The sequence below is a fragment of the Mastigoproctus giganteus genome, chromosome 10 (assembly GCF_048544385.1).
Source record: "Mastigoproctus giganteus isolate SK-2022 chromosome 10, ASM4854438v1, whole genome shotgun sequence".
NCBI lineage: Eukaryota > Metazoa > Arthropoda > Arachnida > Uropygi > Thelyphonidae > Mastigoproctus > Mastigoproctus giganteus.
The window spans coordinates 105,026,323-105,603,038 of NC_143584.1; the positions used below are offsets into that span (position 1 = coordinate 105,026,323).

At 38.0% G+C, this 576,716-nt stretch overlaps 2 protein-coding genes across 6 annotated transcripts; both read right to left on the minus strand.

The window, feature by feature from the left end:
• Positions 1-13,945: 13,945 nt before the first annotated feature.
• Positions 13,946-383,028, minus strand: LOC150079201 (uncharacterized). Of its 5 annotated transcripts, none has more exons than XM_090384109.1 (12): positions 382,809-383,028; positions 347,487-347,672; positions 293,680-293,754; positions 242,686-242,735; positions 219,099-219,152; positions 197,171-197,321; positions 153,939-154,021; positions 124,145-124,375; positions 105,976-106,431; positions 57,398-57,740; positions 18,969-19,063; positions 13,946-14,608 (listed from the first exon to the last, which is right to left on the minus strand). In XM_090384109.1, the coding sequence occupies exons 1-12, from the start codon at positions 382,813-382,815 to the stop codon at positions 14,534-14,536; spliced, it is 1,806 nt and encodes a 601-aa protein (XP_090240235.1). In that variant the 5' UTR covers positions 382,816-383,028; the 3' UTR covers positions 13,946-14,533. The 5 variants fall into 5 exon arrangements, with proteins under 5 accessions (XP_090240235.1, XP_090240237.1, XP_090240236.1 ...); XM_090384111.1 differs by lacking the exon at positions 382,809-383,028 and adding an exon at positions 382,501-382,740; XM_090384110.1 differs by lacking the exon at positions 382,809-383,028 and adding an exon at positions 381,409-381,552.
• Positions 383,029-456,590: 73,562 nt separating this feature from the next.
• LOC150079202 (uncharacterized) lies at positions 456,591-460,500 on the minus strand. The gene is made up of 2 exons (XM_090382992.1): positions 460,278-460,500; positions 456,591-460,190 (listed from the first exon to the last, which is right to left on the minus strand). The coding sequence occupies exons 1-2, from the start codon at positions 460,498-460,500 to the stop codon at positions 456,622-456,624; spliced, it is 3,792 nt and encodes a 1,263-aa protein (XP_090239118.1). The 3' UTR covers positions 456,591-456,621.
• Between the last annotated feature and the right edge of the window lie 116,216 nt (positions 460,501-576,716).

The following is a 576,716-nucleotide window of genomic DNA, read 5'->3' on the forward strand; positions in this document are numbered from 1 at the left end:
ATGGCATCGTGGTCACGAAATAAGATAAGGACAGTTTTGCGGTATAATTTCGTGCGTGGTTTAACCATAGACCAGTGCTTAGAAGAAATGACTCTTGCACTAGATGATGATTGTCCACATCGTACAACGATATTCAGGTGGTATAGAGAATTCCAAAGGGGAAATTTCACTCTGGAGGATTCTGAGAGGCCGGGAAGGCCACGAACGTCAGTTACGGAGGAAAACGTTACTGCTGTGAGGAAAATGCTTGACGAAAACAGGCGAGTGACCTACCAACATATAGAGGATACTTTGGGCCTAAATGCACCAGCAATTCGTTCGATTCTGCAAGATCATTTGCACGTGAAGAAACTTTGTTCTCTCTGGGTGCCGCATCAACTGACTGAAGAGCAGATGACACGACGTGTGACTTGGTGCCGGGAGATGTTAAAAAAGTTTGATAAGGGACAATCTCGGTATGTGAACAACATCGTGACAGGTGACGAGACTTGGCTGTACTATTACGATCTGCCGACCAAGGCTCAAAACAAAGTTTGGGTCTTTGATGATGACGACACACCCGTAATTGTCAGAAAATCCCGATCTGTAAAGAAGAAAATGATAGCTGTATTTTTCAAATCGAGTGGAATTGTGGAACGTGTCGTTTTGGACACGCAGAAGACAGTCACAGCTAAGTGGTATACTGAACAATGCCTGCCTAAAATCATTGGATCTATGAAGAACCTGCGGCCAAAGTCAAGAATGGACACCTGGTACCTCCATCACGATAATGCTGCAGCTCACCGCGCCAAAGCCTGCACCGAATATTTGACCACGACAGGACTGAAACTTCTCGAGCACCCTCCCTACAGTCCAGACCTTGCTCCCTGCGACTTTGCACTGTTCCCGCATGTGAAAATGAAGCTGAAAGGGAGGCGGTTTTCCAGTGATGAGGACCTTCTACGGGCTTGGGACAATGACTGTGCTTTACTCCCTAGTGAAACTTGGCAGAACTGGTTTAAAGATTGGTTTCGGAGGATGGAGAGGTGTATTGAATGTAGAGGAAATTACTTTGAAAAAATTAAATAAACAAAGCTGTATTGCAAAACTTTCCTAGTACCCTTTGTATTAGACATAGTAATATTAGTATATAGAGAGAGAGAATCGGACCTAACAGGCAGAAAATTGAGTAAGGGCTGCAAAATAAAATAAATTACTTAGGGGTGCTGTTATTAAAAAAAAAAAGGTCGAAAACCGCTGATCTAGACTATGCTGACCAAGTGCAGACCACGCTCATAAAATTCATCACCACCATTTTTGGGGTGGCACTACGGGTGAATTCTAACTTATAACCAGGAGTTTGAATTCACCCATTTTGTTGGCAATACTCCCGACATTACTGTATACACAGTTAATATTTAGGCTTGCTTCCCTAGCTTTATGTTCCCACTCATTTGAAATGTTGCCATTCTAGCTAGTCTATGCTGACCACCCTCAGAAAGTCTTGTAAACATTGGCAGCAAACAAGAATTCTTGAGATAGATGCAAGCATTACTTTGATCCATATCATCATATAAATGCATCTATATTATCCTATATTACAGTTTCTCTGAACCCTTTGATTATCCTCCATGATACTGGCAAAAACCTCTGCATCACCTTTGTTCAAATGAATACTCTCAACAAAATAAGTTCCTTCTACCTAGATTATGCTGACCATAAAATCACCCCCCCCCCCACCCGAGCCTTGCAGTCTTCCTCAAGTTTAGAGTTAATCCACAAAGCTTTCAGCATATAATTCCTCCTATTGTGGCTGGGCAAAATTGCAGACATATACACACATTTGACCTACTCATGGCATTTTTTCAGCATGGTCCTATATTTATCCAACAATTTATTACATTGTGTTCGTTTAATATCATTAGTCCCCACATGAAGAATAATGCCCTCTTTAAAATCTGACAATCTATTGTTGCCTCTGGCAAACAACAATTCTGGTCCACCTATTTTTATTACATAAAATGTTACCAATTTCACTGACTATACAGTCTCTCAATAAAACTAAATTTCCTTCTACCAGAGCAGTATGTACTTGACTATTCTGTCCTGGGACGGGGGTGCATCACTTGAGTCCCCGACAAGCTCCCCAGTATATTTGTTTCTAGGGCAAGCATGCATTTCCTTCAGTGACTCAAATTCTTCTAGTAATACATCAAGTTTTAATTTGAGATGGGTACACTCCTTACATTAGGAAAGAAAAGAATTGTCGGTTGACCTCGGTTTGTCTATTAGACTGACTTTTGAATTCATTCCACAAGCTATACAAGTGACAAACTCATGATCCACACTGCAAATGCCTGCAGGAATTTGTCTGGTTCATGATGTCCTTGGACTTTGTATTGAAAATGGATCTTGAAACCACCATTATTTAGGTAAAGGTTGAACTTAAGAAAAATTATAAAATTTAAATTTACAATGTACAGGATCTCCGTAAATGATGTTTCCGATTTTGATATTTTTTTTATTCAGAACTACTTCAGGCTACACTCATGAAACACATACCAGCTGAAAGATCAATTCAATAATTTTTATGAAGGTACATAAAGTCATTGGTAAACACTGAGTAACTCAAACGATATCATAGCAATATTCAATCTCCTGCCACAAGCTGTGCTTCATTTCGCAATAATTTTAACAAAGGCTTCTGTGATCTGTGCCTTCAACTCCTGCAGTGCCGTTGGTAGTGGAGGGATGTACACATTGTCCTTCACATAACCCCACAAAAAGAAATCCATTGGTGTCAGATCAGGCAACTTCGGAGGCCATTCCACATGGCCTCCACACACCCAGTTCAACGCTGAGGAAGATGTTTGTTCAGGTACGACTTCACTTCATTATGAAAATGCAGAGGGGCACCATATTGTTGATAAATCACATCTGTAATGTACCTGTGGCATTAACCATTCACTGACCATGTCGAAGTACACAAACTCTGTCACCATCGGCTCGATGAAGAATGGCCCATACAGCGTCTCTCGAGACATTGCGGAAAAAACGTTAACTTTGAGACTGTAGCACTGTGTAGTAGGTAGAATGCAAAACTGGCAGTCGAGTGCCAATTAAAAAAAAAAAACTTATTGAATTGATCTTTCAGCTGGTATGTGTTTCATGAGTGTAGCTTGAAGTAATTCTAATAAAAAAAAATATCAGTCGGACACCCTGTATTACTGAATTTAAATTAAAGTATTACAGAAATTAAACTGTTACCAAAACTTTATCCACTAATAAAGTTAAAATTAAGATATCAAAGTTACTGGAAAGAATTTAACTCAGCAGAAATACTAAGTTAAGGATTAAATTTACAAAATATAGAAATTAAATTTAAACAAATTTTGCCTACCAGACACCTGATATTAATCCACTTCAGTTTAGCCACTGGAGCAATGACTTGAACAGAGTTGTTTCATGTTAAATGTCAAGCGAAGTTTCTTTCCCCATTGATAGAAATTAATATCAGTCAGTTCAGGAGGGAGGAGGATCTTCATTGCAAGTGAGAGTAATTTGATATCTGTTCCCTATTGAGAACAGGAATATTGAACGTTCTCATGCTGTGTTAGTTCAAGAAAGTCAAGGCATGCTTTATTTTACTGGGTATATTTCTATACAGATTTTGTAGTGGTGGAATAGTAATAGAGGCATGGAACAAGAAAGCAAGCTTATGTAGGCCAAAAAAAAAAAAAAATTCCCACAACCACTCCCTCTAAAAGTTTGTCCAGTTCCTCGAATTTATTTAAGCTATCAATTTCCACGACAGATGGAAGTTGTTCCAGCAATTAACCACCTGCTGGCTAAAGGCAAATTTCCGCACATCTATTCTAAAACTGTCTTTCCTCAATTTGAATTTATGCCCCCTTAGGTTCGTAACCTATGCAAGTGGAAGAATCCCATCAGAATTCAGCATGCTCAACTGATTCAAGGCCTTATACACCTCAATCAGATCACCTCCTTTTCCCTGCTAGCAAAATTCCTGTTTATCATTGACAAAACCCCATGACCTGCTCTTGTAGCCTGTCTGCATTGCTCAGAACACATATCTGACTGCACAATTACTCCCTTTGGGCGCCTCCGTAGCCAGGTGGGAAGGAGCAGCAGTGCGTACCACACGCTTATTGATTAGACCGGGGTTCGAGCCCATCACCACCAAATACGGAGGATGCGGAAAGGTCAGAGAATGACCACTGCATATCCCGGAGCAATATGGCCTTAGTTGCTAATGCTCCTAAAAACCAAAAATAACAATAACAAATAACAATTACTCCCAAGTGTTTTTCATTTTCTACCACCCTAAGTGTTGTACCACATAGTATGTAACCCCAGAGGAACCCCAACGTTCTACCCATCTCTAGTCCGTGGGGACTTCCCCTGAGTCCAAGGATGCTCTCATAATTACGGCTAAGGGTTTGCTTAGTTCCTTTACTGCCTTTTCCTTTGGATTAAAGAGGTATGGCTTGAAGAGGTATTGCATTTTGGCTACATACTTAAGTGGTGGTATATTTCTGTGGAGATAATAGTGGGGGATTGTGAACTCTGATATACAGACTGTGAGTTGGAGATGTCCTGAAGCACCAAGTGCAATCTGCAGGGCATTGTGCTGTATAGAATCAAGCTAGCATAGTGCACTTCTTTTGGGCAGAATCATAGATTGGAGCACCATAATCTAGACTGGATATAAACAATGCTCTATATAAGAACAGTAAGAAGGTATGGTCTACTCCCAATATAGGGCAGATAAAACTTTTAGTATCTCAGCTTTTTTAGATAGGTAGTATGTATAAATTTAATGAATTCAAAAAAGCTAAATTAACTGTCAAGGATTAATGCTAAAAATCTGATGTTGGTGATTGGGATGGGAAGGTGTGAGTTACATCTGAAGTTCAGGATCTGTATGTAATTTACATTGTCTGCATAAGTGGATCATAATTTTTCTGCTGTGAAAGACAATAACCATTGAGCACTGCTTGCTTTGTACTTTATTCAGAAATATCTGCAGTTGCTGTTTAATAGATCTCATGTTCTGAGAATGGCAAGAAATATGTTGTTAGCATATTTAGAGTTCTTTTGCAATAGTATCTATTCTAAGGGTAAAAAAAAAATATGCATATGCTGGGCACGTGCGAACGATGTTCCATGTGAAATATCTCTGTAGAAGTTAATTTTTTTTGAAATAAAGAAAAAAGAAATACAATTTTATTTTATTTTATTTTTTCACCACAGACGATCACAAATCAAGCAAATCACACCAAACTTGTTATTCCAAAATCTTCTTTCAAACTCTTTGCGTGTAGAAACTGTGTTTATTGTAATTTAAATAAGGCAAAGCAGGAGTGGATTCTTCAGAAAGTTTCAAATATTTTAATGGGGAAAAAAAATGCATTGGATGTGGATCCGAAATAGCAGATGACTGGTCCTGACTTGTTGATGGTTGATTTAGTTTAGCTGAAGCAAAATTTTTCATCCTTTTTGCACATTTTCAACATTCCTGTTGACGTTCTGCAGCTGATTTTGCAATCTTCTTTGATTTAGAGGCATTTCAGCAAGCTTTATAAGCTTTTTGCCTTTCAGGGCCGGTTTTTGCCATAGTCTAAAAATGACTAGTTTTTTTCCCCCCCTCACAATTTCAAAATTTTACATTTTTCTTACCTAAAATGACAAGAAAATCACTACACTTTGAATTTTTCATATTGGTCCAGAACTGGAGTTATCACAAAGTTAGGTGATGCTGGGTAGTATAACCTCACTCAGCACTGAAGCACTACCACGAAGACTGTACACGCTGTCGCAGCTGACTGGGTGATGGGGGTGGCGTAATTATTTCCATCATCCGATTTTGTGACTTACATGCTGAGAGTTTACTCCATGTCAAAAATCAAAATGGGTTGCACTTAGTACAGGCCTTTGTAGTACTCCTTTCTTAAAAATGTTGTAGAAAGGGATTTTGATATTGAACTTGAAAAGAATGATTCTGGAGGAAGTTCTTAATGAATATAGGGAGGTGCCTCGCAGACCAAGAGCATGAAGAGAATATTGTGGCACCAGGTAGAATCAAATGCCTTTTCTATATCTGTGTTGTAACAAGTCATTCATTTTTCACAAAGGCATTGTGAATTGCACACTCAGCCTTTATCGTGAGATCTAAGGAGGTCTACCCAATCCATTTGGCAAAAACCATGTTGACTGTTACTTAACAGATGATATGTTTCAATGATTCAAACAGACTATGGACCATTTTATTAAGGATAATTTTATCTCCAAGGCAACTGGAGAGGGAGATCAGTTGGTAACAATAAAGACTGGTGTCATCTTTTCCAGAAGGATTTTACTATAAAAGACTACCAGCAGGTGTAAATCTCGTCATCAAGGTATCGTAGCATGACATAATATATTCCATCTGTCCCATCAGCACTGTTGCATGCTTTTCTAATGGCTTGTTAATGTACAGAGTATTGAAGAGGCTGACTATATGGAAGAAATAGAGAGGTTTGAAAGTTGATGGATCACTGTTCACAAGTGGTCTTAATTTTCTGGAATGCCATACAGTAGGTTGATGCTACTGTGACTTGGGTCACAGTAGCATCAAAATAAAGTTTCCCAAGTTTTGTTCAAGGCTTTTGCAATGTCCAGAAGAGCTAAAAGTTCTTGTCCGTTCTAGGAATGAACTAGGGAAGAGATGGTTGTAAACTTGTTGGAAAGATGCCTAATTTTCCTCCACATTAATCTGGAGTCAGTGTTTCTATTAACAGTAGATGCAAACTGAGTCCACGATTCCTTCGTTCTAAGGTTTTTGTCTTTTTCTAAGTCTGTTTTCTAATGTTTTTGTCTATGGTTTGGGTTCAACAAAATAAAATCCAAACTTTATTTTTTTTTTTTCCCCTTCACTTTTGTGTATCCTGTGTTCCACCAATATTTAAAATGTCTTTGGGCCAGAGCGAATTCAATAATGGAATTGGGCATTTGGCTGTAGTTGTATAATTTTTTCACTCAGGGAGATAGCTGACTGAAATTTGACCCAATTTGCTCGAAATAATTTACATTTCATGCAGAGTTGGGGTTGTGAAGGTCGTTTAGTGAGCAGACTAAAAACAATTGAAAAAAAGTATCATAGTACCATCCACGATGGACCACTCTAAGATTGGAACAAACCGAGAGATGAATTGCACAAGTCTGTCCAGTTGGAAATTATTTATGTGTGTGTGTGTGCATACGTGCGTGCAATCATGCACACACGAGTATTACATATGGTAAGGTTTTGCTTATCCAGAAAGATTTCAACCAGTCAGCCAAGTCTATCTAATTTAGAGGATCGTAAGGAGTGGTGGTCATTAAAATTGTCTAACAGTCAGAGAGGGGCAGGTAGTTGTATTAAGAATTGTTCAAGATCTTTGTAAAAGACCTTGAACAACTCAATATGTGCCCATTATCTTCCGCATGTCCATCTGCCTGTCTGTGTGTAACAAATGTATTCTTAGTTTATGGAATTTTGTGAAATTTTATATTTAGTTATTTTAGAAAGATTTGTCAAGCCATCCCAAATTTCATTAAAATCAGAAAAAATAGAAATCTGGCAATCATCATTTCATAGAATTATACTTTTATAACTGAATTCCTATACATTAAGGTGATGTTTTGGGAACCTTGCCAGTACCCATCATCAGACCATACATTGACTGTTAAAGAGCAAAGAAAAAAAAAAAAAAAAATATTACACATATGAATTAAATTACAAAACTTTATATGTAACTGTTACTTATTATCTAACTATATTATCCCTATATTATCTATCTATACATTGAAAAAGTTTTCCTCCTAGTGATATTTATTCAAGCCAATGGGAGAAGAGGGCGAGGCAGTACGTCACTACAAATGTAATTAATTATTGACATCTGCATCCATAACGTTCACCAACCTCGTGCACGTGATTCACTGTCGAACATTTGATGTTCCGTTGTAATGTTTTTTTGTATATTAATGAATATTGTATATTTGTAAATTCTGTAGTTTAGTATTTTGTAAATATTTTAAATATTTGTATAGTTTGTAAATATTTCAGTTAAATATTTTAGTTCTGCTCTTTCAGATGCAACAAAATTATGGAACGTGAAGCAAAAGGCATTTTCCTAAGTGACCTATGTAAATGCAGGTAAATAATTAACAGCAATATTGGCTGAAGTCCAGCATAGTATACACCGGCAGGTACTTCGATGAAAGTGAGGAGACTGCGATAATTGACAGGTGAAGGCACTTCCCTTTTCTGATTATTTTGTGTCGCTGAGGAGGGGGGGGGCTTAGTTTATCCCTCCCTCCTACTGTTTTAAAATGGGAAAACTAGTTCCCGATTTAAAAACAGTGGCAAAAACACTGCTTTGTTCCTGTCCATTTGTCAAAATATGGGAGTCATAACTTGTCAATCACTGCTTTCCCACTGTTTTTCTTGCCGCCACGTAGGAGGGTGTACCCCTGTTCTGGAATTTACCGTGATATTTATTCGACCTTGAGAATGCAGTGCACTACAAATGCACAGGAAAATAATCATATAGGTCATTTCCTGATTAGATATTGACCAGTGCGTTTCAACAGGTGTCTTTTACGTAGAAAAGATTTGATTTACTCTGTATACCTCTACATTTTACGTAGAAAAGCGTGCGTGGGGGTGGGAAGCCCCCTAGTATATTATTATTAACTTATAATACAAGTAAGAATTATCTATACAAATAAGAAAAATTTTTACAATTAAAGTTACGATTAAATGTATAGTTAAGGTTAAACAGAATTATAAGATTTTACCTGTTGTCAGCCCCCTGCTTGCCAAGTGTCTCAATCCCTACTGTGCATTCTGACAAGAGGTGCTCTCAACAGGTATTTCAATCAATTGTCCAATAGTAGAGTGCCAGCTAGGTTATTCTGGATCCAGTGATTCTTGTTGGATTAAACCTCAAGGTGGATGGCCTAATTTTTCTCAAATCTTGGGGAGTTTGGCTGGCTAGTTTCCGGAGGGGGTTGGTAATTTGCTGTTCTTCTGTTTTCTGGTGAATTTCTTTCCTGTTTTTTGAGTAGTCTTCTACTGTCTTTATAAAATGCCTTGAGTACAAAAGAGCTTTGGAATTATATAAAAATAAGATCAATTATGGCTGAAAAACTAAGTGTGCTACAACTAAATGCACAACGAGCAAAGGCTGTAGCAGCTCAAATTCACTTAGAAATAGAAAAGAAGGGTATTGACATAAGTCTATTGCAGGAGCCCTATGAAGTAAGGGACAATGTACGAGGATATCCAAGTAATTATAGGATTTTGACAGACGGAAAAAGCCCGAAAGTTGCGATAGTAGTGAGAAGACACGATCTTGTGATTACTAAGATCACAACTTTATCAAATGAAAACATGATATGTGCTGAAGTCATTGGCGCATTTGGTAGAGTGTATATGATCTCACTATACTGTCAGCACTCGGTTGATATAAATCCTTATATCAATTACTTGGAGAAGATAAAGGACGTACTTCAAGGTTGCCATATAGTTGTTGGAATGGACTCTAACTCTAAATCTGTATTATGGGGTAGTGCGGAATCTGATGATAGAGGTGAGATCCTTGAGGACTTCCTATCTACCTCTGGTATGGTGGTTGTCAATACTCCTGGCCATATACCAACATATAGCTCTGTACATGGGCAATCCTATATAGATGTTACAGTATGTACTATGTCAATTCTTGATAAGATACATGACTGGAAAGTAGTTGATTATTTGACTACAAGTGATCATAATGGTATTTTGTTTGAACTTTCTGACTTTGCCGTACTTTCTCTATCTGACTCAGACAGAGAAAGTATGGCAAATAAAGGAAACAGAAAGGTTTTCTGTCAAAACAGTTAATTGGGAAAGTTTTGATCTAGCCTTCAATCGTGAAGTAAATGAAATAAACTGGGTTTTATTAGGTCCTGAAGAATATGTATGTAAATTTCAGGACATAGTTTATAGAGCTTCAAAATTATCAATGAAAAAGAAAAAGCTTGTAACCAGAACTGTAATGTGGTGGAATAGAAACTTGCAACAAATGAAGAAAGAACTAAGAAAAGTCAGAAAAAGATTCCAAAGGTATAGAAGGTTGGGGGACGCTTAAATGATGAAATCTGTGTAAAAATTATGTTAAAGAAATTAATGATTCAAAGCAGACTTCTTGGAAGTCGTATGTGACAGAAAAATGCTCGAGAGATCCCTGGAATACTGTTTTTAAATTAATTACAGAAAAGTATATTTTTAATTCCATAAATTTTACTGTCAGAACAAGAAATACCTTAGGATGGAGTGGGTCCATGGATGTGATCCTGGATGAGTTGTTTCCTGATATGGACACACAAGAACTAAGCCAAAAACAGAAGGAAATGATACGAGGCAATGCCACTCAACGTTCCAATATATGTGAACAAAATTTTGCCACGGAACAGGTCCAAGATGCTGTTGCACAGGCAGTTGATGGCTGGTCGCCTGGTCCTGACTTAATAAAAGTTAAAATAATGAAAAGGGTTTTTAGTGTAAGACCCGATTTAATGGTCAAGATGTTTAATAAATGCTTGGAGATGGGTTCGTTCCCCGAGGTGTGGCCGTTTTTAAACTGATTATTAAAAGTTCGGATAAACTACCAAGTGAAGCGGGTTTGTATCGTCCCATAGCATTGTTGTCTGTAATAGCTAAAACTTATGAACGACTGTGTTATCAGTAGACTAATGATTAAATATGATGAGAATCAAATGTCCTCTGATAACCAGTATGGTTATAAAAAAGGTAAGTCTATAGAGGATGCTATTTATCAGATGACAACATACGTTCAGAGCTATGAGGGGCGTTACGGTCTTGGAATCTTTGTTGATTTTCACGCCGCATTCGACATGCTTTGGTGGGAGGGAATCCTCTCCAGGATTAGAACCATTGGATGTTCTGAAAAATTGTATTCAGTTTTTAAAGAATATTTTTCAAATAGAAAGATAATTGTTAGGAAAAAATATACTGAAATAAAAAGGAATGTTAAACGAGGTTGTCCACAGGGCTCGGTAATTGGGCCTCACGCCTGGACAATAGTTATGGATGATTTTTTGAGAAGAAATCACGTTGGTGTGAATGTAGTGGCATATGCCGATGACTTGTTAATCCTAGTATATGGCAATGCCAGGTCCCAAATAGAGGTACGTGCCTCTCAAATAATGGAGGAACTGATGGAGTGGTCCAAATTGTATAAGTTACAGATCTCAAAAACAAAGACTGTACAGATGTTGCTCAAGGGACGCCTGAGTATGAATAGAAATCCAGTAGTTAAAGCATTTGATATGTCAATTAGGTATGTGACCTCTGCAAAGTACCTTGGTGTGTGTGTGTGTGTGTGTAGGGGAGAGGATGGCATTTTTGGAGCACATGAAGTACTTAAAAAATAAAGTGCGAGTGCTATACGCCAAGCTGAGAAGAATGATCAGAACAGATTGGGGGATAAAAGGAAGAGGCCTGAATCTCCTTTATGATTGTGTTTTGTCCCCATAATCACATATTCTTCTGTGGCTTGGTTGCACCGAATAACTAATACTGTTGAAAAGTACTTGCTCCAGGCACAGAGGTTCGCTCTCTTATGCACAACACAAGCCTGTAGAACAGTGTTGACAGATGCTCTGCAGGTATTAGCTGGACTATTTCCGGCTGATTTGCAGACCATCTTGTCGGCGTTACTATATTGCACTAGAAAGAACATCAGGAAAACTGTGCTGGGTGTGTCCTCTTGCCCAGGTCTAAATAAGATATATTCGAGATCTGATTATAAACAAGAAAAGGCAAGAATTAAAAATGAACTGATGGCTGTATGGCAACAGAGGTGGGACACGAGCAAAAAAGGCCGTGTCACCTATTTGCATCTACCAAGAGTTGACATATTAAATGAGCGGGCAAATCCTTGGCAGCAATTTGGACTACATGCCACTTTCCTTATCACTGGACATGGATTGGCAAAAAGACTCCATGAGTTGGGCCTTGTGGAAAATGATTTATGTTCTTGTGGGTTACAAGAAACTAGTGTCCCTATTATGCTCCATTGTGATCAATATGTTGATCTAAGGCATGAACTGAGATAAGTCTAGATAGACTTGAACAACAAGATCTATGGATTACGGACAAACACAGTTTTCCTGACAGATAGGGCTCTCCTATGGTACTTCAATAAGTTTGTGAGTTTAGTTTTTAAACGGAGAGCAAGACTAGATAGTTGTTCCGCCTCCTCGTGGCTGGGGATGGTAACGCAGCCAATTAGGATATGTCAGACGATGATAGCTAATACTATATCCTTCTTGGCTGTGGCTAAGAGGATTAGTACTCTCCCAAGATGTGTTGTGTTGTTTGAATTTTAAATAGTATTTTATTATTACTATATTAACATTTTTAGAACAGCTCAAGATAATAACACTGAAGTAGCATAATCCATATATAAGCCTAGGCTTAGGAGGTGGACTTGCTGAAGGTGAGTTGAATGAATGTCTTTTTAAATAAGTTGAAGTATTGTTGATTACATTCAATTCCTTGTTTTCCATTAACAGTAATGTGATTACGTGAATTTTATGTAGAATGCATTCTTGAATTTTCTCCTGTTGTATTGTTGATTGGTGGAAAGAACTGTGGTATTGTTGAATTGCCATATATACAAAATATACAGTTTTCTGAACACAAAAAAGATGTACAATACAGAACAATAGAAAAATCTGATATTGGCAAGCAGGGGGCTGACAACATGTAAGAGGCGTCTCCGTAGCCAGGTGGGAAGGAGCAGCAGTGCGTAGCACACGCTTCTTGATTAGACCGGGGTTCGAGCCCGTCACCACCAAATACGGAGGATGCGGAAAGGTCAGGGAATGACCACCGCATATCCAGGAGCAATATGGCCTTAGTTGCTAATGCTCCTAAAAACCAAATAACAAACAAACATGTAAGACTGCATGTTATAATTATGTTTAACCGTGACTTTAATTATAAATTTTTTTTCCATTTGTATAGATAATTCTTACCTGTATTATACAAATTAATAATGATGTATAATATAAAGTATAATAAGTAACAGTTACATATAATTTAACCCACAAAAATGTAATATAAATTTTTTTTTTTTTCTTTCACTTTAATAGCCAATATATGGTTTGATGATGGGTATTGGCAAGGTTCCCGAAACATCTGTATAGGAATTTAATTATTAACTGAATAAACTGTCTTAATATTCTTATGGTAGAAGAGTGAATTATCATTTTTCCATACAATTTGTATCTACTACTTCTGTTAATCACAGAAATTTGATTAATAAAAATTCAATTAATATGCAAAAAAAAAAAAAAATCAACTGCCCAAAATGTAATTAATGCACTGCATACATTACCTAATTTGTTTTTTTCCTTACTTTGTGACTCATTGTTTGTGGTAGTATTTAGATTTGAACATGCAGTGAATATAATAATTTTCCTGCATGCCAAACACTGGAAAAATTTGGTTACAGGCTATTCAAAAAAAAAAAAAAACAGTTTTTGGATATGCTAGAACAAACTAACATACATATGTCAGAAACTTCAAGATAGTTTACACTGCTTTATTATTATTATTTTTTTTGGTAGACTAAATCACCAATACTGCACTTTTTTTTTGTAACACCTATTTACAATGCACTCACTGATAATACACTTTACTCACATATTTTACAAATAATATTCTGAATTGAAAACTTCTAAACCTTTCAAAAGTGTCAAATAATTGCAGCAAAACAATATTTAGGCAAAATTAAAATCTTTCATTCCTCATAAAATAAAATAAAAATATATTTATTATTTAAAGATATATTTCTTAACAATGACGGCATATATTTCTAGTAAGAAATTCTTATTACTTAACTATGTACACCACAGAGTGAAATGCATGGATTTTTCTCTTTGCAAGATAATTAAATTTTTATGTTATACAGTATTTACCACTTGCACAAAAAGTAAGTGGTTATGTTGAATGAGTCATGAAGGCCAGGATATTTTCTAAACTTGCTGCTGCATCAGCAACAATAACAACAAATATAGTTTTTAAAATTATACCAGTCGTGCAGTTCTAAGTAAATAGGTTTCTCTAATTCTCCTTCCAAATAAGAGGCTTTAATGCTATGGAGAGATTTCCATCTATTTCAGTTTTCAAAGATGTGACGTCACTGTTAAAAGTATTTTATCAATATGTTTCAACATGCTGAACGTATCACATCTCTCTCAGAAATGAACATTGTCCAGTTTCATAAACACAAAATGTGATAGTCAAATGGAATAGCACAAGATGAATTAGTGTACCCAGAATCATCCAAAGAAAGGCACTCGTAAGTGTACACAGACCTGCTGCACATCCACATTGGTGTTCTCTAAGGAAGTGCTTCAACATATTGTAGTGATTAGCACTAGTTTTTCAAACTTCTCAATAAAGAAATCCATGTAAGCCAGCATTATCACATATGATTTACTTAGGTGCTACCATAACACCTTCCTCTTTATCATGATTTCGGAGATTCCTATCCTCAACATCAAGATTATCCTATAAAAAAGAAATATATACATAATTTAAATATATTTTTGTTAGTGTCTCTTGTACACTATTTAACTTACAAAAATAGTAATAGCTAATTCTAATTTTTTTTTTCTTTGTTTTGTTACACAGACACAACAGAATGAACACTGATTCAATTTGCATTACATGGTATCTGGACTTATTATTTAATGTAAATTAATTAATCTATTAATCATAAGGTGAAATTCTCAATGCAGGGAACTCACAATATTTTTGAGAATAGGCAAATATAAGACTGGAGCCCAGAAGCCACATGTTACAATTTGCTATTTAGGATAAAGTAAAAATGGGAACTAAAAAAAAAAACAATTACTGTATTATTACATCCTCAAAAATAGTAATGCACTACCTGCATGAGTAAGTATACTCTACATGTGTCAACTGCTTAATCATATCGAATCTCGTCAATGTGATACAATCTAAGAACACCAGTCACATAATGGGAATTGTTGCTTTATTTCAAATATTGGCATTATCAATATAAACGGGTGCAGAGAAGGGCGACCAGACTGGGGAAGGGAATAAAAGAGTTCTCTTAAGGCGTCAGTTCTACAAACTGCAGCGTTTTGAGACTTGGCACCTATGGGGAGATCTGACTGAGGAATATAAAGCTTTTTTGAATGGATTGAGTAAGCTGAATGTTAATGGCATTCTTCCACTTGCTGAGACACGAGGGGGCATAAATTCAAGTTGAGGAAGGATGGTTTCAGGATAGATGTGCGGAAGTTTGCCTTCAGCCAGTTGACTGCTGAGACAGGCATCCATCTATTGTTGTGGAAGTGGATGAATTGAAATTCAAGGAAGAACTAGACAAATTCTTGGAAGATACCAATGGGTAAACCGTGTAGGAAGGTTTTTTTTTTGGGCTGATGCTATATAAGTTTGCTTTCTTGCATCATTTGCCATTACTACTAAACATACTTTCAAAAAAAGTTTACCTATTGCAGGAAAAAAAACTTTTTCCCGATTATTTGACTACACAGATGTGAATTCTGTACTGATATCACGGATCATCCGCTGTTTTACATTTATTTTAAATTAAAAACCCCTCACTTAAGTTAATAAACCTCATATGGTGTATATATATATTTTTTTTTGGTTGATGCTGTATAAGCTTGCTTTCTTACATCATATGCTAATTGAAACTATTACATTAGGGTCACCCAGAAAGTTAATTCGTATACCCAGGTGTTTTTTTTTTTTTTTTGTTAGTTGTCGGTGCATCGGCTTCTGTGGCCATAATGCACCTCCCAAAGTTTTTGCATTTTACTCTGATCCAAGCCTGAGGCGGGATTCGAAACCGCAACCTTTGGGTTGCCAGGCAGACACTTTACCTACCTGGCTAGCCCGGTCGGCTATACCCAGGTGTGTTGAGTCTGTAAATTGTGTGTGTTCTCTGATCAATAAAACTCCAGTTTTACCTTGCTATCTACACCTGAGACTGACTAACTCAGCCACGAAGTGAAAAAAGCCCATAAAAGTTCCTTGTGTGATCGATGGGATTCGAACCCAGGGTGGGGAGGACGGTGATATACCACTGTGCTCCCTGCGCAGACTAAACTTGATATAATAAAGAAAATAAAACGGAGCATAAGCAGCAGTGTATTAATGGCAGAATATAACATTGGATTGCCAATATGTTTTTTTTTTTTTTTTATGTGCAGTTAATAAAACTGCCTCATTATGTCTGCATTAAATATATTAAAAATCAAACTTTCTAGATAACAGAACTGTATCTCTGAAGGTGCCATTATTCTGAAAGTCTACTGTATTATTTAAAACAACAGAAAATTTGTTAATTGACACTAACATAAAAAGAAACATATCTGAACCCAAAAATCTGTAAAATTTTTTTTTTTCAAACTCGTGTAAAACCTCAACTCAGTATACCTAATGAAGATATAAAATTACAAAATAATATTAAACTGAAGGTGTTCTTATTGTTCTTCAATCACATGCTAAGTTCAGATGTGAACTATGAATTAAATTCTTTCTCTCTCTCTCTGTACACAGACATTGCAAATTGAAATGGAGTAATTCCACATAAACCCAACATGACCTAAATCACATGATTTGTGCAGTGGTAATGAATCAATCAAAAAAGAAGAAAAAAAAAAGAAAGGGAATCTGATATGCAGCAGCAGCAGCATCAGTATATTATAATAAACCTCTACAATGGATGACACTATAACAGGATATAGCCATAAGCAAGTTAAATTTAGTAAGTTAAAGTTAAATTTAATGATAACATATCATCGCATAATGCGACAAATTTATCCACTTTATTCAATTTTATTTTTATTTAAATTTTTTACCTCATTTTATTTCACCCCACTTCGTATTCATTCCTTTTTGCTCTTTATCTCATTAATTTCTTGTGTATACCATAGATTCATTCATACACTTTAAACATATTACTATTTCTACTATGGTCTCAGAGTTTGTTTGCCTAAGCAGTCTCTGGTCCACAATAATAATTTAATTTCTTTCTTTTTTTACTCCTATCTAGTTCCCTTCACTGTTTATTTAAAGTCATAACTGACTTTAAATTCATGATTCATATATTCTCTGAACTGTGTTCAAGGGCCTATCTAAAGGAACAGGATTTGCAACCTGAACTGCGTGAGCCATCCCATTTTTTAAAAATTTCCTTTACTTTTTACTTTTCTATATCCTTATTTTTATTTCTTCTGAACCTTTAGTTTTATGAATGCACAGCGAGAAACTATATTCTTCTTATTTTAACCTTTTTTCTCCTCAGTTTAGCATAATTTTCTTGCTATTTTGTGTGTTATTTACTTTCTTTCCTAGTCTTGGCTGTACAAATTTAACTACACGCTTTCAATTCCCTCCCCCCCCTCATATTTGCCACTTGAGGTCTCTACTGCCTTTATCTTTTACATTCAAGGTATTTTTCTATTATTCTTTTTAGTTGCTGTTTGTTGTAGTCAGTTATATTACTACTTTCTGTGGTTTTTGCTTTTTATTTTTTGTTCCTCTGTTGAGTCAACCATACATACATGCTTACCACTTGTATCCTCTGCTTCTCAAGGGGTTTCCGAAAAGTAAGGTAACCCATTTTTTCCCCTTAATAATGGTGAAAGGGAATGAGATGAAATGCAGTGGACAGACAGACCCATTAATAACATTCAAAAAAGACCGCCAGTGCAGTGTTGCTGGAATCTGCTGTCACCTCACAGCAGATTCCATTTGCAAAATGGCAGCTACCGTGCGAATGTGGTCCAAAACAGGTGTTCGTGAAGTTTGCTTTTTGCAAGCAAAAGGGTCTTCACCAAGTGACATTCACCGTGAACTGGTTGCTGTGTATGGCGAAAAGGTGATGACAAAGAAGCAAGTGTATTTTTGGTGCAATGAATTTAAAGCGGGCCATGTTGATATTGAAGATGGACATCGGGCGGGCCTTCATAAAGCAAGACAGAAGACAACATTTCGCACATTAAGGGCATCGTTCTTGAAACAGAAAAGCAAGTGAAACTGCATGAAATTGCACAAATGGTGAACCTGAGAAAGTCGACTGTTCAAAATGTCCTTGGCTTTCGAAAGGTGTGCTGCCGCTGGGTGCCCCAACAATTGTCAGAGGAGGACAAAGCAAAACGCATGAGGATGTGTCTGGAGAACCTGTTGCAATACATCGATGAAAGAGAGGATTTTTTCGCTCGCATAGTCACAGCAGACGAAACGTGGGTTCATCACTTTACCCTGGAGAGCAAACATGACCTGGAAACATCCACAATCTCCTGTGCACAAAAAATTCAAAACTGTTCCCAATGTCTGAAAAGTCATGGCCACAGTGTTCTGGAATCGCCAAGGCGTTCTGTTGGTGGATTTCTTGCCAAAGGGAGGAACAATCAATGCACCACTTTACCGTGCAACGTTGGAAAAACAGAAAGCCAACATTCAACGCAAATGACCAGGACTCCTGACAATTGGCATGATTTTGTTGCATGACAATTTGTTGCTTTCTAACTGTATAACAATTGTATCACAAGTTGCTTTCTAATAGTATAACAAGCCACCTGAGAATCTGCATATAGTCTAATCATTTGTTAATACAGATCATGTGAATTATTACAAGGTCTGGAAAATTATAGAAGAATAAAAATTTATATAAAATAGTAACTTTAAACACTAATTAAGTAGTTTTTAAACAGATGATATTCCGTCAGGAAACTGCATATTGTTTGCAAAACTCAAAACTTTCTTCGGGAACTGTATTTCAACTATATTCCAAAATACTGCAAATTCAAAGAGTAAACATAGTGGGCATATATCCATATCTATATGATATGCACAAACAAAAATGTACCTGATCATCAAAATCTGCATCCTGGAAAGCTTTACCATGTCCTCCTTGTCCTGCCATTAATTGTTCATCATCTCCTTGATCTTCATCATCATCACCTTGATAAGAGTTAGAAGTAAGAAAATTATATCTCTTTAAACATTGCTTTGATTGCCTAGATTTCATTATTATTTATATAAATGTATTACAATAATGTATACAACTTGAAATATTTATTTTGACCAAACTAACATGAATAGCACAAAACAGTTTATTACAGGACATAAATTAACAGTTTGATTTCTTGCTTAATGCGGCTTTCTCTGGTTATCATTCATATGTCCAGACTATACATTAATTCCTACCACATTCTGTTCAATTAATATATACCAGGCTATGGTGTTTACAATCCCATCACAAAGGTATTGAAGGGTGCCTCTGTGGCCCACACTTCTTGATTAGACCGAGGTTCGAGCCCGTGACCACCAAATACGGAGGATGCGAAAAGGTTAGGGAATGACCACTGCATATATCCAGAGCAATGTGGCCTTAGTTGCTAATGCTCCTAAAAACCAAATAACAACAACAAAGGTATTGAAGATTCACTTGCATGGGTGGTATGTACATTTTTGAAAGCTTGCCAAAGCAAACATCTACTGATGTCAGTTTTGGTAATATAAGTGCCCAATTACATTGCCATCCTAACCTATATGGATTTTCTTGATGGTTACCAATAATCTGAACAAAACCAACACCATGTTAACTGTTAATGGTGCATAAGTTTTCAAAGCTCAACTATGGCTTTATTCAATGATGTTGAATTAAGCTATTCAACACACAACTTGGCAATGTTAGTAAATAATGATATTTTGAAATAAATGTAGCATCATGTATGGATTTAAACTATTACTAAAAAAAAAAAAAAAAAAAAAAAAAAAACTGAAAATTAATATTACAGTAGAGCTTTAGTTATCTGGATAATCGAACATAAGGTAAAATTAATTAAATTCTGTTTTAATGTACTAGGTAAAAGTAAATGACTTTAAATAGAATGAAAAAAATGAATTTATTTAATTAAAAATAATAACTTATACATAAAAATTGGCACATTTACATATATATGTATATTCAGATAGGTATTTTACTGCAAATTTTATGTGAAAAAAAAATTTAAGTAATTTTTTAAAATAATGTTCAATCGTTTTCTGTTTAGTGGTTTTTTTTTTTTTTTTTTTTTTTTTTTTGCTGCGAAATCTCAAGTTCCTTAATAATATCAATTGGATTATATCGCATTCTTCCTGGTTTTCTGCCCATTTCAGTGGGTTCTTTTCACTGACACTTTACTGTAAAAAAACTGAAAAAAATAATAAATTGCACAGTTTCAGGCCTGTATTATTCTTATTGAATCTGGAGCTAAATTAAACATAATATGAAATGAAGAGAACAAAATATGTCATGGAAAATTAGGTCCCCAGAAGAGAATGACTAAACTATCACTCATGGTTTCCAAAAAAAACCATTAGTCCTAATCCAACATTTCACCAGATATACGACGTGAAAAAACAGACAGAAATACTCATGTAGAGTAATAAACATTTGTCTCAAACATGTCCCATTAAGAGGGGAACAGGTATACTGTGTGTTATCAGACACTCAGTCTAAAACACTGATGGATCCAATAACTTTCTATTACAGAAGATTTAGGAGAAGTCCAGTTGGCCTTGCCTCCCTAAAATCCACTCATGCACACCTTCTCGCTGGTAAGCCCTGTTATGTCACTTAGGTGGCAACAAACATGTAGAGTGGTTCTCTTCAAGATGCCTGGTCAGCGTGAAGAGGAAAAGACCAAACTCTCCAGCATGACAAAACAAATGGCCATCAGTCCCCAGCGGCTTTCACTCCCCCTCTTACAGCAGCAAGAGGATTAGATTGTAAGCAGAGGGTGCTAAGAATCTCTGGGTACGACCAGACTGCCATGCCATGCCATGAAACTGAACTTGGACTGTTACAACGAAAGATCGTTCATCGGTGAAGAAAGGATATTAGAACTGGAAAAGGAATTAGAAAATGTGAATTGGAATATCAACGGTTTGGCTGAAACAAGAAGAAGAAATGAATCACTTATGACCTTATCAGGTGGAAATCTGCTGGTACACCAATGGAAACAGTGAAAGGAGTGAAGGTGGAATAGGCTTTCTGGTCCATAAAGATATAAAAAACAACATTTTGGATTTCAAAAGTACATCACCAAGGGTGTCAAGACTACTACTCAGGATTTCTAAGAGGTACAAGCTAAAGGTTATAATGATTTATGCACCAACATCAAGCCATGATGATGAAGAGATTGAAGAAATGTACACCGAAATTGAGAGTCTTCTAGATGAGCAGAAAACACACTACACTATCATTATGGGGGATTTCAATGCTAAGGTTGGAAAGAGACAAAACAACACAGAAAGGGGAACTATAGGAAATTTTGAAAGCGATGAAAGACTTGTGAAATTTGCAGAATCTCGACGATTGTCAGTAATGAACACTTTTTTCAAGTAAAGGGCAAACAGAAAGTGGACATGGAAGAGCCCAAATGGATTAACAACTAATTAAATCGACTTCATCCTCACTAACAGAAGATATATAGTGAATGATGTTACCATCCTGAACAAGGTAAATGTTGGAAGTGATCACAGAATGTAAATGCACACTTGATACAGATGTAAGAAAAGAAAGGAAAAAACTGACTCGAGTAAATAATATGAAGGTCTTTGAGATAACAGAAGAGAAGAAAAAGCAGTATGTACTGGGACTTAACAAGTTTGAGCTTCTGCAGACGGAATATTATAATTTTCTGAAAGTGATAAAGCCTAAGAAACCTATAAGTTTCTTAGGCTTTATCACTTAAAAAGAAATCTAAAGAAGAAAAAATTAGTCAAGAAACACTTGTCATGATGAGCTGAAGACGACAAATGAAGAGCAAAATAAACACTGACAAGGAGAAAATTGAGTATAATGAGTTATGCAAAGCCATTAGAAAGAGACTAAGAGAGGACATAAGAAGATTTAACACAAGAAAAGTAGAACAAGCATTAAGGGAAAACAAAGGACTTAAATCAGCAGCCATGAGCAGTAATACAGAAAGACAAATGATACTGAAACTGAAAAATACCGATGGTGTACTTATAAATAGCAGAGAAGGCATAATTCAAATAGCAGAAGACTACTATAGAGAATTATACAAGGAGCAAGAGAATGATGCCAGCAGTGGGGAAGATGGATCGCAAATTAGTAACACATACGACATACCTTCCTGATGAGGTACAATATGCGTTGGGGAAGATGAAGTTACTGTAGATTGTTAAAATTGGGAGGAAGAGACATAACACAAAAAAAAAAAAAAAAAAAAGGCGCCACAGTAGCCATGTGGGCAGGAGCAGTAGTGCGTAGCACATGCTTCTTGATTTAGACCAGGCTTCGAGCCCGTTACCACCAAATACAGAGGATGTGGAAGGTCACGGAATGACCACTGCATATCCCCAGCCCAGATAAAGGGGTGAGGGTTGGCGCCAGGAAGGGCATCCGGCCGTAAAAATTGCATGCCAAAACAATAAAAACACTGATCCTACTGTATATATAATGGAAAAAAGCAATGACAAAAAAAAAAAAAAAAAGACATGACACAAAAACTGTCAAAACTCTTCACAAAATGCATTAGAAAAGGTGTGACGCCTAAGGAGTGCAATAATGCAATCATAGGTTTGCTGCATAAGACAGGAGATAAATTAGAAATTATAGACCAATTAGCTTGTTATCCCACATCTACAAGTTGTTCACAAGGGTCATTACTAACGGATTGGAAAGAACACTTGATGAGAATCAACCGAAAGAGAAAGCTGGCTTTAGGACAGGATTCTCAACTATTCTCACCTCCATGTAATATCACAGCTAATGAAGAAAGCAAATGAATATATAACACCATTATGCCTAGCACTTGTGGATTATGAAAAGGCATTTTGGCTCCATACAGCATAAGGCAATGTTTCAGGCACTGGAAAGACAAGGAATAGATACCCCATATATTATGATTTTGAAGAAAATATATGAGAACGCTACCTACTTTATTAGACTAGACAAAGACAGTAGCAAATTTAAAATCGAGAAAGGAATTCAACAAGGAGACAATATCTCCATAGTTGTTTACTGCTGCCCTTGAGTAAGCTTTCAGATTAGACTGGTTGCAGAAAAGAGTCAATGCGAATGGAGAGTACCTAAACCATTTATGATTTGCAGATGATATTGTGGTCATAAGCCACGATCCCAAATAATTATAGGAAAATATTAATCACTTATGCACAGTTAGTAAGGATTTTGGACTAAAGATGAATATAGCTAAAACAAAGGTAATGATGAACAAGTATGCCACAGAAAGGGACACAATGATTGAAGGAGCAGTACTTATCTGAGACAAGTTATTAATGATTAACTTGTCCCTTGACATAATGATTGAAGGAGCAGTAATTGAAAAGGTGGAATCATATACTTATCTGGGACAAGTTATTAGCTGTAATAATGATAAATGGCTGGAAGTCAAGAGAAGAATAAATTTTGGATGGATAGCATTCAGGAAATATAGTCACATACTGAAGAGCAATATCCCAGTTTGTCTGACATGTAAAATAATGAACTAATATATACTCCCCACCATGACTTATGGAAGTGAAACTTGGGCACTCACCAAAAGAATGGAAGAGAAGCTGAGAACTACACAGTGAAGGATGGAACGAATTATATTAGGAATCAGACTGTTAGAAAAGAAGAGAAACACATGGATTAGGCAGAAAACTCAAGCAAAGGACATTCTTATCAAAAGTAAAGAACTAAAATGGTCTTGGGCAGGACACATAGCTCGAAGACTGCACAGAACTGCTGGCCATTGCACAGAAGAGAAGGAACTGGAGAGGCCGTCATCCTGCAGTGGATTGAAAATGGCTGATGATAATGACTACCATTAATAAAAAAAAAAAAAAAAAACCCACTCTTAAAATTATTCATTTAAAATTATTATTATTTTTTTTTTATCCTCTCATTTTCCCATTGTTATATGGGATCAGCTTTTTTTTTTTTTATTGTTTTGGCATGCAATTTTTATGGCTGGATGCCTTTCCTGACGCTAACCCTCACCCTTTATCCGGGCTGGGGATATGCAGTGGTCATTCCCTGACCTTCTGCATCCCCTGTATTTGGTGGTCACGAGCTCAAACCCCAGTATAATCAAGAAGTGTGTGCTATGCACTACTGCTCCAGCCTACTAGGCTACGGAGGCGCTACCATTATTAAAAAATAAAGAAGAAGAAGAAGAAGAAGAAGAAGCCTTTCAAATTATTCTGGATAACTGACTTCCGGATAACCGACGTTCTACTGTATTACCACTCCCACAAGATAACCATCCAATTCTGCTTTGAACTGAGCAGTTCAAACTTTCTGTTGCTTATATGTCAACTTCATGAAGTCCAGTCTTCTGTTATTCCAAAATTTTATATTTGTGACTCTTTATTCTCGTCTCACATATGAGGGAGAAAAAACCTTTCTTATTCATTTCACTCAACTCTTTCAATGAATCAGTGAATCAGATTGGTCCACTTGATATTAATGGTTTGACTGTAGATGATCACTCTCAGATAGCTGCCAAACTAAATGAGTATTTTGCATCTACATTCACACATGAGGAGGGGGAAGGCCAGAAATTTATCAAATTCTAACAGGGAGTTAAATGATTTTGTAATAACAGAGAGCCAAGGTGAGGAGAAATTGAAGTTAAACATATGAAAGGCACCTAGGGTGGATGGGATCTATCCAGTTATATTAAAGGAGGCGGCAAAGGAAGTAAGCAAACCCTTAGCCATAATTATGAGAGCATCCTTCGATTCAGTGGAAGTCCCCACGGACTGGAGATGTGCAAATATATTCCTAATTCACAAAGGGTGACACAGTAATTACAGACCTGTTAGTTTAACTTCTGTTCCAAGGAGAATAATGGAGTCACTGGTTAAAGAAGCATTGCAAGAAGACTGCAATAATAATTTAGACACAGCATGGGTTTGTTAAGGTAAGTCTTGTCTGACCAATTTGATTGGATACTATGATGTGGTCACAAAGGAACTGGATGCAAAAATAATTTTGATATCATATACTTGGATTTCAGGAAAGCTTTTGATACTGTTGCATATGGAAGATTACTGTACAAATTGGAGCAGTATGGCATTAAGGGCAGGTTGCTACAATGGATAAAAGGATGGCTGAGTCAAAGAAAACAGAGTTGTTATCAATGGACACTGCTCTTCATGGACTAATGTTATTAGTGGAGTCCCCCAGGGTTTGGTGTTGGGCCCATTGTTGTTTTAAGTATTTATCAATGATATTAATGAAGGTACAGTAATACCCCGAAGTTACGCGATAGGTGGGTCCGACGAAAATCGCTTAAGTCGAATTCGCGTAAGTCGGAGTACAACTTTGCATATAAATACATATAAATTTTGTTTAATTGGGACCAAGGACTAACAAAATCACTAGTTTAAAAGAAAAATATTTAATAAAATTGCAGTTATTTATACATATTAATACAAAATATGTATTAAAAAAATAAATGAGTTACGTAAAAAAGTTATTTCGATGGCTTCATAAAATCTAACAAATTCTTCTGACGACAGCGCCTTTTTTTCACGCAGAATTTCTTCGTAGCAGGTTAATTTTTTTATTCCTTGCTTTGTAGCTATAACGCGTTCTTCGTTGGAGTCTTGTGTTCTAAAATTTTTCAGCCCTTTTCAACTGAGCTGAGACCTTCTGTCAAACTTGCAATTGTCATGTGCTTTTCTGGTGGACCTGGGTCTGAAGTGTCGGATACTTCAGTGACGTTTTGCTCACGCATCTCTATGAGCTCATTCATTGTCAGCTCCTCACTATGTGAATCCAACAGCTCGTTGACACATTGACTTCCAAATCTAATTGCCTGACAAGATTAACAACTTCTTCTATCACATGAGCGACATGATCAGTTTCTGGCGTTGTTTTCGTCTCGTTTTTGAAAAAAAAATGAACAAAGTTTCTTCCAGAGACCATTCAATGTTTTTTTTTGTGAATTTCATCCCAAGATTCTTCAATGATTCTTACAGCATCTAAAACATTGAATTGTTTCCAAACGTCTTTAACAGATATCTCACTATTTTGTCTCATAGCTTCATTCAGATGTGCAAACGAACGCCTCGTGTAGTAGGCCTTGAATGTTTTGATGACTCCCTGGTCCATCGGTTGAAGCAAGCTGGTTGTGTTTGGAGGCAAAAACACAACTTTCACACATGGGTCGAAATTATTAGGGGTGTCTCCAGACCTGAATGAAATTTTCCAAATACAGTCTAATCATATATTTGTATAGGAGGGCAATGTTTTCTCTATTAGCAAGGGACCTTCCTAGTCACCTGTTTACAGGTGACTAGGAAGTGCTTATACTTTTCCATGCAGGTGCTTATACAGTAATTTTCCATGCATTTACACTGCATGGAAAATTTCATGAAAGACTGGATCGTAACACCTAAGACTTTTTTGTCTTGAACCATTATTATGTCTTCTTCCTATAGCTTATATATGGGACTCCAGGATTTCTGTTTCCCAAATGCACAACCTTATACTTAGAAGCATTAAACTTTAGTTTCCATTTTGTGGACCATATATGCAACTGATCCAAGCCTTTTTGAAACAACATGGCCTGACTCAAATTGTTAATTACTCTTCCCACCTTCAATTCATCAGTAAACTCTGTCAGCTTCCCTTGGATATCCTTGTCAATATCATTTATGAAAATTAAAAAGAGGAGGAGACCCAACAATTCCTGAGGGGGGCCCCACTTGTTACACTCATCTCTCAATCTATGATGGGAGACCAGTGTAACCAATTTGTTTATATAGCAACGTGTCATGAGGGATCATATCAAAAGCTTTACTAAAGTATAGGCATATAACATCAAAATTGTTTCCTATATTCAACTATTGAATGACTTGTTCATAGTAATTACCAGCTTGGTAAGTGCCTCCCTTTCATGAATCAATGTAGGGATCTACTCAGGATACCATTCTTGTTAAGATTATCCTGAATTGCTTCCTTAACTATGTCACTAAACTACAGTTAACCAAGTTGTCTTTAGCATAACTTTTGTGGGTCAGGGAACAGCACTTCTCCTGTCAAAGGGAATCTTCCCAAGTTCTAATAATACTTTCATTAACATTTCCAACAGGTTTTTTTTTGTGGGGGGGGGAAAAGGATGAAAGAGATGTCAGCTAGACAGTGGGTTGTAAAAAGTCTAATTTTATAATTGTTTTATTCAAAGCATTAGACAATTTTAAATTATCCCAATAGTTATTGTAAAAATGAAATCTATCCCCAATGAGCCTTTTCCTAAAATGAATAATTAAAAAAACAAAATAAACAAAAAAAAAAAAAAAAAAGTTTATATGCTGTCACAACCACTTAGGTCACAGGAATTTACAACTGGTCATTTTAATAACATTGTAACAATATTTAGTAATGATATTTTAACAACAATATATGTGAACCACGTTCATCTGAAATGCACTACTGTGCTTGTTGACCACTCAACTATATCAGGCCTAGATGATGCTGATGAAGAGGAATGGGCAAACAGAGAAGTCATGAAAATTTTGATAGAAAAAGGTTTGGGAAAGGCAGATTTTTCATGCTGATGTCACTTTTAATGATGAAGAGTTCTGCAGATAACAATTAGATTTTCCAAGTCTATGTGATGCACTAGCAACTAAAGTATGGATAGTAAGTGAAGAAGAGGAGGAAGAAATTGAAAGTTAAAGAGGTACAGCCTAAAATCTGGCAGTCTTGGGACCTGGAGAGAGTCAGTTTTTGGACAATAAATCTAATCAATAATTAAATGAAAAAATTCAGTGAAAGAGTAGCAGCACAGCAGTCTTCTTTTTATTAATTTTTCTATATGATTAACTTATTTTTATTAACTATATTATTTTATTCTTATTATTCTTTTAATTCTTAGGCCACTGGTCAAAATCTGTAAACGAGAAACTTGGCACCATCAAATTATTCAAATGATCACCTACAAAATTGCTTTGATGATATTGGAAAAAAAATTACATAATAATGAGGGAAATGCATATAGACACAAAATACTGCACACAGAATAAAACAGTTATCTGTTTTATTAACAGCTCAATGTGACACTGCTGCCCCTTCTAACCGACAAAGAATACTTTGCTGTATTGAAAGTTAGCTCCACTATCAGTTAGTGCTAGGACCACCTACTCAACAACATTCTCTTGTCAGTTCATCTATTATCAAGGTATGTGGCCATTTACTGTTAATCACTTTACTTATATGTAATGCTTTTAAACTGCAGATAAACAAAGTGAAATGCAAGAAATGTGTCGGCATAGGGAAACTTAAAATTTGACCATCAGCCGAAGGGTAATAACTTGAATAAATTTTTAATGGCAAATAATGATTACGGACAGTCGACAAATATGTACATAGTATTTACTTTTTTCCAACATGAAGCATGTGTTAACAAGGACTTTGATTTCCTTTTTAACAGTTTTGCCAGGCAATTTTGTTAAACCAACTGAACTGACCAGTTTATTTAAGGTTTTATAGTAATAGTATTTGCCATATAGTGCAACAAAGCCACAAGCTTTTGCTGCCCTGGGGGGAAAAAAAAGGAAAAGAAAATACAAATTATATGCTTCCCTTCTCATGGTAACTATCCAGTTGACCTTTGAATTTATTTTGTCAACTGGATATAACCTGTGAGAGGAAACTTGTTCCAACAATCAATGACTCGCTGGCTAAAAGAAAACTTCCTACAATCTAATCTAAACCTCAATCCCTGTAATTTGAATTTATGACCCCTAGTTCTGAAATTCTTTATAACTGTGAGAATTCCACCTTCATTTGTTTGACTAATCCCTCTCAGAGCCTTATAAACCTCAATCAGATGACCTCTGAGGTGCTTGATTGCCAAGCTCTGTAGCCCACACAATTGGAGTCTTTCCTCATACAGTTGTCCTGCTGATCTCATCATTCAAGTTGCCTGTCTTTGCATCTTTTCAAGAAACTCAGTCTATTTTCAGATGAGGTCTCCATATTTGAACACAATTGCAATTGCTTTATACAGTGGGACTATGACCTCCATATCTCTACAGGATAATGTTCGATAAATCATTGATAGGACACCATGGGCCTGTGTAACTCCCAGATCGCTTTCTTCCTGTGCTGTTTTTAATTCAACCCCACCAAGTACATAATTTATTTGTAGGTTGCTATTTCCCAAGTGTAAGACCTTGCATTTAGCAGCATTAAAACATAGCTTTCTGGGTGATCATCTGCAAATTTTGACATCATGCCTTCTATCCCTTCTTCGATATCATTTATGAAAATGAGAAACAACAGTGATCCAAGAACCAATCCTTTAGGAACCTCACTACTGACTTTACACCAATCTGAAGAATATCCATTAATCACAATCCTCTCTCTTTTCTGTCACCCAGCAATCCATCTTAGAATGTTACCAGTAATTCTAACCTGTTCGAGCTTATACAGTAACCTTTTTCTACAGATACTTCCATAGGAACTGTTTTTCTGAATTAGCTTCTATAATTCCCGCTCTCTCTTTCAAAACAGTCTGAACATGTGCCGCCAACATCCATTTACTGTACAACTTCAAACTCACAGAACCAACTTTTCGTCTTCCTCGTTTATTCATTCAACTGCCGTTTTTTCTGGAACAACCTTCCTTCATACGTATTTCCTGAAAATTACAGTCTACAGAAGTTCAAGTTTAATGTCAATAAATATCGTCTTTCATCTTCTCCACCTCCAACCCAAGCATGGTACTAAGTACTATAGGTTCTAATACTTCTCGTGTTTGGGGTTTTCATAAAAAAAAAAAAAAAAAAAAGTCTTTCATGTCTTTTTTAGGGAAAAAAGTCTTTTCCCTAGTTGCCCATTTACATCTGCCTGCTAGGTTCACATATCTTTAGTAATTTATTGATTAATTTTTAAAGTAACACAGTTTTACAATAAGTAACTAAAAAACCAAGAATAATGGACACCTCCAAAATGCTTTCCATAATTGCTCATAATTCCAAATTTCATCTACAAGTTTATTTCCAGTGCAATGCAAACAATACACAGTCAAGGCTGGACTTACAAAGGCAGTTGGTGCAGGGCTTCAAGTTGGCAAAGAATGATTCATTAACTGCTGGTCCAGGGCTCCCACAACCTTATTTTAGTCTTTAAAAATATGTGCCCCAGACTACCAAAATTTAGAATTGCAGGTATTATAACCTGCAATTATTTTAAATATTCTAATATAAAAGCATAATTACACATGTATTTCAAAATTTTATATTCAACCTTTTTTTTTCAGGGTGAATATCCCATGGACTTTGTAACCTTTTGCTCATGGGTTCACTTCAGACCTTAGAATGTAACCCACACCCAACAGGGGTGTCTCCTCAACAGAGAAATAAATTGACAATAATAATAATTCTTGGTGCTTGGCAGATCGGAAATGAACAAGACTAGATGTATTTGTGAAATTAATGAGGGAAGTTTTTAGACGCTTCAGTTCCCTTTGCAGATAAGTTTGTTCCATTCATGATTCATCAATGTAGATTTAGTAATTGTTTGGTGGGGAAAATCAAGAACTGACAAAATTTTTAGATGTGATATACATACTATAATATATACCCAACTAATTTATATAATGTGGCCTCAGCAGTGTCTCACACATAACTATGTGGACTCCCTCCAGTTACCACTGATATCTCTCCCAGGATCTTATGGACCTCAGTGTATTCCAGAGGCATTCACGAAGGCAAGTTTTGTCCAGAAACTGAGTATATTCGGCATGCATGCCATATTCAAAAAATTTATTAATTCAGACATGTGTCCCCTTCTCATCACCTTTTACTTTATCTGCCGAATGCATTATGAACTGCCAACTCTTAAACTGTTTCTAAACCTTCCATCTGATTAATGATTGACAGTATCACTTCTATCAGTGTCAATCCACCGATAATATACTGGCTTATGTTACTCATCTTTAGACAAATATGATGGAAAAGATTGGCGAAATTGAAATAGTTGCTCATGGCAACTACTTCAATTTCTAAGGTTTTTGATTGTGTTTGGCATGTTCCCATCTTATGGCCTGCCGCTGTATTTTGCAGTTGGATATCTAGTTTTCTCTCTGACCACTCGCTGTCCTCTAACTTCAGTAATGCTGGCACTTTTCTTCTTGGATATAACAATGACCTTCTCCCACTGACTGGAAACTCTATTCATAGTTTTGCTAATGATAGTACTGCATTCCACTTTCCTTTTGTGAAACCTTATCTTGTACAAACAGCCTCAGCTTCTTGAATATTGCCAACAATTCCCAGTGACACAAGCACTAGAAAAACTAAAATGACAGTAGAAGTGTGCTACTGGTCAAATGACTATACTGAGTATAATGAACAACTATGCAGAAAAATAGAACAAGCCAGTAAATCAGAACCTCTCATAAAATTTCCAAATATTGATTGGAACTTTTGGATTGGTTAACTATTTTCTACAGTAGCACATTAGAGAGGTGACAAGAAAAGGCAATATTCTTGATCTGATTATCAGCAGTGATTCTTTATGCATTATAAATCTCAAGATAAAGAAAACACTAGGCGACTGTGATCATAATATATTTATATCGGACCTACATACATGTAACTACTCTTAAGGGTAAAGTGAAAGGATTTCTCTTTCATAAATGCAATTTCATTGGCACCAATTGCTGATATCACCAACTTGAAATTCTAAATGGGAAGCATTCAAGGAATTAATCTTGGAAGCTACTAGGCTTTTTATACCAACAAAGAGAGACGTTTCAAGGTTTACTTGAATGGGTGTCAGATGAACTGGTGAGGCTTTGGGCAGAGAAGAAAAATGCTTGGGATGATTATAAATTATCACGAGACACAGACAACTACAGTAAGTAGGCATCTGTGTCCCGTGATACCTATAGTAAGCAAAAATTAGTCTACAGTCAAGCCACTGTGGGGGTTAGGTCATGCAATCTAAGGCAGATTATGAGAAATCTTTGGTTAAGATGCAAAGAAAAGGAGAAAAGAATTCTTCATTAACACTAGAAGGAAAGGGTTTACACACTAGATATGAACGGTAAAACTACTGGTGATCCTGTTCTGATTGCTGACAAATTGAGTAATTGCAGTATTTTCATCACAAGATCTGATATAGCCATCTTTCACAAGATGGCTATATCAGAAGTATGCCACCAAGTTATAGAGATAAATAATTTTGTGATAATTTAGAAGAAAGTGGAGGAAAAATTGTCGAAGCTAAAAAGTAAATAAGGTACCTGAATCTGATGGAATATATACAGTTATATTAAAAGAAGCAGAAAGGAGAGTAACCAAACCTTTGCTTGTAATTATTAAAGAATCGTTGGATTCACGGGGAGTAGTACCTGTAGGTTGGAGAAGTGCAAATGTCTGCTATTCATTAAGTGGAATTAAAGGAAGAAGTGATTAACTACAGACCTGTTAACTTGACATCTCTTCCAGGAAAAATAATGACGCCACTGGTTAAAGACATAATGCCTTCTAGGCAGGAATTTAATTATACTGCAGTCACAGCATGGATTTGTTAAGGCACGATCTTGTCTGATCAATCTGATTTGATGCAAAAAAATAATTTTGCCATTGCATACTTAGATTTCAGCATAGCTTTTGACTCTGTGCCGCATGAAATACTGCTGTACAAATTGGGGCAGTGTAGCATTATGGTGAAGTTACTGCTATGGATAAAGGGTTGAGTGGCAGAATATGGAGGGTAGTTATAAATGATCACTGCCCTTTTTGGACTTATATTAGTGGAGTCCTTCAGGGTTCAGTGCTGATCCCCTTATTTGTTACGAATATTTATTAATGATATTGATGAAGGTATATCAAGCTTATCATCTAAGTTTGCAGATGATAACAATAGTTGGTAGATTGGTTAACGAGAGGAATCAAAGTACTACTGCAATAAGATTTAGAAAAATTAGGTGGACGGGCTGAGAAGTGACAGTTGAGGTTTAAATTGATAAATGCAAGGTACTGCATATCAGCAACAGTAATCCCAGAATAACATACCAGTTCAGTTGTACCACATTCAAGGTGATAGGGAATTCAAGAGAATTTGTGGTGAATGACAAGACCTTGGGCAGTTAGGTAGGCTGAAATAACCTCCTTTAAAATGTATTTCCTGAAAATTACAATCTACGGAAATTCAACCCGAATATAAACAATTATCTTATGTCTTCTCACTCTTCAACCCTTGCATGGTACTAAGTACTGTTGATTTTAATACCTTTCATGTATGGGACTCTGATTAAAAAAGTTACAGTTGGCAGAGTAGATACAAGAAGATTATATGCTAGCTGATCATGATGCCTCTTGGAACATTACCGATAAATTTATTCCAGTGAACTGTGTGGTGGCTGGCCTGTGAAAGCTGTTTTAAATTGCAGGTTATAATACCTGCAATTTAAAACAGTTTAAATAGCAATTTAAAATAATAATGCTACACAAAAAACTGGTTGCATTCCTTAACCAAGACTCCAAGAGGATTACAAAGTCAGCTAGCAATACGGTACAAGAGCTTTGGAATAATTTGGAGACTATCTCCACAGCTCTCCTAATAGACAATGAGAAACTAAAAGCAGTTAATGCTGAACTCAAGTCCAAAATCCAGCTATTAGAAAAAGTGGTTGATACAGTCTCCAAGTTCTCACCAAATCTCTCAGAGAGTTCTGAACAAGACATGAGCCATCCTTTGGAAATTCCACTAGCACGCACCTATGCTGCTGCAGTGAAAGCACAGCCCTCCGGAACCAGCCCAGAACCAACCTCCAACCTACGGATAAATAGATCAGAAATGCAGAGCCCGCAACATGTCCTACTACTGAGAGCCACTGAAGATTCTGAGTTAAAAACAAGTAGTGCGGTAAAGGACCTTGTTCAAAACACCCTGAAGAATGAGTTTAAATCGATCAAAGTGAAGTCACTGTTCCTCTATAAGAAACAAAGGAGTTATTATTGAAACTGCCTGAAAACAGGACCTGGAAAACATCTCTACAGCGAGTTCATTTCAAACTGCTGGGGTTACAGCTGGTCCTCCAAAGATGAGTAACCCATCAGTGATCATCTATACTATCCCCAATTCAATGACCAACGACGAGTTGGCAGAAGACATGTACCACAAAAACCTGGTGGACTATGGAGTCACCTTGGATGAAATAAAGAAAGGAGTAACATTCAGATTCTCCACAAGTGCGAAAGGCAGCTCTACTGCCCACAGAGTCATAACACTAGACCCCTATCTTTACAAAAAAGTTATCGCTCAACAGAATTTTTCTGGGCTGTAGTTCCCACAAGTTCATGCCGTTCACTGTGGTAACCAAGTGCTTCCTTTGCCTGGGCTATGGGCACACTTCTCCAATGTGCGGACACGTTCATGCTGAATATCCGTACCGAAACAAACTTCCAAGCTGCATCAACTGCAAACGGAGAAAGAAAGACCATCAACACTCAGTTAGAGAGGTAAATTGCCCAGAGTATCAATGAGCTCTAGAAACGGCACGGCAAAGGACCACTAATGGATAAGAACCTAATTTCTCAACAACAGCTCACCAGACCTACCCCAGCAGCATCATCCTCAGCAGCCAGTAATAGCCAGAACTCCAGCCAAATTAAATTACGCATCATGCAGATAAACGCTCATTATTCCCGCACAGTTGCGGATGAAATAAGACAGGCAGCCGAGACTCACCAAATCGACATAATTGCAATATAGGAGCCATACACCATCAAAGTGCCAGCAGAAAACACACACAAGATAGTGGGCTATTCAATGCAGACAAGACTTATACAGCCAGCTAGCACTGATCTTAAGACCTGCATAGTTGTACTCAACAAGCAAATTGATGTCCTTATAATTCACGGGCTCTGCACAAAGTTTGCTACTTGCATCCAGGTTAGGTTCTTTTCAATCACACTATATATCATCTCCCTCTACTGTCCGCCTTCCAGGGATATAGATGACTTCCTAAGATATATTGAGTTTGCCATTGACCTTCTTAACTCTAATAGTATACTAATAACAGCAGACGTTAATGCCAAATCCCCATTATGGTTCTCAATTTCCTTGGATGCACATGGGCGACTTCTAGAGGAATTAATTCTGAACAGAATTTTAACCCATCCATAACCTACCCAACAATCTTCCGACATATTGTAGCACCACTGGACAATCTAATATTGGTGTCACACTAACCACCAATGACTTACGGACAGGCGTCTGAGATTGTGTCACAATACCAGACTGGACGATAAGTGACCATCGGGTCATCTATTTTTACATTGGGACCAGGCGCCTGCTGACAACTACTAAGGAAAGAGTGACAGAATTAGTAAGGTTTTCCCTAAGAACAGTCGACTGGGATGCCTTCGACTTCTCCATCAATAGAGACTTTCCAACACATGACCCTCTCCAATATGAAGAAGCAACACCAGAAGAATACAGTGAAGTAATACAAACAGCAATTACCAGAGCCTCATATAGAGCAACAAGGAAGAAAGCAGTATCAGAACCGATGAAACTGGCCAGCAGCAGACGTCGAAAGACTACACAGGGAACATTCTTTTTATTCAAGTATTCCTGCAGGGAATACTTGAATAAAAAGAATACATATACCAAGGCAATAGCAACTAGAAAGCAAGAAACCTGGGCTACAGTCGTCCTAGAATCTGGAAATTCAAACCCCAGGGGGTTATTGTATAAAATCACATGGGGAAAAACCTTCACAACAGATATCTCTGGCACTGTCCTGGCTGATCAAAATGAAACCACCAACTGGACTGACTCTGTCAGTGCCATCATAAATAAGCTCTTCCTGGACGACAACCCTCAGAATGACTTGCCGGAACACAAAAGTATCTGGAAGAAGAATGCCGAATATATAACACAGACCCAAGCTGAACTCTTCACCAGTCTGGAATTGAATCAGGTCCTCAAAAAAGTAAATACCAAAAAGTGCCCGGGACTGGATTTAATTGAATATGCCTTCATCATTAGATTTCACAAATTAAAGCCAGAACATCTTCTATTATTGTACAATTAGATAGTATGAATCAGAGCTGTAATACTCAATATGTTCTACGTTGATAATAATATTAGTAAAATAATAAGAGGAGTTTACCTCAATATAGTACGTAGAACACTTCCGTATGATACCCTCCAGAAATTAAAACGGAAAAAACAAAAAAAACCGACAACTTACCGGTACATTAGAGTAAATATAAATAATTAAATAATCAATTTAACACAATTCAAATCAATTTAAAACAATTAAAAATCAAATTAACGCAATTAAAAGAATCTAATGAAAATATTCAAAACTATTTTTGAAACGATTTAAGGAAGGAAAATCGTTTTGAATATTTTCGTTAGATTCTTTTAATTGCGTTAATTTGATTTTTAATTGTTTTAAATTGATTTGAATTGTGTTAAATTGATTATTTAATTATTTATATTTTACTCTAATGTACCGGTAAGTTGTCGATTTTTTCCGTTTTAATTTCTGGAGGGTATCATACGGAAGTGTTCTATGTACTATATTGAGGTAAACTCCTCTTATTATTTTACTAATATTATTGTACAATAAATGCCTCCAAAAATCAAAGTTCCCCCAGCCCTGGAAGGTTGCACTTCTCCACCTAATACCAAAACCAAATAAACCAATAACGAAACCTCGTTTGTACAGACCAATTGCCCTGCTGGCAAACCTGGGCAAGACCTTGGAAAGACTAATGGCCATCCGAATCACGAATCTCTTTCTCTCCAAAGGTATGATTTCACCAGCCCAATATGGATTCACCCAGGGCAGATCATGTGAAGATGCCCTCTCTGATTTGATCCTGCATCTGGAAACTTCGCAATCCAAATATGAACTCGCTCTGTTTATTGACTTCGAGGAAGACTTCGATAATGTATGGTGGGAAAGTCTTCGCACAGCAGAATGTCTAAACAATCTTTACTGGCTGTTCAGAAGCTACTTCTCACAACGTACAATAGTAGTTAAGTCAAAATATCGCCAAGTCCTTAAAACCCATCCACCGTGGGTATCCCCAGGGCTCTGTCCTGGGGCCCTTAGTGTGGAATATGGTGCTCCAGAGCTGACTCAGTAACAGTTTTGAAAAAACGAAAATCATAGCATTCGCTGACAACCTCACCATCGTGGTCACTGGTCATTCCAGAGCAGCCCTCGAATCCACAGCACAGTGAGTACTCAACCATCTCTCTACCTGGACAACAATCAACAAATTAACCCTGCCAAAACTAAGATGATGGTGTTTAAAAACCGACTCGACTTACGAAGGCCTCCGCAAGTCAAAATCAACGGAACCCAGCTAACCTTCATAGAACAGACAAAAGTCCTGGGAGTAGTAATAGACAACTGCCTGTCTTTCCTCCCCCATCTACAGCATCTGAGTTCCAAGACCAAAAAGTTCTCTGCCGCAATTATACAGATCTCAAGAAGTGAGTGGGGACTATCAAAATGAACCCTTCTTCTTTATTATAAAGCTGTCTTTCTCCCAATAGTAACCTATGCTGCCGGGGTCTGGTTTCACAGAGTTCCCATCATTAAGATGAAAGAAAAGCTAAACTCTATACAAAGAGCTATGGTACTGGCGACCCATCGAATCTGCCGTACAGTCTCTACAGCAGCTCTCCAAGTTATAGCAGGCACCCTCCCTCTCGACCTTTACACAATCTACAAGGGGCTCTGCTATCGAATTGAAAAAGGTGTTCCGGCAACGATCCTGGATATAGAACTCTCACTAACTACGGATATAAAGCAGGAGAAATCTCGATGTCTCAATAAACTCTTCAATGTATGGCAGACCAGATGGGATTCTTCTACTGTAGGGGTTGTAACTCAGAGTTTTCTTCCGGAGGTAACCTTTGCAACCACTAAAAATAATGCCCGATGGTTCTCCCTCAGCCTCGAATCTTCCTTTCTCATTACCGGACACGGTTCTCTAAATGAGAAACTGCATACACTGAGACTCATCGACACTCCCTACTGCTTTTGCGGACAAAGTGAAAGTTGGAAACACTTGCTTCTGGAGTGTGTACATTACAACAACATCAGAAACAGTCTCCAGAATAAAATCCAGGACTTCCCACCAGCAGATCTGCATCAACTGATATGTACCCAGAACAACCTCGAAGCCTTCCAGATCTTTGCAGCTGAGGTATTTGCCTGGAGGAGGACACTGATTGCCAATCACCGACATGGAAATGCTAATCATTAACAATTCCACTGCTAACTGAAAGTCACTCCTTCTACTGACTTCTTTTTTTTTTTTTTTCAACCTCCATTCTGCACTGTTTCCGGGTCCTACCCTAGAACTAGGAGCAGCCTTGGCTCACCTTTTCTTCTTTCTCACTCTGTGCAGGATAGATAACCACTCTCCCATTTTTTTTTCTTTTTCTTACTCTCTCCCTCTGCTGGCACCCTGACTTACATCTTCCTCTTCACTGTGGGATTAAAATTATTTATTCTGTAATTATTATTATTTTTTTTTTTTTCATTTACTTAGCTTTTTTTTTTTATACTCGTGCTCTGTTCTGACACCTGGGATTTGGGCTGTCATTGGTGCCAGACAGCTCTCTCTTTCTTTTTTTTTTTATCACAGGGAATTTATTTATTTTTATTTTTTATTATTATTATTATTTTTTTATTTATTTAATATATTTTCTTTTTCACCACGGGGAATTATTATAATTATTTATTAATTTATTATTATTATTTTTTTAGTTATTATTATTATTTTATTTATTTATTTTTTTTTTTTTTGCACCACAGGAAATAATATTTTGTTTTTGTTTTTAGTTTCTTTATTTACTTTTTATTTATTATTTTTTATTTTATTTATTTATTTTTTCCCTCTCTGGAGTGGGCCCCCAGAGATATCTGGCCCACCTTTTGGCAACATCAGGTGGTTCAGAGTCTCGTATCGAGACAGTACGTGCTCCATTAAAACTGGCCCACCTTCCCGTGGTGTGGACAAGTACCCAGAATCATCTGTCCAGGTGACTGATGCTTCTGGGTAGCCAAGAGGCCAGAACAGAACAACAGAACACACACACACATATATGGCCCGTTTGTAGTGATACTGTTTTTCACAGAGATACGAGGCGGAGATGAACTCACGTTCTAGGAGCCGCCCTTTACAAAAACACATGTCCACAATGCTGGGAGCATCCAATCTTCCTGTTAGCAGTTGGGCTAATGAGAAAATGTTTCTTGTGTTAATTGTCTGTTTCTAGGGAGGAATACTGAATTGGAAAGTATGATGGCTCTAGAACAGTGTTCCACAACCTTTTTCTCTTCGTGGCACACCTTAAGTTATCCATGACACAACACAGCACATCAAAATCTTAATCCCCAAAAAGCATAGTTTATGGCAATGTTAATATGAATATGCTGTAAGTCGCAATAGAATCGATTATTATTGTTCAGGAAATTGTACCTGATTTGCTGAACACAGACAGCTGATGCGTAACGGAATCGTTGACAATGCAAGCCTCATTTCTTCATCAACAGATCTGAATCTCTCCCTCTTTGATGTTTTAATTTCAGTTAAGGTCGAAAAACCCAGTTCACACAAATATGTATAGTTGAAAATGGTAATAATATATTAATTGCCATCTCAGAGATAGCTTTTTTCCTTATTGATAACCAAAATGTGTCCGATTGCACTTCACAATGTTTTAATGGCAATGTGCTGTCCGCCTTCAGATCTGTTAGTTCCTTTTGTACATTCATCGGAAGAGATTTTGTATTGGCAACAAATGGATTATGAATCCACTCGAAATCTTCAATGCTCTCTCTCCAAAATAATCCTTGAACTTCTGCTGCAAGTTATCTAAATATTCTTTCATGGTCCATCACCACTTTATTACCAGTAGCAAGTGGCCATACAGTTGGGAACGTCTCAAACAACCCATTTGCAATGCGTTGTATCCACAAATCCAGCTTATTCTGAAAGCCTTGAATCTTATCCATACTTGTAAAAAGATTTTTGTTCTTGCCTTGCATTTTTCGGTTCAGCTCATTCAAATGAATCAAAATATTGGAAAGATATGCCAACTTAGTCACCCATTCATCATCTGCAAATAACTCTGCATACTCATGCCCCTCAACTGTTAAAAACATCTATACCTCCTCCTTAAGTTCAAAAAGGCACATTAACACTTTACTATGTGACAACCACCATACTTCTGTATGTAGCAAGAGTGTGGTGTGTTCAGATCCCATTTCTTGACACAAAATGGAAAAAATCCGCGAATTGAGGGGCCACGATTTGATGAAGTTAACAACTTTTACTACTTTGTCCAGCACACTTTCAGAGCAGATAACAAAGACTTGGCAACAGTGACTTCACGGTGAATAAGACAATGGTCACATTGTATGTCAGGATTCACTTTGTGAACTTTAGCTGCAAAGCCTTTAACTCGACCTGTCATCAAAGCTACTCAGTCTGTGCAAACACTAACACAATCCTTCCAATTTAATTCATTTTGGAGCATATATTCATTAGTAACATGAAATATTTCTTCACTGGTGGATCGTTCGGGTAGTACTTTGCAAAAAAAAAGAAATTTGTTGCAATTACATCTCCATTGATGAACTGAAAGGTGGCAAGAGGTTGAGTGTGACTGCTAACATCTGTGGACTTGTAGATCTGAAGTGAGAACTTCTGACTGCTGTTGATTTTCTCCTTCGTAATGTCTTCAGTGTCACTGGACATATCACTGACTTGGCGACTGATTCTGTCAGCTGAGAGTGGAATTTTTGAAATTTCATTAGCAGCTTCTGGGCCCAGGACTATTTTCACCATCTCTTTACAAGCCAGAATTAACAAAGTTTCGGCTATTGTGTGTGGCTTCTTGGCCTTTACGATACGTTCGGCTACTTTATAGCTAGCTTCCAGTACTTTTTCTGAAATATGTACCGATGAAGTCATGAACGTTGCCTGTTTTTTGTTTTGTTGCAACAACCGTCGAAAATAATTGATATCTTTGCATGGCAGAGAAATGCCGTTTCAGTTTACGGGGAACCATAGCAGCATTTCTCAGTTTTTCTCTGCACACAAGACACTCAGGGGTTGGGCATGTTTTATCATCACACCAGAAAAATCCAAAAGACAAATAATTATCACTATACTGTCTGCACACTAATTTTTGTTTTTTTTTTTTCGGGCCCAGCACTTTCAGTACTTGCACTCATAGATAGAATACTCCTTACCAGGAACTTGTCCATTGTTAAAAAAAAAAAAAAATCAATGTTGTGGCTCACCACAGTTTTCTGACTATATCAGAGCGCAGCTGTGAGAAAACTGAAAGTAATAAATGTGGGACCAATACTCTTCAAAAAGATGGAGCGGCACATCTATTACTTTAAATATAGTCTTATAACAATGGGTGGGTGTATCGACACAGGAACAAAGTAATAAAGTTGAAGTAGCACGGACAAACAGAGACAAATATCAGAACAAGCCAATAAAATAATAAAAGAAGGGGAATGTTTTGCTAATCCTTACACTTTTAAGGAACAGTACGTAAGTATCTAACTTTAACAAGTGGCATCTTATTTCAGTCAGCGCAGCAAAAAAACAAGAAATATTGGAAGGGCAAACAAACAAATAACTTCAGAAAGCAAGTGTTGGATACCCATGCGAAAAATTATTTACTGTCCCACACATACAACATTGTGTTTAATAAAAATACCGTATTGTGAAAAATAACAATGAGTAGCAATACAAACATATATAAAAACTATAATTGGAAGTAAATAATGTACAGTTAATTTCTTACAATAGGTAAAAGTTCTCAGTTGTCAATTTCTAATCATAATATATACAGTATTATTTATGGGTATCAGCAGAGTTATTACAGCTTCAGCAAAGTTCGTGACACACCTGTCATCTTGTGGTGGCACACCAGTGCAGAACACTGCTCTAGAGATAGTAAATGAGTGATTTGAGATACTGTTCAGCCATCTCAAGAGCCAGTATTCAATACTGAGAAAATACTGAGTATTCAATACCGAGCAAACTTTCAGGTTTCTTGGTTGTTTGTTATTTGGTTTTTAGGAGCATTAGCAACTAAGGCCATATTGCTCTGGGGATATGCGGTGGTCATTCCCTGATATTTCGGCATTCTTCGTATTTGGTGGTCACGGGCTTGAATCCCGGTCTAATCAAGCGTGTGCTATGTTATTTATTTATTGTTATTTGGTTTTTAGGAGCATTAGCAACTAAGGCCATATTGCTCAGGGATATGCGGTGGTCATTCTCTGACCTTTCCGCATCCTCCATATTTGGTGGTGACGGGCTCGAACCCCGGTCTAATCAAGAAGCGTGTGCTCCTTCCCACCTGGCTACAGAGGCGCCTGTGTGCTATGTACTGCTGCTTCTACTCACCTGGCTACGGAGGCACCAGGTTGCTCGATGGGGCAGAGGACCAAATGTGTGAAGCATACGGTGGGATGGGAAGTATACATTTCAAGATATACTTTTTAACAAGGTATGTGTTTCTAATGCCAATTAACTCCTGTTTGGCAGCCCAGAGCACCGCATATGATTTTGCTTTAATGCAATCGAAGTGCCCGGAGAACGTTGGTCCCTCATCCCATTTTAGGCCAAGGTCTACATGCGATTTAACCTTTTGAGCTTCACATTTGCTTACCGGAATAAAGATATTGATCCTTCTCTTTTTCTTTGTAATTTTCATCTGGGCAGATTTGCTTGGATTTAAATGTAGTCCAATACAGTTGAGGTGGTAGTAGTAGTAGTGGCATGTGATGCAAGAAAGCAAGTGTATGAGCTTATGCGGCATCAGCCAAAAAAAAAAAATCACACCATTCCCTCCAAATGCCTGTCCAGTTCCTCCTTAAATTTATTCAACCTATCAACTTCCACGACAGATGGAAGTTTCTTCCAGCAATTAACCACCCGCTGGGTAAAGGCAAATTTCCACACATCTATTCTACATTTGTCCTTTCTTAATTTGAATTTATGCCCCCTTAGGTTCGTAATCTGAACAAGTGGAAGGATCCCATCAGAATTCAGCGTGCTGAACCCATTCAAGGCCTTATACACCTCAATCAGATCACCGCGCAGGTGCCTAGTCTCCAGCCACTGCAATTTGCAGAACTTAAGCCTCTCTTGATAAGAGGATCCCTTCATCCCCCTCACCAATCTTGTTGCCCTTCTCTGTACACACTCAAGTAAATCTACATCCTTCCTAAAATGAGGCCTCCAGACCTGTACGCACTACTCAAGGCATGGCCTAACCATTGCCTTATACAGAGGGACAATCACCTCCTTCTCCCTGCTAGCAAAATTCCTATATATCATTGACAAAACCCCATGACCTGCCCTGGCAGCCTGTCTGCATTGCTCAGAAAACTTCATATCAGACTGCACAATTACTCCCAGGTCTTTTTCATTTTCTACCACCTTAAGTGTAGTACCACACAGTTGGTACGTTTCTCTGGGGTTACTTCTACCCCCCCCCCCCTGGTGCCTCCGTAGCCAGGTGGGAAGGAGCAGCAGTGCATAGTACACGCTTCTTGATTAAACCGGGGTTCGAGCCCGTCACCACCAAATACGAAGGATGCGGAAAGGTCAGGGAATGACCACCGCATATCCCGGAGCAATATGGCCTTAGTTGCTAATGCTCCTTAAAAAAATCAAACAACAACAAACATACTTCTACCCATATGCAGTACTTTGCATTTGTCAAGGTTATACTTCAGTTGCCACTTCTTAGCCCATCTGCCCAAATTATCTAGATCCTGTTGCAGTAGCACACTGCCATTACTGTCATTAACAACCCTGACAACCGTTGTATCATCTGCAAACTTCGACATTAAGCCTGATATACCTTCATCAATATCATTGATAAATATACAAAACAACAGTGGACCCAACACCGAACCATGTGGAACTCCACTAATAACATTAGTCCACGAAGAGCAGCACCCATTGATTACCACCCTCTGTCTTCTCCCACTTAACCATCCTTTTATCCATTGTAGCAACTTACCCTTAATACCATTCTGCTCCAATTTGTACAATAGTCTTCCATGCGCAACAGTGTCAAAAGCTTTCCTGAAATCCAAATATATGATATCAAAGTTATTTTTTGCATCCAGTTCCTTTGTAACCACATCATAATATCCTATCAAATTTGTCAGACAAGACTTTCCCTTAACAAACCCATGCTGTGTCTGAATTATTGCTGCATTCTTGTCTAGATGATCCTGCAATGCATCTTTAACCAGTGACTCCATTATTTTACCCGGAACAGAAGTTAAACTAACTAACTGGTCTGTAATTACTCGTGTCACCCTTTGATCCCCCTTTGTGAATTGGGGATACATTTGCACATCTCCAGTCCGTGGGAACCTCCCCTGAGTCCAAGAATGCTCTCATAATTATGGCTAAGGGTTTGCTTAGTTGCTTTGCCGCCTCCTTTAATATAACTGGATAGATCCCATCCATCCCAGGTGCTTTTCTTATGTTTAACTTCAACAATTTCTCCTTCACTTTGCTCAGGTAATACTCCAGTTCATGTATTGTATTATTGGCTTGTTGATTTGTCTGATTAACTTGTTGTAGATCTTTAGATTTAATGAAGAACTTCAGGTCATCAGCATATGTAATAAAGTTATCATTATGGGATGCAAAAAATGGTTCCAGAGCTGCAGCAAATAAAAGTGAGGAGAGAACTCCTCCCTGTGGCACTCCCTACGAAATGGTGTAATGAGCAATAAAATCATCATGAGAGATCACGACGAGTCTTTTCTTCAGGATGTTATGAAAAATCTTCAGGATTCCCTTGTATTTTGATGTAATAAGATAGAATTTGTCCAGGGCCATTGTCGAGATATTGTCAAAAGTGCAGATATATCAAGGAAGATAACAACGAGCTGTTCCTTATTGTTAATAGCTTGCATTCGGAAAAGGGTCTCAAGGAGATTTTGATAGTTGATCTCCCAGATAAAACAGAGTGTAGATGCAGAGGATGATGCTTGAAGCAGTGTTGGATGAGGGCTGAGAGAAGCGTCTTCTCAAAAATCCTCAAGAGGGTGCAACTTATGGCTAAGGGTCTGTAGTCTGGCATTTTTAGATTTCTTTATTTTGGGAATGGGCCTAACTATGCAGCTGTTCCATATACAGGAGAGAGTACCTTTTTGAATGATTTCATTGAAGGTGTGATGCAACACCTCAATAATGTATGGGCTGCTGATTTTTGCCACAAAAAGAAGGAAGTTATCGAGACCAACAGTTGCTTTATTAGGCAGTTCATTTATGGCTTTCATGAGGTTTTCTTTGGTAACTGTGATGATTATTAGAGGTGTCTTTCTTAGTAAATTTAAGATGGTTTCTTCTTTTTCTGTGATTCGGTGAAGGAGATTAGTTATTCTTTTCTTTGGGTGCTAATTGGTTGGGAACAGGAAGTTGTCCAAATGTCTTCTTGGACTATTCACTAAAGACCTCGGCAGGCACGAGTTCCTTTTTTCTCTTATCACCAACAATTCTTTTTCCTTGTTTGAGCTTTGAAAATATAGCTGTGTAATGTGCTTGTCTTTTCAGTTTTATGAAGTAAACATTCTCGTTTTTGTACTGACAATTCTTCTGACACAATCTCAATTATCAGTTGTGTGAACTACTGTCCATCTCATTTGTTCTAATTATGCACTCTACAATTCCTTTTCCTTTAAAGGTCATGATTATGCATATGTTTGCTCTGATATTTCCTATCAGAGCCTTTTCTTTTTGGCTCAAAATTTCCTTAACACAATCTGATTTTGTTAAAATTAGATTACTAAAATCTCTGAAATTCACAAATGACAGAACTTTCAGACTTGCTTTCTGTAAAAGACAGTTTCTCCAAGCTCAATGTTCAGTGTTATTGGGTTAAACAAAGCTAACTCATTAATGTACAAAGTCAAAATAAAAATGAAAATTTTGGATATTTTTCTATAAAAACTGAATAGCTGAGCTATTCAATGAATTTAATACATTGAACTATTCATATAATCTATATACTAATATGGAAACCATTTTCTTGAGCCAGCCATTGTGAATGATAGACCTAACCGATTGGGCTGAAAGTGGTCTCAAATTGAAGATATTTCTTCTGAGGTGCGCAGAAAAATGGGAAAATATAAAAATTCCAAATAGTTTTATTTTACGGAAAAGACCAGTTTTGTCTACTAGTGCTGTCTACCTTAGCCCCACTATGCTACTCTGACTGGTCGTGTTGAACGTATCTTGTGGCAAAGAAGAAACATGCATTTTCGTGCTCCTGCAAATGCATCCAGGATTGGTCTGAAATGTGCATTTAAGGATCTGAAATATTTAATACGTCACAGTATCAGCTTACTTAGTGAAAGGTGTGTTCCTTGTCAAGCCTTACATGTTAAGTGTGAAAAAGTCGAGGATCATTTTATTTTACTATGGAATATGGCAATTTCAGGAGGACTGATCAATGTTATGAGACTTATAGTCAAAGTTATGCATCAGAATTGTTTGGATCTAGAAATAAAAACAGGAGAAGCTAAAGGAAAATGGGTACTCTTACTGCGTGTAGATTTGACTCCATCTGATTTGACTTTGCCATTCTCATTTAAGAGATGGCAGTTTCCTATTTGGCTGGCTTTTATGATGACTATAAATAAAAGCCAGGGGCAAACGTTTGATAGAGTCGGAATTTCGCTTACTAACCCTATATTTAGTCATGGCCTATGTAAACATCTGATCTCAATCTGCCATTAGCTCAAATGTTCTGTTATTTGGGCTGCCGTTATTTCAACAGTCTACTATATTCTATGTAGCGATGTCTTGGGTCAGATCATTCTAGCATGTTAAGATAAGATTACCAGAAGGGCACAAGAATACAAAAAATGTCATTTTCAAAGAAGTATTATAGAGACTGTACTACACTTTGTACGTGTGAAATTGTTATACAATGTGCACATTTTGAATAATCAGAAAGATGGTGAAACCAAAGAAAATTTATAAGTTTCCCTAGATGCAAGAAATGAGAAAGGATTTGATGTGTACTGGCTTACCTGCTCACAACAAAACACTGACTACATTTCTTTAGGACAGCAAGAGGAAAACCCTACTACCAATTCCAAAATTTTCGCGATGGGTACTGCTAGTTTTAAATTATATGAATATATAATGTTTTCAATATTTTAAATTATAATATATATTATTAAATATATATTAAAATTTTATACATTTTACAGTAGACTTTCAGAATAATGGCACCTTCGGGGGATTCAAGGTGCTGTTATTTTCATTTTTCCATCATCTAGAAAAGTTTTATTTTTAATGTATTTAATGCAGAAATAATGAGACCAAATAAGAAATAGAGAGATTATGAATACAATTTAATTAACTGCACATAAAAAAACAAACATGTTGATGATCCAATGTTATATTCTGCCATTAATACACTTCTGCTTAGGCCCCGTTCTATTTTCTTTATTATATCAAGTTTAGTCTTCGCGGGTAGCACAGTGGTGTCGTCACTGTCTTTCCCACACCGAGTGGAAAAGGCTAGGGTTCAAATTCCATCGACGCCATGAGGAACTTTTATGGGCTTTTACCACCCATGGCCGAGTTAGTCGGTCTCAGGCGTAGATAGCAAGGTTTTCCCCCCAGAGACTGGGGTTTTTCGTCCTGCAAAACAGGCAAAGAGAACATAGAACAGACACAATACACAAATATGAATTAACTTTCTGGGTAATCCTAATGCAGAAATAATAGTTTGGATTATATCAAGTTTGTCACTAAGCTTTAAATGTTGTACTTCTTTTCTTCTCTGTATGAGGTTTATTAACTTTAGGAGCCATAATGAGAGGTTTCTAATTTAAAATAAATGTAAAACAGCAGTATAATTCATAATATCAGTACAAAATTCACTTTAGAAATGGAGAATGTAAACAAATACAGTAATCACGTGACTTGCCGTTCGCTTTTTTTGGTACTGCAAGACATCTGCACTGTATGTAAACATCCAATCTCAATGTGCCATTAGATCGAATGTTTTGTTATTTGGGCTGCCCGTATTTCAACAGTCTACTATGTTGTTGTTATAGTGTGTACTTTTTACAGTCGACTTAACACATACAGTGGACCCCCGCTTTACAATATTAATCCGTTTTTTTTAGGTGAGTTTTCTTCAGATCATCATATTGGCTAATCTTTCTCTCTCTCTCTCTCTCTCTCTTTCTCTTTTATAATATTTAGCTTAACTGAATTCTGCATTGGATATTATCTTCAATAAAATTAGTTAGTCTTTCCATTTCAATCCTAATAGTCGGCCTAGCTCTAGTTGCTTGCAGTTGAACAGCTATCTTTCCCACTGCTAAAATTAATTCATTTTTTTATAATTGTTCTTACAGTTAAACTTGCAAGTCCTAAATTATGGCACACATCTGCTTGTCGTTGACCGGAATCGATTCGCTTCAAAACGTCTAATTTAATTTTCAAATTCAGTCTTTTTCTTACATTTATAGTCTTCGTACTGCGCCCAGACGTTGTTGCTTTTTCATTCTTATCGACCATTATTAACTCTTCGAAAATGTAACTGCGTTGGTTGCATTAATTATGATACAATGTTCAAGTAAACTGTCCGTTACGCACGATGTGTAATACTATACTAAGTAATGACTAGACTTCGAATAAATGCATATAACGCAAATATTACAAGCAACATACTTGATCATTTTTTAAAATGTTTATCTCGGAACTACGTAACAAGTCATTGAACTGCAATTAATTTAGAGTGTGCGAGAAAATTTAGCATTAGCATTAGTAGAGGCATATGATGCAAGAAAGCAAGCTTATGCAGCATCAGCCAAAAAAAAAAAAAAAAAATGCTTCCACTTCACCCCTCCGTTCGTTCGAAATACCTGTCCAGCTGAGCCTTAAATTTATTTAGGCTATCAACTTCCACAACAAGGGATGGAAGTCTGTTCCACCAACCAACTACCTGCTGGCTAAAGGCAAATTTCTGCACATCTATCCTACATCTGTCTGAATTTATGCCCTCTCAGGTGATTATTCTGAGCAAGAGGCAGTATCCCATCAGCATTGAGCATGCTCAAACCATTCAAGGCTTTGTACACCTCTATCAGATCACCTCGCTGGTGCCTAGTCTCCAGACACTGTAATTTGCAAAACTTAAGCCTTTCTTCGTAATTTCACTGAGCATGGAAAAATTTTTCAAGTCGGCATGGGAAATGTTTTAATGCTGTTTTGGTATTCATTTTCAAGCTATCGACTCCATCAAATGAAACGATTTCGTTAAATATGCCAAAGATGCAATCTGTAAAAGAGTATTATAGTGATCTGTGACAGTGTTATAGTCAGATACGGGTTATAATATAAGAACAGTGTTATAGCGAATCAGCGTAAAGCGAACTGCATTATAACGGGAGCCTGCTATACTGGCAAAATCTGATTATATGCACATTCCGTTTTTGATTAATTAAATTTGATTAAGAACAAAATTGGATTATGGGTATTAATACCTGCTGAATTATGGGGCAGTAATTTTTTTTAACCACTAAATTAACAATAATTAAAAAGAAAATTTAATTATAAAGCATCAATATATACTTAAAAATATCTAATCAGATAGTATGAATCAGAGCTGTGCTACTCAATATGTTCTACGTTGATAATAATATTAGTAAAATAATAAGAGGAGTATACCTCAATATAGTGCGTAGAACCCTTCCGTATGATACCCTCCAGAAATTAAAACGGAAAAAACGAAAAAATCGGCAAACTTACCGGTACATTAGAGTAAAAAATAAATAATTAAATAATCAATTTAACACAATACAAATCAATTAAAAATCAAATTAACGCAATTAAAAGAATCAAACGAAAATATTCAAAACGATTTTCTTTCCTTTTTTTTTTTTTTTTGAAGCTGACAACGCTTTTCGACCGAATGTCGTGATCACAGGAATGAAAATTACCGAATCGGGTTAAACCTGTTACTTAAATAGAGATTATTTGTCTTCGCGCATGCGCGTAAAGGTCCACGAATCGGAGATCAAACATGGCCGCCGAACATTAACAGAATTCTCGTGTAATTTAATTTCAACGGTTTCTGCAATTAATAGTCGCGTATAATTACGTTGAACGTTAAGTATTTTGGCTTCGTTAAATAAAAAAGTATGTTTTTCGTTAATGGCATGAAAGGCTAATTCTGACGCTGCTGAACGAGAAGCACGAACTGAGGCTTCATGTTGATTTACACGAATATTAAGAGAAAATCGAGTCGAACCCTGATAAGACGAGTCGCAATCACCACAAGAAATGTTGTATACCAGATCATTAATTTGTGTTGCGAACGCTGAAAGAACCGAGCGATTGTTCAATATAGTGTGTAACTTCCGTATTGGCCTAGCTACAATTTTAAATTCGGTATCTTTAAAGAATCTGTTAAGCTGTTTGTGCCACTGTTCGACATATGGGACAGAAATAAAGTATTTTTTGATATTACTATTGTTGATTGATGTAGTATTTTGTATCCTATCCTTAGTTTGTACCCTAATTCGGTTTATTGTGGTAATGGAATAACTCATGTTTAAGAATCTGCTAGTTAATATTTGTATTTCTGAGTCCAAAGCAGATTCCGTCGTTGAATATTTATAGGCATTAAGAAATTGATTAAAGATAATCGATCTTTTGTAGGTGAACGGGTGATAGCTATTATAATGTAGAAGCATACCGGTGTTTGTAGGTTTTCGATAGATGCTAAATTGTATTCTATTCGAGTCCCGGGTAAGCGTGAAATTTAGAAAGTTTAATGACTTAGTATCCGTATCCTCCCTTTCCAATGTAAATTTGAGTCTAGAATGAATATTATTAAACGAATGTAAAATGTCTTGGATAGTATTACTATCGGTAATAACTAGAACATCATCTAAATATCTCCCATAGTATGTGATACGGGTTCGAAAAGGTGTCAAATGTATCTGCTCAATCGTTGAGAGATAGATCTCTGACATTAAGCCACTCAGGCTCAAACCCATTGGTAATCCAAAAATTTGTTTGTATACCTTGTCTCGAAAGGTGATGTAGTTGGCCTCAACTAACAGTTTAATTAAGTGAAAAATTTCCTTAATAGGTAGTTTCGTATAATTAATCGGTGTCGAGTTTTTATTTAACATATCCCAAATAATATCTAGTGTGTATTCAACGTTTACATTCGTATATAATGAGGTAACATCTAGCGAGAATAAATTGTCATTGTCACCGAGTCTACAGTCTTTCAGCGTATTAAATAATGTATCGTAGTTCTTAATCCCAAATTGTTACCTGTCTAAAGGGTTTTATAATGTTATACTGTTTTATAAGGAAGGAAAATCGTTTTGAATATTTTCGTTTGATTCTTTTAATTGCGTTAATTTGATTTTTAATTGTTTTAACTGATTTGTATTGTGTTAAATTGATTATTTAATTATTTATTTTTTACTCTAATGTACCGGTAAGTTTGCCGATTTTTTCGTTTTTTCCGTTTTAATTTCTGGAGGGTATCATACGGAAGGGTTCTACGCACTATATTGAGGTATACTCCTCTTATTATTTTACTAATACTTAAAAATATCATAATTTTGCATTTCTTAATAGCAATAAATAAATATAGAGTTTTTTATTAGATAATCTAATCATATATTTCATTAATTATTATCTCCAAAAAGTCTTAAAAAAAACATTTTTTTTATAAATTTTTCGAAAATATATATCATTTCAATCAGAATGTCAAAATTTTAAAATAAAATAAAATTTAATTAATCCAAAAACAGAATGTGCGTATAATTGGATTTTGCCAGACTTGACACTTCAACGCAGCACTTTGGTTGAATCATCACTTAAATCACAATAGTGTATATTACAACAATACAAAACACACTTAAGTAAAAAATCGGATAAATCATCAGTTCTGATCAATCATCACTTAGCTTAATAATGGCAATAGTGTAATTACTACAGAATATGGTTATGCCATACTGTTCCATTTTGTATACAGTAGTCTTCCATGCACAACAGTGTCAAAAGCTTTCCTGAAATCCATGTCTATGATATCAAAATTATTTTTTGCATTCAGTTGCTTTGTATCCACATCACAGTATATCCAATCAAATTTGTCAGACAAGACTTTCCCTTAATAAACCCATGCTGTGTCCGAATTATTACTGCAGTCTTGTCTACGTGATCCTGCAATGCATCTTTCACCAGTGACTCCATTATTTTCCGCGGAATGGAAGTTAAACTAACTGGTCTGTAATTACTTGTGTCACCCTTAGATCCCCCTTTGCGAATTGGAGATACATTTTTACATATCCAATCCGTGGGGACTTCCTCTAAGTCCAAGGATGCTCTCATAATTATGGCTAATGGTTCGCTTACTTCCTTTGCACCTCCTTTAATATAATTGGATAGATCCCATTCACCCTACAACATGTACAACAATATTAGCTTTTGTGCCCATAATCGTTCTTTTAATATTACCAACTTTTATTCCTGGCAGACATGCTGGGTCATACTCCACTTACTCTTATTGCACGAAATACTCGGTCAGAAAAGACAATAATGACACACTTATTATTATGTCACTGCAGGATTTGTTCACTATTTATAGCAAATTTACAAATGACATTTTTCAGTTCTATTTTCACTGTACTGCCAACTCAAAAAAAAAAAAAAAACCGTTTTCAAATGAATCAATAAATCTGCATATATGGAAAAAAAAAAAAAATTTGTCAAATAATGCAGTATGTGCATTATTTGACACTTTCCATATAGCTCAGCAAGTCAATGAAAACTCCCAAACCTAAATTCAATTTAAATATCAATGCAATAATTTCCATCTCTTCCATCATGCAGTTTGATTTGAGGTTTTGTTGGGCATGCAGTGAAGATCGAATCTTCCTTAGATTTTGAGGGTAAAATAGTGTTCACAGACTGGCCACTAGACATCTACTATACCAAACCTATTGGTAACTTTCTAGGAGGAATCCAGATCAGCTGGCGTACATCTTGCTCCCTCTACTCTGCCAGATAGCAACTGGAGGAAGTCCAAGTAGAGTGGTAAAAACTCCCTCATTCATTTCACAAATATACATGTTCTCAGTTCCAATCTCAATGATGTCCATATCTACTTGCAATCTGGCAAGCAACTAAACAACTTCTTTTAAACTATGCACTCTGTAAGAGGGCAGTCAGGTTAATTAATGACCTGTCTCTTTCAAAGTCTTTCCACTCATTGTCTCAATGTTCTGTTTCTGCTGTATGCTTTTTCTATAGGTACTTCCAAAGGCACTGTTTCCTTAATTGGTTTCTGTAATTCTCACTATCTCTTACAAATCAGTCCAAACACACGCCAAAACTAGTCTGCATCAATTTACTGTCCAACTTCAAATTCACAGGACCAACTTTTCCTTTTCCTCATTTATCTCTTCAACTTCAGCTTTCTGAACAACCTCCCTGTGCATGTATTTCCTGAAATTACAATCTAGAAAAATTTAAGTCTAATATGAACAAGTATCTTCTTCTGTCTTCTCAACCTTCAACCCCCACATGGTACCAAGTACTATAGGTTCTAATACCTTTTTGCAAGTGGAGTTAAAAAAAAAAAAGAGGGAGAGAGAGAGAAAAAAAAAATTGCACTGCAAAATGCCGAAAATTTATAACCAAATGTGATTGGTTAACACAATCCCCTCAAAATAATGTTTCATTTAGTGATATCTATAATATTTTACGACTATTTCTCAGCAAACAGATGAGTTGCGAGTGTTCCCTATTGCTAGGAGGAGCAATTTATATTCTCTATTAATGGGGCTGACTTTACAAGTCTCATAATATATATATATATATAATGTTTTTGACCCACATCCTAAAAATAGGACTGATTTATTTCCACTTATTATGAGATACCTGTAATTATTTTTCTGTAATTTACAAAATAATTTTATTGTATGCATCAATATGCTGAATTGATACCCATTAAAATAAAATAAAAAATGTAATAAGTTCCATAAACAGTCACTGTTCTCTTTAAAAAAAATACTCTTTAAAAAAAATACTGACTAGATCTCACAAGAATGAATTATGCACTTCTTAAAATTTCCCAACTGATTATAAAATTTAACATATAAATTTTTTTCATTGCAAATATTTGATAGATATAAAAACCACACATAGAAAGTACAGACTGAAACAGATTAAACATAACAATTTAAGAACAAAAATAATAATTGTCCTATAAATATAATAGTGAACATTAATGGGTTAATGTTAATTATATTTAACCCCGGGGGCTCACATCTGGTGAGTATGGGCTTGGCACACCCAGGGTCCTGAGCTGGATATCATCATTTTTCTCTTTCTTGGTGATTCCCTTCTACTTTTGACTCTCTCTCTCTCTCTCTCTCTCTCTCTCTCTCTCTCTCTCTCTCTCTCTCTCTCTCTGTCTCTGTCTCAGGGTTACTCGGGAACTTTTTTTTTTTTTTTTTTTTCCTGGTGCAGCATAAGCCTCAGGCTTCCTTGCATCATATGGATAATAATAATAATAATTCTCTAGGTACTTCAGAGTACAATTTGGTGTTGATCTGTTCTTCAATGGAGAATCTGTCCCATGGTCATTGTCAACAATGGCCATGGGACAGATTTTCTATTGAACTTGTTTGGCATCAGGAGAATGCAAAATGGGATGAGCTGCATGATTTCTCTCTCTTATCCTTGGTTGGACTAACTACTGTTTTAAATCTTATACTAATTTTTGTCAAGATTGTGTCACTAAAATTATTCTTGTAGGGAGGAAATTCATTATTCCTCATTCTACACTAAATTCTTGTCCTTCATCTAAATGATGGTTTCTGAAAAATGGGCTAAGCCCATTCAAGATAAGGATACAGCATATTGCAATTTGCTTATATTAAAATTTCAAGTTTCACATTCTGTCTACACTCAAGCTCACACATGTGGAACTTAATTAAGTAATTAATAAATCCAAATTCATTTTAGAAAAGGCTAACAATAGGAAACTTGCTTCTTGTTGAAATGAGAGTTGAGCCTTTTATTGGCCACAACTTCCATCCATCCATGTTATATCCAGGTGATTCTGTTGCATTATCATTAAAGTTAAAGTCAAGTGATTACCATCTTAATTTTCCAGAACCTCTTGTTGGTGACTATGGTAAATCTCCTCCTACCATACTGAACACAGTCCATTTAATGTCTCCCTTTATCTACACCTCTTTTGCAGAAAGAAATTAGAAGAATCCTGGGCAATTACATATTACCAGAAAGTCTCCAGGAACTGATGGCATTTCTCTAATTGTTCTTAAAACTGATTCTGTTGAGTAAACTCCTTTTTTTTTTTTTTATCACCTTTTTACATCCTTTTATACTGGTGGCATTTCTGATTCTGTTTGGATCTGCTTATATCTTGCTAATTCCTAAAAAAGGGCAACAAGTTACTCTTTTCTGGTTATTGTCCCACTGCACTCACCTCATAAATTCCAAAGAATGGAGAAATCCATAAACTCTTCCACTATCTTTAATCTTCCATCCAATTAATGATCTCCAGTTTGATTTCACTAATGTCGATCCAGAAGTGGTATCTTGGGTATGCCAATCATCTTTGACATAAATTTGATGTAAATGTTTGGGGAAACATTTACATCAACATTTACATCAAAACAGTTGCTCTTGATATCTGTAAGTCTTTCAATTATGTTTGTAATAATGCAAGCTTCTATCTTATACACCCTTCCTTCTGTCTTTTGCATTGTGTAGTCCCTCCCCTCCAAAAAAATCATACCTATAGACACAGGTAAGATTCAGGCTCATAAAATTTTATTACGATTTTTTTCTCTTTTTATTTTTAGCTGCTAGGATATACAATGAACCTGCTACAGGGTCATGTCCTTCTTCCATATAATTGAAATCTTATCCATAGTTTTTCTGGGACAGCACACTACATTCCACTTTCCAATTTGACAAAGTAATCAGATAAAGGTAATCAGCTGTTAACCCTGCTCTGCACAAACAATAATAGCTTCTTGAATACCTACCACCTGTTCATAAACACTAATCTCCAGATAATCCTTCAAGTGGGGAGAATAAAAGAGACGATTTCAATTCTCCCAAAAACCCAGTTGTGTCTTACTTCTCACAAAAATGAGTTTGTACCACTCCTCTTCACATCTTTACTGAAGATAATACTAACTTGTAATCCTCAATGACATACATAAGCATATCAAAACTATGTTTTCTTTTTTTAATTGATACCTTTCTTCTCAACAGCAGGAAATATGAATCACTTATCCATACTCCAAACTAATTCTTCCTCATTAATCATAACTATTTCTGTTCTATGGAACAGAGGACCTTCCTTCACATTTATTTCTTGAAAATGACAATCTATAGAAATGCAAGTCCAACACCAAGTAACTTACTGTCTTTTTAATCTTCGATCTAAACAAGGCACTATAATGAATTCATGGAAAGCAGATAGCAATTTTAAACAAATGATGGTACATATATTATTATGTATTCCCTTCAGAATACAATTAGACTGTAGGAGTAACAGTACCAAGGGCAAAACATTGTACCTCAAAATGGAAATGAGTTATGCAGTAAGGCTGACTCAATTTGAATCCTCAGCATCTGCGATTTTTCTTGAGTGCTCACCATACTTTTGTTTGCATGCAGTTTCAGAGAATAGAGTATGGAGTACGATAGGATCCAATACCTGTTCTGTTTGAGAACACTATAAAAAAAGAAGGGGGGGAAAGAGATCCAAGAATAAAAACTACACATAACAAATTAACTATATAATATTGGTGTAAATACACCATAGTTTACCCATAAGTTTAACTACATAAGTAGTGTAAAGGCATCATTTGATTTTATCTCAAATTGTGGCTACCTTCACAAAGAGATACCAGGTATTGCACTACTTCGAATAAACAACGCTTCTCCAATAGCGAAGACTACTGTTATTTATTCTCAGTGGGCCTTTACACTACTTATGTAGTTAAAACTTATGGGTAAACTATGGTGTATTTACACCAACATTATATAGTTAAATTCAACCCATAACATTATGCCTTGACCATTTAGCCTTCAAAAATAACAAATTAACATAATAAATCTGAAACTTTTTAATTTTTAATAAAAAATACTTTCTTAGTACTTAGGGATTACCATCTTCGACATAATCTCTGTCTTCTTCTTGCTGATGTGCTCTGGCAGGCTGAGCATTCCTTTTATTCATCTGAGGACCCCGTTTGAAGTTTTCCACAATTCCTTTATGATTTCGGCCATCATATTTTTGAACAGGATCCATAATTGGGTGAAAGTTAACTTCACTGGATGGTTTTATAATCACACCTTGATCTTGTCCATTTCTGGATATCAAGATATTATTATGATTAGATTCTTGACTTTTATCAGGCTGATGTAATATTACATGGTTGTTTTTACTAAATTCTTCTTTAATGGGCATATCCACCTGATGTTTTATGTCACTTTCAACTTTTTCTTCATCCTTATGAGGAAAATAAGAGCCAATTATTTCACTATAACATTCCATATATATTATCCTACCAAAGGTCAAGGGACACCCCTCGAATTGCAGGAAATTTATAACTAAAAAATATGCAAATATTTTGGCATATAAAGGTAATCAGCTGCTAGCCCAGAATTCATTTCAAACATGTACACCAAATATTGGACAGACAGAAAGAGCTAACAATTTCAGAGGGGAATGCCAGTTGAGATCATGTGAAGGAAAATATCTGTGCATGCCACTGCTCTGGAATTAAACATTCCAAGTTGACAAATGGCAGAGAGTGCTGAAGATGTGGAAGTCCAGAAGTGACTGAACTGCCTAAGAAACAACTAACAAAGTAGTTATAAAACACTGTCTAATAAGAGCTGAAATGCACTCAGATGGCTGGTTACCTCATCTTGCCATAGTATTATCATAGCACTGAGAATCTGAGCTTGAAACTGTGTGCAGCCATATACACAAGCCTATATGTGTTTCTACATCTAGAGAACTGCACTATGAATTTTTGCTAAAGTGCTGCAGCCCACACACCTTCAATAACAAAATTTGGTCTATAAATTGGAGCAATGTTATATTAAGAGTCAAACTGCTACCATGGATAAAGGGATAGTTAAATGGCGGGTGGAGGAAGGGGGTAAATATAAATGGCCATTGTTCTTTATGGATTAATATTATAAGTGGGGGAACCCACATGGTCTAGTGTTATGCCATTTACTGTTTTTTTTTTAATATTTGGTAGTAAACAGAAGAACCAGTGTCACTAATATAAGTAACAGAAGGCAGGATCTTGTGAAGTTTGCTTTCGGGCAGTGTGCTCACTAGGATAAATTTTTAGAGTTTTGTAAAGTTCCAAGCGGAATTGTATAGCTATTTTTTAGCAACAGGGAAGGTATGAGTGATAGAGAACATTTTTTTTTTTGGTATAATACTGATGTAGGCACTTATTTGATGTTAAAATTTGCTGATGATAATACAAAGGTGGGCAGGGTGGTTAATGACAATAATTAGGGGATACTACTTCAAAAACTATATATACTAGCAGGTGGGTTGAAAAATGACAATTGAAGTTTTAACACTGATAAATGAAATGTATGGTATTTAGTATTAGTAGTGACAGACAATGCAAGTAACAAGCTTATATGTCATTTGAGCTTACTCAATCCATTCAAACCATAAAACACTTCGATCGGATCTCACAGGTAGTCTCCAGGCACTGAATTTACAGAACTGAAGCCTTTCTTGGTAAGAGTGCTCCTCCCTAATCTCATTGCTCTTCTCTGCACCTGGTTCCAACATAAACATATCTTTCCTAAAATGAGATTTTCATACTAGTATGCAGTACACAAGATGTAGCATAAGCATTACCTTATACAATTGGATAATCATCTCCTTATCTCTAATTGCAAAATTCTTGTTTATCATTGACAAAAACTCCATGGACAGTTTTGCCTGTCTGCATTGCTCAGAACTTTATATCTGACAATTATTCCAAGGTCTTTTTCATTCTCCATTATTATGAATGTGATACTACATAGTTAGTATTAATCTGGGATTATTGCTACCCATGTGTGTGTGTGTGTGCAGTATCTTACATCTGTCCATGTTAAACTTCAATTGTCATTTCTCAGCCAACATCTGCCTAATTTTTCAAGAACTTGTTGCAGGTAGCATACCCTGATTACTGTCATTAATCAGCCAGCCACCCTTCGCATAATTTGCAAACTTAAACATTATGCTTGATATACTTTTATCAATATTCGATATAAATAATAAATATTAAAAACTAAAATGGACTCATCACAGAACCATGGGAAACTCTCTACTAATGACATTAGTCCATGCAGAGCAGTACCCACTGATAACCACTTTCTGCCTTCTGTCACTAAACCTTCTCCTTATCCATAGCAATAACTTGCTTCTAATGCCACATTGTTCCAATTTGTACAGCAGTCTTATGTGCAACAGTATCAAAAGTTTTTCGGAAACTTAAGTATTTGTCAAAATTATATTTTCATCCATTTCCTTTGTTACTGCACCTTAGTATCCAATTTCAATTGGTCAGACAAGGTCGCCCTTTAACAAATCCATGCTGTGATTGCAGCATAATTGTATTTTTGTGTATATACTTCTGCTTTACTTCTTTAATCAGTAACTTCTTTTACTCCATTGTTTTCCCTGGAGCGGAAGTAAAACAGGTCTATAATTATTTATGTCACCCTTTGATCCTTCCTTATGAACTGGGGATAGATTCATACATCTCCAGTCCACCGGTGCCTTTCCTGAATCCAACTGTCATTTTGGTGTTTAGGAGCATTAGCAACTAAGGCCCTATTGCTCTGCCTGAATCCAAGGATACTCTTATAATCAAGTCTAAAGATTTGCTTACCTCTCTTGTTGCCCTTTTTACATTTAGCTTCAACAATTTCTCCTCTACTTTCTTCTCAGTTATCACAAAATCATTCAGCTCTCTCTCTGTTAGAATTTTATATACTTTTGGCATCCACATCCCTAAAAAATTTCTTGTGTGTGAATGCAGATGCAAGATACTTATTCAGTTTGTCACAACCTGAGCAGAATCATCAACATCATCATCAGTTAAACCATTCATATCTAGTGGACCAATGTGATTCATCCTCTTCCTTCTAGTGTTTAAATAAGTAAAGAAGTTTGGGGGTACAAAAAGATACTCTTACCAAGAAAGGATTGGTGTTAGTAAATTTCAGCATTTGGATACATAGGGAACCTAACTGAAGTATTTAAGGCTTTAAAAGCATTGAGTAAAAATGCTGATGGTGTTTTCTTTTCACTTTTTTCCTCCAGACATTATAAACTCGTAAACTGAAAAAAGGATGGGTGCAGAGCAGATGTACAGAAATTTACCTTCTGTGGTTAGCTTGAATAAATTAAAGAAAGCTTAGACAACTTATTATAAAGAATGGGAACATTATAAGTGAAAAAAAGATTTTTTTTTTTTTTTTTTTTTTGGCTGATGCTCTATGTATATACTTGCTTCTCTGCATCACTGTTCCATGCTTAATACTAATATGGCCATCACTTGCTTAATGAAGGGGTTACATTCATAAAAGCCTTTATTATGTAAAAATTCATTACATGAGAACTAATATTCTATTCTTTTATACAGGAATTATTTGGTCTGGTTCTTAACACACTTAATTTAATAACATAATAATAACAGGATGACTAAAGTTCACTGAAGTTATTTATTTGATAGCGTAATTGGTAGCATTTATACTTTAAAGCAAAAGTTGAAAAAGAACATCTGTCACCATCTGCTTTAGGATTGAGACTAACAAATCTTTGCACTGCACCTTCTTACCTTGTTTAATTTTCCATATGTAATATGGCATGGTAATTAGAGCACAAGGAAGAAAGATTTGCATGAAATAAGTTTTTTTTATTTTTACCAGTGTTTTATTTGCATCCTCAGCATGAATTGTTGAGGAGGCTTCCATCCTGCAGTGGGTTGATAATGGCTGTACTTTACTTTACTTTACTTTTTATTTGCATTCGTATGTTATATTCAGTTACATAAAAGCTAAAGGTCCTAATTTAGTGTTCAAACAATAGAGTGATGAATAATTTCATATGCCTGCTCACTTATTCATAGTCTTATTTTGTAGACTAAAATGTTTAAAATGTTTGATGACAAAAATTATTAAAAGAAAGTTTTTTCTTATGTTTTATACGATACGAATATTTAACTACCAATTTGTAGCACTCCTCATTTACAGGAAAACATCATTTCTGCACAAGGAATCACCACTTAGAGACTGTCGTTTTTTTCCATCATGGGGATAGGAGAAGTGGAGTGGGTAAAGAAAGAGGGGGAAGGTCAGGAGAATCAGTTGACAAATCAGTTTAATCATGTAAGATTTTCTCAGTAATGGCAGGTTTCTTGGCTGATGTGAAGATGTCAGAAAACTGGAGACAGATTGTTTAAAGAAAACAATTATGGTGATATTAATGCTCACAATATCTTCAAACTGCACAAGTCATTAACTGCTTCTGGCCATAACTTTTGCCAAGCAGCATTCAGTGTACTTTCTTACTCAAACAGGCAGCTACAATAATGATCATCACATCTTTTATATCATATTCCTTCCAAACTTCAGTCATAGCATGGGAGAGAGAGAGATTTTAGGGGAGATCTTGTCTAACAAATTTCATTGGATACTATGATGCAGTGACAAAGGAACTGGGTGCAAAAAATAATTTTGATATCATATACTTAGATTTCAGGAATGCTTTTGATACTGTTGCGCATAAAAGACTGCTGTACAAATTGGAGCAGTGTGGCATTAAGGGCAAGTTAATGCTAAGGGGATAGGTGAAATGGGTTTTTTTTTTTTTTTTTTTGGATGATGCTATTAATACTAATTTGTTCAATAAACAAATTTTAGCCTTAAAAGCAGCTATTACCTACATTAGATTAGTATTAGAGACATAAATATCATTTTCACATTGCTAGAGGCATCGCTATTGATTCTGGATGGCCAGGGGCAATATGAATGAAGCATTGTAATATTAGTTTCTTTTTCTTAATCCTATTTCCAATGTAACCTTTCATATAATCAAACCATTTGCCTACTTGTCATCCATATATATTTTTTTTGTTTGACATAAATTTGACTTATAATACATTGGAAATGATACCTTTTGGATGCCTTTCAATGCTCCATGATTTTCAGAACAACTAATGAGACAGAGTTTAAGCTTAAAATCATCACTTACACTTCCCAAAACACAAGTATTAAATTTAGAGGCTTTGAATCTTGTAAATTGCTTTGCATTATGGGAAATGTATGAGTGGTCAGGTTGTTTTATTCATATATCTCATCAAAATTAAAAGGCTCTTGAGGCTGATACTGATAGCCCTCCCTTGTCAATTTTCTTTATTTCCAGTACAAACTGTTCAGCTTCCTTATCAATGCTTTCTTTTGATGCAATGCAAATTGCATTGTTTGAAATTAATCAAGTCACCTATTGCTTGTAACAAATTTTTCTTGCCATTGCTCTTCTCGAGTTGATGCTGAAGGCTTATCCACTTGCTACTTTTTTTTAAGATTGTTTTAAATTAGTCTTGCTCTTGAATGGCAGGATCAAGGAGTGGGTTGGAGCATTTGGATCTTCAATCAAAATGTTTAAAATCTCTATCTCTTCTGCCATGGCATTTTATTTTCTTGTGATAAAGTGACCCACTAACCTTTTGGATCTTCAATCAAAATGATTAAAATCTCTATCTCTTCTGCCATGGCATTTTATTTTCTTGTGATAAAGTGACCCACTAACCTTTGGGCTCTCTTTTAAATAGCTTCTTTATTCTTCTCAATAGTAGCAGTTGTCAATTCAGCCATAGCATTAGTTTAATTTCAACTGATATCACCTTCCTCTTCATTGGAAGACTGGGTAATGATATTGGGCCTGATTGTTCTGATGCCATGATATATCTGCATTGCATTATGAAAATAACAATACAGTAATAGTAATAATATTTTCTTTACACGCAAGATGAACACAGCATGTAAGACCAAGCAAACACTGTGAAAGAAAGTGTGTTGTGGGGATGGGTGGGAGACCATGCATGTGTTGTCTTTGTTACAGGAGATTTCCTTTGTCATATCTGAAGTATCAAAAAAAAAAAAAAACATTTGTTATAGCGAAACGTCATTAAATGAACATTCATTTAGCAAGGGATGGCTGTACTTACACAAATATGTAGCACCAGTTGCCATCATGAGAACAAACTGATTCAGGATTATATTTCAACAGAAAGTAGTACAGAGCAACAGGTTTCACTGTATGCTCTTCGAGTCTGATGTATTTAGGTAAAAGTGATGCTGGAGAATGATTACAAAACATCTCCAGAATGTCAAACCTCCACATAGCTTGCTGAGACTATCTTGTTCCCTTTGCAGCATAGTTTTGAGTTGCTGGAAATGTCAAAGATAAAGGATTAAATACAATAAAAATATAGGATTTCATCTACTGGAGCCCCATCTCATTAGGAACCACAAAACACTGGCATCTGAAACAACCAATAAACAGCATTTCAATAACCTCTAAACTTGACAAAAATGGCTGGGCTATGTTTGTATAACATTTAATATGCAAAAAAATGTTATGCATATTAATGAAGTAACTTACCCAATGAAGGCTGAAGACAAAAATAAGACTAACAGAATGGACGATTTATGGAAAAATTAATCAACAACAATAAAATGTAAACCAATGATAATTTACATAAAACCCATAATAAAAGAGTGTAAATCTGAACATTACTTAGCAGAAAGAGAGGAAAGAAGAGGGGGATAATTCAAAAATTATTAATCCAATAGAGAAACAAATCTATATATTTGCCAAAATATGAGAGTTAAGATATTACTGAAAATCAAGTTTCTTGTTAAAAAAAATTCTGACTAAAACAAACTTTGGGAAGGGGAAAAGATTAGATTAGTGATGGCAGTAATTCATTGAAATATTTGTCTAAAAATAAAAATAATTTAAAAAATTTTTTTCTCCCCTAAAAAAGGATGCAAGAAAAAATTTAGAAAAATTCCACACAAGTAATGAACACATCTGAAATCCACTACTGGTGAGTCAATTTTGCTTCTACCACAGTGTGATTGGCTGAAGTGTGCAAACTTCATATGGTAATCGGCACAAACAACCTACCGAAATGAATTTTGTTTCTTCTACTAGCCCTTAAGGAACTATAAAGGGGGAAAAATAATAAAATAAATGAAAATTAGATTACTACTATATAGAAAATGAAACAGTCCAATAGTGGCAGAAGCAATAGTGTGAAATACAAACAGAAATATCCACAACCAGTTGAAATATCCTGGGCTGTTTAAGGTCACTCAAGAAACCCTGGAAAACAGGATATATTGATCTTGAGGATGGGCAATACCCACAGAAATAATAGTGAATGACTGGAAAAGGCAGTTCTGCTGTGATAAGATTTAGCAATTGCAAAAAAAAAAAAAAAAAAACGGGGGGGGGGGGGGGAAGGAACCATTCTAAGAGTAGACTATGTTGGGCCCCAAAAACCATTTGAAAGGTATACAAAGCGAAGGGAACAAAATATACAGAAAATACAATCTACTTGTATATTTCTGTGTGACACTAAGAATGAAAAAATTGACAAATCTGGCATTGTACTTCTGAAATCTAGCAAAATGAAAGTATATGCTGCAAAAGCTATTGTAATTGATGGCTTTTAGGTGCATCAACAACATAGGCTATAATACACTATTGAAAATTATGTCTATGCAAGTGTCACAGGCCAATTTTCATGTTGTGGGAGCCAAAAAAAACTGGAATAACGCTAGAAACCCTATTCTCTCCATCTGAGATTGCTAACTGTAGCCCGATTGAAGAAGCCTTTAGTACTTTCTCCAGTCTCAGGTGGGACTTGAATTCTACACTTCTCAAAATGAATGAAAGTGGCAGAACCATTATACCATCACAAAGGATTGTGAGTAGATTGTATTTCCTGCCTATTTTATTCCCTTCACTCAAGCACTTTTGAGAGTTTTTGGAGTCCCAAAACAACTTATGCTATGAAGTGCCCCCCCCCCCCCCCCAACTCCATACAATAGCTAAATATTAACATTGCAGTACCTTCTCCAGTCATTATTATAATTTTTATGATAGTTCACTGTTATTTCTGCTGATGGTTTTCCTCATTTGAGATTGTATTTCTCAGGATTTGAGTGACCTGAACCTTCCAACTGTGGATATTCAATTTTGTACTTTGCACATTATACCAGTATTGCTTGCTTCCCATCTATATTCCTTTGTATGAATTTAATTTTATTTCTTCTTTTTTTGAAGTACTGGTAGAAGAAACAAAATTAATTTTTTCAACGAATAAATGAAACGAAGTCTTTCATCCTGTGCTTTTCAACGTGTGAAGTTTGCAAACCTCAGAAGTTCATACCATAGTAGGGGCAAAACTGAGACTTCTGGACATCTCATTAAATTGTATCTGAAATACTTCCTTAGGGGGGAAAAAATTATTATTTTTATCTTTAGTTTTGAATGAAAAATATATTTTTTTCCCTACAAGAAACTTGATTTTCAGCAGCATCATCATCCCTTCTGTTGGTTAGTTTGGTATATCCACTTCTACATTTTGAACTACCTAATTCCTCTGCCCCTTTAAAATCTAGTAAGAATACGCTAGTTTGCAATCTTTTTATTACAAATTTTATATAAATTATCATTGATGCATATATTATTTTTACTGACTTGATTTAATTTAATGTTTTTTTCATAAATTGTCCATTTCCATTCTGCTGGTCTCGTTTTTAAGTAACTTTTATTTAAGGCACTTCCTAGGAGTGTTCACTGAAGGAGTTCTATTACTTTCTTCCTAGAAGTTTTCAAGCTTTACTGGAGTAATTAGTTTGTTTTAAAGTGGTCTGTATGGCATGCAACCATAGCCTTTCAAAACTCAGTTTTTTGGCAGGTTTACAGGTTATCAAAATGATTCATCTGTGATGCTACTAAAACACTGACTAAAAACTATAAAATGCCTTTATTAAACAAAATTACATATACTGACTGTATATTAAAATATAAACTGTATATTAAAATAAAATTAAAATGAAATAAAATGGTATATAACAAGAATAAAATGCGATAAAATATAAAATTAAAAGTCCTAAAAAGATATTTAAATTTACTAAAAACCACTAAAACAGGAGCTTTTGGCAGCAGTGGCCACCTTCATCAGCAATAATGGTTGCAGGTTATCCGACAATCTATATATATACATCCCAGCAGGTCTGCGACACTAACTATGGCACCTGCGTACGGCCACTTCTCGTGCATTGGAACTGAAAATGGAATGAACCACTCTAAACCATTTGTCTCTCTCCCTAGGATACGGGCTTCAAAGAGTGGATGAATACGACAGCCCTTATCGCTATTAAGACTATAGCATCCAGATGAACATATCCTTACACTCTCTCTCTCTCTCTCTAGTCATTTCTGGTTCCAAAAGCCATGTGCTCTATCCATGATCATGGCTCTTTAGCTGTAATGCCATACCCAGTTTCCCAGGCACATTCAGCTACGGCTGAACCCACATAATTGGCTGTCTTGAGGGCTTGAAAGCATCCCTGTGATTGTTAAAATTACTAAAAACCACTAAAACAGGAGCTTTCGGCAGCAGCAGCCACCTTCATCAGCAATAATGGTTGCAGGTTATCTGACAATCTATATATATACAAAGGGTACTAGGAAAGTTTTGCAATATGACACAACAATGAATCACAGGAAGCTGCATGTTGAGACATGTTCATACGTGCATAGTAGCCGCCACGCCAAGTCGATGGGCTCAGTTATTCATTAGTAGTGAGAGTGTAAAGTGCTTGCGATGGCATCGTGGTCACGAAATGAGATAAGGACAGTTTTGCGGTATAATTTCGTGCGTGGTTTAACCATAGACCAGTGCTTAGAAGAAATGACTCTTGCACTAGATGATGATTGTCCACATCGTACAACGATATTCAGGTGGTATAGAGAATTCCAAAGGGGAAATTTCACTCTGGACAATTCTGAGAGGCCGGGAAGGCCACGAACGTCAGTTACGGAGGAAAACGTTACTGCTGTGAGGAAAATGCTTGACGAAAACAGGCGAATGACCTACCAACAGATAGAGGATACTTTGGGCCTAAATGCACCAGCAATTCGTTCGATTCTGCAAGATCATTTGCACTTGAAGAAACTTTGTTCCCTCTGGGTGCCGCATCAACTGACTGAAGAGCAGATGACACGACGTGTGACTTGGTGCCGGGAGATGTTAAAAAAGTTTGATAAGGGACAATCTCGGTATGTGAACAACATCGTGACAGGTTACGAGACTTGGCTGTACTATTACGATCTGCCGACCAAGGCTCAAAACAAAGTTTGGGTCTTTGATGATGACGACACACCCGTAATTGTCAGAAAATCCCGATCTGTAATTGTGACTGTCTTCTGCGTGTCGTTTTGGACACGCAGAAGACAGTCACAGCTAAGTGGTATACTGAACAATGCCTGCCTAAAGTCATTGGATCTATGAAGAACCTGCGGCCAAAGTCAAGAATGTACACCTGGTACCTCCATCACGATAATGCTCCAGCTCACCGCGCCAAAGCCTGCACCGAATATTTGACCACGACAGGACTGAAACTTCTCGAGCACCCTCCCTACAGTCCAGACCTTGCTCCCTGCGACTTTGCACTGTTCCCGCATGTGAAAATGAAGCTAAAAGGGAGGCAGTTTTCCAGTGATGAGGACCTTCTACGGGCTTGGGACAACGAGTGTGCTTTACTCCCTAGTGAAACTTGGCAGAACTGGTTTAAAGATTGGTTTCGGAGGATGGAGAGGTGTATTGAATGTAGAGGAAATTACTTTGAAAAAATTAAATAAACAAAGCTGTATTGCAAAAGTTTCCTAGTACCCTTTGTGTATATATATATATATATATATACATATATATGCCCCAGCAGGTCCGCGAAACGAACTACAGCACCTGTGCACAGTCCACTTCTTGCGCATTGGAAGGTCGCAGGGATGCTTTTACACCTGTTGCCACTGCATACATTCCCTACTATCCAGGCATTTCGGAACTCATTTCTCGTATTTTACGTTCATGTAAGATATGCTGTGTGCAGCTGCTGGGTCAGAGACTGCACACAGTAGTGTCCACAATCAAAGATCCTATTGCGGGTAATGACACTAGTGGGGTCGTATATGAAATTGAGTGTCCGGATTGTAGGGAAAATGAAACGTAGGCTGTGTGATTGCCTGGGGGAACACGATAGGGCTCTCAAGACAGCCAATTATGTGGGTTCAGCCATAGTTGAACATGCCTGGGAAACTGGGCATGGCATTACAGCTAAAGAAGCCACGATTGTGGATAGAGAGCATGGCTTTTGGAACGGGAAATGGCTAGAGTTTAATGATACGTTCGTCTGGATGCTATAGTCTTAATAGGAATAAGGGCTGTTGCATTCATCCACTCTTTGAAGCCCTTATCCTAGTTGAACATGCCTGGGAAACTGGGCATGGCATTACAGCTAAAGAAGCCACGATTGTGGATAGAGAGCATGGCTTTTGGAACGGGAAATGGCTAGAGTTTAATGATACGTTCGTCTGGATGCTATAGTCTTAATAGGAATAAGGGCTGTTGCATTCATCCACTCTTTGAAGCCCTTATCCTAGTTGAACATGCCTGGGAAACTGGGCATGGCATTACAGCTAAAGAAGCCACGATTGTGGATAGAGAGCATGGCTTTTGGAACGGGAAATGGCTAGAGTTTAATGATACGTTCGTCTGGATGCTATAGTCTTAATAGGGATAAGGGCTGTTGCATTCATCCACTCTTTGAAGCCGTTATCCTAGGGAGAGGCGAATGGTTTAGAGTGGTTTGTTCCATTTCCAGTTCCAATGCATGAGAAGTGGACCGTGCGCAGGTGTCATAGTTCATGTCACGGACCTGCTGGGGCTTGTTTGTTTGTTTGTTTGTTTGTTATTTGGTTTTTAGGAGCATTAGCAACTAAGGCCATATTGCTCCGGGATATGCGGTGGTCATTCCCTGACCTTTCCGCATCCTCCGTATTTGGTGGTGACGGGCTCGAACCCCGGTCTAATCAAGAAGCGTGTTCTACGCACTGCCGCTCCTTCCCACCTGGCTACGGAGGCGCCCCTGCTGGGGCATATATGTGTATGTATGTGTGTGTGTATATATATATATATATATATAGATTGTCGTCTGCAACCATTATTACTGATGAAGGTGGCCGCCTGCCTAAAGCTCCTGTTTTAGTGGTTTTTAGTGATTTTAAATATCTTTTTAGCACTTTTAATTTTATATTTTATCACATTTTATTCTTGTTATATACCATCTTATTTCATTTTAATATACAGTTTATACAGTCAGTATGTGTAATTTTGTTTAATAAAGGCATTTTATCATTTTGAGTCAGTGTTTTAGTAGCATCATAGATGAATTATAGAGTTCCTGACTCCAGAGGCCTCTTCAATGAAGGTTATCAAAATGCTATGTTACTGGTTGTTTTGTCTACTGGTACCTTGTGATTTCTGATGCAATGAGGTTCCAGCAGATGAAATGCTTCTTTATTTCATCATATATTTTTAATTGCATTCCATCATTTATTTTTTGGCATTTCAGTTCACAAATTCAGCAACTCAAAGCACATGCCATAATACAAGATCATATAGGAAAGCTATTTGTAAACTTCCATCTGTTATTGTGAATGTCAGTAATTTGAATAAATTCAAGGAAAAACTAGACAAAATGTTGGAGTGGAACAGGTGATGTGGGAGTTTTTTTTTTTTTTTTTCTGGCTGATGCTGTATAAGTTTTGCTTTCTTGCATCATTGACCACAGATAAATTGGTCAGACAATATTTTCACAAGTGATTCCAAAAATCATTCCTTCCATTTGCAATGAAGAAAAGCATATGTGAGCAGAAGTCTTCCGTAATGCATTTAAGCAGTAATAAATTTCTTTTAAAAAATACATGTTTTGTTCTTAACTACAAGCGTCCCATGAATTTTGGTAGGATAATATTTATGTGCATGTGTGTCATCTTTTCAACAGTTAAAATTTCATGACAGGTTACTTTAAGTCATTTTAACAGAGTAATCATTTCATGTTCATACATAAAAATATTTTTTGAAAATACTGAAAATTTTTTATTTTCATTAATTTTAACGAACTTTATGCAGGATGATAAAAAGGAATTCAATAAAAAAAAAAAAAAAGCTTAATAATCCTCAATAATCTTTGCTGTTTCTGCATAAAATTGAATTCATCAAATTAAACTGCATAGTGATATAAACTTAAGTAAAACAGGTTAAAAGAACTGTGCCACAAGGACTATAAAACATTATGATACTTTTGAGTATGGCACAACCTCATTGTGAATGTAGCAAGGAGCAAACTGGGCTTACTACTCAATGTATCCATTTCATATAATGAAGATAGAGATTCTGAATTGCCTTTACATTGAACTACTTTAACTAAACGCAATATACTTCTCCAATGGAAAAGTATATTGTTATTTATTTAAAGTGTATGCCACTACCTAGACTACAGTTGAGTTTATTATTTGAATTTATTTTACTTGCAGTACCACTTGCATCTCATGTATTGTGGATATACATCGATGGCCAAAACATTATGACCACCTACCTAATATGATGTTGGTCCTCCATGTGCAACCAAAACAGCTTATACCCAACAAGGTATGGATGTTACAAGTTTTCTAAATGTGTCTTGTGGTATCTGGTATCAACATGTAACTAGCAGATCCTTCAACTCCTGTAAGGTCCGTGGTTGAGACTCCACAGATCGGAGTTGCTGTTCTAACACAAACCACAGATGCTCGATGGGACTGATACCTGGAGAATTTGGAGGCAAGGTCATGTAAGTCTCCCTCATTTTCCACGAAACAGTCTTGAACAATCCGTGCGATGTAGCATGGCACATTATCCTGCTGAAAGATGGCACCGCCAGAGGGGAAGACCGTTGCCATGAAAGGGTGTACCTGGTAAGCAACGATGTTTAGGTAGGTGGTAGTAGACATCAGAGTGCCCAGCACATGGATGACTGGACCCAGGGTATCCCAGCAGAACATTGCCCAAAGCATGACACCTACACCACCGGCTTGTTTTCGTCCCATGGTGCATCCAGGTGCCATCACTTCCCCAGGTAAACGATGCACACATACCCTGTCGTCCATATTGTGCAACAGGAAATGTGATTCATCGGATCAGATGACCTTCTTCCAATCACTCAAGGTCCAGTTTTGATGCTTGCGTGCCCATTGTAGGTGCTGTTGCTGGTGAACCGTGGTTAGCATGGTCACTTTGAGCAGCCTGCGGCTACACAGCCCCATTTTCAGCAGGGTTCGATGGACTGTGTGTTGTGACATATTACTCCCGTCACCAGCATTCCAATTACTGGCGAGTTGTGCCACAGTTGCCCTTCTGTTGCCATGTACCATCTGGGAGAGCCTTCCCTCACCTTGGGCATCGATGAGCTGTGGTCGTCCAACACCTTTGGTTTGTGGGTTCCCCCTCCTCGGACCACTTTCGGTAGATATTAACCACGGCTGACCATAAGCACCCCACCAGCCATGCCATTTCAGATAAATATCTTTCAGATAAAATATCTTTTTAGCACTTTTAATTTTATATTTTATCACATTTTATTCTTGTTATATACCATCTTATTTCATTTTAATATACAGTTTATACAGTCAGTATGTGTAATTTTGTTTAATAAAGGCATTTTATCATTTTGAGTCAGTGTTTTAGTAGCATCATAGATGAATTATAGAGTTCCTGACTCCAGAGGCCTCTTCAATGAAGGTTATCAAAATGCTATGTTACTGGTTGTTTTGTCTACTGGTACCTTGTGATTTCTGATGCAATGAGGTTCCAGCAGATGAAATGCTTCTTTATTTCATCATATATTTTTAATTGCATTCCATCATTTATTTTTTGGCATTTCAGTTCACAAATTCAGCAACTCAAAGCACATGCCATAATACAAGATCATATAGGAAAGCTATTTGTAAACTTCCATCTGTTATTGTGAATGTCAGTAATTTGAATAAATTCAAGGAAAAACTAGACAAAATGTTGGAGTGGAACAGGTGATGTGGGAGTTTTTTTTTTTTTTTTTTTCTGGCTGATGCTGTATAAGTTTTGCTTTCTTGCATCATTGACCACAGATAAATTGGTCAGACAATATTTTCACAAGTGATTCCAAAAATCATTCCTTCCATTTGCAATGAAGAAAAGCATATGTGACCAGAAGTCTTCCGTAATGCATTTAAGCAGTAATAAATTTCTTTTAAAAAATACATGTTTTGTTCTTAACTACAAGCGTCCCATGAATTTTGGTAGGATAATATTTATGTGCATGTGTGTCATCTTTTCAACAGTTAAAATTTCATGACAGGTTACTTTAAGTCATTTTAACAGAGTAATCATTTCATGTTCATACATAAAAATATTTTTTGAAAATACTGAAAATTTTTTATTTTCATTAATTTTAACGAACTTTATGCAGGATGATAAAAAGGAATTCAATAAAAAAAAAAAAAAAGCTTAATAATCCTCAATAATCTTTGCTGTTTCTGCATAAAATTGAATTCATCAAATTAAACTGCATAGTGATATAAACTTAAGTAAAACAGGTTAAAAGAACTGTGCCACAAGGACTATAAAACATTATGATACTTTTGAGTATGGCACAACCTCATTGTGAATGTAGCAAGGAGCAAACTGGGCTTACTACTCAATGTATCCATTTCATATAATGAAGATAGAGATTCTGAATTGCCTTTACATTGAACTACTTTAACTAAACGCAATATACTTCTCCAATGGAAAAGTATATTGTTATTTATTTAAAGTGTATGCCACTACCTAGACTACAGTTGAGTTTATTATTTGAATTTATTTTACTTGCAGTACCACTTGCATCTCATGTATTGTGGATATACATCGATGGCCAAAACATTATGACCACCTACCTAATATGATGTTGGTCCTCCATGTGCAACCAAAACAGCTTATACCCAACAAGGTATGGATGTTACAAGTTTTCTAAATGTGTCTTGTGGTATCTGGTATCAACATGTAACTAGCAGATCCTTCAACTCCTGTAAGGTCCGTGGTTGAGACTCCACAGATCGGAGTTGCTGTTCTAACACAAACCACAGATGCTCGATGGGACTGATACCTGGAGAATTTGGAGGCAAGGTCATGTAAGTCTCCCTCATTTTCCACGAAACAGTCTTGAACAATCCGTGCGATGTAGCATGGCACATTATCCTGCTGAAAGATGGCACCGCCAGAGGGGAAGACCGTTGCCATGAAAGGGTGTACCTGGTAAGCAACGATGTTTAGGTAGGTGGTAGTAGACATCAGAGTGCCCAGCACATGGATGACTGGACCCAGGGTATCCCAGCAGAACATTGCCCAAAGCATGACACCTACACCACCGGCTTGTTTTCGTCCCATGGTGCATCCAGGTGCCATCACTTCCCCAGGTAAACGATGCACACATACCCTGTCGTCCATATTGTGCAACAGGAAATGTGATTCATCGGATCAGATGACCTTCTTCCAATCACTCAAGGTCCAGTTTTGATGCTTGCGTGCCCATTGTAGGTGCTGTTGCTGGTGAACCGTGGTTAGCATGGTCACTTTGAGCAGCCTGCGGCTACACAGCCCCATTTTCAGCAGGGTTCGATGGACTGTGTGTTGTGACATATTACTCCCGTCACCAGCATTCCAATTACTGGCGAGTTGTGCCACAGTTGCCCTTCTGTTGCCATGTACCATCTGGGAGAGCCTTCCCTCACCTTGGGCATCGATGAGCTGTGGTCGTCCAACACCTTTGGTTTGTGGGTTCCCCCTCCTCGGACCACTTTCGGTAGATATTAACCACGGCTGACCATAAGCACCCCACCAGCCATGCCATTTCAGATACGCTCTGACCCAGTCGTCTGGCCATTACAATTTGGCCTTTGTCAAACTCGCTTAAGTCCACTGCCTTTCCCATCTGAAGAACAAGAGTAACACTGATTGACGGAGCTCAGTATCAGGTGTTTTTTATACCATGTCCTGACCTGTGCATGTGCTGTAGTTCACCTGTAGTTACTTTGATTTGCATAACGACTCACTGGTCAATGTTTTGGCTCATCGGTGTATCTCATCATGGGATTGTTCTGGTCTTCAGTGGCTACCTACCCACCCACAGAGTGGCCCCCAATTAGAGTCGAACCCATGCTCTGGGAAGTGGCATACACTTTAAATAAATGGCAATATACTTTGCATGTGCTTTTTTTTATTTAGGGTAGTGAATACCAAGGAAACTCAAGGTGAGTGCCTTCATAACACGAGATTGATGTACTAAGTAGCAAACCTAGTTTGCTCATTGCTATGTATACAATGAGGCTATGCTATACTTGCATAACAGCATGATAATATAAAGTCTAAACATAGAAGTGGTCCCTTCAATTTTATGCAGACATTCTTTCCATAATGATGAGCCAATAAATTGATGGGCTTGATATTCTAGTCCTTGTGATTTGAGTGCATTGAATTTCAGCAACTCCTGGTCATTTTCAAAAAATAAATGCTCTACATGTGCCTTCACACTGATGGAACTAGTAACTTAGGTATATCCTCATGTTTAAGGACTAAAACTACTATGAATGCTTGGTGTTCCTGGAGATGACCCAGGTGGGAACTTGTATACTCTACACAAGTATTTGGTGTGATTGATTATGGGATGAATACTCAAATACACAGTATACATTTTATTTATGCACTTTTAAGTGATTTATTGAGTCCTTAATTAGAAATTACACAATGTTTTAAACCTATTTCATATCAAAGTGTAAGTACAGTAAACTCTTTAAGGAGCTGTGAGGCTCAATGAATTCTACAATTGTGCACTAATATATATAAATAATAAGAGACTGTACCTCAATGCTCTTTTGTAGAATGCTTGCACACTGAACTCCCGAATTCAACTGAACATAAAATTATTTAATGACTTCTCTCCTCCAAAGACACATGAATGGCTTAACACATCTGTGATCGATAGTTAAGGACCCCTTCCCCCCAAACCCTACCGCAAACACATCAAATCACTACTACATAACCCTGGGTGACAGAAGGCATTATGTCTAATAATAAAATCAATAAAAGGCAGAGTGTGATAGTTAAAAAAATTAATTAGTTAAAATAATTTCTAAAAAAATTTGAATAACTAACTTCCTTCCTTACTTTAAGTTGACATTTAACATTTCTTTGACTATTTCTTTGACTTTGGCACCACTTCTATTATACCCACTTAAATTTAGCAATCATGAAAAATTTTTAAAGTATCTTGGTGTGAAATTACATTAAAATATCCAGCCCAAAAATACCATATATTATTTTTAAAATATTGTCTTCATAAAAATATAATTCTGAAATTCGCCAAAGTTAATTTTGATCACAAAATTCCTGGTATAATAAAATTGGCTATTAATATGTTTTGCAATATTATTAAATTAGCTTTGAAATCTCAGTATTCTGTTAAACAGAGATATCTTGCCCAGATTAAACAGGTTCGCAATAGGCTAAAAAAATTTTTATGCCCTAACGATTGGTTATCATTGAAGAATACTATTAATGTACACTGTGAAGCTTTAGCTATAAACATTAGAAACAGTCATATTAATAAGTTGTATGTATTATCACATATATCTAACCACGTTCAAGTGAGATTCACTACATACCCTAATCACACTTATAATGAAGTAACACGCAATTTCGATGTATTATTGTATAGTCTGGATCAGACTTATACTAGTTCATCTGCTACTCCCCTTCAAACTGGTAACGCAACTACATATCAACAAGTAATTAATATGTCTTCACACAAGTTGACACAGGATCAGATTTCACTTCTTTCTAAGGGATTAAACTATAACCTACCACCCATTTTTTATCCAAGAAACAATGTGTAATTGATATTGAATTTGGACTATGAAATATTATCCAAAAATACTTAATTGTGCAGCAGGTAAACCAGGTGATTAACAACTTAAAAAGTGAGAGGCTACCAAAATTAAACAGGAACGAAAGTAATGCCTTATATGACCTATGGAAGAACAAGGATATTGTGATTCAAAAAGCCGACAATGTATCAGATTATATCAATAAGTTAAACTCGATTATCTCAGACACTTCTACATATCTTGAAGTAAACCCTTCCTTATTTACAAACTTGGTCAATCAGTACAATAAAACTTTTAACTACTTATCGAATAAACGATTTTATCACTATGTCCGTCCCAGGTAAAAGACTTTAATATTCTCACTCTTTTTGGTCAAGTAAAGCTTCACAAAACAGGATTTCCCATTTGCCCTATTGTTTCCTACAGAAATTCCACTTTTGCATCACTATACAATATAGCCACCCACCTATACAATAATATCAAACCTTTTAGACAGTCGATTAAATTTGATATTAAGAATTACGATACATTATTTAATAACCTGAAAGATTGTAATCTACATAACAATGATAACCTGTTCTCCCTAGATGTCACATCCTTATATACAAACGTAAATGTTGAGTATACTTTTAGACGTAGTGTGGGATATGTTAAACAATAACACTATACCTATTAACTACACCAAACTGTCCATTAAAGAGATTTTTCAAATGATTAAACTCTTAATAGAAACAAATTTTATTATGTTTCGCAATAAAGTATATAAACAAATTTTTGAGTTGTCCATGGGCTTAAATCTCAAAAGTCTTATATCAGAAATTTGCCTTTCCACTATTGAGTGCATGTATCTGACCCCTTAACTCCAAATTAGATATTATGGGATATACGACATTCTCTGTATCACTGACAATTTATGATATTTTACATTCATTCAACAATATCCACCCCAGACCAAGATTCACATTAGAAGCAGGGAATGTTGAACCAAATCACTTAATTTTTAACTTTACTGTACACTACACTTACCCATTACTAACTTTACACTCACCCATTACACAAATAGTATCCAATTCAATATTTATCAGAAATCCACAAACACAGGCATGTTTCTTCACTACAACAGCTATCATCTGTTCATGTACAAACGATCTATTATTTTTTTTAACCAATTTCTGATTGCATATAAATACTCCACACTGGAATCATCGTTAATCACCAAGGTCCAGAAACTCACTGACAGATTTTTAAATAGAGGTTATCCTCTTTACACCATTAACCAAATTAAAACACACGCAAAAAATAAATTACAGGGGAAAGCACTAGTCAACAGCAATAGCACCAAAAAATACTTTATTTCCATCCCCTACATTGAACAATGGCATAAACAGCTAAACAAGCTTTTCAGGGATACAGAAATTAAAATTGTCTCTAGACCTGTTAGTAAATTACATGCCGAACTAAATAATCATTCGATCATGTCATTATTTTTGAAGCAGATACATGATCTAGTATATAATATCTAATTTAGTAAATGTGGAATAACCTATCAAGGATCGACATGATGTACAATGGATGTGTGAATGAAACAACACTTGGCCTCAGTTCATGCTTCTAGGGCAGGAGCCTCAGAATCATTCTTCTCTTTGGTGATTCCTCTCTCTCTCTCTCTCTCTCTCTCTCTCAGGGTAATTCAGGAATTTTTTTTGGCTGGTGCAGCATAAGCCTCAGGCTTCCTTGTGCCATATGGCTAATAATTATAATACTAATTAGCTTGCCATCAATGAAAACCATACTTTTTTATTTAAGTCCAAAATATTTAGTATACTACATTATTAATTGCCGAAACCCTGGAAATCAAAATGCCTGAAAATTCGATTAATGTATATCGCCCATATCTCATATCTGATTTGTGGTCAATTTTGCGCATGCACCGGAGATACCGAGTAATCTCTATATTAAAGTTTCACTCATGTTACTCCTACCCTATGACAAAGACATACCGTCAAACAGCCCCAGTGCACTTTAGGAAGGAAGTTATTCAATTTTTTTTCAAAATTACTTTAATTTATTTTTTTAACTATTACACTCTGCAATTCTTTTATTGATTTTATTATTAGACATAATGCCTTCTGTCACCCTGGGTTATGTGGTGGTAGATTGAGAGATTGTGGATTTTAAAAGTTATGAGTTTATAGAATCATACCTTAATGGCTGTGGTTTCGAGAAGCACATTTTAATGCATATACAAAAACAACTGAACTTATTTATCTTCTCTAAACATTTATGACTAAAATATTAGAACTGGTGGTTAAAATGTAAATTATAGTTCAATTTGTTAAAAAGTGAACAAATGACAATAAAGATATGAACAATGGCAAATAGCTTGCAAGTGTTGATTCATATTATAATGTCCATTTTAAATGCATGCTTAGTAGAGTTAAAATGAAATATAAATATATAATAAAACTGAAGTATGTGCAACCTTTATTAATTTACATGGATTTTGATTTTAATAATATACTTAGTCATATTTCAATCAATTTCTTCAGTCATTAGATAAATTATAGAATGTCTTAAAATACCGTGTGATTGGACTAAGTTTCAATAGCAAAAGCTTAATTTACGGTACTCACCTTGGACGATCTGCAGTTGTTATTTGGGTGAAATGAATGACTAAATTTTTGGGTTTGGGTAATTTAAATTGTGATTCTATTTCCAATTATAAGTATATCGTTTGCGTATCGTATGTATAGTTTTACAGTCTTACCCTTCAGGGATAAACTATACATACGATACGCAGACGATATACTTATAATTGGAAATAGAATCACAATTGACAATCTTTTTACTAAATTCAACTCAATACATGACAGATTGAAATACACACTTGAAACAGAAGTTAATAAACAAATCAACTTTCTCAACCTTACTATATACAAAACAGGCACCAGACTGGGAACCAAGATCTTTAGAAAACACACACACACACACACACACACACACACACACACACACACACACACACACACACACACACACACACACACACACACACACAGGGAAATATTTACACTTTGCATCACACCACCCACTTAGCACAAAAAAAAGCTGTTCTTTACAATCAAATCCATAACGCTATAAAATACAGCACCAGACTTGACGACCTATCTACTGAGCTACAATACCTCACAAAAAAGTTCATGGCTAGAGATTACCCACCTCATTTAATTGAATACATTATTTCCATTGCAAAAAACAACACCAATAATTCAAATAAACATATCACAAAAGGAAACATACGTATCATCCTCCCCTACCATAGTAGTCTTGCGGGACAATTCCGCCGAGTGTTCGCGGGCACAGACATTACACTTATATTTTCCGCATATAATAAACTTGGATCTTTGTTCAATACATATAAAGAAACACATAAATACTCGACAAGTGACATGAACAACATTATATATTTGATTAAATGCCAACAAAATTGCAATGCTTGCTATATTGGAATACTACAACAAAATTCGGTTCCACTGAAACCTCTAATACACGGGCATATTATCAATATAACAGTTTCAGAACAGGACAATCCAGTATCAAGCTCACATTACACGTGCATTCCCACAACCACACACATGGCACCTCCGTAGCCAGGTGGGAAGGAGCAGCAGTGCGTAGCACACGCTTCTTCATTAGACCGGGGTTCGAGCCCATCACCACCAAATACGGAGGATGCGGAAAGGTCAGGGAATGACCACCGCATATCCCGGAGCAATATGGCCTTAGTTGTTAATGCTCCTAAAAACCAAATAACAACAACCACACCCCCCTAGTTGGTTCAGCCATTACCACAGTAAAACTAAAAACCAGTTACAAAATTCTCCAATACGAAGCCCTCATCATAGAATGGTTCCGCCACTACTCTAAATTAAACATCATAAATGCAAAACTACCCTCCAACCTTTCCCCAGTTTGGAATCTCACACACTTGAGATTTTCACATGTTGCAAAGTGCATCAAGGGAACATAAAAATTCTTTTAAAATACAGCACACGTTCTCTCTCCATTAAACTTTGCCAACTGAAGACGTTTTTTAACAAAACAAAAGTCTACCGTTATGACTATTGGCCTCATCTATTTCACATATTTTAGAGTTCTTAATTAATCAATTCTCCATGACAACCAGGGACGGAGTTGTGCACTTCTGCTTCCTTGCGCATATTTTAATTCCGTTTTTAATTAATTTATTCTCATCCTGTAAACTTACCAATTAATCTACTTAACTTTAAATTACCCAAACCCAAAAATTTAGTCATTCATTTCACCCAAATAACAACTGCAGATCGTCCAAGGTGAGTACCGTAAATTAAGCTTTTGCTATTGAAACTTAGTTTCTTCAGTTAATGATTTCATTAACAAATATTGAAAAAGTTTGCAGATGATACAAAGGTTAGCAGGGGTTGTTAATGATAGTAATCATTAAATTTGGGCAGATGGGCTGAGAAGTGGCAACTGAAGTTTAACATTGACAAATGCAGAGTAATGTATATGGGTAGAAGTAATCCCAGAGAAACATACCAACTGTGTATTACTACACTTAGGGTGGTAGATAATGAATAATACCTGGGAGTAATCGTGCAGTCAGATATGAAGTTTTCTGAGCAATGCAGACAGGCTGCCAGAGCAGGTCACGGGGTATTGTCAATGATATACAGGAATTTTGCTAGAGGGAAAAGGAGATGATTATCCCTTTGTATAAGGCAATGGTCAGGCCATGCCTTGAGTATTGCATACTGGTCTGGAGGCTTCATTTTAGGAAGGATGTAGAGTTGCTTGAGCATGTACAGAGAAGGGCAACAAGATTGTGAGGGAACAAAGGGGGGGGGGTCCTTTACTCAAGAAAGGCTTAAGTTCTGCAAATTCAGCAGCTGGAGACTAAGCACCTGCAAGATGATCTGATTGAGGTGTATACGGCCTTGAATGGGTTGAGCATGCTGAGTTTCTGATGGGATACTTCCACTTGCTCAGATTACAAACCTGAGGAGGCATAAATTCAAATTGAGGAAAGACAGCTGTAGAATAGATATGTGGAAATTTGCCTTTAGTCAGGGGTTGTCAATTGCTGGAGCAAACTTCCATCTGTCATTGTGGAAGTTGACAGCTTAAATAAATGAGTTTGTTCAGTTCCTCCTTAAATTAATTAAAGAAGAACTGGACAAACTTTTAGAGGGAATGGATGGGTGAAATTAGTTTTTTTTTTTTTTTTTTTTTTTGGCTGATGCTACATAAGTTCATACGCTTGCTTTCTTGCATCACATGCCTCTATTACTACTAATACTACAACAGTGTTGTTTACAATATTTATTAATGATATCGATCAAGGCATTTCGGGCCTAAAGCCTAAGTTTCCAAATGATACGAATGTAGGTAGGGTGGTTAAGGATGTAAATAGGATATGCTACTGCAACAAGATCAAGATAAATTAAGCAGATGGGCTGAGAAGTGACAAGAAGTTTAGCACTGGTACTTCATAAGGGTAATCCCAGATTAACATACTGGTACTTCATAAGTAATCCCAGATTAACATACAAAGACCTGTGGATAATTGTACTGTCAGATATGAAGTTTTTTGAGCAGTGCAGAGAAGCTGACAGAGCACTTCATTGCATTTTTTCGGCGATACATAGGAATTTTGCTAGTAGGGATAAGGATGTGATAATCCCATTCTATATGGCAATGGTTAGGCTGCATCTTGAGTACTGCATAGAGGTCTGGTGGTCTCATTTTAGGAAGGATGTAGATCTGCTGGAATGGGTGCAGAGAAGAGCAACAAGACTAGTGAGGAGAACAAAGCAGTGCTCTTATCAAGAAAAGCTTCTGTTCTGCAAATTGCAATGTCTGGATATATGGTACCAATGTTATCTGATTGAGGCGTTTAAGGCTTTGAATGGATTGAGTAAGCTCAATGCTGATGGAATATTTCCTCTTCCTGAAATACACATAAGGGAGCATAATTTGAAATTGAGGAAGGATGGCTGCAGGATAGATCTGTGTAAATTTGTCTTTTGACTGTTGGAACAACTTCCATCTATTAATGTGGAAGTGGATGGTTTGAATACAATCAAGAAAGAACGAAACAAACTACTGGAGGGGATGGATGTGTGCTGTAGGAAGTTTTTTTAATGGCTGATGCTGTACAAGCTTCCTTTCTTGCATTATTTGCAACTACTAATACTATTTTGGACTGGGGCTGGACCAAACTGGCAAAAAGTCTGAATTACAGAACATAATTATGCAACAATATTTTAAAGTCATAGTTCATAAAACAAGCAAATCTATTTACAATCTAGAAACACATGTTAGTGTGTTTCTAGATTGTAAATAGATTTGCTTGTAACTTGATAACAGGTCAAATAACTGAAAGAAAATGGAAATGTTACAAAACATATTAAAAAAAAAAAAAAATGAATGCAAACAACACAAATATTGATTAAAATTAACTAAGTTTATTTTAAAATATAAAATTTAATTAATTAAAATAAACCAAGCACATTAGTTACATATTAATAACTATGTATTTTAACTTTTTTTTTTTTTACAAGTATTTAAGTAGATCTGTTTTCACAACTTCATTAAAAAAACCTGTCTATTTATGCATGATTAGTCTTCAAATTATGTTTTGTTTTGTACATATTGCATTCTTTGTTTCCAACTGATGCAGACAAATTTCTAATTGTCTGATTTTGGTTTACAAAAACAAAAACTGAAGAAATTTTCTGGAATTCAAATCTTGAAGTTGATCAAACAAAATTATGTGACACATAAATCAATGTAAAGAATACCACTGCTTTAAAAAAAAAGGGAAAGGTTCAATTTTTTAACCATAATTTACAAATTTTTAAAAATTTATCATTCCCAAAACATGGTTAAAATTCTGGTATGATCTTTAGGCACATTCACATATAGCACACACTGGCTTCATAATGTCCATATGTCTACATGTAACAGCTCCACTCCTAGTGGGCATATTTTCATGAAATTTCATTAACTCTTTTAGAAAGTTTTGTTTAGCCATTCCAAATTTCACTGGCTAGACAGACAAAAATTTAGTAATTATTATTTCTTACTTTCATATATATCACACAGGCTAATTAAATACCATATATTGTAGTATATTGTAGATGAAGCACTGCCTACCACAATGCAGTGCTGACTGGAGGAATGAAAGAGATATGGCAGATTTACAGCAAAGAAATGTTCTTGGTTCAATGCATATGAAATGGCTGCTTTTTGGTCAGATCATTTTTTGTTATGAGTTTACTAAATAAACATCATTAATTTTTTATTATTTGCTTATTATATTAATCACAACAAGCACACGAAATAAGCATTGCATTTAAATTTTTATTAAAAAATCAAGGAGTAAATAAACAAATGTCAAATGAACTGGTGAGACTAGTGAACAGAAGAAAAATTTGTGGGATAATTATAAAGTGGCACAATCTGGTCTGCAATCAAGTCACTAAGTGGGTTAAGAAGCTAATGCAGATTATGAGAAATCACTGACTAAGAATGCAACAAAAAGTAATAAAGAATTCTTTGCTTATGTTAATACTAGAAGGGAAAAGATCAACACTGGCCCAATAGATATGAATAGCATAACTACTGATGATACCAGTTCAGGTTACTGACAAACAAATATTTTGCATCTACATTTTGCAAATATTGTACATCAAGTTATAATTGTGAGCAAGTTATGATTTTGAAAAGAAAGTAAAAGAGAAATTACAAGGGGTAAAAGTAAATAAGGCACAACCCAGAGCTGATGAAATCTGTCCAATTATATCAAAAGAAGCAGCAAAAGAACAAGTAGCAAACCCTTGGCCATAACTATGAGAGCATCCTTGGATTCAGGGTGGTTCCTATACACTGGAGGTGTGAAAATGTGTCTCCTATTCACAAAGGGGGATCAAAGGGCAATGTGAACAATTACAGACCCGCAAGTTTGACTTCTTTTCAAGGAAAATAATGGAGTCAGTGGTTAAAGAGGTATTGCTGAATCATTTTAAGTGGAATGGAATTATAAAGAAATCACAGAATAAGGTTAAGGGGTTCTTGTGTGATCAATCTGATTAGCTACTATGATGCAGTAACAGTCAAACATCACACCTTTAGATTTTAATAAAGCTTTTGCCACTGTTCCACATGAAAGACTATTGTAATTAGTGAACTGTGGCACTAGCTGCAAGTTAAGTTACTGCTATAAAGGGATGGTTCAGTGGCAGAAGACTGAGAGTGGTTATAAATGGGCAGTACTCTTCTTGGACTAATGTTATTATTAGGGTGCCTTAAGGTTTAGTTCTGGAGCTCCTTAGTGTTTGTAATATTTATTAACAATACTGATGAAGGCATGCAAAACTTATTGTATAAGTTTACAGATCATACAATGGTTGGCATGGTGTTTAATGAGAGGAATCAAAATATACTACTGCAGCAAGACCTAGATAAATTACGCAGATGGGTTTGAGAAGTGACAGTTGAGGGTTTTACAATTGAGGTAATGCAAGGTACTTCATATTGGAAGCAGTAATCTCAGAATAACATACCGACTGTGGGGCAGTGCACCAAAGGTGGTCAAGGACGAATAAGACCTAAGGGTAATTGTGTCAAACACGAAGGTGTAAGAACAGCATACACACACTGTTAGAATGCCTAATGGGGTTCTGTACAGTAATTTCAGTAGCAGAGACAAAGAGGTAATAATCCCATTGCATAAGTCAATGGTTATGCCACATTTTGAGTACTGCATATAATTCTGGAAGCCTCATTTTAAGAAAGACACAGGTGTCTTGGTATGGGTACACAGAAGAGCAATCAGATTAGTCAAGGATTCAAAGGGGTAATCTTACTACAAAAAACTCTGCTTCTGTAAACTGCAGCACCTGAAAACTAGACTGAAGCATTTAATGGACTGAGTAAACATAATGATACTGGCACTCTAACTCTTGGACAACAAACAAAGGAACATCAACTTAAATTGAAAAAGGAGAGCAAAACTCTTGGACAACAAAATTGAAAAAGGAGAACAGATAGATGTGCAAAATTTTGCTTTTAGCGAGACAGTAACTGACTGTTCAAACAGACTACCATCTGGTGTTGTGGAAATAGGTAGCTTGAATAAATTTAAGGAAGAATTAGACACATTATTAGAGGAGGCATGGAGAGGAGAAGAAGTAGATGTGGGTTTTTCTTTTTTTTTTTTTTCTACTGCTGTATAAGCTTGCTTCCTTGCATCATTTCTCAGTAGTACTATTAGTAGTAATAAACACCAAGTACTATGTTGTGAGGTACATGCAAACCTCACAATAAAGTAAAAACAGTTACTTTTTATATATTAGTAAATCAATTAGTAATTAATTTTTTTACTTTTAATATGAAATAGCATAACTCATTTTCTTGAAACATTAGCATTAGTAGAGGCATATGAAGCAAGAAAGCAAGTTTATACAGCATCAGCAAAAAAAAAAAAAAAAAAACTCTTCCCGTTTCACCCATCCATACACTTCAAAAGTTTGTCTAGTTCAGCCTTGAATTTATTGAAACTGTCGACTTCCACAATGACAGATGGAAGTTATTTCCAGCAATCAACCACCCGCTGGCTAAAGCCAAATTTCCACACATCTGTTCTACAACTCTCTTTCCTCGATTTGAATTTATGCCCCCTCATGTGAGCAATCTGAGCAAGAGGAAGAATCCCATCAGCACTGAGCTTGCTCAAATCATTCATGGCCTTATATGTTTCAATCAGATAACCTCGCAGGTGCCTAGTCTCCAGACGTTGCAATTTGCATAACTTAAGCTTTTCTTGGTAATAGCAACACCTTTTTCCACTCACTAATCTTGTTGCCCTTTTCTGTACTCATTCCAGTAGCTCTACATCTTTCCTAAAATGAGGCCTCCAGACCTGTACGCAGTACTCAAGGTGTGGCCCGACCATTGCTTATACAAAGAAACAATCACCGAATTACCCCTATATATCATTGATAAGACCCCATGTGCTACTCTTGCAATCTGTCTGCACTGCTCAAAAAACTTCATATCTGACTGCACAATTAATCCCAAGTCTTTTTCATTCTCCACTGCCCTGAGTGTAGTACCACTAGTTGGTAGTTACTCTGGGATTACTGCTACCCATATGGAGCATTTTGCATTTGTCAATGTTAATCTTCAGTTGCCATCTCTCAGCCCATCTGCTCAACTTTTCCATATCCTGTCAACTTTTGTATCGTCTGCAACCTTGGATATTAAGCCTGGTATACCATTGTCAATATTATTGATAAATACAGAAAACAACAATGGGCCCAAAGCCTGGTATACTATCATCAATATCATTGATAAATACAGAAAACAACACTGGGCACAACATGGACCCCTGGGGGACACCACTAATAACATTAGTTCACGAAGAGCAGTGTCCATTGATCACTACTCTGTCTTCTCTCACTCAACCATCCATTTATCCATAGCAGTAACTTGACTTTAATGCCACACTGCTCCAATTTGTATATATAGTAGCCTTCCATGTGCAACAGTATCAAAATCTTTCCTAAAGTCCAAGTATATGATATCAAAATTATTTTTTGCATCCAGTTCCTTTGTGACCACATTGTAGTATTCAATCAAATTAGACAAATAAGACTTCCCTCTTAACAAATTAATGCTGTATATGAACTATAACTGCAGTCTTTTCTAGATGTTTGTGCAGTGCCTCTTTAACCAGTGATTCTATTATTTTCCCTGGAACAGAAGTTAAACTAACAGGTTTGTAATTATTTGTGTCACCTTTTGATCCCCCTTTGTGAATTGTTGATACATTTGCACATCTCCAGTCCTTAGGAACCTCCGCTGAATCCAGGGATGCTCTCATAATCATGGCTAAGGGGCCTTCTTACTTCCTTTGCTGCCTCCTTTAATATAACTGGATAGATCCCATCCACCCCAGGTGGCTTTCTTATGTTTAACTTCAACAATTGCTCCTCCACTTTGCTCTCAGTTATTACAAAATCATTTAACTCCCTGTTAGAGTTTGATAAGCTTGTGGCCTCCACTTCCTTACAAATTCCTCATGTGTGAATGTAGATGCGAAATACTCATTCAGTTTGTCAGCTACCCGAGCAGAATCATCAACAATCAAACCATCAATATCAAGTGGACCAATCTGATTCATCCTCTTCCTCCCAGAGTTTACATAAGTAAAGAAGTCTTTACTGTTTTTCTTTGCATCCTTTGCCAAAGACTTCACATAATCTGCCTTTGCTTGCCTAACCTACTTTTGTGACTTGATTACAGACTATCTTATATCTACCATGGGCATTTGTGCCTCCTGATAATTTATATGCATCCCATGCATTTTTTTCTCTGCCACGAGGGTCATTAGTTTATCTGACATCCATTTAGGACTAAACCTTGAACAGTATTTCTTAGCTGGTATGAAAAGACTAGTAGCTTCCAAGATTAATTCCTTGAATGCTTCCCATTTAGAATTTGCTGTTAGTAACATCATCAGTTCATCCCACTGTATAGAATTTAAAAATTGTCTCAGACCACTGTAGTCACCTTTACAAAAGCAAAAACTCTTCCCTTTACCCTTGATGGTAGTTACATCTTTGAGTAAATCCTACATCAGTAAACTGTGATCACTCCCACCTAAAATGCTTGGTATACCATTGTCAATATTATTGATAAATACAGAAAACAACAATGGGCCCAAAGCCTGGTATACTATCATCAATATCATTGATAAATACAGAAAACAACACTGGGCACAACATGGACCCCTGGGGGACACCACTAATAACATTAGTTCACGAAGAGCAGTGTCCATTGATCACTACTCTGTCTTCTCTCACTCAACCATCCATTTATCCATAGCAGTAACTTGACTTTAATGCCACACTGCTCCAATTTGTATATATAGTAGCCTTCCATGTGCAACAGTATCAAAATCTTTCCTAAAGTCCAAGTATATGATATCAAAATTATTTTTTGCATCCAGTTCCTTTGTGACCACATTGTAGTATTCAATCAAATTAGACAAATAAGACTTCCCTCTTAACAAATTAATGCTGTATATGAACTATAACTGCAGTCTTTTCTAGATGTTTGTGCAGTGCCTCTTTAACCAGTGATTCTATTATTTTCCCTGGAACAGAAGTTAAACTAACAGGTTTGTAATTATTTGTGTCACCTTTTGATCCCCCTTTGTGAATTGTTGATACATTTGCACATCTCCAGTCCTTAGGAACCTCCGCTGAATCCAGGGATGCTCTCATAATCATGGCTAAGGGGCCTTCTTACTTCCTTTGCTGCCTCCTTTAATATAACTGGATAGATCCCATCCACCCCAGGTGGCTTTCTTATGTTTAACTTCAACAATTGCTCCTCCACTTTGCTCTCAGTTATTACAAAATCATTTAACTCCCTGTTAGAGTTTGATAAGCTTGTGGCCTCCACTTCCTTACAAATTCCTCATGTGTGAATGTAGATGCGAAATACTCATTCAGTTTGTCAGCTACCCGAGCAGAATCATCAACAATCAAACCATCAATATCAAGTGGACCAATCTGATTCATCCTCTTCCTCCCAGAGTTTACATAAGTAAAGAAGTCTTTACTGTTTTTCTTTGCATCCTTTGCCAAAGACTTCACATAATCTGCCTTTGCTTGCCTAACCTACTTTTGTGACTTGATTACAGACTATCTTATATCTACCATGGGCATTTGTGCCTCCTGATAATTTATATGCATCCCATGCATTTTTTTCTCTGCCACGAGGGTCATTAGTTTATCTGACATCCATTTAGGACTAAACCTTGAACAGTATTTCTTAGCTGGTATGAAAAGACTAGTAGCTTCCAAGATTAATTCCTTGAATGCTTCCCATTTAGAATTTGCTGTTAGTAACATCATCAGTTCATCCCACTGTATAGAATTTAAAAATTGTCTCAGACCACTGTAGTCACCTTTACAAAAGCAAAAACTCTTCCCTTTACCCTTGATGGTAGTTACATCTTTGAGTAAATCCTACATCAGTAAACTGTGATCACTCCCACCTAGTGGTTTCTTTATCTGCAGATTCTTAATGCATAAATAATTGCTGCTGCACAAATAATCATTTTTCTCCAGACTTACCTCTTGATAAGTTGTTGTGATAATTAAAAAAAGTTAACAATACTGGGGAAAAAAAAAAAAAAAAAAACCGCTCCAAATTCCCTTAATAATGCTTGTTAATGCTACCTCCTGCTCACATCAAACAAATAGCTACATCCTAGCACACTATTAGCATTGGCATGATTTTATATGATCCTACTGTAGATAGTTAAAAAAAAAAAAAAAAAAAAACACAAGCAGATCTCATGAGATCTGTGTATGCTGACAAGAAGCCAGCAATATTCAGCTTGGTGTGCTAGAGTGCAGCTAAGTGTTGTCTGATGGGAGCAGGAGGTGGTGTTATGAGAACACAGAGTGGAGGTTTGATACTTATACCAAGAACAGCAGTCACCACCACATATGTATATAAATTTGTTTTATATATATATTACAATGCTAGTTTTTTTTTTTTTTTCTTTTTATCCATGTGAAAGCATTAGTTAGGGAGAGGGGACTAGTTACCTCCATTTAAGATCAGTGTGAATATTGGTTTTGGTTATTAGTTTATAGTAAAGTAGAATGCCACAACTTTCAGAAATGTGCTAGTAGGATTAGCAGATGGTGATAAGTTGCTTGCAATAGTACCACACATAAAGAATGTGGATTCACCAGAAAAAAATGTTATGGTTTGTGATTACTCATGAAAAGCCCTCTAAAATCAGGGATGCACCTGTGAAAAAAAACCAAAGGGGTTGCAATAGAATACAATAATAATACTCTTTAATGATTCCAAGTTGAGTACATAATGTCAACCAGAAAACACAAGGAAACACATAAGGAAACAAATCAAAGTAGACATTAGAGGTTTAATGATTAGTTATAATTTATAGATACCACAGTTCACAATATTACAAGGACACATTTTTCTTAAATGAATCTACCCAAATTCTTTACATTGTGAACATCGCTATATTGTGAATGTTTGCATCAAGATCAAAGTTCCTCATTAGCTATGTGCCGAGATTTTGTAGTGGTGATCAAATTTTACCAGTATATTCAGGTTTACATTAACATAGATGAGTTTTGAAGACAGGCAAATGGAACTCCCAATTCCAGCAAAATCCCATATGATAATGTGGTCTAATTCTCCTGCCATTTGTTTCACCATGAAGTTAATCATAATTATTGCAAAACTAAAGTGTTTAAGGGAAGGGGATTAAATTCCTCAGGAAGCTGTGGATCAGGACAAGTAGGTGAGAATATGAGTATGCTTTCAGGCCCAATTATGGTTCCTGGTTTCTATGATGAAGATATGTTTCAGATTATGTGCAGCCAATACTCATGTATGCTGCCAATCTTGGCAGCATACATGAGTCCATAAAATATATAAACACTTAAATATTTTAAAATAATCTTCATATTTTTAATCTTTACTAAATTTAACTTCAATAGTCAGAAGGTTTTTTGTATTCTTTTTACTAAGTGTTCTATGATTAGTTTTCAAGGAGAGTTTAAAGGTTTAACAAGTCAGGTAATAATGTACACAGTCTATTACATTTCCGGAGAATTAAATTTTTTTCTTAAATTAATTAACTTTTTTTAAACTTTTTCTGTGATTAACAGAAGTGAAAAGTAAATATAGTTACCTTCTGTCCAATTAATTACTAAGATTATAACCTTATAGAATGCTTAATAAAAAAACTCTATACTTTTATATTCTCTAAACTTAAACATTCAGTTTAATTACAATTGTATAACATTTTTCAATTTTCAAACTCTTTTTTCCTATACTTTTTAAGTTGTCTTCTTCAGTGACACCATGTTCACAAGTCTTACATAACTTGTATATGGGTCGCAGTAATCCCAGCATAACATGACAATTCTGTGATATCACACTGTGGGTAGTGGAGAACAAAAAAAGATCTTGGGGGTGGTATTTGTGCAGTCGGATATGAAGTTCTTTGAGCATTGCAGATGGGCTGTCAGAAGAGCACATGGAGTAGGGTGGGGGGGTTGTCAGTGACATATAGTTTTGCCAGATGGGTTAAGGTTTTTATTTATTTTTATTTTTTTTGTTAGTTATTGGCGCATTGGCTTCTGTGGCCATAATGCACTTCCAAAAGTTTTTGCATTTTACTCTGATCCAAGCCCAAGGTGGGTTTGGTTGGTTTTTTTTTTTTTTTAGGAGCATTAGCAACTAAGGCCATATTGCTCCAGGAATATGCGGTGGTCATTTCCTGACCTTTCCGCATCCTCTGTATTTGGTGGTGACGGGCTCCAACCCTGGTCTAATCAAGGAAGCGTGTGCTACGCACTGCTGCTCCTTCCCACCTGGCTACGGAGGTGCCTCGCCTGAGGTGGGATTCGAACCCGCGACCTTTGGGTTGCCAGGCAGGCACTTGACCCACCTGGCTAGCGCGGTCGGCAAAGGTGATTATCTCACTGTCATAAGGCAATGGCTAGGCCACATGGTGAAGACAATAGGTAGTTATGCATATACATGTATGAACACTCCTAAAAATATTTCAAGAAATTTAAATTCCTAAACTGAATTGTTGTTGAATTGAGAATTTAATGGCACAAGGGGAGCTTTGGCCATATTGTGCCTATCAGTGTATCCTGTACTATATATATATATGAGTTTGTTATATGTCGTTCTTTGAGATTTAATGGCACAAGGGCCTCCAGGACCAAATTGTGCCTACTCATGATTTATTCGTGATATTCCATGATCATATAAGTCGATGTACTTCAAATACCAGAACAGTTCATAAAAATTTTAGAATATGCAATAGATTTAACTCTTATTGCAAGTTAAATAGCAAAATGAAAGTGGTTTTATGGATATTGGAATAATGTGCAGGCAATAATGGTATGCTTAATTGTTGACTGAGTCTGGCAGTAGGAGCACTGAGGAGGGCTTTCCCCCAAAGTAAGAAAATAAAATATGTGTTACGTGTGAATGACTAATGCAGAGTCTGTTTCTTTCCTTCTGTTGCATCTGAAGTTTGACTCCCATAGTTATGGTTCTGTTTTAATCTGTAAGAGTTTATTATTATTTTGGTCTTAGTAGCAAATGATGCAAGAAAGCAGGCTTATACAGAAAAAAAAACTTTCACCACCTGTCCATCCCTTCTAATAGTTTGTCTAGTTCTTCACTGAATTTATTCAAGCTACCCACTTGCATCACAACAGATGAAAGTTGACTTGGCATAGTTCTGACTAGTGATCTCTGCTTGCTGTTTATATGATATTTTTATAGTGTATATAGGATACTTGGAAGGATTATGGGGTGGCATCATGGGGCTGTTTTACTCATTTCCTGATGCCAGAAAGGCCTGGAACCCAGTAGGGTGTTACAATTTGGTCCGACTTACTGCAAGAGAGTTTACACATTATAAATTATAATTATAAATTCAATTTACCAGGGAGATGTTTAGACTGGATTACAGAAATTTTTATTTTAGCCAGCAAGTTATAAATTACTGGAATAAGTTACCTACATGGGTGGTAGAGGCTGACAGTTTGGGGAAATTCAAAGGTCACCTATGGGAGGAGGAGGGAAACATAGGTTTTTCCTTTCCTTAGGTATTTCCTATGTATAGGTATTTCCTTTTCTTTTATTAATTATTTATTTTTTCTTATTATTATTTAATACTTTTTTTTTTTGGCTGGTGCAGCATAAGTCATAGGCTTTCTTGCACCATGTGGCCATTGCTAATACTCCTTATGGCAGGGACTGCACTGAGATATTCAGTGTATATCATGGCAGATGAGATAGAGCATTTAATAATCTGATCCAGTGCTGTGCTAGTTTAACAACACAGATTTCAGCTGCAAAGATACTGCATGCTACTGGAAACATGGCTGAAGTCTGTGTATATTATGCACTTGGAATTGTATATTATGCACTATCAGAAGCAAGTTCAGTATTTTCTGATGCTAATTTACTTTAATCGTAAGTTCATAAAAATCTTCTGGGCAATTGCTCTCTCTCTCTCTCTCTCTCAATCTTCTCATAACACTCTTCCATCAAAGACAATCAAATGCACCCAGAAAGTTAATAAATATCCTCAGACATACCTTTTAAGGTATGTCTGAGGATATTTAGTATGGCTATGTCTGAGGATATTCAGACATAGCCATACCTTTTAAAGGACATCAAATATAGCACCTTCAGTCGACCTGCCCTTCCAGAAACCATATTGTCAAATTGATGTGACATCTTTGATTATATACATTATCCAATCTCTTGATTACTAATCTTTCAAGAGTCTTTCCCAGCACAGACAATAAATGCCATATGCCTATAGGATCTTTTTCTGGTTTCTTTAATAACAATTTAATTGCAGCAATTTTCCAGCAATCTGGAAAAGTTCCTTCTTGAAGACGTCTATTAATAAACATAATTTGTGCCACTTCTTTGCAATTTCCTTTACTACCTCAACTACAATATTGTCTAGACCGGGGATAACTCTTGGATAGTGAATGTTGTTTCACTTATATTATAATGATAATATTCTTTTTTTTTGTGCTCTAATGATCTGTTGTTCCTTGATGTCACCCATAAAAAGCTCAATAAGGATGCCTCTCAGAGAATTCTCTCAGTCGAGCAATCCCCTAATAGTATGCTGAATTTTTTCAATCTTGACCTTATCCAGTGTTAACATGTAAGGTAACATCATGGATTCGAATTACCTTCTTTCTGCATATAATCTTGCTTTCCTTTTATAAAAATAAATTCTGCCCACATAAGTTTTCTTACTATCCATACAGAATCTTTTAATCTATATAATTTCTTTATCATTCCTGCATCTGGCCCTCTGAAACCTCTGGTGAGACTTTAAAATATGCCAATGTAATTTATTTTACTCATCATTCTACCAAGGAACGAAAAAGATTTCTTTCAGCCTCTTTTCATTGGGCTGCATAAGGCCTTAAATAAAATGTTTGTTAAAATATGCGCCTCGTCAGTTGCCAGGCTACTGCCTCACTTAGTTTCAATTCTTGGGCCTGTTTTTCCCTAATCTTTTGAATAAACAACTCCCAGTCCACCAAATAAACCGTAAGTTTATTCAGATCACTAACATCGGCAGTTCTACTACTTTCCTTTATTTCATACAATACTGCCCTGTGGTCAATTGTGGATCAATTATCTAGAACTCTCCAATTAGCAATTTCTATAATCAGAGAACTGCTGCAAACCATTACCTCAATATTCGATTGTCTGAGTGTTGAGGAGAAAGTAATGCATTTACTATTTCAAGCGTGTTTGCAATAAAAGAATCTTCAAATAAATTTCCTCTGCTATCTGTGCAGTCACTTCTATTATAAAATTCATGTTATTTAACATCTGACTATATATTCCAGATAGACCTGTTGGCAGAAAACTAAAAGATAATGATTAAAATAATGTGCCAAAACAGTCTACAATTTGAACACAAATTCCATGTAAAAAATGGATACAGTAGTATTCATGATACCACTGTATTTTGAGGGGAAAGGGGGAGAATAACTGTATATTTGTTTGGTCTTGGAAAGGTTCCTTAAGTATTACAAATAATGTTGGCATTTCAAGTTTTAGATTTACATATAATCTGGGCTTAAGTAGTCTTGGAAATAACAGTTGGAGCAACTACTTTCTTGGCCTCCTGATATGTGACTTTTTTTCAACCTTATATTTCAGAATCTGTTTCCTTGAACATTCTTAAGGCTGTTATGGGTTGAACAAGAAAGTTAAACATGGAAATGTTGTTGGGGCAACATCTCCACAATTAACTTCTTGTTTTCTTGCTTTCCATCATTCACAACTGGAAAAGGCAGGATGTTCCTTTATGCGGTTAGGGCATTTATTTTATCTGAATTACATTTTTTATCACTATGTTCAGTTGATTCACATTTGGCACACATTGGGATGCTCATACATGCTATCTGAAAATTACTGAATCTCTGACACATACAATACCACAAATGATTTGAAATAGTCTTATATTGCATACATGTTAACCTGTTTTAATGGATACTAGACACTGAGGAATGCTGAACATTAAAATAATGAACCATATGGATATAAGTGCACCATCTCTCTTGATAAAATGTTGAGGTTAAATTCATCTCATTAATTTGAGATGAATTTAACCTCTACTACCTCTCTCACTATTTCAGTTCTTGAAAAGAAAAGAAAGAAAGAAAAATAAAAAAAACCATGAAAGGTTTGTTTGTTTGTTATTTGGTTTTTAGGAGCATTAGCAACTAAGGCCATTTTGCTCCGGGATATGTGGTGGTCATTCCCTGACCTTTCCACATCCTCCGTATTTGGTGGTGACGGGCTCGAACCCCAGTCTAATCAAGAAGCGTGTGCTACGCACTGCTGCTCCTTCCCACCTGGCTACGGAGGCGCCACCCTGAAAGGATGAGGAGTAGTAGTAGTAGAGGTTAATTTTCATCTATCTTTATGAGATCTCAGTTTAAGATTACTCACCTCTCAATGTGTTAAAACTCCTATATGGAGTAAATCAGACTGGCAATCCTCCAAACTGCACCATTGCTATTAGTTTCTCTGAATGTTTAGAATGAAATGGCTCTGAGATGAGATTTCACCTGATCTCAGTTGCTTGTTTTTTTTTTTTTATTTTTTTATATATATCTTCTTTCTGGATACAAAAGGGAGAAGGGAGAGCTCATTCACAGGTTGTTCACCATGTAGTATGTATAATGAGAAAAGATGGGACTGGGTTCATTTGAGATTGTCTTTTTTTGAGCACTTTTGCTGCTTAATTATTATACAGATCCTCTTTATTCCTAGACACTTGATATTTTTATTTATTTATTTATTGAATCAAATTTGTTGCAAATGTATTGGTGGGATTGCCAAAGGATGGTCAAACCCAACCTTTGGCAACCTCACCATACATTTGCAGTATCATACAGGTTAAAATTTTGAATATCATGTGACAATGAGGTACAATATCATACAGATATAGCAATTTATACTTCACCCAGAAGATTAGACTGGTCGCAGAAAGGAGTCAATGTGAACGGAGAGTACCTAAACCATTTACGATTTGCAGATGACATTGTGGTTATAAGCCACGATCCCAAAGAATTAGAGGAAAATCTTAATCAGTTATGCACAGTTAGTAAGGATTTTGGACTAAAGATGAATATGGCTAAAACAAAAGTAATGATGAACAAGCATGCCACGGAAAGGGAAATAATGATTGAAGGAGCAGTAATTGAAAAGGTGGAGTCATATACTTATCTGGGACAAGTTATTAGCTGTAATATTCAAGGGACAAGTTATTAGCTGTAATATGTAACATCCAAAATTTATTCAAGAGAAGAATAAATTTTGGATGGATAGCATTCAGGAAATATAGTCACATACTGAAGAGCAATATCCCAGTTTGTCTGAAACGTAAAATAATGAATCAATGTATACTCCCCACCATGACTTATGGAAGTGAAACTTGGGCACTCACCAAAAGAATGGAAGAGAAGCTGAGAACTACACAGCGAAGAATGGAACGAATTATATTGGGAATCAGACTGTTAGATAAGAAGAGAAGAGAGCAAACTCAAGTAAAGGACATTCTTATCAAAACTAAAGAACTAAAATGGTCTTGGGCAGGACACATAGCTCGAAGACATGATGACAGATGGACTAAGAAAATAACAGAATGGTACCCAAGAGGAGCTAGAAGAAAACCTGGAAGACAAAGGTGGAGATGGATAGATGAAATTCATGAGTTTTTGGGTAGTAAATGGATGGCCAGTGCTCAAAACAGAAGGAACTGGAAAGTTGCTGGAGAGGCCTTCATCCTGCAGTGGATTGAAAATGGCTGATGATGATGATGATACTTCACCCAGTAAAGCTGATTAGTAGTGGTGATGGTGAATAGTTGCATAATGTGGGATCAGTTATGTTGATTGTATTGAGTGATCAGCATGGGTTAGTGTCACGATCCTAAAGTCGCAAATTGGTTGTTAAGTTCAAGAGTTCAACAAATGTCCAGCCAAGATGCCAAAATGAATCCCTTGACCTGATCTGTGCAGTAGGAGACTTGCATCATATCCCTGTTCCAATCATTTACGAAAATCAGATGTACCTACATACGTACTAATCACAACTGCACATAAAGCTTTCATGGCACTGCACAAGGTATTGCACCTATCCAAAGGTCAATGAAGCACAAGGAACATCATAGATTTTGCATGGTCACATATGGACAGTACAATGAACTGTCCAATCCTTAAGCTTGTGCAGCATAAGGAACCACACAGGACTCAAATTACAATACTCTGCATTTTGAAAAAAATTCACTGATGTTTTCTCGGAAAAGTGTTTCTGAATCATATTCTAATGCTGATTTCAAAAATGACCTCCATTTGTTTCACCACTTTCGCTTTCTTCAAAAATCGCAAAAGAAAATTTGATTTTTTACAAATTTTTATTAATTTTGCACTGAAATTATAACAAAATGCCACTTTTACTTAAATACATGTTGAAAACACTACTGAAAAGGACAGTATGGTAAAAAGTCTGATAAACACTCACCTCTCATTTTAAAAACTGATCTACGATGGGTAAAATTTTTGTTTCTTTGATTTTCTTGCAAGGTCCCTTCTACTTTATATATAGTCCCTCTTCAGTATCCAGTAATAGTCAGCCATCATGTTGACATTCCACTTCTCCTGGTACCTCATCTCCATGTCCTGGTGAAACCTTCCACCCACACTTCCTAGATGATTTTCTGTCAACTTCAAGAAGCTGGGCTGCAACACTCATGTTGCAGCCCAGCTTCTTGAAGTTTCCAACATATTTTCAACTATATTCTTGTAGTCTGGTTGCAGACTACAAGAATATAGTTGAAAAATTATGAATAAAAGCTTGCAAATTTGAGGCCCAAGAAAAATACCTTGTTTCAGTCTCTCTTGGGTGATCGATGGGAATTCAGAACAAAGGTAGTTGAAGCAGGGACCTTCCTGAGGTATAGCTTTCACAAACTGTTTCACCATACCCAGTTTGATATGCAAGGGTGGGAGGAGGAGAGTTTTAGGGTCTACCAATGGCCAATGGTTTATGAACTACGTTCCTTTGTGCAGGCAACAAACCCCCCCTCTCTGGCCAGACATTTACATCCCAGTGCTTACTCCTTGCCCAACTGTCCCAATTACACAAAAAGTAAGGCATTTTTTGATTGCTGTCCAAGACATACCTATCACTTTAAAGTCAACACAGAACAACCACCCATGTTCTTCATGCTTAATATTCATCAACAACTTCAAGTTCTCAAATTTTTCTTCAAACTCACAGAGTGAGCATTTGAAAGAAAGAAAGGAAATAAATATGGGTATTGACCCATATTTATTTCCTTTGTGGAACAACTCTTTGATGAGTCAATAAAAAGTCTCCACTGTGTAGGGTTGTAACTAATTCCTAAATAGTGCATTAAATCATTTATATTACTGCAAAAAAAAGCATAGAATTGTCCTCAGAAAATAAGGGGACTAGTTCTCATTCTCTAGGTCTGAACCATGAGAAAAATGTCCTATGTGTTAGATTTTTTTGGCACATAACCAAGGAGTTCTGCAGATTCGTTTGGTAAATTTAAATCTCTTACCAGATCATTGGGTTCATGCTGTGAAAACAGTTGAGAGCCATACTCAATGTTTCCATAAGCACAATACACACATTTTACAAATTCTATAATATCTTGTCTTTGCTTGAGGACACTCATAACTTCAACAAATATAACAAAATATGTTTGGATTGCTCAAACACTTGTGCAAAGACATTTTACTCCTTTTCAGCATAACTTTGACATGATGGCCTAAAAAATAAACTGTGTTCCCACTGATAAACACTGCTGCATGCCGCTCTCACAGCCAAGAAACAAATGACTGAAGGCAGTGTTGCCAATGTGTGAAGATTTAGTTTTTAAATTCCCAGCATTTACTCCTAACTTAATATTCAGTAATACAACTCATGACATCAACTTAAGTGATTTGTTAAAAAATGGTATGTGATGGAAAAAAGTATCCATCAGTCAATACCAACCAACAGCAAGTCCTAACTTCACCGTAATGGACTTCTGCATTTTTCTCCATTATCCAAACCTTGGCCAACTATTTAAGAAGATCCCCACTGTGAGACAAGCTGTCCACTCTTTCATAAAATAATGCCAACTTGCACTCAGCAAAGATGGCAATTCCCCTTAAATCCTATAGTAGACTTTACTGTATTAGCCTCCTTGATTTCTTTAAATTGGAAATCATGTTATGATCTTTTTAGCTCTACAAAGTGACTCCTTACATTTCCAGCCTCACCAGCCAGTGACCAAGCAAACAAAGAGAAAAGAAGGCAGTGCATTGCTAGCAAGTGGTATGGAACTTGAAAGATAGAAGAGCTAATAATTCTCTAGAGAAAATTACTCGGTCACAGTCACTTGATACTCAAGCCCTGGTATTAAAGTTAATTTTGGTTTTGTATTTTTCAGCATTTTTTTTTTTTTTTTTTTTTTGATTACTGTAAGGATCAATTGTAAGCATTATTGTAATTGATACACTGATAAATTTTTTGTCAGAGTATTCATTACATCCACAGGGGATGAGCCATCTTGCCCATTCCAACTGAATATTGGGAATGAAAGAAAAAATATCTGCCACTTACAGGGGAGAGGTTCAAAAAGATTTGCATTCACCCAGTATTTGTGATAGATAGTTGAAAAATTTTTTTGTTCAATATTTTGAAATCTCTACAGCAATTGCCAAATTTTGGTTTCAATCTGACAATTCATTTTTTTTTCTTTGCAGTGCCTGAATGAATTCACAATGGATTAGCATTAGTAAAGGCACATGATCCAAGAAAGCAAGCTTATATAGCATCAGCCAGAAAAAAAAAAAAAAAATCATCTAATTTCACCCAACCACTGGCCACAAATGTTTGTCTAGTTCTGCCTTGAATCTATTTAAGCTATCAATTTCTACAACAACAGATGGAAGTTTGTTCCAGCATCAACCACACGCTGGCTAAAGGCAAACTTCTGCACATCTATCCTACTGCCGTTCGTCAATTTGAATTTATGCCCTCTCAGGCGATTATTCTGAGCAAGAATAAACATCCCATCAGCATTGAACATGCTCAAACCATTCAAGGCTTTATACACCTCAATCAGATCACCTCGCAGGTGCCTAGTCTCCAGATTGTAATTTGCAAAACTTAAGCCTTTCTTCATAAGAGCAACCCTTTGTTCCATTTACTAATCTCGCTGCCCTTCTCTGCATTCGCTTCAGCAGCTGCTCAACTTTTCTAGAAGCGTACTGTCATTAGTGTCATTAACAAACCCTGCCAACCTTCGTATCGTCTGCAAACTTGGGCATTAAGCCTGACATACCATCATCAGTATCATTAATAAATACAGAAAACAACAATGACCTTAACCTTAAGGGACACCACTAATAACATTAGTCCACGAAGAGCAGTGTCCATTGATTACCACTCTGTCTTCTCCCACTCAACCATCCCTTTATCCATAGCAGCAATTTGCCTCCAATGCCATATTACTCCAATTTGTGCAGCAGTCTTCCATGTGCAACAGTATCAAAAGCCTTTCTAAGATCCAAATATATGATATCAAAGTTATTCCCTGCATCCAGTTATTTTGTGACCACATAATAGTATCAAATCAAATTGGTCAGACAAGACTTCCACTTAACAAAACCATGATGTCCAAACTATAACTGAAGTCTTGTCTAGATGATCCTGCAGTGTTTCTTTAACCAGTGCCTCCATTAATTCCCCTGGAACAGAACAGAACAGGTCTGTAATTACTTGTGTCACCCTTTGATCCTCCTTTGTGAATTGGGATCACATTTGCACATCTCCAGTCCATGGGTACCTCCCCTGAGTCCAAGGAAGCTCTCATAATTATGGCTATGGGTTTGCTTACTTCCTTTGCTGCCTCCTTTAATATAACTGGATAGATCCCATCCACCCCAGGTGCCTTTCTTATGTTTATCTTCAACAATTTCTCCTCAACTTTGCTCTCAGTTATTACAAAATCATCTAGCTCACTGTCAGAGTTTAATTCACCTCTGGCATTCCCCTCCCTGAATAACTCCTCATGTGTGAATGCAGATGCAAAATACTCAGTTTGTTAGCTACCTGAGCATTATCATCAACAGTTGAACCACCGATATCCAGTAGACCAATCTGATTCATCCCCTTCCTCCTATAGTTTACATAAGTAAAGGACTATTTGCTGTTTTTCTTTGCATCCTTTGCCTGCCTAACCTCCTTTGTAACTTGGTTACAGACCAGCTTATATCTATCATAGGTTTCTGTGTCACCCATTAATTTATATGTATCCCATGCATTTTCTTCTCTGCCACATGTCTCATTAGTTCATCTGACATCCATTTATGCATAAACCTTGAACAATATTTCTTATATGGTATGAAAAGCCTAGTAGCTTCCAAGATTAATTCTTTGAATGGTTCCCATTTTGAATTTGCTGTTGGTAACATCATCAGTTGGTCCCACCGTATAGAATTTAAATACTCTCTCAAACCTCTGTAGTCACCTTTATGAAAGCAAAAACCCTTTCCTTTACCCGTGATGGTAGTTACCTCTGAGTAAATCCCACTTAAAGCACACTTTGATCACTGCCACCTAGTGGTTCCTTTATCTGCAGATAATGCATGAAGAATCACTACTGATAATCAGATCAAGAGTATTACTCCCTCTAGCTGCCTCCCGAACATGCTGCTATAGAAAACAATCATCCAATAAATCCACAAAAGCGTTGTTAGTGAGTGAGTGACCAACCCACAAATTCGAGGTCAATATCAGGGAAATTAAAATCCCCCATTATAAGACTGATTTACTGGCCCACTCTATTTCCCTGTACAGTTGTTTATTATATTCATCAGAGTCTTTAGGCCTATAACACACTCCTACTCTCAATTTTGATTTCCGAGTACTTATGTTACACCAAACTGACTCGACACTGCACTCTCCAGCCAAGTCGGCTGGCTGTACTTCCTCGGATTTTATGTGTTTCTTAACTAATAGCATAACCCCTCCTCCCTTTCTGTCCTGTCTATCCTTACTGTACACACTGTACTCCCCAAATTCCATTTCTGCATTCCTTATATCTGTGTGAAACCACATCTCTGATATCCCAGCAATATCTGCCTTTGATGTTTTGACCAACACCTCAAATTCATCAAATTTATTTACTAAACTCCTAGCATTAGTGTACAAGCAAGTATACATGCAGCTGTTACTATTCTTAGCTACCTTGTACCGCAATAACTCCTAGAAGTCTCTGAAATCCCTTGCATCTTGTTTTCCAGGCTGCTGCTCATTCCAATGTGCAAGAATCACTGCTTTTATTGCTTCAGTGCAAGAATCACTGCTTCTAAAAATTTCATTCCAATAGAAGCAGTGCAAGAATCACTTTCACCTTTGCCAGCGGCTACTGTTAATCTATTAGTCCGTGTATCCCCCCAAGCTAGCAGTTTTCCGACCCACCTAACACTGCCTCAATAGCATCAGCAAATATTCTTGCAACCTTTCTATTTAAGTGTATCCCATCACTGTAGAAGCTGTCTCTCCCATTAACAAGCACAGACCAAGATGAGAAAAATTCTACCCCTTGAGCCTTGCACACTGTCTCCAGGGCCGAATTGATCGACAAGGCTCTCGTCATATACTCCCTCCTATCGTGTCTGGGCAGAATTGGAGACACTTTCAAAATCAACCCTAATTCATGGATAAAGTGGAACACACATCAGTAATTCAATTCCTTTTTCTGCAAGGGAAACACCCAATATAATCCACAGAAAAATGGTCGCTGTTTATGGAGATTTCTCAGGTTACAGTGTTGTTGCATATTAATATAAACAATTGAAATGTGGAAGAGCCTCAGTGCATGATGAAGATATCCCATGATGCCCAGCAACTACTATAACAAGAGAGAGTGTGTTGCAAAAAGTGAGGTATTATTCCTGAAAATTGCTGCATTAGCATCAAAGAACTAGCTGCAGAGCTCTAAATTAGTGTAGGGTTTGTGGAGAAACATCATCTATCAACAGTTGCATATGAATAAAGTGTCTGCTAGATGGGTTCCTAGACTTCTCACCCCTGAGCAGAAGAAGGAAAGGGCAAAATGTGTAATGAAATGTTTTTGACATGTTAGGAAACACAGGGAGAGTTTTTCAAAACTAGTCATCATGAATGAAAATTGGATCCACCACTATGATATCGAGACTAAACAAATATCAAAACAATGGAAGTATACAGAATCACCCCCCCCCAAGTGCCATCAAGGCAACGCTGTCAATTTTTTGGATCAGCATGGTGTAATTAATACTAATAAATTGCCTTCGGGGCTGTACTGGGATGGCAAAGTATTATTCCAACCTTCTGATAAAGCTACATGCTGCTATAAAATAAAATAAATGGGGAAAATGCTCCTGCACATGTTGCAATGAGGAGTGACCACAAATATAAGTTTTAAATATCGTCACATCCTGCTTATTTCCCGACCTTATCCTGCTTACTCCCCTAACATTCAGATTTCTTTCTCTTTCCTTCCATAAAGCCCTTTCTTTGCAGAAAGCACTTTTCTGCTGATGATGAGGCAATTTCTGTGCTGAGTTGTGGTTTGAAGGAGAGTCAGAGGACTTCTACCTGAAAGAAGTGTATTTAAAAGGTGGAAAAAATGTGTCATTTGTCTGGTGACTATGTTGAAAAAGTGTAATATATAGTGTTTGTTTCAACCTTCTAGCAAAACCACTTCTGGGTGAATGCAAATCTTTTTTGAACTCCCCTCATACTCTTTCATAAGTAAGTCCCCAAACACATTTTTGTTTTCTGATAAGAAATGGATCCTGTGAGGCACATTTATTCACAAAATTTTAACGTTTTGTAAAAATGGAAACTTTGTTCATAAAATGTTCTGTATATAAAGGTTTTTAAATATTAGTTTGTTCTTATTCTGTCTTTACTGCGCAGCACTATATTAAAGTTATTGTCAAGAATTTAAAAGGGAAAAAAAAGGAAGAATTATTCATAAATTCTTAAAATATGCTAAAAATTTTTTTTTTTTTGAAGCAATAATAACTCTGTACATCAATTTATATATAATTTAATTCAATTTCATTAACTTCTTTTCCAAGTGAAACAATGTCCTTCTATGATTTTCATAGTGTCCTTTTTTTTAAACTTTATCGACTAATTACGTGCAAGCATGGATTTGAGATGGCAGCATGTACTGATTTTTTTGAAGATAATTTATGAATTGGGATTATGAGGATACTTATAATTACTTAACTTACAACTTACTTATAATTCATAAACAGAAATACATTATCCAAAATGTATTTGAATAGACCTTGACAAAAAAAAAAAAAAAAAACATAAGTAAAGTAGCTGAATTTTTTTATAGACTAATCTAATATCTGTATCTTTAGTAATAATAGTGCCTGAGCTTTCAAGTTTTTATATATATAGTAATAAGATGAGCAGTGGTGGACTCAAATAAAGAAAAGGATAAAGTGTAGGGTGAATAGATTACAAGCTTTCTTCTCTCTCTTACCCTGCCCCTTCCCCAGCAACATTACAAGCATCATTCCCAATGACTGGCTAGCTTACAATGTCAAGTACTTGATTTAAGTATTGCAGTCTTAGCAGCAGTTAAAATTTGCTGGTTAATATCATCTACTTGTTGGGTTTCAAATTGACTGGAATTTTGAAAGAATAAAAATTTGAATATGGTGTTTCACATGCTGAGGCTCCATCCAGGAAAGCAGTGGAACTATACAGGATGATGACAGTCAAACTATCTAATATTGGTTTAGTATCACTGAGATACAACTTTTTTTTTTTTTTCCCCTGTGTGGTGTGAATGCCACCTTGATCTCTGCTTACATTGGCTCACACATGAGTGGTTGCCAGCAGCATATTGATCATAGTAATTTTTTAACTTGCATAAATGTGGTCATACCCAGGATTGCTAATAGTTCAAATGTGTAAAGATGCAAAGCAGAGGATCTGGATGTTGTATAGTGACAGGACCTAAATATCAGCTCCACCAGCTTTATAGAGTCCCAGGCCTTACCTAACCATCAGTGAAAAATGCCCACAACAAACCTCAAGGATCAAAATATAAAATTTCGATGCAAAATTATTTGATTTATATAGTGTTAAAAAAAAGAAAGGTGGTTTTTCCTTATTGGACTTTGCTTACTGTTCGTAAGGTGGAAGTCTACTGCCAAGTGCATGTGATGAACCACATGCACTTGGCAGCATCTTGATCAATAGATGGTTGCTTATTTAGTTTATATTCAATAAAGATCATTAAAAGTCTCAAGCTAAACTCATTATACTGAAACCTGCTTACCTTTTGATGACCTAACTGAAAAGAATATTGAAGGAATTTGGCAAATATTATAATGAAAATATAATGAATCCTTTAACTTACCTTTTGAAAATCTTTATCTTTTTTATATATAGTATCAAAGCTATGAGGTGGCTGAACCTGAGGTAGATGTTCTCCATGTCTTGAATATTTACCGTCATAAGAATCTTCTAGATGAAAATTATGAAGTGGCATATTATGATCATTTGGATCATGTCTAGCAGGAGGTTCTAATACATGTAAGTGATTGTCTTGTGCTACATTTTCAGCTACTTCATTGACGTGATTCTTTTCTGCTAGTTGTTCAATTTGCAAGCCATTTTCATTACTACCAGGATGCTCCCTTTGTTTACCGATATCATCTTCATGAGGTGGAGACATGTTGGGTCTTTCTAAAACATTTTTTTTATTGTTCTTTATTTGATTCCTTATATCAACATTAACTGGAACCTCTTCCTGAGTTTGTTTTGATGAAGGCAAATGGTTTCTTACTCCAGAATCATACATTTCTTTGTCATCCTGGAAATTAGAAATATTATTTAAAATTTAAAACATTATGTTACTATTAGCAACATTAGTAGCGTGGCCCAAAATAACCAGTAGGGCAAACCTATCTCAACCACACATGTTATGCACTTTACTTTGAAATAGAACATCCTACACTAATATATATCAATCAGAATAAAAAAAAAAAAAAGGTGCCATTACACAGGATAAATATGTGTTAATAATGAAGGAAAAGATATTCTTATGTAAATATTATTTCATCATATCTGGTCATGATGGGGAACAAGTGTGATAGTTGTTCAAGAAAATTTTAGAAGCTGTTTCCATAAACAGGCTTCCAGTAACAGCGTAATCTTATCTGTTGTGCAGAAAGTGTCCTGACACACACAGGAAGGGTCATTCAGGTTGTCTAAATAACACTGCAACGAATGAGTGGGACACATTCTACAAAAGGTGCTTGAGTTGAACCATGCTTCAGCTGAACATAGTCAGCTGTCAACCCAATGACAACTGTTATGAAATACTGTAGACATCTGATACTGCATATAGGTAAGAGAAATTGGTGTGATGTGATATGGAGAAATGTTTCTTTCTCTAGCAATATTTGGTTCTCTGTTGAATCAAGTATTCATCTGTTTAGCCACATCAATAGTCAGATCAACAGGTTTCATGGATTTAAATGACTTATCAAAATCATCAGTACCCTGCTGTCACAATCTGATGTGCTGTTAAAAACCACATCATAATTAAACCTTACTTCATTAAAGACTAAAACAGCAAAAAAGTTTCCCTTTAACAAGGAGTAGATTCCAACTCATTTTTCAATGACCTTCAACATTTTTATCATGCAAGAAATATTTCATTTTGTGATCAGCAGCTTCAGCAAGATGATGTGACATGCTATACAGTCATTTGTTCCCAAGAAATGATGCAACAATATTTCAGAAACTGAATGATTTCATACTGTACACACTTCCCTATCCATCTCATGCACCTGACATAATACTCCCTGAGTCATACACTTTGGGAATGGTCAGAGAGTGTATGTCATCAATCATTATTTTCAACAGAATTGAATATTTTCTTTACCAATGGCCTAATATGAATTATTGGCAAAATTCATTTGCATCCATGGTTAAATAAAAAAAGTCATTTCAATGATCAATTTTCTAACTAGCTGAGAATAACTAATGACTTATAAAAATTACAGGGTATTGAAATACCCTCTGAGGTCAGGGATTTGATATATATTGAATATATTGAGCACTAATCATAATGTATTCAAAATTTATTCAGACATAAAAGCAGTAGTAAAAATAAAATTGTACTTATTGTACAATTAAAAACTATATAAATAAAAGATATTTATAATTAAAATATTAAAAATCAGTTAAGTTAAAAAAAAATATATATATGGTGGTTTTCAACAATGTACAGTCTTCATTAGCAAGAAAATCCAAGTCTTGCAAGTGTTTAAATAACAGTTATATCACTGTATCATTCCTGCAATGTCAGACAGGATTGGCCATGCATCATGTCATATGATGGTATGCATGGCCAATCCCATCCTCATCCAATGTCTCATAGTCATATTCAGGTATTGCTATATTTGTTTGCTTGCTATTTTCCCTTTTGTCCTCACTTTCCATTGGATTTTATAATGTTAAAGCAATAACAATTCCAATACCGGGTGAATACAAATGCCACTCTCTTTATTAATTAACTGCCTCTCACATTTTATATGCATCATTGCTAGCCAGCTGTTTGTTATTTGGTTTTAGGAGCATTAGAAACTAAGGCCATATTGCTCCGGGGGGGGGGGGGGGGATATGTGGTGGTCATTCCCTGACCTTTCCACATCCTCCGTATTTGGTGATCACGGGCTCGAACCCCGGTCTAATCAAGAAGTGCGTGCTACGCGCTGCTGCTGTTCCTGCCCATCTGGCTATGGAGGCGCCTGCTAGCCAGCACTGGCACTGCTTCAAATATTGAGTAAATACAAATGCTGCTCTCTTTGTTAATTAATCGCCTCTTACATTTTATATGCATCATAAATGGGGGAAAATTGTAATTTCCTGCCAGGTAGTTACGAAGCATCCTTCTTTAAGTACCCTGGCGAACTTTTGAGACATATAATGGAATGTATTATACACCAGTATTAAATGGATGTTCTCGGTATCTATGATTATCATTAGCTTTCATTTCAGAGCTGTTAAGATCAGTTCTGGAAAACCATGTCTCCAGAATTGCACATATCCTACTGAATTCCTGTTGCATGTCCCTCTCCTTCAATACAACCAAGAGAGTGGATAGGCAACAGGAAATGCATCTGTGGGCAAATGGTTTCCAGAATGAATCATAAACATATGAAATTAAGTCATTCATAACCCTGGACATTGAGGACGTCAAGCTAATGGTAGTGTAACCCTTCATTCTAATTATGGATGCATACCATGTCATGTGATGGCATGCATGGCCAATCCCATACAGACCGTTGCCTTATTCCCTGCTCAGTACTTGCCTACATCTAACGTTGGCAAGTACTGGGCAAGAAATTACACACAAATCTCCCCCCCCCCCCAAAATTAAATACTCTCTCCAAACCTGAAATGTTCAGAAGGGGAATAATTCACATTACAGGCTCTGAATGTCATGCAAGTTTAATAGGCTCAAGCATCACGCTAGTTTTCACAACATTAAAGTGTGCGGTGAAGTCACCAGTGCCGATTCTGCAGCTGCAGAGAAATTTTGTGATGTGTTAGAAAAAACCCCTTCTAAATCTCCACAGCCCTCAACTTCTGCAGCGGCATGCTTATCAGCTGGAGAGTTAATTCTGGCAACAATGCTCGAAAGGTAAAACTTGCTGACATTATGCCTGTCTCCTCTCTCTTTTTGAAATTTTTATAATTTTGTAATATTTCCTGAACATGAGATAAAAAAATCGAATTAATAATTCTATTTACATGTTCACCGAACATTTCATTTTAGCTTCAATCAAATTCAGCGTGCATAGTTGTGAGTGCAGCATAAGCATTTAGGGAAATTCCAACTTACGTAAAATTTGACTTATGTAGAGTTCCACGAAACGCAACCCTTACATAAGTGGCTGTATTTCATCTTTAGGTAATCAGATCTTTTCTCTTTTATAGCCATTCTCAGCTTCATGTCAATATTACAAGAATATTTTTGAGCATTAAAAGATTACAAGTGAATTCAGCATTATGATGGAATTACATGAGGACTTCAAAGAACAGGGCTGATGCCACCGAATGAATAAAAGAAAGTAACGGAATAAGCAATCAACTGCCCATCAAACTAATACAGCCAGTGTTTGAGAATAAGACAACACAACATTCTCCATGGCAGACACCACTGGTACCACAAGAGGTGGCAGCTGTCAGCAACTCTATTGTTCAGGAAACAGGAAATATACTGTGTAAAAAGGGTTAGGTTTCAGTTCTGCAAACTGCAGAATCTGGAGACTCGACACTTGTGAGGCAATCTGATTGAGGTTTTTAAGGCTTTGAATGGGTTGAGAAAGCTAGGCTTTGAATGAATTGAGCAAGCTAGGCTTTGAATGAATTGAGCAAGCTTGGGATTCTTCTGCTTGCTCAGACTGTACATAAGGTGGCGTAAATTCAAATTGAAGAAGAATGGTTGCAGAATAGGTGTGCAGAAGTTTGTCTTTAGCCAGAAGGTGGTTAATTGCTGGCACAAACTTCCATCTGACGTCATGGAAGCAGATAGCTTGAATAAATTCAAGGAGGAACTAGACAAACTGCTGGAGGGAAAGGATAGGTGAAGTGGGAAGGCTTGGTAAGAGAACCCACTCCTTTGTTCCCCTCACCAATCCTGTTGCCCTTTTCTGTTCCCATTCACGTAGATCTACATCCTTTGTAGAATGAGGCCTCCAGACCTGTATTCTGTACTCAAGATACCTAAACCTGACCATTACCTTATAAAATGGAATAATAACCTCCTTATCTCTGCTAGGAAAATTCCTGTATATCATTGATAAAGCTCCATGAGCTGCCTGATGTACTGCTCAGAGAACTTCATATCTGACTGCACAATACCCCCCACCCAACCCAGGTCTTTTCATTTTCCATTACTGTGAGTGTAGTATCACACAGTTGGTACATTAATCTGGGACTGCTGCTACCCATAAGCAGTACTTTGCATTGTCAATGTTAAACCTCAATTGCCATTTCTCAGCCTAACTTTTCTAGATCTTGATGCTGTAGCATACTGCCATTACTGTCATTAATCACCATGCCAACCTTAATATGATCTGCAAACTTAGATATTAAGCCTGATATACCTTCATCAATATCGTTAATAAACAGAAAACTACAATGGGCCCGGCACCGAACCCTGGAGGGCTTCCGCTAATAACATTAGACCATGATTAACAGTGTCCATTGATAATATCTCACTCTGTCTTCTCCCATTCAACCAACCCTTTAACCATAGCAGTAACTTGCCCTTATTGCCAAAATTCTCAAATTCGTATAGCTGTCTGTTATGTGCAACAGCATCAAAAAACTTTCACAAAATCAAAGTATATAATATCAAAATTATTTTTTACATCCAGATCCTTTGTGACTGCATCATAACCTTGTCTAAACCAAATTGATTAGACAAGGTTGTCCCTTGCCAAACCCATGCTGTGACAGAAGTACAACTGCACTCCTGTCTAGATGATCCTATTTTACTTCCTTAACCAGTAACTTCATTATTTTCCCTAACAGAAATTAAGCTCATAGGTCTTTAATTACTTGTGTCACTCTCTGATCCTTCTTTGTGAATTTGGGATACATTCCCACATCCACGAAGACCTCCTCTGAATCCAAAGATGCTCTCATAACTATGGCTAAGGGTTTTGCTTACTTCCTCTGCTGCCTCTTTAATATAATTGGATACATCACATTCACCCCGGTGCCTTTATGTTTAACTTCTGCAATTTCCCGCGATGCAGACTGGAACCAGGTGTGTGGGGTGGTTGCTATGTTTGGTTACATTATTCGTCAAGGAACAATGACTATCCTATAGGTGTTCAGGATTGCAGCTTCCTGGAGTTTCCTGTAAGTGCTTTCTGCGAGGCCCATTGCTGCTTGGTCCTTAAGGAGGCTCTTTGGCGCCATGCTGCTGGTTGAAATGGTTATTGGAATGGTCATATGTTTCTTGGATTTCCTCTCTTAGGTCTATGTACTTTCTGGTCTTTTCTTCTTTTTAGGTTTTCTGCAGGTTGCTGGTGTTGGGCATAGGTACACGATCAAGTAGGTAGCCATTTCCTTCTTGTCAATGAGGATTATGTCGTGTCTGCTGTGTGGGATCATCTTGTCCGTTATTATGGTGTGGTATAGTGAGTGAGTAGGGTTCTCTAGAATGACCTGGTGTTCATACTAGTAATGCAGTACACTTTTTTTGATCAATTGGTATTTTTGCACTAGCTTCTGATGTATTATCCTGGTGACACAGTCATGTCTATCAGTATATGCTGCCTGGGTGATAACCCTGTATCCTTCAGTGATGTGCTGAATTGCTTCTGGGGCCAAGTGGCATCACTGACATGTGTCATCTGCCACTCTGGGGTCCTTGGCAATGAGGATTATGTCTGTATGTCAATGAGGAATGTATTTCCTGGTGTTCATTAACTGGCTTTGGATGGTGAGCATGAATCCTTTGGTCTCAGGGAAGAGTCTACTGCTCATGAGCAATGCTCTCAAAGCCATCTTATCTATACAGTGTTGGAGTGCCACGGAGTGCATGGCACTCAAAGACCTACATATATTTAGAACAAAAGATGGCTCCTTTGTCAATCTTTCATTCTTGGAGTGCCATGCACTCCATGGCACACGAGTAGGGTCTCCTTGTTGAGGATGAGTGTGTGTGTGTCAATTGTCTTCTTTCTGAAGGCTTGGAAGGCCAATTGTCTATCTTTCTGAAAGTAATTGGTGCTATGTTTTCTTGGAAGTAATCCCACAGATTCTTAATTGCCTTCTCTTGTTCAATGAAGTCAACCAATCCCCCCCCCCCTCCTTTCCAAGCTATCAGTCTCTCGATAGCCGATTTCAGGTGATGTTGGTAGCTTTTGGTCATCGTTATTTTGGTCGATTTCACAATTTCCTCTAGCTTGGTGTTGGTCCAATCGATGATCCTGAAGGAGTATATTCATACTGGGACTGTGTAAGTGTTTATGGTGCTGATCATGTTCCTGTCGTTCAGCTTTGATTTTAGTTGGCATCTCAGCCTCTGATCGTATTTCTCAGTTGGCAAGCGTTCATTTCCTTGTGTTCTAACTGGTGGGCCTGCATCATCTCCAAATATTTGTAGGTCTCTCCCTCTTACATGGCTTCAATCTCTTCACAGGTCTTTAGCTGGCAGTTTCAGCCAGCTAACTGGATATCCTTGATGTAATCCATTGGTCTTGCATTTACCTAGGACAAACTGCATCCTGATGTCAGTGCTGAACTCTTCAGAGATCCAGAGTAACTGTTGGAGTTGATTCATGGTTGTGGAATAGAGTTTGATGTCATCCATGTACATCAGGTGAGAGAGGGTGTACAGGTTCTTCCTCCCTTCTTTTAGGGTATATCTGTACTTGCTGTTATTGAGCATGGTGGACAGTGGTTTGAGCGTTAGACAGAACCATAGTGGGCTCACGGCATTTCCCTGGAAGAGTCCTCTTCTGATGGGAATTGAACTGGATGTTCTTGACCTTGATGGTGGCCCTCCATTTTGCCATGGCTGCTTCTTGGAAGTGTGTTAGTGTTGGGTTGACTTTGTAGATCTTCAGTGTCGCTATCAGCCAGCAATGGGGCATGGAGTCAAAGGCTATGTTTGTTATTTGGTTTTTAGGAGCATTAGCAACTAAGGCCATATTGCTCCGGGATATGCGGTGGTCATTCCCTGACCTTTCCGCATCCTCCGTATTTGGTGGTCACGGGCTCGAACCCCGGTAAGAAGAGTGTGCTACGCACTGCTGCACTTGCCCACCTGGCTACTGAGGTGCCACGGAGTCAAAGGCCTTGCAGTAGTCAATGTAGATCATGTACAAGTTGAGGTGCTTCTTGTAAGCTAACTCCATAACTGCTGGTCAAAAGTAGCTTTATAAAATGATCAAAAGTCCTAGTCGTGCTCATTATTTTATTTTTAAATTTAGCTAGATATTTTGTAGGTAACTACATAATATACGTAGAACTATTGTATCATTTGAATCTTGCTCCCATTGTTAGAGATTGAGTGAGTAGTAGAAAATTAAAATCTTTTAATTGTGCTAAATAGGTAGCTCTAAAGTTAGAATAATTTAGGTTGATGTTAGTTGGATAATTTTCATTTTATATTACAATTAACTTATAACTTCTAATTACTTGTTGAGCATATATTTTTTTTGTGTTTGGTTAAGGATATAACTAATTTAACATTGTGATCGTTAAGGTATAGCATAATGTATGTTTCGAACTTGTTAGCATAAGGTATAATGTAAAACTAGATAGCATAATACGTATCACTACATTTTACCTTAGTGTAGCATTGTCAACTAATCAATTATATTTATTAATCTTATTAAATTTTCATTGTTAATCAATTGAATTGTATTTAAATGGAATCATGTCTGAGACTAGAGCAGCAAAGCAACGGCACAAAGTAGTGGGAATGCTGTGACTCGGAGTAGGACCGAAGGGGACAATTCTCCAACACATCACAGCCTAAAAAAATGTGCAACTTGTGAAATGTTTCTGAACTTTATTGAACAGGCAATTTGTAGTTGCAAATACTCTAGGAGACCCCATAGAGAATGATGTATTGCAGAGAGTTTGGGAAATGTTCCCCCTAGAGTATTTGCAATTGCATGTCCATTATGCTCTAGGCTTGCTGAAGGGTGTGACGAATATTTTCTCTTCATTTTCAAAAGCTATCTTAGAACTAGTAGAGAGGGTTATAGAGGAAGTAAAATTAATCCAACGTTCCTTTTGGCTGTGACATCATATAAAGCACACTTTTACACATATGCATTTAAAGAAAATTAGATTTTCTGTATTAGGATATCAGCAGAATATCTTCCCTGCCTTGTTTTGTGCTTTTTTTTTTTTTTTGCTACTATGCATTCTAATTCCATCAAGGTTTTAGAAATGGTGGAAACAGCATAATCATGTTTGGAGCACTGTAACTGCTGCTGCATTAGCATTAGCAAGGGCACATGATGCAAGAAAGCAAGTTTATATAGCATCAGCCAAAAAAAAAAAAAAAAAACCACCCTTATTTCACCCATCCTCTCGCTCCAAATGTTTGTCAAGTTCTGCCTTGAATCTATTTAAGCTATCAACTTCTACAACTACAGATGAAAGTTTTTCCAGCAATCGACCGCCCGCTAGCTAAAGGCAAACTTCTGCACATCTATTGCACAACCGTCTTATCTCAATTTCAATTTATGCCCTCTCAGGTGATTATTCTGAGCAAGAGGAAGAATCCCATCAGCATTGAGAATGCTCAAACCATTCAATACTTTATACACTTCAATCAGATCACCTCGTAGGTGCTAATTTGCTGAATTTGCAAAACTTAAGCCTTTCTTCGTAAGAGCAACCCTTTGTTCTGTTCACCAATCTTGTTGCCCTTCTCTGTACTCGTTCAAACAGATCTACATCCTTCTTAAAATGAGGCCTCCAGACCTGTATACAGCACTTAAATTGTAGATTGACAATTGCCTTATACAAGGGGATAATCAACTCCTTATTCCTGAATATCATTGACAAGACACCATGAGCTACTCTTGCAGGTCGTCTGCACTGCTCAAAAAACTTCACATCTGCCTGCACATTACCCCCAGGTCCTTTTCATTCTCTACCACTGTCAGTAGTAGAGAATGAAACTGCACATTACCCGCAGGTCCTTTTCATTCTCTACCACTATGGTACCACACTGACAATATATGATGTCAGTGTGGTACCATAGAGTAACGTATCAACTCTATGGTACCACACTGACAATATATGATGTCAGTGTGGTACCATAGAGTTGATACGTTACTCTGGGATTCCCATATGTAGTACTTTACATTTGTCAATGTTAAACTTCATTTGCCACCTCTCAGCCCATTTGCTCAACTTTTCTAGATCCTGTTGCAGCAGTGTACTGTCATTAGTTTCATTAACAACCCTGTCAACCTTCATATCGTCTGCAAACTCGGACATTAATCCTGATATACCATCATCAATATCATTTATAAATACAGAAAACAACAATGGACCCAACACTGAACCCTGAGGGACTCCACTAATAACATTAGTTTATGAAGAGCAGTGTCCATTGATTACCACTCTTTCTTCCACTCAACCATCCCTTTATCCATAGCAGCAATTTGCCTCCAATACCACACTTCTCCAATTTGTGCAGTAGTCTTCCATGTGCAACAGTATCTAAGGCCTTTCTAAGATCCAAATATATGATATCAAAGTAATTCTTTGCATCCAGATCATAATATCCAATCAAATTGGTCAGACAAGACTTTCCCTTAACAAACCCATGCTGTGTCCGAGCTATAACTGAAGTCTTGTCTAGATGATCCTACAATGCTTCTTTAACCAGTGTCTCCATTAATTTCCCTGGAACAGAAGTTAAACTAATCAGTCTGTAATTACCTGTGTCTCCCTTTGATCCTCTGTGGATTGGGGTTGCATTTGCACATCTCCAGTCCATGGATACCTCCCTGAAGTCCAGGGAAGCTCTCATAATTATGGCTAAGGGTTTGCTTACTTCCTTTGCTGCCTTCTTGAATATAACTGGATAGATTCCATCCACCCCAGGTGCCTTTCTTATGTTTATCTTCAACAATTTCTCCTCCACTTTACTCTCAGTTATTACAAGATTATCTAGTTTACTGCCAGAATTGAATACACCTCTGGCATTCCCCTCCCTGAATAACTCCTCATGTGTGAATGTAGATGCAAAATATTTATTAGTTTGTTAGCTACCTGAGCAGGATCATCAACAGTTGAACCATCGATATCAAGTGGACCAATCTGATTCATCCCCTTCCTTCTCGAGTTTATATAAGTAAAGAACTCTGCTTCTTTTCTTTGCATCCTTTGCCAAAGATTTCTCGTAATATGCCTTTGCCTGCCTAATCTTCTTTGTGACTTGGTTACAGACCAGCTTATATCTATCATAGGCTTCTATGTCACATGTTAATTTATATGTATTCCATGCATTTTTCTTTTCTGCCACATATCTAATTAGTTCATCTGACATCCATTTAGGCCTAAGAACAATATTTCTTAGTTGGTATGAAAAGCCTAGTAGCTTCCAAGATTAATTCTTTGAATGCTTCCCATTTTGGATTTGCTGTTGGTAACATCATCAGTTGATCCCACCGTATAGAATTTAAATACTGTCTCAGACCACTGCAGACACCTTTAAGAAAGCAAAAACCCTTCCCTTTACCCTTGATGCTAGTTACATCTTTGAGTAAATCCCACTTCAGCACACTGTCATCACTGCCACCTAGTGGTTCCTTTATCTGCAGATTCTTGATGCATGAAGAATCACTACTGATAATCAGATCAAGATTATTACTCCTCTAGTTGCCCCCCCGAACATGCTGCTATAGAAAACAATCAACCAATAAATCCACAAAAGCCTTGATAGTGTGTGAGTGACCAACCAACAAATTCCAGTCAATCTCTGGGAAATTAAAATCCCCCATTATAAGACACTCTAATTTACTTGCCCACTCTATTTCTCTGCACAATTGCTCATTATACTCATCAGATTCATTTGGCCTATAACACACACTTACTCTCATTTTTCCTTTCCCAGTACTGTATGTCACACCAAACAGACTCAACATTGTTTGTTTGTTTTGTTATTTGGTTTTTAGGAGCATTAGCAACTAAGGCCATATTGCTCCGGGATATGCGGTGGTCATTCCCTGACCTTTCCGCATCCTCCGTATTTGGTGGTGACGGGCTCGAACCCCGGTCTAATCAAGAAGCGTGTGCTGTGCACTGCTGCTCCTTCCCACCTGGCTACGGAGGCGCCTACTCAACATTGCATTGTCCACCAACATGAACTGTTGGTGGACAATAACTAACAGTATAACCCCTCCTCCTTTCCTGTCCTGTCTATCCTTTCTGTACAAATTTACGCCCCAAATTCCAGTTCTGCACTGCTTATGTCTGTGTGACACCATGTCTCTGATATCCCAACAATATCTGCCTTTGATGTCTTGACTAGCACTTCAATCTCATCGAATTTATTAACTATACTCCTAACATTGGTGTACATGCTAGGAGTACAGTTAATACATGCACCTGTTTCTACTCTTAGTTACCCTAACATAGCCCATGTATTTACTTGTTCCACTATGACTCCCAGCAGTTCTGGAAATTCCCATTGCCTTGCTTTCCAGGCTGCTGCTCAATTGCATTTCAATAGAAGTAGTGCAAGAATCACTTTTTCCTCCGCCAGCAGCTACTGTTAATCTATTAGTCCGTGTATCCCCCAAGCTAGTAGTTTTCTGACCTTTCTAACTCTGCCTCGATAGCATCAGCAGATATTCTTACACCCTTTCTATCCCATTTAGTGTATCCCATCCCTGTAGAAGCAGTCTCTCCTGTTAACAAGCACAGACCAGACTGAGAAAAATTCTTCCCCTTGAGCCTAGCACAAGGCTCTCATCATCTACTCCCTCCTATCGTGTCTGGGCAGAATTGCAGACACATTCAAATTCAACCCTAACTCATGGCTTTTTTTTTGGCATTGACATGTGCTTATTAAGTAATTCCGCTGGTCTCCTACTCTTAATATCATTAGTGCCAACTGTACAACAATATCACCCTTTGTGCCCTTAAAAGATGATATCTGCTCTACAATGTCATCAACCTTTGCCCCTAGTAGACATACCCTGGTCTTGTTCCATCTATCCTTTTTGCACAATATGTTCCCCATTTTCCTGACAATAGAGCCACCGACGACAACAACAACAACTAGTTCCTTTGGGATCAGCGCATTCTGCCTGGGGTTTGCCGCTGTGTTGCTTCATGTTCAAGTGCAAGCTCTGACATTGATGTGGGCAGCTGAGAGCTTGATGGGCCCCTCAATTTAAATCCTTCGAGGGCATCCACCCTGTCCTTCAAGCTCTCATATAAGTCCATAACAATGCTGAGTTGGCGCCTGATTTCCTTGCACTCCTTACATGGTGCATACACAAAGACATTCCCCCTTGGCAATATCGTGTCCGTTCCTGATTGTCCACAAACATCAAACAAGCAGTGCATTTCAATAGGCTGTGATTCAGAGGACAACTGCCCCCCCTCAGTTCTCCCCTGAGCCACAGCACTTCCATTAATTTGATCCTTTTGCTTTGCTGCTCTGGTCTGAGTCATGATTTCTTATTCAAGTTCAATAAAATTTCAATATAAAATATAACCCTAAACTTATATCTCAATGCAGTTATAACACTATATATATATATGTATTTCGGTATCGAATGTTATCTCCGAGTTACGTTATATGACTTTCTTATCCCCTGTCAATTTACATGTATTAATTTATGATGTTACGTTTGTAAAAACTAGGTCGCTATATTTATTTAGTTAAAGTACAATTCAATTGACAATGAAATTTAATAAGATTAATAAATGTTACTGATTAATTGATATTACTATACTCGCTACCTAGTTTTCCGTTAAACCTTATGCTATATAGTTTTCCGTTAGACCTTACGCTATCTAGTTCGGTGCACATGTTGTATCGTATAACAATGGCGGCAAGTTACAAACGGTTAGTTTACGGACACAAGGTATTATTTACTTTCAAAATCGCACTATCTAAATTCAAAATAAACCATGGAGCTTGACTAGGTCTATAAGCTACTTATAGAAATAATTTAATCTAACAATTAAGTCAATAAAGTGGCTAAGTATAATTAAAAACTTTTCGTTCGCGGGAGCTGCAAAACCTGTTCAACACGTGGATTTGATACCCTTACCAAATGCATGGACAATACCTTCGGTAATATACTTCACTGAATCACTGACAGGCTTCATGGAGGACACTTGTGATGTTAAACTGTGCCAGCTATTGAAAAACATTTTAATCAGCTTTTTCAAACTGCCACTATGATATTCTTGATGGCCAACATTTTCTCTCAGTTAAAGCAGATATCATAAGGATATAATCATTCCCATAGGACCTGTCTTCAACTTCCCATGCAAACAAGGGGAGAAGAGAAGGAGAGCAGATAGAAAGATCAATGGCAGAAAAGGTATGGGCAAGCATGTGAAAAATGAACTATTTGACATACTTAGTAGGGAGAGTCATTGTTTGAGGATATGTTCTATTACAGGATACCTCACATTAGTATCAGCATCACCCCAAAAGGTATTACATCCAATGAGGTATTAGTAACGGCCGCATGCAAGAAAGCCTATGGCTTATGCTGCCCCAGCCAAAAAAAAAAAATCTGAACAAAACAATGATAAAAACAAAAAATAAATAAATAAATAAAATAAATAACTAAATAATAATAATTAATAAATAAAAAAATAAATAAAAAATAAATAAAAAGGAAATTAAACCTATCATCCTATGCGCTTCCCTTACCCGAAAGTACTATCCAGATGACCTTTGAATTTCCCCAAACTGTCGGCCTCTACCACCCATGAAGGCAACTTATTCCAGTAATTTATAACTCGCTGGCTAAAATAAAACTTCCTGCAGTCTAATCTAAACATTTCCCCCCGTAACTTGAATTTATGTCCCCTAGTTCTAGCATCATTTATAATCTTGAAAATTTTGTCCTCATTCATTTTACTGATGCCTCTCAGAGCCTTAAACACCTCAATCAAATCTCCTCTAAGGTGTCTACCTCACATTAGTATCAGCATCACCCAAACTAAGCCCAAACTAGGGTCTAGTTTCCAAACTCTGCAACCCACATATTCGAAGTCTTTCTTCATAAGGACGCCCTTTTGCCGATCTCACCAGGCGAGTTACCCTTCTTTGCACCCTTTCAAGAAGCTCGATGTCTTTCTTTAGGTGCGGTCTCCATACTTGAACACAGTATTCCAAGCGTGGTCTAACATAAGCCTTATATAATGGGATTATCACGTCCCTATCTGTACTTGCAAAAGTTCGATAGATCATCGATAGGACACCATGGGCCTTCCTTGCAACCTGTTTACAATGCTCAGAGAATTTCATGTCTGACCATATCGTAACACCCAAGTCCCTTTCAACTAAACCCAGTACTTGAGTACTGGGTTTAGTTGAACTCCACCAAGTGAATAAGTTTTTTTGGGATTACTGTTTCCCAGGTGTAATACCTTACACTTTGTTGGATTAAAGCACAGCTGCCATTTTTCTGACCATTCCTGAAGTCTATCTAGGTCTCTCTGAAGAAGCTCAGCTTGACAGTGATCATTAACTACTCTACCAATTTTAACATCATCTGCAAATTTAGACATCACGCCGTCTATCCCTTCATCAATGTCGTTTATGAAAATTAAAAACAACAGTGGTCCTAATACTGATCCTTGGGGAACCCCACTTCTTACATCAACCCAATCTGAGGAATAGCCATTTATCACAACCCTCTGCCTCCTGCCCTGAAGCCATCCTTCTATCCATCTAAGGATTTTCCCAGTGATTCCAACCTGTTCCAGCTTATAAAGCAACCGCTCGTGTGGGACTGAGTCAAAAGCTTTGCTGAAATCTAAATAAACAATGTTGAAATTATTCCCTAAATCCAGCTCGTGAGTGACCCTTTCGAAATAGCGAACCAGATTTTTTAAACATGATTTTCCCTTTACAAAACCATGCTGAGTATCCTTGAGAATTTCAATTCGATCCAAATGATCCTGAATTCCACCCTTGATCATGAGGTACCCTAATAAAAGAACATGAGAACAGAAAATGCATGCTAAAAGAGATCATCAAGGTCTGTCTGGGAGATGGGCCAATTGCATATAGCAGATATATACAGAACTGATTGTTAGGAAAAAATTCTATAAAGAGGTGAATGGCAATCACTTCCATAAGGAAGCTGAAATTCTGCTGCCAAGCAGGGTCCTCATTTGTCATTAAATGTGTATCCTGCAAACAAAGACAAACTGGGTTTTTGCCTATGGAGAACTCTGTTCTCCATAGCCCAGTTTCTTGCCATCTTCAATATTTTGTCAGAATCTACAGCAATTCCACTGCTTCAATTCGACCATTATTTGGACTTAGTGGATCCATTAGTTAACTTTCAAAGTGCTGAGGGCTTTTTCTCAAACTTGAGTTTATCTTTTTTGGGAAGTATAAATGCTGTCCTGTGTCCATTTCTTTCTCTGCAAATATCTCTAAGCCTAAGTCACCACTAACTTTGTATACCTCAATTTATTTCCATTTTCCATTGTATCAATTATCTCAGTATCCATTTTAGCATCAATTTTCTCTTGAGTTACTGATGGTTTAGGTTTGACTCTGCTCTGCCATGGAATGTTATTCCCACATCTGGAGTGGTGTCCCGAAACCTTTTCTCAAGCTCTGACTCTAATCAAAAGAGGGCAACCGTATTGTTACAAAGCAGAAACTGGGAAGCCAATCTTTCACAAAGTGTTTCCATTCTCTGTATCACAGACATTCAGTTTCTTCATCATGCCTTTTCTAAGGACAACTCCATGAGCACTGCTCTTCTGAATTGACATCTGTAATTCCACTGCTTCCTTCTAAACCAGTTCAGCCACACACTTTGCACATCCATTCACTGTTCATCTCCAAGCTCACAGAATCTGTCAGAAACTAACATTTCCTCTTCATCATTTATCCCTTTTACTTTTGTCACTGTAACAGGCTTCCTTCATATATTTCCTGAAAATTAAAATTTACAGAAATTGAAGTGTAACTTCAACAAGTATCTCATCTTCTCAGATTTAACCCATGCTAACAACAACCAGTTAAGGATCGAGAAGACAAAAACCCCAGACATGAAATATCATCGATGTCTAGGATTTTCATAGAATAAAAGCAAATTATTATTATTATTATTATTATTATTATTATTATTATTAACAGCTACAAAACAGCAAACAACGTGCCTGAGGGTGCAGCTACAAAGAATTATTACATAGCTTCAAAAAGCTTGGAGTATACATTTCCCAAAGTAAAGAAAAAAGTATATGTACAGATAAAATAAACTAAATAAATAAAAGGACTCATCCGTCCTATTTAAGTGAACAGGCAGAGCACTGGTATTTCTTCACACACAATCAGAGTCTTCGAACTTAAAAGAAGAGTCTATTTTAAGTCAGGTACCGGATGAGTAATAAAAATAATAATAATAACAACAGAAAAAAAAAATAATAATAATAATAATAACTATAATACAGTAAACTCTGTAAAATCCAGCATATTTTACAATCTGGACATATTATGAAAGAAATCCGACATTTGTTTCAATGACAGCATTTGTCTTTAACAATCCATGCAACAAGTGTCACATATCATATCGTGTCTTTAATAATTCATGCAATAAGTGCCATATATCACTTTCTTAGTGCTATTGCTTATTCATTAACTATATAACTTAACACTACCTGCTCTTGAAAATTACACCCAATCAGATGGCCATAGTGCTTCTGTGATCTTTAACATCACTTTAGAACAATTGAGGGAGAAGAGAGGTAGAAAATATCCAGAGGTGGAAAAATGCATGCTTCATTATATCTGTGGTTAATGTCCTCCATAAGCAGCAGTTTAATGGGATGCACAAGCAATAGATTTAATTGCATACAATTTTACAAGTTTTTTCTGACGTTATAACTAGTCATACTGCTCATCAGCTGCATGACAAGTTATAATAAGAGGTAAAAAAGGAACTTAATAACCTTTTTCATATGGAAGAGAAATTGACTGAATTTGATTATGATACATTAAAACCACAATGTCATATAAACTAATAGAGACTACAGATAAAAACAATAGGTAAACTGCAGCCATTGTCAATCCACTGCAGGATGAAAGCCTCCTCAATGATTCAGGTTGGGGGAAATGGATCACAATCTGCCACACTGGTCTAGCGTGGGTTGGCAGATCAACTATATTTAGCAGTCAGGCACTTGAACCCCGATCTACTCAAAGAGCGTGTGCTACTGCACTCCTGCTCCTGACCACTCAGCTAAGGAGGCTTACACATACCTTGTTATAATTATTCCTTAAGAAGGATAGTTTTATCCTGTATTTTTTTCTCTGAAGCACATTTATTGATATTCCTTCTTATACTCAAATATTATCGTAATTTGTTTACATTTAAAAAAGTCAAACTGTCATTTGTAATCATTAGCACTATCATTTAATTATAACAAGTGTTTAAGAAGGTAAATAAGTCCAATTTTTCTGTACTCAATGTTCATTGAATGTGTTTCTCCAAAACTTCTCAACTACTAGATATATCTCTCTAAAAAAGTGAAAATTTGAAAATCCAGCACCTCTAAATCCCCAGACTTTAAAGAGTTTACTGTACATAAAATTTATAGTTAAGCTAAATTCAATTGAAGAATCCCAGGACATTTATAAACACTTGTCAGTTTCAAAAAAAAATTGCTTAATCTGAAAAGTTTTATTTTCTTGCTTTTGACTTTCTCTGAATCATAATAAGTTGAAAGGGCCAGACAGTAAGAAGACATTAATTAAACAAACAAATGCACATAGTATATTTTCACATCAAAATGTTACTTACTTTATCATGATTAATATTGTTTGGAATATCTTTAGTGCTATGTTTTATTTCTTTCCCGTCAAGCTCATCATGTCTTATAAAACTTATTGCTTTATTTAAGTTGCTCGCACTAACATCCTGTGTTGAAAAATTGTGAAAAATTTCAAATTTCCTTCTTTGAATCTTCTGTTTCAACTCTGAATGCAACTCTTCCAACTGCTGATACTGATGTCGACACAGTTGTAATTCATCCTGTAAAATGAGTCATCCTGCTAGTATTATTTTATAATGACAGAATGATGCAAGGAAGTAAAAGTTATGTAACATCTGTGTAAAAATAGTCCCTAACTTCAAATTTTATCTATATCTATAAGTAGTACATTCAAAAAGTTCCTGGAGTCATATTCTGGTCTTTAATTGGTTTGCACTATGGCCTGTAATGTTTTATGGAGCACTGATGTTGACCTCGGTGCACATGCATGCCAAGTGGGAACTGGCTTGACCACTTCACTTATGTTACAACTGACTGACTGCAGAATGTTACAATTTGAATAGTGGGCTAACATCAAGTTCTCTTTAAACTTGGGAAAGTGCTAGATGGTGCATGTATTACGGAAAGTTTATGGAAATGGTGCTTTGAAGGAAACAGCAATTTACAAGTGGTTTAATCAGTTTAAAAAAAGACAGGAAACACTGAAAGATGAACCTCGCAGTGGGCGACCTTCGACATCACGAAAAGGTGAAAATGTCACAAAAGTAAAGGAACTTGTGTGAAATGATAGGCAAATCGTTGTTTGTCACCTGTTCATGAGGCTGGTAGGCTCAGTACACACAATCCTGATGTAAAATTTAGGAATGTGTCACACAAAGTTTGTTCATGCTTGCTGTCAATCAAATGGACTGCAGGAAAGTTATTGCTCAGGCTTAATGTCCAAGTTTGCAGATGATACGAAGGTCGGCAGGGTTGTTAATGACACTAATGACAGTATGCTGCTGCAACAGGATCTAAAAAAGTTGAGTAGATGGACTGAGAGGTGTCAACTGAAGTTTAACATTGACAAATGTAAAGTACTACATATGGGAAGCAGTAACCCCAGAGTAACGTATCACTCTGTGGTACTACATTGACAGTGGCAGAGAATGAAAAGGATCTGGGGGGGTAATTGTGCAGGCAGATATGAAGTTTTCTGAGCAGTGCAGACGGTCTGCAAGGGTAGCTCATGGTGTCTTGTCAATGACATACAGGAATTTTTCTAGCAGGGATAAGGAGGTGATTATCCCCTTGTATAAGGCAATGGTCAGGCCACACCTTGAGTACTGTATACAGGTCTGGAGGCCTCATTTTAAGAAGGATGTAGAGCTGTTGGAACAAGTACAGAGAAGGGCAACAAGATTAGTGAATGGAATGAAGGGTTGCTCTTATGAAGAAAGGCTTAAGTTTTGCAGATTACAATGTCTGGAGACTAGGCACCTGCGAGGTGATTTGATTGAGGTGTATAAAGTCTTGAATGGTTTGAGCATGCTCAATGCTGATGGGATTCTTCCTCTTGCTCAGAATAATCACCTGAGAGGGCATAAATTCAAATTGAGGAAAGACAGTTTAGGATAGATGTGTGGAAGTTTGCCTTTAGCCAGTGGGTAGTTGATTGGTGGAACAGACTTCCATCTTTTGTTGTGGAAGTTGATAGCCTAAATAAATTTAAGGTTGAGCTGGACAGGTATTTGGAATGAACGAAGGGGTGAAATGGGAGCAGTTTTTTTTTGGCTGATGCTCATAAGCCTGCTTTCTTGCAGTGTATGCTAATGCTAATTGCAGGTGATTCGTTTGAAGCTTCTGTGCAGGATCTGAGCTTCCTAAGAAAAGTGGTCACTGGGCATGAGAGTTAGGTATTCAACCCCAAGACTAAGGTAGAATAATACACAAAAATAATACACAAAAATGTCCCCATGGTCCAAGAAGTCTCATGCAATAAAATCCAACATCAAAGTCATGCTGACTGGTATTTTTTGAGGAAGAGGGCATAGCACACCGTGAATTTGTGACTGGGAAAAGCTTACTGCTGCTTACTACATTTAGAATGTGAAGTGAAGATGACCTCAAAAATAGAAGGATGGCTGGATCCTGCAATATGAAAATGAGCCCAGTCACATGGCGATGCCAGTTTAGCAGTTCTTGGCTACAAAAAAAAATCACACTCACAAAGCAGTCTCCATACATCCCCAGCACTGTGCCACCCGACCCGACTTCTGGCTGTTCCCTAAACTGATAATATGGCTCTGAGGTTGTCATTTTGCTACAGTGGATGATATCAAAGAAAATGTCAAGGGCAGCCTTACATGCACTAATAAAACATGATTTTAAAGAATGCTTCAAAGCTTGGAAAAATCAATGGAGCAAGTGAGTGTGCAGAAGGAAGGTTGAAGGTGATCAGGTTTTTTTTTATTTAATTATTTCTTTTTATCATTGTTTTATTCGGGGTTTTTTTTTTTTTTTTTTTTTGGCTGGCGCAGCATAAGCCATAGGCTTTCTTGTACCATGCGGCCATTACTAATACTAATAAGCACAGCTGTTGATTCAATTAATTTTTATTGTAAAATTCTGGGAACCTTTTGAATGTACCTCGTATATACATATATTAGTGATGGACATAATCAAATGATCCATAATCGATTATTTAGTTCTCACCTCTCAATTATTTTCATCATTAACACACACACACACACACCTGCCTAAAAGTTTGGAATTACAGCATATGAGAACAGTTTTAGTTAATTTTTTTTGAAATTAGCTATGACAATGTAAGGTTTAATATAAAAAAAAACAAAAAACCCACATTACAGAGTATTTTAAGATTTTAAAAGCTCTATTGCATTTGGCAATTGGGGTGGCCACACCATAATTTGCTATACTCCCTCCTTATCGTTAATTATATTGTTATTGTTATGCATATCGTTACCAATATGCATCCCAACACTAGAGTCCTGTTTTCTAATACTCCTTCCTGTTGAGAATAGTTGATAGAAAGTCCTGTACAGCTTACAGCTGTGCTTCAGTACTAAGTTATAGCCACACCATAATTTGCTATATACCCTCCTTATTGCTAATCATATTGTTAATGATATGCATCCCAATGCTCAAGTCCTGTTTTCTAATACTCCCTTCTGTTGTCCTGCAGCTTAGTGCTGTGCTTCAGGTCATTGTCTTGTTGTAATACAAAATTTATTCCACAAAGCTGAAGTCCTGAGGATATTGCATTATGTTCAAGAATGTTTTTATAGCCTTTTTTTCTTAAAATTCTTAAATTCTGATGATGACACCATCACAATCTGGAGTTGCTTCTGTTTTTCTGGATGATGATGTCATCTAGAAAAACAGAGGCAAACTCCAGATTGTGATGGAACCACCCCATGTTTGACTGTAAGCACTAAACAACATGGCATCATTATATTTTTCCCCTCCAGTTGATCATGTCACAAATTCTAAGCTTGGATGCAAAAATTTCGAATTTAGATTCATCCGTCCACAGTATGTTTCTCCACTCTTCAATTGTTCAATGTTAATTACTCTTAGCCCAAGCCAACCATTTCTTTCGATTTTCTGGTTTTAATAAGGATTTTCAGACTGCTACATGATCATGAAGTCCTTTTTTTTTTTTAAGACATTTTACAGTTGATGTAGATACAGTAGTTTCTCTGTTCCTACTGAACTCAACTGGGATTTCAGGTGTAGTAAGTTGTCAATTGCATTTGGAAATCAGTGTTATGGTCTGACCTGCTTCCATTGTTATGCATGGTCATCCTGATCATGGTTTGTCGTTTAAACTGCCAGTCTCCTTGAGTTGTAAAATGGTAGTTTGTACTCCTTTAAATAAAACATCTAGTTTTTTGACAATACTTCTCATGGAATATCTTTCTTTTACAGAGTTATAATACCACTTCTTTTTTCAACACTAAGTTCCTTATTTCTTGTCGTGTTTATTATAAAACACACAAAACTTAGACCAAATACTCCTTCTGAATGATGAGTGTTAATTTTTTTAAGTTACAGCTCTTACTCCTCAATTTATATTATTGCAAAACACTCTAGAATCATTCGTTTACAATCTTCTATAATATTGAAACAACATTCCCAATTTCTAGAATATTCTACAATGTCCTACCATATTTGGAAATATTCTACATCTTTCTCAAATATTCTACGATGTCCTACCATATTTGGAATATTCTACATCTTTCTCGAATATTCTAGAAAATTTCTTAAATATTATTTAAGTTTTTTTTTATTTATACATAATAGAATATATTTTAATAAAAATTGGTAAACAAGTTGGTCCTATTTTAATAAATAGTGTGAAAGTTAATAAAAATGAAACATTATTCCAAACTTTTAGGTGGCAATGTATATATATATATATCTATCTGCACCGCCACTCATTAAAAATCAACATAAACTCTCTGATTCTATAAAGCTGGGAAGCAGTTTGTACCAAAAGCTGACAATGCTGACAAATTTTGCATATATAGATTATGATTATTTCTCCTTAATTTGAACCCCATTTGATCAAATTGTTTGTTATCTTAAAGAATGGAAATATATCCCCAAAATTAAGTTTTCTCAACCTTTTAAAATCATAAATACCAAAATCAGATCACTAAGCAAGGGACTGGTATCCACATCTTTGTAGGCAACACAAACAGATTCTTTCTAAAATGGGGTTTTCAGACTTGAATATAGTATTCAAGATGTAGTCTGATTTTCATATTGAGATGTTGACCTCTTTATTTCTATTGTAAAAATCCATATATATGCACTAAAGGAAACAAACTGAAAGACCACAAAAGAGTGATCCAGTTTTGACCAAAGCTGGTGATGATGTTAAGAGGAAGTTATAAGAATTTATTCGTGTAAAGATACTACATATTCTGGGAATTGATTCAGTTTTAAGAGGATTTGTTTGCGAACAAATTCTACATTTGAAATTTATTATTATTATTTTTTACATAAAAAATTATAAATTTTTTAAAATTTTTTGATTAAAATTTATTGTATTCCTAGAGTAACGCAGAGAATTTCTCTTTTTCAAGAGAAAAGAGACCTCAAGAGAGGAGGGATGGTCAGCCTATGTGGGGACACAATGTCATTCCACATTAAGTGGTTCTCTGAATTCAATTATATTAAAGTTAAACAATATTTAATGCTTTCAAAAACTCCATTAGTAACTTTGTATCTATACATTTATTTTCAATAACCAGCACTTTCAACTGCTGTATGCAAACACATAATGGTCTTACTTGAGAGTCTACGCCACCAAACGAAATTCAAGTTTTACATGTTTGTTTATTTTTTTGAAAAATTGCATTGGTATATAAAACAGCCATACCTTCACTGTACATAAAACACTCAAGGTGAAATGTGCTCTGATTGGTTAGTCATCTATCAATTCAAGTGACATAATATTTCTCTGTTCTCCTTGGTCTCTTTAATAATTGTTGATAGTGGTCTTAACTTAATCGTTAATAAAGGAGTGTGGTGTTTTGGTTCGTATTTTTGAAATTTAATTCTATTAACAGTGCAGTTAGAACTGTCATTCTGCACATTTATTTGCTTTGAAAATTAAGCTTTATTGATATTAATTTTTATTAACCTTTATATTAATTGAGGCTTTACTGGTTTCTAAAGTGAGGGTGAGTACTATTTCTGGGTTGTATTTCTGCGTTGCACAGAAATAAAAAAAAAAAAAAAAAAAAAAAACCCACAGAACAAAATTTGCTTGATAGTTCATGGCAAGCCTTTCTCGGGTGTTTATTATGACCATACTCGTTATTCTTGCCTTTCTAATTACTGTACAACTGCTTAATATTTCAGTAAGTAAAACAGACATGTCTGCACTATATTAAAGGTATTCAAACATAGCTAAGGAGATCTTCACTATTTCCACTTTCATCTGATCTTCAGCCTTATGATTGGCTGATGATATTTGTTCAGATATATATATTGTGTAGATAGTGAACCAAAAACTCTGGAAACTGGGTTATCTCCTATCTCAAGCTGAAAAAATTGGCACTTGCATTATGTGCCCAAAGATTATCATCGGGACTGCATCTCTCTGAAGCAGATTTTTTTTTTTTTGCATTGATTTCAAGCAATTTAGGTGTTCTGATAGTAATGGAAAAGTTTTCAGTTATGGCCAAAGTGGGAAAGGCTCAGTGTCAAGCACAAATGGGAGGGCGAGATTAAAAGCCTTTACTTTAATTCTTAAAAAAAAAAGTATTAAAATTATCTTGTCCAGTTAAAAAATTGCTTGTGTTATTTTGTTTGTTCATTTTTTATGAAATTTCATCAACTTCATCATGCTGTTACTCAAGTGAAAATTTTGATCAATGGCCTAAGGAATAAAAGAATAAGAATAAAATAATATAGTTAAAAAAATAAATTAATCACACAGAAAAATTATCAAAAAGTAGACAGCTGGGTTACTGATACATTCCCTCTTTATCTGTGTTTGAATCTTCACATTTCATGATTGGTTAGATTTATTATCCAAAAACTGACAATCTCCAAAACCCGAGTTTTCTGGATTTCAGATGTTATATCTGTATTAGCCATATATTGAAAGGAAGCCCAAGGCTTTATTTGCACCAGCTTATAGACATAAATAAATAATAATAATAATAATTAATTAATTACTTAATAAAAATAAAATAAAATACCTATTTCTTTCTTTTTTCATATAGGTATCTATCTAGTTGACCTTTAAATTTCTCTGGGTGGCCGAGGTAACTTATTCTAGCAAAGTACTAAAAAAGGGTTTAGGGCTGAAAGCCTCAGACTATGGGAAAATTACTAGTTAACAAGTTAGTGCAAAGAATCATTTTAGTTTGTAGTAAATCACTGAAAGAGGTGAAATTACATTGTTTCTGTTACATCTCATATTGTGAATGTTTTCAAAACAAGTTGCCTGTTATTGAATAAGCATATCTATCTTGAATAAGCAATGCTTTCCCAGTAGAGAGGATTAATGTTACTTATTCTGAGGGTCTGAGGACGAGTGTTGCCTGTGCGGACGTGCCTTTCTGCCGCTCTTGGAACAGAGAAGTTTTTTCTGATTTATTTTCTGCTTTATTAGTTTAAATTGACATATTAACTTATTTTCTAAAGTAGCTTTATATTCCTATTTACGGTACTTAAGTTTAAAGTAACTTAGATAGAGATTTTGTAGGTATTACTTAGTATCGGAAAGGGTATCAAATCCACGTGTTTACCGTTTGTAAATAGCCGCCATTGTTACGCGAAAATTAATCAGTAAAATTTATTAATCTTGTCGAACTTCATTGGCAATTAAATTGTACTTTTAACTATATATATAACCACTTAGGTTACGTAACATAAATAATTAGTAAAAATAAATAATTAATACATAACTTGATACAGAAGTTATATAAAGGGATTTCGTAGATAACACTCGTTACTGAAACATAAATATTTCGTAGATAACACTCGTTACTGAAACATAAATATTTCGTAGATAACACTCGTAGATTTCGTAGATAACACTCGTTACTGAAACATAAATATAGCGTTATAACTGTGTTGGGATACAAGTTTAGGATTTAATTTTGTACTGAAATTGAAATTTTATTGAAAGTAAATCGAAATCATGACTCAAACCAGAGCAGCAAAGCAAAAGGCTCAAGCTAATGGGAATGCTGTGGCTCAGGGGAGAACTGAGGGGGGCAGTTGCCCTCTGAATCACAGCCTTTTAAGATGCACTATTTGCTTGATGTTTGCGGAGCAGTCAGGTATGGGACATGATACTGCCATGGGGGATGTCTTTGTATGTGCGCGATGCAAGGAGTGTAAGGAAATCAGGCGACAACTCAGCGTTGTTATGGGCCTATATGAGAGCTTGAAGGACAGGGTGGATGCCCTCAAAGGATTACAAGTGAGGGGCCCATCAAGCTCAGCTGCCGACACAAATGCCAGAGCACTGGCTTCACTTGGTCATCGCGCAACACAGCGGCAACCCCCAAGGCAGAATGTGCTGGTCCCAAAGGAACTAGTAGTTGTTGGTGACTCTATTGTCAGGGAAACGGGAAACATGCTTTGTAAAAAGGATAGGTGGAACAGGACCAGGGTATGTCTGCCAGGGGCAAAGGTAGATGACGTTGTAGAGCGGATATCATCTTTTAAGGGCACAAAAGGTGATATAGTTGTACACGTTGGCACAAATGATATTAAGAGTAGGAGACCGGCGGAATTACTTAACAAGTACAGGTCACTGATGAAAAAAAGCCGTGAATCAGGGTTGAATTTGAAAGTGTCTGCAATTCTGCCCAGACACGATAGGAGGGAGTATATGATGAGAGTCCTGTCGATCATTTCGGCCCTGGAAAGATTGTGCAGGGCTCAAGGGGTAGAATTTTTTTCAGCCTGGTCTGTACTTTTTAACAGGAGAGACTGCTTCTACAGGGATGGGATACACTTAAATAGAAAGGGTGCAAGAATGTTTGCTGATGCTATCGAGGCAGTGTTAGGTGGGAAAAGTGTTAGGTGGTCGGAAAACTGCTAGACTGGGGGGGATACAAGGAATAATAGATTAACAGTAGCCACTGGCAGAGGAGAAAGTGATTCTTGCACTGATTCTATTGGAATGAGCAGCAGCCTGGAAAATAAGATGCAGGATATTTCAGAGACTGCTGGGAATCATGGGGGTACAAGTAAACACATGGGTTGTGTTAGGGTGGCTAAGAGGAAGGGCAGGTGCATGTATACTTGCGTGTACACCAATGCTAGGAGTTTAGTAAATAAATTTGATGAATTTGAGGTATTGCTCAAAACATCAGAGGCAGATATTGTGGGGATTTCAGAGACGTGGTGTCACACAGATATAAGGAATGCAGAACTGGAATTTGGGGAGTACGTCTACAGAAAGGATAGACAGGATAGGAAGGGAGGAGGGGTTATGCTATTAGTTAAGAAACACATAAAATCCAAGGAATTGAAACCAGTCGACATCGCTGGACAGGGAAGTGTCGAGTCAGTTTGGTGTGACATAAGCATTGGGAGATCAAAATTGAGAGTAGGAGTGCTATAGACCGGATGACTCTGATGAGTATAATAAGAAATTGTACAGGGAAATAGTGGGCCAGTAAATCAGAGAGTCTTATAATGGGGGATTTTAATTTCCCAGATATTGACTGGAATTTGGGGCTGGTCACTCACACACTAGCAAGGCTTTTGTGGATTTATTGGATGATTGTTTTCTACATCAGCATGTTCGGGAGGCAACTAGAGGGAGTAATACTCTTGATTTGATTATCAGCAGTGATTCTTCATGCATTAAGAATCTGCAGATAAATGAACCACTAGGTGGCAGTGATCACATTATTCTGAAGTGGGATTTACTCAAAGAGGTAACTACCATTAAGGGTAAAGGGAAGGGGTATTGCTTTCGTAAAGGCGACTACGATGGACTGAGACAGTATTTAAATTCTATACAGTGGGATCAACTGATGATGTTACCAACAGCAAATTCAAAATGGGAAGCATTCAAAGAACTTATCTTGGAAGCTACTAGGCTTTACATACCAACTAAGAAATATTGTTCAAGGTTTAGGCCTAAATGGATGTCAGATGAACTAATGAGGCATATGGCAGAGAAGAAAAATGCATGGGATACATACAAATTAACACGTGACACAGAAGCCTATGATAGACACAAGTTGATCTGTAACCAAGTTACAAAGGAGGTTAGGCAGGCGAAGGCAGATTACGAGAAATCCTTGGCAAGGGATGCGAAGAAAAACAGCAAAGAGTTCTTTACTTATGTAAACTCTAGAAGGAAGGGGATGAATCAGATTGGTCAACTTAATATCGATGGGTCAACTGTTGATGATCCTGCTCAGGTAGCTAACAAACTAAATGAATATTTTGCATCGACATTCACACATGAGGAGTTATTCAGCGAGGGGAATGCCAGAGGTATATTCAACTCTTGCAGTAAGCTAGAGAATCTTGTAATAACTAAAAGTAAAGTGGAGGAGAAATTGTTGAAGATAAACACAAGAAAGGCACCTGGGGTGGATGGGATCTATCCAGTTATATTAAAGGAGGCAGCAAAGGAAGTAAGCAAACCCTTAGCCATAATTATGAGAGCTTTCTTGGACTCAGGGGAGGTACCCATGGACTGGAGATGCGCAAATGTGACCCCAATTCACAAAGGAGGATCAAAGGCTGACACAAGTAAATATAGACCTGTGAGTTTAACTTCTGTTCCCGGAAAATTAATGGAGGCACTGGTTAAAGAAGCACTGCGGGATCATCTAGGCAAGACTTCAGTTATAGCTCGGACACAGCATGGTTTTGTTAAGGGGAAGTCTTGCCTGACCAATTTGATTGGATACTATGATGCAGTCACAAAAGAACTGGATGCAAGGAATAACTTTGATATTATATACTTGGATCTTAGAAAGGCTTTTGATACTGTTGCACATGGAAGACTGCTGCACAAATTGGAACAGTGTGGCATTGGAGGCAAATTGCTGCTATGGATAAAGGGCTGGTTGAGGCGGAGAAGACAGAGAGTGGTAATCAATGGACACTGCTCATCGTGGACTAATGTTATTAGTGAAGTCCCTCAGGGTTCAGTATTGGGTCCTTTATTGTTTTCTGTATTTATAAATGATATTGATGATGGTATATCAAGCTTAATGTCCAAGTTTGCAGACAATACGAAGGTTGGCAGGGTTGTCAAGGACACTACTGACACTATGCTGCTGCAACAGGATCTGGAAAGGTTGAGCAGATGGGCTGAGAAGTGGCAAATGAAGTTTAACATTGACAAATGTAAAGTACTACACATGGGAAACAGCAAACCCAGAGCAACGTATCAACTCTGTGGTACTACACTGACAGTGGTAGAGAATGAAAGGGACCTGGGGGTGGTTGTGCAGGCAGATATGAAGTTCTCTGAGCAGTGCAGACGGGCTGCAAGAGTAGCTCATGGTGTATTGTCAATGATATATAGGAATTTTTCTAGCAGGGATAAGGAGGTGATTATTCCCTTGTATAAGGCAATGGTCAGGCCATACCTAGAGTACGTTATACAGGCCTGGAGGCCTCATTTCAAGAAGGATGTAGAGCTGCTGGAACGAGTACAGAGAAGGGCAACAAGATTAGTGAATGGAACAAAGGGGGTGCTCTTACGAAGAAAGGCTTAAGTTTTGCGAATTACAGTGTCTGGAGACTAGGCACAAACGAGGTGATCTGATAGAGATGTACAAAGCCTTGAATGGTTTGAGCATGTTCAATGCTGATGGGATTCTTCCTCTTGCTCAGAATAATCACCTGAGAGGGCATAAATTCAAATTGAGGAAAGACAGATGTAGGATAGATGTGCGGAAATTTGCCTTCAGCCAGCGGGTGGTTGGAAGGTGGAACAGACTTCCATCCCTTGTCGTGGAAGTTGATAGCCTAAATAAGTTTAAGGCTCAGCTGGATAGGTATTTCGAACAAACAGAGGGGTGAAGTGGAAGTGGTTATTTTTTATTTATTTATTTTACTTCTTTTTTTTTTGGCTGATGCTGCATAAGCTTGCTTTCTTGCATCAAATGCCTCTACTAATGCTAATGCTAAATACAAAGCAAAATAATGCTAATGCTAATTCTTGGCGGATACTATTACACCAGAGGGCACCATTTCGAAGCTTGTTAGCCTCTCTTCAGTAGGTGGGTAAGTACTCCGGTGATACAATGAGTGACAACCAAGTTATGAAGCTTTTTTAACTTCACAATAAGAGATACCAGATGGTGCATGACAGTAAAGTACTAAAAAAGTACTTTCAGCCCTGAAAAGGGTTTAGGGACTGAAAGCCTCACAGGAGAAATTTATTTATTTAATAGTACAAAGCATAATTTTAGTTCATAGTAAATTGCCGAAGTAGCTGAAATGGCATTGTTTTTGTTACATCTCATTGTCACAATGCCTTCACGACAAATTGTCTGTTATTGTACTACCTCCAATATGCAATGCTTCCCCAGTAGAGAAGACTAATGTTACTTATTCTAGGTGGATGCAATTAGAGAGATGGCACCATTTCAGGGCTTGTTGGCAGGGATCGATCCAGCCATGGTTAATAGGGGCTTGAGTCCTCATCCCCAAATACCTAGAATTAGCATTAGTTGAGGCATATGATGTAAGAAAGCAAGCTTATACAGTATCAGCCAAAAAAAAAAAAAAACCCCCTTCCCATTTCAACCATCTGGTTACTCCAAATGTTTGTCTAGTTCAGCCTTAAATTTTAAGCTATCAACTTCCACAACAACAGATAGAAGTCTGTTCCAGCAATCAACTACCCGCTGGCTAAAGCCAAACTTCTGCACATCTATTCTACCACTGTCTTTCCTCAATTTGAATTCATGCCCCCTCAGGTTCTTAATATGAGCAAGCAGAAGTATCCTGTCAGCATTGAGCCTGCTCAAACCAATCAAGGCGAATACAACTCAATCAGATCACCCGCAGGTGCCTAGTGTCCAGATGCTGCAACTTGCAGGCCTTTCTTCATAAGTGCACCCTTTGTTCCTCTTGTCAATCTTGCTGCCCTTCTCTCTATTTGTTCTAGCAACTCTACATCCTTCCTAAAATGAGGCTTCCAGACCTGCATGCAGTACTCAGGTGTGGCCTGACCATTGCCTTATACAAAGGGATAATTACCTCCTTGTCTGTACTAGCAAAATTCCCATTTATCATTGACAAAACTCCATGGTCTGCTCTGGGAGCCCACCTGCACTGCTCAGAGAACTTCATATCTGACTCACACTTACCTCCAAGTCTTTTTCATTCTCCACCTCCCTGAGTCTAGTACCACACAGTTGGTACGTTTCTCTTGGGTGACTGTTACCCATATGCAGTACTTTGCATTTGTCAAAGTTAAACTTCAGATGCCACTTTTCAACACATCTGCCTAACTTTTCTAGATCCTGTTGCAGTAGCATACTGTCTTTACTGTCATTAACAACCCAGCCAACCTTTGTATCATCTGCAAACTTGTACATTAAGCCGATATACCTTCATTGATATCATTGATAAACACACAAAACAACAATGCACCCAACACCGAAACCTGGGGGACTCCACTAGTAACATTAGTCCAAGTAGAGCAGTGTCCATTTATTATCACTCTCTGCCGTCTCCCACTCAACCATCACTTTATCCATTTCAGCAACTTACTCTTAATGCCATACCACTCTAATTTGTACAGCAGTCTTCCATGTGCAACAGTATCAAAAGCGTTCCTGAAATATAAGGATATATGAGATCAAAATTATTTTTTGCATCCAGTTCATTTGTGACCACATTGTAGTATCCAATCAAATTGGTCAGACAAGATTTCCCCTTAACAAACTGATGTTTTGTCTGAACTATTACTGCAGCCTTGTCAGGTGATCCTGTATCACCTCTTTAACCAGTGACACCATTATTTTCTCTGGAACAGAAGTTAAATTAATAGGTCCATAATTCTTTGTGTCACCCTTTGCACCTCCTTTGTGAATTGGAGATACATTTGTACATCTCCAGTCCATGGGAACCTCCCCTGACTCTAATGATACTCCCATAATTATGCTTAAGGGTTTGCTTAGTTCCCTTGCTGCCTCCTTCAATATAACTGGATAGATTCCATCTACCCCAGGTGCCTTTTTTATTTTAACTTCAACAATTTCTTCTCCACTTTGCTCTCAGTTATCACAAAATCACTTAGCTCCCTGTTACAGTTTGAAAAACTTCTGGCATTCCCTCCCCTCCTTGAATAACTCCTCACGTGTGAATGTAGATGCAAAATACTCGATCAGTTTATCAGCTACTTGAGCAGGATCATCAACAGTCAAACCATCTATGATAAGTGGACCAATCTGATTCATCCCCTTCCTTCTAGAGTTGAGAAAGAGAGAGAGAGAGAGAGTCTTTATTGCAACATTTGATTGTAACTGGTTACAAGGTTAAGTATTGCAACTTTCCCTACATGGCCAAAGGCCAGGGGCTTACAGATAAGAGGTGTTACAAAAACATTAAAAACATTAGAAACAATAAGACACTCAAGAACAAAAAACAAAATGACATTAGCATTAGTAGAGGCATATGATGCAAGAAAGCAAGCTTATGCAGCATCAGCCAAAAAAAAAAAAAAAAGCCAGCTCCTATTTCACCCCTCTATTCATTCCAAATACCTGTCCAGCTCAGCCTTAAATTTACTTAGGCTATCAACTTCCACAACAAAAGATGGAAGTCTGTTCCACCAACCAACTACCTGCTAGCTAAAGGTAAACTTCTCCACATCTCTCCTACAACTGTCTTTTCTCAATTTGAATTTATGCCCCCTCAGGTAATTATTCTGAGTAAGAGGAAGAATCCCATCAGTTGCGGTTGTTATTTGGTTTTTAGGAGCATTAGCAACTGAGGCCATATTGCTCTGGGGTATGTGGTGCTCATTTCCTGACCTTTTCACATCCTCCGTATTTGGTGGTCACGGGCTCGAACCCCGGTCTAATCAAGAAGCGTGTGCTACGCACTGCTGCTCCTGCCCACCTGGCTACGGAGGTGCCAACCCCATCAGTATTGAGCATGCTCAAACCATTCAAGGCTTTATACACCTCAATCAGATCACCTTGCAGGTACCTAGTCTCCAGACACTGTAATCTTCAAAACTTAAGCCTTTCTTCGTAAGAGCAATCCTTCGTTCCATTCACTAATCTTGTTGCCCTTCTCTGTACTCATTCCAACAGCTAAACATCCTTCTTAAAATGAGGCCTCCAGACCTGTATACAGTACTCAAGGTGTGGCTTGACCATTGCCTTATACAAGGGGATAATCACCTCCTTATCCCTGCTAGAAAACGTTCTGTATATCATTGACAAGACACAATGGGCTACTCTTGCAGACCATCTGCACTGCTCAGAAAACTTCATATCTGCCTGCCCAATTACCTCCAGGTCCTTTTCATTCTCTACCACTGTCAGTGGAGTACCACAGAGTTGATACGTTACTCTGGGGTTACTGCTTCCCATATGTGGTACTTTACATTTGTAAAGTACCACATATGGGAAGTACCATTACTTCATTTTCCACCTCTCTGCCCATCTGCTCAACCTTTCTAGATCCTGTTGCAGCAGCATAGCATCAGTAGCGTCCTTAACAACCCTGCCAACCTTTGTATCGTCTGAAAACTTGGACATTAAACTTGATATGCCATCATCAATATCATTTATAAATACAGAAAACAATGGACCCAACACTGAACCCTGAGGGACTCCACTAATAACTTTAGTCCACAATGAGCAGTGCATTGATTACCACTCTCTGTCTTCTCCAACTCAACCATCCCTTTATCCATAGCAGCAATTTGCCTCCAGTGCCACACTGCTCCAATTTGTGTTGCAGTCTTCCATGTGCAACACTATCAAAAGCCTTTCTAAGATCCAAACATATGATATCAAAGTTATTCCCTGTATCCAGTTCCTTTGTAACCACATCATAGTATCCAATCAAATTGGTCAGGCAAGACTTTCCCTTAACAAAACCATGTTGTTAAGGTGTCCGAGCTATAACTGAAGTCTTGTCTAGATGATCCTGCAGTGCTTCTTTAACCAGCGCCTCGATTAATTTTCCTGGAACAGAAGATAAACTATCAGGTCTTTAATTACTTGTGTCACCCTCTGATCTTGCTTTGTGAATTGGGGTTACATTTGCACATCTCCAGTCCATGGGTACCTCTCCTGAGTCCAATGAAACTTTCATAATTATGGCTAAGGGTTTGCTTACTTCCTTTGCTTCCTCCTTTAATATAACTGGATAGATCCCATCCACCCCGGGTGCCTTTTTTATGTTTATCTTCAACAATTTCTCCTCTACTTTCCTCTCAGTTATTACAAAATCATCTAGCTCACTGCCAGTGTTTAATTCCCCTCTGGCATTCCCCCTCCCTGAATAACTCCTCATGTGTGAATGTAGATGCAAAATACTCTTTTAGTTTGTTAGCCACCTGAGCAGGATCATCAACAGTTGAACCATCAATATCCGATGGCCAATCTGATTCATCCCTTTCCTTCTAGAGTTTACATAGGTAAAGAACTCTTTGCTGTTTTTCTTTGCATCCTTTGCCAAAGATTACCTGTAATAAGCCTCTGCTTGCCTAATCTCCTTAGACATTTTGATTTAATAGTGGGCTATTAAATCAAAATGTCTTGTAATGGGTGATTTTAACTTTCCAGTCAATATCTGGAAAGTCAAAATCACCCATTACAAGACATTTTGATTTAATAGCCCACTATTTCTCTGCACAACTGTTATTTGTTCTCATCAGAGTCATTAGGCCTATAACACTCTCCCATTTTCATTACCACTAACAGCATAACCCTTCCTCCCCTTTCTGCACACATTGTACTCCCCAAATTCCAATTCTGCACTGCTTATCTCTGTGTGACACTATATCTCTGATATCCCAACAATATCTGCCTTTGATGCCTTGATCAGCACTTAAAATTCATCAAATTTATTTACTATACTTCTAGCATTGGTGTACATGCAAGTATACATGCACCTGTTCTTACTCTTAGTTACCCTGACACAGCCCATGTCTTAACTTGTTCCATGATTACTCCCAGCAGCTCTTGAAATCCCCAGCAACTTGCTCTCTAGGCTTCTGCTCATTACAATAAAAGCAATGCAAGGATCACTTTCACCTCTGCCTGCGGCTACTTTTAATATTTTAGTCTGTGAATCCCCCCAGGCTAGCAGTTTTCCTACTCACTTAACACTGCCTTGATAGCATCAGCAAATATTCTTGCATCCTTTCTATTTAAGTGTATCCCATCCCTGTAGAAGCACTCTTAGCAACCACAGACTACGCTCAGAAAAATTCTACCCCATGAGCCTTGCACAATCTCTCTAGGGCCGGATTGATTGACAAGGCTGTCATCATATACTCCCTCCTATCCTGTCTGGGCAGAATTGCAGACACTTTCAAATTTAACACTAACTCACAATTTTTTTTTTCAACATTTACCTGTACTTGTTAAGTAAATCTGCAGATCTCTTACTCTTAAGATCATTAGTGCCAACGTGTACAAAAATATTACCTTTTGTGCCCTTAAAAGATGGTATCTGCCCTACAACGTCAGCAACTTTCACCCCTGGCAGACATACTTTGGTCCTGTTCCACCTATCCTTTTTGCATAATATATTCCCCGTCTCCCTGACAATAGAGTTGCTGACAATAACGAGCTCCTGTGAGACCAGTGCATTCTGCCTGGGAAATTGCCGCTGTGTTGCCTGATTCACAGGAGTGAGCTCCGGTGTTGAGTTGGGCAGCTGAGAGCTTGATGGGCCCCTCATTAATTTCTTCAAGGACATCTACCCTAACCTCAAACTCTCATAGATGCCCATCAGTTGGCACCTAATTTCTTCACAGTCTCTGCATCAAGCACACACAGAGATATCCTCTTTGGCTAGCTAGGCACGTCTAGGCAGGTCTCAAAAAACATTTTACATTTTGCACATTTTTTTAGACTGTGATGCATTGGAGAATTGTCCCCTTCAGTCTTCCTGCAAGCTATAGTACTACTGCTACTTTGTGCTCGTTGCTTTGCTGCTCTAGTCTGGGTCATGATTCCATTTAAGTATAATTTAATTAACAATGAAATTTAATATGATTAATTGATAATACTATACTAATTTAACAGATTTCTAATACAGCGCTACATATTTCGCTATTTAGTTTTATGTTAAACCTTACTCTATGAAGTCCAGGATTTACGTTACACTATTCTGTATCATATAACAATGGCGGCAAGTAACAAATGGTAAGTTCTATGGACACTAAGCATTAACTTTCAAAATCGCTATCTAAATTCAAATAAACCAAGGAGTTTGACTAGAACTATAAAGCTACTTATAGAAAATAATTTAGTATAACAATTAAAGTCAATAAAACGACTAAATATATATATATATATATATATATATAAACTTAGCGTTTGCCGGAGCTGCAAAAAATCTTGGCCAATACGGTAATAACCTCGTACCCTACTTGCATTTTTTTGTATTGGGATATATATATATATATATATAAATATTAATTTAAAGATAATTACTGTCAACTGTAAGTTGAAGAATTTTGTTTTCATAAAGGTGATTACAATGGCCTTGGACAGTTCTTAAATTTCTCTCAGTGGGAGAACCTGGTGATGTTACAAACTGCAAATTCTAAATGGGAAAGCATGCAAGGAAGCAAATACACTTTTCATAGCAACTTATAAAAATTTAGACCTATATGGAAGTAACATGAACCGACGAGACTAGTTCAGAGAAGAAACATGCATGGGATGATTATACATTTTCAGAGGATACAGATGCATATACTAAGTATAAACTAGTGTACAATCAAGTCACTAAGGGTATTAGGCAGGCTAAGACAGATTATCACAGCTCTTCGGCGGCTATAAATGCAAATAATTCTTTACTTATATTAACACTAAAAGGAAAAGGATGAACCACACTGATCCACAAGTAAGAAACATATAATTAATGACAGGATCCTGTTAAGGCTGCTGACGAACTAAATGAATATTTTGCTTCTACATTTGCATGTGAAGTTTTCATCAACAGGGATAACATAAACATAAAATTCTAACAGGTAACCTTTTTTTTTTTTTAAAGAAAACTCCAAACAGGAGAGGTATTAGAACTTACAGTACTTAGTACTGTGTTGAAAAGATGAAAGAAGATACTTGTTGACATCAGACTTGGATTTCTGTAGATCATAACTTTCAGGAAATACACATGAAGGAAGATTGTTCAAGAAGATGAAAGCTGAATGAATAAATGAGGAAGAAGAAAAGTTGGTTCTGTGAGTTCAAAGTTGTACAGTAAAAGGTTTGTTGTTGTTTGTTATTTAGGAGCATTAGCAGCTAAGGCCATATTGCTCCGGGATATGCGGTGGTCATTCCCTGACCTTTCCGCATCCTCCGTATTTGGTGGTGACGGGCTCGAACTCCGGTCTAATCAAGAAGCGGGTGCTATGCACTGCTGCTCCTTCCCACCTGGCTACGGAGGCGCCTACAGTAAAAGGATGTTGACTGGTTGCAGCATGTTTTCAGATTGCTTCAGAAGAGAAAGCAGGAATTATACCAATTCAGAACAGTGTCCATGGAGGTACCTACAGAAAAGAAGGGCAGCAGAAACATAATGTCTATGAGACAGAGATTGGAGAGACTCTGTTAGAGATCAGTCATTAATTAACCTAACTGGCCTCTTTTGAATGGAATCGAAGCCTGAGAGAGGTTTTTTTGTACTGCCCTAGATGTGGGAACAATATTCCATGGTAGGGCAGATTTGCAATTTTTACAAAGTGAACAGCTGTTTGGAAGGAAAAGTAACACCAAAGATGAAAGAGAAAACCCAGTTTTTGAGATGCAGAGGAAGCAATATGTCAAAGTATTTTGAAGCAATATTTTGTAGTTAAATGTTAACTACAAAATCATGTTTTTTCAAGAACGAGGAAAAACAATTTTTACTACAACTTTACCTTCGATTTCTAAAAACCATACAAAATGAGAAAAAATTAAAAATAGTTATTTTTAATTTTAGGTGTTGTAGATAATGCCTTTTGACATTAAAAATAGTTTAGAGAAAGGCACGTTACATTTTTGTACTCATTAAATTTTTATTGAAATATATGTAATTTTTGTTCAAAATAAATTTGATCATACATTAAATTTATTCATTCTCTTGAACTTCTTCTTCCATATCGTTACCGTCATAATCATCTTCACTGGACCCTTGAGACCCACATAGAACCCAAGATAGTGTTGGGAACAATGTTTTCTCGGAATAAGTCCATGAGGTCTTTATGCTTCTCGACCTGGATCTGCAGGTCGAGAAGTGTATTTCTTCTTTAATTCCAAACTTGAGGTGAAGCCATGAAGGATCCCTCTTTGAATTTTCAAGCGTTTGAAATTTTCACCTGAGCTTGTACCTGAAATAAATATTTTCCAGATCTTCTGGTACTGCAGTCAGACTATTTCAAGCCATTTTACTGGTTCCCCAGTAGAGACCATCTTTCTGGTTTTGATTACAGTGCCACTTGTTTCTTTGAAGTTTAATACCTCTTCCTGGCTGACTTCTTTCACCAGGTACTTGCAAGATTTTGAAGCCATTCTAGTCAATGCATACCATCCAGGAGGATCAAAAATATCAGAAGTTCTGCTGGCAGTTTCAATGTGTGCATGCACGGCATGCCCTGGTTCAAAAAATATTTGATTTATTTTGGGGATATTCAAGATTTAGACAGCATACATAAACATGGTTGACACAATTGCATTTCTATTTTGCCCTCCAGAGTGTCGAGCATGAACACAAATTCTTTTCCATCATTGATGGACTTCATTAGTTAGTACAAACATGATGCCACTTCTGAGGCCCCACTCCCAGCTAATGCCTCATGCCACATAAAATTATTTCCCATTTTTGTGCCAATATTGTATGCTGTCAGATTGTAGAGACAGCCAAATGCTGTACAGCAGGCCCCCATTATAACACGGTTCGCTTTACGCTGATTCGCTATAACGCTGTTCTTAGATTATAACCCGTATCTGACTATAACACTGTCACAGATCACTATAACTCTCTTTTACAGATTGCATTTTTGGCATATTTAACGAAATTGTTTCATTTGATAGAGTCGATAGCTTGAAAATGAATATAAAAATATGGTTAAAACGTTTCCCACACTCTGAAATTTTCTCACAAGCTAATTTAATTGCAGTACAGTGACTTGTTACGTAGTTCCGAGATCAACATTTTAAAAAATGATCAAGTATATTGCTTGTAATATTTGCGTTATATGCATTTATCCGAAGTCTAGTCATCACTCAGTACAGTATTAGACATCGGGCGTAACGGGCAGTTTACTTGAACATTGTATCCTAATTAATGCAACCAATGCAGTTACATTTTCAAAGAGTTAATAATGGCCGATAAGAATGAAAAAGCAACGTCTGGGCACAGTATGAAGACTATAAATGTAAGAAAAAGACTGAATTTGGAAATTAAATTAGACATTTTGAAGCGAATCGATTCTGATCAAAGACAAGCAGATGTGTGCCATAATTTAGGACTTGCAAGTTTAACTGTAAGAATAATTATAAAAAAAATAAAGAATTAATTTTAGCATTCGGAAAGATAGCTGTTCCACCTCAAGCAACTAGGGCTAGGCCGGCTATTAGGATTGAAATGGAAAGACTTTAACTAATTTTTATTGAAGATAATCTCCAATGCAGAATTCAGTTAAGTTAAATATTATTAAAAAAAAAAAAAAAAAAAGAGAGATTAGCCTATATGATGATCTGAAGAAAACTCACCTAAAAAAAAATAAAAAAAATAAATGGAACCATTTAAAACCAGTAAGGGCTGGTTGAATTCCAGGGAGAAGCTGCAAGTGCAGATCAAGGAGCCGAAACTTTCAAAAAAGAACTTGTTAAAATTATTGAAGAGGAGTATTATGTGTTATACTTCTCAACAAGTTTTTAACATAGATGAAGCAGGACTTTTGTGGAAACGAATGCCTAAAAGAAGTTTCATATTGAAAGAAGAAAAAAACATGCCAGGTTTCAAAGTGGCGAAGGAAGGATCGGTTGACTTTATTGTTGGGTGGTAACGCTGAGGGAGATTTAAAATTAATACTCCTTTTAGTTTATTTGGAAGAGGGGCCAAAGTTCAACCCAAAATCGACACATTTTTCATGATTAAATTCATCAATTAAATTAAATCAATTTGGATCAATTAAATTCATGATTTTAATTGGAATTTTATTACATAAGTAGTTACCCACATAATTATATACGTATGTAATACAGAATATTTATATGTACAAATATTTGAATATTAAATATTTTGAACGACATTTGTGCATCTTTTCACTACCATTTATTATTGATTAGGAAATATCCTATCGACCACAACTCACAAATACATATGTTACCTTATGGGAATGCGGTGCTTGCTTAGCGCGGATTCACTTAGCGCTCGTTTTTCCGGAATGAATTATCAGCGTTAAGCAGGAGTCACCTGTATATAAAAAATTGCTTTAAAAATCAAATCGCTGCTTCAAAATAAAATTTATAGAAGTGAAGTTCATTTTTATTTCAATCTGACTTTCCAATTCCGGGATCTAACTTTTCTGTCAACATTGTCGAAAGTCTTCTTTATTTACACCCTTTTCCTCACTCATTTTATGAAACCTAAAGCACGCATCTTTTTGTGGAGTATGAAAAGACATATTGAACTGCGTGAAATACTTGTCAGTAGAGCCATAATTTTTCAGGCCTGATGTTTTCTTCAGCACATTTCTCTAATTACAAATTGTATATTTTAGGGAGGTTCAAATCACTTGGCAGATATTTTTTTCCATGTGTAATGCATTGGAACTTTGGGATAGGAGTCGACACGCTTATAAATTGTTTGTAGGGCCATTTTACTCCAGGCTCGTGCTTTCCTCTTTAATCATTTGTTTATTCCTTTTTTTTTTTCAAAACATTAGCCATTACTGTATTTGAAATGTTCAGGGTAGCCAAAAAGAAACTTTGGCAGACTCTGACTTTCTTGCCATCCTTTCCTAATAGAAATTCTCTTGATTTTGCCCTCTTAGATAATTCACTTTTAGAATATTTAGAATGAGTAGTGGCCTTCTCTGTTTCATCAACCAATGCACTTAGATGTAACTTTTTATTATTTGCCTTTACTTTTTGCCTCTCGTTTTCGTTTCATAATTCCATCCCTACAAGAATAATTTCACTCACACAATTTGAGCAAACACTGACATCAGAAGATTTTAAACATAATCCAACAAAGGAAAAGAAATCTCGCAGATAATTCCATTTTGCATTCTTGTAATGCCAAACAACACGAGGTTGAGAAAGGCTCCATTGGAGAAGTGATATCACCAAATTGTAATCTGAGGTGCCTACAGGACCACTCACCTCGACTGGGTACTTAGAATGATTGTTTGTGAGAAAAAGATCAAGTGTGTTAGGATTGTCTGGTATTCTTGCAGGTAAATGAACAATCTGTGCAAAGTCATTAGTAATTGCAAAAGCCTCAGTATCTTGACCAGCTGGAGTTGTTAACATTATAATCGCCAAGAAAAATTACATCACTGTTAGAAAAATTGAACTGGGGAAAGTCAAGTTTCAAATAGAGGAAGTCAAAGAGTGCTTAGTGGAGTTGGGAGAATGATAGAGGCAACAGATTAATTTGACAGAATGTGTTAAAAAGAGATTTTAAGTCAGAGAAGATCAAAAAGAGAAGATTCCAAATTACTAAGTCTCGTCTCTGACAGGGAATATCAGAGTGGATATATGCACAAGTACCACTTTTAAAGTGAAAGGAATCGTACAGTGAATAATAATTCGGACAACTGAGTGATTTTTTTTATAATTGATAGGAAAGTGGAAGGGAAATTGCTGAAACTAACAGTAAATAAGGCAGCTGATACTGACAGAATCTATACGATTATACTAAAAGCAGCAGCAAACCATCAGCCATAATTATGAGAGCATCCTTGAATTTACAGGAGGTCCTTATAGAGTGGAGATGTGCAAATGTCTCTCCCATTCAAAGGGCAAACTGAGTAATTAGTCCTTCAAGCCTTGAATTCTTGGATTTGTAGGAAAAATAATGGAGTCAATGGTTAAAGAATTAATACAGGACCATCTTTTCAGGAATGCAATTATATGGAAATCACAGCCCAGATTTGTTAAGGAGTAATTCCTTAGGGAAAAATGAAGAGAAAGATAAACACTGACAAGGAGAAAATTGAGTATATTGAGTCATGCAAAGTCATTAGAAAGAGACTCAGAGAGAACATAAGAAGATTTAACACAAGAAAAGTAGAACAAGCATTAAGGGAAAACAAAGGATTTAAATCAGCAGCCATGAGCAGTAATACAGAAAGACAAATGATACTGAAACTGAAGAATAGCGATGTTGTACTTATAAACAGCAGAGAAGGCATAATTCAAATAGCAGAAGACTACTATAGAGAATTATACAAGGAGCGAGGTAATGATACCAGCAGTGGGGAAGATGGATTGCAAAGTAGCAACACATACGACATACCCGATATTCTTCCTGATGAGGCAGAACATGCATTGAAGAAAATGAAGAATCAGAAAGCCCCGGGGGAAGATGAAGTTACTGTTGAGTTGTTAAAATTGGGAGGAAGAGACATAACACAAAAACTGGCAAGGCTCTTCACAAGTGCATTAGAAAAGGTGAGATGCCTAAGCAGTGGAATAATTCAATCATAGTTTTGCTGCATAAGAAAGGAGATAAATCAGAAATTGGAAATTATAGACCAATTAGCTTGTTATCCCACATCTACAAGTTGTTCACAAGAGTCATTACTAACAGATTAGAAAGAATACTTGATGAGAATCAATCGAAAGAGCAAGCATGCTTTAGGACAGGATTCTCAACTATGGATCACCTTCACGTAATATCACAGCTAATGGAGAAAGCAAATGAATATAAAACACCATTATGCCTAGCATTTGTGGATTATGAAAAGGCATTTGCTTCCATACAGCATAAGGCAATGTTTCAGGCACTGGAAAGACAAGGCACAGATACCCCACATATTATGATTTTGAAGAAAATATATGAGAATGCTACCTCCTTTATTAGACTAGACTAGACAAAAACAGTAGGCAATATAAAATCGAGAAAGGAGTTCGACAAGGAGACACAATATCTCCGAAGCTGTTTACTGCTGCCCTTGAGGAAGCTTTCAGAAGATTAGACTGGTCGCAGAAAGGAGTCAATGTGAACAGAGAGTACCTAAACCATTTACGATTTGCAAATGACATTGTGGTCATAAGCCACGATCCCAAAGAATTAGAGGAAAATCTTAATAAATTATGCACAGTTAGTAAGGATTTTGGACTAAAGATCTGGGACAAGTTATTAGCTTTAATAATGATAAATGGCTGGAAGCCAAGAGAAGAATAAATTTTGGATGGATAGCATTCAGGAAATATAGTCACATACTGAAGAGCAATATCCCAGTTTGTCTGAAACGTAAAATAATGAACCAATGTATACTCCCCACCATGACTTATGGAAGTGAAACTTGGGCACTCACCAAAAGAATGGAAGAGAAACTGAGAACTACACAGCGAAGAATGGAACGAATTATATTGGGAATCAGACTGTTAGATAAGAAGAGAAACACATGGATTAGGCAGCAAACTCAAGTAAAGGACATTCTTATCAAAACTAAAGAACTAAAATGGTCTTGGGCAGGACACATAGCTCGAAGACATGATGACAGATGGACTAAGAAAATAACAGAATGGTACTCAAGAGGAGCTAGAAGAAAACTTGGAAGACAAAGGCGGAGATGGATAGATGAAATTCATGAGTTTGTGGGTAGTAAATGGATGGCCAGTGCTCAAAACAGAAGGAACTGGTAAGTTGCTGGAGAGGCCTTCGTCCTGCAGTGGATTGAAAATGGCTGATGATGAATCTTCTCCAACAAATCTGATTAGCTATTCTGATGTGGTCACATGGGAACTATGAAAAATAAATATACAGGTAGCCCTCAATTTACGTCGGGGTTAGGTTCCTTGGGGAACAGGTGCAAATGGAACCCTTTATATAACGGAGTCAATCGGAAATCACAGGGTTAAGTTCCGCGCACCAAAAAGTTTACCTACCACTTTGCATCGATTGTTTTATTTTATTAGCATTCTTCATAGTTGTAGTAATAGTCGATGGAGGCATATTCACATTAGGGTGGCTTTCACCAGATTCCATCCTACAAATATTGCACTAGGATTCAATGAACTTCTTTTACTAGACATGGCATTTCTTTATTCTGTTAAATTGAAAACTTTATAATGTGATCGGCAAAAACTGCACATGGATATCACTATTATTTTTATTTAATTTATTAATAGCACAATTAATAAAAAAATGATAGTGTAATAAATTTCCAACATGTGCAAATAGCGTAAACAACAACCAACTGAATGTTTCACCGCATGGACCTTTACTACCCGCATCCACGAGTGGTTACTTTGAGGGTGGGAAATCTTTCTCGTCTCTGATACGGATGTGCTGATTGCCTCAGATTGTCCTAAATCACATGAACGGTGGATAGCACAGTATGATACAGGTAAATTTTGTTTGACGATTTTAAACTTTCGATTTATAAAAAAAATTGCAAAAAAAAAAAAAAAAATTGCAAAAATAAAAAAAAGGCAGTGGTCAGGCTGCATATTGAGTACTGCATATAAGTCTCTAAGCCTTATTTTAGGAAGGATGTGTATCTCTTGGAATGTGTGCAGAGAAGAGCAACATGATTAGTCAAGGCCACAAAAGGATAATCTTAGAAAGAAAGATTTCAGTCTAGCAAATTGCAATACTTGGAAACTGGGCTACTGTAAAGAGACCTCACTGAAGTGTTTTAAGGCTTCAAATGGATTAGGTAAACAAATTCTGATGGCATCATTGCTCTTTTTCAGACAATACATATAACGGATCATAAATTAAAATTTAAAAATGGTGGTTGCAGGTCAGATGTGTGAAAATTTGCTTTTGCCAGAGAGTAACTGATTGAAACAAACTTCCATCTGGTATTGTGGAAATAGGTAGTTTGAATAAATTTAAGGAAAGATTAGACAAATTATTATAGATGGACAATGTTGTGGGTAATTTTTTTTTTTTTTTTTTTTTTGCCTGATGTTGCAGAAGCTTATTCCTTGCATCATTTGCCACTACTAATATATACTTTAATATTTAGTGTGTGTTTCACTATGAACAATTATGTTTACTCTCAGATAAAAATGATTTATCCACAAGTTCCTCCAAAAGCATTACACTATTAGCATTCAAAAAAGAGCAAGTTATGACAAAATCTACAATGAAAAAACTTTAAATTGGCAAACAAATCTCTAAATATTAAAGCATACTATGCTGTATTTATATCCAGCTGTTAGCTGGATATAAATTATAGAATGGTACTGACTTTTCTGGCTAATTTACAGCAGAAATGAGGGCTGTGCCAATGTAAAAATAAAATGCAATAACGTGTTCACGATATTATATATAGATGGTGAGTGGGGGTTAAGAGTAGCAAAGGCAATTGAATTCTATTTAAAGTGGGAAATATTAGAATAACATCAAACAAATTTTAGGTCCTATCTTGTTATGGGCATGAAAGTAAGTTTACTTTATAGATTTTGGAGTGTTTGTTTGTTTTTAGGAGCATTAGCAACTAAGGCCATATTGGCCATATTGCTCCGGGGATATGCGGTGGTCATTCCCTGACCTTTCCGCATCCTCTGTATTTGGTGGTCACAGGCTTGAACCTCGGTCTAATTAAGAAGTGTGTGCTACACACTGCTGCTCCTGCCCACTGGCTACGGAGGCGCCAGATTTTGGGGTGCTGAACATGGAAATGGTGCTTAAAATGGCAGATTGGTTCTTGAAAAAAGTAGTTTTTTATATTTATACAGGGTATTTTTTATTTATATGGCAGTACGATGTAGCTATAGCTAAGAATGTACCAGTATCAAATACAGGACCTTTTTGTCTTTTTCTTGTATTCAGCTTTGGGAGCACCCCTTTTCACCAACCAACAATAATTGCCTAACATGGCGGCACTCCCTTTGATTTTGTATCTTTGTTCCATTGCTGCGATGCCTTGATGGAAGCGCTCACTTTGTTTGTTGCTGATGGCACCACAGTTTGGCGGAAAGAAATCCAGGTGTGAGTGCAAGAAATGCATCTTAAATGAGATGTTGCACCCCAGTTTTTCGTAAGAAGTAATGAGATCTTCCACAAGCTATTTGTAGTTGCTTTAACATTTCCTAGAAAACCAGTCGAAACATTTCAAAAGGCTATCCACACTGAGCACACATTCGAACTGTTCGTCTTTGAAAAGTTGCCTTATTTGTGGACCAATGAAAATGCCTGGCTTAATCTTCTCTGTACTAAGTCTTGGAAATTTCTCTTGCAAGTATGTGAATGCAGGAGCGTTCACTTCCAAAGCCTTTACAAAATTTTTAATGAGCCTCAGTTTTATGTGGAGTGGTGGAAGCAAAACTTTATTTGAATCTACCAGAGGTTCAAATGCTACGTTCTTCATTCCAGGTGTTAACAATTTTTGTTGAGGCCAATTCCTCTTCTCGTAGTGCATATCCTTGGCACAACTATCCCATGCACAGAGAAAGCAACAAAATGTAGTGTAAACCTTTTGTAGTCCTAATAAAATGGCGATTAACTTTAAATCAACACATATCTGCCAATCATATTTCTGATAGTGTATACCTAAGAGGATGTTTGCATATGTTTCTTTTTTTGTGGACAGTATATACAAGAGGTATTGAAGGCAGCATATTTCCATTGTGTAATAACACAGCCTTAAGGCCAACCTTAGAGGCATATATAAATAGTCGCCATTCTTCGGGAATGTGCCTTATATTCATTGCTGCCATTAGACCATCAACAACCTTATAGACAGTGAGTTCACCTTCTGTTTGATAGAATTTATCATGGTCTTTATTTCAAGTATGAAATGTTGTTACTTTCACAGAATGATCTAGAAGATTCCACTGTTGTAGCCTCGAAGCTAAAAGCTCTGCCTTATTCTTTGACAGTTTGAGATCCCAGATGAGGTTAAGTTTACTTTCTGTGATCTTATGTGGTTCAGAAAGATAAAGGTTTGAACAAGGTTAACTGATGATCTGCCTTATAAAGTTTCTCCATTCTCTGTTTCGTAGATTTTCTGTTTCTGCAGCATGCCTTTTTTGGATCCTTTCATGGGCACTGTTTTTTCAGAATTAGCTTCTATAATTTATCTCCCCTCTCTCTCACTCTTTTCCAAACCTGTCCAAAACATGTGCTGCAACCATTCAACATCCATTTAGTATCTAACTTCCTCACAGAACCAACTTTTCTTCCTCAGTTATCCCTTCAATTTCTGTGTTCTGGAACAACCTTCTTCACATGTATTTCCTCAAAATTGAAATGTAAAGAAATTGAAGTCTTAATTTAAACAAGTATCTTTTAGATCAGAATGGTAATCTAGCAAAAGCAATCCATTTATCCTATATAAACAGCTTTGGAAAGATGCTTATACAGAATGAATTGATTTATTAATTTAATTTTAATTTTCTGATTCAACTGCATATATAGGCATAATAATGTTTGGAAATTTGTTGGTAATTTGAACTAAACTTTTTGTGAATTGCTTCCGACAGCCAATTTATTTTTGGAAAAAAAATTATAAAAAATAAATCAATCCTCAGTTAAGGTGCATGTTCCCAAAAAATTATAAAAAATAAATCAATCCTCAGTTAAGGTGCATGTTCCCAATATCTTGAGCTTGAGCATTATAAGGAAACTATACAAGTTTTACTTTTAAAGAAGAGAAAGGAAAAAAACAAAAAAAAACAGGAAACAGAGATGTTAAAACTGCCTAATAAAAAGCTAAACCACACAACAGATCATGTAAACCACACAAAGAATACACTGTACTGTGTGGTAAAGATGAATGCCGCTATTTGACAAACACAGCATGAGCATAAGTGAAATTTGCAAAAAAAAAAAAAAAAAAGTAAACCTGTAAAACTAGAAAAGATAGCAGATAAGAAAAATTACTACATGATAATCCTTCAATGTGCAATTAAAGTATCACTAACAGTTTAATTATTTATATAATGATAAACAATTAAGTAACAGTACAATAACATGTTCACTTACAGCATGCTGTTTTACTTTCAGTATATGATCTCGACTTGCTTGTTGTAACTGGTCCTTTTCAACTAATAGATCATTCACATGAGCTAAACAAATTTTCAAGAAGTAAATATTTTTAAGTTGTCTCAGATAAATCATAATTTATATTAAAAATCAAGCTCTTTTTGAGTAATTAACTGAAACCAAAATAATAATTAAAAAAGTTTTAACAATATGAATACAGTGTCCAGAAAGCAAAAGTATCCAGGGCCCAGAATGGACAAGAGCATACTAGAATGATGCTCTGGTTTATCATAAGCTTTGAATGTCACACACTTGGTTATTAAAAATAAAGTATTTTATTAGTGGGCATACTTTTTCATAAAATTTTGCATTTTGAGCCATGAAAGCATTGATAAGTTAAAGTAAAAAATATACTGCTGTAATATATTACTTTTAACTTATCAACATAAAAAAATAGGAATCTTAGGAGAAAGCTACTCTATGCTATTTGCCCACATGTACTGCACAAATTAATGATATGCAAATTGAAAAATTTGGATCATACTTATTTTTCTCAATGATGTGTCAATCTGACTTGGAAGGAGACTGTTGCAACAGTCAAAAAATTACTTGGTGTGCTAAAATGGATAGATGCACAACCATAGCCTGATATTATTTTGAAGGTGGAATAGCACAAGTGTGGCATAATGTGCACTATATGCACAGGTGGCAAACTCCTAACACCTTTCAACAAAGGTGTTCTCTTTGAAATCTCCATTGATAATTCCAGAAATCTGTTAGTTATTGCACAGACAGAAAAAATTCAGGATCACGTTAAGTCTACTCTTGATAATTATATGCACATACTGAAAAACAAGAATTTAAAATCAGTAGCATCTCTCACACAATTATTATTTTATTATTATTATTAGCAGCCATATGGTGCAAGGAAGCCTGAGGCTTATGCTGCACCAGCCAAAAAAAAATTCCCAAGTCACCCTCAGAGAGAGAGAGAGAGAGAGAGAGATAAAGGAATCACCAAGAAAGAGAAGAATGATGATATCCAGCTCAGGACCCTGGGTGTGCCAAGCCCAATATACTCACCAGATATGAAGTGCACTGGCTTCACATTTATGGCAGCATTCCTAATTGTTAAATACTCTCACTTAGTGTCATGGAAGAATTTTTTTGGTGCACAGTTGTTGAAACGTGGATTTTTCAATCGACATTTCACAAGTGCAAATAAGAATGATGATAAAAAAAAACATGTTTAAACTGCTGCGTGGGGAGGAGGGGTATTTAAAAAACAGTGCAACCTACATATATTCCACACATCTTCATACCACACTTTTGGATATATACTACGAGTACTGATATGTCCTCAAAACAAATTATGAAAAAAAACAAAAAACAAATTGTGCATTCAAAGAACTATCAATATTACCTTGTGCTTTCCAGTCTATTTGGCACACCAACAAAATAGGCATGAAAACTAACAAAGAGAGAATTACTGTGTTACCGTGCCAAATAGACTGGAAAGCACAAGGTAAAGCCATTGTGCATCAGCAAAAATAAAAGTTTTTGGGTTTGAGCACATCAACATAAAATCTCTACCTCTGATTTATAAAAATAGCTCCAATGCTTGGATGATATGTAATATTTTTGCTTCATGGTTTTAAAGTGAGTTTGTACCATCAGTGAGATACTACTTGTTTTCCAAAAAACTTAAAAGGAAAGGCTTTGTTACTGTTGGATCACTGCTCAGCTCATCCTTCGGCAGATGTCCTGAAATTGAAAGATGGCAAGATCAGAGTCGTGTTTCTGTCAAGGAACACAACTGCCCTAATTCAATCCACAGATCAGGAAATTATTTGCGCCTACTATTGTGAGCTACTTGCTAGTGTTGTGAACTCCAAAATTCAAGTTCTAGACTTTCTGAAAGATGTTGCATACAGTATTGGATTAGCATGGGAGAAAGTAAGCTCAATAACAATTGAAAACTGCTAGAAACAATGTACAGGAAAAGACGAGATCACTAATAACCAGCAGCATTTTCAGAACAAGAAGCAAAGGCTGCTTGTAATGTACTTGGTGGCAGTCTTGCAGCAAATGACCTGTAGTGACAAATGGGCCTGGAGTACTGGGGTCCATAGTTTCAAATACATATATATATATATACACAGTTATGCCCAGTTAATTTATTAAAGTACAAATAAAATAAAATATAAGTACAAATTCAGTAGCTTTCGGAACACGTGTCCCTTTATCAACTGACAAATTTGAATACATTACAAGCAAATGTGGCACGTTACTCATGAGTCATTGTTGTAGCACGGACGTGTGCTGCCTTACCAGTGATCATCCATCAATAAAACGGTTGTCTCTAGGATGGGATGTATACGCATGCCTTTCTGGCGATTTAATGCCTCAGGGTTGTTTATTATGTTTAGTGACTCTAGCCATAGGCGGTGGCGAAAGTGTCGCGCGTGGTCCACTATCTCAAAGTCGCGCTTGGGGTCAAGATCGTGGTTGGTAGCCCAAAAATGTTCTGCGAGCACGGACTGGTCAGTTTCGGCAAGCCGGATTGCTCTGTCGTGTTCCGTAAGGCGATCCTGGAGACGTCTCGATGTCTCACCTACGTAGCAACTGTTACAGGCCCTACAGGTGATACGGTACACTACATTGCTGCGTAAGACAGGTGTGACAAGGGTCTTCACACTAGAGACAAGTGAACGTAGGCTCTTACCGGGTAATTGCACACATTTGATGTTGTAACTTCTCAGGATCTTCGAGATACGTCCTGACACTCCTGGATAGTACGGAATGTAGGCAGACGATATGCCGACTTGCTTCGGAGGTCTTGGGTTGGAAGTAAGTTCTTCTGCCTGTAACAAGCATCTGTTAAGTACATGGGATGGATAACCGCATCTGGTTAGGTCCGCCTTCACATGGGAGATCTCGTTACGTCTAATTGTGTCGGTGCTGGAATGGCTCCAGGCCCTGGAGAATAGGGTGCGGGCAGTGCTATTGAGATGGCTTGGAGCGTGGCCGGACCCGTAGTTGGTGAATTGACCGCACCACATGGGTTTGCGGTATACTGAGGTCTCTAGACTTGGGCCTACGCGATGCACTAGCACGTCCAGAAACGGGAGTGAACCGTCCACCTCTGATTCTACGGTAAACTTGATGAAATTGGATAGAGAGTTGAGGTGTTCTAGTAGTACCGTTTCAGAACCACGTGGTATTATGGTAAAAATATCGTCGACGTATCTACACCACGTTGTAATAGGTGTAGGTGGGTTCTGGTGTATCTGCTCCTCTAGATCTTCCATGGCGATGTTAGCTACTACGGAACTGACAGGGGCACCCATAGCAGTGCCATGTACTTGTTTGTAGAGTGAGTCTTCAAAGGTGAAGATGCTGCTAGAGAGGCATAGGTTGAAGGCGGTACAGATGTCATCAGTGGATAGTGACGTCCTGGACTGGAGGCTTAAGTCGCTCTCAAGGAGCCTTCTGGCGCAGTGCACGGCCTGTTGGACGGGAATTGAGGTGAATAAAGAAACCACGTCAAATGATGCCATGACAGAGTTGTCAGGGATTGAAATGTCCTTAATGATGTTAATAAATTCACTGCTGTTTTTAACGGTGTGAGATGTATTACCTATAAGAGGCGAGAGGAGGCTCGCGATGTGTTTGGACAGTTCATACGTTGGGGCACTGCAGCAAGACACTATAGGTCTGAGAGGAATACCCGGTTTATGGATCTTTGGTAATCCGTAGAAATGCGGTAGTTGGCAGCCAGTAGCACGTAGAAGATGGTGAGTCGCGGTCGGGATCTTCTTATCTTTAAGCCATGCGTGGACAAGTTTATTAACATTTGCTTCCAGACGTTTCAAGACTTTAACGGGAGGATCAGGTAGAGGTTCATATACGTTAGGATCGAGTAATAGGGCCAAGGCTTTCTCTCGGTAGGCTGATCGGTCCAGCACAACAGTCCGGCGCCCTTTATCCGCAGGAAGTACAACGATGGAGTTGTCTTTTCTTATAGATGACAGGGCGGCACGCTGGCGGTGGTTGAGGTTTCAGTACGTTTTTCGAGTGTTGCGGAGGACTGCGGCAGTCTTGAATCGGATCTCGTTGGTAGTTTCTTCGGGAAGGTTGGTAATACTGGCTTCTATACCCATAGCGAGCTGTGTGATGGGAGGTTTCGATGGTATAACGGCGAATTTCATACCGTTTGATAAAACACTCAGCTGCTCGTTGGACAGTTGTTTGTTACTTAGATTCAAGACGAAAGAAGTCATGTCGCCTGAACGAGTGTTCGCCTTTAAGGAGTTAGCTTCTATGCTTAAGTTTATGAACTTGCCCTGCTGGCATAAACGGTAGGTATCCGAGGTCTGACTAGCCCGATGGCAGATGGTATGTATAAGGTTTGTAAATACGATAGGCGAGACCTTACCTTGCAGATGTTGTAACAGTCTGGACTTGTAGTCAGCGTTCCTGATTTCACGGTGGAGATGGGATATCCACAAATTTAATGTGCGTAGGCTGAAGTTAAAGCAGGCACGATCCATGTGAGAGTTGAGGAACGGGGCTTTGTACCGGAATCCTTTAGGTATGATTCGATTGCTTTTGCATCTGTGTGCGAAGCGTAAATGTTGCCTGTTCCGGGCTATTGAGAGGAAGGACTTTTGTAATTGCAAAAGTCCTACAGTCGTTGTAGGTATTATGGCCATAAAGTGATCGAATAGTGACAAATGGGCCTGGAGTACTGGGGTCCATAGTTTCAAATACATATATATATATACACAGTTATGCCCAGTTAATTTATTAAAGTACAAATAAAATAAAATATAAGTACAAATTCAGTAGCTTTCGGAACACGTGTCCCTTTATCAACTGACAAATTTGAATACATTACAAGCAAATGTGGCACGTTACTCATGAGTCATTGTTGTAGCACGGACGTGTGCTGCCTTACGCCAGTGATCATCCATCAATAAAACGGTTGTCTCTAGGATGGGATGTATACGCATGCCTTTCTGGCGATTTAATGCCTCAGGGTTGTTTATTATGTTTAGTGACTCTAGCCATAGGCGGTGGCGAAAGTGTCGCGCGTGGTCCACTATCTCAAAGTCGCGCTTGGGGTCAAGATCGTGGTTGGTAGCCCAAAAATGTTCTGCGAGCACGGACTGGTCAGTTTCGGCAAGCCGGATTGCTCTGTCGTGTTCCGTAAGGCGATCCTGGAGACGTCTCGATGTCTCACCTACGTAGCAACTGTTACAGGCCCTACAGGTGATACGGTACACTACATTGCTGCGTAAGACAGGTGTGACAGGGGTCTTCACACTGGAGACAAGTGAACGTAGGCTCTTACCGGGTAATTGCACACATTTGATGTTGTAACTTCTCAGGATCTTCGAGATACGTCCTGAACACTCCTGGATAGTACGGAATGCAGGCAGACGATATGCCGACTTGCTTCGGAGGTCTTGGGTTGGAAGTAAGTTCTTCTGCCTGTAACAAGCATCTGTTAAGTACATGGGATGGATAACCGCATCTGGTTAGGTCCGCCTTCACACGGGAGATCTTGTTACGTCTAATTGTGTCGGTGCTGGAATGGCTCCAGGCCCTGGAGAAAGAATAGGGTGCGGGCAGTGCTATTGAGATGGCTTGGAGCGTGGCCGGACCTGTAGTTGGTGAATTGACCGCACCACATGGGTTTGCGGTATACTGAGGTCTCTAGACTTGGGCCTACGCGATGCACTAGCACGTCCAGAAACGGGAGCGAACCGTCCACCTCTGATTCTACGGTAAACTTGATGAAATTGGATAGAAAGTTGAGGTGTTCTAGTAGTACCGTTTAATAACTGTGTATATATATATATATATGTATTTGCAAATGACCTGGTTGCTTGGATTGAGGTAGATGCTCCTGTTGTGCATTACTTAAGTGAGGAAGAAATCACAGCCTCTGTGAAGGAGCAAGACAGTCAACAAACAGAAGAACAGTGACATAGGAAGTGATTCAGAAGGTAAAGTGGATGACTCATGTAATGAAAAAGCACTAGAAATTAACAAAGTGCTTGAAAACATTAATGAGATAGAGTGGTTAGAACATCAGAGTGATAGTGAACATCTTCATTTATTGATCTGATAGCACTATTAACAATTAGGTACTGAAAAAAAGCTGTCATCAGTTCCGGAAAACTAAATTATGTGACTATTTCAACCTCGATATAAAATTACTGAATATTGCACTGTAACTAAAAATGTTTTTAATATAAAAAATGAATTTTTCAAATTGTGTTCATAACAGATTGAAAATAAAGGTGGCTTCAAAAAGTGAACTGCTTTTTATGATTATAAATGGAATTAATTTTTCTGAGTGTCCAAGTGATCTTCAAAAAACACTGGTGCAGCCACCAGTGTTTTTTGACCACCAGTTTGAACCAGTGGTTATGGCTAAAGGCGAGTCCACCAATTTTACTGAAAAATAAGAGTATTAAATAAATAAATAATCAGGGCTGGCTCCAGAATGAGTAAAAGCATGCATGCAGTTACACAGGGATGGTGAATTCAGGACCAGCCAAAATGGCTATATGAGAAATTACTTCAGAATGGAAAATATGTTAAATGAGGTTGAAAGCTTACTGAATATTGTTTCAATGTTTATTGTATTTTCTCAGTGCACAGTTTCTCTGTCAACAGTTTTAAATAATTTTTATTTTATTACATAATATAATAGCTATTTAAAATATAACAAGCAGCATACAGATATGTCAACCATTCTAAGTTACTTGAAGACTTCATAAGTATTTTAGAATACATCAAGTAACCTGAAATATCTGATAAAGTAAGGTGCATTACAGGCGAGAAAGACCAGTTGACTGGCAGGATGTGCTGAGCTCTGTTCACAGCAGTCCTACACTTGATCTCTAAAATACAAGGATCGACTGAAAATTATTGCCTCTTAGTTCATAACCTCAGTATGATGCATAACCTCAGTATTATCCATAAACTCAGTATGATGCAGAAAGTTCCAAATAGGTTCTACATGTAGATAATAGTTTCTAGTTAGATGTGTGCAGTAGCATTTCTGTTTGGCTGTTCATTTAAAAGTCAGAATTTTAAATGGAAACATCTTTAAGCATATGGTTCAAACAACATGCAATTATCAAGCTTCTGTTTGCCAAAAATGTCTCATAAAAATGGATGCATTTTTAAATGTCATTGTGACTGGAGATGAGGTCTGGATTCATCATTGAGGAAACAAGGAATTTCACTATAAAATATCTCCACAACACACACACACACACACACACAGTCCAAGCATCAGTCAGCCAGCAAAAGAGTAAATGCTGTTTTTTGGAACTCTATGGATGTTAAGCACACCAAATTTTTTGAAAAAAGGGCCATAGTCAATTCAGTCCCATACAATGAACTGCTGGTCAACTTAAAGAAATAAGACTGGCTGCAATACAAGAGTGTTGCTTTAACATGACATTGTGCAACCTCTCACTGTAGCAGTGCAACAATGAAAAGAATTTCACTGCTACATTTTAAGTTGCTTCACTTCCTCCCTATACCTCTGAACTCTTTTTTTTTTTTTTTTTTTTTTGTTCATAAAGCTTATGACTTTGTTGAAGAAGCTAAAGCAATTGTGAAGAGACAGTTGGCTTCTTATATGATAGTTAGCATTAGCAGAGGTATATGATGCCAGAAAGCAAGCGTATACAGCATCAGCCAAAAAAAAAAAAAAAAAATGAGGCTTCCAGGCTTGCGCACAGTACTCAAGGTGTGGCCTGACCATTGCCTTATACAAAGGGATAATTACCTTATTCCTGCTAGCAAAATTCCTGTATATCACTGATAAGACCTCATGACATGCTCTGGCAGCCTCTCTGCACTGCTCGGTTAAGGACCGCCAATGAATAATAGTTATAATAAAAGTTTTATTCCCGGAGGTGGAGCTGTTATTGGAGATAATGATGTTCTTGCTGATTCTCCTGCATCTTTGCTTGCTGGTATTAGGATTATGCAGATTAACGGTCAGCGTTCTAGAGCAGTATCGGACGAAATTCGAGTGTCTGCTGAGCAAAATGCTATTGATATTATTGCAATTCAAGAGCCTTATACTGTTAAAGTGCAACCTGGATATACTCCAAAGGTAACGGGATTTCCACTCACTGCCCGTATAATTCAACCGGTCTCTGAGGAACTTAAAACATGTATTGTGGTGTTAAATAATCAGCTTGATATCACTATAATCAATGGTTTATGCAATAGAACGGCTACTTGTATTTTGGTTACATATTTGAATTTGAATTTTTATTTAATTTCTCTATATTGTCCTCCCTCAGAAGATTTTAATTTATCCTTGAATTATCTAGAAACAACTTTAAATTTCTTGGGTGCACAGAATGTCATAATAACTTCTGATGTAAATGCTAAATCTCCACTCTGGTTCAGTAATGGAAGCGATCGTCGTGGTCATATGTTGGAGGAATTTATTATTAATAACAGCTTAAATGTAATAAACCTACCTCAAGTAGTAACAACCTTTTCCAGCCCTGTTGGAGAATCAAATATTGATGTGACATTAACTAATTTTCATTTTAAAGCAGTTGTTCGTGATTGGGTGGTGATTACTGATTGGACAACAAGTGATCATCGGGTTCTATTTTTTGTTGTTACTGATTTTTCTAAACCTGGAGATCAATTTCTACTACAGCCAGCTTTAGTCAGATTTTCCATAAATCATATAAACTGGGAATTATTTGACTCCTCCATTTCTGCAGATTTCCCTGAACAAGACTTTTCGTCTCTTCACTCTTTTACGGCTGCTGGTATTGCTGCCTTATTACGCCAGTCATTACTTAAGGCCTCATACAAATCGGCCCGCAAGAAAAAGATTAGATTAAAGATCTGTTCCTGGTGGACCTCAGAATTGTCTTCTTTAAGGAAAAAGGTACATCAAGCCCGTCGAAAATATCAGCGTCGACGTAGGGATTGGCACTCTGATGAAGTAGCTTATTTTTACTCTCAATATATTTCACTCAAACAACGTTATGTAAAGGCTATTGCCACACGTAAGCGGGAAACGTGGAAGGAGTTTGTTCACAGTGCTGGTAATGATAATCCTTGGGGTCTTATTTATAAGATAGCTCGTAATAAGATTCATTCTTTAGATGTATACGGCACTGTGAAAGAAGATTTCCTGGAGACCACTGATTGGATGAATACAGTTAATGTTATTCTTGACAGACTATTCCCGGTGGATGATCTAATTACTGATTCTGTTGTACATTCAAATATTTGAGTTGCAAATTCGCTTTATACCACCAATATTCAGACAGAAGAATTTACCATTGATGAGTTAACCTCTGTTGCTAAAAAGATTAATATTAAGAAATGTCCAGGGATAGACCTGGTTGAAAATACATTTATTTTGTGATTTTTCAAATTGCGTCCACAAGTTTGTTGTTATGTTTTGTTATTTGGTTTTTAGGAGCATTAGCAACTAAGGCCATATTGCTCCGGGATATGCGGTGGTCATTCCTTGACCTTTCCGCATCCTCCGTATTTGGTGGTGACGGGCTCGAACCCCGGTCTAATCAAGAAGCATGTGCTACGCACTGCTGCTCCTTCCCACCTGGCTACGGAGGCGCGCGTCCACAAGTACTGCTTTTACTTTTCAACAAATGTCTCCAAGAAGGTCTCTTTCCTGATATGTGGAAAATTGCGCTTTTAAAACTGATTAAAAAACCAGATAAACCAGCATTAAATCCTAGATCTTATAGGCCTATTGCACTTTTGCCAAATCTTGGGAAGTTTCTAGAGCGTTTAATGACTCTGCGTGTTACTGATCTTCTTCAGTCGAAAAATATGGTGTCCTCTAATCAATACGGGTTCTGTGTAGGAAAGTCCTGTGAAGATGCACTTGTTGAATTTGCTGGCAGCATTGAGAGTTCAACATCAAAGTACACGTTAGCTACCTTTGTTGATTTCGAGGGCGCTTTTGACTCTCTATGGTGGAAGAGTGCTCTTGAATGGTTATGATCAGCTGGATGCTCTCAGCAACTATACCACCTGTTCACAAGCTATTTCAGTAATCGTCACATTTTAGTGAAATCTAAATTTCAGGAGGTGTCTAGAGAAGTTTCACGAGGGTGTCCCCAGGGGTCTATCCTAGGGCCTCTTATATGGAATATGGTATTACAGGATTGTATTTCCCGTAGTTTCAGTAGTACTAAAATCATCGCTTATGCCGACGATCTTACTATCTTAATTCATGGTTCATCTAGATCTGCTATCGAAAGTAATGCCAATGATGGCTTACAAAATTTATTCCAATGGACAGTGGATAATAAATTGACAATAAGTTCATCTAGGACTAAAATGATGATCTTTGGATCACATTTAAACCCTCAGCGACCCCCTTTAGTGAAGATTAATAATAACATGATTCCACTTGTCTCTGAAACTAAATTACTTGGGATTACAATCGACTCAAAGCTTAATTTTGTCTCTCATTTAAATAATGTAACAACAAAGATCAGAAGATTCACTGGTGCTATTGTAAAAATTTCTCGTTCAGACTGGGGACTTTCTAGACGTACCATGAGAATCTATTATAACGCCGTATTCCTTCCTATGGCTACTTATGCTGCAGGTGTATGGTTTCACAGGCTTAGAACTGTTAAATTTCGATTGAAGTTGGCTACTATGCAACGCACAATATTATTATGTATGTTAAGAGCTTGTCGAACTGTTTCAACTTCTGCACTGCAGGTTCTTGCAGGTGTATTGCCATTGGACCTTCACGTAGCTTACAGAGGTCTTTGTTATAGGTTAAAAAACCAACTATCAACTGAATTTATGGGTTTGGTTCTGAATATTAATTCAGATATTAAGCAAGAACATAATCGTTTGTGGAATGAAATGATAAATCTGTGGCAGGCCCGCTGGGATACGTCATCTGTCGGATCTGTTACTAGGACTTTTTTCCCTGAGGTGACCTTTTATGTAAAGCAGAAACCTATTTGGTCCTCTTTAGACTTATATACATCCTTCCTCTTAACGGGACATGGATCTCTTAACGAAAAACTATGTCGTTTTGGTCTTTCTAGAACGGAAGCTTGTCAATGCGGGGAAAATGAAAATTGGAGCCACATTTTATTTGAATGTCCACTGTATAATGACTTTAGAGATGTTCTTCGTTCATCAGTTTCTACACTCTCTCATGGGCTTGAAACTTTGCTGGTGGGAGACAAGAATTCTTATGTTGCTCTTCAGCAGTTTGCATCTGATGTTTTCACAAGAAGAAGAATTAGTTATACGGCTACGAATAATTCTACTCCTTTGTCTGGTGGAGCTGCTCAATAGGGAGCAACATTCGCTAAATTTTAAATTTTTTTTTCTTTTTAGAACGGAAGCTTGTCAATGCGGAGAAAATGAAAATTCGAGCCACATTTTATTTGAATGTCCACTGTATAATGACTTTAGAGATGTTCTTCGTTCATCAGTTTCTACACTCTCTCATGGTCTTGAAACTTTGCTGGTGGGAGACAAGAATTCTTATGTTGCTCTTCAGCAGTTTGCATCTGATGTTTTCACAAGAAGAAGAATTAGTTATACGGCTATGAATAATTCTACTCCTTTGTCTGGTGGAGCTGCTCAATAGGGAGCAACATTCCCTAAATTTTTAATTTTTTTTTAATTTATTTATTTTTATTTTTTTATTATTATTATTTTATATTATTTTATTTATTATTATTTATTTATTATTATTATTATTTTATTTTTTTTTTAACACCACGGGGAATTTTTTTTTTTTTTTTTTCTCTCCTCTGGAGTGGGCCCCCAGAGGAATCTGGCCCATCTTTTGCCAACATCAGGTGGGTCAGAGTCTCGAACTGAGACAGTGCGAGCTCCATTGAGACTGGCCCACCTTCCCGTGGCGTGGACGAGTACCCAGAATCATCTGTCCAGGTGACTGATGATTCTGGGTAGCCAAGCGGTCAGACACAACAACAGAACACACACAGAATACACACAAACATACACTACTTATTTCTGGCCCTTCTATAGTGGTACTGTTCTTCACAGAGATACGAGGCGGAGATGAACTGACGTTCTAGGTGCCGCCCATTACAAAAACACATGTCCACATGTCTGCACTGCTCAGAAAACATATCTGACTACACAATTATACCCAAAAGTTTCAGTCGACAGCTGAAAGAATTTTGTTTGAATGCCGTACAAAAGCTTGTTAAGCACTAGAAGGAATATACTGAGTTAGGTGGGACATACATAGAAAAAATGATATATTAGATTGTAAGGACTTGTTTTCTATCAACAAGTATGTGTATATTTTCCTTTCCCACTCCCACAGATTGTAAATTTGAATTTTTTTAATTCTGATAAAATTTAAAACCTTTTTAATTTACTATTAAAAAGCTTTAAATTATAATAAGGCAGAGCACTCCCTTTCTGATTTTGCAAGCCAGTGATTTTCTAACCCGGGCATGTGAATAAAAAAAAAAAAAAAAAAAAAACACAACAACATTGCACAGGAAAACACCTGTCTTTTTTAATATAAATTAGCATTAGCATTAGTAGAGGCATATGATTCAAGAAAGCAAGCTTATTCAGCATCAGCCGAAAAAAAAAAAAAAAAAAACCCCCTCTCCCATTTCACCCCTCCGTTCGTTCGAAATACCTGTCCAGTTGAGCTTTAAATTTGTTTAGGCTATCAACTTCAACAACAAGTGATGGAAGTCGGTTCCACCAACCAACCACCCGCTGGCCAAAGGCAAATTTCCGCACATCTATCCGACATCCGTCCTTCCTCAATTTGAATTTATGCCCTCTGAGGTGATTATTCTGAGAAAGATGAAGAATCCCATTGGCATTGAGCATGCTCAAACCATTCAAAGCCTTATACACCTCTATCAGATCACCTCGCCGGTGCCTAGTCTCCAGACTCTGTAATTTGCAAAATTTAAGCCTTTCTTCGTAAGAACAACCCTTTGTTCCATTTACTAATCTTGTTGCCCTTCTCTGTACCCGTTCCAGCAGCTCTACATCCTTCTTGAAATGAGGCCTCCAGACCTGTATACAGTACTCAAGATGTGGCCTAACCATTGCCTTATACAAGGGAATAATCACCTCCTTATCCCTGCTAGAAAAATTCCTGTATATCATTGACAAGACACCATGAGCTACTCTTGCAGCTCGTCTGCACTGCTCAGAGAACTTCATATCTGCCTGCACAATTACCCCCAGGTCCTTTGCATTCTCCACCACTGTCAGTGTAGTACCGCAGAGTTCTGGGGTTACTGTTTCCCATATGTAGTACTTTACATTTGTCAATGTTAAACTTCATTTGCCACCTCTCAGCCCAGCTGTTCAACCTTTCCAGATCCTGTTGCAGCAGCATAGCGTCAGTAGTGTCCTTAACGACCCTGCCAACCTTTGTATCATCTGCAAACTTAGACATTAAACTTGATATCCCATCATCAATATCATTCATAAACACCGAAAACAACAATGGACCCAACACTGAACCTTGAGGAACTCCACTAATAACATTAGTCCACGTTAAGCAGTGTCCATTGATTACCACTCTCTGTCTTCTGCCACTCAACCATCCCCTTATCCATAGCAGCAATTTGCCTCCAATGCCACACTGCTCCAATTTGTGCAGCAGTCTTCCATGTGCAACAGTATCAAAAGCCTTTCTAAGATCCAAATATATAATATCAAAGTTATTCCCTGCATCCAGTTCTTTTGTGACTACATCATAGTATCCAATCAAATTGGTCAGGCAAGACCTGCCCTTAACAAAACCATGCTGCGTCTGAGCTATAACTGAATTCTTGTCTAGATGATCCTGCAGTGCTTCTTTAACCAGTGCCTCCATTAATTTACCTGGAACAGAAGTTAAACTAACAGGTCTATAATTACTTGTGTCAGCCTTTGATCCTCCTTTGTGAATTGGGGTTACATTTGCACATCTCCAGTCTATGGGTACCTCCCCTGAGTCCAAAGAAGCTCTCATAATTATGGCTAGGGGTTTGCATACTTCCTTTGCTGCCTCCTTTAATATAACTGGATAGATCCCATCCACCCCAGGTGCCTTTTTTATGTTTATCCTCAACAATCTCTCCTCCACTTTCCTCTCAGTTATTACAAAATCATCCAGCTCACTGCCAATGTTTACTTTACCTACATCATTCTCCTTCCTGAATAACTCCTCATGCGTGAATGTAGATGCAAAATACTCATTTAGATTGTTAGCCACCTGAGCAGGATCCTCAACTGTTGAACCATCAATATGCAGTGGACCAATCTGATTCATCCCTTTCCTTCTCGAGTTCAAGTATGTAAAGAACTCTTTTCTGTTTTTCTTTGCATCCTTTGCCAAGGATTTTTCGTAGTCTGCCTTTGCCTGCCTAATCTCCTTTGTGACTTGGTTACAGACCAACTTATATCTATCATAGGCTTCCATGTCACCCATTAATTTGTATGTATCCCATGCATTTTTCTTCTCTGCCACATGTCTCATTAGTTCATCTGACAACCATTTAGGCCTAAACCTTGAACAATATTTCTTAGTTGGTATGTAAAGCCTGGTAGCCTCCAAGATTAGTTCCTTGAATGCTTCCCATTTTGAGTTTGCTGTTGGTAACATCATCAGTTGGTCCCACTGTATAGAATTTAAATACTGTCTCAGACCATCGTAGTTGCCTTTACGAAAACAAAAACCCTTCCCTTTACCTCTGATGGTAGTTACCTCCTTGAGTAAATCCCACTTCAACACACTGTGATCACTGCCACCTAGTGGTTCATTTATCTGCAGGTTCTTAATGCATGAAGAATCACTACTGATAATCAGATCAAGAGTATTGCTCCTTCTTGTTGCCTCACGAACATGCTGATGTAGAAAACAATCATCCAATAAATCCACAAAAGCCTTGCTAGTGTGCGAGTGACCAACCCACAAATTCCAGTCAATATCTGGGAAATTAAAATCCCCCATTATAAGACTCTCTGATTTACTGGCCCACTCTATTTCCCTGTACAATATATTATTATACTCATCAGAGTCATTAGGCCTATAGCACACTCCTACTCTCAATTTTGATTTCCCTATGCTTATGTCACACCAAACTGACTCGACACTGCCCTGTCCATCGATGTCGACTGGCTTCACTTCCTTGGACTCTATGTGTTTCTTAATTAATAGCATAACCCCTCCTCCCCTCCTGTCCTGTCTATCCTTTCTATACACATTGTATTCCCCAAATTCCAGTTCCGCATTACTTATATCTGTGTGACACCACGTCTCTGATATCCCAACAATATCTGCCTTTGATGTTTTGAGCAATACCTCAAATTCATCAAATTTATTTACCAAACTCCTAGTATTGGTGTACACGCAGGTATACATGCACCTGTTTCTATTCTTAGCTACCCTAACACAACCCATGTGTTTACTTGTAACGCAATGACTACCAGCAGTCTCTGAAATATCCTGCATCTTGTTTTTCAGACTTCTGCTCATTTGAATAGAAGCAGTGCAAGAATCACTTTCACCTCTGCCAGTGGCTACTGTTAATCTATTAGTCCTTGTATCCCCCCCAACTAGCAGTTTTCCGACCCACCTAACACTGCCTCGACAGCATCAGCAAAAATTCTTGCACCCTTTCTATTTAAGTGTATCCCATCCCTGTAGAAGCAATCTCTCCTGTTAACAAGTACAGTCCAGGCTGAAAAAAATTCTACCCCTTGAGCCTTGCACAATCCCTCCAGGGCCGAATTGATCGACAAGGCTCTCATCATATACTCCCTCCTATCGTGTCTGGGCAGAATTGCAGACACTTTCAAGTTCAACCCTAATTCACGGCTTTTTTTCAACAGTGACCTGTACTTGCTAAGTAATTCCGCCGGTCTCCTACTCTTAATATCATTAGTGCCAACATAATATCATTAGTGGTAACTAATACAACTATATCACCTTTTGTGCCCTTAAAAGATGATATCCGCTCTACAACGTCATCAACCTTTTCCCCTGGCAGACATACCCTGGTCCTATTCCACCTATCCTTTTTACAAAGCATGTTCCCCGTTTCCCTGACAATAGAGTCACCAACAACTACTAGTTCCTGTGGGACCAGCGCATTCTGCCCAGGGGGCTGCTTCTGTGTTGCCTGATGACCAAGTGCAAGCTCTGGAGTTGATGTGGGCAGCTGAGAGCTTGATGGGCCCCTCAATTTATTTCCTTCGAGGGCATCCACCCTGTCCTTCAAGGTCTCATAAAGGCCCATAACAACGCTGAGTTGTCGCCTGATTTCCTTGCACTCCTTACATCGTGCACACACAAAGACATCCCCCTTGGCAGTATCATGTCCCGTACCCGACTGCTCCGCAAACAGTGCATTTTAATAGACTGTGATTCAGAGGGCAACTGCCCCCCTCAGTTCTCCCCTGAGCCACAGCACTCCCATTAGCTTGAGCCTTTTGCTTTGCTGCTCTGGTCAGAGTCATGATTCCAATTTAATTCAATAAAATTTAAAACAAAAATTAAATCCTTAAGTTATATCCCAAACAGTTATGTTATATATATATATATATATATATATATATATTTTTTTTTTTTTTTTTTTTTTCGGTATCTAGTGTTCCCTTTATACAACTTCCGTGTCACGTGTACCACTATAGTTATGTATTAATTATTTGTTACGATTAAGTCGTTATATATATTTATAGAGTTAAAAATACAATTTAATTGACAATAAAGTTTATCAAGATTAATAGATTTACTGATTAATTGACAATATTATATTATGCAGTATACTACACTAAGCTTATGCTATCGTGTAAAAATGGCGGGAATTCACGAACGGTATTTCTACGGACTCGTAAGTATTGATTAGCTTCGAAATCTCGCTATCTCAATTTAAAATAAACTAAGGATCCTGACTAGGTCTATAATCTACTTATAGAAGATAATTTGATATAACAATTGGTTAATAAATCGACTAAATTTGGTTAAAAAAAAAAAAAAAAAAAGACCTCTCGTTCAAATTGTGACACGTGGATTTGATACAATTACAATTTCATTAATTTAACATTATTAGAGTACTAATTTTTATGCAGTATTTATATACTAATATATTAAAAATAATTTTATATGACCATACAGTATCTTTGGTGTAAAACACATGGTTTTAAATCAAGTGTAAATTTCTAAATTTATTCAGCTAGAATGCAGCAAAGAGACTCCCATTTAGCACTGGAAGTTATTTTATGCTCATCTTGTATATAAAGTGATGAAATCTGGCTTTGTATCAAATTACATTGTGAAAAAATTGCTTACTTTTAAACCATCATTTAAGTATAAGTAATACCCTAAACCAACTCATTTCTAATATCTAATACCACGTCCCGAATACTGAATTACAATCTGATAAGTTTGATGGAGGAGCTGCAATCTCTAGTTTGTTACCTTCTATTAGACTCTAAGCATAACCTAATACATATCATCTTCACAGTCTACCTTAAACCACATCTAGCAGGTGCTAAAACATGCTTTTACCTTGTTTGAATTTGTGAAGGTTTTACCTTTATCATTTAAGGGTATAATTTACAAATAACCAAGCAGTGTCTGTACTATATCAGTGCTGTCCAAGATGCTCCTGCAATTTTAGTTTTGTCCAATGTATTTTCAAAGCACTCATTTATTTACACTATATGACATTACTGGCACAATGGCATCCAGAGACCGATCTGGCTGTAATTACAGATATTTTTACCAATGATATTTTAAAATTTTTACTGTTTTAGCACTGACATTGGCAATATGGTTGTTCACTATAGGTGGAATGTATGTGTGTATGATATCCAGAGTGCTCCTTCAGTGAATTTGCACAAGCATGGTTGTTCTTGTTTCCTGGAATTCGCTTAATTTTCTGCTAAATTACTGTTATTTCAAATTTCACATATTTTTAAAAATTCTCTAATAATGAGTGAGGAATAACATACAGAATTGGTTAATTCACATATAGAACTCTATGATTTATCACATCCTAAATGCCTTGTAGCAACTTCAAGGAAAAAAATTTGGAAACAAACAGGTAAAGAAATGAAATGAAAAACTGTATGTTACTATTGTGGCACTGGTAGCATCAGCTATATGCTAGCTAAATTAGTGTGCTAATAAAGTTAATTAATAAAGAAGATTTTAGGGAGCGTTGCTGAAAAAGAAGTTATATTTTAGATAAAGTAAGTGTTGGTCAGTGATAAGTTAAGATTTGGGACCTAAGGGTGGTTTCATTTTCCGACTGTGAATGCTTTTAAAAATGGCTACCATATGGTAGCCATTTTGAAAAGCATTCTATTATTCTTGAATATAGAAAAAAATAGCAAATTTCAAGGTCGATAAATTTTTAAGGAACTATGATCAGTCACTGGGACTTCTTAACAGAACAGCTACTTGATATGCTGTAGAGGTTTTCAGGATACCAATTTGTATTTAAAAATACTCGTTGCTGAATTATTAATTTTGTAAATATCAAGGTCACGGTAATTCTACTGAGTCAGCCATTTGGATTTATCTATGAGATAAAAGAACTAAAGCAGTGCCCCCTGCTTGCTCTAGGGTGACTAGCAAATCGGCATAAATTGCATAAAATTGTTAATTTGAATCTTTACAATAGATAACAGTTGAAGGGTTATTTGAATCTGGGAGGAAGATGATAGGGAATATCAAGACATACAAGCTAAAACTGTTGATTTAGTATATACATCTATAGAACTGCGACATCACGAGGAAACTTTACCATTGAATAAGAGCTACCACATCTATATGGCTGTGACAGGTTTGGCAGATCGGCAGCTTAACTTTATTGCCTTCAACAAAAAAAAAAAAAAAAAGAAAGAAGCCTCAAAACTAATTAGCTCGGACGTGACACAGCTGATGTTATTGGTAGTATCTGTGACACCAACAAGCCCGATGACGACATATATTAAACTAGCCACACTCAATATTATGACATTGTCAGAAAAAATTGAGGAGTGTATGGGCATCTTAAAGGACAGAAAAATTAGCATACAGGTACTTCTCGACTTTACAAGTTAATTCATTCCTAGAGCCAGCTCATAAAGCGAAAACTTGTAAAGTGGGAATTTATTTCCCATAGACATAATGTTAAAAATAGGGGTTACGTTATCATCTTACGTTATCATATTATCAACGAAATTAGTTAGCTAATTAGTTTATGTTTAAACAATGATTAATTTATCCAAAGGAATGAAAGCAGCCTGTAAAATCAAGCAAATTATAATAATAGAGAAATTATTTATGGCTTACAAATGTTAAAAAATGTTTATTCTTCATCATCATCGACTAAATGCACACTGGTTGATCACTCATTATTGGCTCGGCACTTGTTGGTTTGTTGCACAAGGAGTCGTCTTCTTCAGAAATGCTTCAAGAGCTGTTTATTTCCAAGATAATCTTCTCTTTTCTTTATAAATTTAAATAGATGCTAAGCATTTTTTAATGGAATGCATAAATTGCAACTAACACGATTTGCGCGGCGTAACAAGTTTACGAAGCTTAATAAATAAAAAAAAAGAAATGAAGAGAAGATTCTGAAAATTTATTTGTTTTTTTATACAATTGAAGATTTCAGTAAAGGGCAAAGACATTTCACCATAATAACGTAAAAGCCCACACAATTCCAGAAATCGGTATTTTCGCAAATGCAATAACATCGAGTTTACTACCTGTTTATGATTGCTTGCAGTAACAGAAAAGTCCAATAAACCGGAAAGTGCAAATTGTTTTTGTTTTATGGTCATGACTTCCAGAAATGTGCTTTAGAAAAATATCACAAAGCCGTTCAAAATTGGTTCTTATAACTTATGATAATGATGAAAGTGTAGTGCATTTAATGATTTGAATTGGTAACTAATATAATTTACACTATAAAAACGACCTTTTGGGGAGTTATATAGCGAAAATTTGAACTTCCTAGGTCATGGAATGACCAAAAAACAATGTGTTATTGGGTTCACATTACAATATTTTCGCAATATGATGGTAGTAGTAGTAATAGTCATATGGTGCAAGGAAGCCTGAGGCATATGCTACACCAGCCAAAAAAAATTCCCAAGTTACCCTACCCTGAGAGAGAGAGAGAGAGAGAGAGAGTCAGAAGAAGGAAATCACCAAGAAAGCAACAGAGAGAGAGAGAGAGAGAGAGAGAGAGAGAGAGAGAGAGTCAGAAGAAGGAAATCACCAAGAAAGCAACAGAGAGAGAGAGAGAGAGAAGAATGATGATATTCAGCTCAGGACCCTGGGTTTGCCAAGTCCATACTCACCAGATGTGAGCCCCTGGGGATTAATATCGTAAAGCGGGGTACACTGTATTGTATAGCTAAGCAGGTGGTTTGAAATCTGGTATTTATGAACGTTTAACATTCATTTTTTGCAATTAATGTTCATATTTTCGATTTTGTTGATACTTGAAAAAAAAAAACAAAACAAAAAAAAAAAAACTCTTAAACCTGGGAACTCGTAAAGCGAGAACTGTTGTTGTTGTTATTTGGTTTTTAGGAGCATTAGCAACTAAGGTTATATTAGTCCGGGGATATGCGGTGGTCATTCCCTGACCCTTCTGCATTCTCCGTATTTGGTGGTCACGGGCTCAAACCCCGGTCTAATCAAAAAGCATGTGCTACGCACTGCTGCTCCTGCCCATGGAGGTGCCATAAGTTTAAGTAATTTAAACCCAAATTACACGGCACCCCTGGAATGTTGTTGCGGTACCCCAGTTGAAAACCACTGGTCTAGAGAGTGCTAGTGAACATGTTAAACACTTCAGTGTCTGCACATTTTTCACAGATATTTTTCCCATTTCAAATACATATTTCGTGTTCTGATTTATTTATAATTGATTTATAGTCAATATTTATTAAATAAAAAGGAAATTACTACTACTACTACATGTTAGAAAAGTGAAGCAAAACTTATATGAAGAAATGATAGTTTTAAAAATAATTTAAACAAATGAAATAAAGCATTAAAAAGATAACGCATTCCTTGATTCTACTTAGTTAAATTCTGTATTATAATTGGAAACTAAGATAAATAAATGAAAGTAAAAGGAAAATTGAGAGATGGGAAATATACTTTTTTCCCCTGCTTTTCTTTTTTTTATGGTGACAGGTACATTCCGATGAATGTGCACCTCACAGATATATATACTTTCCCATGTGTCCCAACCCTCAGTTTTACTTCCTTATTTTCCACTTCTCATGTGGTATTTAAATAAGCAGAATAAAGGGGTGAGTTATCTTTGTAAAGAAGTCTATTTCGTTTGTGATTATTATTTGGATAACTAGACATCCTCTGGCTGTAACTTTGAATGATATTCATTTCAATGAAATTATTTGTGCACTGCTGAGAAGTTTGTTGTAACAGGACTTTACTGCACGTGGTACATTCAAGTTTTGTCTTCAAATTTATTTCGTAAGATACACAAGATATAGAAATGAAATAAGCCATTTTTCAACATAATCTCCTAGAAGAAATACATTTTTCACACCTTTTCTTCCAAGCTGTGGAAGCTGCTGCAAAGATTTATTTGGAGGTGTGTTTAGGCCATTAGCTTGTTTGTTTGTTATTTAGGAGCATTAGCAACTAAAGCCATATTGCTCCGGGATATGCAGTGGTCATTTCCTGACCTTTCCGCATCCTCCATATTTGGTGGTGATGGGCTCGACCCCCGGTCTAGTCAAGAAGTGTGTGCTACGCACTGCTGCTCCTTCCCACCTGGCTACGGAGGTGCCAGGCCATTAGTGAATGGCCAGAGCAACTGCTCATCAGCTAGGAAAAGTTGTGCCATAAAGCAAGCAGCCTTCTTAGCTGGAAACAGCCAGAAGTTACTAAGCACAAGAGCAGATCAATATGTAGGATATCCTCTATTTGATTTCTGTAAAAAAAATTTTAAACCTTAGAAGCACAATGGAGCAAGACATTGTTCTGATGGAATCGAACAGGATTCAGTCCATACAGATGTTTCTTCTGAAATGCCAGCAAAAACTTTTTCTTAAGAATCTCTTTATATGAGTTGCCTACCATTACTCCATCAATATTCTAAAAATCAGCAACCATCATTTGTTCTGCACTTGCAGCAACACAGAACTTTTGGGTAGTGGTGACTCAATGCTTCCACTGGTTGGACTGACATTTGGTTTCAGGACTTAACAGTGGAATCCATGTCTCACTGTTATTACAATCAAACAAAAAAAAAACATTCATTGAAGTTTCTTGAGTGAGAACTGCTTCATACAATTTGACACAGAATGCCTTTCTGTTCTTGAGAAAGTTGCTGAACCCACCTAGCTGACACCATGCTCTGAGATCTTCAGGAAGAATGGTATGCACAGAACTAATAGAAATAATTGTAGCTGTTGCAATTTCATCCACTATTGATCTCTCGTTGGCCAAAACAAATTCCTCCACTCAGTGGATGTTGGCATCAGAATGATGGCTCAAGGTCTTAACTGATGAGTTTCATTCTTGCAAAATACCCGCCCTTCACAAAGCTTTAAAACCCAGAAAGTTTTGTGAAAGGAGGGCACGTTGCAAATTTCTTACAAACATTTTTTCCATCCATAATGATGTCAGGACAGATTTCTGATATTTCCCAATGAATTTCAGTAGGAGTTTTCTCCACTGAATGTAAATACTGGATAATTACACATTAGTTTTGATGACTGAAGAGCAATATACTACAATGTATCACCACCCTTTGATAACATTTTAAAGTTCCTATCATTTTTAAAGCAATCACAATAATATATTTAGAATATTTTTAAATAGAGTAGGAGACCGGCAGAATTACTTAACAAGTACAGGTCACTGTTGAACAAAAGCCGAGAATTAGGGTTGAATTTGAAAGTGTCTGCAATTCTGCCCAGACACGATAGGAGGGAGTATATGATGAGAGCCTTGTCGATCAATTCGGCCCTGGAAAGATTGTGCAAAGCTCAAGGGGTAGAATTTTTTTCAGCCTGGACTGTACTTGTTAACAGGAGAGATTGCTTCTACAGGGATGGGATACACTTAAATAGAAAGGGTGCAAGAATATTTGCTGATGCTATCGAGGCAGTGTTAGGTGGGTCGGAAAACTGCTAGCTTGGGGGGAGACAAAGACCAATAGATTGACAGTAGCCACTGGTAGAGGTGAAAGAGATTCTTGCACTGCTTCTATTAGAATGAGCAGAAGCCTGAAAAACAAGATGCATGGTATTTCAGAGACTGCTGGGAGCCATTGCGGTACAAGTAAACACATGGGTTGTGTTAGGGTAGCTAAGAATAGAAACAGGTGCAGGTATACTTGCGTGTACACCAATGCTAGGAGTTTAGTAAATAAATTTGATGAATTTGAGGTATTGCTCAAAACATCAAAGGCAGATATTATTGGGATATCAGAGACTTGGTGTCACACAGATATAAGGGATGCAGAACTGCAATTTGGGGAGTACAACGTCTACAGAAAGGATAGACAGGATAGGAAGGGAGGAGGGGTTATGCTATTAGTTAAGAAACACATAAAAACCAAGGAAGTGAAGCTAGTCGGCATCGCTGGACAGTGCAGTGTGGAGTCAGTTTGGTGTGACATAAACATTGGGAGATCAAAATTGAGAGTAGGAGTGTGCTATAGGCCTAATGACTCTGATGAGTATAATAAGGAACTGTACAGGGAAATAGAGTGGGCCAGTAAATCAGAGTGTCTTATAATGGGAGATTTTAATTTCCCAGATATTGACTGGAATTTGGGGGCTGGTTACTCACACACTAGCAGGACTTTTGTGGATTTATTGGATGATTGTTTTCTACATCAGCATGTTCGGGAGGCAACTAGAGGGAGTAATACTCTTGATTTGATTATCAGCAGTGATTCTTCATGCATTAAGAATCTGCAGATAAATGAACCACTAGTTGGCAGTGATCACAGTGTGCTGAAGTGGCATTTACTCAAAGAGGTAACTACCATTAGCGGTAAAGGGAAGGGTTATTGCTTCCGTAAAGGCGACTACGATGGACTGAGACAGTATTTAAATTCTATACAGTGGGACCAACTGATGATGTTACCAACAGCAAATTCAAAATGGGAAGCATTCAAAGAACTTATCTTGGAAGCTACTAGGCTTTACATACCAACTAAGAAATATTGTTCAAGGTTTAGGCCAAAATGGATGTTAGATGAACTAATGAGGCATATGGCAGAGAAGAAAAATGCATGGGATACATACAAATTAACACATGACACAGAAGCCTATGATAGATACAAGTTGATATGCAACCAAGTTACAAAGGAGGTTAGGCAGGCGAAGGCAGATTACGAGAAATCCTTGGCAAGGGATGCAAAGAAAAACAGCAAAGAGTTCTTTACTTATGTAAACTCTAGAAGGAAGGGGATGAATCAGATTGGTCCACTTGATATTGATGGGTCAAGTGTTGATGATCCTGCTGAGGTAGCTAACAAACTAAATGAATATTTTGTATCGACATTCACACATGAGGAGTTATTCAGGGGGGGGAATGCCAGAGGTGTATTCAACTCTAGCAGTAAGCTACAGAATCTTGAAATAACTGGGAGTAAAGTGGAGGAGAAACTGTTGAAGATAAACACAAGAAAGGCACCCGGGGTGGATGGGATCTATCCAGTTATATTAAAGGAGGCAGCAAAGGAAGTAAGCAAACCCTTAGCCATAATTATGAGAGCTTCCTTGGACTCAGGGGAGGTACCCATAGACTGGAAATGTGCAAATGTGACCCCAATTCACAAAGGAGGATCAAAGGCTGACACAAGTAATTATAGACCTGTGAGCTTAACTTCTGTTCCAGGAAAATTAATGGAGGCACTGGTTAAAGAAGCACTGCAGGATCATTTAGACAAGACTTCAGTTATAGCTCAGACACAGCATGGTTTTGTTAAGGGCAGGTCTTGCCTGACCAACTTGATTGGATACTATGATGCAGTCACAAAAGAACTGGATGCAGGGAATAACTTTGATATTATATACTTGGATCTTAGAAAGGCTTTTGATACTGTTGCACATGGAAGACTGCTACACAAATTGGAGCAGTGTGACATTGGAGGCAAATTGCTGCTATGGATAAAGGGGTGGTTGAGGGGGAGAAGACAGAGAGTGGTAATCAATGGACACTGCTCATCGTGGACTGATGTTATTAGTGGAGTCCCTCAGGGCTCAGTGTTGGGTCCATTATTGTTTTCTGTATTTATAAATGATATTGATGATGGTATATCGGGCTTAATGTCCAAGTTTGCAGACGATACAAAGGTTGGCAGGGTTGTCAAGGACACTACTGACACTATGCTGCTGCAATAGGATCTGGAAAGGTTGAGCAGATGGGCTGAGAGGTGGCAAATGAAGTTTAACATTGACAAATGTAAAGTACTACACATGGGAAACAGCAACCCCAGAGCAACGTATCAACTCTGTGGTACTACACTGACAGTGGTAGAGAATGAAAGGGACTTGGGGGTGGTTGTGCAGGCAGATATGAAGTTCTCTGAGCAGTGCATACGGGCTGCAAGAGTAGCTCATGGAGTATTGTCAATGATATACAGGAATTTTTCCAGCAGGGATAAGGAGGTGATTATTCGATTGTATAAGGCGATGGTCAGGCCACACCTAGAGTACTGTATACAGGTCTGGAGGCCTCATTTCAAGAAAGATGTAGAGCTGCTGGAACGAGTACAGAGAAGGGCAACAAGATTAGTGAATGAAACAAAGGGGTGCTCTTACGAAGAAAGGCTTAAGTTTTGCAAATTACAGTGTCTGGAGACTAGGCACCAGCGAGGTGATCTGATAGAGGTGTATAAAGCCTTGAATGGTTTGAGCATGCTCAATGCTGATGGGATTCTTCCTCTAGCTCAGAAAAATCACCTGAGAGGGCATAAATTCAAATTGAGGAAAGACAGATGTAGGATAGACGTGCGGAAATTTGCCTTTAGCCAGCGGGTGGTTGGTTGGTGGAACAGACTTCCATCCCTTGTGGTGGAGGTTGATAGCCTAAATAAGTTTAAGGCTCAGCTGGACAGGTATTTTGAATGAACAGAGGGGTGATGTGGAAGTGGGTTTTTTTTTTTTTTTTTTTTTGGCTGATGCTGCATAAGCTTGCTTTCTTGCATCAAATGCCTCTACTAATGCTAATGCTAATGCTAATGCTAAAATTTGATTTGGAGACCTCATAACTTGAATGCCATTCCCATCTATGTTACTGCCTTGTTAAAAATTAATTTTTCCACACTGTCACCCTCCTTATGCAAACTTTCTTGTACATCTATTACAAGAAAGCTGTTGAAAAAATGGCTATCTTTAATGAGAGCATAGAAGACAGTATAAGAGTGCTGAACTACAGATAATGTGAAAATACATCACAGCCGAAGCATTCATGTCACAGGGTATGACTGGTATAGACAGAGTATGGATGCTGTAGGCCATTGTGAAATATTCATGCCTGAGAGAGCATTGACGGCAATGTGATGGCACTGATACGGTATGCGAACTGTACAGTTACGTGTGTGCAGCAACCTTAATCATTTTCCCAATCTGCCTTCCACCTGATGCGGAAAGAGCAAAATGCTTCATTTTTTGAGACCTGCTATGTACATAAACTAGAACAAATGTAACTGATATTATGATATTAGCATATTAGACCCCCTATTATGAATGACTAATTTATAAAAATTAATTAAAATTTAGCATATATAGCAGATAAACTATTAAACACATCTTATAGAGGTGCCTCCGTAGTCAGGTGGGAAGGAGTAGCAGTGCATAGCACACGCTTCTTGATTAGACCGGGGTTCGAGCCCGTCACCACCAAATACAGAGGATGCGGAAAGGTCAGGGAATGACCACCGCATTTCCTGAAGCAATATGGCCTTAGCTGCTAATGCTCCTAAAAACCAAAATAACAAACATCTTATAGGAAATTAAGCATTGTTGAAGTCACTAAAAAAAAATAATAAAATATATAGAAGAAACATAACATAGATGAAATTTTATTACATAATGACAGAAATCCCTAAGAACCAGAGATTCTTAGGGATTAATTTCCCATTAATACAGATTAGAACCTTTGACAAAGAAAATATTCAATCAAGAACATAAAATATTAATCCTCTGAATTCGCATAACCAAAAAAAGCCAACCTAATGAAATGATAAGAAAGTTAACAGGTATCAGCTGGCCCAAAACATGACAATAGCTTTTCGGAATACCATCTTCAGAGGGCAAGCAGTGAAGTTCCATGGTTAGATTTATTCCCATGAAAAATTCCATTACATTAATTCATAGGGGTGGAAGGCAAAAATGAACAGAACAAAGGAAGGTTGGAGGACCCTCCCCCTCCTACCTAAATAAAGTTCTAAATAAATAAAAGTTCATCGAGACTGGTGGGGGGGGACTTTTATTATAATTACTAAACTTAAAACTATAATAAACCTGTTTTAAATACCACTCTTCTGATAAAATTATTGGTCTATGGATGTTGATAAATTTATTAGCTGACCAAATTGTTAAATTTTCACTCATTTCGAACTTAAACTTCATTGACTGTCTGTTATGAAATATCGAAAGATGACTTATTTCTAAATAACATGTAATTAACTCAGAATCTCCTTCAGATGGGTTACTAAATTTCTTATCATGTGCTACATTTAATTAGCTATTATGTTTTTTGCAACTGAGTGTATAAAGACATTCTGGTACTATCTAAGTATATGTAATTACATCCTTCTTTGCAAGGGATAGCATATACTACTAATTTCTTGTTGAAATCAGCATTATTAGTTTCCCCTCCAACATTCTAAGTATGCAAAGATTTTCATGGAACTTGTAAATGCTAAATTTAAAGCTGCATTTTTAATATATTTTTTCAAAAACAAGGGAAACATTTCAGTGTATGGCAAACCAGTCGAAAAACTACTTTTAGAATCTCTGTTCAAAGACAAGTGTTTTTGCTCAGCAAGGTTCAAAATTTGTATAAGCAATTTAGGTAACATCATTTTTGAAATCTTTGTGAGAAGATTTATTTTTTGGCTTAAATCATTCTGTAAATATATTTGATAAACTGGGCTATTGCAACTGATCTCTTATGCGATATTGGACCATAACTATGAAAATGAAGGTAATTACCTTTATTTGTAAGCTTATTACAGATTTTATTAATATGTTAGTTAATTTTTTAACTTTTATTAACATTTTATTAACTTCTATTAGAATGAGCAGAAGGATGGAAAGCAAAGCAATGGAGATATCCAGGACTGTTGGGAGTCATAGTGGAACAAATAAATAAATGGGCTGTGTTAGGGTAACTAAGAGTAGAAACAGGTGCATGTATACTTGCATGTACACGAATGCTAGGAGTATAGTTAATAAATTGGATGAGCTTGAAGTGATAATCAAGATATTAAAAAAGGGAGATATTGTTGGGATATAAGAGATGTGGTGTCAAATTACAATTCTGCACTGCTTATATCTGTGTCACACAGATATAAGCAGTGCAGAATTGTAATTTGGAGAGTACAATGTGTACAGTTTGTTATTTGGTTTTTAGGAGCATTAGCAACTAAGGCCATACTGCTCCGGGATATGCGGTGGTCATTCCCTGACCTTTCCGCATCCTCCGTATTTGGTGGTGACGGGCTCAAACCCCGGTATAATCAAGAAGTGTGTGCTATGCACTGCTGCTCCTTCCCACCTGACTACGGAGGCGCCCACAATGTGTACAGAAAGGATAGACAGGACAGGAAAGGAGGAGGGGTTATGCTGTTAGTTAAGAAACACAAAAATTTAAGGAAGTGCATCCAATTGATGTTGGTGCAATGCAATGTTGAGTCTGTTTGGTGTGACATAAGCACTGGGAAAGGAAATATGACAGAAGGTGTGTGTTATAGGCCTAATGAATTTGATGAGTATAATGAGCAATTGTGCAGAGAAATAGAGTGGGCCAGTAAACCAGAATGTCTTATAATGGGTGATTTGAACTTTTCAGATACTGACTGTAACTTGTGGATTGGTCACTCGCACACTAACAACACTTTTTTGAATTTATTAAATGACTGTTTTCTACAGCAGCATGTTAGTGAGGCAACTAGAGGGAGTAATACTCTTGATCTGATTATCAGCAGTGATTATTCATGCATTAAGAATTTGCAGATAAAGGAACCATTGTGACAGTGATCACACTGTACTGATATGGGAATTACTTAAAGATGAAACTACCATCAAGGCTAAAGGGAAGGGTTTTTGATTTTGTAAAGTTGACTACAGGGGTCTCAGACAGTTTTTAAATTCTGTACAGTGGGATCAACTGATGATGTTACCAACGTTGAATTCTAAATGGGAAGCCTTCAGGGATTTAATCTTGGAGGCTACTAGGCTTTTCACTCAAACTAAGAAATACTATTCAAGGTTTAGGCCTAAATGGGTGTCAGATGAATTAATGATGCTCGTGGCAGAGAAGAAAAATGTATAGGATGCATATAAATGATCAGGTGACACAGAAGCCTATGGCAGATATAAGCTTGTCTGTAATCAAGTCACAAAGGAGGTTAGGCAGGCAAAGACAGATTACAAGAAATCTTTGGCAAAGGATGCAAAGAAAAACAGCAAAGAGTTCTTTACTTATGTTAACTCTAGAAGGAAAGAGATGAATCAAATTGGACCACTTAACATAAATGGGTTGACTATTGATGATCATGCTCAGGTTGCTGATAAACTGAATGAGTATTTTGCATCTACATTCACACACACGAGGAGTTATTCAGAGAGGGGAATGCCAGAGGTGAATTAAACTCTGGCAGTGAGCTAGATTTTGTAATAACTGAGAGCAAAGTGGAGGAGAAATTGTTGAAGTTAAACATAAGGAAGGTAAATGGGTTGGACAGGATCTATCCAGTTATATTAAAGGAGGCAGCAAATGAAGTAAGAAAACCCTTAGCCATAATTATGAGAGCTTCCTTGGACTCAGGGGAGGTTCCCATGGACTTGAGGTATGCAAATGTATTACCAATTGACAAAGGGGATTCAAAAGGCCACACAAGTAACTATAGGCCTGTTAGTTCAATTTGTGTTCCGGGGAAAATAAAGGGGTCACTAGTTAAAGAAGCATTACAGGATCATCTAAACAAGACTACAGTAATATTTAAGACACAGCATGGATTTGTAAAAGGGACGTCTTGTTTGATCAATCTGATTGGATACTATGATGTGGTCACAAAGGAACTGAATGTCAAAAATAATTTTGATATCATATACTTGGATTTCAGGAAAGCTTTGGATACTTTTGCACATGGAAGACTGCTGTACAAATTGGAGAGGTATGGCATTAAGGGTAAGTTGCTACAATGGATAAAGGGATGGTTGAGCGGGAGATGACAGAGAGTGGTAATCAATGGACACTGCTCTTCGTGGACAAATTCTATTAGTGGAATTCCCCAGTGTTCGGTGTTAGGCCCATTGTTGTTTTGTATATTTATCTTGTATATATTATTTTGTATATATTGATGAAGATATATTAGGTTTAATGTCGAAGTTTGCAGATGATACAGTTGTGTGCAAAACTTAAGGACCAACACTATTTCTAAAGGTTACAACCACAAAATTAAACATAAATCTAATGAAGTGCATTCAGTTGATATGGGTGGACCTGCAATGTTGAGTCAGTTTGGTGTGACATGCGTGTTGGGAAGGGGAAAATGAGAGTAGGAATGTGTTAAAAACCTAATTACTCTGATGAGTACAATGAACAATTGTGCAGAGAAAAGAGTGGACCAGTAAATCAGAATGTCTTGTAATGGGAGATTTTAACTTTCCAGATATTGACTGGAACTTGTGAGTTGGTCACTCGCACGCTACCAAGTATTTTGTGGATTGATTTATTGGAGGATTGTTTTCTACAGCAACATGTTCGAGGAGCAACCAGAGGGTTTGTTTTTTAGGAGTATTAGCAACTAAGGCCATATTGCTCCGGGGATATGCGGTGGTCATTTCCTGACCTTTCCGCATCCTCCGTATTTGGTGGTCACGGGTTCGAACCCCAGTCTAATCAAGAAGCATGTGCTATGCATTGCTACTCCTGCCCACCTGGCTACGGAGGTGCCCGAGCAACCAGAGGGAGTAATACTCTTGACCTGATTATCAGCAGTGATTATTCATGCATTAAGAATTTGCAGATAAAGGAACCACTAGGTGACAGTGATCACAGTGTTATTGTTATAGTTATTTGGTTTTTAGGAGCATTAGCAACTAAGACCATATTGCTCTGGGGATATGCAGTGGTCATTCCGTGACCTTTCCGCATCCTCCATATTTGATGGTCACGGGCTCGAACCACGGTCTAATCAAGAAGCGTGTGCTACGCACTGCTGCTCCTGCCCACTTGGCTATGGAGGCGCCTGATCATAGTGTACTGATGGGATTTACTTAAAGATGTAACTACCATCAATAGGTAAAGGGAAGGATTTTTATTTTCGTAAAGGTGACTACGGTGTCCCAGATAGTTTTAAAATTCTATACAGTGGGATCAACTGATGATGTTTAAAACAGTGAATTATAAATTGGAAACCTTCAAGGAATTAATTAATTTGGAAGCTACTAGGCTTTTCATACCAAATAAGAAATACTTTTCAAGATTTAGAACTAAATGGATGTCAGATGAACTAATGAGGCTCGTTGCAGAAAAGAAAAATGTATAGGACGCATATAAATTATCAGGTGACACAGAAACCTATGGCAGATATAAGCTAGTCTGTAATGAAGTCACAAAGGAGGTTAGGGAAGTGAAGGCTGATTATGAGAAATCGTTGGCAAAGGATGGAAAAAAAAAAAAAAAAAAAAAAACAGACTTCTTTACTTATATAAATTCTAGAAGGGGATGAATCATTGGTCCACGATGTTGGTGGTTCGATTGTTGATGATCCTGCTCAGATCGCTGATAAACTGAATGAATATTTGCATCTACATTCACACATATGGAATTCTGTAAGCAAGAGGAGGACAGAAGTTTACTAAACTCTAACACAGAGCGAAATGATTTTGTAGCAAATTGGAGGATAAATTGTTGAAGTTAAATATAAAAAAGCACGTGGGGCATATGGAATCTATCTAATTATACGGAAGGAGGCAGCAAGAGAAGTAAGCAAACCCTTAGCCATAATTATGGGAGCATCCTTAGAATCAGGGGAGGTCCCCATGGACTGGAAATGTGCAAATGTATCCCCCATTCACAAAGGGGGTTCAAAGGGTGAAACAAATAATTATAGACCTGTTAGTTTAACTTCTGTTCCAGGGAAAATAATGGAATCACTGGTTAAAGAAGTGATGCAGGATCACCTAGACAAGACTGCAGTAATAAAATTGGTTTTTTAAGGGGAAGTCTTGTCTGACAAACCTGATTGAATACTACAATGTGGTCACAAAGGAACTGGAGGCAAAACATAATTTTGATATCATATACTTGGATTTTCAGGAAAGCTTTTTATACTGTTGCACATGGAAGACTTCTTTACAAATTGGAGTAGTATGGAATTAAGGGCAAGTTGCTGCAATGAACGAAGGGATGGGAGATGGCAGAAAGCAATGGACACTGCTCTTCGTGGTGTTCCCCAGGGTTCGGTGCTCGGCCCATTTTTGTTTTTTGTATTTATCAATGATATCGATGAAGGCATACCAGGATTAATGTCCAAGTTTGCAGATGATACAAAGGTAGGCAAGGTTGTTAATGACAGTAAAGACAGCATGCTACTGCAACAGGATACAGAAAGGTTAGGCAGATGGACTGAGAAGTAGCAACTAAAGTTTTACATTGACAAATGCAAAGTACTGCATATGGGTAGCAGTAACCCAAGAGAAACGTACCAACTCTGTGGTACTACTCTCAGGGAGGCAGTGAAAAAGACCTGGGGGTATTTGTGCAGTCAGATATACAGTTCTCTGAGCAGTGCTGATGGACTGCCAGAGCAGCTCATGGAATAATTTTTTCAATGATACATAGGAGTTTTGCTAGCAGAGACAAGGAAGTGATTATCCCCTTGTATAACAAACTGGTCAGGCTAAACCCTTAGTACTGCATACTCACGCCTCATTTTAGGAAGGATGTAGAGTTCTAGAATGAGTACAGAGAAGGGCAACAAGATTGGTGAGAGGAACAAAGGGGTGCTCTTACTGCAGGGTGATCTGATGGGGGCATATAAGGCCTTGAATGATTTAAGCAGGTTCAATGCTGATGGGATACTTCCGCTTGCTCAGAATAAGAACCTGAGGGGGCAAAGACAGTTGTAGAATAGATGTGTGGAAGTTTAGCTTTAGCCAGCGGGTAGTTGATTGCTGGAACAGACTTCAATCTGTTGTTGCAGAAGTTGATAGCGTAAATAAATTTAATGCTGAACTAGACAAACATTTGGAGTGAACAGATGCATGAAATGGGAAAAGTTTTTTTTTTTTTTTTTTTTTGGCTGATGCTATATAAGCTTGCATTCTTGCATCATATGCCTTAAGTAATGGTAATTCTAATTTCTGTAAGATTATGATCGGAAGGATTTACAATAAATTCATTGAAATTTGGGCAACTGTTACTCAAACCAACTGATTGTGGGCATTGTTGTTTTAGGAGTTTTTGCCATTTCTTTTCCTATCTCTCTCTCACTAATAGTATTAGTGTGAAACAATATTTTGAAGAAGCATTTTGCTCATTAAGCAACAAAAAGATATTTATGTTTGGATTTGTGGTCTGCCTTTTGCCTGAACAATAAGCCTTATTTCTAATGCTTTGGCAAATATGCTCTTACATTAAACTTAACAAATTCATATATTATATAACCAAACTATTCACTCACACAGGTAGATTCAAGCAAGAAAGGATTTTAATCTGAAAACATAATAAACAGGAATGCAAGTAAGTGAATTACAGAGGAATGTATTTGGTACAGCAACCTATCCTGTGCAAGCAAGCAAACAGAGATAGTCACTTATCTATGAATACTATTGGTTTGCTTATGTAACTGTAATAAGATAGAAGACAGCATGTGCTACAGACAGAAACTTATGGCTTTCAACACAATGATAGTGAACATCACAGCAACCTCTCTTTGCCTTAACTCCAACTCATCTGAACCTACCAAAATCCACTGTAGCATATGTTATTCAAAAATGGAATACAATAGGTGATACCACAATGGGGAGGGGAAAAAAAAAAAAAAATATATATATATATATATATACAGTGGAACTTCTCTATTATGAACTTCTATTTAACGAATTTCTCTATATTATGAATTTTTTTGCAAAGCATTGCACCTTGAAATGAAATTACATGTAAAATTAACCCCATATAGCGAATGTTAGTCTCTCTATAATGAATTTTTAAAAATATTAGTAAAAGCATTTTTGAAGATTTTCAAGCATTTACTGCTAAACAGCTGCTCAAATATATGGCCCCCTTCCCTCCGAATTTCGCATTAGCATCTGAAATTAATCATCCTTTTAGTGAATACCTGTGGCCACTGACACCCGTAGGATGGTCTTTGTTTCATTTTTGTTACAGTTATAAAACCAAATGGGTTTCTTAAAAGTGGTCATAAACTTTACAATAAATAGGGTAGATTTGTAAATTGATGTTGGCTCAGGGGAAAATGAAATTAGCTGCGGTAAACCTTTAGCATGCTGCGGCGGCAATACATAGAATGCTACCATAGTCGGATTTTAGTAACGCCTACTGAGTGACATTCGCTTCTCACCTCAACCATACCATGTGACCTTCCTGTCAATCATTATATGATACATCCGTTCTCATCTAACTTGACTTCCAGTAGATGGTTTTCATGATTTTTTTTTTTTAAATTTCATTCTCTTAGAACAATTTGTCATCAATCACATAGGCTATATGCTCTTCTGTTTTTATTTTTGTTTTTTTTTCTGAAAAGTAACATATAGCATACATTAACCATAAATTTTCTTTTGTGTATATATGAATGAAAACAGAATAAAAGAAATTCACAAAGTCGTATATTTCTTCAAAGTGACTGATAGGAAAGGTTACGTGATACTGTTGAATTGGCAAGTGAACGTCATTGAGTAGGCGGTACTAACAATTCACTATATGGTCAGTGCAGCGAAGTTTGTGGTGTGTGTATTGGCAAGAGCTGCAGTCGAGTCATTTTTACAATTGCGGAAACATGTCGAAGAGAAAGTGCTTAAGTATTAACAATAAAGTAAAGATTCTTCATGATATTGACCAGGGTTTTAAGAAAAAAGATGTTGCAGAGAAATATGGCATACCTGCAAGCAGCTTATCTACGATTTTAAAAAGTCCAGAATCAATTTTAAATGCAATTGAAGGAGGAGCAGACAAGAAGCGAATTAAGTTGTGTATATACGAAGATGTTGATAAAGCTGTTCTAAAATGGGTGCAAATGATATGTGAAAAGAATATACCAATATCGGGTCCAATAATTAAGCAACAAGCTTTGAAATTTGCACAGTCCCTTGGACGTACAGAATTTAATGCGAGCACTGGGTGGCTAGATAAATTTAAGAAGTGCCACAGAATTGTGGAAAAGGTTATTTGTGGAGAAAGTGTTAATATAAGCAAAGAAGATTGCAACAGTTGGAGGAACAATACCTTAAAGAAGATTTTGGAAGAATATGAACCTAAGGATGTTTTCAATGCTGATGAAATGGGTTTATTCTTTAAATGTTTACCGAATAGAACACTTGCTTTTAAGGATGATAAACGTTTTAGCAGAAAACAAAGCAAAGAAAGAATCACTGTGCTAATTGGGGCAAATATGACAGGAAGTGAAAAATTAAGACTTTTAGTCATCGGAAAATCAAAAAACCCAAGATGTTTTAGAGGCACAAAATCTTTGGAAGTTGACTACACCTTTAATAAAAAAGCATGGATGACAAGTGATATCTTTGAAGACTGGATATTAAAACTAGACAGGCGTATAACAAAAGAAAAAAGGAAAATCGTGTTGGTAACTGACAACTGTCCGGCACATCCTGCCAGTATTTCTGCCAAACTTAAAAGTGTGAAGTTGTTGTTTTTACCACCAAACGTAATGTCAAAACTCCAGCCAATGGACCAAGGCATTATTAAAAATTTTAAATTTCATTATCGAAAGAGAATAATAATTAAGATTGTCAATGCATTATCAGAAAATAGAAACTTGGAGGTTACAATTAACCTTAGAGATTGCATCTCTGAACTGGCAAAAGTTTGGACAAACAATGTTACTGAATACACTATTCAAAATTATTTTTCGAAAGCCGGATTTTCATTGAATACAGAAGTCGAACAACAACTGGACGAACAAGATGAATTGCTCCTTTCACAACTGAAAAACTTTTGGACATTATTAGAATCGTCCAAAAACATCGAAAATGAAATAACACCGGATAGTTATATTTATGTAGATCAAGATCTGACTACAACAGAACATCCAAATAAAGATGAAATACTGCTGAACAGTGTCAGACGCGACCATGATCACGAAGAAATTAACGATGACGCTGAAGATGCATCAGAACAACCTGTAGAAAAGCCAACTCGCGAAGAAATGATTAACGCTTTTAAAACGGTTCGTATGGGTCTACAGTTTTGTGAAAATGTTCCTGATAATGTTTTTAATGCTCTGAACAAATGTGAGGTTTTCTTTGAGAATCAGACATTTTTTAATTGTACTGTGCAAATGAAAATTAGATTTTTTTAATTTGTGATACTTACCACGAAAACTGTGTAAACGTAATTTAAATAAGTGTTTTTGAAATAAAATACATTAAAAATAAATGTAGATTCATTTTCTAATTAAATAACAATTTTTAATAAAAAAGATATTCTCTGTATAACGAAATTTCTCTATAAGGAATTTTTTCGCTGGATTTATCGAATTCGTTATAGGGAAGTTCGACTGCATATATATGTATGTATATATGAAATAAGTATAATAATTGGGTGAAAAGTTAAGTGGTTTTTTTTTTTTTTTTTTCCTTGTTAGTTGTTGGCACATCAGCTTCTATAGCCATAATGCACCTCCCAAAGTTTTTGCATTTTACTGTGATCCAAGCCCGAGGCGGGAATCGAACCCGCGACCTTTGGGTTGCCAGGCAGGCACTTTACCTACCTACCTGGCTAGCCTGGTCGGCGAAAAGTTAAGTGGTAATGGAAAGATAAAAATAATAATAAAGATAATATGACATTTGCACCTGAGTGCACAAAAGTAGCCACAAAGGATACAAAAGTTATATATGTGAGGTAGAATTAATAAGTCTGTTAAAAAGTGCAAAGATGAATGTGCAAATTACACAAAATGCCAAAACTAATAGGAGAAGGATAGGAGAAATTGTAAATGTTGTAAGCTTGAGAAAGAAAGAAAGAATGTGAATATCCTATATAATATAATGAATTAAGAAAAATTATAGGCTGAATTGAATAGCCAATTGGAGAGAAGGGAACTGAAAAGCATAAAATGATTAAATTACTATAAGGAATAATGGCCAGCATTAGATATGGGTGGGCAATTTTGGTTATAAGTCCAAGAAAGGGGTAGAGAAATTATAAAATTAAAATCTGATGTTATCTGAAAATAGACAGTAGGAAGATATATTTAGAAAATGAAATTCTGTAGACAGAAAGATTGAAGATATTTAGAAAATTACAATAAAATAGTTTAAAAATAAAATGATAATACATACAGGTGACCCCCGCTTAACGCTGATCATTCGTTCTGGAAAAACAGAGCGCTAAGTGAATCCACGCTAAGCGAGCGCCGCTTTCCCATAAGGTAACATATGTATTTATGAGCTGCGGTCGGTGCCATAGTATATTTCCTAATCAATAATAAACAGTAATGAAAAGATGCACAAATGTCGGTCAAAACATTTAATATTCAAATATTTGCACATATAAAATATTCTGCATTACATACGTATAATTATGTGGTAACTACTTGCGTATCAAAAGTAAACTTAAAATTCCAGTTAAAATAATGAATTTAATTGATTTAATTTAATGGATGAATTTAATCATGAAAAATGTGTGGATTTTGAGTTGAACTTTGGCCCTCTTCCAAATAAACTAAAAGGGGTATTAATTTTAAATGGCCTGCAGCGTTACCACCCAACAATAAAGTCAACTGATCCTTCGCCGCTTTGAAACTTGGCATGTTTTTTGTTCTTTCAATATGAAACTTCTTTTAGGCATTCGTTTCCACAAAAGTCCTGTTTCATCTATGTTAAAAACTTGTTGAGAAGTATAACACATAATACCCCTCTTCAATAATTTTAACAAGTTCTTTTTTGAAAGTTTCGGCTCCTTGATCTGCACTAGGCTTCTCCCTGGATTTTAAATCTATTCTACCAGCCCTTACCAGATTTAAATGGTTCCACATTTTTTTTTTTTTTTTTTTAGGCGAGTTTTCTTCAGATCATCATATTGGCTAATCTCTTTCTCTCTCTCTCTTTTTTTTTTTATTTTTAATATTTAACTTAACTGAATTCTGCATGGAATATTATCTTCAATAAAATTAAAGTCTTTCCATTTCAATCCTAATAGCCGGCCTAGTCCTAGTTGCTTGCAGTGGAACAGCTATCTTTCCCGCTGCTAAAATTAATTCTTTATTTTTTTATAATTTTTCTTACAGTTAAAGTTGCAAGTCCTAAATTATGGCACACATCCGCTTGTCGTTGACCGATATCGATTCACTTCAAAACGTCTAATTTAATTTTCAAATTCAGTCTTTTTCTTACATTTATAGTCTTCGTACTGCGCCCAGACTTTGTTGCTTTTTCATTCCTATCGGTCATTATTAGCTCTTCGAAAATGTAACCGCGTTGGTTGAATTAATTATGATACAATGTTCAAGTAAACTTTCCGTTACGCATGATGTCTAATACCGTACTGAGTGATGACTAGACTTCGGATAAATGCATATAACGCAAATATTACAAGCAATATACTTGATCATTTTTTAAAATGTTGATCTCGGAACTACGTAACAAGTCACTGTACTGCAATTAAATTAGAGTGCGAGAAAATTTCACGGAGCGTGGGAAAATTTCTCAAGTCGGCGTGGGAAAAGTTTTAATGCTGTTTTGCTATTCATTTTCAAGCTATCGACTCCATCAAATGAAACGATTTCGTTAAATATGCCATAAATGCAATCTGTAAAAGAGCGTTATAGTGATCTGTGACAGCGTTATAGTCAGATACGGGTTATAATATAAGAACAGCGTTATAGCGAATCCGCGTAAAGCGAACCGCGTTATAACGAGGGCCTGCTGTATTTCATATAAGAAATTAAGTATGGGAGTGGCAAGTCTAGTAGATAAAGAAGCAATAAAATGGTTGTCAAGGGTTCCAGCATTTAAAAATAAGAGCATGTAGAATGAATGCAGGCCAAAATTAATTGACTGAAGCCCAACTGACTGGTTATTATGCATCATAATAACTATTAGAGTTATTATGATGCATAATAACCCTAATAAAATTTCGTATCCTTTGTTGCTGCTTTGAGATAATAATAAGACATTTGAGATAATAATAAGATGACATAGACAGTTGACAAATGTCAACTGTCTACATCAATATCTTATTATTATTTTTATCTCTTATGAGGCATAATAATGCACTTATTATGATGCATCATAACCCTACCATTTGGACTTCAGTCAATTAATTTTGGCCTATGTTAATTCCAAATATTAGAAATCCCCAAATTCCAATTCTGTCGAGAAAACTGGTCAGACAAGACGTCCCCTTAACAAACCTCTGCTGTGTCTGAATTATAACTGCGGTCTTGCCCAAATGATCCTGCAATGCTTATTTAACCAGTGCCAACACTATTTTTCCCTAGAACAGGGAAAAATAGTGTTGGCACTGGTTATATAGACAGATAATAAACAGACCGATCTGTAATTACTTTTGTCACCCTTTGATCCCCTTGGTGAACTGAAGAAACATTTGCATATCTCCAGTCTCTGGGGACCTCCTCTTAGTCCAAGGATGCTCTCATAATATGGCTAAGGGTCTGCTTACTTCCTTTGCTGCCTCCTTTAATATAACTAGATAGATCTCATCCACCCCAGGTGCCTTTCTTAGGTTTAACTCAACAATTTCTCCTCCATTTGCTTTCAGTTATTACAAAATCATTTAGCTCCTTGTTAGAATTTGATAAGCTTCTGGCCTCCACTTCCCTACAGAATTCGTCATGTGTGAATGAAGATGCAAAATACTCATTCAGTTTGTCAGTTACCCAAGCAGGATCATCAGCAGTCAAACCATCGATATTGTGAACCAATCTGATTCATCCCCTTCCTTCCAGAGTTTATGTAAGCGAAGTCTTTGCTGGATTTTTTTGCACTCTTTGCCAGAGATTTCTCGTAATCTGCCTTCACTTGCCTAGCATCTTTTCTGACTTGATTACAGACTAGCTTATATCTACAGCAGGCTTCTGTGTCACCTGATAATTTATAGGCATCCCATACATTTTTCTTCTCTACCACAAGGCCCATTATTTCATCTAACATCCATTCAGATGAACTAATGAAAAGTACTTCTTTGTTAGTATGAAAAGACTAGTAGCTTCCAAGATTAATTCCTTGAATGCTTCCCGTTTAGAATTTGCCGTTGGCAAAATCATGTCTTATTGTCCCATTGCATAGAATTTAAAAACTGTCTGAGACTACTGTAGTCACCTTTACAAAAGCAAAAATCCTTCTCTTTACCTCTGATGTTAGTTATATTTTTAAGTAAATCCCACATCAGCACACTGTGATCACTACCACTTAGTGGTTCCTTTATCTGCAGATTCTTAATGCAATGAAGAATCACTGTTGATAATCATATTAAGAGTATTACCGCCTCTAGCTGCCTCTCGAACATGCTGCTGTAGAAACAATCATCCAATAAATCCACAAAAGTCTTGCTAGTGTGCAAGTGACCAATCAACAAGTTCAGTCAATATCTGAGAAGTTAAAATCCCACATTATAAGACAATATGATTTACTGGCCCAATCTATTTCTCTGCTCAGTTTTACTCCTATTACTCCTACTCTCAATTTTGCTTTCCTAGTGCTTATGTCACACCAAACTGACTCAACATTGCACTGTCCACCAATGTCAACTGGATGCACTTCCTTAGATTTTATGTGTTTTTTAACTAACAGTATAACCCCTCCTCCCTTACTATCCTGTGTATCCTTTCTGTCACATTGTACTCCCCATATTCCAATTCTGCATTTCTTATATCTGTGTGACACCACATCTCTGATATTTCAACAATACCTGCCTTTGATGTCTTGACCAGCACTTCAAATTGATTTATTTATTTATTCTAGTCCTAGCACTGGCATACATGCACCTGTTCTTACTGTTAGTTACCCTAACACAGCCCATGTATTTACTTGTTCCATGATGACTCCCAGCAGTCCTTGAAATCCCCCACCTTGCTTTCCAGGCTGCTGCTGCTGGAAAGTGCAAGAATCACTTTCACCTCTGCCTGTGGCTATTGTTAATCTAATATCTGTGAATCCCCAAGCTAGCAGTTTTCTAACCTACCAAACACTGCCTCGAAAGCATCAGTAAATAGTCTTGCACCCTTTCTATTTAAGTGTATCCCATCCCTGTAGAAGCAATGTCTCCTGTTAACATGCACAGACCAAGCTGGGAAAAATTCTACTCCATGAGTTTAGCACAATCTCTCCAGGGCTGAAGTGATTGACATGGCACTCATCATATACTCCCTCCTATTGTGGGCAGAATTGCAGACATTTTCAAATTTAACCCTAACTCGTGACTTTTTTCAACATTTGCTTGTATATGTTAAGTATGTCTGCAGATCTCCTACTCAATGTCATTTGTGCCAACATGTACATGAATATCATCTTCTGTGGCCTTAAAAGATGAATTTGTTCTACAACATCATCAACATTTGCCCCTAGAAGACATACCCTGGTCATTGATGCTGTGTGGACCGATGCATAAGAGTGAGCTCTGGCATCGAGTTGGGAAGCTGAGAGCTTGATGGGCCCAATTTTAATTCTTTTCGAGGGCATATACTTTAAACTCTCACAGAGAGTTTGAAGAGTACAGTAGATGCTCTTGAAGGAATTAAAAACAAAGACATCCTCCTTGGCTAGATCACGTCCTGATCCAGAAAGTCTGCAAACATTTCACGTCACACATTTTTTTAGACTGCGATTCATTGGTGAATCGCCCCTTCAGTTCTCCCCTGAGCCACAGCACTCCCGCTACGTTGCTTTGCTGCTCTAGTATGGGACATGATTTCTGTTCAAATACAATTTAATTAATTAACAATGAAAATTAACAAGATTAATAAATTAAATTTATTAATTTACAATACTATACTAAGCTAATATATAGAGATAACTGATAGCTAAGCCATCAATTATCTTTATAATATTTCCATAACTAATACCTTCAAATTAAGCTTATTTATCATGCGGTAAGCCATTTGTTATCTTACTGTTACTTTCATGAAAACATATAGCAGCAAATGATTTCATATGTGTGATTACATTTATATACATTGCCTGAGCAAAGTATTCTGATTCCAGATGCCATCGTAGCTTAATTGGCTACATTAAAAGTAAGAGTAAGTATAGATCCAGGGTTAAGCTCTAAACTGCCTAAAGCTATTAAAAGTGCACTTTCAGATAAATTTTCTGATTTTTTTAAAGTGGTTCAAGACTATTTTTTGAATACATAAATCTGTTTTCTGCCTATTCAGAAATACTAATCAGGCAGGAACCAGATTTGAATTAAGCTGAAATTAAATAAATGCATTTGAAAAAAAAAAAAAAAACTCTACTGATTACATAAGATAATTTGGTGCTGTAGAATACCAAAATATCTTATATATAATTGTAATAATTATTTTTGACCATAAAGATAAACTATTATTGCAATAAATTATTTCAATATTTTAGTAACCAATAAAAAAAAATCAACAGAAAATTTTTGCATCATCCAACTGCATAAATAGGATTCATACTTAAAATTATTAATTTTATTTATTTTTTAAAATAATTTACTGCAATTATATATAAGACATCTTGATGTTTTGCACCAAAAATTTCCAATTTACCTTTTGCAAAAAAAATTTAACCTTTACCTTGCAGTTTTGCAATTTCAGCATCCTTCTGTTCTTGCATTGTATGAAGTTGATTTGCAAGTGCATTTTCCAATTGTTTTTTTTCATCTTCTAATAAATTGAAACTTTGCTGTATTTCATGAAGCTGTTCTTGTAATCGTTGGTTTTTTGTCTAAGAAGAAAATAAAAGAATAAATTTTAGTTCATATAAATGCCTTATTTCAATAAAAATAATCATGATAATGGTAAAAATAAGCAAGCAGTTATGAATAGATACATGCTACATACATAACAATTCATGCAAAATAAGCAATGGCATGAATGCATTTCGTGCATCAAAAATTTAACAACAAAGCATCTAAATGGCAAACTATACTTCCTGTGATATAGGAATATCATATTCGTTAAGACAATTTTATGGAACATTTTAATTTTTAATTTAAAAACAAATTCACTTAAAAATAAATTAACAGATTTTAAATGAACTATATCATTAATTAGGAAATAGAAATTAGAATTACCGTATTTCCCCACATATATAAGATGCACCTTTTTTCGAAAAATTTGGGGTCTAAAAACTGGGTGCGTCTTATACAGTGGTTGTAGATTTTTTTTTACTTGCATTTCCCGCTTTTTTGCACTTGTTGTCGTTGCGCACATTGTTTTGCACTTGTTAACGGTATATTAGGTTACATTTTGCCACGTTCTACCCAGAAATGGCTCAGAAAAGATTTTCGTACAGTGCTGAATTCAAGTAATGAGGAGTTGTATGAATTTTATGATGAATAAAACTTGAGTTCAATAACTTTATGATACATTTTTTTTCAAATTTCAGGCCCCAAAATTAAGGTGCATCTTATACATGGGAGCGTCTTATACATGGGGAAATACAGTATATCATTAATTAGAAATTATCATGATATATGATATTATATGATAGTTTTTTTGACTCATGAAGATGTTAATTTCGAAATTGTGCACTCTGCACCTAAAACTCCTTCTCTTAGCTTTTTCTAAAGGACAACCAACCAATTAAGAAAAAAAAAAAAAAAAAATTGCAATTTAATACTATATGAAAGACTATTAGGAAATGGTCTTTCCTAATATTCGTTGTTTTCTTCTCAAACCAATGCATATTTGATTCCTCACAAGTCTCATTATTTTAAACAAAAACAGCAGTTCCCAAGTGGGCCCATGGATCCCAGGAAGGTACTCAAGATCCACAGGAGCACCATATACAGGTAGTACACAATGATGCTGAATAGACTGAATACACAGCAATTAACATAAAATTTTAGATAATATGGGATATACAACAGAGAAGAACTCACAATGCAGTAATGGTTGGCTGGGTCTATCCATGCACATTTTTGATTTTTGATTTGGTAGTTGTTGGCGCATCGGCTTCTGTGGCCATATTGCACCTCCCAAGGTTTTTGCAGTACTTTGATCCAAGCCCGAGGCGGGAATCGAACCCGCGACCTTTGGGTTGCCGGGCAGGTACTTTACCCGCTCGGCTAGCCCGGTCGGCATATATCCATGCACATGTGACTGGGGGAGGGGAGTGGATAAAGTAAGATGGGAAAAAAATTAAGAAAATAAGTCTTTTCTTGGGAGAATCCTCTTGGCATATACTGCCCAGATGGAGGAAGCACTGGATCCCTAGAGACAGCAGGTAACCTGTTTCTTTTTTTATTTTTTTTTTTGGAACTGTGGTCTATGGTGGGAAGGGGAAGTATAGGAAACTGAACGTAAGAAGGATGGACATTGTGGACAGAAGGATTAAAGGACTGAATACTGGGATGGATTGGGAATGTGTCCCATGATGGTTTAACAGGTCAAAGGAAGGAAATGGTTATTCCTTGTCCCCCTGTTTTTTTTTTTTTTTGCACTGCTTGTGTAAATCTGACTGGATGCAATGCCTCCATGAATCCCCTCCTTTTTAGATCTTAATTCACTGCTACGTGTGGGGAGGAATTAATAAGATAAGTAACATATTAGCAACTCTTTCTGTGATGGTGCAGAATGCTATATATTGCTATAGCCAAACTCAACTGAACTCAGGGTAGCGGAAAATGAAAAAGATCTGAGTAAGATGGGGAAAAAAATTCGTATCTGGCACAGTCAGATACGAAGTTCTCTGAGCAGTGCACCCAGGCTGCCAGGGCAGCTCATGAGATTTTGTCAATGACATACAAGAATTCTGCTAATGGGGGGGGGGGGGGTAAGGAGGTGATTATCCCATTGTATAAGGCAATGGTTAGGCTGCATCTTGAGTACTGCATATACAAAGGGTACTAGGAAAGTTTTGCAATATGACGCAACAATGAATCACAGGAAGCTGCTTGTTGCTGCATGTTGAGACATGTTCATACATGCATAGTAGCCACCGCGCCAAGTCGATGGGCTCAGTTATTCATTAGTAGTGAGAGTGTAAAGTGCTTACGATGGCATCTTGGTCACGAAATGAGATAAGGACAGTTTTGCGGTATAATTTCGTGCGTGGTTTAACCATAGACCAGTGCTTAGAAGAAATGACTCTTGCACTAGATGATGATTGTCCACGTCGTACGATATTCAGGTGGTATAGAGAATTCCAAAGGGGAAATTTCACTCTGGATGATTCTGAGAGGCCGGGAAGGCCACGAACGTCAGTTACGGAGGAAAACGTTACTGCTGTGAGGAAAATGCTTGACGAAAACAGGCGAATGACCTACCAACAGATAGAGGATACTTTGGGCCTAAATGCACCAGCAATTCGTTCGATTCTGCAAGATCATTTGCACTTGAAGAAACTTTGTTCTCTCTGGGTGCCGCATCAACTGACTGAAGAGCAGATGACACGACGTGTGACTTGGTGCCGGGAGATGTTAAAAAAGTTTGATAAGGGACAATCTCGGTATGTGAACAACATCGTGACAGGTGACGAGACTTGTCTGTACTATTACGATCTGCCGACCAAGGCTCAAAACAAAGTTTGGGTCTTTGATGACGACGACACACCCGTAATTTTCAGAAAATCCCGATCTGTAAAGAAGAAAATGATAGCTGTATTTTTCAAATCGAGTGGAATTGTGGAACGTGTCGTTTTGGACACGCAGAAGACAGTCACAGCTAAGTGGTATACTGAACAATGCCTGCCTAAAGTCATTGGATCTATGAAGAACCTGCGGCCAAAGTCAAGAATGGACACCTGGTACCTCCATCACGATAATGCTCCAGCTCACCGCGCCAAAGCCTGCACCGAATATTTGACCACGACAGGACTGAAACTTCTCGAGCACCCTCCCTACAGTCCAGACCTTGCTCCCTGCGACTTTGCGCTGTTCCCGCATGTGAAAATGAAGCTAAAAGGGAGGCGGTTTTCCAGTGATGAGTACCTTCTACGGGCTTGGGACAACGAGTGTGATTTACTCCCTAGTGAAACTTGGCAGAACTGGTTTAAAGATTGGTTTCGGAGGATGGAGAGGTGTATTGAATGTAGAGGAAATTACTTTGAAAAAATTAAATAAACAAAGCTGTATTGCAAAACTTTCCTAGTACCCTTTGTAAGTCTGTCTGGAGGCCTCATTTTAGAAAGGACGTACGAGGGGGTATCAAAAAGTTCATACCCTTACCTAGAAATAATAGCCCTAGAAAGGTGAAATTTCACAGCAACTTTAATCCTTTTCTACGTACTCTCCATATATAGTTACACATTTCTCCCATCTATGGATCAGTTGTTTAATGCCTTGTTCATAGAAGTCTGGACTTTTTTTCCTGAAAAAAACAATTCCACTTCATTGATGACTTCCTGTGGTGGTGTGCTTCCACTGGTTTGACATGTCTTTAGTCTCCAGATCATACTGGTACACCCAGCATTCGTCATTTGTTACCAAAGGATCAATAAAGTTCTCAACATCCACATCACACAAATCCAACAGTTGGCGAGAACATTGCATTCGTCATTGCTTCTGCAAAGATGTCAGCAATCAGTGGAACTCATCGTGCGGAGACCTTATACAGGTGCAGATGGCAGTGTAAAATGCTGTGGGCAGACCCGTAACTAATTCCCTCTGCATTTGTGATTAAATGAATTGTCACACATCTGTCACTCAGTACCAGCTGCTCAACCTTTGCAACTGTCTCAGTATCTGTGGATGCTGATGGCCTTCCTTCTTGTGGCTCAACAAAGACACTTGTACGACCACACTGGAACTGCCGTTTCCACTTTTTTAGTGTCATAGGATGGAAAATTCTGCCCATACGCAGCTTTCATTTCTTCGTCAATTTCCTGAGCTTTCTTGCCCTGCAAATGCAGGAACCTGATCACTGCTCGATACTCCACTTTGTCAACCATAGCATCCTTTCTCAGATTCTGGGGCTCCACCTCTGGTGTATGATCACCTACGGGAATGAAATTTGATGTTAGTTATTGAATATGTAGACGTGTTATATTAAAAACAGCATCTTCCTACTGATGTTTTATCTAGGTCAGGGTGTGAACTTTTTGATACCCCCTTGTAGATCTGTTGGGATGGGCAGAGAGAGGCAATGAGATAAGTGAAAGGAACAAAAGGATATTCTTACCAAGATATGCTTCAGTTCAGAAAATTGAACCACATGGAAACTTGCACTTCAGAAATATGGTTAAGATATTAAAGGATTTGAATGGACTGGGTAAACTATATGCTTTTTAAGCTAAGGGAAAATTAGACAAATTATTAGAAAGGTTAGACCAGATGATGTGGGAAGCACAATTATTATTATTTTTTTATGCTGATGCTGTATAAGCTTGCACCTTTTCACTTTCTTGCATCATTGGATCAATGGTCACTACTAATACTAATGAGCAATTGAATCATATAAGTTTTTGAAGTTAAAGGACAGCCAGAGTGAGGATCATCTTCAATTGATAGGTGGCCCTCTTTAAACTTTTAAAACCACTTGTCATTTGAAGAGTTTTTAAATGACACATGAATGCATAGCACCTTCTCTGAAAGCTATTTTTAATATTTTTTGTGGATTTCCATTGCATATTTCTTTAATGCAAATCTAGACTAAGTGTAGATGAGTCAATGTTGCAGAACATGTTGCAACAAGTTGCAATTCATTACAACATTGTAATTTCAGGATACAAAGCCAGTTCCCAGAATATAGTTAAAGAGGCCTCTGCGCTATGGATTCATTATGATGAGTTATTATGATGTTCGCATATGTCACAACCACAGGCTTCAACATCAAACAGTTAACTGCTACATCACGCAGTACACTATACAGTCAGTCCTCGTATAACACGTGTTTACACTACATGAATTCGATCATACACGATTTATAAATAGGGGAACGATATCTTATATAACATGAACCGAATTCGCTTATGCACGATTCGCCTTTGTGTTTACAAGAAATGGCAGTCGAACGCGGAATCACCCCAACCGAATGCAACACGATAGGAATGAAGAGAAGATTCTGAAAATGTATTTATGTGTTTTATATCAGTGAAGGGGAAACACATTTCACCATAATAACGTAAAAACCAACACAATTCCAGCTATCGGTATAATCGCAAATGCAATTAGATCGAGTTTACTACCAGTTTATAACAGATTCCACTAGCAGAAACGCAACTGGAAATTGTTTTTATTGTTTTATGGTAGTAACCCCCAGAAATGTGCTTTAGTAAAATGTGAGGTGTTAATAGTGTATCTCTGCCTTTACGGTGTTGTTTATTCAGTTGCTACACGCACGCAGCTTTGTTTATGTGTATCAAGCGTGCGCCTCCTCGTTTTGTAATTGTGCTTTATTCCCTAAAAATTAGTAAAATACTTAAAAGGTGTGAAAAGGAAGCGTCCAGGTGAAGACACTGCAGATTCAGAGAGAAAAAAGAAAAGCAATATCGATAAACAGAGGCGGACTGGGTCAAAAATTCTTACCCGGGAAAATTTTGTAGTGGCCTCATACTAGCGTTTATGGCCAAAATCACACCGGCCTCCGGCCCACTGGGATTTCCCCGGTAAGGCTTATTGCCAGTCCGCCTCTGTCGACAGAGAAAAAGTATGAAATTGTGAAACGCTTTGAGTGAAATGAAAGACCATGTGATATTGCACATGCTACAGGCCTCAATGAGGCAACCCCGAGAATTACAAAGAATGCAGAGAAAATAAAAACAACTTTTATAGCAGGAACAACTCAAAGTGTAATTAAAATCCATTAGATTAAGACACAAAAAATTGGAAGAGATGGAATGGCTGTCATCTGTTTGGATAGAGAATCAAACAAAAAACAAGTTTGCTTATGATAGAAGCAAAAGCATTAGCAATATTTTATTACGTAATAGTCGTAATAAAATACGTCAGTATTTTATTATGATTATTTATTGTTTGGTAATGTTTTTGTTGCAAATGTGTGTTCAATCTTGGGTGGTCAGCACCTAACCCCATTTTTCCCATAGGGCCTGTTGTTTATATTGCACGATTTTGCATTGCACGAGGGTTTCTAGGAACACAACTATCGTGCTATACGAGGACAGACTGTACGTGACTGGCACTACACGCCCTTATGTTCTACATTCCTAAACTGTCAGTTTGACTGATGAAGGTTACCATAATAACTGAAAGCTATTTGTACTGTATGTATTTAATACAGGTGTTTTACAATTTAATATTAAACTTGTCATTTATTTATTCTGTCTTCCATTTCACCCTGTGCTACGTAATAAGTCATCACAGTTCCCAGAACATTTTTTAAACCTTGTATGTATATTTGAAAAATAACAGAAACTTAACTAAAATTGGAAGAAAATTAAACTTATTGGAAAACCAGAAGACACACCAAATTATCAGAAAAAGGTCTAACTTAACAAGAAGAGTTGTAAAGTATGTACTGGTTCACACTTAGGTGAAGATTGCCAGTATACCAAATGTTCATATTGATTTTGAACATGGCATACAAGGAATATACTCAGGATTACTCATGTGGTACCAGTGCAAAATAATTATTAGATGACATTACTGATGTAGAATGACAAGTCTTTTGCTGAAATTTGGCATTCTACATAAAAGTCTGACCTGAATATCAGCTCCAATAGCACTTTAGACTTACAAATAGCATCTTCAGCTATCACACCTGTAAGACTGAGGGAAAGGCAGATTATGATATATTCAGTGTAATATCATAGTATTACACTGAATATATCATATTCAGTGTAATACTATGATATATAGAATGACAACATAGAGTAATAACTCTATGTTGTCATTCTCAAATGAGTTACCAGAGTACATTCATAAATTCGTATGTGAAAATTTTTTTTCAAGTGAGCAAATTATAAGAACTCAAACGTTCACAATGATCTTAAAACAAAGAAAAAGTTCTGTTAGAAAACAGACATCTCCTCAAAAAAAAAAAAAAAAAAAATGCTACTGAGGGAACACATCTGGAAAGGCAGAGTATTTCTGAAAACCTCAAGCATGTTTTAAATTGTGACTAAATTGGATAATTCTCTTTCGTATACTCATTCTTGGGAATTTTCAGAGCAGATTCTCACAATGTTATAATTCTGTGAATATTCTTATTTTGAAGTTTTTAGAAAATATTCTCTACTTGCATCACTAAGCAATGGCAATGACAGAATTTACATGTCTATGCTATCGGTACATTTTTAGAACATCTGAAAGTAATGCTCTTCCTCACACCTTCTAAATTCCACAGCTTGTATTATGATTTTTGGCTATTTTTTCTGTTTGAAAGAGCCGCCCAAGCAGGAAATTTGAATCAGACATACGACTGGCTTTGAGGATCAAACTGAAGAACATAAAAAAAAAATAAGATCAAGAAGAAAATCATAAAAAAAAGGAAAACAATATCATAAGTGCACATTGTTATACTAATAGCATAGACATGTAAATTCTGTCATTGCCTAGTGATGCAAGTAGAGAATATTTTCTAAAAACTTCAAAATAAGAATATTCACAGGATGATAACATTATGAGAATGTACCACAACAACCAATGAATGGTACTTAGCAGAAGAGCATTATCAGAATGGTGGTGGTGAGGTCTGTATATATGCAAGTATTTGTAGCGTTGATACAGCAGTACCCTCAAAACTGGCCTTGTGTCTCCATGTTGTATGACTGTCCTCTTTGCAACCAGCCAGCAAAAGTAACCCGAAATTTCTGGTCACCTCCCTTCAATTCCACAAGAAGGCAGGCAGTCTACTACAACAAAGTGAAAAAAAAAACAGTTTTTAGGCATCCTGGAACAATCCTAGGGTTTTAGCGGGGGAGCCTAGTAAGGAAAAGGAAATACACATAGATCTCCCCACTTTGCATCATTCTTGAAGTTGCGCCATTAAAGAGTGAAAACCGATATTTTACCTTGCATTGTAAAATCCTGCACTTGCATCATTGTGGTATTTTAGGATTACCACCTTTTTCTGGTGTCATTACTGAACACCAACTAAAAACCATCATATCATTACTTGATTTGAACAGTTGATTCAAGTAATAATCGAAATGCAAACTATTAATTATATTAATATATAATTAAACTAAATTGCAGATCCATTAGAGCAATCAGTAAAAAAAAAAAAAAAAAACTTTCAAATTGTATTAAGCTAAAATTTGATAAAAACTTGATTGATAAATTTTACCAAACATTTGTTAACAGTACAAACAACAAACAAATAATTTGATTATCGAACTGTTAGGGTGTAACTCTACATATGTTTGGGATTTTCCCACTGTTCATGGATGCGCTGTCTAGAGTAGGGAGAAGCCAGTACGTGTGTAACAGTCAACTACATAACTGTGTGATAGACTGTGACATTTTCTGATCACAAAAGATCAAAGTGGTTTTACTGAACTTATACCGAGATGTGGGTTTGCCATTCATTCATAAAAGGTATGTAAAATTTATTAGATTAATAAATATATGAGTAAGAGTGTTATTTTCATTTTATATTTTTATTATTTATTTATGTTTAGCCCAGTCATGAGTGAGAAGCACATATCTGTTGGTAGAATTACCAAAAGCTTGAAGAAAACTATTGCACTAGAGATGAAGGATATCATCATTCTTCTCTTTCTTGGTGATTTCCTTATCTCTCTCTCTCAGGGTAACTCAGAAATTTTTTCTTTTTTTTTTTTTTTTTTTTTTTTTTGCCTAGTGCAGCAAAAGCCTCAGGCTTCCTTGCACCATATGGCTATTTTACAAAGATTTGATTCTGGAGAGAAGGCTGTGGATATAGGAAAAGTCCGTAGTCTGACTCCTACAATGGTAGGAACTATTTGAAACTGTGATGGAAATAAAATAAGGGGAGGTGCTAAATCTGCAATGTCTTCAGATACTAAGATGCTGATCAGCAAGAGACACGTGATGGTGAAAACATCATCAAAACACTTTCACAAGCACATTCCATATAATGGTGAAAATGGAATCTTTGCTATCTATTCGGATACAAAATCAGGTTGCACAGAGAATACTGTTAAGCAAAACAGCAATAGAGATGAAGGCAAAGAACTTATTTGATGATCTTAATTAAAAAAACAGTTAACTTGAGATGATAGTGCAGATTGTAGTGCTACCAATAAGGAAGAAAAGTAGAGAAGAAAAGAAACAAAGGCAGATATTTTTGGGATATCAGAGACATGGTGTCACACAGACATAAGCAGTGCAGAACTGGAATTTGGGGAGTACAATGTGTACAGAAAGGATAGACAGGACAGGTTTTTTTTTTTTTTTTTGGTAGTTGTTGGCGCATCGGCTTCTATATGGCCATAATGCACCTCCCAAGGCTTTTTTTTTTTTTTTTTTTTTTTGCAGTACTTTGATCCAAGCCTGAGGCGGGATTCGAACCCATGACCTCTGGGTTGTTAGGCAGGCGCTTTTTACCCACCTGGCTAGCCCGGTCGGCACAAGATAGGTTATGCTGTTAGTTAAGAAACACACAAAATCTAAGGAAGTGCATCCAGTTTATGTGGGTGGACAATCCAATGCTGAGTCTGTTTGGTGTGACAAGCACTGGGAAAAGAAAAATGAGAGTAGGTGTGTGTGTGTTATAGACCTAATGAATATGATATGATAAGTATAAGGAGCAATTGTGCACAGAAATCAAGTGGGCCAGTAAATTAGAGTGTCTTATAATGGGGGATTTTAATTTCCCGGATAATGAATGGAATTTGTGGGTTGGTCACCACTCACACACTAGCAAGGTTTGTGTGGATTTATTGGATGATTGTTTTCTACAGCAGCATGCTAAAGCCTTTGCTAAAGAATCTGCAGATAAAAGAACCACTAGGTGACAGTGATCACAGTATGCTGAAGTGGGATTTACTCAAAGAGGTAACTACTATCAGGGGTAAAGGAAATGGTTTTTGCTTTCGTAAAGGCGACAAGGTGGTCTGAGACAGTATTTAAATTCTATATGGTGGGACCAACTGATGATGTTACCAACAGCAAATTCAAAATGGGAGGCATTCAAAGAATTAATCTTGAAAGCTAATAGGCTTTACATACCAACTAAGAAATATATTTTTTCAAGATTTAGGCCTAAATGGATGTCAGATGAACTAATGAGACATGTGGCAGAGAAGAAAAATGCATGTGATACATATAAATTAATGGGTGACATGGAAGCCTATGATAGAAATAAGATGGTCTGTAACCAAGTCACAAAGGAGATTAGGCAGGCAAAAGCAGATTATGAGAAATCTTTGGCAAAGAATGCAAAGAAAAAGAGCAAAGAATTCTTTACCTACGTAAACTCTAGAAGGAAAGGGATGAATCAAATTGGTCCACTGTATATTGATGGTTCAACTGTTGTGATCCTGCTCAGGTGGCTAACAAACTAAATGAGTATTTTGCATCTACATTCACATGAGGAGTTATTTAGAGAGGGGACTGCCAGAGGTGATTTAAACCCTGGCAGTGAGCTAGATGGTTTTTTAATAATTGAGAGTAAAAATGGAGGAGAAATTGTTGAAGATAAACATAAAAAGGACACGCGGGGTGGATGGGATCTATCTAGTTATATTAAAGGAGGCATCAAAGAAAGTAAGCAAACCCTTAGCCATAATTATGAGAGCTTCCTTGGACTCAGGGGAGGTACCCATGGACTGGAGCTGTGCAAATGTGACCCCAATTCACAAAGGAGGATCAAAGGGCAACACAAGTAATTATAGACCTGTTAGTTTAACTTCTGTTCCAGAGAAATTAATGGAGGCACTGGTTAAAGAAGCACTACAGGATCATCTAGACAAGACTTCAGTTATAGCTCGGACACAGCATGGTTTTGTTAAGAGAATGTTTTGTCTGACCAATTTGACTGGATACTATGATGTGGTCACAAAGGAACTGGATGCAGGGAATAACTTTGATATCATATATTTGGATCTTAGAAAGAGTACAGAGAAGGGCAACAAGACTAGTGAATGGAATGAAGGGTTGCTCTTATGAAGAAAGAGCTTGAGTTTTGCAGATAACAGTGTCCGGAGACTAGGCACCTGTGAGGTGATCTTATTGAGGTGTATAAAGCCTTGAATGGTTTGAGCATGCTCAATGCTGATGGGATTACTCTCTTGCTCAGAATAATCTGAGCAAGAGGAGTAATTTGAATTTATGCCCACCTGAGTGGGCATAAATTCAAATTGAGGAAAGAGTTGTAGGATAGATGTGCGGAAGTTTGCCTTTAGTCAGCGGGTAGTTAATTGGTGGAACAGACTTCCATCTTTGGTTGTGAAAGTTGATAGCCTAAATAAATTTAAGGCTGAGCTGGACAGGTATTTTGAACAAACGGAGGGGTGAAATGGGAGCCTTTTTTTTTTTTTTTTTTGGCTGATGCTGCATAAGCTTGCTTTCTTGCATCATATGCCTCTACTAATGCTAATGCTAAAATCAGATTCAGAGTCTGAGCAAATTAGTTCCTCATAAAATTCAGTTTCAGGTAATTTGTTCTTTTATATTTATATGTTGAAATGTAAAAGTTTTTATCCTATTCAATTCAAATCATTCTTTTATTTCATAAATGAAAAGGAAACTAGGATTAATTTAAAATTTCTTAACATATTCTGTCTTGAAAATTGTAGTGCTAGTACCTATCTTCAATATTTCAATAATTTCTTAAGGAAAATTGTATTTTGATTTGCATCTTTTCAGTTTGTGTCATGTTTCTTAACACGTTGACTGCCAAGGCTTATTTGGGTAAACTGGGCTCCGACGCCAATTTGAGTTAAGCACGTTAAATTATTCAAAACCCAAATTATAATATATATTCATCACCTAAACTCATAAAAAAAGCTTATTGTTGTAAAAAAAGAATCATGAATTATCTCATAGTTGACGTATGTAATAGAAAATTCTTCGCAGCAGCCAGCTACGAGTTAACTAGATTAAATCAGACGTGTTGTAACTTGCAGAATTCTCTGTATATGAATTAGTGCTGTGCGTAAATCCGCTGCAGGAAAACAGACTTTGCTGTGTATGTTGTATTTAGTATTTTGTTACGTACTAAAAAGAACCTAAAACATGTATAAGAAGAGACCACTGAACGAAGAAGAGCTTGAGCTCTATGCTAATATGAGTGACTCGGAATTTGAAGAGTTTTTTTGACGAGCCGTACAGTCCTGGTTCATAGATCGATCGGATCAAATGCTCTCGTATTATTCAGCGCTAAGAAAAACCATCAGATGTCTGAAAAAAACTGCATTACATATTATAGAAATATATATGCATAACGCATACACCCTTTTCCATCAAGTTACGGATTTCTCTCAATTTCGGACATTTTATGGTGGTACCCATAACTTGACGGGGAAAGTTACATTGAACCTTTGATTGGAGAAAAAATTCTAAACGTTCCAAAGAAGATTATGTCTGAACGTAAAATTCATTATTTAGAATTTCAGTTGGCTATACCACCAACTGGAAAAAAACCACGGCCAACTAAGCCATGTCGAATATGTACGAGAAATAAAAGATGCCACGGAACATGCTATTATTGTCCAGTGTGCTAAGAGAAGCTAGCTCTGTGTGAAGAAAATATTCCTTTATGTGAATAAATTCTGTTTTCTGACGCCGCGGTTCATTTTTCATTCTTATCCCAGAAGTCAACTATCCATCAGTTGCACATATTTGCTACGAATATGCTCGTAGCTGCGCCTGAAATGCAAGTCACAGCAGTTCGAGTTAACTCGTATGTAACTCGTAGTCGGTGTCATGGGCCAGATCGCCAAGTACGTTTTAACTCGTAGTCGGCATTCAGCATGTTAATGTAACCCCGACACAAAGCAGGGTCTGGATGTAATAAAAGTGTGGTGGAACATATGCTGGAAGGGGGGAAAGGTAGTAGTAGTAGTATGCCCCCCAAACTTATATCATACAAGGTGTGATATGAAACAAAGGACTTTGATAGGAAAGATTTCACAGGGGATAGAAACTGCATTTAATGCTACCTAAAGGTTTACAGTGTTAGGGGATGGGAGTTACAGGAAACATCATCTATAGGGAAAAGTTGCAGGGTTAATCTTAAAATAAGTACTACGCTTCACGTGTGCTGTCTGACTGCACCACATGGCTGACTAACAGTTTCTTATGTAGGTATCAGCAGTGTGATACTGCATCCATATAAGAGAGGTTAAGATCACTTGGTCAGGCTCATATATACCATGCTATGTTCAGGATATCCTCTTCGTGGATCAACTTTCCTGCTGCATGTGAAGAGAAATTGTTGTTACTTAGGGGCTTTGTCGCACAGGAAGCACAAGGCGTGTCTTTTCGAGATTTCTTTACATAACTCATGTTTGGTTAGATATGTTTATCCAAGTGCCGATTTGATGTATAAAAGAAAGTAGTTCCTCTAGATTTGCAGAGTTACCTAGCATCTGATGAAGGTAGGTGTATTCTAATTATTACATAAACTCTGGAAGCAAAGTAATCTGAACCGAGGCATACCAGAAGAATGTTTTTCATTGAAAGTCAATAAGACCGGGGACAAAGTTTGATGATAGCTTCCACATAGGGTACGGATCTTCCTCCAGATAATTCTGGAGTCAGTGTTTCAGGACTTTCACTGGCTAATAAGTGTATGGTGAATGTGGCCAATTCACAACTAGCAAGTATTACTAGTGTCTGTTAAGTCAGCATCAGTATTACAGATTTGGGGGGGGGGGGGCAACCCCAAGAGTATTACAGATTTGGGGGGCTAGCCGGGTGGGTAAAGTGCCTGCCTGGCAACCCAAAGGTTGCGGGTTCGAAACCCGCCTCAAGCTTGGATCAGAGTAAAAAATACAAAAACCTTGGGAGGTGCAATATGGCCACAGAAGCCGATGTGCCAACAACTAACAAAAAAAAAAAAAATTTGAGGGTAACACGTGGATCTAACTAAATGCCATCAAAATCAAGAGATCATCCTTTGTGGATGCAAATGCGATCCTTGTAAAACCAAATGCAAATCACGTGGGATAAACCCAGAAATAACTAGTGAGGTGCCCTGAGGAGCCAAATGAAGTTCCTCTGAATAAAGCCAAGTTTTTCTTGAATGGTAATCAGTCTGGTGCAATAAAATCAGGCAGCAGAGGCATGAGTAACAAGAGGGAGAAATGTAGCTTTGTAGAGGGCTGTGAGAGTACCATGTTTCAATCCCCAGTCAGGTCTTGTTATTTGAAAAATCTGGGAATTGGATTTTTTGACCTTGCCATTTAAATGAGTTAGATGCAGAAGGAATGTTAATCTGTTATTAATGATAATGCCTAAATACTTTAGCAGAAATGGAATTGAACAACTATTTATTTTAATAAGAGGAAGATAGGAGGAAGATAAAGTTCCTTTGAAGACAATCATTTGTGTTTTTGAGTGTGAAATAGTTAATTTGTTGGAGAGATACCAATTTGATAAATCTTTTAGGACATTATTAGCATTTGTTTCAAGTTGACATCTGGCATCTCTGAAGATAAAAAGAACCAGATCATCTGCATATGCAAATGAAAAATAATTATTGAATTTACACAGTAGCCACTGGTTCAATACAAGGTTCAAAATATGCACTAAGTTCCAAATCAAATGATTCAGGATGGACCCTGGAATGCAACCATGAAAGACCTATTTAGTGAAGGAGGATTGATACTGAGAGGCAATAGTGATGAAACGTTCAGAGAAATAATCATGGATTAGTTTAAAATGATTAAGTGAGCAGTGGAAAGAGCAAGACATTCAAGGGAACTCTCACACCAGAGAGTCAAATGTACCCTCAAAGTCGACAAAAATAGCAAGGACATATTTGATGGAGAAAGACCGAACAAGATTTATAAGTTGAAATAAGGCAACCTCGATGCTGACACCATGGCAAAATCTGAATTGGTTGGATCTCAACCAAAAGTGCTTCAGTAAGGTAGGAGATAAGTCTTTCAAGAATCTTTCCAAGATTTTCCAGGACAGCAATAGGTCAATATGACCAAGGATGCTCCACTGGCTTACTAGCTTGTAAGGATTTTTAGCAATGCTGATTTCCAAATAGAAGGGAAAGTTGAGGAGTGAAGGCATTTATTAATAAGTGATGTTAAAAAATTGGGAAATTTTGAATGGTGATCACTTTCTGCAGTTGCCAGGATTAAGGGGGTATGAATGTAATTTAACAATGAATTCACTTCAATTAGATCAGCTCCAGGAAAACAATTGGTTTTAATCCTGGCAACTGCAGAAAGTGTTAAGGGGGTATCCTGAGAAGATGTGTAGTACTCAAAATTACAGGGTCCAGTCACATTATTATGACCACCTACCCATTATCCAGAATATGCAACTTTTGCAGCATGCAATGCAGCTAGCCGCCATGGGAGGGACTCAATAAGTCTGCGGAAGATTGCTACAGGTATCTGTGACCATGCAGACTGCAGTGCACCCCGGAGTTCCTGTAGGTTCCTTGGTGGAGGATTCATCCATCTGATGTGTCGATTGAGGTGGTCCCATAGATTTTAAATTGGGTTAAGATCCAAGGAATTTGGTGGCCAAGGGAGTAGCTTGAAGTCTTTGTCATGCTCCTCAAACCACTCACGGACAATTTTGGTGACATGGCATGGCACACTGTCTTGCTGATAGATACTTTCACTCCCAGGGAACACGGACAACATGTACAGATGTACCCGATCATCGATGATCGATAGGTAACCCTTTACGTTCAGGGTGACCTCCAGAGGTATCCAAGCCATGCCATGAAAACATTCCCCAGACCATAATGTCGCCCCCACCAGCCTGCCTTCTGCCAACAATCGTGTCCGGGTGTCTGTTCTCGGAGGTTTATAATATGCCACTGCCCATCCACTCAGTGGAGCAGAAACCTTGACCCATTGGAGAAGGCCACCCATTTGTCACTCGACTGGGGTTCAGTGTCGGTACTGCTTTGCAAACTGATGGTGTCTGTTTGAGATGAATGGCCGTCAGCATGGGCGTTGTCACCAAGCATCTGCTTCGGAGTTCAATGTGCAACAGGGTTCGCTGCACTGTTGTTTTGGAGACTTTTCTGGTGGCTCCACGGTTCATTTGGATGGTCAGTTGAGCAACAGTAGCACGCTGATCGGTCCTGACCAACCGTTTCAGCCGACGTTCATGTCTGGGATCAATGGCGCATGGGGCTCCACAATTGGCATGTCAGGTCGTCAAAAGTGACCCATTCGTCCAGTCTTGATACACTTTCACCACTGTAGCACGTGGGCATTTCACAAAGTCTGCTATTTCGGAAATGCTGGCACTCCTGGCCCGATAGCCGATAATCATGTCTTTTTCCAGGTCTGATAGGTCACGTGCTTTGCCCATGACAGAGGCTATTACTGTGTTCATGGATGTCGAATATCAAGCCTAAATAATGCTTGCGGTGTGTGAACTTGACACATGCACTGTATGATTTGCTATGCATGTGTGATGTCTGCATTGGGGGGTTGTCATAATATTGTGACTGGACCCTATAAGTTGTGGACAAGAGAGTGAATAGGTAAATCTGAAGAACAATCATTGAGAAGAACGAATACATCAAGAATAGATTTAATGGTGGAAGTTATAGATGGTGTGAGAATGAAACTTTTCATGAGTGATTTTATAAATTATGCTCCGTGTGTCTTTATTTCTAGCTTAAAAAATTTCTTTGGAAAATTTATAAAAAATTAAGAACATTATAAAAAATATTATTATTATATTTATAGTTATATTATAAATAAATTATTTCCAGTTTCCAATTATGGAATTTGTTTTCCAGCTGTACTGGTGCAATTATTGAACTACATCTGCATTTCATATAAACAATCTGAAAAGCTAAATCCATACTTATTGATATTTATATTCAATTATTAAGTGCTTGTGGCATTCTTTTTTCTTAGTCCTCTTTCAGTTGAATGCTGTAGCACCAAGAATGCTGGCATTTCTGATTATGAAATTTGTTTTCCCACTGTAATGACTCAATTATTGTACTGTGATATATTTGTATTTCGTATAAAGAATCTGAAAAACTAAATCTGTTTATATTTAATTGTTAACAGCAAGCAGTAATTTTTTTCTCTTCTTCTCAAGTCCAATATGGAAACTGGTATTACTGTCAGTGTTCCCTACTTTACTGCTATTCTATACTTCATATAAATGATCTGAAAAACTAAGAGGATGTTTACTGATGTTTATATTCAATTGTTAATGACAGGTGGCATTGCTTTTTTTTCAGTGCAGAAGTCACAAAGTAACTTACACTCTCTGTTAGAGTGAAATATTTAGGCATGCCATCAAGATCTAGAAAAAGGCCTTTTTGATGGCGAAATTGAGAAATTGTTACACCTTTCTGAAGAAATCGGAGATAAAAAATGAAACTCTTACAAAAATAGTTTCCGACTGTTCCATATGGTGTGACTGGGTTTACATTTCACTAAATAAACTAAAAGAGATTATTTTTGGAGTCATTATCAATATGGGACTAAATAAAAAAATTTATATAAAGAAATATTGGTCTGAAGAATGGATACACAGAATTAAATTTTTCAAGAACGTATTTAGCAAGAAGATATTCTGGATGTTGCATCTCTGCCCACCCAAAAAAGAACAAACAAGGAATCAAAGTAGGGAGCTCTAAAGTAAAAAACATTGTCAATTATTAAGGTGGAAGATTTTGTGATATTTTCTTCCAGGAAAAAATATTGCATTACAGCTTTTAAACTGTTTTGTCATGCTTTTTTTTTATATATATTAGCTCATGTAAAACCCAAAAATAAATAATTTTTGAACATCACATTTCAACTTGTCATTTTTTTGATTGATAGAGCTGGATTGCATGGAGAGGACAATGAAAATAATGCTGGACTACAAAGTGTTAAAATAATTTTTTGAACATGGGCAAGTTCAGCAGGAGTTAAAATGTCAGCATGTGAATAAAAATTTAGCAATTCAGAATGTAATGTTTCCAAAATGGCATTCCATTTTACTTTTTTGAGAGAAAATTGTATTGGGGTAGAAAATAATTGGAAAGAAAAGATGGAAGGATCAGAAATTTTGAAAAGAATAGCACAGTAGTCAGACTAAGTCCAGTCAATGCATACACACCAAGAGGCAACAGAAGGAAAACTGAGGGAGAGATAGAAGTCAGATCAATATTCGATTGTCCTGAAGCACAAGAGTAAGCGTGTGGCATACCTGATTGATTCTGTAGGATTAGTGCATGTTGTAAGAGAAAATATTCAACAATAAGATCCCTAGGATCAGTATGAGAACTGAACCGAGAAACAGATTTTGCATTAAAATCACCAGTAACAATATATTTGGACAAATTAATTTGACAAATAGCAGTTTCTAGAAAAAGTAAAAGTGGTTCCAAATCATCATAAGGACAGAGAATGAGAAGAAATAGATGTTACCAATAATTGCTTGTTATTAGTGTACAGGTTATGAATTGGTCACAGAAGCTGTGAATAACGGTGATGTCAATTCTATCATTCAATATAAAAATAGCAGAACATAGATGTGAGTGATTAGAATAAACAACTCTAGAATTAATAGGGAAATCAATAATTTTACCATGATAGTAACATGGTTCTTGGATAAGAATAATATCTATATTTTTGTTGTAAGAGATATATCTAAGCTTATCTGAAACAGTCTTGCCCACTGCCTTAAAGAATATTTAAAGTTTGTGGAGAAGAGTTCGCTAGGTTAGAAAAATGAATGTAAAATTAGCCATGAAGGGTTCTATTCCTAATGAGCTCTAGAGTGCACTTATAATTTAAGCAGTTAACATCCCTAATGGAATGTTTAAAGTCACACTTTTTTTTCTTTACAAAAATTATTACACTGAGTTGGTAGATCCTTGTTTGGGCAGTCCGCAAAAACATGGCCAAGGCAGTCAACGATGGCCATAGGATAGTACATACCGAGACAAGCAAAACAACGCACAACTACAGTAAATGGCTTACATTTGTGTGAGGTCCATCTAATAAAAAGTCTATCTAAGCTACGAGCTATTTTGCATTAATATTAGGGGTCAGACTAATTACAAAATTAAGGGATGACTTAGACTTTGTATTAGTGGAAAATTTTAAGGTAATTCATTTAGCAAACTCCTTATAAGTGGATATTACAATGTTGAAAATTTTTAAGGTATACACAGACATCGTCCTGAATCCTAGGACTGGATAAGGAAGAGTGGTTTAACATTTCAGCATAAGAGACAGAGACATTAATGATATTTTTAGATAATATATCAATGTTTCAGGACTTCTGACTCTATAAACTCTGCTGACTTGGTTGTCGTGCCGGAGTATAAACAGAAAATTTATTTATTTAAAATTTATTTATAACTCTATATTTTTCACTGTCGGTAGGGTGTGCAGGGTTCAAGACCAGTTGTCGGTAGTCGTGGATTTCCCCCTCAGTAGCTTTAGTTAGTCAGTCTCAAGGCTGGGTGCTATTAGCAAATCAAATCCAAGGATCCTGACTAGAAATGCATTCGAAATAATAATAGTCCAATAGAGAACAATACAACACAATGCTTTAAAAATGCAAAGTTCAAAATCAGTCATAGCAGGGCAACTGCTCCACAGACATGGATGAAAACTGTACCAAAATACTCACCAGTCCTTTATGCATCTGACATAACCATCCAAACACAGGGGGGGGAGAGAGAGTGTGTATCCAAAAAAAACTACACAAAAATCCAAAAAATGCAGAGGCAAAAATGAATGCTACCGCACAGGTCATTTCCAGAAAAATACAGGTATTTCTGACTTGGGTATATCAGTGACACTGCCAGCTTCATAACACACCTTTCTTGACAATGCAATTCTTGCTGGAGATTTTTTGAAATAACGTTGCTTATACAAGGGGTCGTCAAAAAAGTTTTGAGAATGAAGTATAAAAGATACAGGTACAAAATTCTATGTTTTTATATTTTTCAATGTATTCAACTTGATACAAAATTCAATATTTTTATAATTTTCAATGTATTTCCCTTGAAGTTCAATACATTTATTTTTAATCTGCAAAGAGTTTAATCTTACAAAAAAAAAAAAAAATCTTCGGGCTGGGAAAACCAGACTTCCATAGCTACTTTTCACTCATCGCCACTTTAAAATGAGTTCCACAAAGATGAGACTTGAGGTTTCTGGACAAATAATAGTCACTTAGGGCCAAATATGGGTAATTTAATTTCTCCAATCCACATTCATGAATTTTTAGACTGTGCAATCTGGGCAATTGTGCACCAATAACCAACTTTCATCTTTTTTCATGAATTGCAACTTTTAACTCTGGTATAAGTGTAACATAATATTCTCCTGTTATTGTAGTTTTAAGAGAATCAATTAACAATAATCCTTTGTGTCCCAGAAAACTGAGGCTGGCACAGCTAGTGGTTGGGTCTGAAACTTTTTTCAGGATTGGAGATTCCACTTCATGCTTTCTCATTTTGAGTCAGAGTAATAAAAATGTAGCCAAGTTCCATCACCGATCACCAAATGAAATAAAATTCTATCTGGAATTAGAAACAATTAATTTTAAATTTTCTTTTTATGACCTCACTTTCTCTGATGTTGCCATGAATGGAACGGTTTCTGGAAACCCATCTTGTACAAACTTCGGACTTTCCTAAATGCTCATGTATCATTGTTAAAACGATACATGAGCATTTAGGAAAATGTTGAGTATTTTTTTTTTTCAAGTTCAGGCACCTGTTTTCTAAATTTTTTTTTTCCTTGAACAATGGAAAATATTTAAGAATTGATTGCTTCAGATGGCCAACCAGATCTTGGAATATCCTCAACTGACTCCCATCCTCTTCTGAACACTGCTGACCATCTTGCACTAATAGCATAACTGGGAGATACTTCTAGTCATTCTCTCATGGATTTCTTTAACATTTCTGCCCTCTTTGGTCAAAAATTTGATTACCGAACAACACGCAATTTGCTTCTTCCACCTACCATCATAAAAAATTAAATTTTAGAAACTTCTTAAGACAACTATATACAATTTTTTTTTTCACATTATTTTGACATTAAGCTATCAAAATAACCTATTCTATATTTTATTAATGCATTTTATATAACCTGTTCTCAGAACTTTTTGACCATCCCTCATGATAATGATCTCTTGCAACCTGAGCATTTCAATTTTTATATAACTTTCTAAAATAATCTATATGGAATAAACATTAAGTACAGAGATTTAAATAAAATCACTCTTATACATTTAGAATTATCACAGCTGAAACATGATTATCCGCTTGGGCCACCTAGCTATATAAAGAAACAGCCATGTTTTTAAACTTCCATTTGTGTTTCATATCCTCTGTTTACCAAGTATAAATATATATATTTTTAAAAAAACGAAGTTTTTACATGTAATAGTCATATTACATGTGTAAAAAGTGTTTACACATGTAGTTTCCTATACCAATAGGAAATTTAAACAGTTTTATATACCAATTAGGAGTTATGAAGAGAAGCAGTTCTTACCTGAAATGATTCATGTTCTTGGAGTAAACTGTTGTATTTAGTCTCAGTAGCATGCTGCAAAACAACATTCTAAATGCTTTAATTGATAATTGTGCAATTTCATTTAAAGATTCTAAACATTCTGAAAATCATTTAAAGATTCTGAAATCTTTAAATGATTTCATTCACAAAATAAATCACCAAACAAAGATATAAATAAGAACAAAAAGCATCAAAATAAATAAAAATAATTACCTACAAAATATGTAATCACTATTTTAATTGCTGCATCAAAATAATAAATAAATAATAATAATAGAGAAAGAGAAAACTAAGTTATCTTAAAGAAAAATTTTTAATTTGTAAAAAAAAAAAAAGAAGAAAAAAGAAAAAGGTTGTTCAGGGACTTTATTCCTTGTTTACAGCTTTTGTTTAAATTAGATATACTAATTTAAAACAAACTGAGGTATGACTGAAATATCCCACTGATTTTAAAATAAATTTTCTAACTGAAAATTTCAATTCAGATATCCATAAAGAGTATATGCAGCAAATCCAAGTTTGCTGCATATAATAACTCATTCAAAATAAGTGACAGATGTCTTTCACTATACTGTTTAATACATCTGGATGTGTTCAATAATGGTGGTCTGGTTATGCACACTAGAAAAGGGAGGCTCCAGATGAATTAATATGTGAAATTATTTTTGATAAATTTATAAAAAATAAATCATATTTTAATTCCCTATTGGGAAAAACAATCATATTTCAACACTAATCATTTTATTTTTCCAAATTATCTCATCCTTATCTAAAATAAATTTCAATAATTTTTGAACCAACATATTAATTAATTTTAAATTAGTAAATTAGTTCGGGACCATATATTTATGGCATAACTTATCACAGAATCTATAAGGATCTATAAGTATATGATCTTGCAGAATCTATAAGTATATGATAATTTTTATTTGCAGCCTAAATTTATTCCTTACAATATAAAACAAGTATATATAAAATGCTATACGAATGTGTTTTTGTACCCATTCTGATGTATGCTTCTGGAGCTTGGTTTGAATGCGTTACGAAGGTAATAATTAAAAAGCATCTATTTTCAGCTCAGAGGTTTGCTCTTCTAGGTGTGACAAGGGCTTGCCGTACAGTAGTAACTGATACTTTACAGGTAATTTCGGGTAAATTAACTGCCGACTTATTAGTAATAAGATCTGGGTTGAAATATTGTCTGAAAAGAGGCATTTCAACTGAGATTTTGGGCATCCGGTCGTGCTCGGTGGTGGGGGCCACATTCAGTTTCCATCAGATGGTTGCTGAGAGACGGAGAATAAATGATGAACTCATGAAAATCTGGCAAGGCAGATGGACTGTTCTGAGAATGGCAGAGAGTCGTTTGTATTTCTGCCCTCTGTCTCGACAGTAAATTTTAAATTGCGGCCGTGGCTTCAGTTTGGTTTGAATACATGATTTCTCCTCACGGGACATGGCTTGAAGTCCAGGCTGAACCAGTTTGGCTTGGTTCTCTCTAGTCTCTGTGAGTCCGGGGTGGTTGAGACTGGTCTTCACGTTGGCCTCCACTGTTATAATTTTTTTTTTTTTTTTTTTTTTATGTAAACCCCAAACACGTGAGGTGTTAGAACCTATAGTACTTAGTACCGTGCTTGGGTTGGAGGTCGAGAAGACGAAAGAAGATATTTGTTGACATTGGACTTGAACTTCTGTAGATTGTAACTTTCAGGAAATACGTATGAAGGAAGGTTGTTCCAGAAAACGGCAGTTGAATGAATAAACGAGGAAGATGAAAAGTTGGTTCTGTGAGTTTGAAGTTGGACAGTAAATGGATGTTGGCTGGTGGTGGCACGTGTTCGGACTGTTTTGAATGAGAGAGAGGGAATTATAGAAGCTAATTCAGAAGAACAGTGCCCATGGAAGTATCTGTAGAAGAGGCATGCAGCAGAAACAGTATGTCTATGAGACAGCGAGTGGAGACACCCTGTTAGAGATGAGTCATTAATTAACCTAACTGCCCTCTTATGAATGGAATCAAGAAGCCTGAGGGAGGTTTTGGGGGCACCACCCCAGATGTGGGAGCAATATTCCATGGCAGGGCGGATTTGCGATTTATACAGAGTGAGCAGCTGTTTGGAAGAAAAGTAACGCCGAGAGCGAAAGAGAAAACCAAGTTTTTTAGATGCAGAAGAAGCAATATTTGTAATGTGCTTGTGCCAAGAGAGATTAGAAGTCAGGGTAATCCTCAAAAGAGATATATCATTTTGCCTAGAAATCGGAGTGTCACTAAAGATAAGCATAGGAGCAGAAGAATCCTTTTTGTGAGATATAATACAAGATTGAGTTTTAGAAGGGTTGAAATCAACTAAGTTGTCTTTGCCCCACTGGAGAATTACCTGAAGATCGGCATTTAAGGAATTGGTAGCAGATTTTTGAGAAGTTGAAGCTGATTGAGCAGGACAAGGTTTCTCAAAATGGAAAGTGGAATGCAATGTGCTATCATCGGCAAAACTATGGATAGGATTTCCAGTCAATGGAAGAAGGTCATTAATATACAAGAGGAAAAGAGTGGGGGAAAGAACTGAACCTTAGGGGACACCGACATTAGTGGAGAAGTTAGAAGACATAATTATTTGGATATAAGATCTGAATTAGAAAGAAGTACTTTTGTATTAAATGATGGTTCTCTTTCAGAATTCTATTTCGATAAAAGTTTATTTAAATTGTTTTTTGAGTTTATAAATAAGGTTTTTAAAAGAAGAGCTGGAATTCTATCTACACACAGCATACCTCCGTGAGATCTGGATGGAAACTGAATGCTTTGGACAGAGTAATGCACTGTTCATCTCCTTCAGGCCAAACTGCCGTGACTCTTCTTTGCTGGTTATGCTATGCACTTCTTCGGTTTTATTTAAAATTTTAATATCGTTGTTTAGATTGTAAATTTAATAATTTAATAATTATTGTGAATATTTACATTCTACTGTATGAATGAAATGTAAATATTGTATATTGTTACATATTTATTATATTTACCCATTTTTTATTGTAAATGTTATATATATATATATATATATTTTTTTTTTTTTTTTTAATTTATAATCTTCGGTAGTAATAAATTTTGTGAATGAAATTAGCGCTTATGGACTTTGGTTCTGGTGGCGCCTTTTAAGGAAGTGCCTAACATGTCCATATACATAAAATGCAATTTAGTTATAATATAATTAATGTGTTTTGATCAGTTCAAAGGATACAGGTATTGTGAGGCAATTGCCAGAGTAAAAGAGGAATAATTAAGGAAATGTGACTGATGAAGACAAGGCACACTAAAATTTTATTCAACAGATAAGATCAAGTGATTTCTGAGGTACTTCGATCAACATTTGGTTTTCTGTATAATGCTTGCTGGATAATCATTTGTGGCATGAGATGAAGATACAGACATTTAGTATTAAATTTATTCAAAGTAACCACATCCACAAACACCAGGTAGAAGTTCACATCAACAACCAATTACTAAAATATAAAATCAACAACAGTGAACACTTTAGATTAATATTCTGACATAAAATTTTTTATATATCATTACACACACACATACACACTACCCAGTCTCAATGACTTTGTGGTCGGACAGTATACAGCAGTATGCATTGTGTGTGACACTCACATTTCATTAATATAGATATTTCAGTTTTAATAATTAAAACTTATCAAGTACTATAAGAATGCTGATGCTATCGAGGCAGTGTTGGGTGGGTCAGAAAACTATTAGCTTGGTGGGATACACAGACTAATAGATGAACAGTAGCTGCTGGCAGAGGTGAAAGTAATTCTTGCACTGCTTCTATTGGACTGAGCAGCAACCTGGAAAACAAGGTGCAGAGGATTTCAGAGACTGCTGGGAGTCATTGCGGAACAAGTAAATACATAGGCTGTGTTATGGTAGCTAAGATTAAGAACAGGTGCATGTATACTTGAGTGCATACCAATGCTAGGAGTTTGGTAAATAAATTTGATGAATTTGAGGTGTTGGTCAAAACATCAAAGGCAGATATTGTTGGGTTATCAGAGACGTGGTGTCACACAGATATAAGGAATGCAGAAATGGAATTTGGGGAGCACAATGTGTACAGGAAGGATAGATAGAAAGGGAGGAGGGGTTATGCTATTACTTAAGAAACACAAAATCCAAGGAAGTACAGCCAGTCGACATGGCTGGACAGAGCAGTGTTGAGTCAGTTTGGTGTGACATACGCACTAGGACAGCAAAATTGAGAGTAGGAGTGTGTTATAGGTCTAATGACTCTGATGAGCATAATAAACAACTGCACAGAGAAATAAAGTGCACCGGTAAATCAGAGTGTGTTAAAATGGGGATTTTAATTTACCAGATATTGACTGGAATTTGGGGGTTGGTCACTCACACACTAGCAAGGCTTTTGTGGATTTATTGGATGATTGTTTTCTACAGCAACATGTTCGGGAGACAAATAGAGGGAGTAATACTCTTGATCTAATTATCAGTAGTGATTCTTTATGCATTAAGAATCTGCAGATAAAAGAATGACTAGGTGGCAATGATCACAGTGTGCCGAAGTGGAATTTACTCAAAGAGATAATTACCATCAGGTGTAAAGAGAAGGGTTTCTGCTTTCTTAAAGGTGACTACAGTGGTCTGAGAAAGTTTTTTTTTTTTTTTTTTTGTTTTGGTAGTTGTTGGCGCATAGGCTTCTGTGGCCATAATGCACCTCCCAAGGTTTTTGCAGTACATTGATCCAAGCCCGAGGCGGGAATCGAACCCGCGACCTTTGGGTTGCCAGGCAGGCACTTTACCCACCCGGCTAGCCCGGTCGGCGGTCTGAGAAAGTATAGGCAGTTCCCGCTTTACAAGTTCCCGGGTTTACATTCCCCCCCACCAAGTATCAACAAAATCAAAAAAAATTAACATTAACTGCAAAAAATGAATGCTAAACATTCATGAATACTGCATTTCAAACCACACGCATAGCTATACAATACAGTGTACCCCACTTTACAATATTAATCTGTTCCAGAGACACCATTGTATCGTGAAAATATCGTAATGTGAACCCAATAACAACATTGTTTTTTTTGGTAATTTGTTCATGACCTCTGAAGTTGAAATTTTCGCTATATAACTCTCTAAAAGGTCATTTTTATAGTGTAAATTGTTATCAATTCAAATCATTAAAATGCACTACACTTTCATTGTTATCATAGGTTCTGTTATAAGAACCAATTCTGAACGGCTTTGTGATATTTTTCTAAAGCACATTAGTTGAGTTCACGACCATAAAACAATAACAACAATTTCCACTTTCCGGTTTATTGGGCTTTTCTGTTACTGCAAGCAATTATAAAAGGGTAATAATTGCATGTTATTGCATTTGCGAAAATACTGATAGCTGGAATTCTGTGGTTTTTTACGTTGAAATGTGTTTCCCCTTTACCGAAATATTTAATTGTACAAAAAACATAAATAAATTTTCAGAATATTCTCTTTCCTTTTTTTTTTTAAGCTTTGTAAACTTGTTACTCCACGCAAATTGTGTTAGCTGCAATTTGTGAGTTCTGTTAAAAAATGCTTATGCATGCTATTCAAATTTATAAAGAAAAGAGAAGATTACCTTGAAAACAAATGCCTCGTGAAGCATTTCTGAAGAAGACAACTCCTTGTGCAACAAAGCAACGAGTGCCAAGCCAATAATGAGAGATCAACAACAGTGCATTTAGTCAATGATGAAGAATAAACAGTCTTTAATATTTGTAAGTCATAAATAATTTCTTTATTATTATAATTTGCTTGATTTTACAGGCTACATTTTCATTTCTTTGAATAAATCAATCATTGTTCAAACATAAACTAATTAGCTAATTTCATTGTTGAGAATGTAACCCCCATTTTTAACATTATGTCTATGAGAAGTCAATTCGAGCTTTACGAGTTTTCACTTTATGAGCGCATGCGTTAGGAAGGAATTAACTCGTAAAGTCAAGAACTACCTGTATTTAAATTCTATACGGTGGGGCCACTGATAATGTTACCAAGAGCAAATTCAAAATGGGAAGCATTAAAAGAATTAATCTTGGAAGCTACTAGGCTTTTTGCACCAACTAAGAAATACTGTTAAAGGTTTAGGGCTAAATGGATGTCAGATGATGTTTGTTTTGTTTGTTATTTGGTTTTTTAGGAGCATTAGCAACTAAGGCCATATTGCTCCGGGAGATGCGGTGGTCATTTCCTGACCTTTCCGCATCTTCCGTATTTGGTGGTGACGGGCTCGAACCCCGGTCTAATCAAGAAGCGTGTGCTACGCACCGCTGCTCCTTCCCACCTGGCTACGGAGGCGCCCAATGTCAGATGAACTAATGAGACATGTGGCAGAGAAGAAAAATGCATGGGATACATATAAATTAACAAGTGACATGGAAGCTTATGATACATATAAGCTGGTCTGTAACCAAGTCACAAAGGAGTTTAGGCAGGCAAAGGCATATTAAAAATCTTTGGAAAAGGATGCAAATAAAAACAGCAAAGAATCCTTTACTTATGTAAATTCTAGACGGAAGGGGATGAATCAGATTGGTCCACTTGATATCGATGGTTCAACTGTTGATGATCCTGCTCAGTAGCTAACAAACTAAATGAGTATTTTGCATCTAAATTTACATGGGGAGTTATTCAGGGAGGGGAATGCCAGAGGTGAATTAAACTCTGGCAGTAAGCTATATGATGATTTTGTAATAACTGAGAGCAAAGTGCAGGAGAAATTGTTGAATATAAACATAGGAAAGGCACCGGGGGCAGATGGGATCTATCCAGTAATATTAAAGGAGGCAGCAAAGGAAGTAAGTAAACCCTTAACCATAATTATGAGAGATTCCTTGAACTCAGGGAAGGTACCAATGAACTGGAGATGTGCAAATGTAACCCAAATTCACAAAGGAGGATCAAAAGGTGACACAAGTAATTATAGACCTGTTAGTTTAACTTCTGTTCCAGGGAAATTAATGGAGGCACTGGTTAAGGAAGCACTGCAGGATCATCTAGACAAGACTTCAGTTATAGCTCGGACACAGCATGGGTTTGCTAAGGGGAAGTCTTGCCTGACCAATTTGATTGGATACTATGATGTGGTCACAAAGGAACTGGATACAAAGAATAATTTTGATATCATATATTTGGATCTTAGAAAGGCTTTTGATACTGTTGCACATGGAAGACTGCTGCACAAATTGGAGCAGTGTGGCATTGGAGGCAAACTGCTGCTATGGATAAAGGGATGGTTGAGTGGGAGAAGACAAAGAGTGGTAATCAATGGACACTGCTCTTTGTGGACTAATGTCATTAGTGGAGTCCCTCAGGGTTCAGTGTTGGGTCCATTGTTGTTTTCTGTATTCATTAATGATATTGATGATGGTATATCAGGCTTAATTCCAAGTTTGCAGACAATATGAAAGTCGGTAGGGTTATTGACACTAATGACAGTACAACAGGATCAAGAAAAGTTGAGCAGATGGGCTGGGAGGTGGCAACTGAAGTTTAACACTGACAAATGTAAAGTACTGGATATGGGAAGCAGTAACCCCAGAGTAACATATGAACTGTGTGGTACTACACTGGCAAAGAAGTGGTAGAGAATGAAAAGGACCTGGGGGTAATTGTGCAGACAGATATGAAGTTTTCTGAGCAGTGCAGACGGCCTGCAAGAGTAGCTCATGGTGTCTTGTCGATGATATACAGGAATTTTTCTAGCAGGGATAGGGAGGTGATTATCCCCTTGTATAAGGCAATCAGGCCAAACCTTGGGTATTGTATATAGGTCTGGAGGCCTCATTTTAAGAAGGATGTAGAACTGCTGGAATGAGCACAGAGAAGGGCAACGAGATTAGTGAATGGAACAAAATGTTTCTCATATGAAGAAAGACTTAAGTTTTGCAAATTAAATGTCGGGAGAGTAGGCACCCACGAGTTGATCTGATTGAGGTGTATAATTGCCTGAGAGGGCATAAATTCAAATTGAGGAAAGACAGTTGTAGGATTGATGTGCAGAAGTTTGCCTTTAGCCAGCAAGTGGTTGATTGCAGGAACAAACTTCCATCCGTCATTGTAGAAGTTGATAGCTTAAATAGATTCAAGGCAGAACCAGACCAACATTTGGAGCGAGTGGATGGGTGAAATGAGGTTGGTTTTTTTTTTTTTTTTTTTTTTTTGGCTGATGATATGTAAGCTTGTTTTCTTCCATCATGTGCCTTTACTAATGCTAATGCTAAAGAATATACACAAGGAAAACATTGTTATAATACTCTCACTTTTAACAATTTTTAATTCTTCTGGTGTAATGGTCAATCCTATAAAAAAAAGTACCATCCACTTTGTAATGGCTACAGCTCGCCAGTAACTTCCATGAGTCTGGGAATCATTAATTGTGCAATTTGTTAATTTAATTGAAATCATTTGTAGTGCAAATGATGTTTGTTTATTTCAAATTTAACTGAAATTTCTGGAGATAGATTCGCTGCCTTTTACAACACAATAATGTCTAGCTATTAATGACTGCATTCACAGGCACTCCTCAGCATTTTTTAAATTTAAATTATTGATCTTATTTCCTTGCTAGCTAGTATAGTAACTAAGCATTCTGTGTGTACATTTGTTCATTATGACATTAAAATTCCATTAATAACAACACTGAACAACAAATTTTAGGTAGTATATTATTAAAGGAGATGAAAATAAGTTTACTTTATAGATTTTTGGTGTGCTATACCCGGAAATAGTGCTTAAAATGGCAGTTTGGCTCTTGTTTTTTAAAAAAGTAGTTTTTTTATATTTATACAAGATATTTTTTATTTATATGGCAGTAATATGTAGCTACGAACATATTGTACCAATATGAGACCCGTTCGCCTATATTCAGCTTCGGGACCATCTCTTTTCACCATACAATAATAATTGACTAACATGGAGACACTCCATTTGCTTTTGTATCTTTGTTCCATTGCTGCGATGTCTCGATGGAAGTGCTCATCATGTTCGTCGCTGACAGCACCACAGTTTGGAAGGAAGACGTCCAGGTGTGAAAGCGAGAAATGCATCTTCAGTGACATGCTGTAACCCAGTTTTTTGCAAGAAGAAATGAGATCGTCCACAAGCTATCTGTAGTTTCTTTAAAATTTCCTAGAAAAATCTATCCTACATCTGTCTTTCCTCAATTTGAATTTATGCCCTCTCAGGTGATTATTCTGACCAAGAGGCAGAATCCCATCAGCACTTAACATGACCAAACCATTCAAGGCTTTGTACACCTCTATCAGATCACCTCGCCGGTGCCTAGTCTCCAGACACTGTAATTTGCAAAACTTAAGCCTTTGTTCGTAAGAGCAACCCTTTGTTCCATTCACTAATCTTGTTTGCCCTTCTCTGTACTCGTTCCAGCAGCTCTACATCCTTCTTGAAATGAGGCCTCCAGACCTGTATACAGTACTCAAGGTGTGGCCTGACCATTGCCTTATACAAAAGAATAATCAACTCCTTATCCCTGCTAGAAAAATTCCTGTATATCGTTGATAAGACACCATGAGTTACTCTTGCAGCCTGTCTGCACTGCTCAGAGAACTTCATATCTGCCTGCACAATTATGCCCAGGTCTTTTTCATTCTCTACCACTGTCAGTGGTAGAGAATGAAATGTTAGAGTAACACAGGGTTGATACGTTGCTCTGGGGGTTGCTGTTTCCCATATGTAGTACTTTACATTTGTCAATGTTAAACTTCATTTGCCACCTCTCAGCCCATCTGCTCAACCTTTCCAGATCCTGTTGCAGCAGCATAGCGTCAGTAGTGTCCTTAACAACCCTGCCAACCTTTGTATCGTCTGCAAACTTGGACATTAAGCTTGATATACCATCGTCAATATTATTTATAAATACAGAAAACAATAATGGACCCAACACTGAACCCCGAGGGACTCCACTAATAACATTAGTCCACGATGAGCAGTGTCCATTGATTACCACTCTCTGTCTTCTCCCCCTCAACCGCCCCTTTATCCACAGCAGCAATTTGCCTCCAATGTCACACTGCTCCAATTTGTGCAGCAGTCTTCTATGTGCAACAGTATCAAAAGCCTTTCTAAGATCCCAAGTATATAATATCAAAGTTATTCCCTGCATCCAGTTCTTTTGTGACTGTATTGTAGTATCCAATCAAATTGGTCAGGCAAGACTTTCCCTTAACAAAACCATGCTGTGTCCGAGCTATAACGGAAGTCTTGTCTAGATGATCCTGCAGTGCTTCTTTAACCAGTGCCTCCATTAATTTTCCTGGAAGAGAAGTTAAACTCACAGGTCTATAATTACTTTTGTGTCAGCCTTTGATCCTCCTTTATGAATTGGGGTCACATTTGCACATCTCCAGTCTATGGGTACTTCCCCTGAGTCCAAGGAAGCTCTCATAATTATGGCTAAGGGTTTGCTTACTTCCTTTGCTGCCTCCTTTAATATAACTGGATAGATCCCATCCACCCCAGGTGCCTTTCTTGTGTTTATCTTCAACAATTTCTCCTCCACTTTACTCTCAGTTATTACAAAATTATCTAGCTTACTGCCAGAGTTGAATACACCTCTGGCATTCTCCTCGCTGAATAACTCCTCATGTGTGAATGTCGATGCAAAATATTCAATTAGTTTGTTAGCTACCCTAACATCAACAGTTGAACCATCGATATCAAGTGGACCAATCTGATTCAGCCCCTTCCTTCTAGAGTTTACATAAGTAAAGAACTCTTTGCTGTTTTTCTTTGCATCCCTTGCCAAAGATTTCTCGTAATCTGCCTTTGCCTGCCTAACCTCCTTTGTAACTTGGTTACAGATCAACTTATATCTATCATAGGCTTCTGTGTCACCCATTAATTTATATGTATCCCATGCATTTTTCTTCTCTGCCATATGTCTCATTAGTTCATCTGCCATCCATTTAAGCCTAAACCTTGAACAATATTTCTTAGTTGGTATGTAAAGCCTAGTAACTTCCAAGATAAGTTCTTTGAATGCTTCCCATTTTGAATTTGCTGTTGGTAACATCATCAGTTGGTCCCAGTATATAAAATTTAAATACTGTCTCAGACCATCGTAGTCGCCTTTACGAAAGCAATAACCCTTCCCCTTTACCCCTGATGGTAGTTACCTCTTTGAGTAAATCCCACTTCAGCACACTGTGATCACTGCCACCTAGTGGTTCCTCTATCTGCAGATTCTTAATGCATGAAGAATCATTACTGATAATCAAATCAAGAGTATTACTGCCTCCCAAACATGCTGATGTAGAAAACAATCATCTAATAAATCCATAAAAGCCTTGCTAGTATGTGAATGACCACCCCACAAATTCCAGTCAATATCTGGGAAATTAAAATCCCCCATTATAAGACTCTCTGATTTACTGGCCCACTCTAATTCCCTGTACAGTTTCTTATTATACTCATCAGAGTCATTGGGTCTATAGCACACTCCTACTCTCAATTTTGATCTCCCAATGCTTATGTCACACCAAACTGACTTGACACTGCACTGTCCAGCAATGTCGACTGGCTTCACTTCTTTGGATTTTATGCGTTTCTTAACTAATAGAATAACCCCTCCTCCCTTCCTATCCTGTCTATCCTTTCTGTAGACATTGTACTCCCCAAATTCCAGTTCTGCATTCCTTATATCTGTGTGACACCACGTCTCTGATATCCCAACAATATCTGCCTTTGATGCTTTGAGCAATACCTCAAATTCATCAAATTTATTTACCAAACTCCTAGCATTGGTGTACATGCAAGTATACATGCATCTGTTCTTTTTCTTAGCTACCCTAACACAACCCATGTGTTTACTTGTACCGCAATGACTCCCAGCAGTCTCTGAAATATCCTGCATCTCGTTTTCCAGGCTTTTGCTCATTCCAATAGGAGCAGTGCAAGAATCACTTTCACCTCTGCCAGTGGCTACTGTTAATCTATTAGTCCTTGTATCCCCCCCCCAAGCTAGCAGTTTTCCGACCCACCTAACACTGCCTCGATAGCATCAGCAAATACAGGCATACCTCGGTTAATGTTACCTCTGATAACGAAGCTTCGATATAACGAAGTCGGCAATTTCAAGCCCCATTTAACATAAAAAAAAAATATTCCAGTTTAATCACCTGAAATCTAAACAAACTGAAGAAATTACGGAAACCTTTGGGGCTTCTCGTGGTTGGTTCGAGAAATTTAAAAAACGGGCCAGGATTCATAGTGTAAAATTAACAGGAGAAGCTGCAAATAAGTTTCCAGAAAAACTAACGGAAATAATTGAACGTGAAATTTTTCCAAATTTGGTGTTCAGTGTTGACGAAAGCAGTTTCTTCTGGAAACGGCTGCCAACAAAAAGCTTCATTTCTATTGAAGAAAAATCAGCTGCTGGGTTCAAAACAGCCAAAGAGCGTTTAATGTTACTCTTTGGATCAAATGCCTCTGGCGATTATAAATTAAAATTGTTATTAGTTTACCATTCAGAAAATCCGAGGGCGTTAAAAGGTAACATAAAAATGAATTTACCTGTAATATGGAAAGCAAATAGAAAAGCGTGGGTTACCAAGGAGTTATTTACTGATTGGTTTGTTAACCACTTTTGTCCTGAAGTAAAACGGTATTGTCAAAAAAAACAACTTTGAAGAAAAAGCTCTTTTGTTGTTAGACAATGCTCCGGAACATCGTACTGATCTTAACAGGTTGGACACGTGCATTCCTGTCAAAGTTGTGTTTCTTCCAGCAAACACAACTTCCCTGATTCAACCATTGGATCAGGGAGTAATAGCATCATTTAAAGCTTATTATCTGCGTCGAACATTAAGCAGTTTAACTGAACTAGAGGATAAAGAGGAAATGACAGTTAAAACTTTTTGGAAAAACTACACCATTAAAAACGCAATTGAAAACATTGACAGTTCTTGGAAAGAAGTCACTAAGAAATGCTTAAATGGAGTTTGGCGCAAAATATGGCCAGAAGTTGTACTAGAAGAAGAAAATAACATCCAAGAAATTAGAAATGAAGTTATCCAGATGGCCCAATCAATAGGTTTCGAAAATGTCGATGAAGAGGATGTTAGAAATTTATTGAATGCAGAAGATGATGGTTTTTCAGTGGAAGATTTAGAAAACCTTGTTAGCAACGAAGACAAAGATAATGAAGATGAAGTTAAAGAAGTTCCTGCCGAAAAAGTGTTAACAACCAAAGATTTAAAAAGGTGCTTAAATGACATTGAAAACGTTTTAAATTTTTTTAGTGAAAATGATCCTGATTTAGGAAGAAGTGTTATTGTTAAGCAATCAGTGTTAAATGCAATAACTCCGTATAGGCAATTGTTAAATGAAAGAGAAAAAGAGCATAAACAATCACTTTAGACTCGTATTTTGAAATGTGATTTCACTTTGTATGTAAGTTGACTGTTTATTTAATAAAACTTTTCTTTGTTCGAAAAAAAAAGCTTTTCATTTTCTTTACGTAGGAACGTATCCCTATTCTGGCCATAGTATTTTTACCTCTGAAAACAAAGTTTCGCTTAACGAAGTAATTTCGTGGAACGCATCCTATTCATTATTCGAGGTATGCTTGTATTCTTGCACCCTTTCTATTTAAGTGTATCCTATCCCTGTAGAAGCAGTCCCTTCTGTTAACAAGTACAGACCAGGCTGAAAAAAATTCTACCCCTTGAGCCTTGCACAATCTTTCCAGGGCTGAATTGATCGACAAGGCTCTCATCATATACTCCCTCCTATCGTGTCTGGGCAGAATTGCAGACACTTTCAAATTCAACCCTAATTCACGGCTTTTTTTCAACAGTGACCTGTACTTGTTAAGTAATTCTGCCGGTCTCCTACTCTTAATATCATTAGTGCCAACGTGTACAACTATATCACCTTTTGTGCCCTTAAAAGATGATATCTGCCCTTAAAAGATGATATCATCAAAAGGCTTTCCACACTGATTTCTCACTATCACTAAGGGCACATTCGAACTGTTCATCTTTGAAAAGTTGCCTTATTTGTGGACCAATGAAAATGTCTGCCTTAATCTTCTCTGTACTAAGCCTTTGGATTTCTCTTTCAAGTATGTGAATGCAGGACCATTCACTTCCAAAGCCTTCACGAAATTTTTCAAGAGCCCCAGTTTGATGTGGAATGGTGGAAGCAAAACTTTATTTGGATCTACCAGAGGTTCAAATGCTATGTTCTTCATTCCAGGTGTTAATAATTTTTGCTGAGGCCAACTCCTCTTCTCATAGTACATATCCTTGGCACCAGGGGCATTCCTATTGTGAGTGGTGCCCCCTCCCCTTTAAAAAATTTCTTCATGTATGTAAGTTTCTGGTTTTCAGGTGCCCAGGTGCAGTGCACCCGTTGCACCCTCAGGACGGCCCACCCCTGCTTGGCATGACTATCCCAGTCGTAGAGAAAGCAACAATACTTAGTATAACCCTTTTGTAGTCCTAATAAAATGGCAATTACCTTTAAATCACCACATATCTCCCACTCATACTTCTGATAGTGTACCCCTAAGAGGATGTTCTCCAGTGTTTATTTTTTTGTGGATGGCATACGCAAGAGGTATTGAAGGCACCATATTTCTCTTGTGTAATAACACGGCATTAAGGCTAACTTTAGAAGCATCTAAAAATAGCCTTCATGCTTTGGGAACGTGCCTCATGCTCATTGCTGCCATTAGACCATTAATATGATTACAAACAGTGGCTTCACCTTTTGTTTGATAGAATTTATCATAGTCTTTATTACGAGTACAAAATCTTGTCATTTTCACAGAATGATCTAGAAGATTCCACTGTTGTAGCTTCAAGGCCAAAAGCTCTGTCTTATTCTTCAGCAATTCCGGATCCCTGATGAGGTCATCAAGCTCACTTTCTGTGAGCTTATGTGGTTCAGAAGGATAAAGGTTTGGATAAAATGGATGGATCCCTTGATGTGAATGACTCTGTACTTCTTCATGTATATCAAGTTGATGTTGATTACTGTCTTAATCTTCATCAGAGTGTCAGGTACTTACTTAATCTTTATCAGAAAAACAGTCAGGTGGTTCAGGATTAGGTAGTACTTCACCGTCAGGCATGGGATGAATTGCAGATATCATATTTGGATACGTCACTGTCCAGTTTTTCTTTTTAATTTCATCCCTTTTCTAACAGGAGGCGCCATCCAGAAGTAACTTGATTTATTGGCTTCCTCCATATCATGGATACTGCGAAAGACATAAAACATCCCTTTCGATTCACCGACGTGTTAAGTTTTAATGAACAGGTAGTGCAGCATATGTGTGGATGACAACTGATCATGTGATGCAGAGTGAGGCGACAGTTGCTGATCATATGATAAGAATGTGGTGGTACTGAAACTGTGGTGTTGCCATGCATTTTGCCAAGAGCCACAGTTGATAATGTAGAGTAACTCCTCACTAATATAAGACCCCAACTGTAATTTAAAAACAAGAGCCAATTGACAAATTTTAATGTGATTTCCGTGTCCAGAAACATAAAATTAGTTAAGATTGGGTATTTTCTTTTTCGTAACATTTTACGTGTTGACCAATGTGTAACTTTTTATTAGAGCTACATTTATCACATTTAGCATTAGCATTCATAATGGCATATGATGCAAGAGAGCACACTTATACAGCATTAGTGGAAAAAAAAAAAAATCACAATTTCACCCATTCATTCCCGCCAATAGATTGTCTAGTTCTTCCTTAAATTTGTACAAGTTATGAACTTTCACAGCAACAGATGTAAGTTTGATCCACCAATAAACCATTTGCTGGCTAAAGACAACTTCCACACATCTATTCTGCAACTATCTTTCCTCAAATTAAATTTATAGCCCCTCATGTGCATAATCTGAGCAAGAGGAAGAATCCCATCAGCACTGAGCTTGCTCAAACCATTCAATTCCTTAAACATATCAATCAGGTCACCATGCAAGTGCCTGGTCACCAGATGGTGCAATTTGCAGAATTGGAGCATTACTTGGTAAAACCACTGCTTTGTTTCCCTCACAAATCTCGTTGCCCTTCTCTGAACTCATTTCAATAGCTCTCCTTCCTAAAATGAGGCTTCTAGACCTGTATGCAGTAATCAAGATGTGAATTAACCATTGCTTTACACAATGGTATAATCACCTCCTTATCCCTGCTAGCAAAATTTCTATATATCATTGACAAAACCCCATAAGTAGTCCTCGCAGCATATCTGCACTACTCAAAGGACTTCATATCTGATTGCTCAATTACTGCCAGATCTTTTTCAGTTTTCTCTACATGAATGTAGTACCACACAGTTGGTACTACTCTGTAGTTATGGCTACCCATATGCAGTACTTTGCATTTGTCAATGTAAAACTTCAGTTGCCACTTTGCAGCCTATCTACCTAAATTTTCTAGATCCAGTTGCAGTAGCATGTTTTCATTACTGTCATTAACCACAATGTCAGCCTTTATATTATCTGCAAACTTAGACATTAAGCCTGATATGCATTCATCAATATCATTGATAAATATAGAAAACAACAATGGGTTTGACACCGAACCCTTGCATCTCTGCTAATAACATTAGTCCACAAAGAGTAATGTCCACTGATTAACACTTTTCTTCCAATCAATCATCCCTTTATTAATAGCAGAAACTGCTCAAATCTGTATGGCAGTCTTTTTATGTGAAACAGTATCAAAAGGTTTTCTGAAATCCAAGTATATGGTATGAAAATTATTTTTTGCATCTCCAGTTCCTTTGTGACACATAGTAGAATTCAATCAAATTGGTCAGATAAGATTTCCCACAAATCCCATGCTGTGTCTGATCATCTAGACAAGATTTCTTATCAAAACAGTGACTCCATTATTTTTCTTGGAACAGAAGTTAAAGTAACACTTAATATTCTTGTGTCCCCTTTTGATTCCCCCCCCCTTGTGAATTGGGGAAATTAGCATTAGCATTAGTAGAGGCATTTGATGCAAGAAAGCAAGCTTATGCAGCATCAGCCAAAAAAAAAAATAAATAAATAAATAAAAAATAAAAAAAAATAAAAAAGAAACCACTTCCACTTCACCCCTCTGTTCGTTCAAAATACCTGTCCAGCTGAGCCTTAAACTTATCAACTTCCACGACAAGGGATGGAAGTCTGTTCCACCAACCAACCACCCGCTGGCTAAAGGCAAATTTCCGCACGTCTATCCTACATCTGTCTTTTCTCAATTTGAATTTATGCCCTCTCAGGTGATTATTCTGAGCAAGAGGAAGAATCCCATCAGCATTGAGCACGCTCAAACCATTCAAGGCTTTATACACCTCTATCAGATCACCTCGCTGGTGCCTAGTCTCCAGACACTGTAATTTGCAAAACTTAAGCCTTTCTTCGTAAGAGCACCCCTTTGTTCCATTCACTAATCTTGTTGCCCTTCTCTGTACTCGTTCCAGCAGCTCTACATCCTTCTTGAAATGAGGCCTCCAGACCTGTATACAGTACTCTAGGTGTGGCCTGACCATTGCCTTATACAAGGGAATAATCACCTCGTTATCCCTGCTAGAAAAATTCCTATATATCATTGACAATACACCATGAGCTACTCTTGCAGCCCGTCTGCACTGCTCAGAGAACTTCATATCTGCCTGCACAACCACCCCCAGGTCCCTTTCATTCTCTACCACTGTCAGTGTAGTACCACAGAGTTGATACGTTGCTCTGGGGTTGCTGTTTCCCATGTGTAGTACTTTACATTTGTCAATGTTAAACTTCATTTGCCACTTCTCAGCCCATCTGCTCAACCTTTCCAGATCCTGTTGCAGCAGCATAGTGTCAGTAGTGTCCTTGACAACCCTGCCTACTTTGTATCGTCTGCAAACTTTGACATTAAGCTTGATATACCATCATCAATATCATTTATGAATACAGAAAACAATAATGGATCCAACACTGAGCCCTGAGGGACTCCACTAATAACATTAGTCCACGACGAGCAGTGTCCATTGATTACCACTCTCTGTCTTCTTTCTCCCCCTCAGCCACCCCTTTATCCACAGCAGCAATTTGCCTCCAATGTCACACTGCTCCAATTTGTGCAGCAGTCTTCCATGTGCAACAGTGTCAAAAGCCTTTCTAAGATCCAAGTATATAATATCAAAGTTATTCCCTGCATCCAGTTCCTTTGTGACTGCATTATAGTATCCAATCAAACTTGTTAAGGCAAGACTTCCCCTTAACAAAACCATGCTGTGTCCGAGCTATAACTGAAGTCTTGTCTAAATGATCCTGCAGTGCTTCTTTAACTAGTGCTTCCATTAATTTTCCTGGAACAGAAGTTAAACTCACAGGTCTATAATTACTTGTGTCAGCCTTTGATCCTCCTTTGTGAATTGGGGTCCCATTTGCACATCTCCAGTCTGTGGGTACCTCCCCTGAGTCCAAGGAAGCTCTCATAATTATGGCTAAGGGTTTGCTTACTTCCTCTGCTGCCTCCTTTAATATAACTGGATAGATCCCATCCACCCCGGGTGCCTTTCTTGTGTTTATCTTCAACAATTTCTCCTCCACTTTACTCTCAGTTATTACAAGATTCTCTAGCTTACTGCTAGAGTTGAATACACCTCTGGCTTTCCCCTCGCTAAATAACTCCTCATGTGTGAATGTCGATGCAAAATATTCATTTAGTTTGTTAGCTACCTGAGCAGGATCATCAACAGTTGACCCATCGATATCAAGTGGTCCAATCTGATTCATCCCCTTCCTTCTAGAGTTTACATAAGTAAAGAACTCTTTGCTGTTTTTCTTTGCATCCCTTGCCAAAGATTTCTCGTAATCTGCCTTCGCCTGCCTAACCTCCTTTGTAACTTGGTTACAGATCAACTTGTATCTATCATAGGCTTCTGTGTCATGTGTTAATTTGTATGTATCCCATGCATGTTTCTTCTCTGCCATATGCCGCATCAGTTCATCTGACATCCATTTAGGCCTAAACCTTGAACAATATTTCTTGGTTGGTATGTAAAGCTTAGTAGCTTCCAAGATAAGTTCTTTGAATGCTTCCCATTTTACATTTGCTGTTGGTAACATCATCAGTTGGTCCCACTGTATAGAATTTAAATACTGTCTCAGTCCATCGTAGTTGCCTTTACGAAAGCAATAACCCTTCCCTTTACCCCTAATGGTAGTTACCTCTTTGAGTAAATCCCACTTCAGCACACTGTGATCACTGCCACCTAGTGGTTCATTTATCTGCAGATTCTTAATGCATGAAGAATCACTGCTGATAATCAAATCAAGAGTATTCCTCCCTCTAGTTGCCTCCCGAACATGCTGATGTAGAAAACAATCATCCAATAAATCCACAAAAGCCGGGCTAGTGTGTGAGTGACCAGCCCCCAAATTCCAGTCAATATCTGGGAAATTAAAATCTCCCATTATAAGACTCTCTGATTTACTGGCCCACTCTATTTCCCTGTACAGTTTCTTATTATACTCATCAGAGTCATTAATTGCACATCTTCAGTCCATGTTCAGCTACTTCATAATGCCGGGTGGCATTATGAAGTAGCAGGGTGGGGAAGTGTAATACTTCACAGTATTATAAAATTTTCTGTTATTTATAAGTGACTTAAGTAATCTAGAGCAAAAATTAATTGCATAATTTAACATTACATGTTCCTGTCGCACTGACCTCAATCACACAGTATGTTTGAATTAACATTGATCGAGATCAGTGAGCAGCGCCATACAGTACCGCGAGAATCGCCTAAATTTTAGCTGGGTGGTCTGTTATATTCACCAGGCAGTGTGACCATTCGATAGGTCCTGGGGAGAACACTGCATATATAAATATATATGGGATGGGCAGTTATGCTTCCAGTACATCCATTTACCATTGCTATATGCTTTGATCTTCTTTTTATATCTTTCAATTTTTATGCCCTATGAATTATAGTATTCGAGGGGGGTTGTGCTACTCTTTCTGCTCTATTTCTTTCCTCATTTTACTTTTTTTGGACTTGGCTTATTTCTTACCCTCTGTTAATCCCACCCCTCTCATCTTATATACAAATTTGAACATATATTTGTTCAGACTACTATCTGCTGGGCTGATTTTATTATTTGGATGTATTGAATGGTGCCAGCCTTTGACAACATACCATTCAATGTATCCTTATATGATAATTAACTATAATAATTTTACTAATATTTGTTATTTAAAAATTTTTTTTGAGGGGGCTTCACTTTTGAACTAGCCTGTTTTTCCATTTTTATTTCAAAATTTGCATATACAGGGTTGTTAAAATTAAAGTATCCCTATGTAGAGGGCTCTGGAGTGAGTTTTAAGGCTTGTACTGAAGAGACATTTGGACAACAGGTACAACAAAGAATGTGCTCGCCATTTATTGGAAAAAAAAAAATGTAGATACAAAATCTGTCACTGTATGGAGCGTAACTATCTTAGTTATGATTATGCAAATAACGTAAGTTATTGCCATAGTGCCACTACTCAGCTCTACTGTACTGTATAAAAGCAAAGCAGTCTCTTCAAAATCATACAGTAGATGTTTTCCTGCACTACAGCAGCAATACCAACAACATTGCAGGAAAAGGTGCTATCAGTGAAGCTGTACTATCAGAACAGCAACAATGCAGCTGCGGCTATCAGAGAATTCCGGCATCAGAAGTGCATAAGGCGTGGACTTATGACTGTTTGTGCTGTCTGCAAAATGATTGCAAAATTTGAAGCGAGAGGACACCTTGGTGTTCAACCAGGTAGAGGTCAAAAACGAGTGGACTCCTCTCGTGTTAAAGATGTGGCTATGGCTGTCATGGATTTATCAAGGCAATCTCCATGCGGTAGCACAAATGTGCCAGCTGTTTCTTGTGAAGTGGACATACGCACTTCAGTTTCTGGCACGAATGACAGTGGATATCACTTGGCCATGGAACATCCTTTGGAATGATGAAGCCCACTTCTGCTTAAATGGACAAGTGAATATGCACTACTGTCGTATTTGGGCCACAGAAACCCTCGATTTTTCCAAGATTTCCCATTGCATTCTCCAAAAGTGACAGTGTGGTGTGGATTTATGGCCACATTCATGATTGGGCCATATTTTTTTGAACAGGTAGCACCGAATGGACCCCGCACCTGTTCCGTCACTGGACAGCGAGATTATGAAATGTTGGCAAATTTCGCAATACCAGAGCTGCAACAATGTGGGTGCCTTCATGATACCATATTCATGCAAGATGGTGTGCCACCCCACATCCACCGCTTTGAACAAAGATTGCTAAGGCAACACTTTACAGACGAACGGGTCATCAGCCATTGTTTCCAAACTCTGACAGATCCGAAGGACAGCATTAGACGTCCTGTGCTGGTTATTCCAGTTGACATGTTAAGTTCTGCTGTAAAAAATGCTGTTCCTCGAATAAAAACTGTTGTTGACCAAAATGGAGGATACATTGAACAATTGTAGCAATGTTCAAGTGATTTGTATTGCCACAGCACCATATAGTGACAAAATTTATAACTAATTTTTTTTTTCCAATAAATGGCGAGCACATTCTTTATTGTACATGTCCAAATTTCTCTTTAGTATGAGTCTTAGAACTCGCTTCAGAGCCCTCTACATAGGGATACTTTAATTTTAACAACCCTGCATATATATGGTGGTTCAAAAGTCAGTAAACAATTAAAGAATTGGTATTTCAGTGAATTTGATGTATGGTAACGAGATGCATAGTGCAGAAATGCATAGAATTACGTGGTTTTTTTCCCGAAAGAATGTCAAAATTATTTCCATATATGTCCACCAGGTGGCACTGTACCATGAATGTTGTGCAAGTCTCTGCTAAAAAGACACTGCAAGAACAACAGCTAAGCAGTTTAGTGAAAGTTTGGGAAAGAAAGAGAAAAGAAGCTAAGCGGCCATGTTATCATTACCAGATAAAGCACTGTTGGTGAAATGTTATTACCTTAACGCTGAACTGCAACTGCAACTTTGCGATCTTTCCGTCAGCTGAAGGGTATGCGACATGGTAAAGGACCAATGACTGTTGCAGGACTAAAGATGATGATTAAGAAATTCGAGACAACTGGTTTGTTACAAGATCGTCCACAAAGTGGAAGACCATCAACATGTGCTACAACTGCGGCTGCAGTTGCAGAAGACATGGATACTCTAATGGCATCATCATCACACAGAGAAGCAAGCTCTTGTGAAGTTTCATGTTGAATTGGTGTCCCATATGGGAGTGTGAAGAGCACTAAGAGTAGTTCTCCGTAGATATCCATACAAAATTCAACACCTTCAAGAACCTAGGCATCCCGATTTTGCAAAGCGGGAAACATTTGAATTAAGGTTCTTTCAGTGAACTGAAGAATGTGACAACTGGCTGTCAAATGTTTTGTGGATGGATGAAGTCCATCTCACTCTCAATGGCACTGTAAAAACACACAACTGCAGAATTTGGGCGATGGAAACCCTCGAGCTTACATGGAAACTCCATTGCATCAGTCAAAAGTAATGATGTGGTGTGGATTCACCTCTTCTTTTGTTATAGGGCCATTTTTCTTTCAGGAAATCAGCGGCTCTGGTTTTGAAACTGTCACTGTCACAGGTCAACGTTATGCTGACCTGTTACGAAACTGCATTATCCCTAGCCTGGGGGAAAGGCAAGCTTTGGATGTTGTGACATTCATGCAGGATGGGGCACCCTCCATATTGCTTCTCCTGTGAAACAACTGTTACTCTCAGCGTTTGGAGAGAATTGGGTGATAAACTGTCACTTTCAGCACAAATGGCCACCAAGGTCTCCAAGACTTGATGCCCTGCAATTTTTGGTTATGGGGCTACCTGAAGTCACGGGTTTACAGAGATCACTCAACATCATTGGCAATGCTAAAAGACTCTATACGATGGCAGGTATCAATGATACCTCCAGAAATGTTGTTTCATGCTGTCCATAATGTTGTTTCATGCTGTCCATAATGTCGTTACTCATCTTCAGGCAGTCCTCAACAACGAAGGCTGCCACATTGAACATTAACTATAAAGAGGTGTTTTGTGGTGTTACAGATCAAGCACCACCTGGTGGACATATCTGGAAATAATTTTGACATACTTCTGGAAAAATCCCCATGTAATTCTATGCATTTCTGCGTTAATCTCGTTACCATACGTCAAAAATTCACTGAAATACCGATTCTTTTAATTGTTTACTGACTTTTGGATCACCCTTTATATAAAATTCTCAATATTCTATATTCTCTAATGTATATATATATAAATATTTTATTTTATTTATTTTTTTTTTTTTTGTGTGTGCATGTGATGGGAATCCATCCTAAAATTTATAAAAGACTTGTATATCAATACCCTAAATACAACTAATTTGTTGAACTTGTTATATATTTATCAATATATAATATTTACAGGCAAATTGCAATAATCATAAAATCCAATATAACGAAGATTTTAAATGGCATTATGATTATACCTTTTCTCTTTCACTTTCAATGCGTAATTCATTTAGCTGCTTTTCAATAACTGAAATAGAAAGAAAAAAAAAATAGTGTTAATTAAAGTATTCTGATTTTGAACTCTCTCTCTCTCTCTCTCTCTCTCTCTCTCTCTCTCTCTCTCTCTCTCTCTCTCTCTCTCTCTCTCTCTGGATTGGGTTCAGTGATAAAAAATATATCTAGTGAAAATCTTAATAATAAGCCCTAGCCTTAATTCCTAAGGGTGGTCGGCCACCCTTAGAAATTAGGGCTTGGACCTTCCAAATATATTCTATACCAATTTCATCTAAGGTGTCTATAGAATTTTCTGCCAATCCTTCAAAGTTAATAACAAACAGTCACTGGCCATAGGTTTTGCTGAGAACAACTTAATATAAAGCTCGCAACAGCTGTAGGATCAGAACTTCATTCTTATCCCGTACCAATGTTTTCCACGGCTGCCATGTGAGTGACTTTGTATTGAAAGAAGTGCTAGAGAAACTATACATGGTAGGCAAGATGCTGACATTCATGGTAACAGGCATAACAATTAAAACAAGAAAAAGTTCCAAAATTTCCTGCAACCAAATTTAATGCAGGGATAATACACTTTTTTTTCTGAAAACCCACCAATATTCTTCACTCATGAGATCTTCCATCAGCATGAAAGAAGTTAAAGTATGATCTGTTGCCCCATTGATTTCCTTACCACTGCAAGTAAAAGACTGGCATCTGAGACTGACAGGTGTTACCAGAGATTTCTAATACATACATTTCTATGAAAAGGTTGCATGTTGTGCATCTCCCAGAGATAACTCCTGACCCAATGTGAAGCAAACCATCATGCATAATGTCACCAATTTGATATTACAATCCTCCATAGAGTTTGTCTGTACCCTGTATTCTTATCTCTACAGAACCTCCACATCAACTTGTTTACTATGTCAACAGTGGTTCGACTCTATTACTCCTCCAATAGATTTGTTATGTACAGATATCATTGCTTTTTGGTACTTTATTACTTTCATCCCAAACTCCAGTAACTCTGAAATCCAATAACTTTTTCTGCCATCAACCGGTTTCATTGAAATTGTTCCTCCTTATAAACTTGTAACATGAGGTCTAAAGTCATGGTTGGTTGTGTACAATTTCTATTGTTACAACAATGCTTATATAATTTAGCTGTATTGGGTTATTTAACATTTGCTCCAAGGAAAAGGCCATAAGGCAACATAACTGTCAATGCCTAAATAATTTTGTAGGGTAGAGTACATATTACATATTCACATAACGAGGGTTTAATGGTTGATGTTTTTGTAATTAACTAAAAAAAAAAAGTCATTTGACATTTTCTTGGTTTACCAGAAATGTACTTAAAGCTTAAGCTAACTTGTAATGTACTAGAGAGATACAATTCTATGAGTTGATATGCACTGTTATTTGTATAAAGTAAAACTAAACTTATCACAAAAAGAAAATGGAATTTTGTAGTTAACATTGTTTGACACTAAACTCTCAATAAGTAACACATTAATATTAAATAACTCAGGCTGTATCATCAAGTGGAAAAAACAATAACAGGAAATTCATAAATATACATACTGTGCCAAAAGTCAGTGTACACTTGAAATTTTTAGGATATTTTGTTAATAAATAAACTTTTATTTACAGCTAGGCCTTGCATAACGCAAGTTCGATTAAAGCGATATTCAGTTAACGCTATTAGAAAAATGATACCACTTTTCACTTTACATGATGCAAATTTCCAGTTAACACGATTTTTTTTTTTTTATGCGATAGTTGAAAAAGATTTGAATCGTGCGTTAAGCTTACCGCGAGTCGTACGCTCAATAAACAAACTTTTGCCTTCTGCCCGCCTTGGTGTGTTCCATCAACCATTGGAAGAAGACGTGTTTGTCTCCTGCTAATAAAGTCAGTGCAGACTTGCATTTAAAAATTCAAATTTTTAAATGAGCCAGATGAAAATGTTACCGCGAAGGAGATAACGGTAAAATTGGATGAAATCTTTCGTATCGCATAGAACCTCAAACAAAAGGTTTGATGTTCTCTGCGATTTCTATCGGAAATTGATTGATGAAAAGAGAAAGTCAACACTGTTCAAATATTTCCGCAACAGTAATTTCTTCATTGTGTATTTTATGTCAGAGGTTCCCAAAGTTTCTCGGTTCACGGCGCCTTTAATGTCTCAGTAATTTTTTCAAGGCGCACCTAGACCAAAAGAAATACCTAACAGTTTCGTTTAGTAGTTAGGTCCAAACAACTTAATAAGAAATGCTGAAACTGTGAACTACCTCGAGCTAGTAGTTCGCGCGGTGTCCGACAGATGTCGACTATCGCTGTGTTTCCCTCGAAAATTTAAAATATTCCACGGCGCACAGTTTAAGAACCGCTGTTTTATGCAATAAACATTTAATTCCATAATTATTTTCATTATCTTTTACATTATATACAGTTAAAGAGTTATTTAAAAGGTATTTTTAAAATTCTTTATGGACATCCCAGAAGGTCAAGGACCAATTATAATTTTTCCTATTGGTTATTATATTCGATTAACGCGTTTCCGTTTTGCGCGATGCGCTCGCGGGACGAATTAATCACGTTAATCGAGGCCCGCCTGTAGTTTATTTATTAATTGATTGATTATTAGTAGGGGCTCACATCTGGTGAGTATGGGCTTGGCACATCCAGGGTCCTGAGCTAGATATCATCATTCTTCTTCTTCTCTTGATGATTCCTTTCTACTTTTCTCTCTCTCTCTCTCTCTCTCTCTCTCAGGGTAATTTGGGAATTTTTTTTTGGCTGGTGCAGCATAAGTCTCAGGCTTCCTTGCACCATATGGCTAATAATAATAAAGGAAAATTGACGCAAGAAAGCTTAATCATCAATGGCCAATCAGCATCAGCCTTAAAATAAAAAAAAAATTGCCTGGTTTCATCCAGTTTTTTGTCCAACTTTTCCTTAAATTTTATACAAGCTCTCTAGTTCAACAAGGTTAGATAGCATTACAACAGTTAACAATCCTTTAGCTATAAGTGAACTTTATGTTTAATCTAAAACCAATTTCACAATCATTGAGATTGTGATTCCAGCAAAAGAAAGAAACCTGTTTAATTTCAATTAAGCTTTTCAAAAACTTACACACTCCAATAAGTACATCTACGACTGACTGACTGAAACTAACTGACTACTGGAATGTTTCTATATATCAGTAACTAGCCTCGCTACATGTTTTCCACCAAATCCATATCCTTCCAGAAATGGGAATTACAAATCCTGTGAATCTCAAAGGTGTTGCCTAACCAGGGCATTATCATCATCACGATTTACAAAAATTTACAGGTGGAAAATTTCAAATAGAAAACTTAACAGCACAAAATATAGGTCAGAGTCATAACACACAAACAAAATAAATAAATAAATAAACAAATAAATAACTAAAATTATAATAATCTTTACAAAATTAATGAGACTTTAAGAGTTCTCACCAGAAATTCTAGTCTAGTCTAATGCCACTACCTTCATCTGACATGAGGAAAGATGTGGATGTTCAATTAGTACACTACTAACACTGGCTATACTGTTTTTGTCTTCAGCAACGTCATTTACCCAAAGGAAGATGGGAAAGGCCATGGCCAAAATATGCAGAAAGCCATCATGATGTAGTTGATATCAAAGCCTGCTAAAATGAGTTTTTCTTAGGGTCTTCATAAAGGGTTCCTATCCAGCATCTTCAATATAGCTGAAACAGACACAATCTTGCCAAGCATATTCAAGAAGGTAGCATATCTATGTCACTCGAAAGTTAATGATTAATGTTATCATTCTTTCATGCATGGTAACCAATACAGGAATACCTCGCATAGCACGGTTAATTTGTGCCGAAAAAATACCACGCTATGCGAAACCGAGCTGATTGAGGTATAATTATGTATTTTAATGTAACGCGTTTCGACCATTTGATTATATGGGTCGAGTTGCAAAAATATACATGTGTTTCTTTACTATAAATTGATGCACACGAAGTTCTTGCAAAAAAAGAAATTAAAATGATAAAAATGAAAAATACTAGTAAGTACGGTACAAATGATTTTTATTGCAGTATGTACATACCAAAAGAATATAAGTGAAGTATGTACTGTATTTTTATTTTGAAAAATAACTGATCAGATTAGTTTGCACAGTTTTTCTCTTCTTTTTATCTGCATACATCTCTTTATAACATCGAATGTCATTTTACAACGCCTGCCTTACTTTCATACCTCGCTCGATGGTTGGATCTAGAAGAACTCTCAGCGCCATTACATTTCTTCTTTCCACTCATATTTGCATATAAAGGTGTAATGTTTTTAAAAAATAATCTTTAATAAAAATACACAGCGAAATATATATTTGTACAGCTTACACACAGTAAACGACCTCACCGCTCGGAATCTAGAGTGTTTATTAATGTATGAATGCTAGCAGAGTCTGTATATAATGGGAGTTGCGACAACAGTCAGCATGACATTGAATCCATAATGCATTGGCCTATGTGCTGGCATTATAATACATACATACATATCAAATGTATTGGGGCATAACGCAGTTAATTTTTTTTCAATTTGTAAACCACGCTATAGCGAAACCCACACTGTTTGAAGTCGCGCTATGTGAGGTATTCCTGTACTGATAGCTGTAAAAGACTGAGACTGAGGGTTAGGTATAAAATAGGTATTTGCCCCCCAAATTATTTATTGTGCGTTAATTGCTGGTTCAAGGTTAATGGCTAAAACTTTGTGTACCTTCCTAAACACAGTCACAGTTTTACTTGAGGTTTTTTTGGAAGTGAATGTGAAAAGCACCTATCAGGACCCATGCCATTTCCTATGCAGGATATCCTAGGTGCACACTTTTAAATTTTGCGCCTTTCCCAGTTTCACAGCTAAATGGTCACGTGCAGGTGGGGTACAGCTATACACACATGGACCATTGTTCAAACCCATGTGACTATTAAATATAGTGATATTCTTACATTCTACCTTTTGAATTCCTGTGACATGACATGATCATCCTGAAATATAAACAAAATTTATTTATTTGATTTAAACTTGAAATAGAAATGCAAAGAGTATGAAATATATATATGGGTTACCATCAAGAATATGTGGTGATCATATCACTTTGTGAGGGATGCTATGTGAAATTCTTTAATTACTTAAAAAGTATTGGTTTTTATTTCTGTTTATCTTTTGTTTAAAATTAATAGTGCAATTAATCTTTGAGCTTATCTGATAAAGCTGGTGAATATAATCTTTACTTGGTTTTCGAATGACTTAAAAAATGAAAGACGAATTGTGTTGCCATTATTATTGTATCTATATATGATAATATACGTGGTACTTGTTCTTCTGTGTAATTCTGAAAGGAGTATAATTAACATTTAAATGTTTTTATTAAGTCCATAAACTATAAATTTGTAGCAATACAACAGTGATTTTATAAAGTAACTCTATCACATAGTACATAACTTAAAATAGAATGGTACTGATGTTGCATTTGTGAGAGAACTGCCAAGTGCCGTTCACCCATGAATCAAGTTTATATTATGTGCAATACTTGTTTTCTCTTCACAAAGCTCCCTACAGCCAGACATGATAAAGCCAAAGTGGTACTTTTCTGCATGTTCACTGTAAAGAGCAAGAGGAGATTCAAGTGCATAGTCAGCATTCTAATGCCCTTAAAGAAAATGAAACAATGGACCTATCAAGTAGGCAGCTGCCCAGCTCAACACCCGAGCCCAAACTCAAGCATAAAGACAACACACCAATATCCTCCACAGAAGAGATCTCTGTTCCCACAGGAAAAAAAGACAGGTGGAACAGGACGAGGGTATGTCGGCCAGTGACTAAAGTTAATGACACTGTAGAGCAGTTATCTTTTAAGGTTATCTTAGTACCAATGTCTGCTGTTGTATATCTTGGTACTAATGATATTAAGGTCAAGAGATGTCAGGATTTACTTAACAAGTAAAAGAGCAATGTTGAGAAAAAGCCATGAGGTAGGGTTAATTTGAGTGTATGCAATTTTGCCCACACAAAGAGAGGAGGGAGTACTAAATGAGATCCTTGTAAATCTGGCACTGGAGAGACTGAAAAGATTTCTACCATATGATGCAAAGCTATGTAGTAGAATTTTTCACAACAGGGTCTGTGCTTATTAACCAGAGAGAATGCTTTTACTGCGATAGAATACACCTAATGGAACATACAAAAGGACACATAAATATCTGCTGACGCGCTATACAGGAAGCACTGGGTTTGAGCTTGCTCAAACCATTCAATGCCTTATACACCTTAATCAGATCACCTCACAGGGCCAAGTCTGCAGAAGCTGCAATTTACAGAACTTAAGCCTTTCTTGGTAACAGCAACCCTTTGTTCCACTCACCAATCTTGTTGCCCATCTCTGTACTCATTCCAGCAGCTCTACATCTTTATTAAAAATTAGGCCTCCAGACCTGTATGCAGTACTCAAGATGTTGGGAAACTACATTGGGAAAATCACCTCCTTATTCCTGCTAGCAAAATTCCTGTATATCATTGACAAGACACAATGAGGCTACTCTTGCAGCATGTCTGCACTGCCTAAGCCTTTCTTGGTAACAGCAACCCTTTGTTCCACTCACCAATCTTGTTACCCTTATCAGTACTCATTCCAGCAGCTCTACATCCTTCCTAAAACGAGGCCTCCAGACTTGTATATAGTACTCATATAGTACTCAAGGTGTGGCCCAACCATTGCCTAATACAAGGGGACAATTACCTCTGTGTCCTTGCTATCAAAATTCCTGTATATCACTGACAAGACACCATGAGCTACTCTTGCAGCCTGTCTGCACAGCTCAAAAAACTTCATATCTGACTGCACATTACCCCCAAGTCCTCTTCATTCTCCGCTACCCTGAGTGTAATACCACCGAGGTGGTACGTTACTTTGGGGTTCTGCTACCCATATGCAGTACTTTACATTTGTCAATGTTAAACTTCAGTTGCTACCTCTCAAATCATCTGCTCAACTTTTCCAGGTCCTGTTGCAGTAGTGTACTATCATTATTGTCATTAACAATCCTGCCAACCTTCGTATCGTCTGCAAACTTAGACATTAACCCTGATATACCTTCATCAATATTGTTGATAAATACAGAAAACAACAATGGATACAACACTGAATCCTGGGGAGGGCCTCCAGCAGTGTCCACTGATTACCACTCTCTGTCTTCTCCCACTCAACCATCCTTTTATCCATTGTAGCAACTTGCCCTTAATGCCATACTTCTCCAATTTGTACAGTAGTATTCCATGTGCAACAGTATCAAAAGCTTTCCTAAAAATCCAAAAATATAATATCAAAATTATTTTTTGCATCCAGTTCATTTGTGACCACATCATAGTATCCAATCAAAATAGTCAGACAAGACTTCCCCTTAACAAACCCATGCTGTGTCTGAACTATAACTACAGTCTTGTCTAGATGTTCCTGCATTGCTTCTTTAATCAGCTACTCCATTATTTTCCCTGGAATAGAAGTTAAACTAACAAGTCTGTAATTACTCATGTCACCCTTTGATCTCCTTTTATAAATTGGGGACACATTTGCACATTTCCAATCCATGGGGACCTCTCCTGAGTCTAAGGAAGCTTTCATAATTATGGCTAGGGGCTTCCTTACTTCCTTTGCTGCTTCCTTAAATTTAACTAGATATATCCCATCCAACCCAAGTGCCTTGCTTATGTTCAATTTCTCCTTCACTTTGCTCTCAGTTATTACAAAATCATTAGCTCCTTACCAGAGGTTGATAAGCTTGTGACTACAGACTTCCTCATGTGTGTGAACGTAGATGCAAAATACTTCTAAAATACTTTTAGTTTGTCAGCTACCTCGGCAGGTTCATCAACAATCAAACCATCGATGTCAAGTGGACCAATCTGATTCATCCCTTTCCTTCTAGAGTTTACATAAGTAAAGAAGTCTTTTCTGTTTTTCTTTACATTCTTTGCCAAAGATTTCTCATAATCTGCCTTTTCTTCTCTAACACAAATTGTGAAATGATTACAAACTAGCTTATATCTACCCTAAGCTTCTGTGTCACCTGATAATTTATATGCATCCCATACACTTTTCTTCTCTGCCACAATTGTCATTAATTCATCTGACAGCCATTTAAGCTTAAACCTTGGACAGTATTTCTTTATTGGTATGAAAAGCCTAGTTGCTTCCAAGATTAATACTTTGAATGCTTCCCATTTAGAATTTGCTGTTAGTAACATCATAGCTGGTCCCACTGTATAGAATTTAAAAAATCTCTGAGACCACTGTAGTCACCTCTAAGAAAGCAAACTCCCCTCTTTACCTCTGATGGTAGTTACATCTTTAAGTAAATCCTACGATTACACTGTAATCACTGCCACCTAGTGGTTCCTTTATCTGAAGATTCTTAATGCATGAAGAAACACTGTTGATAATCAGATCAAGAGCAATACTCCCTTTGGTTGCCTCTCGAACATGCTGTTGTAGAAAACAATCATCCAATAAATCCACAAAAGTCTTGCTAGTATGTGAGTGACTAACCTACAAGTTCCAGTCTATATCTGGGAAGTTAAAATCCCCCATTATAAGACAATCTGATTTACTGGCCCACTCAATTTTTCTGTACAGTTGTTCGTTGTACTCATCAGAATCATTAGGCCTATAACATACTCCTATTCTCAACTTGGTTTTACCAGTGCTTATGTCACATCAAACTGACTCAATACTGCACTGGACACCCATGTCAAATGAATGCACTCCCTTAGCTTTTATGTGTTTCTTAACTGAAAGAATCATGTCTCCTCCCCCTTCTATCCTGTCTATCCTTCTTGTACACATTGTGCTCCATAAATTCCTATTCTACACAGAGCGAAATTGAAAGTAAAACAAAATAAATGACAGGTTTAATGTTATATACATACAGCACAAAAAAGCTTTTGGTTATTAAGGTAACCGTCATCAGTCGAACTGAAAATTTAGGAACGTAGAACATAAGAGCATGTAGTGCTAGTCATGCACAGTAAACTGCATGATGTAAGAACTAACTGCTTAATGTTGAAGCCTGGTTGAGATGTATGTGAACGTTGCCAATGTTTGTCAGTCGTGAGAATGGTTGCCTCAATAATAGGGTGGACATGACATCCACTGCTTCTGTTAACTGAAGTATTAGAGCATGTGATGTGCAACGACTCCAACCAGGTGCACTGTCGGTAATGGCGGGACCAATTGATAACATTGCAGCATGGGTCAAAGTCGTGTTGGGTTGCCCAGAAGTGCTCAGCAATGGCCGAGTGTTCTATGTCCACTAAGTGGATGGCTCTATTGTGTTCTGAGATACATTTGCCGAGCCTTTTCCCAGTTTCTCTGACATAGCAACCAGTGCAGTCATGGCAAAAAATGTGGTAGACTAGTCCACTTTGTAGTAAGGTAGGAACCGGTGTTTTCACTCTAGTGCACAGTCCTCTTTACCTATACATTCCTTATTTCTGTGTGACACCATGTCTCTAATATCCCAACAACTTCAGCCTTTGATGTCTTCACCAGCACCTCAAATTCATCAAATTTATTTACTATACTGCTAGCATTGGCGTACAGGCAAGTATATATGCATCTGTTATTACTCTTAATTACTCTAACACAAACCATGTATTTACTTGTTGAGCCGTTCCATAACTCCCAGCAGTCCTTGAAATCCCCAGTACCTTGCTTTCCAGGCTGCTACTCATTATGATAGAAGCAGTGCAAGAATCACTTTCACTTCTGGCTGTGGCTATTGTTAGTCTATTAGTCTGTGAATTCCTCCTCGTAGCTAGCAGTTTTCTGATCCACCTAACACTGCCTCGATAGCATCAGCAAATATTCTTGCACCCCGTCTTTTTAAGTGTAGAGCCATGCACAATCTCTCCATGGCCAAATTGACTGACAAGGCTCTCATCATATACTCCCTCCTATCGTGTCTGGGCAAAATTGCAAACACTTTCAAATTTAACCCTAACTCGCAACTTTTTTTTCAACATTGACCTGTACTTGTTAAGTAAGTCCGCAGATCTCCTAGATCTCCTACTCTTAATGCCATTAGTGCCAACATGTACAATATCATCCTTTGTGCCCTTAAAAAAAAGATATCTGCTCTACAACGTTATCAACTTTTCCCCCGGCAGAGATACCTTGGTCCTATTTCACCTATCCTTTTTGCACAATATATTTCTTGTCTCCCTGACAATAGAATCACCGATAATAACTAGCTCCTGTGGGACCAGCACATTCTGCTCTGAAGGTTGCTTCTGTATTGAAGTCCGATGTACCGGAGGCTAGTGGGAGTCAGAAGTGTTCAAAGCCGCTAAGTGGATTTCTTATTTATTGATTTGAAATTATTGTTTTTCTAAAACTTTTGATTTAAATTTAGTAGTATAGCATTATTTTGTGATTTTCTGATTAATCTGGTGTATTCATTCTTTACTCGGCCTTGTAATTGCATAAAAATACCGGTAAGGCTATCGAAACCACGTGTTACAAATTGCAGCTCCACTGAACGAGAAGTTTTTTAGTCATATTTAGCCGCTTTATTGACCAATTGTTACATCAAATTATTTTCTATAAGTAGCTTATAGACCTAGTCAGGATCCTTAGTTTATTCTGAACTAAGACATCGAGATTTGGAAGTTAATTAATACTTAAGTGTCCGTAGACTTACCGTTCATAACTTGCCGCCATTGTTATACGACACAACGTTATATCCCGAACTAGATAGCGTAAGCTTAATACAGTATAGTATATAATATAATATTGCCAATTAATCAGTAAAATCTATTAATATTGTTAAACTTCATTGTCAATTAAATTGTACTTTTAACTAAATACATATAACAACTTAGATTACAAACATAACATAATTAATTAATACATAACTTGATACGGAAGTTATATAAACGGAACTCGTAGATAATACTCGATACTGAAAAATATATATAGCGTTATAACTGTGTTGGGATACAAGTTTAGGGTTATAATTTTGTACTGAAATTGAAATTTTATTGAAATTAAACCGAAATCATGACTCAGACCAGAGCAGCAACGCGAAAGGCTCAAGCTAATGGGAGTGCTGTAGCTCAGGGAAGAACTGAGGGGGGGGCAGTTGTCCTCTGAATCACAGTCTTTTAAAATGCACTGCTAGCATGATGTTTGTGGAGCAATCGGGTACGGGACATGATATTGCCATGGGGGATGTCTTTGTGTGTGTGCGATGCAAGGACTGTAAGGAAAGCAGGCGACAACTCAGCGTTGTTATGGGCCTATATGAGAGCTTGAAGGGCAGGTTGGATGCCCTCAAAGGATCTAAATTGAGGGCCCATCAAGTTCTCAGCTGCCCACAGCAACGCCAGAGCTTGCACTTGGTCATCCCGCAACGCAGCGGCAACCCCCAAGTCAGAATGCGCTGGTCCCACAGAAACTAGTAGTTGTTGGTGACTCTATTGTCAGGGAAATGGGGAACATGTTTTGTAAAGAGGATAGGTGTAAGGACCAGGGTATGTCTGCCAGGGGCAAAGGTTGATGATGTTGTAGAGCAGATATCATCTTTTAAGGGCACAAAAGGTGATATAGTTGTACACGTTGGCACTAATGATATTAAGAGTAGGAGACTGGCAGAATTACTTAACAAGTATAGGTCACTGCTGAAAAAAAGCCGTGAATTAGGACTGAATTTGAAAGTGTCTGCAATTCTGCCCAGACACGATAGGAGGGAGTATATGATGAGAGCCTTGTCGATCAATTCGGCCCTGGAAAGATTGTGCAAGGCTGAGGGAATAAAATTTTTTTCAGCCTGGTCTGTACTTGTTAACAGGAGAGACTGCTTCTACAGGGATGGGATACACTTAAATAGAAAGGGTGCAAGAATATTTGCTGATGCTATCGAGGCAGTGTTAGGTGAGTCGGAAAACTGCTAGCTTGCAGGAATACAAGGACTAATAGATTAACAGTAGCCACTGGCAGAGGTGAAAGTGATTCTTGCACTGATTCTATTGGAATGAGGAGAAGCCTGGAAAACAAGATGCAGGATATTTCAGAGACTGCTGGGAGTCATTGCGGTACAAGTAAACACATGGGTTGTGTTAGGGTAGCTAAGAATAGGAACAGGTGATGTATACTTGCATGTACACCAATGCTAGGAGTTTAGTAAATAAATTTGATGAATTTGAGGTATTGCTCAAAACATCAAAGGCAGATATTGTTGGGATATCAGAGAAGTGGTGTCACACAGATATAAGGAATGCAGAACTGGAATTTGGGGAGTACAATGTCTACAGAAAGGATAGGCAGGATAGGAAGGGAGGAGGGGTTATGCTATTAGATAAGAAACAAATAAAATCCAAGGAAGTGAAGCCAGTCGACATCGCTGGACAGTGCAGTGTCGAGTCAGTTTGGTGTGACATAAGCATTGGGAGATAAAAATTGAGAGTAGGAGTGTGCTATTGACCCAATGACTCTGATGAGTATAATAAGAAACTGTACAGGGAAATAGAGTGGGCCAGTAAATCAGAGAGTCTTATAATGGGGGATTTTAATTTCCCAGATATTGACTGGAATTTGTGGGGTGGTCATTCACACACTAGCAAGGCTTTTATGGATTTATTGGATGATTGTTTTCTACATTAGCATGTTTGGGAGGCAGTAATACTCTTGATTTGATTATCAGTAGTGATTCTTCATGCATTAAGAATCTGCAGATAGAGGAACCACTAGGTGGCAGTGATCACAGTGTGCTGAAGTGGGATTTACTCAAAGAGGTAACTACCATCAGGGGTAAAGGGAAGGGTTATTGCTTTCATAAAGGCGACTACGATGGTCTGAGACAGTATTTAAATTCTATACAGTGGGACCAACTGATGATGTTACCAACAGCAAATTCAAAATGGGAAGCATTCAAAGAACTTATCTTGGAAGCTACTAGGCTTAACATACCAACTAAGAAATATTGTTCAAGGTTTAGGCCTAAATGGATGTCAGATGAACTAATGAGACATATGGCAGAGAAGAAAAATGCATGGCTTATAAGTCTCAGAGTTTCCCAACAGGAATACATCATTTGGTTATCACTACTTTCACATATTGCTCAAACCAAACCTAACTTCTTAGTATTGAATGAAGTTCCATGAGTAGAATGAAGTAGAATGAAGAGATATTTCATGTACATCCAGCGATGAATTGGCCATGCTTTTTGAAACAACCGAAATTACTCTTAAAAAGAACTTTGAGTCTAACATTTACATGGAACTAAGATCTTGAAACTTGACTTCTGAAGCTAGAACAGTGGCTATTATCAAATGCCTCTCAGACCTTAAGACAATTTTTTTGAAGGTATTCCACGAGCAGCTTGTTTGTTTGTTTGTTTTAGGAATTTATGGCACATTAGCATCTAATGTGCCAAGTCAAAAAGGTGTAAAATATAGAACTATAATATTATAATTATTTATATATTATTGTGAAAGAGTATACAACATAAAAAGTTACAGCATAAAACAATAAAAATCTTCTAGATAGAGTTATTTAGATTAATAAGTTGTAAAAACTTAAATACAGCTGACCAATAAAAGCTGACCATTGTCCAATAAAATCTGTCTGAGTGCATAAGGCTCAGACAGATGGCTAAAACATAAACGACGATCCCCATGAGTAGCATGATGCATAGCTACACCACTGTGTTGTTTCAAGATAATAAAGCACTGAAAACCTATGTTGGTATTATTATATTTACAGTAGAACCCGGATAAGAAGTTTTCCAAGGGGGTTGGAGGTTTAGAACTTCTTTCGGAAATTATAAATATTGTACTCTGCCTATGGAAACATTTTTAAACTGAGGATTTCTAATTGCTTAACATTCTGTTCATTTAATTCATTACCAAGTTGGAAGAATGAGTTCCTTTGGAGTTTTATAAACCTTAAAAGGTCACGATTACAATAAGACACAGCAACAATCCACCAAGGTAATTCAGACCTGTTCACAACCCATCAGTTGTTGTTGTTATTTGGTTTTTATTAAGGCCATATTGCTCTGGTGGTCATTCCGTCACCTTTCCGCGTCTTCCATATTTGGTGGTCACGGGCTCGAACCCCAGTCTAATCAAGAAGCGTGTGCTACGCACTCCCGCTCCTGCCCACCTGGCTACAGAGGCGCCCAACCCATCAGAACTTAGCAACAAATGCTTCACTGTGCTTCAATGATTGCGCTATCCAATTATGGATATCGATAAAAACAATTATAACATGTCACCTCCATTATATTAAAATGTTTATACTAAAAAGGCACTGAAAGCCTCTGACTATGGAAAATTCACTAATCGAACAAGTTAATGCCAAGCATCATTTTAGTTTGTAGTAAATTACTGACAGAAGTAGGTGAAATGGCATCATTTCTGTTATATCTCCTATTGTGAATGTCTTCATAACAAGTTGCCCTGATATTGAACTATCTCAAATAAGGTAATTCAACATCACTTCGATAGTGGATTCTTGAATAGGCAACACTTCGCCGAGAATAAGTAACATTAGTCTTTTCCACCGGCGAAGCATTGCTTATTCGAGGTAGTGCAATATCAGGGCAACTCGTTGGGAAGGTATTCCATTCACATTACGAGATGTAACAAAAATGATGCCAATTCGCCTACTTCGATGATTTACAACAAACTAAAATGATGCTTGGCACTAACTTACCAAACTTGGCACTAACTTTGGTTTGACTACCAAAATGTTTATATTGTTTTATATATTTTTAATATAAATATAAAGAATTTCTAATTCAAAAAAATGTATTAAGCGGGAAAATATCATTATAATAATACTGTGTATTCTTTATCACGAATTTTTATGTGGGAAAACTTTTTACCCAGGAAAATAATGCATTACAATATATAGAGTTTAAATGGGAGTTAAGAAACCAAACCTAGGACAGGGGAAAACTACCTTATGCAGGAATTTCTTATCCAGGTTCTACTGTATTTCCAAATTGGAAATATGCATATGGTCAACGCATAAAATGCTAAGAAAACGAAAATAACCAATCTTGACTAATTTCATACAGCTGAACACGAAAATAACATTAAAATTTGTTGACTGGCTCTTCTTTTTGAATTACAGTTTGGGTCTCATATTAGCAAGTTACTCTACATTATCAACTATGACTCTCAGCAAAACACAGGGCAACACCACAGTTTCAGTACCATCGTGCTCTTATCATGTGATAGACAACCGTTGCCTCACTCTGCGTCACGTGATAAGTTGTTGCCACCTCAAATGCATCTTCAACTCTGTTGCAGTAATCCTCAAATACGGCTAGATATTGGGTGATTTGTTCTCAGTTAATGGTTATTTATATGCCCCGTAATTATGTGAATAATCTGGATGACTTCTGTTGTGGAGAAGTCATGTTAGCTTCAAGAAAGTGTCCCTTAACTTGAAAAATAAAAAAGGCCTACTTTTTATACTTTGGGTGTAAAGTAGGTGACCAGAACAACGACTGGACTCCACACATATGCTGCACTACCTGGTCATCAAAACTCAACATGTGGGTGAATCAAAGGGATGTTTTTTGCCTTTCGCAGTGCACTTGATATGGAGAGAGCCAACAAATAATGTCAAAGACTGTTACTGCCATATAAATAAAAAATATGTTGTATAAATATAAAAAACTACTTTTTTCAAGAGCGAAAACAAGAACCAATCTGCCAATTAAGCACTATTATGCCAGAATGGATTCACACATTGCATGGAATTTTCTTACTTCTTCAGTGACAGCTGTTCTTTGCAATATAAACATAAAAAAAATCACTTTGTAGAAAGCATTCAAGGAATTAATCTTAGAAACTACTAGGCTTTTCATACCAATTAAGAAATACTGTTCATGTTTTGGGCCTAAATAGATGTCCGATCAACTAATGAGATTTGTGGCAGAGAAGAAAATGGATGGGATGCATATAAATTATCAGGCGACACAGAAGCCTGTGGTAGATATAAGATAGTCTGTAACAAGTCACAAAGGAGGTTAAACAAGCAAAAGCAGATTACAAGAAATCTTTGGCAAAGGTTGTTAAGAAAAACAACAAGGAGCTCTGTACTTATATAACCTCTAGAAGGATCGGGTGAATCAGGTTGGTCCACTTGATATCAATGGTTCGACTGTTGATGATCCTGCTGAGATAGCTGACAAACTGAATGAGTATTTTACATCTACATTCCCACATGAGGAATTCTGTAGGGAAGTGGAGGACAGAAGCTTATTAAACTCTAACAGGGAGTTTAATGATTTTGTAATTACTGAGAGCAAAGTGGAGGAGAATTTGTTGAAGTTAAACATAAGAAAGTCACTTGAGGTGAATGGGATCTATCCAGTTATATTAAAGGTGGTGGCAAAGGAAGTAAGCAAACCTTAGCCATAATTATGAGAGCATCCTAGGACTTGGGGAAGTCCCACGGACTGGAGATGTTCATATGTATTCCCAATTCACAAAGGGGAATCAAAATGTGACACGAGTAATTACAGACCTGTTAGTTTAACTTCTGTTCTGGGGAAAATAATGGAGACAAAGGGTTAAAGAAGAATTGCAGAATCATCTAGCCAAGACTGCAGTAATAATTCAGGCAAAGCATGGGTTTGTTAAGGGTAAGTCTTACCTTACAAATTTGATTGGTTACTATGATGTGATTATAAAGAAACTGGATGCAAAAAATAATTTTGATATCATATATTTGGATTTCAGGAAAGATTTTGATACTGTTGCACATAGAAGACTACTGTACAAATTGGAGTAGTATGGTATTAAGGGCAAGTTGCTAAAATGGATAAAAGGGTGGCTGAGTGAGAGAAGACATAGTGGATGCTGCTCTTCGTAGACTAATGTTATTAGTGAAGTTCCCCACGGTTCAGTGTTGGGTCCACTGTTGTTTTGTATATTTATCAATGATATTGATGAAGGTATATCAGGCTTAATGTCGAAGTTTGCAGATGACAGAAAGGTTGGCAAGGTTGTTAATGACAGTAATGGCAGTGTGCTACTGCAACAGGATATAGAAAAGTTGGGCAGATGGGTTGAGAAGTGGCAATTACAGTTTAACATTGATGAATGCAAAATACTATGTATGGGTAGCAGTAACCTAGGAGAAATGTACCAAATGTGTGGTACTACACTTGGGTGGTAGATAATAAAAAATAACTGGGAGCAATTGTGCAGTTAGATATGAGGTTTTCTGAGCAGTGCAGACCGCTGCAAGAGCGTTCATGGGGGTACTGTCAATGATATACAGGAATTTTGCTAGTAGGGAAAAGGAGGTCATTAACCCTTTGTATAAGGCAATGGCCAGGTCATACCTTGAGTACTGTGTCCCGGTATGGAGGCCTCATTTTAAGAAGGATGTAGAGTTGCCTGAGCAAGTACAGAGAAGAGCAACAAAATTGGTGTGAGAAACGAAGGGGTCCTCTTATCAAGAAAGGCTTCTTCCTCTTCCAGTCACATAGCTCCCTGAGGAACTATGTGTTGTGGCCATGAACGAATTCCTCCAACTCCATCGATCGTGTGCTATACGAGCAGCATCGCAAAGTGCCATGCCCAGAAGTTCATTGATCCCATCCTTCCACCTAGTTGCAGGTCTTCCTCTTCCTCTTCCAGTCACATAGCTCCCTGAGGAACTATGTGTTGTGGCCATGAACAAATTCCTCCAACTCCATCGATCGTGTGCTATACGAGCAGCATCGCAAAGTGCCATGCCCAGAAGTTCATTGATCCCATCCTTCCACCTAGTTGCAGGTCTTCCTCTGCACCTCTTCCCCTCCGTTTTTCCTTCCATTATATTCTTCAACAGAAAGTTTTCCCTTCTTACTATATGACCAAAAAACTTGTTTTCTTTTGTTGATGCTATGAAGAAGAATTTTAGGCCTGCCAATTTTATTCAGTACCCACTCATTTGTTCTTCGATCCATGTAAGAAATAAGCAGTATTCTCCTGTAACAGCACATTTCAAATGCCTCAATTTTCTTCCTGTCAACTCTTTTCAGATTCCATCCTTCACATCCATAAGTGGCAACTGGAAAAATTAACGAATCAACGATTCTCAGTTTCGTCTTTAGGGGCAGGTCATGATCTCTCCATAATTTTATCAGATCAGTGACCAACGTTATAGCAATTCCCTGTCATCTCTTTACATCATTTGAGCAGTCACTATTTTTATTTATTCTTGACCTAAGTAATCAAATTCATCAACTTCTTCGATATCTTGCCCATTAACCTTCACCTTACTGGAATCAAGATTATCACCAATCACCATAATTTTAGTTTTACACACATTCAGAAACAATCCTTTTTTTCTTACTTGCTTCACATACTCTCCTCAGAGTTTTTTTAAGATGATCCTTAGACTTACACATTAGCATAGTATCATCTGCATAGCGAAGGTTGTTTATCTTCAGTCCTCCAAGTTTGATGCCAGTCTCTAAATCTTCCAAAGCTTCACGCATGATATCTTTGGCATAAAGATTAAAAAAAGGTGAGGTGACAAAATACAGCCTCCCTGACACCGTTACTTATAGTGAAAAAGTCCGTGTTTCCCATGTTCGTTCTCAGTTTCTTCCTGTTCCTGGTACAGTAGCTTAATCAGCTGAATTATGTGGATTGGGAAACCCATAATAGTCAGCATTTCCCATAGTTTCTCATGTTGAACACAATCAAATGCTTTTGCATAATCTATAAAACACAAAACGACTGGAACATTGAATTCTTTGCATTTTTCAATAATCAGTCGTAGGCTTAAGATCTGATCTCTGGTTCCTCTACCCCTTCTGAAACCTACTTGCTATTTTGCCATTTCTTCTTCAAGTTTTCTTGAGATTCTGTTCAATGTGATTTTAAGAAGAATCTTGCAAGTGTGAGAAATTAGACTAATAGTCCTGTAATTTGAGCAAATTTTCAGATTTTTTTTGGTAAGGGGATGAAAATTGATTTCTTCCAATCTGATGGTCAACGTTCCATTGCCCAAATTTTTACAATTATTTTATGAATAAACTCAGCACCCTTCACACCAGTAGCTTTAATCAATTCCGCTGGGATTTCATCAATATCCAGGTGACTTGCCACACTTTAGTTCTCTGATAGCTTTTTCAACTTCTTCCTTAAGTGGAACTGGTTCATGATCACACTCTTGAAAAGGGGGTGGCAGATAATTAGTGCCAGCAGATGCTTGGAAGAGCTGCTCACAGTATTCTCTCCACCTTCCTTTGATTGTGTTCTCCTCTGTTAAAATTTCCCCTTTGGAGTCCTTAATTACATCATAGATCTTTTTAGTGTTGTTTCGTTTGTTATGGTATTCGATTTCTTTACACTTTTGATTGATATAATCCTGTTTGTCCTAGCTTAAACAGCGCTAGATGACTTTGCTTAGTTCCTGACACTCTTCGTTTCCTTGTACACCTGGAGTCTCCATCTGGAGACTAGGCACCTGTGAGGTGATCTGATTGAGGCATATTGCAATCATCAAACATCTTTGGTCTCATCCAAAGATGTTTGATGATTGCAAATCAATTGTTGGAATAAACCTCCACCTAAAGTTGCAGAGGTGGGCAGTTTGAATAAATTTAGGAAAGCCCACAAAGAAGGTTCATTGGACTGTGGTCTTGGAAACACCACTGGTTGTCCCACATTTAAAGTCCGTGGTCAGCCATTCCATTTTCAGTCTATCAGCTTGTGCAAGGCAGGCCAGCCCAGGTTCACCATGACCATCAATGAGGCATTGACACCCACCATTGGCTAAAGCAACTGCTCTGTCCATTATCCAGCCACTCCTGGAACACTAACTACAGCACTCCACACAAACAGCCCACAAATTTTCCAGTTTCCATAATACTGCCACCCTTCAACCAGTACCTGGCAATCATCCGTTTTTTTCCAAGAAGTCTGTTAGATCGTGTCCCTTACCCATGTCAATGAAGTTGTTGTTTGGTTTTTAGGCACATTAGCAGCTAAGGCCATATTGTTCCGGGGATATGCGGTGGTCATTCCCTTACCTTTCCGCGTCCTCCGTATTTGGTGGTCATGGGTTCGAACCCCAGTCTAATCAAGAAGCATGTGGGCAGGTGGGTAGCCAGCATGTGGGTAGCCAGGTGGGCAGGAGCAGCAGTGCTACGCACTGCTGCTCCTGCTGTTGTTATGTTATTGTTGTTAATTGGTTTTTTAGGAGCATTAGCAACTAAGGCCATATTGCTCTGGGAATATGCGGTGGTCATCCCTGACCTTTCCGCATCCTCCGTATTTGGTGGTCACGGGCTCAAACCCCGGTCTAATCAAGAAGCTGTGCTACGCACCGCTGCTCCTGCCTACCTGGCTACGGAGGCGCCGAACTGCTCCTGCCCACCTGGCTACGGAGGTGCCTGTCAGTGAAGTACTTTGTATTGATTGCATGCCATGAATCTGTAGTATCACACTTACCAGTTATCACTGCAAAACATGTGCCACCAGGTGGGGAGGAATGGCCAATTGCTAAAACACAGAAGTGGTCATAATGTTTGGACTGGACAGTACATATTAAAAAAATATATATGTTAAATGCTTTATAAAAAAATTTTAAAATGAAAGAATTGAAGATATATACAAAATTTGTAAAGTTATTAGAACTTGTGTTGAGGAAGTGGGTAGTTTAAATAAATTTAAGGTAGAATTAGATAAATTATTATTGGATGGATAGATAAGATGGGTAGTTTTTTTTGTTTTTTTTACTAATGCTGCATGTTTGCTTCCTTGCATCATGTGCCACTACTAATACTGCATTTAGGTAGCAGTAATCCCAGAATGGAATTACTTCTTAGAGGGGAATGGGCATTCTATGTATTATCAGACACTCAATCTAAAACACTGATGGATTCAACATCTTTCTATTTTAGAAGATTTAGAGAAGTCTGGTTGGCCTGCCTCCCTAAAATCCACTCATGTACACCTTCTCGATTGTAAGCCCTGTTACATCACTTTGGTGGCAATGGACGTGTAGAGTGGTTCTCTTCAAAGATGCCTGGTCAGCACGAAGAAGAAAGGACTGAACCCTCCAGGGCATGACAACATGACAAAACAAATGCCCCTCAGTCCCCAGCGGCTTTCACTCCCCTCTTATGGCAGACAGTGCTAAGAATATCTGGGTACAACCAGGCTGCCATCCACAGAAACTAAACTTGGCCTGTTACAACATAATATTGCTCACTGGTGAAGATAGGATATAAAGAGCTGGAAAAGGAATTAGAATATATGGATTGGAATATCATCGGCTTGGCTGAAACAAGAAGAAAAGAATCACTTACAAGTTTATCAAATGGAAATCTACTGTACCCCAATGGAAGCAGTGGAAAGAGTGAAGGTGGACTTGGCTTTCTGGTCCATAAAGATATTAAAAACAACATTTTGGAATTCAAAAGTACATCAACAAGTGTGTCAAGACTACTTCTCAGAATTTCTAAGAGGTACAAAACTAAAGGTTATAATGATATATGCACCAACATTGAGCCATGATGATGAAAAGGGTTGAAGAAATGTACAACGAAATTGAGAGACTTCTAGATGAACAGAAAACCACTACACCATCATTATGGGGGACTTCAATGCTAAGGTTGGAAAGAGACAAAACCGTGCAGAAAGGGAAACTATAGGAAATTTTGGAATTTTTGAAAGAAATGAAAGAGGTGAAAGATTTATGGAATTTGCAGAATCTCCAGAAATGTCAGTAATGAACACTTTTTTCAAGAATAGTGAGGAACAGAAAGTGGACATGGAAGAGCCCAAATGGATTAAAAACTAATGAAATCGACTTCATCCTCACTAACAGAAGATATATTTTGAATGACGTTACCACCCTGAATAAGGTAAATGTTGGAAGTGATTGCAGAATAGTAAAATATAGATGTAATATCTTGATATAGATGTAAGAAAAGAAAGGAAAAAAAAACTGACTCAAGTAAATAATACAAAGGTTTTTGAGATAACAGAAGAGGAGAAAAAGCAGTATGTACTGGAACTTAAGAACAAGTTTGAGCTTCTGGAGACCTTTCAGGACCAAAATATCGACGAGGAATACAACAATTTTCTGAAAGTGATAAAGCCTGAGAAACCTATAGGTAAAAAGAAATCCAAAGAAAAAAAAATTAGTCAAGAAACAGTTGTCATGATGAACTGAAGACGACAAATGAAGAGCAAGGTAAACACTGACAAGGCCAAAATTGAGTATACTGGGTTATGCAAAGCAATTAGAAAGAGACTCAGAGAGGACACAAGAAGATTTAACACAAAAAATAAAAAAAATAAAAAAAGAACTAGCATTAAAGGAAAACAAAGGACCTAAATCAGCAGTCATGAACAGTAATAGAGAAAGGCAAATGATACTGAAACTAAAGAATAGTGATAGTATACTTATAAATAGCAGAGAAGGCATAATTCAAATAGCAGAAGACTACTATAAAGAATTGTAGTATAAATATAAGGAGCAAGGAAATGATCCAAGCAGTGGAGAAGTTGGATCACAAATTAGTAACACATACGACATACCCAATATCCTTCCAGATGAGGTCGTACATGCAATAAAAAAAATGAATCCAAAAGCCCCAGGTGAAAATGAAGTTACTGTACGGTTGTTAAAATTAGGAGGAAGAGACGTGGCATAGAAACTGGCAAGAATCTTCACAAAATACATTAGGAACGGTGTGACGCCTAAGGAGTGGAATAATGTAATCACAATTTAGCATTAGTAGAGGCATATGATGCAAGAAAGCAAGCTTATTCAGCATCAGCCAAAAAAAAAAAAAAAAAAAAACCCCACTCCCATTTCACCCATCTGTTCGTTCCAAATACCTGTCCAGTTGAGCTTTAAATTTGTTTAGGCTATCAACTTCTACAACAAGTGATGGAAGTGGGTTCCACCAACCAACCACCCGCTGGCCAAAGGCAAATTTCCGCACATCTATCTGACATCTGTCCTTCCTCAATTTGAATTTATGCCCTCTGAGGTGATTATTCTGAGCAAGATGAAGAATCCCATTGGCATTGAGCATGCTCAAACCATTCAAAGCCTTATACACCTCTATCAGATCACCTCGCTGCCTCCAGACTCTGTAATTTGCAAAACTTAAGCCTTTCTTCGTAAGAGTAACCCTTTGTTCCATTCACTAATCTTGTTGCCCTTCTCTGTACCCGTTCCAGCAGTTCTACATCCTTCTTGAAATGAGGCCTCCAGACCTGTATACAGTACTCAAGATGTGGCCTAACCATTGCCTTATACAAGGGAATAATCACCTCCTTATCCCTGCTAGAAAAATTCCTGTATATCATTGACAACACACCATGAGCTACTCTTGCAGCTCGTCTGCACTGCTCAGAGAACTTCATATCTGCCTGCACAATTACCCCAAGGTCCTTTTCATTCTCCACCACTGTCAGTGTAGTACCGCAGAGTTGATACGTTGCTCTGGGGTTACTGTTTCCCATATGTAGTACTTTACATTTGTCAATGTTAAACTTCATTTGCCACCTCTCAGCCCATCTGTTCAACCTTTCCAGATCCTGTTGCAGCAGCATAGCGTCAGTAGTGTCCTTAACGACCCTGCCAACCTTTGTATCATCTGCAAACTTGGACATTAAACTTGATATCCCATCATCAATATCATTCATAAACACCGAAAACAACAACGGACCCAACACTGAACCTTGAGGAACTCCACTAATAACATTAGTCCACGTTGAGCAGTGTCCATTGATTACCACTCTCTGTCTTCTGCCACTCAACCAACCCCTTATCCATAGCAGCAATTTGCCTCCAATGCCACACTGCTCCAATTTGTGCAGCAGTCTTCCATGTGCAACAGTATCAAAAGCCTTTCTAAGATCCAAATATATAATATCAAAGTTATTCCCTGCATCCAGTTCTTTTGTGACTACATCATAGTATCCAATCAAATTGGTCAGGCAAGACCTGCCCTTAACAAAACCATGCTGTGTCTGAGCTATAACTGAATTCTTGTCTAGATGATCCTGCAGTGCTTCTTTAACCAGTGCCTCCATTAATTTACCTGGAACAGAAGTTAAACTAACAGGTCTATAATTACTTGTGTCAGCCTTTGATCCTCCTTTGTGAATTGGGGTTACATTTGCACATCTCCAGTCTATGGGTACCTCCCCTGAGTCCAAAGAAGCTCTCATAATTATGGCTAGGGGTTTGCATACTTCCTTTGCTGCCTCCTTTAATATAACTGGATAGATCCCATCCACCCCAGGTGCCTTTTTTATGTTTATCCTCAACAATCTCTCCTCCACTTTCCTCTCAGTTGTTACAAAATCATCCAGCTCACTGCCAATGTTTACTTTACCTACATCATTCTCCTTCCTGAATAACTCCTCATGCGTGAATGTAGATGCAAAATACTCGTTTAGATTGTTAGCCACCCGAGCAGGATCCTCAACTGTTGAACCATCAATATCCAGTGGACCAATCTGATTCATCCCTTTCCTTCTCGAGTTCAAATATGTAAAGAACTCTTTTCTGTTTTTCTTTGCATCCTTTGCCAAGGATTTTTCGTAGTCTGCCTTTGCCTGCCTAATCTCCTTTGTGACTTGGTTACAGACCAACTTATATCTATCATAGGCTTCCATGTCACCCATTAATTTGTACGTATCCCATGCATTTTTCTTCTCTGCCACATGTCTCATTAATTCATCTGACAACCATTTAGGCCTAAACCTTGAACAATATTTCTTAGTTGGTATGTAAAGCCTGGTAGCCTCCAAGATTAGTTCCTTGAATGCTTCCCATTTTGAGTTTGCTGTTGGTAACATCATCAGTTGGTCCCACTGTATAGAATTTAAATACTGTCTCAGACCATCATAGTCGCCTTTACGAAAACAAAAACCCTTCCCTTTACCTCTGATGGTAGTTACCTCCTTGAGTAAATCCCACTTCAACCCACTGTGATCACTGCCACCTAGTGGTTCATTTATCTGCAGATTCTTAATGCATGAAGAATCACTACTGATAATCAGATCAAGAGTATTGCTCCCTCTTGTTGCCTCACGAACATGCTGATGTAGAAAACAATCATCCAATAAATCCACAAAAGCCTTGCTAGTGTGCGAGTGACCAATCCACAAATTCCAGTCAATATCTGGGAAATTAAAATCCCCCATTATAAGACTCTCTGATTTACTGGCCCACTCTATTTCCCTGTACAATATCTTATTATACTCATCAGAGTCATTAGGCCTATAGCACACTCCTACTCTCAATTTTGATTTCCCTATGCTTATGTCACACCAGACTGACTCGACACTGCCCTGTCCATCGATGTCGACTGGCTTCACTTCCTTGGACTTTCTATGTGTTTCTAAATTAATAGAATAACCCCTCCTCCCCTCCTGTCCTGTCTATCCTTTCTATACACATTGTATTCCCCAAATTCCAGTTCCGCATTACTTATATCTGTGTGACACCACGTCTCTGATATCCCAATAATATCTGCCTTTGATGTTTTGAGCAATACCTCAAATTCATCAAATTTATTTACCAAACTCCTAGCATTGGTGTACACGCAGGCATACATGCACCTGTTTCTATTCTTAGCTACCCTAACACAACCCATGTGTTTACTTGTACCGCAATGACTACCAGCAGTCTCTGAAATATCCTGCATCTTGTTTTCCAGGCTTCTGCTCATTTCAATAGAAGCAGTGCAAGAATCACTTCCACCTCTGCCAGTGGCTACTGTTAATCTATAAGTCCTTGTATCCCCCCCAACTAGCAGTTTTCCGACCCACCTAACACTGCCTCGACAGCATCAGCAAAAATTCTTGCACCCTTTCTATTTAAGTGTATCCCATCCCTGTAGAAGCAATCTCTCCTGTTAACAAGTACAGTCCAGGCTGAAAAAAATTCTACCCCTTGAGCCTTGCAGAATCCCTCCAGGTCCGAATTGATCGACAAGGCTCTCATCATATACTCCCTCCTATCGTGTCTGGGCAGAATTGCAGACACTTTCAAGTTCAACCCTAATTCACGGCTGTTTTTCAACAGTGACCTGTACTTGCTAAGTAATTCCGCCGGTCTCCTACTCTTAATATCATTAGTGCCAACATAATATCATTAGTGGTAACTAATACAACTATATCACCTTTTGTGCCCTTAAAAGATGATATCCGCTCTACAACGTCATCAACCTTTTCCCCTGGCAGACATACCCTGGTCCTATTCCACCTATCCTTTTTACAAAGCATGTTCCCCGTTTCCCTGACAATAGAGTCACCAACAACTACTAGTTCCTGTGGGACCAGCGCATTCTGCCTAGGGGGCTGCCTCTGTGTTGCCTGATGACCAAGTGCAAGCTCTGGCGTTGATGTGGGCAGCTGAGAGCTTGATGGGCCCCTCAATTTATTTCCTTCGAGGGCATCCACCCTGTCCTTCAAGCTCTCATAAAGGCCCATAACAACGCTGAGTTGTCGCCTGATTTCCTTGCACTCCTTACATCGTGCACACACAAAGACATCCCCCTTGGCAGTATCATGTCCCGTACCCGACTGCTCCGCAAACATCAAGCAAACAGTGCATTTTAAAAGACTGTGATTCAGAGGGCAACTGCCCCCCTCAGTTCGCCCCTGAACCACAGCACTCCCATTAGCTTGAGCCTTTTGCTTTGCTGTTCTGGTCAGAGTCATGATTCCGATTTAATTCAATAAAATTCAAAACAAAAATTAAATCCTTAAGTTATATCCCAAAACAGTTATGTTATATATATATTTTTTTTCGGTATCTAGTGTTTTCTACGAGTTCCCTTTATACAGCTTCCGTATCACGTGTACCACTATAGTTATGTATTAATTATTTGTTACGATTAAGTCGTTATATATATATAGAGTTAAAAATACAATTTAATTGACAATAAAGTTTATCAAGATTAATAGATTTACTGATTAATTGACAATATTATATTATGCACTATACTACATAAGCTTATGCTATCGTGTAAAAATGGCGGGAATTCACGAACGGTATTTCTACGGACTCGTAAGTATTGATTAGCTTTCAAATCTCGCTATCTCAATTTAGAATAAACTAAGGATCCTAACTAGGTCTATAATCTACTTATAGAAGATAATTTGATATAACAATTGGTTAATAAATCGACTAAATTTGGTTAAAAAAAAAAAAAGACCTCTCGTTCAATTTGTGACAGTGGATTTGATACCGTTACCGATACTAAGTAATATCTACAAAATCTCTGTCTAAGTTAAACTTTAAACTAAGTATCGTAACTAGGAATATAAAGCTACTCTAGAAAATAAGTTAATATGACAATTTAAACTAATAAAGCAGAAAATAAATCAGGAAAAACTTCTCTGTTTCAAGAGCTTTAAGGAGCAACGTCCGCACAATTTTGCTGCATAAGAAAGAGATAAATCAGAAATTGTAAATTATAGACCAATTAGATTGTTGTCCCACATCTACAAGTTGTTCACAAGTGTCATTACTAACAGATTAGAAAGAATACTTGATGAGAATCAACTGAAAGAGCAAGCTGGCTTTAGTACAGGATTCTCAACTACGACTGCATACAGCATATGACAATGTTTTGGGCACTGGAAACACAAGGCATAGACACCCCACACAATATGATTTTGAGGAAAATATATGAGAATGCTACCTCGTTTATTAGACTAGACAAAGACAGTAGCAAATTTAAAATTGAGAAAGGAGTTCAACAAGGAGACAATATCTCCAAAGTTGTTTACTGCTGCCCTTGAAGAAGCTTTCAGAAGATTGGATTGGTCACAAAAACGAATCAATGTGGATGGAGTACCTAAACCATTTACGATTTGCAGATGACATTGTGATCATAAGCCACGATCCCAAGGAATTAGAGGAAAATCTCAATCAGTTAGCAGAGTTATTAAGGATTTCGGACTAAAGATGAATATGGCTAAAACAAAAGTAATGATGAACAAGTATGCCATAGAAAGGGATATAATCATTGAAGTAGCAGTAATCGAAAAGGCGGATTCATATACTTATCTGGGACAAGTCATTAGCTGTAATAATGATAAATGGCTGGAAGTCAAGAGAAGAATAAATTTCGGATGGATAGCATTCAGGAAATATAGTCACATACTGAGGAGCAATATCCCAATTTGTCTGAAATGCAAAATAATGAACCAGTGCATACTGTCCACCATGATTTATGGAAGTGAAACTTGGCCACTCACCAAAAGAGTGGAAGAGAAGCTGAAAACTACGCAGTGAAGAATGGAACAAATTATACTGGTGTTCAAAGAAAGTGCCTCACCTAGGAATTCCACATTTCTAACCCTTTTTTGCAATGGTATGTTACATTAATGATTAACATTGCAAACAGAAATATAAACAAAATATATTTATTAATAGTTAGGGCAAAGCTAAGTAATATTTGACAAGTGCTCTCAAAATATTCCAAAATGAGCATTTGCAACCTTTATACAACATTTTTGGTAAACATGACAATTATGGCTGAAATGTTATCAGAAGCCTTCAATTTTCTTCAGTTTATCATTTTAAATGGAAAACAAAATGAAGTAAAGTTCACCAGGTGCAAACTAATATTTAGTTGAACCGCTTCTGGCCCTGATGACAGCAGCACACCGTCGAGACATTGACAAGATCAATTTCTGAAGAAAATCAACTGATAGTTCATGGTTCCAAACACGAATTATGGCTTCCTGAAGTTCACGAAGGGTCTTTGGTTTCTTTATTGTAAAGCTTCTTTGTCTGAGCTGAAAAGAGAATGGGAAGAACATACAAGAGTGGTAGCAAGTGCAGTAACAGTCAGAAGACACCTCTTCAAAATGAACTTGTGGCCTGTTGTCCCAAGAAGAAGCCCCCCTCCTCACAGAAAAAAATGAAAAGGGCCAAATTAATTTGGTGTAAGGAGCATGTCAAATGGACTCTCAAGCAGTGGAAGTCAGTTATTTTCTCAGATGAGAAGAAATTCAACCTGCATGGTTGAAGTTGGGAGACAAATGATTTGTCGTAGACATGGTGAAGAATACCATCCAGACTGTATGGTGTCTACAGTGAAATTTCCTACCAGCCAAATGATATGGAGGTGCATTTCGTATCGTGGAGTAGGTCACCTGCAGTTTATAAAAGGTTCCGTAAATGCCAATGAATACCTAGCTGTATTGGAAGGCAAATTGCTGCCAACCATTAGAGACCATTTCAGCCTGCAAAGTAACTGCATCTTTCAGAATGACTCTGCTCTTGTCATTGGGCAAAAAGTGTAAGTAGGCACTTCTGTAGTTACTTTAGCTTAATTTCTGCATTAGAGGGTCAACAGTAATGTGTTTGCATTTGTTACAGGTGAAAAAATGGTTGGAAGAATGGTTCATTAAAACTCTTAGCTGGCCAGGAAACAGCCTGGACCGGAATCCTATAGAGACCTGTTGGCATCGAGTGGAATCTGCAGTTTGTTTTTGTTTTGGCATAGAGATTCGTTTGCGTCCGGTTCCTTTTTTCCTATCACCAGTATTTTTGAGTTTGGAAAGAAGTCTACTCGCTGTCAACTGATTACAAGACACTCTATAAGCAATATGATGGGAAGAACATCCTTCCTCACGTAAAGCAACAATGGCACTCTTTCTTCGTGGTGTCAACTGCACGTAACTTGCCATCCTGACACAAGAAAGGAATGACTGCAACTATTGCAGAACAGGCTTATATAGCTGAAAGAACCGCTAATGCAATATTACATCATCACCTACGCGTATCAATCTTATCTGATGTAATTTGTAAGAAATATTGCCTTATACTTACGTTATTCGAACGACAATTACAATTTTAAGGGGTGATGCACTTTCTTTGAACACCAGTATATATTAGGAATCAGACTGTTAGATAAGAGGAGAAACACATAGATTAGGTAGTAAACACAAACAAAGGTCATTCTTATCAAACAAAAGAACTGAAATGGTCTTGGGCAGGACACAACTCGAAGACATGATGACAGATGGACTAAGTAAATAGCAGAATGGTACCCAAGAGGAGCTAAAAGAAAACCTGGAAGACAACAACAGAGATGGACAGATGAAATTCAAGAGTTCGTGGGCAGTAACTGGATGGCCATTGCACAAAACAGAAGGAACTGGAAAGTTGCTGGAGAGGCCTTCATCCTGCAGTGGATTGAAAATGGCTGATGATGAAGATGATGCTGAATCCCAGAGTAACATGCCATTTGAGTGGTAGCAATTTCAAAATTGTGGGGTATGTGTAGTATGGATAATTGTACATTTTCATATGAAATTCTCTCAGTAGCTCAAACAAGCTGCCGGAACAGCTTATTTGCTCTACTGAGAGAATTTCATATTTGACTGTACAATGAAACACAATCCAATGAACTGCTAGCAGTAACAGAGAAGTGATTATCCAGTGTATAAGGCAATGGCACAATCATATCTAGAATACTACATACTTGGAAACCTCATTTTAGGAAGGATGCAGAGACAAGAGGCAAGATTAGATAGAGGTAGAAAAAAATATATACCGTATTTGTAGGTTTATAAGATGCACTTTTTTTCCTTACAAATATCTTAAAAAATAGTCCTGCGTCTTAGAAGCCAAAAGTGGCAATACAGCATGTGCAAAACCCGACGAATAGTTAACGGGTTAACTACTATATGTTAGTACACTTTTCAGTAATTACAAGGCTGTTGTTGGAGTAACAAGTGAATTCCACTTATACATTGAAGCCCTAATCCAGAGGTACTCAAACCATGTCTCTCGGGTCACTTGTGGCCCGCTGGACCCTTAATTGTGGTTTGCAAACACGACAAAGTTTCCGAAAAATATTTTAAAAATATATATATAATAGCACATCACGGAGTGCAGCAACTCCTGCGCCACCTATTGGTTAAGCAGGAAAGCTCAGCTTCTTAATGCGCACGCACAGGTGATGCTGCTACATTTTTGCATACTTTCTAGTTTTACTGTTATCAGAAAAGTATTCTCAAGTTTCTGGACCTTTCTAGAAACTGTCAAGGTATATATATATACTTGTGCTTGCGTTGATTTTAATCATTCAGTCAGAATTCGATCTCGTGATGCACTCTTTCCGAACTTTCAATTATTAACAACTAATATTAATAATTCTTTAGTTTTTATTATGTTGTTTGAGTGTTGTAAAAATAAAGTAAGTGAATTTAATCATTTAGTGAAGTTTTAATTACCTTTGTTAATTCAAAATGGTGGGTACCAGCAAAAAACATGTTTACAGTGAAGTTGTTCACAATTTCAACAAAAAATGGACTGATTTATACTTCTTTGTGGAAACTGATGGAAAGCCTGTTTGTTTAATAGGTCAGGAATCAATATCTGCTGTCAAGGAATACAATTTGAAAAGACGTTATGAGACGAAGCATGCAACCAAGTTCATCAGTCTCCAAGGTCGTGTACTCACAGACAAACTGAATCTTCTCAAAAAATTATTAAAATCGCAACAATCAGTTTTTAAGAAAGTATCAGAGAATGCTGAGAGTTATGTCAAAGCTAGTAATATCATTGCTCAAAAAATTGCCAAAAGGTCAAAACCATTTTCTGATGGAGAATTTGTGAAGGAGTGCCTTGTAGCAGCAGCTGAAGTTGTGTGCCCAAACAAAGCTGATGCCTTCAAAAAGATAAGCTTGTCTCGAATGACTGTTACTAGGAGAGTAGAAGAACTGGCAATAAATGTTGAGGAGACATTGAAAACAAAGTTTTTAGCATGCATATTTTACTCATTGGCATTGGTTGAAAGCAAGGATTTAACCGATACAGCTCAGTTGGCTATTTTTATTCGTGGGATTTACGGCGAACTTAAAGCCTTTGAAGAATTGTTGGCTTTATGTCCCTTGAAAGCAATCATGAAGGGAACAGACATTCTGGAAGCTATGAAAACGACTCTTGCTAGATATCACCTCCGTTTGAAAAACTTTGCAGGGTTGGCGACGGATGAGGCTGCAGTTATGGTTGGAACAAAAGCGGGATTGGTAGTACTTTAAAAAAAAAAAAAAAGAACAAGAAATAGATACTAGCAGATTTACCAGCTACCATTGTGCCATTCACCAGGAAAATTTCTGGGCCAAATTTTTTGGTTTTGAAAATGTCATGAATGTTATCACAGACATTGTGAAATTCATCCAAGTGAAGGGTTTGAATCATCGACAGTTTCAAAATTTTCTACAGAGGGAATGGGATGCTGATCATTGCAACGTTGTCTACTTCTTCGACGTGTGGTGCCCCGTAGCCAGGTGGGAAGGAGCAGCAGTGCATAGCACACGCTTCTTGATTAGACCGGAGTTCGAGCCCGTCACCACCAAATATGGAGGATGCGGAAAGTTCAGGGAATGAACACCGCATATTCCCAGAGCAATATGGCCTTAGTTGCTAATGCTCCTAAAAACCAAATAACAACAACATCTTCGACGTGCGATAAGCCATTCAAAAGTGCTCACGAGGATTTTTGAGTTGAAAAATGCCATCCAAGAGTTCATGACAGCAAAAGGCAAGCCAGTATCAGAGTTTGATGATCCGAAGTGTTTGGCTGACTTTGCCTTCCTTACGGACATTTCTTCTCATTTGAACGAGTTAAATTTGAAGCTCCAGTCAAAAGATCAACTGGTGCATTCCTGTTTAATCACATCAAAGCTTTTCAGATGAAATTAGATGTGCAGGTGGATAGTTTGTATAAATTCAAGGAGGAACTGGAAAAGGTTTACTGAAGTGAATGGGCATGTGATATTGGAAGTTTTTTATTTATTTTTTTCTGGCTGATGCTTCATAACTTGCTTTCTTGAACGTCAAGGTGTATATATACCTTGACGCCGCTACTAATACTAATGATAATAAAATGGGTGAATTCAAACTCCTTGTTAGGACAGCTAAAGCTGAAATAATAGGGCTAACAGAAACATACGTCACCTGTAAATTTCGGATGATGAGTACGACTGTGGTATGTACAATTTATTTAGAGAAGATAGGGAAGTTAGAAAGGGTGGTGGGATCATTCGATTTTTAAATCAAAGCCACAAACACAAAAGGTATTAGAACCCACAGTACTTAGTACCTGCATGAGTTGAAGGTTGGGAAGACAGAAAATACTTGTTGACATTAGATTTGAATTTCTGTACATTACAATTTTCAGGAAATACATATGAAGGAAGGTTATTCCACAAAGCTGGTTGAAGGGATAAATTAAGAAGAGGAAAAGTTGCTACTGTCAGTATGAAGTTGGACAGTAAATGGATGTTGACTGATTGTGGCAAGTGTTCAGGCTGTTTCGAAAAACAGAGAGAGGGGAAATTTACAGAAGCCATTTCAGAAGAGGAGTTCCCATGGAAGTATCTACAGAAAAGGCATGCATCAGAAATAAAATGTCTATCAGAGACAGAGTGGAGAGACTTTTGTAAGACAGATCATCAATCCACCTGACTGCCCTCTTCTGAATGCATTCTAGAAGCTTGGGAGAAGGTTTGGTGGCACAACACCAAACATGGGAACAATATTTCATGGTAGGGTGGATTTGAGATTTATACAGAATGAGTAGTTCTGTATAATATCAAAATTATTTGTTGCATCCAGTTCCTTTGTGACCACATCATAGTATCCAATCAAATTAGTCAGACAAAACTTCCCCTTACAAATCTATGTTGTGTGTGAACTATAACTGCAGTCTTGTCTAGATGATCCTGTATTGCTTCCTTAACCAGTAACCCCATTATTTTCTCTGGAACAGAAGCTAAACTAACAGGACTGTAATTACTTGTGTCAACCTTTGATCCTCTTTGTGAATTGGGGACACATTTTCACATCTCCAGTCCATGGTAACCTCCTCTGAGTCCAAGGAAGCTTTCATAATTATGGGTATGGGTTAGCATTAGCAAGGGCACATGATGCAAGAAAGCAAGCTTATATAGCATCAGCCAAAACACACACACACACACACACACACACACACACACACACACACACACACACACACACACACACACACACACACACACACACACACACACACACACACTCTTCTCATTTCACTCATCCACCTCTCCAAATGTTTGTCTAGTTCTGCCTTGAATCTGTTTAAGCTATCAACTTCACCGACAGATGGAAGTTTGTTCCAGCAATCAACTACCCGCTGGCAAAAAGGCAAACTTCTGCACATCTATTCTACAACTGCCTTTCCTCAATTTGAATTTATGCCCTCTCAGACGATTATTCTGAGCAAGAGGAAGAATTCCATCAGCATTGAGCATGCTCAAACCATTCAAAGCTTTATACACCTCAATCAGATCACCTCACAGGTGCCTAGTCTCCAGACACTGTAATTTTCAAACTTAAGCCTTTCTTCGTAAGAGCAATCCTTTGTTCGATTCACTAATCTTGTTGCCCTTCTTCATACTCATTCCAACAGTTCTTAAAATGAGGCCTCCAGACCTGTATACAGTACTCAAGGTGTGTCCTGACCATTGCCTTATACAAGGGGATAATCACCTCCTTATCCATGCTAGAAAAATTCCTGTATATCATTGACAAGACACCATGGGCTACTCTTGCAGACCGTCTGCACTGCTCAGAAAACTTCATATCTGCCTGCACAATTACCCCCAGGTCCTTTTCGTTCTCTACCACTGTCAGTGTAGTACCGGAGGGTGTCGCTGTGGTCGCGGAAGTGTACGGACGCATCTGCACGAAGCTCCACTTGATGTAAACGGCGGACGACGATATTGCGCGATCTTCGATTTAGGCAAGTATTAGAACATGGATTTTTCAGGTTTGAAGAGTATCACAGATGAAGGTAAGTAAATTAAGTCGGGCAAGAATAGTTTTTGTGATTGTATTTGCATATTTTTGCTCTTTTGAGAGTGATTTTGTCCAGCGCGATCGCTACAGCTTCAGCGGTAGCGAGCCCACTGGCATAGCCACTGATTTGAATACGTCTCAAAAGTCGAGAAATTTGAATCAAACGGCTCGTGATAAGGTTATTCTGTATGGAAAATATAATACTCCTGACAGAATTAACTTATACTTAGTTTATAAAATAGTTTTCTTTGTCTACAGGCGTTTCCCGCCAAAACCTGAAAATCGCGATTTCTGATTTCTAGTGGGCCTACACTGGAAATAAGTACCTCAAACCACTACTTAAAACGTCAGAAAATTGCTAAAAGTGAATTTAACGCAGAAATTATGGCTGAAAAATCAAATAATGACAAAATTCTGGACAATGACCTAGAAGACTCCTCTGGAAATGAAGCTAGAGTGCTCAGGGAGAAAGCCCCTGTTAATGAGGAAAATGGTAACGAACTGGATAGTTGGCCTCCTGGCCCCCTCAGTATTAAGAAGGGCAGGAAAGGAAAAAATCAAGAAACTATAGAAATTCCAGAGATGCAACAAAAGACAGAAGAAGAAGTAAAACTAGACTACCTAACAAATTTGACTGACCCTATCAAACAGGCAAAGGAAACCAGAGTGTATCTAGAAGAATATATGCACAAGCAAACCAACAGGATTACTTCTGCAATTAGGCTGCAGATAGTGAACTGTTGGTCACTGCTTGAGCAGCGCCTGATTGAATTAAACACAGAGAACCAAGTGTTAAAATCAAAATTAGAGGTTACAACTGAGGAGAAGAACAACTATAAAACAATGAACACACTAACCTATGCCCAATGTGCAAAGGTTAATAGCAAACAGGACATAACTAAAGCAAAACAAATAGCTACTAAGCAACCTAATATAAACAAGGAAAGCAACATTGTTATTCTGAAAGCAAAAAGTGACTCTACCCATAAAACCAGTGAGGCAGTTAAGGACACAGTGGTAACAAAGCTGAGGCCTCATCTGAGAGAAATAAAGATAAACAACATGCGGAAAATCAGGAATAATGGAGTCCTGATCGAGGTAGCAAGCAAAGAAGATCTAAGAAAAATAGAAAACCATCCTGAAATTGAAAAACTGGGCTTGCTCCCTGAAAAACCAAAAGGGAAAAACCCTAATATTTTAATCTTTGATGTACCTGTGTCAGTAATAGAAAAAGAATTCATGATGGATATCTACTTCAAAAACTTTAACAATGAAATGACAATAGATGAATTTGCTGCTGAATTCCTGCTGAAAAGAGCAACAAAAAACAAAAGGAATGGACAACTCAACATAATTGCAGAAATTACACCAAAAATTTGGAAGGTATTGCAGGGACAACAGAGAATCTATGCTGGCTGGACCAGTCATAGATTTAGAGAACATTTCCCTATCCAAAGTTGCTTTAACTGTCATAAATATGGTCACATTGCCAGAGACTGCACTCAGAAAGAACCTGTCTGTGGTCACTGTGCAGTCACTGGCCACGATTACAAAAATTGCAAAAATAAGTCTCAGCAGCCAAAATGTGCTACTTGCAAGGCAGCACGGCTGACTGACTATACACATAGTATCAGGGATGATAAATGCCCCAGTTATAAAAAAATGGCAAAACTTATACAATCTAGGACCAACTATGGGCCAGATTGAAAACATAAATGTGACTAGGGCTCTAAATCTTGTCCAATTGAATGCTCAAAGAGCAAGAGCCGTTGTAGATCAGATCAAACTCAAATTGGAAGAAAATAATATAGATATCTTGGTACTCCAGGAGCCCTACGCACATATGGGTAGAGTTCAGGGATACCCAAGAGACTATAAAATAATAGAATACACCTCAGGTGTCCCTTCCACAGCAATAGTAGTTAAAAATACTGACCTTACAGTCACAAAGGTGGGTCACCTTTGCTCCCCAGTGGGAGTGTGTGCCCATATTACAAGTGCTGTAGGACAGTTTTACATTATTTCACTATATTCCAGACCAGGTGAAGATATAAATCCAACTATTGAATACCTACAAGTAGTCACAAACTTGCTACCTACTGCAAATATCATAGTGTGTGCTGATGTCAACTGCCGGTCAGCCTTATGGCATAGCCGTACAGAAGACAGAGCAGGCACACACAACGGCCAGATACTTTCAGACTATATAGCCACCTCACCCTTTCAAGTGCTAAACCAACCAAATAACCTCCCAACTTTTAGCAGTACCATGTGGGAGAGTGACATTGATATCACTCTTGCCACCAATTCAATAGCTTATAAAATCACAGACTGGTGTGTCCAGCCAGCCTGGACCACATCAGATCACAGAGCCATTTCCTTCAAACTAAACAGGCAATTACAAACAACCCAACACTCTCTGTTGGATATCAAAAGGTATAACCTTAAAAAGGCAAACTGGCAGATTTTTGCAGAACATACAGCAGCTGAGCTGCAAAAACAGGAAAATGAGTGGTCTAGATCAGGCAACTGTAGCCCGGACGAGCAAGCACTGACTATGACAAACATTTTAACAAAAACAGCAACCCTGTCTATCCCACGGAAAAAACCGAGGAAGCAGACAGTTCCCTGGTGGTGTCCCGAACTGACTATACTCAGAAGTAGGGTACACCAGGCACGGAGACATTTTCAAAGAGCCAGAACATCTTGGTCACAAAATGAGGTGGATGCACTGAGAGATTCTTATAAAACTCTCAGGAATCAGTATACAGCCCTCATAAGAGATAAGAAAAAGGAATGCTGGAAGCACTTGGTGGGAACTACTGGAAACAATAACCCTTGGGGAGTTGTCTACAGAATAGTGACCAACAAGCTGCCAAGAGGAGATGTCTTAGAAACTACTGTCAAACCAGATGGAACCCCAACCCTGTGTTGGGTGGATTCTGTAAATAACATCCTAGACAGTATCATTCAGACTGAAACTGGAAATCATTCCCCCACCCAACTCGACATTATAAAAGAAAACACTGAATATGACAATGCCAATATTGAACCTCTGTTCACTATACAAGACTTAGAAATAGCACTATCTAAAACCAAAAACAATAAATGCCCAGGTTTTGACCTCTTAGAGGTTGAGATTATCAAAAAATTAGCAGAAATAGCACCAGATAAATTAATAGCACTATATAATAACTGTATGACAGAAGGTATATTCCCAAAAATATGGAAACAAGCTGTGTTAAGGTTAATCCTGAAAAACCCTGAAAAACTCCCTACTGATCCCAAATCATATAGACCAATAGCCCTACTCCCTGTACTAGGGAAAATATACGAAAGATTAATATACAGCAGATTAGCTCAATATTACACAGAAGCAGGCTTGCATTCCAACAATCAGTATGGTTTTAAGCAGGGCAATTCTATGGAGGATGCCATGCACCACCTACTGACAGCAGTTAAAAACACAGAGGAGAAATATATGCTGGCAATCTCCATTGACTTTGCTGGGGCATTTGACTCACTGTGGTGGCCTAGTGTCCTTAGGAGACTTCGCCAGGCAAATGCCCCACAAAACCTCTATAAGGTAATAAACAGCTACCTTACAGACAGAAGTGTCTCAGTACGCACAAGGTTCCAGGAATTGACACGCCCTGTGAATAAAGGCTGCCCGCAGGGATCAATCCTTGGCCCTTTCTTTTGGAACATTGTTCTGGATGAATTTCTGGCCTTGGATCTGGGCCCCGTGGAAAGCCTGGCCTTTGCAGATGACATGATTTTCCTTGTAAAAGGCAACTCACGAGTGGTTGTAGAGCAAAGATCAAATGCTGCTCTCTTGCAGCTGCAGGAGTGGGCACAAATGCACATGCTCAAAATATCGCCTGAAAAAACCAAACAAATACTTCTAAAAGGTAATTTGGACATAAGAAGACGTCCACAAATCAAAATTAACACAATCACTATAAAAATGGTAACAGAACTAAAATATCTTGGAGTGGTCTTTGATTCAAAATTAACTTTTTACCCCCATTTGATCTACTTGGCGAAGAAAGTGCGAAATTATGCAGGTATGATTGCCAGGATCAGTCGAGCAGACTGGGGACTCAAAAGAAAGACCTTGGCAATCATATACCGTGCAATGTTCCTACCTGTTATCACCTATGGAGCCGGTGCGTGGTTCATCCGCTCGGCCATAGTAAGAAATAGGAATAAATTAGAATCGATACAAAGGACAATACTACTCACTATTACCAGAGCATGTCGCACAGTAAGCACACCTGCACTACAGTTGCTGGCCGGAACTCTCCCACTTTACCTGGAAGTAGCCAAAAGAGGCTTATATTATAGATTTAAAAAGGGCATACCCACAGAATTTCTGGGGATAGCCCTTGATACAACCAATACCTTCAATGATGAAAGAAAAAGAATAGCCACAAAGCTCCACGAGCTATGGCAAACAAAGTGGGAGCAGGAAACCAGAGGTCTGGTCACCAAACGGTTTCTGCCACTGGTGTCAATGGTCAGCCCAAAGCCACCTAAGTGGTATGCCCCTGGACTTTTTACATCATTTATATTGACAGGGCACGGCTCCCTAAAGGCGAAACTAACCTCCTTAGGCCTGACCGATGACCCAAACTGCACCTGTGGCGAAAGTGAAGACTGGGCACACATTCTCTATGAATGTATAATATATGACATCCCCAGAACAGAGCTAATAGCACAGATTGGTCCCCTTCCCAGGGGAGAAGAACATCTCTTCATCATAGAAGAGCAAAATTATAAAGCTTTTACATCTTTCACACAGAAAGTTTTCGAAATGCGCAGAGCAATGCAAAGAATGGCAATTCAGCCCCCCAGCAATTAAACAATAATCAATAGTAAAATTGCCCAAGTTTCCCACCACGCCCAGATGATGACTTAAAAACTGTTAGGGTAGCAGAATTCTGCACCCTGACAGAAACTTGACATAACAAAACTCCCCATGACTACCATGCCATGTGTAGGAACCTGGGGCCCCAAACCAGTGTAGGGGAGGGGGATGGGAATGCAGGCAGAGAAAGTGAATGGGAATGAGCAGAAGAGCAAATGTAATTGGCCAAAAGAATACAAAGTTAAAAATAACTTACATTACTTTATATATATTGTACCAACAAACATTTACAAACCACATAAACACTATCACTGCATTCTCCCCTGGCCTGCAAAAAAAAAAAAAAAAAACCTTGCAGCTAGGCCTGCACCACAACTGAAGAATAACAGTAAGTTGCGGTGCCCAGAGAGTGCAGTGCAGAAAGAAAGAGTCGAATAAATGAGATGAGAGCTAGAAGAATGAATAAAAGTGCAAGCGTGAGAGAAAAGAACACAAACCACAAATGCTAAGTTAAGTACACACTAACCCTGGTTTTAATTAGTATTTAAATTTACGCTACCCATCATTGCATCCCCTCCTGGTGTGTGAGAAAAAGATGAATGAGTTGAGTGAAATAATAAAAAAAAAAAATAAATAAATAAATAAATAAATAAATAAATAAAAAAAAAATATATATATATATATATATATAAAAAAATTATAAAATAAGAAAAAAGTATAAAAAAAAAAAAAAAAAAAAATTATAAAATAAGAAAAAAGTATAAAAAAAAAAAAAAAAAAAGAATGCAAGTAGAGTGAGAATGCACATTACGAATGAAGTAAATGTGTGTCCCCCCCCCCTTCACCTGGTAGGTTCCCCACTGCCAGCTAACATATCCCACCCCCAGAGCGGGATGGGCAGCTGGACCTTCATACCGGATTCGACACTCCTTGGACATGACACCGACGAAGACATTCTGCGGCTTTGCTGCCAACACGCCATTGGCGATCCGAACTGGGTACTCTAACCTGGTTCCCTTTAAAACCCCATCCCCAGGCAGGGAATGGAGGAGACGGATCTCTGTCTCCTCTCCTCCCTGCCTACCCCCCATATTTCGCCTGGTGGGGCTCGTCTCCACTGACCTCTTTGGGGATGCCTACTCTATCCGTCCCTATTCTTCTATCTGTTTCCTCCCCAGTCTTCAATCTCCCCCCCCCCCCTCTCTCTCTCTCTCTCACTAAATCGACCTAGTACACCCCCTAACAATGCCGCCAAATTATAACCAACGTCTAAATTCTACCGGTTTTGTGCAAATCTCTAAGATATCTAACACTATCAGCTTTTATCTAGCGTTACATGTCTAAATTTAATAACATCAAAATTTTGCCCGACCTATTTGGCCTTTAACACATCTCTTTAGTGTTCAACCCTAACCAGCGATTTCCTAACAGCAATCCCATTAAGCATTAATGTCAAATGCATAAATTTTTTTTTTTTTTTTTTAAATAGGCCCTAGCCACTGAAATCCCAGGAAACTAGGTGGCAGGACCTGCCAGAGCAAATTGTTGTGATACTGGATACACCCGGCTAGCCTCCACGTGGCAGGGTATGGGCAACATCGGGCCCCACTAGGGGCCTGGCGGCCAATTAGCCGGATAAACAATGGGCACAACATATCACACTGCACAGACACGACCCACACACTTTCAAGTCTCTGGCTTGACAGTGTACTGTCCTCGATACAGTGAAACACACGCGGAGATGGGAGAAATCCCAGGTGCCGTCTGACACGAACATACCTTATACCTTGTCAGTGTAGTACCACAGAGTTGATACATTACTCTGGGGTTACTGCTTCCCATATGTAGTACTTTACATTTGTCAATGTTAAACTTCAGTTGCCACCTCTCAGCCCATCTACTCAACTTTTCTAGATCCTGTTGCAGCAGCATACTATCATTAGTGTCATTAACAACCCTGTCGACCTGCGTATCGTCTGCAAACTTGGACATTAAGCCTGATATACCACCATCAATATCATTAATGAATACAGAAAACAACAATGGACCCAACAATGGACCCTGGTGGACTCCACTAATAACATTAGTCCACAAAGAGCAGTGTTCATCGATTACCACTCTCTGTCTTCTCCCACTCGACCATCCCTTTATCCATAGCAGCAAATTGCCTCCAATGCCACACTTCTCCAATTTGTGCTGCAGTCTTCCATGTGCCACAGTATCAAAAGCGTTTCTAAGATCCAAATATATGATATAAAAATTATTCCTTGCATCCAGTTCCTTTGTGACTACATAATAGTATCCAATCAAATTGGTTCAGACAAGACTTTCCCTTAACAAACCCATGCTGTGTCCAAGCTATAACTGAAGTCTTGTCTAGATGATGCTGCAATGCTTCTTTAAGCAGTGCCTCCATTAATTTCCCTGGAACAGAAGTTAAACTAACAGGTCTGTAATTACCTGAGTCTCTCTTTGTTCCTCCTTTGTGGATTGGGGTCACATTTGCATTTCCAGTCCATGGGTACCTCCCCCTGAGTCCAAGAAACCTGTAATAATAATGGCTAACAGTTTGCTTACTTCCTTTGCTGCCTCCTTTAAGATAACTGGATAGATTCCATTCACCCCAGGTGCCTTTCTTATGTTTATCTTGAACAATTTCTCCTCTAATTTACTCTCAGTTTTTACAAGATTATGTAGCTTACTGCCAGAGTTTAATACACCTCTGGCATTCCCCCTCTCTGAATAACTCCTCATGTGTGAATGTAGATGCAAAATATTCATTTAGTTTGTTAGATACCTGGGCAGGATCATTAACTTTTGAACCATCAATATCAAGTGGACCAATTTGATTCATCTCATTCCTTCTAGAGTTTACATAAGTAAAGAACTCTTTGCATCCTTTCCCAAAGATTTCTCGTAAATTGCCTTTGCCTGTCTAACCACCATTGTGACTTGGTTACAGACCAGCTTTATTTATCATAGGCTTCTGTGTCACCTGTTAATTTATATGTATCCCATGCATTTTTCTTCTGCCACATGTCTAATTAGTTCATATGACATACATTTAGTCCAAAATCTTGAACAATATTTCTTAGTAGGTATGAAAAGCCTAGTAGCTCCCAAGATTATTTCTTCGAATGCTTCCCATTTTGAATTTGCTGTTAGTAACATAATCAGTTGGTCCCACCGTATAGAATTTAAATACTGTCTCAGATCACAATAGTCGCCTTTACAAAAGCAAAAACCTTTCCTTTTACCCCTGATGGTAGTTACCTCTTTGAGTAAATCTCACTTGAGCACACTGTGATCAGTGGTTCCTTTATCTGCAGATTCTTGATGCATGAAGAATCAGTACTGATAATCAGATCAAGAATATTACTCCCTCTAGTTGGCTCCCGAACATGATGCTGTAGAAAACAATCATCCAATAAATCCACAAAAGCCTTGCTAATGTATGAGTGACCAACCCACAATTTCCAGTCAATCTCTGGAAAATTAAATCCCCCATTATAAGACACTTTGATTTACTGGCCCACTATTTCTCTGCACAATTGCTCATTATACTCGTCAGATTCATTAGGCCTATAGCACACACCTACTCTCATTTTTCCTTTCTCAGTGCTTATGTCACACCAAACAGACTCAACATTGCATTGTCCACCAACATCAATTGGATGCACTTACTTAGATTTTATGTGTTTCTTAACTAACAGCATAACCCCTCCTCCCTTCCTGTCCTGTCTATCCTTTCTGTACACATTGTACTCCCCAAATTCCAATTCTGCAGTGCTTATGTCTGTGTGACACGACATCTCTGATATCCCAACAGTATCTGCATTTGATGTCTTGACTAGCACTTCAAGCTCATAAAATTTATTAACTATACTTCTAGCACTGGTGTACACACAAGTATACATATACCCGTTTCTACTCTTAGTTACCCTAACACAGCCCATGCATTTACTTGTTCCACTATGACTCTCAGCAGTCCTGGAAATTCTCATTGCCTTGCTTTCCAGGCTGCTGCTCAATTGCATTTCAATAGAAGCAGTGCAAGAATCACTTTCACTTCTGCCAGAGGCTACTTTTAATCTATTAGTCTGTGTATCCCCCCCCAAGCTAGCAGTTTTCCGACCCACCTAACTCTGCCTCGATAGCATCAGCAAATATTCTTGCACCCTTTATATTTAAGTGTATCCCATCACTGTAGAAGCAGACTCTCCTGTTAACAAGTACAGACCAGGCTAAGAAAAATTCTACCCCTTGAGCCTTGCGCAATCTCTCCAGGGCCAAATTGATCAATAAGGTTCTTATCTTATACTCCCTCCTATTGTGTCTGGGTAGAATTGCCGACACTTTCAAATTCAACCCTAACTCACGGCTTTTTTTTCAACTTTGACCTGTACTTGTTAAGTTAAGGTTTTACTTGCTTCCTTTAATATATCTGAATAGGAGCCATCCACCCCATTTGCCTTTCTTATGTTCAATTTCAACAATTTCTCCTCCACTTTGCTCTGAGTTATTATGAAATTATTTAGCTTCCTGCTACAGTTTGAAAAGCTTCTAGCCTACAGACTTCCTCATGTGTGAATGTAGATGCAAAATACTCATTCAGTTTGCCAGTTACCTCAGCAGGTTCGTCAACAATCGAACCGTCGATGCCAAGTGAACTAACCTGGTTCATCCCCTTCCTGTTAGTGTTTACATAAGTAAAGAAATCTTTACTGTTTTTCTTTGCATCCTTTGCCAAAGATTTCTTGTAATCTGCCTTTGCTTGCCTGACATGATATTGGTGATAACTGGTTGGATGAAACGTTTCAAATAGTTTAGGAGCTGGCAGTTGATAGATTTCTTCATTACATTAGAAAGAGGAGAAGCGAGTGCAATAGGATGATAACTGGATGGGAGGAATGTCACCGTTTTTAGGAATTGGCCTGATATGAGCAAATTTCCAAGAAGAAAAAATGCCAGGGGAATAGGAAAGTGTAAAAACAGTAGAGGAGCAAGCTCAGGTGCATAGGTTTTGAGAACAAATGGAGAAATACTATGCAGGATCTGGAGCTTTTTTGGCATCAAGAGTGTTCAAAATTCTTCTGACATCCTTTTTATGGAAGACTACAGGAGGCATTGAGTGAAGAATACTGATTGCTATGTGTGATTTATCAAGATCATCGATACAAGAAAACGTGGGATGCTAGCAAATCAGTTTTATCTTTAGCTGTGGTTACAATAGAACTATCGGGTAACAGAGATTGGGGTATATCGGCAAAAGATTTGGTCACTAGCATTGGAAAGAAACCAGAATGCTTGACTACCATTTGAACAAGAATCAAGTTTCTTAGCCTGTTAAAAATCTAGTTCAGACTGACCAATAATTGCTTTACAATTATTGTGAGCTTTAGTGTAGACAGAAAATGAACAATCAAGTAAATGGATGCAAGCCAATTGCAACATTCTTAACTTAAACAGCCTTAGCACATTTATTGGAATGCCAAAGTTTAGAAAATGTACAATATTTTAAAGCGGAGTGTGGAATAATTTCGTCACTTTAAGAATAATTTCACTGACACAATATTTCCAAAGAAGGAAAAGGATGAATAAAAATCTTACAGATTATTCCATTTCGCATTCTTGTAACGCAAGACAATATGAGGATTAGCAGCCATGAAAGAAATATCCCCCTTGAGAAGAAACCATCAGCACCAAGTTGTGATCTGAGGTTTCTAGAGAACCTCAGATCACAACCTTGATCAAGGCATCAAGGTTGTGATCTGAGAAAAGGATCAAGAGTGTTGAGTTTGTCTTGTCTAGTTTTCTGGTAAGTAAAGGAACAATCTGGAAGAAGTCCTTAGTAATTGCAAAAGTCTCAGCATCCCAACTGGCTGTGTTCGTGTAACTAGAAAATGGAAGCCAGCTGGAGTTGTGAACATGAAAATTAGAAAGGGAAATTACCTCACTATTGGAGAAGTCCAATTTCAAAGAAAGAAAGTCAAAGAGTTCCAAGTGATTAGTAGAGCTGGGAGAACGACAGCGGCAACAGATGATGTTGTTATTTGGTTTTTAGGAGCATTAGCAACTAAGGCCATATTGCTCCGGGAATATGCGGTGGTCATTCGCTGACCTTTCCACATCCTCCGTATTTGGTGGTGATGGGCTCAAACCCCGGTCTAATCAAGAAGCGTGTGCTACGCACTGCTGCTCCTTCCCACCTGGCTACGGAGGCGCCTACGGCAACAGATGAATTTGACAGAATGGGGTAAAGAGAATTTAAAACAGAAAAGAGGGGATTTCAAATTCCTAAATCTCTGACAGGAAATATCAGAGTGGACACATGCACAAGTACCACCTTTAAAGCAAAAGGAATCATATTGCAAATAATTAAGTGAGATGAGCAGTGGTCGAGGTTAAGTGATAATTGGGATTCGGTCAGAAAAGTAAATGGGGTTTGGCAGACTATAGGTGGAAATGGGCATCATTGAGATTGAAACTGTGACATCATATATTTGTGAGGAAGTTTTTTGAGCCATTTAGATCTGTTAGTTAACTAATCATGATGTATTCATGATTAGTTAGAGTAAAAGTGGCAGAACAAACTTAACATGCTGTATAAAAATGATATTTTTGGATGACACAAGAATATACCCAGCTCCACAGCTTCAGGTGACTTCAACAATGCCCCAGGTACCTCCGTAGGTGGGAAGGAGCAGCAGTGAGTAGCACATGCTTCTTGATTAGACCAGGGTTCGAGCCTGTCACCACCAAATACGGAGGATGAGGAAAGGTCAGGGAATGACCACCGCATATTCCCTGAGTAATATGGCCTTAGTTGCTAATGCTCCTAAAAACCAAATAACAACAACGCCCCAACCTGCATACACACTACACGGACTCTCTCCAGTCACTGTCCAGCAGTAAACGCAAAAAAGATTATACACTAGCTAATCTGAATGCTTCCTAGTTACTAAGAAGTTCAGTCTAGTGGACTATGAGTGGCCAGCCTATGAACACCGTTTTAGAGTGTACTCCTGAAATGCAAGGAAGATTGGACCTTGCCATGATGCTGATCGTAACCTCAAAGGACATTGATTATGCTATATGAATGAAGAGTAGGATTGTCAAAGCTTTTCTCTGGAGACAAGACATGGATTTCACCACTTTAAGCCTCCGATAAGCAAAGCCTCTCTATCTTATACTAACTATTATTGCCTAGTAATAGTGAGGGGTGGCATTCCTATGTGTTACAGACACCAGACCCAAACCCCTGCTTAAGTTGGTGAACACCTTGGAAGTCACTTCCAGTATACTAAGTGCAGCATTTCAGGACTTACACATTGTGGTTATAGCTACAGTTACTATTGGTCCTACCAACATGAAGGCGAAAGCAGAGGATGTCACAGAATGAACAGATTTCACCAAAATTCGGACCACTTGACCCAAACGTGTCACCTGGATGTCAGTTCCATCAGCATTTTAGACTCCCTTGTAGCAAGGCTTAGGTATGGCAAGCTAGGGCTCCATACCTAAGAGAATGTTTGCGACAAACCTCAAGGCCCAGCATGTGAAGCTAAAAGGCACGAAATTTGTCATGTTGAAATTTCAGAATGTTATTAGAAAACTTTCAAATGTAAAGGCAAGTAAATCTACCGGAGTTAATGTTATATACCCAGTAATTTTGAGGGAGGCAGCCAGAGAGTGTATTGAACCACTAAGATTAATTATGATGGTACTGTTGGACTTGGGAAAGACTCCTCTGGATTTCAGAAGTGCCAATACACAATCATGTTTAACATATCACATATCATGTTTAACTAACCTGGTAAGCATTTTTGACACAATTACTCGTGGGCTGGACGTAGGGAATAATTTTGATATAATTTATTTGGATTTTAGCAAAGCATTTAACTCAGTTCCACATGAGAGGTTACTGTAAAGCTGGAACATGTTGGGATTACTGGATATTCTTTAGATTGATGTAACACATGAAGTGGACTCTCCCACAAACAATATCAGTGAAGGGACGGAGGGCGTGATGTCAAAATTTTCCCGATGATGTAAAGGTCTGGAGAGTCGTTAATGATCTGTCAAGCAGTGCTCTCTTCTAGGATGATTCGAACAGGCTTCAAGGATAGTCACAAAAGTGGCAGCTAAGTCTTAATGCAGCAAATGTAATGTCTTATGCTTGGGGAATGGCAACCCCAAAATAACTTATACACTTGGAGAAGTTGAATTATAAACAGCAGAGCAAGAAAGGGATCTGCAGTTAAGATACAAGCAGATATGAAGTTCTCTGAGCAGTATAAACAGGCAGCCAGGAAAGCCCATGATGGTTCCTGTTGATTTATCAAACAATAGTGTGCAGAGATAGGGAGGTCTCATGATCCCACTATATAAGGCAACTGAAAGACTGCACTTGGAATACTATGTCCAAGTATGGAGACCTCATCTAAAAACAGACAATGAACTTCTTTAAAGGGGTCCAAAGGCAAGCAACTTGTGTGGTGGGACTTGCAAAAGATGACGACATGAGGAAAGACTTCAATTAAATGGGCTACAGAGTTTGACAACCAGGTATCAAGGCAAACTTTTTGCTGTTATAAAGAATTACAGAACTAGGGCCCATAAATTCAAATTACATGAGAAGAGGTTTAGACTAGATTATATATGTTTACTTTTAGCCAGTGAGTTGTTGATTATTAGAACAAGTTGCCTCCGGAAGTAGCTGAGGTTGACAATTTGAAGAAATTGCAAAGGTCAACTAGATAGTTACCTAGGCAAGTGGGGGGAGCACACAATTTTTCTGCTATGGACACCTACTCACAAAGTGCCATCAGTAGGTGTCCATACAGTCAGACTCCTTAAGAGAAAGTACCCAACCAACACTGTTTTGGTGTTTGGAAATACTATATGCAATTAACTTGTTCATTGCCTTTACAAATTTTTATTGAAAAATATACAATTTAATAACAGGGGAGGGGGGCAACAAACAATTATACATGCTCAATATCACTTATCAAATTTGCTATGTAATGAAAGCAGAATAACCCTTCACAAAATCTTATTTTCACTGGTTGTAGTACTATTCTTCTTCTTCATACACAAAAAATCATACAACCAATACAATTTGTGCAGCAACAAAATATTATAAATAAGTTTGGGTTTATAATGGTCTGTATTTATTCATCATCAGGCATATGTAATTAAATACTTAATAATAAAAACTACAAGGTACAAATTTCAAAATGTTTCTTATGTAAAGACAAAACTTTTAGAATGACACTGAAGAAAATGCTACATGCCATTATGCTGGAATTTTTTGTGCCCTGTGTCTACATAATAACCAAACACACGAATACTAAATTTTACAACTCAATGGGTCGCAAGGAGGTTCCCAGCACTCAAAGGGAAGAAGATTAGTTAGTTTACCTTATTTATGTTTAACAGCAATAATAACAAAATGTTGATCAGTTCATTATCAAGACTAACAATGGCAGGAATTCACTAGTAAAACTTACAAAGATTTCGCTAGTTCCAAAAGGATTCTGATTGTTCTGCAAAATACATATTTTGATGGAATAACAGAGAAGTTTTTCTACAACATAAAAACTAGATGAAGTGTCTGAAAGATATAACTTCAATGTACACTGCTCATACTAAGAAATATGAACCAATAAACCCAGCAACATTCAATAGCATTACAAATGCTGATACACGATATCAGTATTTGTAATGCTATTAATGTTTAATGTTCAAGAGGTGGTTTCATTCTGTGAAAAAGTGTGTATTTCAGTTTGTACAAAAATAAAATGCCATTTAAACTTTTCAATATTTGATTTCGTTACTATCAAGAGAGCAAGGAAAACATAGTGATATAAAGGCTTCTGGGACTTATTGTACATATGCACTATCCTCCAAAAAGTATCTGGACACATGCCAGTTTCACAATGGCATCACTGCCACTCACTGCAACAGCATGTCAATCCCCCTTTAGCCACTATTACACACACACACACACACACACACACACACACACACACACACACACACACACACACACACACACACACACACACACACACACACACACGGCTGTAGTAGGTAGGCTTTCCACCAATGACTAATAGATCGTAGTGGGTACATTCCTCAATTCCTGCTTCACAACAATGATCAGTTAAGCTACCAATGTGGGAGGTGTTGAACCGGCCCTCACCTGACACTCCAGTTCAACCTATAAGAATTCCATGGTGTTCAAATCAGGACTCTGTGACAACCATTTCAACTTTTGCACATTCACATCCCTGAACCATTCTTGAAGCACACCAGCAGTATGGCATGAAACAAACAATGGGTCTGTACCAAAACACTGTCACATTGTAGGGAGAATGGAATTGTCCAAATTGTTAAGGTAGGCATCAGCAATCACAATTCCCAAAAAAAACAGCTAAGGTCCTAGACAATTCCATAGCCCATCTCTTCCAAACTTCATTGTTGGCACAATGCACTGTGGTAATAGAATCTCCAGACATCCTCCACACCCACCCATCTGACCAGATTATGATGTAGCAAGGTTTGTCAATCCACAGAACTGATTTTTACTACTCTATAGGCCAATTATGGTGTTCGCTGCACTATGTATGGTGACACCGCCGATTTTGGGTGGTGATGTTTGACTTATGTACTGTAATCCTCGAAAACCAAGACTGCGGAGCTCCATATGTAGTGCGTTCGTACAGACCACAACACTCGTCAACACCTTAAACTCCTGGTTGATGATGTGTAAGGAGTTCATGAAAATACTATACTATCCTTCTAAGTACCCTCTGGGGATGTGGAGCAAGCTTCCATGGCCTTCCTGTGCATTTCATGATAATATCGCACTAACAGTGAACTTTGGATGGTACAGACTCTCAGAAATTTCAGAAATTGACAACACAGAATGTAATTATCTGACAATAATTTCCCTCTCAAAATCAGTCAGCTCAAATCAACATGCCATGATGAGAACAACAAACTTCTTGTGTGGCTAATATACCCTCTTTACATACACCGGTCTGAGTCATTTTATCCAGGAAGGCCCAATGGACTACTTATTCGAATACTTATTGGAGGACAGTGTATAGTTTCATTCACTATTACCCTTATATACTAAATAAAGTCAGAACAAATCAATATTTAGACTTGCCTTCTTTTGTATGTCTATGACTTGTTTTCTCTTGATGAAGTGACTTTTCTAGCCTATTTTTATGTTCAAGTACTACTACAAAAAAAAAATAAATAAATAAAAAATAATAAGGTAAGTAATCCAAATAATGTCAATATACTGAAGGACAAATAATTATAATAAAAAAATTTAAAACAGCTGCGAAACAAATCAAATAAATTTACAATCTATCAAAGGCAGCATAATATGAAACAATACTCATTAGGCATGGTATGCACAGAGCTACTTTCGAGTAGCTGGAGAATGTGAGCAAGAAGAAAACTGAACCATTTTTTTTTTTTTTTACCAAAGAATGAAAAAAACAAGGGTTATTTTAAAGTCTAAAATTAAACTTCATTAACAGTATAAACACATTTTATACAGCCACAAAATTATTAACCTGTACAGTATGCTTTCAAACATTACCTTACCTAAGATTTTTCTGTCTGTAGATTGCTGTTAGATATTAACTGATTACGACTACTTTAATGAAAGATACTGTTGAGCCAGTGTTTTGTTTACAATGGCAATGCTGTTAAGATTATTTCCAAAACTTTATCAGAAAAAGATCCAAACTTTTTTTTTACCTAGGTCAATGTTCTCTCGCACTCAGCATTACTGTGAAGAATTGTTAAAATGCCAAGTATGACTTCGGATAATTTGTCCACCTGTCACTTCCCCAACCAAGGACTGCTGTACATATATTCTTTCTTCTTTCATTACTATGAAAAGAAGAACTGAGAAAACTCATATGCATGTTTATCTTTTTTTTTTTTTTTTTTTTCCTCAAAACTGAATTATTTCAGTTTGATTTAAAAAAAACTTATTTTCCAAAGAAATGCCTCTGGTCTTATGAATTCATAGCTGAAATTCTGTTGGCCATCAAACTAAGTACACAATTTGGCATATTTATTCATAAAGTCATATAGCTTCTGCTATGTGTATTAAATATCTGAAGTTGTATAACACTGGTTAAAGATGCATTGCAGGATCATCTAGATAAGACTGCAGCAATAATTCAGACACAGCATGGGTTTGTTAAGAGAAGGTCTTGTCTGACAAATTTGATTGGTTATTATGATGTGGTTACAAAGGAACTGGATGCAAAAAATAATTTTGATATCATATACTTGGATTTCAGGAAAGCTTTTGACACTGTTGCGCATGGAAGACTATTGTACAAATTGGAGCAGAAGGGTAAGTTGCTACAATGAATAAAAGGATGGTTGAGCGGGAGAAGACAGAGGTTGTTGTTGTTATTTGGGTTTTAGGAGCACTAGCAACTAAGGCCATATTGCTCTGGGGATATGCGGTGGTCATCCCTGACCTTTCTGCACCCTCCGTATTTGGTGGTCACGGGCTCGAACCCCGGTCTAATCAAGAAGCGTGTGCTACGCACTGCTGCTCCTGCCCACCTGGCTACGGAAGCGCCAGAAGACAGAGGGTAGTAATCAATGGGTGCTGCTCTTCACGGACTAATGTTATTAGTGGAGTCCCACAAGGTTCGGTGTTGGGTCCACTGTTGTTTTGTATATTTATCAATGATATTGATGAAAGTATGTCAGGCTTAGTATCGAAGTTTGCAGATGATACAAAGGTTGGCAGGGTTGTTAATGACAGTAATGGCAGTGTGCTACTGCAACAGGATCTAAAAAATTTGGGCAGATGGGCTGAGAAGTGGCAACTGAAGTTTAACATTGAAAAATGCAAAGTACTGCATATGAGTAGATGTAATCCCAAAGAAACGTACCAACTGTGTGGTACTACACTTGAGGTAGAAAATGAAAAAGACCTGGGAGTAATTGTGCAGTCAGATATGAAGTTTTCTGAGCAATGCAGACAGGCTTCCAGGGCAGGTCATGGGGTGTTATCAATGATATACAGGAATTTTGTTAGCAGGGAAAAGGAGGTGATTGTCCCTCTGTATAAGGCAATGGTCAGGCCACGCCTTGAGTACTGCATGCAGGTCTGGAGGCCTCATTTTAGGAAGGATGTAGATTTGCTTGAGCTTGTACAGAGAAGGGCAACAAGATTGGTGAGGGGAATGAACAGATCCTCTTACCAGGAGAGGCTTAAGTTCTGCAAATGCCTAGTCTTAGGCATTTGCAGAATTCGCAGGTGCCTAGTCTCCAGTGGCTGGAGACTAGGCACCTGCGAGGTGATCTGATTGAGGTGTATAAGGCCTTGAATGGGTTGAGCACGCTGAATTCTGATGGGATTCTTCGACTTGTTCAGATTACGAACCTAAGGAGGCATAACTTCAAATTGAGGAAGGACAGATGTAGAATAGATGTGCGGAAATTTGCCTTTAACCAGCGGGTGGTTAATTGCTGGAACAAACTTCTGTCTGTCGTGGAAGTTGATAGGTTAAATAAATTTAAGGAGGAACTGGAGAAATATTTAGAGGGGATTGTTTTGTAATTTTTTTTTTTTTTTTTGTCTGATGCTGCATAAGCTCATATGCTTGCATCACATGCCACTACTACTACTACTTCACTGGATTTTATCAGCACACAGATCACAACAAAGTTGGAAGAATTACACTTTACTGTATGAGAAAAACACTTATGGTATGTTTTCCTGCAAATACTGTGGCATACCACTGATCAGTTTTCATCCACCTGTTGATGTTAGTGATGCAATATCTCGGTACTCATCTCTCACTTCCTTATCAATCACAACTGTCACAAGAGTTATGATTGACAAGTTATGATTGATAAGGAAGGAATCCTTTACTAATTTTTACCAAAACACAGTTGTTACAAGGGAAGACTGTGTTTTGGCTTTTATTTCCACACTCTAATGGCAACATGAGTTAAAAGTATTGGCGTCCCATGCATTCTTTCTTTTGAAAAAGGAATCTTTAATGATTTTAGTTTTTAATAAATTTTAAGTTCCTTTATTAATCTTTACTGCTTTCTAAACTGAGAGAGGATATTATTCCTGAGTTGCATCATATGCAATACATTGGAAATGAAAAATATGCAGAATATTTTATTTATTTTATTTTAATGGCTAGCTGAACGATTACAGCACTCTATTCTCGGGTATTTTTTTCATCTGCATTTGTTAATGTAAATAAGAAATTCACAGAATTTTTTTTAAAAAAACTATGTTTCAATGGCAAGATGGAGAATGAAGTTAAATCAAATAAAAATGACTAATTCTCCACTGTAAACCATGAGAGTTGACAGCCATGTATGCCATTCTAAATGTCTTGACCTGCAAAAAAAACCAGATCAATTACACCTTAATCAGATCTCCTCACATTTTCTTATTAAAGGCACAAGTAATGAGATCAAATGTTACCAAAGTGTCATAAATTAGGGAAATTTATTATCATAAAACTTGGACAACAGTGCACATCTAGAGACAAAACATTCCAAGAAACTACTGAAACTGGTTGGTAATAACTTGAATATCTGATCCTACAACGGCACAAATATTATGTCAAGACTACTGATCATGAATTCTTAGTAAGCCACATAAATGTATTCTGCCTTACTCCTTATAGTCCTCCCTCAAGCCTAATAGTATTAGTTTTAATAGTGGAAAATGATGGAAGAAAGCAAGCTTACACAGCATCAGCAAGAAAAAAAAAAATAATAATAATAATAAAAAAGCTGATATTCCCCATTCACTTGTCCATCCCTTCTAAGAGTTTGTCTAGTTTTTCTTCAAATTTATTCAAACTACGCATCTCCACAACACTAGATGGGAGTTCCAACAATCAATCACCCACTAGCTGAAGGCAAATTTCCACATCTCTACGTGCATAGTCTGAGCAAGAGGAAGGATTCCATATCAGAATTTACTCAATCCACTCAAAGCGTTAAACACCTTAATCAGATCTCCTCACAGCTGCATAGTGTGCAGGTACTACAGTTTGCAGAACTGAAGCCTTTTCTAGAAGGAGTAATCTTTTATCCTTCCCATTAATCCCATTGCTCTTCTGTATAGCTATAGCAACAGATCTATGTCCTTGTTAAAATTAGCTCTCCAGAACATAACTCAAGGTTGGGCTGACCATTGCATTATAAAATGGATAATGATCTCCTTAAGCCTACTGTCAAAATTTCTGTATATCATTGACAAAACCCAACAGTTGTCCTGATACTGTTAGAGAACTTTATAATCTGGCTTGCACAATTATGCCCAGATCTTTTTCATTCTCCATTTCCCTGAGTGTGGTGCCACACAGTACACTGATCTGGAATTACTCTTCTCCATATAAAGTTTCTTGCATTTGTCACTATTAAACTTCAATTGCCACTCTCAGCACATCTGCCAAATTTTTCTAGATCTTGTTCAGTAGCATACCCTAATTACTATCATTAACCACCCTGACAACCTTTGTATCATCTGCAAACTTAGTCTGATATTTCTTCATCAATATCATTAATAAATATAAAAAACAACAATGGACCCAGCATTGAACCCTGGGGGACTCCACTAACATCAGTCCAAGAAGAGCAGTGCTCATGGTAACACTGTCTCTTCTCCCACTCAACCATCATTTTAGCTATAGCAGTAACTTGCCCTTCAAGTCAACACTGCTCCAATTTGTATAGCAATATTTTATGAGCAACAGTATCAAAGTTTTTCTGAATGTAACTATATGATGCCAAAATCATTTTTTGCACCCACTTCCTTCATTACTGTGTCACATTATCCAATCAGATTTATCAGACAAGACTGCCTGTTAACAAATCCATTCTGTGACTGCAGTATAACTGCACTGCTGTCTAAATGGTCCTGCATTACTTCTTTAACCAGTGATTCCATTATTTGCTCTATAAAAGAAATCAAGCTAACAGTCTGTAATTACTAATGTCACTCTTTTATCATCTTTGTCCTCAGTTATCACATAAGGACCAGTCCATAGGGCCCTTTCATGAACACAAGGATCCTCTCATAATTATGGCTAAAGGTTTGTTTACCTCCTTTCCTGCATCCATTAAAATAACTGGGTAGATCCCATCCACCCTTTTTTTTTATGTTTAGCTTCAACAATTGCTTTTTCATTTTCTTCTCAGTTATCACAAAATCATTTTTCCCCTTGTTAGAATTTGATATACATCTGGCATCCACATCGCTAAAAATTCCTTATGTGTGAATGTAGATGAAAAATATCTATTTAGTTTGTCAGAAATTTAGGTCTAAGCCTTGTAACAATATCTCTTAGTTGGTATAAAAACCTAGTAGCTTCTACAATTAGTACCCTAAATGCTTCCCATTTAGGAGTTACTGTTGGTAACAACGTCAATTAGGCCCACTAAATAATTTTAAAAACTGTCTGGGATCATTCTAGCCAGCTTTATGAAAACAAACATTTTTCCCTTTGTCCTTGACAGCAGGTACATCTTTACTGTTGTGTATTCTTTATGCATAAGTATATTCTTAATGTATGAAGAATCCTTGCTGATAATCAGATCAACAGTATTGCCCTCTCTAACATGCTGATATAGAAAACAGTCATCCAATAAATCCACAAAAGTCTTGCTACTGTGTGAGTGGCCAACACAAGTTCTAGTCAATATCTGGAAAATTAGAATCCCTCATTATCAGACATTCTTATTTAATAGACCCATCCATCTGTCTTAACTGTTTGTTATACTCATCATTGTCATTTAGATCATAACACACTCCTAATCTCATTTTTGTTTTCCTAGTGCTTATGTCACACTAAACTGACTCAACATTGCACTAACCACCCATATCAACTCGATGCACTGTCTGAGATATTTTGGGCTTCTTCACTAAGAGCATAATGACCCCTCCCCCCCATCTTCGGTCCTGTCTGTACTGAAAGGAGTATTTCTCTTTGGTAGAGTAAGAATGTATAACGAACTTAATGAATGATGGAAAAGTTCCAGGATAGGACTTCCTAGAGACTCAGATGGTGAAGTGGTTTCACCATATGAACTCAGAATTGCTACTAGATGTTTTATGCACCATCAAACCCCCATATCAAAAAGCTACTAGATGTTTTTTCAAATCCTGTTTGAAGGAGGGAGTTTTCCCTCAGTCTTGGAAGTAGGCTATCTTGAGAGTGATTCTAATATAACCAGAAAAGTCAGCAGCTGATGCTGGGTCATACTGAACCATAGTAATACTGCCAGTCCTAGGCAAAATATTAGAATAGCTTATATTATTTTAATTTAATTATAGATATGAAATGCAGCACTAAATTCATCAAAGCAGGTTGGCTTTAAAAAAGGCTTATCAACCAAAGATACAATATATTAGACTCTTGAATTTTGTTAGAGGATATAATGGTTGGTATGTTTTGGGGTTGTTCATTGACTTGAAAGATGTGTTTAATGCCCTGTGGTGGGAGAGCACCCTCTGCAGGGCTAGAACCACCCTTTATCCCAGAAACTGGATATAATAGGTCATCTGGAGTTATTTCTCAGATAGAAGAGTTTTTTTTTTTTTTTTGGTAGTTGTTGGCGCATAGGCTTCTGTGGCCATAATGCACCTCTCAAGGTTTTTGCAGTACTTTGATCCAAGCCCGAGGCAGGAATCGAACCCGCGACCTTGGGGTTGCCAGGCAAGCACTTCCACCCGGCTAGCCCGGTCGGCAGATAGAAGAGTAACTATAAGATCTAGATATGTGGAGAAGTCATACATGATGGAATGTGGTTGTCCCCAAGGGTCTATTCTGGGTCCAACCATGTAGAATGTAGTTCTGGATAACTTTTTGGAGTAACATAGAAGGTATTTGCAGAGTGGAACATGCTGACACCCTGGCATTTGTCATCTCTAGTCAGGGTCAAAAAGAGCTGGAGAACAGAGACAGTGGTGTTTTGGCTAGGTTCTGTTCTTGGTGTGATGTTTGTTTGTTATTTGGTTTTTAGGAGCATTAGCAACTAAGGCCATATTGCTCCGGGATATGCGGTGGTCATTCCCTACCCTTTCCGCATCCTCCATATTTGGTGGTGACGGGCTCGAACCCCGGTCTAATCAAGAAGCGTGTGCTACGCACTGCTGCTCCTTCCCACCTGGCTACGGAGACGCCTCTTGGTGTGATGTCAACAAGTTAAGGATCTCAGAAAGTAAAAAGACTGACCATGCTCTTGAAGGGCAAACTCAGTGAGACAAGACCGCCTGTTGTTAGACATGGAAATCTTTCACTCAGATGTGGTAAGATGGTTAAGTACCTTGGTGTAGGTGTGGAAAAGAGCCCAAGTTTTATACAGCATGCAAAATATATCAAGTGCAAAGCAAAAACGTATGCTAAGCTTCAGAGAGTTGTTAGAATCTAATGAGGTATCAAGGGACATTCCTTAAACGTGTTATATGAATGTGTGTTTGTACCTATCTTGACATACACATCTGGAGCTTGGTTTAATAGAATAATGAAGAGCTCAGTTAAAAAGCGTTTCCTTGCTATATTGTCTCTACAGATGCATTGCAAGTGTTATCTGGTGACTGTTCTGGCTTGGAGCATTGTACAAAGAGAAATATTCCCATGGAATTGTTGAGCATCTGGTCATACCCAGTCAGAGGGTGGATATATGGTTCAAAAAGAATGTAGGCATTTCATCAATGAGTTGAGTGCAATTTGGCAAATCCAATGGAATAACTCAGAGAAAGAAAGGGAGACTTTTACCTTTCTTCCTCAAGTTAAAATCATTAGCTTTGGGTTTTGGCCCAAGTTACAGTTTGGGTTGCATACCTGTTTCCTGTTGACAAGATGTGGCCTGAGATTCAGGCTAAGTCAGCTGGGTTTGGCTGCATCTGGTCCTTGCAGAGAGCCTAAGAATGACCTCCATATTTCATTTCAATGTGTGTATTACAGTGACCTGAGAGCTCTTATTGAGGGAGAAACTACCATCTTATATCTTGCCATCCTATTTTCAACTTAGCAATATTATCAGGCCTCCTGTACATATATTGAAAAGGTGTTTAAAAGGAGAAAACTTCTGAATAGTAAAAGCCCATCTCCTCAACAGTAGGTAAAGAAACTCTGGGTATTGAAAGCATGATGTGCCATTACCATTCCTGGAGGCCGAGTGGCTACTTTTCCTAATTCTTATTGAGAAACTGTTTTATTTTGATTTACTAATTTGTGTTAATATTATTATTAACTTTCCAATAAAAAATTGGACTTACATTAAGAATAAAATTATAAATTTTGTATAAGCCTAACTGGCAGATGGGCACTTGCCCAGGTGGCAATTCCTAGAATAAAGTTACCTCAAACGATGATGCCCTTTCTGTACAGTTGTACTCCACATATTCAAATTCTGCAAAATTTATGAAGTGACATGTCTCCAGTATCCCTAAAATGTCTGCAGCATGCATTTTAGGGATACTGGAGACATGATGACTTAACCAATACTTCAAATTCATCAGGTTTAGGTGCTGGGACCAGTGTTGTTTTCTATATTTAATAATGATACTGATGAAGGTATATCACACTTAATATCTAAGTTTGAAATGATACAAAGGTTGGTGGGATAGTTAATTACAGTAATGCAGGGCCATCTAGATAAGATTCTTTTAAGTTGTTTGTTATTTGGTTTTTAGGAGCATCAGCAACTAAGGTCATATTGCTCCAGCGATATGCGGTGGTCATTACCTGACCTTTCCGCATCCTCCGTATTTGGTGGTCACGGGCTCAAATCCCGGTCTAATCAAGAAGTGTGTGCTATGCACTGCTGCTCCTGCCTACCTGGCTACAGAGGTGCCTTCTTTTAAGTGTAACAGTAATTGGCAATGACAATAATGTTTGACAGTTAATGACAGTAATGGAGATATATTACTTCAATAGGTTGTGGAAAAATTAGGCAAATGGGCTGAGACATGGAAATTGAGGTTTAACATTAACAAATGAAAGTACTACAAATGGGTAGCAGTAAACCTGGATTAATGTACCAACTGTTTAGTATCACATTAAGGACAGCAGAAAATGAAAAAGATCTGGGGTAATTGTGTAGTAAGACCTGGCAGGCTGCCAGATCAACTTGTGGGGTTTTGTCAATGATAACAGGAATTTTGCTAGCAGGTATATGGTGATAATTATGCCATTGAACAAGGCAATGGTTAGGTTGCTTCTTGAGCACTGCACACAGGTATGAAGGCCTTATTTTAGGAAGGATGTAGAACTGCTGGAACAGATGTAGAGAAGAGCAATGAGATTGGTGAGGAAAACTACAGGGTGGTCTTTGCTAAGAAAGGCTTAAGTTCTGCAAATTGCAGTCTGAAGACTATCCACCTGTGAGCTAATCTAATTGAGGTATTTAAAGCTTTAAATGGATTGAGCAAGCTCAATGCTGTTGACATTCTTTCTCTTGCTCAGACTACACATGAGGGGGCATAAGTTCAAACTGAGGAGGGATAGTTGACAAATGTGTGGAAGTTTACTTTAAACTAGTGATTGGTTGATTGTTGGGGTAAACTTCCATCCGTTCCTCAGGAAGTGAGTAGTTTGATAAGTTCAAGAAAGAGCTAGACAAACTATTGGAGGGGGTGGACAGGTAATATGGAAAGGTTTTTTCTTTTTTTTTTTTTTTTGGCTGATGATGTATAAGCTTGCTTTCTGGCATAATTCACCACTAATACTAAAAGTCTAGTAGCTGGTATGATTACTTCCCAAAATGCTTTCCATTTAGAAATTGCTGCATGTAACATCATCAGTTGGTCCCACTGTATATAATTTAAAAACTGTCTGGGACCACTACAGTAATGGTTTACTGTAGTGGTCTAAGATTTATTGGATGACTGCATAAAACAGTCATCCAATAAATCTACAAAAGTCTAGCTAGTGCATCAGTGACTAGACCACAAATTCCAGCCAATATCTGGAAAGTTAAAATCCCCCATTATAAGATATTCTGATTTACTGGCCCACTCTATTTCTCTGTACGTTTGTTCATTATACTCATCACAGTAATTGTGGCTAATAACACATGTCCACTCTCGTTTTTGTTTTCCCAGTGCTTATGAGACAACAAACTGACTAATGTTGCACTGGCCACGTATGTCAACTGGATGCATTGCCTTAGATTTTAATTGCTTCTTAACTAAGAGTGTAACTGCTAACCCCTCCTGTGCCGTCTGCCATTTCTTTACACATTTTATACCCTATATTCAAATTCTATATCTTTAATGTCTGAGTGAAACCAGGTCTCCGATCTCCCTATATTGTCTGCATTTGATAACTTAACCATTACTTCAAATTCATCAAGATTTTAACTGTGCTGCTAACATTAGTGTACCTCAGAAGTATCAAAGTCAGAAACACTAAGAGGGCCACACAGACAGTTCTCGTGGAGCTAAAATGCCACAGGAATCATTTTTGGGTAGCTCGAAGGCTGCACTAGTACGTAAACAGCATATTAGTGGCATTATTCAGGAAAAAACATTAAATATTTTCTCCTTACACAAAAATATGCAATCTCATAACCATAAACATTTATAAAGGTTTTTGTGTAACTTATGAATTTTATTTAATCTTTATATTAGTTTATATCCTTTAAGTGTCATAAGTTACCATTTGGTTATGTATATGCAGTAAAATGTGCTCTGAAAGTTGACAACACTTGGGGAGCCACAAAACAAATGCTTTAGGGCAGCACCTGGCCCCAACCACAAGTTTGAAAAGTCTGGCATACATGCAAGTATGTGTACACCTGTTCTTACTCTTAGTTACCCTAACAACAGCCCATGTATTTGTTTATTCCATGAGGAACCCCAGCAGGCCTTGAAAGTCCCAACACCTCACTTTCTGAACTGCTGCATTTTTCAATAGAAGCAGTGCAAGAATCACATTTCTGCCGGCATCTATGTTAATCGATTAGGCTGTGTATCCCCCACCCCTCCCAGGCTAGAAGTTTTCCAATCTGCCTAACACTGCTTTGATAGTATCGGTAAATATTCTTGTACCCCTTCTATTTAGGTGTATCCCTTTCCTATAAAAATAGTCTCTCCTATTTTTATAGGGAATGAATTAACACCCACGCTGAGAAAAATTCTGCCCCATGAGCCTTGCACAGTCTCTCCAGGGCCAAACAGATTGACAGGGTATCATAAAGTGCTCCTCCTATTTGTCTGGGTAGAATTGCAAACACTTTCAAATGCAATCCTAATCATGACTTTTTCTCAACATTACTTTGCACTTGTTAAGTATTCAGAGCTCCTACTCATAACCTCATTAGTGTCAACATGTACAACAATATCACCTTTCTTGCCCTCAAAAGATAATATCTGCTCTACAACATGATCAACTGGCAAACGTACTCTAGTCCTATTCCACCTATCCTTTTTGCACAATATATTTCTATTTTGCTGACAATAGAGTCACCGACAATAACTACATTCTGTGGGACCACTACATTCTTCCCTGGGTATTGATGATCCTTCTTTGTTGCTTGACACATGAGTGTGAGCTCTAGCATTAAGATGGGCAGCTGGGAGCTTCAAGGGCCCCCAATTTTATTTTCTTTGAGGGCATCCACCCTGTTTTTCAAGCTCTCAACACAACCATCAGAATGCTGAAGTCCTCACACTCTTTGAACAAAAAAATACACAAAGACATCCCATTTTATTGTATCCTGTGCCATTCCAAACAATCCACAAACACTAACCAAGTAGAACATTTTGTAAGGCAGTGATTTGTAAAACTGCTCTGATAAATAGGAAAACAATTTATTGAGTACAATTTAATATGTTAATTAAGGTGGTGTTTTCTGTTTGATGCCATTTTGTGCAATTTATGAGGATAAATATTTGTGCATAAGTTACACATAAGTTAGCTGAGCGAACCAGGTAAGGTGATAGTGCACTACCTAGTTTCTCATTCATTACAATAATAGACTGAACTACTGATATTTAAAAAATTTTGATGTCAGTTAGTGAAAAGACCACACCCACTTGCTTACACCAGAATAGAATTAAAATTTCAAATACATATGTGTCAGTAGAAAAAGCTTTGCAGAATTTTCATATTTGATCCAACGTTTTTCCTGTTTTCTCAATAACTAATATTTAAAATTCTACAAATCTCAATAACAGAGATTTGTGGAATTTTAAAGGGGAAAATATAGGAAAACATTTCTGTTGAAAAGTAGTGGGCAGTTTCAGCTGTGTGGACAAAGTAGAAGTCTAAAAGACCCAGCTGAACTATGAAAGAGCTAATTACAGTAGAACTTCGACTGTCCATCACCCTATTTACCGTCAGTCTCTGTTAACTGTCACTAACCCCACTAGGCTGCAAAGCATTGTGATATTGGCGCCATATGTCACTCAGTCTTTGTATACAACTCACCGTATACGGTTGTACTTTAACCTCTTCTTTCACATTTTAATATTTTTATTTAGTAAACCCATTGAAAAGATAGAGAAATGCAAACAAGCACTGTTGGAATTTAAATACAGTAAACCCCCACTATTCACAGTATCTGTATTCACGGTCACTGATTTAATATAAAATGAAACCTAAAAAAATGTCAATTTTAAAGTGCCATGAACATTTTCCACCATAAAAAACTTGGGCATGGCTAAAGTCAAAACAGCGCTAAGTGCGTAGGGGAAGAGGGGTGACAAAATCGCGAGCGCAAAGTTTCCCGCTAATCCTTGTTCACTATGTGTTATGCGCTTGTCATGGAAGGTTTCGTCATTTGCTTTTAATTTATATGCTTATAAATTGAATAAATTTATCAATTTATAAATAGATATGCTAACAAAAGTGAAAAAATCCATTTTGCAGTGTGTTAGTGTAAACAGACTTTTTAATGGTTAAAAGAAAATGACTTTATTGTGGACAAGTTCTTTTCTAACCCCTACAAAAATAATGACTACAAAAAACAATGGAATTGTGAAAAGATCAAAGAAGGTGATGACATTAGCGACTGAAATTGAGTTATTAGACAAAATTTCTAATGGTGAAAGTGTCTTGTCAGTGGAAAAACATTATAAAATCAATGAGTCAATGGTACGATCAATCAAGAAATCGGAAGAAAAAATCCTTCGTAGTAGCCATGAAAACGTGCTAATTGCTTCAAAAATTTGCTCTGTAACTCGTGATGTTAAATTATAAAAAATGGAAAAAGCTTTAAATCTGTGAACAGAAGAACGAACTCAAAATAAAATTCTGTTAAGTTCACTCATCATTCGTGAAAAGGCAAAACACCTTTATCAACACTTTAGCGAAACTGGTGATAGCACTGGCGGGATAAGTTTTTTAGCTATCAAAGGCTAGTTTGAAAGATTTGTTTGAAATGTCTAATAAATATTACATTTAATATTAAACTGTGTCTTATTTTCATTTTGATGCCTTATGCTTATATTTCACAATGTACTGTCTATGTACATAGTCATATTATGTAGGTACATATAATACATACAAGGAAAAAATTTTAGACTAGTTTTTCTTATATATTTCATACTTTGGAACGGAACCCTTTTATTACTATGGGAGCCATAACTCAGTATTCGCGGCATTTCTCAGGAATGTGTTTTTTTTTTTTTTTTGGTAGTTGTTGGCACATCGGCTTCTGTGGCCATAATGCACCTCCCAAGGTTTTTTTTTTGCAGTACTTTGATCCAAGCCCGAGGCGGGATTAGAACCCGCAACCTTTGGGCTGCCAGACAGGCACTTTACCCACCTGGCTAGCCCAGTCGGCTCTCAGGAATGTAACCCCCTGCGAATAGCGGGGGTTTACTGTAACAAACCATCTAAGAAAAGGTGAAATTGCTACAAGTATAGCATCACTTTAAGGAATAGGAAGAACAATAGTAAACGATATAAAGCATGATGTAGACAAAATTGAAAACGTGTCGAAAATGGAAACCACTGACGGTAATGTTAAAAGTTGTAAAACAACGAAGCTCGCTAAGAATGAACAATTGGATACTGTAATGTTTCAATTCTTTATTCAAAAACATAGAAATTCCATTGTCAGGACCTATAATAATTGAAAAAGCCATTGAAATCAATAAAAAACTAGGTGGAGATCATTCATTCAAGGCTAGCATTGGATGGCTGGACAAATTTAAGTTTTGCCATGGTATTCGACAGTTGTCAATACAGGGTGAGAAGCTAAGTGCAGCTAACGCAGCAATTTCTGTTTAGCATGAAAAACTACTGAAGGAAATAGCTGATTGAAGTTTGGTTAAAGACCAAATATACAACTGCGATGACACTGGCCTTAACTAGAAGGTACTACCTCAATAGACACTGGCCTCAATGACTGAACATATGGCACTGGGATAAAAGATCGCATTATTATAATGGCATGTGCTAATGCGAGCAGTAGTCATAAATTGCCTTTGGTTGTTATCGGAAAACCAAAAAGGCCTAGATCATTTAAAAATATTAATTTAAATGCTTTGCCAGTTAAATATTTCTCACAAAACAACGTGTGGATGAGCCAAGATATATTTCAAGATTGTTTCATAAAATATTTATATCATGTGTAAGATCACATTTGGCATCAAAAGGTTTACCACAATATGCAATGCTACTGATGGATAATGTGCATACTTATTCCATACACGTATGTGATTTTAAAAGCAATGATGGCCAAAATGTGCCACTTTCTGCCAGCAAACATGACATCTCTCATTCAACCGATGGACAGAGGCATGATTGAGAGTATGAAACTTCGTTATCACAAAATGTTCATTCAAAAACTTGTTTCGGCAGAAAATAAATTAGATTTGATAGAGTTTTGGAAAAGCTACACTATAAAAGATGCAATTTTCAATGTCGCTGATGCCTGGAATGATGTTCCAGTTCAAACAATACAAAGAAGCTGGAATAAGTTGTGGCCAGAAACTGAAATTTTGCAGTTATGTTCGAATGTTCCTGGTTTTAAAAATTCAATGCAGGAAGTAAATTATTGGCTGGATATGGACAAAACAGACGTCGGATGCGAAATTTTAGACGACGATGATATTGTGCAAAGAGTGATGAAATTTTCGGATGATTCTGAAACTGAAGAAGAAAAAGTTGGAACAACAAACATAATTTGCCACTGTGAAGTTGAAACTATGTTGTCAAAGTGCACTGAGTGTTTCGAGGTACAAAAAGAAGAAAATGATAAGCAAGTGTTACTTTTGTGTAAAAATCGTAACATCGCCTCCCAAAAGGCTCGAGGGGGTAATGAAACAAAAGAAATTGACTGACTTTTTTAGAAAAGAAATTTAATTATGTAATATTGTTTTCTTTTAAATTTTTTATAGCGTTACTAGACCAATGTAAGTCAAAATATTAAAAATAGGTATGTATGTAGATATTTGTACTATGATTTTTTGATGACCTGGTAAAAAATAAATAATAATTAAAGTTTAATTAAATTTCATGGGTTATGTATTATGTAATAAAATAAATAAGTTAGATGACCCGGTCTATTGTATGTATAATGTTTTTTATGTACATATTCTATTATTCATCTATTTGATTATCCGTCATGGTCTCGGTCCTGTACCCTAGCAGATAATTGAAATTGTACCATAATATCATTAGTACCACGTATAAAAATATCACCTTTTGTTCTCTTAAAAGACAACAGCATCTCTATAATATCATAAACTTTTGTCCCAGGCAAATATATAATAAAATTGCCCAACTGTTACCCTAGGCAAATATGATAAAACGTTTGCTCCAGGCAAAAGTTTTATCATATTTTATTATAATGACAATTAAATTAAATTAAATTTTCTGTTTATACTCCGGCACAACAACCAAATCAGTAGAGTTTTACAATAAATCGTCAATACAAATATTTATCGTATTTAGTAGTCACGGGCTTGAACCCCGGTCCACTCAAGGAACACGTGCTATGCACCCTCGCTCCTGACCACTTGGCTACGTCAGGCCTAATTCATGACCTAAATCATGATTGTGATTACCTCCCTAGTTACCAGTGGTGGGTCCAAAAAGGAGTGATCAGAGATTAAAATTACCACACAAACAAAGTAGTAACACACATGCGCCTCCATAGCCAGGTGGGCAGGAGCAGCAGCACGCTTCTTGATTAGACCGGGGTTCGAGCCCATGACCACCAAATACGGAGGATGCGGAAACGTCAGGGAATGACCACTGCATATCCCCAGAGCAATATGGCCTTAGTTGCTAATGCTCCTAAAAACCAAATAACAAACAACAAACACCTTATTACTAGATGTTGTTGTTATGTATTATACGCTACACCCTTACGTTTCTAAATGATGCTATCTTCTTTAGAAAGATGGCAGTAAATTTAAAAATACAACAGCTAAAAAAAAGCCAACCTGCATGATTAGAACTTTCAAACTACTTATTTATAACAGCAAAAACACTACAATGGACTACAGTACAAGCTGCTAATTACAAGATACAATATTCATCTCACAATCTTCACTAACAAAAGGTCTAAAAATATTAAATAATAAGTTACTAAATCCTTAGCTAAATTTAAAAATACGCTAATGAACATAACTAAGTCAATTAAAACTATTTATTGGACACAATTTAGTATGTTAATTAGGTAAAAAATGGTAAAATTTTTCAAAAAAAATCTGTTTTTTTGAAGAACTATAAATTTTCCAACTATACTCTTCGTGTTATACTCTGTACAAATGCCTTTCAATGCTGGCACTGAGAACAAGCTACTTTCAATTTGGTGATTTATTTTACAAAAGATCACCACAAAGGGATATAGTTTGGAATCACTTTGATTACTGCAATCTATAAAAACTGCAAACTGCCCATTTCTCAGAACCATCAATACTACTTCTTTCCCTATCTGCATAATTTCATCAAAAATGCCATTGTTTGTTTCTTCCATAATCATATTTTTTTGCTGTTTCACTATTGGGAAATATATTTTGGAATAATGTGGCTGCATGATCAGCATACCTCAGAGGGAAAATATGTTCTGTGACAAAAAATGCAAATAAACATTCAACACATATGACAACATTGTCACTATGAAATAACTATTTTTGCATATCTCTCTATGCATTGTGCTCTGCTGTTATAGTCAAGTGACTGATTACATTGTGTTTCCCACCTTGAAACTGAAAAATCACATCTACATATGGTACACAAGCAAACATGTTACCTTTTTTAGATTCTATAATATATGAAAAATCTTCCTGCTACACAACCATGAAGTCCTGCTTGCTTAAGATGAAGTTTTAAAGTGGATGTATACACAGGAGTTTCTCTGTTTCTATTGAACTCAACTTGGATTTCAGGTGCAGTAAATCATTGACTGCATTTAGAAAGTGTTATGGTCTTATCTTGTGTTTCCATTGTTATGCACAGCCATCCTGATCATGGTTTGTCCTTTAAACTAGACCTTCCCAACCGGTGTGCCACAGAAAGATTACTGGTGTGCCAGAAGAGATTTAAATTTATAAAATTTTTATAGTTATAAAAAATCAAATCCAATTTGTATACACCTATTCAAAATTTTATTGGTTTGTAATTTTATTATATGAGATATGAGAGCCTAACTAGAATGAATTGTGGCATCGTTAACTAGGTATAGATGAATGTGATTTCCACCAGCCACTGATTTTAGTTTACAAGCACTTCAGTTTGACCTTTGTTAGAAGTATAAAAATTATGTTTTCTTTCTTTTTTTATACTCCCTTTTTTTAAACTTAAATTTGAAAAAATTTTGATAAAATTTTTCACAAAGTCCTTATAGACACCCCAAAATCTGCCCCAGTTTATCTCTGTGTGCCGTACAAAAATTATAATTTTCCAATTGTGCTGTAGCGCAAAAAATGTTGGGAAGCACTGTTTTAAACTGCCAGTCTCCTTCAATTGTTGAATTGTAGTTTGTATTCCTTTAAATGAAACATCTAGTTTTTTCCAATACTTCTGATGGAATAACTTTCTTTATACAGAGTTATAATAGTACCTCTTTTTTTTCCAATACAGTTCCTTATTTCTTGCCATGTTTATCACAAAGCACACAAAACTTACACCAAACATATATGAAAACATTGTCCCTCTGAAATACATCTATTTCTGCATTTCTTTCTATGCATTGTACTCTGTTATTATAGTCAAGTGTCTACTTCACGTTTCCCACTGCTTAAAACTGAAAAAAATGCATCTATATACGGCACACACAGCTAATATGTTAGCTTTTTCAGATTTTATAATACATGAAATATCTTGCATAAGTCTTCTGAAATTTTATGTCATATTTCTTTGGCATCCTACTGAAAGACATTGGTAATTAGCTTCACACTATGCAAGTATATAATCAGAGAACACCACTGTTGCATGTTTCTATTCTGCAACATAGACTATCTTGAACAAGTTATGGCCAAACTGTTAACAAATATAAACAGAAATTCACAAACTGAGTTTTTGCACCACTGTTGCATGTTTCTATTCTGCAACATAGACTATCTTGCACAAGTTATGGCCAAACTGTTAACAAATATAAACAGAAATTCACAAACTGAGTTTTTGCAAAAGAACATTAACAAACTCTTTATCAACAACTATACTATGACAATAAAAAGGAAAATGTTGAGTAAAAAAAGATGGATTCTCTGTCATAAATTGGAGGAGTTGGCAGATATGTGAGATTTGATGATTTTTCCCAAATGTTCCTGACTTTGAAGGCCTCCAAGAAAAAAACATGAGTAACTGCTGCAATGAATAATATGGAAGCAAGATATAAGCTCCTAAATGACGAGGAACTAGTAGGAAATAGTATGATAAACATACAAAAAATAAAACAGATGACTCTGATGAACTCTCTGATGCTGATCATCTTTCATTTTCTGTTATAAACCACCAGGAAGCTGAAGTGTGCTCCCAAAATATATTGGGTAGCTCGAAAACCAAGAAGAAGCCTACTTAAATAAATAAATAAATTTTCTGTTTATACTCCGGGACGACCAAATGATCAGAGGAGTTCACAAGATAGACAGAATATAAGAAACAGCACCGTATTCAGCAGTCACGGGCTTGAACCCTTAGTTTTTATTACTAAGAAATATTTGCAATCTTGTTTAGAAAAACACTCTAAAATCATTCATCTACAATCTTCTATAATACTGAAACAACACTACTCCCACTTTCTAAAATACTCTAGAATCATCTACAATTTCTACTACATTCAGGAATTTTCTACACCATTCCAGAATATTCTCTAATATACTAGAAATTTCTTAAATACTATTTCAGTTTTTTGATTTTTATAGATAACAGAAAATATTTTAATAAAAATTGGTAAAAAAGTTGTTACTATTTTAATAAAAACTTTGAAAATTAAGAAAAATGAAACATGATTTCAAACTTTTAGGTGGGAGTGTATATGCACACACATTATAATCTAATATAAAAAAATAATAATAACAATAATAATAATTTCATGTTTAGAATCCAGTATGACCACTAGGTCAGAGGAGTTTACATTTAATTATTGTGACAGTGACATGAAGAGAATCATTAACTGCATTTAACAGTCATTAACTGCATTTAACAGTCAAAGAGAATCATTAACTGCATTAAACAGTCAAACAGTCACACACACGGGTGTGTGTGTGTGTGTGTGTGTGTGTGTGTGTGTGTGTGTGTGTGTGTGTGTGTGTTAATGGCACATAAACTGCTTGGATATAATGTAATGTATAATGTGCCGATTCATTTGTGGGAGAAAACACATTGCTAAATTCTCTTAATACCAATTTAACTTAACAAAATCTGAGTCTGAATTGGTGAAATATTCCAATTCACTTCAGAACATTAAAAAATTCAGTAATATTTGCCTCACTGCCAATAATATGCTGTAGTGTCATCAGTTCACAAATATTAACCAAAGATGGCAGAGTCAAAGTTCTATCTTGTTGATATTTATAGCCTAAAGCTGGAATAGGGATATTGGTTAAATCTAAGGCGGTTGGATATTTTGCAGACTTTTTGCACAATATTTTGCAATGTGCTGCGATCACAACAAAAGGTGACCAGTTAATGGTGTTCTGAAATTTGTACTAGTAGCCCTCGATTTGATTTAAAACAGAGTGAACTTTATAAGAGGAGTTACACAATGCCATGAATAAGCTGAATCAGTTTTAAAGAAAAAACAAAGTTAAGGCCAGTTTAATCACATTGGTTCAGTGAAAAGCTACTGCATTCAGATGCAAGGGATGCCAAAATGATAATAAAGAGAAACATTTCAGTTGCTTCAACAATTAGATCAGATTTAGAGACATCAGTATATACTTATGTAAAATCAACATAGCTCTGAATGTGGACCACACAGAGGCGTTACCATTAAGTGCCTATAGTAGATTCTTTCCTCAGTGGTAAAGACAAGTATCACAAATCAGTTGAGGAGCCCGAGTATAAGCTACCTGTTTTATGTTATGGATGGAAACATTCCAACCCTACTGGAATGTTTCCATCAGTTCAAGTAGATGAAGACCTGAGAGTTTTACTATGCTAGGTTTATTTCTGTAAAGGTTTTCTAATAGTGAATGGGTAAGGCTGGATGGGATTAAAGGCACAACTTTGTATTTTGACTGCATACTTAAGGAACAAAACTTTCCTAAGGAGAAGTTGCAATGGCTCGTGAACATCAATGTAGAGCCTGTGCTGGCAATATTATGAAGGCACTGTGTTGAATAGGATAAAGTCACTATAGTACACTCTTCCTGGCTAGTATAGTATACTCTTTCTGGCTGAATCACAGATGGGAATTCCACAATATACAGAATGAGATACAATCTGCTCCCCAAGCTAGGGTGGATAAAGCTCTGAGTCTGTTCCACTTTTTGAGGTAAGAAGTATAGGCATTTATAATATGATCTAAGAAATTTAACATATTGTCAAAGATTATTCCTAGAAATCTGATGTTAATAGTGACTGGGATGGTAAGGTTAGAAATTTGAAGTTCAGGGTATGCAAAAGCTTGCATTGGTTGTCGACACAAGTCAATAGTGACTGTTTTCTGTTGAGAAAACATTACCATTTTGAACTGCCCACCAATGCACTTTATTCAGGTAGAATAGAGTGCACTGGCGGGCAGTTCAAAATGGTGATGTCTGGGGTAACTGCATCTGCCATTCAACAGATCTCATGTTTTGGGAATGGCAAGAAATAGAGGTCACTGGCATAACGTTAACCCCAACTATGTTTGGAAACTAATGATAGCATAATCTTTCATCATACTGTGTGGACACTATTATTTTATTATTATTACTAGCCATATAGTGCAAGGAAGCCTAAGGCTTATGCTGCACCAGCTAAAAAAAAATTCCGAGTTACCCTGTGTGTGTGTGTGTGTGTGTGTGTGTGTGAGAGAGAGAGAGAGAGAGAGAGAGAGAGAGAGAGAGAGAGAGAGAGAGAGAGAGTCAGAAGTAGAAGGGAACCATCAAGAAAGAGAAGAATGGTGATATCCAGCTCAGGACCCTGGGTGTGCCAAGCCTATACTCACCAGATGTGAGCCCCTGGGGTTATGAAGAATTATTCTATTGCTCAATATCCAGTACTGAATGACAGAATGGCACTCCGTACTGATCACTGCAGAATCCCCTTCTACTGGATGAACACTGTAGAGAGGGCATATTGGTAAAAAACTTGAAATGTATAATTTCACAAATAAGTAGATTAACTCGTAGACCAAGAGAATGATAATCATTAAGTATGTTATGCAGAAGGTAGTGTTGTCACCTTCTCTATATCTATGGAGACCATTACAAGATATTCATTTTTAATAAAGGCATTATAAACGGCAAATTCAGCACTTACCAAAAGACCTGTTTTTATGAAAGCTATGTTGACTATGACTCATTAAATGTTGTGACTCAATAATCCAAACAAATCTACCGTAGACTATTTTTTCAAGGATCTTTCTGAAACAGCAGTTAGAGAGAGAGAGAGAGAGAGAGAGAGAGAGAGAGAGAGAGACTGCTGGGAGTCATTGCAGAACAAGTAAATACATTGGCTGTGTTAGGGTAGCTAAGAATAGGAACAGGTGCATGTATACTTGTGTGTACACCAATGCTAGGAGTCTGGTAAATAAATTTGATGAATTTGAGGTGTTGGTCAAAACAAAATTCTGATGATGTTGGGATATCAGAGACATGGTGTCACACAGATATAAGGAATGCAGAATTGGAATTTGGAGAGTACAATGTGTACAGAAAGGATAGGAAGGGAAGAGGGGTTATGTTATTAGTTATGTTGTTGTAGTTATTTGGTTTTTAGGAGCATTAGCAACTAAGGCCATATTGCTCCGGAATATGCGGTGGTCATTCCCTGACCTTTTCGCATCCTCCGTATTTGGTGGTGATGGGCTCGAACCCCGGTCTAATCAAGAAGCGTGTGCTGCTACGCACTGCTGCTCCTTCCCACCTGGCTATGGAGGCGCCTGTTATTAGTTAAGAAACACATAAAATCTAAGAAAGTGCAGCCAGTTGATATGGATGGACAGTGAAGCATTGAGTCAGTTTGGTGTGATATAAACACTGGCAAAGCAAAATTGGGAGTAGGAGTGTGCTATAGGCCTAATGACTCCGATGAGTATAATGAACAACTGTACAGAGAAATAGAGTGGGCCAGTAAATCAGAATGTCTTATAATGGGGGGGGATTTTAATTTCCCAGATAATGACCAGAACTTGTGGGTTGGTCAGTCACGCACTAGCAAGGCTTTTGTGGATTTATCAGATGATTGTTTTCTACAGCAGCATGTTAGGAAGGCAACTAGAGGGAATAATGCTCTTGATCTAATTATCAGTAGTGATTCTTCATGTATTAAGAATCTGAAGATAAAGGAACCACTAAATGGCAGTGATCACAGTGTTCTGATGTGGAATTAACTCAAAGAGGTAACTACCAACAAGGGTAAAGGTAAGGGTTTTTCCTTTCGTAAAGGAGACTACAGTGGATTGGACAGTTTTTAAATTCTATACAGTGGTACCAACTGATAATGATGTTGTAAACAGCTAATTCTAAATGAGAAGCATTCAAAGAATTAATCTTGGAAGCTACTAGGCTTTTCAAACCAAATAAGAAATATTGTTCAAGGTTTAGGCCTAAATGGATGTCTGATGAATTAATGAGACATGTGGCAGAGAAGAAAAATGCATGGAATACATATAAATTAACAGCAGGTGACACAGAAGCCTATGGTAGATATAAGCTGGTCTGTAACCAAGTCACAAAGGATGTCAGGCAGGCAAAGGCAATTTATGAGAAATCTTTGGTAAAGAGTTCTTTACTTATGTAAACTCTAGAAGGAAGGGACTGAATTAGATTGGTCCACTTGATATCGATGGTTCAACTGTTGACGATCCTTCTAGGTAGCTAGCATACTGAATGAGTATTTTGCATCTACTTTACACACGAGGAGTTAATCAGGGAGGGGAATGCCAGAGGGGTATTAATCTCTGGCAGTGAGTTAAATGATTTTGTAATAACTCAATACAAAGTGAAGCAGAAACTGTTGAAGATAAACATAAGAAAAGCACCTAGGTGGATGGGATCTATCCAGTTATATTAAAGGAGGCAGTAAAGGAAATAAGCAACCCTTAGCCATAATTATGAGAGCTTCCTTGAACTCAGGGGGGGGTACCCATGGACTGGAGATGTCCATATGGGACCCCAATTCAGAAAGGAGGATCAAAGGGTAACACAAGAAATTACGAACCTGTTAGTTTAACTTCTATTCCGGGGAAATTAATGGAGACACTGGTTAAAGAAGTACTGCGGGATCATCTAGACATCACTTCAGTTATAGTTCACACACAGCATGGGTTTGTTAAGAGGAATTCTTGTCTGACCAATTTGATTGGTTACTATGATGTGGTTACAAAGGCACTGGATGGAAAGAACAATTTTGTTATCATATACTTGGATCCTAGGAAGGCTTTTGATACTGTTGCACATGGAAGACTGCTGTACAAACTTGAGCAGTGTGGCACTGGGAGCAAATTGCTGCAATGGATAAAGGGATGGTTGAGTGAGAGATGACAGAGTTGAAATCAATGGACAACCTGGCATAACTGGTGAAGGGTTAAAGACTAATGTTATTAGTGGAGTCCCTCAAGGTTTAGTGTTGGATCCATTGTTGTTTTCTGTATTTATAAATGATACTGATGATGGTATATCAAGCTTAAAGTCCAAGCTTGCAGACGATACAAAGTTGGTAGGGTTGTTAAGGACACTAATGACAGTACGCTGCTGCAACAGGATCTAGAAAAGTTGAGCAGATGGGCTGAGAGGTGGCAAATGAAGTTTAACATTGTAGGATGTAGAGCTGTTGGAATGAGTACAGAGAACGGCAATAAGATTAGCGAATGGAACAAAGGGTTGCTCTTATGAAGAAAGGCTTAAGTTTTGCAAATTACAGTGTCTGGAGACTAGGCACCTGTGAGGTGATCTGATTGAGGTGTATAAAGCCTTGAATGGTTTGAGCATGCTCAATGCTGATGGGATTCTTCCTCTTGCTCAAAATAATTACCTGAGAGGGCATAAATTCAAATTAACAAGACAGTTGTAGAATAGATGTGCGGAAGTTTGCCTTTAGCCAGCAGGTAGTTGGTTGGTGGAACAGACTTCCATCCTTTGTTGTGGAAGTTGATAGCCTAAATAAATTTAAAGGCTGAGCTGGACAGGTATTTGGAACGAAAAGAGAGGTGAAATGGGAGAATTGTTTTTTTTTTTTTTTTTTTGGCTGATGCTGCATAAGCTTGCTTTCTTGCATCATATACCTCTACTAATGCTAATGACTCAAGAAGGTATGGTAGCAAACTTGCCAGAAAGCTGTCTAATTTTTTTTCCTTATTATCTGGAGTCAGTGTTCCTGTTAATGATTTTAGAATTTATCCAGAAGCAGAACAGATCCAGGATTCCTTCCTGCCTTGTGTTCAGATCAGAAATGCCTTCAGCCATACTTCTTAAAGTTGATGAGATTAACTGCGGTCAGAACACAGAAAAACAAATTCCAAGCTTTATTTTTTGCCTTTTCGCTGTTGTGCATTCTTCATTCCACGCATAATTACCAATCATGTTTCCAAGGTGGGGAATTCAATACCAGTATTGAGCCTTAGCCATGCTTAGGAGGTGTGATGTAATGTAATTTGTGACATTATCAACTGGCCATGGGCAAATTATTTTCTCATCAAAGGAGATAGATGATTAACACTCAACCTAGTTAGATCAGGAAAACTTCCATTTCCTGCAAGATTAAGCTAAAGGAGGCTGTGCTATCAATAGGTTATACACAATTGGAAGGTGATCAGTGCCCAACAGGATCATTTACAGAAGATCATTTTGATTATGAAAAGTATTGGAGAACAAATCTAAGGATTTAATGTCCAGTTGGGAATATGAATAGGAAGGTTTCGTGTGCCTATTAGGCTTTCAATTAGCGAGCCACGTCTATCTAGTTTCAGGGTTCCCATAAGGGTGATGCCCATTAAAATCCCCTAACATAGAGAGGTGGAGGTAGCTGCATGATGAGATCTTCAAGATCTTTTAATGAATAACTATAGTTGGGAGAAGTTAGATAGAATAAAACAAGTGCTATCACAGTATGAGTAATTAGATGTACAAACAACAACAATAGCAAAAAGAAAATTTACTAAAAAAATATCTATAAATGGCAATGCTTTAAAACTGTTTTGATTTTGGGATCATTTTTGAATCCGCATGGAAGTATTTTTAAACCTGGCATAACTGGTGAAGGGTTAAATACTTTTAATAAATAAATTTTACAAACACGAAGTGGCAGCAAATTATTTTTGCAAAGCGTATTATGCAAAATGTGTTAGAGGTTGCTACTTCACCTAACATTTTTGTGTTTTTTTCTTCATGCATGTTTTTATACATATAAACCTGATAGTTTATAATGAAACAATATTTAATAATTATTATTCTCAAAATGTGGGAATAGCAAAATAAGTATCTAAGTTTCATTTTTTATCAAGTGAACCAAAATATTTTTAAAAGTACTTGCTTTCTACAGGAAGGTTTTTTGAAGGTAACTCAGAAACAATGGTGCATCACTTGCCTGCATTTTCACACAGCTCCATCGATAGTGCAATGCAGGTACAGCAAACTGTGATCAAGAGCATTTGTTAGTTTCATGAAACATTATGCTGCCATGTGAGTGCATTGTCTTCTTTTAACTGCAAATTAGAAATAAAAATATTATTAACTTATCCCCACTTTCCTAATCAAATCGGCCATACAGTTTCCCAAGATAAGTTAGGTGAAGGGAAAGTAAAAAAAAAGAAGAAAAGGACAACTTAATAGTAACATCAGTAGTCAATTATGTAGAATGCAACGGGAGCCAGATCCTTCAGAAAATATTGGGGCTTTATTCTGATATACAGCTTAGCTTTATACTGTTAGTTTTTCATTGTTGTTATTATATCAGCAAAAGTAACAATTCTTGGTAAAGTGCATCATATTGCCATTGCTTCTATTCTATCTATCGATCCTCAAATGGGATCAACAGCCAGTTTTCACAACTACTTTTTATTGTTATTGGTAAACTTGGCACCCTAGGCCTTCATCTTCATACAGAGTTAAAACTTTTTTTTTTTTATTATCATTATTTTTATCTGATATTGAAGTGTGTCATTTTGGTAAGAGTTTTCAAACTGTTTCAAAAGCCACTCACTGACACCTCCACACCACAATTCATGACAAAGTGCATTATCTTGTTTTTACAACTTCCTCCCCTTACGATTCTCTGCAAGAGTATTTACGTCATGTTAGCTAAAATGGGAAATGTACAGCTGTCAGCTGTAATTAGCAAAAGCCAACAACAGCTAACATCAACTATGTCACACCCACTGATCGTACAAAGTCCAATGCAAAACAGTAAAATGACGCTTTAACACTCTTACCATGAATCTATAATGGGGACACCTAGCTGTCACAATAAGTGAAATGAAACAAAAGCTAGCATCAGCCTATGTCATGCAATCAATTTAGTGAGATCTATGGCAAAGACATACTCCTGCTCTCATTTCATTCCCTAACTTCACCTAATTGTAAAAACTGTTATGTCCATTAGGTTAGAGAGCCAGGAATAAATTAATGAAATTTTTATTTCTAATTGCAGTTAAAAAAAAAAAAAAATGACAACGTGCTTATTCATGAAATAATCAAGTGCCATTAATCACAGTTGCAATATCAGTGGAGCTGACCACACAAAAATGTTAGCGAGCAACATGTCATTGTATCTTAGTGCAGTTAAAACACTTCCCTATACAACTAACATACAAATAAACTGTTTTATTTACAGACACATTAAACTTGCCCAGGAAAACCAGGCACAACTTTCTAGTCAAGATAGTGAACATCAATATTAATCTGTCAACAATTCAATTATCTGTGTGCAGTTGAGGAATAATCCTTAAATTAGTTATTTTCAACTTTGGCCTAAAATGGAAATATTTTTGACAGATGTTAGGAAAAAAGCTGAAGAAAATACAATTATCAGCAGTACAAGTAAAATTAAGCCTAAGTCAAAAAAATACTATTAAAATTATCAATTTCTTAGATTCGCAAGTTTTTGTGTTTTTTGTATTGGTAGTAAGCAATCACCACTGCATATAATTTGTGACAGAACCTTCTTATGAAAGTATGAAACAGCATCTAGAAAATAAGTAATACAGACTTAAACAAACAAACAAACCTCATGATTATTTTGTTTGAAAATAATGGAATTAGGCTGAAAAAAGTCAAGCCTAGTTAAATATCATTAAATGCCCCTTTGAAAGTCCTCCTCACATTTCACAAAGGTGCATAGAGAATCACACAGCACAAACAGCCCCACAGTTAGTGAAAATTTTATTTTTCCAGATTCTATCTAGCACTTTTTTTTTTTTTTTGGGGAGGACAGCATTCACATGCCAAAAAAAACCTATCTAGTTGTGAGACATCTTTGCATACATTGTAGAAGATTTAAATGAATCTTATACAATGTATGCAAAGATGAATAACTCATTGAATAACTTACGCAAGATTTGTTGATGAGGACAAAATAACAGAGGGTTTACTTTTCTAGTATGAAATTATAGGGAATAAGAAGCAAAGTTCCAAGACCTTTTAATTTTATTGATCTTTACTGATTTTATTGAATTTTATTGATTGCTATATTGAGTGAAATATCATTTGAAATGGTCAAACTGTAGATGTATACTGATGGGTACCCTGGTGTTGCAATAGTGACAACCCAGTTATGAAGTATAACTTTGCAATATAAGATGTCTGATGATGTGCAGTGATACAGACTATAAAATATTTAAGGGCAAAGGCCTCATGCTACGAGGTAGAATGACTAACACATAGGTTAGTGCAAAAGCATCATTTTAATGTAGCCATCTACCAAAGTAGTTCTATTAATTAATTAAATTGGCATCGTTTTGGTTATATCTCATATTATGAATGCCTTCACAGCGAGTTGCCATGGTATTGTACTGCCTCAAATACGTAACACTTCACCAGTGGAAAAGACTACTGTTACCACAAATTTAAACAGATACACCAACCATTTAAAACTGATTTAATAGTAAAATAAAATAAAATAAAATAAAATGATACAAAAGACTAAAATAATATTTACAAAAATTTGATTATTTACAAAAAACTAATTTACAACAAAAATAAATAAAATAAAATAAAGTAAATAAATAAGTTAAAATGCATTAAAATATAAATTTAAAAGCGATAAAAACACTATTGAAGCTTTCAGAGGTGTTTACCTCCTTCCTCAGCAATAATGAAACTTAAGCGACACATCCTTAAATACCAGGTTCACAGCACACGTGGATGACCAGGCGCATACTCGGTATTCCTTTCACTTGTACCAGAACTGGAAGTGGTCTGGGGACGTGGAAAACTAAAACGTTTATCTCTGGCAAAAACCACCGCCTCAAAAAGGGGGTGAAGCCTGACTCCCCTGTCTCTGTTCATGCAATCGTTGCCAGAGGATCCAATCCACAGACTTTCCCGCCACTTGCGGTCCCAGAATCTATGCGCCCGGTCAAGGATGACAGCGTTGTCCGGGGACATCTGGTGTTGTTTTTCCCAATAGTGCTCAGCAATGGCGGATTTATTGAGCTCCGCGGTCTGTATCGCTCTTGAATGTTCCCCCAGACGGTCCTTGAGACGCCGCCCTGTCTCCCCCACGTAACATTCCCCACAATCCGGGCATGTGATCTCATATACGACCCCACTACTAGAATCCCTAGTAATGGGGTCTTTGACCTGTGACACTACTGTGGGCAACCTCCGGCCCGGGAGCTGCACGCAGTGGGTCTGAAAATCGCGAAGCATCCTCGCAATGCGATCTGACAGGCCCGGATAGTAGGGAACATACACTGTGGTAAGCGGTACAGGCGGTACTAGTCGATTGGGCTCTTCCTCTCTATTGTATTTATCAATGACCCTCTGGGGGTAACCGCACCTCATAAGATCCGTGGAAATTTGCCTAATTTCCTTCTCCCCCTTCTCAGAGGTGCTGCAATGTGTCCTCACCCTACCCAAAAAGTGCTCTGGCCACACTATTTTTGTTGGGCAGTCTGTGCCGTCCTATAATGTGTATACTGGCCCCTACACATTACCATGGCCATACAGTTCTGCGGCACATCCGAAGGTTCCAAAGATACAGCATAGGTGAGTCCAAACAGCAACAGCACTTAAGGTTTGCCTACTGTTGCAGGGATCATAATCTTATTCCACGTGGATTTAGGATCAAAGCACCATTTAAAGATGCCCGTTTGTCCAGGATTATCACATGGTACCAAAAGAAGGTTTTGAATACATGGATTCAGAAACTTCATGATGACTTGAGACATAGTAGGAAATTGATTGATGTAGCATTAGGTGATATTAGTAGTAGATTGTCCCCCTACACCTAATGGGTGTGAAGAGGTTAGTTCTGGAGAGGACAAATTCATATAAACAGAGACATATTAGGAAGTTCAACACGTTATTAGAGGAGCAGTCCACTGTATTTAGGGGTAGTAACCATTCCAACTTTATTCAGAACTTAAGAACTTAAGTGTCATTAACCTTTAACCCAAGAACAAGAGAGACTATTGGCTCTTGGACCTAAATTTGCATTGTTGCCCCCCAAACCTCCAATTACCGAAACATCTATGGGCATTGAGAGGGCAATTAGCAAATTACCTGAACACAATGCCAATCAAATTCGTGTTAAAGCTGTTGCCATCCTGAGTCAGACAAAAACGGTTGCTCGAAATCTTACCCCGAAACAGAAGAAAGCACTAGAAGAACTTAAACGGGACAAAGATATTATAATCCTACCAGCAGACAAAGGCAGATCAACGGTGGTATTAAGCAAGGAAGATTACCACAAGAAAGTGTTAGACTTATTAGGTGATAGTGGTATTTATAAAATTATCCACAGAAACCCCTTGAATAGCTTAGAACAGCGTATAAATAAGATGCTACTTTCCTGGCTAAAAATGGAAAAGAATTCAAAGGACAAGTATTGGTCCATGCATGCAACAGGGTGTCGGCTGCCCAGATTTTATGGGTTACCTAAGACGCACAAGGAGAATGTTCCATTACGGCTGATAGTTTCCTTCATTGGTAGCCCTACATATGCTCTATCTAAATATCTGGCGCAGCTGATTTCTCCGGTTGTGGGTCGGTCCACGTGGTCATTGGAGATAGTGTGGAATTTGTGAACTTTGTAAGGAGTCAAGATATAGGGGATGACGAGATGATGATGTCATTAGATGTCATATCATCATTCACGTGTATCCCCATAGCACATGGGGTAGAATGTGTGAAGTTAGCTTTACAGAAGGATAATACCTTAAGTGCTAGATCCCACCTAAACATAGAAGATATATGTTGTGCTGTTGAATTATGTCTTTCTAGTACAACTTTGGTTTTCCAAGGAATGATGTATAAACAGGTTCACGGCACAGCCATGGGTTCTCCAATCAGTGCCATTGTCACAAATCTGGCTATGGAGGAATTAGAGAATAGGGTTTTTGCGAGATTGGAGTTCCCTATGCGTAAGTGGAAACAATATGTTGATGACATGTTTACTATTGTAAAGAAGGGGAGAGAGGAAGATGTGGTCTTGTTTCTCAATGGTTTCTCCCCCTTTATAAAATTCACCTCGGAGGTAGTAATAGATGGTACCCTCCCATTTCTGGACATAATGGTATATAGGGAAGGCCCCAGACTTAGAACCAAGGTTTATAGGAAACCAATGTGTAGGGGTCAGTATACACATTATAGGACAGCACAGCCTGCCCAACATAAAAATAGTGTGGCCAGAGCACTTTTGGGTAGGGTGACGACACATTGCAGCACCTCTGAGGAGGGGGAGAAGGAAATTAGGCAAATTACGACGGATCATATGAGGTGCGGTTACCCCCAGAGGGTCATTGATAAATACAATAGAGAGGAAGAGCCCAATTGGGTAGTTCCGCCTGTACCGCTTACCACAGTGTATGTTCCCTACTATCCGGGCCTGTCAGATCACATCGTGAGGATGCTTCACAATTTTCAGACAGGCTGTGTGCAGCTCCCGGGCCGGAGGTTGCACACAGTAGTGTCACAGGTCAAAGACCCCATTACTAGGGATTCTAGTAGTCGTATATGAGATCACATGCCCGGATTGTGGGGAATGTTACGTGGGGGGAGACAGGACAGCGTCTCAAGGACCATCTGGGGGAACATTCAAGAGCGATACGGACCACAGAGCTCAATAAATCTGCCATTGCCAAGCACTACTGGGAAAAACAACACCAGATCTCCCCCGACAACGCTGTCATCCTGGGACCGCAAGTGGCTTGAAAGTCTGTGGATTGGATCCTCTGGCAACAATAGCATGAACAGAGACAGGGGAGTTAGGCTTCACCCCCTTTTTGAGGCAGTGGTTTTTGCCAGAGATAACCGTTTCAGTTTTCCACATTCCCAGACCACTTCAGGTTCTGGTACAAGTGAAAGGAATACAGAGTATGCGCCTGGTCATCCACGTGCGCCGTGAACCTGGTATTTAAGGATGTGTCGCTTAAGTTTCATTATTGCTGAGGAAAGAGGCAGACACCTCCGAAAGCTTCAATAGTGTTTTTATCGCTTTTAAATTTATATTTTAATGCTTTTTAACTTATTTACTTACTTTATTTTATTTTATTTTTGTTGTAAATTAGTTTTTTGTAAATAATCGAATTTTTGTAAATATTATTTTACAGTCTTTTGTATCATTTTATTTTATTTTATTTTATTTTACTATTAAATCAGTTTTAAACGGTTGGTGTATCTGTTTAAATTTGTGGTATGAATAATCCCAACCTTAGAGGCCTTATTTCAGATAAGACTACTGTTATTTATTTTCAGCGGATACCACCACCCAGACGGCACCATTTCAGAGCTTGTTGGCTTCTCTTCGGTGGGTGGGCGGGTACTCTTGGTTTTGCAATAGTGACAACCCAGTTATGAAGTATAACTTCATAATATGAGAGATGCCTGATGGTGTGCAGTGATATAGACTATAAAATATTTAAGGGCAAAGGCCTCATGCTACGAGGTAGAATGACTAACATATAGGTTAGTGCAAAAACATCATTTTAACGTAGCCGTCTACCAAAGTAGTTCAATTAATTAATTAAACTGGTATCATTTTGGTTTATTTTATATTTTATAATCTATATCACTGCACACCATCAGGCATCTCTCATATTGTGAAGTTATACTTCATAACTGGGTTGTCACTATTGTTGTCACTATTTGAACACCAGGGTACCTGCCCACCCACCAAAGAGAAGCCAATAAGCTTTGAAACAGTGCCATCTGGGTGATGGTATCCGCTGAGAATACATAACACTAGTCTTCTCCACCGGTGAAGTGTTACTTATTCGAGGTAGTACAATACCATGGCAACTCGTTGTGAAGGCATTCAACAATATGAGATATAACCAAAACGATGCTAATTTAATTAATTGAACTACTTTGGTAGATGGCTAGGTTAAAATGATGCTTTTGCACTAACCAGTGCAAAATGTTCTCTCGGTGCCTTAATGGTCAGATTTCACGTCACAAAGATGTCAAAATTAAAGCGCCAAAAGCTCTATGAAAAATGAATACAGTGTGGTAAGGCAGCAGTGCCATTTCTTACTCAAAAATGGAGCCTTAGAGAATTTTTTACAGCTATACTTCTTCAATTAAAAATTTGTTTTCAAAAATTCATAAATAATAGCATAATCTTTGGAGATTATGCTATTATAAAGGGGAGATAACATTACTGATGGCAGTGACTAAAAAGTTTTTTTTTTTTTTTTTTGATTTGGTAGTTGTTGGCGCATTGGCTTCTGTGGCCATATTGCACCTCCCAAGGTTTTTTGCAGTACTTTGATCCAAGCACGAGGCGGGAATCGAACCCGCGACCTTTGGGTTGCCGGGCAGGTACTTTACCCACTCGGCTAGCCCGGTCGGCGACTAAAAAGTATTTAAATGGATAGTAGAAAGATGAGTGCAGTCTTAAAAAATGATAAACAATCAGCTGTACTTGACAAACTGCCAATGATCACAGCGTGCTGATGTGGGATTTACTCAAAGAGGTAACTACCATCAGGGGTAAAGGGAAGGGTTTTTGTTTTTGTAAAGGTGACTAAGGAGGTCTGAGACAGTTTTTAAAGTCTATACAGTGGGACCAACAGATGATGTTACCAACAGCTAATTCATTCAAAGAATTAATCTTTGAAGTAGGGTTTTCATACCAACTAAGAAATATTGTTCAAGTTTTAGGCCTAAATAGATGTTAGATGAACTAATGAGACATGTGACAGAGAAGAAAAATGCATGGAATACATATAAATTAACAGGTGCCACAGAAGCCTATGGAAGATATAAGCTGGTCTATAATCGAGTCACAAAGGAGGTTAGGCAGGCAAAGGCAGTTTATGAGAAATCTTTGGCAAAGGATGCAAAGAAAAACAGCAAAGAGTTCTTTACTTATGTGAACTCTAGAACCAAGGGGATGAATCAGATTGGTCCACTTGATATTGATGGTTCAACTGTTGATGACCCTGCTCAGATAGCTAAGAAACTGAATAGTATTTTGCATCTACATTCACATGAGGAGTTATTCAGAGAGGGGAATGCCAGAAGCGAATTAAACTCTGGTAGTGAGTTCAATGATTTTTTAATAACTGAGAGCAAAGTGGAGGAGAAATTGTTGAAGATAAATATAAAATAGGCACCTGGGGGTGAATGGGATCTATCCAGTTATATTAAAGGAGGTGGCAAAGGAAGTAAGTGAACCCTTAGCCATAATTATGAGAGTTTCCTTGGATTGAGGGGAGGTATCCATGGGCCGGAGATGTGCAAATGTGATCCCAATTCACAAAGGAGGATCAAAGGGTGACACAAGTAATTACAGATCTGGTAGTTTAACTTCTGTTCTGGGGAAATTAATGGAGACACTGCTTAAAGAAGCACTGGAGGATCATCTAGACACTTCGGTTATAGTTCGGATACAGGATGGGTCTGTTAAGGTTAAGTCTTGTCTGACCAATTTGATTGGATACTATGATGTGGTCCAAAGGAACTGGATGCAGGAAATTACTTTGATATCATATACTTGGATCTTAGGAAAGCTTTTGATACTGTTGCACATGGAAGACTATTATACAAATTGGAGCAGTGTGGCATTAAAGGCAAAATTTTGCTATGGATAAAGGGATGGTTGAGTGGGAGAAGACAGAGAGTAGTAATCAATGGACACTGCTCTTCGTGGACTAATGTTATTAGTGGAGTCCCCTAGGTTTCAGTGTTGGGTCCATTGTTGTTTTCTGTATTTATTAATGATACTGATGAAGGTATATCAGGCTTAATATCTAAGTTTGCAGATGATAAGAAGGTTGGCAGGGTTGTTAATGACAGTAATCTGAGTAAGCTACTACAACAAGATCTACAAAATAAGGCAGATGGGCTAAGAAATGGCAGTTAAAATTTAACAGCGACAAATGCAAAGTACTGCACGTATGGGGCAACAGTAATCCCAGATTAACATGCCAACTGTGTGGTACTACACTCAGGGTAGTAGAAAATGAAAAAGACCTTGAGGTATTTGTGCAGTTAGATATGAAGTTCTCTGAGCAATGTAGACAGGCTGCCAGGCCAGTTCATGGAGTTTTGGCAATGAGATACAGGAACTATGCTAACAGGGATAAGGAGGTGATCATCCCATTATACAAGGTAATAATTAGCATGCATCTTAAGTACTGCATACAGGTCTGGCGGCCTCATTTTATGAAGCTGTAGATCTGCTGGGATGAGCGCAGAGAAGGAAATGAGATTGGTGAAGGAAACAAAAGGGTGGTCTTACCAAGAAAGGCTTCAGTTTTGCAAATCTCAGTGATCTGACTGAGGTTTTGAATGGATTGAGCAAGCTCAATGTTGACAGCATTCTTCCACTTGCTCAAATACACACCTGAGTGGGCATAAATTCAAACTGAGGAAGGATGGTTGCAGGTTAGATGCAGCAATTTGCATTCAGCCAGTAGGTAGTTGAATGCTGGAATTCAATCTGTTGTTTGTGGAAGTGGGTAGTCTGAATATATTTAAGGAACAGTTGGATATATTATTGAAGTGGATGGGGCAGGTGATGTGCAAAGGTTTTTCTTTTTTTTTTTTAATTTGGCTGATGCTTTCTTGAATCATATGCTAATACTACAACTCAGCAACCCAACAAAACAAGAGACCTTGCTCTCATGTCTAACTGCATCACAGGACCACCAAGATCTTGGCTCATGGATAGGTAAAGTAAGATCAGAGTATGTCAATGGAGGAAAAAGTTGGTGATAATGAAGAACTTTAAAGGGTACAAAAAGTGATACTGTTTTATGGGCACTAGGAAATCAGAAATGATACTTGATAGTTAATGAGGAAAGGTTCAGAAAAAGCAGCCAGTAAAGGATGAATCTGAAAGTATCTTGAACTTTTTCAAGACATGATAGAGGAGGTTCATGATGAGTGCCCTGTGAATCAATTTGGCCATGGAAAAACTGTGAACTGGGTCATTGGCTAGAATTTTCCACAGCAGTTCCTGCATTTTTAACATAAGAGACTATTTCTACAGAGTTACTATAGAATACAGCTAAATAGAAGAGGAGCAAGAGTATAAGTGCTAATTATTCATTCAGTGTTAATTGGTTTGGAAAACTAGAAGTTTTTTTTTGGGAGGGGGGGGAATATACAAACTGACAGTACAGACCAAAAGCAATGGTGGAGAATGATTTCTTCATTGCATCTATTAACATATGCAGTAGCCTGGAAAGCAAAGAAAGCTGGGAGAGACAACTAACACTGCATTATGTTCTATCATGAGTGTCTGGGGGTCCCCTCTGACCCTTCAGTGACATCTCGACCTCTGGCTCTTTGGAAATAGCTATGTTTATCCATCAACCTGAAGTAATTAATATAATTTTTAATCAAAAAATATCATCTTGTAGGCAAATCTATCATTCATTAAAAACTCAAAGGCACTGCTGTAACTGGTTTCAGACCTATTTGGTTCAATAACCAAACAAAGTGACCTTGATTAACGGCTGTGTCAAGCAGTGAATAAGAGCACTGAATCTAAATGAGTAGCCAAATGGTGTGCAGAAGAAACTTTCTAATTGAAAACAAAGTTTCTATAGGTCAACATAGTTGCTTCTAAGCCCAACTTAGATGGAAAGAAGTGTCCAAAGAAGTGACGACAGAAAAATAAGTGTTTTTTTTTCTAATCCCAATACCTACATTAAAATAGTATCTCACTTTCCTACTAAATTGCTGCACTGAACCAATGCAACTCTAATTGGGTTTATATTACACGCATAATGGAATTAAATTTTCAACCAGAAGTATTCTTTTGCACACTTGACTGCTCATTTAGATTTTAAACATTTAAGCACATTTAAGCAATGCTCAACACAAAGTTGATAACTGAGACTACCTGTTATCTGATGAGTGATCCAAATAAATCTGAAACTGGTTACAATGATCCCTTTAAATTTTTAATGAATAATGGAATCATCAATTAGACAATGTTAATCAATTAAAAATGATATTAGTTACTTTAAGTCAGCCCGTGAAAAAATGCAATTGTTTTCTCTCTCTCTGACAGTAAATACTCCAAACTCTGATTACTGTTTGAGGGAAAAGGTGACAGTCAAAGCAGTAAAACATAATGCAGTGTTTAGTTATTTTCTCAAACACATGCACTAAAATAGAATACCACTTCTTTACTATATATAACCTAGTCCAAACTTTAATGAGCACAACCAGGTACACACTAATGCTGTTGTAATGTTATTTTGGTTTTTTAGGAGCATTAGCAACTAAGGCCATATTGCTCCATGATATGCGGTGGTCATTCCCTGACCTTTCCACATCCTCCGTATTTGGTGGTGACGGGCTCGAACCTCGGTCTAATCAAGAAGTGTGTGCTATGCACTGCTGCTCCTTCCCACCTGGCTACAGAAGCGCCATACACTAATGCTAGAATCACAATAAATAAATTTGACAAATTAAATATATTGCTGACAATTATATGGTGACTACAGAATTACACAAACATGGTGTCACACTGGGGAAGGCAGAATTTGAATATGGTGACTGCAGGTACAAAAAGAGCAGCCATGTGACATAAGTACTGGAAAAACAAAAATGAGAGTAAGAGTGTGGTATAAGGCCTAATGACTCTGAGTACAATGAAAAACTGTACAGAGAAATAGAGTGGGCCAATAAATCATATCTTATAATGGGGAATTTTAACTCTGCAGACATTGGCTGGAATTTGTGGGTAGGTCACTCACAGATGCAAGACTTTTTTGGATGACTGTTTCCTAGAGCAGCATGTTACACAGGCAAAAAAAGAGAGTAATACTCTGGATATGATTATCAGCAGTGATTATTCATGCATTAAGAATCTGCAAATAAAAGAAACACTAGGTGGCAGTAATCACAGTGTATTTATAAAGTGTAAAGGAAAGGATTTCTGCATTTGTAAAAGTGGTCTCACAGTTCTTAAATTCTATACAGTGGGACAAGCTGATGACATTACCATCAGCAAATTCTAAATGGGAAGCATTCAAAGAATTTATCATAGAAGCTACTGGGCTTTCATACAAACTAAGAAATACTGTTCAGGGTTTAAGCCTAAATGAATGTCAGATGAACTAATGAGTTATGTTGTTATTTAGTTTTTAGGAGCATTAGCAACTAAGGCCATATTGCTCCGGGAATATGCGGTGGTCATTCCCTTGACCTTTTCGCATCCTCCGTATTTGGTGGTGACGGGCTCGAACCCCGGTCTAATCAAGAAACGTGTGCTATGCACTGCTGCTCCTTCCCACCTGGCTATGGAGGCGCCTGAACTAATGAGACTTGTAGCATAGAAGAAAGTGCAAGGGATGCATATAAATTATCAGATTATACAGAAACATATGGTAGATATAAACTAATTTGTAATCAAGTCACAAAGGAGATTAGGCAAGCTAAGGCAGCTTATGGGAAATCTTTGGCAAAGGATGCAGAGAAAAACAGCAAAGAAGTCTTTACTTAATGTCCAGAAGTTCCATCATGCTGAAAGTATGTACCAATCCTTGTAACCAAGGGAACATCCTCCAATAGTAGTGGAAGTTCGTTTTGCAGAAATTCTTGTTAAATGGGCCCTGTGAGAAGAATTTTGTAACACAACAGACCCAATCAACTGATTGTTGATGATACTGCACCATAGAGAAGTGATGTTCAAAATTTGTTTATACAGTGGCATGTGGATTTTTGTCTGACCACCTATGAGAGTTATGGGTGTTGTTGATACCATCATGGGTGAAAGCAGCTTCATCACTGAACAGTATTAATCGGCAATTAGCATTTGCCCACTGACAAAATTCCAAGTGCTGGGTGTCATCTCCTGGTTGAAGGCGTTACACCTGCTGTATGTGAAATGGATACAAGCCGTGCTCACGTAACATTCGCCATACTCTTGTCTGTGGAACACCGATATGCATAGAAATTCTTCATGTGCTAATAGTAAGACTACGTTCTACCAACTGAAGAATGTGTTCTATTTCATCCACATTTTGTTCATTTGGACGTTCAAAACAAATAGGTTCAAAACAAATGGAAACTGTATCAGTCTCACACAGTTTGGTGTAAACGCTCTTGAATCCAGTATTCTGCAGTTAGGAAACTGTCGATGGCATTCTCTAGCAGCAGTAGTAACACTTCCACCACAAAAACCACAGACAAATATCATATTGGCATATTTAGCATGTGTGAAGATGTGTGGCATTCTTAAGAACACTTCTAACACCAAATAGCGTTAGGTTATAACCGCTTCTTGGTCACATCTGATTCAGAGAGATGTGCACGCCACTTCCAAACAGCTGTATCTCCATATCCATTGAGAATTGGATGCATGTTTATATGAACTTTTTTACTCAGAATAATTTTTTGGTTTGATCTGTTAGTGCAAGGGCTATTAAGGCCATAATGCCCCTTTAACAATATTCGTTGGAACAGGTTTGACCCAAAATATTTACTATTCCTCCTGAATCACCCTGTGTGTGTGTGTGTGTGTGTGTGTGTGTGTGTGTGTGTGTGTGTGTGTGTGTGTGTGTGTGTGTGTGTGTGTGTGTGTGTGTGTGTGTGTAAACTTTAGTTATTTTTGAATTGTTGGTTTTTAAAAATCAGTTTCTTCATCTTTTTACCAAAACAAACTTTCAAATGCTAGGATTTACTGTATCAAAGAGGTAAAAGTGAGAAATAAAGCAAAAAGTAATCATATTTCAGATTTAAATGACACAAACTGATAACTCCTTGGATTTTCCAGATTTTGGGCTTTTACCTTCCCCCCCCCCTTCCATTTTAAAGTTTTTTCAAAATTTATTTCAAAATTGGCATGCCGTGAAGTGCACCAAATTTGATATTTACACATATCACTTTTCTCATTGAGCAGTAGACATTGTAGTGTTTACTACTCTGTGAGAAGCCACAAAAATTGCTTCAGACACATTACTATGGAAAAGTATGTCTATATTTAAGAAGCTAGAAAAAATTTCAATTTTTAAACATTACTAAAAAAGGATGATGTGGGATCATCATTTTGGTTGCTGTTAATGTTATTTTGGTTTTTAGGAGCATTAACAACTAAGGCCATATTGCTCCAGGGATATGCGATGGTCATTCCCTGACCTTTCCGCATTCTCCGTATTTGGTGGTGACGGGCTCGAACCCCGGTCTAATCAAGAAGCATGTGCTACGCACTGCTGCTCCTTCCCACCTGGTCATCATTTTGGAGTTACACTTCTGCAGTGCAGCACTGCTACCACCTGATTAAGAATATACACTACTCATCATTGAAATTGCCCCACCTAAAAGGAATGGATAGATTTTCCAGAAAATTTGTGAGTGTAACCATGACATACGATATAAATGATTAGTGCACAAGTGCTAGAGCAGCAGTATGTCAAATAACATGTCTGTTACTTCCCTGTTAGAGAAATCTGAAGATGCTACAAAAATGTTCATGTTGGCAGATAAACAGAAATGTAAGCAAATGATCTGAGTGCAATGCCTTTAACCAGTATAAAGTGACATTATGTACAGCTGGCATGCTTTGAAAGGGTAAAAAGCTGGATAGCCACTTTTGTGGGTCGCCTAAATAGTTCTATGCTGTTGACAATAATGAGTAGAGGAGGACATTTGAACACCTAACCAGGGTTAGAGAAACATTAAAACAGGAGGCTTGACTGACCCACTGCCTTGAAAAAACATGAAAGTGGCAGAAGGAGTGGTCTTAGAACAGTTTCAACATAATGTCTTGCCATCAATGTCTAATCAATAATAACCAGCAAATAACTATTGTAACCGATGGCTTCCCCATACCATGATCTGGATGCATGCCCAGTTATGTCCCTCCCTAATGCAAGCTGGGTTATCTCTGATACCTGTCTTCCAGAGGTATATGCAAAAAACTCAGTGTGTCCCAAACAGAAATGTGATGTCACTAAAGGCAACTTAATGCAATAATGTCCCCAAGCAGCTGATATCCTGCACCACTATAAACACTAACAACAATGGAATGGCATTAGAAGCAGATCAGCAGCCCCAATTCTAACAGTCATCTGCTAATTGTGCTCCCTGGGCACAGACAGGGAAATCAGGCAGACTGTACAGATCTGTTTCCTGTTGCTAATCAACAATCCATCAACCCACAACCGCCTCACATTCCTCTCATCAGGGCCTTCATAACATATTCAAGTACCTTCCTGTACCTACTATTGGCAACAGTGTCCAAAGGCTTGAGCATCCTAACCCACACAAATGGTGATTTGCTGTGTTGACTAACCAGCCCCTGATAACTCAGTGATCAAATCTCTTTCAAAGTCTTTCAGCTGTATATTACATCATCTTATGTATGTTAAAGGCATTGCACACTTTATAGTCAGCAGCTCACCATTTTATTTTCCTGATAACATTTCCGCAAGCTTTCAAATAGCACCTTCCAATTCCTGCAAAACATAGGATGTTTGTAAAAATCTAAAGGTGGACATTTTACTAAAGGTGGGGCAATTTCAATGATGAGTGGTATAATTCAGTTTGGGTGAAACCGTCCATTCTTTCTAAGTGGGAAAGTTGCAATGATGAGCAGTGTAATGCAGTTTTAAATTTAAAAAAAATTACTTATAGTAACAATGTTTCAACTACCCTTTCTTATATCATGAGCTGGCACTGCTAGGTATACAAAATTCCAAATATTCCATTTGGTTATTTAGTCTACACTCAAAAAAACTACAAAAAACCTCTGGCAGTTTTACCAATTTTCCTGCAGAGAACAAGGTTGCTTTATTGTTATTATCTCCAAATGCTGTATATTTATGTATACAGTAGAAAATTTTATGTATACAATAGAAATGACATTGCGATATTTCTGTGTGATACAAATATTTTTTTATGAAAAACTCCTAGAATTTATTTATACAAAACTTTTAATTACTATACAGAAGACCTTTATCAACAACAATTTATATTACATATTTTGCTGGGAGGGCATTATATTCCATTAGAATTCTGTTTAATACTCAACAAAAAAGAAATGTACTTAAACAAAATTAATTAATATCTTAATCAAAAGCAGGTACATCATTGGTTCAGTATTAAAACTATACAATCTATAGTTACTGGTTTTACGATGGCTTGTCACAATGTTATGTGGCACAAAACCAGAATTAGTGGAAGTCAGTTTCATTTAGGGAAGCCTTTATTCTAAGAATCTAGGAATTTGGTTTAGGCCGACAACATAAAAATTTAGAATTATATGTAATAGAGTGAATGATATTTATCATTCCATTTCTGAATGCCAATGAAGTTGGAGATTATTTTGTGTACAATTTTATGTCCACAATGCACAATGACAAAAGATGGATTCATCTTATTATTTTGTTTCCATTTATATTATACAGGTAAAAACACTTATTACCTCGAATTACCTGGAAATATGCAAGTTGTAATATGGAATGGAAAACAAAGCTGCAGAAAAAAAGAGAACTTAAACTGAAAATGTATCTTCACAAAAATTAATCCAATTTTTAATTATCCCCATTCTAAACAATGAAGTTGGTGAGCAACAAAAGTTATCAAAAAGCAAATCAGATGAATACTTTTGGGATAAAACTACTAGATTTGATTTCAATAAATGTATTTCATATAAGTACAAAATCCATAAGAAGGTACAGTTCACGATGTCGCATACACCATATATTCCAACGGCAGCCACTTTATTAGGCAAACCTATGGATTTCATGAAATAATATGCTTCTTCAATAACAACATCCATGTTTGCCACGTGATATAAAGCAGGTGGGCAGATATATATTGGATGCAGAATATGGCATGTTAGTCAGCATCAGACATGACAGTTTGAGTATGTGTGAAACTATATCAGCAAAATGATAGCTCCATACAACAGTTGTAAACACATGAATTTCAGAACACAACTCATCATACCTTATCATGGATGAGGTATTGGCCAATGACCATACATGACTCTATTCCTGTCAGCAAGAAACAAGACGGTACAGTTACAGTGGGCTCGGGAATGCTAACGCTAGACAGGGTAGAATTGTAAAAATGTCTGGTCCAACAAATCCTAGTTTCTGCCGGGTATCAACAATGTGGGCTGGTGGTAGGGCTGAATGACACTGGACCCCCCCCCCATTGATACCTGTGGTACAACATTTGGATGTCACAGGTTATCTGGAACTTGTTTCTGACCAGTTGCATTCCTCAACAGAAGTGTATCCACCTGCAAATGGATTCTTCCAACAGGATAATGCACCACAGCCAGAAGTATAGAACAAAAGAGTAAATTCGGCCCAATGCAGTGGCTTCCCCAGTTACCAGATCTCAATCCAATCCAATTGAGAATGTGCGGGATGCAGTAGAATGAGCTCTTTGAAGAAGAGATTTTTAACCATCCAATTTGCAACTATAGGAAGTAATTGAGTCAACTCAGATCAGCAACCTTATGGCAAGCTTTCTATACCTTGTTGAGTCTGTGCAATGAAGAATTCAGGCTGTTCTAAGGGATGGAGGGTACCAAGTCACTATTAGGTAGTATACCAAACAGAGTGGCCACTCAATGTACAATGAAAATTTTTGATCATATTCAAATAATATTCCTTAATGGAATGCTAAAATCCTTTCTACAGCAACCAACTTCTTAGGGGTGATAACAGATGAAAATCTGACTTATAAGGATCAAATCCAGCAACTGCGCTCTAAAGCACTAAGGGCCTTCTGGGGCATGAAACTCTACATCTGTAGATCTCATAATAAAGAAACATTTAGGAAATTTCTCTTCTACGACTTCAGCTTAATCATCAGTTACGGTACTGAAGTCTGGTCTGCAGTTCCTTTGTCCAGCCTGAAGATGCTTTGGGGTCTAGAATTCTGGGTCCTCAAGTGGGCCAACAATTGGGCTCACCTTCCCTATACAACATCAAGACTGCAGCTCGTAGAAATCTAAGCTACACCCCAGCCCTTGGCATATGTACAAAAGCTCACAATGGCACTCAATCTGTGCTGCGCAGTTCACGACTTCATCAACATCTGGGATTTCGTGGGCTGGAAAATGTGGGGTAGAGCTTTCAGAAACCCTCCAGTGCTTTGCTCAAAACTACAGAAGCTCTCAACTTTCAAGCGGCACTCCGCTGACACTGATTTTGATCTGTGGTCCTGTGATTCAGCCTAGAGAGAAAAAAAAGAGAAAATTGATATACACTTGCCGTCAGCATTCCTGCAACTCTCATTAAAACTAATACTAGCTCCAAGTGAAAGATGTCCAGACTGGCTCAATCTGTTCAATCAGGTTATATCCAGATGGTACTCCAAGATATGGCCCTATATCATCAGAAGATCAGAAGAACTAGTTCAAATGCGATTATCTATAACTGAAAGCTGCTTAAGTTAATTTTATGTTGGAGAAGGCGATGAATTTGTTGTGATTTATGTATTCTATGCATTTTCTATGTATTATATTGTTGTTCTATGCATTATATGGATGTTATATGTATTCTATGGGTGTTCTAAGCAGTTTTTCTGTTTTAGCAGTTTGTATGTAAGTAAATATAATGTCCCCAATTAGATTGTTAAATTCCTCTGGATGTCTGTAACGGGCATTGTATCCTTGTAAAATTTTGTGAATAAAGAAGAACTTCATTACAGCTGTGTTCCTAGAAGCCAGAAAGCTTCTAGTTGGAACACAATGAAGATAAGGTTAAATTCAAAAACTCCATTGTGATAGGAGAGGAGGCTCTGCATGCAGATCCTCTATGCAGTGGAGCAAGAGTTGAACTATTAATTCCCAGAATTTTCAGCAGAAGCAATTAGGAATAAGGGCATTTTCAAAATAGAGAATTATTTGTGCAGGCAAGTTTGGGTAGTGCAAAGATGTAGCGCTTCTCTTTCAAATCCATGCATTTCATATATTCTACTGAAGGTTCTCATCTTTTTTTTTTTCCCTGAGAATGGCCACAGGCAATTCCTCCAAAATGCTAGAAGTGTATCCAACAAGCTAAGTTGCCTAATATGATTGCACCTACATGCTAAATATGACTGGGTGTATAACTGAAACATGGCTTAGCCACAAAAGGCAGCTTGGCACCATTATTTGTGCTGATGGTTATAACTCTACTGACAATTCAAGGCATGACAGAAGAAGACCATGAATAAAAAACACATGTTATCTCAAAAACTTTATATTCAAATAAATATACTTTGGACAAACCTAGAGATCAAGACCTGCCAAATCAGGGACACCAAGTAACCAAGTTATGACCTGCTGACTACTGACCTAAAACACAGAAACTTATTACCATTCTTTATAAAGTTTTTTCGGACTTTGTTATATTCTATATATTCTATTGAAGGTTCCATTTTTTTTTCCTCTGAAAATGAGTGGTCAATCACTACAATGATTGCTTCAAAATGAGAACTTCCTCAGTGAAGAGATAAGTGAAACAGAAAGGCCAAATGAACAGCCATTATTTATAAAAATGCATGCATTTTTATAAATACTATGGGCACAAATCATTTGAACTGTGGGTGCAATTACATATTAAAATAAATGAAGAGGAGAAAAGAATGAATCAAACACATAACTAAAAAAACAAATAAATTTACATATCAATCAAAATAATAAACAAAATAGTCGACTTGATTACTTAAAGAAAGAAAACTATAAATAGTGAACCAAACATCACATAAGTTAAACCTAAAATCCATAAAAAGGTTGTTATACTGCAACTGTATTAGAAATGGTACTAGATTGTAAATTAAAATATGGATCTTCTAAAAGAAAAATTTTTTTTTTCAGAAATACTCTGCTCGTTAACTATATTTCTACCTTCTCACATGCATACACAACAAACAATATACAAAGCACTGCTGAATACTAAATGAAACTGTTCCATCACTAGTCCATACTATATTTTTTCTCTGAAACACAGCTGTTTCTAAGGAAGATGAATACAACGTGTAATGCAATTGCACATATTTAGACATATTTTTTTCCAAGACCTCTTTTAGATTACATAGATATGCTTCACAATATTGAAATTATAACAAAATAGTTGACTTGATTATTTTGTTATAATTTCAGTAGCAAATACAACATGCTTACATTAGTGCTTGCTGAATTATAGACATCATTTAAGTTATTCTATCGTGTCCAATCAAGTACAGTGTGTGTGTGTGTGTGTGTGTAGTTAAACACTATTCTTCATCACAATGATGGCATGTTTTCTATTACCCAAAAACTTCTCAAAGTACAACACTCACCTATACAGACAAAGGTATTATCACTGAAAACAAGAATTCCAGTAGAGTTTCTAACCATAAACATTAGATCAACTAATTCCAGTGTATCATCATTTTAGGAAGGTGTCACAAAAACAAAAGTATCCTATATTATCCAAACATGCCAAAAAAAGTAACATGGATTATTACAGTAATATTGATGCTACAACAAAAGGGAAGAAAAAAAGTCACAGAACATAATATTTTACAATTCTACAAGGGGGGGACAAAAATAGTTGAGCAAGTTGTATGCTATGTATATTAGCCAAATACTATGCACTGGTCCATGGTGATTTTTTCCTTCCCTAATGAATTTAGAAGGCATCAATTTGCAAGTGGAATGAAGGTGGTAATATGCAAACACAGCTGTTCATAGGAAAAATAAAAATAATCATAATAAAACATGGATACAGAGAATGATGTATTACAATTGCTTTTTTATTTCAGCCACAGAATTTTCATGTAGTGTATGTCACATATACATGCAAAATTAATAGAAATTTATTATTTATTTATATTTTTTTTGGTAAAATTTCAAAGTGGTATTTTGTAAATATTTGCTTAATTTCTTGTGTTGGAGTAATACTGAAGTTCTGTACAATTAATGCCTCCACAAACCTCAATTTGGCAGAGACTGAAATTCATGTTTCAATTTCATTAACATTCTTGAAGTATAATTAATAAACCTTTTTTCATTAAAACTAATGAGTATTTTTAGTGGCCAAATAAACACAACAGTTGCAAAATTTTCAGCGTTATTTTGTCCCTCATTATTAAAAAAATGAAGAACTGAAAATTAATGCAAATCAATCTACCAATCTACCTTGGTTAACACCATACCAAGCTTGCCTGACAGTTAGCAAATTCACTCACATTATCAAAAATTGCAGATTCAGATTATGTATACTGATATACATAATCTTAATCTGCAATTTTTGTACAATTAACAAATTGCAAATTAACAGTAGGGTGTGCATATGATCAGCACAACAATGGTGCATGCACCAAGAATGAAACTACAGTTTGATCTGGTTATACCCCTCCCCCCTGGTTAAAGCACAAGTCAGATGTAGGTTGTATGAATGTATATTTAATGTGTGCAGTGAGCTATATGAGATTTTGACTCAGTCCCATCAATGTTATTGCAACCTGATGAGTGCTCATGAAAGGATCAAAGGACACTGCATTCAGTATGCACAATTCCAATTCTACTGCTATCTCAAATGAAGTTGACCAACTCACTTCGAACTGTTAAGTAATTCCATCATTTTAAGAAATTTAAGGTAGTGGCTCACAGTGATAAACACTGGTTGGGATGTCAATTCTGTAGAAATCAAAGACAATAAACAGTTGCTGTACCATTTCCTTGTCATGCACCACACAATGTATACCAGAGCACAAGCACATTTGTAATGTGCTTGTGCCAAGGCTGATATCATTATAAGTTCTATCCATTCTGTGACGGCTCAATAATACTTGAATGGTCACTGCATTGGTGAGATTAGTATTAGCTACATAGTACACAGAAGCTATTGGCTTTTGCATCACTAGCCAAAAAATAAAAAAAATAAATAAATAAAATACAACAAAAAATAATAATAAAATAAAAACCATCCAGCTGACCTTTGAATTTTCTCCATGCTGTGAGCCTCAACTAATTACTTGAATAAGTTATCTCAACTGGGGTAACTTATTCTAGTAATTAACAATCTAAGATGCAACAACAAAGAAAACTTCTAAAAAATATATAAATCTTTTTTCCTATGGCCTGATTTTATGGCCTCTAGTTTTGGACTCATTTATAACAATGAAAATTTCACCTTCATTCATCTTACTACCTCACTCCCCAACTCAGAGCCTTATAGAACTCAACCAGGTCCACTCTAAGGTGCCTCATTGCTTGGCTCTGTAACCCACATATTAGGTCTTTCCTCATATGGGTGCCCTTTTTTTGCAGCTCATGCCAAGTGGATTGCACATCTTTTGTAGACCACCATTTGGACCCTTTTATGAAGCTCAATGTCTTTTTTATTAGGTATGATCAACTGCTTTATACAATTGAATTATGACCTCTCATCCTCACAAGCAAATGTTTGCAAAATCATCGAACAACACGACGGGCCTCCCCTGCCACCAGTCTACAACTGCGCAGAGAACTTCATGTCTTTTTTTTTTTTTTTATGAAAACCCCAAAAACGAGAGGTATTACAACCTATAGTACTTAATACCCGTGCTTCGGTTGGAGGTTCAGAAGACGAGAGAAGATATTTGTTGACATTAGACTTGAACTTCTGTAGACTGTAATTTTCAGGAAAGACATATGAAGCAAAGTTGTTCCAGAAAACGTCAGTTGAATGAATAAACGAGGAAGATGAAAAGTTGGTTCTGTGAGTTTGAAGTTGGACAGTAAATGGATTTTGGCTGGTGGCAGCACATGTTTGGACTGTTTTGAAAGAGAGAGCAGGAATTACAGAAGCCAATTCAGAAGAACAGCGCCCATGCAAGTATCTGTAGAAAAGGCATGCAGCAGAAACAGTACGTCTATGAGACAGCGAGTGGAGAGACTCTGTTAGAGATGAGTCATTAATTAACCTAACTGCCCTCTTCTGAATGGAATCTAGAAGCCTGAGAGAGGTTTTGGGGGCACCAACCCCAGATGTGGGATCAATATTCCATGGTAGGGCAGATTTGCGATTTGTACAGAGTGTACAGCTGTTTCGAAGAAAAGTAACGCCGAGAGCAAAAGAGAAAACCAAGTTTTTTAGATGCAGAAGAAGCAATATTTGTAATGTGCTTGTACCAAGAGAGATTAGAAATCAGGGTAATCCCCAAAAGAGATATATCATTTTGCCTAGAAATCGGAGTGTCACCAAAGATAAGCATAGGAGCAGAAGAATCCTTTTTGCGAGATATAAGACAAGACTGAGTTTTAGAAGGATTGAGATCAACTAAGTTGTCTTTGCCCTACTGGAGAATTACCTGGAGATTGGCATTTAAGGAATTGGTAGCGGATATTTGAGAAGTTGAAGCTGATTGAGCAGGGCGCGGTTTCTCAAACTGGAAAGTGGAATGCAATGTGCTATCATCGGCAAAACTATGGATAGAATTTTCAGTCAATGGAAGAAGGCCATTAATATACAAGAGGAAAAGAGTGTGGGAAAAAACTGAACCTTGGGGAACACCAGCATTAGTGGAGAAGTTAGAAGACAGTGAGCCATCTACCATACCCTCAATGAGCGATCAGAGAGAAAACTAGATAGCCAATTACAAAAAACAGTTGGAAAATCATAAGATGGAAGCTTATTTAGAAGACCTTTATGCCAAACATGATCGAAAGCCTTTGAGATGTCTAGAGCAACTGCTTGTGTTTCTCCGAACTTTTCCATTGAATTTGTCCATAAATGGGTAACATAAGCTAAATATCACCAGTGGATCGACACTGATGGAATCCATACTGGCGATTGTTGATCAGACGGAAGATTTCAATGTAGTTTAAGAGTTGGCAGTTAATTGATTTCTCCATTACTTTAGAAAGAGTAGAAGTAATTTCAATTGGACGATAACTGGATGGAAGGGATTTGTCACCCTTTTTAGGAACTGGCTGGATATGGGCAAATTTCCAATTCCAAATTTCTTATTCCAAATTCCCTTTGGAATAAGAAAGTGAAAAAAATGGGGGCAAAAAACAGGAGTAATTTCAGGAGCACAAGTTTTGAGAACAAGTGGAGAAATACCATCAGGACCTGGAGCTTTCTTAGCATCAAAATTTGTCAAAATCCTTCTGACATCCTTTTGGTGGAAGACCACAACAGGCATTGAATGGAGCATGTTGGGAATGGTGGGAGGTGTTTTATCAAGATCATTAATACATGAGTTGGAAGAAAAATGGGATGCTAACAGGTCAGCTTTATCCTTGGCCGAAGTGACAAGAGAACCATCTGGTTTTGATAGAGGTGGGAGCACAGATGGGCAAAAGTTGAGGCCAACAGCTTTGGCAAGAGACCAGAATGCTTGGCTGCTATATGGGCAAGAAGCAAGTTTTCTAATCTTGGCCTGTTCAAAATCAAGTTTGGACTGATTAATAACTGCTTTACAATTGTTGCGAGCTTTGTTGTAGGCAGAAAATGAAACTGAAGAATTGGAAACAAGCCAATCATGATATGCACCATTCTTCTCCTGAACGGCCTTAGCACATTTATTGGAAAACCAAGGTTCTGATAAAGGACGAGATTTTAAAGTGAAGTGTGGGATAAAGGATTACATTCCTACAAGAATAATTTCACTGACACAATCTGAGCAAATGTTGACATCAGAAATTTTGAAACAGCAGTCTGACCAAGGAAAAGAAAAAAAGAAATCTCGCAGGTCATCCCATTTTGAATTCTTGTAATGCCAAACAACACGAGGTTGGGAATAGCCATGAGATAAAGGCTCCACTGGAGAACAGACAATCACCAAGTTGTGATCTATGGTGGCTAAAGGACCACTCACTTCAACCGTATACTTAGAAGGGTTTTTTGTGAGAAAAAGATCAAGCGTGTTGGCTGTATGGTTAGGATTGTCCGGTATTCTTGTAGGTAAATGAACAATCTGTGCAAGGTCATTAGTAATTGCAAAAGCCTCAGCATTTCGACCAGCTGGGTTCGTGTGACTAGAAAATGGAAACCAGCTGGAGTTGTGAACATTAAAATCACCAAGGAAAATTACCTCACTATTAGGAAAGTTGGAATGGAGAAAGACAAGTTGCAAAGAGAGGAAGTAGTGGAGTTAGGAGAATGGTAGAGACAACAAGTGAATTTGACAGAATGAGGTAGAGAGAGATTTTAAGCCAGAGAAGATTGAAAAGAGGAGATTCCAAATTACCAAGTCTCTGACAGGGAATATCGGAACAGACATATGCACAAGTACCACCCATCTTGGCTAAAGAATCATACAGCGAATAATTTGGGCAAATGAGATGAGCAGTATTTGAATCGACCGATAACTGAGATTCTGTCAGAAAAAGTACATGGGGTTTGGCAGACTGCAAGTGGAAATGAACATCGTTGAGATTAGAATTGAGACCACGTATATTTGTGAAATGAACTAGGAAGTGTTTGAACTAGGGAGGTTTAGATCTTTTCGCAGATAAGCTTGCTCTATTAGTTTGGCAATTCATGGTGTATTCAATGGTAAGAAAAAGTGTGGGGGGGGACACGATGTATGAAGTAAAGACGTTTTTGGATATGGCGTACACATGGTAAGAATATACCCAGATCCTTGACATAACGTGGCCTCGACAATGTCCCCCGCATACACACTACTAGGACTCCCTCCAGTCACTATCTGGCAGAGTAGAGGTAGCAAGATTATACACTAGCTGATTCGGAAGCCTCCTAAAGAGTTATCAATAGGTTCGTTCCAGTGTACTAACTAGCGGCTGGTGTGCAAACACCGTTTTAGAGCTGAACTCTCTAAATGTAAAGAAAATTGGATCTCGCTATGATGTCCGTCGTAACCTCAAAAGTCATCAGTCATACTGCATGATAGAAGAGATGAAGGAACTTAGTTCTGGAGACTAAATATGGGTTCTACCAATTCAAGCCTCCAATAAGCAAAGTGGTGGTATTGCACTGGTTGATGAGAGTCATCTGCCACCTGCCTGATCGTATTCTGACAAATTCCTTTTCTTCCTCCAGTTCTTTTTTTTTTTTTCTTGTCACTTTTGTGACAGTCCTTGTAGGTTGTCCATGTCAACATGAAGGAACCACTCTCTCTCAAAATTTTCAGATAATTTTTACATTATCTGAAAATTCTGAGGTCACACCCTGTATCCCTTTGTTAATGTCAGTTATGCAAATCAGAAACCAGTGGTCCCGAAACCGATCCTTGAGGGAACCCACTTCTAACGCTAGCCCAATCTAAAGAGTAATCATTACTCACAACTCTCCACCTCCTACTCTGCAGCCACCCTGCCATCCAACTTAGAATCTTACTCATGATTCCAACATGTTTTCTATTTTATACAGTAACCTCTCATGAGAAACAGAAGTCATATTCAAAACTAGTTCCTACATCCAGCTCATGAGTAACTGTGTTAAAATAGCAAAATAGGTTGATTAAACATGATTCTCCCTTAACAAAACTATGAATTCTTCAGAATTCTATTTCAATTTAAATGTCCCCATATTGCACTCTTTTTCATTGCCTCCATGATTTTACCAACCACTAAAGTCAGATTGACAAATCTGTAGTTACCAACTTTACTCTTAGAACTACCTTTAAGTACTGGTGACCTTATTGAACAGGAGAGATGTCAACCCATAGGCATCTCTCCTGTTCAATAAGGTCCTTTTAATTAACCTTAATGGCTCAATGAACTCTCTTGCTGCCTCCTTCAAAACTGCTGGGTATATGCCATAAACTTCAAGAGCTTTACTTGCCTTAATGCTCAAACGTTTTTCTAAAAAAATAAAAATAAAAATAAACCTGTTCAGCCTCACTCCCACTAGCTTTTCCTCACTATGAAGGTCTTTCATCAATAAAGATCAATGTGTTCAGTTCATCTTTAGCAGGGTTAAGCAGGACTTCCCCACACCCAATAGGCAAGGGTGTGATTTTATTCATTTTTGTTTTCTTGGGATTCATATAAGTACTCCTCATCTTTGCTCTCTTACACAGTGTTTTTTTTTTATATTCAACCTTTGCCAACTTCACCTTTTCTATGGTATTATTGCAGACCAACTTGTAAATCTCAGTCTTCAGTACTTTTCATTGCTCTGTAATTGTTCCATGCCATCTTTTTCTACTATAATAGACTGGCCAGCTCTATATTCATCTCTCTCTCTTGGCAACTTCCTCTAGCTATATTTTCTTAATGGTGTGTTTCCTTCTTGACATGCACCATACAATGGGAACATAAGAGTACCTGGCTGATATCATTCTATACTGCATCATTTCTGTAATTATTTGATGTCTCCACAATATCTGAATGATCATAGCATCAGTCATATTATTGTGCAATAACATCAGAAGACATTGATTCTTTTCACTTGATGGCAGCTAAGTAGTTACAAATGACAGTGGTTTACACAAGTGCCTCCAATAAAAGAAATAATTTCATGAAAGTTCAGACACTGAAAAAATGTTACGGCCATTTCAAAAAAGTATATATTTGTTTAAAAATTGTATTTGTATTTTTATGAGAAATTATTTCGTAAAAATAATTTATATGTTTATGAAAATTTGTATTTTTGTGAAAACAATCTCACAAAATACTGACACCTATTTCTGAAACAGCTTGTAATCAAGACATCTGCAATAATTCCTGTGAAATAGAAACCTTCAGTTAAAAAATATTCTTATTCTTGATATCTTCTCATAAGATCTACATAAAACATGAAGTTGTAAGCTGTGCCATTATACAAAGTTAGACAAAAAGTAAATAATTTTATTTGTCTCTAAACACACAAAAAGAATTACCAGTCATTTACCTTGCAGTTGCGCTGACAAAGAATCTCTATCTTGTTGGCATTTTTCATTGGTTCCTTCTACATCTTTTAATTTCGAATGTGTGGTGCTCAACAGAAATACAGTCAAACACATAATACCTAACAGAATGGCATAAAGGAATGTACGGAGACGGGAATTCCTCATGGCAGAGTCCCAAATATGTGGACCTAAAATTAGATGTCACAACTTTAGCAAAGCTTTTAAAAAACATGCATAACTTCTAAAAATAAAATAACTATACCTTACAGTTTATCATATTCATTCATTTCAGAAATTAATTTAAATTTTACCATATATATATATTTTTAAGAAATTCCTCATAAATAAACAAAAAAAAAATTATTACATCAATAATAACTGAATTGACTAAATAAGTGCAGAATAGCATAAACAGTCATATCATGCTAATGACTAACATATAAAGGAAATTCTAAGAGCAAAGTGGGTAACTACAGACCAGTCAGCTTGACTTCAGAGAGAATATTTAAATAGAAATGGAATTCTGAGACACACATTAAGGTTTTGGTAAGAAGGAAAATCTGTTAGGCTAATCTGGTTAGCTATCTTGACAGTTACACGTGAGCTGGATGTAGGGAATAATTTCAACAGTTTATTTGGCAAGTTTTTTTAGCAAGGCATTTTACTCAGTATTAACTCAGTCCCTCATAAGAAGTTAAAGTATAAGCTGGAACATGTTGGGATCACATTCAAGATTCTAAGATGGACTGCAGAGTGACTGCAAGGCAGGAGACGGAATAGAATGGTGTGATGATGCACATCATCAAAATTTTGTTTACTATTAACACTGTTTTTCTCGATTCGGAGAGGAAGAAGCATGCAAAGCTTCATTTGTTGCATCATTCAAGGCAACAAGTTCTATATGTTGGAAGCAGTTGCTGATCACTTTTTAGTCAACCTCATCCATGCTGAAACATAAATACATTATCTGCAGCATGATGATATTGCATTGTTTTGCTTTTGAGACACAACAGAATTCTGTTTATAGCATTCTTCGATAATTTTTCTTAAAGTATTGAATAAAGGGTAAAATGGGAAGGAGTGTTTTTTTTTTTTTTTTTTTTTTGTTGATGCTAGGTAAGCTTGCTTTCTTGCATCATATACCCTACTAATGCTAATAATTTCTATATTTTTAGGTTTCTGTTTATTTAATTACTTTCTATATCATTAAAGGAATTGGGTTTCTACAATACTAAACTTGTTATGTATAATATGTTTAATATTGTAGATGTCAGCCAAGACTCAGAAAGTGCCAGATGTCAAAATCATGGTAACTGGCTTGAAGTCTAAATGTATTTAAGGAGATAATAATACTTCTGAAATTTTGAATGTACATATTAATGAACTCTTTATTTTGAGTTAGAGATTCATTAACCACTGAACAGTTATTAGAATATTTATAGTTTAATTGCTATTTGGAAGAATTATCATTTATTCTTCAAATACAAGTTTTATTTATTATTTATTATTATTATTATTAATATCCATATGATGCAAGGAAGCCTGAGGCTTATGCCGCACCAGGAAAAAAAAAAAAAAAAAAAAAGTTCCTGAGTAACCCTGAGAGAGAGAGAGAGAGAGAGAGAGAGAGAGAGAGAGAGTCAAAAGTAGAAGGGAATCACCAAGAAAGAGAAGAATGATGATATCCAGCTCAGGACCCTGGGTGTGCCAAGCCCATACTCACTAGATGTGAGCCCCCGGGGTAAATTTATAAAAAGTTTTTTGAGTGATATGATCATTATACATTTTTTTTTTGTCTACTGAATTTAAAGGTTTGTATGTATACTCCACTGTGAAAATAAAGTTGAGATTTCATATCTAGGTGGTTTTTATCAAAACAAATTTTAAAGGAAGATTAAACCTCTGGATTTAATGAATTCATTTTTTTTTTTTTTTTTGCTTTAATAAAAGGTAAGCAGCAGCCATTATCAATCCACTGCAGGATGGAACCCTCCTCAAACAATTCATGTTGAGGGAAATGGACCATAATCTGCCACACTGGTCCAGTGCAAGTTGGCATATTTTGGTCTGGTTTACCCATTTCAGGTTTTTATTTTCCTTTTATAATTCCTTTTATAATTGATATTGTTATAAAAACTTTTATAACAATATCAGAATAGGATTCTTGGTTTTTATTTAAAGAAATATGTTTTGCATTCTATGATGAATACTTTATGAGAGTCTAAATCTGGATCGGAGTGCAGAATCCTTAATTGTGTTATTGACTGTTGAGTCAAACTTTTAAAGTTTAGGGATGGCTCCAAGGGTCAGTTCCAGTGAGGTCTGGGTTCCTTTGTTGATGTAATGACTGAAGAAGCGTTTTGGCTGAGTTTGACTGAAAGTATATCTATCTATAGGGCTATAATTATCAGTATTAGTGCTTTGATAATGATATTTCTCCTGGTTTGAGGAAAGTTAGTTCTCCTATTCCAGAACTCGAATGAGTTATATTCAAGTAATCATTATGAAAAGAGGAAACTGAATCACTTTTGTTAGCCATAAGGTTATGATTACTCAAAGTAAGATTTTGTAATTTAGCTAGAATTTCATATAACAAATCTTTCATTGCAAGAAGTTCCATACACTGATTGCTTAGATTTCTTAGTTTCTCATTAAAATATTTTAACTTATCATCCAATAAATCTTTAATCTGTTGTAGTTCCAAGTAAATATTAGCAAAGGGAGAATTAACTTTCTCAATAATTGCAAATACAAAATCATAGTTTGCAGAGAATTTTTCTGGCTTCTTGAAGCCAGAAAAAAGTTGGTTCCTGAGAATGTCCTTATTGGCATTCCTTTTCAGGACATTAATGAGAGTAATGGCCTGCTTAGTTAAAAAAGTCATTTCCATTTTCAAGTGAAAGCAATTTTTTATCCATATCAATCTTGATTTCAAAGCTTTGAATACAAAATAACTGGTCTGCCATTTAAATAAGGTACAAAAAAAAGATTCAAAACAAGAAATTTGTGTTTCTTTTTTCATTATAAGATAGTCTTTCATCCTCAAGGCCAAAGGATAATGAAGAGAAATATTTTTGCTTCTTGAATTCAGTAATGGCTGCATTTGTGTAAAATTACAATTAATGGAAAAAAAAATTGGGAGAATGAAGAATATCAGTACCATTACATGGGTTACAGAGATTGTTATCTTTTACACATGATCCACAAAAATTCTCGTTGCAAACCAAGCAAGATATTAATTTGGTTTTAGCATTTAAACAGTAAAAACATGTACCTGTCATGGGAAGAAACAATGGGCGATTATCACATTCCTCACCAGTGTTAACACTTCTGCAAATGATGTCTATGGATGTTGCAAATTTAAGTTGATTTAATAATTTCCAAATTTCAATAGTGTTTATTACCTTCAAAACTTCCTTCACAATGCATAATACCATTGATTTCAGAACAATTTACTTCCAGATCAGAATTAGGACAAAATTTCACCAGAAGAAATTAGAGATAAATCACTGCTTACAGCCACCATAGTTACCCCACCACCTTCCTTAATCATTACTACATCCCATAACTTTATCACTTTAACTTGCATGACCAGATGCAAATTACCACTGTTCTAGAATATGAAGCTGTTCAGCTTTTTATACTGTGAGCTCTGTGGCATAGTCCATTACAGATGGGGGTGGTCATAATTCAGTGATCACTGAGTGTATAATGCATAAAAAAATTAATTTCTAGTTGAATGATTTTCATTTCACCAATGAGTAATTTTCATGATCGGCCTGTAAGGCTTGTAAACTTCAATAAAATAGTGTCCTTTCATTTGGAAATACAAATACTGTAATAAAAAAAGTAAAAAACAATATAGAGTGGGGAAAATTTTGGGTCGTTTGGATTAGTTTGACTTTCAAAGTCGTTATAACCAACGTAAAATAGCATCAGGTTATGAAAATCAGCCTGGGCCTATCACAGGTCATTATAATGTGCTGGATGTTAAAAATAAGGTACTATAAAGAACTTCAACTATACTTAGATTTCAATCTAAGTATAGTTAAAGTTCTATAGTTGCTGTTTCACATGAAAGACTTGCTCCTACTGGCACACTGCTCTGGTCTGCTGTACAGGCCAGAGCAGTGTGGCATTAGCAGCAAGTTGGTACTGTGGATTGAAGGGATGGTTGAGTGTCATACTAATGGGCACTGCTCTTCTTAGACTAAGGTTATTAGTGGAATCCCTCAGGGATTAGTTCTGGAGCCCCTTACTATTTTCAATATTTATCAATGATAATGATGAAAGCATATCAAGTTTAATGTCTAAGTTTGCTGATAATATACAAAAGTGCAGGCAGCTAATGATACAAATCAGAGTATTCTACTGCAGCAAAACCTAGAGAAACTAAACATACTATGTGACTGAGATAGGTGACAATTAAAATTTAACATTTATAAATGTAAGATACTGCATTTGGCGCAGTAGTAATTATAGAATAACATACCAATTAGGTGCTACAACAGTCAAGGCAGTAGACAAGACAAAAATCCAAGGAGTAATTGCAGTCTGACTTGACATTCTTGGAGCAGCACAGTCATGCTGATAAGACAATTTGTGGGGTTCTGTCAATGATAAATGGGAATTCTACCAGCAGGGACAAGGAGGTGATTATCCTATTATATAATGCAATAGTTAAGCTACCCCTACAGTAGTACAATCAGGTCTGGAAGCCAGAACTGATCTTACAAAGTAAGACAAGTTCTGCAAACCGGAGGGCCTGGAAATGCACCTATGAGGGAAGCTGAGTGAAGTTAAAGACTTTAAATGGATCTAGTAAACTAAATGCTAATGGCATCCCTCTTCTTTCTCATACAACGTGCATAAGGGATCATAAATTTAAATTGAAAAAAGTTGGGTACAGGATAAATCTGCAAAAATTTGCTTACAGCCAGAGAATAATTAATTATTGGGATAAGCTTCCATCTGGTTGTTTGAATAAATTTAAGGAAGGATTATTGTTAGTTTTTTTTTTTTTTTTTTTTGGCTGATGCTGTATAAGCTTGCTTCTATGCACCATGGCCCACTACAATTTATTCCAGCAATTAACAACTTGCTGGCTAAAGCTTCCTACAATCCAGTCTAAAACTCTTCCCCTGTAATAAAAATTTATGGAATATTATAACTGGAAACAGTTCACTCTCATTCACTTTACTATCCCCTATCCATCCTTAGAGATTGCAAGCAGATCTCCTCTAGGGTACCCAGATACCAAGTTTTGCAGCCCACATACTTAGTGTTTCCTTGGCACTCTCATGATCAAACATGATCAAAGGACTTTGAATGTCAAGAGCAACTTCAGTTTCATCAAACTTCTCAAATTTAATTTATCTTCCCGAGATGAGTAATATAATCTAAAATATTGCTAGTGGCTTGACACTGACAGAATACATGTTGGCAGTCATTCACCAGATGGAAGATTTTGTGGTAATTCAAGAATTGATGGATAACAAATTTCTCCATTAGTTTGAAAGGGGTAAAGGTAAATGCAATGGAACAATAATTGGAAAGGAGGGATTTGTTGCCCTTTTGAAAAAAATTGCAAACAGAAGGAAAACACCAGTGTAATAAAATTATAAAAAAATACAATAAAACAGGAGCAAGCTCTAGAGCAGTGATTCCCAACCGGTGTGCAGCAACCCTTTTCAGGTGTGCTGCAAGTTTAGGAAAAATCCCATTGAGTTCAATTGCAATCACTATTTCGGTTTGCCGTTAATATTCGTCTTTTAACTGAAATGTGACTTGAGCAACAAAAGATTGGGAACCACTGCTCTAGAGAACAGGTTTAGAGAAAGTGGAGAAATGCTATCAGGACATGGACTTCTTGGCATTAAAACTGCTCAGGATTTGTCTAATGGCCATTTGTTGAAAGACAATGGGAGACAATGAATGGATTGTATTTGGTATGGTAGGTGGAAATTCACCAGGGTAATTGGAGAAAGTGCCAGGAGAAAAATAAGTATTAGATGCTAATTATTCAGCTTTATCTTTAAAGGAGGATGCAATAGAAACATCGGAGTGTGATGGAGGTGGAAGCATGGATGGACAGAAGTTGCAATCAATAACTTTTGCAAGATATTGGAAGGCTTGAATCTCATATAGACAAGAAGCTAGATTAGCTATGTGACCACTTGTAGCAGTGAGGTGCTTATAAAATATGGGGCTTTCATAACTAAGTGCAGTAGAGAAATATTCTCAAGTTTATTACTAGCACTGTTTTTTTATGCAATTAGTTTTGTAAGGGAAGGCTGTCTGTGTGCCAGCTATTTTATTGTTTAGGAAATTAACAGAAGAACAATAACAATGACATATAATAGATAGAACAAATGCGTTTTTTAAGCTTTTTTCAAAACTTTATTATAGCTATGAATGTGACAATTTATTTTTAATAATATGGGAAACCAGGGATAAAAATTTTAACTAGAAATAGTCAATTTCAATAGGGTATTTTTTTTTTTTGTTTTTTTTTTTGTTTTTTTTAGGAGCATTAGCAACAAAGTGGCTGCATATCTGATGCATGCCCCTTTCCCCCCCTCTTCTTTTATATTCTATAAGGAGAATCCTTATAGAATATCATTCTAGAATCCACTCTCTTTATTCACTAACTACTGCTGAATTGCATAACTAATATTATTACTGTACTTGCCTCAAAACAATTTTATTTCATTATATTATATATTTATATAGTGGTGGCAAATGATGTAAAAAAAAAGCAAGCTTATACAGCATCAGCCCAAAAAAAAAAAAAAACTTCACACATCACCTGTCCATCCCTTTCAATTGTTTGAATAATTCTTCCCTGAATTTATTCAAACTATCCACTTCCACAACAAGAGATGTAATTTTGTTCTGACAAGCAACTAACTGCTGGCTGAAACTAATTTCTGCACATCTATCCTTTATTTTTGCAACCATCCTTCCTCAGCTTAAATAGACCGAGCCCCCTCACATGTATAGACCGAGCAAGAGAAAGAATGCTATCAGCACTGAGCTTACTCAATTCATTCAAAGCCTTAAACACCTCAATCAGATCTTCTTGCAGGTACCTAGTCTACAGATCTGCAAATTTTCTGCACTGAAGCCTTTCTTGGTAAGACCTTTTGTTTCCCCCACCAATCTAGTTGCCTTTCTATGTACCAATTCCAATAAACTACATCCATTCTAAAATTAGAGATCCAGACATGTATGCAGTACTCAAGATGTGGCTTAACCATTGCCTTAATTATGAGATTGGCTTTAACAGGATAATCACCTCCTTACCCCTGCTTGAAGAATTCTTATACATCATACACAAAACTCCATGAGTAGTCTTGGCAGCATGTCTGCACTATTCTCAGAACTTCAAATCTAATTGCACAATTACCCAAAGGTCTTTTTCATTATCCACTACCCTGAGCAGTACAACACAGCTGGTTCATTTAATGTGGGATTAATGCTACCCACATACAACACCTTGCAATTGTCAATGCTAAATTTCAATCGCCATTTCTCAGCCCTACCTAATTTTTCTAGGTCTTGCATCTGTAGCAGCATGCCTAGATTACTTTAACCACACTGGAAACATTTGTATCATCTACAAACTCAGACATCAACTTCATGTGCCTTTATCGATAACATTAATAAAAGAAGAAAACAACCATGGGCAGAGAATTGAACTCTGGGGTTCTCAACTAATAACATTTGTCAACAAGTAGCACCCACTGATAACAACTCTGTCTTCTCCCACTCAACCATCCATTTATCCATAGCATTAACTTGCAATTAATGCCACACTGCTCCAATTTGTATAGCAATCTCTTTTGTGCAACAGTATCAAAAGCTTTTCTGAAATCTATGTATACAATATCAAAATAATTTTTTGCATCAAGTTCCTTCCATCACACTAGCTGATCAGATTGGTCAGACAAGATCACCACTTAACAAATCCATGCTATGACTGCAGTAGTACTCCATTACTTTCCCTGGAACAGAAGTTATGCTAAGAGGTCTGTAAGTATTCATTTCAGCCTTTAGTCCCCCTTTGTAAATTGTGGATACATTTGCACATTTCCAGTCCAGAGTGACTTCCCATGAATCCCAGGATGCTCTTATAATTATGACAAAAAGGGTTTACCTACCTTCTTTGTTACCTCCCTTATTATAGCTGGATAGATTCCATGCACCTCATGTGCCTAGTTTATGCTTAAACAATTTCTCTACTCTGTTTGTCCCATTTATCACAAAATCATTTAGCTCTCTGTTAGAATTTGATAAACTTCTGGCATGCCTTTCCCTAAAGAATTTCTCATGTGTGAATTGTGATAGGATAGAAAATACCAATTTTACCTATTCCATATGTCTGCAACCTGAGCAGGATCATTAACAGTTAAACCAAATCTAGCGGAACAATGTGATTCATCCCCTTCCTTTTACTGTTTACATAAGTAAAGAAATATTTTCTGTTTTTCTTTGCATTCTTTGCCAGAGAGTTCTCATAATCTACCTTAGCTTCCCTAACCTCCTTTGTGATTTGATTGCAGACTAGTTTATATCCACTAGAGGCTTTTATATCATCTGATAAAGAATATATGCATATGCATTTTTCTTCTCTTCCATAAGTCTCATTAGTTCATCAAACATCTATTTAGGTCTAAGCCTTCAACGATTATCGCTTAATTGGGATAAAAAGCCTAGCAGTATCTACGATTACTTCCATTAATGCTCCCTACTTAGAATTTGCTGTTGGTAACATCATCAGTTAGTCCCACTATATAGAATTTAAAAACTTCTGAGACCACTGTATTTACCTTTACGAAAGCAAAAACCCTTCCCTTTATCCTTGATGGTAGTTACATCCTTAAGTATATCCCACATCAATATACTATGATCTGTGCCAATTAATGGTTCTTTTATCTGCAGATTCGTAATGCATAAATAATCACTGCTGATGATCGGATCAAGGGTATTACTCTCACTTTTTGCCTCTCTAACAAGCTACTGTAGAAAACAGTCATCCAATAAATCCACAAGTCTTGCTAGTGTGCAAGTGGCCAACCCATAAGTTCTAATCAATATCTGTAAAGTTAAATTCCTCAATTATAAGACAATCTGAGCCAACTCTATTTCTCTGTACAGTCGTCTGCTTTGTATTCATCAGAGTCATTAAGCCTATAACACATTCCTACCCTCAATTTTATTTTCCTAGTGCATATGTCACACTAAACAGCCTCAACATTGCAATGGCCACCTACATCAACTGGATGGATTGCTTTAGATTTTATATGCTTCTTAACTAAGAGCATAACTTCTCCCTCCTCTTCTGTCCTGTCTACACATATTGTATTCCCCATATTGAAATTCTGCATCCCTTATGTCTGAATGACACCATATCTCCAATATCCCTACAATGTCTGCACTGAACCAGTACTTAGTTTATTTACTGTGCTCCTAGCATTAGTGTACATGCACCCGTTTTTGCTCTTAGTTACCCTAAAACGACTAACATGTTTGCTTGTTCCATGAGGATGCTCAGCAAACTGTGAAATTCCCCAGACATTGCTTTTGGGGCTGCTGCATGTTCCAATAGAAACAGTGCATAAATCATTTACACATTGCCTGCAGTTGTTGTTAATCTATTAGATCTATTTATCCTCAGAGTGGCAGTTTTGATGAACAAAGGGAATGCTTTCAAACATATCAACAATGGAAAAGCAGTACCAAGTTCACTGGGATACTGCCATTATGGAAGATTATTGCTGGTTTTTTGTTGTTGTTTGGTTTTTAGGAGCATTAGCAACTAAGGCCATATTGCTCTGGGGTTATGCGGTGCTCATTCCCTGACCTTGCCGCATCCTCCGTATTTGGTGGTCACGGGCTCGAACCCCGGTCTAATCAAGAAGCATGTGCTACGCACTGTTGCTCCTGCCCACCTGGCTACAGAGGCGCCAAGCTGGTTTCTTAAGAGGGGAAAAAAAAAATGGACTATAAGAAAAACAATGAATAGCAAACATATAATTTAATCAAACATATAATGTACATTATATGTCTGATTAAAGTTTTTTAAAATGAATAAAACACTTTAGGATTGCATATGTTTACTGTATGAGATTTGAAATTGGCTGTTCATTAAATTACCAAAATTTGCTTATACCTTTCATCAGATAAATGAAGAAAGATAATTTTGGTATTTTTGGAATCAGCAAATTAATTTCCTTAAGCTTTGATTTGATTTGATTTCAGTTTGTATGGTGCAAGGGTGACTAAGGCCATGATGCAACAAGTCCAAAATTTCTTTTTTTTTTTGTGTAATCGAAGCAAGAAACCATTTATTATGAATAATAATAACTGAGTCAAAAAACATATTTTGTACAATAATTAAACACAAAACAAAGATAATGTATTTTCCACAGAAGATGTCTCTGCCAAAAGTCAGCTGGTGCACTAATTTCAACTACACATCTGAGAAATGTATTGTTTACAGGATACTGAAAGTGAAACTAATACATTGAAACATAATGCAAAAACAGTAAATAACTGACATATACAGGTTCTTTGCAGTTGCAATTCCTAGTAAAGAATAATTTTTCACTTCCAGAACATCTCAAATCAAAGAATAATTATATTTAGGAAGGTGTGGGGAAAATTCAGATTTTTAGTCATTAATTAGCAACTAATGTAAAACAGATATTTTCAAAGGGCATCTGTCAGGTCCTTCCGAGAGATTTCCAAAGAACCACTTAATGCCCGTATTTAACACAAATAGACACAACTAAGTTCAACTAAGAAGCAACCAAAACAGAAAGGGGGGGAGGGTCTATAATTAACAAAATCAAATAACAGAATAATTTAAGGCTAAAGCCTCAAGGTTACGTAGGGAGTTAACTAGCGTACAAGTTGGTGCAATTGCATAATTTCTGTAAGTAGTCAACTACTTAAATAGTTATGAATTGGCATCATTAAGAATATCTCATATTGTGAATACAACTTCACGAGTTGCCATTATATTGCACTACCTCGAATATGTAAGGCGAACAATAGTCTTCACCATAGGAGAAGACTATTGTTACTTATTATCAGCGGATACCATCACCCATACGGCAACATTTCGGAGCTTACTGGCTCCTCATCAGTGGGTGGGCAAGTACCCTGGTGTTGTAATGATGACAATCCAGTTGCGAAGTATAACCCCACAATATGAGAGATGCCTGATGGTGTGGAGTAATTTATATTACAGAATAATTTAGGGCTAAAGTCTTAGGTTATGTAGGGAGTTAACTATAAATTATTCTGTAATCTAAATTACAGAATTTAGATTACAGAATAACAGTGTTACTTATTCGAGGTAGTGCAATATCATTGCAACTTGTTGTGTAGGTATTCACAATATGAGATATACTTAATGATGCCAATTCATAACTACTTAAGTAGTTGGCTATGTACAGAAATGATGCAATTGCACTAACTTGTATGCACAATCAAATAATTCACAAAATCAATAAACTGAACAAATTATTAAAACTACTGTAACAGCAGAAGTATCACACAAGTACAAAGTTGATGATCTACAAATGAACAAGTTCATATGGTTAAAAAAAAAAAAAAAAAAAGAGAATGACAAAAATCAATAAAAAAAGAAATTCAGATAAGGACCCAACTTGGAGAATGCCATAAATAATCTGCACATTCAGAGAATATATTGTCATCCATAAAAACTAGGAATCCATTAACAAGTTCTTAATAAATCCTAATAAAGAGTTCTAAATTCAATAAGATTATAACAATGAAAATAAAGCTGCAACTCCCACTAACTTAGGGTGACCAGATTTATAAAACAAAAAAAGGGACACTCACGGTGAGTTAACATGATTCGACTGTCATACTAGTTAAAATGATCCTCTTGTACTCGTTTTATGCCAACTGGTCATAGTTTGATTAAAATTAATATAAGTTACTACTTACATATAAGTTACTACTTTTATCTTGTGATAGAAATATGACTTGAGACCATCAAACATTATTCTTTTCACTGCAGGTAGCAAGGAAAGCCATCGCGTCTTCACACTTCCTAAAAGTTGTTTGTATTCCACTTCAACAAAATTGCAGAAGGATTTCAGTGCCTCAGGCCCATTCTCTTTTACTTTGTTAATAATTGATTCCGCAGCAATTAGCAATGAATCAGCACTTGTTTGCAACGTGTCATGCACGATATGTGCAGCACAGCCTACTCCCAAGATGCTTAACTTATGAAAGACATTATTCTTGCCTTATTTCACAATGCCTACAAAGCTGGCGTTGCAGATGTCACCACAAAATGCTATCTTGTTGGTTAACTTATATTTCTCCAACATGGACAGAATGTAATCCACTAATATCTCAGACGTTTCTCCTATGAGAATTTGGAATTCCAACAATTTCATTGTATTCCTTTTGTGGGTATAAAATACCTCATCAAAACTGGGACCAACTTCAGGCTTCAGTGATTTGATGAATCTACCATAACAGATACATATTTTGCCTAAGGTAAGTCACTCATCACTTCATGAAATACAAATAGAGCCAGTACATTCACAACTATACAGCCACTCTCCGACTTACGTAAGGGTTGTGTTCCGCGGAACTCTACGTAAGTCGGAATTTCCATAAATGCTTATACAACACTCACAAATTTGATTGAAGCAAAAAAAGAAATATTCGACGAATATGCAAGTAGAATTATTTATTCAATTTTTTTTATCTCATGCACAGGAAAAATTACAAAAATTACAGAGAGGAGACAGGCATAACGTCAGCAAGTAACCTTTCGAGCATAGTTGCCAGAATTAACTCTCCAGCTGATAAGCATGCCACTGTGGAAGTTGAGGGCTGTGGAGATTTAGAAGGGGTGTTTTCCAACACATCGCAAAATTTCTCTGCAGCTGCAGAATTAGCACTGACGACTTCGCCGCATACTGTAATGTTTTGGAAACTAGCGCGATGCTTGAACCTAGTAAACCAGACGTTGCTTGCCACGAACTTGGCTTGGGGTTCGCCGTACTTATCCTTAATATCTTTATAAATACTTCTTGCTTTGGACTCAAGGGCATTGCTTCTGAATCTCATTTTCCATCCATATTATTAATAGCTATTCCATCTTCGATATAGCACCTGAACACTGTTTTGTGATCACTGTTGATCTTAAATGCATTGATCCTTTAACATGCTCTTTTATACGTGCACTGTCCCTTAAAATGGCATTCACTGTTGAAGCAGCAAGACCTAATTCTGTGCAACAGATGACAAACTTTGTCCTGCTTCATACTTTTTAATTAATCATCATCATTTCTAAATCAATTTTGTTTTGTTTCCTAGCACTGCCAGCACTTGCATTTTCCGTTGGTCTCTTTCCCTTCACCATTGTAATAAGTAAATAGGAATGAAGAGAAGATTCTGAAAATTTATTTGTTTTTTATATGATTGAAGATTTCAGTGAAGGGGAACTCATTTCACCATAATACTGTAACATAAAAACCCACAGAATACCAGTTATCAGTATTATCGCAAATGCAATAAGATCGAGTTTACTATCCATTTATAATATATTGTGCTAACAGAAAAGCCCAATAAACCGGAAAGTGCAAATTGTTTTTATTGTTTTATGGTAGTGACTTCCAGAAATGTGTTTTATAAAAATATCACAAATGCATTCAAAATTGATTCTCATAATGGAACATATGACAACGATGAAAGTGTAGTGTAATTTCCATTATAAAAATGACCTTTTGGAGAGACAAATAGCTTAGTTATATAGCAAAAATTCCAACTTCCAAGGTCTTGTAACGAATTACCAAAAAAAAAAAAAAAAAAACAATGTATTATTGGGTTCACATTACGATATTTTCGGGATACCTCCATTTATTCCTATGGGATGCAAAATACGTTTCCACGATTTTTTTTTAAGTTTGCACTGGCCGGCAAAAACTTACGTAAAGTCAAATTTTCATAAGTCGATTATCATGTAACCTGGGGAGTGGCTGTACTTTCACATTTTGTTCTTGCACATGTGAAACTTTTCGAGAATAAGTTTCATGTGATGGTAGATGTGCACTCCACTTATCTAAACGAAGGGTTATGATTGATGATAGATATCTGATAGATAGATGATGATGGTTATGATTGATATCTAAACGAAGGGTTATGATTGATGATAGCTAGCAATACACGAAATGAGTGGTCCTTTAAGTATCTCAGATCACAATGTCTCATCTCCAATGGAGCCTTTATCTCATGGCTATTCCCAACCTTGTATTGTCTGGCATTACAAGAATTCAAAATGGGATGACTGCGAGATTTCTTTTATTCTTTTCCTTGGTCAGGTTACTGTTTCAAAACATTTTTGAAACAAGTGGAGGAAAGAACTGAACCCCCAAGGTTCAGTTCTTTCCCCCACTCTTTTCCTCCTGTATATTAATGACCTTCTTCCATTGACTGGAAATCCTATCCATAGTTTTGCCGACGATAGCACATTGCATTCCACTTTCCATTTTGAAAAACCTTGCCCTGCTCAATCAGCTTCAACTTCTTGAATATCTGCTACCAATTACTTAAATGCCTATCTTTTGTGGATTTTGTGGATTTATTGGATGATTGTTTTCTGCATCAGCATGTTCGGGAGGCAACTAGAGGGAGTAATACTCTTGATTTGATTATCAGTAGAGATTCTTCATGCATTAAGAATCTGCAGGTAAATGAACCACTAGGTGGCAGTGATCACAGTGTGCTGAAGTGGGATTTACTCAAAGAGGTAACTACCATTAGGGGTAAAGGGAAGGGTTATTGCTTTCGTAAAGGCGACTACGATGGACTGAGACAGTATTTAAATTCTATACAGTGGGACCAACTGATGATGTTACCAACAGCAAATTCCAAATGGGAAGCATTCAAAGAACTTATCTTGGTAGCTACTAGGCTTTACATACCAACTAAGAAATATTGTTCAAGGTTTAGGCCTAAGTGGATGTCAGATGAACTGATGAGACATATGGCAGAGAAGAAAAATGCATGGGATACATACAAATTAACACGTGACACAGAAGCCTATGATAGATACAAGTTGATCTGTAACCAAGTTACAAAGGAGGTTAGGCAGGCGAAGGCGGATTACGAGATATCTTTGGCAAGGGATGCAAAGAAAAACAGCAAAGAGTTCTTTACTTATGTAAACTCTAGAAGGAAGGGGATGAATCAGATTGGTCCACTTGATATCGATGGGTCAACTGTTGATGATCCTGCTCAGGTAGGTAACAAACTAAATGAATATTTTGCATCGACATTCACACATGAGGACATTCACACATTATTCAGCGAAGGGAATACCAGAGGTGTATTCAACTCTGGCAGTAAGCTAGAGAATCTTGTAAAACTGAGAGTAAAGTGGAGGAGAAATTGTTGAAGATAAATACAAGAAAGGCACCTGGGGTGGATGGGATCTATCCAGTTATATTAAAGGAGGCAGCAAAGGAAGTAAGCAAACCCTTAGCCATAATTATGAGAGCTTCCTTAGACTCAGGGGAAGTACCCATGGACTAGAGATGTGCAAATGTGACCCCAATTCACAAAGGAGGATCAAAGGGCGACACAAGTAATTATAGACCTGTTAGTTTAACTTCTGTTCCCGGAAAATTAATGGAGGCACTGGTTAAAGAAGCACTGCAGGATCATCTAGACAAGACTTCAGTTATAGCTCAGACACAGCATGGTTTTGTTAAGGGGAAGTCTTGCCTGACCAATTTGATTGGATACTATGATGCAGTCACAAAAGAACTGGATGGAGAGAATAACTTTGATATTATATACTTGGATCTTAGAAAGGCTTTTGATACTGTTGCACATGGAAGACTGCTGCACAAATTGGAGCAGTGTGGCATTGGAGGCAAATTGCTGCTATGGATAAAGGGGTGGTTGAGGGGGAGAAGACAGAGAGTGGTAATCAATGGACACTGCTCATTGTGGACTAATGTTATTAGTGGAGTCCCTCAGGGTTCAGTATTGGGTCCATTATTGTTTTCTGTATTTATAAATGATATTGATGGTGGTATATCAAACTTAATGTCCAAGTTTGCAGACGATACGAAGGTTGGCAAGGTTGTCAAGAACTTTTTTTTTTTTTTTTTTTTTTTTTGGTAGTTGTTGGCGCATCGGCTTCTGTGGCCATAATGCACCTCCGAAGGTTTTTGCAGTACTTCGATCCAAGCCCGGGGCGGGATTCGAACCCGCGGCGACCTTTGGGTTGCTAGGCAGGTGCTTTACCCACCTAGCTAGCCCGGTCGGCGTTGTCAAGAACACTACTGACACTATGCTACTGCAACAGGATCTGGAAAGGATGAGCAGATGGGCTGAGAGGTGGCAAATGAAGTTTAACATTGACAAATGTAAAGTATTACATATGGGAAACAGCAACCCCAGAGCAACGTATCAACTCTGTGGTACTACACTGACAGTGGTATAGAATGAAAGGGACCTGGGGGTGGTTGTGCAGGCAGATATGAAGTTTTCTGAGCAGTGCAGACGGGCTGCAAGAGTAGCTTATGGTGTATTGTCGATGATATATAGGAATTTTTCTAGCAGGGATAAGGAGATGATTATTCCCTTGTATAAGGCAATGGTCAGGCCACACCTAGAATACTGTATACAGGTCTGGAGGCCTCATTTCAAGAAGGATGTAGAGATGGTGGAAAGAGTACAGAGAAGGGCAACAAGATTAGTGAATGGAACAAAGGGGCTCTCTTACGAAGAAAGGCTTAAGTTTTGCAAATTACAGTGTCTGGAGACTAGGCACCAGCGAGGTGATCTGATAGAGGTGTATAAAGCCTTGAATGGTTTGAGCATGCTCAATGCTGATGGGATTCTTCCTCTTGCTCAGAATAATCACCTGAGAGGGCATAAATTCAAATTGAGGAAGGACAGATGTAGGATAGACGTGAGGAAATTTGCCTTTAGCCAGCGGGTGGTTGGTTGGTGGAACAGACTTCCATCCCTTGTCGTGGAAGCTGATAGCCCAAATAAGTTTAAGGCTCAGCTGGACAGGTATTTCGAATGAACAGAGGGGTGAAGTGGAAGTGGTTATTTTTTTATTTATTTATTTATTTTTTTTTTTTTTGGCTGATGCTGCATAAGCTTGCTTTCTTGCATCAAATGCCTCTACTAATGCTAATCTCCAGGTAATTCTCCAGTGGGGCAAAGACAACTTAGTTGATTTCAATACTTCTAAAACTCAGTCTTGTCTTATATCTTGCAAAAAGGATTCTTCTGCTCCTATGCTTATCTTTGGTGACACTCCGATTTCTAGGCAAAATGATATATCTCTTTTACAAATATTGCTTCCGGTGCATCTAAAAAACTTGGTTTTCTCTTTCGCTCTCAGCGTTACTTTTCTTCAAACAGTTGTTCACTCTGTACAAATTGCAAATCCGCCCTACCATGGAATATTGTTCCCACATCTGGGGCGGTGCCCCCAAAACCTCTTCAGGCTTTTAGATTCCATTCAGAAGAGGGCAGTTAGGTTAATTAATGACTCATCTCTAGCAGAGTCTCTCCAGTCTCATAGACGTACTGTTTCTGCTGCATGCCTTTTCTACAGATACTTGCATGGGCGCTGTTCTTCTGAATTGGCTTCTGTAATTCCTGCTCTCTCTTTCAAAACAGTCCAAACATGTGCCGCCACCAGCCAACATCCATTTACTGTCCAACTTCAAACTCACAGAACCAACTTTTCATCTTCCTCGTTTATTCATTCAACTGCCGTTTTCTGGAACAACCTTCCTTCATACATATTTCCTGAAAATTACAGTCTACAGAAGTTCAAGTCTAATGTCAAGAAATATCTTCTTTCATCTTCTCAACCTCCAACCCAAGCACAGTACTAAGTACTACAAGTTCTAATAACTCTCGTGTTTGGGGTTTTCATAAAAAAAAAAATCCTTCTTGTGCAACGAGACATTTCCGTTCATCATTTGCCATGAAAGAAGTTAGTTTATGGCTTGCACTTTTTGCTGCAAATGCTTCTTTTTTATTAGTGTGCTGTGTAATATCTGAATGACCACCATGTTCAACAGAAAATTAGGCTGTACAAACAGTGCATAAAACTTTACTGTTAACATTATGACTTTCAGTTAGGAAAGGGAATTCTTGTTTCAATGGTGAAACTACACTTTTGCTTGGGCATCTCACAACCTATTGTCAACAAACTGAATTTATAATTAATTACTAGCCCCTTCAAGTAATGTTACATCGCCACATCAATACTTTTAAGAACACAAGAGAAAATACTAGTATTCATTTTCATGTGTCTATTGCATCAGCCATGCTACAAACAAAAGTCGACTGTCGTGTGCATTATAATGCCAATTGTGGAAACTATGTGAAAGCCATCTGGATCAAATCTTACTGGATTATAGTGCCCATCTACTGGAAATAGGGTAAGCCTCTTTACTAATTTGGAAAAAATTGCATAGTTAGGTTAGAGTTTACAAAACAGAGGAAAAATAAGAGAAATGGGAAGCGTTTTTTAAAAAAAATGGGACATTCGTCATCCAGTTTCCATTTTCTCGGGACAATGGGATGAATGGTTGAAAAAGGGGGTCAATCCCATTAAAAACGGGAGGTCTGGTCACCCTACACTAACTGGAACAGACTAGTTTAGTCGAGAAAAAAAATGTATGTAAACTACATTTACTGTTCCATGCATTATGAATTTCAGAGGTGTCCTTGGGCAAGACAATATACAGCAATACCCCACAGCACAGCTTCAAACAGCATGGGTTTCACTATAACATGGTTTTTAATTAAGTTTAAGTTGAAAATTTACTGTACATATTAAAACTCATTCAACAGCCTAGATACATACTATTACATATATGCTGCACTGTCATAGCCTAGGTACGCATACATATATGCTGCGGCACCAACTGTATTTTCTCATATGCACATGTGCCAATAGCTCCCCTCAGGCAGTCAATGGCAACGTACAACAGTGTTCGGTATTCTTAATTCCATCCTGAGGAGATGATGTGATAGCTTTTCAAACTTTTCATTTCACAATTTATTTTTTACCCTTTTAAATATGAAACGATGAGTCAAAAAAAAAAAAAAAAAAAAGGAAAAGTAATGAAAGCGGTAGAGCTACTAAATATAATGGCTTACATTAAGGAAAAAAACTTGATATTATCAAGTGCCACGAAGATGGTGTATTATATGCTAAAATTGTGCAAGAAAATGGAATGAATGAAGCACCAGTGCGAACGATTATTCGAAAGAAGGATCAGTATAAAGAGCAGAGAATTTCTACAGCATCTTACATGACGAAAGTGATAACTAAGCAAATAAGTTTGCTATTGATTATTATGGATAGAAGATCATGATCAAAAGAGAACTTCTTTTGAGTCAAAAAGTCATTATTATTATTATTATTATTATTAGACATGGTGCAAGGAAGTCTGAGGCTTATGCTGCACCAGCCAAAAAAAGGAAAAAAAAAAAAAAAAAAATTCTGAATTACCCTGAGAGAGAGAGAGAGAACTAGAAGGGAATCAGCATGTTATAAAGGCCATGAGCCTTTATAACACACTGAAGGAAAAAGAAGAAAATGAGGAGAAGGAGACTAAAGAAATATTTACAGCCAATTGTGGTTGGTTTTTCCGCTTTAAAAACCATGTTGGCTTCACAATGTTCATATCTCAGATGAATGTGCAAGTGCAAACAAAGATGCTGCATGATTTCCCAGTGAACTGAAAGACATCACTGAAGAAGGTGGCTACAAAGACAAACAAATTTTCAATGTCAATGAAACTGGACTGTTCTGGAAAAAAATGCACTCGTGAACTTTTTTTTAGCTGAAAATGAAAAGGCCCAACCTGGATATAAAGCATCAAAAGGTCATTTAACACTTTTGTTGGGTGGAAACTCATCTGGAGATTTTAAATTGAAGCCTCTACTCATGTTCAGAGCAGAAAACCCAAGAGCTCTAAAGGGTTGCATAAAAAGTACATTTCCCGTAATTTGGCGATCCAATAAGAAAGCATCGATTACAAGAGAATTGTTTACAGAATGGTTCACAAATTATTTTTGTTCAACGGCTGAAAGTTTCTGCAAAGATGAAGGGATGGAGTTCAAAAATTTTGTTGCTTTTAGACAATGCACCAGGCCATCCATCTGAAATTTCTGATCTCAATGAAAATATAAAAATATGCTTCCTTCCACCTAACACAACGTCTCTCTTACAACTCATGGATCAAGGCGTAATGCTACATTCAAGGCATATTATCAATCACTTGAGGCAAACTTTTTTTCTCAAGTGATTGAAGCATCAACAGGAGTGGGATCATCATCCTTACAAACATTTTGGAAAAATTATAACATCAGGAATGTGATCAAAAATATATCTGCATCTTGGCTAGAAATCACTGCCAACAACATGCGTTCTGTTTGGCAGCATATTCTGCCCCATATGGCACATGATTTCACTGGTTTTGAATCGCAAGTTCAGACAACTGCTGAAGACATTGTGAAGATCGGAAAAGAATTCGGATTTGAAACTTTGGACACTGCCAATGTATGTGACTGCACTGACTTGCATGCAAATGACTTAGACGAAGCAACTCTCCTTGAAATTGATTGACAAACTGCATGGCGCCTCCGTAACCAAGTGGGAATCAGCAGCAGTGCATAGCACACGCTTCTTGATTAGACCGGGGTTCGAACCCGTCACCACCAAATACGGAGGATGTGGAAAGGTCAGGGAATGACCACCGCATATTCCAGGAGCAATATGGCCTTAGTTGCTAATGCTCCTAAAAACCAAATAACAACAACAAACTGCATACGAAGAAGAGGAAAACAATTCTGAAGTGGATAACACTGAAGTGGCACCAAAAGAATTTTCAACAGAAGAATTGGAGAAAGTTTTGGGGGGGGGAGCTCACATGACCTGCAAGACAATTATGAATGGAAATCCAAATGTTGAATGTAGCATCAAGATACGTCATTTTAAAATATGGGATTAATGCTACAAAGACTTGTACGCCGATAAAAACAAGAGACAATTTCACCAGACTTCATTATTGAAATACCTTTATAAACAATAAAGCTTTAGCGAAGGTAAAGAAAGCCAACACGAGAACCACAGGAAACTTCGGGAAAAAGTGCCAGGCAAACTTGTTTCCCACTACCGCAGTTTCTCCCTGCATTCTCGGTAAACAGATGATGTGTGTTATCGATAGTGGCAGTAGAAGTCGATAACGATGTATCGATTACTTTTTCTCATTATTAAAAGCAGATCATTGGAGTTCATGAGTGTAATTGCCTTCGCGGCTGAAATTTACTACGAAATGGTTTTTCAAAATGGAAAGTAGAATGCAATGTGCTATCGTCGGCAAAACTATGGATAGGATTTCCAGTCAATGGAAGAAGGTCATTAATATACAGGAGGAAAAGAGTGGGGGAAAGAACTGAACCCCCACTTGTTTTGAAACAAGTGGGGGTTCAGTTCTTTCCCCCACTTGTTTCAAAAAAGTTTTGAAACAGTAATCTGACCAAGGAAAAGAAATCTCGTAAATCATCCCATTTTGCATTCTTGCAATGCCAAACAATACAAGGTTGGGAATAGCCATGAGATAAAGGCTCCATTGGAGAAGAGACAATCACCAAGTTTTGATCTGAGGTACCTAAAGGACCACTCACTTCGTGTATTGCTAGCTTTCCACAGTATCAATCATAACTCTTCGTTTAGATCAGTGGATTGCACATCTACCATCATATGAAACTTATTCTCGAAATGTTTCACATGTGCAAGAACAAAATGTGAAAGTACAGCCACTCCCCAGGTTACATAATACTCGACTTATGAAAATTTGACTTTACGTAAGTTTTTGCCAGCCAGTGCAAACTTAAAAAAATCGTGGAAACGAATTTTGCATCCCATAGGAATAAATGGAGGTATCGTGAAAATATCGTAATGTGAACCCAATAATAGTGTTTTTTTTTTTTTTTTTTTTGGTAATTCGTTACAAGACCTTGGAAGTTGGAATTTTTGCTATATAACTAAGCTATTTGTCTCTCCAAAAGGTCATTTTTATAATGGAAATTACACTACACTTTCATTGTTGTCATATATTCCATTATAAGAATCAATTTTGAATGCATTTGTGATATTTTTATAAAACACATTTCTGGAAGTCACACCCATAAAATAATAAAAACAATTTGCACTTTCCAGTTTATTGGGCTTTTCTGTTAGCGCAATATATTATAAATGGATAGTAAACTCGATCTTATTGCATTTGCGATAATACTGATAACTGGAATTCTGTGGGTTTTTATGTTACAGTATTATGGTGAAATGAGTTCCCCTTCACTGAAATCTTCAATCATTTAAAAAACAAATTTTCAGAATCTTCTCTTCATTCCTATTTACTTATTACAATGGTGAAGCGAAAGAGACCAACGGAAAATGCAAGTGCTGGCAGTGCTAGGAAACGAAACAAAACTGATTTAGAAATGAAGATGATTAATTAAAAAGTATGAAGCAGGACAAAGTTTGTCATCCGTTGCACAAAATTAGGTCTTGCTGCTTCAACAGTGAATGCCATTTTAAGGGACAGTGCATGTATAAAAGAACATGTTAATGGATCAATGCATTTAAGATCAACAGTAATCACAAAACAGTGTTCAGGTGCTACTGGTTATAATCTTGATTCCAGTAAGGTGAAGGTTAGGCAAGATATCGAAGAAGTTGATGAATTTTATTACTTAGGGTCAAGAATAAATAAAAATAGTGACTGCTCAAATGATGTAAAGAGATGACAGGGAATTGCTAAAACGTTGGTCGCTGATCTGATAAAATTATGGAGAGATCATGATCTGCCCCTAAAGACGAAACTGAGAATCATTGATTCGTTAATTTTTCCAGTTGCCACTTATGGATGTGAAGGATGGAATCTGAAAAGAGTTGACAGGAAGAAAATTGAGGCATATGAAATGTGGTGTTACAGGAGAATACTGTGTATTTCTTACTTGGATCGAAGAACAAATCAGTGGGTATTGAATAAAATTGGCAGGCCTAAAATTCTTCTTTATAGCATCAACAAAAGAAAACAAGTTTTTTGGTCATATAGTAAGAAGGGAAAACTTTCTGTTGAAGAATATAATGGAAGGAAAAACCGAGGGGAAGAGGTGCAGAGGAAGACCTGCAACTAGGTGAAAGGATGGGATCAGTGAATTTCTGGGTATGACACTTTGCGATGCTGCTCGTATAGCACATGACCGATGCAGCTGGAGGAATTTGTTGATGGCCACAACAGCTCCTCACAGAGCTATGTGACTGGAAGAAGAAGAAGATGGATGAGTAAAACATGTTTTTTTTTTTTTGGCTGATGCTATATAAACTTGAATTCTTACATCACTTTCTACTACATATGTATTTCTTTTAAGGAGGATGAATTTGAGAAGTTTTCCCCACTATCAGTGTTCTATTAGGAATATAATTCGTAACTTACTAACACCTAAGAACCAAAGGTGTATTAAAGACTGTAACCTGAAGTGAGACTGGCATTAAGAGTAAAAATTGGTGTTTGTCTGGAAGTTACCTCACAAGTCCCTAAGGTGTTTCTCATAAGAAAAGTGATTATTGAAGAGTACTGCAAGAAAAGCAAGAAAATTTGTTAAACTCCAGCCCTACAAAGCTATTATAGTGCAATCCTTGCAGCAATAGATTTAAAAGACAGGGTCAATTTTTACAAATGGTTCCATCAGGCTGTTTACGACAAACAAGATGACCCAGAAAAGACATTCTTGTAGGATAAGGCAAGGTTTTTATTTGACAGACAAGTAAACAGTCGAAATACCAAATACTCGAACTTAGAAAACTGACATCTTGTCAAATTAATTCCTCTGTAAAAAGTAGGTGCTTCATGAGCTTTGAGTATAACAATAATTATACTGGAAAACAAAAAAAAATTCTGATCTTCCCCCTACAAAATGTGGTACATCTCATGGATTTCGGTAAGACAAATACACATTTTAAGTAAGATATTGCCTTGCACTCATAAATTTAGAGAGAAATACAGTTTGCACTTACTGAAACCTGCAATGAAATTTAACAATTATTACAATAAAAACACAGTCAATTTTCTACTGTTTGTTTTGTCCTTTGTAATGATGGAGCCTCCCTGATCAATGTCCAACAATCACTGTCAACACTGGGGTTCCAGCTGACCTAGTAACATTACTCCATGTAGCAATATCTTGATAAACACATTCATTGTGTGCCACACTAATATGTTGATGGTTATCTGGGGGGGAAAAAGTCTAATTTGGAATAGCAGAAGTGTATTTTAGAGATCTATTCACACATACACACACTTCTTTAAAGGATTTCCAATTCCTCATACTGGTTGCAATATTTATACAGTATATAAGAAGCCACTTTTTTTTATGGAAAGCAAAAACACCAAAAGGTATTAAAACCTATAATACTTATTACTATGGGTGGCTTGAAGGTTGGGAAGAAGAAAGAAAATACTTGTTGATATCGGACTTGAATATTTGTAAATTGTAATTTTCAGGAAATACACGTGAAGGAAGCTTGTTCCAGAAAATGGATGTTGAAGAGATAACAAAGAAAAGTTGGTTCTATCAGTTTGAAGCTGGACAGAAAGTGCATGCTGATTGGTTGTGGCATGTGTTCAGCTGATTTGGAACAGAGGGGGAATTATAGAAGAAAACTGAGAACAGTACCCATGCAAGTATCTATAGAAAAGGCATGCAACAGAAACAGAACATCTATGAGACAGGGAGTGGAGAGACTTTGTAAGAAATGGGTCATTAATTAACCTAACTGCCCTCTTTTGAGTGGAGTCTAGAAAATATGAAAGAGGTTATGGGAACACCGAACCAGATGTGGGAACAATATAAAATGGTAGGACAGATTTGATATTTGTACAGAGTGAGTAGAAGTTTAGAAAAAAAGTAATGCCAAGAGTGAAAGAGAAAACCCAATTTTTTAGATGCAGAGAAAACAATATTTGTGAGGTCTTTATACCAAGAAAGATTAGAAGTCAGGCGCCTCCATAGCCAGGTGGGAAGGAGCTGCAGTGCGTAGCACACGCTTCTTGATTAAAACCGGGGTTCGAGCCCGTCACCACCAAATACGGAGGATGCGGAAAGGTCAGGGAATGACCACCGCATAACCCGGAGCAATATGGCCTTAGTTGCTAATGCTCCTTAAAAAACCAAACAACAAACAAACACATTAGAAGTCAGGGTAATTCCTAATAGAGATATGTGATCTAGTCGAGAAATCTGAGTATCATCAAAGATAAACAAAGGGGCAGAAGAATCCTTTTTACGAGATATAGGCAAGACTGAATTTTAGAAGGACTGAAATTAAATAAGTTATCTTTGCCCCACTGTAGAATTAGCTATAGATCAGCACTGAAAGAATTAGCAGTGGGCAGTGGAGAAAATTAACATGTTTATGCAGGGGAAAGTACCTCAAACTGGAAGGTGGAATGCAATATGCTATCATCAGCAAAACTATGGATTGGATTTCCAGCCAATGGATACTGCAATGTTTCAATGGTTTGTTCAAAAACATAGACAAGGAATTCCATTTTCGGGACTATAATAATCGAAAAAGCCATTGAAATCAATAAAAAACTAGGTGGAGATCCTTCATTCAAGGATAGCACCAGATGGTTGGTTTGTTATTTGGTTTTTAGGAGCATTAGCAACTAAGACCATACTGCTCCGGGAATATGTGGTGGTCATTCCCTGACCTTTCCGCATCCTCTGTATTTGGTGGTCACAGGCTCGAACCCCGGTCTAATCAAGAAGCGTGTGTTACGCACTGCTGCTCCTGCCCACCTGGCTAGGGAGGAGCCCCAGATGGTTGGACAAATTTAAGTTTCGCCATGGTATTCGACAGTTGTCAATACAGGGTGAGAAGCAAAGTGCAGCTAACGCAGCAATTTCTGTTTATTGTGAAAAACTACTGAAGGAAATAGCTGATCGAAGTTTGGTTAAAGACCAAATATACAACTGCGATGACACTGGCTTCAATGACTGAACATATGGCACCAGGATAAAAGATCACATCACATCGTATAATGGTATGTGCTAATGCCAGAAGTAGTCATAAATTGCATTTGGTTGTTATAGGAAAACCAAAAAAGGCCTAGATCATTTAAAAATATTAATTTAAATGCCTTGCCAGTTAAATATTTCTCACAAAACAATGAGTGGATGAGCCAAGATATATTTCATGATTGGTTTCATAAAATATTTGCAGTATGTGTAAGATCACATTTGGCATCAAAAGGTTTACCACAATATGCAATGCTACTGATGAACAATGCACCTACTCATTCCATACACATATGTGATTTAAAAAGCGATGATGGAAAAATATCATGCCACTTTCTGCCAGCAAACACGACATCTCTCACTCAACTGATGGACCAAGGAATGATTGTGGGTACGAAACATCATCATCGTAAAATGTTCATTCAAAAACTTGTTTCACAGAACATAAATTAGATTTGACAGAGTTCTGGAAAAGCTACACTACCAAAGATGCAATTTTCAATATCACTAATGCTTGGAATGATGTTCCAGTTCAAACAATATAAATAAGCTGGAATAAGTTGTGGCCAGAATATTATCAACTAATACAGAAACCACTCCAAAAGAAACTGAAATTTTGTAGTTATGTTTGCGGTTCCTGGTTTTAAAAATATTTCAATGGAGGAAGTAAATGATTGGCTGGATATGGACAAAACAGACGTCGGATGCGAAATTTTAGACAACGATGAAATTGTGCAAAGAGTGATGACAATTTCAGATGATTCTGAAACTGAAGAAGAAGCAAAAGCTGCTGCTAATGGAACAACAAACATAATTAGCCACTGTGAAGTTGAAACTATGGTGTCAAAAATGTGCATTGATTGTTTCCAGGTATGAAAAGAAGAAAATGTTACGCAAGTGTTACTTTTGTGTAAAATTCATAACATTGCCTCCCAAAAGGCTCGAGGAGTAATGAAACAAAAGAAATTGACCGACTTTTTCAGAAAATAAATTTAATTATGTAATATTGTTTTCTTTTAAATTTCTTTAATGACATTAGAACAAAGTTGTATGTATGTATGTAACAGCGTTTACATTTCCAATGTACAGGTAGTTTGTAGTGCTCATGTGTTGTAATGGACATCGCAGACCTTCTGGGATACATGTAGGTATATACATGTATGTATATATTGTGGATAACCCGTAACCATCTCAGCTGATGAAGGCAGCTTTTGCTGCAGAAAACTATTGTATAGTAATGACTGAGAGTAAAGTGAAGGATAAATTGTTGAAGACAAACATAAGGCATCTGAGGTGGATGGAATCTATCCAGTTTTATTAAAGGAGGCAGCAAAGGAAGTAAGCAAACCCTTAGCCATAATTATGACAGCTTCCTTGGACTCAGGGGAAGTACCCATGGACTGGAAATGTGCAAATGTGACCCCAATACACAAAGGAGGTTCAAAGGGAGACACAGGTAATTACAGACCTGTTAGTTTAACTTCTATTCCAAGGAAATTAATGGAGGCACTGATTAAAGAAGCATTCCATGATCATCTAGACAAGACTTCAGTTATAGCTCGGACACAGCATGGGTTTGTTAAGGGGAAGTCTTGTCTGACTAATTTGATTGGATACTGTGATGTAAAGAATAATTTTGATATCATATATTTGAATCTTGGAAAGGCTTTTGATACTGTGGCACATGGAAGACTGCTGCACAAATTGCAGCCATGTGGCATTGGAGGCAAATTACTGCTATGGATACAGGGATGGTTGAGTAGGAGAAGGCAGAGAGTAGTAATCAATGGACACTGCTCTTCGTGGACTAATGTTATTAGTGGAGTCCCACAGGGTTCAGTGTTGGGTCCATTGTTGTTTTCTGTACTCATTAATGATATTGATGATGGTATATCAGGCTTAATGTCCAAGTTTGCAATACGAAGGTCGGCAGGGTTGTTAATGACACTAATGACAGTATGCTGTTGCAACAGGATCTAGAAAAGTTGAGAAGATGGGCTGAGAGGTGGCAACTGAAGTTTAACATTGAAAAATATAAAGTACTGCATATGGGAAGCAGTAACCCCAGAGTAACGTATCAACTGTGTGGTACTACACTGACAGAGGTAGAGAGTGAAAAGGACCTGAAGGTAATTGTGCAGGCAGTTATGAAGTTTTCTGAGCAGTGCAGATGGTCTGCAAGAGTAGCTCATGGTGTCTTGTCAATGATATACAGGAATTTTTCTAGCAGGGATAAGGAGGTGATTATCCCCTTGTATAAGGCAATGGTCAGGCCACATCTTGAGTACTGTATACAGGTCTGGAGGCCTCATTTTAAGAAGGATGTAGAGCTGTTGGAACGAGTACAGAGAAGGGCAACAAGATTAGTGAATGGAACAAAGGGTTGCTCTTACAAAGAAAGGCTTTAAATTTTGCAAATTATAGTGTCTGGAGACTAGGCACCTGCGAGGTAATCTGATTGAGGTGTATAAAGCCTTGAATGGTTTGAGCATGCTCAATGCTGATGGGATTCTTCCTCTTGCTCAGAATAATCACCTGAGAGGGCATAAATTCAGATTGAGGAAAGACAGATTAGACAGATGTGTGGAAGTTTGCCATTAGCCAGCGGGTGGTTGATTGCTGGAACAAACTTCCATCTGTCGTAGAAGTTGATAGCTTAAACAGATTCGAGGCAGAACTAGACAAACATTTGGAGCAGTGAAATGAGAAGGGGGTGTGTGTTTTTTTTTTTTTTTTTTTTGTTTTTGCTGATGCTATATAAGCTTGCATCATGTGCCCTTGCTAAATTCAAAATCATAGTGGTTTTAAGTGATTTCAACCTTTAAATTTAAAAATTTTTTTAAAAATTTTTAATCAGTGATTTTATATTATCGTAATATACACTTTTATTTTGGTTTTTGCTTTAATTATAGTATAATGCAGTTTTGAAGATTTTATTTTATATGTAAATAAAGTTATATATGCAGTTTTGAGTTAGTGATTAGTTAAAATTACATTAAATTTTAACTAATTAAATTTTACATTAAATTACATTTTAGATTACATTAAAAATGAATTATCGAATTTCCGACTCTGGAGGCCTCTTTAATGAAAATGAAAATTGTTTACTTTTAAATTTTTTATGATTGTACTAGACCAATGTAAGTAAAAATATTAAAAATAGGTATGTATGTAGATATCTGTACTATGATTTTTTGATGACCCAGTAAAAAATAAATAATTAAAGTTTAATTAAATTTCATTAGGTTATGTATTATGTAATAAAATAAACAAGTTAGATGACCCGGTCTATTGTATGTATAATATTTTTAATGTACATATTCCATTATCTGTCTATTCGATTATCATACCCTGGCAGATAATTTAAGAATAGACAGATAATTCCATTATCTGTCTATTCGGTCCCATACCCTGGCAGATAATTTAAGTTTTAATGTATATGAATACAAGTAAGAAAAAAAAAAAAAATGAATGAGATCAGACCCTTGTGCACTGGATGAGGGAAAGCCTTAGACAACCCAAATGTTGCGGATGAAATGAACATCTACTTTGCATCTGTCTTTACTGAAGAAAGATCCTTCATGAGAAGAGGCTGTGCAAGTGAGGATGAGTCACATGAAATTCGTGATTTCGAAATTACAGATGACTGTTTATTATAAAGCATAAAGGCAAGTAGGGCTCCTGGTGGCATATACATAGTAATTTTGAGGGAAGCCAGCAGGGAGTGTATTGAACCAATGAAGTTAATTATGAGGGCATCTTTGGAATCTGGAGAGATTCCTTTGGATTAGAGAAATGCCAAGGTATCACCAATACATAAAGGCAGTTCTAAGAGAAAAGTCGGTAACACCAGACCAGTTAGTGTGACTTCAGTGGTAGGGAAATCTTAGAAGCAATGACTAAGAGTGCAATCTGGGGACATTTAGATAGATATGGCTTAAATAATATAAAACATGATTATGTTAAGGGAAAATCATGTTTAACTAACTTAGTAAGCTATTTTGACAGTTACTCATGAGCTGAATGTAGGGAACAATTTCAACATTATTTATTTGGATTTTAGCAAAGTGACTCAGTCCCTCACAGGAGGTTATTCTATAAGCTGGAACATTAGCAGTGGCAAATGGTGCAAGAAAGCAAGCTTATAGAGCATCCGCCAAAAAAAAAAAAAAAAAAAAAACACCCCCACCATTTCAACTATTTGTTCCCTCCAATAGCTTCTCTAGTTCTTTCTTAAATTTATTTAAACTATCAACTTCCACAACAACAGATGGAAGGTTGCTCTAACATTCAACCAGCCATTGGCTAAGGGCAAACTTCCACACATCTATTCTGCGAGGCGTCCTTCCTCAATTAGAATGTGTCCCCTCATGTGTGGTCTGGGCAAGAGGAAGAATCCCATCAAGCTCAATTCAAAGTCTTAAACAGCTCAATCAGATCACCTCACAGGTGCCTAGTCTCCAGATGCAGCAATTTGCAGAACTGACACCTTTCTTGGTAAGCATAATCCTTTGTTCTGCTCACCAATCTCATTGCCCTTCTCTGTACTCGTTCCAGCAACTCCATTTCCTTCCTAAAATGAAGCCTCCAGACCTGTATGCAGTACACTCAAGGCATGACGTGACCATTGCCTTATACAAAGGGATAATCACCTCCTTATAGCTACTAGCAAAATTCCTGTATATCATTGACAAAACCCCCAATGACCTTCTATGGTAGCCTGTCTACACTACTCAGTTGGAATTGTGTTGAGAAAGCCTTCATTCTGCAGTGGATCAACAATGGCTGAAGATGATGATGATCATAACATATATATATATATATATATATTTTTTTTTTTTTTTTTTTTTTTTTTTCATGAGTGAGACCTGAGAACAGATGTATATATGCTTTTCCATTGTCATTTAATATATGATTCAAATAATGAGTCTGTTTTTGAAATCTTCCAGTAAGTGCCACCAACTAAGAGCACAATAGATGGTAAGATAAAAACAGCTTTTAAACTCAGAGAAGACGATCATAACTATCAGCCACTTGTCCAATTATGCTTAGAATAGCCAAAATCCTCTAGAATTCTGATCAAAAGTAAAATGAAAGTCAATCAAATGAGGCATGAATAGATGCAGAATTCAGTATTAAATCAGAAAAAAAAAAAAGTAACAATGAGTACATATTTTTATGATTTGTCTATAATTTTTTGTAAATTTTTATTTTAAATTCTTATTTGTTTTTTGTCAATAATTTCTCTCTAATACTGAGCAACCAGTCACATTCTGAAAAACTAATACTGAATAGTGTTTATGTACAAATTTATCCTGTGATCCTTTCAGAAACTCACTGTTTGTTTGTTTGTTTGTTTGTTATTTGGTTTTTAGGAGCATTAGCAACCAAGGCCATATTGCTCCGCAGAAACTCACTCTGAAATGGATTAAATAACTGAGATTACCAAGGAAAGAGGCTTCATTTTTTTTTTTTTTAGTGAAATTAGCTCAAAGAAAGATCTTTGGGCTAATTGACATCTGACAGGAGTGTGCATTTAATTCTCTGCAAAAATCATAAAAAAAAAATTCAGGGATTACTGTCATAAATGTTTGTCCATATTTAGGAAGCCAGAAATAACTTCAGATACTTAATCATTATTTTTCAAAGGCACTCTGAAAAGGTCAACCATTGATAAAGATGTGCTGCAATACATCCAAATCAATGTTCACTGCTGCCTCTGCTTGTGGTGTTATGCAAAGTACCCACTCTAAACACTTATTGTAGTCTTGTCCCTCCCTGTGCTCCACCCTCACAATCCTTTTATGTTTGTAATAAAAGCAATATTTTGAGGGTACTATCAGTCCTTTTGTCTGTTACACCTTCAGCTTGCTGTATAATAAAACACCTGCAATCATTCTGAAATGTAACAATTATGAATGCTGCAGATGGGCAGACCACAGATTAACTTTGTATGCTAGGTACTGACCTATTGTATAAAGCATTCCTATTGTTGGTCAAGCCTCTGTGTAGACATACTGGTCTGCAGGAAACTTTGGCCAAAAACAGGATGTCACATTATAAAAATTTCACATGCTATACCTTGGAAATTATGCTCTTAATCCGAAAATGACTGAGAGTATTTTTGTCTTACTTTTCTCGTTCATGATTTACTGTATGCCCTATGTCCAGTTGACTCAACCCAAGAATCACACTCTTAGTGTTGGAAGGATAATTTTCTTTTTTTAATGAAAACCCCAGGCACAAAAGGTATTAGAACCTATAGTATTTAATACCGTGCATGGGTCGAAGGTTGACATTAGACTTGAAAAAATGCATTTAAAAGGTTTTGAACTATTTCTTATGACTTTCATGACAATTTCATGTTGGGATTATAAATGAAAACATCTTTTCTGTCATTTTTAACATGTGTAATAGGTTGCCAATGCCTGACCTTTATTTATATCTTTATCCCTTTTCTTGTTAGAGATCTAATGTGTAACAGCATCTAAAACCATATTTCACTGGAAGATGTACTAATGCAGAACCATTTTTATATATCTAAATATATGGACAAGCGTATATATGTTTCTCGGCCCAATTTGGCCATAGAAACCCTTGTGCCAAAAAAAATGACAACAACAACATATATGTTTCTTTAATTTAAACTTGGTTCAAAAGTTTAATTTTAACTAATATTGGAATGAAATACTTGTTTTAAAATCAATTAATTCCACCAAAATTATCTTGGGAGTGAATTAACTAGGGTCTCTATAAGAGTCAACATTGCTCTCTGCAGTGTCTCAATAACACAGAACAACAAAGAGATGCATCTCTCTCTCTCTCTCTCTCTCTCTCTTGCTGACATGATGCTTCAAAATTTATGCAGCACCATTTTCCAAAAGCCAATCATGGGAAAAAGCAAACTTCATTGTTTTTATGTGGTATTAAATTTAACCCCAGGGCTCATATCTGGTGAGTACGGGCTTGGCACACCCAGGGTCCTGAGCTTAATGTCATCATTTTTCTCTTTCTTGGTGATTCCCTTCTACTTCTGACTCTCTCTCTCAGGGTAACTCGGAAATTTTTTGTGGCTGGTGCAGCATAAGCCTCAGGCTTCCTTGCACTATATGACTAGTAATAATAATAAATTTTATATAGAATCTACCCATGCTATAACATACATTTATAAGTATATGTATATTAATAAATTTATCTTTTTTGTCACATTTACAAATTTATCTTGCATTTTTCAGATTATCTGAGAAAATTTCTTTCTCAACCATTAACCAGAGTTAAACAAAAACAGTTAAACCATATAAACTAGGCCAGAGGTTGCCAAAGCGTGGGTTCACCCCCCCCACATTTATAGATATGGAACCTCTGGCCTAGTTTAAATGAAAAAAAGTGCCCTCCAATATCCAATAGGGTGAACCAAGGGGGGGGGGTGAACTTTTTGGAGGGCACTTGTTTTCATTAAACACCTTTTTAATGAAACATGGGCAAACCAACCCACTAATCCAGGTACGAAACGTTTTTAATAATTTTTGTTATTTAATTTGCAGTTAATTTCTATTTTACTTCTTTGAAAAAGAACGTATATTGAAGTATATATTAATTTATAAATGTAGTATATTCATAGATAAATTTTAAGTGTTTATTTGCACTTGTTTTGGAACTTTAGCATGGGGGTGCATGAAATTTTTAAGGTGGCTCAAAGTATAAAAGTTTGGGAACCTCTGAACTAAGTAAAAGGATAATATACCAAACTGATTTTTTTTTTTTTTAAAGAAATGAAAAACAAATTACCCATCAAGGTGTTTTATTCACTTCTGACTTCAATATAAATCCTTGTATGTGCTCAAAATCTGCTGTAACTAAAAATGTCAATCAGTCCGCAAGTATAATATCCACTTGAACCAAATCTCTTAGATACCTATGGAACTATGTACTTCTTGCAGGTTCTGGCACCAGCTAATATTTCTGTAGTTAAAATAAATAGTTCACTGCAAAAATTTTGATAAAATACCCACTGCAGGTCATTTTTAAAATCAGCTTTTGTTAAGCTGCTTGCAGTCACAAGAAAACAATTCAACAGACTACAAATTTTTTGGTGAAATTATGGAAGTTGAATTACCTTGGAGAATATTAAGGATTACTCTTCAGTGAAGATAATGATTTTGAGTGTAAAAAAATTATAATTAAAAAGAATGGGAAAAAATATATAAGAAAATTGTAGTCAAAATGACCCCTAATAAATATTTTATCCAATTTGCTAAATAAAGCTATAAAAAGGGCTATTTGAATATACTTCCAAAGCACAAGATCTGCTGCTCTTCTGGAAGTAGAATTATTATTATTATTATACACAGTTAAACATTGCAATTCTCAAGGAACTACAGGTTTATTGCTGGAATGAAGAATCTAGTGTGCAGGGAATGAAGAATCTAGTGTGCACTGAAGAATCTAGTGGGCACTTGCCTCAGGTGCAAACTGATAGGGAATTAATGGTGAAAAGACATACATTTCTTAAAAAGGTGCCTCAGATGCTGTAATACCCCATCTCAGATGAGTACAGATCTGGGATGGGGTATTTCTCTGAAATTTCAAGTTTCATTACAACTACTAGCAGCAATATAATATGAAAAGGCAGAAGTATAGATTCAAACAATGCAATATGAATTGTATACATCGGACCAACTCAAATTACTGGTGAAAGTATGCACTGGGAATCTCTGTTACCTAGTTATTCACTTTAATGGGGCCACTTAATTAAATTCAATCCATAATTTTCTTTTGCCAGCGTATTCAACGCAATAAATATTGCCATCTCATTCTTTATCCTGCTACTTTTAGTAAAATGTTATCTAATATTATTTGATGAGTGTAAAGGTTACTTACTTCAGGATCCGGATAAGCATAATATCTATGTTAAATATTAATAAATAAGAGTAAAATTTGTCATGCACGCATTCAACGATGAAATCGAAGTTGAGATTCCCACATTACGAAATATGCTAAAGCAACTGATCACAGATTATTGCAAATTATTGGTACTGAATAGTTATAACATAACACCATGTAAGTGAGAGCCTATGGCACTTATTTAAATGTGGCAACCTCGACCCAAATGATAAATTAAAGCAGAAGTTCACACACCTGTGCGTAAACAAGATATGGAACAAAAATGTGATCTGATAAAACTTTACCTCTCATTCCAAAACGAACAAAAACACCTGACTCAATATTGAATATAAATAAATAAATATATATATATATATATATACATATATATATATGTAGATATAAAGGATGTATGTGTGCGTATATATATGTATGTATATATATACTGTATATATATATTCTATGTATGTATATATATATATATATTGTACTAGATTTGCCTATGACTAATTCCTTGCTGGCCTAACCGCCACCGCCCTCTGCAGCGTATCTTGAACACATCAAGTGTATGCCCTATCTATTTTTTTCAAAAAGAAATACTGTACGTGTACTGTATTTCGTTTACCTAACGTCGGAGCGGGTCGGATAACGGTGAAAATAGTTCGACCGCACTATCGCACAGCACAGCCCAGAGATCCCATGCACTATAAAACACAAAACAACATTGCATTTGTTTTTTAATTCTGAAAATTTGCTATTAAACCTTTTGAATTAAATGGTCCTATACAGAGCATACTCAGGAGGAGGAGGAGGAGGATAAGGAACATTTATGTGATGGTATGTATAACTCTCCTTCGAGTGCATTTTGTTTAAGTGCATATATATATATATATATATATATATATATATATATATATATATATATATATATATATATATATATATATATATATATATATATATATATATATATATATATATATTTAAATAAAAAAAAAAACACTTTAGAATAGAATAGAATAGAATCTTTAATTGCAGCAATGATAGACATACAATTAGTCCCGTCACGGCATGGTGGTGCCAGGGGTTAAAAAAACATATTTACAAAAGAGATACACATGAGAAAAAAAGATAAATCAGATTATTAACAAAGCACAGTTTTACATTTTCAGTTCGACGAGGATACCCTTCCTGTATTTTTTATTATTGACCACTTCTTGGAGGTCCCCGTCGATGGCTTGCAGTGAGGGCAGCATTTGCTTTGGCAGGAATCTGTCAGTTAGTACTAGCCGGTTACGGTTTGCTAGCAGCTGTGCTGAAGACCTGAGATAAGGGGGAGGAATGCGCCAAGAGCAGTGATCCCAGAAGTTCGGCTCTGTAATTTTACCGGTGGCCATCTTGATGGTGAACAGCAGCCTTCTTTCTGTGATGTAGGACCGGAGCCTGCGTAGTTGAAGAGTTTCTGCTAACTGCGTTGATCTGAGAGCTGGGGGAAGGTGGAGTTTGCTGTTGGCCCATTTTAGAAGCCGGAATTGGGCAGAGAATATTCTTTTGATGTTGGATTCGGCGGCCGAGGCCCATATCTCTGAAGCATACAGTATTGTCGGGTAAAGGATTGATACGATGTATCTTTTTACCAGTTGTGGGTCGGTGGTGTGGAGCAGCTGTTGTTTGGCGACCCAGCGTAGTGAATTCAGCCTCGACTGTATGAGGTTTATGTGATCGTTGAAAGATAGTTTGGAGTCGAAAACGAGCCCCAGATCTATGTGTGTTTGAACACTTGGAACTGAGGAGCCGTTAAGCACAGGCTCCAACGTTGTTGGGCTGCCCTTTAGAGAGTAAGTTATTTGTGCTGATTTTAGGGGGTTGATTTGGAGGTTGAAGGTATTGAGGTAGTCAGCCATGTCCTGCAGTTTGCTAGTGATTTCGGCTGCCGAGTTGGATGGCGATATTCTAGTAAGGAGCTTGACATCGTCAGCATATGTGATCCAATTGCACTTATTGGTCACAAATGGCACCATGATTGCTGAGAAGAGAATGCCAGACAGGACCCCCCCTTGAGGTACACCGGCAGTTATGTGGCGCGTGAAGGTCTTTGTTCCGATCTTTAGAACAAGGGTCCTCTTCGATAGGAGAGATTCTAGGAACCAGAGAACATCGCCGCGAAAATTGAAGTAGTTTTCTAAGAGACGTAGGAGATTAGGTATATAGATGGCATCAAATGCGGAATGGATGTCAAGATATATAACTGACAATTCCTGTCTTTGTTCGAAGGCATCTAAGATGTGCAGAGTGGTTGTTACAAGGTTAGTTATAGTTGACCTTCCTGATATCCCATAGTGTATTTGCTGAGGATCACGGAGAATTTGATGGGTGACAGACGGTAGCAATGCTTTCTCCAGAATTTTTAGCAATACAGAGGCGCAAGCGATGGGCCTATGTTGGCTTGGGAGCGTCGATTGTTGGTGCTTAGGAAGGGGCCAGACAGAGTACCTGTTCCACTGGGGTGGAAAGAAATGAACTTCGAGGCATCTGTTGTATAGGTTGAGGAGTGAGTCGATGATGAAGACACTTAAACATTTGATTATGAACTGGGGGATGCCATCGTCACCGGTGGTTGTTGTGAGAGGGAGAGTATTAATGGCCTGCATCAGTTGTTGCTTGGAAATTCGGATCGTAGCGAGACTATCAGTGAGATGAGAGCGGTTGAGGAGTGGCCGATTAGGTAGAGCTGGAGGTTGATTAGAAAATCTGGCGACGTATTCATAAGTCTGTAAATTGCAAGTTTTCGCTGATTGGTTTGCTATTTTGCTGAGAGAAAAACTCCCATCCGGTGTGGGGAGGAAAAACTGCTCCCCACACCAGATGGAAAAGACCAGAGTTCGAATCCCGTCAACAACGGGAGGAATTTTTTTGAGTCTTTTTTAAAATGTGGATGAGTTAGTAGATCTCGGGCAAGGGTAGCAGGGCTCTTTCTCCCGGAAACTTGGGTATTTTGTCCAGCAAAACAGAAAATCGAGTTCGGAACACATGCAATTCACAGAAAATATACACGGAGCAACATGGCCTTAGTCGCCGATGCTCCCAAAAACCAATAAAAATAACCATTGTGCCACTGCAACGACAGATATACTTCTCGATAAAATTGCCAGAACACATAGGAAACATGTAACTCGAGCAGCTTGCGATGACGCGGGACAAAATTTGATATATTGGTAAACCATAGAATACGATGAAATGAGGAGACAGCGAGAAACTTTGGACAAGTATAAGGAACATTCATATGGGCTGTATAAGAATTACAAAAAAAAAAAAGAAGATCACATTACAGAAGTCGAAACAAGATGCTCGAATATATGGTGACATGTCCATCAAAGCAGGCAAATCGACCAGAGAACACCTTCAATCTTCAATTTACAGACACAATACCCATGAGTAGTTGAATTAACATTTCAGGTGACTCTAATACAATACACAGGGTGTCTCGAAAATATTGGTACAAACGTTTAGAGGAGGTAAGTAATATCTAAAGGAATGTGAATCGCATAGGAACCCATAACCGGAAACGTCAAGGGAAAGTAGTAGCAGAGACACAAGACAGTAATTAGTGGCAAACATTTATTTGACATAATATTAACAATGGAGTACGAAATGGATGCATATCATGATGTTACAACAGATGCTCGAAGGTTCCACCATGAGACGCGATGTCACACCGACGCAGCATGGATTGGCGGACACAGTCGAAAACACCTGGAGTTTCTTTGACAGTAGCAGCAGCAGACAAGTCTCGCTACGATATCCATTTCCGTCTCCACAGGCGATTCATACACGATAGAGTTGAGGGCCCCCCCACAGAAAGAAATCAAGGCTCGATAAATCAGGTGAGCGTGGGGGCCAGGTAACGGGTCCACCATGGCCAATCCATCGACACCCAAAACGCCTGTTCAAATGGTCACGAACACACCTTCCGTAATGGGCAAGCGCCTCGTCATGTTGAAATCAAATGTTGCGTCTCAAATTTGCTGGAACTTTTCAAGTATTCCTGGTAGAACTTGTTCAAGAAAGATCCGATATTTAGCGGAGGTCATGCGGGATGGTAACAGGTATGGGCCGACTAAGCAGTCACCGACCATACCTGCGCAAACATTTATTGCGAAGCGATGTTGTGCCGCATGGGGGCGCACACCGTGTGGGTTGTCCTGAGTCCACACATGAGCATTGTGCTGATTGAATAAGCTTCATCCGTGAACAAAACATAGGCTGGAAAATTCAAGTCTTGAACACTTTCTTGGAGAAACCACTGCGCAAAAGCCACACTTTCAGGATGATCTTGGGGGAGCAGTAACTGAACCCTTTGGAGATGAAAGGGGTGTAAGGAATCGTCGTGCCAGACACGCTGTACACTGCACAGAGACACTCCTAAGGCAGAGACAACGGCACATGTGCTGGTAGTAGGATTATTCTGGACGGCATTCAACACACTTTCTTCCATGGCGGGAGTTTGCATCGAACACCGCACTACTCCTGTTACCTCGAAATGACCCATAATCGCACAAATTTCGAAGAAATAGCTGTTATATCAAGTGAGGTATTAAATGCCACTATTTCAGATTTTGGATGTTCTACGTCAGCATGTATGATCCGGGCAGAGATTGGGAAACCCATTAATTTTGAGTTGTGTCCATGGAGGCTTCTGGAAAAAGAGGGTTCTTGTGAGTAGAGCAAATCATAGGAATTCTCAGCGATGGCAACTCGGACTTCATCTGTGACATTCCTGGAGCGATGAGCATTCAGTTTCAGTATGGTAATATCCTCATGGTTAGGGAAAGTTGCATTAAGGGCAGAGGTCTGGTCGATGTTACTCATTAATGGTTCTTGTTTTAGCCTGTTCCAGTGCTCTGATGTATTCTGGACATGAAGTGTCCTTTACAGAGGATCGTAATCCTTATGACGCCTCTTGTAATTGATGCATTTTGGTCTATCCTGTTTTTGAGGACAGTCTGCGTATACATATCTTCCCATGGCACAATGACCACACGACACTACTTTTTGATTACAGTTGTGGGATGAATGACCAAAAGCCAGACATCTAAAGCATTTGTTCACTATTGTAAACCGACGGTACTTATGGGCTTGATATCCAAGATAAAGCCTGTCCTGTTCAAAACGACATTTTAGAAATTTTGCAGGGAAGACAATGACCCAATTTGTTCAGTTGGCTTTAGATCCTGTGTTAAACCTGAGATTGATGGATGCTATGACTTCCTCAAATTTGAAGCAAAATTCTGTAGGTTCTTATGGTATATGTTAGATATGATATCATCTTTTGATAATTATTTGGGAACATCATACACAAGTATCGTGGGATCATTCATCCTCGGCTTGACTGTAGAGAGACCTTGTTTGATAATTGTCTCAGAAGATGCAATCTTGTCTAGATCATCAGAGCTAGTGGTTTCCAGAACAATGCCTTTATTCTTAATTGTGCGTAAAGATCTTATTTTAACATTTCTGTACTCTTCTCTCAGTGTTTTTGCAACTGTGTTTTTGATTTCATTACTTGATTCCATTTTGCAATTATTTGTGGGACGTATGATCAATACATTTTGTTTTTTAGTTGTCTGGAAAGTTTGATGCTGTTCATTTGATCTAGGTTGTCTTAGAATATAGCTGTCTTCTGCAAGTTGTGGTGAAGCAACTGAGTTAGAGTAACTTTTGCACTTTACACTGTTCAACCCCTGTTGGACTGTGGTGGCATATGTCTTCTTAGAGGAGTCCGATAGGACATGAAAATGGCATTCTTGGGAGAGAACTTGTTTTCTGAGTTCCTCTGCTCTTACTTTTAATTTCCTATTTTCTATGATGAGAGTTGTTGTTATGGCTTCCATTTCAGTCCATTTATCCATATGGCAGATATTTTTATGTTATTTGCCTCATGAGTGATATAGACTACCATGTCACGTTTAATCTGTGATGTGGCTTCATTTACAGATTAATGTAATTGTTATTTTTCGTTATTGTATCTTCTGCTTTGCTACTGCAGGTGTGCACCTGGCTGGAGTCATCAACAGCACACAAATGATTACATCTACCCATATTTATTTTGTCTGCAAATGGTGTGTTCTTTGGTCGATTTGCCTGTTTGCTGGAAGAAAAAACCCCAGTTTCTTGGGGGGGGGAACCTTACTATCTACGCCTGAGACTGACTAACTCAGCCACGTAGCGAAAAAAGCTCACTAAAGTTCCTCGCGTCATCGACGGGATTCGAACCTGGGCCTTTTCCACCAGTTGTGTGGGGAGGACGGTGACGTTACCACTGTGCTGCCTGCGCAGACGTCAACAGCACACACACACACACACACACACACACACACACACACACACACACACACACACACACACACACACACACACACACACACACATTTCTTTTCTTAATAATGGTGAAAGGGAATGAGATGAAACGCGGTGGACAGATAGACCCGTTAATAACGTTCCAAAAGACCGCCAGTGCAGTGTTGCGGTATTGTCGCCTTACAGCAGATTCCAGCTGCAAAATGGCGGCTACCGTGCGAATGTGATCCAAAACAGATGTTTCTGAAATTATTCGCTTTTTGCAAGCAAAAGGGTCTTCACCAAGTGATATTCACTGTGAACTGGTTGCTATGTATGGCGAAAAGGTGATGACAAAGAAGTAGGTGTGTTTTTGGTGCAATGAATTTAAAGTGGGCCATGTTAACGTTGAAGATGGACATCGGGAGGACGGGCGGGCGGGCATTCATCGAGCAAGACAAAAGACAACATTTCGCGCATCAAGGGCATCGTTCTTGAAAACAGGGGGGTGAAACTGCGTGAAATTGCACAAATAGTGAACGTGAGTAAGTCGACTGTTCACGAAATTCTGCACGATGTCCATGGGTTTCGAAAGGTGGCCTGCCATGCCCCTACAATTGTCAGAGGAGGACAAAGCAAAATGCATTGGGATGTGTCTGGAGACCCTGTTTTGATACAGCGACGAAAGGAGAGGATTTTTTCGTTCGCATAGTCACAGCAGACAAAACGTGGGTTCATCACTTTACCACGGAGAGCAAACACGACTCCATAACCTGGAAACATCCACAATCTCCTGTGCGCAAAAAATTCAAAACTGTTCCTAGTGTCCGAAAAGTCATGGCCACAGTACTCTGGGATCGCCAAGGCGTTCTGTTGGTGGATTTCTTGCCGAAGGGAGGAACAATCAATGCACCGCTTTACTGTGCAATGTTGGAAAAACTGAAAGCCAACATTGGACGCAAACGACGAGGACTCCTGACAAGCGACGTGATTTTGTTGTACGACAACGCAACTCGACACACCTCCCACACCACTCGTGAGTGGTTGAGCCGTAATTGTTGGGCAACTCTATCACTTCCCCTCCTACAGGCCCGACGTAGCGCTTTCAGACTTCTATTTGTTCGGCCCTCTGAATAAACACCTTTCAGGAAAGCATTTCACCACGGATGAGTGCGTGCGGGCACGGACTTTTTCAGTACTGGTATTGATAAACTGATTCATCGTGGACAAATGCATCATAAAACTGGAGACTTTGTGGAGAAGTATTGCATGTTCACTTATTTCTTGGTGTGTAATTTCAACTTCGTATTATTAAATATCATCGAGAGAAAAAATGTGTTACCTTACTTTTCGGAAACCCCTCGTATATCAAATATCAATGTGGAACATAAGTGGCCTCTTCTACCATATTTGCAGGTGGTAGATGACTCATCAACCGGTGCAATACCACCACTTTGCTTATTGGAGGCTTGAAGTGGTGAAACCCATGTTTAGTCTCTAGAGCAAAGTTTCCGGCAACCCCCCCCCCCCCATTCTTCTCTTTCAACCCATGCACGGTACTAAGTACTATAGGCTTTGATACCTTTCGTGTGTGGGGTTTTCATGAAAAAAATAAAATAAAATAAACAATTTCTGGGTGCATCTCTGTGTGGTGTGGACTGCTTCTTTCAGATCACAGCTGGACGTTGTACATTACAGCATGGGTTATAATATCAAAATCCATCAATGCCAAGTCGTATACAATCTACTTAGACATGTCTGCGGACCCATACTCTGAATTATTCTCCCGTTTCATAAAGCATTCTATGCAGTAAACAGTATGAATATGAAAAGGTCAAATGGCAGTCACAGCAGGTCCATGCATTTCTGGTAGTCCAGTTTTCTAAAGAAAAATTCGAAACGATTACAAGTTGTTCTGTGTGAGTTAAGCGCCAAAGTACTAAATGCTATTATTATTATTAGCCATATGGTGGCAAGGAAGCCTGAGGCTTACTGCACCAGCCAAAAAAAAAAAAAAAAAAAAAAAATTCTGAATTACCCCAAGAGAGAAAGAAAACAAGAGTCAGAAGTACAAGGGAATCACCAAGAAAGAGAAAAATGATATTATCCAGCTCAGGACCCTGCGTGTGCCAAGCCCATACTCACCAGATGTGAGCCCCCGGGGTTGCAAAACCGACTGAAGGCTAAAATCAATTACGGAAACATTATATTGTGTCTATAACTGTGTTTATTCTTCAGCTAGTTTTGCTCTTTATTGGAAGAAAAACCGGACTTTCGGTTTGTAAAAGTAAAAATAAACCTTCGCCTGAAACTGACTAACTGATTCATCCACCTAGTGAAAAAACACACAAAACTTTTCACATCATTCAAGGGATATGAACTCATTGCTTTACGAAATTATTATTATTATTATTAGCAATATGGTGCCAAGGAAGCCTGAGGCTTATGCTGCACCAGCCAAAAAAAAATTTCTGAACTACACCAAGAGAGAGAGAGAGAGAGAGAGAGAGAGAGATAAAAGGGAATCACCAAGGAAGAGAAGAATGATGATATCCAGCTCAGGACCCTGGGTGTGCCAAGCCCATACTCACCAGATGTGAGCCCCTGGAGTTAATGATATGAAGGATAGTGATTATAAGCAGTTTGTAGCCCACTAGGCTTCTAAGAAGTTTGGATTAAGAGTTTACCAGATAAAATTTTGTTTTTGCTTAATTTCTTTAATATATTTTAAATTTCTGTAATTTTTTGTGAAGTCTTTTTGTAATATTTTGTTAATTTATTTCTTACATTAAGGCTAATTCTGGTAAGTGACATTCTTTTTGGTATCTCCTAGGTTCTTAAGATTCTAAATTAGAATTTTTGTTATCTGCTTAATTAATGATGCGTAAGTTAGTGCAAGTGCATCGTTTGAAATGATGCACTTGCATTAACTTGCACATCAGTTAACAATTTCGTAACCAGAGGCTTAGAGTCCTAAAGTGCTCCATACTACTTTTTATTTATTATTATTATTATTAGCTATATGGTGCAAGGAAGCCTGTGGCTTATGCGGCACCAGCCAAAAAAAAAAAAAATTCCCGAGTTACCCTAAGAGAGAGAGAGAGAGAGAGAGAGAGAGAGAGTCATAAGTAAAAGGAAATCACCAAGAAAGAGAAGAATGATGATATCCAGCTCAGGACCCTGGGTGTGCCAAGCCCATACTCACCAGATGTGAGCCCCTGGGGTTGTAACATTTTATTTATTTAATTACTGTAATATTTTATTATTTTAATTACTGTAATATTTGATTACTTTAATTATTTTAATATTTTGTAAATTTCATTCTTACCTTAATAATGGTCGTTGTAAAATATGTTCAAATTCTTCGTCACTGTATATGAAGACTCAAACAGAAAGAACCTTAAGCAATTTACTGGAAAGTCATCGAAAAGTTGAAATATGCATTCCAATATGAATTCGGTAGGTAGTTATTATTATTATTATTTCTCCCTGGTTGTGGAGGGTGTTCCATCCTGTGACGGGTACTTGTACTAAATGCACAGATAGTTATGTCCGGTGTTACCGTTGGTCGAGAAACTCTCTGACTGTCCTATAGGTGTTCAGGATTACTACTTTCTGGAGTTCCTTGTAGGCAGTAGCGTAAGAACGCCTTGGCTTTGGGGCAGATGCTAAGGGCGCCGATATCAGAAGGGCACACACAGGCCATATCAGTTTCGTGTCAAGGTATTTCAACACACAAGGCTAGCTGTCGAAATGCGGCTAAATGATGTCGCTTTAGGATGAGAGCATATGTCGGGGTGAAAATTAATTTTGGGAAAAATGGCGTGTTTTCAGAGGCCGATTCAAACCTGCATACATCCTTAAATCTGAGTACATACTGCATAGCAGCTTAGATTTATTTGCCATCAAGAACCTAACTTTGCAGGGACCAATCAAGCGACCGCTTCATCAGCGCATGCTCGAATGCATAACAGTTCGCAATTCACGCATTGTGTACGTTCTACAATACTGAATAAATTAGAGGTTATAAATAATGTGTGTATAGTGTATATAAACGGGTAATCGTGAATATTGTGATTTATAATTTAAGTAAAACAACAGAAGCCCAATTAATTTTAGACATGCCACCAAAGAAAAAAGCGGACATCAGTACCGCGTAGAAAGAGTGCATAAAGAGGAAATTAAAAAAAACAAACAAACATTCCGCTAATTTACAAAACTGGCTTACAATAAGCCAATCCAAACCTGAAAGTGACAACCAAAACGAACCTAATTCGAATGAGGATGAAACAAACGATGATGCAATGCGATTTTGTCACTAGTTCTTAAATTTGAAAAAAAATTTTTTTTTTTTTTTTGAACTGTCCAAAATGTCAGATCACTCGGATATTCAACTACTGTGACAGAAATAGAGGAAATTTACGGCAAAGTGTGGATGATTCACTTCCGCGAAACAAAACATGGCCACTTGGGATAAAGAAAAACCACTCTTCATCACGGCATTGTGGTACCAAGGATTTCTAATACATATTCATCTCCACATCCACACCGACATAAGAGATGCACCTTTATCTACTTGTCGGCATTTCAATGTTATTACATAACATTGAAATTCAAGATGCTCTCCATACTATTCAGCCAGAATACTTCTAGAACTGCTAACAGCAATTATATCAACGGCAGTGGCAAAAGTACACTGCTGCTCAGAGAGAGAGAGAGAATCTCTAACAGGGTGCTTATAGTAGAAGGTTGACCAGGCTTATTGTCCAAATGTAGAATACGCCTAGTTAACTAGTTAACGAGCTCGACTTCTCGGTATGTGGGACAGGTAGTTGGATAGGTTTTACGGGTGCCATTAAGTGGCATATGGTAATCACTTTAGCTCTTAATTCGCTCTTAGCAAGAGCACTCTTGCCTAAATTGCTTGACGGCCAGAGGTGCAAACAATGTGTACCCAGAGGTGCAAACAAGGCTCTTGCATAGGGTATTTGGCACCATAATGGTGGTTGACACGATGATCGGGATGGTCGTGTCACGATAACGTGTCACAACATGCAGTACATTGAACCCTGCTGAAAATGGGGTTGTGTAGCCGCAGGCCTCTCTGAGTGCCCATGATAACCACGGTTCACCGGCGACAGTGCCTACAATGGACACGCGAGCATTGAAACTGGACCTTGAGTGATTGGAAGAAGGTCGTCTGGTCCAATGAAGCACGTTTCCTGTTGCACCATGTGAACGACCGGGTACGTGTGCATCGTTTACCTGGGGACGTGATGCCACTTGGATGCACAGTGGGATGAAAACAAGCCGGTTGCGGCGATGTCATGGTTTTGGCGATGTTCTACTGGCATACCCTGGGTCCAGTCATCCATGTGCCGGGCATTCTGACATCTACTACCAACCTAAACATCATTCTGACCAGGTACACCCTTTCATGGCAACGGTCTTCCCATCTGGCGGTGTCGTCTTTCAGCAGAATAATGCGCCACGCCACACCACGCGGATTTTTCAAGACTGGTTCACGGAGCATGAGGAGGAATTCCAGATATTGCCCTGGCCTCCAAATTTCCCAGACATCAATCCAATCGAGCATCTGTGGTTTGTGTTGGAACAGCAACTCCGACCTGCAGCATCTCAACCATGGACCTTACAGGAGTTAAAGGATCTGTTGGTTATGTGTTGGTACCGGATACCACAAGACACGTTTAGAAATCTTGTAGCGTCCATACCTCGCTGGGTACGAGCTGTTTTGGCTGCATGTGGAGGACCAACATCATATTAGGTAGGTGGTCATCATGTTTGACTCATTGGTGTACGCAAGAGTTTTTTTTTTTTTTTTTTGACACTAGTATCTTTAAAGGGAGCCCTGCAAGCACTTAGCGCCTCGGGCCCCAAGAAGTGTAAGTACGGTCCTGGCTATGTCGATCAGATAGGTAGCCTTTATCTACTTGTCGACAATGGTTATTATTATTATTAACCATATGGTGCAAGGAAGCCTGAGGCGTTTGCTGTACCAGCCAAAAACAAATTTGTGAGTTGCCGTGTGTGTGTGTGTATGTGTGTGTGTACAAGAGTCAGAAGTAGAAGGGAATCACCAAGAAAACGTATGATGATATCCAGCTCAGGACCTTGGTGTGCCAAGTTATGTCCGGTTTATTGTGCGGGATTGCCTTATCTGTTATTATGGTGCGGTCTCAGTATATCTTATGAGTGGAGGTCTCTAGTACGGTTTGTAATACCTGTAATTTGTGTTCCCTCTGTTCAGCTTTGCTTTTGAGCTGGTTTCTGAGTCTCGGATGCTATTTTTTCAGTCAGGCAGGACTTGATCTCTTGTGCCCTAACTGCTGAGCCTGCATCACCCAAGTTATTTTGTAGATCCCTCTCCTGTCATGGCTTCTATCCTTTTATCAGTTTGCAACTGGTAGTTTCAGATGACTAATTTCCCCTAACGCAATTCGCGGGCCTTTGCCTTTGTCTAGTCCAAATTCCAATCCTGTTATCATTGATGAATTCTTTGGTGATTTGGAGTAGGTGATGGCGCTTCTTCTCGGTTACCACGAAGCGCATGATGTCATCCATGTACACCAGGTGAGAAAGGGTGTAGTAGGTTCTTTTCCTTCCTTCTTTGAGGGAGTATTCACACTTGCTGTTTTTGAGCATGGTGGATAGTGGGTTGAGTGCTAGTCAGAACCACGGTGGGCTCAGGGTATCTCCCTAAGAGATTCCTCTCCATTTCGCCATGGTTGCTTTTAGGAAGTTTGTCACTGTCGGATTGACTTTGTAGATCTTCAGCATCTCTGTTAGGCAGCTATGAGGAACGGAGTCGAATGTCTTACGATAATCGATGAAGGTCTTCTACAGGTTGCGATCCTTCTTGTAGGCTTGCTCTGTACCTGTGGCACAATAGTTAATTGCTCCTTGCATCCTTTTCTCATCTTCTTACATCTCTTTTTCTGCTTATCCATGATGTTCTGGCTCTCCACGTGGTCCCATATCTTCTTAGTATGCATCTGTTCAGGATCTAGAACATCATTGTGTGATAAGTGATCGGTCTGTATTTCGCCCAGTTTCTTGTAACTTCATCCTTATCCCTCAAATATGTGATGCCTTGATTAAAAAATTCTGGGACTGTCTCTGATTGTAATTGGCATCAGGACTTCTAATAAAAATCTAATTAAAATGTATAGTCTGTGTCCAAGTTTTCATCAGGTAAATATTAATTAGATTATTTCCCCCTGGTTTTCATCAGGTAAATATTAATTAGAATATTTTCCCCTGGTTTTCATGTGGTAAATATTGATTAGAATATTTTCTCCTTAACAAATAAGCACAGTACAACATTATACTGACGTGAAACAAATGGCCGAGTTCAAGGTTCTCTGCTAACTCTAAAGAGGAGAGTTCGCACAACAGTATGAAGCAAGCTGAATACCAATAAAGAAATCAAAGACACTGTAACTGATACATTAAAACTTGAGTATAACGATGTGGGAATTAAACCTCTTCGTCTCGTCATCAGAAGTTATAATGGAAACTGCATCCCAAAAATTTTGTCCAGTCAGTAGATTAGATGCTGATTTGCATAAAGGGAACTCCCTAAGAGCTCTGTGTGTGTTCTCTCTTATCCATGAGAGAGAACTAGGTCGACTTTTTTCTCAATCGTCCGTTGGCAGAACTCTTTTTAATTAGAATCCAGATAGATATCTGTATTTTAAACTTGTTTGCGTATAAACTTGGTACAATGTAGACCGAGTTTATTAATGTGAAAAGTGCAAAAAATAAAGTGGGTCTCCCTTGTGAGCCTATCGCTCGCATTAGACTTCTTTCCCAATCTGACATGGCAACACTCTTTAAAATTACAGCAGAATTAAGAAAATAATAATTTTGTGAAGTATGTAAAAAGTAGACTTGCTTTTATTGATCTTAAGAAAAGAGTGGTTGTATTCAGTTTCATAAGAATTGCTGTGTAATGTAATTTAAATAAAATCAACTTCTATGGAAAAACAAAACAAAATCAACTTATATGAAATGTAGTGTTCTGAGAAAAAAACGCAAACACCAAATGAAATTCCAATTTTAATGAACATTTTAAAAAAGGTACAATTCCAAAAAGATTACGAGCATACTGTAACATTTCCAGTTGTATTAAAGTATTCCATTCTCTAGCCTTCCTGATCGAAAATGTTTATCATCACAAAATAAGAAGTGCAATTTATTCCCCTGCCTTCATTCCATCGTTATGTGGAGAGAATAATGTTAGTGAAAAATTATAATCACAAGGTAATAAGCAGTTTTAGTCCTATTGATGCGCTTCAAACACATACAAAATTAATCAGACATGTCGTGAGTGATTTCCTAGTTACCTATTCCCCAAAGAATTAATTTTCAGAGGAACCAAATTATAGTTCCAGGACTTAATCATATATTCCAATGCGATTTGGGTGACATGTCGGCCTTTACCCACACAAACAAAAGGTTTTCGTTTCCTTCTGGTTTGTATCTACTGTTTTTCTCGATATGCCTGGGAAAGAAAGCTTAGTATTAGTATTACTTATACAGTATTAGTAGTATTAGTAATGGGCATGTGGTGCAAGGAAGAATAAGGCTTATGATGCACAAGCCAAAAAATAAAAATAAATAAATAAATAAAATAATAATAATAAATAAAATAATAAATAAATAATACTAAAAAGTGAATAGCAAATGCTTAAACTTAAAAAAATTTGCTATTCATTTTTTAGTCAGATTTATCAGGGTATTATAAGATTACTATAATTTCATTAAATAAATAATAATAAGAGAAAAGGAAATAGACAACCTATGCATTTCCCTCCCCCCATAGGAACCTATCCAGCTGACATTTGAATTTCCCCAAACTGTCTGCTCTAACACCCATGTAGATAACTTATTCCAGTAATTTATAACTCGCTGCCTAAAATAAAACTTTCTGCAATCCAGGCTAAACATCTCCTCCCATTCTTGAATTTATGCCCCTTTGTTCTAGAATCATTTATGACCGTGAAAATTTCATCCTTAGTCATTTTATTTTTGCCACTCAGAGCCTTAAATACCTCAATCAAGTCTCCTCTAAGATTCAAAGTTTCCAAACTATGCAACCCACACGTTCGAAGTCTTTCCTCATATGGATGCCCTTTTGCCGATCTCACCAGACGAGTTTCCCGTCTTTGGACCCTTTCAAGAAGCTTGATGTCTTTTTTAGGGTGCGGTTGCCATTCTTGAACACTATTCCAAGTGTGGTCTAACAATAGCCTTATATAATGGTAATATGACAACCTTATCTCTACTAGCAAATGTTCAATAAATCATCGATGGGACATCTTACAACCTCTCCACAATGCTCGGAGAACTTCCTGTCTGACTGTATCGTTACTCCTAAGGTCCCTTTCTTTCACTATTGACATTAATTCAACTCCACCAAGTGTGTAAGTTAATTTGTGGTTACAATTCCGCAGGTGTAAGACCTTGCACTTTGCTGGATAAAAGCATCGCTGTCACTTTTCTGACCAACCCTGAAGTCTATCTAGGTCACTCTAACGAAGCTCTGATTGGCGATCATTAACTGTTCTACTAACCTTTACATCATCTGCAAATTTTGACATCATGCCCTCTATGCATTCATCGATGTCATTTAAGAAAATCAAAAGGTAAAAAAAAAAAAAAAAAAAACAGTGGTCCCAATACTCTTGGGATGGCTCACTTTTTACATTAACCGAATATGAGGAATAACCATTTATCACAACCCTCTGCCTCCTGAGTCTGAGTCAAATGCATTACTGAAATCCAAATAAACAATGCTGAAATTATTCCCAAAAACCAGCACACGAGTAACTGTCAAAATAGCCAACCCGATTTGTTAAACATGAATTTACTTTTACGAAACCATGCTACACATCCTTCGGAATTACAGTTCTTTCCAAATGATCTCCCTGGTCATCGCCTCCATGATTTTGCCTACCACTGAAGTTAATCTTACCGGTCGGTAATTTCCATCTGCACTGTTAGAACCGCCTTTATGTATGAGCAATACGTCGGCACTTTTACAATCCAACGAAATCTCTTCTGAGACCAGTGAAGCTCTGATAATTAGCCTTAATGGTTCAATGCACTCACTTGCTGCCTCCCTTAAAAGTATAGGGTACATGCCATTAACCCCAGAAGCCTTATTGCCTGTAGGCTCGAACATTTTTTTCATTAAATAATCATGTGAAATTTCAATATCATTAATTACATATTTTTCGACTTCACTCCCATAGTTTCTCATTGACGAAAAGAGTTCGTCTTCTGCAAATATCTATGTAAAGTAACTATTGAGTTCATCTACAGCATCAGCTGGGGGTATCTAATACTGTCCCACGTCCATTACTTAAGGGTCCAATCTAGTTTGTTGTTCTCTTCTTTGCATTTATACAGGGTGTTTCAGTTAAACGTTTCAGAACTTCTAAGAGGGGTAGGGTACATCCTGAAAACTCGAAATCATATAGCAATGTGGGGTCGGAAATGCTTTCCTGAAGCGGTGTTGTACACAGAAGCACCATAAAGAAAAGAGACCGTAAGTGAGAAATCGTTTTAATAATACATGAAAAGAAGCAAAAGGTACATGGATTAAAGTAAGTGTTCGAAGTTTCTTCCACGGGCTACAATGCACGCCTCACATCTCCGACGCATGGACATCCGAACATTCTGGAATACTCCAGGCGAATTTCGAATTTCTTGAACAAGAACGCCAAGTTAGTAGGATGAATGATTACACGAACGCAGAGTTAGCCGATATGCATTTGGCGTACGGGGCTGCAAATTGTAGTGGGCCAGCCGCACAGCGTTTGTACGCGGAACGACATCCGACGAGGCGTATTCCCAGTCATAATTTCTTTGCAAGACTGCACCAGAGGTTAGCTGAGAGAGGTTCATTTGAAAGAGCTGACAGGGACAGGGTAAGAACAGCACGGACTCCAGCCGTCGAACAGAATGTGCTGCAGCATGTACAGGGGAATCCAAGAACGAGTACACGAAGTCTAGCAAACGCAGTCGGGGTTTCCCATTGCAGCGTCTGGAGGATTCTCCGAGAACAAGACATGCATCCGTTTCACGTGCAGCGTGTCCAGACACAGCAACCGGAGGATTATGCACCTCGTATTGCTTTCGCACAGTGGTACCTTGGAAAATGTGCTACAAATCCCCTTTTTCCTGCTGAAGTGTTGTTTTCCGATGAGGCATCCTTCACAAGGGAAGGAATTTTCAACACGCATAACGACCATATTTGGGCGGTCGAGAACCCGCATGCAATACGACGTCCTGCAGCACAGATTCGATTTTCGGTCAATGTATGGGCCGGTATTATGGGAGATCACCTCATCGGACCTTACCTGTTACCGTGTCGTCTAACCGGACCTATCTACTTGATCTTTCTGCAGCAAGTATTGCCACAACTTTTGAGAGATGAACAGATTTCTGCATCGACGCAACAGACAATGTGGTTCCAACACGATGGAGCCCCTGCCCATTATAGCGGAGATGTTCGTAACTACCTGGATGTCACATTTGGTCAACAGTGGATCGGACGTGGTGGTCCCGTGCGTTGGCCTGCTCGGTCACCCGACCTATCATGTCTTGATTTTTATTTCTGGGGTCATATGAAATCGCTAGTTTATGACGCCCCTGTTGACAATGCTGAGGAGCTGGTTGCAAGAATCGCAGTAGCTGCCGAAGAAATTCGAAATTCGCCTGGAGTATTCCAGAATGTTCGGATGTCCATGCGTCGGAGATGTGAGGCGTGCATTGTAGCCCGTGGAAGAAACTTCGAACACTTACTTTAATCCATGTACCTTTGCTTCTTTTCATGTATTATTAAAACGATTTCTCACTTACGGTCTCTTTTCTTTTTATGGTGCTTCTGTGTACAACACTGCTTCAGGAAAGCATTTCCGACCCCACATTGCTATATGATTTCGAGTTTTCAGGATGTACCCTACCCCTCTTAGAAGTTCTGAAACGTTTAACTGAAACACCCTGTATATGAGAAGAATTCCTTATCCTCACTCTTTGCTCCTTGGCCAGCGATTTCTCCTAATCTGCCTTGGCCAGTCTAACCTTTTCTGTGGCATTATTACGGATCAATTTGTAGCTGTCATAGCCTTCAGTACTTTTTATTGCTCTGTAACTTTTACATGCCGTCTTTTTTCTGCTCAAACAATCTGGCGCTTTCATTATTCATCTAACTTGGAATCCTCCTCTTGGAGTATTTTTAATGGTATATACGTATTCAAGGCTTCTGTGATTAATGATATATCAAAGGTATTTATGACTGCAGTTGAAGAATCACAGGTAAGTGTTTTTATTGTTATAATATGAGCCTATTTACACTTTTTCTGACCCGTTTGCGTTGCTTCGCGATCGCCATATCACTAGCGATTGTGCAGTAACCACCTACTATTTTGTCATGGCTCAGAACTGTGGAAATAATAGAAATATTACTATTATAAACGGTGAAATAGAGCTTATCTGTCATATAGATTACATTAATATACTTTATTCGGGGATTTTACACGAAATTAAACTAGTTTTCTTTGTTATAGAATTAGAAATTCCAGAAACTTCCATCCCCCACGCAACTTTAAACGCTAATATTTTCAGTTATTCTGTGGATTTTAGCATAACTTTAGTATCGCAGGATAGCTTTCGATGTCTTTTACCATCTTATAAGCTATTCAGATACAGAAACTCTAAACAAACGCAACAAAACATGCGCGAAAATACAGAAGACGCTGTTAGACCGAGAGTTTCGTATCGCTCAATAATCAGGTGGAATTAATTAACTAATAAATAGCTAATACAGTGTCTTAAAATATTTTAAATTATTAAAACCATGCTTCTTTAAAACTCTTCGGTCTACCCAAAATCAACTATTCTATTGTTAGAATCGTATCTCGGGAATCTTTAAGGTAAAATTATAAACTCTATTCATTTGGAACTTATGTTTAATACAATAAGGGAGGAGAAACTTATTTTCCAGGGAGAGAGAGAGAGAGAGAGAGAGAGAGAGAGAGAGAGAGAGAGAGAGAGAGAGAGAGAGAGAGTGTGTATGGTCAAATAATGCGCAATTGCTCGCCCTAGTTCCCTGCCGTTTGCCTCTCACCAACAGAGCGGAAGAAGAGGAGAACATCTCAGTTCCCAAGCCCCATTGGTACTAAAAAGGGTTTTTTTTCGCTACAGCGGAGGCGGGATGTTCAGTTGTTTTTGCGGGACGATTACCAAAAATGGTTGTGTCACTGTAAATAGGCATTCTTGGATGACTTTGTCTCTGTAACGTAGAACGAGATAATGTTAGTATATAAAGGATTCTGTGAAACACCGAGGGGAGACCTTTTTGCTTTTGCAACGGAGACTGGAACGTCTCGTCGTCGAACGTCCGGGGTCCTGGCGATGTGAAGGGAAGGTTCTGCAGTCGGTGTCGCTCCAGCTTTAAGAACGGCCAGGGAGGGACTGAGACAAAGGAAACATGGCTCAGAAGACCACACCCTAGTTTCCACCAGAGGGAAGGGAGCCATAATCTTATTTGTGTGAATTGTAAACCTCGAAAACAACATCAACAGATACCATTTTAATGCTTCCTTCCTAAATATTTAATCTTTGTAATTTAACAATGAAAGGGAATTTCTCCCATGGTTGGTGGTACACAGGAATCTCACAGCAAGGTGCTGTGGGAATAAGAAACGGGAGGGAGTGAGCCTGTTCACATTAGAACAGAAGTAATATAGTGTAAAGTAATGAGAAAACCAAAAGCACATTGCCTAAGATTCTTCTGTTACTCAACCGTTCTGTTCTATGCTGAAGTGTTTTGTGAATTGAAATGTTTTTGTGAATGTTCTTGTTAAACCAGAGCCAAACAATTAATCTACTGAAGGAATAGTTCCAATGATACTAGAATCCAGTATGTTATAAAGATGTTTATGCCAATACATTATTATGATCCTAAAAGAGATTCATGTTGTTGTTATGAACAGAAACCTGGAAACAATATATATATCTTCACTTTTACACAAATAACTAGACGGAGTGCAAGTCTGTACACATGTTTTCTTTTGTTTTAATAAATGTTGTTATGTATTACATAATGTTTCATTCTTTATGTTCATATTCACATACACCAGTAGAAACAAGTATGAACCAGTAATGGTTATAGCGGGGATTGAGTTGACACTCTGTGATCACTCAAATCTTAATCACAACGCCATCCAACCTTGCAGCAATTAAGTGCTAGAACAGCCCTTGATTTGCCGAGAACACAGATTTTGTCCTAGCCCGACCGATGATCATCTCATTTAGAATAATTATCATAGGAACAGTAATACGGCCATAAGTCAAGGGGAATAAACAAGAGAGTGAGAAGACCACACACAGAGAGAGAGAGAGAGAGAGAGAGAGAGAGAGAGAGAGAGAGAGAGAGAGAGAGAGAGAGAGAGAGAGAGAGCCCCTGACAACGCCGATTTCGAAACCGGAACTAAAAATGTACTAGAAACAGACATCGATCGCGAAACGCGGGAAAACACCCCCCCTCCAAGCGAAACTAATGACGAAATAGAAAAATTCCCACATGGGCCTCTTAATGCTAAGGGAAATAGAAAGCCAAAAACTCAAGAAGCGATTGAAATGCATGAAATCCTGGGCAAAGAAGTTGTAGAAAAGCTGGCCTCTATTGCAAACATAAAGGACTCAGTAAACCAAACAGTAGCTACAAAACTACATTTGGAAGACCTCATGGCTGCTAGCAGAATCACAGTTGCAGTACGCTTACAAATGGTCCAAAACTGGACGATATTATAGAGCACAGCGAACAAACTGAATGTGGAAAACAAAGTGTTAAAAGCCAGAGTTGAGGCTTTAAACTCTGAAAATGAAGCATATAAAAGCATAAATGTACAAACTTATGCACAGGCTGTTGGAGCTGCCACAAACAGAGATCAGACTGAACCTAAAGAGATAAAAACAAGGACAAAAAAGACTGAACCTCCCAAAAAGGATGCAAATGTAATAATATTAAAGGCTAGAGAGAAATTCTCAATAAAAAGTAGTGAAGAAGTCAAAGAAACAGTATTGACTCAATTGAAACCTCACCTGAAGGAAGTGAAAGTCAATAGCCTTAGAAAAACCAGAAACAATGATGTTCTGATTGAAACAGCCACTAAAGAGGATATAGAAACTATACAGGGACATCCTGAAATCCAAAAACTAGGATTACAAGCTGAAAAGCCCAGGGTAGAAACACAAATATCATTATCTTTGACATGTTTAAGACCACCCCCAGGAGAGAGGTCATGATGGACTTTTATTATAAAAATTTCAGTGAGCAATTAACCTTAGATGAAATGGCTAAGGAATTCCAAATCATACATGAAACAACAAATTAAAACAAAAAATGGACAATTAAATGCCATTGTGGAACTTTCTCCAAGGGCACGGACAATCCTAAAAAATCAGAAGAGAATCTATGCTGGCTGGATCAGCCATAGATCCAGGGAATATTTTCAGTTACAAAATGTTACCACTGCCACAGATTTGGTCATACAGCCAGGCAGTGCCAGCAGAAATACCCGATATGTGGCCACTGCGCAGTCACTGGCCATGACTATAAAAACTGCAACAGTAGAACCACTCAACCTAAGTGTGCTACATGTAAGTTGGACAAAATACACTTTCACCATAGTCTTAGGGACAATAATTGTCCTAGCTATCAAAAAAGGGTAAAACAGCTTAAACTGAGAACCAATTATCGGCCTTAATTTAAACCAGACTTGTGACAGGGCTTTAACGTTCATCCATTTAAATGCTCACAGAGCACGTACAGTTGTGGATCAAATCAAGCTTAAAGCAGAGGGAAATAATATAGATATCCAAGAGCCATATACTCATCAGGGTAGGATTCAAAGATACCCTAGAACATACAGAATAATAGAATCTTCACATGAAACCTCACTAATAAATAAATAAATTTTCTGTTTATACTCCAGGACGACCAAACGGTCAGAGGAGTTCACAAGATAGACAGAATACAAGAAACAGTATCGTATTCAGCAGTCACCGTCTCGAACCCCGGTCACTCAAGGCACGTGTACTTATGCACCCGCGCGCCTGACCACTCAGCTACAGTGGCCTTGACTAACAGCAATAGTAATTAGAAATCCTTCTCTTACAGTTACAAAGGTTAACTCTCTGTGTCCCATTAGCAATTTGTGCACAAAAAATTAGTCAAACAGGATCCTTTCATGTTGTATCCCTCTACTGTAGGCCACGAGAGGATATAAATCCTAGAATCCGCTATCTACAAAATGTCCTGACAGTTCTTCCAAATTTTAAGATAATAGCCTCCATGGATGCCAACTGTCCGTCAAGCCTTTGTTACAGTCGTACAGCTGACAGACCAGGAACACATAATGGCCAACTCCTAACAGACTACCTAACTACTTCTACCCTACAGGTAATAAATAGACCCCACAACCTATCTACAGTAGTACGCTGTGGGAGAGTGATATAGATATAACTTTGGCCACTGCTTCCATATCTACCAAAATTAAAGATTGGATGGTCCAAGAAGCTTGGACCACCTCAGATCATAGGGCTATAACTTTTACCTTAAAGAGACAAATAGACAGCCAGATACAGCCGCCTCAAGATATAATCAGATACAACTTAAAGAAAGCCAACTGGAAGACCTTTACAGATGAAATCCAAAACCAAATAGAACAGCAGCAGACTCAGATCCATAACAACTACAGCCCAGATGAACACAACCTAAATGTCACAATTATGCTTCCAAAAGCATCCAATCTATCAATACCCAAAAGAAAACCGAAGAAAAATGCTGTTCCCTGGTGGTGCCCTGAACTTGATATACTCCAGCGAAGGGTGCACCAGGCCAGAAAACATTTGCAGCGATCAAGGGCAACTTGGCACCAGAATGAGGTTGATGCTCTGAAAGATTCCTATAGGAATCTCAGAAACTCATATACTGCTCTAATAAGGACAAAAAAGAAGGAATGTTGGTGGGGGACATCCGGTAACGCCAATCCTTGGGGTGTGGTCTACAGGATTGTCACCAACAAACTGCCAAGAAGTAATATGGCTACAATTAAGGCAGATGGAACTGCAACTCACACTTAGGCGGACTCAGTAAATAACATATTAGATCTTTTATTCCAGTCTGAGAACCAGAGGTTAACTCGGGCTCAGAGTGACATAATGGCCAGCAACGAAAATTATAGCAATATGCCAATAGAACCACCCTTCACCATGGAAGAACTTCAAGCAGCACTCTTAAAAACCAAAAACAATAAGTGCCCAGACCCGACTTAATTTAAATAGAGACCATTAAAAAGTTAGCAGAAATTTCTCCTGATACTCTACTGAACTTATTTAATCACTGCTTGGCTGAGGGTTTGTTCCCACAAGCATGGAAACTGGCTATAATTAGATTAATCTTAAAGAATCCGGGGGAAAATCCTACTGAACTTAAATCATACAGACCTATAGCTTTATTGCCTGTTCGAGGAAAAATAATGGAACGCCTACTCCTCCATAGACTTAATTTATATTATACTGAAGCCAACCTAAATTTTGAACAGCAATTTGGTTTCAAGCAAGGATCCTCAACTGAGGATGCCATGCACTATATCCTAACAACAGTAAATAATAGTGTTCAAAAGTACATGCTTGCAATATCTATTGACTTTGCTGGTGCATCTGACACCCTCTGGTGGTCAAGTATCCTCAGAAGACTCCGCCAAACAAATGTACCAAAAAATCTATATCTTTGTATAAACACGTATCTTGGTAACAGATGTGTAGTAGTTCGCACGCAGTTCCAAGAAATAAAACGCCAAGTTACAAAAGGTTGCCCACAGAGTTAGTACTAGGTCCATTGTTTTGGAATTGTGTGCTTGATGAATTCCTGACAAAAGATTTAGGCCCTATAGACAGGGTCGCCTTTGCTGACGACCTTGTCTTATTGGTAAAAGGTAACACCAGAAGGGTTGTGGAAGAAAGAGCAAACGTGGCACTCAAACAACTGCTGGAATGGGCGCTAACCCACATGTTCAAAATCTCGTCAGAAAAAACTAAGTGTATCCTACTGAAAGGAAATCTAAATATAAGACGACCACCAGTGATAAAAATAGGTAATACCTCAATTCACATGGTCCAAGAATCGAAATACTTAGGCATAATTCTAAACTCCAAATCAACATTCTACCACACCTGTCATACTTGGCCAAAAAGTCCAAACTATGCCGGAATGATTGCCAGAATCAGCCGAGTCGATTGGGGTCTCAAGCGCAGAACCCTGGCACTCATTTACAGAGCTGTGATTTTATCAGTAATCTCCTATGGTGCTGGTGTATGGTTCCATCACACAGTCATAGTTAGAAGCAGAGCAGAATTAAATAGCATTCAAAGAACAATCTTATTAACAATAACTAGAGCATGCTGTACAGTTAGTATCCTGACCCTGCAAGTTTTGGCTGGTACACTGCACCTTGAAATTGCAAAAAAAAAAAAAAAAAAGGGCTATATTATAGATTTAAACAAGGAATCCCCTTTGGGTTTCCTAGGCATAATCCAAAACCTTGTCTATGACATCAAGGCAGAGAAACGACAAATTGCCACACTACTACATCAGATAGGGCAAACTGAATGGGAGCAAGAGACCAAAACGTTTTTTCCACAGGTGGCTATGGTTAGCCCAAACCACCTTAGTGGTATGTTCCAGGACTTTATACCACATTTCTATTGACAGGTCATGGATCCCTTAAAGCTAGATTGCACTCTGTGGGACTGGCTGATGACACCCACTGTACCTGTGGAGAAAGTGAGGATTGGGCATACGTTCTACATGACTGTGTAATCTATGAAAATCAAAGTAGACAGTCAACCACAGAAATTGGACCCGTTCCTAGGGGCCAAGAACACCAATTCCTCATGGAGGAATTGGCGTTCTTTTACAAAGGCTTCACCAAGTAAGTTCAAACCATTTTTGAAATCCGCCAAACCTTGCAGAGACAGGCTCTTCAACCAGTCTCTGTAGCAAATCAATAGACCAAATATATAACCAGCCGATTTCCTTCCCCATGCTCAGTGAATGACAAAATCTCTACATGACTGAACATACCTGAATTGACTCAAAAATTACTGGGACTTTACCAGAGTTGACGCCCTGCCCCTGGGAACTTCTTTAGCTCATTTCCAGTGGACCATAGAGGTAGGAAAATAACCAAATGTGACTGATGGGAATAAAGGCAGGCTGGTAGTAGTAGTAGTAGTGGCACTTGATGCAAGACAGCAAGTGTAGGAGCTTATGCAGCATCAGCCAAAAAAAAAAAAAAAAAAAAAAAAAATCACACCATACCCTCCAATTGCCTGTCCAGTTCCTCCTGAAATTTATTTAACCTATCAACTTCCACAACGACAGATGGAAGTTTGTTCCAGCAATTAACCACCCACTGGCTAAAGGCAAATTTCCGCACATCTATTCTACATCTATCCTTTCTTAATTTGAACTTATGTCCCCGTAGGTTCGTATTCTGAACAAGTGGGAGGATCCCATCAGAATTCAGCGTGCTCAACCCATTCAAGGCCTTATACACCTCAATCAGATCACCGCGCAGGTGCCTAGTCTCCAGCCACTGCAATTTGCAGAACTTAAGCCTCTCTTGGTAAGAGGATCCCTTCATTCCCCTCACCAATCGTGTTGCTCTTCTCTGTACACGCTCAAGCAAATCTACATCCTTCCTAAAATGAGGCCTCCAGACCTGTACGCAGTACTCAAGGCGTGGCCTGACCATTGCCTTATACAGAGGGACAATCACCTCCTTTTCCCTGCTAGCAAAATTCCTATATATCATTGACAAAACCCCATGACCTGCCCTAGCAGCCTGTCTACATTGCTCAGAAAACTTCATATCTGACTGCACAATTACTCCCAGGGCTTTTTCATTTTCTACCACCTCAAGTGTAGTACCACACAGTTGGTACGTTTCTCTGGGGTTACTTCTACCCATATGCAGTACTTTGCATTTGTCAAGGTTAAACTTCAGTTGCCACTTCTTAGCCCATCTGCCCAAATTATCTAGATCCTGTTGCAGTAGCACACTGCCATTACTGTCATTAACAACCCTGCCAACCTTCGTGTCATCTGCAAACTTCGACATTAAGCCTGATATACCTTCATCAATATCATTGATAAATATACAAAACAACAGTGGACCCAACACCGAACCCTGTGGGACTCCACTAATAACATTAGTCCACGAAGAGCAGCACCCATTGATTACCACCCTCTGTCTTCTCCCACTTAACCATCCTTTTATCCATTGTAGCAACTTACCCTTAATACCATTCTGCTCCAATTTGTACAGTAGTCTTCCATGCGCAACAGTGTCAAAAGCTTTCCTGAAATCCAAGTATATGATATCAAAATTATTTTTTGCATCCAGTTCCTTTGTGACCACATCATAATAACCAATCAAATTTGTCATAAAAATGTGGTACTGCCCACATCATAGCATACGTCCCACCAAAACAGACTGAGTTCCCAAACATTACAACACTCACTCACTCACGGAAATTACTTTAAAGAGACTGCATCCAGGTATAGACATGCATCCAGGATTACATGTCAGCTGTAGGTTTCTGAAGTATGTTAGTATGAATGAGGATTGAATGAATGAGAATTGGAGTGAATATAAATGCGAGAGTATGAAAGGAAATGCTAGGAAGGGTGAGTGAATGATAATTTATGCCTCTGATAATTTTTCCCCCCAGCCTCCAGTCTCCCCCTCTATCTTACAATTACTGGCGTTCGAATCATTGTTATATTGCTTGAGCCCTACACTCAAAACTTAATGACATTAAATCGCATAACTAGTACTCCTTTTGGCTGACCCCTATCTATAGCGGCAAAAGTGATTCTTGCACTGCTTCTATTATAATGAACAGCAGCCTGAAAAGAAAGGCAATGGAGATTTCCAGGACTACTGGGAGTCATAGTGGAACAAATAAATACATGGGCTGTGTTAGGGTAACTAAGAGTAGAAACAGGCGCATGTACACCAATGCTAAGAGTATAGTTAATAAATTTTATGAGCTTAAAGACCTAGTCAAGACATCAAAGGCAGATATTGTTGGGATATCAGAATTGGTGTCACACAGACATAAGCAGTGCAGAATTGGAATTTGAGGAGTATAATGTGAACAGAAAGGATAGATAGGACAGGAATTGAGGAGGGATTAGTTTAAAAACCACAAAATCTAAGGAAGTGCATCCAATTGATGTTGGTGGACAATACAGTGTTGAGTCTGTTTGGTGTGACCAAAGCACTGGGAAAGGGAAAATGAGAGGAGGTGTGTGTTCTAGGCCTAATGAATCTGATCAGTATAATGATCAATTGTGCAGAGAAATAGAGTGGGCCAGTAAATCAGAATGTCTTATAATGGGGGATTTTAACTTTCCAGATATTGACTGGAATTGGTAGATTGGTCACTCGCACACTAAAAAGAATTTTGTGGATTTATTGGATCACTGTTTTCTACAGCAACGTGTTGGAGAGGCAACCAGAGGGAGTAATACTCTTGTTCTGATTATTAGCAGTTATTATTCATGCATTAAGAATTTGCAGATAAATTAACCACTGGGTGACAGTGATCACAATTTACTGTGGGAATTATTTAAAGATATAACTACCATCAAGGGATCTCAGACAGTTTTTAAAGCCTGTACAGTGGGATCAAATGAAGACGTTACCAAAGTTGAATTCTAAATGGGAAACCTTCAGGGACTTAATTTTGGGGGCTACTAGGCTTTTCATTCCAACTAAGAAATATCGTTTAAGATTTCGGCTTATGTCAGATGAACTAATGAGGCTCTTGGCAGAGAAGAAAAATGTATGGGATGCATATAAAGTCTCAGGTGACACAGAAGACTATGGTAGATGTAAACTAGTCTGTAATGAAGTCACAAAGGAGGTTAGGCAGATTACGAGAAATCCTTGGCAAAGGATGAAAAGAAAAACAGCAAAGAGTTCTTTACTTATGTAAACTCTTGAAGGAAAGGGATGAATCAGACTGGACCACTTAACATAGATGGGTTGACTATTGATGATCATATCTCAGGTAGCTGATAAACGGAATAGCATTTTGCACCTACATTTACACATGAGCAGTTATTCAATGAGGGGAGTGCCACACCTTTATCAAACGCTAACAGGGAGCTAAGTGATTTTGTAATAACTGAGAGCAAAGTGAAGGAGAAATTGTTGAAGTTAAACTTAAAAAAGGCACCTAGGGTGGACGGGATATATCCAGTTATATTACAAGGTAGGAAAGGAAGTAAGCAAACCCTTAGCCATAATTATGAGAGCTTCCTTGGACTCAGGACTCAGGGAAGGTCTCCATAAACTGGAGATGTGCAAATGTATCACCAATTCACAAAGGGGGCTCAAAAGGTGACACAGGTAACTGTAGACCTGTTAGTTTAACTTGTGTTCTTGGGAAAATAATGGCATCACTGGTTAAAGAAGGATTGCAGTATCATCTAGACAAGACTGCAATAATAGTTAAAGACACAGAATGGGTTTTTTAGTGTAGGTCTTGTCTGAACAATTTGACTGGATACTATGATGTGGTCACAAAGGTATTAAATGCCCAAAGTAATTTTATTATCATATACTTTGATTTCAGGAAAGCTTTTGATACTGTTGCACATGAAAGACTGCTGCACAAATTGGAGAGGTCGGGCATTAAGAGTAAGGTGCTACAATGGATGAAGAGATGGTTGAGTGGGAGACGACAGAGAGGTAATCAATGGACACTGCTCTTCGCGGAACTAATGTTATTAGTGGAGTCCCCCAGGGTTCAGTGTTGGTCCCATTGTTGTTTTGTATATTTATCTTGTATATATTATTTTGTATATATTGATGAAGATATATCAGGTTTAATGTCGAAGTTTGCAGATGGTACAGTTGTGTGCAAAACTTAAGGACCAATACTATTTCTGAAGGTTACAACCACAAAATATTTACTTAAGGTAATCTTTACTGATGAGGATAGATTCAGCCTCAACAGTGATTCTGGACGTCAGCTAATCTGGCGAGAGGTTGGGACGCGGTATCACACCTTAAACATCACTGAAACGGATCGATATGGCGGTCAAGGTGTTCTCGTCTAAGGAGGCGTTATCTTGGATGGACGTATACAACTCCAGATACTGGAAGGCGGTACTGTAACCGGTGCATGCTACTGTACTGAGGTAATCCTTCCCCATGTGTGTGTTCTGAAGTACCATTGCCCCCGAGTTCGTGTTTAGGGATAACGCCACACCCCATCGCACTGCAGCTCTTGATATGCTTTTGGAAAGTGAGGATATTGTTCGTATAGATTGGCCTACCCGTTCCATCTATCTAAATCCCATCGAACACATATGGGACACTTGGGAGACGCCTAACGGCATTTCCAAACCCACCAGAAAATGTTCACCAGCTGAAGAGGGCGCTGACAGAGGAATGGACAATGTTACCGCAAGAACTTCTCAACAACATTGGTTTAAGTATGGATAGGCGGTGCAAACCTGGCATCGATATTAGGGATGGCCATATCTCCTACTGATGACCACCTCTTCCCTTTGTTTCATCTTTGGCAGTGATGAATCTGTATCATGGTAGCCAGTGGTATTTTGCCATTTTTGAATAAAGTCCCTCTGTACTGTTTTGTTTCCTTCATCATTTCTGTACCTCACGAGGTTCCTTTGGTATGCTTTTCCCATATCCAGGCTACTCCTATGAGAAGCTACAAGTGAAAACCTGATTGGTCTTTGAATTTTGAACACCGGTGTACTAAGTTTGGCAGGGTTGTGAACGACAGTGAAGACAGTATGATCGTCCAACTGGATAAGGTGTAAGGTATATTGTTGTCATGCGGCCCCAGGGGTTTCCCCCATCTCCGCGTTGCTTTCTTTGTGGGTGTACCAGTTTCCTGGGAATGCCAGAGGTTTAAAAGTGTGTGGGTATTGTACCTGTGTAATGTCGTGTACCGTTGTTCATCTAATCATTTAGCCGCTGGACCCCTGCTGGAGCCCAGCGTTGCCCCACCTTCGCCCCGTGGAGGCAGACCAGGAAACACCAGTAGACTAAGATTTACTCTGGCAGGTCCTGCCGCTTAATTTCCTGAGATTTCGGCAGCTAGGACCTAAAAAAAAAAAAAAAAAAAAAAAAACTTATGTACACATACACATATATGCACATATACACAACAGTGATACATAATATATACGCATCCATGCAATCGTAATTACTTTGGATGTTTGCATACAGCACGTGTGCATGCATTCATATGGCAGGAGTAGGGCATTGCGTAGGATAATTAGGCCGAGACTGGGCGAAGATTATTTTTTTGCTAGATTAAATTTAGTGTGTAGGGCGCTCGCGTTGTGTATAGATAGAGTGGGGAAGGGGAGGAAGAAGGTTGGGGGGAAAAGGCAGAAGTATGGGGGACACAGAAGAGATTCCCCCAGGTGGTCAGTGAGGCATGCCCATGCCTCACCAGAAGGAAAGGTGGGGTAGCAGGGGGCGAGGCGACTGGTCATCTCGTCCTCCTGCCAGGAAGGGATATTAAAGGAGAGCCAGGCTAGTGCTTGGATCAGGCCGCCAGAACAGCTGCTATTCGTCCTTCATTCAGATTTTTTGTCTATCTTCATGGTTGCTTAGTAGTCCATCTTTGGTGTTATGCACATTTTGGCTTCTAGCCATTATGTGGCTAATGTGCATTCAGGTCCCGTCTTCTTCTGTACAGGGCTTCAGCGAACTTTGAGAAGGCAATATATTCCTGTCTCCCATCCAGGAGGTGTTGTTCTCTATCTCTGGGCAAAAAAGTGATCCGAGTGATGAGTTGGCAGCGGAGGTCATCATAAAGCTGGCATTCATGCATGAGGTGGTGCCAGCTCTCCAGCTCTCCACAGCAGCAAGTAGGGTCATCTGTAATGCCCAGGGCTGTAAGTTTAGCCTTAAAGGCACCATGTCCTGTTAGCAGGAAGGTCGCGTGGAGTCCCGGCGTGAACCATGCTGGAGCCATTGGATAGAGTTTTCCAACGTTGGGGAAGAATCGTTTGGTGACTTCTCCCTTTGGGGAATTCTCCCATCTGGTTTGCCAGGTTTGCATGAGATGATTTGCAAGTCTCTTTTTCTCAGTCAAACGATTTGTGGTAGGATCTGCGTCGAAGCCGGCGAAGGTGCAGGCTCTTCCCTTGGAGAGTTCATATAATACTCCACATTTAGCTACTTCGAGGTCTAAAGGTAGGGTTCCTGCCAGCACCTGCAGCGCGTGGGTGCTAACTGTTCTGCAGGCCCGGGTTATAGCGAGCAGCATGGCTCTATGGATAGAGTCGAGGATTCTGCGATTTACAGCCATGGTGACTTTGGGGTACCAAGCTCCGGAAGCATAGGTAGCTATCGGCAGGAAGGCGGCTTTGTAAAACAGCTTGAGGGTCTTCTTTTTCAATCCCCAATCCCTTTTTGCGACTCTGGTAACAAGGGCTGTATAGCCCCGTATCTTCTTACGGATGTATTTCAAGTGTGCCTGGAAGCAGAGAGTGGGGTCCAGTATTACTCCCAGGTATCTGAGTTCCTTGGACAGTCGTAATGTGATACCATCAATCTTAATCTGTGGGGGTCTCCTGTAATCTAGGGCACCCTTGAGGAGAATGGAGTCCGTTTTGGTTGCTGAGATCCTAAGGAAGTGGATATTGGTCCATTCTTGTAGGATTTTAAGGGCATGATTTGCCTTTCTTTCCAGCTGAATTCTGCTGTTTCCCTCTATCATCAGGATGAGGTCGTCTGCAAAGGCTTGTGAAGACGCCTCTCCAATATCGGTATTTAGGAATTCATCCAAAACGATGTTCCATAACGTAGATCCTAAAACGGAGCCTTGTGGACAGCCTCTGTTGATTTTTCTGGTGAGTATTTTATATGGAGCATTCACCATGATGAGTCTACTGGAGAGGTAGCTTTGGATTACTCGATAGAGGTTGCCTGGCATCCCACTCCCCCGGAGCCGGGCCAGGATGCTCGGCCACCAAAGGGTGTCAAACGCCCCAGCAAAGTCGATAGAGATAGCCAGGAAATATTTGTTTTCTGTGGCAGCTGCACGTGCAAGGACGTTCTTCAGGGCATCTACAGTCGACGTTCCCGGTCTAAAGCCGTACTGGTTTGGGGACATTAGGTTTGCCTGTAGGTAGTGAGCCTGTATTCTGGTTAACAGGAGTCGTTCCAAGAGTTTACTGCAGACTGTTAGTAGGGCTATTGGTCTGTAGGAAGTTGGTTGGTCTGGTGGTTTTGTCGGGTTTTTAATTATGAGTTTAATATTTGCTTTTTTCCAGTCCTTCGGATAGGTTCCAGTTTGGAGACATAGATTGAAGAGGTTCAGTAGCATGTCAGGGGCTATCTCCACCACCTTCCTGATGATTTCGGGCTCCAAGAGGTCCGGACCCGGACATTTCTTACTTTTAATAAGGCGCGCAGCCGCTTGTAGTTCCTCTATTGTGAAATCCGGTTCCCTGTCTTCTGTTCGGTAGTCGTCATTCTCTGTGCACATCTTGATTTGTTGGGGTGTCTGTGGGTCTACATGAGGGTGGAAGGTTGCATCCAAAATATTGTTAACAGATGCCTCCCAAGAATTGGTAGCATCTCCCTGTGGTGTTATGGTGGTTGAAATTACCTCTCCCCTGGGAAGTTTATTAGTGGTTACTTTGTAGACCACCCCCCAGGGGTCAGTGTTGCCAGTGGTTGCGACCAGATTTTCCCACGAGAGTTGTTTACTTCTGCGTATGAGCGAGGTGTACTGGTTTCTGGCCTCTTTGTAGATTTCCCGTAGTGCATCCACTTCAGGGGCAGGCCAGGAGCGTCTGGCTCTCTGGAATGCTTTTCGTTTGTCCTGGACTTCTCTTCGGAGCCTCTGGAGCTCCGGACTCCACCATGGTACAGCACCTGAGGCAGGTTTTCTTCGTTTTATGGCAGCATTCGCTGCTTTAGTAATGATCGCTGTGACTATTTTTTGGAGTTGGTCAGGGTCTTGGATTGTTTGAATTGGAGCTTGCTGTGTATCTTTTTCTGCTATTAGGGTGTCTCTGAATTGGTTCCAGTTTGCAGTGTTCACCGCATATCTCTGCAGCATTTTTCTCTCAGGATATTGTCTCTGATGGTCTCTGTTGAGTTGGAAGGTCAGGACCCTGTGGTCGGACGTTGTCCAGGCATCCAGTCTGTTATATTGCCAGCAATGTTTCTAGTGGCTAGGGAGACATCGATGGTTGATTCCCATCGTAGGTTGCAGTAAGTCGGTAGTTGATTAGGTTGGTTTAGCACTGTTATCGTTGATGTTGCTAGGAATTCCTCCAGGCGCTGCCCATTCCTTGTCCCCTGCTTGTCCGGGGTATGGCTGTACCAAGCTGGTGACCTGCAGTTCACGTCCGCTCCTATTATTAGTTTCTGGTCAGGGAGGATATTTGTTACATGTTCTAGGTACCTTGTAGCCATCGTTATGTCCTCTCCAGGGCGGCAATAAAGGGCTACGACGTAGAAGGCTCCCAGTGCTGAGATAAGATGCGCACAGACTGCCCAGGCCGTGCAGAGGTGAGTGATCCTGGTAGCTGTTATATCTGGGTTTCTGACCACAATAGCGGCCGAGGGGATTTCATTTTCAGGTTGTATGATCTTGTATTGTAGAGGGTATCCCCTTACTTGATTGGCGGCTGCGTATGGTTCTTGGAGTATGATGATATCTATATTTTCGTCGTCGGCTTTCATCCTGACCTGGTCGGCCACTGCCCTGGTTCTATGAGCGTTTAGCTGGAAGAATTTGATTACTTTAGTGTTGAATTGTTTATGGTGTGGTGCCATAATCTGTTCTGGATTGGGTCAAGCTCTTGTATTTTTGGTATATGGGACACATGCTGTCTGTGAGGCATCCATTTTCTGACTTTTGCAGTTTGCACAAACGGCGTCTGTGCTCTTATTTGGGCAGTCGGTGAAGTTGTGGCCCTTGCCAGCGCAGTGGCCGCAGGTTCGCACAGCCTGGGAGCATGTGTGCGATGTGTGTCCGAACTTGCAGCAGTTGTAGCATTTGATGATAGCCACATGTTCGCGGAATCAGTGGCCGCTCCAATATATATAAACTCTAGTCTGATTTATAAGTATTTGCCAAGCCAGCGGGCTCAGTTCTACCGACCAGTTGACTGTGCTCGAGGAATTGGTCTTGATGGTGTGCTTGGGTATCACATGATCATGTATATTTTGATCTGGCAAATGTTTGGACAGATTTCTATCAAACAATTCTCTTGCGACCTCCTCGGGTTTGATATCCTTATCAAGGTCGTATATAAGGATGGAGGGCCCCTTCCTTCTTGGGGGTTCCGCTCTGAGTCCCAGGGTTGCTATCTTGGGGTTGGCTATTATTTCGTTTATTTCCTCTGTGGTCTCTGTTTCGATGACTATACCTGGATTCCTTGTCTTTCGTACCGATTTTATTTTCGTGGTCCTTAGGTCATCGGAGAGTTTATTAATTATTGCCTGCTTAATGCCTTCACTAGAATGTTTGTCCACTTTATTAAGGGGTCTCAACACTACAATGTTAGGTCGCCGAGTGGTGGATTTCTCCTTGGCTTGTATTGGTTGGGTGGCTGTGTGATCACACTGAGCCCGTATCCTCAGCGCATCTGCATAGGAGGGAGTGCGCTGTGGCATATTTTTTGCTTCTCCTTCCTTATAAGCCTGCAGTTTAGCTGTGGCTATTTCAGATTCTAAGTATGTTTGGAATAAAACGGACTCCATTTTATTCCATAAAGTAGCAATTTGGCCTCTGAGACCTGCTGAGATTCTGTTGCTCTGGTCCCTAAATAGGTCTTCTAGGGCTGTCTTGAGAGTGCGTGCTTGATCCAAGGGGGATCCCTCTGGGAGTGCAGAGTCCAGGGGGGAATCCTTCGGCTTGGTTTCAACTTGTTTTCCTGGTTGTAGGGAGCCAGGATCATCATGAGCGTCCTTTGGTTGGCTCTGGCTTCTAGTTGCTCTGTCCGAATTAGAGACTATTTGATTTTTATTTTTTCTTTTAGCCAAAGGTGTCGGTTTAACTTCTTCAGTATGGAATTGGTGTTCAGGGTTAACTTGTTCACAGTCAGAGTCATAATCTTTTTCGTGTGGTTCTCCCATCATGTTTGTATCCATTTCGGATTTTCGAAGTTATCCGGATTAGTGAGGTCTAGACGCGTTATTTTGTTTGAGGGCTCTGAGAGCTGTTGGAGGATATAAACCACTAGTCCGTGGGTATATTTGTTGCCGTGTGATCTGCAGGCGAAGATTCGGGCTCTCCCCCACTGGCAGTATAGGGGGGGAAACAGCCTAGTATATAAGTGGCCCTAGGAAAACGGGGTTAATTTCTCTGGGGGTTTTTCTTGGCGCCGATAACAGTGGTGACATCAGTTTTTGCACTACACGTATATTTGCTAAGATCCATTCTGTTCACGGTATGTCTATTGCAGAGGGGGGGGGGGAAGACAAAAAATACATGTTTCACTAGCACAGTAACGGTAATTCAGCACAGATGATGGAACGCTCTTGCAGCTCGGGTTTAGCACAAGTTGGGGCACCTCCCCAGTCAAATGCAGGGTATTTACGTGGCCGCCGCTTTATATTGGCGCCTCTCTATATCCTTGCTGCCAGCCACATGGTGACCACTGCGGTCTCGCAAACAAAGGATATAGATGAAAACGCAAATAGCCTGCTAAATTCCCAGTTGAAATTTAAAAAATTTCTTACCGTGAGAGTCCACTAGTTGACTTCTTTAGTTGAGAACACTTTTTATGGCAATAACTATAATATTTAAGCACATTTTTCTTTAGCGTTGATCAGCACGTCCGACTAGTAAGGCAGCCCTCTGGTGGTCAGATGTCTAGGTAGGTGGTATACGTCAGAGTGTCCGGCACATGGATGATTGGACCCGAGGGTATCCCAGCAGAACATCGCCCAAAGCATTACACCCCCGCAACTGGATTGTTTTCGTCCCACAGTGCATCCAGGCGCCATCACTTCACCAAGTAAACGACACACACGAACCCGGCCGTCTACATGGTGCAACAGGAAATGTGATTCATGGAACCAGACGACCTTCTTCCAATCATTGAAGATCCAGTTTCAATGCTCGCGTGCCCATTGTAGGCGCTGTCGCCGGTGAACTCCATGGGCACTTGGAGTGGTCTGCGGCTATGCAGCCCCCATTTTCAGAAGGGTTCGATTACTGCGTGTTGTGACACATTACTCCCGTCACCAGCATTCCAATTACCGGCTAGTTGCGTCACAGTCGCCTTTCTGTTGCCACGTACCATCCGGCAGAATCTTCGTCCACCTCAAACATCGATGAGCCGTGGTTGTCCAACACTTCTGTAGCGTTTCGTGGGTTCCTTCCTCCTCGGACTACTTTCGGTAGGTATTAACCACGCTTGACCATGAGCATCCCACCAGCCGTGCCGTTTCGGATGTGCTCTGACTCACTCGCCTGGCCATTACAATTTGGCCTTTGTCAAACTCGCTTAAGTCTGCATTTCCCATCTTATGAATGTGCTTATGAATCACATAAGCTTGCTTTCTTGCATCGTATACCTTTACTAATGCTAATGCGCCTTAGGCTTCCTTGCACAATATGGCTAATAATAATATTCGTTGCTTGATTTCTGTTAGCCTGAAGGCACTACATTTGGAGCTTGTTATTACCATTTTGATACAGTGCATTTTCTGTGATAATGGAGGCTTGTTCAAATTCAGAGAATCAGACATGCATCTGATGTATGGATTTACTAGATGAAATGCCACCAAGATAAGCATTTGTATGTGCAGAAGACATCCCTAATCGTCATCTGCCAATAACAGCTTTCAGAGAATACACGAACGTCTTGTGGAAACTAGTTTTAAGAAAAAATGGTTTCAAATGGTGGTAGACCCATTCGCAGCAGAACAGCAACTCCCGGAACTTTTGAGCTAGTGAGGTCTATGAAGCATTTGCAGTCTTATGTTCAGCCCCATGTTGGTAGTTTAGTATTAGTAACGGCCGTATGGTGCAAGAAAGCCTATGGCTTATGCTGCACCAGCCAAAAAAAAACAAAAAAAATCCGAACAAAACAATGATAAAAACAAAAATTAAATAAATAAATAATAATAATTAATAAATAAATAAAAATAATAAAATGAAATTAAAAATTAAATAAAAAGGAAATTAATCCTATCATCCTATGCGCTTCCCTTACCCGAAAGTACTATCCAGATGACCTTTGAATTTCCCCAAACTGTCGGCCTCTACCACCCATGAAGGCAACTTATTCCAGTAATTTATAACTCGCTGGCTAAAATAAAACTTCCTGCAGTCCAATCTAAACATTTCCCCGCGTAACTTGAATTTATGTCCCCTAGTTCTAGCATCATTTATAATCTTGAAAATTTTGTCCTCATTCATTTTACTGATGCCTCTCAGAGCCTTAAACACCTCAATCAAATCTCCTCTAAGGTGTCTAGTTTCCAAACTCTGCAACCCACATATTCGAAGTCTTTCTTCATAAGGACGCCCTTTTGCCGATCTCACCAGGCGAGTTACCCTTCTTTGCACCCTTTCAAGAAGCTCGATGTCTTTCTTTAGGTGCGGTCTCCATACTTGAACACAGTATTCCAAGTGTGGTCTAACATAAGCCTTATATAATGGGATTATCACGTCCCTATCTCTACTTGCAAAAGTTCGATAGATCATCGATAGGACACCATGGGCCTTCCTTGCAACCTGTTTACAATGCTCAGAGAATTTCATGTCTGACCGTATCGTAACACCCAAGTCCCTTTCCTCCAGTACTGGGTTTAGTTGAACTCCACCAAGTGAATAAGTTATTTTGGGATTACTGTTTCCCAGGTGTAATACCTTACACTTTGTTGGATTAAAGCACAGCTGCCATTTTTCTGACCATTCTTGAAGTCTATCGAGGTCTCTCTGAAGAAGCTCAGCTTGACAGTGATCATTAACTACTCTACCAATTTTAACATCATCTGCAAATTTAGACATCACGCCCTCTATCACTTCATCAATGTCGTTTATGAAAATTAAAAACAACAGTGGTCCTAATACTGATCCTTGGGGAACCCCACTTCTTACATCAACCCAATCTGAGGAATAGCCATTTATCACAACCCTCTGCCTCCTGCCCTGAAGCCATCCTTCTATCCATCTAAGGATTTTCCCAGTGATTCCAACCTGTTCCAGCTTATAAAGCAACCGCTCATGTGGGACTGAGTCAAAAGCTTTGCTGAAATCTAAATAAACAATGTCGAAATTATTCCCTAAATCCAGCTCGTGAGTGACCCTTTCGAAATAGCGAACCAGATTTGTTAAACATGATTTTCCCTTTACAAAACCATGCTGAGTATCCTTGAGAATTTCAATTCGATCCAAATGATCCTGAATTCCACCATTGATCAATGCCTCCATGATTTTCCCTACTACTGAAGTCAGACTGACAGGTCGATAATTTCCCACTTCACTTTTAGAGCCACCCTTATGTATGGGAGATACATTTGCACTTTTCCAATCCAAGGGAATCTCCCCAGAGTCTAGTGTTGCTCGCATAACCAGCCTCAGTGGTTCAATGCACTCGCTTGCCGCCTCTCTCAAGATTATAGGGTATATTCCATCAACTCCAGGAGCCTTACTAGTCTGTAGGCTTGAAAGTTTTTTCATTAAATAATCTTGCGAAATTTCAATATCATTAATTACATATTTTTTAACTTCGCTCCCACAATTTCCCATTGCCACAAAAGGCTTTTCATTTGTAAATATCGATGCAAAATAACTGTTGAGTTCATCTGCAACGGCAGCTGGTGTATTTATTACTATCCCCTTTCCCTTACGTAAAGGTCCGATCTGGTTTGTCCTGCTCTTCTTGGCATTTATATATGTGAAGAATTCTTTATCCCCCCTCTTTGCTCTGTTTGCTAGTGATTTCTCATAAACTGCCTTTGCCTGTCGAACCTTTTCTGTGGCTCTATTACACATCACATTGTAGCTGTTATAGGCTTCAGTACTTTTTATTGCTCTCTATCGTTTCCATGCCACCTTTTTCTGCTCAAGTAATGTGGCAACTTCACTTGTCATCCAACTTGGAACCCTTCTCGTGGAGTATTTTTTTAATGGTATATACGCATTCAAGGCATCTGTGATTAATGTTTTAAAAGCGTACCACAGTTCAATTGTATTCATTCTCTGCGCGATATCTACCCAGTTAATAGAGGCCATGTAGTACCTTAAGGCATCGTAATTTCCTTTTCTGAAATTAAAACCCATTCCTTTGCCTTTTACTTCTGCTACCTCTCTCGTCATCATCCACCGTAGAACTCCGTGATCACTTCCTGCTACTGGTTCCTCTACTGTCAGCCCTGTTATGTCATCTGATTCATGTGTGATGATGAGTTTTGAGCATTTCCTGCCTAATACAGATATTCGCTGGAGCACAAAAATGGCTAACTCAGGAACAAGACCAAAATCATACGTACGTTTGCATGAACTGTTTTTTCTTTTATTGCTTTTAGGTCCTAAATCCGTCCTCCCTGAAATGGGTCCCACATGTTATGTTCTCTGTATTATACAGCATTTATAATGCATAAGTTGCTGCTGCGCCTAAAAAATTGCAATACCTAAAACCCTAAACAAATCATTTTTTATAAGGAAATCCGCTCTACAAGTTACGTTTATGCTTGATCCACCCCCTATTTTACTTCTGTCGAGCTGAAGACTGCCGTTATCTCTATGAAAAAAGATAATCGCCCAGCACTTGATTTAATTGAATGCATTTTTATTAAATGTTTCCATTCACTTCGTCCCAAATGTCATTTATACTTATTCAACAAATGTCTAAATTGTGATATCTACAATGGCATAACTCGGGTGCGGCACGTGCTCGTGATGCCCAATTTGGGGGACACTTGTTTATGGTTAAAAAATGCAACAATTCCAAAAGAACAGTTCTTTGGTACACATTTGCCCTAAATTCTTCATAATTCATTTTACAAATATACCTGGTCTCAATTCTAATCTCAAAAATGTCCATTTCCACTTGCAGTCTGCCTAACCCCATGTACTTTTTCTGACAGAATCTCAGTTATCGGTTGATTCAACTACTGCTCATCTCAGATGCCCCAATTATTCGATGTATGATTCCTTTCGCCTCAAAGGTGGTACTTGTGCATATGTCCGTTTTGATATTCCCTGTCAGAGACTTGGTAATTTGGAATCTCCTTTCTTCAATGTTCTCCGGCATAAAATCTCTCTACAATCATTGCGTCAAGTTCATCTGTTGTCTCTACTGTTCTCCCAACTCCACTAATCACTTGGAGCTCTGACTTTCTCTCTTTGCAACTTGACTTTCTCCAATCCAACTTTCCTAACAGTGAGGTAATTTTCCTTGGTGATTTTAATGTTCACAACTCCAGCTGGCTTCCGTTTTCTAGTCACACGACCCAGCTGGTCGAGATATCGAGGCTTTTGCAATTACTAATGACCTTGCACAGATTTTTCATATACCTACAAGAATACCGGACAATCCTAATCATACAGCCAACACGCTTGATCTTTTTCTCACAAATAACCCTTCTAAATACACGGTTGAAGTGAGAGGTCCTTTAGGCACTTCAGATCACAACTTGGTGATTGTCTCTTCTCCAATGGAGCATTTATCTCATAGCTATTCCCAACCTATTGCTGTTTGGCATTACAAGAATGCAAAATGGGATGACCTGCGAGATTTCTTTTCTTTTCCTTGGTCGGATTGCTGTTTCAGAACTTCTGATGTCAACGTTTGCTCAGATCATGTCAGTGAAATTAATCTATATGGAATCCTATATCCCACGCTACACTTTAAAATCTCTTCATTTATCTAAATCTTGGTTTTCCAATAAATGTGCTAAGGCTTTTAAAGAGAAGAACGTTGCATATCGTAATTGGCTTGTTTTAATTCTTCAATTTCATTTTCTGCCTACACCAAAGCTCGCAACAATTGTAAAGCAGTGATTAATCAGTCCAAACTAGAGTTTGAACAGGCTAAGAGTCGAAAACCTTCTTGTCCTAATGGTAGCCAAGCATTCTGGTCTCTTGCCAAAGCTATTGGCCGCAACTTTTGCCCATATCTGCTCCCACCTCTGTCCAAACTAGATGGTTCTGTTGACACTTCAGCCATGGATAAAGCTGACCTGCTATCATCCCATTTTTCTTCCAACTCATGTATTAATGATCTTGGTAAAACACCACCCACCATTCAATGCCTTCCATGGTCTTCCGTCAAAAGGATGTCTGGATTTTGGCGAATCTTGATGCTAAAGAAGTTCCAGGTCCCGATGGTATTTCTCCACTTGTTCTCAAAACATGTGCTCCTGAACTTACTCCTATTCTTTGCCGCTTTTTTCACTTTCTTATTCCAAAGGTGTTTTTCCTTCTGCTAGGAAATTTGCTTATATTCAGCCAGTTCCTAAAAAGGGTGACAAATCCCTTTCATACAATTATTGTCCCATTGCAATTAGCAATTACTTCTACTCTTTCTAAAGTAATGGAGAAATCAATTAACCGCCAACTCTTAAAACTTCCTAGAAACCTTCCATCTGATCAATGATTGCCAGTATGGATTCCGTCAATGTCGATCCACTGGTTATATTTTGGCTTGTTACCATTTATGAACTAATTGGGAATGGAAAGGTTCGGTGAAACACAAGTAGTTGCTTTTGACATCTGAAAGGCTTTCGATCGTTTTTGGCATAACGGTCTTCTAAACAAACTTCCATCTTATCGATTGCCAACTATTTTTTGTAATTGGTTATCCAGTTTTCTCTCTGATCCCTTACTGAGGGTGATAGCTGTCTTCTAACTTCTTCACTAATGCCAATGTCACCCAAGGTTCAGTTTTCTCCCACTCTTTTTCTCTTGTATATTAATGACCTTCTTCCATTGACTGGAAATCCTATCCATAGTTTTGCCGCTCCACTTTAAAATCTCGCTTTCTATTTTGAGAAACTTGCCCTGCTCAGTTTCAACTTCTCGAAAATCTGCTACCAATTCCTTAAATGCCGATCTTCAGGTAATTCTCCAGTGAGGCATAGAGAATTTAGTTGATTTCAATCCTTCTAAAACTTGTCTTGTCTTATATCTTGCAAAAAGGATTCTTCTGCTCCTATGCTTATCTTTAGTGACACTCCGAGTTGTAGGCAAAATGATACCTCTTTTGGGGATTACCCTGACTTCTAATCTCTCTTGGCACAAGCATATTACAAATACTGCTTCCTCTACATCTAAAAAACTGTCGCTCTCGGCGTTACTTTTCTTCCAAACTGCTGCTCACTCTGTATAAATCACAAATCCGCCCTACCATGGAATATTGTTCCCACATTTGGGGTGATGCCCCGCCAAAACCTCTGTCAGGCTTCTTGATTCCATTCAGAAGAGGGCAGTTAGGTTAATGATTCATCTCTAAGTCTCTCCACTCGCTGTCTCAGACGTACTGTTTCTGCGGCATGCCTCGTCTACAGATATTTCCATGGGCTGTTCTTCTGAATCGGTTTCTCTAATTCCCGCTCTCTCCTTCAAAACAGTCCGAACACGTGCCGCCACCAGCCAACATCCATTTACTGTCCAACTTCAAACTCACAGAACCAACTTTTCATCTTCCTCGTTTATTCATTCAACTGCCGGTTTCTGGAACACCCTCCCGCCATACGTATTTCCTGAAAATTACAGTCTACAGAAATTCAAGTCCAATTTCAACAGATATCTTCTTCCGTCTTCTCAACCTCCAACCCAAGCACGGTTCTAAGTACTATTGGTTCTAATATCTCTCGTGTTTGGGGTTTACATAAAAAAAAAATATATCGTCAACCTTAGTCAGGCAGAGATCTTGAATAGTGATGCCGAAAATTATTTTAAAACCGGGTCAACAATCAGTAATCCAAACTCGTATAGACAGATAGCGCTACTTCCTTTAAATAAAATTCTTCAGTTGATCGCATGTAGTGTTAATCTTTGAACAATCCAGTAGAGTTTGCAGTTAGATTTACGATACCGATCAGGAAGAGGCTGTAGGGATGCCCTGAATATGATCAAAATTATCCAAAATTCAACCTTTAACTACCCAGTAACTTTGTTCGTTCGAACTTTTAAAAATGTCCCAACTACTTTACCGTCTAACAGTTACTTCTCAACCCATTCAATTATTGTGCAGGCAAAATAACAATCTAGTTATCCTCAGAGTTCATTTTGGGATCTATGATATGCAGGGTTGTAGTGGAGGGTATACGCTGTATTCCCTGTGGATTTTTTTATGCGATAGCATATACCTTCTGGTTTATGAAAGACTTGAAAAAAAGAAATATTAAAATATTTACTGAAAGTAAATTTATTAAAATTTGATTACCAAAATTGTGATTATGTTAAAAAATTGCTTTTATTTTATGCGACCGAAGCGAAATCAATTTATAAGCCTGATATGCGCAGTATACTGCTTTTCGTAACATTGGAAGCAGAGTTGCCAATTTAGCAATTGGGTTTTCCCACTAGATTTAGAGGAATTGTTTCAGGTTGGCGGATTAAAATATGTAATAGCGGATAGCAGAATGAGTTTAAATGTAAAAATTTAAAATATGTTTAGCATTTTATATATTTTGGCAATGTAACATTTAAATTAAGAAATATTTATTTAACAATATAAATATATTCATAATATTTTATTGATATACGTCGTACACATAGTAGGAATATCTTATATATATATATTTTTTTTTTATAAAGCGAAGAATCGGTTTTATATTATTCAGGGATCTACTGAGGGGAACCACAACTATTTCTATACGTAGTTACACTCGCCGTCAAACGATATGACCGTTGGTTCACAGCTTTAAATTGTTGAATCAAACCTAAAAATGTGGAAAAAATTCTAATAAATTAGCCCCACCTTTTTTGAAACCGCGAAGGAATGCCATTGGATTATTTTTCTTCGTCGTAATTGAATTATCTGGAGAAACAAAATTATAGCGATGAATAACCTCATCATGGGTATAATAATGTCTCGGTAGAGATCTTTATATGCAGGCCATCCATCACTGATGATTCTTGTACCTGACAATATTCTCTTTCTTATAATTGATAATAGAGTTGTTTTATCTCTATTTTCTACCGGAACTAAAAAAAAAAATTGTTTGGTAATTCTTTCGAATGCACAAAAAATCCACTGAGTTCCTATTAGTCGTCCTCTATTATTTTATTATTAGCTATACGGTGCAAGGAAGCCTGAGGCTTATGCTGCACCAGCCGAAAAAAAAAAAAAAATTCTGAATTATTGAGAGAGAGAGAGAGAGAGAGAGAGAGAGAGAGAGAGAGAGAGAGAGAGAGAGAGAGAGAGAGAGAGAGAGAGAGAGAGAGAGAAGTTTAAGGGAATCACTAAGAGAAGAACGATGATGATATCCAGCTCAGGACCCTGGGTATCCCAAGCCCATACTCACCAGATGTGAGTCCCTGGGGTTATATATTTTCTTTTGAAAAATGCTGATTCATCAATTTCAACTCCGATAGCTATTCCATTTTTTGAAATCCCCCTAGTTAATTATCTTATACAATTATTGATATCATGCAGATCTCCCTCAGATCTTTGCATTTTCCAATAACAGTTTTTTTATTATTTTTATTGATATTTAAATCAAGAGCAATGCGATCTTGAGACCAATCGTAAGACCAGAAGCATAGAAATAATAAATTTTGAGATAACGCTAATGTACTATCATCAAAAAATGATTTATGTCTAATACTCTTTGTTTTACGGAAAGGTTTCTTACAACCCCGTCTAAACATATCAGTTTTACATTTACTTTATGTTAGCCGCATTTCAAGTTTGCAAACTTCACCAAAAGCTGTTGTTTGTTATTTGGTTTTTAGGAGCATTAGCAACTAAGGCCATATTGCTCCGGGATATGCGGTGGTCATTCCCTGACCTTTCCGCATCCTCCGTATTTGGTGGTGACGGGCTCGAACCCCGGTCTAATCAAGAAGCGTGTGCTACGCACTGCTGCTCCTTCCCACCTGGCTACGGAGGCGCCTACCAAAAGCTGTACTTTGCAAAATGTGATTTTTCGCCAACCAAGAAATCAAGTGATTATATTGCCACTGCATAAATTTATCAACTCCGTTAAACGGTAGTTGTTATTTTTGACTTCTTCCTTAGAATAAACTGTATTTGATATGCAATTTGGAGGTTTTTGTCTGGACATAATGTAGGGTTTTAAATTTTTTTGAGTTATTAAGAGTTGGCAACACTGATTGGAAGTACATATCTTCTGCTAATTTTTCGACTACAGCACTGATATGGAATTTGATAATGGATGACTGGCTGTCTTTTATATTTAGCATTAGCATTAGCATTAGTAGAGGCATATGATGCAAGAAAGCAAGCTTATTCAGCATCAGCCAAAAAAAAAAAAAAAAAAAAAAAAAACAACCACTACTCCCATTTCACCCCTCAATTCGTTCGAAATACCTGTCCAGCTGAGCCTTAAATTTGTTTAGGCTATCAACTTCAACAACAAGCGATGGAAGTCTATTCCACAAACCAACTGCCCGCTGGCTAAAGGCGAATTTCCGCACATCTATCCGACATCCGTCCTTCCTCAATTTGAATTTATGCCCTCTCAGGTGATTATTCTGAGCAAGAGGAAGAATTCCATCGGCATTCAGCATGCTCAAGCCATTCAAAGCCTTGTACACCTCTATCAGATCACCTCGGCGATGCCTAGTCTCCAGGCTCTGTAATTTGCAAAACTTAAGCCTTTCTTCGTAAGAGCAACCCTTTGTTCCATTCACTAATCTTGTTGCCCTTCTCTGTACTCGTTCCAGCAGCTCTACATCCTTCTTGAAATGAGGCCTCCAGACCTGTATACAGTACTCAAGGTGTGGCCTGACCAATGCCTTATACAAGGGAATAATCACATCCTTATCCCTGCTAGAAAAATTCCTGTATATCATTGACAAGACACCATGAGCTACTCTTGCAGCTCGTCTGCACTGCTCAGAGAACTTCATATCTGCCTGCACAATTACCCCCAGGTCCTTTTCATTCTCTACCACTGTCAGCGTAGTACCACAGAGTTGATACGTTGATCTGGGGTTACTGTTTCCCATATGTAGTACTTTACATTTGTCAATGTTAAACTTCATTTGCCACCTCTCAGCCCATCTGCTCAACCTTTCCAGATCCTGTTGCAGCAGCATAGTATCAGTAGTGTCCTTAACAACTCTGCCAACCTTTGTATCGTCTGCAAACTTGGACATTAAGCCTGATACACCATCATCAATATCATTTATAAATACAGAAAACAACAATGGACCCAACACTGAACCCTGAGGAACTCCACTAATAACATTAGTCCACGTTGAGCAGTGTCCATTGATTACCACTCTCTGTCTTCTGCCACTCAACCATCCCTTTATCCATAGCAGCAATTTGCCTCGAATGCCACACTTCTCCAACTTGTGCAGCAGTCTTCCATGCGCAACAGTATCAAAAGCCTTTCTAAGATCCAAATATATAATATCAAAGTTATTCCCTGCATCCAGTTCTTTTGTGACTACATCATAGTATCCAATCAAATTGGTCAGACAAGACCTGCCCTTAACAAACCCATGCTGTGTCTGAGCTATAACTGAATTCTTGTCCAGATGATCCTGCAGTGCTTCTTTAACCAGTGCCTCCATTAATTTTCCTGGAACCGAAGTTAAACTAACAGGTCTATAATTACTTGTGTCAGCCTTTGATCCTCCTTTGTGAATTGGGGTTACATTTGCACATCTCCAGTCCATGGGTACCTCCCCTGAGTCCAAAGAAGCTCTCATAATTATGGCTAGGGGTTTGCTTACTTCCTTTGCTGCCTCCTTTAATATAACTGGATAGATCCCATCCATCCCGGGTGCCTTTTTTATGTTTATCCTCAACAATTTCTCCTCCACTTTCCTCTCAGTTATTAGAAAATCATCTAGCTCACTGCCAATGTTTACTTCACCTACGACATTCCCCTTCCTGAATAACTCCTCATGTGTGAATGTAGATGCAAAATACTCGTTTAGATTGTTAGCCACCTGAGCTGGATCCTCAACTGTTGAACCATCAACATCCAGTGGACCAATCTGATTCATCCCTTTCCTTCTTGAGTTTAAATAGGTAAAGAACTCTTTTCTGTTTTTCTTTGCATCCTTTGCCAAGGATTTCTCATAATCTGCCTTTGCCTGCCTAATCTCCTTTGTGACTTGGTTACAGACCAACTTATATCTATCATAGGCTTCCACGTCACCCATTAATTTGTATGTATCCCATGCATTTTTCTTCTCTGCCATATGTCTCATTAGTTCATCTGACAACCATTTAGGCCTGAACCTTGAACAATATTTCTTGGTTGGTATGTAAAGCCTGGTAGCTTCCAAGATTAGTTCCTTGAATGCTTCCCATTTTGAATTTGCTGTTGGTAACATCATCAGTTGGTCCCACTGTATAGAATTTAAATACTGTCTCAGACCAGCATAGTCTCCTTTACGAAAGCAAAAACCCTTCCCTTTACCTCTGATGGTAGTTACCTCCTTGAGTAAATCCCACTTCAGCACACTGTGATCACTGCCACCCAGTGGTTCATTTATCTGCAGATTCCTAATGCATGAAGAATCACTACTGATAATCAGATCAAGAGTATTACTCCCTCTAGTTGCCTCCCGAACATGCTGGTGTAGAAAACAATCATCCAATAAATCCACAAAAGCCTTGCTAGTGTGTGAGTGACCAACCCACAAATTCCAGTCAATATCTGGGAAATTAAAATCCCCCATTATAAGACTCTCTGATTTACTGGCCCACTCTATTTCCCTGTACAGTATCTTATTATACTCATCAGAGTCATTAGGCCTATAGCACATTCCTACTCTCAATTTTGATTTACCTATGCTTATGTCACACCAAACTGACTCAACACTGCACTGTCCAGCGATGTCAACTGGCTTCACTTCCTTGGATTTTATGTGTTTTTTTCTTCCAAATCGTCTTCCATTTGTTCTTCCATTTGTCTCCAAATCGTTTTAAGCTGATTTGGAGACAAGCAAATATCTTATCAAGATTTAAATTTAGCTTCTTTTGCTAAGTCAACAATTTGTTTCCAAGACTGAAATAGTTTTTGGCACTAAATTAAGCTATACCGGACCTCCAACTGTTATGTTCAAGGGTCTTTACCTTTAGTCACACCCTGTAAACACCTTGATAAGCGAGCTTCTCGCTCTTACGCAAAATTTACCTAATAAAATAAAACTTTGAGACAACGATCGTTAAAATTCCCAGGAATTACTGAGGAACAATACTTTTAAGGAATCAGTGTTTGTGGTTTAAAGGGGCTTTCCTTATTGCAGTTCAGATGCAGAAGGGAACAAAGTATTTTCTTATTAATAATACAACTGTTTCCAATTCAGCCCTTATAAGGTGATTGCATGTACCCATCCTTTGGATCTTCACGTTATCTAAATTTAACGACTTCTATTATCACATTAGAAGGAACTTCCCACTTCAATTTCAGAACAAACCAATAAACACTGCTGCTCCCACAAAAAAAAAAAAAAAAAAAAACAAACAAAAAAACATCGAGTGTAGAAGTAGTTTTATGAACATCAGCGACTAAGGCTATATTGCTCCATGTATACTCTATGGTTGGTTTTCTGTTTGCAGGACGAAAAACCCGAGTTTCCGGGAGAGAAAACTATGCTGCCCTCGCCTGGCTAACTTGGTCACGTTGTGAAACAGGCCACAATTTCTTACATCATTGTCAGGAGTCAAACTCAGGCCTTTTCCACCTGGTGAGGAGGACAGGATGTTAGCAACTGTGTTACCTATAAGAGCAAAAAGATCCGATGCTGGAAAGAACTTACTATGCAATGGCAAACTAGATAGACCAATAGGCAGAAGTGACCTATGGCCAAAAGTTTTATTTCAGACTTATCACCAATAAGAATAATCAAATATGGTTCCAACCAAGTCTTTTCACATTGGTTATAGGCTATGGATCTCTAAATGCAAAGTTACACTATTTCGATCTTAGTAATACAAATTGCAACTGATGACTGGAAACATATCTTATCCACCTGTCCATTATATCTTGATTATATGCAAGCTTTTTCTGAAGAAGTTTCCAGTATTTCTCCCGGAAACGAAACTATCATTAATAAAACTTCACAACTGGTGAACGGCAAAATTAATTTCCCTTTTAATTCTCCTTTTTTTTTTTTTGTTCTAGTATGAAAGACTAGGGCCATGAAAGCATCTAGGCAGTCTGACCTCTTCAGAAATGGGATATTGCCATCACCTCTCCTCAGAGCACTATTTTTTTATATTTTATTATTTTTTGTACCCTTCACTGATGCAAGACTTTTTTTACCATGAAAAATAGTACAATATCCTCTTTAAGGAGTTAACTCTGTATGATGCAAAATCTTAATATACAGAGCAATAAAATTATTAGGAATCCCATGCATGCTTTCAATGGCAAACTGCCACTGAAAACATCAATTGACCTTTTGCAATCAATTAAGTTAAAACAGTAACCAATGCGTTGTTTCAAACAATTCTGACAAATAAACAGAGAACTAAAAATGAGTAGATGATCTCTGAATTATTTGTTGAACAACAGCAAGATAATGAAATTAAAAAATAGAAACACATTCTCGTATTAACTACCCTTTCACTTGTTGACCGGTGCCTCAGTAGCCAGGAGCAGCAGTGCGTAGCACACGCTTCTTGATTAGACGGGGGATACAGCCTGTGACCACCAAATATGGAAATGTCAGGGAATAACCACCGCATATCCCTGGAGCAACATGGCCTTAGTTTCTAATGCTCCTAAAAACCAAATAATAACTTATTCACCATATCATGTGTAAAACTGGTTCTAGATCCGTTGGATCAACATTAGAATTAGTAGAGGCATTTGAAGCAAGAAAGCAAGCATATGCAGCATCAGCCAAAAAAAAAAAAAATAAAAAAAACCCACTTTCACTTCACCCCTCCATTTGTTCCAAATACCTGTCCAGCTGAGCCTTAAATTTATTTAGGCTATCAACTTCCACGACAAGGAATGGAAGTCTGTTCCACCAACCAACTACTCGCTGGCTAAAGGCAAATTTCCGCACATCTGTCTTTCCTCAATTTGAATTTATGCCCTCTCAGGTGATTATTCTGAGCAACAGGAAGAATTCCATCAACACTGAGCATGCTCAAACCATTCAAGGCTTTATACACCTCTATCAGATTACCTCGCTGGTGCCTAGTCTCCAGACACTGTAATTTGCAAAACTTAAGCCTTTCTTCGTAAGAGCACCCCTTTGTTCCATTCACTAATCTTGTTGCCCTTCTCTGTACTCGTTCCAGCAGCTCTACATCCTTCTTAAAATGAGGCCTCCAGACCTGTATACAGTACTCTAGATGTGGCCTGACCATTGCCTTATACAAGGGAATAATCATCTCCTTATCCCTGCTAGAAAAATTCCTATATATCATTGACAATACACCATGAGCTACTCTTGCAGCCCGTCTGCACTGCTCAGAGAACTTCATATCTGCCTGCACAACCTCCCCCAGGTCCCTTTCATTCTCTACCACTGTCAGTGAAGTATCACAGAGTTGATACATTGCTCCGGGGTTGCTGTTTCCCATATGTAGTACTTTACATTTGTCAATGTTAAACTTCATTTGCCACCTCTCAGCCCATCTACTCAACTTTTTACAGATCCTGTTGCAGCAGCATAGTGTCAGTAGTGTCCTTGACAACCCTGCCAACCTTCGTATTGTCTGCAAACTTGGACATTAAGGTTGATATACCATCATCAATATCATTTATAAAAACAGAAAACAATAATGGACCCAATACTGAACCCTGAGGGACTCCACTAATAACATTAGTCCATGACAAGCAGTGTCCATTGATTACCACTCTGTCTTCTCCCCTTCAACCACCCCTTCGGTGCCTCCGCAGCCAGGTGGGAAGGAGCAGCAGTGCCTAGCACACGCTTCTTGATTAGACCAGGGTTCGAGCCCGTCACCACCAAATACGGAGGATGCGGAAAGGTCAGGGAATGACCACCGCATATCCCGGAGCAATATGGCCTTAGTTGCTAATGCTCCTGAAAACCAAACAAACAAACAACCACCCCTTTATCCATAGCAGCAATTTGCCTCCAATGCCACACTGCTCCAATTTGTGCTGCAGTCTTCCATGTGCAACAGTATCAAAAGCCTTTCTAAGATCCAAATATATAATATCAAAGTTATTCCCTGCATCCAGTTCTTTTGTGATTGCATCATAGTATCCAATCAAATTGGTCAGGCAAGACTTCCCCTTAAGCCGACCGGGCTAGCCGAGTGGGTAAAGTACCTGCCCGGCAACCCAAAGGTCGCGGGTTCGATTTCCGCCTCGGGCTTGGATCAAAGTACTGCAAAAACCTTGGGAGGTGCAATATGGCCACAGAAGCCGATGCGCCAACAACTACCAAATCAAAAAAAAAAAAAAAAACTTCCCCTTAACAAAACCATGCTGTGTCCGAGTTATAACTGAAGTCTTGTCTAGACGATCCTGCAGTGCTTCTTTAACCAGTGCCTCCATTAATTTTTCGGGAACAGTAGTTAAACTCACAGGTCTATAATTACTTGTGTCAGCCTTTGATCCTCCTTTGTGAATTTGGGTCGCATCTGCACATCTCCAGTCTGTGGGTACCTCCCCTAAGTCCAAGGAAGCTCTCATAATTATGGCTAAGGGTTTTCTTAGTTCCTTTAATATAACTGGATAGATCCCATCCACCCCAGGTGCCTTTCTTGTGTTTATCTTCAATAATTTCTCCTCCACTTTACTCTCAGTTATTACAAGATTCTCTAGCTTACTGCCAGAGTTGAATACACCTCTGGCATTCACCTCGCTGAATATCTCCTCATGTGTGAATGCCGATGCAAAATATTAATTTAGTTTGTTAGGTACCTGAGCAGGATCATCAACAGTTGACCCATCGATATCAAGTGGACCAATCTGATTCATCCCCTTCCTTCTAGAGTTTACATAAGTAAAGAATTCTTTGCTGTTTTTCTTTGCATCCCTTGCCAAAGATTTCTCGTAATCTGCCTTGTCCTGCCTAACCTCCTTTGTAATTTGGTTACAGATCAACTTGTATCTATCATAGGCTTCTGTGTCACGTGTTAATTTGTATGTATGCCATGCATTTTTCGTCTCTGCCTTATGCCTCATAAGTTCATCTGACATCCATTTAGGCCTAAACCTTGAACAATATTTCTTAGTTGGTATGTAAAGCCTAGTAGCTTCCAAGATAAGTTCTTTGAATGCTTCCCATTTTGAATTTCCTGTTGGTAACATCATCAGTTGGTCCCACTGTATAGAATTTAAATACTGGTTCTAGATCCGTTGGATCAACATAAAATACTTTTCAATATCCAAATATGAAAGCAATTATTGCAGAATGTATTATAAGCTACTTTGTGAGTACAGATAGACTGGAAGGGTAACTTACTTGTAGTAACAAAAGTAAGTTAATGTTAGCATTGTGTTATACTGAAAATGTTATATTAGAAATGTGCTTATGAATCACATAAGCACATTTTTTTTAACATATTTGTTACTGTTCATAATCATATTTTTAAGTTGTGATGTTCTTAGTGGACCTAAAGTTTTTAACCCATATTTGACAAGTCTCATTCCAATTTATGATATTATTTTTGCCTGATGCATAGAGATGATCACTTTTATATAGGGCTACTTTTTCTTGATCATAACCAATTTTTTCCTAGTTGCCACTCCAGCTGAATCATTTCTCTCAGGTTGATTTTACATTTGTTGTTTGTGTGTCTGTGGTCCACCCCTCTCCCAGATCTTTTGTTGCACACATTTTCAAAGGCATTCTCTTTATCTTGCATGGAAAATTGTTGGCAGTCAACAATTGACATTTTGCTCCAAAATATTTGGAACAAAATGTAGATTTTACAAAATAGTTTGAAAGAGGAAAAGAAATTAAGAAAATGAAATATTGTGAGATTTACAGAAAATGGCAGAAAAATAACTACAGCAGAGAGAAAATACAGAGAAAAATTCTTCAAATCAGGTTTGTTGCTTTAAATCTAATTTGTGATTAAAAAGTAAACAGTATTGTTTACAATTAATAACAATTTTCTATACCTTAGTTTTCATATGTACACAGAACACAAATTGAGACAATATTTAATTGAAAAGCAATCGGTCTTTTATGAACCTGTAAAATATTTTTCACAGGTTCAGAAAAGTTATATATTTGAATTAACAAATATGAACAAATAACAATGGAAATAAGGAGCTTTTGTGTTCGCATTATTTCCATTGTTATTGTTGATGAACTTGTCATAGAAGCAAATTCAAAACATGTTGTAAGGATTTATGTTAATTTTTTTTTATTTAATTAAAAAAATCTTTAAATACAGTCTAACCTCTCTTTAATGAACTTCCGTATAGTGAATTTTTCTATGTAGCAAACTTTTGATTTCCCCCTGGTCATTATATTGAAAATAGTTCGGTATAACAAAGAAAATTTCTATGTAATGAACTGATTTCGAGAGACCTGGGTACGCATTGTTCGTACCTCTGGCCTTTAGGCAATAGAGCTAACACTGTAGAAATCACAAATTAAGAGCTAAAAGGATTAAGAATTAATCACTTCAGCTTTTAATAGCTAAAGGGTTTAATTCTTAAGAGCATTCCACAATTTAGTGTTGCCCATAAAGCATTTACAGTACTGAGAAGTCGCATCGGTTAACTGCTATCAATGTGTCCACAGTCATTGCCAAAGATTAAGGAATATTCCCAACACAGACATTGGCTCTGTCAACCTGGTTTCTATTGTAAGCACCTACAAGAGAATTAGGAGAGAGTGATTTTCCTTTATCCTGGAAATTCATCTGTTTTTTCGCAGAAATGAGTCATCCACACCTTCACCAGTCTCTATATGGTAGGTACAGGTCTCTAAATCACTTTTGTTTCAGCTGCTGTGCAAGTAACCTTACAATGCCTAAGAGGAAATGGAAATCCTTGAGTGTATTGGAAAATGTGGAAATGCTTAACAGTGTAGATCGTGGCATTAAAAAAAAAAAAGAAATCTCTTTAAAATCTGGTGTCCCTGCCAGTAGTGTTTCAACCATTCAGAAAAACTGTGTTTCGATTCTCAAACTGCTTGAGGAAACGGGACCTGGTCGGAAGCATGCAAAATTATGCTTGTATGAAGATGTAGCCGTTTTTAAGTGGGTGAAGTTGAATCGAGGCCAAAACATGCCGATATCAGAGCCATTAATAAAAGAAAAGGCTAGGGAGTACGCATCTTTTCTTGGGCATAAAACTTTTCAAGCCAGATGTGGTTGGTTGGACAAATTTAAAAAGTGCCATGGCTTAATCAAAAAAGTTATTTCTGGTGAAAGTGGGGCTGTAATTGAAGAACACTGTACCCATTGGAAAGAAACAGGTTTGAAAAAAAATTATCAGCATTAAGCATTAGTAGAGGCATATGATGCAAGAAAGTAAGCTTATGCAGCATCAGCCGAAAAAATAAAAAAAAAATAACACTTCCGCTTCACCCCTCCGTTTGTTCGAAATACCTGTCCAGCTAAGTCTTAAACTTATTTAGGCTATCAACTACAACAAGGGATGGAAGTGTGTTCCACCAACGAACTACCCACTGGCTAAATGCAAATTTTTGCGCATCTATCCTATATCTGTCTTTCCTCAATTTGAATTTATGCCCTCTCAGGTGATTATTCTGAGGAAGAATCCCATCAGCACTGAGCATGCTCAAACCATTCAAGGCTTTATACACCTCTATCAGATCAACTCACCGGTGCCTAGTCTCCAGACACTGTAATTTGCAAAACTTAAGCCTTTCTTTGTAAGAACTCTTTGTTCCATTCACTAATTTTTGTTGCCCTTCTCTGTACTCGTTCCAGCAGCTCTACATCCTTCTTGAAATGAGGCCTCCAGACCTGTTTACAGTACTCAAGGTGTGGAAGGGAACAAGTACAGAGAAGGGCAACAAGATTAGTGAATGTAACAAAGGGGGTACTCTTACGAAGAAAGAGTTAAGTTTTGCAAATTACAGTGTCTGGAGACTAGGCACCAGCGAGGTAATCTGATAGAGGTGTATAAAGCCTTGAATGGTTTGAGCATGCTCAATGCTGATGGGATTCTTCCTTTTGCTCAGAATAATCACCTGAGAAGGCATAAATTCAAATTGAGGAAAGACATATGTAGGACAGATGTGCGGAAATTTGCCTTTAGCCAGCGGGTAGTTGGTTGGTGGAACAGACTTCCATCCCTTGTCGTGGAAGTTGATGGTCTAAATAAATTTAAGGCTCGTCTGGACAGGTATTTCGAACAAATGGAGGGGTGAAGTGGAAGTGGGGTTTTTTTTTTTTTTTTTTTTTTGTATGATGCTGAATAAGCTTGCTTTCTTACATCATATACCTCTACTAATGCTAATGCTAATAATCACCTCCATATCCCTGCTAGAAAAATTCCTGTATATCATTGACAAGAAAACATGAGCTACTTTTGCAGCCCTTCTGCACTGCTAAGAGAACTTCATATCTGCCTGCACAATTACCCCCAGGTCCTTTTCATTCTCTAATACTGTCAGTGTAGTACCACAGAGTTGATACGTTGCTCTGGGGTTGCTGTTTCCCATGTGTAGTACTTTACATTTTCAATGTTAAACTTCATTTGCCACCTCTCAGCCCATCTGCTCAACCTTTCCAGATCCTGTTGCAGCAGCATAGCATCAGTAGTGTCCTTAACAACCCTGCCATCCTTTGTATCTTCTGCAAACTTGGACATTAAGCTTGATATATCATCATCAATATTATTTATAAATACACAAAACAATAATGGACCCAACACTAAACCCTGAGGGACTCCACTAATAACATTAGTCCACGATGAGCAGTGTCCCTTGATTACCACTGTCTTCTCCCCCTCAACCACCCCTTTATCCATAGCAGCAATTTGCCTCCAATGCCACACTGTTCCAATTTTTGCAGCAGTCTTCCATGTGCAACAGTATCAAAAGCCTTTCTAAGATCCAAATATATAATATCAAAGTTATTCCCTGCATCATAGTATCCAATCAAATTGGTCAGGCAAGACTTTCCCTTAACAAAACCATGCTGTGTCTGAGCTATAACTGAAGTCTTGTCTAGATGATCCTGCAGTACTTCTTTAACCAGTGCCTCCATTAATTTTCCTGGAACAGAAGTTAAACTCACAGGTCTATAATTACTTGTGTCAGCCTTTGATCCTCCTTTGTGAATTGGGGTCACATTTGCACATCTCCAATCTATGGGTACCTCCCCTGAGTCCAAGGAAGCTCTCATAATTATGGCTAAGGGCTTGCTTACTTCCTTTGCTGCCTCCTTTAATATAACTGGATAGATCCCATCCACCCCAGGTGCCTTTCTTGTGTTTATCTTCAACAATTTACTCTCACTTTACTCTCAGTTATTACAAGATTCTCTAGCTTACTGCCAGAGTTGAATATACCTCTGGCATTCCCCTCGCTGAATAACTCCTCATGTGTGAATGTCAATGCAAAATATTCATTTAGTTTGTTAGCTACCTGAGCAGGATCATCAACAGTTGAACCATCGACATCAAGTGGACCAATCTGATTCATCCCCTTCCTTCTAGAGTTTACATAAGTAAAGAACTCTTTGCTGTTTTTCTTTGCATCCCTTGCCAAAGATTTCTCGTAATCTGCCTTCGCCTGCCTAACCTCCTTTGTAATTTGGTTACAGATCAACTTGTATCTATCATAGGCTTCTGTGTCACGTGTTAATTTGTATGTATCCCATGCATTTTTCTTCTCAGCCATATGTCTCATTAGTTCATCTGACGTCCATTTAGGCCTAAACCTTGAACAATATTTCTTAGTTGGTATGTAAAGCCTAGTAGCTTTCAAGATAAGTTCTTTGAATGCTTCCCATTTTGAATTTCCTGTTGATAACATCATCAGTTGGTGCCACTGTATAGAATTTAAATACTGTCTCAGTCCATCGTAGTCGCCTTTACGAAAGCAAAAACCCTTCCCTTTACCCCTGATGGTAAAGGTAAAGTGCAGCCATTATCAACCCACTGCAGGATGAAAGCCTCCTCAACAATCCATGTTAAGGGAAATGGATCATAATCTGCCATGCTGGTCCAGTACGGGTTGGCAGATCAACTGTATTTAGCGTCAGGGGCTTGAACCCCGGTCTACTCAAAGAGCGTATGCTACTGCACTCCCAGCCCTGACCACTCGGCTACGGACCCCTGATGGTAGTTGCCTCTTTGAGTAAATCTCACTTCAGCACACTGTGATCACTGTCACCTAGTGGTTCCTTTATCTGCAGATTCTTAATGCATGAAGAATCACTATTGATAATCAAATCATATCAAATCAAATAAAGAGTATTACTCCCTCTAGTTGCCTCCCGAACATGCTGATGCAGAAAACAATCATCCAATAAATCCACAAAAGCCTTGCTAGTGACCAACCCACAAATTCCAGTCAATATCTGGGAAATTAAAATCCCCCATTATAAGACTGATTTACTGGCCCACTATTTCCCTGTACAGTTTCTTATTATACTCAGAGTTATTAGTCCTATAGCACACTCCTACTCTCAATTTTGATCTCCCATTGCTTATGTCACACCAAACTGACTGGACACTGCGCTGTCCAGCGATATTAACTGGCTTCACTTCCTTGGATTTTCAGTTTCTTAACTAATAGCATAACCCCTCCTCCCTTCCTATCCTGTCTATCCTTTCTGTACACATTGTACTCCTCAAATTCCAGTTCTGCATTCCTTATATCTGTGTGACACCACGTCTCTGATATCCCAACAATATCCGCCTTTGATGTTTGAGCAATACCTCAAATTCATAAAATTTATTTACCAAACTCCTAACATTGGTGTACATGTAAGTATACATGCACCTGTTCCTATTGTTAGCTACCCTAACACAACCCATGTGTTTACTTGTATTGCAATGACTCCCAGCAGTCTCTGAAATATCCTGCATCTTGTTTTCCAGGCTTCTGCTCATTCCAATAGAATCAGTGCAAGAATCACTTTCACCTCTGCCAGTGGCTACTGTTAATCTATTAGTCCTTGTATTCCCGCAAGCTAGCAGTTTTCCGACCCACCTAACACTGCCTCGATAGCATCAGCAAATATTCTTGCACCCTTTCTATTTAAGTGTATCCCATCCCTGTAGAAGCAGTCTCTCCTGTTAACAAGTACAGACCAGGCTGAAAAAAAAAATTCTACCCCTTGAGCCTTGCACAATTTTTCCAGGGCCGAATTGATCGACAAGGCTCTCATCATATATATACTCTCCTATCGTGTCTGGGCAGAATTGCAGACATTTTCAAATTCAACCCTAATTCACGGCTTTTTTTCAACAGTGACCTGTACTTGTTAAATAATGGAGGACTACAGGTCCATATTCAACATTGATGAAATAGGTCTCTTTTTTTAAATGTTTGCCAAACAAGACACTGACTTTTAGAGGTGATAAATGTGTAGGTGGTATGGCTGGCAATGAAAAACTTAAGTTTTTGGTAATAGGCCAAAGTAAACAACCCCGATGTTTCAAAGGAGTAAAGTCATTAGCGTTAGACTACAACAAAAAAGCTTGGATGACAAGTGAAATTTTTGAACAGTGGATTTTAAAATTCGATAGAAAGAAAACAGAAAAAAAAAAAAAAAAAAACGCTTTGATTGTCGACAACTGCCCTGCCCACCGTCACTTGGTAATTTTGAAACTTACAAGTGTGATGCCTGTTTTCTTCCCTCTGAATACCGCGTCTAAACTGCAGTAAATGGACCAAGGCATTATTAAGAATTTGAAAATGCACTACTGAAGGTGCATACAGAAAAAAATTAGTGAGAATAGAAACCAACCAACCTATAGATTCTGTAATATATTTGCAGATGCGCATATCAGACTTAGCAAAAGTTTGGAGTCAAGATGTGACAGAAACAACGATTAACAATTGTTTCACAAAAGCAGGTTTTGCTAAAATGCCAATTAACAGCAATGACAGGGATGAACTCCAAGCGAGAGGTTTGATCAGTGGAGAAATTGTTCTTGAAGAATTTTTGGAGTTGATAATGATGTCATATCCGAGTGACTCCAACATTTTGGAGAGTATTCAAAGAACTAGTGAGAATATTGATGAGTTGTATGAAATTGAGGGCAACGAAGGCAATATTAAACCTTCCAAACATGAAATGTTGGCAGCATTTGAAACTTTGTGTCGATGCCTTCAGTGTGAAGAAAACGTGTCAGAAAATATATTTGAGTGGTTAAACAAATGCGAACATATTTATAAACGATGTACAGTAAAATCCAGTGTACAACAAAAAATAACTAAATATTAAATGACATAATTCTTTAAAGTGTACTAATATATTGTGAACACATGTAAGTAGTCATTTCTTAATATGTGTGCATTAATAAACTGATTGTTTTAAAATGTTAGAAAATTTTTTCATTCCCACTTATTTCTGATTTATTTCCCATATTTTGCTGTATTTCTGAGTTGAATTACAATATTTTTCATTGTTGAAAAGGTCATATTTCCTTATAACAAAATTTATGTATAACAAATTTTTTTCAAGTGAACGATTGATTTTGTTATATGGAGGTCCAACTGTATTTTGCAATTACATTAATGTGTGACGTATTTAGAGTTGGACTACAACTCTAAATAACTTTAAATATGGAGAGTATAATGCATACAGAAAGGACACACAAGAGGGGTGGGGGTTATGCTCTTAGTTACGAAGCATATTAAATCTGAAACAGTACATCCGGTTGACATGAGCGGCCAGGGTTGAGTCAGTTTGGTGTGATGTAAGTACTGGGAAAACAAAAATGAAAGTAGGAGTGTGTTATAGGCCTAATGACTGATGAGTATAATAAACAGCTATACAGAGAAATAGAGGGGCCAGTAAATCAGAATGTCTTGCATAATGGGAGATTTTAACTTTCCAGATAGACTTAAACTTGGGAATTGGTCACTCACACACTAGCAAGACTTTTGTAGATTTATTGGATTACTATTTTCTACAGAAGCATGTTAAAGAAGCAACAAGAGAGAAGTAATACTCTTGATCTGATTATCAACAGTGATTACTTATGCATTACAAATTTGCAGATAAAAGAATCACTAGGTGGCAGTGATCACAGTGTGTAGATGTGGGATTTACTTAAAGACATAACTACTATCAAGGGTCAAAAAAAAAGGAAGGGAAAGTTTTGCTTCCATAAGGGCAACTATAGTGGTCTCAGACAGTTTTACATTCTATACAGTGAAACAATCAGGTGATGTTAACAGTAGCAAATTCTAAATGCTTTGCATTTAGAGAAGTAATTGTAAAAGTCATTAGGCTTTTAATACCAACTAAGAAATTACCATTCAAACTAAGACCAAAATGGAAGTGAGATGAACCGATGATATTTAGCATTAGTAGTGGCATATGATGCAAGAAAGCAATATAATCCAAAAGAAAAACCCCACTTCCTATTTCCCTATCCATTCACTCTAAATGAATGTCCAGTTCTTCCTTGAATCTATTTAAGCTATCAAACTCCCACAATGACAGATGGAAGTTTGTTCCAGCAATCAACCACTCGCTGGCTGAAGGAAAATTTCTGCACACTATTCTGCAACTGTCTTTCCTCAATTTGAATTTATACCCCCTTAAGTACATAATCTGAGCAAGAGGAAGAATCCCATCAGCAGTGAGCTTGCTCAAACCATTCAAAGCCTTATATATCTCAATCAGACCAACTTGCAGGTGCCTAGTCTCCAGACAAGAGTTCTCTTATCAAGAAAGAGCTCAACTTCTGCAATTTGCAGAACTTAAGCCTTTCTTGATAAGAGCACTCCTTTGTTTCCCCTCACCAATCTCATTACCCTTCTCTGTACTCATTACAGCAGTTCTCCCTCCTTCTCAAAATGAGGCTTTCGGACCTGTATGCAGTACTCAAGTGTAGCCTGGGGATAATCACCCACTTATCCCTGCTAGCAAAGTTGTTGTGTATCACTGACCAGACACCATAAGCTGCTCTGGCATCCAGTCTGCACTGCTCTGAAACCTTTATATCTCGGTGCACAATTATCTCCAGGTCTTTTACATTCTTCACCCCTGAGTGTAGTACTGCACAGTTTGTATGTTACTCTCATAATTATTAGCCATAATTATGAGAGCATCGTTGGACTCAGAGGAGGTTCCCATGGACTGGAGATGTGCAAATGTATCCACAATTCATAAAGGGGGATCGAAGGGTGACACGAGTAATTACAGACCAGTTAGTTTAACTTCTGTTCCTGGTAAAATAATGGAGTCACTGATTAAAGATGCATTGCAGGATCATCTAGACAAGACTGCAGCAATAATTCAGACAGCATGGGTTTGTTAAGGGAAAGTCTTGTCTAACAAATTTCATTGGTAATTATGATGTGGAATATTTGCTGATGCTATCGAGGCAGTGTTAGGTGGGTCGGAAAACTGCTAGCTTGGGGGGAGACAAAGACCAATAGATTGACAGTAGCCACTGGCAGAGGTGAAAGAGATTCTTGCACTGCTTCTATTAGAATGAGCAGAAGCCTGAAAAACAAGATGCATGATATTTCAGAGACTGCTGGGAGCCATTGCGGTACAAGTAAACACATGGGTTGTGTTAGGGTAGCTAAGAATAGAAACAGGTGCAAGTATACTTGCGTGTACACCAATGCTAGGAGTTTAGTAAATAAATTTGATGAATTTGAGGTATTGCTAAAAACATCAAAGGCAGATATTGTTGGGATATCAGAGACGTGGTGTCACACAGATATAAGGGATGCAGAACTGGAATTTGGGGAGTACAACGTCTACAGAAAGGATAGACAGGATAGGAAGGGGGGGAGGGGTTATGCTATTAGTTAAGAAACACATAAAAACCAAGGAAGTGAAGCCAGTTGACATCGCTGGACAGTGCAGTGTTGAGTCAGTTTGGTGTGACATAAGCATTGGGAGATCAAAATTGAGAGTAGGAGTGTGCTATAGGCCTAATGACTCTGATGAGTATAATAAGAAACTGTACAGGTAAATAGAGTGGGCCCGTAAATCAGAGAGTCTTATAATGGGAGATTTTAATTTCTCAGATATTGACTGGAATTTGGGGGCTGGTCACTCACACACTAGCAGGGCTTTTGTGGATTTATTGGATGATTGTTTTCTACATCAGCATGTTCGGGAGGCAACTAGAGGGAGTAATACTCTTGATTTGATTATCAGCAGTGATCACAGTGTGCTGAAGTGGGATTTACTCAAAGAGGTAACTACCATTAGGGGTAAAGGGAAGGGTTATTGCTTCCGTAAAGGCAACTATGATGGACTGAGACAGTATTTAAATTCTATACAGTGGGACCAACTGATGATGTTACCAACAGCAAATTCAAAATGGGAAGCATTCAAAGAACTTATCTTGGAAGCTACTAGGCTTTACATACCAACTAAGAAATATTGTTCAAGGTTTAGGCCAAAATGGATGTCAGATGAACTAATGAGGCATATGGCAGAGAAGAAAAATGCATGGGATATTTACAAATTAACACATGACACAGAAGCCTATGATAGATACAAGTTGATATGCAACCAAGTTACAAAGGAGGTTAGGCAGGCGAAGGCAGATTACGAGAAATGCATGGCAAGGGATGCAAAGAAAAACAGCAAAGAGTTCTTTACTTATGTAAACTCTAGAAGGAAGGGGATGAATCAGATTGGTCCACTTGATATTGATGAGTCAACTGTTGATGATCCTGCTCAGGTAGCTAACAAACTAAATGAATATTTTGCATCGACATTCACACATGAGGAGTTATTCAGCGAGGGGAATGCCAGAGGTGTATTCAACTCTAGCAGTAAGCTACAGAATCTTGAAATAACTAGGAGTAAAGTGGAGGAGAAACTGAAGATAAACACAAGAAAGGCACCCGGGGCGGATGGGATCTATCCAGTTATATTAAAGGAGGCAGCAAAGGAAGTAAGCAAACCCTTAGCCATAATTATGAGAGCTTCCTTGGACTCAGGGGAGGTACCCATAGACTGGAAATGTGCAAATGTGACCCCAATTCACAAAGGAGGATCAAAGGCTGACACAAGTAATTATAGACCTGTGAGCTTAACTTCTGTTCCAGGAAAATTAATGGAGGCACTGGTTAAAGAAGCACTGCAGGATCATTTAGACAAGACTTCAGTTATAGCTCGGACACAGCATGGTTTTGTTAAGGGGAAGTCTTGCCTGACCAATTTGATTGGATACTATGATGCAGTCACAAAAGAACTGGATGCAGGGAATAGCTTTGATATTATATACTTGGATCTTAGAAAGGCTTTTGATACTGTTGCACATGGAAGACTGCTACACAAATTGGAGCAGTGTGATATTGGAGCCAAATTGCTGCTATGGATAAAGGGGTGGTTGAGGGAGAGAAGACAGAGAGTGGTAATCAATGGACACTGCTCATCGTGGACTAATGTTATTAGTGGAGCCCCTCAGGGCTCAGTGTTGGGTCCATTATTGTTTTCTGTATTTATAAATGATATTGATGATGGTATATCAAGCTTAATGTCCAAGTTTGCAGACGATACAAAGGTTGGCAGGGTTGTCAAGGACACTACTGACACTATGCTGCTGCAACAGGATCTGGAAAGGTTGAGCAGATGGGCTGAGAGGTGGCAAATGAAGTTTAACATTGAAAATGTAAAGTACTACACATGGGAAGCAGCAACCCCAGAGCAACGTATCAACTCTGTGGTACTACACTGACAGTGGTTGAAAATGAAAGGGACTTGGGGGTGGTTGTGCAGGCAGATATGAAGTTCTCTGAGCAGTGCAGACGGGCTGCAAGAGTAGCTCATGGAGTATTGTCAATGATATACAGGAATTTTTCCAGCAGGGATAAGGAGGTGATTATTCCATTGTATAAGGCAATGGTCAGGCCACACCTAGAGTACTGTATACAGGTCTGGAGGCCTCATTTCAAGAAGGATGTAGAGCTGCTGGAACGAGTACAAAGAAGGGCAACAAGATTAGTGAATGGAACAAAGGGGTGCTCTTACGAAGAAAGGCTTAAGTTTTGCAAATTACAGTGTCTGGAGACTAGGCACCAGCGAGGTGATCTGATAGGTGTATAAAGCCTTGAATGGTTTGATTTTTTTTTTTTTTTTTGATTTGGTAGTTGTTGGCGCATCGGCTTCTGTGGCCATATTGCACCTCCCAAGGTTTTTGCAGTACTTTGATCCAAGCCCGAGGCGGGAATCGAACCCGCGACCTTTGGGTTGCCGGGTAGGTACTTTACCCACTCGGCTAGCCCGGTCGGCTGAATGGTTTGAGCATGCTCAATGCTGATGGGATTCTTCCTCTAGCTCAGAATAATCACCTGAGAGGGCATAAATTCAAATTGAGGAAAGACAGATGTAGGATAGACGTGCGGAAATTTGCCTTTAGCCAGCGGGTGGGTGGTTGGTGGAACAGACTTCCATCTCTTGTAGTGGAGATTGATAGCCTAAATAAGTTTAAGGCTCAGCTGGGCAGGTATTTTGAACGAACAGAGGGGTGAAGTGGAAGTGGGTTTTTTTTTTTTTTTGGCTGATGCTACATAAGCTTGCTTTCTTGCATCAAATGCCTCTACTAATGCTAATGTGGTTACAAAGGAACTGGATGCAAAAAATAATTTTGATATTATATATTTGGATTTCAGGAAAGCTTCTGACACTATTGCGCATGGAAGACTATTGTACAAATTGGAGCAGAATGGTATTAAGGGTAAGTTGCTACAATGGATAAAAGGATGGTAAGTGGGAGAAGACAGAGGGTGGTAATCAATGGGTGCTGCTGTTCGTGGACTAATGTTATTAGTGGAGTCCTACAGGGTTCGGTGATGGGTCCACTGTTGTTTTGTCTATTTATCAATGATATTGATGAAGGTATATCAGGCTTAGTGGTGAAGTTTGCAGATGATACAAAGGTTGGCAGGGTTGTTAATGACAGTAATGCTACTGCAACAGGATCTAGATAATTTGGACAGATGGGCTAAGAAGTGGCAACTGAAGTTTAACCTTGACAAATACAAAGTATTGCATATGGGTAGAAGTAACCCGAGAGAAGAGTACCAACTGTGTGGTACTACACTTAAGGTGGTAGAAAAATGAAAAAGACCTGGGAGTAATTGTGCAGGCAGATATGAAGTTTTCTGAGCAATACAAACAGGCTGCCAGGGCAGGTCATGGGGTTTTGTCAATGATAAATAGGAATTTTGCTAGCAGGGAAAAAGAGGTGATTGTCCCTCTGTATAAGGCAATGGTCAGGCCACACCTTGAGTACTGCATATAGGTCTGGAGGCCTCATTTTAGGAAGGATGTAGATTTGCTTGAGCGTGTACAGAGAAGGGCAATAAGATTGGTGAGGGGAATGAATTGATCCTCTTACCAAGAGAGGCTTAAGTTCTGCAAATTGCAGTGGCTGGAGACTAGGCACCTGCGTGGTGATCTGATTGAGGTGTATAAGGCCTTGAATGGGTTGAGCACGCTGAATTCTGATGGGATCCTTCCACTTGTTCAGATTACGAACCTAAGGGGTCATAAATTCGAATTAAGAAAAGACAGATGTAGAATAGATGTGCGGAAATTTGTCTTTAGTCAGCGGGTGGTTAATTGCTGGAACAAACTTCCATCTGTCGTTGTGGAAGTTGAAAGGTTAAATACATTTAAGGCGGAACTGGACAGGCATTTGGAGGGAATGGTGTGATTTTTTTTTTTTTTTTTTTTGGCTGATGCTGCATAAGCTCATACACTTACTTTCTTGCATTACATGCCACTACTACTACTACTACTCTGGAATTACTGCTACCCATATGCAGTACTTTGCATTTGTGAATATTAAACTTGAGTTCCCATATCTCAGCATGTGCCCAACTTTTCTAGAGCCTGTTACAGAAGCATACCATTGATATTAACAACCCTGCCAACCTTTGTATCATCTGTAAACTTGAACATTAAGCCTGTTATGCCTTCATGAATATCACTGATAAATTGAGAAAACAATGTCCCCAACACGGAACCCTCAGTTACTCTACTAATAACATTAGTCCACGACGAGCAGTGTTTACTGATTACCACTGTCTTCTCCCACTCAATCATCCTTTTATCCATAGTAGCAACTTTCCCTTAATACAATACTGCTCCAATTTGTACAGCAGCGTTTTATGTGCAAAAGTATCAAAAGCTTTCCTGAAATCCAAGTATATGATACCAAATTTATTTTTGCATCCAGTTCCTTTGTGACTACATCATAGTATCCAATAAAATTAGTTGGGAAAGATTTCCATGTAATAAACCCATGCTGTCTGAACTACAACTGCAGTAGTGTCTAGATGATTCTGCATTGTTTCTTTAACCAGTGACTCCATTACTTTCAACAGAACCAAAGTTAAACTAACAGGTCTGCAATTATTCATGTCAATCTTTATCCCTCTTTGTGAATTGGACATACATTTGGATTTCTCCAGTCTGTGGGGACCTCCCCTGAATTTAAGGATGCTTTCATAATTATGGCTAAGGGTTTGCTTACTTCTTTTGCTGCCTCCCTTAATATAACTGAATACATCCCAACCACTGCAGGTGCCTTTCTTATGTTTAACTTCAATTTCTCCTCCACTTTGCTTTCAGTTAATACAAAATCATTTAGCTCCCTGTTAATAGTTTGATAAGTTTCTGGCCTCTGCCTTCCCTACAGAATTCCTCGTATGTAAATGTAGATGCAAATTACTCATTCAGTTTTCAGCTACCTGAGCAGGATCATCAATAATAAAATCATCAATATCAAGTGGACCAATATGATTTATCCACTTACTTCTAGAGTTTACAAAAGTAAAGCTGTCTTTTCTGTTTTTCTTTGCATCCTTTGCCAAAAGATTTCTCATAACCTGTCTTTGCAAGGTACCAACATATGGGTAGCTGTAATTCCAGATTAATGCATCAACTGTGGTACTGTGGTAGTGGAAAATGAACAAGCCCTGGTGGTTACTGTGCAGTCAGAAATGTATTTCTGTGGGCAATGCAGTTAGGCTGCCACGACAGCTCATGGTATTTTCTCCATAATATACAGGAACTTTGTTAGTAGAGATAAAGATGTGATTTTCCCAATGTATGCATGTGGCTATTATATAATGAGACTGTTGAAATAAAATAATATAAGGAAATATTTCTTACCTTAAGAGTTACCGCTTCAAAATAATTGGCTTAGGCTCACACACAAAGAGAGAGAGAGAGAGAGAGAGAGAGAGTTCTTTACGATTCTTCCAAACACAGAAACATTTCTGGAAGTTATAAGCCAGTGACACCTTGGTTGTTTTTTTTTCTGAATCTCTTCAATGAACTGAAAATAGGTCCCTTAACTAAATTTTTCAGTGTAGGGAAAAGAAAAGTCACAACAGGCTAGGTCTGGTGAGTAAATTGCATTCACACACACACACACACACACACACACACACTTAGTTGTTTTTAAACTGAAATCTGACAAACTGAGAGTGCACTGTGTGCTGGAGCATTGTCTTGATGGAGCACGCAATGGTCCTTCCACAATCATCTCTATTCTTTTTGAATTTTCTCATGCAGCCTTGTCACAACTTCAGTGTAATATGTTTGATTGGGAGTCTGATTTGGTGGGATGTTATTCAGCCATAATAATTCCTTTAATATTGAATAAAACAAGCAGCATGTTTTTTTTTTTTTTTTTTTGTTCTGGGGAATTGTTTTGTCTTCCACTGCACTGCTTGTCTTATTAGTTTCTGGGTTGTACTCTAACAACCAAGGGCTCAACATCTGGTGAGTATGGGCTTGGCACACCCAGGGTCCTGAGCTGGATATCATCATTCTGCTGTTTCTTGGTGGTTTCCTTCTACTTCTCTTTCGCTCTCTCTCTCTGGGTAACTCAGAAATTTTTTTTTTTAGCTGGTGCAGCATAAGCCTCAGGCTTCCTTGCACTATATGGCTAATAGTAATTATAATAACTTTCTTCTAAAGTAATTACAGTACTCAGAAAGTGCGGATCTCCAATTTTTTTTTTTTTTTTGAAACATTTTTTCACAAACTTGGAGTCTTCTCACTCTTTGGTCTTCATTCAAAATTTTTGGCACCATCTTGGCACACACTTTTCTCATGGCTAAATTTTCAGTTAAAATTTGTCTAACCACTCTTTGTCCATTCTACTGTTTAAATTACATTCACTTCTAATTAATGAGCTTACCTGGTCCTCATTTTCATCAGTTTTCATGGATACTGGATGGCCTCACCATTCAACATCTTCCGTATTCTCTCTACCTTCTAAAAATCTTTTATGCCATTCACACCACACATGTGAGCTCTCTTGACATAGTATCTTCCCCATAAACTTGACATAACTTTCTCATAACTTTTAGTTGGTGTTTTCTTCATTTTTTTAAAAATTTGAAATTGATCCGTTGCTTGATTCTTTTGTAGGTATTTTTTCCAGCAAACTGCAAAAACACAAGATAATGAAAACCTGTCTCACTGCAAAGCAAATGAGTGCGTTGGAAAGGGACTTGGCACATGACTAGAGAAAGGTTCTAGGTCAGGGGTGGGCAACCCGCAGCCTTCTAAGATCTTATGTGCAGCCTTTGTCACACAAAGATGAAATAAAATCATTAAATAATCCTACTACTTTTAAACTAATATTTTTTAAAATTAAATATTCAAAACGTTTTAATAATAAAAAGCTTTATATATTTTTTTTCACAATATAGAAACATTATTCAGATAATTAAAAAAGGAAAATACAAATTTTTTGATCTAAAAAGTAAAATATATCATGTTTAACTTTTTCTATTTATTTAAAAATCGTTTTTGTGTACCACAAATGATAAAAAACAAAAGCTATTTAATAAAATAAAAATTCTAAACTTCTGTTAAGTTTGTTAAAATAAAAAAAATATTTTAACAGAGTTAATAATCTGATGAAAATAGTTTTTTATTTTAAAATTTAAATTGTGACATCGTGATTTTTTATCTGTTGCTTTTATGTGCATATTTGTAACTGTGAATATTTTGACAACCGTATGTATTCTTGTCTTGAATTTTGTAATCCTGTAATTTCTTGTTTGATTTCACAATTGCTTAATTTTTAGATTGCCCATCATGTCCAAAAAAGTTAAAAGGAAGTTGAATGAAGAAAACAGAACATTTAAAGAAGATTGGGAGATGCAGTATTTTCTTATTTCTGTGGAAGACAAAATGGCTTGTTTGATATGTAATACAGCACTAACAACATTAAAAAAATACAATGAAAATCAACATTATCTATCTCACAAGGACCATAAATATGTAAAATTAGGAGAAGCTCGTAAATCTGCACTTTAAAAAATGAAGAAAGAAAAAAAGCACCAGGAAAAGGCTTTTGGTGCTTTTATTAAGCAAGCAACTTCTGCAACCGATGTTACATACAAAATAGCGCATGTACTTGGAAAATAAGGCAACCATTTGGTGACACAGAAATGATAAAAGAATGTATTGTTGAAGCAGTAGGATGTTTAGATCTGGAAAAAGTTGAAAAATACAAACAATTACCTCTCTCAATAAAAACTAACTAATAGACAATGAATTAGCTCAAAATGTAGGAGAACAACTTCAGGTAATAATTCACTCTAAAGATGTATATTTTTCAATAGCGTTAGATGAAACCACTGATAGAAATGACTCTGCTCAAATATTATATTTTATTCGTGCTATAACTGAAGATTTTCATTTTTACGAGGAACTACTGGCTTTGGTATGCTCATTGGAAGGACTCGTGGAATTGATATTTTTAACAACTTTAAAGAAATGTGTCTTGAGAGAGGACTAAACCTTGGTAACCTGGTGAGTGTATGCACAGACGGTGCACCTTCTATGAGAGGAAAGCAAGAAGGATTCGTTTCATTGTTAAAAAAAGAAAAGCCCAATTTAGAAAAGTTAATTTCGTTCCACTGTATATTACACCAACAAAACCTTTGTGCTAAATCCTCCACATTGAGAAATACTTTGGACAAAATTATTGCAATTGTTAACTTTATTTGAGTAAATGCTTTAAGACATCGCCAATTTCGAAGCATGCTTATATTGACATATGATGAGACATATAATGTCGACTTGCCATATTATTGTAAAGTGCGCTGGTTATCAAAAGGACAAATTTTAGTAAAAGTTTTGGCTTTGCGAGAACAAATTAAATTTTACAAGGAACAACAATAAGGATGTGATTTATTAGATGAAGAATTTTGTAGAAATGCTGCGTTTTTGTTGATATTATGGAAAAGCAAAATGAATTAAATGTTTATTTGCAGGGAAAAACAAGACATATATATGACATGTGGCAAAAAATTCGGGTATTTCGAAAAAAATTAATTTTTTACAAAAATCTTTTCTCTAAATCAGAAATATCTGGGGAACACTTCCCTCATTTAAAAAATATGTTAAAGGAGCAGAAATATGTTGTATGTGACACTTTCAAAGACTACATAACCATATTGGACATGCTAATTGAAGAATACAATGATAGATTTTCTGATTTCGAAGAACATATGTTAGAAATGAAATTGGAGTATGAGCCACATTTAGTTGATATCCTGACGGTACCCACAGAGCTACAGATGGAATTAATTGAATTAGGAGAAGATAATATGATAGACTTTTTTTGATACAAAAAAAGATCCTATTGAAATATGAAAAAATGCAGTTGAATACCCACGTTTACGTCAACATGCTCGTCGACTGCTGTCTTGCTTTGCAACTACGTATTGTTGCGAATCAACTTTTTCATACCTTACACAAATTAAAAGTCATTAAAGGACTCAGATATCTGATATTCGTTTAGAAGACCAACTCAAGTTGCGTACAACTAAGATGGAGCCTAATATCCAGCTGTTATCTAATAAAAAAACAAACCCAAAAATCTCATTAGTTAATTATCAAAAAAGATGTTTCAGCTGAAACCAATGCATTCTGATGAGTTTAGCTCATTAAAAATGTACAATTGAAGTGGTTTCAGCCAAGACATCTTTTTTGGTAAACAACTCAACCACCAAAGCATCAAATCTTCAATTCATTAGTTAACTCATATTAAATTATTTTTTACAATAGTACAGTTTTTTCTAATTATTCTTGTATAATACACAGAGAGAATGTTAAATAATTGCTATAAATTTTCATCTGAATAACAAATTAGAAAATAATTTATCTTTATAATTATATTTTTTAAATTTTGTGTTCATATAAAATGTAGGTGGATGTATTATGATGAGAATATTGTAAATATGTATGTTTTATTGAAATTTATTTGCCTTTTCTATAGTTATATGTAATAAAATTTAACACTGATAATTAAGTATGTTTTACTTTGTAAGTAGTGGTTTGAAGGATCGGTGCGGACTTTCCACTATTTCCGAAAATGAATATGGCTTTTTATTCAAAAAAGGTTGCCCACCCCTGTTCTAGGTCAACTGGTGTGTCTTTGTTTTACAGGTGGTGACTGGTGTTTAATGGTTGCATGCACAGTCTAATTATTTAGTAGCCACACCTTATTTAAGGCAGTGGTTAGGCTGCATCTTCAGTACTATGTACAAGTCTGAAGGCTTCATTTTAGGATAGATGTAGATCTGCTGGAATGAGTGCAGAAAAGGGCAATGAAATTGGTGAAGGGAAGATTGAATGCATAGTCTTAGCAAGACAGGCTTCAGTTCTGCAAATTGAAGTATCTGGAAACTAGGCATCTGCCAGGTGATCTGATTGAGGTGTTTAAAGCTTTTGAATGAATTGAGCAAGCTCAATACTGATGGCATTTATCCTCTTGTTGAGACTACACACGAGGAGCATAAAATGAAACTGAAGGATGGTTGCAGGACAGAAGAATTGAGAGGTTTGCTTTCTGCCAGTGTGTGGTTGATTGTTTGAACAAACTCCCATCTGTTTTTATGGAAGTGGGCAGTTTGAATAAATTCAAGGAAGAACTATACAAATTAATGGAGAGGGGGATGGACAGGTAATACAAGAGCAGTTTTTTTTTTTTTTTTTTGCTGAAGCTCTATAACAGTGGCTCCCAACCGGTGTGCCTTGGCACTTTGATGTGGCACGACCATTTTCAAATATGCCATGAGATTAGGAAAATTCCATTGAGTTCGATGGCAATCACTATTCTGGTGTACCATTAATATTCGGCTTTTAACTTAAAAGTGTGCCTTGAGTGATAAAAGATTGGGAACCACTGCTCTATAAGCTTGCTTTCTTGCATCATATGCCACTACTACTAATAAAGTATACTAAGTTTTAAATGGGATCATGATAACTAAGAAGTGGAAGGGAAATTGTTACAGAAATAAATAAGGCATCTGGGAGTGATGGAATCTATCCAAACCCTTGGCCATAATTATGAGGGCATCCTTGGATTCAGGGAGGTCCCTATGGACTGGAGATGTGCAAATGTCTCTCCTATTCACAAAGGAGAGATCAAATAGCAAAGTGAGTAACTACAGACCTATAACTTTGATTGCTGTTTCAGGAAAAATAATGGAGTCTGTAGTTAAAGTACTGTTGGATCATTTTGAGAGGAACACATGAATGAAAATATGAAAATTACAGCACGGATTTGTTAAGACAGAGTGTTATAAATGTGCACTGCTTTTCTTTGACTAATGTTATTAGGGGGAATCTTTCTGATTCAGTGCTGGAAACCCTACTGAGCTAAGTTTGTAGATGCTGCTGGTTGCAGGGTGGTTAATGACAGGAATCAAGGCATACTACTGCAACAAGACCTAGAAAATTGACAGAATGGACAGAAGTGGAAAATGAGGTTTTTGATAAATGCATAGTACTGCATATGGACAGCAGTAATTCCAGAATAATATACAGATTGATTGGTGTAAAACAAAAGAGGCCTAGTAGTAATGGTAGTCCAACATAAAGTTCATGGACTTCATGTTAGAGAGAGAGAGAGAGAGAGAGAGAGAGAGAGAGAGAGAGAGAGAGAGAGAGAGAGAGAGAGAGAGAGAATTTTAATAAGTACAGAATGCACTAATTTAAATTTTACTTCAATAAACCAAGTTCTCTGAGGTGGATAAAATCCATTCTTAATATCAGCTCAAATATTTTTCAGAGACCATATCAAACAGTAAATATTCATATACAACAAACAGAAATTTTATAAAAAAAAAAAATTATAAATGGCAGGCACTTTACTCTTATTATATTAAGTTTCCTAGTCAAGGCACATGTTTGTTTAGTAACTAAAGGGAAGTATATATTCTCCAGCAATGGGAATGCATTGGGTTTGCACTGAAGTCTCATGCTAAGAAAAATATTACAGAAAGCCTAAGTTTCACTTATCAGCAAGAATAGCATAAAAATAATTGAATCCTTGAAGTATTTCTAGTTATCTGTGTATGAATGCATTCACACACCACAGATACTTGTTGGCAATATTAGTTCATTTTCTAAGGCACATAATATCACCTCACTTTTTTCTTTGTAATTCGTTTTGAGTACTTTAATACTTTACTAGAACAATGACCAGAAACTCCATTAATGAAGGACTTGGGCTTTGTGGCAGATGTTTTATATACAGTTTTTGGATTTCTATAAACATGTTTTGTTTTAAGAACCTCTGAATTTTGCTGAACTTCTGGATTTTTCCATTTCTGAATCCTATTCTCAGAGATACTGGTATCAAGGTCACTCAGCATCTTTGATATCTCTCTCTCTCTGTCCCTGTGGGCTATCCTCTGGTGTCTGTTTTTATTCAGTAAGCGTGAAAACCGCTTACCACAAAACTCACATGTACATTTGGTTCTTTTACGTTTTGGTAGAACTGCTATATGTGCATATCTCTTATTAATTTCAGTGCATTTTTCTTTTTTGCTTAAGTTTACATTGTCTACATTATCCCCACTATTCCATTTATCATTAAAAGTGCTACTGTGTAATAAATTAAGCAGACTATCATCTCCAACAATTCCATGATTTCTTATATTCTCATTACTCACATCATTACATAAAATTCCAGTATCAGGTAAAAAAAGATGATTACCCACTTTTGAAGACCTTCTCTCTTTATCCAGGCAGTCTGGTGGAAGTGTAAAGTTACTATCTCCAGCTTTTGATTTTAGTGGAAACTGGTTTTCAACAACATCATTCAGTAAAGATTTAGCACAATCTTTAATTTTTTCAGAGAATTTTTCACCCTTATTCTGTACAATTTGCCCAGCTTTGTCCTGTTTTATTCTACTATTATCATATAATTCTTCTTTCAGTTTTAATTTTGATGTCTGAGTATCAGTCAGCTTGTGAGACATCTGATGTCGAAGTAACTGAAATAAAGAAAAAAATATCTTGTGACAGATATTACAATAAAAAGTATGAAAGCGTCCATTAATTTTATTATCTTGGTTATTTTGGACTTCTTTCATTATTTCCAACTGTTTGGATTGATCTCTTAAGATGTTTAACACAGAGTCCTCGATTTCATGTTTTTTCCGAACTGGTGAAGGATAAACAATATCACCCTTTACTTCCTTTCCTTTTTGTTCCTGCCTTAGTACACACTGACTTTTTATGTGTTTCCTATAATTAGCTAAATATGCAAAGGAATTTAGGCAATGTGGACAGCAATGTTGCTGTTTTTGCACAACACTTTTGGGTACAGTTTTTGGTGCAAAAGTTACCCCACTATCAGAGCAAACATCAAATTCCTCATCATTTTTATCCTCGACTGATTCCTGATGATTCAAAGACGAAACTTGCTGCAAAGAATCAGGAAGTTGCTTGGAAGTACATAAATCTTTTGCAATTGTCAGTGATTTATAATTATCACTGAGTTCAGTTTGCATTTTTAAATTATTCAAGTAGCCAGGATATTGATGAGAAGCAACTTCCAATTTTAGTGCAGATGGATCTGCAGTATCATTATACAGCTGAACATCCACAGGTGAATTTCCATGGGGATCAAAGGAATGCTTTGAATTGATTTCTTCATCAAACACAAATGTATTTTTTGCTTCTACAAGTTTTGAATCCAGAGATGTACTCAATTCATTAGTCTGTATCATGTTAACACGAGAATTTCCTTCATTAGTAAAATCATTTTGCTTATTTTCTGGGTCTTTATTTCTTGAATCACTGCAGTTAAACATAGCTTCTTTGGGAATTCCACTACTGTTAGTTAAAGATACTGATCTATCAGAATACTCATATTTTTCATCATCTTGATGAACAGAATAAAAAATTTTGTCACCATCTGGTTCCAACCTATCAACTTCATGAATGACTTTACTATCAGTCAAACATTCTTGGATTAATTCCAAACAGTTACCGTTCTCTGCTATATATTCCATATTTTGCATGGTGGGCTTACTATTATCACCTGAAGCCATATTCTGTGTTCTAGATTCAAGGTGTTCATTTGCACCAAAAGTAACATCCTCTCTTAAATGACTAAATTTAATGGTTGTGTTGTTACATTTTGAAACGTTCTTCCGTTTCTTACTTTTTGACTTTTTTTGTTTACATTTCCTTTTATTTTTATGTTTTCTTCCAGAGTATTTTTTAAAACTGTTATCGCCACCACACTCTAATATATGTAAATGAAGCTCAGGCATTGTCTCAAATGTACAAGTACATTTTGTGCAAAATAAACTGGTGGTTCCCTCAGGTGCATAAGGAGGTACAAAGCACTGTCTCAAAATACCAACTGGGCTGCAGAACTGTTTACATAAATATGGAGGTACATTTCTGCCTTCAATTTCAATGTGTGTACAAAAGACATTTGGATGGTTGTTAGTTTTGTGGTACTCCACAGCTTCAAATGTAATAAATGTTTCACTGCATACACAACATATATATGTTATAATAGTTTTGTTTTTTAAAATTCTTGTATCTACACAAAGGTGTTTCTCCTTTTCTTCATATTCCTCATTTTCTGTTTCTGAAACACTCTGTTGTACTTCTGATGCTTGAATTGAAATAAAGCCAGAATCTGTCTGGTCATTACCTTCATAGCAGCGTACCAAACAATTTCCTTCACCATATTCAATCTTTTTTAAATTTTCTACAACCTGATTTTCACAGTCATATTCAATATTGTTACCTTTAACTACATCTGACATATTTCTTGTAAACTCTGTTTCACTTAATTTAAAATCTACAGGAAAATTATATACTGTCCAAGAGATGTCAGGTACATTTATTAAAGGGCGAAATGAATTTTCTGTTGAATGACTTTGAAACTGAGAAGGTTTCCCATCAACATAATTAATTAAATTATCTGCTATACTCTGAGCTAAAGATTTATAAAATTCTTTGTCTGATATTTCCCATCCTGACCTTCTAATCCCACCTTCTCTCAAATAAGGCTGTGATATGTGGCTGTTATTTTTGCTAGTCTTTGTACTTGGTTTTTGTCTTTGGTGACCCGTATAATGTATCTGCCGACGATGGCGACACATATGTATATATGAACTGAATTTTTCTTGACATACAGGACAACTGTAATCTATTTCAGGAGACAAATTCCCATTCAAAGAAGTCTGTTTTTTAGAAGAACCACAACTGTAATTTTGTTTAAAACTTTCACTCATCTTTTTTTGTTTAGAGAAAGTCATACTGGCACCATGGGTCAATGAATGTTGTTTCAAAAGAAACTTAGAACAAAATCTTTTTGAACAAAGTGAGCACAAATACCTTGCCTCCTGATGTTTTCTAATATGTTTTCTTAAAGCAGAATTTTCAGCAAAATCAACACTACAGTAATTACATAAATATTTCTTTGCCGTTTTTGTTGACTGGGATTTTTTTAGTTTTTGCATGACTTTCCTTCTTCCACTTTTAGTAGAATGAGTTAAGTTTGATCTATGCACTGACTGGTGACGGATAAAACCATGTTTGGAAATAAAGGACATGTTGCATGATCTGCAAAAATATTTTTTGTGAAGAGATGGATGATTTGCAATATGAGCCTTTAGATCTGTTTTCCAATCAAAGAACTGACTGCACATATAACAGCAATACAATCCCACAAATGAGTCTTTAAATGAAGAGGCAGACTCGGTATGGTTATTATGGATTTGCCTATTATTTTTTGAAGATTCAGAAGATCTTAGGGCAGTAGTACTGCTTCCTGAGAAACTTAGGTCTGGATATTTGGTAAGAAATTGATCAATATTTATAGTACAGTTGGATATGTCAGCTTCACTTAAATATTTATAATTTACATGTTGCTGCAGAAAATGTCTTTTCAAACTAAATGAATGCCTGTAAAACCTACCACATATATCACATTTGTAGATTTTATTATTCTGACGAATAGTAATATGGTATGGTCTTATTTCAAACATATAAATTAAACAACTTCTGCTCAAATTCTGTGAATTTTCTTTTATACTTATATCCTCATCAACAGTACCATATTTTCTGCATTCATCACCCTGAAACAAATCCTCTTCTACAGATGGCTGCGGTGGCATAGCAAGAAATTTTTTCAGCTCTCCAGTGGTTACTAGCATACGAAGGTCATCACAATTGGAGACGCTCTCTTTCAAGTTGAGAATCCTTTCTGACATAACAGCTTTTAATTTACTTGAAACCTATGAAAATAAAATCAAAGAACTATTAAGAAATTTATATTACTAAGCAAAATCCAACATATGGTAATCATAAAAATTAGGTGAAATTTTGAAACAAAATTTTAGTTTAGCTTTTCCAACTTTCTTTATAATGAGCAAAGTACTCAACCTCCTTAACTCCTTCTCAGTTGACAATAACCATATCATGCATTTCTTAGGATTATATTATGCCATACAAAGGGCAGGATAACTAAACCAATGCACAATAGAAAATTTTGCACCAGAAATGTCGGCAGGAACATGCTAGATTTCATTAAGTTGTAATTAGTATAAAGTATGCCAAAAGTGAGACTATACCTGTTATTTTATTTATTTTTTTAATGGCCATACTTCTGCATTATAAGACAAACAAAGGCAGACAAAGTAAAAAAAAACATACTTTAGAAATACTAATATTAGCAGTGATGTCACTTTAACAGATATTTTAGTAAAACTGAAATGTTTCTTTTTTTTTTTTTGGTGCACCCTGAGGGTTGACACACCTGCTCAGAGGTAGTAGTAGTGGCATGTGATGCAAGAAAGCAAATGTATGAGCTTATGCAGCATCAGCCAAAAAAAAAAAAAAAAATCACACCATTCCCTCCAAATGCCTGTCCAGTTCCTCCTTAAATTTATTCAACCTATCAACTTCCACAACGACAGATGGAAGTTTGTTCCAGAAATTAACCACCCGCTGGCTAAAGGCAAATTTCCGCACATCTATTCTACATCTGTCCTTTCTTAATTTGAATTTATGCCCCCTTAGGTTCGTAATCTGAACAAGTGGAAGGATCCCATCAGAATTCAGCGTGCTGAACCCATTCAAGACCTTATACACCTCAATCAGATCACCGCGCAGGTGCCTAGTCTCCAGCCACTGCAATTTGCAGAACTTAAGCCTCTCTTAATAAGAGGATCCCTTCATTCCCCTCACCAATCTTGTTGCCCTTCTCTGTACACGCTCAAGTAAATCTACATCCTTCCTAAAATGAGGCCTCCAGACCTATATGCAGTACTCAAGGTGTGGCCTGACCATTGCCTTATACAGAGGGATAATCACCTCCTTTTCCCTGCTAGCAAAATTCCTATATATCATTGACAAAACCCCATGACCTGCCCTGGCAGCCTGTCTGCATTGCTCAGAAAACTTAATATCTGCCTGCACAATTACTCCCAGGTCTTTTTCATTTTCTACCACCTTAAGTGTAGTACCACACAGTTGGTACGTTTCTCTGGGGTTACTTCTACCCATATGCAGTACTTTGCATTTGTCAAGGTTAAACTTCAGTTGCCACTTCTTAGCCCATCTGACCAAATTATCTAGATCCTGTTGCAGTAGCACACTGCCATTACTGTCATTAACAACCCTGCCAACTTTGTATCATCTGCAAACTTCAACACTAAGCCTGATATACCTTCATCAATATCATTGATAAATATAAAAAACAACAGTGGACCCAACACCGAACCCTGTGGGACTCCACTAATAACATTAGTCCAAGAAGAGCAGCACCCATTGATTACTACCCTCTGTCTTCTCGCACTTAACCATCCTTTTATCCATTGTAGCAACTTACCCTTAATACCATTCTGCTCCAATTTGTACAATAGACTTCCATGCGCAACAGTGTCAAAAGCTTTCCTGAAATCCAAATATATGATATCAAAATTATTTTTTACATCCAGTTCCTTTGTAACCACATCATAATATCCTATCAAATTTGTCAGACAAGACTTTCCCTTAACAAACCCATGCTGTGTCTGAATTATTGCTGCAGTCTTGTCTAGATGATCCTGCAATGCATCTTTAACCAGCGACTCCATTATTTTACCCAGAACAGAAGTTAAACTAACTGTAATTACTGTAATTCTGTAATTACTCGTGTCACCCTTCGATCCCCCTTTGTGAATTGGGGATACATTTGCATATCTCCAGTGCGAGGGAACCTCCCCTGAGTCCAAGGATGCTCTCATAATTATGGCTAAGGGTTTGCTTAGTTGCTTTGCCGCCTCCTTTAATATAACTGGATAGATCCCATCCACCCCAGGTGCTTTTCTTATGTTTAACTTCAACAGTTTCTCTTCCACTTTGCTCTCAGTTATTACAAAATCATTAAGTATCCTGCTACAATTTGATAACCTTCTGCCATCTTCAAACCTTAATAATTCCTCACGTGTGAATGTAGATGCAAAATACTCATTCAGTTTGTTTGCTATCTGAGCAGGATCATCAACATTCGAACCATCGATGTCAAGTGGACCAATCAGATTCATCCCAATCAGGTTAGACACACGAAGTTAGGCAACACTTCTAATAGTAGTAAATGATGCAAAAAAAAACAAAAAAAAAAAAAAAAAAACAAGCTTATAGAAAATCAGCCAAAAAAAAAAAAAAAATCTTCCCATTCCATCTATCCACCCCCCAGTTCTGCCTTGAATTTATTCAAGCTAACCATTTCTCAAAAAACAGATGGGTTTGTTCCAGCAATCAAACACCTGCTGGCCACAGACAAACTGCAACACATCCATTCTGCAACCATCCTTTCTCAATTTGAATTTATACCCATGTGTGTCTAAATTATCAGCATTGAGCTTGCTCAATCCATTAAAAGCATTAAATGCCTCAATGAAATCACCTTGCAAGTGCCTAATCTCCAGACACTGCAATTTGTAGAATTGAAGCCTTTCTTGGTAAGAGTACCCTTTTGTTTCCCTCACTAATGTTGTTGCCCTTCTATGCACCCATTGCAACAGACTGCATCCTAAAATTAAGCCTCTGGGCATGTATGCAGTACTCAAAATGTGACCTCACCACTGCCTTATACAATGGAATGATTACCTCCTTATCCCTACTAGAAAAATTCCTGTATATCATTGACAAAACCCCATAAGCTGTCCTGGCAATCTGTCTGCACTGCATAGAGAACTTCAATCTGACTGCAAAATTACTCCCAGCTCATTTTCCATTACCCTCAGTATAGTACCACACAGTTGGTACAACTGTGTGGTACTGTTGGTATAACTCTGGGATTACTGCTACCCACATGCAGTATTTTGCATTTTTCAATGTTTATGTTCAATTGCCATTTCTCATCACATCTACCTAGCTTTTTCTAGAAACTGGTTTCTGTTTCACTGATGAAACAACAAAAGCAAGATTAGAAAGTCCAAAGATCTAGGTTTAAGGCCAAACACTTTTGTTCTTCCACAAATTGTGGTGGTTAAACTTACTGTTAGTCACTGCAGGTTGCAAAACTTCGCGGCCTATAAAATAGAGCCTTTTCCTGTAGCTTGAGATAGATATCCAAGGACATTGCAAGATAAACTATTAAGTGAAAGTTCTCTCAAAAAAGAATAATCCAACTTCAACAGATTCTCCCCCCCCTTCCTTCCTTCCACCAGGAGCACTCACATACCTTGCAATTTTAATGTGTGGAATTATCAGGGTACTAATTAACATAATTATAATGATTAACACAACCATTGAGTTTGCTGCCATTATGGTCAATGCATAAATATAAAATAACATTAATTATCACATTAATTGTAACTTAACAGAAACACTTGTAATATTAATTATACATTACAGGAGTACAATTAATATTAAGTTTCTATACTGTGTAAATTATGACAATGACTTTATAAAGCAATTTTATAACATAATGTTAAATGTAATTTTATAACGTAGGAGAGACAACATGGAAATGGTATAGCATAATTATTGTGTAGGAGAATTATGCTTCTTAGTCACATACTAGTTTAATGTAGGGGAGTTACACTCTTGGTTAAGAAACATATGGAATCTAAGGAAGTGCACTCAGTTGACTAGGATTGCCAGGATAAAGGTGAGTCAGTTTGATGATGTAAGCACTTGGAACACACACACACACACACACACACACACAAAATTACTTGTAAATCAGAATTGTCTTATAGATGGAGATTTTAACTTTCTAGATAGTGACTTATATGGAATTTACTTAAAAGATTACTTAAAGAATTACTGTGGAAGGTAAAGAAAACAGATTTTGCCTTCAGAAAGGTGACTATAATGATCTTAGTTTTTAAATTCTTTTCAGTGATGATAATTGTTGATAAGACCAAGTTATGATATTACCAACTATGAATTCTAAGTGGGATCATTCAGAAGTAAACATACAAGCTACTGGCCCTTTTATACCAAAAACTACTGTTCCCAGTTTAACATCAGATGAAACTAATGGAAGAGAAGAAAAATACAAGGAGATTATAATTTATCAAGGGACATGGAAACTTATAGCAAGTACAAAGTAGTCATCTGTAATCAAGTCACTAAGGAATTACGAGTCACTAAGGATTATGAGAGGTCTTTGGATTTTTTTCTTCATCTTCTCTGAATTTATGCCTGAAGAAGTTTTTAGGAATGGAATAACAGAAGAAACTACATTCTAACTGGGAGCTAGATGATTTTGTGAAACTGAAAAGGACAGTGGAAAAGAAATTGCTGAAGCTAAAAGTAAATAAAGCACCTGGGTCTGACAAATCTAATTAAAATACATTAAAAGAATTAGCAAAAAGAGGCGAGTAAACCTTCAGTCATAATTATGAGAGTACATTTTACTCCCTATATATTGGAGATGTGCAAATGTCTTTCCTATTTGCAAAGGGTGGATAAAAGGGCAAAGTGAGTAATTACAGAGCTGAAAGCTTGACAATTCCAAGAACAATAATGTAGTCGGTGGTTAAGGAAGTAATGCAGGATCATCTTGAGAGGAACAAAATTATATAGCAATCAAACAGTGATTTGATAAGGGGGAGGGGATTTAACACATTTGGTGCTGGAATGAAAACTTGCATCAAAACAAACTGCAATTTTTGTGCCTAGAAAACTTTGCATCCATTCAATTGCAATAAACAAGTGCTGCAAAAGGAAAGACACATGAAATGAACAACCTTTTGATGTACACACCGATCGAACCATAGGCTATTTGTATTATGGCTGGAATTTTGCTTAACGTCAATCACACTGTCCAGAGAGTGCTTTAAAAGAAACATATTGGTTCACAATTTCCTATGTTCTTTGCTTATGTCGAAGTTGTTTTATCTAGTTTACTATTTTCCAAAAGAAGGGTAAAATTTTTTCAAGATTATGCTTGCTGAATTTTAATTCTTTAGTTTGTGAAAAACAAAATATCATCCTTAATGTATGTCAACTGATAAAATTTTCTCTTTTTGAGATGATCTGGCTTAAAATTTCTCTACCCCATTCTGTCAAATTCATCTGCTGCCTCTATTGTTCTCCCAACACCACTAATCACTTGGAACTCAACTTTCTCCAGTACAACTTCGCTAAGTGATTTTAATGTTCACAACTCCAGCTGGCCAAGATGAAACTTTTGCAATTACTAATGACCTCACACATTTTGTTCATTTATTTTTCAGAATACTAGACAATCCCAACCACACACTCTACACTCAATTTTTTTTTTCAAAAACAACTCTTCAAAAGTAAATGGTTGAGGTGAATGTTTCTTTAGGCACCTCAGATCACAACTTGCTGGTCTCTCGTATAATGGAGCCTTTCTGTCATGGGCATTCTGAACCTTACATTGTTTGGCACTGCAAGAATATGAAATGTGATGAGCTGCAAGGTTTCTTTTCTTTTTTCCTTAAATCAAACAGTAATCCTTGGTTGGATTACTATTTTAATTTTCTGATGGTGTTTGCTCAGACTACGTCAGAGAAATTATTCTTGTAGGAATAAAACTTTTGTTCTGCACTCCAACTTAAAATCTCATCCTTTATGTTAACTTTGCTTTTCCAATAAATGTGCTAAGGATGCTCAAGATAAAAATGTTGCATATCACAACTGGCTTGCATACAAGTCTCTAGGTTCATTTTCTGCCTGCACTAAAGCTCACAATAATTGTAAATCAAGTCAGCATTAAAACTGTTGACAGCGATGGCCTCTTCTCCAATGGAACTTCTCTCTTGCAGAATTCTCAGCCTTTCATCATTTGGCATTTCAGGAATGCAAACTGGGACGACTGGCATGATTTATATTCTTTCCCTTGGTTAACTTACTGTTTTAAAACTACCAAACCCAATGTCTCCTCAGATTCTGTCAGTGAAATTATTCTCATAGGAATGAAATCCTTTATTCTACACTTAAATCTCGTCTTTTAAATAAATCTTGATTTTCCAATAAATGTGCTAAGAAGATAGCATATCACAATCGGCTTGTATCCAAATTTCCAGCATCACTTTCTACCGGTGTGTAAAAGCATGCAGCAATAAACCAGTTATAATTCAATCCAAACTCAATTTTGAACAGGCTAAAAATCAACCGGTGCAATACCACCACTTTGCTTGTTGGAGGCTTGAAGTAGTGGAATCCATGTTTAGTCTCCAGAGCTAAGTTCCAGTCAACCCTTCCCCATCTCTTCCATCATGCAGTATGACTGACTGATGACTTTTGAGGTTATGATGAACATCATGGCAAGATCCAATCTTCCTTACATTTTGAGGGTACAGCTCTAAAACAGTGTTCACAGGCCGGCCGCTAGTTAGTACACCAGACCGAACCTATTGGTAATTCTTTAGGGGGCTTCCAGATCAGCTGGTGTATAATCTTGCTACCTCTACTCTGCCAGATAGTGACTAGAGGGAGTCCAAGTAGTGTGTATGCAGGGGGGGGGGCATTGTCGAGGCCACATTATGTCAAGGATCTGGGTATATTCTTACCATGTGTAAGCCATATCCAAAAATTTCATTACTTCATACAGCATGTCCACCCTCCACTTTTTTCTTACTATTGAATACACCATGAATTGTCAAATTAATAAAGTAAGCTTATCTGCGAATAGATCTAAACCTCCCAAACACTTCCTAGTTCATTTCACAAATATACGTGGTCTCAATTCTAATCTCAACAATATCCATTTCCACTTGCAGTCTGTCAAAACCCATGTACTTTTTCTGACAGAATCTCAGTTATTGGTTGATTCAACTTTCAATTCCTGCTCATCCCAGATGCCCAAATTATTCGCTGTACGATTCCTTTCGCCTCAAAGATGGTACTTGTGCATATGCCCATTCTGATATTCCCTATCAGAGACCTGGTAATTTGGAATCTCCTCTTTTCAATCTTCTCTGGCTTAAATCTCTCTACCTCATTGTGTTAAACTAATCTGTTGTCTCTATCGTTCTCCCAACTGCACTAATCACTTGGAGCTCTCTGACTTCCTCTCTTTGCAACTTGACTTTCTCCAACTTTCCTAACAGTGAGGTAATTTTCTATGTGGATTTTAATGTTCACAACTCCAGCTGGCTTCCGTTTTCCAGTCACACCGACCCAGCTGGTCGAGATGCTGAGGCTTTTGCAATTACTAATGATCTTGCACAGATTGTTCATTTACCTACGACAATACTGGACAATCCTAACCATACAGCCAACACGCTTGATCTTTTTCTCACAAACAACCCTTCTAAGTATACTGTTGAAGTGAGTGGTCCATTAGGCGCCTCAGATCACAACTTGGTGATTGTCTCTTCTCAGATGGATCCTTTATCTTACGGCTAGTCCCAACCTCTTGTTGTTTGGCATTACAATAATGCAAAATGGGATGACCTGCCAGATTTCTTTACTGTTTCAAAATTTCTGATGTCAACATTTGCTCAGATTGTGTCAGTGAAATTATTCTTGTAGAATTGGAATCCTTTATCCCACACTCAACTTTAAAATCTCGTCCTTTATCTAAACCTTGGTTTTCCAATAAATGTGCTAAGGCTGTTCAAGAGAAGAACGTTGCATATCGTAATTGGCTTTTTTCTAATTCTTCAGTTTCATTTTCTGCCCACACCAAAGCTCGCAACAATTGTAAAGCAGTTATTAATCAGTCCAAACTAGATTTTGAACAGGCTAAGAGTAGAAAACTTGCTTCTTGCCCTAATGGTAGCCGAGCATTCTGGTCTCTTGCCAAAGCTGTTGGCCACAACTTTTGCCCATCTCTGCTCCCACCTCTATCAAAACCAGATGGTTCTGTTGTCACTTCAGCCAAGGATAAAGCTGACTTGCTAGCGTCTAACTCATGTATTAATGATCTTGGTAAAACAACTCCCACTATTCCCAACACGCTCCATTCAATGCCTCCTGTGGTCTTCCGTCAAAAGGATATCAGAAGGATTTTGATGAATCTCGATGCTAAGAAAGCTCCAGGTCCTGATGGCATTTCTCCACTCAAAACCGGTGCTCCTGAACTTGCTCCTGTTCTTTGCCGCTTTTTTCACTTTCTTATTCCAAAGGTGTTTTTACTTCTGCTTGGAAATTTGCTCATATCCAGCCAGTTCCTAAAAAGGGTGACAAATCGCTCCCATACAATTATTGTCTGATTGCAATTACTTCTACTCTTTCTAAAGTAATGGAGAAATCAATTAACCGCCAACTCTTAAACTACCTAGAAACCTTCCGTTTGATCAACAATCACCAGTATGGATTCCGTCAGTGTCAATCCACTGGTGATATTCTGACTGAAAACTATGAAACTCAAGCAGTTGCTCTTGACATCTCAAAGGCTTTCGATTGTGTTTGGCAAAAAGGTCTTCTAAACAAGCTTCCATCTTATGGTTTGCAACTGTTTTTTGTAATTGGTTATCCGGTTTTCTCTCTGATTGCTCACCGAGGGTGATGATAGATGGCTCTGCCTTCTAACTTCTTCGCTAGTGCAGTGTTTCCCCCAAGGTTCACTTCTTTCCCCCACTCTTTTCCTCTTGTATATTAATGACCTTCTTCCATTGACTGGAAATCCTATCCATATCTTTGCCGATGATAGCACATTGCATTCCACTTTCCATTTTGAGAAGCCTTGTCTTGCTCAATTAGCTTCAATTTCTTGAATATCCGCTACCAATTCCTTAAATCCCAAACAGCTGTTCACTCTGTACAAATCGCAAATCCGCCCTACCATGGAATATTGTTTCCACATCTGGAGAGGTGCCCCCAAAACCTCTCTCAGGCTTCTAGATTCCATTCAGAAGAGGGCAGTTAGGTTAATTAATGACACCTCTCTAACCTCTCTAACAGTCTCCACTAGCTGTCTCATAGACGTACTGTTCCTGCTGCATGCCTTTTCTACAGATGCTTCCATGGGCACTGTTCTTCTGAACTGGCTTCTATAATTCCTGCTCTCTTTCAAAACAGTCCAGGCACATGCCGCCACCAGCCAACATCCATTTACTATCCAACTTCAAACTCACGGAACCAACTTTTCATCTTCCTCGTTTATTCATTCAACTGCTCATTGTTGAGCAGTTGAATGAATAAACGGCATTGTTGCCGTTTTCTGGAACAACCTTCCTTCATATGTATTTCCTGAAAATTACAGTCTACAGAAGTTCAAGTCTAATGTCAACAAATATCTTCTTTCATCTTTTCAAGCTCCAACCCAGCACAGTACTAAGTACTATAGGTTCTAATACCTCTCCTGTTTGGGGTTTTCATAATAATAAAAAAAATAATAATAAATAACTTGCTTATTTTTCGAATGTAGTCAAGCATTCTGGTTTCTTGCCTAAGTCATTAGATGCAACTTTTATCCATATGTACTCCCACCTCTGTGACAACCTGATGGGTGTAACAGGTGTAAAGATAAAAATCTGACTCATTAGCATAATATTTTTCTGCTGACTCTTGTACCAACAATGAGCATGGTAAATCACCTCCTACCACATCTAATATACTCCACTTAACCTCCTGTGGTCTTCCGGCAGAAGGATGTTGAAATAATCTTAAAATAATGAAAGACCCAGGTCCTCATGACATTTCTCTACTTGTTCTCAAAAACTGATTGCACTTATTCTGTATTGCCTGTTTATACTTTATTATTCCATAGGTGTTTTTATTTCTGCTTGGAAATTCTCATATCCAGCCAGTTCCCAAAAATTGTGACAAATTTCTCTGATCCAATTAACACCCCACAGCACTCAACTTTTAAAAACTATTGCAAAAACCATTTCATTTGATCAATTATCAACAATGTGGATTCTGTCATTGTTTATCTACTGATGATTGACTATATTAGTAATCTTGTGAGAAATTTAATGCAAAAGGTTTTGTTTTTTTAATGAAAACCCCAAACACGAGCGGTATTAGACCTTACAGTACTTAGTACCATGCAGGGGTTGAAGGTTGAGAGGATGAAAGAAGATATTTGTTGCCATTAGACTTGAACTTCTGTTGATTATAATTTTCTGGAAATATATATGAAGGAAGGTTGTTCCAGGAACAGAAGTTGAATGAATAAATGAGGAAGAATAAAAGTTGGTTCTGTGCGTTTGGAGTTGAACAGTAAAAGGGTGTTGACTGGTTACGGCACATGTTCAGACTGATTTAGGAGAGTGCAGGAATTATAGAAGCCAATTCAGAAGAACAGTGGCCATAGTAGTATCTACAGAAAAGGCATGCAGCAGAAACAGAATGTCTATGAGACTGAGTGTAGAGACACTGTTAGAGGTGAGTCATTAATTAACCTAACTGCCCTCTTTTGAATGGAATCTAGAAGACAGAGGTTTTGGGGTATCGTCGCAGATGTGGGAATAATTCCATGGTAAGGTAGATTTGCAATTTTTATAGAGCAAACAGCTGTTTGGAAGAAAAGTAATGCCGAAAGTGAGAGAAAACCCAGTTTTTTTCAATGCAGAGGAAGCTTTGTTTGTTTGGTTTTTAGGAGCATTAGCAACTAAGGCCATATTGCTCCGGGATATGCTGTGGTCATTCCCTGACCTTTCCACATCCTCCATATTTGGTGGTGATGGGCTTGAACCCCGGTCTAATCAAGAAGCATGTGCTATGCACCACTGCTCTTTCCCACCTGGCTACTGAGGCACCTACAGAGGAAGCAATATTTGCAATGTGCTTATGCCAAGAGGAGTTAGAAGTCAGGGTAATACCCCAATACAGATATGTAATCTTGTCTAGAAATCTGAGTGCCACAGAATGTACGCATTGGAGCAGAAGAATCCTTTTTGCAAGATATAAGAGAGGACTCAGTTTTAGAAGGATTGAAATCAACTAAATTATCTTTTCCCCACTGGAGAATTAACTGGAGATCAGCATTTAAGGAATTGGTAGTGGATATTCAAGAAGTGGAAGCTGTTTCAGCAGGGCAAGTTTTTTCATTGCATTCCACCTTCCTCTTTTTTTCTCAAACTGGAAGGTGGAATGCAATGTGCTATCATCAGCAAAACTATGGATAGGATTTCTGGTCAATGAAAGAAGATCATTAATATACAGGAGGAAAATAGTGGGAGAAAGAACCTGAACCTTGGGGAACACTAGCATTAGTAGAGAAGCTATAAGACAGAGCTATCTACCATCATTAGTGGAGAAGTTAAAAGGCAGAGAGCTAACTACCACTGGGTATCCAGTTCTCTCTCTCTGACCAGTCAGAGAGAAAACTGGATACCAAATTACAAAAAACAGTAGGCAAACCATAGGATGGAAGATTTAGAAGACTTAGGCCTAACAATCAAAAGCCTTTGAAATGTCAAGGGCAACTGTTTGAGTTTCAAACTTTTCAGTCAGAATATCACCAGTGGATTGACACTGATGGAATCCATACTGGCAATGTTTAATCAGATAGAAGCTTGATAGATAGTTTAAGAGTTGCCAGTTAATTGACTTCTCCAATACTTTAGAAAGAGTAGAAGTAATTGCAATGAGATGATAACTGGATGGGAGGGATTTGTCACCCTTTATAGGAACTGGCTGGATATGAGCAAATTTCCAAGCAGAAGGAAAAACACCTTTGAAATAAGAAAGTGAAAAAAATGTGACACAGAACAGGAGTAAGTTCAGGTGCACAGGTTTTGAGAACAAGTGGAGAAATACCATCAGGACCTGGAGCTTTCTTAGCATCAAGATTCATAAAAATCCTTCTGACATCCTTTTGATGGGCAACCACAGGAGGCACTAAATGGGGTGTACTGGGAATGGTGGGAAGTAGTTTACCAAGATCATCAATACACAAGTTGGAAGAAAAATAGGCTGCTAGCAGGTCAGATTTATCTTTAGCTGAAGTGGCAACAGAACCATCTGGTTTTGACTGAGGTGGGAACAGTTGCAGCCAATAGCTCTAGCAAGAAACCAAAATAATTGGCTACCATTTGGACAAGAAGCAAGTTTTCTACTGTTAGCCCATTTTAAATCTAGTTTGGACTGATTAATAACTGCTTTACAATTGTGATCTTTGATGCAGGCAGTAAATGAATTTTGGAAACAAGAGAAACTGGAGATTTGGAAACAAACAAATTACAATATGAAACCTTCTCTTGAGCAGCCTTAGCATATTTATTTGAAAACCAAGGTTTAGATAAAGGATGAAATTTTAAGGTGGAGTGTGGAATAAAGAAGTCCATCCCTACAAGAATAATTTCACTAATATTTGAGCAAACACTGACATCAGAAGTTTTGAAAAGAAATCTTGCAGATCATCCCATTTTGCATTCTTGTAATTACAAATAACACGAGGTTGAGAATGGCCACGAGAGAAAGGCTCCAATGGAGAAGATATCATCAACAAGTTGTGATCTGTGGTGCCTAGAGGACCACTCACCTCAACTGTGTATTTAGAAGGTTTTTTTGTAAGAAAAAGATCAAGCGTGTTGGCTATGTGGTTAGGACTGTCTGGTATTCTGATAGGTAAATGAACGTTCTGTGAGAGATCATTAGCAATTGCAAAATCCTCAGCATCCCGACCAGCTGGGTCTCTGTGATTAGAAAACGGAGTTGTGAACATTAAAATCACCAAAGAAAATTACCTCACTGTTAGAAAAGCTGGACTAGAAAAAGTCAAGTTTCCAAGAGAGGAAGTCAGAGAGTTCCAAGTGATTAGTGAAGTTGGGCGAACGATAGAGGCAACAGATGAATTTTACAGAATGTGGTAGAGAGATTTTAAGCCAGAGAAGATCAAAAAGGGGAGATTCAAAATTACTAATTCTCTGACAGGGAATATCAGAACAAACATCTGCACAGTACCATTTTTGAAGCAAAAAGAATTATACAGCATATAATTCAAACAAATGAGATGAGTAGTGGTTGAATCAACCAATAACTAGGATTCTGTCAGAAAAAGTACATGGGGTTTGGCAGAATAAGAGGAAATGGACATCATTGAGATTAGAGCTGAGACCACATATATTTGTGAAATGAATGAGAAAGTGTTTGGGAGGTTTAGATCTTTTTGCAGATAAGTTTTGTTCTATTAGTTTTACAATTCATGGTGTATTCAGTAAATAAGAAAAGGTGGGGGAGGACATGCTGTATGAAGTAATGAAATTTCTGGATAAGGCATACACACTAGGAAAGAATATACCCAGTTCCTTGACATAACGTGTCCTCAACAATATCTGTCCACCGCCTACACACTACTCACACTCCCTCCAGTCACTATCTGGCAGAGTAGAGGCAGCAAGATTATACACCAGCTGATCCAGAGCCTCCTACAGAGTTACCAAAATGTTTGGTCCAGTGCATCTAGCAGCCAGCCTGCGAACACCGTTTTAGAGCTGTATCCTCAAAATGTAAGGAAGATTGGACCTTGCCATGATGTCCATCATAAACTCAAAACACATTAATCATACTGCATGATGGAAGAGATTAGCAAAGGCACACGATGCAAGAAAGTAAGTTTATATCAGCCAAAAAAAAAACAAACCACCCCCTTCTCATTTCACTCATCCACTCGCTTCAAATGTTTGTCTAGTTCTGCCTTGAATCTATTTAAGCTATCAACTTCTACGACAGATGGAAGTTTGTTCCAGCAATCAACCACCCGCTGGCTACAGGCAAACATCTGCACATCTATCCTATAACTGTCTTTCCTTTATTTGAATTTATCACTCAGGCGATTTTTCTGAGCAAGAGAAAGAATCCCATCAGCAATCCCATCATGCTCAAACCATTCAAGGCTTTATACACCTCAATCAGATCACCTCCAGGTGCCTAGACTCCAGAAAAACTAAAGTCTTTCTTCGTAAGAGCAACCCTTTGTTCCATTCACTAATCTTGTTGCCCTTCTCTGTACTCATTCCAGCAGCTCTACATCCATCTTAAAATGAGGCCTCCAAGTCCTGTATACAGTACCCAAGGTGTGGCCTGACCATTGCCTTATATAAGGGGACCTCCTTATCCTTGCTAGAAAAATTCCTGTATATCAGGTATTCCTGTAGATGGAAGTGGGTTTGCCAGAGCTTTGCTCTGGAGACTAAAAATGGGTTCCACCACTTCAAACCTCCAAACAAGCAAAGTGGTGGTACTGTACTGGTTGATGAGAATGATGAATAATCTACCACCTAATAATGTCTGTTAACACACAGGGGCAGTATTCCTCCATGTGGTGTGGGCACCACACCTCGATCCCTGCTTACATTGGTTTGCATCTGTGTGGTCACCTACAGTGTGTTAGGTGCCGTATTTCAAGAGTTGCACATGGGGGGTTATATCCAGGATTACTAACAGTCCCACCATGTAAAGGTGCAAGAGGAGGATGTGGCTGCTAAGGACTGACCGGACTTTATCGAAATTAGGTACATTTCACTTGAGTATCACTAGAATATCAGTTCCACCAGTGTTTTAGATTCCCAGGTAGCAAGCACAGCTTGGCATATTTGCAAGAATGTCTGCATTGGCCTCAAGAAGTTTGTTGAAACTCAAGCAGTTGCAATTTACATTTCTAAGGTTTTTTTTCATTGTGCTTGTCTTAAAGATCTTCTAAACAATCTCCCCTCCTTATGATGTTCCAAATGCATTTTGCAATATCCAGTTTTCTCTCTGACCTCTCATTGCGGGTGATGACACTGATCTTTGGCTTCTAACTTTTCCACTAATGCAGTTGCCCCAAGGTTCAGTACTTTCTTTTGCTCTTTACTCTCTTTTCTGCTTATATATTAATGAATTTCTTCCATCAACTGAAAATAAAATACAGTTTTGCTAGTGATAGCAATGCCCACACTACTATCGTAGTTTTTTCTTATGAGTTATTATTATTATTAGCCATACAGTGCAAAGAAGCCTCAGAGTTCTTTGCACTGTATGGCTGAGAGAGAGAGAAGTAGAAGGGAATCACCAAGAAAGAGAAGAATGATGATATCCAGCTCAGGACCCTAGGTGTGCCAAGCCCATACTCACCAGATGTGAGCCCCTGGGGTTACCTATGGTGTATTCAGATCGATATTATATAGAGATAAAACTCTTACTCTTAACATATTATGCCTTGTTGCATTTAGTTATTTTAAATTATTTCACTTCGTACTTTTGTTGTTAATAAATTAGTAAATTCATTCTGAATTTCTGGAGATAAATAATTAGTGTGGTGTTTAATATGCGATTCCAGAACATTTTTCATACCAACGTAAAATTGGCCAACAAATTTTATCAAGTTTAAAAATACGCCACCATTTTTTTCCCTTAAGTATTGATATTACTAGCATGTCCATGAAATGCCAAATTATTTTCAGCACACAACAATATACATTTCAATATATGACGCCATTTTGAAATTTCGCTTCTTAGTGCTGCTTATGCAGCGTCGTCAATTAGTCCACCTTTTTGAAGACCTTTTCTAATAACTTCCATTTTGTGAAATTGTTTATGTGTTGTAATGAATTCTCATGAAAAAGAACATTTGGATTTAGATGTTTCCAATCCTTAAATCTATCTGAGCTGCAAAATGGAACATTATTTGTGCCAGATACAAATAAGAGGCACGGAAAACAATATATTGCATCTTTGTTTTTGCAATAAAATAACCATTTCTTGTCTTTTTTTTTCCCCTCTCGATACCTTCATTTTTGTATTTCCACGAATTATTGAAACATCGGCCATTAGTGACAGAATATGTGTTTAAGACTATGTTCGAGAGCGTGTTGCACCATAAAAGATCTGTTTTTGTGGGTATTAAAGTTCAATATGGTTGGATCATTAAAATTCAGACTTACATGTTCCATGTTAATGTTATTGCTGCCATCATTTTCTTCTGCCAACTGTTGTTTGTTATTGTCCACACTTTCTAATTCTTTTAAAATAACTTCAACAGTTTGAGCTTTTTCTTGGACTTCCATTTCAGTGGCATCATCATTTGTTTCATCTTTATTCGAATCATGTTCGTTTTCTTTGTCACTTTCAGGCTTGGAGTGGCTTATTGTAAGCCAGTTCTGTAAACTAGCGGAATGTTTTTTTTTCTAATTTCCTCTTTATGCTGTCTTTCTACGCGGTACTGATGTCCACATTTTTTTCTTTGGTGACATGTCTAAAATTAATTTGGCCTTTGTTTTATTTAAATTATAAATCACAATATTCACGATTACCTGTTTATATAGCAATCACAAAAACACTATACTTATAACTTATTTAGTTTGTACACAATGCGTGAATTGCGAGCTACTATGAATTCGAGCATGCGCTGATGAAGCGATCGCCTGATTGGTCCCTTGAAAGTTACATTCTGGACAGCAAATAGATCTATGATGCTATGCAGTATGTACTCAGATGTAAGGATGCGTTCAGGGTTGAATCACTGTGTGAAAATTAATTTTCACAACCCCCCCCCTGTGCTGTCATCTTGATTTGACATCATCGAGGGGCACCATTTCTTCAGCTAGCCTCAGGTGTCAAAATAGCTTGACACTGTACTGATGTAGTCTGTCAGTGGCACCCTTCTGTCGGCACCCTTGGCACCTGCCCCAATGCCAAACTCACAGAACCACCTTTTTGTCATCCTTATTTATCCCTTCTACTTTTTTTGTTCTTCTCAAATTTCCAGACTCCATTTAAAAGATGACAGTCAAGTTAATTAATGACCTATCCTTCAACATTTATTTCCCAAAAAATGATAATCCACAGAAATTTAAGCCTAATGTGAAGAAGTATTTTCTGCTTTTTCAGCCTTCAACCCATGCACAGTATTAAGTACTATAGGTTAGAACTTATAGTATAAGTTTCATGTTTAGAGGATTCATAAAAAAAAAAAAAAAAAATGATCAGTAAAGAAACTGATCATTTTTTTTTTTTTGTTTGCTGTACTCCAATGTGTACAGCAAACTGAAAAGTTTGCTGTGCACATTGGAGCAATAGTATTAAGGATGGTCAAGTGGCAGAAGACAAAAGTGATTATAAATGAGCACTGTTAAATTAATGTTATTAGTGATATTCTCTCAGAATTCGGTGCTGGGCCCCCTATTGTTTTTAATATTTACTAACATGTCACAGTTTGCAGATGATGTAAGAGCCTGGGGGGGGGGAAACATTACCCTTCCAAAAACTTGGTAGGGTAGTTAATGAAGGACTGAAAGGTGTACTACTGCAACAAGACCTAAAAAAAAAAATTAAGCGTAATAAAAGTTTGACATTTTACCAACACAGTAGCAAATTCTAGGATTTACCAAAATGCTCTAATAAAAGGGCCAAACTTATTACCCTTCCAAGTTTTTGGAAGGGTAATAAGTTTTTCCCCCCCCCACAACCCCTTGCATAATCTGTAAAAGGTGTAAAACACCTAGTATACGTTACTGTGTTTTACACCTAGTAAAATGTAACGGGTGTTTTATTAAAACTTAAAAGTTACATAATATAAATACTGCAATCCATTAAGAAAAGACGAAATACTGACAATGTTTAAGTAGAATTCAAAAAATCCAAAACACCTTCGAAAAGTTAAAAACAAAGTAGGCCACATGTCAAGTGATCTGCCACCACATTTAGTCAAGTTATCTGCCACCACATTTAGGGCACCAACAGGTTAATGGAAATTTATTTCTCCAGAATTTATATGATACTTTCTGCATTTTTGCATGATCTAGTCTGCACAGTGTTCTGTGATATTTATTTTGCTGTTTAAGACAATTGAACATTCACAATACAAATATAATGATACAGATATAAAAGAACATGGCAAATCACCTCCCTCAACCCTCATAAAATGGCTGATAATAGTTTCTTTAAGCAAGAGGTTCACAGCTGTTTGATATGGTCCAAGAAATTCAGTTTCCTGTCTAAGATTAAGCCAAGAAAAGAAGCACTTGGCAAAACAGAATGCACTGTGGTTTCCTAGTTTTAGCTCTGACCAGAATGGACACCAACAGTCTTTTGAGCCAATAGGTGGAAACCATTATTTTCTGTCCAAGTTACTACTTAATTCATGGTTTCCCGCAACTGTCACCCTATCACTCTCATATCAGTTGAGCAGCATGAGCTACTTTAGTCATCTGCACATAAGAGTTAAACTGTGTAAGATTTTGAACTATGGATTTGATTTTGATAATGAAAAGGTTAACAGTCAAAAGTGATCCCTGTGAGACTCTTTCTTCTATGGAAGTCCAGGAAAGAATACTTTCAATTCAAAACCTGAAAGGAACAATGTTTTAGAAAGTTTGATGAATTGTAGAAGATTACTTCCTTAGACCTGGTGAATGCAGATTGCACATTATCCTACAGCACTAAGGTGTATCAAAAGCTTTTTCTGTGTCTAAACAGAATGTGATTAGGCATTCTTTTCTAATAAAAGAATCTCAGATTTCAGGTTCTGTTTTTTTTTTTTTTTTTTTTAAGGTCTACAGTAGACCCAACAGCAACACTGATGGATGAACAAGCTTTTGTGGTTAATAACAATGAAAGGCAAGCAGTAACCATATTTTTAAATGACACCTTCCTATGCAGCATTACTAATACCTAGTATGGGCTATGAGTAATACTGAAAGTCCTTGAATGGGTCCTTGGTGTGTTCTAGTAAGGCTATTACAAAAGCATGGCACCATTTTATTGTAAAAAAGTTTTCAGTAAAAATTCAATTAAAGAGTATGAGTAACAGTTGAAATAGTTGTTTGCTAACTTGTTTCAACGTGGAGCAAGAAACTCTGTTGGGCAATGCAGCACTAGATTTAGTGTTAACTAAAACAATGCATTAGTGATCTTTCTGGGAACTGCTCATATGAGAGCTGTGTTAAAAATTTTGCTTGATAAAATTTCTTCTTCTTCAAGAGGAGTGTTTCCATTTCAATGGGTTTCCTCAGCCTACAAGTTATTTCTTGTTAGGAATTTTTTTCCCGCCATAAAGTGCAGTTCAAGGTGTCTTGGTCGGTTAAGCCTCGGGCTGTCATGCACTCCCGTACTCCATCCATCCATGTCCTCCTAGGTCTTCCTCTTCTCCTTCTTCCAGGAGGTATCCATTCAAGGATAGCCTTGAATATCTGTTTTCTTGCATCCGTTTTACATATCCTTATCATGTTAGATGTCAATAATAGTCTTTTTCACTTCCATTTTTTCCCTTATGTCTTCATTCCGTTTTCTGTCTATTCTAGAAGTTCCTGCTGAGCGTCTCCAAAAATCCATTTCTGTGGAGAGCAATTTGTTTTCTGCTCGCCTATTCAATGTCCAGGTTTCTGCTCCATACAACAGAAGGCTTTGTACAATCGTTTGAAATATAAGTTTCTTTGGTTTATTTAGGTTAATTTTGCTACAGAGTTTAACATGCCGATAGCCTTTCTGCTATCTGCAATTCTCTTATTAATCTCTGCTTGGGATGATCCATCACTCTGTAAGATTGATCCCAAATATTTGAACTTATCGACTTGTTTGATTTTAAAACCTGCAATATTTAGAACGTGTCCTGATCCTGAAGACAACATTTCAGTCTTGCTAAAACTGATTTTTAGACCCCATTGTTTATATTCCTCAAACAATTGACGACAACGACATGCATACTTTGCATCTTCTACGTCTTGTGCTATCACCACCTGATCATCTGCAAAAAGTAAATTGTGAATATAGGTGTTCTTATTAATCTGCAATCCCATTTTTATTACATTTTTTTGACCAGGATCTTAGCCAGATGTCGATATAAAATTTGAAAAGTGTTGGTGACATGCAACAACCTTGTAATAAGCCTTTTGAAGTGTGGAATTCGGGTGACAAAGCTGATCCCACTTTAATTCTGCATCCATTATTCCTGTAAATTGCCTTAATAATGTTAATCAGTTGTCCATCAATATTTGCCTCTTTCAGTGCTTCCCATAAGAGTTTTCTTGGAACACTGTCATATGCCTTTTCAAGGTCAATGAAAATCATAAAAGATTTTTTTTCCTTTTGATTGGCATTTTTCAAGGATCTGTCGTACTGTTGAGATATGGTCTATACATGACCTCCCGGCTGAAAAACCACTTTGTTCTTCTGATACCTCGATTCCGGCTTCTAAATGTTTCCCAATCCATTTTCCAAGGATCTTTAACAGCAGGTTCAGGATGCATATTTCTCTGTAATTTGAACAGCTTTTCCGATTGCCCTTCTTATAAATTGATGTAATATATCCTGTTATCATTTCTTTCAGTATTTCTTCTCCTCTCAGTATACTATTTAACAATTTTTGTATCAGAACAGCCACTCCTCTTCCTCCATATTTCAGAAGTTCCATGTAAACTCCTCCAGGTCCAGGTGATTTGCCATTCCTTCCTTCAGCAGGAGTTCCACTTCCCTAACAGAAACTTTTAAGCCCGAGTCTTCTACACCAAAATCCTCCATCGTCTTGAACTCTTCCCGGTCTTCTTTTGAAAGTCCTTCATAGTACTCCGTCCAGTCTTTCAAAGGTATTAATTGGAAACTAGCATTGTGTTTATTCTGTTTTCTCAAGTCTTTAAGGATTTTCCACGATTCCGCTGATTGCTTGAAGCTCAATTTGCTATTAATAGTTACGCATTTCCTTTCCCATTCTTCATTTTTCGCTTCTACTACCAACTGATTGGCTATTTTCTTTTTTTCAACATAAATGTTCCTATATGCATCATTCCTATCACCCAGCCATTTCTGATATGCAAGTTTCTTTTCCTCTACAGCAGCTCTTACTTTCTTTGTAATCCAGGTCTTTTTTGGTCCTTGTCTTCTTTTTGGCTAGGATTTCATGAGATATTTTTTAACAGTATTTTTTAAATATTCGTAGATTTCTTCAGTATTACTTTTTATCTCTATGTTAATTGCAGCATCCAGTCTCTGGGTGAAGTTGTTTCTAATGCTGTCGTCCTGGAGTAGGTCAATGTTAAATTGATCCACTTTTAGCATTTCTCCTTCCCTGCATTGTTGGTTGTCCACACATTTTCTTAATCCAGTTGCACCTCAGTGTTGTTTTAACAAGAAAATGGTCAGATCCACATTCAGCTCCTTTTATAAACTCTGACATCTTTCAATACATATGTCCCTGAATGTTTTGAAATAATGTAATCTATAACTGATCTAATTTGTCTTGCCTCCTGTGACCAAGTATATTTATGGATATCCTTGCGTTGGAAAAATGTGTTGTTTATTCTCAAGTCAAACTGTTCACAAAGATTGCATAGTCTATCTCCGTTGTCATTCCTTTCTCTCCAAATCTTCCAATAACTTTGCTATTTTGTTCAGTTCCTACTCTTGTATTGAAATCTCCCATTAGAAATATCACTTTGTTCTTAGGAATTTTTTCTATTAGTTCTCTCAGATCCTCCCAAAATTCATCCTTCAAGGTATCGGCGGTGTCATTAGTCGGGGCATATATTCCCAAAATACATATTTCTCTCCCATACATTTTCAGTTCCAATGAGATCATGTTTTCATTAATAAATTGCCAGTTTTTGATGTTATGTCTCAATTTATTTTTAACAGCAATAGAAACTCCTGCTCTTGCTCTTTCACTCTTATCGACTCCACTCCAAAAATGGTAGTATTCTCCCATTATTTCCTCTCCACATCCCTTTTTCTTTGTCTCTGATAACACAACAATGTCTAACTTGAATTTTTGCAGTTCATCCGGAAGAAAATTTCTTTTAGTTGAAAGGCCTTGAATATTCCAGCATCCCAAAATCATAGTCTTTTTCCGTTTGCCGAGTCATTTCCGAAAGTGCAGTCCATTTTCATTTTTAGGTCATTTAGCATTTGTGTATTTTTTACACTGAACAAGGAGCTAGCCCGTTGCAGCAACCCCCAACCTGGAGGGCCAGGGTATCTCTCTTAGTCTGGCCCCTACCCTTTGACCTGTCCGTCTTGGGAGGCCCTACCAGTAGCTACACTACCGCCGACTTAGCTCTCCGGGTCATCGGGACACGCAAGCCCCCCTACCACAACAAGGTGGAGAATACCACCTGGATTACAAAGATTACTTGATAAAATTTAATAGGCTAATTTAACATATGAAATCCTTTGAGCTGAGCCCTTGTAAACAAATTGTGCTCACACTGCTAGGTGTGGGTGAAAACTGTAAAAAACTACAAAAAAAAAAAAAAAAATTTATGATATTCATATATTGAGTATTACTGGGGAAATACTATTTGCTGATCAGGTTGCTACTCAGAATTTACTGAAGATTTAAGATCTTATATCAAAATAGAAAAATTGACTGGAGAACAATTGTGCAACATGTATAAAAGAGGTATAAATTATGTTACCTATAACTGCAAAAAAAGCATGTAGCATTGGGATACAAAAAATAGGAAGAAAATTACCACTGCCACCTGTAGCAATGCAATTCAAACTCACAAATTTCCATTTTTTGTTGATGATAAATAACTAATTCCAAAGCTTTTAAGAGTATTATTGTTCATCTTTACCAGTTCATTACCACTCACAAAAATCAGCATTGAATACAAATTTACCTGAAAAGGCCATTCTCTTTCTGGATAACACTCATCCCATTTGTAAAGAACTTACAGAAGGGAACAATGTTTTTACCAATGAATGCAACATCTCTGATATCAAGCTTATGGATCAAGGGATTCTAGAATGTCTAACTGTTTAGAGAAAAAACAGAAGACCCAAATATTGAACTCATACTTAAAAATTATCAACATCAGAGCAACATGTAGCACTAGCACGAAATGAAATCGGTTGTAGAAGTTCAACATTTACTAAATTTTGGAAAAATCTTTGGCCCATGACTGACAGTGGTAATGAAAGCCCTAAGCTACAAGATAATAAAGACCATGGTGATTTCAGGAATGCTGAAAGTTCAAACATTTACACCAAGAACATGTAAAACAATGGATTCAACAATGAGTTTGCCAAGAAATCTTCCCTAATTTATTGGAAAATAAAATTATGGTGATGCAGAAATCATGCATACATGGCAGAAACAGATTCAAACATTAAAAAGAGATTGAATCAAATCCATTGCCAAAAATTTCTCATGCAGCAGTCAAACATATTATAAATATAGCTTTACATTATACTGAACAACAGCCTGATTCTAAAGTCAGTGATGTGACGTTTATAAATAAAGTGGAGAGACTATGCTGAAAAACATTACATTTCATCAAGTAAACATATGAAATTATATTAAAAAAAAAAGCATCTATACATAATTTTTTTTTTTTTATTCCAGGTTCAACCAATTACCAGTTCCAATCAGATTACATAAGGGAACTTCTACTATATTGGTTAAGTCATGAAATGCAGACATTGTAGGAATGTTGGAAACATGGTGCCATTAAGACATAGGGGATGCAGATTTTCAAAAAAATGGTGTGCAAAATATGTACAGAAAACAAACAGCAAGACAGAGGCAAAGGAAAAATTATGCTTTGTTAAGAAGCACACAAAATTTAAGGCCAGTGCACCACAGCCATTGTGTGTGTGGTGGAAAGTGCAATGTTGAGTTATTTTTGTGCAAAATACGTGCATGATCATTCTCGGATAGCTGCCAAACTAAATGAGTATTTTGCATCTACATTCACACATGAAGAGTTATTCAAGAAGAGGGCCAGATGTTTATCAAACTCTAACAGGGAGTTAATGATTTTGTAATAACTGAGAGCAAAGTGGAGGAGAAATTGTTGAAGTTAAACATAAGAAAGGCACCTGGGGTAGATGGGATCTATCCAGAGATCTATCTATTATGAGAGCATCCTTGGACTTGGAAGTCCCCACAGACTGGAGATGTGCAAATGTATCTCCAATTCACAAAAGGGGACAAAGGGTGACACGAGTAATTACTGACCAGTTAGTTTGACTAATGTTCCAAGGAAAATAATGAAGTCACTGGTTAAAGAAGCATTGCAGGATCATCTAGATAAGACAGCAGCAATAATTCAGATGAATGTAATAATTCATGGGTTTGTCAAGGGGAAGTCTTGTCTGACCAATTTGACTGGATACTATGATATGGTCACAAAGGAACTGAATGCAAAAAAATCATTTTGATATCATATACTTTGATTTCAGGAAAGCTTTTGATACTGTTTAACATGGAAGACTACTGTACAAATTGGAGCTATTATTATTATTGTTGTTATTATTTAGTTTTTAGGAGCATTAGCAACTAAGGCCATACTGCTCCTGGGATATGCGGTGGTCATTCCCTGACCTTTCCGCATCCTCCGTATTTGGTGGGCACGGGCTTGAACCCCGGTCTAATCAAGAAGCGTGTGCTACGCACTGCTGCTCCTGCCCACCTGGCTACGGAGGCGCCACAAATTGGAGCAGTATGGCATTAAGGGCAAGGTGCTACAATGGATAAAAGGATGGTTGACTGGGAGAAGACAGAGTGCTAATGAATGGATACTGCTCTACGTAGACTAATGTTATTAGTGGTGTTCCTCAGTGTGTTGGGCCCATCGTTGTTTTCTATTTTATCAATGATATTGATGATGGTATACCAGGCTTAATGTCCAAGATTGCAGACAAAACAAAAGTTGATAGGATTGTTAATGACAATAAGGATGGTACACTACTGCAACAGGATCTGGAAAAGTTAAGCAGATGGGCTGAGAGATAGCAAATAAAAATTGACATTGACAAATGCAAAGTACTGCACGTGGGTAGCAGTAACCCCAGAGAAATGTACCAACTATGTGGTGTTACACTCAGGGTAGTGGAGAATGAAAGAGACCTGGGGGTAATTGTGCAGTCAGATATGAAGTTTTCTGAGCAGTGCAGACAGGTTGCCAGAATAGGTCATAGGGTCTTGTCAATGATATACAGGAAGCCTCATTTTAGGAAGGATGTAGAGTTGCTAGAATGAGTACAGAGAAGGATAACAAGACTGGTAAAAGGAACAAAGAGGTACTCTTATGAAGAATGGCTTAAATTCTGCAAATTGCAGCTTCTGGAGACTAGGCACCTGCAAGCCAATCTGATTGAGGTGTACAGGGCCTTGAATGGATTCAGCAGGCTCAATGCTAATGGGATTCTTCCTCTTGCTCAGATTACAAACCTGGGGGGTTATAGATTGAAACTGAGGAAAGACAGTTGTAGAATATATGTGCAGAAGTTTGCCTTTAGCCAGTGGGTGGTTGATTGCTGGCACAAACTTCCATCTGTCATTGTGGAAGTTGATAGCCTAAATAAATTTAAGACAGAACTAGACAAACATTTGGAATGAATGGATCAGTGAAATGGGAAGAGTTGGTTTTTTTTTGTTTTTTTTTTGACTGATGCTGTATAAGCTTGCTTTCTTGCATCATGTGCCTCTACTAATGCTAATAATCTCCAGATAAAAGAACCAGTGGTGGACTGGGTCAAATATTCTTACTGGGGAAACAAATAGAATGTATCGGAGGTCAGAGTGTAATGTTTAAAATCACAACGGCCTCCATCGGCCTCTGGCCTACCAGGTAAGTCTTATTGCCAGTCCGTCTTTGAAAGGAACCACTAAATGGCTGATCACAATATTTGCCCATAGTCATGGGTAAATGGAAGTAATTTTGCTTTTGTAAAGATGCCCAACAATGATCTTTGAGAGTTTTTTGATTCATTTAGTGGACCCAACCAATGATGTTACCAACTGCTGTTTCTAAGTAGGAGGCATTCAGTTAAGTAATCATAAAAGTTACTAAGCTTTTTATACCAACAAGAGATATTGGTAAAGGCTTTGACCTAAATAAATGTCATAAACTGGCGAGACTAGTGGCAAGGAAGAAAAATTCATGAGATGATTATAAATTATCAAAGGCCACAGAAACATACAATAAGTATAAACCAGTCAGCAGTTAAGTTGCTAAAGGATTAGGCAAGTTAAGACATTTATGAGAATGGTTTTGGCTAAGAAAGCAAAAAAAAATACAGAAAAAAATTCTTTGCTTCTGTTAATGGTAGGAAGAAGGGGGATGAACACGTTGGACCACCAGACATGAAAGGCATAACTATTGATGAGGCAAAATATTTATTTGGTTTTCCAGCAACCTGTTCAGACTGCCAAAAAAAGGAATAAATATTTTGCATCTACATTCATGTGTGAAGAAGTGAAAGTATATAGGATGAAAATAACACAAGTATACCAAGTTATAAAAGGGAACTAAGTGATTCTGCAATAAATGAGAAAGTGGAAGAGAAATAGGTGAAGGTAAAGTTAATATTAAAAGTAGCAACAAAAGAAGAAAGCAAAAATTCAGTCATAATTATGAGAGCATCCTTGAATTCAGGGGAGGTCCCTTTATATTTCACCCTATTCACAAAGGGTGAAAGTCTGTAGTTACTCTCCTCACCCTAGATCAAAGGGTGAGGAGAGTAACTACAGACCTGTAGGCCTGACTTCTATTCCATGGAAAATAAAAATAATGGAGTCACTGGTTAAAGAAGTATTGTGAGATAATCCTGACTTGAATGAAATTATAAATTATTGATACAGAAGCCTATGGTAGATATAAACTAGTTTGTAATCAAATCACAAAATAGGTTAGGTAAGCCAAGGAAGGTTAAGAAAGTCTGTGGCAAAGAATGCCAAGAAAAGCAGCAGAGACTTCTTTATTTATATTAACAGTAGAAGGAAGGGGTTGAATCACATTGGTCAACCTGATGTCAGTGGTTTAACCAATGATGATCATGCTCAGGTTGATGACAAGCTGAACAGGCATTTTACATCTACATTTACCCAAGGAGTTCTTTAGGGAGAAGGATGCTGTAAGTTCATCAAACTAACAGGTTGCTGAATGAAACCTGCGAGGAAAGTGGAAGAGAAATTGTTGAAGTTAAATATAAAAAAGGCAACTGGGGTGAGAACCATACAATTATATTAAGGGATGCAGGAAAGGAGATAAGTAAACCCTTCCATAATTATGAGAGCATCTTTGAAATTTCAGACAGATCCTCATGGACTGAAGATACACAAATGTATCCCCATTCACAAAGGGGGATGAAAGGGTGACATAAATAATTACAGACCTGTCAGCTTAACTTCTGTTCCAAGGAAAATAATGGAATCACTGTTTAAAGAAGTAATGCAGAAGCATCTAGACTGGAATGCGATTATACTTAAGTCACAGTACGGGTTTGTTAAGGGGAGATCTTATCTGACCAATTTGATCGGATACTAATTCAATGACAAAGGAACTGGATGCAAAAAATAATTTGGATATTGTATACTTGGATTTCAGGAAAATCCTTTGATACTGTTACACATAAGAGACTGCTGTACAAATTGAAGAAGTGCAGCATTAAGGGAAAGTTACTGCTACAGTTAAGGAATGATTGAGTAGGAGAAAACAGAGAGTGGTTATCAATGGACACTGCTCTTTGCGGACTAATGTTATCAATAGAATCCCACAGAGTTCGTGCTGAGCCCATCGCTGTTTTTGTATTTATAAATGATACTGGTGAGGATGTATCAGGCTTAATATCTAAGTTTGCAGTTGATACAACAGTTTGCAGGGTGGTTAATGATAGAAATGAAGGTATGCTGCTGCTGCAACAAGATCTAGCAAAAAATAAGCAGATGGGCTGAGAAATCACAACTAAAGTTCAATGTTGACAAATTCAAGTACTACATATGGATAGTAGTTACCCTAGAGCAGGCATGTCAAACTGAGGGTCCCCCGAGGGCCATATGGGTCACATTTGTGTTGTCATGAGGGCCGCACACGACAACTAATTGAAGTCATTTAATAAAAATTATTGCAGAATATTTTTATTACTTAAACTTAGAATATACAATGTGCATACAAATGGTTCAGCGGCTAGCCACATTCATGAATGCAAAGTAATGAAGTAGTTTAACAAAAGGAAAAAAAAAATAATAAAATTTAAACGGCAACATAGACTTGTATGCAACAGCAACAAATACATTGTACAAAAATTACAACAGTTCAAAATGAACATTTATTTACGACTATTTTTAGTGTTTTGTCCTGAGGCTTGACACCTCATTTTAATGACAATTTTTGCTATGTCTGGCTGAAATGTCTGTGCAGTTTCGACTTTCATCAGAGATGAGAGGTATTGATCAGTCAGTCTTGTTCTCTGAGAAGTTTTTGTTGATTTCATGAAGGAAAATAACTGTTCGCACACATAGGTAGAACCGAACATTGTCATAATCCTTGTGGCAAACTTTCTGAAGTTTTTAAACTTTTCAGGAAGGTATGAAAAGAAACGAGGTACTCCCACTTCAAGATACTTTGCTCTGAGTGTAGAATTCGACTGCATTTCTAATAGTTCCATCTGCAGTCTTTCTTCTGTCTTGGCACATCAAAGGTGAATGGTGCTGAGAATAATGCAAAGTGGTGTTCAAAAGATGAGAAATCACAAAATCTTTCCTGAAATTCTTTTGACAACAATTCCAGGTGACTGTCATACTTAGCAAAGCTAAGTACAGACTCAGTATTGGCAGTGTTTTTCAGCTCTTTGCACTTAGGAAAATGAACTAAATTTTCATTTGACAACTGTACTTCCATAAGCTTAGTTTTGTAATGAAGCACTTCATGTCATTATACAACTGAGTGATGAGTTTGTTTTTACCTTGTAATTTAAAATTAAGATCAGTTAATTGTGCAGTAATGTCCACAGCAAAAGCCAGATCCTGGAGCCAACTTTCATCTTTTATTTCATCTGTGTTTTGACCTTTCATCTCCAAAAACAATTATTTCTTGTCTCCACAAATAAAATCTTTTCAGTACTTTGTGACATGACACTCACCGGACTTCTGTGTAGAATGGAACATCGGTAAACTGATTATCCATATCTTCCAACAACTGGTGACAGTGGTTGAGAGCACGGCCTCTGATATAGTTCCGTCTTTGTGACCAAACTAAGCACATGATCCAATTTTAAAATCTTTGAACACAAATTTTGCTTATGAATAATGCAGTGAAAATGAGCAAATGATGCATCTGGATGAGAGTTTTCTATTTTTGTTTGTAACATGGCAGCAACACCATTATGTCTGCCAACCATATTCGCAGCACCGTCGGTAGATAAGCATGCAAGTTTACTCAAATCCAAACCATAGTCATGCAGAACCTGCCCGACTTTCTCAAAGATGCCCTGGCTTGTTGTAGTGTCGTGCATGGGGATCAGTTCAATCAGTTCTTCATAAATATTAAATTCACTGTCACAAGCCCTGATGAAACTGCAAGCTGTGCTATTCCAGTGATGTCAACGGTCTTATCAATAGCAATAGAAAAAAATGTTCAAATCTTGATGATGTGGCCTTCAGCTGTTGTTTCAAATCACTTGACATTTCATCAATCCGTTCAGCAACAGTGTTCCTGGTTAATGAAATATCTTTGAATAAGTGTGCTTTCTCTGGACACACAATTTGGGCCGTTTTTACAAGGCACTGCTTTACAAAATCTCTTTCACTGTAAGATTTCCCACTCATGGTGATCATTCGGCTGAGTTCATAGCTTGCAGTAACGGAAGCGACATTCCCTTTCTCAATTTTCGTAAAACAAGTCTGTTGCTGTCTCACGTCAGCCTTCAACTCCATGAGTCTTGAGACACGCATTGAGCTTTCATATTTATCGTAAGATCGATGGTTTGTTTCATAATGTCTTTTCAAGTTGTACTCTTTTGGCGTGGCAATGCTTTTGTTGCAAAAAAAATAAACAATGTATCTTTCCATTCACCTTTGTGCAAAAATACTGTAATTCCCATTTTTCTTGAAACACTCGCCCTTCTTCGTTCAGTTTCCTTTTTCTCTTAGCTGGAGAAGCACTAGCCATTTTTAAAGATGATGTGCGATCTGAAAAATAATAAAATTAAATTTAAAATAAAATCGCCGGTTAAAAAACTGAAACGAAATTGAGGCCAGCTTATGTATTGTAACGAGCGAGATAAACGTTTTTTACCTCATGCTCGTTGGTTCCACTCTCTCACTCAGGCCAAGCCGTTTACCTTAATGAGAAAGAAACCTTTTCCACTTGTGGGCTGTGGAATTTGGATCAGGACCAGGTACCTACACCAATAAATTGGCAAGCATGCTAGAATTCTTGTCATAAGACAGCCGTGTGCGATATTCAAAATTCAAAATTATCTAAATTACTTCAATTAACAGATTTTGCAAATCGCTACAGTGTCCTTTGTGCAGGCCGCAGGTGTGCTTGCAAAGGGCCGCATGCGGCCCGCATGTTTGACATGCCTGCCCTAGAGTAATGTATCGATGGTGTGGTACTACACTCAGGGTAGTGGAAAATGAAAAGGACCTAGGGGAATTGTGCAGTCAGATATGAAATTCTCTGGGCAGTACAGAGACTGCCAGGTCAGCACATGGGGTTTTATCAATGATATACTAGAATTTTGCTATCAGGGATAAGTAGGTGATTATCCCATTGTATAAGGCAATGGCGGTTACATCTTGAGTACTGCATACAAGTCTGAAGGCTTCATTTTAGGAAATGAGGAGCTGCTGGAACAGGTATAGAGAAAAGCAGTGAGATTAATAAGGGGAACAAGGGGGGGGGGGCATGCTCTTACCAAGAAAGGCTTCAGTTCTGAAAATTGCAGCATCTGGACACAAGGCACCTGTGAGGTGATCTGACTGAAGTGTTTAAGGCTTTGAATGGCATGACCAAACTCAATGCTGTTGGGATTCTTTGTCTTGCTCAGGCTATGCACATAAGGGACATAAACTGAAATTAAGGATGTACGCAGAACAGATGTGTGGAAGTTTGTCTTCTGTCAACGTGTAGTTGATTTCTGGAAAAAGCTTCAATTCATTGTTGTGGAAGGGGATAATTTGAATAATTCAAGGAAGAACTAGACAAACTACTAGAGGAGATGGTAAGTGAAATGGGATTTTTTTTTTTTTTTTTGGCTGATCCTGTATAAGCTTGTTTTATTGTATCTTTTGCCATATTAATACTAATTATACAAAATTCACAGTATAGATTTCTTAAGGTAGATCTTGTCTGACCTACCTGATTAGCTACAAAGAAGCAGTAACAAAGGGACTGGTATATATGTTACATATAAAATAGCCCGTAATCAAGTCACATAGATTTGAGAAACTAAGGCAGATTATGAGAAGTCTCTGGTTGCCGTTCTTTGCAAAAAATGCAAAGAACAGCAACAAAGACCTCTGTAATTATATTAACAGTAGATGAAAAGGGTTGAATCACATTAGACTACTTGATCTCAATGAGTTAACAGCCGATAACCCTGCTCAGGTTGCTGGCAAACTGAATAGGTGTTTTGTATCTACATTCAACACATGAGGAATTCTTTAGGGTAAGGGCTGCTTGAAGTTTATCAAATTTCATGAGGAGCTAAATGATTTTATGATAACCGAAAGGAAAGCGGAAGAGAAGTTTTTGAAGATAAACATAAAAAAGGCACCTGGGGTGGATAGAATCTATTCAATTATATTAAGGGAGGTAGCAAAGGAGATAAGCAAACTCTTAGCCATAATTATGACTAACCCTTGGATCCAGGGGAGCTCCCTATGGACTGGAGATGTCAAACCGGAGAACCAAAGGGTAACATGAATTACAGACTTGTTAGCTTAATGTCTGATCCAGGGAAAATAATGGATTCACTGGTTAAAGAAGTAACGCAGGACTATATAGACAGGAGTGCAATTATACTGCAGTCACAGTATGGATTTGTTAAATGGCAGGCTTGTCTGACCAATCTGATTGGATATTATGATGCAGTGACCAGAGGACAGAGGAATCTATGCAAAAAATAATTCTGATATCATATATTTGAATTTCAGGAAGACTTTTGATATTGTTGCACATAAAAGACTGCTGTACAAACTTGAACAATAGAGCGGTAAGGGTAAATTACTTCTATGGATAAAGGAATGGTTGAGTGGGAGAAAAAGTGATTATCAGTGAGCACTTTGTGATTTGTTATTAGTGGAGTTTCCCTGAGGTTCAGTGTTGGGCCCATTGTTGTTTTCAATATTTATTAATGAAGATATATCAGGCTTAATGTCTAAGTCTGCAGATGACACAGGTTGGCAGGGTAGTTAATAATAGTAATGAGAGTATGCTACTGCAAAAAGATCTAGGAAAATTAGGTCGATGGACTGAAAAATGGCAGCTCAAGTTTAAAATTGACAAAGTACTGCATGTGGGTAGCAGTAATCACAGATTAACATACCAACTGTGTGGCACTACATGCAGGGTAGTGGAAAATGAGAAAGACCTGGGGTAATTGGGCCCTGAGATATAAAGGAGCTGCCTGTCTGATCAGTAGCCTGTTTGCACTGATCAGACAGGCAGCTCATGGGGTTTTGTCAATGATATAGAGAAACTTCACTAGCAGGGTTAAGCAGGTGACTATTCCTTTGTACACAGCCATGGTTAGGCTGCATCTTGAGTACTGTGTACAGGTCTGGAGGCATCACTTTAGGAAGGACACGTGTGCTGGAACAGGTGCAGAGAAGACAACGGGATGGGTGAAAGGAACAAAAGGGTGCTTTTACCAAGAAAAGCTCTGTTCTGCAAACTGCAGGATCTGGAGACTAGGCACCTGTGGGGAGTTCTGATTGAGACGTTTAAGGCCTTGAATGGATTGAGTAAGCTAAACGATAGCGGCATTCTTCATCTTGCTAAGACTGCACACATGAGAGGACATAAATTCAAGCTTAAGAAGCATGGCTGTAAGATAGATGTGTGGAAGTTTGCCTTCAGCAGATGGTTGACTGTTGGAACAAACTTTCATCTGTTGTTGTGGAAGTGGGTAGTTTGATTATATAAATTCAAGGAACTAGACAAATTCTTGGAGTACATTGATGGGTGAAGTGCATAGTTTTTTCTTTTTTTTTGGCGGATGCTTTATAAGCTTGCTTTCTTGCCCCCATTTGCCACTATTAATATTAACTAGATGCAAAAAAATAATTTTGATATCATATACTTAAATTTCAGTAAAACTTTTTATTCCATTCCACATGAAAGATTGATGGAAAAATTAGAGCAGTGTGGCACTAGGGACAATTTACTGCTTTGAAGTTAGGTGGCAAAAGACAGAGAGGGGTCGTAAACACTGTTCTACTTGGACTAATGCAGTTTCCCAAATTGGGAGGTGTATTTCTTGAGGGAACACAGTTTATTTTGGTGGGGGTAAAGACACTGTTTTAATGAAATATGGATTGATTTTTTTTTTTTTTTTTTTCTTTTTTTTCTTTTTTTTTCTCAAACCTCTACTTGGTTGCTGTAGGTTAGTGAAACATATTGAAGCATATATAAATTTCTAAAAGTATGTACACTCAGCTAAATTTTTATGTCCAACTTGTTTATTTGCACTTGTTCTGAAAAGGTGTGTGAAATTTTATGCATTTTAAGTGTGGGGCATAAGGTGCAAAAGTGTGAGAACTTCTATAATAATGTTATTTGCAGAGTCTCTTAGGGGGGTCAATGCTGCACCCCTTACTGTTTTCAATATTCATCAATAATACTGATGAAGGTTGTTGTTGGTATTTGGCTTAATGATACAAGGGCGAGTGAGGCCAAATTGTGTCGATACTGATGATGGAACATCAAGCATACCGTTGTGTTTGCAGATGATACAATGGTTGGCAGGGTGGTTAATAACAGGAATCACGGCAAACTACTGTAACAAGACATAGAAATTGGACATGGACTAAGTAGCTTAATGTTAATAAATGCAAATATACTTCATAGGGACAGCAGGAATCATAAAATAACATACCAATTTGGTGGTACAACACTCAAGGTGGAAAAGAACAAAGGAGACCTGGGGTAATTGTACAGTCTGATATGACATTCTCTGACCAGTGCAGACAGGCTGTTGGGTAAGCTCAAAGTTCTGTCAATGATATTCAGGAATTTTGCCAGCAGAAAGAAGGATGTAATTATCCATTCTATAAGGAAATGGTTAGGTATTGCATACAGGTGGAGAAGCCTCATTTTAGAAGATGAATATCTTGAAATGTGCAAAGAGGAGCAACCAGAGTAGTGAAGAACACAAATGTACTCTTAGCATGAAAGACTTCAGTTCTACAAATTGTAGTTCTTAGAAACTAGATATCTGCACGGAAACCTGAATTTTTTTTGGAATGTTTATGACTTTAAATGCTGATGGCATCTTTACTCTTTCTCAGGCAACACATGACAGGTCATAAACTTAAATTGAGAAAGGATAGATATGTGAAAATTTGCTTTCCGCTAGAGAATGATTGATTGTTGGAACAGATTGCTTCACCTGTGTTATGGAAATGCATAAATTAAATAATTAGACAATTACAGTATTGGAGAAGATTAACAGATGAAGTGGGTAGTTTGTCCTTTTTTTTTTTTTTTGGCTGATGTACCCTCTTTCTTATGTCATTTTACTACTAGCTAATAGTCTGCACAACCTTCCATCTGGTATTGTGAAGTGGATAGTCTGAATAAATTTAATGAAGGATTAGAGAAGAAATTAATGGAGCCGTTAAGTGAACATATACTTTTTTTTATTTTGATGATAATGTATAAGTTTGTTTCACTGCATCATTTTGCAACTGCTAACATATGAAGTCACTAGTGGTAATCGCATCATGGGTACTGTTTTTATTTGTTGCCTCTCTTCTGGATAACAAACAGTTATCCAGTAAATCCTGAAATGTTCTGCTACAGAGTCAACAACCAACTCAGAAGTTAGAATCAACATCTGGAAAGTTAAAATCCTCCAAAATAAAACAATCTGATTTACTGATTCACTTATTTGTCTTTTGGCTTGTAACATAGTATTACTCTCATTTCTGTTTTCCAAGTGTTTATGTTACACAAGATTAATGCAATATTATACCAGCAAACTATATCAACTGGAGTTGTGTTTTAGAATCTGTTTCATGCCAAGTGCATAACTTCTTATAACCAAGTGCATAGCTTCCCCCAATATCCTGCCCTTTCTCTACACATTGTACTAACCATATTCAGAATTCCCTGAATACTGAATAGTACCAAGTTTTTGATATTCCTATATTGTCTGCATTTGATAACTTACCCATTACTTCAAGTTCATAAACTTTTTTTTTTTGTTAGCGCATCAGCTTCTGTGGCCATAATACACCTGCCAAAGGTTTTGTATTTTACTCTGATCCAAGCCCGAGGTGGGATTTGAACCCGCGACTTTTGGGTTGCCAGGCAGGCACTTGACCCACCTGGCTAGCCAGGTCAGCTTCATCAACTTTATTATGCTCCTAGCATCAGTGTATAAGCAAAGTATACATATTCCTGTTTGTGCTCTTAGTAACTCTAATACAGTCCATATAATTGCTTGTTACACAAGGACCTTATCAGGCTTTATAATCTCCCCGCCCTCACTTTTCAAACTTCTGAAGTTGCATATAGAAATGCTACAAGAATCATTTTCACCTATATTTAAGATCTCCAGCAAACCATTAGTTAGTGAATTTTCTATAAAATGTGTACATTTAAATTCCATTTATTGGGTAGCTAAAAGATAAAATTACAAAGATTGTTTTATAATAAAATCTGAGAGTTTTTAAAATATTTCTTCCCATAAGTTTTTGTGAGAAGAAAAACTTTGTGGAGAAAGTTTTTTTTTTTTTTTTTTTTTTTTTTGGGTGAGGAGTTGTTCATTGGTTTAATTTATTACATTCTTTCTTTTTAATGAAAGAATGGATGAGGGAGAGTGATACTTCATTTAAACTCCCAACTATACAGATTTCTATGCAACCACACTAATTAACTGGACATTGCCGGCATCAAGCAAAAATACGTGGGATATTAGAACATGGTAAAAACTCTAGCACACAAAACACGTTTCTTTTCTACTTCACCTTCTTTAAGAAGGCTGAAAGCATCTAAAATAGTAACTATTTTGAATTCTTAATTTTCTAACAGTTCAAGTAGCACCACTTTCGATTTACATTACGTTTAAGAATAGGCTCTTATGAGGTTGTTGCTGAAAATACTTTCAGCACTTATTAAATGTTTAGCTATCGATCGATCGCACGGGGCCAAGTGAGTGGAAACTGGTATTTCAAATTGAACTTCAGCCAGTAAAATTCTATAAAACAAATTTACATACAAATTACAAGCATACATACCTTTCATTATTCTAGTAGTAATTAAAATATGCATCTCCTTTATAAGACTGAACATATACATATGTGACAAGAAACCGAAAAAATAAATGCATTTATTGGCGTTGTTTTAAGTAGACAAAACGTCGTCAGATTTTAGCACAAACATATTCAAAGAAAAATATTAACTGACCGGGAGAAATAAATTTTAAGATCTGTGATTTAACATACTTGAAAGCACATGCATCATTATCAAGAAAATCTGAAGAAACGATATTGATAATGCATCACACATGTCACCATCACACAGCTGAGATAGTACACCTCATGCATAATAATGCATAATTATTGTTCACTCATTCAACAGTTGAAAAATATTTTCAAGTTATTCTGAACGCGTTGAACTCTAACGAAAACTACAAAATACGACACTGAAAACAATAACCCAGCTCCCTCCCCTCTTCGAGTCACACACAACTTCTAATAAAATTAAATACACTTCGGCACGTTGTTCGCAATAAGGAATATCGCTTTCCTGCATAGCCAAACCAAAACAGAGAGAGAGAGAGAGCGAGCGAAATGGAGGTTGAATCTTTGCCCACTTACCGAATCTCGATGATAATTACTATCGAATTATTGTATTTTTTTCTATTGCCATACTTCGTCATTGAATATAAAACAGGTAACTAAGTGGATTTTGGAATTCAGCTTTATTCGAAGTAAAATTATCAAACATTCGCTCGCACCATCAGAACTTTTCTCCTAAGAGTAAATACTAGTTCTCTGTTATCCAATGGTGTTCAGGCTACAATTGGGAGAATCCATGTGGTTCTTTTATGGGGATGTTGGTTTAGTTTAGAAGTATGAAATGGTACCACAATATTTTCTACTGCTCACTCTAGAAAGGAGACTAAAATGAGTACGGTATACGCATTGCTGATACAAGTAACATTCCCTTTGTTAATGATAAAGATAATGCGATAATCCGTGGAGAAATCTTTACATTTCATATCAACATTTAAATACAGATAAAAAAAAAAAAAACCTATGGAAATTAGGTTTGGCTTGTATGGAAATACAAGCATTGTCCTTTTATTTAAATTCTAGTATGCGGAAGAGCAGAGGCGTAACTAAGGCATGGCCCAGAGCATAAGCGCCGATCCTTAAAGGCACCAAATGGAATTGAAGAACGGTTTCGAAATATATGAATTTAAAATTCATTTTAAAAATATCACTACAGTTGTCCTTATATAAATAATTGCGATTGTAGAAGATTATCTATAATATATAATAATAATTATTTTTTTTTTCATAAATTAATTATAAAGGTAACAATTGCACTGCCTTCTTATCGTAGATTTCAACTTGCTCCTCGTTTATCAGTGAAAGTTGAAGGCAACTCATCATGCGGAATAAAGTTTTCAAATAAACTAGATCAGCGTTTCTCAAACCTTGGTCTGCAAAACGTTCAGAAGTTATATATATATATATATATATATAGAGAGAGAGAGAGAGAGAGAGAGAGAGAGAGAGAGAGAGAGAGAGAGAGTAGAACCCGGATAAGAAGTTTTCCAAGAGACTGGAGGTTTAGAACTTCTCATGCGGGAAAACTTCTTAGAAGCGAAAATGACCTAAGGGTATGAAATATTAACTACACAAATATTAACTATATCAATTAACTAAATAATGAAAAGATACGCATACATAAGTTAAAGATCATTTTTAAGCACTATTTCAGAATTCTATGGGAAACATTTTTAAACTGAGGATTTCTGATTGCTTATCACTCTGTTCATTTCATTGTTGGAAGAATCCTTTGGAGTTTCAACATACCTTAAAAGGTCACAATTACAATAAGACAGAGACAATCCACTAAGTAATTCAGAACTGTTCACAATCATCAGAACTTAACGCGGTCTACGTAACCGATTATTGATGTCGATGAAAACAATTGCAATATGTCACTTCCATAATATCAAAATGTTTATACTAAAAACGTTTTAGGGCTGAAAGCTTCAGACTACGGAAAATTCACTAATCGAACAAGTTAGTGCAAAGCATCGTAGTAAATCATCGAAGTAGGTGAAATAGTAGTAGTAGTAGTGGCATGTGATGCAAGAAAGCATGTGTATGAGCTTATGCAGCGTCAGCCAAAAAAAAAAAAAAAAAAATCACACCATTCCCTCCAAATGCCTGTCCAGTTCCTCCTTAAATTTATTCAACCTATCAACTTCCACAACGACAGATGGAAGTTTGTTCCAGCAATTAACCACCCGCTGGCTAAAGACAAATTTCCGCACATCTATTCTACATCTGTCTTTTCTTAAGTCGAATTTATGCCCTCTTAGGTTCGTAATCTGAACAAGAGGAATGATCCCATCAAAATTCAGCGTGCTCAACCCATTCAAATGGCATCGTTTCTGTTATATCTTATATTTTGAATGCCTTTACAACGAGTTGCCCTGATATTGAACTACCTCGAATAAGCAACGCTTAGACAATGGATTCTCGAATAGGCATGCATTGCCTATTCGAGAATCAATTGCGCAGTACTGAGTACTGGTTACAGGTTACTAGTACAGGTTACTAGTAACCTGTCAAGGCACCGCCTTCAGTACTGCGTACAGGTCTGGAGGCCTCATTTTAGGAAAGATGTACAGCTGCTCAGGGCCGTGCGGTAGATTTTCTCAGTATGATGCAAGTCTTCGAAATGCCTCCCCTTAATGGTTCAAATTGTATTTTGATTTCGCTGCTTATGCCGCCCCCTTACGGTGCTGCCTGATGCGGCCGCCTCTCTGTATCATAGCACGGCACGGCCCTGCAGTTGCTTGAGCGTGTACAGGAAGAGAAACAAGATTGGTGAGGGGAACAAAGGGGTTCTCTTACCAAGAACGGCTTAAGTTCTGCAAAATTCAGCGTTTGGAGATTCGGCACCTGCCAGGTGATCTTATTGAGGTGTAAAAGGTATAATGTGGTATAATGCGAGTAGGAGTAATCTGCAGACCAGGTGATCGTGAAGATTATGACAAAAGCCTCTACATGCAAATGGAATGGGCAAGTAAGTGTCAATGCCTTATTATGGGTGATTTCAATCTGCCTCTAATTGATTGGAGTAAATGGGAAGGAAACTCGACATGGGGAACAAAATTTTTAAATCAATAGATGACTGTTATTTGTATCAACATGTCAGGGAAAATACTAGAGAAAAGAGTATCCTAGACCTCATCATCACACATGAATCAGATGACATAACAGGGCTGACAGTAGAGGAACCAGTAGCAGGAAGTGATCACGGAGTTCTACGGTGGATGATGACGAGAGAGGTAGCAGAAGTAAAAGGCAAAGGAATGGGTTTTAATTTCAGAAAAGGAAATTACGATGCCTTAAGGTACTACATGGCCTCTATTAACTGGGTAGATATCGCGCAGAGAATGAATACAATTGAACTGTGGTACGCTTTTAAAACATTAATCACAGATGCCTTGAATGCGTATATACCATTAAAAAAATACTCCACGAGGAGGGTTCCAAGTTGGATGACTAGTGAAGTTGCCGCATTACTTGAGCAGAAAAAGGTGGCATGGAAAGGTTACAGAACAACAAAAAGTACTGAAGCCTATAACAGCTACAAGGTGATGTGTAATAAAGCCACAGAAAAGGTTCGACAGGCAAAGGCAGTTTATGAGAAATCACTAGCAAACAGAGCAAAGAGGGGGGGATAAAGAATTCTTCACATATATAAATGCCAAGAAGAGCAGGACAAACCAGATCGGACCTTTATGTAAGGGAAAGGGGATAGTAATAGATACACCAGCTGCCGTTGCAGATGAACTCAACAGTTATTTTGCATCGATGTTTACAAATGAAAAGCCTTTTGTGGCAAAGGGAAATTGTGGGAGCGAAGTTAAAAAATATGTAATTAATGATATTGAAATTTCGCAAGATTATTTAATGAAAAAACTTTCGAGCCTACAGACCAGTAAGGCTCCTGGAGTTGATGGAATATACCCTATAATCTTAAGAGAGGCGGCAAGCGAGTGCATTGAACCATTGAGGCTAATTATGCGAGCATCATTAGACTCTGGGGAGATTCCCTTGGATTGGAAAAGTGCAAATGTATCTCCCATACATAAGGGTGGCTCTAAAAGTGAAGTTGGAAATTATCGACCTGTCAGTCTGACTTCAGTAGTAGGGAAAATCATGGAGGCAATGATCAAGGGTGGAATTCAGGATCATTTGGATCGAATTGAAAATCTCAAGGATACTCAGCATGGTTTCGTAAAGGGAAAATCATGTTTAACAAATCTGGTTCGCTGTTTCGAAAGGGTCACTCACGGGCTGGATTTAGGGAATAATTTCGACATTGTTTATTTAGATTTCAGCAAAGCTTTTGACTCAGTCCCACATGAGCGGTTGCTTTATAAGCTGGAACAGGTTCGAATCACTGGGAAAATCCTTAGATGGATAGAAGGATGGCTTCAGGGCAGGAGGCAGAGGGTTGTGATAAATGGCTATTCTCAGATTGGGTTGATGTAAGAAGTGGGGTTCCCCAAGGATCAGTATTAGGACCACTGTTGTTATTAATTTTCATAAACGACATTGATGAAGGGATAGAGGGCGTGATGTCTAAATTTGCAGATGATGTTAAAATTGGGAGAGTAGTTAATGATCACTGTCAAGCTGAGCTTCTTCAGAGAGACCTAGATAGACTTCAGGAATGGTCAGAAAAATGGCAGCTGTGCTTTAATCCAACAAAGTGTAAGGTATTACACCTGGGAAACAGTAATCCCAAAAAAACTTATTCACTTGGTGGAGTTCAACTAAAGCCAGTACTGGAGGAAAGGGACTTGGGTGTTACGATACGGTCAGACATGAAATTCTCTGAGCATTGTAAACAGGTTGCAAGGAAGGCCCATGTTGTCCTATCAATGATCTATCGAACTTTTGCAAGTAGAGATAGGGACGTGATAATCCCATTATATAAGGCTTATGTTAGACCACACTTGGAATACTGTGTTCAAGTATGGAGACCGCACCTGAAGAAAGACATCGAGCTTCTTGAAAGGGTGCAAAGAAGGGTAACTCGCCTGGTGAGATCGACAAAAGGGCGTCCTTATGAAGAAAGACTTCGAATATGTGGGTTGCAGAGTTTGGAAACTAGACACCTTAGAGGAGATTTGATTGAGGTGTTTAAGGCTCTGAGAGGCATCAGTAAAATGAATGAGGACAAAATTTTCAAGATTATAAATGATGCTAGAACTAGGGGACATAAATTCAAGTTACGGGGGGAAATGTTTAGATTGGATTGCAGGAAGTTCTATTTTAGCCAGCGAGTTATAAATTACTGGAATAAGTTGCCTTCATGGGTGGTAGAGGCCGACAGTTTGGGGAAATTCAAAGGTCATCTGGATAGTACTTTCGGGTAAGGGAAGCACATAGGATGATAGGTTTAATTTCCTTTTTATTTATTTTTTATTTTATTAATTATTATTATTTAGTTATTTATTTTTATTTTTTTGTTTTTATCATTGTTTTGTTCGGATTTATTTTTTTTAATTTTTTTTTTTTTTTTTTTTTTTGGCTGGTGCAGCATAAGCCATAGGCTTTCTTGCACCATGCGGCCGTTACTAATACTAATACTAATACTAATACTAATACTAAAAGGCTTTGAATGGTTGAGCAGGCTCAATTCTGATGGGATTCTTCCTCTTGCTCAGATTACGAACCTGAAGGGGCATAAATTCAAATTCAGAAAAGACAATTATACAGTATAATAGATGTGCAGAAATTTGTCTTTAGCCAGCGAGTGGTTGATTGCTGGAACAAACTTCTATCTGTCGTTTGGAAGTTGATAGCTTAAATAAATTCAAGGAGGAACTGGGAATGGATGTGTGAAATGTTTTTTTTTTTTTTTTTGGCTGATTCTACACAAGCTTGCTTGCATCGCATCCCTCCTCTATTACTAATACTTAGCCAATGGATTCTAGGCGAACATAACCACCCCATTGCCTCGAGAATAAGAACGTTGGTCTTCTTTATTGGCGAAGCGTTGATTATTGAAGATAGTGCAATATCAGGGCAACTCGTTGTGAAGGCATCCACAGTATGAGATGAGATACATGAATATCAAAAACGATGCCATTTCACCTAATTTGATGGTTTATTATGAACTAAAATGACACTTCGCACTAACTTGTTCGATTACCAAATGTTATATTGTTTAATATTTTTTAATATTAAAAATAAATAATTTCTATATTAAAAAAAAAAACGTATTAAGTGGGAAAACGTCATTATAATAATACATTGTGCACTCTTTATCACGAACTTTTTATGCGGGTTGTCTTTTAACAGGGAAACTTCTTCATGTGGGAAAATAATACATTACATTATAGAGTTACATTACATTATAAATAATACATTATAGAGTTGAAATTGGGACTTAAGAAATCAATCCTAGTAGAGGGGAAAACTTCTTATGCTGGAATTTCTTATCCAATATATATATATATATATATATATATATATATATATATATATATATATATATATATTGTTGTTGTTGTTATTTGGTTTTTAGGAGCATTATTATTGTTAGCCATATGGTGCAAGGAAGCCGAGGCTTATGCTGCACCAGGCAAAAAAAAAAATTTTCTGAATTACACGAGATATATATATATATATATATATATATATCACTGAATTATGACCACTCTATGAAAACTGAATGCGACCCACTGACCACGTGAGGTACGAAGGTGCTGAGTTAGTCGACCTACGTAGCATAGATAAGTTGTCATGGTTCAGTAGGTAATAAAATTCCGAACGTGATGGGTAAAAGGAAGGATTTATCGGACTTTGATAAAGACAGATTGTGGGTGCTTGACGAGCTGGTGCCTTGATTTCCCAAACGGCTGAACTGGTGGAGTGTTCAAGAGCCGCAGTAGTTAAAGTGAACCAGAAGACTGGCGTCAAAATGGTCAAACAACGACCCGACGGCAAACTACAATGGTCAGCGAAAGATTGATCTTAGAGGTGAGTGCCGGGTTCGACGACTCGTACAGGCGCAGCACTGTTGAGAGTGATTACCCTATACAACATGGGCCAACTCGGAACAATATCTGACCTGACCATGCGTCGCACGCGCGCACGTATGGGTTATACCAGCAGACGACCCCTATGGCGTCCTCTCCTAACCAAGGTTCATCGGCATAAAAGACTCACCTGGTGCAAAGAGCATACAAGTTGGACGTTAGAAGACTGGAAGAAGGTATGCTGGTCGGATAAGTCACGTTATTAATTCCACACCGTGGATGGTCATGTTCGGATTTGGAGTAAACAACATGAGACTCTTGATCCGTCATGCATGATATCAAAAGTTCAGGCCGATGGAGGCGGTTGTATAGTGTGGGGCATGTTTCCCTGGCAGAAATTTGAACCCCTGGTGCATGTGGAACAACGTATTAGTGGTCTTCGCTATCGTCAACTGCTTACTGACTGTGTACACCCCACTATGTTACACTTTTTCCCGAATGGCAATGGTGTCTTCCAAGATGGAAATGCGTCGAGCCATCGGGCACTTGATGTGCAGGAATGGTTTGAGGAAAACAGTTCTGACTTCAAGCATATCGATTGGTCTCCGAACTACCTCCCTCCCATATCAATCCCATACAGCACTTATGGGACACTATGGAAAGGCATATCAGGCGTCTGGATACACCAATCACCTCCATACCTGTATTGTTTACCGCATTACACACAACTTGGTTGGCCATAACTCCCGAACGCTTCCAACCTCTTGTTGAATCAATGCCACGTCGCATAGCTGCTGCTGTACTAAGGACAAAAGGAGGATCTACGAAGTATTAGGTACGTGGACACACATATATATATTGGAGTGCAATATATATATATAGGGGTTTGCAGATCTCAGAAGTTTGGGAACCGCTGAACTAGATGATTCTTATCTATATCAGCATGTTAGAAAAAGTACTGGGAACGAGAATAAATAAAATAAATAAATTTTCTGATTATACTCCGAGACGACCAGAGGAGTCAGCCGGTTAGAGGAGTTCAACAAGCTAGAGAGAAAATACAAGAAACAGCACCGTATTTAGTAGTCACGCAAGCTTGAACGCTGGTTACTCAAAACAGGCGTACTAATTGATAAGAAAGGTAAAACTAAAAACACTATTGGATGAGAAGAAATGGATTTTCTTATTTTTTATTTATTGTTATTTAATTTTTATTTTTATATATACAGGGTTGTTAAAATTAAAGTATCCCTATGTAGAGGGCTCTGGAGTGAGTTCTAAGGCTCGTACTGAAGAGAAATTTGGACAACAAGTACAATAAAGAATGCGCTCGCCATTTATTAGAAAAAAAATTAGTTACAAAATTTGGCGCTGTGGCAATACAAATCACTTGAACAGCGCTACAATTGTTCAATGTGTCCTCCATTTTGGTCAACAACAGTTTCCATTCGAAGAACAGCATTTTGTACAGCAGAACGTAACATGTCAACTGGAATAGCCAGCACATTACGTCTAATGCTATCCTTCAGATCTGCCAGAGTTTCACATTCTTCCCGATACACCTGGTTCTTCAAAAAACGCCACAACCAGAAATCGCATGGGGTGAGGTCCGGTGTTGGGGTGGCCAAGATGTCTGGAAACAACAGCTGATGACCCGTTCGTCTGTAAAGTGTTGCCTTAGCAATCTTTGGACACAACGTGGATGTGGGGTGGCACACCATCTTGCATGAATATGGTATCCTGAAGGCACCCACGTTGTTGCAGCTCTGGTATTGCGAAATTTGTCAATATTTCATAATACCGCTGTCCAGTGACCAAACAGGTGCGGGAGTCCAGTCGGTGTTACCTGTTCACAAAAATATGGCCCAATCATGAATGTGGCCGTAAATCTACACCACACTGTGTCACTTTTGGAGAATGCAACGGGACCTCTTGGAAAACTCAAGGGTTTTCTGTTGCCCAAATGCGACAGTTGTGCATATTCACTTGTCCATTTAAGCCGAAGTGGGCTTCATCACTCCAAAGGATGTTCCATGGCCAAGTGATATCCATTGTCATTTGCACCAGAAACTGAAGTGCATATGTGAAACGAATATCTGCATCACCATGCTTTAGCTGCTGTAGCATGTGCATCTTGTAAGGATAGTATCGCAACACCTGACATCTTAGAGTGGAATACGGTATGTCCACTTCACGAGAAACAGCTGGTACACTTGCGCTACCACATGGAGATTGACTTGATAAATCGATTACAATCATAGCCACATCTTCAACACGAGAGGAGTCCACTCGTTTTCGACCTCTACCTGGTTGAACACCAAGGTGTCCTCTCGCTTCAAATTTTGCAATCATTTTGCGGACAGCACAAACAGTCATAGGTCAACGCCTTATGCGCTTCTGACACCAGAATTCTCTGATAGCCGCAGCTGCATTGTTGCTGTTCTGATATGCCAACAATGTTGCGCCTTTTCCTGCAACGTTGTTGGCATTGCTGCTGTAGTGCAGGCAAACATCTACAATATGATTTTGAAGAGACTGCTTTGCTTTATACAGTACAGTAGATTGATATTTTGATATTTATTATTTAAAGCGGTCCCAGCCAACCAATGGCAACCCCGCTGTCAGTTACACATAGTTTAGCAGTACTCTTATATACTCCCTCTCCTGTTTGCCCAAGTACAGGGAGGGAAAAAACCTGCCATGACCAAAAAAGATTGATATGAACAAATTGAAAAATAATCAAATTACATAAAAAATAAAATATACATATAATTAAATTTCAGACAAAGTCCAAACTTCATTGGAAAGATCTGCATCTGTTCACAGTCTGTTGGAAAGCCAGCAGCGCTAGGAGCAGCCGAGAAGAGAAATACCAGCGCCAGGAGCTGCCGAGAGCAGAAATTCCAGCACAAGGAGCTGCCGAAAACAGAAATGCCAGTACAAGGAGCTGGAATTGGAGTGGATATAGAAGACTCAAGCCTCCACGATTTCACAGAACTTTAGGTAATTGAGCACAAGGAGCTGGAGTTGCAGTGGATATAGCAGACTCAAGCCTCCACGATTTCACAGAATTCTAGATAATTCGGCATACACCACACCGCATTACAAATCCAAGGCACCCAGATTCTTGTCCTATCCTTCCTGGGATCTGCCAAAATGTCCACCTGTATATTCAGGGAATGCCACGGCGGATGAAGTAAGCCAATGCACAATATAATAAATGCAGATCAATAGGCAATTTTCCAGTCACAATCTGCAAAGCTGGGGTCGACACAGTTCTGCATGCCATGCACATCCTAAGGAGCATTACTGTTTGAATGGAACTGAGCTTTCTAGTAAATACTTTTCCACTTGCACGTTCAAACCAAATTGGTGCACCATACGTTACCAAGGGGATAAATACACATTCATATAGCAAGTTCAGCGCCTTACCTTTTATTCCCCAGCCATCTCTAGTGATTCGAGTAATCATCCCAATAAATTTCCTCACCTTTTCTGATAGATAAGTCACATGTGAGTTGAAAGTCAAAGATCCGTCAAACATAATGCCTAGATATTTTAATTGCCTTGCCGATTTTAGGCTCGACCCATTCATTCTAACAACCGGGAGTCTTCTACTCGAAAATTGATCCTTAAAGACCATTGTCCTTGTTTTGGTTCCTGTTACAGTCAGTTTATGTAACCTACACCAGTTATTAATTTCAAACAAAACCTGCTGTGATCTGGTTTCTAGTTGCATCCATGTATTTCCTTAAATAAGCAACACAAGATCATCGGCATATGCCACCATCTCTGTACTCGAAGTCCCTATGCAACCAGTCCTCCAAAACGAGGTTCCACATTAATGGTCCAAAAACCGATCCTTGTGGGCATCCCCTGGTCACCTCTCGTACAATAAAATCAACGGACGACTTAACAGTCACTGTACGGTGCGCGAAGTAGTCCTTTACCACCCTAAAGATCTTAGTTGAAGAGCCTGCAAGTCTCAACATCATAAGAACGCTGCTCCATTGAATGGAGTCAAAAGCTCCCTCAAAGTTAATAATGATTCCAAGGACATGCTTACTGTTCGAGCCTAATATATAGTTTTGCAATGCCGGAAGCGCATCTTCTGTTCCACGACCTGTCTGCCACATTGTCTGCCAGACCAGCCTAAGTTTTTTTTCAGTATAGTCAGTACTCCGTCTCGCCAGTATCCTTTCAAACACCTTTCCTAATCCAGGGAGGAGGGCAATAGGTCGATAAGATCTTGGATCATTCTTTGGCCGAGATGGTCCCTTCAGTATCAGCTTTAATAGGGCATCTTTCCATGGTGATGGAAAGGCCCCGTCACGCAGGCAGCTATTAAAAGCTTCAAAAAGGATCCCTGGTATCAGTCGATGAGCCCGTTTAATGACCTCTCCTTCAATGAGGTCCATCCCTGGGCATTTATTGTTCCTTATGTGTTGTACTGCATCACAGAGTTCAATCAGGCTAAAGGGATCCTCATCATGTCCCCCAGAGTAAGCATGATTAAGCCTTTTCATCAACATCTGTTCCTCATCGTCTTGCTCAGAGATAGTATCTCCAATCAGACGATCCAAAATCGCAGACATACTTTCTCTCCAACTCGTACTTTCCTGGTCAACACCTCCAATAGAGTATGCTGCATCTCCATTATATATTTTAGTCTTGCCAGTACATAGCTTATATACAATTACCCATGGGTTCTCATTGCCCACTGTTCTAACCAACGTTCTCCAGGCATTTAATTTAGAATTAGATATCATACGCGCGTATGCACTCCGTATCCTCTGATACTCTACTTTGAGTACATTAACTTCCTCCTCCCCGTTGTTACGCTTACTTCTTTGGTACCTTTTCCGCGCTTTATGAACCTGCTTCCGAAGTTGGCCTAACTCACCAGACCACCATTTAACTGGAATCCTATTACAGTTCCTTTGCTTCATAGATGTGCTGGAAGCCTCAAAGAGAGAGTAACGCTTAAGCGCTGAAGTAACTCCACTGCATTCTCTCCAGACATCTGACTGAATGCCCAAATACCCAGATTCCCAAGTCGGACATGAATATATTCGTCAAACCTATTCCACTTTGCATTTTCGATAGCAAATCGTCGTAACTGTTCTTGAGACGGAGTTAGTTTTGTTATGTCCCTGACAGAAAATACAATGGCCCGATGATCAGAGCAGACCCAGTCTGCTCTTAACTGCCAATCGTCTATGATACCAGCTGCCCTTACGTTACAGATTGTCAAGTCAATATTTTATTCTCCATTAACAGTGAAGAAAGTACTATCTGAACTTGGTAGATTTTGTATAAACAATCCACAACAAGCCAAGAATTCATCTAGTTGACGACCAATCATTTGTAATTCTATCAAACCACGATGCTGATCTTGTGTTAGAATCCATCGCAAATATTACTGAATTACTACCCAAGCGATTTTGAACCAGTTCCATGTACCTGATGTAGAAATTAATGTCTGTTGAGTGATGACAATACATACAACCTAGATAGAATGACGCAAGATCTGACTCTACCCCTATGCACACCATCTTTGAAGAGCACAACGAATTTATAACAGTAATAACTATGTCCTTATTAAACACTACAATTGCAGCTCTTAAGTCTGGTTCATCTGCAAAGAGTACACGTGCAGAAAGTGGATATCCTGTAGGCCGACCTTTCACTAAGTATGGTTCCTGTATGCAGGCTATATCAATATTCTCTCTGCTGCACACTAGTCTAACTTCATCAGCCACAGATTTTGATCTCTGAGCATTAATCTGTAGTATACGTAGGTTACCATTCGATTTTGCATTGTACTGATTAAGAATTAAGTGATTATCAATATCTGCCATTAATGTTATAAAATTGTCGTGCTCTTTCTTTGACCAACTTAAATGCATTCAAGTATTCTGGACACTGTTTACTCCTTACAGAATGATTTGCAGCTCGATTTTTTCTCTTACAATTGGAACAGATCGGTTGTTCTCGCTGATGAGTACAGAATGTGTAGGAGTGTCCTATACCTGCACAGTGACTGCAGACAGGGTCTGTGCGATAACATGTTCTGGCTGTATGACCAAATCCCTGACAATTGTAGCACAAAGTAACTAAATGAAAGTCATTGAACTTATACGACATGAAGCCAATGAAAATCCTACCATGCAGTAACAAATGACTTCTAATACGCCTTGATACCTGGAGGACCCAATTATTTCCTGTTTTTGCTTTATTAATACTACAAAAACGGACAAATATCTCCATCTTCACTTCCTCCCTAGAGATGTTCATATTTAGTAAATTTTTGTTGTATAAGTCTTCTAACAGGTCTTCCTTGTTGATCGTTTTTTCCACATCATACAATATTATTTTTCGCCCTGGCTCTTTTGGAGTCGAGAGAATCATGCCCAATCGTTTAATGCTCTCGCATTCCTTTACTTCTTGTAGCTCCTTTTCTGTTTGCATCTCCAATACTACACCATTATTCCTAATCTTCCGAAGCCTCCTTATCCTAATTTTATTTAAGCTGCTTTTAAACTCTTTAGTTATTGCTAAATGCACCTCATCACTATTTTTCAATCTTGATCCCTCAGCTGCTTTCACTATCAGAACATGTCCTCCTGTCCCATCCAATGACGAGGAAGACAAGCACACCTGACTTTCATTTCTGCCCTTAGTTTGCCCTCGTCCCTCGATGTGCACCTGATTCTGAGGTGTTCTATGCTGGATTACCTTACTATAGTTCTCTTACCATATCACTATCTTTATTTTTCAGTCCTTTAATTTTTTGTTTATATTCCTCCAATTTCACCTCCAAGGATGTAATGTTATCCTTTAAGCATTTATTTTATGCTCCCAACAAGGAAGCAATAAGCAGTTCCTTAGTAAGCCAGTCTTCCTTGATCTGGATCTCTCTCAGTTGTTTCTCATTCACATCTAGTACCCTCTCTAAGCCAGTGACCCTCTCCTTTAGACGTTCATTTTCAATGCCAACATCATGTAGAGCACTTTCAAGTGTGTGTGCCATCTTGAAAGTATCCCATTTACAATTCTTATACCAACACCTTTTTTCTCCTGAAAAACAAATTCCTCCAGGTCCTTGCGCAGGCAGAGAGAAAGCTCACTAAATGATTTAAAAGGTATTTTATCAGCTAAATCTACAGGTTCCCTCGCACGATTCAGGTAAAATTCCCCTTGATCTAGCATACTCTGTGTTCCATCGCATGGAGACAAACCAAGGGAAACAGTTGGTGTGCATTTCATCAACTTCTCCAAATTCCTATTTGCCTTGGCTAAATCAAGATCCTTCTGAACATTGTGCATAGTATTTTTCAAACTGTTACTTACTTTGGAGCGTTGCACACGTTTACCTTTGGCACTTTTCCTAGGCTGAGGAGATCTACTGCATGACGACGTAGCCGTGCCCCGCGAGGTACGGGTGCCCCTTGAACTGTCATCCATTCTATTAGATCTATTTCGAAGCCTAACTGCTCTAAAACAGCCGGGAGACCGACTTCTGGAAGATAATGGAGTAACCATCCCCAAGTCACCACCAGTCATCTGCAAACCTTCACTTCTGCTTTCCTCTTCAGTATCTAGTTCAGTTAATGTTCCATCGATTTTATTCTTAACGTTCTTTGGCCTACCCTTTCCGGAACTTCTTTGCATTGTTCAAGCGGATATTGCATCTGTTATTTTCTCCTGACTCGCCACAGACATGTAGATTTCACTATATTCATCCTCTCCATTATCAACTTCCTCATCCTCAAATCCAGTCATATCTCTTTCGCTGTTTATAACTCCACTAATTTCTCCAAGATTATTCAAATTGCCTGAACATATTGCATCTAGAACAACCTTGTCATTTGAAGATCCTAAGCAATCGTTACTTCCCTTCACTATGCCTTGATTATTCCCTGCTGTGAGAGAGCAAAACTCATTCACCAATGTCCCATTTACATCAAAATCACACTCTTTTCCACCCAACAATATTTTATTGTCCTTTGTTTCCATAACTACTGTATTTTCCCGTGTTTCCATATCTTCAACTAAACCCATACATCTGTTCCCTAACTTATCATCCAAATGTCTTTCTCTAATCTTACCTTTGTCCTTTGCGCCTTCTGAACCCTTAGCCATTATACTTTGGTGAGAATCCGCAAATGTAAAATTTGAGCAAAGTAAACGGTGGTACAGCTTATGCTACATAAAGCTTATTGAATCCTCCTTTACAGTTTACATTATTTCCTTAGATTTAAACCTTGGCACACAGAACAGTAAGACCGTTCTCATTAATTAAGGTCTTCCAGTCTCTAAAAAATAGGATTTTAAATTATAGCCAGTTAAAATTTAAGTATTTACGCTATGCTGTAGCATAGGTAAACAATCAACTGACGGTTAGAACGAAGAACGTTCCAACTGTCAAAATAACCGAATGCAGACATGTGTGTGTGGACATGTGTTTATGTAAGGGGCGGCTCCTAGAACGTCAGTTCAACTCCGCAACAGAACACACATATCTGGCCCACTACAAATGGGCCAGATATGTGTGTGACGTCGGTTTGTGTGTGTGTTATGTGTATGTGTTCTGTTGTTGTGTCTGACCGCTTGGCTACACAGAAGCAGCAGTCACTTGGATAGATGATTCTGGGTACTCATCCACACCACGGGAAGGTGGGCCAGTTCCAGTAGTTGGGAAACCTATGGTCTCAGAGTATGAGACAAAAAAAAAAATAAATAAATTCCCTTCTCTGGGGCCCACTCCAGAGGAAAAAAAAAAAAAAAACCCGAAAGGAAGAGAAAGAAAAGAATAAAAATAATTAACTGAGATAACAAAAAAATAAATAAATAAATAAAAAAGTAAATAAATAAATAAATAGAAAAATCTTATCCATGACTGTGACAACTACGAGGACCTCAGATGTCAACTATATACACGCATCAACTCCTTGCTAAAAATCCGAGAAGAAATAATATTGCAAGAAGAAGATAATTACCGGGCTTTCACCATCTTTGCCCGCGAACTCTTTGAAAGACAAAGATTCCTGCCACATCATCACTAACCTATGAAAACACAGACGTATCTAACTGAGATGACTGCCAAACTCTGAACTAGTGACCACCTGAAGCAGATACAACACATGAACGTAACAAACTGGACCTGACTTCTGGACTTGGACCTCCACTGGACCAATGCAAAGATGAAGATTGCAACTTGAACTCGGACCTTGAAGATTGCATCTTACATTGTATGATGCCATACAGCCATATAGTGCCCCGGCTCTGTCTAGCCTGCTTTATACTCCTCTTTCCCTAGCAGGGGGGGGGGGAACGGCCAACTGTCTCCTCCCCCTCCTTCCGCCCCTCTTTCTCCTCTGGTGGGGCATGGGCATGCCCCACTATTTCAACAGGGGTCATATTCCCTATAGACCCCTTACTTCCAATTTCCAACCCCCCCCCAAGTCTTCCACCTCCCCTCCCATCTCTTTCTCTTTACAACAGCGCCTGCCCCACATGTACAAATTTAAAACACCAAAATTCATGCCCGAACTATTAGGAAATATTATTACCTCCAGCGCTTATCCCTTATAGCCCCTCTAAGTTGCGTATAATGTACCATCTGTGCCCAAAAGAAAAGAAGAATTTTTATTTTAATGATTTTTTTTTTATTATTATTACTTTTTTTTTATTTATTTATTTATTTTATTTATTTATTTATTTATTTATTTATTTTTATTTATTTATTATTTTTTTTAAGGTCCTAGCCACTGAAATCTCAGGAAAATAGGTGGTAGGACCTGCCAGAGCAAACCGTAAGGGAACACCTGGCTGGCCTCCACGTGCCGGAGTGCGTAAACGACAGGTCCCATCTGGGGCCTGGCGGCTAACAAGCCAGAGGAACAAGGGGCACAACATATTACACAATACATGATCCACACACTTTTAAACCTCTGGCCTTGACAGCGTACTGTCCTCGATACAAAGAACATACGCGGAGATGGGGTAAATCCCTGGTGCCGTTAGACCCAAAAAATACTCTGTACTCTGTATTTTAACTCTATGGAACCAGGCTCCTGCAGCGTACGTAGTTATAGGAAGGAATACTGCCTTGTAATACAGAAACAGTTTTTATGTGATAGGCCCCAGTCAGACTTTGAAATTCTAATGATAGCACCAGAAAATTTCCTGATTTTATTGCTTAAATATAATAAGTGCTGGTGAAATGATAACTTACTGTCCACAATAATTCCCAGGTATTTGGTATCAAGGACCATAGGTAACTGTACACCATTCAACTTGATCTGAGGAGGTCGATTTATATCTAAAGCTGTTTTAAATAACATCATTTTAGTTTTGTAAGGACTAATAGCAAGCTTAAAGCTTTGAGCCCAAGAACTTAAGTCTGTCAGCACACTACTAGCTCTCTGTTCTAAGAGTGTCAGATCGTCTGCAAATGCCACCACCTTACAATTAGGGAATGTGCGAACCAACCAATTCTGTAAAACTAGGTTCCAAATAAGGGGTCCCATGACGGAGCCTTGAGGACACCCTCTCACAACCTGTTTTCGTAGCTCAAAGTGCTTGGACTTCACTAGCACATATCTATTTGAAAAGTAACTCTTGAAAAGCATATATAATTCCTTGGAACCTAATTGTTGTTATTTGGTTTTTAGGAGCATTAGCAACTAAGGCCATATTGCTCCGGGATATGCGGTGGTCATTCCCTGACCTTTCCGCATCCTCCGTATTTGGTGGTGACGGGCTCGAACCCCGGTCTAATCAAGAAGCGTGTGCTACGCACTGCTGCTCCCTCCCACCTGGCTACGGAGGTGCCTGGAACCTAATGTAGAGCTGAGTAAAGGCGCTGTGGCATATAACTTACGATTATGCAAATAACATAAGTTATTTGCATTATCGTAACTAAGACAGTTACGCGCCATACAGTGACAAATTTTGTAACTATTTTTTTTTTCCAATAAATGTCGAGCGCATTCTTTATTGTACCTGTGCTCCAAATTTCCTTTCAGTACGAGCACTAGAACTCGCTCCAGAGCCCTCTACATTGGGATACTTTAATTTTAACAACCCTGTAAGTGCATGAAGAGGAAATCTAAGATCATTATAAAAGGAGCAATGAAACGATGTGATCCCAACTTTTTGGTAATCCACACGAACAGAGGTCTGTTTGAGATAAGCTTTAAATGGACTGAGCAAACTGATGACGGCGTTCTAACTCTTTCTCCGGCAACACTCAACAAAGGGGTATAAATTTCAAATTGAAAAAGGATGGCAGCAGAACAGATGCACAATTTTTTTTTTTTTTTTTCACCCATAAAGTAATTGACTGTGAGAACAAACTGTGATGTGATGTGATGTGGAAGTGAGAGCTTTTTTTTTTTTTTTTTTTTTTATGAAAACCCCACACATGAGAGGTATTAGAACCTATAATACTTAGTACCGTGCTTGGGTTGGAGGTTGAGAAGACGAAAGAAGATATTTATTGACATTAGACTTGAACTTCTGTAGACTGTAATTTTCAGGAAATACGTATGAAGGAAGGTTGTTCCAGAAAACTGCAGTTGAATGAATAAACGAGGAAGAGGAAAAGTTGGTTCTGTGAGTTTGAAGTTGGACAGTAAATGGATGTTGGCTAGTGGCGGCACGTGTTCGGACTGTTTTGAAAGAGAGAGCGGGAATTATAGAAGCCAATTCAGAAGAACAGTGCCCGTGGAAGCATCTGTAGAAGAGGCATGCAGCAGAAACAGTACGTCTATGAGACAGCGAGTGGAGAGACTCTGTTTAGAGATAAGTCTTTAATTAACCTAACTGCCCTCTTCTGAATGGAATCAAGAAGCCTGAGAGAGGTTTTGGGGGCACCGCCCCAGATGTGGGAACAATATTCCATGGTAGGGCGGATTTGCGATTTGTACAGAGTGAACAGCTGTTTGGAAGAAAAGTAATGCCGAGAGTGAAAGAGAAAACCAAGTTTTTTAGATGCAGAGGAAGCAATATTTGTAATGTGCTTGTGCCAAGAGAGATTAGAAGTCAGGGTAATCCCCAAAAGAGATATATCATTTTGCCTAGAAATCGGAGTGTTGCCAAAGATAAGCATAGGAGCAGAAGAATCCTTTTTTGCGAGATATAAGACAAGACTGAGTTTTAGAAATCAATTAAGTTGTCCTTGCCCCACTAGAGAATTAACTGGAGATTGGCATTTAAGGAATTGGTAGCGGATATTGGAGAAGTTGAAGCTGATTGAGTAGGGCAAGGTTTCTCAAAATGGAAAATAGAATGAAATGTGCTTGAATAAATTTAAAGAAAAATTAGACATATTATTGAATAGGATGGACAGATGACAGGGGGTAGTGTTTTTCGCTTGCTTCCTTGCATCATTTACCAATGCTAATAAATAAATTTAATTGATATTATAATTAATTAATTAAACAATATTAAATTATAATACTTCCTTCAATTAAATAATTATTAACTGTTAACAATTAAATAATTAAATTACTTAAATTAATTTAGTTATTAAGTTATAATTCAATAAGAATTAATGCAAATAAAAGGTGCATTTTTAATATTTGAGTGACAAAAATCATTGTTATGTGTCTACGAAACACCACAGTCTCTTGAATATCAATTCCACTCGATACCAGCTTCACATTTCAGAGAATTTCTCTATTAATGCACCACCGTCAAATAAAAAAAAAAGATTTAAAAAAAGAACAACTTTTTATACTCCAATACAGTACCATAGTGACTATCAGAGTTTACACCCTCATTGTAATTTAACTGTTTTCTGGTAGCCACTATACCACAGTTAGGAGGGGGGAAAAAAACGGCAGCTCAAAATCATTCATTAGACCTACCCACTCCATACTCACACGTTGGTTGTATAGTGTGGGGCATGTTTCCCTGGCAGGAATTTGAACCCCTTGTGCATGTGGAACAACGTATTAGTGGTCTCCGCTATCGTCAACTGCTTACTGACTGTGTACACCCCACCAGTGTTGCCAACTCTTAATAATATTTCCCGCTAGCCGCATACTCAAAATCCGCTATTTTTAGCACTTGACCCGCCAAATTTTTTAAATTTTCATTTGTTTGTACTTTGTAGTGAATAAAAACAAACAAACAAATAGTATATATAAATAGTTATTTATTTTTCTGTTTTTAATATAAAATCAATATCTAAAAATCTAAATTAATTTCGAAATTCAATACCTCCTCATCATATGCTTCATGTGTACCTATTTTGCGAAGCACTTCTTCAGGTAAAACATAATTTTTACAACACTTTTCAACTCTTTTGAGCCCGTATCGTACTGATAAGATTGCATTAACCGTGCCAACACTCATTCTGTTGCGTGTTTTGTTTTTTACTATATTTAAGTTGCTGAATATTCTTTCCACATCTGCATTGGATAATGGCAAAATTAAAATACCCAATGCAAATCGCTAATTTCTTTAAATGGATTTTTACCGCTTGCATCTCGATATTTCGAAACTTCTGACCTCTTCATTGTATTGTTGGTTTTCCCATTTAACGAGAGTAATGTTTATATACTGTTGCTCAATTTTTTCAATTTCTACTTCAGACAATTTTAAATTTTGTAATAAATTTATCAGTGGTTCTTTTTGTTGCTTTAATATATTGTTAACTGAGATTAATGACATTTTTTCTAATTCTTTTATGTTGTCCGGAAGGCGTTGTTTTAATTATTGATACAAATCAATCAAGAAATTACGGCATCTCTCTCTCTTATTGAAATTTCATCTGTTGTTGTGATAAGTTTATTTATTATTAATTCATTTATTTTTCTTTCAAATTGGTAACCTAAATATGGCTTAGGGTCTAAATAATTATTAATGTCCTCTTCTATCCTTTCAGTAACCCCGGGGGCTCACATCTGGTGAGTATGGGCTTGGCAAACCCAGGGTCCTGAGCTGGATATCATCATTCTTCTCTTTCTTGGTGATGCCTTTCCACTTCTCTCTCTCTCTCTCTCTCTCTCTCTCTCTCTCTCTCTCTCTCACACACACAGGGGGTAACTCGGGAATTTTTTTTTTTTTTTTGGCTGGTGCAGCATAAGCCTCAGGCTTCCTTGTACCATATGGCTAATAATAATATGTGTATTTGGTAAAAACATTTTATTGGCAATCATCGACAATAGCGTGTTTAAATCATGTAGTAATAATGTAGGATCGGCAGTATTTGATTCAAAAGATTTGTTTACTCTTTGTACTTTAGATAAGATAGGTTTTAAAATAAAAGATATGCTAAATTACTTTCATCTTTGAACATTGAATAAAGAAGTTCTGCAGTATAACATTTGTCAGTCAAACGAGTTATTTCGAAATGGGCTTTTAATTCAATATACTGTTCTAAAATTCTTGTTATAGCAACTTCAATGGATAACCACCTTGTTTGACACGAATGAACTATCTTTTTCGTATCTGCACAATCGTTTATGGCACTGTATAAATATTTGAATTGATTTTGTCGGCTGGTGGATTTACTAAACGCACGATTTTGCATTGCACGAGGGTTCTAGGAATACAACTATCGTGCTATACGAGGACTGACTATACTAAGATATTATTACACTGTGGTTATTAGAAATACTTATTACTCTTATTACTTATTGCTCTGTGGTTATTAGAAACGTTGAAAGAGATGTCGGTAATTCGGATCGCATTTCTTGGAAGCCAAACAAATACGACGAAGAAAAATTATCCAATGCCATTCCTTCCCTGTTTCAAAAAAAGCGTCATTAGAATTTTTTCCACATTTTTAGATTTGATTCAACAATTTAAAGCTATGACCCAATGATCAGGTCGTTTGACCGCGAGCGTAACTACGTAAAATTGTTGGGGTTCTCCTCAGGGAAATCCAGAATAATATAAAACCGATTCTTCGCTTTATAAAAAAAAACTATGAAATATGATATCCCTACTATTTCAATTATGAATTATTTTTATTGTTAATTAAAAAATAATTGAACAATTAATTTAATATTTCTTAATATAAATGTTACATTGCCAAAATACATAAAATGCTAAATATTTATACTCTTCCCGCTAAAAAATCCGCTATCCGCTATTTCATATTTTTATCCGCTAAACCTGAAGCAATTCCGCTAAATCTAGCGGGAAAACCGCTAAAATGGCAACACTGCACCCCACTACGTTACACTTTTTCCCGAATGGCGATGGTGTCTTCCAAGATGGCAATGCGTCGAGCCATTGGGCACTTGATGTGCAGGAATGGTTTGACGAACACAGTTCTGACTTCCAGCATATCGATTGGTCTCCGAACTGCCGCCGATATCAATCCTATGGAGCACTTGTGGGACCCTATGGAAAGGCATATCAGGCGTCTGGATACAGCAATCACCTCCATACTGCATTGCTGACCGCATTCACACAGCGTGGTTGGCCATACCTTCCGAACGCTTCCGACATCTTGTTGAATCACTGCCACCTCGGATAGCTGCTGTATTGAGGGCAAAAGAAGGATCTGCGAAGTATTAGGTAGGTGGTCATAATTCAGTGATCGCTTAGTGTACATGTTTTTTTTTTTTTTTTTTTTTTTTAACAATTGCAGAAAAATCTCTCTGCATCATTTAGCTTTTATAATACTAATATGGGTACTATTATTCTGATTGTTTTTTCCCCTCAATGGATTTTTTACCTTCCCACGCCACTAGAGAAATTAATAAAAAGAAGAATATTTTTCAAGACATTTATGCATCATATGATAGAATCCAGGAGAGATTCAGTGATGACACCCTGACAATTTACAAAATGCGTACATTTTAGCCTTTAAAAAAATAATAATTTTTAAGTTCTATTGTACGCGAAACTAAAAACATAAAGAAAAAAACATCCTGGCCAACCAGAAAGAATAACTGTTGTATCATCTCTCTCTCTTCAATTTTTCTTTTCGGTATGATTATCCCTAACACAGAAACAGACACTCAAGAAATTATAAAGTGGATACGTGCTCTTGCAATGTTATAGAGCCGAGCTGCAAGCAGAAATTTCAAATAATGCGTCTTAAAGAGTTTCTTCGTATGGAATATGAGGAAATCACCGCTCTATGCAAAGATCTAATTAATTATTTTATAGCGTCACTGACTTTATTTTCCCATGGGCACAATATAATAAATCACAATAATAATTTCCTTATGTTAAGAAGGAAATAATTTTTTTCCTGATTTGGTTTAAATTTTCCTGGTCCCATTGCAAGAGAAGCCCTGAAAATTTTTATTTATTTCTCATTCTGTAATAACTAGAGTGAGTAAAGCAGAATTAAAGATAAATTGTTAATTTTTTAAATAACCTTTTTGAACTAATTTCCAGCTAGCTGTACTTCGCCTCGCAGTCTGCCTAATTACTAGTTCCTTCACGTCGGAAGGAAAGAGTTGGAAATTTTAAAAACTTCCACTTCACTCACGTTTCAGCGACAAGCGTCGTGTCGTGTAAAAACTGTAATTCCTTCCCTCTCTGCGCAATTACGGATGGGATTTTCACTGGTAATTTATTACGGGTCGGAGGTAATTAACAGAGCCTGAAGGTACAAGTCGCCCGAGGTACTGTTCATTTATATTACACAGCGACCACATTGCATCCAGTAGATCTGTATGCAGACCACGAACAGAGGGGTTAGACGGGATGGCGCCTTTGGCCAGGAAATGCTATTTCCTTGTCACCGAATGCAGTTAATCCAATTTTCAGAAGGGAGAAGCGAGAGCAGAAAAGAGAAGTGGAAGAATTAAAAGGGGGTGTGGGAGAATGGATTTAATTCTTGACCAAAGAGAATAGCAAACATGCAAACTCCTCAAGCTTCAGCTTTTATTCCTTCTAATAGGCTTTTTATCAAGATCTAAACTCACTCGCGTAGGTATCAATTTGTGTAGAGTCTATAGCCTTCATTGCATACCTATTTGGTTACATTTACTCCATCCCCTCTCTCTCATTGTCACCTGTCCAGGGGCTGCTTAGGATTAAGTAGAAATACTCACAGATCTGCAACTTTTATGAGCCAACCTAATATGGTCCATTTTTCTAAATCCTCTTCATTATTTGCAATTGATGTATATACAAAGAAATCAAGGTAACCTTAAGAATAAAACCATTACAATGGTCATTAAGAATATAATCATTAAATCATTATTCTAATTTATCATTAAATTAGAATAAGTTGGTTTGTTTATCGTTTGTTTTGGGAAGTTCAGTAATTAGAACAAAAATATTCGAAAAGATCACACTGTTTAAGTTGCATGACAAATTTCATTCGAATTTTCACTCTTCGGTGTCATCTCTGCATTATGGACATGCAGAGTAGCTAGTTTAGTAGATACACTACCTAATAGCGAGCAGGTCCCCCTTTAATCCTAAGAACAGCTTGGATTCTTCATGCCATAGACTCAACGACGTGCGAAAAGTGTGCCATGGGGGTGACGGTCCATGTCAACTCAGTTATTTCCCACAGTTGTTTCAAATTTTCGAATCTCCATTACGAAGAACTCGTTCACTCTCATCCCACAAGAGTTCAACTCGATCGAGATCTGGTGACTGGGAAAGCTACCTCAGTGGGCTCAATTCACCCTCATGTCAGGATTTGTCTAATTCTTCCTTAAATTAATTCAAACTACCGACCACACCCGATGGAAGTTTGTTCAATCAATTACTCTCTAGGTGAAAAGCTCATTTTCGCCTTTAAATTTTTTTTTTTTTTTTTTACTGTTGGAGTTCCAGAGTTCACAGTAATTGTACTTTCTTTTTTTGCTGGCAAGAGCGAAACCAAGTTCAGTCGTCATCTACGATATTCCATCCGTGACGAGGCACTATGAGTTGTGAACTGTAGCCTTTAATAATGAACTGTGGTGAACTGTCGCCTAATAATAATAACTAGGGGGCTCCGCCTCCTGCTCGCTTTGCTCACCAATCCCCGCGCACGCTTTTCTATGTAGAGGTATGACGGAGTAAGAGAAATCTTTTCTACGTAAAAAACACACCTGTCGAAATGCACTGATCGATATCTAATCAGGAAATGGCCTATGTAATTATTTACCTGCGCATTTGCAGTGCGCGCCATTCTCAAGGTCGAATAAATATCACTATGCAATTATTTAGCTGCGTTTACATACGTAACTTAGGAAAAGGCCTGGTAAAAATTCAGATTTTGGATGCCACTCCATACTTCGACTAAAAGCCAGGAAGAAGGCAGTGATTGGCAGGCACCATTCACTGTTATAATTCCTATTGAAAAAAATCTTTTAAGAATTTCTTCAGACCCCAACCAGATCTCTCCAAAAGAGTGGCAAATAGCGAAACCACTACTGTATATCGTCACAGAGGACTTAAATTTATATGGCGTAGAGGAGAAAAAGATATCCAGAAAAAAAAATTGCGAATTAAAAAAAAAAAAAAAAAAAGTATCACTTGTACTCTTTACCCTACCAAGATTAATGGATCCGTGATGAGGTCCGTAGTTGGTTGCACAGTTTGATATACTAACCATCCTCCCAACACTTCACAGAAAGGTCTGCAGTACGAATCTCATCAATGACGGGAGGAATATTTTTTGCTTGGTTTTTGCCGGAAATTCTTGTTTTTTGACCAGCAAACAGGCAACTCGATCACAGAATACAGGCAAATTACAGGCACAATACATTGACGCCTCATACTCTGAGTTGCTTTAGCGCTTAACAAACATTCATCGACATAGAAATTAGCGAAGCAGTTGCCCTGTAAACATGATAAGCGCACGGCGCTGAAGGTAGAGTTTACTTGCGAGCAGCAAGACGAGAACACGCTCTTCTGTAAGTCTATTAAACATGGAAATGGATTAATGGACTTAGAAGAGTGCGTGGGTCATATTGAACAAATCTCAGTGTCTGCTATTGCGCACCAATTAAACATTTCCAAGTTTGCTCTCGGCAAAAGGCTTCGAAAATCGAAGATTGAAGTAATCCTCCAGTGAAGAAACTGCCAGCTGAAACTAATTTTTATTGGCAGGAGCGGACAGACCTTGAGGAAACTGGTGACGTCATCTGCTCACCCAATTTATCCTTAGAGAAAGTACTGGGACGAAGTTGTGCGAGATAGGTAATTGTCTTGGGAATTGGGCTGAGAGAGATTGACTTTTATATTATTAACATATCTTTTATTCAACTAATGGGTTTTTATTTTCCACCCTGCGACCGATAATGATTCCAAGTGCGTTGTTATGTTCGGTTACTATTATCAGCCAGAGGGACCTGAATATCCTACAGATGTTCAGAATTGTGGCTTTCTATAGTTCCATATAAGTGTTTTCTGCGAGGCCTACTTCTAGGTTCTTTCGAAGGACTTTAGGCAACACGCCGGTGGTTGACACGGTGACTGGGATGGCCGTTACTATATGCCACATTTTTTGACTTCCTGTTTTACGTCTGTGCACTTCCTGATAATTTTCTCAAAGGTTTTCTGGAGGTTGCTAGTGTTGTGCACCAGCATGTAAATCAGGTAGGTAGCTATTTTCCTTCTCAACGAGGATTATGTCCAGTACTGTCTGTTATGCGTGCTTGTAATATGGTCACTTTCTTTGATCAACTGCTATTTTTTGCACTAGCTTCTGATGTATTATTCTGGTGACCTTGTTGAGTCCATGAGTATACTCCATCTTAGTGATCAACTAGTATCTGTGTGATGTGATACGTTGGATTGTTTCTGGGAACATGTGTAACTGCAGATTTCTTTGTGATGTACTTCCTGTAGTTGCTGGTGCTGATTACCTGCTCTTGAATGGCAGGCATGAATCTTCAGTCGCGGAGAAGAGCTCTCGCCCTTGAGCCATGTTGTCGAAACCATCTTATCTATGTAGTCTTCATACGGGTCCTTGTATTGTCTGCCATAGAGTGTCTTCTTTGCTTATCTTTCTGTCTTTGTTTCTTTTGTCTTTTGAGTGAGGTATCCTTTTTGAGTTTGAGTGGTGTATCCCGTTGGTGGCTTCATTATGGCTTCGTAGACTGGCTATGTGTTTTCCTATTGCCTTAAATGCCTTCATCTATTGTCCATTGAAGTCTCTGAAACCCTCCCTCCTTGTTTTCTATAGTTAGTCTCTCGATTGCCAATTATTATTATTATCTCTCTACACATTAAAAAAGTTTTCCTCCTAGTGATATTTATTCAAGCCAATGGGAGAAGGAGGCGGGGAAATTGCGTCACTGCAAATGCGCAGGTAAATAATTAGCTAGGTCATTTCCTGATTAGATTTCTATCAGTGCGTTATAATGTTAGTATAATGTTATTATTATACAAATAATAACATTATACTAAACAAATATTTACAAAAATACAAAACTATTTACAATCATACCTCTACTTTCGTTAAATGGAAGGCACACAAATGGGTTACTGGGCAGAATCAGACACTTGCTGCTGACAATGTAGAGCGCGTTTGTGGGACGCATGCCAACATTCCATGCATTGCAAGGCAACTGCCAACATAACGTTCACCAACCTCGTGTATGTGCTTCACTGTCTAATACATGACCACGCCGGCATCATTGAATGTTCTCTTGTAACGTTTTTTTGTTTATTAATAAGAAGGGACCCATCGTCCAGATATAGTTTGTATATTTGGAAATAGTTTAGTATTTTGTAAATATTTTAAATATTTCTATTGTTTGTAAATATTTCAGTCCTGCTCTTTCGGATACAACAATATTTCTTATAGATTATGGCTCCGCAGCAAAAGGCCTTTTCCCAAGTGTAAACGCAGGTAAATAATTACATAGTGACGTTGAGAATGACGCGTGGTGAGAGGCTAACCAATGGGAGAAAAGGGCTGCGGTCATGTGGTACAAGTGGGCGGAGAAATTACGTCACTGCAAATGCACACGAAAATAATTATATAGGTCATTTCCTGATTAGATATCAATCAGCGCGTTTCGACAGGTAGAAAAGATTTAACTTACTCCAACATACCTCTACATTTTATGGAGAAAAGCGTGCGCGGGAGTTGGTGAACAAAGCGAGCAGGGGACAAAGCCCACCTAGTTATTATTATTATTTTATTTTTCTCTGATTGGGGGGGGGATTCCCACCCCGTGACGGGTATTGGGGGGTTCCACCCCCGTGACGGGTATTGCTACCAAGTACGCAGGTTGGTTGTAATGTCTGGTGTTGCTGTTGGTCGAGGAACTCTCTGAGTGTCCTACAGGTATTCAGGATTGCGACTTGCTGGAGTTCCTTGTAGGTGTTCTCTGGGAGCCCTATTGCTGCTAGGCTGTTATGTAAAGTCTTTGGCACCATACCGGTGGTTGGCACAATGATTGGGATGGTCGTTACTTGTGCATACGCCACATCTCTTTTATCTCCTGTCTTAGGTTCGTGTACTTCCTGATATTTAACTCATGGGTCTTCTGAGGTTGCGCGTGTTGAGCACGGCTATGCCAATCAGACGGGTTACAAGGGTTATGTCTGTTGTACGGTATTATCTTGCCCATTATTATGACGCTGTCCCAGTACAGCTTGTCGGTTGGGGTCTCTAGTACTTGGGCTCTCTGCTTAAGGTACTTGTAATGCGGCACACTTTCTTTGATCAACTGGTATCTCCTTGATAGCCTCTGATGTATTATCCTGGCTACCTGGTCGTGTGTACGCGTTAATGCAGTTTTGGGTGATGACCTTGTATCCCGCGGTGATGTATTGGATTGTTTCTGAGGCCAGGTGGCATTGTTGAAATGTGTCATCTGACACTTCGAGCGCCTTAGCGATGTATTTTCTGTAGTTTCTGGTGTCTGCGCGAGTAGCACAGTGGTATCGTCACCGTTCTCCCCACACCGTGTGGAAAATGCCCGGGTTCGAATTCCGTCAATGACGTGAGGAACTTTAATGGGCTTTTTTCACTGAGTAGATAGCAATTCCCCTCCCCTCCCCCCAGGAATTTGGGGTTTATCGTCCAGCAAAACAAACAAATCGACCATAGAACACACGCAATTAACAGACATAAGACACACGGCACGACATATGAATTTAAATATTCGGGTGCCCTAATATAATAGTTTTTTTTTTTTTGTAGTTGTACTTTCTGGTGTTGATTATCTGGTCTTGGATGGCGAGCATAAATCCTTCAGTCTAAGGGAAGAGCGTGCCACTCGCGAGCCATGCATTGGAATCAATTTTATCTATGTGGTCTTGATGGAGGTCATCGTAGTGTCTGCCATGGAGTGTCTTCGTTTCCAATCTTTCTAGTTTCGTTTGTGCCGTCTGAGCGGGAGGAAACTCCTCGCTTAGGTTGAGTGGGGAATGCCGCTTGTCCTGGTTGAGTGTTCCAGCGTTTTTCTGGAAGTAACCCTTCAGGTAAGCCATCACTGTTTTCTGTTTTTCGATGAGGTCTATCAGGCCCCTTTCTCCCTTTTTCCGAGATATTGTCAGTTTCTCCACGGCTGATTTCGGGTGGTGTTGGCGGTTGTTGGTCATTGTTGTGTTTGTCTTTCTCATGATATTCTCCAGCTTGTGTTAGTCCAATCTATGATCCCGAAGAAGTATATTAGATGTAAGCACTTCCAGTTAACCAACTGGAAGTGCTTCCTGGGCTGGATTGGTCTTGCCCTTTGCATGTGGCAGCCATACGGGGGATAGCGCCACTTGTTCCACTGTCTTCCTCAGGAGACTTTTCGAATTTTCGAACCGGCCCCTGTGATAAGGCCTGAAAGCAAGTGACTATCATGCGCTACTCAGGATGGAGTATGATTATTTCTCTTCGACATCATCCATCTATGGAGGTGAACCTGTTTAGCTTCGGCTTACAGCCAGTGGTAGTGTCAGTTCTAAGGAGTGACACCAGGCTGCGCTACGATATGCCTTAGCCGTCACTCCGACCTTGGGGAAGGTACCGTCCGCTGGAGCAACTTTGGCGATGTTTTATTTTATTATTATTTATTTTTCATTATAATAATAATTATTATTATACCGGTCTCCCAGAGCGATGGAGCCTCGTTCGCTTCCGCCAAATCGACACAGGAAGACGGTCTATCAGTCTGGTAGTCCAGTGTCATAATGACTGGGCCATCGCGCCCCTTTTATTATTATTATTATGATAATGACGTTATTTCTCCCTAAAGCACAGGATGACTGTTGTGCTTGGTGTTACCGTTTAGTAGAGGAACTCTCTGACTATCCTACTGGTGTTCAGAATTGAGACTTTCTGGACTTTCTTGTAGGTGTTTTCTGGGAAACCTATTGTTGCTATGGTGTTATGTAAGGTCTTTGACAACATACCGGTGGTTGACACGATGATCCGGATGGTCGTTACTTGTTGCATATGCGTCATCTCTTAAACCTCCTATTTAGGTTTGTTTGGTTCCTGATCTTTTCCTCGTAGATTTTCAGGAGATTGCCAGTGTTGGGCAACGCTATGTCGATCAGATGGGTAGCCTTTTCCTTCTTGTCCACAAGGGTTATGTCCAGTCTGTTGTCATGACCGTTATTATGGCGCGATCCCAGTATAGCTTGTGGGTTGGTTCTCTAGTACGACCTGGGGTTCGTACTTGTAATACGATATATTTTTTTTGATCAACTGGTATTTTCTCGCTACTTTCTGACGTATTATCCTGACTACCTGGTCATGTCTGCGAGTGTACTTCATCTGGATGATCAATGTGGTGATGTGTTGAATTGTTTCTGAAGTCAGCTGGCATCGTCGTCATGTGTCATCTGACACTCCAGACTCCTTGGCAATGTCTTTTCTATAGTTCCTGGTGTTTATTAGCTAGTCTTAGATAGCAAGTATGAATATTTCAGTCTCGGGGAAAGAGCGTTCCGCTCGTTAGCCATGCATTGGAAGCCGTTTTATCTATGTTATCTTGATTTGTAGATTATTTAGTGTTTAACATGGAATATCTTCTTTGTCAAGCTTTCTAGCGTTGTTGTTCCGTTTGGACGGAAGTAGACTCCTCGCTTAGCTTGAGTGTCATATGGCACTGGTCCATTTTCCATATAGCCTGTGGAGTGTTTTTTTTTTTTTTTTTTGTTTTGCTGGAAGTAATCCTTCAAGTTAGCTATCACTGTCTTCTGTTGCTTGATGAGGTCTATCAGGCCCCTTCCTCCTTCTTTCCGAGCTACTGTTAGTCTGTCCACGGATGATTTAGAGTGGTGTTGGCGGCTCTTGGTCAGCATTGTCCTTATCTTTCTCGTGATATCCTCCAGCCCGGTATTAGTACAATCTATGACCCCGAAGGAGTATGTTAGCACTGGGACTGCATAGGTGTCTATGGCTTTAACTGTGTTCACTTCATTCAGCTTTGCTTTCAGCAGTCTTATGAGTCTCTGATGGTAATTTTCGATCAGTCAGGCCTATTTTTCCTTGTGCTGCAACGCCTGAGCCTGCATCGTTCCCCAGGTATTTGTAGGTCTCTCTCTCTGTCATGGCTTCGATCTATTTACCAGTCTACAGCTGGTAGTTTCAGCCGACTAATTTCCCCTAATGCATTCCATGGGTCTTGCATATGTTTAGACCAAATTTTATCCTGATATCATTGCTGAATTCTTCGGTGAACTGGAGTAGTTGTTTGCGATGCTTCTCAGGTGCCGAGTAGAGCTTGATTTCACCCATGCACATTAGGTGCGTGAGGTTGTACAGGTTTTTCCTGCCTTCTTTGAGGTTATATCCATACTTACTGCTGTTGAGCATGGTGGATAGCGGGTTGAGTGTTAGACAGAACCACAGTGGGCTCAGGGCATCTCCCTGAAAGATTCCTCTCCTGAACAGGATCGGTCTGGTTGTGATGTTCTCGACCTTAACGGTGGTACTCCATTTCGCCGTCGTTGCTTCTAGGAAGTTTGTCACTGTCAAATTGACTTTGTAGATCTTCAGCGTCTGTATTAGCCAGATGTGAGACACGGAGTCGAAGGCCTTGCGATAATCGATGTAGGCCGTGTACAGGTAGCGGTGGAAAAGGCCCGAGTTTGAATCCCGTTGATGACGCGAGGAAGTTTAATGGGCTTTTTGCACTCCGTGGCTGAGTTAGTCGGTCTCAGGCGCAGATAGCAAGGTTTTTTGCTACAGAAACAGGTGTCTTCGTCCAGAGAACACACGCAATTTACAGACAAAATACATATATGGGTATATATTATAAATAATAGGTGGCCCATTTTTTGATTTTTGTTTTTGAGTTGAGGCTTGCTGTATAACTGCGGCATTTATGCCGCAGCCTCATTAATTGCTCCTTGCATCCTTTGCTCATTCGCTTGAATCCTTTCTGCTGTTTGGCCATTATGTTCTGTCTCTCCAAGTGGTCTGATTCTTCTTGGCTAAGCAGGTTGTCAGGATCTTGAACATCGCTAGGTTTGTGTTTGTTATTTGGTTTTTAGGAGCATTAGCAACTAAGGCCATATTGCTCCGGGAATATGCGGTGGTCATTCCCTGACCTTTCCGCATCCTCCGTATTTGGTGGTGACGGGCTTGAACCCCGGTCTAATCAAGAAGCGTGTGCTACGCACTGCTGCTCCTTCCCACCTGGCTACGGAGGCGCCTACATCGCTAGGAAACAAGTGATTGACATGTATTTCGCCGTATTTTTTGTATCTTGGTCTTCAGATAGGTGATTCCTTGAGTGAGAAACTTCGGAATTGTCTCTGGGTGCCTTAACTTTCGGATGAATTGCTCTGTTAGGTTCTTGTGTGTGCAATGAGCTTCTGGTACCAGTTTATTATTATAATTATTATTTTATTTATTATTTATTATTATATATATTTTTTGATGGTGTTGTATACTTGGTTTGCGTCATTTTGCTAGTAATGTTACTACTACTGATACATGCGCTGAAGTTTTTAAAAAATTACTGGCTTCCGTTCACTGCTGACACTATGGCGAAAAATTAATTCTGGATATTAGTTTAGACAGACAAGTTTCGAATTGATATACCCATTTCATGAGTAGTAGTTTCCTTATGGTTTTCATCTTATAGCCTTTGTCGTAATCCTTGCAACTTAATTAATTCAAAATGCCCTTTACGTTTCCCGAATTCTCTTTACGACAGGTTATGCCTGTTCTTTGAAATCCTATGGATAAGCAGTAAAAATATATTGAAAACTGTTTACAGCAACAACAACAAAAAAGAGATCCGATTTTGTCTTTGACAGCGATGCACAGCACGTTACGCTTTGTCTTTCATATTATCCCATTTTTCTTTATTCTCAGCTCATCTAATTTCCACTTCATCGAGCCGCTGTCGGTGCACTCAGATGACGGTGTTCCGGTAAAAAGGAATTACCACTAAAGAAATGCTGAAGATGAGAAATCATTTTGTTAAGTAGAGCAGCGTCTTAGTGGTGATAAATGACGCATTACATGACTTAATGCCGAGTCTCCTCGTGACCCGTGAATTATTAGTACGTGGCGGAGTGATGTCACCTGTGATCAAAACACATTACCTTATCCAATACCCCCCGACGAGTATGATAATGGAAATCTCGTGTACACAAGTAATGTTCACAAAATATCAAACGCAGTTACTGCGCACTTGCGTCTCGGATGGGTCATTACTCCTCATTACTCACCTTCCAACAACACGTCTCAACGGACTCATCCCTTCTTATTACACGTCTTCTCTCCTCTGAAAGGAAGTTGGAGGGGGAGGTTAAATAGCGGCTAATAACTGTTGGATAATTTACAAGTCATAGAGCGAGAGAAGGCGAAACGTCGGAAGCTTTCTTGCAGTAGTTTATATGAGTGTCGAGAACTAATCGACGTAACATGGCAACCGATGATGTAATTAAATTTCGGTGTCCCTTAGCGAATATTTAGTTTGCTTAAATCGAGGCTCGCTAAATCGACAAAGACAAACACGCGACGATAACACATTCAAAGATGGGCAAATACCTACATTTGAAAGAGTAATTAAGCGCCTCCGAGTGGTCTTTAATTAAGTATATACGAATATACTTAAGATTGCACGCACACTCATCAAAGAATCACATTTATTGAGGTGTTTGGTCTGCTGCACGTTGAAAGTTTTGTAGCGTAAAGTTTCTTTCACTCAATCGAGTGCAATCTTAATTTATGGTGAAGTGTCCAGAGAAGAAGAGAACTTTCGTACAAGTATGGGAATACTTATTGTATGCCATTGATTTTTTTCCCTTTCTGGAACATTACAGTGCATTCTTATATGTTTCTAGTTCAAGCAACGACTGATAATATTAAAACCTCAATTTATCTAAATCACTCCTGGTACACAGCAACATTACTATGCTTGGCTTCGGCTCCGAAAATAAACGTAAACAAGCAGATTATGGTTTAAGTATTTTCTCTTCCTCAGCAGAGGCTTCATATGCTGACCTAAGGCAACGTGGACAAAGTTATCATCTGTCTTATTTCTCTCAAGAATATGCCTTGTTTTGTGAGGACCGAGAAAAATAAAGTACTAAAAATTGCATATAAAATAAATATTAGTAATGGTTAAATTAAAAAAATATATATAGTTAAGAATTCCTATCTTAATAAAAGAAATAACGTTATCATAAAACTAAACGACTCAAATTAGTAAGCAATACTTTTTTATGCAATACTTTCCTTATTATTTAAAAGTATTTAAATATTTTAAAAAATTATACGAACGATGTTCTGTATTTATACCTTTGCATGTCTAAACAAATGTATTCTGTTTATAAATCATGTTTATCTCTTAATGTCCTGCTAGTCAACCACGCTTGTCCAGTGACTTCAACTACAATAAACAAATAAATAATAAAATGCGAGTAGTGCAAAAAATTACTGGGTAGAAAATTAAGAATAATCAAAACTGAACTCTAAGATGAATATTAAGAAGTAAAGCGACGCAACGACATTTCTGATTCTTTTACCCTGTGCAGTTAGCAACAGCTTCTAAATCTTTCCCGAATAGACCCGATGACGAGCCAACATGGAGTCCAGAAACAACGCTAATTACTAAGTAACTGTCAATGTTCTTCTATTGAGTGGGAGTTTAATTTGTTAATGTGTGGGATAATACACAACGAAATTCACTTGATGACAACTTTCCGTGGTTTAAGTAATGTCACTCGCATTTCAAATTATTGCATTGCTCTTAATTTTATTAAATAGTTGGGCAAACCAGGGTAAGGTGCCTGTAGTTTTTCTTTATGTCGTTGTTAAATTACAGATGAAATCATTTTTTGATCAAATACGACACGGAACGAGAAAGCTACATATTATTAAAATAAAATTACTTGATGCGATGAGATGTATTGCATTGCAAATGCGTTGCAGCGCAGTGCAACTGTTGTTTAAAGCATATCACGGTGAATGTTCTCAGCATGCCTTGTAACTATCCTCATAGTTATAATTGCTGGGGTTGGTTGGGGGACCAAAAGCGAAATGATCAAGCATTGTAAAAATTCTGAGAAATGATGTGGTAGTTGTGAAATGAGGCCACGAGCAGCTGTTTTACCGGTCCGGTAATGTGTATTGGAGTTGCATCCTGCATTAAAACGGTTGTGCGCAACATCTTCTGTCTTGAAAGGTAGATTGAATTACATGGTAATGAAAAAGACCATTGCGAAGATCTTGTTCGTGGTCGTGATACGAACGTTTTACGACCATGAAAATTTTATCAAAATTCCTCAAAGAAGAATGGTCGCACCCAGGGCTGTAGTGGAAGGTATACGCCGTATACCCTCTGGATTTTTTTAGGTGAATAGTGTTTACCTTCTGGATTTATATATATATATATATATGAGTATACTCCGTTTACCCTCTGGAATTCGATTAATAAGCACAGTACACTCTCTGCATACGTAACATTCACAGAGTATATCTTCTGCTAATTTCACGACTACAGCACTGGTCGCACCCACACGAAACATTAACGTATAGGCATTGGAAAGTAACTTCGTCGATAACGGATGGAGTTTGTACTGATGAGGCCAAGAAGCAATGGCCTAATAGTACAAAATACAAGCTTCATCAGTCCATAAGATGTTCTAAGGCCGTGTATTGTGCACCTCCATCCTAAGTAAAAAATATAGAGTGAAGTCAGTGCATTTCTGGGATCACGTAGAGGTATATTGTGCAGCACATGGATCTTGTAAGAAAAACACTATAGCAGGGCTTGAAGCGATTTGCCACCTGTTGCTTATGGAACATACATTGTATCTGTCCATGGAATATTGCAACACAGTTTTAGCAGCAGCAGATGAGCGTGCATTTCGTGTGGCACTAATTTTGTCATGCTAAAATTTGTGGCAGCTCAACTACTACCAAAGAGAACATAACACGGGTAAATTAATAAGCCACCATAGCTTCGATGATTAAAATGGAGACAATTAGTATGATATTTAAGAGATATACAGAACGCTTGTCCACTTTAATATGGCCATATGACTTGACTGATGTCAGTCAAGTCATATGGCCATATTAAAGGTGTGATCAACAGTGGTTACAATTACTGTCGTCCTAAAAGAAAAGGAATGAGTGGAAAACAGATAAGTTAGTGTCCTTTCAATGGTGCGACTAATTTTTTTTGTGACTCTTTTGCAGTATTGTCCAGTTAATGATTTCAGGAGAAGTGTTCATGATTTCTCTTTTTTTTATTCCCGGACACTCGGTAGCAAACAGCAAACCGACCAAAGAATACACGTAATTACAGACATCAGTGTATAGGCACTTATGCGAACCATCAGTGCCTATACACTGATGCCTCACAGCTTTGTCGCTTAACAAATATCTAACATAACCTAAACTGAAGTGTAATGGTCACCGAAGAAGGAAAAATTCTACATTTTTTTATGTACAATATTACAAGGCATCAGTACCTGCGCCATGTGGAGAACCGCACAACGAACACACGAGAGGTAGTGTATTCGTTGTACGGTTCTGCAGAAGCCATTGGTCTAGGTCCAGTCTGCGCTGCTGTCAGGTACTGAAAGGACACGAAGTCCTGGAACCATCCTGTTTTGTACCAGCAATTCAGACTGCTGGAGGAGGAGGAGGTAATGATGTTGGAGGCATGATTTCATGTTCCCACTGTAGAACACTAGAGCTTATCTGATTATCATTGCTGATCAAATACGTCCGTCAATGTTGCCTTTTTACCCTTGGGGAGAGGGATATGTAACAAACCACTGAACCAAATATGTAACAGAATGGTTTGAGGAACACGAGTAAGACCAAGCATCTGCCACAATTCAATCTAGGAATCCAGTTCCGTTGAGCAGCTTTGGGATGAAAGTGTATTCGTGAGCACAATCCTCCACACACCAAGAACTGAAGACAGTTTTTGTTACATGAGTTCAATATTTCTGGCGTCATTTTTCGACACCTTCTTGACTCTATGGTAATCCGTGTCGGAAGAGAAATTCTAGCAAACAGCGGTTCAACATGCTATTAGCTCATAGTCCTAATAAAGTGGCTAGTCAGTGCATAATAGGAAACAGTTAAACGCAATTACTTTTCGAAGTTTTGAATTAATTGCTAGAATGCATGCAATATATTTTTTTCAGAGTTTTGACTGGAATGTTGAAAATATGCGACTAAATCGTAGTGAAGAATTTCAAATCTGACACAGCTGGTTATCAGAACTAAAATAGAAACCAAACTGAAGTAAATAGTCGCAAAATAAATACTTGGATTTCAGGAAGCTTTTGATACTGTTACACATAGAAGACTGCTGTACAAATTGGAGAAGTGTGTCATTAAAGGGATGGTTAAGTGAGCGAAGATAGACTGGTTATCAATGGGCACTGCTCTTCATGGACTAGTGTTATTAGTGGTCCCCCGGAGTTCAGTACTTCGCCCAGTGTTTTTTTTTTCGTTTTGTTGTTGATATTTATTAATGATATTGATGAAGGTATATCAAGTTTAATATCTAAGTTTGCAGATAATACAACAGTTAGCAGGATGGTTATTGACAGTAATCAAGGTAAGCTACTGCGTACAAAATCTAAACAAATTAGTCAGATGGGCTGAGAAATGGTAGTTGAAGCATAACGTTAATAAACGCAAGGTACTGCATATTAGCATTAGCATCAGTAGAGGCATATGATGCGAGAAAGCAAGCTTATGCAGCATCAGCCAAAAAAAAAAAAAAAAAAAAACTCCTTCCATTTCACCTCTCCATTCATTCCAAATGCCTGTCCAGCTCACCCTTAACTTTATTTAGGCTATCAACTTCCACAACAAAAGATGGAAGTCAGTTCCTCCACCACCCGCTGGCTAAAGGTAAACTTCCGCACATCCATTCTACAACTGTCTTTACTCAATTTGAATCTATGCTCCCTCAAGTTCTTAATCTGAGCAAGAAGAAGAATCCCATCAGTATTCAACTTGTTCAACCCATTCAAAGCCTTACACACCTCAATCAGATCACCTCGTAGGTACCTACTCTCCAGGCGCTGCAATTTGCAAAACTTAAGCCTTTCTTCACAAGAGCAAACCTTTGTTCCCTTCACCAGTCTTGTTGCCCTTCTCTGTACTCGTTCTAGCAACTCTACATCCTTCCTAAAATGAGGTCTCCAGACCTGTAGACAATACTCTAGGTGTGGCCTCGCCATTGCCTTGTACAACGGGACAATCACCTCCTTGTCCCTGCTAGCAAAATTCCTATATATCATTGACAAGGCTCCATGACCTGCCCTGGTAGCCCGTCTGCACTACTCAGCAAACTTCATATTTGACTGCACAATTACACCCAGGTCTTTTTCACTTTCCACTTCTCTGAGTGTATTACCACACATTTGGTATTTGGTACGTTTCCCTGGGGTTATTGCTACCCATATGCAGTACTTTGCATTTGTCAATGTTAAACTTCAGTTGCCAGTTCTCAGCCCATTTGCCCAATTTATCTAGATCCAGCTGAAGTAGCATATTGTCTTTACTGTCGTTAACAACCCTGCCAACCTTTGTATCATCTGCAAACTTGGACATTAGTCCTGATATACCTTTATCAATATCATTGATGAATACACAAAACAACAATGGGCCCAGCATAGAACCCTGGGGAACTACTCTAACAGTAATATGGATAACAGTAATCCAAGATTAACAACTGCGTGGTACTATGTTCAGGCTAATGGCAAATAAAAATTATGGTCAGGCTAGAGGGCTAATTGTGTAGGCAAATATGAAGTTCTCCGCGAGGCGCAGACAGGTTGTCCGAACAGCTCAATGGGGTTTTGCCAATGAAATACAGAACCTGTGCTAACAGGATAATGAGGTATATATCCTAACAGGATAATGAGGTTATCCCACTGTACAAGGCAATGATTAGGCCTCATCTTAATTACTGCATCCAGGTCTGGAGGCCTCATTTTAGGAAGGATTAAAATCTGCTGAAATATGTGCACAGAAGTGCAACGAGACTTCTGAAGGGAACAAAGGGTTTCTCTTACCAAGAAAGGCTTTAGTTCTGCAAATTATAGCGTCTGGAGACTAGGCATCTGAGAGTGATCTAATTGAGGTGTTTAAGGCTTTGGTTGAGAACCTCAATGATGATATCATCCTTCCTTCTGCTCAGGCTACAGAAGGGGCATAAATTCAACTTGAAGTAGGATGGTTGCAGGATAGATGTGCGGAGGTTTGCTTTCAGCCAGTGGGTGTGGTTGATCGTTGGAACAAACTTCCATCTGTTGGTGTGGAAGCAGGAAGGAAGAACTAGACAAATTATTGGAGGGGATGAACAGATGATATGAGAATTTTTTATTTTTTGCTGATGCTTAATAACCATGCTTTTTTTATAATTTGCCGCTACTGATTCTATTATTAATATTAAAATATTACATTTTTTTCGAATTTCACTGCTTTCATCAATTCATTGCACAAATATTTATTCCCTCGTGGGTAGCACAGTAAGTAGGATCGCCATTCTTCTCCCACTGGATGGAAAAGACCTGAGTTCAAATCCCGTCGATGACGGGAGGAATTTTTATGGGTCTTTTTCACAGCTTGGCCGAGTTAGTCGGTCTCAGGCAAGACCGACCCATGGGTTTTTCTCTTACAGTATTTGTATTGACATTTATATAGGTGCCTATCAGAAAAAAACGATTTGTTTTGTGTTTGACTCATAAATTGTGCCACAGTACTAGAATAGAATACAGAGCACTATGAAACAAAGTAATTAAGTAAAGCCAGAGCTTTAACTAACATTAGCGCTTATGATCGACAATTCTTATAGTGTTTGCAATTTTAGCGAATGTGCTGTCTATACAAATTTTCATCAAAACTTCTTCTAGTAGAACACGCTTGTTATGCGAAGTATGGATGAACAAATAGACTAAAAGCTTCTGGGCTTCATCAATTTAAGAAACGCTCCTAAAAATTCAGTTTCAGAAAAATTTGTTCTCAATCCGATACTAAACTCCTGAAATCTCCACCGCGCTGTGTTCAAATGTTGCTAAATATAAGCTACATTTCAACATTATACTGTATATATATACAAACGCATTCTTCTTTATTATTATTTTGTAACGTACGATATAAACAGAAGCATGGCATTCCATATTACTTGATCTGATGCGTTGCCGATAGATGGCAATGCAGTCAGTGGAAAGCCTACTGTTCAATTAGCTCAATAACTCACTTACCTCATCCGTACCCACTTAAATCGATTTCGGATGCTGTTTAAAGAACACACTAGATCTTAGAAAGATGAAAGTAAAAACACGTTTTTACTTTCATTTCTCTGAAAGACTCGAAAATAATTTTAAATTCGTTTACGCCTGGTCAGCGATATCATATTATGCGGTGTGTGCGACATCATTTTTATTCCTAACATGACATCGTGTTAAGAATAAAGCTGTCTTATAGCCAGGGCGCTTAGGAAAGGCGAGGTGTCGCTGGCTTAAGAGCACGAAGGTTTAGGGGACGCCAACGCCCCCTAAACCTTGAAGATTTTATGAAGAGTTTTTTATTTAGTGTGTTATATTGCGTATAATTTACTTTTTGTAAGTAAATAAAATGTAAAATTAATCATTCTGGTCTAGGGGCACAATATACCCTTGAGCCAGCACTGCTTACAGCATTTGGAAATCTCTCTCTCTTATGATGGTAGACGGTTTGCGCGGGTAGCAGTGGTATCGACACCATTCTCCCCACACCTGGTCGAAAAGGCCCGGGTTCAAATCCTGTCGATGACGCGAGGAACTTTAATGTTTTTTTTTTTTTTTTTTCACTCCCTGGCCGAGTTAGTCGGTCTCAGACGTAGATAGAAAGATTTTATCCCCCAGAAACTGGGGTTTTTCGTCCACCAAACAGACAAACCGACCATAGAACACACGCAATTAACAGACATAAGACACGCAGCACTGCATATGAATTTAAATATTCGGGTGGCCTAGTATAATAGTTAATTTAATCATTAACTACTCTACTAATCTTTACATCATCTGCAAATTTAGACATCTCGCTCTCTATCCCTTCATCGATGTCATTTATGAAAATCAAAAACAACAATGGTCCTAATACTGATCCTCGGGGAACCCCACTTCTTACATTAACCCAATCTGAGGAATAGCCATTTATCACAACCCTCTGCCTCCTGCCCTGGAGCCATCCAACTATCTATATAAGGATTTTCCCTGTGATTCCATCCTGTTCCAGCTTATAAAGTAATCGCTTATATGGGACTGAGTCAAATGCTTTGCTGAAATCCAAATAATCATGTCGAAATTATTCCCTAAGTCAAGCTCTTGAGTGACCCTGTCAAATTAGCTAACCAAATTAGTTAAACATGATTTTCCCTTTACAAAACCATGCTGAGTATCCTTTAAAATTCCATTTATATCTAAGTAATCCTGAATTCCACCCTTGATCATAATCTCCATGCTTTTTCCTTCTAATGAAGTTAGACTAACCGGCCGGTAATTTCCCACTTCACTCTTAGAAACGCCCTTATATATTGGAGATACATTGGCACTTTTCCAATCCAATAGAATCACTCGCGAGTCCAGTGATGCTCTCATAATTAGCCTTAATGGTTCAATGCACTCACTTGCCCCCTCTCTTAAGATTATAGGGTAAATGCTATCAACCCCAGAAGCCTTACTGGCCTGTAGGCTCGAAAGTTTTTTCATTAAATGAACATGTGAAATTTCAACAACATTAATTACATTTTTTGCAACTTCACTCGCATAATTTCTGATCGATGTAAAGGGTTTTCTTCTGTAAATATCTATGCAAAGTAACTGTTCAGTTCACTTGATACTTGAGCTGGGGTATCTAATATTGTCCCACGTCCATTACATAAGAGTCCAATCTGGTTTGTCCTTCTCTTATTTGCATTTATATATGTGAAGAATTCCTTATCCCCAGTCTTTGCTCTCTTTGCCAGCAATTTCTCATAATCTGCCTTTGCCAGCCTAACCTTTTCTATGGCTCATTTACAGATCATCTTGCAGCTGTTATAGGCTTCAGTACCTTTTATTTCTCTATAACCTTTCCATGCCGTCTTTTTCTGCTAAAGTAATTTGGCAACTTCATTATTCATCCAACTCGGAATCTCCTCGTGGAGTATTTTTTTAATGGTATATTGAATATGGTGTATTCAAAGCTTTTGTGATTAATGTAGTAGTAGTAGTAGTAGTGGCACATGATGCAAGAAAGCAAGTGTAGGAGCTTATGCAGCATCAGCCAAAAAAAAAAAAAAATCACACCATTCCCTCCAAATGCCTGTCCAGTTCCTCCTTAAATTTATTTAACCTATCAACTTCTACAACGACAGATGGAAGTTTGTTCCAGCAATTAACCACCCGCTGGCTAAAGGCAAATTTCCGCACATCTATTCTACATCTGTCCTTTCTTAATTTGAACTTATGTCCCCGTAGGTTGGTAATCTGAACAAGTGGAAGGATCCCATCAAAATTCAGCGTGCTCAACCCATTCAAGGCCTTATACACCTCAATCAGATCACCGCGCAGGTGCCTAGTCTCCAGCCACTGCAATTTGCAGAACTTAAGCCTCTCTTGGTAAGAGAATCTATTCATTCCCCTCACCAATCGTGTTGCTCTTCTCTGTACACGCTCAAGCAAATCTACATCCTTCCTAAAATGAGGCCTCCAGACCTATACGCAGTACTCAAGGCGTGGCCTGACCATTGCCTTATACAGAGGGACAATCACCTCCTTTTCCCTGCTAGCAAAATTCCTATATATCATTGACAAAACCCCATGACCCGCCCTAGCAGCCTGTCTGCACTGCTCAGAAAACTTCATATCTGACTGCACAATTACTCCCAGGTCTTTTTCATTTTCTACCACCTTAAGTGTAGTACCACACAGTTGGTACGTTTCTCTGGGGTTACTTCTACTCATATGCAGTACTTTGCATTTGTCAAGGTTGAACTTCAGTTGCCACTTCTTAGCCCATCTGCCCAAATTATCTAGATCCTGTTGCAGTAGCACACTGCCATTACTGTCATTAACAACCCTGCCAACCTTTGTGTCATCTGCAAACTTCGACATTAAGCCTGATATACCTTCATCAATATCATTGATAAATACACAAAACAACAGTGGACCCAACACCGAACCCTGTGGGACTCCACTAATAACATTAGTCCACGAAGAGCAGCACCCATTGATTACCACCCTCTGTCTTCTCCCACTTAACCATCCTTTTATCCATTGTAGCAACTTACCCTTAATACCATTCTGCTCCAATTTGTACAGTAGTCTTCCATGCGCAACAGTGTCAAAAGCTTTCCTGAAATCCAAGTATATGATATCAAAATTATTTTTTGCATCCAGTTCCTTTGTGACCACATCATAATAACCAATCAAATTTGTCAGACAAGACTTTCCCTTAACAAACCCATGCTGTGTTTGAATTATTGCTACAGTCTTGTCCAGATGATCCTGCAATGCATCTTTAACCAGTGACTCCATTATTTTACCCGGAACAGAAGTTAAACTAACTGGTCTGTAATTACTCGTGTCACCCTTCGATCCACCTTTGTGAATTGGGGACACATTTGCACATCTCCAGTCCGTGGGAACCTCCCCTGAGTCCAAGGATGCTCTCATAATTATGGCTAAGGGTTTGCTTAGTTGCTTTGCCGCCTCCTTTAAAATAACTGGATAGATCCCATCCACCCCAGGTGCCTTTCTTATATTTAACTTCAACAATTTCTCCTCCACTTTGCTCTCAGTTATTACAAAATCATTAAGCACACTGCTACAATTTGATAACCTTCTTCCATTTTCAAATTGTAATAATTCCTCACGTGTGAATGTAGATGCAAAATACTCATTCAGTTTGTTTGCTATCTGAGCAAGATCATCAACAGTCGAACCATCGATGTCAAGTGGACCAATCATATTCATCCCCTTCCTTTTAGAGTTTATATAAGTAAAGAAATCCTTGCTGTTTTTCTTAGCATCTTTTGCCAAAGATTTCTCGTAATCCGCCTTTGCCTGCCGAACCTCCTTTGTGACCTGATTACAGACTAGCTTATATCTGCCACAGGCTTCTGCGTCACCTGATAATTTATATGCATCCCATGCATTTTTCTTCTCTGTCACGAGTCTCATTAGTTCATTTGATAACCATTTAGGCCTAAACCTTGAACGATATTTCTTAATCGGTATATAAAGTCTAGTAGCTTCCACGATTAATTCTTTGAATGCTTCCCACTTAGAATTTACTGTTTGTAACATCGTCAGTTGATCCCACTGTACAGAATTTAAAAACTGTCGGAGACCACTGTACTCCCCTTTACGGAAGCAAAAACCCTTTCCTTTACCCCTGACGGTAGTTACCTCTTTGAGTAAATCCCACTTCAGCACACTGTGATCACTGCTACCTAGTGGTTCCTTTATCTGCAAATTCTTAATACACGAATGATCACTGCTGATAACCAGATCAAGAATGTTACTTTCTCTGGTTGCCTCTCGAACATGCTGCTGCAGAAAACAATCATCCAATAACTCCACAAAAGTCTGACTAGCGTGTGAGTGACCTACCCACAAGTTCCAGTCAATATCTGGGAAGTTAAAATCCCCCATTATAAGACATTCTGATTTACTGGCCCACTCTATTTCTCTGTACAATTGTTCATTGTACTCATTCAAGTCATTAGGCCTATAACACACTCCTACTCTTATTTTTCCTTTCGCAGTGCTTATCTCACACCAAACTGACTCAACAGAGCACTGTTCATCTATATTAACTGGATGCACTTCCTTTGATTTTATGTTTTTCTTAATTAACAGCATAACACCCCCTCCCTTTCTGTCCTGTCTATCCTTCCTGTACACATTGTACTCCCCAAATTCCAGTTCTGCATTCCTTATATCTTTGTGACACCACGTCTCTGCTATCCCAACAATATCCGCCTTTGATGTCTTGACCAACACTTCAAATTCATCAAATTTATTTACTATACTTCCAGCATTGGTATACATGCAAGCATACATGCTCCTATGCCTATTCCTTGTTACCCTAACACATCCCATATACCCAACTATTCCATGATGACTGCCATCCGTCCCTGAAACCCCCAACACCCCTCGCTCCAGGTCGCTTCTTATTCTAAAGATTCTATGTTTTAAAGGTATACCATAATTGAACTGTATTCGCTCTCTGTGAGAGATCTACCCAGTTAATAGAGGCCATGTAGCACTTTAAGGCATCGTAATTTCCTTTCCTGAAATTATAACCCATTCCTTTGCCTTTAACTACTGCCACCTCTCTCTTCATCGTCCACCGTAGAACTCCGTGATCACTTCCTGCTACTGGTTCCTCTACTGTCAGCCCTATTATGGCTGTATTCTCACCATTTAGTTTTGATTTTAGCAGGCTTCTCTGTCCTAGAATTATCATCTGTCTCTGATGGGATTTCTTAGTCAGGGGCGGCCTTGATTTCCTTGTGTTCTAACTGGTGAGCCTGCATCATCCCTACATATTTTTAGGCCTCTCTCTCTGTCATGGCTTCACTCTCTTCACCGGTCTTCAGCTGGTAGACCGGTGAAGAGAGTGAAGTCCGACTCATTGTCCTTGATGAAATACATGGGTCTTGTATTTGTCTGTGTCAAATTGCATCCTGATGTCAATACTAAACACTTCGGTGATCTAGAGTTGAAGTTGATTCTTGGTTTCCATCCAATTTACATTCAGTGAGAGAGGGTATACACGTTATTCTTCTTCCCTTCTTCGGGGTATATCCCTAATTGCTCTGATTGAGCATCATGGTGGACAGTGGGTTGCGGGCTAGATAGAACCATAATGAGCTCATGCCATCTCCCTGGAAGATTCCCCTTCTGATGGGATCGGTTTGCTCGTGATGTTCTCATTTTTGATAGTAGTCCGCCATTTCGCCATGGTTGCTTTAGGAGGTGTGTAAGTGTCCGGGTAACTTTGTAGATTTTCAGTATCCTATCAGTCAACTACGGGGTACGAAGTGGAAGGCCTTGCGGTAGTCGATGTAGGCGGTGTACAGGTTGCGGTGCTTCTTGTAAGTTTGTAACGTCCATGGTCAATTGCTCTTTGCATCCTTTGCTCATCTGCTTACATCCTTTGTCTGCGCGGGTAGCACATTGGTATCGTCATCGTCCTCCCCACACCAGGTGGAAGAGTCCCGGGTTCGAATCCCGTCGATGGCGAGAGGAACTTTAATGGGCTTTTTTCACTTCGTGGCTGAGATAGTCGGTCTCAGGCGTAGATAGCAAGGTTTTTCTCCCCAGAAACTGGGTTTTTTTCGTCCAACAAAACAGGCAAATCGACCATAGAACATATGCAATTTGCAGACACAAATACGGGTTAATGTATTCAATTACGGGCAACCCTAAAATAATAATTTGATTTTTTTGGACAAGTAGCTTGTAGTATTTATATTAATCATGCTTGTAAGTTATTTTATTATTATTATTTTTTCCTCGCTGGCTTCCTGTGGATTCAGGTTGCAGAATGTTTTTACTCTGTATTTGGGAGTTATCTCCTGGGGTGTGTGTGTATATATATGTATATATATGTGTGCATATATATATTTTTTTTTCTTTTCTTTTTTTTATTATTTATTTATGTATTTATTTATTTATTATCTTTATTTTTTTTGCGAGCTCCTAGGAGTGGGATGCTGGCTTTAAATTCTAGGGGTGAGATGCTGGCACCGGGTGATATTTGCCCAATTGTGGCTATCACCTGGTGGCTGAGTGGCCTGTTCACTATAGCATGCTACACACACTTACAGTTCGAAGTCACTAGGTGGCTAAGTCACGTTAAAGTGAGCTCCCGAATTTTGGTTTATTTTGTGTGTTTTGAACAATCCCTGAGTTGAGAAAATAGGAGTTTGTGAAAATATAAAGTGTGGTGAGTGTAGGTGTAAAGTTTTGGAGGTTGGGGTCGTGTTTTGAGCGAGATACATTTGATTGTATTTTTTGCAGGTTTTCAGTTGTGCTTCCTATGCTGACTCATAGTCCCATAGACTTAGCATTGTGCAAAAACCCATTGTGAATTTTCTCATAGGTTTACCATTGCCCATAGACTTTACATGGGACAAAATGGCTACCTAGATTCAACTTGTTTTTAGGGTATCCAGGAGACTTTATAACAGGCTTAATGACACCTACATGGATTATATACCTAATATAAACTGAGAAATATTAGAAAATAATTGATTTTTACAATTTTTCCTATGGTAAAATTTTTTCCCATAGGTTCACATAGGATTTTGTGTGGGCTGGTTTTGGGCTGAAATTCAGAAAACTTTAAACGTTTATATCTTTTTACCTATTGGACTTGAGGTGCTCATCTTTCGTGGGAGTATTCTTAAGAAAATTACTTACTTTCTGGGAATTTTTCCAGCTCCATCTGGTGATTAGGAGCTGGGTTACAGAAACTGGTTTTTTGCAAAATCAAAACTTTTATGCAGATTTGTGTCCATAGATTAACATTGAAAAATATATACTTTTGAATTAGTTTCTTCCTTATAGGAGTGAGGTAAGTAAGTAATAGCAGGAGAATCAAGAAGAAGAGGATCTTATCAAGAAATAAATAAAGAATTGTTTTTTACAGGCGGAAGAGGAGATTTTTAGTTTTTGTGGAATTGTTTTGGTACTGTTTTCTTTGAAACAATACACACAATGGATACAGAACCTAACAGAGAGACAGTTCGCGATTCAGAGGTAGAGGAGGTGTGCTCTAGCGAGTCTGGGGATAAACCCGAACCCCGTAAGAAAAACAAGGGCAAAAAAGTTGTATCACTTAAGGGAAATTCTAAGGGTGGAAAAGGTAAAAGCAAACAGAAAAAATCTGTTCCTACTGACAAGGATCAAAGTAAACATGATTCTGAGGAAGGTACTTCTTCTGACTCGGAGTCACCAGTGTTAAAATCTCCTGAAGTATTTAAAACACTTAAAAGTCGCAAGGTTCCATTGATCCCTCGGGTTGTGTCACGTGGGGATGAGGACATAGCTTCTAACATAGATAAAGATAATGTAGTATGTTCCCCTAGATTAGCAGTGGAATCATCCACGTTGGAGGAGCCTAAAGGAATACATGTGCATGGTCCCTCCAGTTCCTCTGTATCGGGTGGACATGGGGGAGACGGAGAGACTCCGAGATGGGAGTCGATACTGAGTTCCCCACTTGAAGATGATCCTGTACTTGGACGGGTTCCGGAGGTATTTGAAATGTGTTCTGTAGTTTCTAGGGTTAAAAAAGCCCTTACCGATTTTCTGTTCTCAGAGGCTAGTGGGGTTACAACTGCTGCTTCTGGACGTATTTTGGGCTTCTGTGCCGATTTGGAGGCAGTGAATACTACCTTACTGGTGGAAAATGAACGTTTGAGGGTACGTTCAGCCGAGCTAGAGATTCGTGCAGAGCTTTTTGGAAATTTACTGAAGACGCAGACCGAATCTGGTAAATTGCGTCCTGGACATAAAACATTTGTCACTATGTCTAGTCTGAGCGGGGGAACATGTTCCCAAACTGTAGCAAGGGACCAACCAGAGAGTATGCCATCTACAAAGGACACCAGAGAAGAGAAGTCAACAGAAGTTCCCTTGGATCCTACCTTGCCTGATGGCACAGTGTATGAAAAATCTCTAGCCTTGAAGACAGCATTAGAGAATGTTTTCAAAGAACCATCAAACAGAATTACAACAGGTATTAGATCGCGGATTGCAAACATTTTTGGTAAGATGGAAGCCATGCTGATAGAGACCTTCCTGGAAAATGAAAAGGCAAACGTGAAGATACAAATCTACGAACAATGTGGGGCAAATCAAATGCAACAGCGTGCCCCCACATATGTCCAGGCGCTGAGGAATGGCTCAAACCAGTTACAACCAAACGAAGAAGGGCAACAAGAAAAAAGGCAACCACTCTTGAAAACACCAAACTTGGTGGTTCTCAGACCGACAACCCTGGAAAACGCTGAAAATGTCCAATCCAGCGAAGAACTGAAGGTTAATTTTATGAAAGAGATGAAAGATGACTTGAGGACTACTAGAATTAAAACAATAAGAAAAACAAGAAGCACGGGACTAATAATAGAAACAGAAAATAAGGAAGATATACAGGCAATAATGGAAAACCCAAAACTTGTCAAGTTAGGGCTAACAGCGGAGCCGCCAAAAAAGCGTGGGCCTTCAATTATAATATTTAATGTAGACCAAGACGTAACGCCTGAACAACTAGCAACTGAAATTGTCACCAGAAATTTAAGGAATTTAGCCCAGGAAGAACAAAAAAAATGCACGGTAACACCAAGGTATTCAACCGGTACCAGATCGGGAACCAATAGGAACTGGGTAGTTGAACTAGACCCATCTGCATGGCAACAGCTGAAAAACTGCAACAGAATATATATAGAATGGGGATCCCACCGGTTCCGGGAGCATGCAGCGGTGCCGAAATGCTTTCGGTGCTGCAAGTTCGGACACACAACCCACACCTGTACTCAGACAATGCCTACTTGCGGCCATTGCTCTGGCAAGGGCCATGAGTACAAAACTTGCCCCAACAGGGAACAGGATCCAACCTGTGCCAATTGTAAAGCAGCCAAAATGGAATACACACATTCGATCAGAGATCCAAACTGCCCGGTCTATATCAAAGCAAAGGGTCAATACCAAAAGAGAACCGACTATGGAGACAAACAATAAGAAATATAATTCATCCAAAATAGAGATCATCCAACAAAATGCGCAAAGAGCTAGAGCAGTGGCAGAACAGCTAAGGATAAAAGCTGACGAAATCAATGCAGACATTCTCATACTCCAGGAGCCGTACACCCACTCTAAACGGGTGTGTGGATACCCAATCACATATAAGATAGTACACGATGAGGAAGATACCCCTTGGGCGGCGGTAGTGGTACGCAACCCAGACTACACAGTCACGAAAGTTAAACAACTATGCTCGTCATGGGCAGCTTGTGCCCACGTATTGACGCCACTAGGCCAGTTCTACATAGTGGCACTGTACTGTAGACCAGGGGAGGACATTACCCCAGCTACACAATACCTTCAAGTTTTGGTAGACTTGCTCCCAGACGAGAAAATAATCATAGGGGGAGATGTCAATTGCCGATCCCCCACCTGGCACAGCCTGACTCCGGACAGAAGCGGAACTCGGAACGGGCAAATACTAGACGAATATCTTTCTAACTTCCCGATCATGGTACTAAATCGGCCACACCAACTGCCCACGTTCTGTAACACACTGTGGGAGGCCACGTTCGACGTTACGCTGTCCACTAGGAACGTCGCAGGCTATATTAAGGATTGGCTTGTTCGGGATTCGTGGACAACGTCAGATCACAGAGTGATTACCTATCAGATAGCAAGGTCACTTGACAGAGCCCCAATATCCAAGCAAATACAGAGCCGATATGCCATCCGCAAAGCAAATTGGGAACGTTTTAAGGAAATCCTAATACCAGCAACGGCCCAACATCTAACTGAGACAAATCAGCTCGAGGAACCCAATAAAACCCAAACTAAAGTAACCAAGATAATAACAGAAGCCAGCAACGCAGCAATAAAAAGAAGAAGCCCGATCCGGGGGGCTGTCCCGTGGTGGACCCTGGAAATTCAACAGCTCAGACGGGAAACAATTACAAGAAGAAAACAATTCCAGCGGGCAAGGCGTACATGGCCGGCCCATGAGGTTGAAGCTTTAAGGGAAAGATATAGAGAAGCCAGAAACAGCTACACAAATGCGATCGTCAAGAGCAAACGCAAGGCCTGGGAGACCTTTGTAAGCACAACAGGGAACACCGAACCCTGGGGTGTGGTATACAAGATAGTGACGAATAAACTTCCCAGGGGGGAAGTCATTTCAACCACCCAGACACCACAAGGTGATTATACCACCACGTGGCAACAATCTATAAGCAATGTATTGGATGCCATCTTCCCGAAACCAATAGAGCCATCACTGCCAGAGCAACTTATCATCTGTCAAGATAATGAAGTTTACTCAACAGACACTCAGGAGCCACCCTTCACACGGCATGAACTACAACAAATGGCAACCACGATAAGAAATAATAAATGTCCAGGCCTGGACTACTTAGAACCCGAAATTATTAAGAAGACCATGGAGATCGTTCCAGACCTCCTCTTACACCTATATAACAGCTGCTTGGCTAAGGGCATCTTCCCCAAAAAATGGAAGACAGCAAAAGTAAAATTAATCGCCAAAAATTCGAACAAACCACCCCACCTGCCAAACTCCTATCGGCCAATAGCCCTACTGCCGGTTGCAAGCAAACTGCTTGAAAGACTACTCTGTACAAGGATAAATCAGCATTACCAGGCAGCGAAACTCACAGAGACATCGCAATACGGATTCAAGAAGGGTTCGTCTACTGTGGAAGCCTTGCGTAGCCTATCGGAATCAGCAGCAAACTGCAATAATAAATATCCTCTAGCCATCTCTGTTGACTTCGCTGGGGCGTTCGACACCATTTGGTGGCCGAGCGTACTGGCAAGACTAAGGCTGGCACATGTGCCGATCAACTTATATTCCATAATTAGGTCTTATCTCTCCGAGAGACGCATCATCGTGGAAGCACCTTATGGTAGAGTGAATCGTGATGTCCACAGAGGCTGTCCCCAGGGTTCTGTTCTGGGGCCGCTCCTGTGGAATATGGTTTTGGATGGGTTCTTGGCTTTGCACCTTGGTGATGTGCGCTCCCAGGCCTTTGCTGATGATTTGGTCCTCACCATTGCTGCAGATAGCCGGGCCCAGCTAGAGGAAAAGGCCAATCAGGCAATGCTGATATTGCAAAACTGGACCAGAACCCACTGCCTGACGATATCAACAACAAAGACGTCCTCCGTCCTGCTAAAAGGCAAGCTTGATATACGTAGACCGCCACAAATAAAGGTGGGACCTACCACAATAAAATTAGTGACCCAGTTAAAATATTTAGGAGTTATACTGGATGGTAATCTTACTTTTAAACACCATATAACTTATATCAGAGCCAAAATCAAAAGATACTCTGGATTGGTGGCTAGGATCGTCAAGCGGGACTGGGGGTTAAACCAACGCACCCTGTCATTGTTTTATAAAACAACCTTCCTACCGATCATCACTTACGCCTCAGCAATATGGTTTTCCAAAACAGGAACTGTAGTAAACCGACGCAACCTTGATGCAACGCAAAGAACAATCCTACTGACAGTTACACGTGCTTGTAGGACAACCAGTACCCACGCGCTGCAGGTCTTGGCCGGAGCTCTTCCCCTTGACTTAGAGATCATGCGTAGGGGAATGAACTACCACATAGAGAAAGGAATACCTTGTACATATCATGGCTATACTGTGGACGTTAATGCACCACAAAAAAAATGAAAAGACAAGGCTGCAAAAAAACCTGATGCAAGTTTGGCAGGAGCGCTGGGCCAACTCAAATAAGGGAAATATCACCAGGAAATTCATTCCGAACATCGACAGGATGTACCCCAGTCCCCCAACTTGGTTTCAACCTGGCTTATAGACCACCTATTTATTGACTGGACACGGGGCCTTTACAGCTAAGCTGGCAGCGCTGGGGATTGAGGTGGATCCGAGATGTGCCTGTGGGGAGCTTGAGTGCTGGGAGCACATTATGTATGATTGCACCCATTATGAGGACCTCAGGTGCAGACTGATCACTGCAATACACTACCTCCCCAAGAACTTGGAATCACATCTATTGGACTCACTTGAGGAATACAGGGAGCTAAAGGAATATGCCCAAAAACTATTTGGTAGGCGTAAAACATTGATAGCCATCTACAGAAGGTAAAAAAAAAAAAAAAAAAAAAAAAACACAGAACATGCGTGGAGAGGACTCAAGGAGAACCTCGCCCAGGAATCTGCTTACTACTAATCATCTAAAACCAGCGATCGCAAGAATAACCCCATGGAGCTGCGGATCTTCCCATGATGAAGAGAACCACAGCCATAGCTAACAGACCAACAATGGACCTGACCAGTGTTCATAGCTGAGGAAAAATATGGCTACCAATGACAGAGAAGACCAACGAAGATAGAGAAACTCCAAGTTGCTGCCTCAACGGAGCCATATTGGCTCTATGCTCTGCACTCTCTTGTGCAGTGCAATTCTTTTACTCCCACACCCGGCAGGGGAGGGAGGTGACGGCTTGCTGTCGCCTCTCTTCCCTGCCACACCATTTCTTCCCTCTGGTGGGGCATGGGCATGCCTCACTGAAAAATTGGGGGTCACCTACCCTATCGACCCTCTTCTTCCTATTTCACCCACCAGCCTTCATTCTCCCCTCCCAGCACTTTTTCTTGCACAGCGTATAGCCCTACACGTCCAAATTTAAATACACCAAAAAATTTCGCCCAACCTTTTAGGCACTTCAGAAACAGGCTTTCAGCGTCAACCCCATATTAGTGCTTTAATGTAAGTGATTTAAAATCAACCGCGGTCGTTCCAATTTTATTTTAGGCCCTAGCCACTAAAATCCCAGGAAAATAAGTGGCAGGACCTGCCAGAGTACAATTTACTCAATGGTAACACCCGGCTAGCCTCCACGTGGCGAGGTATGGACAACGTCTGGTCCCATTAGGGGCCTGGCGGCCAATAAGCCAGATAAACAATGGGCACAACATATAACACTACTCATGACCCACACACTTCTAAATCTCTGGCTTTGACAGGGTACTGTCACCGATACATAGAACATTCGCGGAGATGGGAGAAATCCCAGGAGCCGCTAGACCCTCAATATACCTCATACCTCATACTTACATTAACTCCACTGACTTATAATGGGGTCATCTCCTCTATCGATCCCATTTCTTCTGTCTTTCTCCCCCCAGTCTTCAGTCTCCTTTCCCTCTCTATCTGCTCGCCAGCGTATACCCCACAGGTCAAAATTTAATAGTTCCAAATTAAGTTCGCTCACATTTCAGTCTTTCAATTTATCGATCAACCCACGCAAACGTAATTTTTTAATTTTTTTTTATTTTAGGTCCTAGCCACTGAAATCTCAGGAAACTAGGTGGCAGGACCTGCCAGAGTAAACTACAACTACTGGGTACCTGGTCTGCCTCCACGGGGCGAAGTGTGGGCAACGTCGGGCCTCAGCAGGGGTCTGGAGGCTAAATGGCCAGAAGAACAACGGTACACGACATCGCTCACCTCAAGATCCATATACTTTTAAATCTCTGGCCTTTACAGTGAACTGTATCACACCGCAATATAAACTACGCGGTGATGGGGGAAACCCTGGTGCCGTTTGACCCTAAACACACTTTACACTTTACTTACATTAACAGGCCACCATATTTAGATCAGTATTATGCCTACAATTATATTGGTGGAAATGTAGATCCGGGTGCCACCCTGTGACAGGAAACACACATACATACATGCACAAGTAGCTGTGGATATTATCTGTTCCTGGTGCTCGCCAGTTGTGGGACTTTCTGATCCATTGTTGTACGTTTTCATCCGAATCGCTCATTCTGTCATCACTTGTACGTCCTTGGTTCTTTCGACTCCTCGAGTGTCTTCTGGTTGAAGGGGGTTCATTTCCTTCTTTCTCCTCTTGTCTGATTTTCCTGTAGAAGGCTCTCTGATTTTCATCAAATATCATGTTGCCTGTTTTCCTCTGTCCATTTTCCTGTAACGGTGAAGTCTCTTGCCGAGTGCCAGGAGTTTCTGATTGAGGGTGTCCAGGTATAATTCGATCATCTGATTATGAGTCTCCTGTGGACATTGTCTTTCTTGAGGATGGTGTTCAGTTTTCTGATCAACTGCTTAATTCTTATCCCTTTGGTATTGGGGCACTTGATCTATCTTCATTCTTATCTACTCTCTCTCTCTCTCTCTCTCTCTCTCTCTCTCTCTCTCTCTCTCCTTCTTCAGCATTCTCTCCCAGGCTGGTGATTCCTTATCTTTGCGTTTTGTCGTCTGTTGGTCTCTGGTTTCTCTTCCATTCATCCCGGTGGCTGCTACAGCGGTACTGTAAATTGCTGTGCGGATGGATGGTGTCTAATGTTACTCCGTTGTTGTTGAGGTAATTCGTTATAATTTGCTGACTGATACTGGGTCTTTCCACACGGTTCTATTGGGGTCTCTGCTTTGATATGGTATGGGTCTTTGTGGGGTCCCTTCCCTCGAATTCTCCTAGGGCCTTCTTCTATTCTGGATATCGCCTATTTGTAAACGTCGTCTGTTTCTACTTCGGCTGCCCTGGGGTGTGGTTTTCTTGTACTTGATGTTCCTCCTCCAGTTCTGGTTCGGATGTGTCCGTATATTATTACAACATGGTGCTAGAGTACAGTTTACCCGAAAAAATATTCAATCCTCTATTATATATTGGCACACCTTACTCCTCGGGAGAAGTGATTAATTTCAGAGGTCACATGACAGGCAGTTCTACTTAAAAGTAGGATATAAAAGAATTTACCCTTGATGACAGGTATATAGAGCAGAATAGGACGGAAAAAGAACCAAGATCCCTTCAAAGAAGCGTTATAGTACTGTAGACTGCCACAAAGCAGAACTGTGACCACAAAATCAATTGCTGGAAGCAGAACTTGGCTTTGTCTTACCAGTGGAAGACAAAGGAGGCACGACCATTGTAACCATTCATCTCAGGTAGGCCACCATTAAGGTCTCCACCCACACTAAGAGTACATCAGCAGTTCAAAAGGAGGCTGAGAGGAAATTGCAAAGTCATCCTTAATGAGGTGATCTAAGTGACAGTTGCCAGAACTGGAAATTGGGTGGGCCCAATAACTATCTGAAAATCATCTAATAGAATGGATTATAATCCTCGTAAGCCGAAGCTGTCTCCTAACAACGCGTATCACTGTCTGTCCAGGTGCATAGAACGTAAGCATTGGACATTAAAAGCAGTGTCAGAACGTACTGTATAGTGACAAATCACATTGCATAGTTCGGGCATCAGACGGACCCACTCAGTTGTCGTATGTGCTCAAAGAATGATCCCACTAAGGTAGTACTGCACAAATAATGAAGTTATTGTTGGAACAATACAATGGTTATCATCTATGAAACCATGAATTCAGCTATCTAATATGGCATTCTGAATAGTTCTGCCTAACTTGACGTGAAATTCTTCGGAGAGGAGCTGTATTTGTATCAACATAACAGCATTAACTCCAATATTGTTGTAAACACTGTTACAAGAAACTACACTAGTCAAAGCAATTAAGGGATCGCTGCACAATCAATTGGGTCTCTACCATAACGATATCCAGTGAGGCTGTAATGACAACACACAACGTTCAGAAATAAATTAATAGTTTCTCCTACAAATACGGCCTAGAATGTACAAATTCAAGCCTGTGACCGTTTTATTAAATACTTGACCACGTCGCAGTTGCAACTCACTTTATGTGAGTTGCAACTGCGAGATCGACACTGTCGATCGACCTATCGACACTGACTAGGACGCCTTGTGAACTGCAAGAGAACGCTGTGAAAGACAACCCACCTGCGGATCATTATAGAGAAACACCCTGAGATGTTTCTCTGTAATGGAGAGTCATTGAGTGAGAGAGAGAGAGAGAGAGAGAGAGAGAGAGAGAGAGAGAGAGAGAGAGAGAGAGAGAGAGAGAGAGAGAGAGAGAGACTGGAGGCAGGATGCGCACATCTCCAAGTGGAAGCATGACTTAATGTGTGCCACAAAGTCTCATCAGCAGGTTGTAGAATAAGTTCAAAGAAAGAGACCGTTCGTAGACCATTAATAACGCTGAGACAAGATCTCTTCTTCTCTAGCTTGAAGGATATCCAGTTAGTCGGATGCTTTGCAGCAACGATTAGGACATGGGTATGGACAGATTTCATAAATATTTTAAACATCGGAATTGGACTAACGAGGAATGACAACATAAGCTGTTCACGGATGACTGCAGTCGGATTCTCGTCGATGATAGGGTACAATGAAAGAGGAACCAAAAAAAAAAAAAAAACTGTGTACTTACAGGAACAGGATCATTTCGATAATAAAAACAAACAACAAGCTTGCGAATTCAGGAACAGGATCATTTCGATAATAAAAACAAACAACAAGCTTGCGAATTCAGGAACAGGATCATTTCGATAATAATACTAAAAAAAACCTGTCATACTAAGGCCACCCGAGTATGATCTCATTTGCCCATAAATATTTTGATGGCCAGGTCGATGTAATTGAGTTGCTGGTATGGGTTGGCATAGGATCATGACTGCATACAAGGATACAGATGAGATCCTCCAACCCATGGTCCTTCCCAATACTTGGAGAGTAGGCGAAGTGTTCGTTCTGATGGACGAAAATGCTCAACCCAGTCCCCCCCCTCTATCTCCCAACTTGAATCCTATCGACACTGAATAGGATGCCTTAGAAAGAGTACCGTAGTCGTCTGGACTGTCCATGGGCTTACTGGATAATCGGGACCGCTTCCGCAACAACTCATTGAAACCTTGAGCATAAGCCAAAATCTTAGGTCCTTGGTCCTAAGGTTTGGGCTTGTGCTTAACCAAGAGAAAAATACCATTGACCATGGTTCTGCATAAACCGATAATATCTTGTTAAATACATTATTCACAGCTCGGAATATACAGCGATGAGCCAAAACATTATGACCACCTAACTAATATGATGTTGGTCCTCTACGTGCAGCCAAAACAGCTCGTACCTGGCGAGGCATGGACGCTACAAGATTTCTAAATGTGTCTTGTGGTACCCGGTACCAACAAGTAACCAGCAGATCCTTTAACTCCTGTAAGGTCCGTGGTTGAGACGCCGCAGATTGGAGTTGTTGTTCCAACACAAACCACAGATGCTCGATGGGACTGATGTCTGGGGAATTTGGAGGCCAGGGCAATACCTGGAAGTCTTTCTCATGTTTCGCGCTAGTCTCGAACAATCCGGGCAGTGTGGCATGGTGCATTATCCTGCTGAAAGACGTCACCGCCAGAGGGGAAGACCGTTGCCATGAAAGGGTGTACCTAGTCAGTAATGATGCATATGTATATTCATGTCGATGGTGACCCCCTAGGCTTCTGCCCATCTTCACCTGTGTGCTCTGTAATTGATGTAAAACTTCTACAAGCGGCCTGGAAAGTGTGAAATGCAAGAATGTTAGTAAAGTGTAATATGTTGTTATTGTTATTCAGGCCTCTTCGCCACCAGGGAGCAATCAACATATGAGCAAATCCTCTCTGGTGCCCGACTCTGTCACGAGGAGCCGGGCCAGAATCTAGTATTCTGCCTGTGTGACTAACACACTATACCGCACGCACCAGAAGAAGTGCAAGCCTGGTGGGTACCAGCCTTCTCACTTCCAGGTGGCCCAACCTGGAAGCCAGAAAAAAAATAAAATAATAAATAAAATAATAATAATAATAAAATAAATAAATAAAATAATAATAATAAATAATAAATAAAAAATAATTAAATAAATAAATAAAAATAATAATTTAATTCCGCACTCAGGAAAGAGGAATAATAATAAAACCGAAATGATGTTTAGGTAGGTGGTAGACGTCAGAGTGCCCGGCACATGGATGACTGAACCCAGGGTATCCCAGCAGAACATCACCCAAAGCATGACACCGTCACCACCGGCTTGTGTCCGTCCCACGGTGCATCTAGGCACCATCACTTCCCCAGGTAAAATATGCACACTTACCCGGCCATCCACATGGTGCAACAGGAAACGTGATTCATCGAACCAGACGACCTTCTTCCAATCACTCAAGGTCCAGTTTCGATGCTCGCGTGCCCATTGTAGGCGCTGTCGCCAGTGAACCGTGGTAAGAGTGGTTACTCCGAGCGGGCTGTGGCTACACAGCCCCATTTTCAGCAGGGTTTGATGTACTGTGTGTGTTGTGACACATTTATTCCCGTCACCAGCATTCCAGTTACCGGCGAGTTGCGCCACAGTCGTCCCTCTGTTGACACGTACCATCTGGGAGAGCCCTCGCTCACATCGATGCGCGATGTGAGCGAGGTGTGGTCGCTCACATCGAGCATCGCGAGGTGTTGAGCTGTGGTCGTCCAACACCTCGCCAGCTTTCGTGGGTTTTCCCTCCTCGGACCACTTTCGGAAGGTACTAAGCACGGCTGACCGTGAAAATCCCTCCAGCCGTGCCGTTTCAGATATGCTCTGACCCAGTCGTCTGGCCATTACAATTTGGCCTTTGTCAAACTCGCTTAAGTCCGCTGTCTTTCCCATCTGAAGAACAAGATAACACTGATTAACGGAGCTCAGTATCAGGTATTTTTAATGCCGTGTCCCAACGCGCGCATGCGCCGTAGTTCACCTGCAGTTGCTTCGATTTGCATAACGACTCGCTGGTCATAATGTTTTGGCTCATCGGTGTATTTGCTAAAAGAGATCACCCGGCAGCTGATAAGAAGCCAATAAGATTCGAAACAGCTGTCCTGGCGGTATGTAGCGGAGATGGGGGAAACCCCTGGTGCCGTCAGACAACTAACACTTTGCACTTGTAGTGGCGGTATCTCATTATGTTAAACCCATATCAGATTCATCTATTCTGGTATTTCTATACAATTTAAAAAAGACATTAGCAACTTATGCAGAAGTGGATGAGGATTTCAAAATTTTGTTGCCTTCCTGTACTGAAGAGAAACTAATATGATGCACTGTGTTTTCTTCTTGGAAATGTTTTTTTCTAAGAACTCCTTCTTTAAAAGAACTATGGAACTCATGAACAAATACGATCTGAATATGGCTATGGACAAGAAAGAGCTTCACAGAATTATCTGGAACTGGTTGACGGTTGTGTACAAGGTAGAAGTTGTTCTTTTAATTTTGAATGTGTGTGTGATTGGTGATGTCTCCTGCTACTGCCTGCTTTCTGCGATTCTCTTCAGGATACTGGACTAATGATGTCAAGAATTTCTCTGATTTCCTTGAATTGGGCTTTTCCCATCTGAATAGAATTATCATTGGATTTGTCTGTTATTTTTCTATTTATTTATTTGTTTATGTACAATCTTTGTATCTTCGTGTATTTTACTCCTCTGTTATACTCTTTAACTGGGTGCTTGTGTGTTGTGTTGTGTATATTTTATGTAATAAATAAATTGGGTTTTTCATCCCAAAAAACAGGATAAAAAGACCGTGGATCACAAGCAGTTTACAATTACATTATACTCACCCCTCATGGCTATATTTACCTCATTGTAAATTGAAACCTATCAAATGTATCAATAAGAACATTTATGTGTTAGAACTCTATTTCTTGCCCGATTTATGCGGTAATTCCACAGATCACTGGAGCGAACATTGTCCTGGGGTGGCACCGCATAAATCGTGAAGTACGAAATTTTTTTTTTTTTTTTTTATTTATACGCACGCATTACGTCGAAGTAAACGGTTACACTGGAACTTTTAAATTTCGAAAGTAAAAAAAAAAATCAAAGAATTGTTAATAGAAAAGAATAATCTTATAAACATTGACAAAATTATCTGAACGAGCACTGATTGTTGTTGGGTTAATGTTGGTAGAATTTGTGTTCACTGGCCGATTTGCATGTTGAGCGGTCTCAAAATTCTACCAGAAATAACTCACGGGAAAAACTCTACTCCTTCTTGCTGAGATTTGCAGTTTTATTGAAGAGGGACCGGGCAGAAAAACCACAGATTTAAAGGATCGCTACTTAAGTAGTAATGAATATAATTTATTTTTTATAATTACAGAAAATTGTAACCAGCGAGGTAATTTCGCCGTAATTTGGTTGGACTGTAGTACACTCTTGTAGTAGAAAGGTATTAGGGGTCAGCGACTAAGCCACTGCTCCGTGTATATTGTCTGTAAATTGCGTGTGTTATGAGGTCGATTTTCTGTTTTTCTTGAAGAAAAACCCAATTTTCCGGGAGAAAAAGACATGCAACCCTCGCCTGTGACCGACTAACCCAGCGACGCTGTGAAAAACACCCATAAAAATTCCTCCCGTCATTGACGGAACTCGGATTGAGGTCTTTTCAACCCGGTGGGGGACGGACGGTGATTCTACCAGCTGTATTACCACGAGGGGACGTTCTGTGATTATAACAGATAATATTCTTTGATTTTCGAATATGGTTAATCATGTTACATAATATTTGTACCAACTACAAAAGTAACTAATAAATCGTAATAATTTTACTTTTAATGTAGAGTTAAGGCGATAATTTTATCCAAATTTATTGTCTCTTACAGATCCCGAAATGAATCACCATGCAAATCTCCTCGTGCAGTTAACATTTAATGTAGGGGATTCCTCTGACTTAAGTTGTGCGGTTATAGATCCAGTAAGACGCTTCGTATTCGTACTGTGGGGAATATGAAAATGAACGAGTGATAAAATTTGAATTGGATTGGAATCATATATAAATGAATTATAGATGGAATGTGCACATATCAGTCATGTTCTCTAAGCCAGGTTGTATCACTTGAGGTAAGTGGCATGTCTCGATAGAAATTTTAAAGCTTTTTTGAATTTTTCTAATTTTTATCCGGTAAGGTCAAAGATTGTTAACGCAAATCCTGCCCCGAGAAATAGAGGCCTGAAAGATAATATATATTCAAAAAGTAAAAGAGAACATACCATAAAAGTTAGTTGTCAAATGTCTGTAGTCACAGCCCAATTCAGAACGTCATTTAATTTTTTTTTTTTTTTTTTTACCTCCATCCTCAGCGCCCACGTTACCTGTGCCTTAAGCGCAGGTAAAGTGGATAACTAACTCTTCACAATTAGGAACTCTTAGTTGAAACCTTAAATATAACTACTTTCTTATCTTAGCTTGTATGACCTACTTAGTCCCGGCCACTGCAAAATTTCAGAATTTAAACCTAGTGACCGAGTTACCGCCCCTAATTGACTTGGAGGTGGGTCACTGCTATCTACCAAAAAGTATTTAAAATCAGTCTTTTTATATATATGTATGTACAATTCTGCCTCCAAGTCCCTTAGATTATAGGAATGCTCCACCACCTCTAGCCTTTTTCAGCCATTACCACATCTCATTCACGAACCCCAATTCCTAACTCACTTATCTTAAAACAATAAAATTTATAAATTTAAAATCATAACTTATTACAGGATAAAACTCACGGTATACGTAAAATCATCAATCAATAAATATATACAATATTTACGATCTACTTACAAATTCTTTACACTATTTGCATCTTGCATGTCTTAGTTCAACCTCCTTATCAAAACAGACCTCTCTTACGTATTGTTTAGAACAAAAATAATTTTCAATAGAATTAAAAACCTCCTCTGACCGCCACACCTCACTCCTCATTATATTCATCAATTCAGTTCTAGATTCAACATATCTCACACAATCTTTCATTATATGTTCTACACTCTTGTTAATCCACACGAGCACAAAGCAGAGGCTTCATTTCCCAACTGATTTAATCTCTCCTTTAGTCCGTGCCCAGTTACAATCATTTTTTTCTGCACACCCAGCTCCAGCCATCTTCTCATTATCGTAACTTCAGGCAGAAAGCCATAGGCAACCCTCCCATTATCAGAACTGCTCCATCGTTGTTGCCATATTCGCTCTATTTTACTCCGAAATCTCTTTCTTTCCTGTTTAGCATCTTTTTTATTATATAACCTTGTCCAATCTGGACATGCTACAATCCCCACTATCTCAGTGGGAATATTCTTTGCCGTTGTAATCTAGATATTCACATGCTATTAACAAGTCTGCAGGCAATTTTCCCCGCAATAATCACAAGAGCATTGCTGGAAGCAGTTCTGCAGGCTCAGTCACCGCCAGAAGGGCAAATATCTGAGCTGAAATCAGATGCCGTCTAATTAAGCTATTTTGGGCCCTCAAGCTCCAACTCCATATTTAACAATTGGTTCGAATATACAAGTATATAAAAGATTTAGAGACTTCCCTCTCACTCCCCATTCAATCCTCGCAATTCTTCTTATTTTAGAATATAAAAATCTAATTTTATCCTTTATATATTTAACATAGGGAAGAAAAATCAGTCTCTCATCCAACATTATGACAAGATATTTGACAACAGGAGCATATCTCAGGGATCTGGCAGGAGTACGCACAAGCGGATTCCTATTTACACTTAATTTACCTTTAAGCAATGTTATACTCGACCTAGCCACTGATATCTGCAACTTATTCTCTTCTACCCATCTCCATACTTTCACCGGTATACTCCTTATTTATCCTTCTTATTCCCGCCTGCTGCCTAGTGTCCTCACTAATATTATCCTGTGGGAACAGCGATTCAAACAATCCTTTCATACATACACTCCAAACCAAGGCAGGTCCCACTCCAGGCAAGCGAATGGTGTGATACACTTTATGTATTTTTAATTTATCCATTATTATTTTATAGGGTAAACCCTATATATCCTACGTCAGTCAGAAGTGAAGAGTCCCTATGGGAGTAAAAATCAGTTCGAAGTACCAACGTCTGTAACTTCAAGATTCCAAAAATTCTGACGGCTAATAATCAGTAGTGTCAATACTCATAGAGTGGTAAGGGGTGCACGACAGACGGAACAGGATAAAAACAGATTGTTGTTGTAATAGAGTTTTAGGGGCATCGGCAACTAATGTCTTATTGTTCCGTGTATACTGTCTGTAAATTTCATGTGTTTTGTGATCGATTTTCTGTTTGCTGGACGAAAAAAAAAACCTCGAGTTTTCCAGAGAAAAATCATGCTACCCTCGCCTGAGAAACTCAGCCACTTTGTGAAACGGGCCCATAAAAACTTCTCATGTCATCGGCGGGACTCGAACTCAGGTCTATTCCACTCGGTGTGGAGAGGACAGCGATTCTACCAACTGTGCTACCCACGAGAATAAGATCGTACAAATATTATCAAATGAGAATAAAGTAATTTTCCATTGACTACAAGAAGGTGATCCAAAATGATACAAGCCTAGTGTTACAATCTACTTTAATGATGTCATGCACGCGAGAGTTTCTGAAAGACGCAATTTTGCATTTCAATATTATGATGATGTAACACTGTCCAAACTTCCTTCCAAAAATCTTTGCAATTCGCAAACGGTGCGAATTTCAAGAATCTGGATTTTCTTCTCGTATATACGAGCTACGTAGTTTGGAAAGATTCTTTATTATCCATGAGATGAGTTTCATTTCCCAGAACAAGAGCCCTCACAGGCAGCACAGTGGTTATAGTCACTGTCCTTCCAACATTGGGTGGAAAAGGCCTGGGATTCAAATCCCATCAATAAAGCGAAGAACTTTTATTGGCTTTTTGTACTCTTTGGTTGAGTTAGCCGGTCTCAGACAAGGGTAGCATGGTCACCTCCCCACCCGAAAACTCCGGTTTTTCGTTCATCAAAACAGGCAAACACTAGAGAATACACGCAACTTACAGATATCACATCACACGGTTTGATGAGATAATTCTCAGGAGATTGTAATATGTGGGGTTTTTAATATATATATTTTTATTTTTTTTGTCCTGGAACAACAGCGCTGATGCAAGGTGACAGCACCTTGCTGTCACCTTGCTTTTGTTTCAGGGACCTAAGAAATATGATTTCCATTTATTTTGATTTCCGGTGGTCTGCCATAATCTAGACTTCCCTTAAAAATGAGCATTTTAGTTTTAGTAGGAGAAATACGGGACTTATAGGCAACTGTCCAGTCTACGAGGTAAAATCGTAGACTGGACAAAGTCAATTTGGCTTTCGAGAGCAGAAAGAAATCTACTGGAGATGATAATCTCTGGCGTATTTGATGAAAAGTTGACGCAGCAGCCAATCGTCTAAATCGGTGTTTCAAATGACGGATTTCAAAATTGAACTTTAGGGGTGTTCCCACGTAATAAACAAAGTCAAACATCGAAGGGGCTACAAGAGCTGTTATACTCTAAACATAACTATGCAAAAGAGAGTAAAATTCAAGAAAGCATCTGGAATTATAATTACATACATTTATAATTGCATACCAACTCATTTGATTCAAATATAAACTGGGGGACTGCACAAACCAGCGACTTTGTACCGAGCCGCCACTAATGGAACCGTCTTTATGTTAGGAATAATGTGAAGCAGTCTCACCCTGAACTTTGAATCAAATGAGGTTGGTATTATATTATTGTTGTTGTAGTGTTTTAGGAAAATTAGCGACTAAGACCATATTGCTCCATATATATATTTTTTGTAAATTGCATGTGTTCTGTGGTCGAATTTCTGTTTTGCTGGACAATGATATACAGGATATTTGCCAGCAGGGATAAGGAGGTGATTGCCCCATTACATAATGCAATGGATTAGGACGCATCTGGAGTATACTGCACACAGATCTGGAAACCTCATTTTAGGAAGGATATGGATCTGTTGAAACGGCTGAGAGAAAAGCAACGAGATTCAGTGAAGGGAACAAGAGTACTCTTACCAAGAAAGGCTTCGTTTCTGCAAACTGCAGCAGCATCTGGAGATTTTATAATTACAGTACCTGATTAGGGGTGTTCCCACATTCAAATTCCCATTCAAAGCCTTAAACACTTAAGGCTTTGAATGGACTGAGTAAACTCATTGCTGATGGTTTCCTTCCCCTTTCTCAGCTATAAGGGAGGGGGAGGGTTATAAATCTAAATTGAAAATGGATGCAGGATAGATGTACGAAAATTTTCTTTCAGCCAGAGACTAATTTATTATTGGAAAAAACTTCTATTTGGGAGTTGTGGAATTGGATGGTTTGAGTAACTTTTAAGGAACAATTAGGCAAATTATTAGAGAGGATGGACAGTTGATTTGGGAAGTGTTTTGTTTATTTTGTTAACTGATGTTGAATAAGCTTGCCTCCTTGCATCATTCGACAATACTAAGTCGGAACGAGGAAATGGAATATCATATTTACTTAACCCATAGAATGGGGAAAAATAAGCTTTGTTTAACAGAAATATTATTCAGTGAAATTCTACCGCAATTAATATTTATTTGATACTATTTCAGTAAATAAAGTAATTTTAATTGAATAGTAGAATTTAACTTTGATGACATATCCACCAGCTAAACAGGTGAAGGATTATCTGCGTTGTAGTTCAGGCGGCTCGAATACACCATTTGACTTGCGTGAATTCCGTTAATTGTAAATTAAGAAGAGGTCATGACCGGTCTCTTCTTTTGGATTCCTTTTTTTTCTTAATTTAGCATCTACTTAACAACGAGAAAAAAAAAACTCATTCGTTAATCCTCAATACACCGAGTGCCATTAAATCGGCACTGGAAGACTTAAAATCGTTGGCTTTTACGAATTCGCCTCTGACAAGCGAGCGGGCATTTCTTGAAATTTTCTGGGGCGTCAGTGACGTCGACTTCCGCTAACCACTAGTGGTCTGTCACCGGGACGAGAAGTGAGGAACTTGCGAGTAAATGCCAGCATTGCATCGATGGGCAGCGTGAGATTCGCTTTTCAAGGAGCCATTTGCTGTCTAATGTCATACGGTGCCGTATTCGTGTGTCGCCTCCCCTGGCAGGCCAGCAGTCCATCCGTCTCTGTCATTTCGGGTTATCTGGATACACGACATCACTGCCCGTGTCCCATCAGGCCGCTGTCATCCACCGTCACGAGTCTTACCGTATACCCTTCGGGCAATCAGAGGTATACGTTCTACCTTTCACAACGGCCCTCGAGTTAGGGGGGAGGGTTCCCCGGGGAGTTCTGCTGACATAAACTATCGATCACCCAGCCCTCGTGTGACAAGTTGTTATGACACTCGCGAGGACAGAGAGATCAGAAGCTACAGGAGTAATATAGCCGTACCACGAGATCCAACGCGTCCTGATTGTCAGCTTCGGACCACAAAAATAAGATGCTTTTCTTTGATATTTGCTATTCTAATTTAATTTGCCCCGCAATTGACCACAGGATCGCAGACTTAATTGTAAGTTTGTTGTTTGTGTGTGTGTGTGCACGCGCGCGAGACCATTATAGCTGTTCGGGGAGTACTCTAAAATTTTTACTTTATTTTATTCTCACGCTTAGATTGGAAGTATTTTCCAGTTACTCTTACTTTTTTATATTACAACTAATATAAAAAAGTTAAATTCTATTGAAATTTATTAACGGCATAATGATATGTGGGAAAAAACAGATTGTGCTACTTTAACGCTGAATATACATTATGTTGATGGGTAAGCATTCACATTCGAATCACCAAAATAAGACAGGTGTGATCTGTGGTCGTAGTTTGCTGCGCATTATGGACGAAAAATGTGCATAATCTTTGTGTTCTTATAAAAATGTGAAATTATAAGAGACAGCGTTTTCATATAATTTGCGAAATATAAGAGCAAGTTAACAAATTATGAGAGGAATTGCAAATCTGTTTGATGAGTGGTTTGTGCACCTCGCATTTTTGTTTTTAAACTGTGATTGCTGTGAAATTAGTATGCAGATTTGGAATTAACAAAATTAATTTAAGAAGTCGGACATAGTTGCGTTTTCTTTTTATGTTACCAAAATTTGTTGGCCACTGTACTTATTAAAAAATCCATTGACGTTGTTAACAGGCGCGATATGCAGACATAGTACTCTCAACGATCAGTTCTTTCGAACTGATCGTTGAGAGTACTATGTCTGCATTGAGTTCTTTCGAACTGATCGTTGGATGGGATGACCATGGTTTACTGCCATGGATAGGATGAAGTACGCTCGCACTTCACTTTGACCAACTGGAATTTTTGCGCTAGCTTCTGATGTATTATCTTCACTACCTACTCGTGTCCAGAATAAATACACTCAGAGGAGTGTATTTCTTCTGGGTGATCACCATGCATCCCCCGCAGTGATGTGCTGGATTGTTACAGGAGCAAGGTGGCATCGTCGGCATGTGTAATCTGTCATTCTGGGGATCTTTGGCGATGTATTTCCTGGTGTTGATTACCTGGTCTTGGATGGCAAGCACGAATCCTTCAGTCTCGGGGAATAGCTTTCCTTTGGAAGTAATTTTATTTACATAGTCTTGTTGAAGGTCATTGTAGTGTCTATCTAGGAGTGCCTTCTTCGCCCAACTTTGTCTTTGTTTTTTCTGTCTGTGCGAGTGGGATCTCCTTGTTAAATTTGAGTGCTGTGTGCGTTTGTCTATCTTTCTTATAGTTTGATAGATTTATGCTGTGTTTTCCTAGAAATATCAGGTGGTTCTTAATCGCCGCCTTCTCTTGTTCAGTGAAGTCAGTCAGTCCCCCATCCCGCTATTTCCGGGTTAAGGTCAGCCTCTCGATGGCCAACTCCAGGCAATGTTGATGACTCTTGGTCATCATTATCTTGGTTGATCTCATAATTTTCTCCAGCTCGGTGTTGGCCCATTCTTTGATCCAGAAGAAGTATGTTAATACTGGTAATGTGTAGGTGTTCATGACTCTATTCCTGGCAATCAGCTTTGCGTTTAGCAGGAATACCATCAGAGACTGAGGAGCAGTCTCTGATGGTATTTCTCAGTCAAGTTGGCCTCCTTTCGTTCTAACTGTTGAACTTCCATCATCCCAGATATTTGCAGGCTTCTTCCTCTGTCATGGCTTCAAACTCTTCACCGGTATTAAGCTGGTAGTTTTTGCTATAGTTTCAGCTGGTAGTAGATGCAGTTCATGGGTCTTGCATTCGTCTAGGCCAAATTGCATCCTCATATCAGTGCTGATCTCTTCAGTGATCCGGAGTAGCTGTTGATTTGATTCTTAGTCGCAGCATGGAGTCTGATGTCATCCGTGTACACCAGGTAAAAGAGAGAATGTACGGGTTTTTCCTCATTTCTTTATGAGGGTACATCCACACTTTCTGTTATTGAGTATAGTGGATAGAGAGTTAAGTGCTAGGCAGAAATATATTAGACTCATGGCATCTTCCTGGATGATTCATATTCTGATGGGATCGGTTTTGGTCGGGATGTTGTCGACTTTGATAATGGTTTTCCAGTTTTACTTCGTTTTTGTTGAGTTAATCCGGTATTATTCACCGATCGAGGTGGTCTGTAACTTGCCACAGGTTTCTGTTTGGTCGCTGCTACAGTATAATGTGGATCTTTGTAGAGCCCATTCCGCCGAATCCTGCTAGGCCTTCTTTCACTCTTATTATACTGTGTGTGTGTGTGTGTGTGTGTGTGTTAAATAGAGATAAAAAATAATCAAAATATATAAAATAAGAAAAAAATATATATATTAAAATAAAAAATAAAAAAATAGTAGAAAAGCTAACATCAGTGGCAGCAGAAAAGCACAATCCACTACATTATTATTATTATTAAAATCAGTTTATTTCCCAAGAAACCTTGGGTCACCCCGGGACGGCTCTGTGCCAGAAGGGTGTGAATACAGACTAAGGTGCGAGGAACACAATGTACAATAAACAAGAGTACATGCGTGCTCGACCCGAGACTTTTACAGGATTAAATATACAATAATGTACAAAATATACAGTAATATACAAAATATATGATTGCATACAAATAGGCAAGTTAAAAAAAGGTCTGTCCAGGAGCAGGTGAGTATTATAAGTTCATAATCTGGTAACAGTTCTTGAGGATTTCCTTCCTGTAGGGCTTGTCTTCACAGAACCTATCAGGGTGGATCCTAAATTTATTGAAGATCCGAAGACAATTGGCTGGAAACATGTTCCTCAGGGAATCAATGCTTGACAGCGAAAGACGTAGAGGGAGACAGGAGTCGGGGTGCTTCCCTCTTGCTCTCCTCGGGCCAGAGATTAATGTGGACACTGATGGAGCATCAATTCGCCTCGTTATAAGCCGTGCAAGCGTGAGGACATTTTTTGTCATGATGATATGTCTCCAGGGAGTGGTGCCTAGATTTGCTTGTAGGATAGATCTGGAGATAGTTAGGGGGTGACCTACCACCCTGTTCATCCATCTAAGCAACCAGTACTCTAAACTAAGATACTTCTGAAGGTATGAGGCAGGGGCAGATGACCAAATTTCTGAAGCATAGAGAGGAATCGGCGTAATACACCTCAGGATGTGCCGAACAAGCAGCGCTGGCTGATGCACACCAACGAGCTCTTGAAGCACTGCCCAAAGAGCAGCGTACGTCTTCTGCCTCATCCTGGCAAAGTGAGGCTGAAATGTGAGTCCAACGTCCCAAGTGAGGCCAAGATCAGTATGAGAGGTCACCTTTTGCACCGGTTCCCCACTCACAAAGATTTGGATATCATTTTTGGCTTTCTTCTTGGTTATCGTCAGTTGTGCTGATTTAGAAGGGCTCAGATGCAGCCCTATTGTGGCAAGATAACTTTCCAAGCTCAATATCTGCCTAGAAGCTTGTTGGTTGATATCATGAATCTGATGATTATGATCTGAGCTCACGTAGAACTTCAGATCGTCGGCATAAGAAACAAAGTTCGGATTCTGAGCAAGGAAAGGCTCCAAAACTGCTGCAAACAGGATAGCTGACAGTACGCTTCCTTGTGGGATGCCTCTTGAGACGTCAATAGTTACTTGAAAGTTATTGTGGGTCACAGACAGATGTCTAGGGAGTAAAATAGACTTCAAAATTTGAAGTAAGGTATCCGCCAGGCCGAAGTAATGTTTCAGAATGGTAAAAAGAGCTGGGAGGTGTATTCTGTCATAAGCCGATTTTATGTCGAGGAAAATGATATCAATCTGTGATTTGTTGTTAAGAGTGTGCTGAATTCTGAAGAGGGTATCAAGAAAATTGGTAGTTGTCGATCTCCTTTGTAGAACGGTATGGAGGTACTCGGGCCTGTGTGCAAAGCAATGCTGGGCAATTGTTGGCTGAATTACTTTTTCGAAAATTTTGAGTAAAGAACAACTGATGGATATTGGTCTCAGGTCTTTAGGAGATTTGGGTTTCTTGATCTTTGGAATGGGCTTAACATGGTAAGTTTTCCAAATTGAAGGAACTATTCCAGATTGCAGGATTTGTCTGAAAAGGTGAAGGAGAAGGTCGACTATATATGGGCTGCAAATTTTGATAATAAAGAGTGGGAAACCATCCGGACCTACAGTGGCTTTGTTGGGTTGTTTATTGATGACATCTATTAGGGTCTTTCTAGTTATTTCTATTTCAGACAAGTGTGCCCTAGGTAACCAGTCGTGCGAGAGAAAGGAATCAGAGTCAGGAAAATCTGCCTGCTGTAAGCTGAACTGTGCCCATTCCTGAACCAGCTTTTTGTCAATGGCTAGATGATGATGATGATGCGAAAGGATCCTTCTACCACTCTTCAACCTATTGAGAACAGCTTGGTTAAGGACCAGCCTTTTCTTTTTCAAGAAGCAAGCTCTTTCTTTCTTAAAAATGGAATGGTCTGAGGGAAGTTGAGTTTTCTGCCATTTCCGGTAGGCCTTCTGCTTCTTGATGAAAGCCATCTTAGTTTCCTTATTGAAACCCCGATTCGACCTGTTACCACTCCTGGCGATTCTGGCTGCACCAAGTAGTGCAATTAACTTCAGTTGTTCCGACAAGAGCATAATGGCATCCTCCAACGACTCAGAATAGAGACGCCCCCAGTCAAACCCAATCAAGCATTGGAGAATGATCTCTGGCTTCAGATATTTGGTAGAGAAGGCTATCCTAGGCAATTCAGCAGAGTACTCGTCAGGTAACCCAAGAGAATTGCTCTGTAAGGATAGTTTACATGCAATTGGCGAGTGATCAGATTGGAATCGAAAGTTGCTAGGTAGGAGTTTAATATCTTGTAAGTTGTGGAAGATTAGGTCCAGCGCTTGACACGCTCTAGTTGGTTGCGTCACTAACCGTGTAAGGTTAAAGGCCCGAAGAGTGGCCTCAAGGCCCTCAAGAGCATTCCCATGCCTGGGCAGTGGCAAGTTAAAATCACCTGCTACAACAGTTGGAATTTTAGGCATTAAGTTGGTTGCTAACCACGTGAGCAGCTCCGCTCTAGAGTCATCATTGTGGTCCGGAGGAAGGTAAACCAGACAGCATTGGATTTGAAGAAGTGGACTCCTCAGCGTCAGGGAGACTGCCTCAAAGTTGTTAGACTGGCTCACTCGTGTCCTTATTGGCTGGAAGCGATCGTTGAACAGGATTTCAACACCTCCGCCTCGCCCGTTAATTCTGTGATTCCCAATGTGTTTGTAAGGGGTGTTGAAATGGGTAAGATCAAGCTGTCTATCTGCCGCTAACCATGTTTCTGTAAGGCAGATGACATCAAACTCATTAAGCAATAGGAGTGTCTGGAGACAATGAAGCTTGTTTTTTAGGCTGCGTACATTCTGCATAAACCAAAGAATCTCTCCTTCGTGTGAACCTGTAGCAAGTCATCCTTTTGTAGCTATGGTTGTTTATCTCGCCTGGATCCGCTGTAAGTGATCGATCTGCTCCTCTCTTGGAACGGCTTTATAAGGGTGCCTACCGGCCAGCAGCTAGAATCCAAGACGATATGCTTTGCATTCGCAGGGCAGGAGATGATAAAGGAAGAATAGGTCGGGTGTCTAGTTTTTATCGCTTTTGCGTCTAAGTTGATCCCATGTTCTTGGGCAAAGAGTGCCCTGATATTTTCCACTTTTGTTGCTGGTCCCAGTCTGGAAACAAAAATTCTCTCTCGGGTCTGGACAGCTGAAATATTATATATCTCCTCGAGTCTCCGCGACAGAGAGACCGAGGCAGATTCAGTAGGAACCGACATATTAGGCTCCTCGCATGGAATTTTGTTACCTTGTGTTTTCACAGTCAAAACACTTTGAGCGCAAGCCATTTGTGGGTTATGCCTGGGAAATTGCGCAAGATAGTTAATTTGGTCAGAGAGGCAGAAGGCATCCGCTTGAGCATAGATCCGCTCCTCCCTGTTTTGGCGTGGGGTTTCTCTCATCTCCATCCTCTTGTAACCGCGCTGAGCCTGGCTCAGAACCTGGCCACCAGGCTTCTCCTGACGTCTTTTGCAAGGTTGGTGCAGATTAGATTCACCAGGAATAGTACACTTGTCCTGTATAAAAGGGCTGTCAGCCTCGAAGGTCGGATCGCGCTGATGGAGAGCGGTGTGAGGGGTATGAGTACCCAAAGGGTTCAACATCACGGCCGGGGCTACGATCTGTTCAGTTGTTTTGTCTGCAAAATAAGGTGAACTGTGCAGATTTTTGAGATCTCGTTTTCCTCGCTGGACGCGCTCAGTTTGAGTTGGAGGTCTTGGTAGTGCATCATCTGCTTCCTGTGAATGCTCCTGAGGTTCCAAATGGTCCATCACTGACGTCTGACTAGAGGGAAGACAGTATTCACTTATAAAGATTTTGAGACCCCTGAGTTGTTCATTCATTGCGAGCACTTGGTCGAGAATTGCCGTATTTTGGGCTCTGAGTTTTCTATTTTCGTCATTGAGGCAGGCAAGATTGTCGATTATTGGGGACAAAATCTCCCCGAAAGTGATCTTAAATCTTTCAGGGAGGGCATTGAGTATGGAGGTGTTGTCCCTTAGAGCGCTTTTAATTGACAAACAATCAAAGGGTCTATTAACCTGTAAGTTTGCGGAGGCAGCAGGAGCGGTATCAAACTCCCTATTCGAAGAAGCAACGTCTTTCCCAAAGCATAAGCTTAAATCTCCAGGTGTTCTCAACGCAGGCGACACAATACTACCTTCAATCGAACTGCGCACATCAAGAACACCAGATGGGGTTTCTTCTGCAAGAGTGATAGTGGATATCTCTTCCTTCGAGATGTCCGCGCTTTGTGGGTTACTCGCGCAAAGGTGGCAGGTCCATTTTCTTCTCCGTTGTTTGTTCAACCTTTTAACTTTAGGTGGCTGGCAATCACGACAGAAGATTCTACGGCACGTGACACAAAGTAATGCCGGAGCCTCGGGTTTGAACCCACATTCGGCACAGGACTTTTGCTGAACGCCCGTTCTATCCTTCATTGTATACAGTTGCTTATAATAAGCTAAAATAGGATATTTGCCAGCAGCATGGCAAACCAGTAGAGTGAAAAAGAACTCAAACAAATACAATAACAACAAAAAAAAATATATATATATATATATATATTCGACCCCGAGACAGGTAGTGCTACCAAGTGCATGTGGTGGTTGGTTGTATTCAGTTACTATTATTACTGTAATTATTACTGTTGGTCGAGGAACTCTCTTACAGTTGTTCAGGATCTGGTTCTGGAGTTCCATGTAAGTGAGAGGCCTATTGCTGCTAGGTTCTTATGGAGGCGCCATGCCTGTGGTTGACACGGTGATCAGGATGCTCATTACTTGTTCCATGTGCCACATGGAACAAGTAATGTTTGGCTTCCTCTCTTTGGTCTGAGTACTGCATGATCCTTTCCTCGTATGCTGGTGTTGGACACCGTTGTGTTCATCAGGTAGGTAGCCATTTCCTTCTTGTCGAAAAGGGTTATGTCTGATCTCTTGTGCGGGAAATACTTATCCGTTATTAAGGCATGGTCCCAGTATAGTCTGTGGGTAGAGATCTCTAGTATGGCCTCAGGCGCGTACTTGTAATACTGTCAACTTTCTTTGATAAATTGGGATTTTTGCGCTGGCTTCTGTTGTATTACTCCGTCTGGGTGATCACTCTTGAATCCTGCGGTTATTGGCTGGATTGTTTCTCGGGCAAGGTGTCATTTGTTACTTCGGTTTCTTGGCGATGTATTTCCTGTAGTTCCGGTTGTCTGCGCGAGTAGCACAGTGGTATCGTCACCGTCCTCCCCACACCGGGTGGAAAAGGCTCAGTTTTTTCACTCCGTGGCTGAGTTAGTCGGTCTCAGGGGTAGAGAGCAAGGTTTTCCCCCAGAAACTGAGGTTATTTCGGCCAGCAAAACAGACAAATCGACTAGAGAACACATGAAATTTACAAACAAAATAAATATATGGATAGATGTAATCATTTACAGGGGACCCTAATATCATAATTTGTTAGTACTGCTACTGCGTAAGTGTTTATAGCTGTGACAATGTTTCAGCCATTCAAATTATATTTTGCAAGCTTCTCTGACTCTGATGGCGTTTCTCAGTGAGGTGTGCCTTGATCTATTTTCGTTCTAACTGATGGGCCTGCATCATCCTCAGATATTTGTATGTCTCGCCTTCTGTCATGGCTTCAATCTCTTAATTGGTCTTCAGCGGGTAGTTTTTTTTTAAGTATATGTCCTTGATGTACTCCATGAATCTTGCATTTGTCTAGGCAAAATTGCATCCTGATAGTGCTGAACACTTCAGTGATCTGAAGTAGCTGTTGTATTTGATTCTCAGTTGCGGCATATAGTTTGATGTCACCCACGTACATCAGGTGGGAGAGGGCGTTCAGGTTCTTCCTCCCTCTTTTATGGTATATCTGTGCCTGCTGTTATTGAGAGTATGGTGGGCAGTGGGTTGAGTGCTAGACAGAACCACAGTAGGCTCAGGGCCTTTCCCTGAAAGATTCCTTTTCTGATGAGTATGGATCGGGTGTGATGTTCTAGATAATCCTGGAGTTCAACCAGGACGTTCTGTGTTTCAAAGGCGTCTGGATCATCTGATGTGAGAGCATCTTGAGATCATCAGCATATGAGAGGGAGTTTTGATGCTTCGCAAGGAAGGGTTCTAAAGCTGTGGCAAGGAACCATGAGGAAAGAATTCCCCCTTGTGGGATGACGACAGAGGTCGTGGTGGTGCTCTCCAATCTGTGCTTATATTTGATAAGAATTTTCCTGTTGTTAAGAAGTTGATTTAGAATAACAAGTAGGTTTCTTTCAATTCTGAAGTTTTCAAAATTTTATGTAAATGCAGGAGGAAACTTCTTTTCTCTTTTTAAGATTGTAGATTATACCTACGCAACATGCCACACGATAATCGTAACAGATCCCATGGTCTCATACATTTATAGTCAATTTCAGCTACTGGAGTAATTCCCAGAAAGCTTTGAACTTCCACCTACTTTGGAAATATCTGCATTTCCCACTAGGGCGGTTCAAAGGAGTGCAAAGTCGAATTTACCTACTTCTAGCTACTAAATGCTTTGCGTCTCTCTCTCTCTCTCTCTCTCTCTCTCTCTCTCTCTCTCTCTCTCTCTCTCTCTCTCTCTCTCTCTCTCTCTGCTATTAGTTTCCTAAAAAGTTACTATTGCCTCAATAACATCAGAAAATATTTTTGCACCTATTCTATTCAAATGTATCCATCTCTACAGAAACAATCTCCTCTGTGAACAAATAAAGGTCATGCTGAAAAAAAAATACCACTCCACGAGCTTCTCATGAACTACTTTTTCAGGGGAAGTTAACTAACAGGGCTCGGGCCATATCTCCCTCCTGTCATGCCTGGCTATTCCAGACATTCGTATTGATCCCTGACTCCCGGCTTTTCTCTTTCACATATATCTGTAAAGTGTGATCTCAGATTGCTTACTTTTGATGCCATTAGCTACTTTTGCTCCTGAATTCATGGTCCTGTTTGACGAATATATTCTCCGTTTCTTTAACGGTTGAATAACTCAGAATTACAACCACTGTGGGAGCAGCCTCCTGCTCCTGACCGCCATGGCAGTCAAATGCATGAAGGTAGACATTGGATAGGCACCAATCTATCGTTGTAATCCCTAAGCCCCTTGATTTAATTCTCTACAAGGTACCCGATTCTGCATTTTTTACATCGTACTTTTCCTTCTTTGTATTTAAAACACACAACGGAATCGTCTATGGCACTATTATATCCTGCTAGGGACGGCTGTGAATATACACATGAGTCAATGCAAACAATGACTCCCTCCTTGACCCCAGGGGAATTCCTGAGAATTCTCCCGAGTCATGTCTTATGGCTCTAAATATATACTCTCGAGTTATAAGACTACAAAAATATTATAAGACAAACTTGCCCTACGATGCAATACACTCAATTAAACACCATTTATAATAAGCAGAAGTACCTTTTTAAAACTATTCGATACCATAATTTTACATAAAGAAGTGTAACATTGATCGGATTATTTTGTAAACTTTCGCTTTCTGGTACTGATCATCGAAACCTTTTCAACTAATGAAAAAAGAATTGGGAAGGCTAGACAGTTATCTGGACGAAATGAGGCGTTAAAGTTAGGTAAAGATGATGCTAAATAAATCCGAATTCATTTTATTATTTGCCTTTGTTACTAATACCAATTTGTACGCTGTCATGGTGTGTTCCGTGCAATGAGATTCCAAGTTGTATGCTGTGTCTGAAGATGGGTCTCTTTCAATAAGCAGACAAAAATAATTTAACGGCTTACTGAAAATGAACATGGACTTTAACCACGAGGTACAACCGTGCAGTCATTTTATTAAATAACTCATTTGAATTCTTACCTCTTATTTAATCTCTCATTAACTAACACTTTATCTGATCATTCAGAACTGCCCAAATTAATGATATTCTAATATTAATCAGTTAACTAATGAACGTATTGTGTTTTATATCAGGCGCGTTCGATTACCGAATAGTTGCGTCACAGGGGTTAAAAATTTATAGCAATTTCTTTAGAGAAGGTCGGGAGGAACTAGGGAGGACTATGGAATCGGAATTAGACCTAAAACTTCTTCAGGTACCAGCGGAACATGCGTTGAAAATTTGTTGATCCGAATTTTTCCTTTTATGGTAATATCTGAAGTATACTTTCGTTGATACATTTTTGTGGGAAAAAACAGAAGAAGGGAAGATGTGGAATGAGAATTAGACTTAAATCTTTCCAAGAACTAATTGGAAAGTTGTTCTACTGGAAAGGTTTCGTAAATTCTGAACATACGAAACATGCCACTTACATACGAATAGTACTCATTATGTACATACATAATGATTTTATGGGAAAATGCCAAATATTTCGTTGGTTTTTATGAAATTTGGGAAGGCTCTACAAATCTTTCCAAAATAGCCAAATATAAAATTTCACGAAAATCTGTACATTGGAAGTCCGGTTCTTACACATGGATGGACACGATGAAGACTCTTTGGGCATTTGCGAACCATCCTAATGAACAAACCTCAAAAGTTTCGATTTTTTATAAGCAAGTAGCTGTAGGTCAGCGGTTAGAAACCATTTTTGAGAATGTGACTCAATTTGACAATTCAGTAAGACTTCGCAACCCAAGTAAATCCAAACCTTCTGCAGAAATATGGTTTGAAAATTGATGCCAAAAGAACCAAATGAAGGCTATTTGCAAATTACGCTAAAGAAAATAAGTGCACATCTCATTGAAACGACGCTGTAATTGATTAATTTGGTTTCAGCAATTCATTGCTGACCAAGTTGTGCTAAAAGCTAAAACAGGTTCTTATGAACATATAACAACTCCGATGTCTTAACTCTTCAGTTTTCCAGGAGGGAACGTGGGGAAGGCTCATGCAACCCCCTTTGTTAAAAAATGGTTTGTAAAATGTAACAGACCGTTTTTAACTGGGGGTGACCCTTAACCAGAGTCCTTCTCGAGCGAGTCCCTTGTTAATAAAATTGGCAGCACGCCCCTGTCCAAGAGCGAATTTATAAAAGGCCATAAAACTCGTCCTCTAAGAGTCATAAAAACTTCGTCATCTGTGTAAATCTTACACTTGGATCTGACTTAATCAAGTTGGCAGTGCGCACGTGGGTCACCTGACAATTTGTATCACTGGGTGGGAATTGTCCGACCTACAATAATTCACTATTAAGATACGTTGCAGTGAGAATGCGGGCTGTTTCGAAGAGGGGCCGTGTGGAAGGCACGCAGTTATCGTGTGTTTAAGGCAATAAAACTGCATACCGTAATAAAGTCATCTTTATAGTACGCCAGTAGTCCGCTATTCATCGCGTAGCCGCGGAGGTCGGGGATAAGGTGATGTTATTGTATAAGCGGAGGAACTAAGTTTTAATCAGCTTAGCTAATATATTCGTTTCTCTTTCCGGAATCTCAAAAGCAGTGTCGTCATCCGTGTTCCTATTTATAGCAAAGTAGGGAAACTGAAAAAAGTCGATATATGAGGTTCGGATCCATCCCGTGTTACCTCTAGAAACGTAAATTTCTGAATCTTTTATGAGTCCTGGCGTATCCCGATTTGAAGTTTGCGACCCATTAAACCTCGATATGGAAACATTTATAACCTTAAGGGGCGGGTGTCGCGGCATATAATACTGCGAATGATGAAGGGTCTGGCAGAAAACTGCCTCGCTGCACACAAAATCAAGAACTAAGTTCGATTAGCAGTGAGCTGATTTTCGACTTATTAAGAAAAATTCTTGTTAAGAAAAGTCACGTAAGTTTTTATGTGACTTTTGTTTCTGTGAAAGAAACAGATTTCTCTTTTAAAACAGGTGGTACCGCGGCAACACTATTTCTTCTTCTCGTTCACAAAGATGATCT

Coding starts and splice junctions, on each gene's coding strand:
- LOC150079201 (XM_090384109.1), bottom strand. Junction 19,064..57,397: donor CAGAGATTATGTCGAAGATG/GTAATCCCTAAG, acceptor ACTCTTATCAAG/GTGATGATGATGAAGATCAA. Junction 14,609..18,968: donor ATGCAGATTTTGATGATCAG/GTACATTTTTGT, acceptor TCTTTTTTATAG/GATAATCTTGATGTTGAGGA.
- LOC150079202 (XM_090382992.1), bottom strand. CDS start 460,500: ATGTTTGAAATAAGACCATACCATATTACTATTCGTCAGAATAATAAA. Junction 460,191..460,277: donor CCTAAGTTTCTCAGGAAGCA/GTACTACTGCCC, acceptor CTTCATTTAAAG/ACTCATTTGTGGGATTGTAT.